We start from the raw sequence: 576,716 nt of genomic DNA, 5'->3' as shown, positions 1-576,716 counted from the left end.
AAAAAAAACCCCAAAAACTGAAACAGAAACAAGCCCAAAACTCAGAAAAGCAAATAAGTGGTTCTGGGGTCAAGCATCCCTGATCTGGCCAGCAAAAGAGGTGCCATATGGATTATCCCAAGAGTTCATCTGATCCCCTGTTCCAACCCTGTGGTAGTGAGCAGCGAGTGTGTAGGAGGAGAGCAAGAACAAGAGCAGCACACTGGGATTCTTCCTCCAGCACCAGCCATGTGTAACTCAGGAAATAAGTTAGTAAAATTAAACAGAAAGCTACTGATTTTGTATTCCACAGTTTAATGTGGATGTGGAGATTTAAATGTTTGCTGCAATGTAAAGGATAAATGGAGACAGAAGGCAGATGATTTTAGCTGCTTTAGTATTCACAATTTTTCCTGGCTGTGCTCAGGCAGCGTAGGATCTGCGCAGCCTGCACAGACTGCCACCTCTCCAGAGCACCAAATCCTCTTCAAATATTTGCTTTTTAATCAACAAGTAATTTCAACCTCACTGTTTGTTCTCTTTCTTGTTAAAAGCTCCCATTCTGCATTTGAAAGATGAAAGCCTACAGCTCTTTCACATTTAGGGTTGTATTTCTGAGCCACCTCTTGCAGCACTTTTCCCATTTCCTATCACAGTTCTCAGATCTGATTATACTGCCAACCCATTTACATTTTCCAGGTTAAAATTTGCAATAGTGTAATAAAGAATTAGGCAATGTTATTAAGTATCTCCTCCTGAAAAGAAGTGTGCTGGCTCCTTTTTAAAATTTGATGTTTTTCTCATGAAATCACTAAGAGCATTAGTCATTCTCAGGAAGAAAAAAAGAAAAAAAAAAAGAAGGGAAAAAAAAAGGGAAAAATAATGGTGATTTAGGTTAATGAATTTAGATAAAAAATAGTTAATTTATTAGGAAAGAAAGGAAAATAACCTCTCAATAGTTGTGAAAGTTGAATAAATCTGTGTCTAAATTTAGCTCAAGCATCATTTAATACTTCCTTCTCTCTAAAGGCCACCTAGATGCTTGGCAGATGTTAACAATATGTTATTGATCCAGAGGAGGTGATTTCAAAAGCAGGTCTGCTTCAGTGCTTTATTATTCTTATCCTTTGATTTTTTTACCTTAATATTTAACATAAATCTCCCTGAGTTCTAATTAAAGGCATTATTTCTGGTCTTACCTCTCATCACACATTGCTTGTGAATCACCTTTTCCAGTAAATCACTATGCAGCTAGAGACATCTATAAAGATGTCTGGGCAAGGGTGATAAAATAATTGCAGTTCCTCCACAAATTACATCTTCTAAGCTTCCTTTTGGTGCTGCCTTCAGGAAGAATTACTCTATTGTCTGTCCCACCATCACACTGGGCCAAGAGTTACATTCAGTGCCTGATAAACACCAAGCAGAACAAAATGACTGCTTTCTGTGCCCTTCATGGTGTCCTTCGATTTACTTAGTTATTTATAACATCATACTTGGATTCCTATTTGTTGCAATTACATATTTTTCTCTGCAGCACTGCTGCCTAGGCAATTAGGCCCCATTTTGTAGTTGTGCATTTGATGTCCTGGTTTTTATGAAATCTCTTGTTGTTGTTTTCTCCAGCCTATTCAGTATTTTTAGTTTTGATCCTGTCATTCAGTGTGCTTGCAACTTCTTTCAACATGCTGTCAATAACAAGCTTTTATAAGCACTCTCTTTATTCCATTATTCAAGTTATTGTGACTAATACTAATTAGCCCTTAGAGCAAAACCCACCCATCTTCTTGCATTTATTCCTCCTACTTTTATGAACCTTTATTAGGAATGATTGGTTAGTTTTTCCTCAGATTACACATTCTTATGTGGGAGAGCATAAAAAGACAAATTTACTACAAAATAACACACCTATTCTTCATTTCCTCTTCATCCATTAAACCAGCTGTCCTGCCAAACAATAAAATCAGATTATTTGACATATACTCTTGACACATTTGTGTTGGATGCTCATGGGTTATGCTGAGAGTTTATTTGTAAACACTTACTGCGTTAGTATTGTTTTGTAATTTTGTTATTTTCCTAGTGGCTCTCTGGATGTTGAGCTGAACCTGGTGGACTCAGCATTTCCTTGGACCTCCTGCTATCCTCTTATCTACACAGGGCAGCTGGAGAGGAAGGGTAAGTAAATTTTTGCATTACAACATACAAACACTCATATACACACATACACATTCATCAGTCATTCAGGAGCCTTTTTTATTTCCCATGTGATTCAGTGACATAATTATTGCTAATATTAAAAAAAAATTGTTGAATATTTCTAAACAGAACAGGAAAACAGCCTAGGAATTACTTTCATTTGATACTACACTACATCTAAAGATACAGATGTAAAGATGTGAGATTTCTGAAGGATACAAAGGATAAAAAATCCATAGGATGCAAGGATAAGTTATTTAAGCACTGTTAGCTTTGTCTACAGTATGCCAATGCATATACAACAAATGCCTCCACTAGCTTTTATTTCACTAAAAACCAGCATGCAATTTCATCCCTAGCTTAGCTCACAAAAATACTGCAGAGGTCACAGAAAAAAAGGAACCTTTATACTGCAGATTTTCTTTCATGTGCTTTCCTATGACCATATCCCTCTGCACTTGCTCATAAAGGTCTGCTTTTGAAGAGGTTTAGTCTTCACCTTCAGTTTTCTCCTTCCATGGCCATTAGCAAATACTAAACAGGAAAGCTATGTGGGGAGCAGGGCAGTAAAAAATGCTTAGTTTTTCTTCCCTCCAAACTTTCATGTTTTTCAAACACAATCGTTCCAATTAATGTACAGTGCAGACTGAACAAGAAATCCTTTTGTAAAGCAGGTGTTTGTATGTCCAAATATATTCCACTGATACTGAAACTAGATGCCCTGGTCTTCTGTCATATTTAATCTGGCTTGGAAGTACAGGAGAAAACGCAGGAGAAATCACAGGAGAGAAAGATTCCCAGATCCCCCCTCGAGTAAAAATAATAGTAATCATTTAAAAAACCCACACTGAAACAACAAAACCCCCACCCTTTGAAAACTCTGCAGTTTTGTATGAGGTGCCTGTCCTGTTTCCCAGGCAACTTCAGAGAGACAGCAAAGATATGATGTATTTATGTATCTGTGTGTGTGCCGAGTAAAAAAATCTCAGGATCAATTCTCTATAAAGAAGCAGAATTTAAGGAACCTGAAATTAAATTAGCCTTTTTTGTAACTTTGGTAGCAACATTGTTGGCAACTAGCGATAACTTTGTGTCAGATAAGTGACACAAAGCCATTCCAAGGGGAGGGAAGAGGGTGATACAGAAGGCAGAGGGGTGTGAGGGCCGCTCCTGGGGAGCTTTGCATGCCCTGCAAAGGAATCCCAACAGCGAGAACAGAGAAATCCTGGGAGGGACTGACTCGCTCAGAGTCACAGAATCACAGGATGGTTTGGGCTGGAAGGGACACAAACCCCACAGTGTTCCAAGCCGCTGCCTGGGCAGGGACACCTTCCACTCGCCAGCTTGTTCGGAGCCCCATCCAGCCTGGCCTTGATGGGGCATCCACAGCTTCTCTGGGCAGCCTGTGCCTCACCAGCCTCACCGGAAAGGATTTTTTCCTAATATCTAATCTAAACCTACGCTCTCCGTTTGAAGTCATTCCTCTTGCTCTGTAAATAGTTTTGCCCCATCTTTCCTCTAGGCTCCCCCCAAGCACTGGGTGCGGCCCCTGAGGGAGCCGAGCCCCGCCCGGCCCGGCGCAGGCGGGGCGGAGCCGCGCGCCACTCGCCGCTGCCGCCGCTGCCGGAACCGTCGCCGCCCGCGCCGCGGCCATGGAGGACTTTCACCCCCACAACGATGAGGTAGGGCCGCCGCCGAGCCCGGCGCTGTGCCCGGGGCTGTCCGACCCCGCCGCGCCTGAGGGGCCGGGGCCGAGCCGTGCTGTGCTGTGCTGTGCTGTGCTGTGCTGTGCTGTGCTGTGCTGTGCTGAGCCGTGCCGAGCCGAGCCGAGCCGTGCCGAGCCGTGCTGCCCGGCCTGCCCGGAGCTGCAGGACGGATGTTCCCTCCGGGAAGGCTCGGGGTGCAGCCGCTGGGGCTGTCAGACCGCGGCCATTTTTCCGGGAATTAAAAAACCAAAAACCATTTCCATGGGAAAATCGCGGTCGGTGCCGGGCCCGGTCAGTGCCGCGGGCGCTGCCAGCTGGAGCGGAGGAGACGATCCCGCCCCGGGCCGCGCTTCAGGGCTCTGGCCACCAGTTTTCAACTAAAAATCAACCAAAACTCCGAGAAACTTAAGCGTTAATGGCCTGGAGGTTTCTGCCCCTGCCCGAGTGTTTGGGGTTGATGGCTGTGAAGAGGGGCTGGCGCTAGGAAATGTGCCCTGATGCCTTTGTGAGCCAAGCCAAGCGCCCGTGAGCAGGAAGGAGCAGAAAATAGGAAGAATTAAAATCTCGGAGTTTTCTCTGTGCTTGAGGAAGGTGTTTGGGTAAGGTAATGACTGTGCAAACCAGTCTTTCAGGTATTAGGTTTGTAAAACCGTGTGTTGCCCTTGGGAAGCAAGATGTAGCCTGTGGGTTAGAGAGTTAGAGACTGCAGCAAAAACATAGATTAATACCCAGAAGAAAAGGTTTGTTGTTTAATTTTTTCTTAGTGACTATTCCTGTGACAAGCATAGACATGGTGGAATTTAATCTTTACAGCAAATGTCAAGAGAACCCGTTTCAGAGTTCACTGAGGTCTGAGCTTTTTGGCCCCACTCAAACTAGAAAACAATGCTAAATAACAAATATATGGAGCTGAGGAAAAAAAGATTTAAAAATTATACTAACAGACTACAATGCAAATAACTGGACAGAAGGCCTAATCATTTGATGTTCCTTGAGTAAAGCTATCATTTGTTTACTTTTTTGACAGAAATAATAATAATTCACTTCTGTTGCAGATGATCTTCAATGCTGATGAGGCCCACAACATAGTTAAGGAGGTAGGTTTTAGCTAACAACTGTATATTTCAAAGAAATTCTTTACCATACCTTGCACAGCAGTGAAAGCAGTTATTTCCTTGACCATCCCAGATAAATATAAAATTATACAGAATAAATACTTATGCAAACACAGAGTTTAACTTGGAGCTGTTTTAAGCTTCATCTAATTGCTGTCTTCAACTACCTAAAGAGGAGTAGTTGAGAGGGGAGGCAGATCTGCATTACAGTGGAAAGAGTTCAGGGTGACAGTCACAAGCTGCAAGGGAAATTCACTCCAATTTTTTTTTTCCCTTTATGCAGTTAGCAAAAAGCTGTTCACTGGAGAGGTTGCAGGGACAGATTGCAGAGTATCCATCCTTAGAGATTTTTAAAACTTGACTGGACAAGGCCTTGAGCAATGTTATCAGACTTGGAAGTTAGCCTTGGCATGTATGGGAGGTTGCACTCTATGAGCTCCTTGTTCTGGCTTTTAAAACACTTTTCTTTTACAGAGAAAGAACAGGATGAATGTGAGTAGCCTGATAGTCTAAATTAAATGCCTAGTAACTAGGAAGTGATTAATGAGAAGCCTGTGGCTCACAGATGCTCCCAGGTTTGCAGTGAAATAGTGTTTTGAGACAAGTGTTTTTAGAGGGACTCTGCAGGTCCTTTCCCACCTGCACTTTTTGAAGCTGCTCCAGTACAGAACAGCAAGCTCTTGGATGTCAGATAAACAACAATTCAGCCCTTTATGTAACTGTGCCTGCCCTGTAAAGCCAAACACGGTGTGACACAGTCTCCAGACACTGGGAGTAAGGCCAAATGTTTCTGCCTCTGATTGGAAGTTTAATCAGGGCCAAGGAGCTCCAGCACTGGGTACATCTCTGGAAGGACCAAAATCCCTGAGGGGTCTTGTCCCTCTTCTGTCTTCCTCTGTGTTTTGTGGCTGTTTGTTTCCACTGACTCCTTTGGCCAGCATGGTCAGAATTAACTGGGCTTTTTAAAATCTGGGACACAGGTCTGTTAGTGGGGGATTAGTGCACGGGATACATCTTACTGAATCAGAGGACACAGTTTTATTTCCCTTATGTTTTCCAGATGTGTGTTTCTTAAGCAAATTCCTCAACTTTAAGAAGTATCCATCAGCGTATACTTCTGAATTTCTAAGGAGCAAAAAATGCAATTTAAGAGTTACAGTTTGAGAGAAGGATTTTTGTTCAATCATTTTAAGTTTGGCAAATGTTGGCCAATCTGTAGCTGTGGGAGAACATCCAATTTTCAAGCAGCTCAGATGTTTTTTATGCTGCAAGATACAACCCTTGAGTATCTTCCCCATTTTTTAAGCAGGGATGTGCATTTCACTGTTGTCACTGTATTTCTGAAGGTTTTGGAATTTTGCTTATATGCTCTGAAAGGTTGCCCAGCCCAAGCTGATGCTATTGATTTGAGTAGTGCCATCCCCATTACAGCAGCTTCTGAAAGCCAAACTGGAGCTGGCAGTCATTTGGAACTGTGGAATTTGTTAGGATCTTCATTGGTAAATAGATCCATTCACTTGGTATCCAAAGCATATGGCAAAAGCCTTTCCTGCAAGAAATATTTAGTGAGAGCCTCATTTTTATACCTGTAATATTGTGGTATATATGTACTAAAAATTAATTTAAGAAGGGTCATTTTACTTCCCATTCAGCAGCTGAGACCTAATGAGCTTGAGTGGTTTGAAGTAACCTAACTTCCAGAAAAAATCCCTCAGATTATGCTAAACATTTTATAATTCTACATTTTGAAGTGTGTTTACTGTAACTTTTTTTTCCTCTCTGTTCTAGTGCATAGAAAATGTTTTAGGCAAGGCAGACTATAATCACAACAAAGTCAACCAATGGACTGCTGCTATAGTAGAACAGTCACTGACCCATCTGGTGAAACTTGGGAAAACCTATAAGTACATTGGTAAGTACAAGCAGCTGTAGCACAGTCAGTAACAATAAATAGTTGCTGAAAGGTTCAGGGGAATGCTATATACAAAACAGAGCAGGTACCTGAACTCTTCTGTTACACAGATTTTTAGTAATACCTGTGGTAAAGCTGTGGCACTTTTACCTGGGCTGAGCTTACTGCCAACACTTAACACAGAAGATTACATGTTATGTGGTCTTTTCTGATTGTTAAGCAACCTCAAGACAATTATATCAACTTTTTAGTATCAGTTCAGGAAGAAATTGGTATCTTTAATAAAATTTTCAATCAGATTAATCCTCCTGTAGATAGAAACATCTGGAAGACTTTAGTCCTGTATGCAGTTATAGCACATTATATTTATGTGTATACCTGTGGAAGGAAAAAGATAAATAAGAAAGTTTAACCCATTTTGGTTCTTTTGTGGAATGTTGATGTAGTAGCAAGTGTTTGCACTCTGTTCTGAAAGTCTTGGACTCAGGTTGTCAGTGGTTTTATGATCATTGCAGGTCAGTCTAGAAAAGCTGCACATTAGTGGAGTGTGGTTTCAGAGGGTGGTTAACAAGTAATTTTGGGAAACAACTGTCATCACGTGTGACTTCTGCTGTACCTGTAAGGACAGCACCTGCAATCCCATTCTGAGAGGCATAAGCCATATCTAAGTAGTTTAGAAGATAAAAACTATAATCCTATTAGCCAGTGTTTTGTTGAAGCCATTGTCTTCATGTGAGTAAAAATAATCATGAAATTAATAACAAGTTCTTGAGGAAAATACAGGGGCCAGAGGAGTTGGCAAAAAAGGTTTTGCCTTAGCTGAATGCCACGTGCCAGCCCTTTGAAAATGTAATACAATCTCGAGTTTGTAAATGCTGAATGATTCACTTCTTCTGCTTTAATTCTCTGGTTTTATGACTGTATCTTGCAGTTACCTGTGCAGTGATGCAGAGGAGTGGAGCTGGTCTCCACACAGCAAGCTCATGCTTCTGGGATACCACAACTGATGGTAAGTTTCCCCATCCAAACAGAAAATTTGTAATAAGAGAAATGTTACTCCTTGCTCAGTTGTAGTAGTTGGGTTGAACATTTTTTTGGGAATTGCTGTGGAAGCAGTGATTTTGAGGATGAGGTGCTTGTTTACAATCCCAGCAAAAATGTTAGCAGCCAGTGCAGGCATTAAGAGCAGTTGCTTTGTGAATTATGAGAAGCAGGAATAGAAAAGCCTTTCATTCTGAAACAAGAGTCAAAACATTTAGTTCTCTCAGCTAAAGAGGCAGAAAACATTGCTCACAGCAAATACATGTGGATATCCTGAACATATCTGCTGTGAGGGGACAGATACTTTGGAGGAAAAAAGAACTTGGTGAAAAATAGAAATAGTTTGACTTAGAGTATGTGTTTCAGCTGTGTTACTGTCAGCCAGGCCTTGGATGCATTGTATTGATTCAAAATTACTTCTAAATAGATTATTTTCACAGGTTGAGAATATCACAGGGAAACAATATTAAAATAATTTGTTATTTTATTTAGTTTGTTATTAAATCTGTCTGTCACAGATTCAGGAAGGTCTTTTTAGAAGAGGGTGCCAAGGTTTAAGTTTAAAACAGAGAGACCCTCAAAAAGTCAGCCAAGGTTAAAAAGAAATAATAATATAAAATCAAGTAGACACAGTTTAGTCTTCATATTTCTTTTGCTTGTAAGGCATTGATGCAACAGAAGAGGAAGAACAAAGGAAAGTAAATATACTGGAATATATTTGATCTGATTTCTTGTCTGATTGTCCTGCCAATTTCAGTATGGGAATTTTAAGGATTTTTGCAAGTCCAGCTTTTAAAAAGAAAGATACTGGAATAGTGTTTTCCTGTTAACTGTGTTAAGTTTACAAGGCTCATATTAGGTAGAAAACAATGCATAAATTAATCTTTTAAGGATTTTAAGTTTTTTATAGTCAGACTGACATACTACTATTTCCCTTAAATTACAACTTAAATATTCGTACTAATCTGGCATAATTTACACTTCAATAAAGTGACTGTAGTAAAGACAATGAAATTTCTATTTTAGTTTTGTAATAATCTCTTCCAGGAACCTGCACAGTGAGATGGGAAAACAGAACCATGAACTGCATTGTCAATGTGTTTGCTGTTGCTATCATCCTGTAGCTGACTGGAAGAGAAATGGAAGCAACACCAAAGCCCTTAAAAAATAAAGCATCCTAGCATATGGCTGAATAGTTCAAACTATTATTTATGAGGAGCATACAGAAGTTCTCTACAGAGAGCATACAGTCTAAGACAGTTCTCATAGATTAGTTGTCTGAAAGCTAGCAAAATAAATTTAATATATATATATCTATATCTATCTGAAGAGAAAATTTTAGTAATTTAAGTATATAGAAGTATGTTAATGAGAAGTTGCCACAAAGATCAGTAGAATTTATGTCAAAGGTAATATCAAAGATATTTATTCCAGAGGAACAAAGCAAATCAAAGGAAATGTCAAAGGGCAAGCAAGACCTCTCAAGATTATGGTGCCTTTGGGAACAAATTATGGACACAATTCAGAGTGGATATACTGTAAACAATACTGGTTCTCCATGCTTGATTAAACAAAGCAAACTCTCCCTTGGAATGCTGGTGCTTGTGAAATTGCATGAGCATCACTTTTTGGTCAAGCATGAATGTTTACATGGACACTAAATCCAGGTAAGCTTTTTCCCTGGAGGCAGAGGAGGACTTTGCTGGGACAGGTGAAATATGCCCAGTCCTAGCAGAATTCTAATTTGTCTTCAAATGAAGAGCATAATATTGGTTAGCAATTCAGGGAAACATGCTGGGGATCTGACACCAGCCCTTAATTCATTATTTATAAATCTGAAAACATTCTGAAGGTACTTAAACTTGCTTTTATTCAATGATTATAGAATTTGTGACAAGCACTTTATTGACTCCTCAGGCAGTAGCCAGGAGATGGGGCAACATGACTGCACCCATAGTCCAAGTAGGATTAAAGTGATCACTGGGAAGGCACACACATTTCTAGAGGCTCTTGTTAGCTTTGAAAGCATTTATCAAAGTAACATATCTGTTCTTTATGAGAGTTTTCCAAAGTCTAAAATTTCTCTTAAGTCTAGAATTGGATCTTAGTCCTGTGAAATCAAACAGTTAAGTTTTCAGCACTAAGAATTCCCCTCCTTTAAAGATTTATGCAAGTTCTTAACTTTGCTCATCTGATGAGTGTTAACTTGAAATATTCCAGATGGAAGAAATGCATTTGCACACCTGCAAGTATTTGCTGGATTAGGGCCTACATTTTTGTTGATAAATGCACAAATTATATGATAAAGAGATGTATCAATACCAAAAATGCCTAAATGATTGCTGCCACTAAGTGGCAGCTGCATTAAGTTGTTTTCTCAGATGCTGCTTAAGGATAGGATTTTTTATTTATACTGTATGTCTTTGAAAGAGACTGGTAACAGCCTAACAGTACTGTAGGGCTGTTTTGAATTTTAAGAAATGAATATTAAAGCACTATTATGCAGTTTTGTTTAGTTTGAGTTGTTTTTCAGATAACTGACTATTAGGGTATGAAACAAGTGTCCTGTGTAAAGAGCAAGCTAAAGAATGTTTTACTGCTTAAATTGTGTATATGTATAGCTAGTGTGACACTACAGAAGGAGCCCTGTGTATGTGTAGTTTACAATATTGTTCAAAATATCTTGCTTTGCAGGCAAATAAAATTCTGCTTTTACCGAAGTGCAAGTAAAATTAATACTGTAATACTGCATTTGCCAAAGGCAAGTGTTGTGTGAAAATGTGTATGTTGTACTGACCTTCAAATGTGGATTAATAATTAAGCATTATTTAGGTTAGGATAGAAATTTCTGAATTCGGTACCAGCGTCCAAGAGCCTAACTGTGGAACTGACAAAAATATATTACTCATATTTGGGATTGTGCAAGGTGAAAAAATATATGGGGCAGCAACTGGAAAAAGGTTTGGTATGATCAGTATGATTAAAGAAGTAGGTGAGTAAAAGCAGTGGTGGCTGATGTGCCCCTGGCAGAGATACTGAGGTGGAGTGATCAGAAGAAATATTCCACATAGCTACTTGTAATCTTGTTTGGTATTTTTGCTCTACTTGAAAACCAGGTGCACTGAGTAAGACTATCAGTTTAATGAGGCTTGGTGAAGGTCCTCTAGCATAAGAACCCAAGAAAATACTGCTTAATTATATGACTGTTCATTTTTCTTTCTACCAAAAAAAAATAAAGTTTTGCCTTAGTTGTATTTTTGCTTTGTGTTCTTGATCAATATAAAAAGTAACTGAGAAAAATATTTCTCTTATTCCCTTCATTTGTCTACAATAGTGATAACTTGGGAAATACATTGAAGATGCATTTTAGAGACAAGATCTTGTCCTGTTCCAGTCTTGACCTAATTTCTTACATTTGTATTTCTCACACATTTCCCTTACTGTGAATCTTGATGGTGCAAGTAAAAGCTTTTTTACTACAGAAAAATTATTATGAAACTCTGGGAAAAGTATTTTCATTCTGCATCATGTCCTAGTAAACTTACCTTGTTTCCCATCTTTCTTTTCCCCATCCCCATCCTCTGTGGGAGCACAGAGCTACTTTTAGCCCTCCTAAAAAATGCTGAACATTATTATCTGCTTTTCCAAGTAGTTCATCTCAAGGATAAATCTATGAATTGCAGACTTTGAAAGCCCACAACATTTCAGTGCTATTTTCTATCAATACATACTTTCCTTGTCATGGCAGTCAGGGTTATGAGCTCTGCTTAGCAATGGGAATCTTATTAATGGGACAGAAGGGTTTGTATCAAGGTACAGCTCCTGTGTGTTCCTGTGTGTGATTTCGTGATGAAAGACACCTGCTGTTCTTCCCACGCAGCTTTTGTTAATGTAAGCAGAGAAGTGTGAAAGTGAAAGTAAGGGAGCAGATTTGTTACTTTCCTTCTTCTTGCCTGCTGGGTGTCTGCCAGAAACTCATTACCTTTCTGATGGCTGTGATCCCATTACACTCGATCTGTGCCACCAGTTCAAAGTCTGCTGTGTTCAACTCAGATTCATGCAATCTAAAGCACTCACAGGAGCCACTGAAATCCCAGCTTGCAGCTAGGCCATGTGGAGTTGGATGTGAATGTCAGCACACTGATATTTTAAACACACCATAAAAGAAGCTATTAACTCCTGGTAGCCTGTATGCACCAGTACAGTGGCTGCCATATAGACAGACACAGTTTGTTCTAATACAGAGAGCAGTTCCTGTAATGAGCAGTTTTTACCTGATTATTGGGATGTGCCTTGCTGCTTCCTGTGTGGTCTGACCAGGTAATTTTGTTCCCATTTAATATGGAGAGGGACTTTTTAGCACAGTCATGCTATTGATAAAAGCACAGTCTACAGCCCCATCAGAATATTGTGAGTCAGGAAGTGTCTGTGTGCTGCAGGACCTTCCCAGCTCAAAGCCAGATCCAGTTTGTCTCTCAGGGAGTATCAGCTCAGAGGCAATATCCTGTAAATGCAGCAATAAACCCATTTACATCTCCGTGGTGTGGCCTGTGAGCTGCTCTGCCTGCTGGGTCTGTGCCAGGTAAGGGTTCTGGACACATTGGTTGTTATTGAATGGTTTCTCTCTTCCCACTCCTCAAACACAGCTGCAGCCAAACACCACAAGCCCCTCGAGGGAGATTTTTCTATTTTGATGAATCTAAGTCACCATTCAGTAACTGGAGGTTTGAGCTCCCGTGTTCCACCAAGCATCTGCTTTCAGACACAGGAAACATATGTGGCAGAAGCTTTATTTGTTACATAAAAGTTTTCTAAAAATAAACAGCATTGTGCTAGAGTGACAGCTATAAACACCCCTGAAACTCCCATCCAACATCTGATGTAAAATGACTTTAAAAGGGAAATAAGAGTCACAGGAACACTTCCCTGGTCATTGTGGTTTGTGTCAGGCACTTGCCCTCATGCAAAGGAGCTGCTGGGGTCACAGAGCACAAGTGCTTGAAACAAAAGAGATGGAAAGGCAAGTTTTATAGTGATACTAGCATTTTAAAATTTCACAGTTTTACTATATTGGTAAATTAATAATAGAGTTTGCAATCTATGCTTATAAGGCTTCACAGTGTACAGACAACAGAGTTCAGAATCAAAGCCACCAAAATCCCCCATTCACAGGGGAAGGTGGTGAAATGGACTTAACCGACTCAGCTGCAACACATTGAAACTTCTTTCTAGTCAGCAGGATCTCCTCCTCCTAGACATGATTGATGTAATTAAAATAATTTCTGAACAGCACCTCCTAGAGTATGAAACATTATCATCTTAACTGCAAAACATCCACACATGTAACCACCTTAAGAAGAAATCAAACATTCTCTGCTCTATGATTTTGTAGTGCAATTTTTGAAGTACCTGTTATTCAGTGTTTATTCATGACTAGCAGGGTTAAATTAGAGGTTGGGGGAAGATAGATGAATGAAATTAAGTCCCTATTTGACAAAAAGTAATATGATTTTACTATGGAACTTTCATACACACACACACATATTTTGAAATGTTCATCCCTTTTTATTTATCCATATTCCTAACAATTTTGAGTCAGACAGAGAAAATTTTTTTCATTTAAAATTTCATCTCTTGTTTATTTCCACTTCACCAATGTCTAGGTATCACGGCAAGGACTCCAACAGTGTTCATACAAACAAATATCCAAGCAGAGATAATACAATTCAGCATTTATATATTAGCCAGCAGAAGTGAGAGGGTGGGATAGCAGTAATTTTATGTCAGCCTTTACTGGTGCTCACAGCACTCTGCTCCAAGCAGTCATAACTTTTTCTGACCTCTCTCAATAACGGGGGGCTTTTTTTTTTTTTTTTTTTTTTTTTGAGTGGGGGAAGGGGAGGGGGTTTCTGGGTTTTTTTTTTTTGTTCTTTTGTTTGTTTTGGTTTTGTTGTTGTTGTTGTTTTTGTTTTGTTTTGTTTTCTGCATGGGCTTCTACAGCAGCTGTTAGAAGTATTCTGGCCAAATCTTTCAAGAATCCACTGCAGGGTTTCAAGTGAGGTCATTTATTAGTCTGAAATATATTCATGACAATGTAAGAACCTCACAGATGAATGCTGTAATAGCTGTATAGTGTTCATGCCTGAGTGAAATGTTTAAGAAAATTAATCTTAAACAGTAGGCACAGTTGTAGATGGGTGGTCTGGTGATATTGTGAGCAAACCATAGTTGCCTATTTCATGGCACTCATTACAGGTCCTCTGAGTAGTAGCTGAAATTATTTTTTGTAGGGAAAATCTGCAAAAGCTGGTTTCAGAAAGGAAAGAATTGAGAAGCTTAAATTTAAAGTTTATATCTGGATCAGCTGAGGCTTAGGGATCAGAGCTGAGATCTTCCAAGCTCATCTCTGTAGCATTGCTTTGACATCATAAGCAACTTACACCGTTGCCTTAGGGGTGGGTGTGTCTGTGCAAAGTTCAGGCTTTCTTTTTGTAACCACTGGAAGATGTATGCTTTGCAGCTGGTCTCCATGGGCTGCTCCACACGAAGCAAACCCAGAGCTCTCTGAAGAGCAGCTCTGATGCTGCTGGCTCCAGGGACAGCTGCAGGAGAGCAGTGGGCCAGGGTGGCTGGGGTGGGGCTGGCCAAGGGGAAATGCCCTGGCTGTGGGCTTAGGAGTGCTAGTTATGGCACATGACAGAAATTTGTTACACAACAGCCAGGGGCAGTTGTGGTTGTGCCATTCCTCTTGAAACCCATGTTTTCTGTGAAACTGTCACAGCCTCCAGGAAACACAAGGCTGCCAACTGCTGCCTTAGCTGGCTGGCAGATACCCCACAGATGTTCTTCTTCTTCTTTCCCCACTGGGAATTCCAGAGTCAGGGCCACAGCTGCAGCTGTGAGCTGACTGTGACAGGCACCTGCCCATCTTCTGACTTGGGCTGGCTTGCTATTACCTGTTGGGGCCAAGAAAAGTAAGTTTTTGTATTCATGCTTAATTACAGATGTGACATACTTTTAATATCAGTGTTGCTACTATTTAAAATGCTTCCCTTGAGAAGAAACACAGGACTGGCATTCATGTGTTAGATCACAAGAGTAATGATATCTATTGATACTGAAGAGATGTCAGTGAATTAAATATAGTGTTACATATTGCCAACCTCCTTCATTCACCCACTGTACAATCTCAGAGATATTTTCTCTTTTATAAGCCAAACTTGAAACTGAAAAAAGCAAAGCAGAGTGGCAGTGTGAAGTTGCAAGGAAAGATCCAACAGTTGAAACAGAAACTAAAGAAAGAACTGAGCTTCCAATGTGCTTCTTGTTTTCCACACTCCAAATCCTAGAGTTCACCCTGACATGCATCTTCCTTTTTCAGTAATTCATTTGTTACCTCAGCTTCTCTCTCATTTCTTTAGGAAAACAGATTAAACAAATATGCCTAAATTGGAAACCAATCTTAAGCATTGCTCAAACTGTAGCCACTGGAACCTGTGTTTCCAGAACAGCAGTAGCAAAAGCAGTAGCAGTAGTAGTTTGTAATTCTCACAGTATTATTATTGAATCATCCAGAAGCACTAAGTTTGGAACAATGGCCTGCTATGCTGGATGTTATTCAAACATAAAAGAAAATCCCACCTATAATCTCAAATCCATTCAGTTTGACTGTAGAGAGAAAACTGGAATGGTTGGACACAAGAAATCCTAAAGAACACAAAGAATGAAAAGAAGAAATATCAGACACTTCAAACCCACGGACCTAGAAAGGAATTTGAGCCCAGCAGTTGTCTCAAGATGAGGACAGAGATGAAGTGTCTGAGGAGACACTGCTGAACATGTTGGTGCTGGCTGTTGGGAGCAAAACAACTGAGGGGTAGGGACTATCCTACTTAGAAACTTTGCTTACAGCACTGACAGTCACACTGAGCTAGAAGTCAGAAGAACGTTTAAGATGAAAATGGGAGAATCAACAACATTATAAAATAATTTTTCAAGTATGGATGGAAGAAAGTTTGGTAGTTGTATTAGCTAAAAATTGTTTCTATTAGCTTTTTAAAAGATGAGAGCATTCTTGAGATGGGTGGAGAGCAAGACAAGGAGGTGAGAGGTTCCCTTTGTAGCATGTGTGACATTTACAAGGTGGGCAAAGTCCTGGGCAGCCTTTCCCACAGACACTTTCCTCAGCAGGAGTAAACAGCTACTTGGCATGTAAAGCAGCTCTTTGCCAGCTTGCCCTGCCAGTATTTTCTCTGCTGATACCATTCCTTACCCATTACAAAGTGCAAAAGCTGTCCCCATTAGCTGGCAATGAACACTATTCATCCTTTGGTAGGGGAAGACCCTTGAAAGAAATTGAAGGGCTGTGGACATTATCTAAATAAGGAAGAAACATCTGTTACCTCAAAAGGGGAAGTGGCCTCTTAATGGGTTACAGCTCAGTCTTTGCAAATGACTTGAAAGCGATATGAGGACTTTCATAATTTTCTTGGGCTTGGGCTGGTTTCTGTTGCTTACATAAATGCAAGTGTGTCTGGTAAATTTTCCTAGCAGTCAGTTGCCTGTATCTATCACCCTCTGACTAAGTCTGAGAAATGCAGATTTTTTTTATGCAGCGTGAACAGTTGGGGAATGCTGTTTTTTTCTACCCAGTCTCTCAAGCTAAGGCTCAAACAGTGTCTGTCATCATGTCAGCCACATCCTGGGCTGCACCAGCAGCAGCGTGGGCAGCAGGGGAGGGAGGGGATTCAGCCCCTCTGCTCTGCTGAGACCCTCCTGCAGGGCTGAGTCCTCACAGGGGCACAGGAAGGACATGGACCTTGGGGAGAGCCCAGAGAGGCCACCAAGGGCTCCAGGGAGATGGAGCACCTCTGCTCCATGAGGAAAGGCTGAGAGAAATGGGATTGTTCAGCCTGGAGAGAAGAAGGCTTTGGGGTGACCTAACTGTGGCCTTCCAGGAGCAGTAGGGAGCTGACAAGAAAGATGGAGCAAGACTCTTAACAAGAGCCTGGAGTGACAGGACAAGGGGAATGGGTTCAAACTGACAGAAGATAGATTTAGATTAGATAGAAAGGAGAAACTCGTTACTGTGGGGGTGATAAAACACTGGAATGAGTTGTTAGAGAAGCTGTGGCTGCCCTATCCCTGGAAGTGTTCAAGGCAAGGCTGGACTGGACTCTGAGCAACTTGGTCCAGTGAAAGTTGTCCCTGGCCATGACAGGAGGGTTGGAATGAGATAACCTTCAAGATCCCTTTCCAACCCAAACCATTCTGTGATCATCTTGCTTCAAGATCTCTCCCCAAATGTTACTACAAAGATCTCCTCTCTAATCTGTCACTGCTACCTGCACCCTGCTCACTCACAGTTAACCATCCCACCACCATGGGAGATTTTGGAGCATAAAGCACTTACAGAGTCCAGCAGTGAGTAAAAGCTTTAATAGGATATTGGAGTTTTTGCAGGCTATAAGCAAGGAACAGGAAATGCTGTAAATACACTAATGTATTGGCTCTGTACTGCAGTGCTCAGGCCAACACTCACATCAATGTGGTTATCCAGGAGGAGAGCTTGGGGGTTCAGTGTTTTCTTGGGGGAAAGCTGCTGGAATGCCCCAGGCAGTGCTGTGGGGCTACACAACAAACCTGCAGCCCCCAGACAGTCAGTTCATTCAATGTGATGGTACCAGCTGATCATCTGACAGATCAATGCAAATACAGGCAATGGGACATTCATTAAATTACCAACAGCAATGACTAACTTGATGCAAGATTCTCTGTCTATGTTTGCAACACAGACTCAGCTGCCTGCCTCAGAGGATGTGAAATGCAGGGAAATGGCTCCTTTCCAGGGTGCAATGACTGAGGCAGAGACTACAGTCTACAGAGGTTTCCTGTGAAGGGAATACAAGCTAATACTGGGACACCAAGCATCAGTGTAAGCAGAATTTCACTGCAACTTGTGTTGCTGTCCTTTACACACTGTTTTTAATCATAATTTGCTTTGGCCCATAGCCATAGGTCTTTGCTGCCAAGTCCCTAATTTATGCATGTGAGATGAACAGTGATCCATATATTAGCTTAACCATTTGCAGCCCTACTACAGTGAGAGTATTGCATGAATTGCTAACAGATGTTGAGAAGAACTTTTGTAATTTTGAGTCAGAAGATGGCTGCTCACAATCTGCAGAGTTCTTTTGCTGTCTCCTCAGGGGAATTGCTTCAGAAGCTGTTTCTCACAGTTGGTTTTCAGACTTTGCTGATTATTTCCTTTCTGCTGTCTGAGCAAGGGTAAGATTGCAGAGGGCTTGAGTGAATTCACCACCTGAAAAGAGGCTTGAGCTAGCACTGACTGCCTCAGATGAAAGGGAAGTATGAGAAAAAAGCAGAGAGGGTGATAAAACCTCAGCAGCAATTGCCTCCATTTGCTGTTCATGGGAGCCAGTACAGCCTTGGGTTGTCCTGTAGGGATTTTCACTTATGCCCTGGCCCCATGGCATTGCAGGGTAGAAAACTCTTTGGTCTATAGAGATGAAGAGTCTGTGATATGAAATTGGACAATTTCTGTGCCAAAATGCCCTGCTATTTACACTGGTACTGACAGCTGCATTTTGGGCTGTTAACTGCAAGGAGATTACAGCAATTGCCTTGTTCCAGCTCTTCCCTTTGCCATTTCTGCACCCAGGAAAATTCCACCCAAATTTTCTCTGCGCTCTCCATCATTGAAAGAGAATCTTACAGAGCCACAGTGCAGATCACAGACCTTTGAATGGTCCAGTCAAACTCACAGGAGTATAAAAAGACAGAAACAACATACAAAACATTCACACTTCACTTCAAAAATGACTTGGCCAAATGTGTCTCTGCAATTCATTTGTTCCAAAGGTCAAAAAACTTAGGGTGAATGGTATTTGCATATTTTCTGATCTTCAAACCAGTTGACCTACAAGTATAAAACAAATTCAACTAAAGAATTGCTTTCAGGACACTTTGCTTTGTAGATTGCATCCAGAATAAGAAAACATCACTTCCAGGGGAACAGATGGTCTGGTTCTCCCTCCATTGGCCTTTCCTTCCTACTTCCCTTCCTCCAGCTATAACAACTATTTGCAAGGTGGCTCATTATTTTGGGGGACAGTGAGGTGGTTATTTTTGGCCTTGTCCCTCATTTCTGAACAATGACAATCAAACATAGGTCAAATGCAAGGATTTTTTTATAGGATAAATGTACAAAAATTGATTTACACATGCAGAAAAATCTAGAATAGAGCAGGTCATAAATTTCTTTCATTTAAGAATTTAACATTAAAATCATCAAGCAGAATGTTTTGGCAATCCAGAGGTGGCTCCTGCCCTGGTCTTTTTGTATGGACAGGGAAGTTTGGAACAGAACCATGTTTTGTGAGATGAGAATTGCAGTGGTTGGAGCTTGGGGTGAAGCTCTCATGCCTCTGCCTGAACTTGCACTGGGCACAAGCATTTAAAACATTGGAAAAAATATCATGAGAGCTGGAGATCTAGAGGAAATTTGCAGAGACTGGGAGGAGGAAGGAAATGAATGGGCAAGTGAAGCTGGGGCAGCAGCAATTAGCAGAATAAATGGACAGAGAGAAATCAGTGGTAGCTCTCTGGGCAGAAAGCACTTGTTTGCCAGGCAGAAGAGTACCCCAGGAAAGGGATGTAATGGGACCAGCAAAGGTGCAGAACAGCACTGGAAAACATTTGTAATCTTTCAGCAAGTCTTTAAACAATTTTCCTCTCCACTGTGATCAATTTTGCTGTTAGTCTGGGCTGGTTTGTGTGTGGTGAATGTAAATGACACCAGTTGGTTGCTAAGGTGTGCACCAAATGCAAAACTGAATGTCTGGTTCATGACAAGGAACTACTCTGGCTTGTATCTGCAGCTGATGCTGTTTTACACAGTAAGGCATGAAGATCTTGATCCTGTCAACATTTACAACTGTAGCATCTTAATATTTGTTCTTAAATTACTTTGAGCACATACAACTATGTGTTCAGACACTTTGCTCTGGATTCTACAAGGAACTCATTGAAAGATGAAAAAGCAGAAGCAATCAACATTAGCTTGCTAAGAGCACTCCAATAGGAGTTCAGGATCCTCAGAAAAAGTGCCATGAGACCCAAACTTTTTTTTTTGTTCAAAAATACCTTGTGTTTCACAGGCAGCTTTTTGTAGGTTTTTTGGGTTTTTTCCCCCATTTCTATTTTAGTTTAACCCACCATCTGAGAACTGAAAGGCAGAAAATCCCCACCCAGCAGGGAAAGCCTTACAAGTCTTCAAAGAAGAAGACCTATTTTGCAACTGGGGTGGTTTCCCACCATGATGGTGAACAGGCACAGTAGCACTTTTTTTTTGCAGCCTGAAACTTAGGAAAACTTGGATTTCATTTGCCCATATTTTCATTTGTTAAGTAGGGAGCAGAGAAGGAAGTGGGGCTAGATGAGACCCAGTCACATCAAGCTCTGGCTTGAATCCATCCCCTGAGTATGGCCCAGTTCCACATCCTCTCCCAGTTTCCCAGGTCAAGGTGGGGCCAGTGGGAGCCAGAGCTGCCCAGTGCCCCAGAGGGTCACAGTCTGTAGATGTAAGGCTAATTACCACAGATTGGAGAGTCAGGAAATTGATAATTAACTAACTGCTGATTTCAGATGACCACATATGGGAAGACAGAAAATATTATATAAGAAGGGAAGGAAAACATCCTATGCTGAGGCCACAAGTGAACTTTGAATTGAACTCCTAATTACTTCCATTATGTGAAAAAATTATTTTTATAATCCAACAACTGGCTTTTCTTGCCCTCAGCAGAACATTAGTCATTTGAGTAGTAATTTTTTGGCACTGAAGCAGAGATCAGACTTCAGTACACTTCATAATACACAGAAGGAGGAATTTTTCAGCCAGAGGCCCAGCTGATAGCAATGGTCAGATTGCAAGCAGTGGCTTTTGGCCACAAAAAAGGAGTGTCCTTGAAGCTCACTTGTAGTCTGCTACCCTGAAGACTCAAGCTAGTTCGCTTCTTATATTTGTATTTCAGTTCTATTTCACTCTTGTACCCTAGATTTGGGAAAATATTAATATTCAGACCATGACTGATTGTGCATGGTTTGCTATTTTAGCAGGATTTAATATAACTAACTTCTGGAAAACACTGAGAAACTCTCACTTATTCTTTCAGATGTTTTAGGAAGACAATGATTTATTAATAAACACAGAATTACCATTTCTGAGTTCAAGGTGACAAATAAGCCCTGGTACAAGTTTGCAGCTGGTCAGGGAATGCCACTGCAACTGACTGAGCAGGAAAAGACCCCTGATGTTTCAATAACAAACATGGCAACATATAGAAAATTAATGGTGAGTTAAAATACACCCAAGACTTCTCTCATTATAAATATGCTGTCTCCATGTCTCCTTTGCAATTATTCATTGCCTACTTTGTAAGATTATAAAAGCCTGATCACATTTCCATTAAAATCAAAGGCAAATATTTCAGTGCTCTTTGCACAGGATTAGACCCTTATATTTCAGTAGCAATATTTACTCCACAGAAGAAGTTTCTTTGGCTATACTTATGTTCTGATGTAATTTAATAGGTGTGTTTCAGACAGAATTATATAGATTTGAATATGGCCCTTCTGAGGTAAAGAACTGTAAAATTCCCCACCAGGAATTGATCTTTGCCAACATTCATTGATAACTGAAATTAATAAATAGGAACTGGTAGGCTATCTTTCTGAAGTAGCACTCAGAGCCTGGATAACATTTTAAAATGCTGTAAAGAGGAAATACATATCCTGTCTGGCAAGCTGAGGTATAAAACATGATACATGCAACCAGATGGCTGCACAAAGTTGTCTGAAATTGCAGAAGGAGATCACAGCTTTCCTCTGTGGCTACAAGAACCTGCCAGGAAGGTCTTGTGCTGTGCAGGAGCTACAGCAGGGCTTGGCTGTGGAGTTAAAAAGTCACTAAGTAGGCAACTGGGATGAAAGAAAAATATGGTATACTAATGGGGATTTTCAAGAGTTTTTGCACTTGTTCTTTTCAATTTTTTTTTCCTATGCTGCTGGCTTTAATACTTTGTTTTTTCCTTTCTAGCCAGTATCAATAGTTTTGGTTCCCTTTTTTGGTTTGCTTTTAAGAACCTGCTACCTGCAGTGTCCCCATAGAAGCACTGTGCTGTGTATGAGAGTCTTGTGCACATCAGAAACTTTACTCACAGCTATTCATAACTGAATAAAGTGACTATCACTTTCCCAAAGCCTCTTTCACCATCAAAGAGGAACAGCTGAGCAATAGGATCAAAGTTTGCATCTAAGAGTGCTTCAGAAAGTACCCATTAAATCATTCAGCAACAGCTTTTTTCAGCCTTCAAAACCAGAAATGGCAGTCTGGAAAACACAAAACCTCTTCTTGCATGGATCCCTGCACAGGGAGCCTGAAGATGTGGAAGGAGGAGGAGCAGTGACTCACACCAGGTGCAGGACTTGGGCAGAATCTGTCCTTGCCACCCCTCTGCAGCTGGGGTGGCTCTCAGAACCCCAGCTGGTTCCTTTTCACTTTCCTGAGGAGAAGCAGCTTCTTTTCAGATGCACGTGTGCTCTCTTGGAGAGGATGTTTAAGGTTTGTTCTGGAAGCCTGGAAGGTGTTGATGCACAAAGGAATTTTCTTCTCCTACAGAATTAACTTTCCCAGCCACTCTTTTCCAGCTGCCCTTGTTCCAGGGACTGGCTGCAGCCAGGGTGAGCTGAGCTGCCTAGTAATAGCAAGCATTATGCTAGAATGCTTTATTGTTTAATAGCACTAAGCTTTATGAGTGTGAATTGACTCCCAAAAGCAAAAGGCAGCCTCCACTCTTCAGCAGTCATGGTGAATAATAGGAGGATAAAGGCAGTTAATTGAGGGGAAATCCCCTCACACAGGCAAACAAAACAGATTTCTGCTAAATAGCCAGCACAGGGAGGGCAGTGAAAACTTCCCTAAGGTAAAACTTGACTCTTCTATTCTACCACAGAGCCACAATAAATCCCAAGAAGCAAAGGAACCTGCATTAGTGTAGCTGAAATTTAGAAGCTGGACTGTCTTTCCCAGACTCCAAATAGAAAAACAGATTCAGTCTTTGCATTTAATGACTTTGCATTTAATGACTCCCCACATGCTTGGGAGTTAGAAATTTTCTTTGTTAAAAATGAAGTGTACTCCCCGTGGATCAGCCTCTGAGTTGCTGATGCTCTGCTTGTTGAGTGTGTCAGCCAGGCCCTCAGGGCCACAGAGAAAAACACCTATTCTGGAGCTGTTAAGAAAATGAAAAGATGGTTAGAAACTAGGCATGGAGCAGCTGGATATCCCCCATGTAAATAATTTTTATGTTCTATAGATGCAAGGTTTTTTTCCCAATTACAGGAACTGAAGTAGAACTGGATGTCTATCCCCTAAACCTTATAACCCCTTAAAACTTACTGCTGCTTCTAAAACAAATGCTGGGCTAAATCTCAGCTCAGCCTTAGTCAGTGAAGACAGGTTTATTGACCTCACTGAATCAAGGAAACAGATTCAAAGAGCTTACAGCACAAATTCTTGAGAGGACTTATTCTGGTTTTTTTCCCCTGCAAATTTTGGGTGGTTAGCTAAAGATCACCCATATTTGGAGAAATTTTCATTTCTAGAGGAAGAAAGTGGTTTTGGAGGTACTTAGACACCACCTGATATTCCTGTCTACTTCAGCTGGAAGGATAGAGTTAGGGTTATTTTTTTTTTTCTAAATCTTCTGTTTGTAATTAGACACTCCAAGAAGTATCTTGTGAAAAAGGAATGAGTTTTTAAAAAATTGTAGTTCAAAATAATTTGGTCCAGACTATAGATCATGTCCATGGCTGTAAAAAGAATAGAAGGTACCTGAAGAGAGGTAAGGAAAAAAAATGCTCCTCAAACTCTTTATCAGCCAAAGGAACAAGATTGTGGTGCATGATGTGTATGGCCATTAAATAGAGGAATTCCACAGACACCATAAATTTGCACAGGCTTACCCAGGATGTTTCCCTGCAATTGTTTTGAACTCATTTTCCCAGTTAGGTCTTCCATACAAGGTTTTCTGTTTCAATCCTGTAATCACATCTTTCTCTTCTTCATGATGCACTACAAAGTGAGTGGCCTGTCGGAAATGAAAGACAAAGGACAGTAAAATATGGTAGTACTGTGTTCTGATTTAAAGAAAATATTATGTATAATATCAATACTAATTGAATTCTTTCCCTAATGAGATTATGAAATTTACTGTATTTTGTAAGGAAAGCTAATACTGATCAAATCCTGACTATCAGTGTCTACACCATCCTTCTCACCCAGACTGGATGACCTCAGCATTAAACACAGCAACTAATTGTAGGTTTTTTTTCAATGAAGAGGTTTAGTCTAAGAACCCTAATACAGGACTGCAAATTAAAAAAATCCTTTCCCTTCAAATCCCATAACATGACTCCCTTGACCATAAAGAAACCCTGCCAGTTTGTTCTCTGGAAGATTTGACCCTATGAGGAGGTCTTGCCTGTGTAACTTCCAGCTAGACCAGCTAAGTTATGTAAAGCAAGGAGAAGATGTGGTTAAAAGCATAAATTCAGGCCTTACAGAGTTCTTTTTTTGTTCCAGGTCACTTTATCCCCAAGGAAAAAATTGTGGGGCTTTTTTTTTCCCTTCCTTTCTGTTTTTTTTGACTTGCATATGTGATAACTTCCTTGCAGCTCCCCCTCCCCTGTCTGTCTAGCTGAGCTACAGCACTTCAGGCACATGGTGAGTTTTGCAATGGTGAGATAAATAAAAAGCATCACTAAAAGTGACAGAGAGGGAGCCTTTCCTGACTCAATCCCACATTCTCAAGTGTCTGCTCCTTTGCATCCCCACAGCAGCCTACCAGCACAGGACCAGAGAAAAGAGTCCTGAAAGAAATATGCTATTATTGTTCAAACCATGTGCAGTGGCTTCCCTGGTTCCTAAAACTCTTAATTACATACTTCAGGCAGCATCAGCTGTTTCTGAGACTTGTACATGGTCAGCTGAGGTTCCTCCTGAACAAAGCCTGCTTCCCACAGAGCACAGCCAGAGCAGAGCCACAAGGCAGTCAGTGCATATTAACAGCTGATCCCATGTAACTTTTGATGGATAACACCTGTCTGCATTCAAAATCTCTGAGGGATCCCCAGGATAAAAGACCATTTAAATAGTGAGGAAAACAAATTTTCTGTCATGACCCCCAGTTCTATGGCAGTGATATCCTTCACTGTGTGGTTACCTGAGATTCATCCCAGCCTGTAAGGTAGATGTTGTAGCTCAGAAAATCTGCATTATTCCTCTCCTGCATTTGAGCCTCCAGAGACTGTAAGAGGTCAGCAAACCATTCAAAGGCATGAGTGTCCCTGCAAAGCCAGTAAAAATAAATCTGGAAGAGACAAGAATGAGCTGTCAGGGGACACAAGCACTTACATTTTCTGGGTTTATGTCTGCTGACAGAGTGAGGATTATAGACTTCTTGTAAAAAAATGTCTTGAACACTTTAGTAGATGGGTAGGATGGCATTGAAACTATTCTGGAATTTTGATACTGGGAGAGCTATAAAGCTGAATGACTGACTGCAAGAACAAGGAAATATGTTCCTATTTCTCTTCCACATTTTTAGTTAACAATGTTTCCCCACTTATCTCCTTGTAAAACAGTTTGTTAGGACATAAATAAATGATTTAGAGGTGAACTCTCTGTCAGTTGGCAGGCAAGATAAAGTAGGTAACAAAAGCAGTTCTGTTCTCTGAATAGGACCATAACTGCAAAGTGTGACCCCACACCTCTTCACAGGGAATTTCCAGGGGCAGGAGGGGACAGGAAGATGCTTCCATGGCTCTACCACTTATGAAAAGCCTTTCTCTTTGTGCTGGGAGAAGGGATGCAATATTTGCCCAGGCTGTATTAGTGCCTTGAACTTTGTGTGTCTCAAGTAGGTGAATACCATTTCCACTGCAACTGGAAATCTCCAGGGCCACACTCAGGATTAGCATGTGTGATTTGCCTTGTAGGCTATTTCTTCTTTCATTATATTTTTGCTTTAGATCCTCTTGCTTTGCTTCTTCTAACCTTGAGAGGCAACTGGACTCTTCCTTCTTTCAGGACTGCATGCCTGAGCCAGATCACCTTTGCTGTGCCTGCTTGGATTTGGGCCCTTGGCCCTTGAATAGTTACAGGAGTCAGAGAAAGAGGACACAATACCTTCTTGAGCTTCAGGTTGGTGGCATCATGGCAGTATTTGTACCAGACAGACTTGAGGACAGATGCAAAGGGAGTGACCCCTATTCCAGCTCCAACCAGCATCACAGTTTCATAACTGAACACATCCTCACTCGCTGTCCCAAAGGGGCCATCCACAGCTATCCTGGATTTGGAAATAAGCTCATTAAATCAATAGTGAGCATTTATTAACACCATGTAAAATAACAGTAAAAATATATTTGTCTGCTACAAAGCATATTTGGACTGAGTACTGGTCAGCAAAAGGAGAGGTAGAGTTGACAGAAAAACTGTAAAGAGGCATCTCAGACCCACACCTGTGTCACCGTTTAAGGTTTGTGTCACTGGTGCCATCAAATCAGTCAAGCACAATTTAAACTGTCATAGGTGTTGGCTTCACCATGGAGACTCTGTACATACTTGGGCAGCTTCCATGCCTCCTGAAATTCTTGTTTATCACACCCACAGGCATTGAACAAGCCCTCTGTCCAGTCTCCTACAATGCGGACGTGAATGCTGAAGTAATCCTCTTCTGGAGCTGAAGTCAGTGTAAATGGATGCCACTCCAGTCTAGACACTGCTGGACATTTAACAAAAATGTATTGTCCAACCTCCATCTTGAAGCCTTTTTTCATCATCTGCAGCTCAATTGTCTTGAAGGGATGAATGACCACCTACAGTGAGAGGGGCAATGGGAAAAAAAAAGGAAAAGAAAATGTCTGTCTTCACTGATCACTGATGTATTTACACCCACCATAACCAACACCATCCTCTGCTATGAGAGCAAGGAAAGCAGGTGAAACTTTCTTCCCAGCAGAACTGAGAGTGAGAAACAGCAGCTGACAGGCAGATGAAAGCCTGCAGAGGATGCTGATTGAAGTATTTTTTCACACCATGCTTCCAAAGGGCACAGGCCAGGCTGGCACATCTTGTAACACATCACCTGACCTGTGTGTGCACATTGTTAATTCTAGTGAAACAGAGCACAGAGTTAATGGGCCTGACTGTAAATACAGAGGCAAAACCACAGGGCTAGCCTACATATATTGGATAAACAGTACTACTGGAAATGCAAGTTTTCTTGTTTTAGTCAAATGGGACCTTGGCTACTTTTTAGAAACAATATTCTAGAAGCAAAACCAGTAATTCTGTCACTATAAATTTTAATCCTAAAGTTGTCTGCCAAAATTATTTTCATTTTTCAAAAGAGATTTGCGAGAGGGAGAATCAAGTCTCTTTGTCTGTTAATTTAGGTATTAACAGTGGTGTTTAGGATTATGAGAGAAATTTTCTGCCAACAAGACACAAAACAGACACCACAGAAATATAATGCAGAAGTGGCTCACAGGGTATTTTGGGAAAATTATCAAAAGCACACAAATATTTAGGAGCTTTCCAATGTGTCAGCATCTTTATAGAGCACAGTAGAAACACCTAATGTCATCCCTCAAACCCTGCTGTGATTTGAACAGGGTGTGTCCTCGGGATGCAGCACAGTGCCACATGAGGAAATTACACTGGGAAAGACCAGGATAGTTTTTGTATGTTTGAGCTTAGTGCTGTGCTAATTCAGCTGTCAGAATTTCAGGATCAGTGTTAATATTTCTGCCAGACACCATGGGGAATGGAAGCCCGACATTAGATTCAGATGCATAAAAGAAACTTGCTCTAACTTGTTTTCAGGAGTCTTTTTTTTTTTTGTGTCTTAAATTAGACTAAAGTCAGTGGAATTTCTGCACTGTGGGATTTTTCACCCAATACACAGAAAATTCATTTCTTTCCTAAGATTCAGTCCTGTGCCTGAGCTAACTTCCTCCTCTTGCTCACTTTCAGAGGCTCCATTTGGATGTTAGAAATTGGCATCATGACAGCAGTCAGAAAATTCCTTCCACTAATAATTTTGGTATTTAGGAGCCTCTGCCTTTGCTGCACCATTTAGAAAAGGAGGTGATGTTTTGCCTGGTATTAAATTCAGGATCAGCACTTACCTTTGTGATAACAACCTTCTGCTGTGACCTCCAAAACCTCACCAGGCGCTCACACAGGTACAGAAACATGGGACCCACCACCCACTTCCATGTCTGTAAGCAGAAGGAAACAAGTCAGATGATGAGGACCTTAGAACCATATAAAGGTTTGGGTTGGAAGAGATTTAAAGATCATCTAGTTCCAACCCTCTGCTATGGACAGGGACACCTTCCACTAGACAAGATGCCAACTTAGATCAAATCAAATCCTGGAAATTCTACAAGCAGAGACGAAGTTCAAGTAATCTGTGAATCCTTAAGATACATGACAGGTTCAAAATTCTGGTCAGAAAGGGAATTTCTTTCTCAATTGAGTGTTGCAGCTGGCTTTTTAGTTTCTACTAGAGTTACAGTCAGGTATTTTCCAGCAAGTAATTTTGTCTCTGTCTAAAAAAGAATGTAACAAAGTGAAATGTGGAGTAAAACTCTTAAGCTATTATTGGCTCAGGTCTGCACTGCTGCAGGAAAAGATGTGGTTTCTGTTAACAGATCAGTCTGAAATGTGAAAGAAAAATCAGTCTAGTTAGTCAATAAAAGCTGAAGTTTCAAATTCACATTTCCAGGAGTGTTATTTTCAGCTAGTGATCATTAGTCCATTAATAATGTTAAAGTGTTTATTATAAGAATTATAGCACTTTCTAAATATCCCCAGGAGTCATTACTTTGCTGCTTACTTTTTGGATAAAAAGTTCTCAGATTCCAATTGCTCTTTTGCTTTGTCTGTCAATTGTGCTTATTTCACAGCACACTGAAAATGTGTTGTCTGTCTGGAGTCCGTTTCTGCTTACAACCCATTGTGTCAAAATCTCTTGCTTCATGCAAAGAAATCTGCCACTGAAGAGTGTTGAGGGTTATATGGCTGGTTTTCTATGCAACTTAAGAAAAAATAGCAAACTAAAGATTTTCAATTGGATATACACACAAGCCAGCTGTTCTTACCATAGGGGGATTCCCTGCAAACTGAGGGATTGGGCAAGCCTCACTCTTGCCCCACTGACTGAAGTTCTTGTGGCAAATCTCTGGGTTGTGTTCAGCCAGACTTTCAGCTGTCTGACCCCGTACAATACGACTGGGAAAAAAATAAAGATCATTAAGGCAACGAGACAAAAATGAAAGTATCTGTTCCTTACCACTATTCTGTTTGTGTACTACTCTATTTATATGGAGTCAGCAATTTCTGCACTGGTACAGCTTTTTGCTCTAATCTATTCACAAAGTTACAATTAAAAAAATAAAAATGTGGAGGGAAGTTTGTGGGTTAAAACCTGATTTCTAGATTAGGTGAGGAACTGAGAGTTATGTCCATTACCACTTCCAGGATGTGGTCACAATTAGAAAGATTCGTTATTTTCTGAGTTATCCTACTTTTTTCTTCATTAAAAAAAAAACCCAAAAACAAAACAAGACTGACCAAAATAAAAAAATAGCCAAATCCCAAAACCTGGAATGGACAAGTAATCAATTTGCTACTGCCCACTACAGAGATTATTTCTGTTGATTTTAGAAATCTGGAGATCCCTTTCCAACACACGTTTTTCCTTTGGCCCTTCCTCTCCCTCTAAGGCTGTGGAACAGCTGTTCAGGTGATTTGAATGAATGCAGATGCTTTTGGCAAAAGCAGCTATTGCAGCTGCAGCAGCTTGTATCAGCCAATTATCTGGCCTCCATATTCCTGTTTGGTTATTTTTTTGTTTATTTGTTTTGTTGTTGTTGTTTGTTTCAGTATAAAGAATCCTGACTGATCCAGCATAGCTGTATTACCAGTAGCAGTACTGGTACAGAGAGGTAATTTCAGTTTCAAGGGGCAAGAGTATATTATTTTTCACCATTTCCTGCCTCTCTCTGGAGTTCTGCAAACCTCAGGGTCTCAGTAGAAAAATTCAGATTAAGATCTGCTGAACTTGCCATCAAAACACTCTGCTTCTGATCAGGCTGTTCAGCTTCATGCCAATGTGATTCTTTGATATCTTCTCCCCTTGACTTCTGTTTCTGCTTTTCTAGCCCAATTTCTGTGGACTAGACTGCATTTATGATATTTTTTAAAAAAACCCATGGTATTTAAGCCATATTCATGCCTAGCTTTGTGTGACAGATTTTTCAGAGGATTGTTAGAAAACCTCTGCACGGTGTTGAGAGATAAGATATCACTCATAAGTATTACTAATGAGCCTCTTCTTCATTACATGTTTGATTAATATCCTGTCTGAAAAATAAAGGGAAGCAGAGGCACTGCCCCAGCAGCATCACGAGTTGCAATTTGCAGGAACATCAGCAGTTACATTTCACTTCCCCACTAATGACAACGGGTTCAGCTGAGCCACCTCTGGGATGAGTTATGGGAACAGGAGGAGCCTGTTTCCTGCACTCCCCACCCCATTGCTTAAGGGAAAGGGGGCCTGGGGGTTTTTGCCTTGCCCTGTGCTGTGTTCAAGGCATGACAGTGTCAGGACCCTGTACTGAGAGAGAAAGAAAGAGAAAGAAAAAACTTACTTCCCCTTATCAGTCAGCATAGATGCTTTTTCCTAATACTGTAATTAAGCTTTTAGCAGTATAGCTTTATAATTACTTCTTTTCTGGCTGGAGGTTTTCCTTGAACTTCAAAAGAGTGAACTGCACCTCTGTTCTCTCTCCTCTTTACATTTACTATGTTTGGAAATTTGGGACATTTTTCTGTGACACACAACTCGTGCACAAAAAAAAATCAGTGCTTCAAAAGTGCTGTAACAGTTTGTAACAAACAAGAATTATTGTAGAGTCAAAGAATTAAATTACACAATAGCTTGGGTTGGAAGGGGCCTTAAAGATCAACCAATTCCAACCCCCTTGCCATGGGCAGGCACCACTTTCACTGGACCAGGTTGCTGAGAGTCCAGTCCAGCCTTGCCTTGAACAATTCCAGGGATGGGACAGCCACAGCTTCTCTGAACAACCTGTGCCAATGCCTCACCACACTCACAGTAAAGAATTTCTTCCTAATACCTGGTCTAAAACTACTGTCATTTGAAGTCATTGTCCCTTGTCCTGCCACTCTTGTAAACAATCTCTCCATCTTTCCTGGATCTGCCCCTTTGCTGCTATCAATAACCTCTGACTCAGCTTTCTGTATGTACAAGGATGTGTGTTTGTACTGGGATGTGTGACAGCCTTCTCTCCCCTGAGATAAACTGGCATTTAAGCCTCTTCCTGGCATGCTGCTTTGAGACTATCAGTCTATACTCATTCCATGAGTGTAACAAACCCATCCCATATTTCTTAGTGTATTTTCTCTGAACTCAAAATGTCATTATCACCTTTAAGGCCAAATAAGTGAAGTGACTGAGTTCACAGATGGAATGCATCCTTTCCTCTACAGATGGGAATATTCCTCTGTATATCTACTTCTAAAGGACAGCTGAACTTTGCTGACAACCAGTGCTGCCCAAACTCTTGCCTTTTTATTTCAGTGCAATTAAGATGCTGGGAGTACAGGGAACACTGAAGTAAATAAAAATTCAACTTCTATAAAATATATGCTCTCCACTGACTTCTAGAATGGGCAATGCTTGGTTTCTGATAGCATTGTGTAGTAACTGCAGGCAAGTTTGAACACTGAGACAGTAACTATACAATTTTTGCTGCAGAAAACATGAACCATTTGTTCTTTTCCTTCCACAAGTTTTTCTCAAACCATTTCCTTGTTATGAAAGTTGGAATGGACAAGTATGCTGGGGGCAAATCCTATCTGCCTTCTATTTTTGTTCTTCCTGTTTTACTTTCATTTCTGTCTTTTTTATGGCACTAATGGACTGTAAGGAAGTGGTTTGAATAGTCATTTTTGCTGGGCATTTTTAAAGCACACTTTCTATTGCATGTAGGATTTCCTTTAAATGGGCAATGTACTGTAATTGTGAACTATTGAAATGCAGCTTGAATTCTTTAGGTTTTATAAAATGGATCTAAAGTTCATTTTTGCAAGTGCTAAAATTATGTTTGTGTAGTGCTAAAACTGTTACATTCATTTTTTTCAGCTCTTTCACAAGATCTGGAATGAGGCAACAACAGAAAAAGATGTTTGGCATTTGAAAGTTAGAAAACTTTACAAATGCCTATTTCTAAGTTGAAACAGCTAAAAATCTATTCTTAAATGCTGCTGATATTACAAGTTCATCCAAGCCTGAAACGTAAATCTATATTAATATAGTTTTCATTTTCCAATAAAATTCTAGACTCCATGTAATTTTTATACTGATATCTCCTTTCATGCATGTGTGTGATGCAATTCCTTATATGAGAGAAAGGCAAATTAACAATTAGAAACAGCAACCTTGGAAAAGAGCTTTGCAATTAAGATACCAGAAGAGGTTTAGTGACAGTCAACTTCAATCACATTACACCTCCTGTGTGTGGACAGCTTGTTGCATGTGACAGTTAGAGTCCCTTCAGTACCATCAAAAACAACTTCTGCTCAGTGACAGAAATCCCCATGCTCACTTGTGAAGGGGGCTTTAAATGAAGATTCAGTAGTTATCAGATGCTTTGTGATAAGTGCAGATACTCACCCAGCACCGTGGATGACAAGGCCAATAAAGAAGATGACAAAGAGGTGGTGGGTGTACCAAAATACTTCAAAATACGATCTCCGGATGGTTTTGGTGGATGAGGTGATGATGAGGATGAGGGCCAGTGTGATGACAACCCCAGTGATGCCAGCCAGGTATGTGAAAGCCACGTAGAGCCCCCCAACGGGATTCTGTGGAATGATTGCACACATTGGTCTAAGGAAGGGGTTGCACCAAAGCAGGGCCAGTTGTACCACCAGTTACCAAACCCTCTACCTTGTCACAAGCCTTTAAGTCATCTGACAAAATCCCACTTCATTTTTGTTGCACTGCACATTTACCTTTACTAAGGTAATTGGAAGTATAGAGAAAGGGTTTTCCATGAGTTAACACACCAAACATGGTTCCTTACTCTGCCATGGCTCCACAGAACTGGTTTGGGGAAGGTGAATACATTTGCACAGCTCCAGTGTTAACAGCTGGAGCCCTACATCCATATTTTGGGAGTTAAATGAAAAATCTCCTTTCCTCTGGTGTTGCACAGCCATGGGACTCATAACTCATGCAGAGTTTGGATGCTCAGTGCTCTTCTGAGGAGTAGAAGTCCCTTCTTTTCTTTCTCCCCACTGACCAGAGCTTAAGCCACTCAACCTCAAATCTTTTGCCTTGATTTCTGTGTACCTTTCTGAGTGCCATGTCTAAGTCAGAACTGCTTTACAGGGTATGTTTTTACATAATGTTTTAAAATTACTTTGAAATTTTCAGGTGAAAAAGTTTGAAGTACTAACAAAGCTCAGCAATGATATTACTGGCAAATATAGAAGAATGGATTCCACAAGTTTTTTCTGCAAGATGGCCCAACCCAGACTGTGGATACCAGAAATAGGCACTCTGCTCAAATGTTCTTACATGATCACCCACACAAAAGTAGTGATTACTCTTCAGAGCCTGATGTACTTACTGCAATGGTTTGTCTGAAAAAGTTGACATAGCTTTGGTGTGGTTTGTCTCCAAGGCCAGAGAGCACAGCTGCCAGGGTGCCTTTCTCCTCAACACGGGCCTGCACACTCCACTCCACGTTGAATAAGTGTGCAATGGTGTGAATTGCTAGGGGTGACAGGAAAGGAATAATCAGCGTTGACCACAAGCACTCGGTGGTTTTGAGTAACATTTGAAACTTTGTCACATTTGCCAACTGCAGCTCAAGAGCTCTGCTGCTATGGCCGTCTTCATCACAATTGCAGATTGTTGATATATTTTACTGTCAGTTTTACTCCCTGAATTTTACAGTTTTTGGGTGAGGGAGGGAAAGAACTAAAGGGAAAATTACACTATATTTTTGTTCAACAAAAGCTTTCAACAGTTCAACTAGTAATATCCTGACCTATGGGATACTGAAACATGGAATGGTCTAACTCTTTTTTTAGGATCATCCTCATCCAGAACTCCTGTAAAAGAGCTAAGAAGTGAATCTGGATTTCTTCAGGGTCATATTCATTAGTGCTGCTTTGTTCTGCAGTTTTGCAGAACAAAGTTTTAATCATTAGTAATATTCTTGCTGTGCTGAATGCATCCAAGAACCTAAAACAGCTGAGTGTTCACACTAACTCCACTACATGTATTTGTAGGGAAAAATTGTACAAAAGTTTTCAAAATTTGAACCACCTCCTATAAGCAGATACTTATTTACCTTCAAAACAGGTCCAGGTTTTTTATATCCTTTATACAAATAATTTCTCTTACTTGTTTCAGACATGCCAGATAAGAAGAAAGTCTAAACAAGAATTAAATCCAGTGTATCCAGTTCTCAGGACACCTTTTACTAAACAATCATAAATGGTACTGACAGTTCCAAATAAAGGTATTCTTTCTCTTTTGCTCTCTGATAGCTGGCACATATCTGGAAACTGATTTAAGCCTTGGCACACACTGACTCCTTTAACTAAATCAGGCCTCTGCCCATATCCTTAAGAACTTGAATGCCACAGTGATTCCACATAAAATGCACAAGAAAGCAATAAACAAAGAAACATTAGAGCACCAACCAGTGTGAAGGGCAATCATCCAGGCCACCATTTTGTGAAAGGTGAGGTTTCTGTCCAGCTGTCGTCTGATTCGGGTAGAGCAGCACTTTGGATGGAAAGGAAAAAGTATTTGAAGACTACTTGCATTGTCTATGCACACTTTTTAAATTCAGGGACACAAACAGCAACCCTGAACACATTGGTAGCATTGCTAGGAAAAAATTAGAATTCTGAAATATAGACAAAAATATTTCCTCCAAGAATATTTCAGAAAAGAGGAACTACAGATTATGTTTTAATATGTCCCACTGAAACAAAGTATTTGATAAGGAGAAAAAAATTGAACATCCAATAGGACAAAGGAATACATCTTATCTGTTTGAAACTGCACATTATAAATAAAAGGAGAGATCACAGTCTGTCATGCTTTGATAGCACCAGGACCCTATTGTGGTTCACAGCCTAGAAACAGACTGCAAAGCTTGGGTGTGACTGTCTCAGGCAGCTCCCACCCCAAAGTTGTTTGTCACCTATGGCAGGGATATGAAGGCATTCTTTCCCCAGAATACTGGGTATACATCCCAGGCATTCATTTGCAACTTGATTATAGAGTTACCCAAAAAGAAACAGCAGAAATCTCTGCAGATACAAACCAAAGAAACTGGTTTTCAAGAAAAGCAGAATTGTATTTTTATTTCTAATAATGATGGGTTCCTAACAGGCCCCATCTGAATTGTGCTGCAGTCACTGGAGTTTTCCTAAAACCTTAAGTTCCTGTAAAGCTGCACTTGCTGTCTCCACACAGTAGAAAGCATGACTGTCATGTGTTGTGTGTTTACATTGTGTTTGCTGATGGGATAAGGAAACAAAACACTATGCAAACTACCACAAATATTTCCTCACAAGAGGCAAACACTCTGGGGCTGTCCAATGACTTCAGGTTATAATAATGAGCAGGAGAAATCTGGCCTTTTGTATCACCTATATTGAGAAACAATACAAAAATATTATAGAATAAAATGTAGCACTGCTTGACTCCTGGCAAAAGCCATTTATCTAAGTGAAGGCCAAGCAATGGCAGAGGGCTGCTGCTGCCTTCAGTCATGAGGCTCATTAAGAACAGTGAATACAGCAATGATGGCCATGCAAAACACACCACGGCTAGCCTTTCAATTAAAACCAAATAACTTTGTAATATGTGATTTCTGGGTGGGGGAATGAAGAGGGCAAGACTTTTAGTACATTCCCATTGGATGCTGTGTTTGAACCATTCTTTCCTCTTCTTGACCCCAACCATATTGCTGTTGGGAAGGTCATTACTCTTCTAATAAGGTATTTGATATTTAAATGATATTTCTTATAGACCCTCACAGGTTTTTCCTGCACAGCATAGCTAGTTAGAGACAAGAGCCTAAGCTTGTCCCCCTGTGCTAAGGCCACCACAGTGCTGCCTCTGCCAGTGGCTCACTGGGCCATGTGTGCTTGGCTTAAGATCTAAAATTCCATCCTTCCTTTTCCACAAAAGGCTACAGAAGCTAAACAAACACCAGCTGTCTAAGAGTGCTGTTCTATGGCCCTCCCTGCCCTCCCTGCTCACCCTCAGAGCCCTTTCCTTCCTCATTCCCAGCTATCAGCAGGAGAGTGTGCTGCCAGCAGGAATGGAGCTGGAGCTGTATCTCCCTGCCTGGGGCTCCCTTTTATGCTGGGTGTAGCTGAGTGCCTGCCCACAGTGCCCAGGGCAGAAGGACTGACTCTGTAGCTTGAATACCCAAGAGGAACAGCTTTCCCAAGCTCTTGGTTAGAAATGTTAAACTATGCATGTTAGGAGGGGAACAATTCAGGACAAGTAGCACAAAGTCCAGCTGGAATACAATTCTTAACACTCAGAATGAGGTTTTGGCCTTCCAGTAGTCCCCATATGTAACCCCAGCTCTTTGACTCCTTCGAGCTCAGAAGGCCTCCTACCAGCTTGCTTTCACCTGTGCAATCTCAAAAATGCCTTATTTGATCAAGAGCTCATCATTACTTTTCAGTTGCATTCATTCATTGCAACATTAATTCTTTCTAAATTTATGTCCATTATTGACTTCTGCAGCTGGAGGAGTCAGCTTTGGATTTTGGCTGATGTTTGCTGATCTGCCTCAGGGCAGGGGGATAACAACTTTAACCCTACAGCTTTATTTACTATCCTTTTTCCTTTTACATGAGTGGAGGGTATGGCTGCCTGTTTTGCAGCATCTCAGGATCTGAGGGAGTATAGGAAAAGATTGACATGTATTTCCAATTTTATATTCCTAAGTGTTATTTCTTAGAAAGGCTAGAGCACAGCCTTGCTCCTAAATGTAATTTAAGGGTTTAAATGAGAGGGCAGGCACATCTCATTGTGAGGATGTATGTACCAGATGGAAGTGGAGCCTGTTTTGTCTCTGGTTATTTTCTTATTGCTTCTTATCCCACCTCCTGCCCTTATGAAGGACTCTTGAAACACTGCATCTATTTTATCACTTCCTCTTCTGCTCTGCCTTTTCAGCCCCCACAGACTGTCTCATTTGCATTAAAAATATATATACTGGGTTTACAGATGAAAAACAACTTCTGGGAACTGGTTTTGTTGATCATGTTTATGTTAAAAGTGTCCTGAAAGAAAGGAAGAATCATTATACATTTGGAAGGACAACTCATGAACTTGAGGAGAATATTGCTTTTTCATTGGACCATGGCCTGCATTATCTGCATTATTTTTGCTGTAATAGCCAGAAATCTAGATTTTGGCAGTGTGACAAAGTCAGTACTATCATAGGAAACCTCTCCAGCTGTCACTTAGAATCAGTTGTCCTTTTCATAGTCAGTTCCTCAGTGCTGTGTATAACATCTGCATTTGGGAGCTAGAAAAAGTCAAAAGGCCTGTGAACTTTTCATCTGAGATGGAAATGGAATTCAGACAAGAAAGAATGTAGTTTATGAACCAGCTGGGAAAAAAGTGCCATTCTAAAAATCCAGAAAAGACTACATTTACCTTAAGGACTGAGCATGCAAAGACAGATGGGCAGTATTTCCCTCTCAAAGTGGGTATAGCATCAGTGACAAACAGTGGATCTGTGTGAGCACCAGCAGCTTCTGCCAGCCAAAAGAGGGACTTGCATCCAGGGCAGGACCATGCCCAGGAGGCAGCTAAAAAGGGAGGACACAAAGGAGACTAATCCAAAGCTAAACTCTCAACAGAGCCCTAGATACCCCATGGGCATTAGACCTCTGGCTTGCTCATAGCAAAACTCCAGGCTTATCTGCTTCTTGTAAGAGGACATCCTCAAAATACAGTATATTTGGGGAACTTGGACAAAGTTTCTTGGTGTATTTGCAAGTCTGTTTTGCTTATTATCTTTCATGAATTTTGAAATTCTTTCTTCATCTTACCGCACTTGATCCTCTGAGGAAGGAGAGCAGGTTTCGACACACTGGCAGCAGAATCAGCATGCAATTGAAATTCAGGCAGGCTGCAGGGGCCCTTGCAAGAGCCAGAGCACGCTGTAATTAGAGAGATGCTGTAATTAAATGCATTACCTAAGACATTATCCAGGCCATGGGTAGCACAGATTTAATTTATGTATTATATCACAACTTGTAAAGAGTGTGAGATCTAAAGTTCACATTTACACTGTGGGTGTTTAATGGAGTCATGCTCTGGTCAAGTCAGAAACACGTGTGCAGGCAAAACACACTCATGCAGACAAACAGACACCTCCTGTTTTCAGTTTTGAATTAATATGGTTGTATAAAAAGCTCCCTGCCACATCTGGCATGCAACAGTCAAACACAGGTGCAAATCTAAGCCATGAGTAGAGTTTTGTGTCCCAAGGCTGTGCCTGTGGTTTCAGTTGGGTGTTATGGTAAATGGGCAGCTTGTAAGAGAAGTGGTTTAACTTCTCTGTCAGTAAAGGAATCTAAGGAAGTTTGTTGCATCAGCTTCTAGGAATCTGTTTCCTTATTGATGGTCTTAACACCCTGAATTATTTAGGATTTTTTAACTGTTTGAACTGAAGGAATAATGACCATATTAATCAAAATGCAAAGAAGGGAAGAAAAATAATATTTGCTATTTTTGCATGGATTGAGACTGTTTTAGGTTTTAGACCACAGCTGTTTGGGGTTACACTGAGCTCTACTTATCCAAGCATGAGTTTTTGTGACTGTAAAGGCAACTGCACCATGATTGCAGAGGACAGGGTTTGATCCACAGACCAGAAGCTGTATGCAGAATGGGATTTCATGCTTTGTCGAGTTAAACCACGGCTTTGCAAACCTTCTGCAAAATGCTGTGCTTTGTAATCTGAAGTTTAGGCTGATTTTTATGTCTGTGATCAGGGTTTTAAAATATGTGAACAAATTAATTTTCCCTGTCAATTGGTCATGACCTGTGGTAGCTTTGGAAGCAAGTTTGTAGCAGGACACATAATGCTGCATTAACTGGCTGGATTATATGGAATAGCCCAGGATCCAGGATCACTTCATTACCTGATTACCACTCATATTCTTGATGAATATATGAATGCTGATTGCTTTTCAGAGCCAATATCTTTATAAAATATTCATGCTCTGAAAAATAATTGCAAGGCAAAATGACGGTACAACAGTTCAATGGCAATATTTTATTCCTCTTTTGCTTAATAAAGTAGCCACAATTAATGCTTAATTTAATTACCAGAAGCATAACAGTTATGAAAACATCCTTAGAAAGGTGTCTCTATTTTGTGTACCAGCTTTCTGTTCAGAAGCACTGGACATCTGCCTGCATTTAGTTATCTGCTTGCATGTGACCTCTACATGAGCCTGCTGCTCCAGCCACTAGATCCAGTTTTGAGCAACTAAAACTGTTTTGAGCAACTGTCTGTGCCAAAATAATAATGTCCTGTACTTACACCAAGGAGCACTCTGGTGTAGAAGAACTTTGGTGGGACATCATACACAAGGTAGTACCACCAAAAGAGGAAGACATTTAAGCCCAGCCACACAATCTGAAAGAGAATTAAACAGGAAGCTTACAGTTTGTTGTTAGGAATAATCCATCTGAATTTACACAGTTCAGATAACAGTGAGTTACTTTTCTGTGCTCCTGTTTCCACAGAGAGCTGTACTGTAGAGTATAAAGTTTTCAGTAGGGGTTATAGAAATCTTTCTGGTCCAAATAGGCTCTGATGTGTGCACACAGGGTACAGGGCTGGCAATAGACCAAAATTCAGCAATGTGCAGTGGAAATGTTTTCATAGATCAAGGAGTTTAGGGTTGGTTGTATCAGGACTGTGATAATACAATGACAGTTTAATTCTGAGTCCAGCTGAACCTCCAAATACCATTGAAATTTAGAGACTCTTCCAAATGGCAGTTCCACAGGCACTTTAACCTATGTGAGAGGAAGACTTGGAAGCTGGGACAAAGAAGCTTGAGATATAAATTTAGATGGGCTAAATTACACATAGGGCTGAATTCAAGAAGAGGGTCTGAAACCAGCAGGGAATATTCAACACAGGCCCTTTGGTAGCATGTAGACTACTCCAAACCAGGCTTCTTTGTAGCTATACTGCAGAATTTTCTCACACTTACACATCCTGAGATGCAGTGTTTTAGGGAAAGACATGTTATTAACCCTTAGGCACCTACAAGTCCATCTGGCAAAAATGATCATAATGAATCTGAATGTTTGCTCTCCTGGAACTGGTTGGCTGATTTCATATCTCATATTGAAACAAATCTGTATCACTGCAGTCTGTCTAAGCAGTTTTACTAAGTGATGCATGAAAACAGAGAGAAAATCTGAGAACTGGGAGAGACCCCAGAAAAGGTGACATTAATTTCCTCGCTCCTCTTAACCCATACATTTTGCAGGTTCTTTGGCTCAAATAACACTGTAAAAAAACCCTTGGGATTATATCAGATCTTGAAAAGGTAAATAAATACTGGGAAAGGAAGGGATTTCCATCAGGGTAAGGCAGTATATAGGAAAGCCCCAAGTCCACATTAAAACACCAAACTCATTCCAGGATTAAGTGCTTGGGATATTTATTAAAAGTGACAGTGGTACACTCTGGAAGTGTGTTTCTGTCTTGTTGAGGTGCATCAGAAGGAATTGTGTCTGTCCTGTTTCTGTCAAGCATTGGATAACCCCATGCCTGCTCAGTGTGCAGTAAAGATGCAGAGACCAAAAAAGAGCACTTGGGTAAGGTTTCCAGTGATCTGTCCTTTCAGCTGGGTTCTTTATCAATACATCTGTTAGTTTCCTTCCCTGTTGCCCTGACCTCATTATAGCTTTGAGGTTCAAAAACCAAATTCCTTATTTGAACAAAATAAAAGCCTCTTATTTAATTCTTTTAATATTTCACTTCTGGTGGGGTAAAAAAAATAAGTAAAAGCCAGAATCACCTCTTGGCAGTTTCAACTTCCTCAAGTCACTGAAGGTGACAGCAAACAGAGTCACTCCCTTTCGAGCACTGAAGTGCCATATGGGATTATGTTCCTAAATTACAAAGTCATACACAAGTACTGATTGCTCATGGAAGCAGAAATACTTCTTGGAATACTCACCTTTTAGTCACCACAGGTATGCAAATTCTATGCCTTCTTTTTCTTCCTCTCAGTATTTACATCTACTAACAACAGGTAGCCATAATGCCTGAACTCCTCTTACATTTTGGTTATGTATGTTTTTAATACATATAGGTTTATGTACATAATGTATATACAGAGGTATACCTTTAGGCCTTGCATCACACTGTGAAGTATAAAAAAGAAAACACTAGAATGTAGACTTTGTTTTCTCCAAGGAACACTGCCCTGCTTACACTTTAACACTTAAAAATGCAACTGGGATTTTCCATACTTCTAAATCTTGAAATAATTTAACCTATTTTCACAGCCCCTCTATGCAAACTGCAAGCAAATTCATTTCAAATACTAGTTGTCTCATGAAGAATTCAGGAATCTCTGCTCTGAATTCTGGAATCTGACATTAATAAATATTTTACACCGCCAAGACACTGTTCTTTCCATTACACTCTTTTCTCTTTGTGAAAGTGCAAGAAAGGGTGATTGTGTTAATTTCTTTCTCCGTTGAAGTGTACATAGTGAAGTGAGTTTTAAAGTTATTTTGCTTAACTAAAATATTTCTAACAAAGCAAAGTTAATAAATTATAATTTCTCAGTTAACAATGAAGCCTACAGCAACTGGAGTACCTGAGACCTCCTTAAAAATTATTCCCTTGAAGCATTTCCCTGCATTTGTTGCCCCAGTTTCAGCATAATCAGGTGCATCTTTCACTGGCACAGTGAGAACTGCTTAGCACAGCTTTCTGTATAACTTTTCACTGGGCACAAATCACAATAAAAATTGTACTTACAACAACGAAGATGGACAGTCCTTCATTCTCCACCCAGTTCCCCATGGCTGCCTGAGATGTGTGTGCACAGCAGCCCTGCTCTCTCTGGGACAGCCTCTACGTCCTCTCTTATGAGGAAGTGAGAGCAAAAGGTTGCAGCACCCTGTTTCCTTTCTCATTCATTTGGGAAATAAGTTAACCATTTAATCATGACTCCAGTTCTGCTTCAACTAAGTTTCTACCATCTTTACACATAATACGTCATAACTCAAATACATATAAACATATTTCATTGTGATATAAAGGAGGAATAAATTATAGAACTGATCAGGTTTTCTGCTTTAAAATGTATTGCCACTTTATATAACTTTTAATGCTGAAGAGTTACCTCTGCCCAGACTTGTCTCTTTTTAATCACTCAAGACTGAGATGCAGTTCATGCTGATTTTTGTTGATAAATAATCACTAGTACTACTTCTTTTTCAGTAATTCAGCGTCCACAGAAACTTCAAAGTGTGATCTAGCATTCCTTTTTGTCTGGCACATTCAAGCCTCTCAAAATTCCTTCCAAAATTCTTCTCTGGTCTGGCCAAAACTGAGGACATGTGCCACTGGGTAGACTTTTTTTCATGGTTTTGAGTTTCACAGAATCCCATTTGATGACCATCCTAAATGCATCACAGAATTACAGAATGATAGAATGGTTGGATTGGAACGAACTTTAAAGATCAACTACTTCCAACCCCCTGCCCATGGGAAGGGAGGACACCCACTAACTCAGGTTGCTCAGGGACAACCAACCTGACCTTGAATGCTTTCAGGGATGAGGTAACACTTCCAGGGATGCTGGATGTCATCAGAGGGTCTGGTGCCTATTTTATTCATATTTTTATTCATGGAGGTGGCCTCTGGAAGTTGAACAGTTGGAGTGGCTAGGGAAGGAAAGGAGGGGGGCAGTTCTGATTTATGGATGTCCATTTTTGCAGTGAAGACAAGCCTTCTCCCCCTGACCAGGAATGACAGTGTTCTCACTGCCTTTTTCCTCCCCCTAGCTCAGGCTAAGTTTGCTGTGCCTTCTCTGGGGTGAGCCAGTGCAGGTGTCCAGGATGCTCTGAGCTTCAGCTTTACCTTGCCTGGAAGCTCCTCAGGCTCCATAGCCCCTGAAACATGGATTTATTGGCTCAGGAGGTTTCTGGCAGGCTGCAGACCCAGAAAGGGCTGATCTTGGATCAGTCACAACAGTTGCAAAGTCTGAGGTCTTTGTGACAGCCTGAATACAGACCATGAAACAGAGCATATTTCAGCTGCCCTCAGGCTAGCAACTATCAAATGCAGCAGCTGATCTCACTGCCTGACCTCAAAAGGAAGGGCAGAGGAGCTGGGTCCTTCCACAGCCAGTGAGTTCTGGTGCTCCCTGACACTCGTGAGTTTTCGGTTAATTCTGAAAGTGACATGACAAGCACAGCAAACTTTGCTGCAAGTGACATATTTGAGTAGAAAATGATACCAAAACCACCCATGCATCATCCTTTTGGAGTGTTTCACCTTCTAAATGAATGAAATATATTTGCTATTACAAAAACCTGAATGTTTTATACTTTGTACTGATTTGGAAAATGCATCATGTGCAAGAAAAACAATGTTGTCAGCTGTGTATTAATTATGTAGGAGTGTAAAACTGAAGTATGGAAAAAATTACTCTCTATCTCACTCTGTTTATAAAATTTGTTTCAAGCTACTTGATTACACAGAGCATTTTTCATTCTTCTTTGTGCTGAAAAATTCAGTGAACACTGATCCTTTTGCAGCATGACAGTATTGCAAAAGTATTCATGTTTCAGGGTTCTTCCTTTCCTTGCAGAAATTCTACCTCATTGCTTAGGAATTAATTTAGCTCCTCTCCTGCTCTGCACAATTATGGTCTGTGTATTGCTGCACAGATTTAATGCCAGGTGTTTGCAATAGGCCTAGGGGTTTCAGACATGTCCCAAAAAGGCACAATGAAAAATTCTGTAAGTAAAAACCCCAAAAGAGAGAGTGATGTGAAGAACAGAGGGAGAGATCTAGTTCCTCCTCCTAGAGCAGCACGGGGAAAGCCAAACAGACACCTTGATTAACTTCTTTTTATTTTATAGCCTGAAGTCTTTATTTTGAAGGCTGTGCAATCACTGTTTACCAACCTTCTCTTGATTCTACACCAAAGAGGAAGCAGCAAACAAGGGATTTGTCAAGCTGTCTTCCCTGAAAACATTCTTCACACGCAGCCTGCGGCACTCACTCTGTGCACTTGCCTTCACTCCAGGGAATGACGTGACATGTCTGAAACTTCTGCTCTTTCCTTCTTGTTTACAAAATAAATGATTCCAAGCTGAGAAAGCAGAAAAGGGGATAGATATGAGCAAGGGAAAAACATGTTGATGAGACTCCAATCAGGACTGGCAGATCCTTCTAGGTCCTTGCTTTATTTACACTATAACTCCCAATGCAATTCCCTGCTCCAGTACTTCCTCTGACTGTCTTTTGCAGTCATCATGGCAGATCCATGTTCTGTATTAAAAAAATGCGCAGTACCACAAAACAGGCCAGAATGGCTGCACACTGCTGTGTTACTGGGAGGAAAAGACACTGCCAGTAACAGGTCTTAAGTACAGACAGAAATCCCATTTCATTAAGCAGTCAATAGTTTCCAGGAAGAGCTGCACTAAAGCTGGGGCAACATAACCTCCGGTGTATAAAGGCAGAGATAAAATTAATCTGCCTTTGCATAGGACTGACGGTGAGGGAGCCCAGATGGCATCCTTTGGGCAGGGTACCAGCTTTATGATCTGCTAATGTGGCTCTGGAACACAACCATCTATTTGCCAGATTTCTCTTCCCAGGGCTGCAGATCCACTTGGCTTACACTGGTGATAGCTCAGGGTAACTTTTGCCTGCCTGGAGAGGGGGACTCCACCGGCGATTTCCTGCTCGAGGAGAGCTCTCGAAGGACGGGAGGAGGGACGGCAGTCTGTCCGGTGCCGCCCGGCCGGTGGCTCAGCAGCTCCTCTCGGTGCCGGCCCCGCAGCGCTCACGGGGAAGGAGCTGCAACCCTGCTCACCGCCCCGGACCTTCCCTCCGTGTCACCTGCCCTCGTGTCTGCTTTCCTGCTGCACCCCTGCTCAAAAACACTTTCCTGCTTTTCCCTCTCTTTTTTAGCACTGGGCTGTCAAATCCCATTTCTAATTAGCAGATCCTGATCACAGTCTGGGAAAGGACTTCCAGAGATCATCAGCTCACTTCTGTTCTTCCCAATAGGATCTGCTGAAGCTGTGTTACTCCTGAGACAGATTTGCATCCCCATTCCACAGCCAGAGGTGCCTCCCAGCCTGCTAGAGCTGTGCTGTGATAGCTCATGCCCATGGTATCAGTATAACCCCACATCCACACTTTTCCAGCATCCCCCTTTGTGCCATGGAGCAGCTCCCAGGTGTGAACACCTCAGTGCCCTCACCGCAATACCGAGTAACATCACAGCTCTTTACACTGCTGCAGTTGTCCTGTCAAATACAAAGGAGGCTGTGGTAATTCTTTTGCTCCCTCTCAATCCTCAGTGTGTAGGTGTGGAGGTGACCCAGCTCTCCCAGCAGATGACTGTCCACAACCAGAAAGACACATGACAGTCACAGCCTTGGTTTATGTTCATTTTCAGTAATATCAGTAGAGAAAACACTGAGGAATGATGTCATGTTTAATGGACCTGTCTAACCAAGACAACGTGATACAATAAATTATGGCACCAAGGAAGAGGCTTTTGCTTTAAAATTATCCTTCAGCTAGATTACTAAAAGAGAGTTCCTCCCTGTGCCAAGATTCAACATGAAGCCTAAATGCTGCTAAATCATACCTAAATTGCCTCTCATTATAGAATTACACTGCTCCAGCCACACAATTGCTGGATTTATATCTTTCCTTTCACTCATTTGTCTTGATAAAGCTTTTTTACTTCTGGATTTTCTCTGATAATTTGGACTCTTTCCTGAGACTATCTCACAAACCCCTGTCTGGGTTAAATAACACTCATGAGAAGTTTGGAAGCATCCATCCATCTCTTTGGAAAACTCAATGAAGATACAAATGTCACAAAATTTTGGCTTTGAAGTGTGATTAATTTCTTGAAGATTAAATTACCACAGGATGAGTAGTTATTAAAGCCTCCTGTTGCAAGACTCTTTACAGCAGTTTATTCATATGCATAACCCCCTTACTCTAGGTACCCATTTTTAGCATTTCCAGAGAAATCACTATGAAAACCAAAATTTCAATGAGTGGGTTAGATAAGGGACTAAAATTTCCATAATATTATTTATTCATTTGCTTTCTTGTATTCATGACTTCTTAAGTTTTGATGGTTTAATCAAGTTCTGCTATTTTCACTGCTCAGGCTCTCATGGGAGCAGCAATAGGCTGGAGGTACCTAATTTCTTCCTCAGCTGGATTTAGAGATCCTCTCACACAGTTTACTGGCAGAGCTCGAGCAGCTTTGTCCACCTCAATCAAAACTAGAACTGTTGGCTGCTAATTACAGTGATTTATGACACTTTCCTTTGCATTAAGGAACACAGTGTCATCTCACCGAGATTTTTGCTACCTGGCAGGGAGAGTCTGCCTAATCATACTCCAATCCTGTGTCAGTATTTTTTCTCCTCCTATAAAGACACTCCTAACACATGCTAAAATTGCATTTAGTTTTCTATTACACTAGAACTTCTTTTGAATGATACATTTAAGACTATAAACAATTTGTTGGTTTTAATTTTAAATCTCCCTCTAGTAAAACTTGCCTTTCTCTAGTGATTTTTTTTTTCTTTTTTTGCTTGAAGAGACAACAGCTCACTTGCTGTTTTGCCCAGCTGGGAAGAACAGTGATGTTCTTAACCTTATGGGTTAAGATTACCTGTATGGGTTATTAAGACAGCAGCTTATACACATCAGCCTTGACTGCTAAAGGACACTACAGGGCAAGTGATTGGTAGTTGATGGTTAATGGATTCCTGCTTGGAGACCTTGGGGGCATTTTGCATTTTGGGCCAATGGTAAATTATGGTGAAGAGTCAGCTGCCACTGGCATTTGAGTTGTCTGATGAATTAATGCTACAGCACTCTGCAGCCTTCCCTGAATTTGCCTTACCATCAATCCTCATGGCACATCAACATCCTTGCTGAGGCCCAAACTTCACAGCTAGGCAGGAGCTAGCCAGAAGCATTTTTTCACTTATTACATTCCTTGCCTGTTCCCACCTGAAAACCTGCCTCCTGCAAAGTTTTCACTTTCCTCTGAATCTGAGGAAGATTGATTCATTTCTGATCCACACAGCCAAATCACCATGAACAAGGCTTAGCACAGGCAGTGTCCCAGGCTTCTCCAATCAATTACCTTTCTGCAAAGAACAGATTTTTTTCAGCACATCACATCTTATCAGCTGATGAAGAAATAAAAAAATCAAAGCAGGAACCATCCAGCTACCATACAGTTTAGAAAACTACCTGACATATTGCATGGTTCATTGTTTTTCTTGCCATGCATAAGAAAGGTGGAATTATGTAAGCAAACTGCACATAAGATGTAAATGGTAACATTTCTGTTCTGACCATTAGCATTGAAATTGCCTATTTGTGCTCAGATGCAGAATCAGACTAATGTGTGTACTACAATACATATCATACATAAAATATACATTAAATAACATATTTCTATGTGATTTATATATATATATATAAGTATAATATATGTACAAATACATATATTATACTTATAATTAAGACTGCTGGTATTAAAGTAGTCAAACAAAAAAGGTAAATAATGTTTCTTTTTCAAAATGATGCTGTTTCCTAGATCAGGACAACCTTCACAGTTTCTGCCTCACTGTACTTGGAATCCTTTCTGGGGTTTTCACATGCCTCTCCAAGAGCATCAGTGAAGAAATCTAGGCTTATCCTAAATGCAATGTATTTGTGAGCTGCCACACACATCTCTATAGGTTTGCAGTGACTTTTTTTTTTTTTTTTTTTTTTTTTTTTTTTTAATAAAATATTTGTCTTTCTCCTGTTTGGAATTTTTTCTTCTCATTGCTTAAAAAATAAGAAGGGCACGGAAGACCACAATAAACAAGATGAAAAAAAGTTTAAACCCCCGATTATTGTACTTTTGTAGGGCCATCTTACTTTCTTTGTAGCTCCAAAGCTCCAAAGAAGCTACTTCTTTTAGAAAATTCCATTTCTCCATTGATTTTTTTTTTAAATGACACCTGGATGCTTTTGAGTTACTGCAATGCCCACCATTATTAAAATATTTAAAATGGCAATGAAGTATTGATGCATTCCATGAGTTCAGCCCTTTTCATTGCCAGGAATCTTTGGCTCCAAAAGAGCAGCCCTACTGAAAAATGCGGCTGAGCATTTCATGGTGCCTTGTTTCCTGATTTCTATTTAAAATGACCCCCATGGAGCAGCAGAGAGGGAGGAACAGTAGGCAGGACACACATTCTGAAGAATGTAACTGGTGCTGTGAGGACCAGGGATACAGAACTGAAGCCATCACAAGCACCTCTCCTCTGTTTGCTGTCGAGACCAGCACACAACCTGCTCCATTTACCAGAACTGCAACTCCATGCATAAATACAGCAAAATGCAGTGCTGGCACCCTGTCTGTAAGGTGCTGTGCTATTGGTTTTGACATTTCCTTCCCACTCTAGAAGGCAGATGTGAATTAATCTTCACCTTGACTACCTCTGGCATCGCTCTCCATCGAAATCTGCTCCCCATCATTTTCCAGAAAGTGTCTGGCTGATTAAAGCTCTGTACTGACAGGGCACATTAATCAGATGAAACAAGTAGCTGATGAGAGACATTTCAGAAGTTAAAATATGTAACATTTATCTGCTGTCATTTTGTGTGCTCTGTCAAAATAGGAATTTCAGCAATTATGAACATGAAGGCACATACCCTATTTAAGACAGGCTGTTTCTACTCCATTAAATCAATCAGGTCTCACCTTTAGGGCGAAAAAGTTACAACTTTGATGTTATTTCAGAAGGAGCTCAGTAAGCAACATGCAACAAATTAGCATCCATCCTCTGCTTAGGTATGTTTTCCCATTAATTCTAGTCTGTGATTAGAAGCCTTTACAGACAGATTCATTCACATCTGAATTTCCCACCTGAAAGGCAAAATTTTCATACTTGAATACAGACATTCTCATTTCCATAAAACTTTATTTCAGTGGCAGGAGGTTTTCCTTGTAACTGCACATAATTAAAAAAAAAAAATTAAAAAAAGAGAGGAGAAAACTGTCCTTTTTTCCCCGGGATATGGAGTTGTTCATTTAGGGCCGAGATTCAGTAAGCTTTCATATTGCCATTTTGAAACACTTACCTTTCATTCTTAGTCCAATTTTGGGGTGACCCCCAAGACCTAACAGTTTCATTGTACATTTTTTTTCTTGGTCAGTAGGAAATTACATAATCTTTAATACACTTTACTTTTCAAGTCTTCTGTCTCTGGTAAATCAAACTTACCATCTCTGTCATATTACTGTATGTTCATGATTCTGTGATGATTCCCAGGTGAGTTGAGGCACTCACCACAACTTCATTTTAAAATACAAGATTGGAAGTATTATTATGTCTGGCTTGCAAACATCTGAGTTCAAATTCAGTGTCAATCACCACCAGGACTTCTAAATCTTTTCTCAATGTTCATGTAAGCCATGTACACACATTACAACTTGTTGTAATGCATCCATTCATACCCATATTTAAAAAACACGAGTCTATGTTATCTATTTAATTTAGAAACACACTTGTTGCAAAGTTTTTGTTTGTTTCTACCCCTTCACAAAAGTCCTCAGCACTGATTTTGCCAGATACCCCCAGGGTCAGATATAAGTACATGGTAAATCCAGATGAGTGTGAAACAAGTGTGCAGAAAATAAGTTTAAATATTCTTTACAATGTAACGATTTCCTCCCAATTCTCCAGGTAAATCCGTAAATATTCTCACACTGACAATGAATATCTCATACTAACCATGTTCTATCCAACAATGGTCTCTTAAACTGTCCCCCTCCTACAATGTTCTGCTAAAAAGCAATGGAAGTGTGGGGGTAAAGAGCTCCTAAATCAATCACAGATTAATTCTTCTGTCAGGTCTTCTTGAAAACATTTCTGCTGCTCTGTGTGACAGACGACAGCATGCTCTGTTACTTTTACTTTGGACTTCTTGAAAGCAGCACACTAAGAACTGATACCAACACAACTTGAGGGATAGTTTCAATGATTTAATTTGTGTTGTTTTACATGTATAAAAGAAAACCCATGTGTCAGATCTTGCATACCCTTATACACACAAATAACCCTTTCTGAGCCATCCTTTGTGTGACTCAAGACTACTCAAGAGTACAGTTTTCAGCAGTAGCCCTAAACCCTTCCATGGAACACACAGACCCTCTAACATTCATAGAGTAAAAGCACAGTGAACTTGCAGCAAGAGATCGCTCATTCATACACAGACAGACTTTGTACTCATTCTGTCCTCTCCATGCAGCCACTGGGTGTACTGGTAACACCCTCTAGACTATCATTATCTGGAGAAAAACTGCCTCTCCCAGCTTTACAGCACACTTCAGAAAAATCAGCTGCTCCCTTAAACCCCTGGTCTGACGGGATTATCACTGTCTGTACGACTCCCTCCCACACCTTCCTACCAGCAGTGGCAGCACATCTGGATAAACCCCTCAGAGCAGCCACGCTGCGGGCTGGGCTCCACCCGGGCCTTGGTGACACCAGGCACTGCACAGGCAACAGACCCTCTGCTGGTGGAGTGTTTGAACTGTAAATGGTTATTCTGCACAACTAAGGCAAACCCATAGGACAGCAATAGAACCCATATAAATTACTTTTTCTCCCCCCTCTCATTACAGTGATTTAAATATTCAGCTCCCCATGCATGCACTTCAGGAGACTGGTATAAAAATAAGAAGTAATATGGCACACACTCTAAATATGCATATACAGTAGTCTGTGAGGTTTGATGGTACTCACTGTGTATTCATGCTGGGCTCCTGGCTCTGTAACTCTCCTACACTTTTACTTCACTGCAGCACCACTCCTCTGTAGTACCAACCTGGCTGAGGTTTGTGAAGTTTTCACTGATTGCAAATGGCACAATCACAACTGCACCACCACTTACAGTGTACAAACTCCACTTTAAGATCTCTCTTTAGATATTAACTACTTCTTACACAAGAAGTTACTTTTAAAATTTTCCCCAAAGACTAACATTTCAAACCTAGGTTCATCTCTACATAGGCAGCCACTGTAATTCCCTGATTATTGATACAGATGAGTGTCCAGTTATAAAGACAAATACTCAGTTTTGGCTAATAACATCAGAAAATTTGAGCCTGTAGGCTGGACTCTACAGGTTTTGGAGAAAGGGTCACATTTTCCCTTCCTTCTTTAACTCACTACTGAAAAAGAAAAAGCAATAGTCTGCTACACCTAGAAAAGCACAGAGAAATACTATACTGTACTTTTACATACAAAGGTACAGAGAAATGCAGTTGTGTCTTCAAGGAATTACTTCACTATTCTATATTCTTCAGTGAAATTAGAATGGAGGTGACTGGTGTCTTCCCTAGATAAGTGGTACATTCCCATGGCAAAATCAGGGCAAAAATCCCATTACCACCCACCAATAATTTAATGACATCTACATACATATACATATACCATACACGGACACATATTAAATATTAATGAAGAACATATTAAATAAAATGAAAACATAACTCCATAATAAAACTGAAATATAAATATATTCATTTATATTGTAGCAAATAAAAAAATAAAAGCAGGTTATATCTTTGCAGCACTGCAGATGACCCCAGACCTGAGTTTTAGACACTTCTAAAACAGTTATGATGATGTCATCCCTATTAAGAGCATCACATCCTGCATGAAAACAGAATGGAAGCTAAGCTTTGGACATGGGGAGATGCTTTGGGTCATCAGTTATTTGTTTCCTTGAGCGGCCATAATGTGTAACACACAAAAGAAATGTAAGGAAGGTGCTAATCAAACAAAGTGCAAAAAAGCTTTCACTTAATTTGTGAAAATACATAAGGGTTTGTGTAATTTAACTAAATTCTTGGCTGTTCATCTGCTAAAGCTTTCTCAGAAACTTGCAAAATACTGAAACACTTTTATTTGTGGTGATGTATTGCTGAGAAAAAAAAGTAAATGACTTCCATTTTCTCTTTCAGGGTTGTGATACTCCTGAGGTAAAGAAGTCAGAGAGTTTCGAATTAATGATGTGAAACTAATCATAACAAATCCCAGCTCAAAAAGAATGAACCAGCGTCTTCAATGCTGGTACAAAAAGTCAATGAGCTGCCTACTTGATGCACTACCAAACCCCTGACAATCAGGGTAGTGCTCATCTCTCCAACTTCAGCCATCTAAAAGGAAGATGGATAGTCAGAACTAATTGTGAAGGCATCTGGTTAACACTGAGTAACAGGTCTCCACTGTGATTCATATCACCTACATTTTGAGGTGGGGTGAGTCACTCCCTGGAGATGTGCACTGGAGAGCACCAACATGACTGGCACACACTGTCTGTCCAGCCTTTAGACATTTACATAAAGTGAACACCACCCTGACACCAGAACATCACAAAGTGTTAAAGAAAAGATAATGAAAGAAAAATGAGGTATTCCAGAACATCACAATTAATGTGTTAAATTTAATTCCCTTACTAACAAGGTGTAAACATGAAGGGTGAAACAGTGCAAAGCCAATAACCCCTCTGTCCATCCTCAGTCACATTTCCATGTCAGTGCTGGCTAATTGGCTGTTTCATGGCAACCCAGACTACAGTGCATTGAGCAAGTCCAATTCTTCTGCCTCTGAGAGAAGTATTATCTTTTTACACTGATTAGAGTGTAAAATAGTCTACAATTTGATCAAAGCAGACCACACCTACAGTCCATGCATAGTCCAGGTCTAAGCTCTGTTTCCATGCTAGGGTGGCATGCCATGGGCCATCCTATCTGAAATAAAATTCATTGCCTTCCATGCTCAGACTTCCTGAGTAAGATGAGCATCAGTTTCTAATTGATGTTTCCCATAATGACTTAAAATAAGCACGTGACAATAAACCTATGTGCAAAAATGCTCTGAAATAGAAATCTACAAACAACGATTGCTCTCCATACACAAACACACACAGACACAAATACTCATACACTGTTCTCCACAAAAACAGGCATGTCAGCCATCATGCAGTGCTACACCTGCAAGAAAGAAATCCTACCCACGAGACACAATGTCTAAGATATACAATGTTCCCAGCACGTGATCTGCCACCTTCCAAAGGCACCTACTTGCTTCCGGTTGTACTAGGCATTGGAAGAAGCACTTTGATGAACACTCCTGTTTTGAGGATCTATTGTCTTGCTACTGGCCCGTGCTTCATCAGTATTTTCAGGAGATTTCATCGCCACCTTGCCTTTCAGTAGAGTAGATTTGTGGTGCTGGCAAATAATGTAGAGGATGTTAAAACAGGAAAACAAAGCCTCAGTTATGCTGGAGGAGAAAAGCTTTTTGCACGGGTGACAGAACTGGTAGAACACCAACATGAAGAAGATGCCCATGCAGTAACCTATCAGGAGCTGCAGGAACAACATTGGGGCACAGACATACAGGTAGAAGTCTGTTCTATAAATGTACCACATCAGCAGGAGGAAGGCGTTCTCCATCAGCCGCACGATGTAGTACACGGTCATCTGGTACCAGTTCTGGGATTTGCTGATCAGGTCAGGGTCACTGAGCTCCACCTGCGCTGCCGACCAGCAGAACATGTTAATGCCAGCGTACAGCAGTGTGAGAAGGCACAGGACGATGGTCGTGCCCAGCCTGCTCACTTCCTTCTCTATGTTCTCAGGAAATGGCGACTTGCTGAGCCAGAAGTGAATCCATGGGTAGAAGAAGAAACCTAAGAAATTCAACAGCACGATGAGGAAAACCCAGACTCGAAGGACTGAACCGAAAAGCACCAGCACGGCGACGCGGGTGGCGATCTCGAAGCTCCTCCACATGAATATGCAGAGGTAGGCAGCAGGTTTCACCTGGACATCGTAATCGTCGTACTTGATCTTGATAGCCAGGATGTTGCAGCGTAAGGCGCCGTAAACAATCGACAGCAGGGACAGCACCATGAAAATACCTGCAAAGGGAAAACACTAATCAGCACCTTCAGCTCAGCAGCAGGCAGAGGAGTGCAGGGGCAGTCATTGTCACTGCACTCCTGGGGATTCCCAGCAGGAAGACAGGACAGACATTCCCAGACTGTACTTGTGTGAAGAAAATCAACTCTACCCCAGTCAACCCAGCACATTACTCTAATCCTACCTTCTATTTTGGTCCCCATTTGATCCTTGTTCCAGTAGTTAGCAAGAAAAAGAAGGCACAAAGCAGTCATAAGCATCTCTCTCTCCTCCCCCAGCCAAGGACTGTTCATACACAGGCTGTCCTTGGTAATTTCACAGCTCAATCATAAGAGTATCCAACTTGCTCCAAACTCCTACAGTACTCCACAAGGCACAGGGGTGCAATTCCCTCCCTATGCAGATGAAAAACTGAAAAGTAGAAGTTGAAACTTTGGAGTAACTTGGACATGCAGATAACTTGGTGCTTGTGAAGTTCTGTGTCGAAGCAAAACACAAAAAAGGTATGTGATAGATACAGCTCAAAACTGAAAGCTGAAGGAATTCAAACCCAGCACTGCCCCTATTGCCTCTGTCTAAAGACATATTTACTCACCTGTCTGCACTGTGTTTTTCTACACATCAGTTTGCTTTATACACCCATCTATATCATGCATTTAAAAAACACTACTAAAAATGCCTTTAAATTCAAATAAATTTTCAGTGCCACCTACCCAGGATCCCTGAAAGGAAGGTTTCACATTTAAATTCTGCAGAAAAGTGAAAGCAGAGACCAGATGTTACTTGGCACTGCAGGAGGGCATTCTGTCTTGCCATATTAAGAAGGTACAAATGTACATGAATACACAGAGAATAAACAAAATACTAACTGCCCACAGGTTTTTTAGTATTTGCATACACAATTCTATAAATATTTATTCACAATTTTTACCAACAGGCTGAATAGCTTATATGGCCTCAGATAAAATAATCAAAGTTGGGAATCCTTAATTAAGTCAATTACATTAGCATTGCTTAGCAACCAGTGTTTTCTGCAGCCTTTAATTAGTTTGTGTACCAACATCCTACAAATAAATTGGATTCCCTCTTTTGCTGTAGCTATATGGCCAAAATTATCAGAGTTTGGGCTTTTCCCCTAATTATAAGTCACTCAGTAAGGCAAAAAGCATTTACCATTCTTTATGGCAATTTTGTACATGACAGTTTGGTGGTTCATATATTCTCTGAAAATGTTTATGACAAAATTGTTAGTAGGTACTCAGTAGTTCTTAAACATCTTTCTTACAGCACTGAATAATGCCTCCAATAATGACTTAAAATAAGCCTGTGACAATAAATCCATGAACAAAAGGGCACACAGAGTTGGGCATTTTTAAATGTTATGTCATAGAAAAACATCAGCTGAAAGCAGAAGAGCAGGTGAGTTCAGTCAAGAATATTGCTTGATGCCCTATGGCTTTTTACAAAACCTTTCCTGTAGTTTTGAGCTGTGAAAGAACATAAATTCCAACAGCTAAGAAAGCAAAAGAATATTCTCAGAGGTAAAGCAACATAAAGACATACCCACTGAGGGACTGAGTGCTGCTGTGTTGGAACTCTGCTTGCTTTCTGCTTTGACAAGCTGAAACATTGATCTTATTCCCCAATACCACTTTAGGAAACCTATATTAATCTCAAACCTATCTTACAAACTCAAACCTTCAAGAGAGGCATTTCTCCATTGATAGAAAATAGGTCATGCTGACTCTGGTTTAATACACTAGTCCAGTCCTACTCCTTTCCTAAAAGCTCATTATTATCACCAAACCTTCAGTTCAAATATTTTTAACCCTGTGAGAAAGATGGTTTGAAGCAACCACAAACAGAAATATGAGAGAGTGACACTGTTGCTTTTACTCATTCGAAGCAGGCAAATAAATGTAAATTTAAAAGGCAAAGGATCTTCCCCTGGAACACTTCCAAATACTCTAACAGTCCTTATAAAGGTGGCATTTCTCTTCTCTCATCCTCCTCCCAAAAGGCTGTCTTTTTCTTACAAATCAGAGGTGGACACTCACAGAGTCACCCAGGGAGGCACTGATTTACTTGGTTGTGTTTTGTTATTACATCAGAAGTCCTTTCAAGACCTCATCCTTCCCACTTCAGAAACCACTAAGACAGTAAATTCTGCTCTAGATGAGTTACCTCACAAGTACCACTGAAATCTATTATAGATACTATAGTTAAAGATATACAAAACAGAACTAGGACTCAGAACAGCCTAATACATGTAGGTTTCCAATGTTGGATTATATCCATCATTTTTACACTTTTCATGATAAACAGTCACCAAAGCTTTATGTTGCTCATCTCAAACCTCAGGAGTTGGTCCTGCTTTTGGTTGTCTTGATCTTACATTCTTGGCAGACTGTGAAATGACAGTTTTGAAGAAGGCCAAACACTGACAATATTCCAAAAGAAAACATCCAGAGAAATTAATGAATGCCATGAAATACACAAGAAATACACAGCATGGCTCTGGCTGACAAAGGTCTAGACAAGGATGCATGCTCTTTTCTGAAGTGTTCAAGCCAACACTGGAGGGAATAAGGAGTTTCAAACAGATTTGAAAGGGACAAGTCCTGCCCCCAGCATGATGGTAAACAGCTTCAGGTTCTCAGGTGATACTGACCTCATTACCCCTGAACAAGCAAAATTCACACAGAATGACAGGGTATGTAGGAATCCAGAAAAATAACAGAAAGATGAGGAGCCAAGACAAAACGTGGAAATCGAAATGCAAGAAAGTGATAATTATAACAGATGTAAACGGAAGAGAGACTGGAATTTGGAGGACCAGTGTCAAAGAACAGGGAAGCTGAAGACATCTGAAATGTGGAATAAGAACTAGGCTGGCTGGATAAAGACATTGCAGAAAGTTTCAGTATATCAGTAGCTAAGATACACACAATAAGAATATAGTTAGGACTCTTGTTTTTCTGATGAATGAGCTCTAACAGACATTGACACAGTTCCTAGCACTTTTTTTTTTTTTCCATTTCTGTATTTTAGAAATACAGCTGTAAGGAGATGATCCTGGGAAGCATGAAATAATTGTTGCATTAGCAAGTGGGTTTACCAAACTCTATGGTGAGTCAGCTTATCTCTGGCCATTTCACCCAAGAAATGTCACTTATCAGTTTGTGATTACAACTTATCTCAGCAGTGACTGAAAAAGCTAGAGGCAATAGAGCATGACAAATGATTATTAAATATGCAATTCTCTGATCATCTGGAGCACAGGAGTTCTCTTTGGAAATCATGACAAGTAAGGTCAAAAGTAATGAAAAGACAACAAAAAGGTGACCTTTCTCAAGCAAATGCCATCTCCAGCAAAGTGACTGTAGATTTTGCTAGTTGCACCATTTAGCAAGGGATTCAACCACATTGTCCCTCTCCCACATCACAAATACCACGGTTATTTGAAGCACCTACCCTAGTTCTGAAGAACTCAAGAACTCAAAGGAGTAATGTCTAACTCAGGAACTGGGAGGAGTAATGTCCTCCAAGAAACTACTGCTACTCTGCTCTGGTTTTGGCTGGGGCAGGGTTAATTTTTTTCTTAGTGGCAGATACAGTGCTGAGTTTGGATTCAGTATGAGAATAATGTTGATAACACAGTGTTTCAGTTGTTGCTCAGCAGTGCTTTAAGTTCAAGGACTTTTCAGTTTCCTATGCTCTGCCAGTGAAGAAGTACACAAGAAGTTGTGAGGAAGCACAGTCAGAACAGATGATCCAAACTATCCAGAGGGATATTCCAAACCCTTGGTATCATGCTCAGAGTATTAACAGGGGGGAGTTATCTGGGAGGGGCTGATTGGTGCTGGGGGATGGTTTGTGTATCACTTGTCTTTCTTGGGCTTTATTCTTCTCCCTTTCCCTCCCTCCCTCCACCCCTCTCACCCGTCTCTATCCCCTTCATTACTACTACTATATTATCATTATGATTATTATTAAGGGTATTATAATATTTTACTTTATTTCAATAATTGACTTGTCATGTTAGCCTCAGCCTCCCTAGCTGTGAAGCTGCTATAGATCCTCTCAGAGTCTTAGAGATACAAGACCTATTAGTATTTCAGTGGAAATGCACCATCTTGTTCACAGAGGTGCCAAAGTCCTTTCTTACATTGAAAAGCTGTTTGTCCCATGACCAGCTGGAGATGGTTCTCCATTTAACAGTGAGCCAGAAAACCAAGAGCATATCATGGAAGCAAGATGCAGAGTCCCACAGTAAGTGAGATGTGTCCTGGTAAGTCCATATTGTACAGTGCTGCTTGGGTCCAGAGATGATTTGACCAAAGCTGCATAGCAGCTTACTGAGTCCTTCCTTTAGATTCCAGAATCAGAGTTTGGCACAAGTAAAGATAGTTTATGGCCTCAGTTCATATTTAAAACTGCATTCTTGAAAGTACACCTCCCAAAAGGCAGCATGACAAAACATGCTTTGCAGTGTACCCCAAGGAATTTTTCAGAAAGTTTTGCTCAAAAACCAAAATGGAACAGAGGTAATTTTTTTTTCTTCTTCCTGAAGACATCTCAGTCCCTCCAGCTGTCTCCCTCTCATACCATAATGGTCACTTTATCAAATCAGTGCTTTTATAGCAACCCAAGTGTGCTACAGAAGGTATCACGGTCTAAAACATGATGATATAAACTTGAAAGCAACATCACCACCAAAAGTTATCAGGGAGATGAAACCCATTGCAGAATGCTTGGATTTTGTGCAGAGCAGCTATAACTGACTGCCCTCCCACCCAAACACCAAAAAGGACATAACAGCAGCTCTACCTACTTCTGGCAACGGTGACCTCCTGCTGCAGGATACAGATGTAGAGCTGGAGCGTGAGCTGGGGCGCTGAGCCGAGGAACGCCTGGATCACGGAGGCCCTGCTGAACGCAGACCTGTGTGTGCGCAGCTTGCCCTCAGCCTGTCCCACTTCCTTCTCAATTTCTTCTGAGTACCCATCCTTGGGCAACTGCCTCTTCTTTGTGATGCTGACATAGGGCTCTTCAACTCTTTCAGCACTGAAGTAAATATAAAAGGCTTCCACACACCTACAAGCAAACAAGTGGATAGAGTGGATAGATAGGGAAAAATGAAAGAATGAAAGGTCTCCCTACTTTCTGGTATTTTAAGCAATCACATAGTAAGTCCTAAGCCATTTTTTCATAAAGCAAAACCTGTAGGTTTTCTCCTCCAGGTAAACTTGAAATAGGACAGATTTCATTCTCTAAAACATGTACTGTGTATTACTAGAGGCCAAGAACCTGGCAATACTTTTGGGCTGCTTGTAATACTCAGACTTGGAAGGAGGTTTAATTATTTTCTATGAGATGCTCTTACTCTTTAGTGTGCTCATCCACTACAAGGATGCCAAACCCAGGACCCAAACTTGAAATGTGTCTCTTCAGATTTTCATGTCTTGTTGTTATCTATACATCTGTGACATGCTAATGGGACATGGCAATAAATTACTTTTCATACCTTTGCCTTAAAACATCCAAAGAGAGAAGCTCAGGGTACAAACAGGTGACACTCCTCAAAACTTTACCAAGCAATGGTTGAAAACACCAATAACATGCCGTAGCAGTGAACAGGAGCAGTTTTGAGCCTCACAACCCTTGAAATCAACATTTTTCAAAAAAGGCTCAAAAATAGGAGCTTTAGTTCTTAAGTGTGCTTACATTTATTGCATTATTAAATAAATAATAAACATAATCTTACAAAAAAGATTATAAGTAAGAAGATGCAGTGTTTCCAGTTGCTGCAGCTCTTCATACTTTAAACACAGTGGAAACCAAACCCCCTTGTTTATACAGGTCTAAATTATTGTTGACTGATCTCCAAGGAACAAACTGGTGCCAGCACATACACTTCTACTCAGTAATGACATATGGTTGTACTATTTGCTGCCTTTGCCCACACACAGAGACAAATCCATACATTTGGGAGGAAACAGAAAAGGTTGTCTCCAGAAAATACTGTAGCAACCAGGACAATCTGGTTCCTGGAGTATTAAAGAAGATAACAGCCCCAGAGAAATATCTGCAAGGAAAGAACAGCTTCTGCAACTTCCTTCTAAAGACTGTTTTTAAATTGAAAACTTTATGAAAGCTATTCTAAGAGAACTGCTTGGCTATGAAGGGCATCAAGGGCATCAAGCAGGACCCAAAACACACAGGGAAATATTCACCCTTGTCTGGGAAGTAATAACAAGCAAGGAACAACATAAGAACAGGTGAAATCACAAGATGAAGAGGAAGGGAAAAGAAAGAAAGAAAAAAAAGTCTTTATTTTAATAAACTTTACTTCATTTTTTTCTCTAACTGGACCACTAGCAAGTTTCAACTGCTCTAGATGAAGAGCACTTTTGATTGTGTAGTGCTATTGTTGATTCACTAGGCTTCAGCTATCATGACTAAAGCTATTTAACATTCCTGCTGCTCTGGACACTCCATTCACAGAGGTGACTTTCTGTCTTCCCCTCATTAATGGTCTCACTCCCTGTCAATCTTGTTCCACATGAAAGACTCCATACAGCCAAAAATAAAGTGTGAAAAATTAACAAAGCACTGTGGTTTTACGAAGCCAGCATAGATTCTGAAACCAACAGATTGATTTCAAAAAGAAAGATCCCAGACCTTTTTTGTCTCATCTAGTATTCACAGCCATGCATTCACCCTGAGCTGGGGGCAAGTCTGAGTATATTATGGAAAACTGGATCTCAGCATCAGGCTCTGAACTCTTGCTGTGTGTGATTAGAAGCAGACATAGTCTAGGGACCCATCTAAAAAATATGTAGTGATCCCATTAAAAAGATCAGATTTATGAGACTACTGACAATAGCAAACATTATAATCAACCAAACACTAAGTTTTGGAGCAAACATTTGATTTTTATTTATTATCTGGGTATTAAGTAGCAGTTTATTGTTTGTGATGGGGACGTTTTGTCCACACAGAAAAGCAAACATAACGTGAAATGGTCTGATGAGCAAACCTTAGAGCCAAATAGGGCTTTTACACTACAACAGAGTAATAAAAAATAATAAAAATTGCTATATGCAGGCATTCAGATTACATTGATAATGATGCCCATTTTCTCCCAGGCCCTGCCAGTGCCATGCAAGAGTGCTTCTGGAAGTCAGGCCTTTTGGGACAAATAGCAAATGCACTCAGGATTCCAGCTGGTGCCACTGTCCAAGCAACTGCTTCAAACAGGAGCAGACGGGCAGCTGACACACTAGAAAGAAAAAGCACCAATCTAAAATTTAAGGAACAGAGTGTGGGAGGGGACAGGCACTTGAATAACCATCCAGGTGAGAAGGGTCCAGAACTGTGAAGAAGAATCAATGCAGATCATGCTGCTGTATCAGATTATGGCTTTGCCTATGAAGTATGTGCCAAGGGGCTGGCATCTTGTCTTTAAATGAACTACTCCTTGTTCTTTTTTGGCACAAAGCACAAGTAAGAGACAATGCAAGAAGGAGATTGCTTCATGGCAGCTTTTCCCCAGTTACAACCTCCTGCAGCATGGTGAATTCTGCAGAAGCCCTCATTGCTGTTTTGCCCCAGAGGGACAGGAGTGAGAGATCCCAACTTCTGCACAATCCATCTCCTGCAATGATGTTTAGGGCCCCTTCAAGAGCCCTTCACATGGTATCAAGAGCAGAAGGCAAACAGCTGGCTGTCTCCCTCTGCATGTAAGGCACTGGCAACCATAGCATAGGCTCTGAAGGAACTAAAATTGCTCTGAGGAAAAAGAATCTGATCTAATTTCTACAGTGAAAATTAAGAGGTAAGACAAGGATGATGCAACTTCTTCCACTGCTGCCATATCTTGGCAGAAAGTAGAGCCATACTTTTTCAGGGATCCTGATGGTGTCCACAAAGAGTGATTCAGCTGCAACACATTTGTCTTCTACACAGTAAGTAGGAGGAATAATCCTACCCTCATATGCTTGCTGGGAGTGAGCACCTCATTTCCTTGTTTAATCATGGATGCGTGGGATTGGAACACAGGCAAAATAATGGTGGTGTGAAGAGGGAGAAGGCAATGAAAACAGGAAACTTTCCACACCCAACCAGCACTCCAAGAACAAATGGCTATTTGAGACCTGTCCACACACCCTCTGCAAATGTACAAGCAGATTTCTCTAATACTTACATGTTACTAATTCCTTCTCTTTAGAGAAGTGTGCAAAAGACTTATCTATCCTGCAGGTTTACTTACCTGCATCAGGCAAAGATCTGTTCCTCACTCATTGTTCTACCTTTTACCTGCACTGACTTTCTGTTCACCTCACCATGGACACCTAACACATCTGCTCAAGAATAAGGAAAGAAAACACCCTGAAGAGAATCTAGACATATTTTTCCCATCTGAAAAAGAGGGAGGCACATCAATAGTTGTAAAGTTTAGAGCTAGCAAGATGTCCTAGAGTGAGGTCTGATGATGAAGTCCTACAAGGAAGGGAAGTTTTTAGACCTGTTCTATTTTGAACTATTAAGCAGGTCACTAGCACAGAGAGACTACACACAACACACAAGGCTTCTGCACAATGTCACTGAAGCAGTATATGCAACATTAGAGCTTATTAGATTTTAAATTGCAGAATCAGATGCCCAAAACATGAGTGACTGTAAAAGAATTGGAAGTTTTGTTTTTTTATTGTTTTTTTTACTTCCTGCAGCTCACAGAATCAAACTTTGGCCATAACAGAGGAGTTATGGCAGTTTGATGCAAGCTTCCTCCTGCATCTGTTGTGCTGCTATCTACATGGTACATAGAGAGACATAATTGTTTCTCCTTATGCCTTGAGAAACAAAGCCTGATCCCATTTTAAAAAGTCTATTGTTTATAGCCTTGTCCTATTATAACCTGAGGAAAACAGTCATTAGTTTCTATATAGGGGACCTGTTATGCTTACTCAAGATGTTTTTTGCAAGGGTTCATGACCTAGCCCTCCCCTTTTTGCATCTCCTCACACAGAGCAGGTTGGGCTCACACTGCACTAACAGAGCACTGGGGAACAGAGTTCCAAAGACACCTGCAGTCACTCAAACTTCCCTCTCCATGAAGTTGGTACCAGAAGGAAGCACTGCCAGCTTCACAACAGTTGGTTTTGATGATGCCACTTCAGTACAGTCTTCAGTAAATCAGGTGGGAGGGAACCCCAGCATCCAGCAGACTGACAGTCCCAACACCACCAACATCCCCAGTGTGTGACTGTAAGCCCCAACTGGCCAAGTCAGTTTGTTGGAAATCTTCACTTCAGCTCTTGGTCTTTTTATTACTTGAAGAATTGAAAATGGCAAGCAAGTTAACAGGAGATTCTCTGGTACCTGACATGAAGGGTAAGGACAAAAGGAGGCTCAGGTGGAACATTACTGCTCTCTACAACTCCTCAGCACGTTATAGTGTGGTGGTGTTCAGCCTCTTCTCCCAAGATTACAAGACACAGGACAAGAACAAATGGTCTAAAGTTGGTCTAGGGGAAGTTCAGGTGGACAAAGATTTATTCACTGAAAGGCAGTTGGATATTGGAATAAGCTGGCCAAGGAAGTGGTGTAATCACCATGCCTAATGCTCAAAAGGCATGTGGATGTGGTGTTCGTGGACATGGTCTAGTGGTGAACACAGTGGTGCTGGCTTATCAGTTGAATTCAGTGATCTCAGAGGTCATTTCCAACCTAAACAACTCCCTGATTCTCTGAGGGGTTATCTACACTTTGAAGAAACCTTAAGTGTAGAGCAGCAGAACAGCAAAACTACATCCAGTAATTACGTATTGGAATTGTAGCAGAGCTTAGAATTTCAAGATGACCTTGGTGCTACAAGTGCCATCCAAATGAAGGGAACAAAGAGACAGGCCCTAGCACAGGAGCAGCCTGAGCCAAAAAACTCATGATGACCTTCCCTAGAGAAAAGACAAAAAGTAATAAAACTCTCAGTGACACTGGCTACTGTTTAAAGTAAGTTTTTCTGTTCTAAATTACTTATTGTGGAAAATTAATTTTCTTTTACATAAAAAATGCAACCCAAAACACCAAAAACAAACCCACCCAAATACATCTTCCAAGCATCCAGACAAATTACTGCACTCTTAAGGAGTGGCACTGACCTGAAATGCTGCAGGATTCCCTCATGATGCCCAGAAACCTGCAGTCACTTTGTTCCAGCCAAGTCTCTGCAGAGCCTCTGGCATGCCTGCATCCTAAGGATCACAGCCAGGCCACTAAGGGAGATGGAATTTCACTCTACAAATTGCTCTAAATTTATAGAGAAACTCTAGGGAGTGGGAGAAGAAATTAAAACAGGGCACATTAACAGTACACCAAAAAGGGTGTAATTCAAAAAGGGTATGTTAACAGCACACCAAAAGTCCTCTCCAGGAAGAGGGATGCTACCAATTTTAGTCCTTCCAGTGGCAGCAGCAGGACAGTGAGTGCCTCCAGAACAGGTGGAGTGTGGGTGTCTGGGGAAGGTGGTGGCATGCAAGAAGGTTCTATGAGAGAAAGTACTTTTTCCCCATCGCTCAGATGATTCAAAATAGGCTGAATCATTTGGCTTGCAAGGCTAAATATCTTCCTTCCCTGCCAAGATATTTCCAAACCATTCCCTCAGATTTAAAGGTTTTTTCCAAGGAAAAAAGGAAGGTGGAAAAAAATCTAGTCTTTAAAGATTATGAAGAAAAACTCACACAACACACATGGGCTGATGGTAAAGCAGTGCACTGATATCCAAGTATTTAAGTCTGAACAGAGAAATCCTGACTATTCTGTATCATACCACACCAAACAGGGATAGTGAAAAAGTTGGTGTTAAATTTCTTTTAAAGCCACCCAAAGCTGCCAGCTCTCTGCTGCAGCATGCCATCACACACAGCCTCAAGGTTCTTAAATGTTTCATTCCCATGCCACAGGCAGACAGAGCCTGGGGAGGCTCTGCTGTGTCCTACTTGACCTAATTTGACCCAGCCCTCCCTGAGCAGCCCCGGGCTGTGCTGGTGAGGCACAAGAGTCCCAGCAGGGAGGATGGAGCCAGGCTTCAAATGAGGGAAGCAGATGATTAAGAGCAGCAGGATTCTCTGGAGCAAAGGAGCAGAGGTTTGACTACAATGATGGAGTAAATTGTCTCCAAGGACAATGGTCCTTTTCAGCTTACAAAAAGTTAAAGCCACAGTGCAGTGATAATACAACCAGAAGATATTTTACCTTCCAGCTACCAGTACACACAAGGTAGAAAACCCTGCAAAGCAGGGAAAGGGAAGGTATTTTGTGTGCTGAAAACACAACATTTATAGTGCAGAGCTATATCTGACAGGAAGCAATCAGCTTCCTCTTCTGAGAGATACAGCAATCTTTAGTTGCAGGAAGGCAAGATAGGAAAAAAAATCTAAAACCTTTTACTGTTCAGATAACTCTGCCTTCCCAGACTTTTGTGTTGTATCCTACAATCTGACACATTTTCCTAAAAGTAGAGAGGTTGTTTTGTATTAAACTTTTAATTTGTAGAGTCTTTCCAGCCTTTAGCAGAAAATAAGTTTTTTCAGGTAGTATGAAAGTACTACCCTATTTAATTAGTAATTATAATTCCAGTTGTCCTTGGTTTAGGGAGAGGGCAACTTATATCACTTTGTCATACCTAAATGATGCCACGGGGACTATGGCACAAGCATGCTGCAGCACATCCAGAACATCTTCAAGCCTCCTGGAAATGCTAAATTTGTAAATCTTTCAGAAAGGAAGAAGTGTAGAGTTGGCAACACACTAGAGGAGAGGAGAGGGCTTCCATATGCTCACTAGTTTTACAGCAGTGACTGCAGCTGGGAGTTCACCAGAGTGCAGGAACTGAGGTTCTGCACAAGATAAGATTTGTGCTGTAAACAGAAAACTTGATGGTGAGAAAGAAACAGAAAGTCAAGTCATGCTTGGTGCTTGAGATCAAAATATAAATCTATGTTTCTTTCATATAATTAAAAAAAAAATCAATTTCTTCTTGTTGCTCAAATCCTTTGTCTGCTTCTTCACATATTCTAGCTTGACATTATTCTCTCGTCTGATCTCAAGAAATTGATTTAGATTGACAAAAGCAATGTACTTAATTTTTGATAGTTTATTTCTCTTTGGCTCCTCTCTTCTATTCCAAGAATGTAGAAGCATATTGTTGTTAGCTATTAGAAAATCTCTTTAAGAACTGTTAAGCTGTAACTTAAACATCTTTAAAATATTAACAAAGCAAACAAAAATCCATGCATGGTTGTAGAAGTCAATGTTTTTGAAGTTTAAGATATTTTGTAACATCCAAGCTGTTCACCTTTATTACTGTGAGCAAATCTCTCTTTTACACACTATCCAGGAATATTTTAAAAGTTGGTGATACTTTCTCCTAACCTCTACTACAGACACACTGCATTTAATTCCCTTTCTTTTGAAATAAAAGATCTGAATAGAAGTTTAAAATTAATGCCTCCAGGAAACATTTTGTCTTGGAGTTGCACACTGCTGTATCTTTTCATCTAAGTATTTTGATTTTTTTTTTTTTTTACAAGGGTATTTTCAGTGAGACATCGAACTGGAATAGAAAAAAATCTCCAAAGCAATGTGGGTCAGGAAGCTCACGTTTGTAAAGAAGAGACAGCTCGGAGCACCAGTGCTGCTCCAAGACGCACGGATGGGATGGGTTACTACCGCACGCTAAACTCGCAACCGAGTGAAGAACGTCCCGCTCTCTCTCGGAAGTGATCTGAGAGCGGAGCGCTGTGGATGAGGCAGCACCGAACGGACACAACCATCCGCAAGAAGAGCAGGGATGGAAACCCAGCGCAGAGCGGGACGCGGAGGGCTGAGGGAGGGAGAAGGGCTGAGCCCCATTTGCCAGGGTGACCGCAGCCCGTGCCGGGCGCTCCGCAGGACGCGGCTCTCTCTCCCGCAGCTGCGGCAGGACGCGGCTCCGGCGGCGCAGAGCGGCCGCGCCAGCGCCAGCGCCCCGCCCGCCCCGCACAAAGGCCGGGGGAATGCGGCGCCCCCGGCCCGGCCCGCGGGAGGCGGCGCGGACTCACCCACCTGACGAGCGGCCCCATCTGCAGCAGGTGCAGCAGCAGCACCAGCGGGCGGTCGCGGGTCACGTCGCGATGGACGAAGTAAAGGCTGAGCTGCACCAGCGCGCAGGGCACGAGGGCGAAGAGCAGCGTCAGCATCCGCCACATGTGGTCCCCCTGGTCGCGGTACCCCCTGCTCAGGCAGACCGCGGCCGCCGTCTCGGACACGAAGAGGACGAGGGAGATGAGGACGGAGCCCGGGAATTTCATCTCAGCGGCCGCCTCAGCCCGACCCGCCCTGCCGCCGACGCGCACTAGGGCCCTGTGCCCGCCAGAGGGAGCGCCGCGCCCAGCGCCCGGCGGCCTCTGCAGGCTGAGGCCGGGGATGGGGAAGGGGCTGGGGATGGGGCCGGGCACGGAGCCCATCTTGACCGGCCCTGGACCCTGCCTGGCCCTGGATCGTGCCCGGGGCTCGGCCCAGGCTGGGCCGGGAGCGGGGGAAGGTTCCCCGGCGGGGCGCGGGGAGCTGCCCCTCATGGTGCCCCTCCGGCCGCCAGACGGAGCCCGGCTGAGGGGGCTGGTGGGAAGGGGCGAGCGCTGCCCTCAGGGCGCCCGGCCGCACAGCCGCGGGAGCGCCTCGGCTGCCAAGGACACCCGCACCGGGCCAGGCTTCACTGCCGCCACCACCGCCCTGGGCTGCCCGTTCAGTGTCTAAACATCCTTTCTCTTAAGAAATTCTTCCGAATGTCCAAGCTAAACCTTCCCCCCTGCAGCTTAAGATCATGCCCTCTAGTCTTATCACTGTTTGCCTGTGAGAAGAGACCGACCCCCAACCTGGTAACACCCTCCTGTCAGGGATTGGTAGAGTGATAAAATAGAGATCTGAAAGGGAGAGGTAAGGGCAAAGTTTGTAGCAGGAAGAAAATAACCCTGTGCAACAATAAAGGCTGAGATGATTTAATAAATGAGTGCGGGGAGCCTCCCCTGATGGCCCCAGCTCAGGGCAGTGTGGCAGGGTCAGAGGTGCCTTTTAGCACTTTGCCCAATTCCTCTCCTCTTGCTTGCCAGGCCTTTGCCTTCAATGGTTCCTTGGGCCGCAGAACCCTCAGCCGTGACAGCAGCTGTTGGTCTGTAGCATTTGCCTGCTGTCCCTGGCCTTTCCCTCTCACCAGCAGGATCCTTTCTCCCTCACCACCAAAATTCTGGAGTCCTTCTGGAGACATGTATGGTCACCCCAGCAGTGTCACCTGCATGGATGAGCAGAGCAAGGTGACAGCCTGAGGAAAAGACAAGCCTTTGTAGTCCTGGCAAGAAACAAAACTGAGAGACCAAGCCAGGTTGGCAGGTGGTGCCTGTGTCCTGCACAGGAGTCTCCAGTCATCACTTCTCTCCTCCTCTTGGTGCAGGTACTTGGTTCTGCTCAGCTGGCTCTGCTGAGAGATCTTGTTTCTTCTTGCCTGTTCCCAGGTAACTGCTCATCTCCCTGTGGGGGTTAGCTGCAGACCTGGGACCTTCAGGAGCACAAGAATGCAAGATAAGGAGTCTCAGATATTATTAATGGGATAACACTACTGACTACTTCTGCTTATCTGCTACTGTTTTTTAATGCCATTTACAGTGTTGTCAGATTTGCACAAAAAATGCCAATAAACACTTGGCCATTTCTTTAACTGCTGCACTGGCAAATCTGGAGTTCCATTGCTCAGCTTAAGTTGAGCTCAGCTCATGATGACAAAGATGGAAACCTTGCTATGGGCAGGCCTAGGTGAATTTAGTGCTTCACTGGGAATGGAAAGGGAAGAGGCCATGAAAACTGAGATTTAAGCAGACTGACAATAAATACCTGGAGCAGGAAACTTTCATCTACAGGCCAAAAGCAACCTGTCTTGTCTTGTGGGAAACTACCATGAGATATTTTACCTAAGCACTGTGTGCAGCCTGGATGATTTATCTCATTCTAAAATGATTTATTTTACTTTTGATAATCACTGAAAAACTTTTGCAGCACTAAGTCGTGACTATTTTGGAAAAAAGAGTTGCCAGCACTATGAAAGATAAGTACAGAAATAAACAACCCAATGCAAAATTATACTGTTCAAGGTTGGACTTTTATTTAAGGCAAAATATAATCACAGCTTTAATATTCATAATATAGATATACACAGTTTGTTCTGCCACTATGAAGCTTAGTATTATCACTGCTTTTAAAAAGCTATAAAATCTAGTTTCTATCATTATCTACCATACAAAACTAATACAATAAACACATTCTGAAAGATCACAGTGTTTAAAATATTAGAAAAGCAGGGGTCCTGCTTTCAAACAATAAGGTGCATTTCTAAAGAATCAAATCAACCTTGATTCTACAGGCCTGTACCACATCATGGCTGTGAATGGCTGTAACACTGAGAAACCAATCTAGAGTGTGGCACATACTCAAGGAATGAACATCACACACTGGAATACACTGAATAATCAAGTGTCACCAACACAAACTAGACATGAAATAATGCCACTTAAGTTCCCTGTATTTTTTATTTGTATTGGTATTCATGTATTGCAGAGATATTGAGATAAAATGTATAGAAATTGCTATCAAATAGGGCCCTGCATATGGAAACACCTGTGCTTTCCTCACACTATGCAAACAAGCCTTACTAATTCCATGGGACTCATGTGTAAAGGAAAGTTTGTAGGCCTGGAGTCTGGAATGACATAGTTTTACCCCTGTTTCACACATGTGGAAGGAGCTACCTTGCATGCCTGGAATCAAGTGGAGGTTCACCACTAACATCAGCAAGTGGCCTATCAGGCCCTTGAAATGAGTGCAGGAGGCCAATTCAGTGGCAAAACCAAACCACTGTTAAAGGAAATCCTTCTCTCTTGTGTGGCCATGGTAATGAAGACAGAAGCAGAGTTAAATTTCTGGTCAGACAGCCTTTCTCTTCTATATAATGTAAAAATATATGTTGGACTAGGATCTGTTTTTTATTCCCTATAGGATATAATTGACTTAAGGACTTCTACACAGTCATACAATGCTGTTGCTGAATATCAGTACACTATAAAATCTCTTGTATTCAAATATCATCATACCACTGAGCAAAAAGAGTTTTTAATTAATTTTCTGCCATTCTAGGTGGTATTGCTGTACTTGACCTAAATGCCTCCATCTTCTCTTTGAGTCATGCAATGAACAAAGTCAAGGGACTCCCTTTTAAGCATTAAAAATAAATACGACCTTATGTATTTCCAAGCAGATTGCTATCTATAAATTAATTTTTTGAGAGCATGATATAGAATTTCAGATATACGGGGTGTAGGACAATGGTGACAGTACAAATTAGTCAGGTTTAGTAACTCAAAGACAGATTGAAAAGTTGGTGCTATTGGCTTCTTAAATGTATTCTTTTACACTGCCCCATCATGGATAGTGCAAATCACTTCTGTTCCATTAAAAGATAGGAGTAGGCAGTGGGTTCAGCTATACACAACTCCTTCACAGGCAAATGTTTTTTAACATTTGATGACTTTGCTATAATGGCAATGGAGTGCTGTTCAAGGCAGCTGAAACCTGCACAGTGCTTGCTGTACTACCACTTGTGCCATGAAACACTGTGCTATTCCCTTGGAAAATGCCTACTCACATCCCTAAACTGCTGTATTGTTTTGTGGGCCCTGAGCATTTTTGGATTATGGCTTTGAAGTATGTTGTTCCCCTCATAGTGGGATTTTTGGTCATTTTCTTATTCTTTTCAATTTAGCTTTCTGCTGCTACTACTTAATCTAAGATATATTTGTATAAACTGAAATGTCTTCTCAGAGCAGTCCAGGCTATACTGCCAGGCAGAAATTATTAGTTCTTCAGAGCAAGATTACTCTGAAAATCTATAGGGCAATTTTAGTCCTGATATACTAATCTTCCTACAGATTAGAATATGCACTCATGCCAGTGAATATTCAAGGTATGTAGAAGATTACTGCACCTGAGATTTACTTGGCAGACCTCAGAGATCCAAAGAACAAGGATATATTCTCATACATTAAAATAGGTCACTGTTGGCATAAAACATGCAGTATGTTGGCAGATGCTGTAACTATATGCAGAAAACTATGTGAGTACAAAAACTTGATTGCTTATCAAAGTTTCCATTTGCACATATTGCCCCTCTACATTTCTGAATACAGCAGATACCCCCAGTTTGTTTTTACCCACAGTATTTGAAAAACCAATCAGTATTCTTGTCATATTCTTCCCATGTTCATGTATAATCAGTATTAGAACATCAAAGTGGCATTACTTAATTTGTCAGAGTAGCAATAAAGGTGATCCCTTTACTTGCATTCCCTTATGCATATTTCCCAGAACTATTTAAAAGTGTATTTTGGAATGTTTAGCCATTTCACTTGGTTTTGATTGTCCTAACAGAACTGAAATCCTGGAGAAGTGACCGTGCTCCCTAGAAAGTCTCTCTTTTATTTAATGAACTAAAACACCAGTGACAGTTTTTACACAGGATAATGATTTTTCATTAGTAGGTGGGAAATGGCACAGCCAGTGGGACCATCTGGGAGCATAAAATAATGTAATGCAAGTTAGTAGAACACCCTGCTTAAGCAAAATCAATCAATCTTATTTTCAAGAACAAAAGACCTGGGCTGCTTCTTCAGCCACCTCAAGTTATTCAGAGGTTGGGAAACAAAGGCAGGGAAATTCAAGGCAACAATAATGCAAACAAAGCAGATATTGAAAGCAGTGGCACAAAATAAACACATTATTATGACAATAAGTTGTGAGTAGCAGGTAAAAATAAAGATATATTTGCTAGAACTGTACCATTGATAAAACTTATTGCATCTGGTTCTATGAATCCTGAAATCAATAAATCTGGACACTACAAATCTAGTTTCCCTCAAAATTATTCCCTGACAGTAATCTATGGATGGCAGGCTAAAAGTCATGAACAGTATATAGCTCCTTAAACTGATGTGTAATCTACAGCTTTACTCACAAATAGCACCACAAACACAGGTACATCACAAATAAGCACCAATACCCACATAATGCATCCTCTTTGCTTTAACAGCATAAATACTATTATATCACCTAAATTCCTATTGCCTACACTTTATAAACTAAACACAGCCAAGAAACTAATGTGCAAACATGATGTAGTTACTGTGTTTTACACCCTGAAAGAAGCTTCTCGAGTTTCCCACAACATAGTCTTTGTCACAGCACCAGGGCAGAATCTCTTCAGGATTATATTTTTCAGTCTATAAGGGCCCAATTCGGGAGCAGGAGGAGGCAGCATCCCATGGAGAATGTCTAGCAAAGGTTGCAAGATTGATTTCTCAAAGCAGGAAGAAGGGTGCACAGAGGACCTTACTTTTTATTACACTGAAAAGTGCTGACAGCTCTACTCAGGTTGCTGTTCTGTCAATGTCTTAAAAGCAATAAATAAAGATTGCAACAGCACATATGTAACAGCATATAGAATGCAGAAAAAAAAAATCAGATAAGATAATAAGGAAGGGAAATATTAATAAACCCTGCTCATTTAATGAGTGGCATTTCCAAAGAGCCCTGGGGTGTATTTGCACTGTGTTCAGAAGCCGTGACTGCAGCACATCAAGAAATCACATTAACCCAGCCAGGTCGGGTAAAAAAAGCCACAAATCTCAGAGTGAGTTCACACTGACATGTCTGATGAAAGAGATGAACAAATATGTTCCAAGACTTTTTCCAGATGTATCCCATGAGACTGGATGTTTGTGTGCTGCCTTTGCCGAATCAGTGCTGAACTCACATTACCTGCACAGATGTTTTGGACCCGGATTTCCAAAACTGGGTAGTTCTATGAGTTTTCTCATTGTAGAACAGACTAGCTTTTACTCAAACAATTGTCTTTCTCTCTCCAAAACATGTGGCTTCATATACAAAGAATGGCTCTGTGGACAGGAGATCTGGTTTTTTTGACCTGTGCTGTTGACCCTAACACAGAGAAGATCAGAGTCTTTTCTGAATGTGAATAGGGAGAAATTCTACAAAGAGAGACACACAGGAAAAACCACTAGAAAGCTGACACTGACTTCAATGTTTATTTCCTGGCATTTGTGAAGAATCACATTTAAAAGAAGTGGATAGGCCAAGTTTTACCTCCCTTAAATTTTTCTTTAATATGCTTCCAGTTATGAAATATAGGGGCCAAATGCATTACAGGAACCAACTAGATAAAAATCCTAATGGATTTAGGATCTGCACTACTGACAATTGGCTTTGCACAGGGCTGGGCAGAGCACACTCCCATATCCACTGACTTTTTGATTCAGCCTCATGTGTACACCCTCCCTATGGAATTCATCCCTGTGTATGCACACGTTCCACTGCTCAGAGTAACCAAGTAAGTGACATTAGTGGATTTCTTAAAACACCATCTAACGTTTTAACTTACGTGTTTTAATAAACACATTAACAAATGTATATTTCATTTTACCATTTCCATTCACTAAAAGATACCTAAGTTCTTGACAAACCGATACAGAACTGCATTGCTTTATTCACCAGTGAAATATGGTTATTTCTATGATTAAGTAATTAATTAGAACCACACAGTGCAAGGCAGAGTAATATAAATCCTTTTCTGCAACTCATAATAATGCAAGCCATCTCATTAAAATAATAGTGGCAAGAGCAGGAAGGGATTATTGTATTAAAATGTGGAAGGATTTCAAGACCCAGCTCCAACTTATAGCCTGATCAAAGCCCACTGAAATGAAATGGGAACTTTAATCCATTAGGCATTAAAAATAAAGAAATTGTAATCTCCTCCAGCTGAGAATGCAGGAAGAGGGACTGCATTGTTTGGCAGTGCATGGACAGCAGCTTTTTCTCTCTAACTTCAGTTTTTGACATATTGGTTTTCCCTACTTGTCTTTATAGATATTATTCCCATATAAATGAAAAATAAATAAATAGCAAATAGATTTTAAATACATATATCAATTTTCTATTTTTAGTATAAATCTATGTTAGTGCTTTCTTTAGCTTTCAAGTACCATGTGATCATATCTATAATACATAGAAAACTACATATAATTGCAATTTTAAGTGCTAGTGCAACTAGTATTGAGCAACCCATTTATTTCTATTAAAATTATTTTTTAGCCAAAAAATCATTTGGACATAACTAGGAAAAAAGCAATTTTGAGTTTTGTTAGCAAGTTTTTTCTGAGGATTACTATGCCATCCCAGGATTGTATTCATTTTGCAGGGTTTGTAGTGAAGAATTCATCAAGGAAAATAGATTTTCCATCGTCTGAAAAAATTTAGGGTACTGTTCAGAGATGCTGCTAAAAGTAATTAATTTTTAAAGAAAGCTTTTGCATCACTGAACAATACTTATCTAGCAATGCTGTACCATGAAGAAAGCATCTGCCTGCTGTATCTTTGCTACAGAACTTTTCAATTCTGCATGGCTCCACCCATCTTCCATGTGACTGGGAAAATACAAGACATGACACAGTTGTAGTAGATGAGAAAGGAGACCAGCTCCTTGCCACAGACTGAGCTCTAAAAGGAAGGGTCCAATTCAGTGCTCATTTACACATGAGACCCCACTTGCTGAAATGGACTGTGAAACTGCAGCCTGAACACACACAGATATCTACAGAACTGCCATTACATGATGACCAAAGAGCTCAAAGATACAGATTCTCTTAATACATGTTACTAAAACTAGCAGATGTGGTTTAGGTAAAAAAATCCCAGATTTTGCCTTTGTGCAGTGCAGTGACATGTCTACAACACCCTCCCCAATTAGTGCATTATTCCATAAATGGTTTTTTCAGGACTCTTTTTAAAACCTACTGGGTGCATCACTGTTTCTGCTTTGCATGTTTCTGCAATTCTCTCTTGTCTTTTTTACACCAAATTAAAAGTTTGATAATGCCCCTTCCTCTCTCACTTGAATAGTCATCAGCCCCCCATTTTTTTTCCCCACTGACCCATTAATTTTGAGCACACACTTTCCCACCCCCAAGCCCCAGTGTGTGTTGTTTTTGATCTGACTCCCAGCTACATTAAGGCTAGCATTAGTGGTACCCCATCTCGTTTTGTAAATAGCCTGTCTTGAAAACTGCAGGTGCCCTGTCCCACTACCTCAGGGATGTGGCCCTGGAGAGCATCAGTCTTTAGACAAAGACACTGAAGAGAGGAAACTCGGCTTGATTGGGTTGCAGCAAGTCAGTCAGGAAACACACAGTTCCTGAAAAACCTTCATACAGGCTATATACACTTTCTAGTGCCCGGGATCCAGACTTAAATTCTTCTGTAAATAAGAAATCTGCAAACCTAAGAGAGAAAAAAAAAAGAGTTATCACCTTATGTCCCTCTCTGCTTGTTGTTTGGAAGCATCATTTTAATAACATTCAGTAATTAAAAAAACTAGAATGGTGAGTATTTAACCTTTTCTACATATTTACACTATCCAATTCCCACAAGAAGCTGAGGTTCATTAGATCCAAAGAGACAAACCTTTGCAATCTGTGTGTGCATTGTGCTTGTTTAAGAGCTATAAAATATTCCTGATTTCTGTAAGAGGTATCATTAAACAAATACTTTTTGGTAACTTCTAGGATGCAAGCAATGCTTCATATCAATGCAGCAAATTCTGTAATGCTGAAATAGCTACACAAATTAAAAAATAAGCAAAGGGCTGAAGATCAGTCATCTTAATTATTATACAGCTTGGCCTTGTTATTCTGTGCTGTAAGGAAAACATGGATAGGTGGAATAGAATGTTTTTAGAGGCACAGTAAACTAGAGATACTTTAGAGGTAAATTAATGATAGCTGCAGCACCATGACAGCATTTTCACTGGACCACAAGTGCTTGTGGTCCAGCCAAAAGAGAATTAACTCCTCAAGCTAAGCTAAAGGTGAGAATGATATATTTAAAAAATATAAATAATTGCACACCACATGCTATACTTACTTTCCACTTGTAGTAATATGGAATAGTGTTAAAGAGTATTAAATGTTCTGAAAAAATCATAACAAATCTACTCCAGGACTTGGGTGCACAGCTTGTCTGAGCTCTGCCATCACATCAGGATGAGACCTGGATGCAGTGATTCCTCCACATCCAGCCCAGTTCTTTCTGAAGGAACTCAGGCTCTCAGGCAGGGAGGGAGCCTGGGAGAGCCCAGGCAGTCTGAATGAGACTGCAGAGTTCCCACAAAGTGCACCCACCCCAGAACTCACAGCTAGACTCGACCCTGAAGCTTTAACACCCGGGTTACATCCGAGGGTGTGATCACAGACTCTGCTTTGGAAATGTTCCTGAACTTTTCTGCAATTTCCCTAAATCCAGAAGGCAGCAATGCTCACCTTTGTGCCCTGTATATGTATTTGGAGTTCCCAGTGAGCCTATACAGCAGCAGGAACACATAAGCACTGCCAGCCACCCCGTGGCATATTCCAGGGCCCTTCTTCAGCAGGCCCTTCTGCCAGGTGAGCTCCCCACAGCGGATACAAGTGTCCAGATATTGAGGCTTCTTGGAAACCAGGTAAGCTTTGGCAAACAGATATGCAATGCCTAGGAAAACAGCAGTGAGATTGTCTTTTGTAATAAGCACAACAATGGTTTCACAGAACACAAAAGAAAATAGATTAATACACTAAAAAATCTGCAGTCTCATGCTCTACATATCAGTGTAGCCTCTAAATGCTCCATGTGGAGGGGGGAGTATCTGCCATGCTAAAAACACACAGTAAGATGTGTGTGTTGTCATAACATCACTTTCAATCTTTTCAGGGCATTACTGAATTTCAGGGTTTACTCTAACATTCCAGACTTTTATCATTTTAAAAGAGCAGTCACATTTTTGCCTTTAAACAGTAAACTCTTAGAACTGTCTTCTGTAGTCTCCAAATCCCCACTCACTCACCTGCTTACACTGAAAGAAACACAGGAATAGACAAGATAATTTCTTACACTGGCAACAGATACAAATGTTTACTAAATGAGAAAAAGAAACTCACTTCTTTTTTTTTTCCAGTGAAGCCTACGCTGCTTTATTCTAGTTATATAGTTTTGCATAATAACTTCTGCTAAAAAATTCCAACTTTTTGGCTTCTTTTTAGAGGGGATTTAAACAGATTTATCATAATCTTCACCAAAGCACTGTGCAGCTCAGTTCATGGTAACCTTATGTGAACACACATGACATACAACCAACTCAAGTGTCTAAGGAAATGGCTGGCTCTCTTGTGGTCTGAATTTAACAAACACTGAGGTAGCTGAAATATTCTTGTAAGCTCCATCTGTGATGGGATTCATGTTTTTCTGGGGAAGAACGATAGCAATTAATGAATTTCCACACATCGTAGTGTAACTTCTTTATGTCCTTTAAGATTTTGTCACTCTGGTAAAATTTAACCTGAGATTATCTTCTGCATGGAATCACCTAATGTAGAAAAGCAAAGTGATCAGCATCTGGCTATGCATAGCATCAATGGGAAGAGAACCTGGAGCTCCATGGCACCAGTGCACCAGCTCGTTCTCCCGCTCGATGGTCTCCCCCAGCTCAGGGGGCCAGTTGCTGTTCTGCTCCTGGTCCATCAGGAAATCCACACTCTGCCACACCAGCTCCTGATCTGCTGGCTGCAGGTACTCATAATAGGAGAGCAACATCTGCAGGATTGAGGAAAGCCCATGAGCTGCACCTGGAAAGAACAGAAACAATTCAATTAGAGGGTGGGTTTAGGTCCTGTCTGCACCTCATTGCAACTTTCCCTTGGGACAGATTTCCTTATCAAGAGCTTGGCTCCTTCATCATCTTAATGCATACTGGAATAGTGCTTGGAATAAAAGATTTCTAGGTGCATAATACCATATTTTACTACTTCTGCCATTTCTAATTCCTCTAGCTTTGCAAAAATATCTGTGAATCCCTTCTGCTCTCATATGATATGACTGAAACTTGCTGTATAAAGTTAAATTGAACCTGAACTGAATTCTGTTTCAAAGTGTTACTCTTCTTGACACACTGCACAATCTGGGCCATATATTTGCATTTATTGAATGCAAATTGAAACTGGGCCACAGATGGGTATTTCCCAGTTACTGACTGACAGTATCACTGAGCTAACACCTAAATTTCAGTGCAAGAACTGTCTGTATGTGCCAGGGTCTGTGGAACACACCACTCAGTGACTGTTCTCTCTGCTCCCCTGCCAGGGAAGTGTGAACCAATCTCACACTTTCTGCAGTGATATTGAGCCTTGAGAAGCCCTGTGGCTTTTCACCACTGCTTCAGGTGAGCTCCAACCAAGCTGGGAGAGGAGCAGCTGCCCACGTGCCTCAGTCACAGTGCTGTGGCCAAATCCTCTCTGCCAGTCTGGCACAGCAACAGTAGCTCACAGAGAACATCCCTGAGGAGCCCTGAGCAACCTGCTCCACACAGGCACAGACACCACATCCCTCACTGCCTCTGCTGGCAAGGCACTTTTATTTACCAGGGCAGAAAACTGGGAATGAAGCTGCTCCCCTGCTGCAGCACAGGCACCTCTGGCATTCCCCAGTGCTCAGCAGCACCAGCCCTCCCCTCCAGCTCCTCAGTCCAACCTCACAGCTCAGGAGGCTGGATGATCCCAACTGCTTCAGGAGAAATCCCACATGGTAAATTTTATGTATTTTATTTGTGAAGTGCCTACCAGATCAGCATCTCCATGCAGCACAGTATCAGAGGTACTGGTGTGTTTTACTCACCAAGATATTCTGTTCCATAGTAGGAATACATGAGTGGGACTGGTTTCCTCTTCTTCACTGCATACTGTTTTCCTGATTCCAGTATGGCCAGGCAAATTGATTTAATTTGTGCTGCAGTAAGCACCTAAACAGAAACATCAAACAAACATCAAGTCTATTATAATTATTTCATTTTTTAAAGACATTTTTCAGTACTCTGCTTTTTTGCCAGTGCACAGGATGCAGTACTGCCTTTAATCTTATAAATATGCTGTAATGTACATCATTATTAGGAGTTCCTTACATAACACAGTCGATTTACATAATGTTTCTCAAAACCAGAGTTTCATCCTGTCTCAGGAAGTGAATGTCAAATCTTTAGCTGCACAGATGAGGTGAAAAGAGGCCCTCTAAGAGTCTTTCCTTCCCAGAGAACCTTCAGTCTGATGGAAGCTGACAACAAGCAGCAGGCAAGCTGCAGAAGAGCAGCCTCCAGACTGGGGGGAATGGAATTAGGAGAAGACAAAGGAAAAGATTAAAGCTGTAAATGTTACAGGCTTTATTTGGACACACTGATCTAGACAGGTTTTTATTCAGACAAGATTTTTTAAAAAATGAAGCAAAGAAGATTTACTAAATTGCTACTAAATTACTGAAAATTACTACCATGCATGAGGGTTCAGAGACCTCTTAGTAAAAACATCTGCCTTTCTTAAAAGAAGAAAATGCTAAGAAAAATGAAGTGCAAGACAGGCTTCTATCAAGACAGGCTAGCTACGCTTGTGGGACTTTAGCATCACAAACAGGTTAATTCAGTCCTTAAAATGACTAATGCCTTACTCTTAGAGGTGTCAGAAGCAAGATTGACAAATCTCATATTTGACCAGACATGAACATTTCCATATTAATGAGCTAAAGCATTCAGTGAGAAATCAGTTTCACACGTTTTAACTACAACTCTTATTACATGAAATTCTCCAGCAATCTTCTGTGTCAGCCACACCTGGACATTACTGACCAATACCTAGGCCAATTAAATCATTTAACTGAAGTTGTGTTTTAGCTTTGGGGGAAAGCCTATATGGCAGCTGTACTTTGAAGAAATAAATTTGAACTTGTGAAAAGAGAACTGAGGAAAAGGCAAAATGACACAGGAAAAAAAAAAAAAGGAAAAGGCTGTACAGATAGTCTTGACAAGATAAATGGCAGTCCTAAAATTAACTGGAATATCAGAATAATGTCTTTGAAATGTTTCTGAACACATCTGGGTTTGCTGTAATTTGTATTATCATAGGATTTACAATTAATTCTTCAAGTTTAAAAAATACTGATAGCTTTAATATGGAGACAACATCTGTTATAAACTATATTTTCTCATTTGGATTGTAAAAGATGCTAAAGAAAATTAATATCAATTAAAACTTGACTGAGAATTAATAGCCTGAAAGATCTTGTTTGTGTGTCTCACCTTGCTCCAGGATAACAAAGGATTTTACCACAGCTGCTCCAAATGACTCTGGTATTTGTACAACCTGGAGAATAACCTAGTTCTCATCTTGATAGTGCACTTTAATATTACTGCAGTAGAATTAATTAAACCATTAAATAAACCAGTAACATCTGGAGACTTCACTCATTTCCAGTCATTTTAAAATTAATTGCTTTAGCTTCACAAAATTTAAAGAGATGATTTGAATCTAAAGCAAATGAGGAGAGCAAAGACACAGTGAGAAACACTGAATTCTCTCCAGAGGTCTCATTTTACTGTCTTGAAATTTGGGACCTATACCTCTGAATTCCATACCTTGTGAAAGCATTAATAAGATCATTCTTTAAAAATAAATGTGAAGGGTAAGTTCTACTAATTGTAATTCAAATAGGCAAAGGCATGTGGTTAAAAAAATCTCAGTCAGTTCATTTTCTGTATGTAATGATTCCCTCACTTAATATTACCTAGCTTTCAATACAAACCATGTTTTGCTAAGCTTATTTTTATGTTCAGCACATTTAATTTTTAAATTGAATTAATGGCTGTGTTAGAATGCTGTTTGTGTATTTCAAATGGATGCAAACTTCTATCCAAATCCAGCCTTCCACAGTGCTGCATAAAGAAGTATCAGCTAGATAAGAATGCACTGTTCATTGTTTTTTAATATAAAATAAGTGCAAAAAGTCAGAACACTTGAACGCTATGAATACCTAAGTCTATACATATCCTTATACATGCTCTTTTGGCTGGCACAATGAAATATGCTAATGAATGTCACCTCTTTTTCATAATGCAAAAGCAGCCCATATGCAAAGACAGGTGAAAAATGGTATTTAAAAGTATAAATGAATGATGGAAATCAATCCACCTGATCCACTTCCACATGACCAAAGAAAACAGGAAAGAAATTGACCTGTGTATCTTGAAAACAGCCTTATTTCTGGCTTCTTGGACTGATCTTACTGGGCTTACACCAGGTAGATGTGTCCTAAATAACAGCTAAATAAACAAATCTTTATGCTGACTACAAATACTTCTTCCCAAGTCACTCAATCCAGTCACTGTAGGGCTGCTGCCTGTTTCCCAAAACATTTAATATGAAGGACATGCATTTGCTCCTTATTCTGGAACATGATTGACTGGAACAGAAACTCTAACTTACCATCATTATTAGTGGCCTGACAAATTGCTGAATAATGAGCAATCACATTTAAGATCTCCATTGTTTGACACATTTTACTTCAACCAATTTTGTGTTAAAATCTCCTTAGATTTGTCACATTACAAAAAAAAAAAAAAAAAAAAAAATCTGTGTCTTGTCTCTCTATGCTTCCTCACAGTATCTTTAATAAAAGAGCTAAATCTTATGACCAAAACAACAATCATAAAATACATTAATCATAACCACAGACAGCGCAACTGTGGTCCTACAAACTTCATTTTCATTACAGTGTAGCCCCAGTGCCTCCTTGCCCCTGGGAATTACTAAAGTAATGTTCAATTAAGGATAGAAAAGAAACAGATGATTATCCTCAGGGCTTTGAAAGGATAAATCATATATTGATATCACATTCTCTGGAGCCATCAGATGCTTTGATGCAGAATAAAGCCAATATGAGAATATGCTACCTAAAAAAAAAATTCATGCTTGACATAAGATACATAATTTGAGAAAATTCTTGAATGTCACTTAATATAAGCATATGCAAAATCATTCTTTATCATGTCAGTACATGAATGGAAGACTAATGACACTAAGAGTTATACTGCTAGTGCTTTAAAATTTCACCTAATTCCTTTTTGTATTCTTGTAGACAAGACAACCTATTTTACCACAGAATTGCAGAATAGTTTGGGTTGGAAGGCACCTGAAAGACCATTTAGTTCCAAGTCCCCCACCATGGGTAGGGACAACTTTACTAGACCAGCCCTGTCCACCCTGGCTTTGAAAACCTTCTCCACAACCTGTTCCAGTGTCTCACTTCCTTTACAGTAAGGAATTTCTTCCTAATATTTAGACCAAACTTGTCTTCTTTCAGTTTAAAGCCATTCCCCCTTGTCCTGTCACTACATGCCCATGTCATACTGGTGACCGCTACATGTTATTTTAAGCACAAGACATAGGCAGCACCTTAATACTTCCTATTTTGTACCACTGTCTGTGTCTGGGAGCCTGACTTGCAGTAAAAAAGCCACTGTGATTGTTCATAAAGTCTCTCCATTTTTCTCTCTTGTCACTGCAGACAATATGTCTTTTCCTATAAAGGCACTCCACAATTCTGTGAATTATTTAAGGCAGGTCCTTTTTTCAGTAAATCCTTGTGAAAAGCCAGCCAGGAAGTGCTATGTCTACAGAGCAATCAAAGAGCATCATTATTTTTTTTGTTGTTAGCAAGCTCTCACCCTGAGATTGTTTAGTTGGCAGTCAATAATTTCACAATTCTTTTTCATCTACTAAAAGAGATTTTCCAATTATTGGTTATGACAGTGCTAAGTCCCATGTATGTATTTTGAAAACTGCAGACAGAAATCTTGACCTTGTGGATTAGGCAGAAAGAAGCAGGATGAGCTCTTCTGATTAATGTTTTCAGCACTTTTTCATTCTTCTGAATGCTTTACAAACCCCTTGGCTCATTTAGAAAACCACTGCTACATCAAACTGCATACTGTATGAAGTGTATTTGATGACTGTAAGCTTTTAATTCTTTTAACAGGTCTGTATTTATTTCCTTAGAGCTCTTTCCTGTGACAGAAAGCATTATTGAAGCCAAGTATCATTATCTTTTGATAAATACATGAGCACTTTCAGGAGGTAACAGCTACAGTTACATTACTGTGGGAAAAAACCTCCTATGCACATAAAAACATTTTATTATGCATCTAACACATCAAATCTCTCTCTGTTACACTTCTAAAAAGCCATTTACATGAATTTGATCATACACTTCTTCTGATGCTGTACAAAGTGTCAAAACAAGCTGAAGAAAATGGGTCAGACTGCAATATGACAGGAGCTTTGCCATTGCTCTCCTATGCTGGCAGCCCAGCAGAGGGAGCTTGTGAATTAGTTATAATAACCCCAATTGCTGCAGAAAAAGATACACTTATTTGTGTTCAACAGGACAGCTGACACTGGAGTCAACTTGGTAATTTCATGATACTTACTGCAGCACATGGTATTTAAGCTCATTCCTTAGCCTGATCTTTTCCTGCCAGACAGGGACTGGCATTGTTAGGAGCTTTTCCATGCAGTGTCACAGCCAGGCTTTTCCCTTCCAGATGATGATGATGATACCTGAAGCCATGGAAGAGCAGCAGGTACAATAACAGTTTGACTGATGTACTTCTCCTGTGCACAGTGGGAAACCCAGCTCCAAGTACACAGACCCAGAAGCTCAGGAGTCTGCTTCCCTCATCAGCACTGTCAAGTACACCCTTCTTTTAAAGATTAAAAAATATATGGTTTATAAATCTCCTGACTTTGGTCAGTAAATCAGATTAATTTCAGAAGTGCTGTTCCTAAGGCAGACTGTTTGGTGCTGTAACAGCCCCATGTATTGTCCTGAGACTGTACTTCCCCAATTTCTCATACTAACACACCTACATGACAGTGTGGTCAGACTCAGAACAACTACTACTGTCAATCTGCCACTTCACTGGAAAATGGAACTTGACTGCAATCTTGAGTAAGTCAGATTTCCCCATAGATCCCACTGGCATTGCTTGTTTGTAACATGTAAATTTGGGTGGTTTTGAGGTTTGCTCTTTGCCTCAGCACCAGAGAAACAGCAAAGCAAAGCCTGTCCTGTTTTGTGGATCACTAATTATGACTCCAATTAGAAAGAGAAGGCTGCCTTTATTCCTGGTGAATCAGATTACTGGTAAATAAGAAAATACAGAAGTTCTGTTACATTAAAAGTACAAAACTTCCACAGGCCCTACCTGCCAGGACAGTGTAGCTCTAAACCCATCACATTCTGCTGTTAAATCTGTCCTTCAGAATGGGAACGTGACATGCTGCAGAAAAAGATGGAGCACAACTGTCACTGTAGGCAGGTGGCTGGCTCAGAGCAGCTGGTGTTGCTACACAGTTGGTCAAATGCAATGAGCATCTCAATTCCTTATGTCTCCACTTAAAAATTGAGGATTTTAAGAAAAAAAAAACAGTTGGCCCTTTGTGGTGGGTGATAACATTTGGGTCTTCATGTGCGTTGTCCACATACACTTCTCTCCCTTCTGACTGCAACTGCATATTGATTTATCCTAAGGTAAGAACACCAGGTAGGAACTGGGAGTGCCCAGCTGGCCCCATCTCCAGCAGCATTTTACACCCTTTTGCAGGCTGATGCCAAAGTCAGTGGCAACAATCACAGCTTCCCCTGGAATGCACTGGCCTGTTCCCCCAGGTAAGCAGTGACAGGACAAGAAAAGGACAGGACAAGAGGACAGTCTGAAGCTGTGCCAGGAGAGGTTTAGCTTGGACATTAGGAAGAATTTCTTCACAGAAAGGCTGATTAGACATTGTAACAGACTGTCCAGGGAGTCTTTGCCCCTGGAGGTCTTTAAGGAAAGACTGGATGTAGTGCCAGGGCTGGGGGGCACGGTGGTGTTCAGGCACAGGCTGGATCTGATGATCCCAGAAGTCTTTTCCAACCTAAATGTTTCTGGGATTCTGTGATTATGCAAGCAATCACACAGTTCCTCCTGCAATTTGTGCATTGTATTCTTTTCTTAGGACATTTCTCACTAGGTGTTCTCATCTTAGGACAAATCACAAAGCCCAGCAGAGACAATGGGAAGGGAGAGGGTGTGTGTGGAGGGGGAGGAAGCACAAAGGGACCTGACTATCTTTTGTCACCTTTCTTCTTTTGTCATTACCTTTCTTCAAGCTCCCCCTATCCTGGGTCAATGAAAAGAGAAGGAAACATGAGTTCCTCCTAGCTACACTCAGGTTCCCATCACCTCTTACTCTGCTGCACCAGGCTGTGGCTGGATACACCTATCCAGTTGTTAGACAATGGCTCTCCCAGGTCTTGGGAAGGAAAAAACAGATCTCTATCACTATCATTACCTGAATAAAGTAGGGAAGCACCACCCCCCTGCTCTCTGCTGCTGGAGAAATGAAGCAGGGAAGATGCCAAGGGACAGATCCCAGATCAGAGCAGTTCAGATAATCACCATGACTGAGGAGACATCAGTCTGCCCTGAGAGCTGAGGTCCTGGTCAGCAGCAAAGCCAGCAGGGCACTTCTCAGGAGGACAGGTCTGACCACAGGACAAGAAGTGAGGTATCCTGGGATGCACTCCTGTGCTGAGGCTTTTGAACAGCAGCTGTCTGCACCCCAGCTGCATGTTCTCTGCTGCTAGTCGAGGGTTAGTGTTACCACAATGCACAGAGAGCCAACAATTTAATTTCAAGCATCTTTCCCTAGAATTGCACCCAATTTCAAGAGCATGAATTGAAAGGCATGTTTAAAAACATTAAAAAGATTAGCAAATTAAGTGAGAAACAAACTCAGCACTGCTTGGAGAGGCTTTTTCTTACATTATAAAATTCTACCCCAACATTTTTCAAATGGCATGTAAAATTCTTTTTTTTTTTTTTTCCTTTTTCATTGTTATTATTGACTAACTACATAATGCATGGCTGAGCAATTATGGGAACACAGACCCTGGGAACTGGCAAAAATGGATGTATCAGAGATCATTTTTCTGCAACCCAGATCCTTGTTGTGTATCAACCACTCCTTCATCAGACACAGCAGCAGTTTATGAGAGCTGCAAATAAGCAGATTACTGCTGCATGGATCCTGCTTTCCTTCCCACTCTCCCCTCACAGGTAGGAACAAGATTATTCATGTATAAACTTCATCAGTGGGAAATCCTTTGACTGTTTAGTCTCAGTCAGAAAGTAAATCAGTGCATGAATTCTGTAATTAGCTCATGCCTAAAACACAGCACAGAGCTGTCAGTTCCTGATGGGAGATTTATCCTTCTGCACTCCAGACAGGTGTCCCTGACAGTGCTGCATTATGATGACAAACACCTTCCAAGCTGGGCCCCTTGCACTCTGGTGGGGGTTACAGTGTGCTGTGGCTGGGCTGCCCCAGGATCCCATCCCATTTATAACACTACCAAGCAAGGAACATCTGCTCTGCCTGTCTATTGCATCAGTTTACTTCCCCTTAACAGCAGGTCTGCTGGCTCTCTGGAAGTGTTTTCATGCCTTCATCTGTTCCACAGACATTTCTTGTAGTAGTAAAGCTGTCCTGGTGCTTGGACTGGTTCATGAATTCAATCTATGCAGAGGCACAAGAATTATTATCCATTCTTCCAGCTCCAGAGCAGCAGGAAACAGGATTCATGAAACAGCCCTTAAAAGAGACAATATCTTTGTAACTAGGAATGAGAGACCCTCCTCAAACACTGCACTGACCTGTGGGTTTAGTCTGAATTTAAAAATTATGCAAGTCCAGTTCATTTTGGCACCACCATTTGCTACTAGGAACTCAGGCAGGCTGCTTCTTGGGAAAAGGGATTTATTAGTGTTTGTGTACATCTGCAGGTCAGCATGAGATGGGCAGAACTCAATTTCCAGTCAGTCAATAAAGACCAACATTAGTCAAAGGAAACTGGCTAAGGCTTAAAGTTCTACAAATGAAAATGACAACTGTATCTAGAGACCAAAGAAAGCTGATGAGCCATATCTGAATGTGACTTGAAGGTCTCCAGAAATAACAGGACACTTCTGTTTCTTTATTCTTTTACTTCATCAGTAAGAGATGTGAGATCTCAAAAAAAAAAAAAAAAAAAAAAAAAAACAAACCCGAATAAAACTAAGAGATTGTACTTAAAAGCAACTATGTAATAGAGCAAATGAAAAGTACAGGATGAGGACAGAGAAAGATTGATTGCTAGTTCCTTGAGAATTTCTCTAAGGATGCTCATCATTCCATTCATCTTAAGTAACACCATATCTTAATCACTCACAGTAATGGAAAAGAGCCTTCTCAGTCTCATGCAGCACTTTATTTTTTCAATTTGTCAAAGTCACTTTGACTATTAGATCATTCTTATGGCTTTTAATATCAAAGTCCTCACTGACCTGAATGGGTCTTGACTGGGGAGACTGTTACTCCTGGCACGTATCATGTAAGAAATGCTGAAAATTTTACTAGTTTGTTAAGGTTTCTTTGTCTTGCAGTAACATCATGGGGCTGGCTCATGGTTTGTTGGGGCTGATAATTCTGTCCAAGCTAGCCCTTAAAGACTGAGACTGCAGGAACATGAATTACTTGACAGAGTAAAATGCTGACCTCACTTGCAGAAGCTGAGTAGAGACAACTAACAGATACAGCTCAGCAAATACCCAACTCTTCAAACATTGATCCTGCTCTCTTTTCAGTCAGTTTGACTAGCACATGCACTGTCATTCATTGCTCTTAACCAATGTGGAGTGCATGACTCGGAGACAATAAAAAATATTTGGGGTTTTTAATAACATTTTTCCAAGGCTGTGCATATTTTATGCCAATTGAAAAAAGCTGCATTTATAAGAAGTAGTTCTCCCTCAGACTCTCAAAGAACTGTCAACAAATATTCTTGAGAAGACTGTCTCCTGTGATGAGCCAGGCAACACAACTCTTCAGCATCTAAATGAAAGAGACTAAAAATTTCAATTGAGGTATGAGACATCACTCCCCTGAAGCCAGAATTCCAAATAATAGTCTGCATTTTCTGTGGAGACAGAGCTTTGCATTTGTGCTGCCAGATCTTCTTTGCTACTGCAAATACATTGTTTGAATAATTAAAATTAAGTTTGAAAAACTAAAATAAAGGACTGCAGTTTATATACACACCAGCAAATTGTATTGGACCAAATTATCTCTCATCTTGCTTGACAGTCAGTTTAACAAGAATTCACTCGCCTTTCAAACTAATACCCTAGGCATGGCTCAGAGATGCAGCTGAGACTGTCAGACATTTACAGTTTCACATGGGGAATTTTTTTCTGTCAGGACTACAGGATTTGGCCTGGACTACACCTGTCAAAAATATTTTACCACTTTTCGACTAATCAAATATTACAATGTAAGCAACTGTACATCCATTTAATTTTACATATGAAGTGTGTTACCAGGTGTCATAACTTATTTCTTTCTTCTTTTTTTTCTTTCTTTTTTTTTTACATTAAAAATACTGCATTTTTTATCTGCCACCATCATCCAATCATTCCATCTTCCTGCAAGAATTCCCAGTCTACTTCCAGTGCCTTTAGGCTTGTTTTGTGAGTGTTCAGACCTCCTCCCTCTGCACAAGTGAGCATGTGTCATACACAGGCTTACCAAACTAAATAAGAAAACAGATTCATCTCCTCAAAGCCTGGTGGCAGAAGTGTTGGAATAAAAAAAAATTATGGAGGAGGAGGACAGGCTGCAGAAAGTAGCATTTGAAAAAATATCCATAAAAAACTGTACAGCTTGTTACTGTTAAAACTTGCAGAAATTAACTACTACTCATTCCTTCCTTTATTTTGAATTAAGATACAGAAAGAGAACACAGTTGCTGCCAGAATCAGAGGCTCACAACTACAATGCCTTCAATGGGGTCTTTTTTTCACATTTAAATTGAATAAAAGCTTCCATCACAACATGCTACCTAGGGATGCACAGAATGCTTTGTTCTTTCTTTGGACAATTCTCTGGGTCTGTTCTCACATTATTGAAATAAAGAAAACAAAACAAAAAGTCAAGCAGCAACAAGTACTTTAGAGGTAATTAAGAAATTCTTCTGAATGAAGCTATCATTGATTTCTGGACAGGAGATAATCTGTTAAAGGAGATAATGCATTAAAGAACACAAAAATTTATTTTATCTTGCAATGTACGAACAAAATGATAATTTATGAAAAGCTGCAACTTTAAAGGCAAAATATCTCTTTGCTCCCCTAAGACTCAATTAAGCTAGGGAAATTATTTCTGCAAAATTTAGCTGAGCTACTCACACTGCAATTTTAACAAACCAACTGAACTTTTCTATAACTGAGAAGTTTTAGAAAAATCTTTGGCTTAGCTGCCAGAAATGTTCCACAACTCCAACTGAATTAAATTTGAATTCTTCAGAGCCCATATTGTGTAAATAAATAATTTATCACATTTCAACTCACCCAATATTAAAATGTAAGAACATTTATTCCTGACTGTGAGAGACTGGAATGTTAATGGTTAATGACTGAAACAATTTCCCATTTGTGCTTTGCTGGGGCTGGGCTTGCCCCCCCTGAGGGGCAGGGATGAGTTTTTGGGTGTGTGGTGGTGAAGCCTCTGGTCCCCATTAGACCAAAGGTGTGAGCACCCATCACCAAGGGCACAAGCCAGGCTCTGAGACAGGAGAGGCAGATCCTGCAAGGTGGGATGGTGCTTTTCATCATCACAGTTGTCCTCCCTCAGCTGTAAAACTCTCCCTGCTACCCCAGGGAAAGGTCCTGAGGATGTTCATCCCCTCTGATGGGGCATAACTGGCTCAACTAGGTTGGTGTGAGAGGCAAGAAAGGGTCATAAACCACCAAAGACCCCAAAGCACCCCCAGACTCATTTCTGAGGCTTTCCCCCAAATATCTGAAAGCTCCCCCAACTGGGGAAGGTACCTGGGCATTCTCACCAAGCCAAGCATACCTGAACCCACTGAATTTCATGTTCTGGGGGCTTCCCCCACTCCCCATGCCTCAAGACTGAGACCATCACTTTGACCAATAGACATCAAAGCTGCATCAATCAAGGCTCACTGCAGAATCCATTGGTGGGATATCTTTCTACTCTTAAGCTTTTTTCTTTTCCCTCATACATTTACTTGAGTGTCATTTTTATGCTTCTATATTGCTGTATTACTATAGATAATAATAACCAAAATTATTATTTTATGGCCACACATCTGCTCTCCTTTGCAACCAAACTGTTCCAAAATAAACCCTATGTGTATATATTTAAAAAAAACAATCATTCAGTGTTGTTTCATTCTAATCTGCCCCAAGAAATCTAGTAACAAGAACCTAGGTTACTCTTGCCTTCAGGGATGGGTCACAACACTTCCAGATGTTGCAAGGCCAAGTCATAGAATCAACTCCCAGAACTCAGCCCATCAATTCTGGAAGAAAAATAAACCCTTGTGTTTCAGAGCATAAATCCAGTCCTTTAAAAAAGCAGGTTAGGCATGTTACAGACAACACATTTCAGCATCAATTTCCACAGACATTTGTGTAGTTGAGTCATCTAGCACTGGTACAAGACATTAAACCAGATGGAGCACTGGAAACAAATCTTGAAGGAAAAAGATTTGTTTATACACTATAGTGCTCCTCACTGCAATCAAGTGGAAGCATCCAACTGTCCATGCTGTGCTGTGTGTGAAACAGTTTGAAAACTGTTACTTAAACCTGTTGTGCAGTTACTGTGCCTCTGCCTTGCTGCAACAGTCTCTTCCCATGCTGTCACCTGAGGTGACAGAGTTTGGGGCACTTTCCCCAGGCGTGCTCTGAAGAATGTTCCAGTAATAAACGGGAGTAATTTCAGCCAGAGGTGCAGTAAGATGCTCCAGCCATCAGCACACTCTGCTGAGAGACATCAGCTTAAATCACTGCACTGTGTCAGAAAAAGAAAGGAGGTGAATTTGAATTACCAGGTCTGTGATGAAATCTCAAGGTTATTGCATATAAAAAGGAAGACCCTCACTTGTACAGTAATTTGCTCAGAGCCCATTTGGTCATAAAACCTGTGAGGTGACAAGAGGTGAACACATTCTGCCCTTGCTACTGGGAAAAGACACGGTGCCAAATTTGCTTTTACTGCACAGCAGGTCAGACCCCTGGGGCTCTGTGAGAAGAGCACTTCCAGCAAACTGGGAGGGATGAGCTGGGAGGGATGTGCTCCCCAGCTGCAGCTTTCCAGCCTTCTTTAGAGGATGTGGAGATGAGTTATGGCAGGTGAGATGGAGTGCAAACTACCTGTGGGAAGACTGGAAGGAGCTGCATAAATACCATGGAGAAAAGAGAGCCCCATAAATCTGTCCCAGAGCTCCACAGATGGTGAGTGATGTAGCTGCTGGCTTATGAATTTTGGCATGGTCTGTGTGACCCTCAACACAGCACTCTCAGGATTTGTATGCTTATCAAAAGATGCTCAGATTTCCAGAGCATAAATCAGGTGCCTTGGACATATCCAACCTTACTCACCAGCCTGGGAAAGTTTGGACTACAAAACTTCTGATGTCTTGGCATCCTGAGTGAGTTTTAGGCAATGGAAAGGAATCACAGAGCAATCCTAGAGAATGAATAATTAATATCTCTGTTGGTTGGTAGAGCTGTGTAGGGAGTCCAAAATGGCACTGACCTGGTGGATGCCATGCTGTGATAATAAAAACTGGTTATGGCTTTTCATTAATATTAGCTGTTCATCCCCACAGAGAATAAATGCAAAGGAAGTAAGGAGAATTTACATTAAAGTAAGTGATGAACTCTGATGCACTCAGGCCCTGTCATGTCCAGCTTATTTGAATCTCAGTTTCTTCCTAGCATCCAGGATAAGTATTATAGATATTTCTTCACATATACATGTGTTTGCACTAAAAAATAAAAATAAACCTTGTTTTAGCTCATTTTTTAATCTCTTCAGCTGTTTTCATACTCTCCCTCTGCCTGTGCATAATGTCTGGCACTTGCTTCAGTTTAAATGCCAAAGCAATTATTATCCAGATATCTGCCTCTTCTGGATCATTAATAAAGATAATAAATAAGGCTGGTTGCTACATCAGTCCCTTATTAGTACTTATGATTAGCTTTGCTTGTGGTCTTTTCAGCCAATTCCTAATCCACAATGTCCCCATCCAAGCCAGCACGAATTGAGTTTTCCAAGAAGATTATCTTTGACACTGCATCAAAAGACTTATTCAAATGTAAACAAGGTATTGGCTTTCATCAGCCACTAATTCTATGATTCTGTTGTTTACAACAAGTGATCTTGCTTGTCTCAAAAGACTTCTTTATTCTGTCATGCTGCTTTATATGCACAGTTCTACCATGCAGATCTTTATGAGGCATTTGACCCCTGGAAGTATGTCTAAATATTTGCTGCTGAGGAACAAAGTGGCTAGCTGTGAAATTAGTTAAATTAGGTAAATGACACAACAGCATCATTCACAGGCTAACTGAGACATGAATTAGTCACTTTAAAGCAGCACCTGCACTGCCTTAAAGTTGGGGGAATTCTGGAGAACTCCATGCTGGCATCATGCCACTTTTACTTTGTGTGATGATCTGCAATTTGTGCCATGCCAATAAGTCACTGAATAGAAATATCAACTTAAGCTACAGGAAGAATGCTGACAACATAATGCAGGAAAACCAGATGAAGGTGACCAAGTCCTCTGAGTCATCTGAATTTTACTCTATCCTTAGACTGTGCTAGCAGCCTGATGTAGTAAAAATCCTGTTGTTCTGTATGTGGCTCCCAGATACTCCAGGGCACAGTGACAAGATGGCTCTGAAGCAAAGGACAGTAACAAAAGAGTTTCCAGTGGCATCAGTGCCATTAGCATTGCCTGGAAATATGCCCACAACTCCAAATACAATCCAAGTCATATTTCAAATACAGACAGTCACTTACAATTCAACACTGCCACATTTCAAGGGCAGAGTAAGAGTCATGGGATTTATTTGAGGAAGTGTGGAATACTGTGCTCTTTAAAATGTAGCTGACTTGTAAGTAATGGGATTACTATCTGTACTTTTCTCCTAGTTGAAAGATTGCCATTTGGTACGATAATAGAATTAGGAAAATTTTATCAATCTTCCCTTTGTGCTACTTTTTCTCAGTTCTCAGTAAACCAAGCAGACTTTGGGAAAAAGAGACTGCTCTATCAGAAGGCACAGTTCAGGTTGCTCTAAGAGCTCAAACCTCAGACAGCAAGGAGGAAGAGTAAGAGCCTTGAGACAAATCACACCACTGCCAACAGTAATAAAGAAATATTCACAGCACTTGGCCATTAGCTTGCACGTAATTAACTAAGAGAAATTGCTATTACTTCATGTTACAGATGACACAGAGTGCTCTGGGAGCACTCAGTGCCATCTTCATTTTGCTGGATTTATCATTTTACATGATTCCTCTCTGCAGCTCACAGGAGGAACTGAGCAAAGTGGGACAGGAGGGCCCCACACAACTATTTCTGGACCTACAGATCACAAAGTGTGTTTTCCAAGACAAGCTTGCTAAGTCAAAATACATGTATTTAAAACTCTTTACCAGATGCCTTGCATACCCTATTTTGTGTGCTAAATATTCTGATGCCCTTGGAATAAAACAACTTCACTTCAAGGGCCCAGAAGGACACAAGTTATCTGATGTCTGTCATGCAGAATCTGAAAGAGATTCCACAAAAATAATGACAGAAAAGAACTCCTCCACAGCCCCCATGCTTGAGGGGTGTCCTGGCCATCTGCAGACACTAGAAAGAACATTTTATCATCCCCTGGCCCATAATTCAGCTTTCAGAAAAAGTTTTGTCTTTTCCCCCTGATGCATCCCTGGCTGCTCACACATCACACAGGACAGGGAATTCTCCTCCTCTTTTCCCAAAAAGCAGCCTGAGGTGCTTGATTAGCACAGGCAGGAGATAAAGCTCCTGCAGTGCAGGACATAGGCACTTTTGGGGTATCTCTTATCTTCTTTCCATGGGGCATGGTCCATCTCCCATCATCCAGGCATTTTCACTAACACACTCAGAGCTGCAGGGCTGTGAGGCCTTTGAGCTGCAGCATCCACTAAACCAGAGAAAAAAGAAATCTTTATACCAGGACTTTCCAGATGCACAGCCTTCCCAATTACCTACCAGAACCAAGAACAATTTTGTCAAACCTTAATATTTAGCTAAGAAGAGAAGATTTTGCCCTTCTTTGATACAGCAAAAACTGACATGAAGAAAATAGAGCTGAGTGGGTCCTTCTGGACTTCCCTGCTTGCAACTCAAAGAGAAAAAAAATGGCAATGCTTCACCCATTCAAGGTACTAGAGGAAGTCAGAGGAGGTGGAATGGCATTGTGAGCCTGCTTTTGGGAAAAGAGGCAAAAGGAGCAGGAATTACTGTGTGTTTTCTATGTACCAACTCAGGGATAGCTCAGCCTGGAGAAGGCAAGGCTCTGTGGAGATTTTGTGAATGTGTATAAACACCTGATAGGGGAGAGCAGAGGAGACACAGGCAGGCTCTTCCAGAACATTCTACTTAAATCTAAAAAGAAAGCTTTTTTACTGTGAGGGTGGCCAAGCACAGGAAAAGGCACAGAGCAGAGATATTCAAAATCCACAACCCTGGACAATCTGCTCTGAGCAGGGGGCTGGACCAGAGTATCTCCAGAGATGCTTTCCAGCTGTTGACTCTACAACTGAGCTAAATCCAAATCTGCATTTGCTCATCCACTCTTCAACAGATGGTGTGAACTTCATTCATTTAGAGACCCTTAAATTCAAGTCTGAGTCTGCCTCAGCTTACCTGTGAGATTTTTCGTTTTTTTAAAAATATTTATTTTACCAAAATAACCTAGCAGTCCCACAGTGCTTAGAGAATGAAATCAAAACAGGACAAGTGCATTCAGATTACAACTCTGTTTATATTTTGTCTTCTGGATGTGTAGCAGCTAAATGAGCATTATTTCCAGGCATTTTTGACTGCATAATAAAAAACATGTATGGATGAAAATTGCAGCCTGGTATAAGAAAGCTCATGATTGATTCAGCTCTGCCAGACCAAAAACAAACAAATCAATATTTATTTAAAGAGCCTGAACAAGTTTCTTTTTCTGTTCTACTGCTATTTTCCCTGGGTTCATATTTGACCAACTTAGCTCTGACCAAATTTAAACAGCTCCCTGTGGAATGTGTACCTTGCAATCCATTGCTATTGTAACTGGAATTCTGATTACTTAATCACTGACTTAGTCTTAAAAAACTAAAGCAAGTATAGCATTAGCCATTTCACAGATGGCAAAAAGAAGAGACAACACTGAGCTTTATCTTTACATTAGCAACTAAAGCAAATCACAAAAACAGACTAAATTTAACCTTCAGATACTTCAGATTTCACTTACTCCTTGATTTCTAATGCAGACAACATAATTGACTGAATACAGCCCTCTCAAATACATTGTTCCAAGTGTACTTCCACAGAAGAACCCTCACCACTTCACAGATGTCCCCTGGATATGTAATTGCACACCTCAAGTTACAGCATAGAATAACACACTCCCAGTTTTATCCAGGGAACAAAGGAAAAGAGATTCTGCAGTTGGCATTAATGACACAAAACTCCTTCAGGTGAAGAAGCTTCTCACCTTGCATATCACAGCACAGTGTTCAGTGATTCCCTGTCTCCACATGACCCCTACCTGCTTCACTTGTGCACAGACTTTTCCTAAGGAATGCCTGTCCATGAGCTGCAGCCCATTAAAAGGCTGCTGGAAAACAGCAGGTCATGAGCTGGAGGTGAGTCAGTGTCACGCTGGTGGGAGATGCAGACACCTGACTGAGCTGTGTACATGGAAAAAAGACCTGGAAGAAACAGAGTTATCTCTTTGCTAGACTAGAAAGGCCACACAGAACCATGTGTCCAACTTCTGGCACTCCTCAGGAAAGGTTGGAGGGAGACTGGCAGAGTGCAAGGGGAATGACCAGAGGTGTAGGAAACATGAACAGATGGGAAGATCGGAAAGATTAGGATTGTTTAGAGAAGAAAAAAAAAAAAAAAAAAAAAGTCTTGAAATTTATATTATAAAGAGTTTCTGCAGAGAGGAACAAAGTTTCTTGCTATTTCTCAATGGAGAGGACAAGGAAAATCAGGTTTAAACTACAGCAAGATTCAGATTAGCCATTAGGCTGGACTTGCTAGCAGAGCAGTGTGTCAGACACCCAGGGCAGACTTTGACCCCTCACCACTGACTGGGGGTATGAAAAGCAAGTCAGGGAGGGGCTGCCAGGAGTGCCAGGCACAGATACACCCTTCTAAGGGCTAGATGGCAGCCTAAATTACCTCTCATGTCACTGCCAGCTCTCTGATTGTGGCAGGGATATTACTTGGTTGTCAGGACTGAGCAGACAAACTGCAGAATGCTACCAGCATGGAATAAGCAATAATTACCATCTTCCAATTCTGTACTGACCCACCAACACAGAGATGCTTTGTCCTGTGCTGCTTCTAGACCCAGGCCCACACACTTTTAAAAGCAGCTTTCATTTCCTTGGTGCTGAAACCTAAAAATGACCAGCACATCCCCAATTTATAATCTTCAGCCATGCTAACATTGTACCAATGAGGGATTGGAAGCAACCTGTGAAGAATAATATTAGGCACATAAAATAACTAAATGCCTTGGACAGATAGAAGGTGTATTTATCTGCCACATTTTTTTCCCTCCCAGATAATTCAGAGCTATCTGTCACCCATTCCATCTCACTCACAATCCACTATTCTTCAACAAGAGATACCAAGCCATTAAAATGAAGAATTCAGGAATGCTGGTCTGCATATAAAAATAGATTTATGGTTCTTCTCTCAGACATCAAAATATACTGAGCTGAGAAATACCAAGTGACTCAGCCACATCTTGGACTGCTATTAAAATACTTTTTGATCATGTTTGCCTAAAATGAAACAGCTATTTTAATTATTTTGCCTTGGTACTTCAGCTCACTAACTATCAATTGAAAACAAGCCTACAACATAGATAAGAAATAACTGGTTTTGACAGGATATTGTCCCTGAGCTCTGCTGTAATGGAGAGGACAGAAGGTTACACAACAGCACTCTGTGCTTGATCTCATGCTTGTCAATGGTCAAAGAACCCCCTGCCATGACAGACACAGCCAAAGACAGATTTTGACAGATCATCCTATCAAAAATAGTGACCTGATTGCATATATTGGATTCTGCTTCTTTAAAAAAGGGGTAGAATAGAGAAGTTGGGTGACAGCAGGACCATGAGACTTGCCCATTTTGATTGGCATCCTGATTCTCTCAACAGAGCTCCAATACTGCTCAGAGGCAAGGCTGAGAACCTGCTCTGCAATCTTCACACAGCCTGCCCATGGGGCTGTAGGTTGATTTTAGGACTGCTCAGCTGAATTAACAGAGAAAAGTAGCATCTACTGATTTAATGGAAGTGAGACAAAAGAAGAGGATCTTCTCTACATCTGTACCCTGCCAGTTGTGGTTCATAGCTGTGCTACATCTTTAAGGAAAAATCTAATGCTCTAACAATGTGTATTAAATGGCTACAGAGGAACTTACAGCTTACTTTTATCTCTTCTTTTATTTCAGTGCTGTAAAGTGCTGAGGATGTTATACTTTTACAGAGTAATAGTTGTTAGCCTGGTGTTCTTTTCTTCCTCCCTGGAGCAGCTCAGTCCTTGGCATTCCTGCTTCTTTAGCCTGGTACCAAAGTAAAATTTACTAACAGCATTGCTGTTTAGGTTACACCCTGCTTTATTGTATTATATCCATGTAACAGGAAATGCCAGTGTCAAAAGTACAGCAATGTTCATGAAAAAGCCTGTATTTCCTTCCAGACATCAGTAGTTGTCTCATAAAGAAAATATGGAATATAACACATAAAGCTGTGCTCTGACTGTAGGCACTAGATGTGATGACAGCTATTTTTGTAAATGTATGAGCATATGAAAAGAGAATATGGGGATGGAAGAGTGACAAACAAAAAACAAGCAGACAAAAATAGCAATTTTCCTCAACAAAATGTAGCTTACTCCTCTGCCTGTCTTCTTCTCCCTATTCTGTTTACTGTTCTATTGAACTTTTACTTTCTTCTAAATTGAGTACATTGGCCATCAAATCTCCACCAGTCTGTCAAAGAACCTGATTTTAGTTTTAAATCTCCCCTGCTCTGGGGACCACGTCATTTCTTGCATTTTCCCCTTCACCCTTGAGCCCTGCACCTTTCCATTTTTCTATGTTTGCCAGCAACTAATTCTTTTGCCTTTAAAATAATTTTTAAATTGTCTCCCTCTCTGCCTCTCTGTTCAGCCTCTGTCAAATATCTTTTTTCCCCATGCCTGCCTGCCTCTGCCTCCACACACCCCACCACATAAGCATCTTTGATATGCACACTCCTCCTTTCTGCTGTGTCATCCAGTGCTACCTGTGAGTTAACACAGTTAACTGTGGCTTTTGGTCCTGTGTAAGAATCAGGCCAAGAAATCACAAGGGGAAAGACTCAATGTCAAATATTGCTACCTGCAGGAACACTGTATTGCAATGAAGTTCTTTGGTGTACACATAAAATACAACATGCAAAAATCTGGAAATCCACTATTTTGTTGTGCCACCCAAGTGACCCAAGTAACTAAAGCTGTGACAAGCAGCACTCCCAGCCCAGCCCTGCACCTCAGGGAGATCCCCTGTTTCTCTGCTCCTGCTGGCTCCAGATGCTTCCAGAGATGCAGTCACCAGACACACCCCACAGCCCAGCTGCCCAGCACCTGCCACAAGCCTGCCCTCATTTCACTGGCATATGAAATTTAAAGGAGTCAGGAGAAGGATAAGGAAGTAGAGATCTATTCTGGATATAAGAGATGCCTCTGCATAAATATATTTCCTTTTTTTTTTTTTTTTTTTTTTTTTTTTTGTTAAAATCTCTTATTATAACAACAGTATTACTGCTTGGGCTGCTTTTTCAGCAGAAAGATGCTGCTGCATAGGCACAGAGGTACAAAGATACAGCACTGCTTTTGTACAGGACTGTCTTTTTAATACCACTCTTCAGCTATAAGCAGTTGAAATCCATATTTCTGCAGCAGAACACATAACTTATGTCACTAAATTTGTGTCAATCAAAACTCTAATTCCAGCAGGATCCAGTCTGCATTATGGTGCTTTTTTGCTGGCTGGTAAACAGTGTACTTGAAATTTAACAACCTCTAGTTTTCTACTTTGACTCTACAACTGAATATTCAGGGTCCACTGCATTGAACTGAATCCAGCCATTATCAAGATGTCCCCATCTCCCAGTCTGAAGGCTGTTAAGATAAAAAGGATTCACATTGCCTTGCTGAAGAGAAACAGGGAAATTCTGAAATGTACACCCAAATGATTTCAGATTCCCTTTAAAAAATCCAGATGCAAATACTTCTCTTTGTTTAACTTTTACTTTAGAAAAACCCAGTTTTCAACTGCTGGTTGAAATTCATCAATTTAAGCAAACTAATGCAAAATTTATCCCATGTGTAATCTGGAAAACCATGGCTAGGAGACTGTACATTTAAAAGGGGGAGGCTAGGCTCAAATGATTTTTATCTTTACTGTTAACTCATTTTAAATCTTTGGCAAAAAAAAAAAAAAAAAGAAGACATCCTGGCTGTGTAGTGGCGTGTGTGAATTGAAGTAATGAAATCAGCACAGTCCCAGCTAGCACCATGATATCTGACATTTAAAACAACACAATGTTTCACATAAACTGGCAAATTCTTCCACAGAGAGAAAGGACTTTAAAGGCCACAGTGGAGGAATGAAATCTCACCTCAAAGACCAACCCTCCCCTTTCAGGCACAGGTGAGATTAAAAACCTGACATGGGGATTCTGCACTACAGCACTTGGAGGAGCATCACTGGGTATTTTGCAGATCTCCCTTCAAAGATTTTTAATTTGTATGTCTTTCAGAAACACTATGATCTGCATTAAAACATCTGCATTCCACATTAAAATGTTGCAAATGAACATGTTCTGGGCAGCACTCAGGAAGATTCTTCCTCTCACACTTCCCAATTTTTTTCTAAGATATTGAAAAAATAGAAAAAAGTTCAATAGTCTTTAAACTCTCGCTGACTATCTGGAGGGAAAGCTCTAAGGAACCAATAACATCATCTAGAATTGTCTGAGAAGCTGAAAGAAAATAGTTTTCATTCATTTGTATCTTCTCCCCCAGAATATTACAAAATACACACTGGTTGGAACTGTCAAGTTCCACCCCCTGCACATCCATCCATTCCACTGCCTTTTAAAATAACACCTGACACTTCCCTTGCTCTGCTACCCAGATCCCTGACATCCCACAGCACTGCTATTCCTGCTTTCCACACACCAGGTGACTCCTTTCCTTGATGTGCAATCTCCAAGGTCCAAGGCAAAAGAGGCTCTGGGGACAGAGAGCAGCAGGATAAGGATGGTTTTCAGTAGGGCCCTACACTCAATGAGCTCCTGCTAGAATGACCATGGCCCTGAGAGAGTACCAGAGCTGTGCACACTCTGCACACCAACTCATGACCTAGCACTGGCTGGAAAAAGAAATGGAGACAGGAATCCTAACCACTGTGGCATGAGAGAGCTGCTGCAGGCTCTCCAGGCTCCCCAGTGCCTCAGCCCCTGAGCAAACAGCTTTGGGTACCTTAGTGCCACAGTGTGCTGGTTCACCTTGTCACCCCTGCAACTGCAGCAAGGGTCCCTCACAGGGTCCCCAAAGCCTTTTGCAATCATGGTCTCCAATGAAATCACAGCACCAGGCTGTGCAAGTGCTGCCCTGTCTCCTACAGGGACCACTGAGTCTGTGCTGCTGCTGAGCCAGTGGAAGCCAGCCCAGCCCATGCACAGTCAGTTATTAAAAGATAACCCAACTGTGCTAAAAGGCAGCAACATCCTTAGCAGATGGCAATACAAGGAGCCACTTGAACTTGTGTACCTTTTCCTCCATCATCTGACAGTTACATTGCCAGAAGGGAGTGCAACGACCGAGGCACACCATGCTCCATCAACCACGAAATGGGACAGAAGCACCACGGAGAAAAATCGAGGAGAGGATAAAATATCATCTGAGCAGAGGGATGGGACCACCATTTTAATGGTCTCACTGCTGTTTGCTCAAGCAAACACAGACTGAGTGAAGGTAATTAAAAGCAGGACTGACAGATTTCCCCAAGGACACATCATGAACCAATGCTACAAGCATTAGAAAAAGACGTATTTAAGAGAGAATAAAATAATTTTTCCCCCTGAATGGTGAAAACATGGCAGTTAAGGACAGCTAAAGTACATGCACCTTATACAAATGACACACTGTTTCTGCCAAAACAATATTTTACCTATCTCTGTCTGGGAAGCACTGACTGCAATATAATGGAAATTAAAGAAGGAATGAAAATAAACATCTTTCCTAATGCACAGTGCATCATGAAAGTCAAATCCTGTTAAGCCTTGACTGTTGAAGTAATCCTTACTCATGCAAAAAATCCCAATTAATTAATCAGGGAAAAATGCTGTATTAGCCTAAAAATCTGAAAACCAGCTGAATGCAAATGCCTTCTTCACATGAGGTCAGTGTTATCCAGCAGATTGGATCCTTCAGGACAGTCCATTAACTTCATGAAGAACATGTGGAGCTTAAAGACAACATGACTCTTTAGCAAGGAATTGAAGTATTGAGTCACATCAGCTGAGCTAAACTCATGTTTGCTGAAATAAAGCTGTCTCCTTCAGTCCCTGCTTGGATTAAACAAAAAACAAACCCAAGACATAAATTATAAAATTCCCTCAAAATGCTTTTTCCAAGGACAAGGGATTTCTCGTATATAGGTCACCGTTTGACTCCTTCAGAGGAAAAACCACACGGGCAGCAGAGGCTGTGTTTCAACACAAGGAATGGATTCCACTTTGTACTGGAAATATTTGCAGTGTCCTCAAAAAACAAAAAAAACCAAAAAAAACCCAAAAAACAAAAAATAATGTGGGTAACAAGAAAACATGCTGCAATGAGCCATGTGAGGCTGTGCACAATCAAATTACAGGAGGTAGCATTTTCCAGCGGTTCGAATCACAAGATATTGCTTCTATTCTGGGATGTACCTGGTTTCAGTTTGACCTTGGGTAATAAATGACATGCACTCTCTCTGGGCATCCCTTTCTTCATTTGTTAAAAGATGCAGGGTTTGGTCTGGCAATGTACTAATTAAAATAATTCTGTGGTAGGCTGGGAATATTTATCAAAGGACACAAATTTTGCTCTAGCAAATATGAGCATATGAGTACATATAGACTAGAAATCATAATTCTCACAAAGCAGCAAATTTTTCAGTTGCAAGCTTTTTAAATCTTTGTTAAAATTAAAAATGTAATTTGACTTTATTAATGATTAAGAACCTGCTTTGTTACTTGCACTACGTATTTAAAATTATGACATATTTGACAGAAGAAATAATACTGTAGAAGGATGTTAGGTTATCAATGAAAACATCAGCAAGGGGTCAAGAATATGTTTTATTGGCAAAATAGCAATTAATCCACCTGCTAAGCAGATTCCACAGTAAGTGCATGCCTGTGCTTATCTGTGGGGATGTTTAACTCTTTACAGCTGCATTTAGTACAATTTTTCACCAAGCAAGCAAATAGAGGAGAGCTCTCCCATTGCTCAGCAGCCTGTGAGAGGTGACTGCACCCACTCTCCCAACTGCTCAGCAACTGCTCTCAGGGATGTAAGGAAAATGGAAAAAGCATTAAATAAAGCAGTAGAGTGCAGGGTGCCACCTCCTTCTGCTGGAATGTCAGGACACCATCATAAGCACTGCCATGGGTGCTGGACACACTCCCCCAGTGCAAACTGAACAAACAGGGATGGTTTATTTCTCCATGAGAAACCATCCCTCCAGGCAGCCACTGCTGCACAATGGATATTGACGTGCCTACAAAACTTCCCTGTTATGGGAAAGCCATCAAGTGAAAAGTTTGGTTATGCTATGGCTATGAATAACATAACCATGTTTATGGTTATGATTGTCAGACAATCCTGTCAACAAAACAGCACACTTGGTATGCCACTTGAAATGCTTAGTGTGGTTATGAATTCTAGTTTAAGGCAATCACAGTATTTAACTGACTTAATATTCTTCCTGGCTTCTTTGGATACCCTCGAGCCTCCTGAGACCTCCATTAAGTGAATTTCCTCAGACTCCAATTGCAGTGACTGGTATTGGATGGGGCAGAGCCACCAGTTCTTACATCATTTATTTACTTATAAATAAATCTTGCTTCCCCCTCCTGGGAGGGAAGAAAGCCAGAAGCATATGAACTTGCAAATCGGTGATTAACAGAGGAAACACAGATTGGACCTGACAAGAGGACAGGGGAAAAAAAATCTACCAACTGCCTGCTCAGATACCACACTAACCACTTAGTAACAATCACCACAGCAAACACATCAGTTGCAATAATTATTATGCCATAATCAGTGGAAGCTCTGAATTGTCACCTGAACTGTAGTGACAATGACAATGTCCTGGGGTAATGTCCCGACTATGGAAACCAATACTATGTTGAACCATAACCACATCTCACACTTCCAGAAAGAAATCCCTGCTCTCATTCATGAAAAGCACCAAAACACACGGCCAGATTTCCGACAGTCTGTATGATGGGGTTAGCAAGACTAAATGCCTCTGAAAATCTGGTTCCTTGCTTACAAATTACAGCGCAGCACCGCACAGAACCGCAGTTCCTCACTGTTTTTACTCTGTTTTTACGCTGTTTCTTATCTTGCCCATTTCATTCTACGGAAATACTCTTGAAAAGCCTGGGGTGGCTTCTGCTAAGTGATTCACCACCCGGCAACCAACAGCTGATGCTCTCGGCGTGCTCCGGGATGCAGCGCTCCGCTCCACAGCCGGGACCCCATCCCGCTCCCTCTGGCCACAGCCGCATCTTTTATTCTAAAGAGGAGCGCTGAGGAGGAACAGCGACCAGGAACTCGCTCCCCGGGGGCTCTGAGGCCGGTCCCCCGAAGTGCAAGGCGCAGACAGCCGCGGCACCGCCGCATCCCCCCCAGCACCGAGGGAGGCACCGTCCCGGCCCGGCAGCAGCACGGGGACCCGTGCCGGGGGAGCTGCCTTACCTCCATGCCCAGCCGCTGCTTCAGCACCAGCGCGGCGCACAGGTACCCGGCGCGGCCCACGAACAGCTCGTCGGAGCCGCACTCGAGGAAGGAGAGCGGCGCGCAGACCTCGCTCAGCTCCCGGAACTTGCCCAGCGGCCGCGCGTACTCGGGCAGCCCCAGGGCGCGGTAGACCAGCGCGGCCACCGCGTACACGCCGGCGCCGCCCAGCAGGAAGGCGGCTCGGGTGTCGGCGTCCGCCTCGCCGCATCCCTCCTGGTAGCGCAGGCAGGCGTCCACGACGCGGCGGGCGGCCCGCAGGTACGAGTCCCGCGACGGCGCGAACAGCGGGCACTGCGCGACGTGGTACAGCATGTAGGCCACGCCGGCCGCGCCGCCGTACAGCCCGCCCGGGCAGCCGCGGGGGCCGCCCAGGGGCGGCAGCTCCCGCAGGATGCGCTCGATGGTGGCCGTCACCAGCGGCACCGCCGCCTCTCTGTCCGGCGCCGCCGCGGGGCTGCCCGGGTAGTCATCGAAGCGGTTGGCGAAGCAGCGCTGGCTCTCCATCCCCCGCCGGCGCGGCCGCTCTGCGCAGCGGGGAGCGGCGGGCGGGAGCTGCCGGCCGAGGGGGCGGAGGGAGCGCGGGGGAGGCGGGCGGCGGCAGCCGAGAGGCGGGGAAGGGGCGCTCCCACCGCCCGCGGCTGCCGACGGGGCGGGCGAGGCGCCGCTGCCGAGGCGGGGGCGACGCCGGGGCGAGGGCGATGGGTGGGTGATGCCGGTGGCAGATGTCGTCCGGCAGCGGTGGGTGGTTCCGGGGCTAGGGCGATGTGTGATACTGGCCGGGAGCGATGGGCGATGCCGGGGCGGGAGCGATGGGTGATGCTGTCGGGAGCGATGGGTGATGCTGTCCGGGAGCGATGGGTGATGCTGTCGGGAGCGATGGGTGATGCCGTCCGGGAGCGATGGGTGATGCTGTCCGGGAGCGATGGGTGATGCTGTCCGGGAGCGATGGGTGATGCCGGGGCGGGAGCGATTGGCGATATGCTGTCCGGGAGCGATGGGCGATGCCGTCCGGGAGCGATGAGCGATGCCGGGGCGGGAGCGATGGGCGATGCCGTCCGGGAGCGATGGGCGATGCCGTCCGGGAGCGATGAGCGATGCCGGGGCGGGAGCGATGGGCGATGCCGGGACGGGAGCGATGGGTGATGCTGTCCGGGAGCGATGGGTGATGCTGTCCGGGAGCGATGGGTGATGCTGTCCGGGAGCGATGGGTGATGCCGTCCGGGAGCGATGGGTGATGCTGTCCGGGAGCGATGGGTGATGCTGTCCGGGAGCGATGGGTGATGCCGTCCGGGAGCGATGGGTGATGCTGTCGGGAGCGATGGGCGATGCCGTCCGGGAGCGATGGGTGATGCCGTCCGGGAGCGATGAGCGATGCCGGGGCGGGAGCGATGGGCGATGCCGGGACGGGAGCGATTGGCGATATGCTGTCCGGGAGCGATGGGTGATGCCGTCCGGGAGCGATGGGTGATACTGTCCGGGAGCGATGGGCGATGCCGTCCGGGAGCGATTGGCGATATGCTGTCCGGGAGCGATGGGCGATGCCGTCCGGGAGCCCCGGCGGCGCCGGTCCGGGTCCGGCACAGTTCAGTGCCCGCCCGCAGCCCCACCTGCTCTCGGCGAGCGCTTCTCGGCTGCCCGCGGTGGCTGTGGCTAGCCCGGATCTCCGGAGCGCCGGGCTGAGACACACGAGGGGCTGACCCGGTTCTGGTGTCCGGCTCGTCCTGCTGTGGGGCTCTTCCTCCACACAGGAGAGTCGGTGAATCACCTGTGCCCGACCCGTCTGTGCATCCTCGAGGAAAAGGGGTTAATTGGGTTTTCCATCCTCCCCCGCCCCGCAGCTATCAGGTGTGTGCCATTTGGCTCAGGGATGAATGCTGGGTCTGCTGGAGAGATCCAGGGGCTGGAAGGGTGGCCGGAGAGCTGCTGAGTTATTCCTGGCTGTGGAACGGCCCCTCGGGGGCTGCTGCAGCCAAAGCTGAAGGATGGAGCCAAATCCAAACGAGGGCAGCCCGAGGCCAATTTACATGGGAAGCTAAGCAAGTCCTCACAAGACCAGCGGTGGCACAAGGCCATCTTTGGCCCCTTTCCTTCATGCATGAGCCAAGCAGAGCTTAGGAGGAACAGAAAATTTAGGTCAGTGAATACAGTCCAGTTAGAAGAAAGAAAAGGAAAAAAAAAAAAAAAGCAAAATCTTGAAGTAGAGATTAAGAGTAACTCTTTCATTATACAAATACTCAGTTGTCACTTCTGCCCCTGATAATGTGAACTTGTGAACCATAAGTGAATTTCTCATCAAAGATGTGTGACTTTTGGGCACCTGGTAATCTCTGGTACTTTCTCTGGACATGCAGCCTCAGTAATTGAGGACCTTCCCAAAGAGAGGTGGAAGGTGCATCTTGCTGGAGGCTCCAGGCAGGAACCAGCAGCTGGCACAGCAGTAGCAAGCACCAGAGCACTGTCCTTTGGATGTTGAATTCACCATTCTAGATCACATGTTTTGGAGATTTGCTTTTTGTACATATTGATAAAATGTCTAATCATAAAATAAATAGGCTTGGGAAGAACTTTAGGATCTAGTTCAACCCATGCTCAATATGGCACCTACTGGTGTCCTTGTTCATGTATGCTGATTCACCTAATTATTTACAGATTCCTTCAGGGAACCCAGGGGCCTGGTATTTCCAAGAGAACACAGTAGTCTGTCTTCAGTTGTCATGTATCCACTGGAGGCATCTCTGAAAAAAATGTGTTGGATTGATCTGTCATTTGTATATTTTATACTTTTTTAGTGATGTACTAGTTTTGTATGTCTTTGGGATTTTGGGATACCTATGAGGCTACAGTTTTGTTCTCACCCAGGATTTCACATCTCTCCTGAGCTCAAGGTGAACACTGGGCTGTATACACAGGCTGAGCTTCAGCAACAGAGATATATTAAGCAGTGTGAACACATCAGCAGGGTTGTGCTAGAGGGCTCTTTCAAAGGTGGTTTGTGCAAATCTGGTATTAAATCCAAACTCAGTTCCTGCCCTACCTATCAAAATCAGCCATTGGTTCTTTACTGCCCAGTGCTGCTTTTCCCTCCCCAGATGGTTTTGCTGCTGCAGGTCAGCTTTGCAGTTAGCCCCATCCCTGCCTGGATGGGCTCTGTCCCAGGAATCTACACTCCTATCCAAGAGGCTCTGTGTTTAGAGCCCAGCCCTGCAGTCAGTTCACTTTTGATGGGCAGCTGGCCCTGGGGCATTTGGCAGAAAGGAATTAATTAGGCTGAGCTGTTTCATGTCCACATCACAAAATAAGTATTTATATTTCCAGTATTCTCTGTTGAGAATACTGTTTGGGAGGGGTGGAAAGTGGGGGAAGGATGGAATTATCACTGCACTGCAGAGACCATCATAGTAGCCAAAATCTGGAATGGTCATGACCAGGTCATGCAATGGAGGCAGCTCCAAGTGTTTCATAGCATTGTTATTTGGTAGCCAAATTGCCCCAGCAGTTTCTGGTTGCCCAATATATTTTGGTTTCTTGCCATAAGTATTTATTTTATTTCTCATATTGAGCTACCCTGTTCTGTATGGGCTCCACTTACAAAGCTGCACAAAAGGTTTTGTGTTTTTTGTTCCGTAACGATGGTTTAACAGTGATATGATCACCTGTTTTGGAAATGAAATGTTCTTGGCATTGCACAACAGAATCTCTTTTCCTGAGTCAACGTTTTCTCTTGTTACTTGTGTATAGTTGATAATACAAATACATGTCTGCATAACCTAAGTTTTGGTGCATGCATTGACATTTCATCACAATGAAAGTTACACATCAGAAGACAGGATTGCACTGAATTACCTTTTGCTTCAAGAGCACACTGAATTTTTGTCCACTGCCCAGATTCATGAAATTTAGTAATTTAACAGGAGTAGAATTTCTTTGAGACCCTGTCATAATTAGCAAATATGGTAGAAATTGGCCAACATGAGAAATTATGGGATAGTGGGAAATGCTGAGCAGGTATTTGGACAGTCATGCATGTCTCTTTCGTAAGAGACAACACCAGAAGTTTTTGGGATTTGTTTTGTTGTTTTTTGGCAACTTACAGACTTTTGTAACATAATACTGAAAGCATGGGTAGATGTACTTATTGCTTACAGGATTGATTTTTATTAAAAAATGTCACATTTTCCATTTGGAGAGGTAGGGTAATTTTGGTAAGGGTTTCAGCTTAGGTTGAAACATAGCAGTTGTTACAGAGTTTCTGAAGAGAATATTACATTTTTCAGTGTCTGTATGTAGAGCTACCTGTGATGAGTGAATCACTCTTCAGCTGTTCACAAATGCCAGGGCCTTCTGCAGAGCAGGAAGTTTGAAATTCAGAGTTTTGGCTTAACTGGTAAAACTCCAACTTTAAAATAGCAGTACCTTGCTGTTCGCTATCTGGAACTTTTTTTCCATAGGCTTTGTTATCCCCAGTTTTCCTTCCCTTGGCTCTAGCCTTTTCAGGTTAACAGGACAGTAGAACTTGTTTCTCAGACATGTCTGTCACAATTAACAGTTTCTTTGTCCAGCAGGTTATCCCCCTTTTTTTTTTTTTTTTTTTTTTTTAATGTTCAAAGTGATTTCTACTGAACACAAGTACTCTTGTATGCTTGGAGAGCATTTGTTCATCTGCAGTTCTCTGCATGGCTCTGGCATTGTCTGACAGAATAAGGAAGCAAAGAATCCCACTGGGCACTCTACTGTTGATATTTAAACCAAATACTTCTTTTTGTCTCATTAATTAGTCTGTCAGTACAACATATATTGCAAATTCTAAATTTCCTTAAGTGCATCTTTTCTACAATAGATGCCAGTGTGATAGCCAAGATTTTAATTGCAACATTTTTTGTCACAGCCGGAATTTGGAAGCATTTCAAAGTACAGGAACAAAAATCAATACCTGAAGTCAACTAGTACATTTTGCTATTGCCTTGGTGTTAGCTAATCTCAATAATTGCTGTGATGGAAATAATAGACTTTTATTAACAAACCATGCTTCTACTTGCCAGGGCTTCACTAGGAGGCCCACAGCAGGTGGTGAAGTGATCTGGGAACAGTGACTGGGTTTTGGGCACTGAGGAATGATACAAATTGCTGGGATTTCAGACTGTAACACTGGGTGTGATAAGAAAGTGTCATGGAATCTTACATACAACTAATGGTGATAAGGATAAAAGTGATTTTATGCCCTTGAGGAAAGCTAGAACCTGCAGAAACAAGTGTCCTTTAATGATATGCTTAGGAAGTTAGATACATGATAATGGAAATGGAAGATTTCCAGCTTCTGAATCATCAAAGCTAGTGCAGCCTTTGACTTCCTTTAAGATTTCCCTCTTGGCCATGCTTTGACCAGGTCTGGGTCTCTTAGTTTGACATATTTCATGGTGTCATGTGGTAATGGTGTGTGTTACAAGATGTGTACACACACACAGACACACACAAATACAACATTGTCCATAAGCAAAACCTCTCCCAGCTGTTTTGGTGTTTGCTTGATTGATTGTTTTGATGAGGTGGATTTTTTTGTTTGATTGGGGGTTTCTTTTGTTTTTTTGGGTTTTGGGGGTTTCTTTGTGTGTTTTTTGTTTTGTTCTGTTCTTGTTTTTTCTTGTCAAATTAACAAAACTGTAAGATATGGCTGAGTTTACAAAAATGAAAACTTTAATATAAGACTTTTCCTGAGAACCTTCTAGTTTTCTAAACCAGCTCTTTTCCCTAAGAAGTAAGCAGCCTAGGTAGGGTAGCACAGAATCATGCAAATTCACACAGGTCCAATTTTGTGCACCTGAGAGCAGTCTGGTCTAGATGCTTTTAGAAATCTGCAGAATACTGACTGCTCTCCATGGGATGCTGATGCATTATCACTTACAGCTGTAAACCTAGGAAAGCATCAAATAACCTGATTTTGTGTGTAAAGTTCTTGTCCACTCAAAGAATGAAACAGTTGGCTTAACTAATATTGAAAAGGAATGAGGTTGATACTCAATATACTGCAGTCTCCTCGATAGTATATTTTTTGACACATTTTAAAGTTCAGTTCAATATACAGGATGACAGAATGGCTGAGGTTGGAAGGGGTCCAGGCTCACTCTGGTCTAACTCTCTTCCCCTTCTCAAGAAGGTCACCTAGGGCCAGTTGCCCAGAACTGTGTCCAGGTGGCTTTGGAATATCTGAGCACAGAGACTCCACGACATCCCTGGACAACCTGTGCCAGTGCTCAGACACCCTCACAGTAAAAATGTGTTTCCTGATGTTCAGACAGAACTGTGTTTCAGTTTGTGCCTTTTGCATCTTGTGCTATCACTGGGAAATACTTAGAAAATCCTGGTTCTGTCCTGTTTGCACTTTCCCTCCAAGTGTTTCTGACAAGGTCCCTCCCTGAGTCTTCTCCAGGCCAAGCAGTCCCAGATCTCTCAGCCTTCCCTTGGAGAGATGTTCCAGGCCCTTTAAAATCATAGAGACCCTTTGCTGGACTCTCTCCAGTAGCTCCATGTCTGTCCTGTCCTGTCCTGGGAAGCCCAGAACTAACACTGTGCCCAATTCTTGTTCTACTGAAGTTTGACAATCCATAGGAGTTTGCTTGGTTTATGTGAATGTTGCAGCTGAACTGAAAATAGGTCTCAGAAGAGACAATAATTAAAGAGGCTAGAGTTTCTTCTTGGTTATCCTGATACAATGCATGGAATGCTTCTCTTTAAATACAGTGATAATATTTTCTTGGGGAAGTGCCAAGAACATTTCAAAATCAATTTCTGTTCGCATTCATTTACAGCTCCTGCACTTATTGCACCGTCTGTCTTCATTTCACTGCTCTGTACTACTCTGATGGGATGCACAGAGCTCTGCTAAACTGTGCTAAAGATCCATCTGTAGCAGTTTATGCTATTTTGTTAAGCATCCAAGAGGGAGGTAGCAGAAATATTAAAAGTACTGCAATCTGATTTGAGTTTTTTAGTAGGAGCAAGTTTTATGGCTATTTTTAGGTTATAAATTAAAATAATGTGAAGTATTATTATTGGACTTTGAACAAAAATATTTTGCTTTTGTTGGCATGCTCAAGTGTATAAGCTATGATCAAGGAAATATTTACATCTAGGATTTATCTTGCATGTGTGAATAGTCCCTCACTGCTCTCATGGTCTAGGGTTTTTTTAGAACACTGTTAAGCATTTTTTTATTTCTAGTGTTTGGTTTTCAAACAGCTTTCTTTAAAAAAAAGAGAGAGAGGATATATAAAAATAATTCACAGCTTCATGAATTATGCAGAGCAACATTCTAGTTGATAAGGCAAAATGTTCAGGTACTAAGATATAAATTTGGATGGGATTTTACAAAATTAGGCTCTGATTCAGTAGACCATATGGGTCAGAATTATTGCTTACAGACTTGATATAAAAAGCTTATGCTTGAGTGGATCAGACCAATACTGCTCTGGAACAAGATTCCCCCTTCCAGCTTTCTGTAAGTTGAGATTTCTCTGAAGTAAGCAGAATTAAGACTGTTTAAAGGGCATTTTAAGCCACTTAAAGCTTCACAAAGTGATACTAGTGAGTGGCTGAAAAAAACCCACTGTATTTCCCATACAAACATGGTTATTAAAAGTTCTCTGTGTAAGGCTGATGATTCAAATTCTTTAATTATGAAAAAGGTGATGCAGATAAAGGAAATTATATGTATTATATTAAACTCCAACTTACATTTTATACATATATGTATGTACATGTAATCTCAAATTTGAAAATAAAACCTGTGGTGAATCTGTAAAAACTTTTTAAATTGAGCCCTTCTTTTCTCTGATCATTACTTTTATTATTGTACCTCATTAAAAACTTATGAATCCAGTTATGTGTGCTTATTTAGTGCTTGGATTACTTACAGGTTTCCACCATGCTGTTTGTAATGCCAGCCTTTTTTGTGCCACAGCCTTGTTTTCATAATTTGTGCAAACAAGAGGCTCAACTGTACTTTTTAGAATCTCAACTAGTTTAGAAGGGTTTGCCTGTATTTGCTGCCTTCTCTTGCTGCTCTGTTCCCCTGTGTCAGAGCCAAATTATGAAGCAAAGCCATCAGCTCTCTGAGTTGGGCACTAATGCCCAGTTGGATGAGAAGCCTCTCCTTCTGAAAGGGTGCTGGGCTCAGTCAATAGTCACTGCAGTAAAAGCTGTGTGCCTGGAGTGCAGCTGCTGATGCTGGCAGGGCTGGGCTGGCTGCTTCTCTGCATGCCCCACATTTGGATGTTTGTTATTCACTGCACTGTGACTTTCACAGATGTCAGTGCTTTTTACCTACTGGGAGAAATTAAACCAGTGTGTGTTGGCTGGTGTACAAACTGTTCCCTCTCTAATGTCCCTTCTCCTTCCAGCCCACGCTGGCTCTGAGGCTCCAAGGCCCAGCTGGGGTGCTCAGTCACATGTTCCTATATGGAATTGGGCATTGTTGTGTCCAGGAGGTGGAGTTAACTTTCAAATATTTCTTCTGATTAGAACAACCCCATCTCAGTAGCCATTCAGCCTGAGGTTTTCAGTGACTCCCATTATATTAAGGTCCTGAACTCCTGTTTACATCAAGGTCCTATTCTTGCATAATGTTTCCTGGAGCTGTGTCTGGATCAGCCTTGACTGTCATTCCAGCTGCCTTTCACTGCTTGGGTAGTTAAAGAAGATGGAAAAACTAGTATATCTGACCTCCTTATGCACAGGAATTTTCCACTGGCATTCTCCCCACCATTGCCAAGGAGAAAGGGTGAGAGAGGACATTTTCCAAGTGCTTTATGGCCCAGTGATGACCTCTTCCTAAAATAGCACCTCAGTAACTTTTGGAACAAAGTAATGAACTTCCTACTCTTCCAGCCCCATATCCCTGGCACCCTTGGACACTCCTTGGTGGCAGGCTGGAAAAGGGCTGGGAAAGGAGCTCTGTGGAACTGGAGCAACATTTTACTGCTGACACTGTGTGTCCTTGGATACTTGTTCTTCACCCTATGGCCCACAGATATGATTGTTCAATGTGAGGTTGGAACAGATGATTACATGTGTTTTTAAAATTATTAGTTATTTCTTTTTAGCTCCCACTTTTATCCTTTGCTGAAAATTAAGGTTTCTGAAAATCCCTCTCTGTCTCTAGCACGCTGCAGAGAGAAGACAGTTCTGTTAAAGATGACTTGCCAAGTGCAATTTCTCCTATCACCAAAACCCTCCCCCTGCCTTGCTGTTTTAAGTTTACCCTCCTTGCTGCTTGTTTGTAGGCCCAGAAGGCTCAGGTTTTTCTTCTCCCAAAGAGCTCCAAGCAGAGGGTGAGCAGGTGCTCTGATCACAGGGCAGGAGGGGTGGTACAGGAGCCAGGAAATTGTGCTGTGAAGTGCCACTACCTCAATTAGTTTATTTTCTCCTTCCTTGTTCTGTAGTCTTGAAGAATAAGGGATGGCAGCTGGAGCAGCTGGCAGTTTCTGGGGGTGGGTTGCATCTAGAAAGAAGAAAGGCATGGTAAAACATGGCAGAAAAAAGACATGTAGACACAGGCAGGGGCAATGTGACATGAGCCAAGTGTATCTCTGTCACACTCAATGTGTGACATTTTATGGGTCTTTCACATCAGAGGCATAAACATCATGTGTAATTTTGGAGCTTGCCTCTTAGGGCAGCATAAGCAGGATTAAAGACTTTAAATGGATCCCTTTTTGTTTAAATAAATTCAAAAGATGCTTTCTTCTTCCAGCACTTTCTCTTCTGTGTACGTTGGAGTTTTATGATTTTAGGAATTAGTAATATCACTTCCAGCACGTGACATAATTGAGATAAGAATTCTTAAATGCATTGGGAACAAACAACTCCGTGTTACTGAAAATAAGACCAGTTCTGTGATTAAAATGAACGCAATCAAATTTGAAACTTGAGGCGCTGCAGCTAAACAAACATATCCCTAATCAGCAAATTATGTCCTCCCAAGGAACATCATAATTTCCAAACGGAGAAACCGCGCTAAAGCTGTCTTTTTCGGCGGAGGGATGCTCTCGCAGCGGTGTTTCCGCGCCATGAAAACCTTTGGAAGGGAATTCCCCGCGGTTTTCCCGACCCAGCGCTGGCTCCGGTGCAAGGGCGGCCCCTGGCGGCCAGACCCCGCCATGGCAGCCCGGGAAAATCCCCGTTCCTGTCCCGGGAAAAACCCGGCTGCTCCCTCGGGAACCGGAGCATGGCAGTGCTTCTATTGCCCTCTGCACCTTAGAGAACCGGGGAAGGGAAGAGGCAAGGGAACAGGGAGAGAAAAAGCAACAAAGAGGGGAGAAAAAGATGGTTTACATGATATATTTTATGCTTCTCTTTGACGTTTGCATACACGAGCAGTTTCTTATGAATTTTCCAAGTTCACACAATCAAAGAATCGTTAGGGTTAGAAGGGACCTCTGGAAATTACCTAGTCCAACTCTTCTGCCCAAAGCTGTGTCACCTGGAGCAGGTGACACAGGAATGATCCAGGTGGGTTTGGTATGTCTCCTGAGAGGGACACTCCATGATCTCCCCGGGCAGCCTGTTCCAGTGCTCTGCCTGCTTTAAAATAAATCTCTTCCTCACGCTGAGGTAGAACTCCTTGGGTTTTATTTTTTTTCATAGCTCCTTGTTCTGTCACTAGACCACTATAAAGAGTCTGGCACATCCTCTTGGCACTGCCTTTGTAATATTCATACACATTGATGAGATCCCCTCTCAGCCTTCTCCTTCCCAGACTGAACATGCCCAGCTCCCACAATCTCTCCTCACAGCAGAGATGCTCCAGACCCCTCCTGATCCTTGTGGCCTCTGCTGGACCATCTCCAATAGCTCCATGTCTCTCCTGTACCAAGGAACCCAGACCTGGACACAGCACTGCAGGTGTGGCCTCTCCAGGGCTGAGCCCTGGTGGATGGGCCACTCCCCCAGGTCTGAATTGTCAGTAAACTTGCTTAGGGTGCATTTGATCCCTTCATCCAGGGCTCTCAGTTATTCTTTCCTTTGAGGCATCTTATTTAAAATACCAATGATGATATAGGATAGTGACACTCTCCCAGAATTAAAAATTCATATTGTACTTTGCTTAGAGACTGGCATGTGAAATGCTCTCAATTATACATACAAACTCTGGATGTCTCAAAATTTGCTGTGTTTAATGGGGGAAGGAATGAAAATGAAAATCCTTTTCATCTTATTGTGCAGCTTAACTGTGCAATAGTGCACAGGGAACTGGTATGCCTGCTTTCAGGACTGACATCCATGAAGATGACCATGAGAGCATACTCAGGTCCCTTGACACACAAAGCTACAAAGGTTTAAAACTTTAATAAATACATGAAAAGCTAATCATACTTGATTGCCATGTCAGTTTAGTCCTAAAAGCATTTACTTGGAAAAGACATTTTTACTACTGATTCCTCCTCTCCCTCCTCCTTCTCCTCCCTCCTCACTCCCCCTAGCAGCATTTTCCCTGCAGCCTGGACATCTGGGCCAAAGCCACAGCTCTGCCTGTGCCAGAGTGACTTCTCAGCAGCCTGGGAGACACATGCAGGGCTCCACTTTGGGAGAGGAGTGCAGGGAGAAAAGCAGGACCTCAGTGTGCACCAGGCTGTGTCCCAGCACCCACTAAACTGTGTCCAGAGGTGGCTGAGCCTCCAGCTGTGGGTCAAGATCTGATGGTCAGAAATAGGTGATGCAATGGCTTCTGCAGGCCTTTGGGTGTTCCAATTAGTGGAACAACCATCCTGAAAAGAATAGCTTGAGGAAAAGACCCTGTGATGGAACTGCTGATTTCAGCAGAATCTTTTGAAGCAAGTTCAGAGGTATTCAAAAGCATGGGAAAGGATGCTGGGAGGAGATGGCAAGAACATCAGAAGGAGAGAAGACAGGGAGGTGCCAAGTGTCTAAGCACATGTGTAACCACTGCAAACATCAATGGGAGCACAAAGTTCATCTCTTTGTTACAGAGGGCAGATGGAGCCAGCCCCCAACACAATCTTGTCCAGACCCTCACAGACACAGGATTTCTCAAAGCAGATCAACAGTTTTATTAGCAGATGGACAAGGGGGAAATCTCTTCTGCATCTGCTGGCAGGGGGAGCATCACTACTGAGACCATTTGCAGAGGCTGTGCAGGAAGCAGGGATTGGGGCTCTGTTTTCCTCCTCAGGTGGGAGAGGAGGAAGCACAGCACATGGCTGCAGTGGTATCAGCAGATCTCCCCCAGTGCCCAGCTCTGCTGGAAAAAGTGCACAATGGTTGGTCTTAGGGGTCTCAAACTTCATTTGTGGGAAGGACAAAGCAAAAGCAGTGGAGGTCCCTACCTTATCCACGGGCTTGTCCTCCTAGCTCTCCTCCATCTGCTCCTGGGTAGTGCAGGTGGCTTTCTCCTGGCTGCCACTGCCAGAACCAGCACTCTTCCTAGTGGGCAGCCAGTAGATCCCAAAGAGCAGGAGGATAATTTCCACACAGACCCAAAGCCACCACTGCTGGCAGGCTGAGTGGAGCACCCTTTCCTGGGTGGGTCTGCTCTGCTCCTGCATCCTCTCCTCCATCTTCTGCAGATTGGCCATCTCCTGGCTGCGCTGCTCCTCATGCTGCCTCAGGAGCTCTTCTGTGACCTTCACTACTGGGACATCCACCCTCAGTGTATATTGGAAGATGCCTGCTGCCATCAGGACTTTGGTGATGCTTTTAGCCATGGCCTGGAGGAGGAGGAGAAGGGAGAGAATGGGCTTAACAGGGCTGGATGACAGAGAGATGGTTGCTGGGGCAGTAGGGGCAGGAGATGGAGGACCCAGGGATGGGTAGGAGAGGGATGCAGGAGCCTGGAGGCAGCCAGGAGAAGGTTAGAGAACTCCTTGGGGATGGGGGCACATCCCCACAGGCACTAGCTGTAGCTGGCAGCCCTGGGCACCTCTGTGCCTGCACTTCCTAAGTCTATCTTCACAGCCCCTGCACCCTTCCCAGCCTTAGAAGCTCCCCTGGTGCTTCCTGTCTCTCAACTCAGCTTTCCCCAGCCTGCCCCACTCACTGCTGCCTCAAGCAGTGACATTGTCACATGGGACATCTGGGGATGTCTCCCCCTCCTCTCATGTCAGAGACACTGCAGCCCCACAGTGACAAAACTGGGGCTTTGGATGGAACACACATGGAGCCAGAGACTTTATAAACTTTGGAAGAAAGGGGCAGCCACTCAGGAGCACTGCATGGCTGTCATGGGGATGTGCAGGGAGAAATTTAGAAGGGCCAAAGCCCAAATAGAACTTGATCTGGTTATATATTAACTGCCATATAAGAGAATAAAAATATTTCTATAAATTCTCATTAGCAATAAAATGAGGGCTCAGAAGAATCTCTACCCTTTACTAGATGGGGGTGAAATATAGTGAACAAAATGAGGAAGAGACTGAGGTATTTAATGCTTTCTTTTTCTCAGTATTTAGAGTAAGGCCAGTTGTTCTCTGTGTACCCAGGCCCCTGAACTGGAATACAGAGACAAGGAGCAGGCAGGAAACAAGACCTGGGCAGAGGCACCCAAGTGGGATGCAGGCACTGTTAAACTCAGCCATGCCAGAGAATCACTGCCCTGCTGCTCACACAGACTAACCAGGAGTTATTCCCAGCTGCCCAGTCACTTGAACAATTTACAATCTTTCTCACCAGCCAAGTCATCCGGCTGTGCTGTCCCTCATGTTGCTTCAGGACCTTTTCTGTTGCCTTCACTGCCTGGGCTTCTGCCCTCAGCCCGTGCTGGAGGATGGCCAGCACCAGCAGGATTTTGGTGATCTTTCCAGCCATGGCCTGGAGGAGGAGGAGGAGGGAGAGAAGGGGCTCAGTGGGGTTGGGTAGCAGGGAGAGGGTGGCTGGGGCAGGAAAGGCAGAGCCCAGGGACAGGGACTGGCCCCAGTGGTGGCACTGCCCTGCCACAGTGCTCTCCAGAGCCCCTGTCCCTGTCCCCAGACCTTGGACCTCCACAGGTGCTGGTGGCCTGGCCTGGCCTTCATCCAGCCCAGCCTTGTCCCTGCTCCCTGTCCCAGCCCAGCCTTGCCCTGTCCCTGTCCCTGCCCCTGCCCCTGCCCCTGCCCCTGCCCCTGCCCCTGCCCCTGTCCCTGTCCCTGTCCCAGCCCAGCCCTGTCCCAGCCCAGCCCAGCCCAGCCCTGTCCCTGTCCCTGTCCCAGCCCAGCTGTGCCCTGTCCCTGTCCCTGTCCCAGCCCTGTTCCTGTCCCAGCCCTGTCCCTGTCCCAGCCCAGCCCTGTCCCTGTCCCTGTCCCAGCCCTGTCCCTGTCCCAGCCCAGCCGTGCCCTGCCTGCCCTCACCGCTGCCGTAGCCGCACTGCAGGGTGACAGCGCAGCGCTGCTGCCTGGGGCCGTGTCCGCTGCCATGTCACAGAGGGACCTGGCACCAGGGCTCCATGGCCACAACGCACCGGGCCAGCTGGATGGAACCCAGGTGGAATTCAGATGGATTCAGGGAGTTCTGGCCTTTGGGGAAGGGGCAGCCACTCAGCAGCACTGCACAGCCTTCTTGGGGTTGTGCAGGGAGGAAATCAGAAAGGCCAAAGCCTGACTGGAAGTTAATTTGGACCTCAAAGTGCCCTAAAAGATGATAAAAACTATTTCCATAAGTACATTAGTGACAAAGGGAGGGCTCAGGAGAATCTCCAGCCTATAATGGATGGGTAGAAGCACAGTGACAAAAGGAAGATCTGAAATACTTATGTAAGGCCTGCAGCACTGCCCTGATCTCCTCCCAGGACAGCCCAGCAGATGAAGGGGGAGTTTGATTCCCTGGAGTGCAGAAAAGCCTTTGACACCATTTCCCACACATTCTGCAGGAGATGGCTGATGGCTTGGATGGGTAAACACAGACTGCATGTCCAGGGGCAGAGGGGGGGGAATGGAGCCACATCCAGGACAGACACCCAGGCTCAGCTTTGGGGCCACTCCTGTGTCATGAGTGACTGATGGAGCTGGGCGTGTTTATTGTTTATTGTGGAGAAACAGGGGCTGGCAGAGACCTTGTCAGTCTCTACAATCACCTATAAGGAGGTTTTAGGCAGGTGGGATGTGGTATCTTCTCCAAAGTAGCAGGCGACTGGACAAAATGAAATGGCCTCAGGTTGTGCTAGGGAGGTTTAGGTTGGATATCAGGAGAATTTTCTTCACCAAAAAATTGTCAAGCATTAGAACAGGAAGAGCCCAGGGAAGAGGCTGAATCACCACTCCTCAAGGAAAATAACATAAATGTAGATATTTCACTTATAGACATGGTGTAGTGCTGGACTTGAGAGTCCTGACTTAATGGTTGGATCTTAGGGGGTTTTTCCAACCTAAATGATTCTTTGAGTCTGTGATTTGCAAATCAGGCAGGCTCAATGCAAATCCTCACCTGAATTTCATTTGACAGCTCCTGACATTTTCCATGTATTTTCCCATGTATATATCTAAATCAAAACCCCCAAAACCATTGAGTGTATTCTGTGTGGCTGCTGATTATTTTCAAAGTTGTTATTTCATCAACCAAAGTTTGTCAAATTCATCTTAAGGCTGCAGTATTGTCAGGATATGTGGCAGAACAAGGAAAAAAGGCCTGCAGAAACAAATATATTGCTGTGCACTGCTCTTCTATCTTCAATTTCCCCCTGCTGTACTGTATTTTTGGCCTGTGTTGTCAGACAATATGTTTCAGCCCTCTGCTTGTAGCTTCCGAGATTGTATTTCAGTGCATAATAAAGACTGAATATTTGCTCCTGGAATAAAAGTTACCCAATCAGGTGATTTGGATACAGATTCACAAATCAGAGAATGCTGTCTCAATTCTTGCTCTAGCCAGGGGTCTGCTGTGTGCCTTCAGTGTCTGTGGCAATTTCTCCTTACAGGGTAGGGGGAGTAGGACGTGGTTTCCATCCTAAAGAGGAGTGCTGCTGTGAGAGGCTGAAATCCTGAAAGAGTTAATGTAAACCTGAGAGAGTTCATGTCTCAAATGCTGGCCAGAGGAGAAAAGGGATGTTACCATGCCAACAAGTTAAGGTGATGTTAGGAGAGGGTCTTGGAGGCAGGATAGCAGTTTTTGAGAGCACCCTCCTTATCTTGGGTAACTATCTCTAAAACCAGATTTGGAGAGCATTGCAGTGTGTCTCTGACAGGGGAATTGAAACTCTGAGAAAACCCAGCCCCCTTTGAAAAGTTTGAGAATTGCAAACTGTGCTGCACAAGCAGTGTTCTGTAAACAGCACTAGAGAGGGGCTGTGTGTGCACCCACCATCCCCAGGAACCACACCAGAGATGGTCTTGCAACCCTGGGTGGTGACATGGGTCCTTTACCTCTAATTTTCATATGTCCTTCTTCATTTCTTCCTCTTTTTAAAAGTTGAATGTCCTGCTGCTACAGACTGTTCAGTGGTGTTTAAGTCAATGATGCTGTGGACTGTTCCGAAATTTTAAGTTGTTGCTGATGTGGACTGTTCAGCCTATCATAAGGTTTAAAAGTTTAAATTGAGGTTTCCATAGCTAAAACTTTCTAATTGGTCATTTGGCATTGTTCTGCCTTATTTTAGTCTAAGAGTATCCGCAACATCAGCTGTCCCAGAAAAGAAAATCCAGGCCTGCCCTCTCCAAATTCAACAATTTGCTATCCCAGAGCAGGAGGCCCAGGAACCTGACAGCTGCTCAGGTGAAAAATAATCTGAAATCTTGAAGATTTTATTATATTTTCATTTCCCTTGATAAAGAGCAATAATATCTCTAAATTGAGAGTGAAATATTTTTGAGATATATGAAAGCAACATTTTATTTTTGCAAGTCAAAACTAGGGCTTATTTAAATTCCTCTGACTTGGTATTGAGCTTTTTTTTCAAATGAGATATAAATCTACCACTTCAGTTGCATATTTGACTTTTTAACATCACTGAGTAATGGCTGAAGCAACCAAAGAATGAGATGTCACACTTATATTTTATGTATTTATTGCAAGGAATGAAAAGATTGGGAATTACAACTATCAACAAACTTAAAATAAAATTTTATTTATAAATTTATAATATAAATTTTATATTTCATATAAATTTTATTTATCATGCTTGTCAAACACATGCACCTATATGCACACTGTCTGCTTAAAATTTCTGGTGTAGTGAATAAATGTAGCAACCCATTTGGAAAATGAGACAAAGCTAAACAAAAGAACCAAGATAAAATAATAATTTTTACATCTTTTACAATTATTTTGTTGCTCCAGAATAGTTCCTTTAGATGTTGCTCTCTTCACATCCTCAGAGAGTATAGCACGTTTTTTCTGCTCACAGGCATAAGCTGAACCATTGCTGTTCTTTTTATTTTGTATCAGGGAGATGAATTAATATTTCCTCTTCGAGGAGAATTCTGCATCTATGGCTAAAGTTGTCAGAATGATCAAATTCAACAGCAGTTTAAAATATATAGCATAACTCACCTGAAAAATAGAAGAGAAAATTTTTGCCATATTCCTATTCTTCATTAACTGAAAGCTGGCTGAGAGTTTGTAATCACTCATATTTTCCAAATGATTGATTCTTACTGAAGTGGCCAAGCAATGAAAATACTGCAAATCAATCTGACCTCCCTCTATTTTAGACCACTGAAAAACAGAAATACAGGTTGCTTTTGGGCACTTTTCATTACTTGATTAATAGAGCTGATTCAGATTTGGGTCAGTGCTTGTTCTCTCCCAAAGGACTGTTTACTCCCCACCCCTGTACAAGTTATGAAGCAAGGGCAAGCTTCACCCTTGCTGCTTGTTCCTGGTGAAGTAAATCAATTCCTTGGCCAGAATTAGGGCCTAAGCCCACCTACAGCTCACCTGCTGACAGAAAACATGAGTTTGAGTCATTATGTCAATTATTTTTCAGGTATTTCATATAAAATTGGCAGCCTCGGTGAAAGTGGAAGCACACACACCTACTGCTTTCAATTCCTTCCTCACTCACTTGCAGCTCAAATTGAGGCCAGCTCCCAGTCATCTGCCATGTGAATTGTGCCAAGTGAACCCAAACTACCTTTTCAGTCCATAAATTATTCATTCAGTCCCAGCTGGGACTGTAAAATATGAATGCCTGGTTATGATGTTGGTAACATACCCTTTTCATTCTCTTACATATGTATAAGGGAAATAGCTATACACCACTCACAAGTACAGCTATATGATAAATTAGTGCTCTAAAAAACCCCAAACTTCTCCATCTCACTCTGCTGGAAGCCCATTTGACACTACAATCCTCTGTATAATCCAAATGGTGGCCATTACAAAAATGTTTCCTGCCATAAATTTCTACCCTCTCCTTTCATGTCCCTCTGCCCTGTGGGAAATTTAAGTTCCTCCATATTACCTTCTCCTGGCAGTCAATATTCCATGTTGGACAAGTATTTATTGATGCAATGCAATTCAGAGATAAAATGCTAATGAACAAAGAGCTTTGGAATCTCCCAGATTGTATATGCACTAGTTTAGGGAAGTGGAGGGTGCTCAGATATACAGCTTTAATCATAGAGGAACCTAGTGCATAGAACATTTTAGGACACTTGAGAAATTTTACCTGTCTTGAATTTTCTTTCTCCTTCATTTTACAGACAAGGATTAATACAAATCTTTACATTTAGAGGGATTAAAATATCCACCTCACAAAACACTGTTAAGATATTCTGAAAAATATTTAAAATACATTTTTTCATCAGAAAATAATATACATACCTATCTGTATCAAGTGTGTTTCTATAAGTGTGAATTTGTGTCATGGCACAAATAGTGCTGAGGTCTATTTGCAAGAGTTAGGATGAATATGTTGTCTTTAGAGTCCAAACAACTGAGTAAAAATGCTCAGAATGCCTCGTGCTAAGAAGCCCTAAGTGAAAAGAACTGAGATGAGTTTGCCCTGTAGGCCCAGTGCTGTGACATGAAGAAAAATGACACAATGTCAGACTTTTTGCCATTTGAGTTGGAACTATACCCATCACCTTTTAAAGAGGAAGAACCACAGTACCTTGTGAGCTGATTAAACTTTACTGTTTGTCTTTAGTGGCATCTGACTTACACAGTTCAACATATAAGGATTAATGGTGACTGATGCCTCCTTCCCAGTCCTGGAGTTATGGTTGGTAGAAATCCTGCAGTGTTCATCCTCTCTGTTCTCTGCAAGCCAATACTGAAGTTTCAGGAGATCATTTACTTCCCAGGGACATACTTTTCTGTGAGGCAGTGTAGTGATGTATGGAATATCTGCCTGAAAGTGCAATCTCTGTCCTGTAGTCTGAACTCTGAGTGAAGAGCCAGCGAACATGGGGGAAAGACCAATCGTTAAACAAAAGTAAATAAGGAGAAAACAAGCTTAAATATAGTAGGGTCTTTGCAAGGGCAGGAAAAGGAAAATGAAAAGAATAGAGAAAACATGCTTCATTTGGCTGGCAGATAGGGAGTGATGAGTGTGTTCATCTCATAATTATGCAGCTAAGCAGGAGGTACATCAGTATGGATGTTTTTAGGGCTAAGAATCTTGTCTTGCATGTTCAGCTATATGCACACCACAGCCTGCATGCTCATATGGACAAGCACTTGAAGGGAAACACAATCTGCTATAATGCCTATCTGCTAGACAAAGTGTGCATGATTAGTTCCATATGGCTTTTCTTTCTGAAACAGTAGTCTTCCAAAGTGAGGAAAGATTTCAAACAGAGGTGATGATGTATTCCAAAATTGCAGTTCAATAATAAGCTTATGTGGCAATATTGGCCTTCAGTGGGATTTAAATGCACATTAGTGTGCTTTGCTGAATAGAGATGTCCTTAAACATCTCCTTAAGGACACTTACATATTAAGACACGTACATTGTAAGGAGTGATCTTGTTTTTGTGGGCTTTGAATCAACTTCCAGATGACTTGCAGCATGAAGCTTCCAAAGAAGATACCTGCAGTCTACATAAAATCAGTATCTGTTTTCTAATGCAACATTTTCCTTTCTTGCCAAGTTGTATTGTCAAGTAGAAAAGTGCTAATGCTATTCCTTTTCACACGGCCACATTTTGGAGACTGATACAATACTTAATGGAAGGAGCTGCCTAGTCTTGCATGCACCTATTCCTACCATTGCAGAGGAGAGAGTCCTTTAGAGGACAAATCAAAAAATCCAGATGTTCCACTGCATTTTAATGTAACTCAATACTGACTTTTAAACAGCCTCTGACTTCTAGTTCCAGCTTTGAAAAATTTGTGTGTTTTTCTTTCTCCACGTACCAGACAAAGGAAATGAAGTAGGACAGTTAGATGACTAAATTAGCTGGCTAATTTTAAGTGCTGTTGGTAAGCCACATGAATAACATTTATCAGACAGAATTTTTTAGGGGAGATGGTTTCTATAGTCACTATTTGTCCCAAATGCAAGAAAGAAAATAAAGCTGTTTGTTTTCAGCAGCTGAGCACTTGAGCAGACACCCAGCAATGGGCTGTAGTAACAGAGGAGCAGCTGTGGCACAGCTGTTGTCAGCACATACCCTGCCATCTGCAGGGGTGACTTGGTGGGGTGACACTCACTCTCCACCAAAGACAGGAAAACCAAGCTTCTGGGTGGGAATGGCCAAAAGCCAAACTGCTGAGCACAGGAGAGTTTTAAACTAGTCATTGAGAAACACCAAGGGAACTAAACACTGGTCTTTAATATTTCCTTGGAGAAAGAGGGATTCTGTGTTTTGCCTGCTGTCTTCCATAACCAGGGATTACAAAACATGCCCAGGAGGCTGATTCCCAAACCAGCATCACCCTTCCTGTCATTTGAACAGATGGTTCTGCATTACAGGAAAAGCTACCAGTTCATAGGGGAGCATTTTTCACAGAGGTGATTGTCACCACTTACTGAACTCAGACTGCTCTGTAGTCAGAAGTGTGAATTTATGAGAGCAGAAGGCAAATGTCCCTGCAGGGCACTGGATCAGCAGCCTTGGCTGTAGGTGCTTAGCCTGGGGACAGGCACTCTGTGGCTCCTTAGGCTCCTGAGAAACTTGAAACACAGCACTTAAAAAACAGGAAAAAAATGTCCTAGAGTGGGAGCCATAGTTCTGTCCCCAGAAAACACTGAGCCCCCTGAGCCCTGGGTCATGGCTGCTCTCTGCTGCTGCTGCAGTCCTGCCTTTCTCACTGGCCCAAGAGTAATGACCCATCCCAAGTATGCAGGACTTGATGTTCAGGGCATATTTCTAATCTCATGGAGGTGGAGGTTCAACTTTTCGTGGGATTAGAAGAGCCTAGGATGCAGGTTTGTTGTCTCACACAGCAGTACTCTCTCTGTTACCAGTCAGAAGTAGGGCATCGTGTTTTGTGATAAAGTCTTCTTAAGTGAGCTCCAGGATAGTTCAGACTTGTGAAATGAATTCTGAATTTGGTCAGGCCCCAAGAAGCCTCACAAATTCAACATAAGCCTGGCTGGTCAGCTCAGCTCAGTCAGGGCCTGTGCTGTGCCTGTTGGTGCTGCAGTAGGCTCTTGGGAGATTTTCCTTGGGGATTTAGGTGCATGAAACAAGAGCTCGTTACAGCAGGGTAGGACAAAATCTTACCTTGATTCCTCCCCTGCTGGGAACAGGAAGCAGTGAACAGCACTTGTACACTGTTCCTCCTTGTGCTCCACCCCAAGGTATTTATGAGTAGAACAGCCTGCATGTGAAGTCCTGTCTGACTGCAGTGTTTAGAAAATTTTTATTTCCTAATACAGAAATAAATGGCTCGTAACAAGGAATTGAGCTGCTGTCACTTCCCCTATCCCTCAGGCAGAGAAGGGAACTTGCTGACAGCTTTCTTGCATGCCACCAGTGGTTCCTCCAGTCCTTGAGGAGGGCTTTTCACAATGTACATTTTGGATATAGACTCTTAAATTCTGCCTAAGAACCACTTTGCATACATAAATCTCTTTTTGGAACTGAGGATTAATCCGTGCACTTACTTTGTCATCTGCAAAATGGAGAATTTTCTTACCTGACAAGAAAAGTGAGAGGATAAATATTTCAGAGACTATGAAGTGCTCAGACAACTCAGTGCGGGTGACAAAAGTCCTTTGGCTAGACAGGAAAACGCTTCTTTAAAATTCCCAGAAGAGTAGGACAGAATAGAGATGAGATGCAGCGTTGTGGGAGGCAATTGCAGTACTCTGTGCGATAGATGGCATCATTCCCAGCACAGTAAAATGGATCTGTGCAGAGCCTCTCATCCCTGGGATGCTGCCTTCACTTCTGGCACGGGCTGCACCTGCACTCTGTGCCACCAAACATTGCTGCTCTAATTCTTGTTTGACACAGCAAGTCCTATAAAAAGAGATTTGGGATAGGAGTGGTCCCGTGTTATGCTGCTTATTGTTGGGATGTTACAGGACAATCTTTGCAATTCCTGCAGCTCCTCGGAGCTGTGTCCTACAGAAACGCAGGAACAGAAGCTTTAGGGGGAAATGCACTTATTTGAGTAAATATTTGCCAGGAGCAGCTGCCGGGCTGTCCCCCCCAGGCAGGGCATCCCTGGCTGTCGGTCGGGCCCTGGGAGCCGTGGGTGAGCGCTCGCTGCTGTTTGCAGGCTCGTCCCACGAGAGGGCAATGCAGCAGCATCCATCCGCGGCTCCGCAAGGATCCGCGCCCGGATCCGTGCTGCGGTACACGGCATTGATACAGACAGCGTTTACTCTTCAAAGTGTGCCTTATAGCAGTAAAATATAATCAGCCGGCGTTAAATTTCATCTAGCAGAAGTTAATACGGCCCTCTGCTGCTAGGCAATCTAGAACACCTAAACAACCAAAGAAAAACATTTTTTCCCATATCTTGGGCACTCTATCAGACAATTAAACTGGAGGCTCAGTGCTACAACTCATCCTCAGGGGGTAGCCTCTTTATCAGCTGTTTTAATAGGACTGACAGTCTGAGTACAATATTACAGGTTTGTGTGTTACTTTCATTGATCTTTATGCAATTAAATACCTTATTTTGTGTCTCACCCTCGGGTCTGTAATCTCTTTTGTTTGGCTGACAAATGTCTGTGTCACCTCCTAACCTGGTTGATCCAAATGAGCTTTTTGAAAGAGCCACTGACAGCAAATCACTGTGGTCTATAAAAGGTTTATCTTCCACTTGACTGGAAATTGCTTACCATGTGCTAAACACTGTTGATAATGCCAACCCAAAATGCTTTTTTCCCCACAGATTTCATATTCGGTTTTATATTCCGAAAGACTGCATATGTTGCAGCTGTCTTATCAGATGCAGCTGAAGAATTTTGTTCTGAGTGATTCAGTTATATGTGAGTGATTTCTCTTTGCTTTGCAATACACACAAGTTACTGGCCAGCTGCAGGCTCTGGTAGTGATTTGCAGTGTCACCAGCCATTAGAAAGGAGAATGCAGACTCGTTAAGCACATCTTGACAGGTAAATGAGACAAGAACCACATCAGCAATGCTGTGAGGAATGCTGTGGGGGGGAGGAAACATTCTTAAAAGCAACTGCTTGAAATGAGTGAGTAAGTGAGGTGAGATAAAGGACCTTGCCGGCTGTGCCTGGGCTGTTTGCAGCAGAATGGGCAGCAGGTGCTGAGGCCAGGAAGGCAGGGATGCAGGGAGCAGGATAGGCAGCAGGTGCTGAGGCCAGGAAGGCAGGGATGCAGGGAGCAGGATGGGCAGCAGGTGATGAGGCCAGGAAGGCAGGGATGCAGGGAGCAGGATGGGCAGCAGGTGCTGAGGCCAGGAAGGCAGGGATGCAGGAGGCCTGGCAGCACTGGCTCCTGCAGTGTCAGCCTGCAGCCAGCTGTGCCAGAGTGAGCAGCACCTGGGCTGCAGGTTCTGCCAGGCCCAGGCCACAAATGGTCAACATTTTTTGCATGGCATACACATTACTGTGTGTGCTTCTCCCACATCTCCTGCTATTTAATTGCTATAAAGAGTGGGGCAGCTCTGTGGCATGGAGGAGTTAAGTAGCTTGATTAGTCACTGTTTGTGAAACTGTGGCTGGTGCACGTGTCCCTGCACAGTGTGTCAGGCAGACACACGAGGCCAGCATCACCTGTGAAGGTGAGCTGCCACCCTCCCAGGGCAGGAGTGGGGATGGTGGAAAGCAGAGTCATTTAGGCCACAGGGATTGCAGCAGTGCTGGGGTGGAAAGGGGAGTGAGCCTTATAAGATTGGAAAAAAACTGTATCCAGAAAATTGCCTGGATGAAGAACTTCTGTATCCATGAGGACAGATTGGTCCCTAATGATTCTGTACCCTGATGCGAGAAGTGGCATGAAAAATTAAAAATTAATTTACTCTCTGTTTTGTTTTGCCTTTCTTTAGGACACCATAGTGGTCAGGGAGTACTGTTACCTCCCAAAACTTTTCTGCTAGTTGGAGAGACATTGTACTCTCGTGAAGGAGACTGATGTGGTATCTTTCCCTACAAGGTATGTTTGAAAGTGTTCTTTAACTAGTCTGTAGTTTCCAAAGTGACTTTGGGAAAGACACCAGGAAGCTGTGCCCAGACAAAGGTGAGGTGGGAGCAGCACAGCCGAGGCTGGGCACAGCCCAGTGTGGAGGGCACTGAGCAGCTGCTGCTGGCTGCACACACAGAGCACACTCAGTGCTGCCAGGAGAGAGAAGATATTCCTGATGAGAATGCGAGGCAGATTAAAGCATGAGTGGAAACAGTCATGCATCAGGGGTGCCAAAGGGGCAAAGGGCACACTGGGGCCATCTGTCAGGCTGCCATCCTCCTGTCTGCCCCCTCCTGCCCCTGTAGAGGTGGCAGAAGGCAACAGGCAGCCCCCCGAGGAGGATCCTGCTGGTTATGGGGACCAAACCACTGCCCAGCCCAGGGCCAGGGTGCCTGGGGCTCTGCAGCCCCTGCCCAGGGCTGCCTCCAGCAGGAAAAGCCAGTGAGGAAGAGCACTGGGGGCTCCTGTCCTGGCCTGGGGGCAGACCCTGCTGGCCCAGCTTCACCTGCTGGCCCCTGGCTCAGCCACAGCTGCCCTACAGCCACAGCCATGGCTGCCCATCCTTGGGTCTGTGGGGTCTCTGGTCACATTCCCCATCATGGCTCTGCCCTGGGGCTGCTGTGGTGACAGGACAGCCTGGAGACCAGTATGACCATCCACAGGTTCATTTTCGTTTCATGAAAACAGTGGCCTTTTCCAGACTAATGTGAACCAACTTTTCAGTGTACTTCAGCACTAACAAACCATTGGATGGAAAAAATTCTTTATAACAAGATTTGCTTAATGGGAAAGGACATTACCGTTGAGAGAAGGAGTTTTTCCAACCCTCAGAACCAAATACCAGCCAGCAACAAAAAAGAGAAAAGAGGGAAAAATGTGGAAATTATAAAAAGTTCAGTGTCTTTTAAAATGTGATTCTTTACTTGTGTTAAATGTTTCACAGCAAATTACAATAGACTTTTAAGCAAAAATAAACTTGACTGGACTTACAGGAAATGTTACCTGCAAGACACATATGTAAATAGGGCTACACAATTTTTATTAAAGCATCCTAGAGAAAACAGTACAGATTTAGTGTGACATGCATTTTATAAACAATACGCAAATCTCCAGTTAAATTTGAGCACTATGATGATGTGCACACACAGAGGTTGGATTTTGGCTAATTGCCACTGTTTAACTGGTGAAAAAAAGAGAAAAGGCAAAGCCTGAAGAGTTTTGTGAGCTCAGCCACTTCCAAAGTGACCTCCCACCCACTCACAGTTCCATTCTCACAGCTCAAGCTGCTGTGCAAAGCCACTGAAACATGATGATCACAGAGCACAAACAGTTTCTGATTTAAAAAGTAGATAAGACTAAAAAAAAGCGAACTTGAAACTTTTGCCCAAATGAAGAGCTTTATAGGACAGGGCTGGTTTAGTCTTGTGGCAGGGGACAGAAGCAGATTGCTCCAGCCTCTTCCAGGTCTGTGCTCACAGCAGCAACCCGTGTGGATGGCACTATCCAAAGTTTGCTGCAGTTAAAATACACTTCTGTAAATCACCCAACTTTCAACGTGCCTCTTCCCACTATCTGCATATTCTCAGTAGCTAAACATAAGCAAAGAGGTTCACATTTTTATCTCTTATTTGATTACTATCTTTGCTTCAAGATTTGCAGTGAGTATTCCACAGCATCCTGATAAATGACATGTTACAGAACTGGGGCATCAGCTACTATTGACTAATCAGTTTCATTCATAATATTTTACATAATTAACTGGCTGAATCAGCTTATCATTAAGGGAATTTGAAAACTATTTAGAGCTTTTGCAGTCAAGTTCAGGACAATTTCATTTTCCCACAGCCAAAGCTGTTTCCCCAAGTACCTGCACAGTTATTTCCTGCTTGGGATGTTTATTTCATGGGGAAGGTCAGTAATTTCAGCTGAGACAGATTGGCAGAGTTAAGCTCAATGGGAGCCTGACCCCAGGTTCTGTAGCCAATAGATTATATAATAGAGGTTTATTACTTTTCAGAAGAAATGACAAAACTAAACATTTACAGACAGATTGACTTTCCTGTGGGGTCACTGTTCATTAAATTTCCCACTGCTTTTACAATCTGAGCTGCTACAGTCATTTAGCTTTTAGCTCAAGTCATTAAAGCAAGAAGATTGTTTCTTTATTACCTTGTGACCATTCTTCATTTTAATGACATTTTTCAAGCTCTCATCCTAAAACTGGCAAACACTGTTAAAAAAAAAAACAAAACAAAAAAAACAAACCTGTGCCCTCTGTAGCTTTAACACAAACAAACCCAGTTGCTTCCATCCTTCTCATTTAATATCTGACAGGTGCTGATTTGTGCCAGGCAGGTAACCAGGTGCCTTCTGCAGAGAGCTGGGTGAGGATGCAAACCTCCTTCACAGAAGATGGTGGCAGACTCAAGGCAACCAGCTCTGAAGATGTGAAGCAGCATTTTGTGGGGGGAGGCTGTAGCAAAGTGCCAAGTTTTGGCAGATAAAAACCAGGACTAGGAAGTGGGGATGAGGTAGTTGAACAGAGCAGGACATGCCAGTGATGGGTTTTGACACTGGCAGTGTGCACAGATGCCCTGAGGCACCACAGTGCTGTGGCTGGACCCCTGATCTTTTCTCCTTTCCTCTTCCATGAGAGACTTTGGACAGATGCCATCACAAAAACTCATCCAGATACATCAGAGGATTGGGAAAGAGGGCATAGAAAACAAGAAACTGTAGAGAAACTCCTTGCAAGAGATCCATAAATCAAAGAATCATAGAATAAAATCACAGAATGGTTTTGTTTGTAAGGGACATCAAAGATGATCCAGTTCCAAGTCCCTGCCATGGGCAGTGGCACCTTTCACTGTCCCATCAGAGCCCCATCCAGCCTGGCCTCAAACACTGCCAGGAATGGGGCATCCACAACTCTGAACAACCTGTACCAGGGCCTCACCACCTTCACAGTGAAGAACTCCTTCCTAATATCTCATCTAAACCTACTCTCAGTTTGAACATGAAGACATTTTTAATTAGGTAGATAAACCACAACATGTATAACTTTTCAACAAATATAATTAATAACAAGATTCATTACTCATCTTAATCACATTCAGCATCTAAAGACTTCAATAGCTACAAGGACATTACTTTTTGGACCATTCTTTCAGGTCACAGGTTACTTAAAAACACAAGGAACACATTCTCAAATATTTAATGAGAGAACAGAATAAAAGAACTCTCTTATTTTACATCATTCATTTCCCACGGAGAAAACATTATCTACATATTCTACATTTATTATTCCTTCTTTTTCTGGTAACACAAGGCTCGTACCTTAGATTTTACACTGTTTTGATGAAAGATTGAACAAAACTCTTTCATGTTTGCCTCTTGCTCATTGTGACCTTTTAACTTTGTTTTCTATCACTGATTGATGGTGGAGCAATGCAGCCTGGCTGCTTTTGTGTCTGCCCACTCCAAAAAAGGAAAGCTGATAAAAGCAATGGGTGAGATAGGAGGAGGCAAACATCTGTTGAATCAGTGTTCTATGACTTAGAGATGTTATTTTGAGCCCTTAACCCAGCAGACTGTAGCACCTAAGGATGCCTAAACCAAGAGACACCTGGGGGAACTTTGCAGCTGAGCAACAGTGGGAGAAGGAGGCTGTGCAACATCTGAGGCTGTTCCTAACATTATAAGCTCCAATTAGTTTTCTTTTCTTAGTCCAGATTTATTCTTTAAGGCCATCACTAAAATGTTGTTTGTTTTTCTACTAGGAAACAGATGGCATAAATGTGCATTGCAATTTTATTGCTGTGTTACAATTTCACCATGTCATGCTCAAACCAATGGGTTCATTCAGTCCACAATAAAACCTCCACTGTGCTGTGCTGCCAATGGATGCTCTGAATAAAATGGCAGCTGAAAAAGTTTTCAAGCTGGCAAATCAATATTTCATTATTTGTCTCATACAGGTTTATTAGCGATAGAAACAAAGCTCAACAACAGATAAAAGCTTGAAATGGTTACTTGGAAAAATGTAATGAGAATGGACTTGTGCACAACCACTGCATTTTTAATCTTTTTGTTTTTAGTACAAGTATGTCTTTTTCAGCATGATGAGATTAGCCAAAATTGCTCAATTCTTTTCTCTGCAAGGTTGGTCAAGCTACTGGCTGAAAGAATCTTTCTCAAGGTTATTCACAAGAGAAAGAACACTCCTGTTACAAATTTACCTTGGCACCTGCGTGAATAAGAGAGTCTAATCTGTGAAGAGGTGTTCAGTTCAAGAGGAACATGACTAAAAGGCAAAAAACCTGAAATTACAGCAGGATTTAGCTCCTTACAGTCCTTCACCAGTGCTTTTCAAGCACAGCAAGAGTCAGCTGTTCTACACATGCCATGGTTTACAGCCAGAGGCACCCACAGGAACTTGCTACTCTCCTCGGAGGGATTCTCATACCCAGGGAGGTGGGGCTGATACATGAATACAGAAACATTCATAGAAATCCACTCACTTGATTTTTTGAGGTGAATACAGCAGGCCAAACTCCATTGCTACTGACAGAAGCTTGAAAGAGAAATGACAAGAAAAATATTGCAAATCTCTTGGCTCTGGGGGACACTTTATCTGCATGCCCTGTAGAGATAACCTTATTCACACCACCAAGAGAGCAGAGAGGTGGCTTAAAAAGGTCCTAAGGAATGAAAATACCTATCAGGTGAGACAGTCACTGCAAGGCTGCTGGGACAACCTCAGCATTCCAGCAGGACTCCCTCCACTCCAAGCAGCCCCTGATTAACCCTCTCTGGAAGTTGACTCTTTCACACAGATTCCACCAGTGCCTGCACTGGCTGATCCAGTTTAGCATTCCCATATCTTTGCTTGTTCTGCAGGGTGACTGGTTCAATATCCTCATTTTGATCTCCCTGCTGTGGGTTTGCTGCCACAGCACCAAGGCATGCCAAGACAAAACAGACAAGCACGTGTTAACTTGGTCCAAATGTAGACAATAAACCTTCAAAGGTATGAGAGATGTGTACATAAGCAAAGCCAAGGGCTTTGGAGGACTTTTAAACAGCTACTACAAAAGTAGTTGCTTTAGTTGACTGGCCTTTTCCTTTTCTTTCTCTCTCTCTTTTTCTTTTTTTTTTCTTTTCTTTTTTTTTTTTTTTTTTTTTTTAAGAAAAAATTCTAGACTGTGATTTAATTGCACCACTTTCTTCAGATTTGGCCTTAAAAAAGACCTTTTAACATTTCTGAGTGCCCTTCAAATAATTAGATTTTCCAAACTCACCCTGTAGCATTCTATTAAAATAAATTAACTCGCCTGCCAGCAGTTTAAATAAAAAGTGAAGAACACAATTTGTATCAGGCACTGAACAGTGACAGCAGGAACACTCCCAAGGTACCTTCACAGGATTTGTTTAAATTGTCTTCAAAGCCACGTGAAAAACATACAGCTTTTGGAACTTACCCCAAAGAAATTCAAATTAAAGCGATGCAAGTAAGAGATACAGGGCAGAGCCTGGAAAATTTCTGATGGATTTGCAGCACAAATCCAGCTGAGGTGCTGCTGGCACATGGAGAGAAGGGATGTCCCCAGGGAGAGCTCGGAGGCAGCTCAGAGGTTTGTAAAGCAGAACACCCAGCCCTGCCCTGTCCCAGTGCAGTGAGCAGCTCTGCCCACAGCAGCCAAGCAGGGCTGTGAACAGGGACAGTGCTGCTCCTCAGAGGCAGGAATTGCTGCATGGGCTCACACAGCAGCAGAGCCTGCTCTGTGTCACAGGGCACACACCAAACAGCCTGTGCCCCACCTGCACTTCTCCCTCGGTGCTGGGCACCCCAGGAGTGTGGAAAGGCATCTCTGCCACCTCCACCCAGCAATGCTCACCACAGCTGGGTCTGACCAGCCTCAGGCCAACACAGCAGCTGTGGGGGGACATGAGGTGGGGGATTGCAGGATAGCCTCTTGCAGAATCTCACCTGTGACATGTGGTGGAAGAGGAGCATTTGCTCACTAAAACAACAGCACTCTCTGTAAAATAAAGGATTATTGAAATGATGTTGACTGTGAGCAAGTTACTCATTTGTCATTGTCACCAGCACAGAGGAGGTGCCAGATGAAAGGTCCACAGGCTGTACCTGGCTCTGAATTCCTGTGTCAGACAACAAAGTGAACTCCACAGGCTGGCAGCCTCTGCAGCCCTGGCACACAGGAGCTGGAAAGGGCAGCCAAGGAAGTGAATGCTTTGGGGATGAGGGGTAGCAGTACTCAGCTGCCAGGGAGGGATTTTGTATGTCCCAAAACAGGGAAAAGGTCTTGCACCTTTGGTGTGACTTGGGAGAGCCCTTTTCAACACAAAATGGGCACAAAATGTGCTGCAGAGAGTACTGGTGAAGTGAGGTGACTTAGCCTCATCATGATAAACAGAGCAATCTGGAAATCTCTGGACAAATGAGCAGTGTGGGATGATCTTTTTTCAGTCATGTTGCTAGGAGACATCACTGTAGTCAATCATAAAACCATCAACTGCTGGTACTCAGGAATTTTGTTAATAAACACTTCTATACTGAAGAGTAATTCAGTGAAACTAAAATTGCTTACGGGACCATGTGAGTTTTGACAAAAACAAGCAACAAAACCTACACTGGTGAAGATTTCTCAGGTTCCAGATGAAATTTGTGATCCACAAAGTGTAATACCAAGGTGGGTGTCACTAGCATACAAAAAATCAAGAGAGCAGCTCAAACCCACAATCTATGATATCCCATAACAGAAATATACTGGTCTGCTTTCCAACAATCCATAAGAAGTTAGTAAGTAAATTAAGACAGTGCTGTAATTCACAATACCCAGAGATCTGCATATAGGATGGAGAATTTCAAAGGATTTTGAAGCTTGAGAAAGACTACAAGCTTATTCTAATATTCAAAGCTCCCTAAAGCCCTGCAGTGGAGGCAAAACAAGTTCAAGTCATGCTCCAGGGCTGTGGGTGAGGGTCAGGGTGAGAGCCAGCCTTCCTCGGGGGCTGGGGGTTTGCTGACAGCTGGGCACTGGGATCAGGATTTTGTGAACAATTTTCAGGAAGTCACTGCTGGGTTATGCAGAACAGTAGATGCTGAAATCTGAAAGCAATGTGCAGAGCAGAAACTAATTTTTAAACATTCCTGCCAATGGAGGAGATGGTAGTGGCTTCATGGAGCCAAGCTGCATGTGTGGAAAGGCTGGAAGGTAATGAGGGTGGAAGCACAATTAGGCAAGAAAAGGGAAACTGAGGTACAAGTAACACTTCATAAGGTTGAAAAAAAGGATTGAAGAGAAAATAACAAGGTATTTTCAAAGCCACATTTCTTCTAAAGAATCTGCACAATAAAAGTATCAACTGTTATGCACTTTGCTAAAGGAGCATGTGAAATATTTTAGGGGGAGCAGAAAAAGGAGGTAACATCATTCAGTACTTTTATTAAGCAAAATGTAAAAGCCATCAAGCTCAGAAGAAAAAACACAATTCACCCAGAAACAGAAAAATGAAAAAAAAAAAAAAGGAACTAAAAAGAAAAGTAGCTTTTCATGATTATGTGTAAATTTTACCTTCACCCATCTGTAGGGAAAAACCTATGGTTATAATATAACCATGAACACAAAAGCAGGCACAACAAAAGCATAAGGAAAAAAATTAAAATAGTAATTCTAATAGTAAAAGGCAATAAATTACTTGTGCTAAGAGAGTTTAGGGGTAGTAGCTGGGGAAAATGTTTGAGCTGGTCCCATCACCCTTGTTTTTCTCTGGCAGGATCATTTTTCACAGCAAGAAATGCTGCCTGCAGTGGTTTTAATCTTGGAAACAGCCCACAGGAGGTGGCTGCATGCAGACTGGTAGAGAAAAGGCCACAGACTGTGCCTCATGTGTCACAGCAGGCTGACACCTGCCTCTGATCCATGCCCTCAGCCCTTTGTCCAGCACTGAAATGCTGCCTGGTCTGGGTGTGAGGAGACCTCCCCTTTTCCAGGGAGGAAAGCAGGGAAGGCTGGTCCCACCTCTGTACAGCTGTGTGTCACCAAACAACTTGAGTCCCCATGCACAGCCAAGAGCAGCTGCTGTGCCACTGCCAGCAGCAAGAACTGAGTGAGAAAATAAAGAAAAATCAAACTGGGAGCATCTGACCCATGGAATTGATCCAGGGTCTGTTGTGTGGGAAAACACATCCCACACCACAGGGAAGGCCAGGGAGACAATCTGGTACAGATTATTTTTTATGCAGAGATTTCACTGCTGGCAGTATCAAAATGAATTTTTTAAATACTTGTTTCCTTCTTGCTTTAAGCTCCTCAGCTAACCCTGGGAGCCACACAGTTATGTACAATGCTTCCAGCTGGAGAAGGAAACAGCAGGGCACACTGAAAATTTTGATTCTTAGTCTGTGTTTCTAAAGGGGAAAATAGCACAGCAGTCAGTGTGTCTTTATTGCAGGACACACAGAGACAGGACAGGCAAAAAGGACACAGGTCTAACATTACAGCAAACATCTGCAGAGATCTAAATGGTAGGAAGCCCTGTATAATATGCTGTGCAATATATGTGGTGGAGATACCTGTATCTACCTACAGATAGATAGATATGGTCAACAGCATAAGCAAGACCTTTCCTGCACTGACTTGTTACTTGGAATTCAATAACTCACTGCCAAATGAAAAATACAATTACTGAGATACCCCTGCAGAAGAAAAGTGTACTTCAACTTTCTGGCAAAATTCAAAGTTCAATTACCCTGTAGCAAATCAATCAAATGTGTGTGCAGCAAGCAATGAAAAAGTACAGATGTCACCTCAGTGCTTTAAGCTGAACATGGTTTTCCTTCTTTTTAAAAATCAGCAAGTGGCACTAGGAGACATTTACAAAGCTCACATTATGCAGAAAATAAAAAGAAATCTATCAGTGTGATTTAGAGCAGCACAGCACAGTGCTCTGGGCAAAAGAAACAATAAATAATGAACATTCATCACCAGTAACCTGCACAATGATCTGATTTTTATAGACACTGAGATTCATGACACCAGTTTAGCACCGTATCCCCACGTTCCCTGGGGAAGCCAGGCCTGCAGGGACAGCCAGCCCTGCTGATGGATTGTGCAGGACACAAAGGTGTGTGCAGGACACAAAGGTGTGTGTGCAGGGAACAAAGGTGTGTGTAGGACACAAAGGTGTGTGCAGAGCACAAAGGTGTGTGTAGGACACAAAGGTGTGTGCAGGACACAAAGGTGTGTGTAGGACACAAAGGTGTGTGTGCAGGGCATAAAGGTGTGTGCAGGACACAAAGGTGTGTGTAGGGCACAAAGGTGTGTGTAGGACACAAAGGTGTGTGCAGGGCACAAAGGTGTGTGTGCAGGGCACAAAGGTGTGTGTGTGCAGGGCACAAAGGTGTGTGTAGGACACAAAGGTGTGTGCAGGGCACAAAGGTGTGTGTGCAGGGCACAAAGGTGTGTGTGTGCAGGGCACAAAGGTGTGTGTAGGACACAAAGGTGTGTGTGCAGGACACAAAGGAGTGTGTACAGGACACAAAGGTGTCTGTAGGACACAAAGGTGTCTGTAGGACACAAAGGTGTGTGTAGGACACAAAGGTGTGTGCAGAGCACAAAGGTGTGTGTAGGACACAAAGGTGTGTGTAGGACACAAAGGTGTGTGTACAGGGCACAAAGGTGTGTGTAGGACACAAAGGTGTCTGTAGGACACAAAGGTGTGTGTAGGACACAAAGGTGTGTGTGCAGGGCACAAAGGTGTGTGTAGGACACAAAGGTGTGTGTGCAGGGCACAAAGGTGTGTGTGCACAGCCAGCCCCACCCAGCCCAGGGCAGTGTCCTGTTCACACGGTGCTGGCCTGGGATTCACACATGAAAACTCCCCAGGGGGAGCACGGGGCCACACTGGGCACTGACAGCCTGGACAGGCACTGCCCTTGCTGCTCAGGTACCTTTCTCTGCCCTTCTGTTCTGAGCAGCACAAACTGCACTCGAGCTCACAGCTCTGAGACACAAAGCTCTGCCACAGAGCCTGCCTGGAGAGCAGCCCCAGGGACACTTTATCCTGATTGCCAGAGCAGGAGGGAAGGGATGACACCCACCTCTCTCCTGGAATGGAGACCTTCAGTTTCCAGCAGGGATCATTGCACAAGGGTGGGTTTGGTTTGTTCTCTTAATTCATCATTCCTGGAGCTGACATGACATTTTGTAATAATTTTCAAGTGGCTGAGGGGAACTTTGAAATTAAATCTACAACGTTTTTTTCTTTCCCTCAGCCTGTGACTTATTTAGCTATGGTACAACAAATCACAGAATATTCCGAGCTGGAAGGGACCAAGAAGGATCATCAAGTTCAACTCTTAAGTGAACAGCCCATACAGGGTTTGAACCCATAATCTTGGTTTTATTAACACCAGACATATGCAAATGAGCTCATCTCAGTGTTAAATGCTTTTTTTAAAAATAGGAAACAATAGAAATTTATAACTCTAATAAAAATTGAGCTTGAATTTTAAAACAATAGACTTGCCTACCCACAAATAAAATTATATTTGTATTTTATATCACCAAAATAATTGATTCATGAAACTGATTAACTGATTAACTGATTTCCCTTGAACAATGAAAATTGAAAGACCACTTAAATACACAAAGTTAATACTCACTTTAGTTGTGTAAAAGTGATATTTTGAAAAATTAGAGGCATCTTAAAAATTTTTATTTAGGATATTGAAAAACAAATGTTACAAAAATGTTCTATAAACAACATAGGCAAAAAAGTTTAAATAGGATAATTTAATGTAAACCAAACCCCTTTAAAATATACAATAATCAGAGGTTATTTACATCCAGTGAAGACAGAATAACCTTCACTAATGTTAATATCATCTAAGCAAATCATTAATTTCCATAATTTCTTAAAACAGTGCCACCTTTAAGTTAGTTTTAATAGCCATATAATTTCAGTCCTAATGCAAGATGAAATTCAGGGTTACATTCAGAAGTTGGAAAGGCAGTATCCTGACTTTGTGTCATCAGTCAGGACAGCACTGCATTCAGAGTTGCAAAACCTTAGAGAGGTACAGCTATAATTTTTTTTTTTTTTTTTTTTGCATGACAATGCAATTACAAGATAGGTAAAACAAGGAAAAAAAAAAAAGCTGTAAAAAACCCCAGTACAAATAAAATTTTATTTTTCAATCAGGTTAGAAAAGTCAACCACACGACTAAGCTATTTTCCCACATTTCACAAAACAGAACAAACAATTTGTAAGTTGACACTATTCCAACATGGAAAAAACTGTTCATGTTTTACAGGAAATGCATTTGCACAACTGTCCCACACAGGTTTCATTTAAATATCAAATTTATTCACCAAGAAATAAATCTGTAGCCCACAATGGCTTTCATACTCATGTATTCATGGAAAAGGCATTGTCCAATTAATTCAACTCATACATCTCTTCAAGTTTTTGGTTGTGACTTTTTTTGGAATGGCAAGCATCAATTTTGGATTGCACATAAAAGTATCTACAGGACACAGTAACAAGATAAAGTAACATACTCAACTTAGGAGCCAGAAACAAATCCTTTAAAAGTGGTAGTGGAATACAGAGTAAAGAAAACACAGTAAAAAGGGAAAAGCCAGCTCATCTCTAAACTACTAAAGGAGCCTGCCCATGTTCAGGGGTTGATGACAGCTGCTGAACAACCAATGTGACATGGGTGATCTCCATGCATTTCCTACAGAAAAGGCCTATATCCTGGCAAGGAAGTTACTGCTAAAATTACAACCTGTGCTGGCAGGCACAGGAGGTGCCAATATGGCACAGACTCTGAAGCACCAGCTCTCTCTGAGGTGGTTTCTGCACGCTGGGATGAGGCACTTTGTTCTGGTGAATCTGCCTAAAGCAGTGTGTTTATTAACTCTTGCTTGGTATGAAAGGAGCTTTAACTTCCAAAGTGGCAATTCAGGATTCACAAGAGCTAAAAGCACTTCAAAAGAAAAGGTCTGACAGTCTACAAACAAAAACCAGGCTCTTTTACTACAAATAAACATACTGTACTTATCCGTTTATCTTAATATATCTATTATATATAATGAATATAAATATGTGTTGCAGTTCTGACAGTGGAGTCAGAAGTTTGGCCAGGAGTTCATCTCTAAAGCAGCTGAAGATGCCCAGCAGGCAATAAAGGCAATCTACTCTTTGCCAAAAACGAGAACTCCTGACTCCACTCATCAATCTGTTAGATCATATTCTTATCAAAGTGTGCACTTACACACCCATCTATAACCATCCATTTCCTTCCAGGCTCCCTCCATAAAAATCCTTTGGGAACAGTTGGGTCAAGCCCCTTGAGAGGGCCATTAAGAGCAATTTCAAACAGATGGCACTGGCATTTCATTTGGGATGTTTGGAACAAGACAGTTTGGGTTTCTGTTGTAAGAAGCCAACATATACAAAGCCAACACAATTTAGTCCTTCAGGGCTCAACACATTTCAGTTGATGTTAATTGATTAGTAGTACACTGAACAGTACTAAGTTAATGCCACATCACTTGGTGTGGGAATTCAGAAAACTGAAACTGAATACTCAGAAATTAAACAGAGCAATTAACTTTTAAATCAACCTGTGAAAAAAGAATCACCACACTAGAATTTGGACCACCTAAACCAAGTGGTTGAAATTCTGTACAAGCCTATATGTAACTTGCATCCATCTCTTCAGCCTCAAAAAGTCACTCCACACTAATGCTTGGGGTTATGCCTGCATGTTCTTAGAATTCCTTGTTGGAATGGATAAGGAATAAATTCATTCATTGTTGTAAAAAGATATTTATATTCTCTGCAAAGAATTTCCACAGGCACCAGTACAAGGTGCACACAAGGTACATGTTAGTAGGCAAGTGAGCATCACAACTTGAGGAAGGGGTTTATAGCTGGCAAAACCTTAAGGAAGGTTTTAATAGTTGGAGAAAAAAGGAAGTCTCAGACACTGAATTCCTTTCCATTTTTCCCCTTTAAAAAGGAAAGTAATGCCTTTGGATGTATGTGCTTATAGATTACATCCTGGTCCCACAGGGAAATCACAGTAGGAAGTCCATGATCAGGATTTTATCCACTCTTTAGTACTGCACTATTACTATTGCATGAACTTTCTTAACATATGCACACTTCTCACCTCTAGAATACCAAAGTAAAACCAGATAGGAAAGGCAGAACACAGACAAAAAACTTACACCATTAAATTCACCAATTAGTGTCTTGAATTTTCAGCTTCTAAGCATTTACAGAATTTTGAGCTGCAATAGAAAAAGCTTTAGAATACACCTCTCCTGCTAGGACTCTGGAATTATTGCTGTTACACCAGCATTCTCTACACGAGATCCTGGTTTGAACACAAAGGCTCCTGAGGACCAGGAGAGGGTGCAGCATGCAACAAAAATCCAAGTGAGAAAAAAGAACCAAACTGACAAGAGGCAATACTGCAAAATCAGTCCCCTCTAGTGTTAATAATGATTAAAATGTTGCTTAAGTATTCCCTGTGGCAGGGAATTCTGACAGTCTGCAGTAAGAAAGGGCAGGGGGATCCCACAAATCTTGTGGGGAATGTGGACAGTGTTTGGAACAAAACAAGTGACATCCTTCAAAACAGAGGTACTTTTGAGAAGTATGACAGAGCACCACATCTGTATCTGCAATACACTCTCAATGCAGATTCCTTATCTTTTAAGACATTCGATAGGGGAAAAAAAAAAATCCCAAACCCAAAGAACCAGTGAACCTAAAAAGGTGAAATTCATTGTATACAAGTCCGTTAAATTACAGAAATGCATAATAAGCCAAGATAAAGTGCTACAAAATGATTAATGATTTTTAAAAGGTCCATGGCATTCTTGTTTTATTTAGTACTGGTGACAATGGGGGTTAGTGCAATGGCACTGGCTGAACTGGAATTCACAATGTCTTCGTACTGTGGGGGTGGATCTAAATGCTGTTCAGTTTCGCTTCTTCTCACACCGATTTCCCCAGTGGCTTCCTCATAGGAAGGAGGAGGATCACAGTTTGAGAGCCTGGTGGAAATGGAGTCTGACCGTGCATCCAGGTAGCTCAGAGCTCCTGGAGAGAGCCCAGTGCCTTCATCCATTTCCTCCTGTGGGGAATGAACAATGCTGAGCGGCGGCGGGAGGGGCGCTCGGCCGTCAGCGCCCCTGTGCGCGTACACCGACTGCCTGCGCATCTTCTTTTTGAACAGGCATCTCCAGATGACAAAAACCACAATGAGGATAACAAAAAGGCCAATGATTAATGGAAATGCAAGGTAAAATGAATACCAGCTATGTCCTGTGTTACTTTCTCCCTGGAGTCCGTTTTTGTAGACTTTCCAGAACTCCTTCTAGAAGAGCAAGACATAACATGTCAGAAGCTATAACACAGTTAATGAAAAACAAGCCATGTAAGCAAGTTGTTTTAAGGAATGAGGAGGAAAAAAAAAAAAGCATTTCAAATATTGATGATTAAAATAAGAACTGGCATGGACAAGCACACAAACTTTCAATTTTTCTTCTCATGTGATTAGTGATACAAAAGGGATTTGGTTTTGCAAACAAACTCCTCACCACTTTTAACATTTTCATACCTGCACTCAAAATTTACAAACATGCAGCAGAGACAGAACTAAGCAATAATACAAAAAGAAAAAAAAAACCCAACCACAAAACAAACTAGGAAAAAAAATCTCAAAAGATCTTGCCCAATCAGCATGCACATCATCTGGTGGATCAGAATCTGTCAGCACCACTCAAGGTACAAGTTTAGGGTTTGTTTGTTTTAAAATTGAATAATACACTAGTACAATTTGACAGGGAAACAGTGGCTCACAATGACTGACTATTTTGGCAAAGAACAACTATGTTGCACTGTCGTATCATAATTTAGACATGCACCACCCTCTGGCTCATACAGCAATCACTGTCAGCTTATTTTGAGTTGATCCAGATCCTCTGTTTACAGTTAAAAATAGCTCCATAACTATGAGACTATTATAGAGGTTATTATATTCTAGAAACCTTGACAGCATAGCTACAGATAAATGGAAATAAAGTGAAAATACAAACAAGTGAAAAACAAAGATGAAGGGGGACACCAATATATGAAAGTCTTTGCTATGTTAATATGAACAAGGGGTAGCACAAATATCATGTTACCATCAAATTTCTTCTGTGGTGAATGCTATGAATAAACAGTAAAAAAGAAAGGCATACCTTGCCTCAAAAGCATAGCCATCCTCACCTGTAATGTCTCTCCTACTATGAAATACTTCCACTGTGTTTTGTAGCCATAATTTAGCATATTTAGTATATTGTAGTATAATTAAAAAGACCAAACCAAAAAAAACTGTATTTAATGACACCAGCCCAGTCCATGCCAGAATCTCTGAGCTCTAGTTTTCTTTAAAAATCCACAGACTTGATCCCTCTTGCTCCTGCCAGCACTATATTAATTTTAAATGACAGCACACATTTCATGCAACTATTTATAAAATAGTTAGCAGGTGGAATTGAAATTGTCAATGCTCAGTTGTTAGTAAATGATGTATTCAGGTTGCAGTGACTTTGTTCACAGACTAATCAGATTCATCAGTTTTTTTAGTTTAGCTGCCACATGATGAGCATTAAATAGAAAATGCCACCAAATTGACCCCAGAGGCAGCTTGAGTCCAGAAGCAGCACAATCCCTCTAGCATAAAGGTCAAGCTTTCCCTGTGCAAAGGCAGGACACCATGGGCAAAACACATACTCACAGCACTTCTGGATCAGAATTTACTCAGCTTAAGAGCAATGCCATGTGCATGAAACAACTAACTCTCCTGTAAATTTTCTTTTCCAAAGATAAATTCAGTCGTTCTTATGTGTGTGAGCAAATTCAAAAAGTAAAACAATTTCAACTGCTACACCAATTCAGGATCAGGCATTTTCCCTAAATTTTAAGGCTTGGCACCACAAGCAGGCTGCCACAATGCTCCTTTTTGGTGTGAACCCTGGTCCAAATCATCTAAGCTGTGTTGGGTGGCATTCCTTCAAAAAAAGCAAGACTGGAATGATGTGCTCTAACTACTTCTCTACAAGAGCCCTCCTTGACATGTGTTCCACATGTGAACCCCAAACCAACTGTTCTGAGTTTAGAAAAATATATTTTGGGGGGAACTAAAACTGAAAAATGCCATTAGCTGCAAAACAGGGCTTTTGGGATCTCTGCATGGTAAAACCTGTCAGAACCAAACACCTCACCCTCTTCCCCCTCAGACTACCAGGCAATTAAAAATACCTATTACTTTTGCATCTGGTTAGAATACAGCTAGCTAGATTATTAAGTGGACTAAATAAGATATTGTTAACTAAAAAAGGCAGAAAAGGATTAATTAGGATTATGAAATGCTGCTGTATGTACTGGAACCACATCACTATTCTGTGGCCTCAATGGCAACAAAGAATTAAAATTGTACCATATTTGTTTTTAAGACCAAAGATTTACTGAAAGCCATTAAATATGCTGTGCAAGGAGATGTCATTTTAAAGACTTTCTGGAGGAGAAAGGTAGTTTTGACAAAAAAGAAGAAATCACATTTCTCCCCTAACAATCTATTATGTGTTGCAGACTGCAGAGGAAATGCACCTTCTCCAACAGAAGCCTAGTAAGTGACTGGCAGGTATTTTAACACTGTTTCCATGTAACTTCTAGGTCAGATCTACCTGCTGTAGAAAATGTCTATGTATCTTCACAAAGCTGAAACAGCCTCTCTCCTTGGCACTCTGCTACTCAGCAAAGCAGCAGAAAATCTGTTCTGTTCTCCCAGAGTGGCAGGCACTTAGTGCAGAACAGGGTGTGCTGCTTTGGGGATGTTTGACTTGGTGATGTGACCAGACAGATGCATAAAGAGCTTAAAGTAAGAGTTTAAACTGCCTTAAGGATGAAAGTAGTTTAATGTCCTCTTTCATTTACATGTAAGGCAAAGAAAATTCAAGATAGCTTAGACACTCTCCACTCCCCAGTTAGAAATTACTTTAGGTCTTACACTATCTTACAGAGACAGAAGATTACACTTTCTGGACACAGGTGAAAAACACTAAGAAAGAAACACTTGCTTAGTCATTAAAAAAAAGAAAAATCTTTAAATGTTCTTCTTCACAGGAAAACAAAAAAACTAACAACCAAAAAAAACAACTCCACAAAAAATAACCTTGTTAGCATACTAGATCCCAGGTTCCCAGCTTACATTTTTGCAAGTCAGCTCTCTAAGAAAAGCACAGACTTAGCTTCACACTGCCACAATTGACAGGAACTGCAGGAAATTCATCCTTCAGGTGTGATTTGCATTGCTGCCAAGCTCTCCCTCCCTCTGCTCTGCTACCCCACAGCTACACTGCAGAGCAAAGGGATGGTGCAGGAGGAGTACAAGACATATGGTCAGAGTCAAATCCTGCCCAACAAAGCCACACACAACTTAGATGAGTTTGCACAGTGTGAGGATTTGTACAAACTGCTGTTCGTAAAAAAACCTACTGTTTGCAAAAGACCAAGGTGGGGAAAACTGAAAATTTACAAAGTATCTGTAAAATTCAGACAGAAAGTTAAAGAGTAATTTATAAGCTGAAAAACAAACATTCCTCCCACAACGCTGGTCTCTTTAACTAAAAACAGAAGGGACTTTCTGCTTGACAAAATTACTAACTTGTGATTAATGAAAAGGATACTTCAGTAATCATTTATCCCTGAGTGCTGTACAACTGGGAATACCAGGTGTAAAAGCCTTATAAGGCTGAAAAACTTAAGCAGGCCACAGAATGAGACAACTGCAATAGAAAAGACTTAGAAAACACTGACAATATATTCCTGCCAAGAACTATTTTTCTGAATGTACATTAGTGCTTTGGCAAATCCTGCTGTTTGAAATAATGAAAAGGAATTCTCAAAGGCTTCCCAAAGACAGTTACAGCAAAATTTTCCAGAATTCTGTTTCCCTTTCATTTGTAATACTTCTAACAATAGAGTCAGTATCAATTAGCTGGATCTGAAGCCTGAATCAAATAAAGGATCCACAAGGAAGTCAAGACACACTCTGCTCAGAATTTCAGGGGAGGCCTTTACTACATTTGGCAGCATTGTCACCCTCAAATTGCCTGACTTGTTTGAAAGGTGGACTGATAAAAAGCCAGAAGACTGCTTGTATTTGCCAGGCAGAGGGTGAGAACAGAGCAATAAAGGGAAGTGAGTGCACAGCTAACCTCTTCTCTTCTGGTCTGCCCTCAATTTCAAGCAGCAGGAAAAGATTCACATCTTCTCTTATGAGTATTTATCCAGTTTCCATAATTACACATGTAGCAACACTGAAGTCTTACTCAGTCATATAATTTCAGATCTGGTGCTGACAAGTTTTGAGTTGCTTCCTAAGCTTTTTAGCAGTAGTTTGTTTGTTTTGCTTGAATAAAGCAACACAGGGAACTTGGCAATTTCTGCAATATTTAAAATTCACTGGAAATTTGCAATAGGAATGAAAATCTGTGACTTCCAGCTTTTAAAATCTTCACACAGTTTAATTTAAAAAAAATGAGTTAATGGAAATTATACTAATATCAGTGCTACAATCACACTTGAATACTTTGCTCAGTAACCTTTGAATAAACCTTTGAGCCTCCCAGCAACCTCTGACACCTGACCAGTGACCACATGCAGTGCTGCCTGCAGGCTACAGGCACCACCAATAAAGAGCTTTACAGGATCACACCTAGGGCTCATCTTATCTGTTAGCTTCTCTCTGACACTAATCACTGGAGACTGCTGAAAGAGCTCAAACACAAGCAGGCAGGGATACTTTCCCAGATTTCACATATTTCTACCTCAAGAACTTCCATTAGCCAAAGCTGATTCCTCTTAATTAATGGTTCCAGACTGATTTATCTTTCTTTCATTTACATCACTGTTCTCTGAAACTACACAAGCTTTCAGGATCTGAAACATCCTGTGGCAAGGCAGTCCAGAGCTTCATTAGCTGTGGTGAGGAGAGATTTCTATTTGCTTTGAACCTGCACCTTTCCAGTATCCTTTGAGGCCCTCTTAGCTCTGCTGTCAGAAGGATGGCAAGTGACTGACATCAGCTCAGCCTTCATCTCACAGATCATCTCATATACTATAATGAATGTTCCAAATTTCTCCACATGCATTACATTTGTCAACACAGAATTTCCTATTCTATGTTACCACAAAGTCCTGCAAAATCTTCTCTGTTGGCTCTAGCCTAACATAATAGTTTTATCTTTATAACTAACTTTATAGTTTTAAATAATAATTCTGAATCTGTAAAAATCCCTAAGCCTGTCTTGGAAATTTTGAATGGCATGTATGCATACTTGACATACACAATGCTAATTAAAAATTCATGCACCAAAAATAACTTGAGGGAACTGCTCGATATTCTTTTAATATTACAAATCTGCATGTTGCAAACCTGCCCAGAAGATTTCAGAAAAACAAAGAAGCAAGTGAACAAGATAAAAAATACAAAGACAGAGATTAGACAAAAAAGTTATCATGAGATAAATAAACAACAGCCCCTATTTGAATTCCAGTCTATCTATACTATGAAAGCTTTGATCCTGTGTTTCTCTGAATATACTGTATCATATTCCCAGTGTACTGCATCCATTCCCTTCCCCTGGGACACAGATGTTAACTATTACTAAGTGGCTGTGTGGATGGATACTGCTGGGAGACAATGCACTAAACACAGCCCAAGCAAATGGGGCTGCTCAGGCATCACTGCACATCAGCAGAACATGGCCCATTAGCAACTCCCCACAGCAGAACACATCACCAGGGAAAAAGGATACAGCAGTGGAAACAGATAAAAGGTCAGGACCTTATTGGAAGCTCCTTCACCACTTGTGGCAGAAAAGAATTGTAATTATTTCCATTTCACTACTTCCCAAATACCTCTGCAAGGGAAATGCTAACTATCATAGCATATTCCTAAATGGCAGAAAGAAGCTGAGAGACAACAGGTTTAGGTTATATTTTCTCTAGTGACTGAACAAAAAACACAAGTGATATTGTGTTAGAATTTTATACAAGTTGTTTCATGTACACATTATTTTAAATTATATTTAATTTAATTATATAATTTTTATTTTTAGCAATGAGCAATCATTAAGAATAGTCACACCAAGTCAAGTTTGGGAGATAAAAAGAGAGGTGTGCAGAAAGAAGCAGCTTTGAAGACACAACATATGTCCTAAACTTCATTTTAATAAATCAGAAAATTCCCATGCCAGCCTTATATATCTCACTAGTTATGTGTGAGATGCACCAACAAAAAGATGGCAAGAACTTAAGATGTCCAGGATGCCTTAATACACTGTTATTTTTTGATGTAGAGCCCAGCCATTGAGGAGTGGTTTGTGTCACCTGTGTAAATTTCAGAAGGAATTTGCAAGGTTGCCTGTGCCACTTGGGTAACTAAACCCACTGGCTTTGCCAGTACAATTTGCCTGTGCAAAAACCAAATCTAATGCAGTGTTGGAAAACATACCAGCACTCAGCACACCCAAAAGTTTAATGCAAATACACCTCACACATCTTTACATAGACAGCAAAACATACCGTTTTTTCCTCATTTTCAAATGCTTCTCTTGCTTCTTCATAGCTACAGATTTCTTCTCTGCATTCATGTTCTATGTCACCTTGCTTTATTTCTTCCAGAAACGTGTTGGCTCTTGGGTATCTTTTTAACACAGAGTTGGCTTTGTCCTCTGTTAAGAACACTGAAAAAGAAGAGGAGAGTCAACAAAGGTCACTTCTAAAATAGACACCCAAAACCTCATGCTAGAATCGCTCCAAGAAAATATGCCTTTGAGAAAAAGTTATTTCAAAGTCTTCCCCTTTATTTGATATGATAAAAGGTCTTTCCTAGTTTTGCTCACTGTGATAAGTAGTTGGGCCTACAATTTCAGTAGTTATTGCTAAAATGGAATAAATGCACAGACCTCAATGCAGCATCACAGTCACGTGTGGTGAAACAAGACTGAAGCCCAAGAAGAGTCCTTGGAAGAGACAAGCACATGCTCAGCTCAAGCTGACATAGAACAAACAAATCCTGCTTGTCAACATCCAAAATGATATTTGCAACTGCCTGAGGGCATCACAGCCAGAATGCTCTGAAGTTTTTGATATAAATATTTATGACTATTACCCAAAGTTACAAACACCAGACAGCTGCATTTATCAATGTTTAAGTCTGTAAGTTTTCTTAAGTAACTTTTAAGCAGACTTGCTCCCTTCACTTCTGAACTCTCAACCATGAAATGAGCACTCTTTTGAGGGTCTGGGGGGAACTAGACTCTTTTTATTTTTTTGAGCCAAACAGAAAACCTCACCTCACCTTATTTGATGAATCAAATGAAACAATCCTAAAATGCAAACAGTGACACAGGTATTCTTTATTTGCTTCCCTTAGTCTGCTGACCAAGGAGGAGAGCTGGAAGCAATCTCTTTTCTTCTGATGTTCCAGCTTTCCAGCAAACTCTCTGACCCAATGATTTTTACATATGCAGTAACTGGGAACACTTTGAAATCCATCAGCCTGAATTACCAGGAGGTACATCTGCAGTGCATGATGCAGGAATTCTCCAGGTAGTTTAGGTCAGGAAGCAGGAACACCAAGTCAGTGCTACACTGTTCTTGGGCTCTGAGTGCTAGCAAGAGGGGATAATGGTTCAGTGCCCTGCCACACTAATGCATTTGTGGCACTTACTTGGCCTACACAACCATTTGTACATTGCTTCACTGGCAGTTAGTCTCAAGGGTTGTTTTTTTTCCCCTTAATCCTCTGATTTTTAATGTTATAAAAGGAGGGCAGCAGCTTTTGCTTTAGAAAGATGTGGTGGCATTTGCCAGCACTGATTAGCATAATTAGGCATAATTAACCTCAACTTGTTTAGTGTCTGTGGTATACTACTGTAATGGATTTACATGGCCAGGCTACAGGAGTGGCTTCTGTGAGAAGCTGCTAGAAAATCACCCCCTGTCAGTGGAGAAGGGAGGATGTGCTCCAGGTGATCCAGAGATTCCTCTGGATCCCATGGTGCAGACCATGGTGCAGGGGAGTGACAGAGCAGCTTTGGGGGCACCTGGCATCCAGACAGAGGCAGTCAGTCACAACTTGGTTACAAATCATTACATGATGATCCTCCTTTTGCAAAGGATTATATGAAGATGTGAAGATTGAATTCCAAAGCACCACTGACTCTTATGCTTCCACCTGAATACATTACATACATACATACATGCAAGCATCACACAAATTACCTGCTCATGAGGATGCCAGGGGTTCAGTGCCTCCAGCTCTGCAACTACACCTACTGCAAATTTGTTTTTCTTCAGCACCACAGGTTAGCACATGGATATCTCCAACTGTGTAAGTTCATTGACTAAATAACATTCAGAAATCTCTTCAAAAAGGAAAGAATAAAAGATGGCTTTTTTTTCTACTTCCCACACAATTCCCCCCACTTCCATCTAGGCCTGAATAATTTAGTTTCTTTCAGCCTCATGCCTCAGTTATCAGCTCAGGATGATGAGGTGAATGACTCATCTGTATCAGGAATGTAGCACACAGCCATGCCTGGGGATGGACTGCAAGTGCTTTTCCTACTTCCCCCAACTCCTTGTGGGCATTCCTGAAGGGAACAAGTGTCAGGCCAGACTGTCCTAAGACATATGTAGAGGCACTGAAGAGTAGATAATGCACTGTAAACCAAGTTTCCCTTCCTCCATCAAATAAAACTTAAGAGAATTTCATTTCATGGCTGGAATCCATTCCCAAAAAGGGCAATGAGAGAAATGATGACAGCTTTGTATCAGATGCAGAGGGAAAAGAAACACAGGAAAATGCAGATAGCTGAAAATACCCTGATGTACAGATCCTGACTCTAAGAAACAAAATGCAAATACTTGTTTCTGCATGCACTTTCCAATTTCCAAAGGGAGAAAAGGTTTAAAAGTTGGTACGTTAAGAAATATTGCATTTGATATATATTGGTATGAGTTTTTAGGTAATATTTTAGTTTTCCAAAAGGAAATAATTGTACATTTCTGAAATGCATTGACAAAGCACAGCAAAATGTTAATTCAGTCCAAGAACAGACAATATATGACTTGTACCCAAAGTTTTTATTTAACAATTCATATTCAGAAGGCCTGTCTTCTCTCACAATACAGCATACAAAATGCACATACTACAGAGACAAAAAAAGCCTGCTGAGGAAAATAAACTGCATCCCATATTAATTATGAATGTATCTGATAAATAACAATCTCTGGCTAGTCCAGACCAGGAATGCTTTTGACCCTCCAAGGCTGGGAATAAAAATGAAGTATATTAGCTTCTTTGTTTGGAATGTGCCATTTTAAATGCTTTGCATAATCCTAGTGACTTCAAATCCTATTGAGAAGTCAATACAAATGTATCAAGGAATGAAACACCTGCAACTGAAATACAGAGATTTAATGAGAAACAGGCACTGCCTGATGAATCTTATAAAAAAAGATAATGGAACTGCAGAACCCACTCTGACTCTTGGTATTCCAGGACCCCAACCATGTAGATACTCAGCTATAGGTGGGTAGGAGTGTGCAAAAAGCCCACTTGGGTTGGATGCCCATCCAGCTAAGCCACAGCTGAATTCACTGCAGCTGTTACTGTGGAGCTGAGTATAACAGGGGAGACTTGTATGTGCTAAGAACAAAGGAATGAAGCAAGATAAGTCACTTTTTCACTTTAAGGAGATTAACTAGCAAATAAAAGATAAAGTCAAAAATCATTATTTTGGTGTTATATAAGGCACAAATCATCCAAAGTCTCTTCTATTTCCCCAATTTTTGTAGGACATAGATGAAGTTATACAACTACTAAGTTTAATGCATTCGAATACATCATTTCTTCAGACATCCTTGTGCTCTTTATGTAACTGTAATAATTGGCTTTTACCAAGTTTTTATGTATCAGAAAGCTTCCAAAGGTGCAGTTCCACTTATTATTATTGAAGAGAACAATAGAGTCAGATCAATTTATTACACATCCTTTGGAAAGCCTGCCTGCTATCCTAGTAGTGAATGGATACTCTAGCAAGGTGAAATTCAATCAGAACTGGAGCCAGGCATGGACACAAGAGGATAAATATTTTGCAGCCTGCCAGCTGAAGCTGTCACAGGGAAAGGAAGCAGGCTTTGGGTCTGTAGTGTCGGAGGGAACAGGGAACAGCAGAGGGAAAAGTATTCTGACACTCAGGTGCTGCTGAAGCAAAGCCCAGGGCAGCCTGGGCACCAAAATCTGCTCTATTGAGACCATTATTGAGCTTCCTTTTTGACTCCTTACAAACATCTATGTGGACTAAAATCACTACTAAATTATAATAAAAAATGTTTTAGCTCTAAATTTGAAGGTACTGCTGCTATTAAATCTTTCTCTACGTCATCTTAATAAATCCATTTGGCTGAATAGGGCTGGAAGGAGAAAAAATATTTGTGCTTTTATTTATAAAGTTTAAAAAATGACTTCTGCTCTGAGAATCAGGAGTCAGAGACAAGCTTAAAAATAATTAAAACTAAAGTACTCAAGGCTGGAAATTCAGCTCTGTGGTCTTCATTCTGCAGCCAGCTTTCAATAATGATTCTGTGATGATTTTTATGGTCTGCAAATAGTATCTCTGTCAGAACAGTTGCATTACTCCAGTTCAGCTCAGTGAGCAAAGATCTGCATCATCTGCAACATCAAAGCCAGTTCAGTGCCAGAAGGCACCTTTTGTGCAAAGAGACTGGGATTATGAGCAGAAGACAGTTTTGGGGTATGTTACTGTCCACCTCACAGGAAATAATAGAGAATGCACACTCCTCAGTAGGTTAAACTTACCACTATCCATGGTGATTGCTGTCAAGGCAGGAAACTTGCAAATATCAAGTCTGTAAACAAAAGAGAAAATATCCTGATGAGTTCACAAATCACTATCAACTTGGACAAGTTTCTTTTTCTGGTATAAATACATCAGTACTTGAAACTCCATGATCAAAATCAATCCATCTTTTGAGTTGTACCAGTGCTTCATGCAGGCTGATTTCACTAGTATAGGAATACTATCCAAGAAAAAGACAAGCTCTGAAACAGTGAATGATTTAACATTTTCTAAGGCTTCTCAAATTCAGAATATCAAAAATGTTAATATGAAATGAAGGTGTGTATAATTTCAAACAAAATGCAACCTCTTTTGCCTAATTGAATTTTAAGACCATTACACTCTCCACTGTAATTACAAATACCTTAAGTAAGAGTTAAATTCACTCTGCAGAGATCATCAAGTCAACTCACTATCTTTAGTCTATAGATCAGATTTTTTGAAATCAGAATGAACACATGGAAATTCATTCAGAGTCAGGCACTGATTAAAACAGGATGCCTGCATAAAGTTCAAGGGCAGAACAAGACCTGTGATTTGGCAAAGGAACTTGCACTTCATGAGAGGATCCCAACCTGCCCTGCAAGAACTTACATGTACTTTGTACCTGGTCTTGGAAAGAGAACAGACAGGAGATGCTCTCAGTTGGGAAAGTGCCTGAAGCATATTGCACCCACCAGGCAGAGAGTCAATAGGAACTGCATCTGGAGGAAGCAAGAGTAAGTGCAACCCTTGGAGTCTTCTTGGTATGGGAAAAGCCAGGAAAATAAAGCTTTCAGCAAAGTAAGAGAAAGGTGCAACTGCCTAACCAATTTAGTAGAACACTACAAGGTTACAGGGTTTTTTATTAATAAATTACCTACACCTAAGGGTTGGCACCAGTCTTCAGAGGCCAGGTTACACATCAACATATCACACTTTCCATAAATCCAAACCCTCATAAGCTTTTCTGTCAGAAAGGTTGGCCATGGCTGTTGTAATAAACAAAGAGGGCAAGCTAATGTTTCCAGCCTGGCCTGCCCAACACTGGGACTTGTCATGCAAGAGCAGACTGCAGTACTTGCAGTGCTGAGGGGAATGGTGCTCCACAAAGACATCCCAGCCTGCCAGCAAAACTGCAGGAGTGGCACTGCAAGATGTGGGGTGAAGGAGCAAACTGATTCTAAAGCAAGTTCATCAAATCTCTGCAAAGGCAAATAACTGTGAATAAAGAGCAGACATTAAGGCACTCTTGAAATCTCACCACCATAGTGTTTAGCTTGTTACAAAGTACTGTAGCCTTACAGAAGCAGAGGGCTTAATTTATTTTTTCAAAATATATATAAAACCTCTTTTAATAACCAGAATTTTTTTTAGAAGACTACTCTATGCCAAAACAAACGACCTTTGCCCTTTGCTTCTTGAATAAAAATAAAATTAGTATAATTTAATGATTACTCACATTGCCACGACCTAAATATCTCTAATGAGGAAACTGTTAAACTTATTAAAATAAACACATCATTAAAGATTTGGCTAGTGGTCTATTTTCTTCAGTCGTTAATTTTTTATTTTCTTTTGCCATTTATTACCTACCAGTTTTAGACAGCTGGTTTAGCAACAGCCCCCCAAATAAACACACATAACAGAAGAGGCAGCAGCCAGGAGTGCTCCCTTGCTCTGTCAAGGGGCAGCAATGCAGGGAATTAAACACACCTTCATCTTGAATGGGATCTTTTTTTTGGCAATAAGTTCCAGCTAGTCTTTAATGTTTTACCTATTAAACAAAACTCAAGTGTGGATTTCTACAACAGTCAAGACAGAACACATCCATGAGTCACAACCCCTGTGATGGCTCTGCCTGCTTGGAACTGTGCTGGGAAAAAGGGCACTTTGTGCCTCCTCCCCACTACAGGATGTTTTCCACCAGGATCAGAGCAAGTCACTGCCTCTGCCTTGGCACTTGGCATATCATGTTCTCTAGGAATGAGCACCAGAACACTGACACACACGTTGGGAAACTGGGGAAAACACAGGGAGAAGAAAAAAGAAAACAGAGAAGGTAGAATATATTTTAATTTATTCAAAGGAAATTGTATTAGGGGCTAGTGAGAAAGAGCTGCTGAAGTGTCTGCAGAACACAAATTATGTTTCACTTTACCTCCTTCATTACAGAATGAAACAGTATGCCTTTCTCTAGGAAATATCAAATGAAGCTTTTCAGTGGCTGTAGAGCAGAAACTTCCCTTCATCAATCCATATTAGATTTTTACAGCAGTTACAAGTATTCAGAGCTCCCTGGAACTAATTATGCCCATTCTCTGCCATATGTGCTTTTTCTATGCTCTCCTGACTTTATTCTCAAACTTCTTCATTTCCAAGCTCCCACAAATCACAGATTTACCCTCTAATAACAGTCCATTCCACTAAAGGAAAGGATTTAATTATACTTTAGTCCTCTACTCTGACACTCTTGGTTCAAACTGACTAAATAGTTCAAAGGTGTCTTGGAGGAAGGGACTGAACAAAGACAAGCATAAAAATCTTTTTTTATTGTCATAAGCTAGCTAATAAAGCAGAAGAGGGCTGGTCACACCACAGGAACATCTTGACTTGCTACTGACTCATTTATTCCTCTGTCCAACTCTTTACTTCATCTCCTCCTTTTAAGTCTTCACAAACCTTACTGAAACACCAAAATTTGTTGTTTCATGAATCCCTCTTCTATCCATCTTCTATAAGGTTATGCATCACCTTAGATATGTGACACAGTGGACAGATGTATAGCCCTATATCCCTGCTGAGTGTCCAATTCTGAGTTAATGGCAGCTGATCCAACCAACAGGTGACCTTTCCTGACTGCCTGCTTGGCTGTCAGTAGAATGCTTAAAAAACAAAACAAAAAACTATGAACCACACACTTCTAGTAGGAACTACAATGGCTCAGTGGGAAACACTGAGTTCTAAAGCCTGTGGGAGAGCCCAGGAGACACAACACCACCACCCCTGCTATTTACCAGCAGTACCCTGCTCATCACCAATGGGCTGCAGCCTCCTACCAAGGAGAAACACCTTGCATGAAAGAGGAATTAATACTGAAACAACAACCCAAGCTGTACATTTCTTGCCACAATTAACCCAAATACTCTTTTTCTCAATTTTGAAAGTATCCAAATCTTGCATACACTATTTATAAGCATAAAGCATAGAATATTTGTGTACATATTTCCAAAGGTGGTAATCATATTCTAGCAGCAGCAATGTCTAGAATTGTGCAGGTAACTAATTTCAGCAGTAAATGCTGCTGTCTTAACACAGTGTTTCTGCAGGATTACATTGCATTTATTAGGATAACCATCTTTGGCTGGCAGGCACACACCTCTTCTGGGTACATTTCCTGATTCCAAGCTTAATGGCAACTTGTGTGCAGCACGTACCATTAAAGGACAGAGGATCTGACTGAGGGCACACAAACTGCCTGCACTGTTCTCCCTCACTGTCATGTGCTCCAAGGATACAGAACATCGAGAACAAAGTGAGTTCTTAAGGGAAGGGAGCAGAAAGGGAAGGGAAACTAAGGCTAATGTAAAGCAGCAGCAGTATTTTCCCTCACCCAGCTTCTCACCTGCTGTGTTAAAAAGAACTGAAAATACTGCAAGGCCCCTGCTCCTGTCTCAGCTGGGGAGGGATGTGCATGACAGCAGCCAGGTAGGGAGGGGGGAAGTGGCTTTTTTTCCCTTCTGACAAGTGGTACAGCTGTTAACTTTAGTTTTGTAATCTGTACAATCCATGAAGCCAATAAACTACATAATTTCTTCAAGTTATCAATATTTAGGTTCCTTTTTTATGAAAAGAGGTCCATTCCAGGGACACTGCTAACTAAACCATCAGTAGACATGCAGACTAAAAACAAACACCCCTATTCTAGCTCCTCTGTCCCAAACCAGGGCAATGCAACACTGGAACACTCCTGAGGGAGGGTTGTTTAGAAGAAATATTAAAACACTATCAATCTGACTTCCTGTGTAGCTATTTATCTGATAGCCATTTATACAGAATGTATTATATGCCTAGCTAAAAAATCACACTCCTACCACATGTCTTTTACATGCTTGGAAAGACTATAATTTCATTTACTGTTATCTACCTCCAAAGAGCTTTCTCCCCAGGAAAAATGTACCAAAGAATTTACATTGATTCAAGTGCTGGAAAAATAGATTGCTTTTTCTCTGAATAGGAATTCCATAGGATATGGGAGAACCCTGTATTCATTAACTTCAGTTTGCTTGCAAAAGCAAGGTTTTCCATGCAATTTGGGGGAACAGAGAGGGAGGGAACACTTGAAAACTATTCTGTCATATGAGGATGCAGACTACGTGGGACAAGAATAAGAGTAAAACAGAGATCTGAAAAACCTTCTGCTTTGTATATGCTATTTGATCACAGCATTATAAAACACCATCATTAATTTAAGCACCAGAACCACAGACCAGGTCACTGAGAGGAGCCTGTACTTAGCAGATTGCCACTGCACCCTAAACCCAGTGAAACAGATCATTACTCACAGAAGGAGCATGCACAGGCACAACTCCACCCTGTCAGCAGAGAGAAGGAAGCTCCTCGGGACTGCAGTTGGAGTTTGAGCTTCTGCCTCAACTTTATTACCCCTTCTTCACCCAGTGTCTTTTGTTCTGCTTAAGTTGTGGCAAAATTCTGGCTGGTTATTTTCTGGATACTTTTAGAGGTTCAAAGGGGAATTGCTATAAGCTAAGATATTTCTTCCTTCCCCTCCCTTTCAAAATGAAACAAGAACATTCTCCTCATACATCTTGGTGAGCAGGACATTTGGCACGAGAAGTAACAAAACTCTTTTCAGAGAAGGAGAATTTTGGTGGATTGCATTTTTAAAAAACTCCTGGGGACCATGTTCCTGGGAGGCATAATTGAACACTTACATAACCATCTGTGTGGAATTCTACAAATCCTCAGGAGACCATGCCTTTCTGAGCAGTCTGTAGAGTAAAATTTCAGACACCTCACTCTACTGTAAGCTACTATCAGAAGACATTGCTTTAGGTTATACAATCTCCTATGCCTTAGGAATTCAAATTTAGAGCATTTAACCTGACAATCCATTGAAAATGGTGATATAACAATAACCATTTCCTCTCCTTTTTCAAGTAAGAATGATGAACAATTAAATAAAACTTTCACAGTAGGATGTGTTTTTACCCTGATTTTGTTTGGACACAAAACTGACACTATGCCACTTATCTATTCCACATTCTGTTCCTCTGCCAGTACCTTCCAACTAAATCAGACACTGAGATTTCTTCTGTGTTCCCACACATTTTGCATGAAAATCAATGACCAAGGAGAACAGAGAAAACCCATTAATGCTCTCAGTGAGGTGAAGATGGGTTTACCAATTGCAGCAGTTATCTCAGCAGTCACAGTGCCTTTGGCAGCTGAAATCATTATCTATTTTGCCAGAAAATGGGCAGTCAGGAAGCTAACATCACCATGTCCAGGACCAGGCACAGCTCCACAGCCCTTTGCAAGGGGGCAACTCATGCAGGTTAAAGAGATGAGAGTAGGGAAAGAGCACATGTGAGATGCCAGAATATTGTGATTTGGGGTAGCAGCTGGATAACAAGGATAAGCATGTTTGGGAATGAAGGGGAAGTCAGATTAATAGTGGGAAAGGTGAAAAGGTAACAGAGACAGGAACACAGCTTCACCATAGATCTGATGCTCCCTTACCCAATTAGTGTTTGAGTGCCAGCTGACAAATCTAACTTGTCAGCCCCTTGGATATCATCTCTTCTAACTTAGGCTTGAATAGCTGGACTCTTTATCTGAAGCAATTACATTGGCTGTGAATAATAACCTCTAAGTGCATAATAATGATCTCTATCCATGACTACACTCCCATTAGCCAGGAATGCAGAGCATCAGGAGTGCACCTGAAGAGCTAAACAGCTGGTGCTGAGGACCCATCACTTACACAACACAGGTCAAGAGTTCTACTTCAGGGTAGCTCTAATTTGCTTTCATGAACTGAGCACTGTCTGGAAGTGGGACTGCAGCTCTCAGAGTTTATTTTCTGGCTTACCTTCATCCAAAAACATCTCAGTCTGAGTGTTTTGAAATGTTTCTACAATGCAAACCAAAGCACAGTAAGTAGTGACAATTGGAAGATTCCTAATGTGAACCAAAATGTTACTGCAGATACACCCAATGTGCACTGTGTGACCACTCTCAGCAGTAAGTAGTTGAGGAAGGAACCTCTAAAAAGGATTTCTCAGTAAAGAGCCAAAGATTGTTATGGGGTGATAGTGAATGTTGAAGAAAAACTTTCTGTGAGGCTACAAAATTACTCTGATAAATAAATTGACGAAAACGAAGGTAATGTGAGGCTCTCTGTCAAACTAAAAAAAACCCAAAACAATAAAACTTCTCAAAGATAAAAAAATCTCACCACAGTCAAAAAGATTTCTGAAGCAGTCAATGTGCTTGTCTTTTGTCTTCAAAAATTATGTTCTTGAAGCAGAAGTTATATCCTGTTAATGCAAAGGACACCATAGGGTCCAGTCTAAGGCTAAAAACCTGAAATACTGGAGAAGTTTCTCAGAAACACCAGAAAAAGAGACACACAGAGACAGCTAATCCAGGAATTATGAGACAGCCCAGCCACCAGGCCTCACCATCCCAAACAAAAAAAGCACATTCTTCCCACACACCCCTAAGGAGTGGAAACTTTCAATTACAGATTACAAAATTAACATCCAGTTTATGATCACCATTACTGATACTTTAAATAACTTCCTCTCCAAAATGTTACCAGCTTCTAAAATCATAAAGTAACACACAAAGTCAATACATAATAAACCAGAGAAAGCACATGATCCCTTTGCTACACATTTACAGGTGGCTGAAGTGTTAAATAATCTATTGATAAAATTCTATGTTATACTAGTAAAGTGACAGCTGCTTATTGAATATCTATCATGTATTTTTAAAATTTATAGTAAGATAAAATAATCAATGAACCTGCTAGCACTTGTTAGGAAAAAAAAAACACATGAACTGTATCAGAATACTGCAGAATGTTTTCACTCACAGCCTTCCTAAATTAGGGGGTTTGAACGTATACTCATCTTATTTTCCTTCCCTATTCCATCCCTATTTTCTTATAAATGAAACTTTTTCATCTGTTCTCTAGATTACAAATAAATCATCTTTGATTTTGTAGTTCAGACCATCTCCTGATGCTTTACAGACAACTGAGGAATAGCCAGCAGCTCCCAACTTCAGCTGAAAACTGTATTGCATATGGATGAAAAATTACATGTCGCTATTTATTTGGAAAGAAGGAAAATATCCTTTGTGTTTAAATCATCACTGTATAACAAACCTCTCAGTTCAGAGCAGGCAGACATCCAGCTGCTCTAACTGTAACACATGCAACACATTACAGCCATTACTTCTCACAACATGAGAATCTGGAAGGTACCCACTGATCTCAACTGACTTGGATGTAAATAAGCCAAAGGACCTGAAATTTCACATAGTGTATAATTCATGGAACTTGCTGCCATAGGATAGGCTGACTGTTCAGGACAAAAGTAGAAATAGATTAAAACAACTAAAAAGGAAATCAATAAATGAGGGTGAGATTTGGTGATTACTACAGCACAACTCTCCAGATGTAAATGCTTTATTGGTAACGACTTGGCTATGAAAGGAGTTCAGTGCCCAGTATGAAATGGGTAACTGCATCCAATTCCTCTAAAAAGTGGTTTAAAACTGGATTAGGACCAATTAGGAGTAAATATCAGCACATGATACCATGATACAACCAGAAATCAAGTTGATAGATGGCATGTGGTCCCTTTAAAGATCCTACTCACTACCTACAATCTCTCTGGTCTCCAACACATCAAAGCATTCATAGTAAGTAGGAAGTAGACTACAATAGAGCTTTCTGCCTTTTAGAAGCATTTATGGCTTAGGTAGGGAAAAAAAAAAAAGTAAAGGCTACCTTTATTTTAGATTATACTTCTCTAGACATGATAGAGAAGGGCCAAAGAACAGTCTCTGGGTACAGTCCATTCACAAAAATGTAATTTCATTACAGCTGCAGTGTTTGTCTGCTCAGAAAAGGTTCACAAGATCAAAGTTAACAATTGTACCATTCATCCTGCTCTGGAACTCTTATGGATACTTTCTTCCCCAACACTCTTTTTTTGCTTATAAAGCAAAACCATGACCCACGTGTCACAAACAATACCTGTACAGATTTTCCAATAAAACAAACTGGCTGGACAAGATTCAGCCTCCAACTCTATTAATCTGTATCCAAAATGCAAGTCTGCTCTTTTCACAGAAAAAGAGAGACTTGACAATTCAATAAATAAAAAAGGTTTTTCTCAAGTCACTGAAGTTTTTTCTTGGAATTATTAGAACATTGTCAAAGGCAAGCAGAAACAGCTACTTTTAAGCTACCAGTAGTTTTCCAGCAGCTATTAAGAAACCCTAGAAAGATTTTAGATGTCAGAATGAGCATTTTTGCAGCAAAAAGGCACCTGTGTAGTTTCACATTAGCATCTTTATTTTGTGTGCAATAATTTTATAGCAAACATAAGATTATTACTTAATGAAGTTTATTTTGTTTTTCTGTGATGAGGCAACATTCTGCCCCATACAGAAACTGCATTTAGTATTTGTTTGGTAGGCCAATGTCTAACACCCCATTTAATTTGGAAAAATTAACCCCAAACCAATAAAAAGTAATTCCTTTGTGCAGTGCTAAACTAAGCTAGAGAAATGTGCAAACAAAGCCTTCTCTTCCAGCATTTATGCACTGTCAGCATGCTTTAATATAAATTTCCACCCTGCCTATCCTCCCCTGAAGCAATGCATATATGACAGCATTTCAGAGCATGTTTTAATGGGATTTTCCAGTCAACCAAAAATCAAATTGCAGAGAAGTTATGAAAGAGTCATAAACACATATTTCATCTTATTGAATTATATGGCAACTAAGCAAAAGATAATGAGGCACAACTCCTTTAGAGATTTTATTAAGTTTTCTGTCACACTGGGGAATTGCATAAAGAGAGCACACAGAAAGCTGTACAACACCAGAATCCACAGAGTAGCTGAAGTAAAACAGAAAGGTAAAGAGCCTTACAAACCAGGGGGGGGGAAAAAAAAGATACATTTTAAATACTAAATACTCATTTCTCTCTCAACACCCACATCCATTATTTCTCATGTAACTTTACCTGAATTTCCAAACACATGAAGACGCACACATTATTTTACTGCTTTACACTTAATATTTTCCTGAGTAGGATTTGAACAAACCTACCCACAAAGCTCATTTACACATTTAGGGTATAGACTTCAGCCTTGAAGAGGAATCAAGGAATTTCTCCTTTCCTGCCACTGCTACCCACCCTTTATTGGGGAACAGCCCCCTGATGTGGCTGATGCAGTTCTGTGCTCTGCACTTCAGCTTTGTCCCTCTCCTCCTCTGCCACTCTGCTCCCCAGGACAGCCACAGAAAGGAAATTGGAACTTTCCAGACTGTATCTGCCCCCAAAGCCAAGCTCTCAGGAAGCTAGTTTTGCATCCCTTGTGACCTCTAGGCCAGCAATTTTACTCATGGTCCCTTCCAATCAACTACTACAGAGCTGTAGAAAACCTTAAACTCATGGCAGTTTTCCTAAAGGAAGCACACTGATCTAGAGATGGAGTCATTCTGAACATCATAACTGGACAAAACACTGGAAGATGAACTAACATCTAATTCAAACTGTCATTTATAAGGAAATAAGGATCACACTGAAGCTCTAAGTCACAACTGATCAATCACACAGCATAAATCCATACCTACCAGTATCAGGTCATACTTACAAACAGTTTTTTGAACTTTCCAGCACTGTAAAAACACTAGAGCAGCTCCCAAAGCTAAAATAATAATCCTTTTGTTCTCCTACTCCTTATGAAGTCAGTGCAAACCCATTCTGCCTGAATAGGGAGCACAAAAATCCATGTAACAAAAGCAATTCAGAGGATATTCATATTGAAGTTCCTAAAACTTACATGCCAAATTAATGTGTCAAATCTCTGTGTGCAATTAACTGCATTTGAAGATGTAATTTATCTTAGTTATGTCAAAAGCATACACAGAATAAAATAAAGTTAGCTATGGAAAGCTTCATTCATAACTGACAGATCCTCTAACAGAATCTAACATGTCTTAACACTTTGTTCTTGGAAGATTTGAAAGGGTGTTCCCCTATTGCCTCACAAAGCTGAACACCTACTCCAGGATACAGAAAACATGGAGGAATCTTCTAATGCAAAGAATACACCATGGATATTTTTAGGTCTGGTAACTCATTCACGTGTGTAATACACTGCAGAAGTCCTTGCAGAGATCCTAGATGTGCTGTCCATCAGCAGGTGCATCTCCACCTTGTGTATTTCTGGTTAGATCACTTCACCCATACCAACAGTTTCATGGAACCACAGGGCAGCCAAGGAATGTCAAAAGATTGTCTGGTCCAACCTTTTGTGTGAAGGTAGCCCTGATGAGGTTATCTAGCACTCCATCCCGTTGCAAAAACAACCCTTCTAGTTATGGGGACTCCTTCATGTTCTTGGGGAGGTTTTTCCAGTGAATGATTGATCTCACTGCAAAAAACTTTTTCTTACATTGAGATGAAAACTTTGATCAAATCTTTGCCAAGAGTTTCTAACAAGCAGTGACAGTTAAAGTGCTTTGATACTTCCATTTTTGAGATCTGCACACCTGATGAGCTTGTAAATGGGCACTTGTTTAGAGTTCACCCTAAGTGGCCTTTCCACAAAAGATGAGTTTGTTCACCTTCTCACCTTCTGGCTTGTTTGAGAATAAAGCAGATCAGATCCCTGCTGCAGTTGACTGCAGAACACCAGGGAACAGTCAAAATGCAAAACGCAGCAAGGATGGAGGGGAAAAGGAAGAAGTTGTGTTTTGAGGCAGTGGGAGAAGCTTAGATCAGCTAAGCCGCTTTCGCAGCCACACCCTCAACAGGCCGTGCTTCATCTCACCGCCCACAGCTCTGACAGCCAACAGCAGCAAACAGCACACCGGGGCCACCCCGCTTCTGATACTCTGAAGTGTTCAGCAGTATTGAAATAAAATATCACAGACTGCGCTCGTTTCTGCTGCCGCTGAAATGGGAGAAATCTGTAGGAAAACCAAGAGAAGATTTAACTAATTCTGACACTGAAACATCATTTAACCCTTTCTCTTTCCCCATAACTATGAGAATGGAGACAAGGCGCAGAAAGAAAAAAATTGTTTCTCCTCACAGGTTTATTTAGTAAATAGTTCAAAGAGCTACAGTGTGCAAATAAAAGCTGAATAATACACACAAGGTCAGTAAACAGCTCACTGATAAACATGGAGAAACAGCCAGGTGCAAAACTTCACGTCTCATGAAGACACCATTTATGAATTTTCCTGCTAGGATTCCATAAACTGCCTTCACACCAGTGAGCTAATAAATTCACACCTTCTGAATAGTTTTTCAATGCCAAGTAGGAAACATTCACAAATACAGCTGATTATAATAAATATTACAATTTAGACGGTTATGTTAAATGGTTAACTCAGCAACTGGGATTTTAATGAAGAATTGCTGTAAAGTGACTCTTGAAACTGGTCCATCCATTGTTAAACTACAGGAAAACAACTCAGCAAAACAGGAATATCCAGAATTACCACAATTCTTGGTGTAAACAAACAAACAAAAAAATTTCACCCACCCTGAAGTTCTGGCAAATATAGATTTTCTGCACTTACAGGTGACAAAATGAATATTGTACTGGGATTAAATTATATGTATGATAAATCACTCCTGTCCTACATTTCACATGGTGTTTCTGGATTTTAGCATCACTTAATTTGATCACTCTCAGAGTAATCATATTGGTACAGACTTATCACCAAGATGAAAAACTGGAAGTATGTTGAGTGTGTCATCTCCAAATATGAGATGCCAGCTTTCAAAAGTAATTTCAGAAGCAACATGAGAAAGCTGATTCAAACACTTTAAATGAAACACTCCAATGAGCAGGCAAAATGCACAATGAAATGTGTAAAATGCAAGGGAGCTCAAAGATCTTTTGAGATTCAACTGCAGAATAGTCTGTCTCAACATCATGCAAAAACACCTATGGCCACAAAAGTAGTCTATTTACACTATTCCTGGATTGAAAATGGGCAACATTTCTTGTGTTCATGTCTCAGCCCCAGATAACTTCAGTATACTGGGTTGTGCAGATGTATTTCTGTCTGATTTTATAAATGTAGTTCTGAACAGATGCCTAAATTTTGTTCAAAGTTCAAGTTATTTTAGATAGAGATTATGTGTCTTTAAAAATAAGCAACAGCCTGAAACAGGCACAAAAGAGCTCTCAACAGATGTGTTTTCTTAGAAAGCCAAAATCCATGGTGTGATTTTAGGTGGTTAACATGGAATTTCTGTAACTGTCACCATGAAGACAGGCTTTGCTTTTGAAATGTAGCTATTCTAAGAACAGTATTTAGCAACCTTGATTAAAACGCTGATTACTTGATAATTAGCATCATCAAAAGTGTCAGCAAGAAAAGAATGGGTTAAGTGTTTCAAACCTTCCAAATGTGTATCAAATTTTACTTAACAAGAATCAACCAGACAAGAGAAGGTAAACAAGGAAAGGGCTGGGTATGGTGAGATTAGATTTTAAAAGGTCAAATAGTTACCAACATCTGAACTCAGCTGGCAGGAGAATAGACGAGACATTAGGTCATTCAGGCCACTCCTTTGCCAGCTCTGCAGGGTTCTCCACTGCACACTGCAAGTGCTTTTGTTTATAATGTGGAAGAGGAGAGGAAGCAACGGTGGGGGCAAGAAATTTGATTGCCTTTGGAGGCTGAAAGCAAAACAACCATTAAAGAAACACCAGCCAGATCTATCAGCATGCCCAAAACACAGGTAATGGGAATTCATGGAAGAGCAAGATGAAAATGAACAACAAAATTCAGGATTGAGCTGACAAACTGAAAGCAAAAGCTCTGAATAGGATGGTGCAAAAATTAGAATTCTTGACTATAGGAATCTGGTGTAATTTGTTGAGTAAATGGGAAGAAATGACATATATAAAATTTACTGGAATAATGGAAGAGGGAAACAGAGGAGAAAAATGGACCAGTTTTTCCTCAGTACTCATATCTGGGGTAAGTGCTACCAACCACACCTCTTGTTCTCTGCCTGTCAATCTATTTCTACAAGCCAGGTAAGAGCCAAAAGTAAGTCAAATAAATATTTTTTTCCAACCTGATTGATCCTGTGATCTGCCTCATGAAAAGAATATGTAAATGTTTACACTATCACAAGTGAGGGAGGTCACAGAGGCAGGCAGAACAAAATGATGGACAAGAGAATTACAGGAAAAGAGAACTATTTAAATGACAGAGCAAACAAAAATGGTTCACACTGCTGTAGTCTAAAGTAAGTTAGCACTGTCCTGAAGCATATTTTATCCTGCTTTTGCTACAGAATTTATTCATGACCCCAGCTAAATTATCTAAAAATGCTGTTTCAATGTGGACACCAACTACATACATTATATTTTAGGGATGCATCTCCCAAAATCTGTCTGCTTGATTTGCAAAAGCAGAATAGGTTTAGAACATTCAATTTATTTGCACCAGTGCACTTAACCTAAATGAGGACAACTGAACTCAATACCCCGAAAAAAATCAGATCCTATCTGGACCAGATTTGGTATCCATAGTTTTCTCTTTCACTCTTCATGTGGAATGGGAGGATGATTTCCTTGTCTTAGGAGAGTTTTGTCAATTAAGGGAAAAATTATTTGTGTACTGAGATACTAAGGTGATAAGCACAATAGAAGATACAAGGAGATTTGTAATTCCATGGTCAAAGCAGAATTTGAGTCACATCAAGAAAATGTCTCAACATCACACAACCAAAATAAGGAGGATGAGACCAAAATATGTCATCTCTTTAATACCCTGAATACAACAGGATTTTTTGTGCAAGAAACAATGTTATTACTTAATAGAAAACTGTAGGTCAATCTAGATGCGTGAAGACACTGAATTAAAGATAACTTCAAAACTTCAGTTCTCTATTTTTGTTTCTGGAAATGACACTATTAGTACAGTTCCTCTGTGTGTAACTATCCACTTCTCTCAAAAGAAAACTGATATCACCTAGTTATGACCTCAACACCTCCACACATTACAACCAGATGCAAGGCTTTGCTGTTTGGAGTACACCAGCCAGACACAAATTTCTGCATGAACTTTTGTGAGAAAAGGATAATCCAAGTTTCACCTGGGTACTTCCTGATATTTGCTAGTTTCCAAGAATACAAAGTTACTCAGAATCCCAGGTTCCAGCCTAGTTCCAGAAAGCAAAGTTTTCTAGTCTAAAAGAGGTTGAAGTGAGATGGGTGAAACTGAACAGCTAAGTAAAAATCTCACTCCTGCTTCCATGCAGTAGTCCCACACAAGTTCCCTGTCCCCTCTTTCAGGCTTCTAATCTCACTCCCCTGGTTCAGCAAGAACTACTCTTGCAATCTCAGTCACCTTTACTAGGTAAGTCTGCTCATACTGCTCATCACCTCTTGCACTTGTAAACCTCCCCCACAGCTGCTTTATCAATGGCACTCCCTCTGTCAAACATGAGGGCCAGAATGTTCAACCTCCCAGTTGCACAACCCCTTTACACAGGTGTGTGTCTGTGTGTATAATACACATGTACATTCAAAGTGGGGCTTCTACATACATACCTGCTAATTTATGTACAACTAAAAAAACTTCCCTCCCAAACATATGTTTGCTTGAGCCACTATAAGCATCTCTATGGCAGTGCAGGGAAACAGATGTGATACTAACTAGGTTAATCAGAAAAAGTGTTTAAAAGGTCAGTTTGAGTCTGCAGGTAATGCTCCATGCCACTCCCCTCCCTTGCTGTATCAACAATGGTGCCAGCACAGGGGAAGATGGTACAAATGAGCAGAAAAAGTGTACAGTCAATAGTAATAGTAAATATAAGGTCTTGATTTTAATCTAGAACATCAACATCTGCATAATTGTCCCTCTTCTATCACACAGACATTTCTATGAAAATTTGAAATTCTTTCAAGTGTTTTCACGTGCTTATAATCATTTTCATTTTACTCACTGGTTCCATTCCTCTCTGGTTTGTTCCCAACAAGCCAAATCACTGCTTGCTCTCTCACTCCTCAATCAATGCAACATTCAACCCCAGCTTCAACTGCGGTAACGCTGAGGCTCCCTCTGCCCCTCCTGCTTCCTGTGGATGTGGATGAATTGTTCCTCTGCCCAGGGGAAAAGGAGCAGCGGCAGGCCAAGGGGAAGGCCCGCAGAGCCCGGGAGGGCCGGGCTCGTTCCCGATCACCTTCCCAGCCCGGCACCCGCAGCCTCAGCCGCGCCGCCTGCCCCGGGCACCGCGCCCGCAGCACGGACGGGGCTCGGGGCGAGCCTGACACCGGGGAAAAGTTTAACAGCAGCACGGGAGCTTCGCATGGCTGCAGCTGTGCTCTGCGGGTTTGTTTTGGGGGATGGTGTTTTTCTAAAACTTCGGAGAAAAATGTATCAGCTGCCTGTTTTGGACAGAGTCCCTAACCTCTTCTAGAAGAGAAATCCCGCAGAATTCTTTCTTTGTTCAACACACTCCACACATTTTCTCCCCGGCTAAACTGGAAATGGCACAATCCCTTGGAGAGGAGTTTACCGAGCGGCTGCTGGCCGGCGAGGGGCGGAGGGCAGCGGGGCGCGTTCCGCCCTCACTCCCCTCAGGATCCCTGTGCGGGATCCCCGCCCCGGGCGCTCCCTCCGGGCACCGCTCCCGCCGACCCCGCGCCGGGCAGCGCCTTCCCGCCGGCGGCTCCCGCCCGCATCCCGCACTGTCCGCGCTCACCGCCCCAGCCCGCACTGTCCCCGCACTGTCCCCGCACTGTCCCCGCACTGCCCTTCCCTGCCGCACTCACCGCCGCCGCCCGGGTGCGGAGCAGGGCCGGCGCTGTCCCGGCGCTGCCGCCCCGCGCTGCCCCAACGCCCGCTGCGCGCCCAGCGGAGCGGGCGGCGCCTCCGCGCATGCGCCCGGCAGCCCGAGGGCGGCCGTGAGGCGGGAAGAGGCTATGGGCGACCCGCCGCGCCCGCCCTCCCACTGCCCCGCTGGCCCCGTCCATTGCCCCGCTGGCCCCGTCCGAGCTGACCCGCGGGCCCTGCACGGTGCCCATCGGCTCCTCCCCGGGGCAGGGTGGTCCTTTCAGCTCCCCCCGATCGGGCGCTGCCCGCGGTCGCAGCCCGGGGCTCAGCACTCCCCGGCGGTCAGGAATGGGGGCGCGGCCGCCCTGGCCTCCTCGCCGAGCAGTTTCCAGTCTTAAAGTTTGTATCGGTTTGTATCCCGGAGTTACAGAATCAATTGGTCGGAAAAGACCCCAGTGATCATCTAGCCCAAGCCGTGACCCAACATGTTCAACGTGTCAACCATGTCCATTCTTTAGGTGAATTCACCACCTCCTGGGCAGCGAGTTCCATTATTTAATCACCTTTTCTTTGAAGAAATTCCTCTCAGTATCCATCCTGTATAGATAGACGCAGTCTTTTCTTGTAGAGAAGGCACACGCAGACACACACACACACATACACTGGTAATAGTGATCTTTGATGGAGAGCTAAAAACTGTGCCACAAGTAATGGATTTCCCCTTCTCTGCCCCGAGGGTGGCCGCATGGAGCTGTGGGGCTCATTGCACAGTTCTGAGCCTCTGAGGGCTCTCAGACCTCACCCCACAGCAGGTGCGTTTCAGGAACCCTAAAATATTATGTTCCACATTAAAAAGTAAAGGTTGGTTGGCTTTTTGCACTGCCCAGAATTTATCTGAAACCAGAGAGTTTGATAGCTTAATTTTGTTTGTGACTGGTACCTTCATTTTCACCTCTATGACTTTAAATGGATGTGCATGGATAGAAGATGAAGCTCCTCAGAAAACTCACAGCAAATTAATAATCCCTACCTGACTTCAAAGGTGCTGTTGTCAGTAGTGCTGTGTCCTGATTATAAATGATTTAGGAACAATCCACAAAAAAAGAACAGCTTGGCTTGCCAGAAGAGAGATTGAGGTCTAAATGGTGTAGAGCATAAAATACCATTTATTCCATGAAAATGGAATTGAAGTTCCCTATAAATATGTAGTAGTTTAATTTTTTTTTTTAAGTTTATGTTGCTGCTGTCTTCAGATTCAATGAATTTGATGAATATGAATACGAATTTTTGTGGCTTAAATTTTTGGTGGGTTACTATGCTGTATACTAGATCTTCTAAACTTTATTTTATATTGAAACAATTGATAATGAGCAGAAAAGGAATGAGGTAGCACTACAGTCACAGAGAACTTGAGGGAATGAAAGATGACATATTGTTTGCAATTGTTCAGGCCATGTCTCAGCTTCTTCCATGAATCTTGACCTATAATAGAAGTTAATGCTTCCATATGTCAACTGATATGTCTGACAATTCTTTGACAGAATTTAGAAACTCCAATGCCTTGAATCAATGGGAGACAAAAGACCTCTTCTCTTTGAAAGTTTGTTGAGGTCCTGACAACAAATGGTCAGCAGTGACCATGGAGAGAGGCACACACCATCAGAGGCTGAGTTTCCAAGAGAATTGAATTCACATCTGCTGTTCTTTGGAAAGCAGGGAGATTTCCTGTAATGATTTACGAATACTTGCTACATGTTGTTTGAATATGCAGTACTCAACCACTTCTGTTTAACTTAACAGCAGGTGGTTGGGAAATAACCAGGAAAAGCAATAGATGAAAAATTTCTTTATAAGGGTCAAGAGACAATATTTAACTTCATAACTATGCAGCACTTTCTTCCTTGATTCCAGGTGCATTGCACAGTTTGTTTGTGAAGGCTTAGGGCCAAAAAGCTCAAAAGGGCAATGAAAAAGTTAGAAAACACAGGGAACAGAGGACAAGAAATGTCATGGCCATATTTGTGGAGAGAAAATTGTCACTGAGCCTGCTGAAAGGAGTGGAGGCATGAAAACAGACCAATACTCGAGCAGAACTCATTGGGGAACTTTACTGTTGTCAATTTTTAAGGATATAGTTTAATTAAATTTAAACTATTTGTCCAAGGTGGAATTTCTAATCAACAAGGAGCCCATTAGTATAGACAAAGTTTGCTGTGTAAGTATTTCCCTTGGATTTTTGAAGATGAATTAAAATTCTGACTCTTCTACTTTGCATACATGGGAGGAATGTTTGGGTCCCACTTCTTGGAGAAGTTTTCCTTCATATAAATACTTAAATATTCAGGAGATCAGCAGTAGTAAACCCACCAGAAGGCCCTAACATCCTGCTGCTGAGGGGACACTCCATGCCTTTGTGTGTGACATTAATGAAGATATCAAATTACACTGGCCCCAAAACAGACCCCTGAGGAGCACCACTCATCACTGATGTCATTGGGACTCTGAGCCACTGATCACTGCTCTGAGTGTGACCATCCAACCACTTTCTTATCCATCTAACAGCCCACTCTTCATCTCTCTCCAATTTAGAGAGTTTGAATGACTCTCAGCTTTCACAGTCTTAAATCCTATTTCTTCCCCAAATTTAGCCATGGTACAGAAATAATTTTAATACAATTAATATTTAAATATAATTTTTAGGTCATATCTGCTTTCATCTCTAAGAGTAAACAGTCATTTGATTTTGAAAATATTGTCAGAGATAATTACACATTTGCATCTAACTCCAGGGTACCTTCAGGGCATCCACTCCTAAAACATGAAGAAACAGAAAAGTGAGAATTCAGCCAGACTTTTCTGGGGTGAAAAATTATCTTTATAATGCAGCCCAGGACCAGGACAAGGAGTGGGAGAAAGAAGGATTTTGGCCAAAGAGAGATGAAAGTTCAAAACCTATTGCAGTAAAAGAACTGACAAGAGTTAAAAAATGGAAGGAAGCAGAATTATGTCCCAGCACAATAGCTGGGATACTCTACTGTTTTCTAGAAAAATGTATTGTTTTATATACCCTAAATTTAGGCACAGAGTACATGTAAAAAGGAAGTGTGCCTTACAAAATCTTCTTACTTTTTGTGTAATATGTTATGAGTAAAGATACTTACAGAACTTGCTTGAAATGGGCAAAGGGGGAAATTAAACAAAGTGATTTACTGCCAAGGAGTATTATGAGTGCTGCCTTTCAAACTCACAGATGAGTTTTCCTGTTTATGCTGTGCATTGTGCTTGCACAGCTAATATGTACCCTGCACTAGACCATTTCTTGGGATATCACACTTTTCACAAGAATGTAACTGATTTATTATTTCCTTTTCATCAAGCAAAGCAAAACAAATGTAAAGCCAAGAGGCTTCTAAAGTGCCGTGTCACACTCAGATCCAATGTCCTCACTACCTGATATTTCCTGCTCTGTGACTTTTTCTCTTCTGACAAATGAAAAACTTCAGCACTGAAGGGGTTCGTCTGATGACAAGAAAACAACACAGATTTCCCCTCCTCCTTTTATCCTTTTGTTTCAGTTTGCCATCCAGTTTTGAAACTTCTGATGTTTCAGTGCAAGAAAGCAGGATGCAAAGAAACAATGACCGCTGTGGGGAACTGCATGATAGTTTCCAGCATATTCATTTCCCCCCTCCAGTCCCTCTGCCCTGGGATCTGAGCTGGAGCAGGGTCCTCTCAGCCACGTGGGGCTAAATCAGCTGGTTTTTAGAGGCATTCAAGGGAGGGAGTTGGTCTCTGGAGAGTGATGTTCTCAATGTCTCATCATGACCCCGATGCTGCTGTTGCACCAAACAGTTCCTGCTGCTCTCTGGGGACTTAACACCACACACACCAATTCTACACTCCTGGGCTGTTTTCAAGTGCACTTAAACATCACAGTGTAATACATTAACTCAATTCAAATATTTCAGATTTTTAAATAACCATTCATTATTCCAGAAAAGCAACATAGGAATGTTTAGTTTTCTGAATGACTGCTCACATCTAAATGGCTTTGTTCCTTCAAAAATTAGTTTATGATTTGCTCCACTCTCTCCCCAAACATTGACAGAATTTGATGTGTGTTCCAGTAGTTTTGTGAATTGCTCAGAAGGCACCATTTTGCATCTGTGGTGTTCACCTGAATCACTGTAGATCACACAAGTGTGCAATTGATCTGAGCCAAATATTAAAATAATTGCAAATTTATTTCTGTTCTGTAACTTTGATATGGAGAGTAGGCTGCATGTAAGTCCTATACCATTGTTTTAATAACCTATATTTTAGTTTGATTAGTGGCCTCCATATGGCACCTGGAAAAGTACCATGATTTTTCTTCTGATCCTGTTTAATCCAGGAAAAACACACAAATAGAAATATTTAAGAACAAACCATGTCTTTCAGCTGTACAGTTTTCCCCTACAGATTAGTAACCACAAACCCCCAGCACAGCACGGCATGAAACTGCAAGTTATTTAAGACAGTTGTAGACCTTGGAACTGAACCTTATGTGCCCAGATTCTGGCTGGGGCAACAAAATAAGCAACTTCCTGATCAGTGCTTGCAAGTAGCTTTTTTTTCTCACTGAATAAAAATATGAAAATATTCAGAATATTCTTAACATCTAGAAGAAAAACAAATAGCTGATGAAATAATACCATCCTTAAAAGAGAATCTGAAAACTGTGAGGGAAATGCCAGTTCCCAGGATATTTGTGGAAATAATTGATTTGGATTCACACTGCTAAATTCCACCCTGTGACTTTGGAATGTATTTCTGTACTTTTAAGAGAAGAAGAGTAGGAAATAGATGAGTGACTTTTTATTTTATGACACTGTGCAAAGCTTTTGAGAACCCATTTGATATAAAAAATAAATAAGCAACTACATTTAATAGGGTTGTTCTAGCAATCTCAATATCCCTATAACATCACAAGCAACTCAGATTTCCTTTCTGTGGTTTGCAGTGTCTTTCCAGAACATCTCAACAAAACAGAATGCTTGCTACATATTTTTTCCTAAAGTCAGTTCTGCTGTTGACAATATAAAACTGATACATACACTTGGTGACGAGGCACAAATACAAAAAGAGCAAGTATCCCAAGTATAAAAGGAAACAAAAATGTAAATGCCTGGAAATTGACTTCGATTTGTTACTTCCTGCTGTCAGAATTCCACTGATATGATCTTGTAAGATGCAGACCTTTGTGCTTTCTGATTGCAATTAAAAGTTTAAAGAAAAATACGTTTGTTCTGTATGGTCCTAAAGTACATATCTTGAATTTCCTCACAACACAATGGTGACAAAACCCTCTGTTGTGCTATAATTCTGTTAACTGAGAGATGTGATTAGAAGACCCCAGTTCTTTTCTGGGCAGAATAGGTCTCTTGGGGTGAGTGACTGACAGAGCAGATGGGTGCCCTGCAATTCAGAGGGATCTTGGCAGGATGGAGGGATGGGCCAGCAGAAGTCTCGTGAGGCTGAACAATGGGAAGTGACAATTCCTGCCACTGGGGAGGAATTGCCCAGTAGAGCTGACCTCCTGGAAAGCATCTTGGCAGCAAAGCATCTGGGAGTCCTGAGTAGCAAGCTGACCATGCCATGTGCCCTTGTGGCAAAACACCCTGGGCTGCATCCACAGAGTATCCACAGCAGCGGGTGGAGGGTGATCCTTCTCCTCTGCTGAGCCCTGGTGAGACACACCTGGAGAAGAGACATGGAGACAACTGAGGGCCTGGAGAGGCTGGGAGAGCTGAGACCACTCAGCCTGGAGAAGAGAATGCTCAGGGGGATCTTACCCAGGGGTATAAATATCCAATGGAGTGTATTTCCCATGGAAGACAAAGCCAGACTTCTGTCAAATATGCCTGAGGACAGATCTAAAGGCACAAACTGAAATACAGGAAATTTCATTAAATTTCTTTTTTTTGTAATGAGGTTCAACCATTAGAACAGGCTACCCAGAGAAACTCTGGAGGCTCAGTCCTTGAGATATTAAAAAATCTCTCTGGACATGACCTTGAGTAGCCTGCTCTAAGCAGTTTTTTTTCTTGTGTCAGCTGGTTTGTACCTTTTTCTCCAGACTACCTCCATGTAAATGTGAGTTTTGTAAGGGTTAGGACAATAGCAGTGGGCTGGGCCAGGTCCTGTGTTCTGAACCAAGTTGGAAGACAGGTTAGAAACATGTTAGGGAGTGAGAGGCTTCCCATGGACTCCACCCAGGCCTGCATGGAATCACAAGGATTGAGCTTCTGTATCAGGATCAGCAATGTAAACATTCACCTTTGGCTTGTCCTACTTAGCACTGCAAAGAGCAACTGATTTTCATGTGTTCATTCTCTGTTTTGAAATGTCTTAACTATTGTTTCTGGATAGACAGGGGGATTTATAGGCTGACCCTGGGGGATTATTGCAGTTTCAATACAGCTTGTTTCTACACAGATAACAGCATATTAGCAAATAGCTGATGGATGGTCAGGAGGAAAGGTAGTTTAACCTTTAAGCTAATGATGCACCCTTCCCACCTTGTTTTAACTTTACAATATCCAACAGCCCTGAGAAAGGTAATTATTTTTTCATGACTACACTGGAGTTGGATCCAATGGTCAATGCTACAAGCTGTTCTGATAAGCATTCCACAGTTTTCATCTCCAAATTTATTTAGAAATTGGTAAGAATCCACCTTAACAAAATCATGAGCTCTTAAAGAGAAGAAAAAATAGTACAGAAATAGGAAACTCTGTCAGATGAGTTGAGTATGAAAAAATGATGTGTATGAGGGATCTGACCAAAAGGTTATACAGCAGCAATATGCAGAGAGAGGACAAACACCAAGGAAAGGTCACCGTGGTAATGATTAGAGGAAGACTTGGCAATGTTTTTTTCAGTATTTAGTGCAAAGGAAGGGCAACACAGGCATGGAGAGCAGTGACCAAAATTTCACTGTCAAAAGAGTTTCTGGTATATTTGTCTGTTGTCCTGGTCCATTTAGGGAGTGACAAAATGGAAAAAAGCCTACTTATTATCTTGTTAGATAATATGTGGAGAAATTACAAGTATGCTTGAGGATAGGATTTGAATGAACAATAGTCTTGTTAAACAGAAAAAAAAATAGAAGATGAGATTGTACAGAAACAAATGAAAAGTAGTATATTGGGCAGTTTACATATATATATTTTTTGTATGTGAACTCAAACTACTTTTGAGGATGGATAAGCATTCAGAAGCCCTAAATTACACAGACTGTTTGGACCTCTTTTCATAATGCCTATTGTGGCACCATAATACAAGAAAGATAGAGATATTAGAAAGCATCCAAAGGAGGGCAGTGAGTGGGTGAAGGGCCTTGAGGAGGAGCCATGTGGGGAGGGACTGAGGGCACTGGGTTTGTTCAGCCTGGAGGAGACTGAGGGGAGACCTCAGTGCAGTGACAAATTCCTGTGAGGGGCAGAGGAGGGGCAGGCACTGCTCTCTGCTCTGTGGTGACAGTGACAGGACCGAGGGAATGGCCTGAGGCTCTGTCAAAGCAGGTTTAGGGTGGGTATCAGGAAAAGGATCTTCCCCCAGAGAGTGGTTGGGCACTGAACAGGCTCCAGGGCAGTGCTCACAGCACCCTGACACAGCCCAAGGAGGGTTTGCACAATGCTCTCAGGCACATGGGGTGACTCTTGGGGCTGTTCTGTGCAGGGCCAGGAGCTGCATTTGATTGTACTTTTGGGTTCCTTTCAACTCAAGACATTTTATTATTTTATGAGCTATCCCTGATGAGATTGCTTACCTGTTAGAAGAAAGGGCTCCTAGAGTGATTGAAGACAACCCCAGCACTCTCTCTAATGCCACTGCATTGTGTAATGAGACGTTCAGAGCAGGATGGGGAGAAAGAAGTTCTGTTATAAAGTCATGTAGTGTTTTGTCTTTAGCTGCTGTTATGTGCAATTCCAATGAATGAGATACCCAATAAACTTTATGAACAACTCCTGCTTCTGTTTTCTCTTTGGGGGCTCTGAGACATCCTGTACAGCTTCCTGCCAAGAAATGGACTTTGTGGACCTGGAGCAATTCCACTGGCAGCATTCAAAAGGAGCAGCTGCATTTTCCCAACCCTTTGCTGTTAAATATCATTCCCCCAGTGCAACTTTGATGGTTTACTGTAGCACTTTTCTTATCTGCTGTGGTGCCAAGGGAAACAAGTTTTTATAAACATTCAGTGGCAATTTTGTGCAAACACATTTTATTTTGCTTTCCAGCCCTCCAGCAGTATGTCTTGTCAACTGTTACATTTCAGCTGAGGTGGCCCTTGCCAACTCAGGGCTAGTAAAATATCCAACTTTTTTAACAAAAAGAGTAGTGTTATCATGCTCTTCATAGTTAGTAACAGTACTTTATCAAACATATTTGATAAGTGACAACATTTCTTGTTTCTCCAAGGAAAATTGTCACAAAACTTGTGCCGTTATACATTCAGATATTTAATGGCTAATAGCAAAGGAGATTTTACCAAATTCACTACATCAATAAGATCACATTTTTATCCTAATTTTTGCTAATAGAATGCTCAGAATATGTCCTTGAAATCTGATTTGAAATAGTGAGTGAGCAATAAAATGTATAGCAGCTTTCATATTTAGAATTTGTTTTGAAAGTCTGAAAACAGGCTAAGTAAGCAGATGTCTGAATACTTCCATAGCTGCCTTTATATCACATTATGGCAAATATGTCAGCAATAATGCAATACAGGGGCAAAAATTCATATTTGGCTTGGAAAAAAACCAGAATTGCTTTTTTGTCTGAAATGCTGGATTTTATATGTCCATTAGGCAAGCCACAATTGTAAAAAAAAAATCCATTTCTTGCTTTCATATTCAATTTTCATGTTAAAAATGGTTTGTATTACTACTGTGTTGTGTTGCTTTCCAGCATATGCTGATTATTAAATGAAAGATTTAAAATATGCAAATAGGAAGTAATTTACTTGGCTGTGGAATACTAATTCAAAGTCAATGAATTTTTTCTTAGGTTTGACTCTTCTGAAATTTATAAGAATGTTTGTATTACCTGGTTTAGATTATTAAAAACATCTTTGATTTCTTGTGGGAGCTCTTTATGAATTTTTATTGTAGTTGCATTTGACTAATGATTTCAGTTCAAGTCATGCAAAACATTAGTGCTCAAACCTATCAGATTAAAATTGATATTATTCAACAGAAAAAATTCATTTGTTTCAGACAGCTTCTGAAGTTATTGCAATGGTAGATGTTAACTATATCTATTTCCATTATTTATCCCCATGTTCACTTTGTGCCACATAAGATGAATGTGAATATCTACAAAATGATCTGTTTCTTCTCAAGTGTCTTTGGGTTTTACACAGACACAGACAGAAAGTTGTTGAGTTTAATTGATTTTTGGTGTGCACCACCTCAGGACCTCATCCATCCTGGCAGCAGTGAATTTTTAGTGACCCACCTTGTAGAAATGAACTCTGTGCACTGCCATCAACAGACTTAGAAGACATAGAAGTGACAAAGGTTTTGGGAGTATTTTGTCTCCAATAACACAGAAATTACTTAAAGCTGTGCTACTGACAGAAGTCCCCTGAGTTCTTCAAGCACATAATTGTAGTTTTCTGCACATCATGGGACACAGAAAATCCTCCTGCATCCCTGGTTTGTCACTTAGAGTTACACCATGGCAACTTCAAATAAATAAATAATGCTAATCTATGTCCAGCACTGACTAATGAAATTCATTTCAGCATAAACATTTCTACACTCCATCACCCTTCGTGGATAGTTTTCTGTGAAACAAAGATGGTGCATTCAGTACAGAATTTAATAAATGGGGAAGAGCTGTTACAAGGTTTGTTCTCCCTATTATAATGTCCCTGGCAACTGAAGTCAGGACAAATTTGATTGCAACAAGAAACTCCTAATGAGTTTGCCAAGATACTATCCCCAGCTTGTCTCACTAATGAGGCTGAGAGGCTGTGATTGAGGGTGGTGTTATATTTATTCTGCACACAGAGAAACATTAATAACCCTTTGGTAAGATTAAGTTCCTTCCTAGCAGTATTAATGAATGCAAAATGAGGATTTTTTTCTTCCCAAAGAAAACAAATTAAGAAACAAACACATGAACATTTGGTTCAAATCAGCACCATCATTTTTCCAACCATTTGGGATAGTTTTATTTTTTTATTATTTAAAACCTAAATGATTCTTTTTTTTTTTTTTTCTGTAAAACTGGTGGTCTGAAAAAATATCTTATTCAACTCAACAAAATTTTCCAGTGGAGACCAGTGAGATTGTGGCATCACTGGAGTGGGGACTGGTACCCTGGGACTGGGATGAAATTTGGCTTCTGAGCCATGGGTGGGGCTGAGGGAGACCCTGAGGGTGCTGGGCAGGGCCAGTAAAGCTTATCAATCAACTCAGGGTTTTTATAAATAAGTGTGGGCTTTCCTTTGGTGGTCAGCAGGCATCTGTTCACAGTTGTGTTAGCTGGGTTGATCACAGTCCAGGGTCCAGAACATGATGGATTTTTACATTTTTTTTTCCTTTACTTGTTTTAGACATTCAGGAAATTGGTGGCATGGCAAAACATCTACAGCTTGTATGGTAGTTGTTTACAGATAAAGTGTTAGTTTGTTCTTTTCTGTATTACATTACATACAAAATGTACTGTGGAAGTTAAGCAAAGTCTCTGTAGCCACACACACAAAGTTGCTGTAAGTGAGTCTGTTATAAAGTAAACACATTACATGCCTTGCAAGAGGGACAACATAACAGTAGGTGATGAATTGAGAATTTGGTTTTGCAAGACTGTAGTGGACCAGCAGTAACATATGGTAAGAAAAGGAATTTTTTGACACAGCAGAGCTCCAGGAGCTGAGGTAATGCATTGCCCAATTCCATCGTAGTTGTAACTGAACAGAGATTAAAAAGAACACTATTAAGAAGAACAAATTTACTTTAATGGATTTATAAACTTAAACATTGTGACTGATCACACACAGTAGTCATTAGCAGGTAAATGTGCTCAGCAGTGGGAACTAAATTAGCTACATAACAGCAGTTAGGGGAGAACTACTGAGATCAGTGCCAAGGGCCCAGAAGTCAGGAAAGCAGAAGTGAGCTGGACTCTTATACTTGTGTTATAAGTTACACCACGATCCCATTCAATTTACAGAATAAGAAAGACTTACCCAAAGTGAGTTTCTTCTTGCTTTTCCATACCTATTTATAAGTTAGGCATCTAGCCTAACTGTGATTTGTAGTCTATCTTTCTAGTCATTGGAGGAAAATAGTTATCCCCAGAGGGATTTCAGAAAGTTAAAAGTCGCAGCAATGTCTTCATACACTGAACTTTTTGTGGTTTTTCTGTATTTTTCCTTTTTTTGTGGGTTTTTTTTTTTGTTGTTTTTTGTCTTTTGGGTTTTTTTTTTGGTAGCCTAGAAATCTAAGATTTAGATGAGTAAAATTAGATTAAGTTAATGCCCTCCCAAATGCAGGGTTTTCTTCATATGTTGCAGTACCTGGCTGCACACCAAATCCAGAGGAACAGAAGGTACAAAATCTTTCTGAAATACAGCCTTTCATAGATAGCATAGATATGTGATTTGAGGAGCTCTATAGCAATTAAGAAATGTTAGGTTCTTTATGGGCTGTAATTAGTTTCATAATGAGGCTTTACAGGTATGTGAAATCTGAGATATCTTTTTGTCCTCATTGGACAGTTGAACAGATTTACATGAGGTTGTAAAAGACTTCTCCCTGACAGAAATATTAACCCACAAATAAAGGTCAAGCTCCTGCTCTAAAACCTGGAGAAAACACTACAGCCAATGAAAAGGCTGACAGGACTGTTTTATAACTCCAACAAAACAGTGTGATTCCCTAGCTGTACTTTCACATATGTGTGACTAATCAGTGTGAGATTTTTGCAAATAAATAGCATTATAAAAGCACCAGATATGGGGAAATTTCCTCATAAGCAACCGAATTTTGCATATCCTTAAGACAACAAACCTGTTTTTTTAATAGCATATATAGCCAGTCTGTAATAAAATACATCCCATCTGCTTGTATTGTAGTGAATCCCTAAATATGCAAAGCATTATCCCACTAATAATGGCAGACCTCCTAATTTTCGTTATGTCCTGAACATTCAAAGTGCACTGTGAAAGTTTCAGCTTTCCTGTTCTCCAGAGTTTTAAACACCCTTCAGTTTTACAGGCAGATGCAAACCCATTTTCATCACACTCCAAGCCAGCTGGGAGCTCTGCTGCTGTTTCAGCAGGTTGGTGAGCCCAGGCTGATGCACCCTCACAGGGTTTATTAGCTTTGCCCCTTGACAGCAGCTCCTGCCTGGGACATGGCTTGTCTCCAGTCCCCCAGACCACGTCTGCCTGCAGGATCTGGGCAGAGGCGCCCTTGGCAAAGAGTTTAGGAAGTGCTGCCTGTCCTGTGTCCAGGGGAGGCTGCTGAGACTGTGCTTGTAATGTGATGCAATGAGTTGCTTACAGCTGTGAGGTTTCTCTGTGGCAGCTCCGAGGGAGCAGGCTGCAATCAGAAATGCACACTGTGTGAATGCTGCTGCATTGACTCATTCCAATGGGTTCTGTTTTGCTACTAGCAGGCACGGTTATGCACAGTGCACAGAAACCAGATTATCAGGAAGAGTGAAAACCTGTCATGGGACAGCTCTGTCCCTTTAAATCCGACAAACCAAATAATTTATAAGGCTTTCAGAGCATGTATTATTTATTATCATGTAGTCTCCCTCAGCTGTTATTCGGATTTGACCTGTGCTGCAGAGTTTTGCCAGCAGTTATTTCAGCTGCAAGTGTGAAAATAATGGTGCTCCCTTGCTGATAGAGCTGTGCTGCAGGACAGAGCATTTGTTGGTTTGATTAATGTTGCAGGGGAAAATAAAACAACACCCAAGCTGACAGAAACCCCCTCTTGAATGAATTTAAACTCATCTTCACCAAGCTGCTGTGCCACAATAGCTGTGCTCTAACTGGGGTGTCCACAGAGGCTCTGTAGGAGACTTGAGCTGTCAGAGATAAACAACCATTAAAGGACAGTCAAAATGGAAACTAATGTAAAAGAAAGAATAATGGTTTTGCTCATTAGGCATCATAGAGAAGGTTATACATTCCAGGGTGAAACCCTGGATATGTTGAATTCAGAAGCAAGGGCCTTGCTCTTGTAGGCACAGAACTAAATACAGGATTCAGAAAGGCTGAAATTTATTCTTTGGCTCAGGCAGGCCCAACAGAACTGTTTATCTCTTCCCATTACATCTTTCCTGTTTTGCAAAAGAATTCCAGTATTTACTTCTTTAATATATTGAACTGTGATCATTTTTCTTCATTTCTGTTTATTGGAATGCCAATACTCTCTCTTCCTTTATTGTTGCTTTATTAATGCATTGTTTTATCAAGAGAACAGAAATCGTTAGCACAATATCCATGGAGAACTGTGAGCTTGTAGGCATTTATCATGTTCCTTATCCTTTGAGAGTTTGCTTTTAATTCAGGGAAATCTCTTAAGATTAATAGACTGAGGGAATAAGCTAAGGCTTAGATGAAGGCAGAAAAGGGAATGAAAAAACATTCCAGGAAGAGCATTGCTGTGCACAGTGAACACAAAGAGCAGAGGTGTGGAATATGCTTTGCAGAGAAATTCCCCCCAAGTCCTGTCTGCTGCTCGTTGCAGTGCACTGCAGTCTTCATTAAAACTTGATTTCCTGAGCTCCAGAAAGTGTGCTTGTCCCCCTGCAGGTACAACATGCAAAGGTTCTCTGTCTCAGTGGTTTTATCATCTGTGCACATGTCAAGTCAGTGTTTAATGCCTTCACAGTCCCAGGGTACTCCTCATGTTGCTTTAGGGCCCCAGAGTCAAACCTTTAAAGTGATTAAAAAATCAAGACCAAGCTCTATTAAAGGCTGAATTTCAGTCCATTAGCTGCTAAGACAGCTGATCTCCTGGGCTGATGCAGCTCACTAATCAGAAGACAAAGCACACAGAGCTGCAAGACTGAACCACCTCAGGGCCACACAAAATTTTTCTTTCTGGGGAAGACTCTTCACATGCCTATCTCCTGCCTACCCCAGTCCTCAATATTGTAGTCTAAATAATTGTGATGAAAATGCACTATTCAAAGGGTAAACACAAATAATGAAACATGAAGGAGATTCACAAATAATGAAACATGAAGGAGATTGGGCATTTCAAGTCATCCTTGAAGGTCTTAATTGCTGGAAGTCTGGGTTACACGTAGAAGTTATTTAGCTATGACAATTATGTAGGGTTGGATTTTAACTCCCAAATAACTCCACATTAGTTTGGAATAATGATAATAATATTTTGCCACTTTTACTGTGTTTGTATGAAATAGGAGTGGCACAATGATAATAGGTTATGTTTTTGTCTTTTAGATTCATTGTGGCATCTTCCAAGTAAATGCACATAGCTCATTGCATGAGTGATACTTATCTCAGGGTGGTAGAAGATAAGTAAGACTGAATACAGAAGAAATCTCAATTTAGAACACTAGTCTTTCATGAGGGACCATCAAAGGTGATGTATCTACCTCACTATACTTTATCTGTCATCTGTCATTTGAATAATAACCATTTGAATTCTATCCTTTAAATTTATACATACCTATTACCAAGGATCACTGACTAGGAAAAAAATAAGCTTCATATCTATACAGAAGTTCATTAGAGAAAATTATTAAAAATTCAATAAATTGCACCAATTTATGCCTAGAGATGTTAATAGCCTGTTGTTTTAAGAGTGAGACACTACTATTTGGATATAAACTGAGATGTAAAACAAGCGTTATTTATATACTCAAAAATTAGTCAAATGCAAAGGCAGGTAGAGATCATCTAATACACTAATTCTGTGTTCAAAATTAAATAAAAATAAAAAATACAACAATTACGATTTCTCTCTTTCCAACAAATTTTTACAGGAATTACAGAAGCATAATTAAGCTAACTAGCAGTACTAATCTGTCTATATAAATACATTCTCCTGCACGATAGTGGCTTTCTCTGCTCCAGCTGGACCAGTTCTAAAGGAATGATGCCAAAACTGGGAAAAAAAGGCCTCTGATAATTAGATGAAAGTGTCCACATATGAATTTGCATTAATGCCTTGTAGCACTTTAGAATCACAGCTTACCTTTTATTACCATAATTTTCCATGTGAACAATCTGTAATCTTCTGTCAAATGCCAGTAGCATCAACACATTCTGAGTTCAGTCTTGCATGAGGGTCCTATTCTAAAATAAATTCAGCTGTGTGTCAAGCTGTTCTCTGCATTTCCATTCTTTTTTTTTTTTTTCCTGGTTCTGGGAAACTATGCTGAAAGCTGACTAGTCACATTTTTTGACTCACACTGCTGACAAGTAAGTTCTAGAATTTATTGTATTTTTTACTCTCTACTACAGAGTTTCATTCTTCCCCAAATGAAAATGTGTATTTACAGTCTGTCTTGCCAATTGAGTAAATACTGTTCTGTATATAGAAGAATCTTAAGCTGCTTAAACAAATATAAAAGTGTATAAGTTGATCAATGAAAAAAGCATTTGTGATTCTAGTGCCACATTGGTTTCTCTGTGTTGATGAGGAAATACACTGGTTAAAGCAAGTGAATCTGAATGTGCATTTTAGCAATTATATGACTCCATAATACTTGTGATTTATTTCTGGGAAGACCTGGAGCATGGGTGTTTCAGGTGTGACTGTTCAGTAAATGTCACCCCATACTTGCAAGAGGTAGTGACATAGCTGTTCATGCAGAGGTTGTGTTCACACCCCCAGGACATCAAGCAGGAGGCAGCAGTGGTGCCTCCCAAGGAATACATGCACACAATTCCCCCTTTCTCCACACTTCCTGAGCTGCCATCATATTTCTGGATGTGATGCTTCATCAGCTACTGGTCTACTGGTAACAGGAGGACCATCACAGAAAAGAGAACTCTGCATCTTTTCTATCCCAGCAGAGACAGTGCATGTGGTCACAGTAATGACCTCTTCACTCTTGGGATATAAGAAGCTGTTTTGTTGAGTTCCAAGTCCCTGAAGGGTCTTGGGAAATCTTTCAGACTCTTGACTCTGTCACCTTAAAATAGATAGAAGATGGCTTTTCCTTCTTTTTCCTGTCAGTCACTTTTCCAGATGGCTGGCATCCTTGAAGGCTGCTGCAGGACCATCATCATCACTGGACATCACTGATGCTGTACAGCTGCTCTGCAGAGGTGTGATGGGGAGCCTGCAGTGACTCAGGGATGTGACAGCAGCACACACACACCAGCAGTGGAACCACAGCAGCCTCAGCCAGCACTGCTCAGGGCCTCACAATTCCCTCTGACAGCCTCCAGCAGGATCTCTCCCCTAATCAAAGGCAAATTGCTTTTGGACCCAGTAGTTCCACGTGCCTTTCCATGCACTTTGGGGCCTGGTGTACTCATCCCAGCAGTTTTTCTGTAAGTGAGGGATGGGGTGCACAGCCTCAGGAGGGATGTGGGCAATGTCTGGCTGGGGCAGGGATTGCTGACACCACACAGGGCTCACTCAGCCTGCCTGAGGTTGCCACCCTGTTGCAAAGCAGGCAGATGTGAGAGCTCTTTGGCTCCATCCCCCAGCAGCCTGGTGCTGAGGCTCAAACCCATCTTTGTTGATGGCATAAGGATTTGCTCTGGAGGAGTTGAAATATGTGCACATATTGTAGTCTGCCAACTCTTCTCTGAGGAAAATAGCCTCTGGCAGAAAAGGGGAGAGTTTTGAGAGAGATGTTATTGTAAAGTGTGTTGGCAGGACTGCCTGCAGCTTTTCTGTAAAGCCCTCTGTGGTACTGATGTGGAGGAGTACTGCAGACTTTAGTAGGAAGGAGAATAAAGTCCCATTTTATGTACAATGACAATATATCATTCTGATGTAAAACATCGTTCTATCATTCTAGGTGTTCTGGGAAAACAGTCACTGTGGACACCAGGTTTTCAGTGATGGAAGTTACTGCTCACTTATTATTCCTTTATTTATTATTCTGTGAATTATAAAAGCCAAATTTAGGGTTCTAGGAAAAAAATAATAACCTTCCTCATTTACAAGTCAAAGAATGTTTCTGTATAATGCCTCAGAGTAATGAGCATACCTTTGCTCCTTTCATAGATTCAAATAATTTATTCTTTCTTAATTATGTAATTTGCTATAACTTATAATGAAGTGTTGCAGCCAATTTTACTTTTTACTGACAGAGTGGAAGAGGCAAATGTAATTTCCAGTTACTGCAACAAAGCACCAGGATCTATTTAGAGAAATAAATTGATTTAGATGCCATAAAAAGTGGCAGCACAAAGTCAAAACATTACTCATACTGTTAAATAATTTAGCTAGTGACTTCTGTCTCACTTGCCTATATCTGACTTGGTACACTTTGGGATTTATATTTTTAGGTCTTTGATCTCTCTGAGATGACTGCCTTTTATATCTCCCCACAAAACTCAAAGGAACACCTTTGGCATGAAGGTTATGCTCAAAATTCTTGTTTCTTTTTCCTGTTTGCTTCAGATCTGAAGGCACGAGGCCAGTCAGGAGTGTGAAGCACTTTTTCACTGACCATGGTATTACCCTGGGCAGCTTTTCCTTGTCCTGCAAGCAAGGCAGCAGCTTCTCTGGGGGAGATTTCCCTCAGTTTGGTGGGTGTCTCACAGCAGCTGTGGTATCCTGTTTGTCTGAGAAAGCTTCACCTGGCTGAGGTGGAAGGGAGCTGATCCCCCCCTACCTGCTGCCAATTTACAGGCAATAGCTAATTTTAGCTATGATGTAAATGAAATCCTGTATCTGATCCAATATTCTCAGGGAAAGACCCTTAATGTCTTAATCACAGCCCTATTTTGAACTCATGTGGCACTTAAAAGTTAATGAAAGGTCTCTGGGCTTTAAGCTAATGGTTACCTTGGGGCCAGCAAGATTATACTCATCATGAACAACCATTGGTAGTTTCATTCTGCATTATATATTCAGTATATATATTTTTATTGGCTTCAAATAGCAAATTTCCAAATTAGAGACACCTTCTAAAGTAAACTAGGTTAAGATAAAAAATAACACCTAAATCTGTGAAATAAACCCACTACCAGATCAATGTCACAGTCAAGTAAATATTGTTTGGTAGTTAATTTTTTTTCAGGAGTTAGTGAAGGAAGAAATTAAGAAAATTTGAGAAAGAAATTAAAGGAAGGAATAAAACCAAGATACCAACATAAGTGAGTATGAATTACAAACTATAACAAAAAAAGGAATGTCAATAAGGACAGATAGATAAAGATAGAAAAGAAGGCACTGGAAGTTCTGAAGACAAAAATAACACCTCAAGGGTATTAAGGAGAATATAAAATGTAACTGGTATCCGTTACCACAAGGAGATGGAAATTTTTGAAGAGCAACAGGAAAAACTGTTTACCCAATACATGGGTTTGTCTTTCATTTGCAAAGAAACAGAGAAATCTAGTCATAGCACACGAGGATGGAAAAGTGCTTTCCTGTGTGCTCGAGTGAAAGGAATCCCACTAACCCCAGTTTGAGTCCAGTAATCCAAGCTGTGCTAGGCAGCTGCACCTTATCACTCTACAGCCACCCAAAAGAAGGTTGTAGAAAGGTGGGGGTTGATCTTTTCTCTCAGGAATACAAGTACTGGGAAAAATTTCTTTACTGAAAAAGTGGTCAGACATTGGAAAAGGCTGCTCAGGGAAACAGTGGAAGCACCATCCCTGGAAGTGTTCAAACAGTGCATGGCTGTGGCACTTGGGGATATGGTTTACTGGTGATTACAGCTGGACTCAATCTCAGAGGTCTTTTCAAATCTAATGGATCCTATGATTCCCTCCAGTCAAGGGCAGGTATTCCAGAGGGGAGTTTATTCCACTCTGTGCAGGGGACTGCAGCATCCAAATGACCACTGGGCTCATGAGGAACAGATGTGTGCATTAAGTTACCCTGTAATGACAATAGAATTACACAGCTGGCAGCCCTTGATGCCATCTTTGAGAGCTCCACCCAAGCAGCTGGTTAGGCACAGCTTCAACAGGTTCTGTTCATGGCTAAATTCATGATCCCCACCTACAGAAGAAATTATTTGGTCTTGCATGGAAGGTGCTCTATTTTTAGCAGCTGTCAAGATAATAGTGTGTGACAGCATAACCATTGTCTGTTCATTGTCTGTTCATGTGTCTGTCTCATCATTCTTTAAACTGTTGTGGCAGTTTTCCAGGTGTGGCTTTGTGGTAGCCTCAGCACTTATTCCAGGGTCAGGGACTCGGCCACGTACACATTCTTGTTCTAGAATTCCTGAAAACTCCCTGTGCACAGCATTTTTCTCAAGAATATAGGCATGCATATAATGCTTTGTCACCCATGTGTTACTAATGTCTGTGTGCTTGCAGCAATGCTACTGGCATGTGCTCTAATTTATTTTTGCTTTTCTTTGGACTACAATAATTCTCTACTTTGTGATGACCTGTTCAAATCACATTTTCCCTGAAAGTGCAGCTGGTCAGACCATTCAGTTCCCAGTCACATCATTTGCCTTCTGAAGAAACATTTGGGGGCTACTTCATAATGTATTGATTTTTCAGTGCTTTTTTGAAAATAACCTTGAGAAAACACATGCAATGAATTACGACTGTAGCACATAATACCATAACCTGCACTGCTAATAGTTCAACACTGGGTGAAATAACACACATAACAAAGTAGATGTTGTAGCACTATAGAACAGCCAGTCCCACTGAGACTCTCTTAATCACTGGTGCTCATATTGTAATTTCTTCCTGATTTTCTCCTTGGTTTGTTGAAACAGCATCACTGATTTGTTTACAATGGATTAATAATAAAAACTGTTTCATCCACAACTTTTTACATTCAGCTCCTGTTTTTCCTGTTACAACAGTACCTGTCATGCCCTCAGGAGGGGTTGTTTTCAGACATTCTGATTGGAGAATGATGTTTGGTTTTATACCTAAAACCTGGTAATGACCAGGTAATGACCACAATATCACTGTAAAACATGGGGTGCAATTTTAAAATGCAGAAGACATCACAATGAATTTAGTTTTGGGTCCAGCTGAGCTTTAGATCAGAATAATTCTTCATGGTGAGTATATCCTTCCATTTCTCCACAGCAAGAATGCATCCTAATGAATTCCTGAAACTACACAGGCAACTTCTTCTTGGAGAGTGCTGGGTTTCCATCAGGGATGGAGTTTACCACTTCAAGGGTCATCAGTTTATGTGTGGTCCTTTCACAGATCTCCAATTCAGTTCCATACAGGAACTAAATAAAGCTAATGCTTTACAGTCTTCTAACATGGTTGAGATGGTGAACTTTTATGCATTTAATTAGGCTTTCTTTCTATTAATCTCTGCAGTGAGAGGATATTTTAATACCAGTAAACCACATGGACCTGATAAAATTGCAAAGATTAATCTGCAATTATTCTAGCATTTGAAGCTGATGAGAACACAGGTTTTTCAAGGAATAATAACCACCCTGGTTATGTACTGAAAACTGTAGGAAGGCCTTAATCACATCATTGCCTATCAGTGATAATTTATCCCAACTGAATTCAAGGTCTACAGTATTCAGTGTTCCATTCCCTACACCTAAATTTCCTAATAAAGTACTTAGAATGCTACATCTCCCTTTCACTTTCAAATATTTCTCAATGCATTGCTTAAAAAGGCTTTGCTCAGCATACATTCCAGTTGAATAATTAGGAAGTTTAACAGAACAGTTACTTGAGTTAATTTGAACCATATGTAAATCTATTCCAGATTTAAAAGACCTTCTGACTTCCCATATTGCCTTTGGAAAGTTTGGCTTCTGTGGACTTCGATTCTAACAGTAGCTGGCATTTGCCCAATAAAAGGAAACAAGGTGAGCAGATGGAAAGTCTGTGAGCATGGGCAGATCCAGCACTGGCACAGAGAAATCTGACCTGATCTTTCAGGGAGAAGTTTATTCTGGGAAGGCTAAACATTAGAAGGAGTTAGTACTGTGTGATGCTGGCTGATGGCAGGAAGGATTACAGGCTGCCCAGGGAGGTTGTGGAGTCTCCTTCTTTGCAGACATTCCAACCCCTCCTGGATGTGTCCCTGTGTCACTGCTCCAGGTGACCCAGGCATGCCAAGGAGGTTGGTCTGGGTGATCCCCAGAGGTTCCTTTCAATGGGAAAAAACCTGTGATTTTGTGATTCTGTGATTCTATAACTCTGTGATGCAGAGCAGTGGGTACACAGCTGGCTGGCAGGACAAGTTGTGAATACTCTAATATCCCAAATCCAGCTGCAGTTTGCAGGAGGGTTTTGGGCCAGGTTACAGACTATCTCTGTAGAACCCCTGAGGATCCCCACTTGTGGGAATCAGCACTGTTTAGTTTTTTTTTTCACCCATTTACAAAGTGGATGGAAGCTGTCACACAGTTATCTGTGATATAATTATAAAGTGTGGCATTTTATCAATGAAGAATTCCCAAAGAAACCATGCCAAGAGCAAATAACAAAAGAGTTGTGCACAATCTTATGGAGCAAGCAAAAATGAATCTCACACAGCAGAACAACTTCAAAGTTCTGGGCAAGTGAAATACTCCTGCAGGACAAGAAAGGAAATTTAGAAAATTATTAAAAGTGATAATGATTGGGATGAAGAGCTGTCTCTGGACTCATGGTCAGAAGAGCAGCCACTGTAGTTTGGTTCATATATGTTTCTTGAGACTTCGATTTGAAGAGAACTGTAAACAGCACAACACTGTTAGCTGTAAGGAGAATGGTCTGTTGAGTGGCAGTCTAAGTTGAAACCTTGAAAAAATTCCACCTAACTAACAAACCCTAAATGGTTTGTTTCAGAGTTTGAAGAACAAAATTTTATCACATTGATATATTTTTGTTTATGGGATTTCCAATCAAGGTACCCATGGAAAAACCATTAAGTGTTTGAAAGCTTAAAGAAGTGTCATAATGGTCTTAATATTAACAAAGGTATCACACAAAATCCAATTAATTTTGAATGTTAAAGGCAAGACCTAGATGGTCAATAATCATGGGTGTGGGCTCATATAACACTACATTAGTCTTCCTACTGAGATCCTTAATTCCTTTGTTATTGCTCTGAACTCAGTTAACCAGCTAAACCATGTAATTCTGCTTTGAACATGATTAGCACCATGTCTGCTATTAAACCTAATTCTTTTTTTTTTTTTTTTTCAGATTAAGTATTTTTGATGTCCCTTTTATTTCACAGTCTAATGCAAACTGCACCCTGGTTCTCACAGAATTTTTTGGCTTAACTCACTCCCTTTTCTGGGAAGTGTGCACTGTGTTCCATATAGTCCTTTTCCTGGAAACCCCTTAACATAACTGCTGTCCTTAATCCTTCTGTGATTGTATCACATTCCAAACTGCTCTTGGGCTTGGATCCTGTTTTCTGCTTGCTTCCTAAACAGGCAATGCCCAAACTGCTCACCCAATAAGCTCTTTGGATACCCTTAACTTGATTCTCATTAATATCCACGCCTTCAGAAATATGTTTTGCATTTTCCAATTGCCCATGGAAAGCATTTTTTGTCTTTTGATTAGAACCCCACTCTCTGCTCTTTTTAGCAGATAGTAGTCCCTAAAGGCATGGACAATATTTTTTTTTGGTCACAAACACATTCCCATTTTAGAGTTCTTGAAAATTCCCTCCATGTGAAAAAATATTCAAGAATATAAGTGTGTATTTCAGCCTAGTGCTATTAATATCTGTGTATTTACAGAAATGTAACTGATACATGTTTAAATTTATTTGATTCTCTTCAGGATAATTGGAATCAAATGGCTGCATGGGAATCTTATATTTCTTTCCTTATCAAGGGAATCTCAGGTAACTCAGCTAATTTTAGAAACATTTAGGTGAGATGAATCACCCTATTAGTAGCAAATGTGGAAGTTAAATGAACGTATGAGCAGAAGAATATTTCACATTGGCAATCCTGACATCAGGACTCCTAAAAGCAATGAGTTTTCAGATAGCCTACTGAAAATGTCAGTTTTGAATAAGTATTTGCATATGGGTGATTCTGAAGATCAAAAACAGAATAATATTTTATAAGTATTCAAAATGTTCAAGGGGAAGAGAAGGTAACAAGAGGCTTGCTAGATAACATCAGTTCTTGGCAAAATACTGGAAAAATTATAAAGATTCTGTTGGTAAAAAGACAAGAAGGGTTTATAATTAAGCTTGGTAAATGTATGAAAAGTGGGCTTTGTCAAATGTATTTGATTTCTTTCTTACAATTACAGCTGAAAGAAGTAAATACATAATGGACTTCTGTAAAGCATTTGATTTATTAGAAGTGACATTTTGATAAGAAAATTAGGACTATACAATATCAATAAAGTATGTCTTAAATGGATTAAGAACTGGTTCATAGGATTAAAGAGTCCTTGTGAGCAGGAAGTTATTACTGATTATGACATTTTTAAAAAGGTTCTGTGGTGATTACTCCTAAATCAGCTTTATTTTCATCAGGTCTGTGTTCATAATTTTCAATTGACTGGCAGAAATTAGAGAAAAATAAAACCAGTGGTGCTAGCCATTGGGAATAGTCCAAAGTGGTAAAGGATGTGAAAAACAAGTCACCCAAACAGAGTGTTCTGCATTACAAGGGAGAAAATTGAGCACTAGGAAATACATTTGACATTAGCATGAACTGGTGGGAGGACACAGGAAAAGGAATAAGATCTTGCTGAGGAGGACAGAGGTTGTCTCCTGGGAAACAGTGAGAGGTTTAGGGCAGAGCTTGAAGTGCTATAATAAAGGGTTTATGTGCATAAACCCCAGAACTGTAAGTGAGGAATATAGACATGATTTCACCTCTCTACATAAAATTCCTCAGTTATGCAGCAGTGATATCGACACTTTAAAAAATACTTTTGAAAGAACAGAGTGGCACAGAGAAGAATGACAATTACTCCAAGGTTAAGGAAAATGTTTTCATGCAGCAGACATTTTTGCTGCATAGTTAATGCATCAAGGCCCCTAAAAACCACTCCTTCAATACTACAGCTCTGCCAGTTTTTTAGTACCCTCAAAAGAGCTCTCTACATATTTATATAAACTCTTAAACAAGACTTTATATAGTGCCCTCAAATGAGATAACACACACACATACACACACATTTATATACATTTATATATTTATGTGTATTATATATTTATATAAGATGAAGGCCAGATATTTTGCTTTGCTGCTCTCACAGTTCTCAGGAATATATTTACCACTGTGACACCTCTGTGTTTGTCTGGAGGCAATAAGAGATTGTCTTACCTCATAGCATCACAAAGGACATGAAGAGCATGTCCAGAAGCCCTTGTGCATTAAACCACTGAGTTGAGCAGTGAATAAAGACACACAACACCTGGCAGAGTTTTACAACCTGATTGTTAACTTGTGGACAGTGTTAAATAAATTCTGCTCATCAGAAATTGCCCATCCAACAGCCCCATACACCCTGAGATGCTGAAAAGGTTGAATTTTTTAAACTTATCAAATAGAAGACAGCTTTATAAGAGGATATAAGCACTTTGAAAGGAAAAATGTAATAAATAATAAAGGTTTCTCAGTGTAACCAAGCAAAACAAGAATCTAGGCTTGGTTATTAAGGCTGAAAATATTAAAAATACAAATTGACTCATTTTTATTTTGTCACTTTATAACAGCAAGGCTGATAAACAACAACAACAAAAAGTCCAAAAAGGTTGGTGTTTCCACTGTTAATATTACAAAATCAGTGGATCTTATAAAACCAAGGATATCTCTTGGAAATCATGACAGAAATTGTCTTTAGGAGTCATTGGCCTCTACAAAAGTACATGTAAAGTTTAACAGCCTGTGCTATAAGAGAAATCAGATTACAAGATCTAATATTGGCCCCAAAGGCAACAATCTATGAATAAACTGTAGTAAAAGTATTAAATGGGAAATTGGGTTGGAAAGCACCATTCAATTATCTCATAAATCAGACCAATGGCCGTGATCTTTTCTTGAAATTCTGGGACAGAATATTCTTTTAATTTCCTACTACTAAGGCTTAAGTATTCTATCTTGAGTTGCCATGAAACATGTTTCTGTCTCAAGTATATAGTGTCATACATCATGGTGATAGAGAGCTGAACTCAGTGCTGTAGGGTGGGATTGTTAGGCTGGAAGAAACCCTACTAGTATCAAAGAGGTTGAGAAGAACAGAAAAAGAGGAGCTCTATCATTTATTAAGTGATACTTGCAATAGAGAGAAACAATGGAGAGTTAATATTCTTGGTTCCCTGACCCTTGAGATTAAAACAGTATTACTCTAAAGTCACACAGTAGCTACTCTTGCAATGCTGACTCTCTACTTTGAAATTAACCTGCAATTGCTTCAAGTATGAAAGGTATTTCCAAAACTGAAAGTAAAAAGGATTGCTTTGTGATTGAAGTGATATTGACTTACTAATTAATTTAAAGTGGTGATTTCATGATTACTGGTTGCCATTAAATTGCTTCTTGAAGGATCATGCAGGGTTTTTGTTTGTAACAGCTACAACAATTTTCCATATAATTGCAGGATCTAAGTGGAATACAGTGGAAACAAAGTGCAGGAGACACATTACAAGAGCTGTGTCTTCCAGATACAGCAGAACAATTTGTTTTGGGATTCCTAATTACTAGCAAGTCAGTGGAATGAAATGTGCTTTCAGAAGCTACATTGCTGACATCTTGCTGACATCATCTCAATCAGCACAGAAGCAGCCTCTGTGTATTCATGCCCTTTGAAAGTTTCAGTAGTTGATGCTGAGCAAACGAAAAATAGCTACAAACACAATAAAAGCACTAAGTATTGGACACACAGGCTGAGTCATGGAGGGGAAAGAGAAGAAAAGATTTAAAATAAATGGAAAACTAATGAATAAAAAAAAGTTTCTCTGGGCAGTCTGGGATGTGAAATAAATCACCAAATGAAAAAGAAAAGTGATAAAATGATGACAGTCAGAAAGAATGATGATAGGTGAACACAGAACAGCAGAGCAGAAAAATACTAAATCTAACAACAGGGAAAAAATCAAAAAGAAGAAACAAGATACAGACTAACTTAGGCAGAAATAAAGTCAACTTGAAAAAGGTAAATTTAAAAAGTAACTCAGAGATCTAAAAGGAGGGAGTTGGTCAAAAAGAGATAAGAGGGTCCTAGCTAACAAAGAGGGCCATGACTTACAAAGACAATTTTCAAATGGTCATGTTGAGAATGAAATATTCAGTTTTATTAGGTAACAAAGATAAAGTGTAAGGACAAACAGAAGGAAGAATAATTGTTCTCTGAGCTTTCATATTTGTGAAATCTCAGTGTGTGCCACAGTTCCTGATTCCTGTGTAGGTAATGACAGGATGGCCTGGAAAAGTAGAGAGACTTTTAAATTTGTTTTATGTAAGTTGATGCCTTTCTGAAATTGTTTTTCTCATTTATTGAAGAGTAAGTTGAGATATCTGAGGGTTCTTTGTTTGCCTTTTGTTTGTAACATTCCCTTTCCAGGGACTTACAAAAGAGCCTTTTGAAGTATGGGTTGTGTTTATTCCTTCAGTTTTAAAATACAAACTCAGTTTTTAAAGAAAGAATGCCAATTCTAGGACTCCCTCTTAGAATCTAGATGGGAAAGATGTCACCCTGGGCTTTTTTAACTCACTGAAAAACCTTTAGTGTTACTAAATGACCATGATGGGTTAGTCAGATCTACTGATCTAACAGGATATAGTTGACATGAAAGAACTGCTGTCTTCAGAAGCTTGTGGTCAAACAATGTGCTTGATCTCCCCTCCTAAAAATGACTCACAGAGAGCAAAGGCACAAAACAGCTATAGAAAATTGCCCTTATTCAGAGACTAAATGCTTATGTAATCTCTGTGTCTGAATGCAGGCCACACGATCATGAGAGAGAGGGCTGTGTGCAGCCCCTACAGACCTTCAACAGAGAACAAAAACTGTAATTCTAGATTCTATTCTTTGGCCCCTTTTAGCTGAAAGGGGCAGCATTTCTGAAATTTTACCCTTTTCATTGTTTTACATGGTATTTTCTTGAGTTGAGGGTCTCGCTAAAATCTGTTTAGGATCTACAAGCACAGGCTCAGCACAATACAAGATCAGTACCTGTCTATCTGTGCCTTTTTCAGCCCCTTTCCTTTCTCCTGCTGCCTCTCAGGTGTCATGGAGCAGCCAGAGCTCTAGATCAGGATGCTCCATTGCCTCCAGCACTAACAACCTTTGCTGTAAAGGGTTTGCTCCCAAACAGCTATGAATTGTCAATGGCCAGCAAGGGTTTGTCCAGACTACATCTCCACCCTCACTTTCTTTCACTGTTTAAAAATCACACATGGTAATCTGGAAAAACTGATTCACTAATTATTTTTTTCTAACAATGTAATCTTTTCTAGTTGTTTCATAATCTTAAGACTTCCTTCAGGTACTTAAAGAACTATGTGCCAAAACTTCTAGCAGACTTTCCTAATACGTTCACTTGAAATCAGCCTGAATAGTGATTCAGTTGTGATCTTGGTAGTGTGAGAGTGAGAAAAAAATGTTACATATATATTCTTGTCACTTTGTTGTTTTGCATTCACATTTATATTAATTTATCTTTCATCCATCCGTAGCATTTAAACGCTTCAGAAACAAAAAAGACCTTACATTTTTTTTCCTTTAACATTTTATCTGTTTTTCATAGCTGAAATAGGTGTTTGTAAATTTTAACTATATGTTAATATACTATTTTTATGCCTCTCTAAATGGAGACTGAATATAACTAAGATGAGGCAAATCAGAGATTTTTGGAATGCCATAAATGTATTTTAAATGCCAGAACAACAGCCTGGTGTCAATAAAACTTCTCCTAGCGTCCTTGATTACTTCTGCAGATGTGAGAGAATCTTTATTTTCAGCCACAGATGTTGGATTTGAAGACATAGTGAGTTCATCCAGAGATTATGGATGCAGATCTATGACAGTACAAAGAATAAAGAGAAGGGTAATTAGCAATTGGAACCAATCAAAGAATAGAAGTGCATCAGAACTGAAGATCTTTATACCAAGATATCTAAAGGATAAGTTTTAGTACTCCAGCTGCTGGAATTAAAGAGCAATTTCATCTTGGTAAATCACAAGACATTTATATTGCTGAAAGTCTGATTAGATGATCACAGGACCTTTTTCATCTTAAATGTTATAAAAAGTCACACATAGATGACTATGAAACCTCAGCTTGTGACTGCCAGGAAATGCTTCCCAATCTCTGGCAAGATGTAGCAAGAGATGTTATAAATACTGTGGTTAGGTGGACTCCTGAAGCTATAAAGGAGGATGGAGGAGTGCTGCCCTCATGAAGTTAACAGAAAGAATCATGTCCTTGGCTAGAAACTCTGTATAAACTGGCTTATAGCCCTGTGGGTAAGAACTTGTGGGGAAATGTTCCAGTGGTTGCTGAAAGCCAAATTTAAATTAAATTATGCCACTGTGCACTATAAGCAGCTAATTCAAATATAAGGAATTTAAAATCAGCATTAAAATGTTGTTATACTTCCTCAACAAGTAATAGCATTAGGCAGATGGATTTATTTTCAGAGTTTGGTCAAAAATATAAAAACACTCAGATAATAGAATTCTGCTGTGTCTGACCACTCCTTTGGCAACAGAGGAAAGAAGAGCACTGCCACAAATACAGCAGCTTGCTAGATGTGTGCAGCTCAGTGCAGAGCTGTTCTCAGTACTGGAGGCCTGCAAGGGAAGATGAGTGAGAACAAAGTCATGCAGACAGATCCCCAGTGCATCACCATCCCCACGGATGATGGGCTCAGCAGCCTCTTTCTCCAAACTGGCACACTGGGTCAGCCTGCTCATGTGCCTTAAAGATTTCCCTCTGGAAGAAGATCCAGTCCTCCCAGACTCATTTACTCCTCAGGACTTTCTCCCCAGGCACCCCACCAGGCTCCTTGAGAGGGCAATGTCTACCCTGCGGATATCAAGGCACAGTTTTGCTGACCCCCCTCCTTCTCCATGAATGAATATGGTTTTCTGATGGCTGTGCCAAGACTGTCTCTGACAATCACATCACCCCCTCGTCCCTCTCTGTTCCACAAACAGCAGATCCAGTGGATTTCTTTCCTTTGCTGGCTCCCTCACCAGCTGTGTCTGGAAGTTATCCTCCAGACTCTCCAGGAACCTCCTAGACTGTTTTTCTCTTCTGTACTCTACTTCCAGCAGATATCTCGTAATTCAAAGTCCCCCATGAGAACATGGGTTGGTAATTGTCATTTCAGGAATGTGGATTCCTCTTCAGTTAATAGAAAGTAGTAAGTACTGAAGAAATGAGATTCAGCTCTCAATAGTTTCCCAAACTAATAGCTCTCTGAGAATAGCTCTGCTAATACTGGTGACCCCTATTCCCACTGGATAATTGCTTTTATTATGCATTTCTATTTTCTGTTCTTGTCTCACAGCACTGATGGATGTAATTTAGTTGTATACTATATAGGTGCCTAACAAAATTGCCAAAAGAAAGTCCATTGCCAAGCTAAAAAAATTATGTCAGCTCAACTCTCAGTAAGGGTCTTACCTTCAAGCCTGCCTTTTTTTTTATTCCCCAAGTACATTAAATATTTTTCATTATGGCCAGAAAAAATTAGGAAGGGCAAAAAGCCAAACATAGGTAGCCTAAATTCAGACATACTCCACACTACCATAATGAAGACATGCTGTATCTGTAGCTGATAAATTAGGCCACATGATGGCAGGTGAAATGTAGATAAGGTGAGAGTACTGCATGATGAAAGGAGGAGGTGAAGACCTGTTATATGTTGATATGACCAGTCAGAAAGAAAAATGTGTGTCAGTGAGGAGAAATCAATTTAATGTCTGCATTATACAAAACAGTAGAGACAGGACATTAAACTACATTAGATGTATCTATAGGTAGATTTACAGGTGGACTGAAAATTTGAAAATATCAGGGGGCTAGAAAAGGGAAAACAGCATGGAGAAATTCTCAGGTGAAGAAAAATACATTAACACAGGACTTAGTTGAGCAAGAAAGATTACGATGGAGATATATGGTGAATGAAATAGTGAAAGTCAGTTGAATACCCATATTTATTCCTAGTGTGGGACAAAATATTAAAATAGTACTCTGAACAAATAAGTGTAAATTTCATAAGAGAAAGCACATGTTGACACAATGCACCATTAACCCACTGAGTAGCATAAATTCCCCAGAGTCTGTATGTTTTATACTCTGCAAGATATGTTCTATCCTAATTAACATTTAATGCAGTTCTGAAATTTCTCTATTGATCTTCAAGGCCACCATTGGATAAGGGCCCAGCTAAATTAGGTAATACCCTTTCATCTGTAACTTTTGAAGACAGATGAGCTCTTCCAGTGTAATGCAACAAGCTCTGATGTCATTCATCAGGACCAGAGATTGTATTTGAGGCAAAGTGGATTAATACAGAGCAGCTAGCTACAAGAAGGCTGGAGAGGGAATTTTCACAAGGGGTGGTGGCTTTAAATTGAAGGACGATAGAGGAAAGGGTGTCCTGAACTACAGCCTGATAGCATTTAGAGTGAACAGATACATCTCTTTGGTAATGGTTTCCAACTGTAATTGAAATCAAGGAGATAAAAACGTTAAGCAGCTCAGAAGGAGCAGTACCTAAAAAACTGAAAGTCAGAGAGTGATCCAATACTCTAGATGGTCAGAATGCAAATTTAATTTATCTTGCTAAGCACTTGGATTCTTAGGAAGTTGGATAAATTTCATAAAAATTTTATAAAATACATGTAAAATAAAAATACATATAATTCTACCGCATGATGATTAGGCAGTAACTTTTGCCAAAAAACTAAAAAGGACTAATGCATGAACATGCTTTTCAATAATCTTGTAATTTCTGCCTAAGAAAAATATTCTTGAAATTGAGTAACTAACCAGATACCCAGACACCCACACGGAGCCAATGTGATATATGGAACTCTATTTCAAATACCTACGTAAGGAGGGGAGAATGATCATTCTCTGGAGGTGCTTATCTCACTCCTAACCAGAGTGGAAGCTTAGACTGGACATTGATTTTCAATCAGCAAAGTGTAGTGAGATGAATCTCACCATTAGTAACTATAGAAAAATCACATCTTAGTTGTGTATGGTTGAAATTTAATTTAACTCATTGATACCTATACCTGTTGACATTTTGCTCCCTGGGAAGTCTACAGTTTTAGTGCAGCATGCTAAATATTGATATTTTATTTGAAAACTACAGACATCTGTTAAAGAAGCACTAATGTGTATGTGAGATTTTCAGAACCATCCCTTACCTGAATTTTCTATTACCTACATTTATGCAGTTTCTCCACAGCAGTGTTCTGTTTTGATCAGAGATTATCTGCCCAGCACAAAAAGATAGATCTTCATGATGTTCCTCAGTGTGGTTCAAGGGTTTCTATTTCTACCCTGCAATTTTTGTATTTGTTTAATACATGAAATCTAGCAGTGGATATGGATGCTTTTAGAGTTGCTAAATTTTTCATGAACAAGGACGTTTCCACAAATTGTGACTAAAAATGATGCCAGATGCAGAAAGCACTTCCAGTGTTGCAGACTGCAGGAAACAAAGGGCGCATTTGTACTTTGGTGCTGAAATCTTTGGATTAACTGCTGTGAGCTCATAAGATCAAAACGTTCAGCTCAGCACTGAGTGCTGGGAGCAGCCTTGATCCCCAGATCAGTATTGTTATGTTCCAACTGTACTGTGGCTGACCTCCTGTTTAGCTAAACCTACTGATTGTGCTGATAAAACCCCTCTGATTCTGCTCCATGACAAATATAATAACTCAGTGTGTGGCTTGGGGGGCCCTAAGCTATATTGTTAAATGATGGTGACTGTTTGTATTTATTATACAGATTTTTCCTTTTTCCTACTCCTACAGAGTCACTCTAAAAAGGGAAGGCATTTGTGATTGCCTTGTCTAAGAATCTCTCTGTTGCTCACTTTCTTTTAACAATTTTGGTCACGATCCCTTCAGCCCAGTCTGAGATGTAGGGACACCTCAGAGATTGGCAATTCTTACATGTTTTGTGAAGACTGATGGTTTCATTCAGCAAAAAAGACCCAATAAAATCTTCATTAGTTCTGCCTCTCACAAAATGCTTTGCTGAGTGAAGAGACCTTTAGAGAGAATTAGAGCTCTAATCTGTCATTTTGAACGTCCTCATTTTCCATTAAACAGAGCAATTTGCAAGATTAAATGCAAAGGAATATCTTATTAGTACTCATTATTTGGACTTTATCTGTTTCTTATTCCTAAAAGCTGATATAAAAATATACACCCTTTGTTTGTGTAACCAAGGTTTGTATTGCCTTCTTGTATATTCTAAAAAAATTATTCCTCCCAAAGTAGAATAAATAGCTCAACATTCACAGTTCAAATCACAGTTCCTTTGGTTTCAGATTCCAGCAAGGAAGGGCAGTATGAGTGGCAGTTTCTTCAAATTACTTTAATTATTTCACATATCATTGTCATTTCTTGTTGCTGAATTACTGTCAAGGAAACCACCCTCGTGATCAGTTTAACTGCCCCCTTTTTGTCCCTTGGAATACTTTCTGAAGGGATTTCTCTGTGCATTTAGAGATTTCTGGATAAGTGAGAAGTATTTCTGGTCTAAGAGAAGACTCAGAAACTTTCCAGGCATCTTTGACTTGTGTTTAGAACATGGACAGGTAGGACCATTGTATCAGATCTTGCTGTTTACTAATACATATATTTAATAATGGGGATTTACATGAGACTGCACTCTTCTCCCTGGTGACTATAATAAAATAGTGAGAAGTTTACTGTGAAGCTTTTTTATTCATCATATGATACTGCTAAGGTGAGTGCAATGTGAATTGTACAGATTACTGCACAATTTCTGTACTGTAAAATTTCTGATTACGTAAAATTTCTGTGGAACTAAAATCACTTTTAATGTGATCAGATGATAAAGGAAATGAAAATACATAATCTATACCCTAGTATTAGGTATAAAGGATCCTGTCATCCTTTACCATCAAAGGATTCAACAAAGTACACCTGCTCCTTTAAAATAGTCTTCACTTTGGGGATGATTATTAGCTGACCAAAAAAAACCCCAACCTCTTATGATTTCAGACTAAGCTGATATAAGGAAGGAAAATAGTCCATTATCTAATGTTGCTTCATAATGAGCTTTCATAGTGATGGCAGTAATAAGCATTTGGATGTAATAGTCTGCAGAAGTGGAAGAGAGCCTAGCCAACTATTTTAGGGAGTTCAGGATTCTTTTAATGCTGAACCTGACTCCTCTATACAGAAGCTAAATCTCAGTTTAAATTTGTTTTTAAAAGATTCAGTTAAATTGATAGAAATTTTGTATGGACATAGCCATGTCAAATCAAGGGAAAATAGACCAGTGTTCTTTGATACTAACTCTCTTGTGGAGTGGTAAATTTGTCAGTGATGGCTGGAACAAGCAGCAGAGACAGAAATCTCTAAAAATCAATTCTGCCATGAAAGAATTAGCATCAAAGGATCAGGAAAACTATGTAGGAGTGTTCTCCACTCTGTATTAAAAAAGAAGAGAGAATTTAATTCTTTGATAAGGTAACCTTCTCTTTTAATTTTTTCTTTCTTTCTTTTTTTGGTACAATCTTGTTACCATAGAATAGATTCAAGTAGTCTTTCCAAAGAACTCCCTCCAGATGCTTTTACTCTTAGTGCTTGCAATGCCATGTTCCAGCACATTCTTTAGTGATCTACAGATGGGTAGCTATTATTTGAATCTTTAAGAGGGATAAAATGGCCTGTTAGCATCCTTCCCCAGCAACAGAAGCAAAGGCTTTTCACTCTACTTTTCTCCCTCTAGGTTTGTTGACTTATTAAAAATAAGTTCTTCTTTTTTATTTTTTTTAAACTTTATAGTTCTGATCTGTGCAATCCATGTTTGCAGCTCCTCATATTTGACATTCAAAACATAAATAATTTCAGTCCTTATGCACTTTCAAGATATGAAGTAATCCAAGGCAAAAAATTTTGAGCTAATCAGAACTGATGTCTGAGGTTCTGTGTACCTGCTGTGCGTGCTGCTCTCGCTCTTTTATTCTCCTACTTTGAAGGCAAGCACAAAGTGGCTGTCCTGGTTTAGGGCAAATTTTGGGAGTGGCCCGTAGCACTCCAAGTTTAAATGCAGGCTAAGTGTAAGAATCTTGTCAACCTCATTTTACCATTTAAATCAGAGCACGGGAAGGATCAGAGCAGGGCCCATCTTCCAGCAGTCAGTAAATGTGCGCCATGAATTATTGGTGTGGTCGCTGGCACCGAGCCCCCACCAGCACTCAGCAGTGTTGGTGCCTGCTCTAGTTCTGTGTAGGCTGTGTCTGTGATTAATGGAGGCCCAGAAGAGCAATTGGGCTGTTTTTATTCCAGTGCAATCCATCTTTACCTTGGGAAACCCAGGGCACCCATGACCCATCCTTCTCCCGCGCTGCTGTTGGAGTGGGACCATGGCAGGGGGCACTGGGGAGGATGGAGGGGACATGCTGGGCAGCCCTGAGCCTGAGCCTGAGCCTGAGCCTGAGCCTGAGCCTGAGCCTGAGCCCAAGGTGGGCACTGCCTCAGGTATCCCCTCACAGGTAAACCCCACCCTGGGCTGCTCTGGGAAGAGTGTGGCCAGCAGGCCAGGGAGGGGATCCTCCCCCTCTACTGGGCCCGGGTGTGGCCTCAAAGGGAGTGTCCAGTTTTAAACCTTTCAGCACAAGAAGGATGAGGAGCTATTGGAGAGGGTCCAGCAAAGGCACAAAGCTGGTGTGGGCTCTGGAGCATCTCTTATGAGGAGAGACTGCAGGAGCTGGGCCTGGTTAGTCTGGAGAGAAGACTGAGAGGGGATCTCATTTATGCATATAAATATCTCAAAAGTGGGAGCCAAGAGGGCGCTAACAGACTCTTTTCAGTGGTACACAGTGACAGAATGAGCAGCAATGGCCACAACTAAAACAAAAAAAGTTCCACTCAACATGAGGAAGATCTTTATGTTGAAGGTGCCAGAGCACTGGTACAGGTTGCCCAGGGAGGTCAAGTTTTCCTGCTGGAGACATTTAAACCTCGCCTGGACACGTTCCTGTGTCACCTGCCCCGAGCCGAGCCGAGCCGAGCCGAGCCGAGCCGAGCCGAGCCGAGCCGAGCCGAGCCGAGCCGAGCCGAGCCGAGCCGAGCCGAGCCGAGCCGAGCCGAGCCGAGCCGAGCCGAGCCGGACCCAACCGAGTTCACCCGAGCCCCTCCGCTTCTCCTGTTCCGATTGGTGGGTTTTGGCCCCGCCGCGGCCTTTCCGCCAATCAGCGCCGCGCGTCCGTTGCTAAGCGGCCGCCGGCGGCCGGGCGGTCATGGCGGAGCGGTGGCGGGACGCGTGCGGGGTGCGCTTCGCCCCGGCCGAGCTGCGCTTCAGCGATGCGGTGCCGGGGAGCTGCTACCGCGCCGCGCTCACCGTGCAGAACCTGCGGGCGGGCGCCTGCCGCCTGCGGCTGCTGCCGCCCCGCGAGCCCCAGGTGAGGGCCGGCCGTCATGGAGGCGGCGGGGCTGCCCGTGGCCGCCTCTCTGCGAGCAGCGGCCGCGCTGCGTTTGCCTGGGACAGCGCCTCCAGCCCGCGGGAACAGCGGCAGAGCTCTGAGCTTCCCGGCTCTTTATTCTCCCGAGGCTGTGAGCAGTTCAGAGAGAGCTTCCTTCTTTCTTAAATCCGTAGTTTCAGTAGAAATAAACAGGCTTTCCTTACTACATTAGCCATTAACAGTTGGCCTTGATGATGCCGGAATCTTTTCCAACCTTAGTGGTTCTGTGATCAAGGCCCTTTTGACAACAAATCCTGCTTTGCCTTGGCTGGCTTTGTGCTCCAGAATTCATCCCGCAAGAAGCCCACGAGTTCCTCGTAATTTCACGGAACGATCTGTAAAAATGAGTCACTTTGCTGTCGTGGGAACACCAAATCTGGAAAGTGGCAACTCTCTTACCTCACTTGTAAATTGTGTGCTTTCGAGTTTTGAGTGGAATAGTCCTCTTGTGGTGCTTGCTTGCTGAGAGCTTTCTCAGAAAAGAGGAGGTTTAGGTTTTCTCAGAAAAGAGGACGTTTGCAATCTTTTCTCAAGATAATATGATTGGTATTTATAACATCTGATAAGTTCTGGAAAAGTCATTGCATTGCCTGGCTTTTTAAAGGCAAATGCATCTCTACGATTCTAACCAGTTGAGCCACTGTAACCCAGCAAAAATCTGCTGTGGTTAGTGGCTAATTGTTTGTAAATTACGTTAAAATCCAGCTCAAAAGGTTGGGTTGAACTGGCATCAGGGATTGAACAGAAGCTGATGTTGCTTTTTGTTCATAGCAGCTTGAACTATGAATAATTCAGGGCAGTCATCAGTCTGTTTTTCAGACAATTGAAGTACCTTGAGTAATTTCACTCTCTGAGTAGTGACCCTTTCTTTTTGAGGGCAAGAGTGGCAGCTTGATTCTTACTGAAATGTAGCTGAAGACTTTTGGTATGAACTGGAAACTGTCGAGAGTGCTTGATTTGGTAGGGCTGTGCTTACTCTGTTTTGTTACTTTTCAGCAGCCTTCCCAATTTTTCATGTGCTCCAGAAGTGGAAAGACAGAGTCAATTTTAGAAAAGAGAAAAGGTTACTAAATCATACATTTGTGGTGTTTCCCTCTATGGTGAACTCCTGCCTTTTGCTGTGTATTGTAATGGCACTGTACATGAGAGGAGAAAGTGACAAGGGGACAAGATTCCACTTCACATCCCTAGTTCCAGAAACAGTTGTGTTGCCCCTTCTCATTCCCAGACCTCGTTGCTATCTGTGATTACAAAGCTCTGAAGTGTATGACTCCTCTGAAATACGTTCTGGTACATTGGATGCTCAGAGTTCAAGCACTAAAAAATAACCTTCCTTCAGCTGTCATAGTGCATGGCCAAGAAATGTCTTCCAAGGAATAAATGTCTTCCAAGAAGTTTTCCACAGTTTTCATTGCATGTTCTTAGTACAAAATATTAATTTTGTCTTGTATAAAATGAATATGCTTGGATGTTTAGTTCTTTTTAGACATCATACAGATTCTACACACCTCAGAATTAAAACATGGCTGCTCTTTCGGTATCAAGCCCATAATCATGATATGCATGACATAAATTTCCTTTAGCTGGGTATTTATATTGCTAGGAGGATTCTAAAGGAATAGAAGGAAATCCTCAGGGAACAGAAACTGCAAGTAGTAAATGATATTTGCTTATTTAACACATAAGCTAGAATAGAAAACCTAGAGAATACTGGGAAGACTGTCTTTCAGTAATAAAAAATATTAAAACTGGACATAAAGAGCGGAAGCCCACTGTGCAGTGGATAATAAGAATTTTAGAGACTGAACCACCAGAGGAGCTCTAGACTTTACTTTGAGGTTTCCCTAAGATTGTGGGAAATGCTGGGTTTCCCTTTATGTGCTAGTGGGTTACTTGTGTTTTCTGTTCCAGGAAAGGTGAGGGAGATGTTTCATTTAAACAGGTGCTTACTGACAACAAGTCCAGCATAATTATTTTTGTGAAGGGAACGAGTGCTTTCCATTCTGTGTTTTTTTCCTCTTTCATTTGACTCCCAAGACTGGAGGTGCCTTGGGTCTTTCAATCAGATTTTCAATGAGCAGTGAGACTTTGTGTTGGTATTAGTCAGACCTAGAGGAGACTCTTACCTGTCCCCATTTGTTGCTACTGAGACTTAATCCTTGTTATTTTTTCAGGCACTAAAAATATTCTTCACTGGGTAATAGATGATTTAATTTTTGTATTGCTTCAGAAGTTTTTTTTTGCCACAGTAGGAAAAGCTGGAGCTCTTTTGGAAAGACTAGAAGATTTTGCTAATTCATTCTGTCTTTTTTCCTGTAAAAAGTCAGAATTTCAATAAATAGAGAGGTAAAATTATAAAATCTTGCATGTAAGTTCATGGTAAGTTTTAAACCAATCTTTGTATTCTTCTGAAAATAAACTATATGTATATCCTTTTTAATCTAGAAATGCTTAACAATTAAAAACACTTTTTTTTTTTTTTTGTTTAAATTGCAGTTTAAATTGATTGTGGAAAATCCAGAAAAACCCATTGCATCCGGACTTCAGTTTAAAGCTGTTGTGGAATATACTCCCAAGTCTACAGAAGATATTCAGGATAAACTAACCCTTTTAGTAGATGATGACATAGTTCATATCCCCCTGCTTGGGTATGATATTCAAAAGCTCATGTCCTGCTGATAATATTTGCAGTTTAATCTTGTGGAAAGTTTGCTTCTGAGTGTCAGTTATGGGTTTGTAATTAGTCTGTCAATTGCATGGAAAACAAACAGTAAGTTTTATCACAACATAAGATTTTTCTGGTTTTTTTTCAGAGCAGCACATGGGTAAGAAATTTATTGGGGTGATATCTCTTTAAAATCATAGAGACTCTGGATTTTTAGTTTTGCCTTATTATATCTTGGTTGTGATAATATTGATAATTTTGAATTCTGTATTATTAGACAAGTCTGCAATTACTCCTAATGTCTTCCCTTCATGATCTGAATCACTGATATAGAAGATTTTTCAGTAATTGTTCATAACAGTTTGTTAAATAACAGTAAGTGTTCATAACAGTTCATCATACATCTGGATTATAGTGAAACATATGTTGCCCATTTCTAAAAATACAGTGCATGTTTTAGAGCAACTGTTCAAGGATTTTAGAAAATTTTTATTAGGATAGTATTGTGATGGTAAAGCCACTTAGAATGTTAATAAGGAAGGTGACTCCCTTCTGGAAAGGATTTGCAGTAGATTAAGTATTTCACATCTTCATATTTAAGTGCCTTTTGCAGGGGAAATGTTGACAGGCTTTAATATTTTTTTTTTTTTGGTGTGTTTGGAAAAACAAATATACTTTATAATTCCTTTTTATCAGTGTTTTCCAAAATGTATTTTGTGCCATGCAAAAGCAGTACATTACAGCTTCATGAAAAAAACCAATCAGCAAACCAAAGCAAACAAATAAACCTCACAATGTATTAAAACACTAACCCCAAGCCTTTTAATTTGACTACTTCCTTTTTGTAGGTATGTATCTATTAGAAAATCTGATTGCATTTAGAATGTATGCTTATTTCTGTCCACTTGGGAAGGGGAATATTTGGATCTTCAGAGGAGAAATACTTTAGTTTCATTTTTCCAGTACAGCTTCTTGTAAGAATGTCTGGATATTTGCAAAGTAAAATTTTTACAATTGTTTTAAGTGTACTCTAACTTCTAATTCACCTAATAGATGGCTTTTTTTTTTTTTTTTTTTTTTTTCCCACATCCTGCTAGTCTAGCATCCCTTTAAAGAATTGACTACGTTCTTTTTTTCACATTACAATAAATTATCAATGAGAATTAAAGCCAGTGTAGTAAAATTCCTGATATCATATTTCTGGCATTCCTTGATTTAGTTTTTTGCCTCTGTCCCTTCCTTCCCTCTTCCTTCCCCTTTATGCAGTAGAGTATTTGGGAAGGATCTGCCTCACTTGACCAAGGATATTTATTTTTCTTCTCCACTATTTCTTCTGTACTGCATGTGACACAGGTCAGGAAATGGAATTGTTCCTGTTTGTGGCTATGGGGAGATAGACTGCTCTGCTGATGTAAAATCCCAGTTGATTTGAAACACAATTTTATGTTAGTCCAGAAGTGTCATTGTATTAAAAATTGGAGTCTCTATTTTTTTTTTTTTAAGTTTGCTGAGGCATGATCTTTTCATTGTGGCTAAAAACTACCCAGTATAGTGATGCCATCTCACTGGCTGAGGTTCTTAAATAAATAATAGAAGTAGGTCATGGCTTGTGTCATTACCCACTTCTGTCTGTTGTAATAAGTTTTGTTTAAGTCACATAAAGTATGTATCAAACAAAAAACATAAACTGGCATTAATTCTTCTTTGCTTTTAGTTCAGGCAGCCCATAATGAATTATGGTGAATTATTTGGTCTTATTTTGTGATGCAACTGACTCGGGATAGTTTTACTAAAAGTACTCTAATGAAGTATTTAAAATGAAATAGAAATGTGTGCATTCAATTTTGACTAATCATTTATAGCTATATTATTTTCAAGTTAGACTAGTGAGTTATCTATCAGCCTGCTTAATAAGTACCTCTCTTTTGAATCTTGCCTGTGTGTGCTGTAGTGCTGGAGCGAGTTGACAAAAGAACTCCCCTCCACTGGAGTGCTTAATCAAACTGCTTTTAAAATGCAAAGGTATTTTCAAGTTTTGGGAAATACTATGTTGTGTTTTCTCTGCAGATTAATTCCATCCTGTGATCTGGAAGTAGAGTCAGAGGTTAATTTTGGTGAAATGATTGCAAACAATAAACTAGTTACTAAAGAGTTTAGTATTTCTAACCGTGGAACAACTTCAGGTAAATATTTAGTATGCATTAAATCATAAAACCATTTAATAATTTTGTTTTATTGGAGAAAAGTAATTTTATGCAAGTTAACACTTCAGTGACCATGTAGCAATTAACTGGAATTTTGGGTTATGCAGTTGATGAGTATTGTAGCTGCAGCTGTTGTACATGGCCCACTGTTTATGTAGCCAGTACTATGTTTCCATTTAAGAAAGAAAAAAATACTTTAGAACTCTGAAAATTTTATGACTTCTCTACTTTTGAGTCCCATTTGGAAAATGTAAAAATAATAGTTGTTCATTGCTTTAGTGTGCCCAGCATAGACAGCAGCAAATCATGACTGCTCTTGCTTTGTACTTCTGTGATCCCCAGACCTGTCTCTTGAATAAACAGCTACAAGTTCCCTGAACTTCCTGTGATGGGAGATGAATTGTGTTTGTTGTTAGAAGATAATGAGAGGCCTTTTATCTTGCTGCCATAGCTTTTGAAATCCTACAGCTTTTACAACAGGCATATCCTTAAATTTCTATGAGCAGCTATTCCAAGGAGAGTAAGAAACATGCACAAAGGAACATAAGAATGCTTATATGATCCAATAACCTGACTGCCTTCTGCCCTGCACAAAATTGCAGACACCTCTCTCCACAGGCAGGGTGGTAGCTATGCTGAGTTTCAAACAACAAATTTAAAGCAGTTAATTATTTTTGTTTCTCATTTGTACAGCTGCTTGTTACATTAAAGGTTTTTTTTTTTTTGCATTAGACCAAAGTTGTAGGAAATTTTGTCTCCTAGATTTTCATATGAAATATTGTACCAAGAGAAAATACATTATTGCAGAAACACATTTACAATACTAAAAACACAAAACAAAACAAATCAAATTTCTGTTTAGATGAAGCAGACCTTTTAATTTTTTTTTCCATGAAGTAAAAGGAGAAATTATTGTGGGTGTTTTTGCTAGTCAGTTCATCTTAAAGATGTAGTATGTAGTTTATATAATCAGGTCTTTCTCATATATGTTAACTTACTACTTTGACCAATTAGGATTAGGTAAACTAGGTAACCTACAGTATATATGCATCTACAAGTAAGTTGTATGATAATTATTTTTTTCATATTGTGTAGGGAGCTGTTTCTAGTTATAAACTCTATGCATGATACATGCAGGCTGCATGATGGAGTTTTGCAGGGTTGGATGAAAGTTAGAAGGTGATGGTTAGTCAGGGATGTCTTGGGGACAGACAAAGGAAGAGCAGCTGAATTTGTGTTTCTGTAGGTTCTGTAAATCATAACACAGCAGGTCCCAGTAACAGGCAGCATGAGAACTCTGTGAGCAGGAGATGCTCTGTGCTGGCCCAAGACTCAAGGACTGCATTTCATCTGTCATTCCATGCACTAAAGGAGTCCTTTGTTCCTGCTTCTGATCTTATATCAGAGATTATCTTTTCTATGAAACCAAAAAATGCATTTTTTGTACACTTAAAACAATTTCTGTTGTGATCTGTTAGGTTAAGTACTGTGGTTTTTTTCACATTTTAAAGAATATTTTTATAACCTAGAAATATTTACTGTTTGCTTCTGTAGTAACTTCTGTTGGGTACAGACCAAATCATAGAATCTATTGTTACCCTGCAGTGTGCACTTAACTTTCTGGCTACTGTAGCTTCTAAGAGCTTTGTATAATGTGCAGGTGTTATTTACAGTTATTTCATTATATAGTCACTTGTGTTTGGAATGTGAGTACCTTTCCTGTTACAATCACAGCTTGCAAAATGGAATTGTACATGTGGGTGTAATAATTAAAGAAAGCTTGGAAATAATGACCGACTCTTGCTTAGAAATAGCTTGTGAAAAGGTTAAATATGTTTCCTGTTTTCATAGTAAGATTACTGCTTGTGAACATCTGCATTATGTGCTGTGTAATTTCAAGTGTGTAATAGAAGCATATAAATCTACAGCTTTATATTGTATAGCATTCTGTTGATCGTTCTGGGTTTTTTAGGTATATTTAAAATATCATATGATGGGGTTGTCGTGCTTAATATAAAACCTGTCAGAGGAGCAGTAAAGCCAAAATCTGTAAGGAAAATTGGAGTGGATATCTGCACAGATGTACCTGGAGTCATCAATGAAGTGATGAAGTGAGTGTATGACTGAAGAAATATGGCTCTATAAATTCCATTATTGTCTGTTACTAATTCTAGTCTTTATTATGATATCTAAAAAAAGTTAAATTCCTAAGTGTCAGTTGCTATCTTTAATCTTTAGTTGTATTAAATTAATTTGATTGTTATATTATCTCCACAGAAAAGTGATGCATAAATTGTATACCTGGCTGTGTTAATAAATTTTTTTCATAATTTGTAATGGTTTGGGATGTTCACACATTTCTCAGAATAAAACTCATCAGGAGCTTTTGTATCTTTCATCTTTCTGCACATCCCATGTTCTATAATTTTCTTAGCTTCTGTAACTGCATGTTTTCTTTTAACTCTGTGTGTTTCAGGAATCTCAGAAACATTCTGGTTTTCATTGCTGTATCTTATTTTCACTGGAGGGAATGTATTTGCAACACTGGAGTAGATGGCTTTTAAATGCATCCCTTAAAGAATCCTAGAATCCTAGCATGGTTTGGCTTGAAAGGGACTTTAAAATGTGGTATTTCCAGCCCCTCTGCCATGGGCAGGGACTTTCCACCTGACCAGGTTGCTCAGAGCCCCATCCAGTCTGTCCTTGAACACTTCCAGTGGTGGGGAGTCTCTCTGGGCAGTGTGGGAATAGGGTGTGGTTGATTTGTTGGGTGTTCTGTTTTGGTGATTTCTGGAATTGTCAAGATCAAGCTTCCTTCCAGGCAGGAACACCTGCAGTTCTTTCATGCTTATTCAGATGAAGTTCTAGCTCCAGTTCTCTGCAAGAAAATTAGGTATTATATGCTAAAATTGATATTTGGATGCAAGGACCCTGAAGAATAAGAACAGTGTATATTTATTGTCTGTGGACACCTCCTGATTCTTTGCAGATGTCACTCCTATAATTTCAAACATTTAAAAAAATTCAGAAAACAAACCAAACCAAACCCAGAACTCCACCATATAATGTGTGATTTTTCCTGATTGGTGATATTCCCATTAGGGCATTGCCAAGGACATGCTCACTTGCCCTATTCTCCCACTTAGTTTGTATATGGAAAGCCAGTAATTTGAATGCTTGGATTGGGTAATGATTTTTTTTTTTGGGCACAGATTCTAATATAAAGCAAACTAACCAAATGATTATTTCTAACTTCTCTACATTACCTGTTGCTGCCTGCTGCTCTTACTGGCAGAGTGGAGTTGGAAAATCGTGGCTGCACTGAAGTATGGATCAAAGGTGTTGTGGTTGAACAAGTTCTAAAAGTTCTTGGAGTGTCTTGTGGAAAAGTACTGAAATGTGTAAACTTTGGACCTCTTTACTTTGGGACTTCAAAGACAGAACAAATACATTTATACAATGAAAGCCCTGAGTCTATGGATTGGGTAGCAGTACTGGAAGAAAATGCTATTGGAGGAGAGATGGTAAGAAACTGCTCTGGCTTTATTTTAGTTGAAAACTTGTTTTTGTTTCTACTTTTGTGTTTTTTTGTTTCTCAATATTCATCTTCTAGTATTGTTTGCTATGTCATACTATTTCCTGATCAATAGGCTTTGTGAAATCTCTGTCCAACCAATGTTTTTTATTTCAATTCAACCCTAGAATTGAGGTTTTCAATTATTATTTACTAGGAGTTATCAAAATACAATTCAAGTTCTAAGATATTACTAATCTGTGGTTTCACTTGTTTTTCTCAGATAGTGAAATAATCTGAGAATCATGTTTAAAAAATAATTCAAGACATTGACATGAAGTTGATTTAAAAACTGGTTAATTAGCCAAGTGTTGTGTAACTATGTGACTGCTATTTCCTCTGTTATGTCTTTTTATCTGTTGTACATGAAAATGCATGTGTAGGAAAAAAAAAAACACAAAAGAGAAAGCAGAACAGGCTGAACTGTTCCATATTTGGATTTTTTTTTTTTTTTTTTAGGGGACAGATCTTCAGGGGAGTACAGATGCTGTTTTACATGACTTAAGCCTGAGAAACAAAGATGTGGATGTTTGCAGCTTGGTCTTGTGTGTTCCCGACCAAGGAACTTTGCTGCCTTATGAGAAAACTTTGATTACACTCTGCTTTAGTCCAGAGTGAGTGAGTGACACCAACTAAGTGCATACACACACATTCAAGTTGGTTGGTCTACACTGTTCTGCAAGAGCTGGGTTAGAGAGAATAATTTTGAGTTAATATATCTGCAAATGATTTCTAACTTCTTATGCATTTATGTGTGTTAAAATAATTTTTCTTTTGTGTGATTCTGCAAATAAGAAATCAAAGCCCGAAGTGTTTCTATAATTTTATGTCTTACAATACCCTGGTGTATTTGGACCAGAATTGGTTAAGACAGTTTTGTGATAAAAAGAATTTTGTTAGATTTTTCCATATATTAACCAGCAAGAGAGTGAAACAGTTCAGAGAGCTGTCATCTCATTAAAGAAAAAACAACTCAAAACAAAAACTAAAACTAAACATAAAGAAAGATTTCTACTTGGATAAGAAAAAGAAAAAGCAAATGTGCTCTTGCCATTTTCCTTTATTGAAACTCAATGCAGGTAGTTTTTGTACATGTGACATTAGTTTAGAAAACTGTTGTAGGCTGGAAAAGATATCAAATTGCCAGGATAATAAGCACACAGATATGGAGCTTAAATTTGTTATTATTTGCATTTTCTGAAAGCTCAGCTTGTTCAAGCTGTGACTGACAACAAAGGAGCCAGACTGGATATTCAAAACTATGCCTTGATTTTTTGTGGGTTGGGTTTGGAGGTTTATTTTTTTCCCCATCTTTTAATTTGAGATTTTCACTCTTACAGAAAATTTGAAAGAGACTTTGAAGTAAATGACACATCACTGATTCAAGATTATGTCCTGTTTCTGAGTTTTGAATCTGTTGGGAAGAGAAGTGACTGTCTGCAGAACCTGAGTGGTGATGCCACTGCAACCAAAAGTATGTTAGAGATGTATAGTCACCATCAGAAATGTGTATATGGATGATAAAATTGTATATCTTGATCTTTTTAAATTAAAAAAAAAATCTTGCTTGTCTTAATAGTTTTAAGGTAAATTACTATTTTTGTTTGTTTGTTTATATCAACACAAATAAATTTACTTGCATCTTGAATGCTTCAGCACTAAAAGCTTTTTGAAAAGTGAGTGAGTAGAAAGGAGGGATTTATGTGTGTCATGAATGAACACCTATCACTTAATTATAAATTATAATGATTATAAATGCAAGTATTTGAAGGGAATAACATACCCCCAGCCATATGCAAGTCACACTTTTTGAATATGTTTTGTGCATTTTCAAGTGCATATTTGATCATCCTCAACTTCCTGAGGGAATGCATTATCTAACACCTATTAGAAGTAAAGATCTCTATGTTAGGTTTATAAAAACTGTATTATAAAAAAACATTATAAAATGGTTTTTGCATTGTTTTGCTTTTGTAACTGTACAACTACAGCATGACTTTTCTGTTAATAGTTGTGAGAGGGATTTTGTCTGTTTGCTTGTTTTTTGTGTTTGTCTAATCCAGGAAATAATTCTCGTCAGGTGGACTTAGCATTGATGGGTTCTGGGTTTCCTGTGTTATTAACTTTTAAGCCAGGAAGAGTAATTAATTTTAAGGACTGTTATTTGGGTGAAAAAGCACAAGTTGTGTGCACAATGAAAAATGAATCCGAGTTCCTTCCAGTAATGTTCCGCTTCCGCAAGACTGCTCACTTCAGTGTTTCTCCTGGAAGAGGAAAACTTAAAAAAAAATCTGAAAAGGTAAGTCCCTCTCTTTGTCTTAGGTTATGTAACTGTGCAGTTTATTATATAGTGATTAGCAGTGGAATTTCTTGAAAGTAAACCAAAGGAATTTCATTTCAGTAGCAGTGGCTTTTAATACAGCCAAACTTTTTAAAAATTTTTTTGGACAGTCTCTGAATGTTCTTTTTCTATTCCACGTAGCAACAAATATTATTTTAAATTAGGAAAAATTATCAGAGTACTAAGGCAACTTTACAAGGGGTTTTCCTATTTGTAATTTTTTTATTTTATTTTACTGATTTGAGAATAGTGATTTATGCTCAAACATTTTTGAAGGAAACTTTAAAATTTGTTTCAGTAAATCACAAATATTCAAGTAAGATACAATTTTTTAGTGGAAAAAATTTTCCAAATAATAAGTCGAAGATGTCAAATAAGTAAAATATACTTACAAACCAGTAAGTCAGGCCACAAGATTTCCCTCAGAATTAAACAATTAAGATTTTTTTGCATTCTAATGTGTCACATTTTTATGTTACCTTATATTGCTAATTTTTATGTGCCCCTTGGCATATTCTGCAAGCCCAGCTTTTTTTTTAGAGGTAAGCATGGAGAGAAGTGACTCAGGGACTCAATCATATAGAGAATTTCACAAAACTTGACTATATATTGTCTTGTATGTCTCATAATGAGTTTTCTTTTCCAGGAAGTGATGATTTCATTTTCTCCACATCAATTAGGAGCATTTGAGATGAAGCAAATTATTGATATCATTGGTGCAGGAGTAGATAAAATTAATGCAGATGTTTTGAAGACATGTACAAAATCCTTTCATCAAATATGTTTGACCTTACGTGGTGTGTGCAAATCCAAACGAAAAAGTGTTGTATTTACAATTAATCCTGGTAAGATGCTAAAAACTAAGTATCAAGTGATAAAATGTTTTGAAAGCACATTTTTAGCATTTTAAAGGAGATTTTTTTTTTTGCTATTTTTAATTTGCTTGTAAAAAGTAATATCTCTTTGGGACTGGAGGGAATGCTCTGTTGTATGACATGTCCCATAAGACTTCAAAACAAAGGCTAAAATGATGGTACACCTTCCCATAATTGTATCAAAAATTGAGCAATTAAAGCACAGATTTTCATCATATGATTATATGACATTTTTAAGGTTCAGTTTCTGCAAGTGATGGTGCTGCACATTGCTAAGATGTTTCAGGAGTAAGTTGAGAGATATGTAAAGGACAGGAAGAACTAGGAAAGATAACAGGATGTTCTTTATTGATCCCAAGTTAATACTGCCAGGTGAATTTGCCAGTTCATACAACCTGCTACCAGTCCTGACTCTTCCAATCCTGTGAAGCCTGTGCCAGCATCCAGGGTCTTTCAGCATATGCAGTATTAGCCTATAATTTGTTCTTTGTGTTCCAAATGTTTTCCATGAACATCCACTTTGCAGGAGATTTGACTAAGATGTCACTGGATTATAAACCTGTCATGGCAAACATGATTTTTTTCTAACATCAAATGTGCTGCAGCCTCTGCAGCACCAGTGCAATTGTCTGACCTGTGCACTGGTGCATGTGGTGGCTGTGTGTGGGTTAGGAAGAGAACTTGAGTTCTCTTAAGCTGCTGCCAGCTTTGAGATGTACTCCCTGATGAGAAACAGGAAGGCAATACCCATTTTTTCCACTGTGGGGAGTAAAAAGTGGAAGTTATTGAAAGTCATGATAAAATGCTGTTCTTCCTATAAGTACATATATGGTTGATAAGCCAGTGGGCATTTCTGCTGTTTTCAGGAGGGTATTTCCAATCCATGGCTATCAAGGCTTGATGAGAAACTGAAGTTGGGCAATTTCTTTATTTTATATTTGAAATCTAGACCTCTTTCAATTTTCCTGCTTCAGAAACCCAATTGACAGTAGTGGGTTTTTTGTATCAAAGATTTAATGTAGTATTCAAGTTTTTCAGTCTTTCTACATGCTCTTGTCTGCCATTTGCTCTATTAATGTTCCTGTTCTGGTCCCATTTGCAGGTTTATAAAAATGTTATGAGGGCTATCTGTGTTTTGCTTTTAAGCTTCATTGAAGTGTGGAGGAAAAGGATTTTTCTTTCCAGATCCTTTTCTAGATGGTTCTATATCTTCCTGTTGTCTTCTCCCAATATATGAGTATGTGTACTAGTGTCTCTGTATTCAGGTGAAGGCAGGAGAGAAACTGGAATGAAGCTTCTTGAAAGCTCTGCCTTTCTGGCTGGTGAAAGTTGTAATCACTCCTATGACTTAGAAGAAGAAAAGTAGTTTTTGATTTTTTGTTGGTGGATTAAAGTAAGGCTAAAGTGGGTAAAAATATATTTAATGATAATTGTTTTTTGTGCAGGAGAGGGAAGAAAGGACAGTTGAAGTTTGACCTTGTTTCTATCACAGTTTCCTCTTTAATGTTCATGTATATGTGCTTTTTTAAAACTAATGTGAAAGAAATCTGAGCTGTCTTTTTAGTTGTTGTAGCTTGGGAGGTTTGGTCAAAATTCAAGCCTCTATTTGCAGCCCTTAGGACACTGTGATTGGTCTTGTCACAGGCATCTCTGAGTGTCTAATGATGTGTCTGTGCAAGACTTAGCATCACAGCTGGACACAGCTGGTTTGAGCTCTGATTTTTGTTTGTGTGATCCAGCCCAAGGGAAGCAGTTGGCCCTTGGCATGATATGAATGGCTTCTTCCTTCTTAGCTAAAGAAAAACACTATGGGATGGCTGACTGGCTGTTGTCTGCTGGGTAGACCATTGTAAATTAGATATATTTTCTAAAACTTCGAATTTTGTTTAGAAAATATTAGTTTAAATTTGTGTTTTATTTGAATTTTAAGGTCTAACACCCTTGATTTCCAATGCAACTGGGCAGTTTGTAGTTCGTGGCACAGGACAGCTCAGTGATAAAGCACCTGTGGCAATGCTTAAATCAACCCAAACACAAATTCATACTCACCGGAAAAACAGGAATTGTAAGGATGATGCACTTACAGCTTTTCCTAATGATCGTGCAGCCAGCCTTAGGCCTAGTGAATGGAATAAAAAGTACAGGTAAAAATTATGTGAATCTAATACTTAAAGCCACACATTTATGTATATCATATAGTAGATCAAGATTGGTTACTCATATGACAGTTTGCTGGGTTTTTTCCAGGCTGAAAGTACTTTAAAATTCATTGCATTCTTGAGTCTCTTGCACATAAATTTATTGAGTTTTCCTATGTGAAACTACAAATGTAGCTATTACACTTGAAATATTTCATTTTTATGATTGTCTTTATAAAGTCGAGTACTAATAATCATCTGTGATAAAGTGAATGTTTGGAATGAAATATATATGTATCAAAATCGAATTATTTTCATTCAAAAAGACCTAGTGTCATTCTACATGTGTAATGAAACTATAATTCTCTTTAAATATTTAGGACTATTTTCACAAAGACTGAGAGATATAATTATGTAGACCCAGAATTTGCTTATACTTACTCTGAACGACTGTTTAGAGAAGAAAATAAGAAACACTATGTAGACTTCATTTCCCGTTTAAGACAGCGTCGTTTAGAGAAAGAGGCTCTCAGGTAAGACTTGGTTTAAAGGGTAAATAAATACTTCATGCTCATACACAAAATATGTGAATATATGTGCAGAATTACCTTAATGGCACCAATCATATACTAAATTTGTCCCATGCCAATATGCTTATGGTCTTAGGACTTTAGTTTATAATGCACTCAAAGCCTGTTTGTTGCAAGTATTTAGACACAGAGATCACTTCATGTGTGAAATGTAGGGATAGAGGCAGGGCACTTGAAATTAAGCTTAAAGTGAATTTAAATTAAGGTGTCAAATTTTAAGAATACTTGGATGTGGTTAATCAGCAAAAACATAACATGGATTGTTTTGAATTCTCTTTTTATATTATATTTCCAGCTAGGATGTCTAACTCATCCCAGGTGATGGATTCAGTAGGTAAATTATTATATATTCTGTGGACTGAAGCAGATGCAATCCTTTAATCTGACTGGTCCTCAAGATTTATCTTACAGTAAAATCCAAAACAATAGAAGTATTTTTGAGGTATTTTCAGTGCTTGAGGGTTTTTAAAGCAATGAAATATTCCTACTTAAAATATTAATTGCTTTGTTTAAAAATGTTAAATAATTTAATGTGTAGATCATGAAATGCTCAAGCTTTTAGATTTCCACATTATTTTTTTTTCTTCCCTTCAGGCAGTTTTATGTTTGTAACAATCCTGTGAATATAGGCATTAAACCAGCTGAAGGTCTTCAGTCACCCAACATCTCAATTTCAGATTTTCTCAAGGAGAAGCCACAGCCCAAAATGGTTCCTTTAGATGACAATTGCATTTTAACTAGTCGAAAATTGGCATCAATTGCTTCTAAATCTACAAACAAAGGAGTAAGTGAAACACTTGAGTAGTATGTGTGCATAATGTGTTTACCATATAAAAAAATCATAAAAATTTTGATCCTGCTCTGAGGAAGTGTTTTGTCCTTATCACAGGTTTGGAGCTGGCTTAGTCCTGTGCCATCTTCTACCCAGGAAAAGGAAGATTGTAGTCTAACTTTAACACACAAACAGCTTCATCAGATATTCATTGGTAAGATTCTTAATCTGGTTGCTAAATACATGTAGTTGTTCTAAAAGCACTTATGTATAGTAGCACAATTTATGATTATAGTTGTTCACCCTAACCATAAAACAGTTTAATTTGGTAGGCAGCTTCAGACCTACAGTAGTGTTTCACTAAAGCTTTGCAATTCTCAGCAAATACTGAGATATGATTAGGTATGAACATGTAAAAGAAGAGTTTCCTTTGAAGACTGCTCATAGCACAAGTTCTTACAGAGAAATCACCAGAGCCTAGTGTGATAGTTGCTCATACCCTTAGGCCTTGTGAGTGGATAGTACCTGGACCAGTGTTAATATCAACAAGATTAATGGAAGTGCTTGGAATATTTCTGGGAATTGACAGTGAAGATTGATGCCCCCTAGAAACTAAAACTAAAACTTTAGGATCCTCCATCAAAATAATTTCAGGGCAATGTTCTGTGACAGGGTGTAACACCTTCTAATACTTCTTTGACTTACTAACAACACTTGTTACTGCTACAGGTCTATTTGAATGTCAAATTTTCTTCAGTAAAATTTTTTTTGCAGCAAAAAGAGAATTTTCAGTACTTGTTGGGCTTTTTAAAATTTTCAGTCAAGCCAGAACTTGAATAGTGTGGCTGTGTAAACTGATATACTTGGGGAAAGGTAGAACAAGATAAACATAATAATACAATAAATACTGAGAGTTTTGTAAGATATATGATTAGTGCCATGTGCACTCAAGTTTATAGACCAGCCTAAAAACTAGTGATAGCAATAAACTAGGTAGTGAAGTAATTCTGTGTCCATTGCATGACATGAATTATTAAACCAAATGGTTGCACATCAGGGAGTAAACTAACAGGTTGCATATATAGACTTTCACTGAATTGGTGACAATTTATAATTTTAAATAGTTGCTTAACAAAAAGAAGTATTTATGGTTGGTAATAGTCCTGTAGTGGTGAATACATTGATTTCCTATTTTACCAGTTGACTAAAACAAGCACAATTTAAAAATGAATGTTGCTGGCTTTTGACTTGTACTGCTGAAAACTCTCACAGAACATCAATGATATTTACTTCCACATTTTAGTGACAATTTGTTTAACTACAGGATTTTTGTAGCTAAGTTTGTAATTTGAAGAATTAAAATGTTTGATCATAATATTTTAGTAATTATGTTTCCTTACATTAGCTTTTACCTTTTAATAATGAGGATCTTATTTCTTATATAATTCAGGTCCTTCTACTATAGATTTTGGTGATGTTTGTGTGTATTCTACAACAACCAAAGAACTGCACATCATCAATAACTTGTCAGTTCATATTTGGATACAAATGGAGATTGAAGTTGCAGAATTGCAGGAGACATCTCCACTGTCTCAGGTGGTGCCTCCTCTGACAAAAACTCATATTCCAGTTGTGTTTGAGACAACCACTATTGGAATTTTTAAAACGTAAGTATTTTTATGTTTGTATTGATTTACACATTTTCTTGGCAGTAAATTTTTTTTAAAAAATCACCTGGCTGATTTTAAAGTGCAGTCATGATAATTACTAATGGTGTATGTTTGTCTATAGTGACATTGCAATAGTCAATTTAGTTTTGTTGCAAAGTTTTCTTAGTATGGTACTGTTTCTGTTTTATTTTTTTTTTAAATCACAAACAAAAATCTGTGCTATGAAAAGCCTTAGGTAGTTAGAGGTGCATCAGGGAAAAAAGTTTCCTATCTGGTACATTTGCTTGGAGAAACTTTTGTGAAAAATATTGTTCTCTTTTGAGCCTAGCATTGCATCACTTGCATCCATGCTCAGGTTTTTTGATGCAGACTATGGGAAAATGTACAAAAACCCCTGTTCTCTAGCCTGCTGGTATGAACTCTGTTTTATAATGTTGAAATGGCTGTGTGAGGCTGATCATCTTTTAGGATGATTGTCACTTCTGACATGATTTAAGTAGTATGTGGAACAATTGCAGACTTTTAACAATCTTAACTGCGTGTTCACACTCCATTGTTAAGTATTTTCTTGCTAGTGGTTATATTTAATGTAAATTGTACTCTGACTGTAGCATAATAAATGCATACAAATATTGAGATACATATTTTTATGTTACAGCTCTTTCAATTACAAGATAAACAACCAACACGCTGGACATGTTCTGGTAATGGCACATGCAATGCCCATTGAGCTTGAGCTGTCTACAAGGGAACTGATTTTGAGTCCTGTTCCTGGCTGCCTAGCAGGGACAGAGTTTAGGAAAACTGTCACAGTATGCAATCCCAGAAACCATCCTACTAGCTTTACTTGGAGACCTGTAACTGGAGATAAAAAATCTGCATTTACTGTAAAGCCAACCAAAGGTATGCTAGGCAAATACAGTGTGTGTATGTACATGGCAGAAGTATTAAATATGACAAACATTTAGCAGATGCTATAAACTATATTCTTAGGTCTCTGTCAATATCAGTGTGTCCCAAAAGCAGTATCAGGTCACAGCTTAGCACCACAGCAGCATTCTCTGTGTGAGCCCTGCCCTGAATGCATGCTCAGTCCAGCTCCCTGCTTCCATGCCCAGCCAGCAGTGCTTGTGTAAACATTTCACTCAGCACAGATTGCTGGCATTTCAAGAGTGGGGCAGCAACATCATACAGCTCATCAGGATAGGAAACTTTCCAAAAGCACTGAATGAAGCTGCTGAAAAGTTGATGAAGTTTGAATAACATAAATGGAATTCAGTCTGAGATTAGTGTCTGCATTTGCATAATGAATCAGTATTTGTTAGATGTGTGTACACTTTTTGCAGTGTAAAAGGAACTTCCTTTTACTTTCTCTTTGAAAAGTAGTATTCTGCAGGGGTATATTGGAGGTCCATTATTAAAGAACAAACTGTTAACTATATTGGATTTGATATGCTCTGATTTTTGAGAAAACATATGTCTGCTAATACAAATTCAGACTCAATTGCAAGCAAAAAACTGTATATGATCTTTCCCCAAGTTGCTATTCTGCAAGAAAGATAGCCTGTTCTTTCTTTTTTTTTTTTGTTTTTAATGTTGACTATTAGAGTAATTAATAGCTAAAAATACCAGTAAGTGTTGAGTGTGTTTCTGCAGGATACTAATACAGAGATTATGCAGTGCTCATGAGAATCCAAGACCTAATTTTACGTTATTCATCAGACTGTGCAACACCTGAGAAATGTAGGCTTATATTCAGTAATAGAAGGTCATTTCACTTTTATGTGTCTATGGTATTTCTAATTACACAATGTAATTTGACAGTTGTACATGTGTGTGCTATAACATCTAAATTCTGTACATATATTCAGGGTTTGTGGAGCCCTATAGTGATGTGGAGTGTGAAGTTGTTTGGCATCCAGGGTTCAACACCCCAGAAACAGGACAATTCCTCTTGTGTGTGTGCAAAGGAAATGCAGTTAACTTGAAATGTTCTGCTAAGGTAACAATTCATGCAGCAGCTTTAGAGAAGAAAAATGTTTGGATTTCTTTTAGCAAGTAATACTTTAAATACATTTCTGTTATAATCTTATTAAAATGTTTTAATTTCATTTGACTTTTACTTGGAGCATGAAAGTTTAACTAAAAAATATGCTCCAAAGATATGATGGAGAAGCAAGGCAAAGACCATTTACCTTTTTCTTGCTTTTGATTATATTCTTCCTTTGGTATCACAGCTTAGTGGTCCTTATATATTATGGGCTAATTACTGTGCTTGGCTTGCCTAGTTTGACTGAACAAGGGTTGAGAGGTGATATGACGATTTTTTACGTACAGATTATTTATTAACGGAATAAAAACCTAGGTGTGTGTGGGAAGGTATGTTTCAGAGTTTCAAGGTAACAACAAACTCTTAATTTAATTTTGTGTTATTATTTGAACATGGTATTTGAGAAGTACTGTTCTGGGTAGTCTTCTAAACAGTGACATTCAGCTTTGGTTAGTTAGTTGTTTTTTTTATGTTGCATACCAGAGAATATGAAGAAGAAAGATTTTTTTTTTTTTCACCCTATACTGCCTACATGTTCTAAAACTTTTATGAGGAGCGAAGAAAACCTTTCTGTTTCTTTTGATAAGCCTGTTTTTGTGGGTTTTTTTTCCCAGTAGCTATTTTTCTTTTCTTCCTCTTCTTTTGAAGTCTTGAAAGTTTGTCATATGCAAACCAGGATGTGTGTAAATTAGAATATTTGCACTTCTAGTGCTCTTAATATCTGTGAAATGTCTTGTCCTGATCACACATTTGGAGTTAATGGAGTTTGTGCTGCTAAATGTAATTTAATTAAAATATTTTTATTTGTCTTGAAATTGGTCCAGATATGTCTGTGTGGTTGAGTCTGTTCAATTTGAATCTAGATAAGTTCAGTATATTGAGTAAATTATCTTACACTTCAGCTGTGTTTTCCTATTTGAATACTTCCAATTTATGTATTTACACAACTATATTAGATCATTATGTAATAAAAAAATAGGCTGAATTATTTATTTGTACTTAGGAATATGTTCTATGCTTTGCTTGTTTTATCTCTTTCTCTTTTTTTTTTTTTTTTTAAATAGTTTGGTACTGCTAAAGTTCAGTTTGTGGCTGAAAGTATATCCTTCACTCATAGTCCAGTTGGTCTCACTACTTGCAAGACAGCTCGTATTGTAAACACAGGCTACAACCATGCATACTTCCAAGTAAGAGAAAATTATTTCTAATACACTTAATTCCTTGGGTTGGGGAGCAGAAGGGAGATCACGTTATGGTTTTGTGTTTTCATTTATTAAATATGCACCTATTTAGGTTTTTGTGATGTTTTCTGGAGAAAAAAAAAGATGTAAATAGGAATTTCATCCCTCTGTCAAATTTGCACTCGTAGGTAGATGGGACAAAAGACAAGCAAAGTTGTGATGGCCCAAATGATCCTGGAAGTTTCCTGAGAGCCAGGTGTGAGGGTAGAACCCCATTCTGGGGTACCCTATGGAAAAGCATTTATTGAATATTTACCTGCATTAAGAGACAGAGCAAACTGGCTGGTCACCCTACCCCTGCTGCCAGTCAGTGCATGCAGGGACCCAGAGCAGCCACAGCACATGGATGGCTTTGCTAAACCAACAGCCAGGGCAAGAGGGGCTGTGCAATGAATTGAAGAAGGGATGACATGGATGCCAGAGTGGGTAAAGACATAATACACAAATTAGTAGGAAACCTAACCTCATTAGTTTTGCTGATCACAGGATAATTTTTGTAATTAGTGATGGAAAATAATTTTTAATCAAATCCTCAGTGTTTTTGCTACTGCATTATTAAAGTACTGAGGAACATGTTCATTATGATTTGTACCAGGTTTCTCTTTTATCAGCTGAGTATTGAATAACAAATAGTATCATAGTCTTGGAGGCTGGGCCTGAAAGAATAAAATCAACATAGCCAGTAACACAAACAAACATAGCCAGCCTTTTTAGCCTCCAGAATTACTCTTAGCCAAGCCAAGACATAGCTGGTTGGTCTTGTTCACCATCACTTGTGTAGCTGTACTTTAAAAAGCTATGTTAGGAATGCATTAGAAGAGAACAAATTCATTTTTGCCTTTGCTAACTGTGGGTAAACTGAGTATTTACTTCTGCTATTATTACTGAGCTATATAGAATTTGGATTCTGTGTCCTGTCTTACTGTGAATGTCAAAAAAAGAAATGATGAATTTATTTGTCAATGAAAAAAATGTTTTATGGAACATTTTGAAGACTTGCTAGATAGATAGTCTTAATTTTAATAACTTAATAAAAACAACCCAAAACTCAGAACTTCAAGTTTCCAATGGTGGCAAAAATTATTTCATAGTAGAAACTGACAGTTATGTTTAGAAATCTGTTACTTTATTTTGTTTACGTGAATTTTCCCCCAAACTTCTATGTCCAAGTTAGCCTTATATGCTATGAAGGTTCTCCTTGTAAGAATATAAAATCTTTATGATAGATATATTGGTGTAAATAAAGCAACAACAACCAAAACAAATAAATGCAAGCACCTTTTCCAGTATGTTTCTTGTTTGTGTTTGTGAAGGTTGTCGACTCAAACCCAGTGCCTGGAATGAAAATCACCCCCTCTGTAGGAGTGGTACCTGTGGGAGGCGTTGCTGATCTCAAAATCTCTTTCACTCCAAAGACATACATGACTTTTGATAAAAAAGTGGAGGTATTTCAAAACTGGAAGAACTTTATCTTTTTGAGTGTTATCCTGTGTGTTTATGTGTGTACATTAATGCATCTTGGATTTTATTTCCAGTGTTCTAATGCTTTTTAATGGTAAGGTTTTTTTGCAGCAGATCGTTGGTTTTTTGGGGTTTTTTTTTTTGGTTTTTTATTAGGTTTTTTTTTTTTTTTTTTGTGTCTCAGCCCTGATCTGAAGTATCAAAGCAGCCTCTCAGTTTGAACTGATTATATTATACCAATGACAACCTGTTGGAAGTAATGTGTGATAGTTCTTTACTAGATAATGTTGACATACTTGCCCATTTTGTAATCTATGGTGGGGCAGGATTGGAATACTCTAATGTTTTTAATTTATTGACTTCTTTTTGTGGTTTTCTCAGAGATGGCTTTACTAATAGATTTGCTATGATAATAGGTGTGTAATAAACATATAGCATATTTTGGTTTATGTATGCCTGCTTCCTGAGGTAAGTGAAATTGGGGGAAAAAAGATGCTTTCAAGAGCCTGAACTTTGCTACCATTTCTGACTGATCCTGGATTCACCATCTTCTGGGGCTATATATATTATCCTTGTTAAACCTAGTATAAATTTATTTTTTTTTCCATTTTTACCACTGATTTAATATTCTCCAGAAAATAGTGTCTACATTGTACCAGCACTTGGCAAGCAATATGTGTTTTGATACATATTTCAATCCTCATAACTGCTGAACACAGATTTCTCCTGTTGGAAAAAACTGTTAATTCTAGTAACACAACCTGCTGCAATATTATTTTTGTCAGCAGAATTGGGGAAGATTGGTCACTGGTCTTTCTTACAATTTTGTTTGTGGTTTTTATGTTTGTTTGTTTTTATTTTTGTTCTGTGTTTTTAATTAACAGCTACATCTATCTAGCTATATCTGTCCCAGAAGTGCTATGCCACAAATGTGTGATTTGAAGCCACATGTTACTGGAATCTGTATATATATGTTCTAGAAAATGAAGGCAATTACTTTATCTCTTCATATTTCTGCAGCAAAAATGCATTATATTATTAGGGCACAGTTATTTCAATATTTTCAGGGCAATTTTACTGACTCTGCTTTGTATCTGTGGGAGAGGGTTGGGTCGGTTTTTTTTTTGTGTTAGACTTTTTTTCATGTAATTATGGAAGATTTGGTGAGATATGTTAAAATGACCTTATCCACAATCCCAGTGTTGTTCCTTCACTTAGGTAGCAGTGAGGAATGCAGCAGAACTCTTGCTTAGGATTAGTGGATTTTCAGAGATTGCTGAAATAGGCATTGATGTGGTAAGTGTGAAGAAATTGTAGCAATTGGTAAGATGGGTTAAATATTTTGCTTTATCTAGATGTCAAAAGGGCTCCTCTCTACTTTGTAGTTTTCCTTTCTTCCTAAACTAACTTCCCAAGAAAATTATCAGAGATGAGATTAGGAAGGTATATTAAAACTCAAATGTACATATAACAGTTACACTAAATGATAGCTGAGCTTTAGTTTTTTGAATTTGACAATCTGGAATAAGTATGCTAAAAAGGAGAGGATTTCTTAAGGTAGTTATAGCAAAAAATACAATAAAGGGAAAATTAAGTCACTGATCTCTTTAGTGAATGTTGAAAATTTTTCTGATGGTGTAGCTAAACTCTTCTATTTTGTTTCCTGAAAAGATTTTAAAGATAAGTTTTATGTGAGACTATTGGTTAATCCATACTGTTATTGTGTTATAAATTATGAATCTTGCACAATTATAATTTTTCACATCATGTTCAATTATAAATTTGACTTCACATTGCTTTGACCCATTTTTCTTCTTTAAATTTACAGAAAACATTTGACTATGCATGTATTAATGTTGGCACTACAAAATCAATTCCATTTTTGCTGCAGAACAAAGGACAATCATGTATCAGAGTGGAGTTTGATTTTTCTACCAATAGGGAATTTAAATTGAAAACTGAAGACAATTCAGGTATTTCCTTTTGCTATATCAGAATTTTCATTAAATGAAAGAGAGAAAATCTGTCAGACTGTTTCTGATAGCCAGATTTTCTGACATAAGAAAACCTAAGGCAATTATTTTAAAAGAGTTGCATAATATAAATTAAGAAGAGACATTTTGGTTTGCCTAGAAGATATCATTTGACAGAAATAACTATTTGGAAAATGCCAGGTTGCCTATAGATGTTTTTCCCCCAATTCTTCCCTCCATAGTTGCTAAAGTATAATAAAAAATTGGAATTTCCTCTCACCAGTGAAAGTAAAATATTAAAAAACCCAAAGAAAAAAAGCCAAACAATTATATTAATTTACTATTCATGGATTCATACCCACTTTTTGACAACATTTGACCTCTGATTATTTCATCACCATTATAAGGGTTCAGGCTTTTCTTTTTCCCAAAGGGAACAGGGTATCTGCAGGTTGATGGCAGGGCCTCTGTTCTGCATGAATTCTCAACTCAGCAAATTACTGGGGCAGTAGTGGAATTGAATTATTTTTTTGTTTGGTAGAACTGGTGCAGATTCTTATCCTGCACGTTGTTACTCATGGCATCTCCTGGGTTGTTCCACCATCATTATTCACTAGAGAATTTTGTAGGTACAAGAGACCTTATAAGAAAAGCTGCAAACTCAGGAAATCAAGACTCTTTCTTTTGCAAGACAGTATTATAAAATTTAGTTGTATTTTTATGTCAAACTATATGTGGATGATGTAAAAAAAAAAAATCTTCCAAAATTAGAAGGGTTTTCTTACCATGTGGTGCACTTGAAAGAGAAGGGAAGGTGGGTGCTCCTAGTCAGTCATCTTAACTTAGAAAAGAACTGTAAGGCTCTTTATAACAGGCAAGTAGCCAGCATAGGATCAGACTCATTGCCCATGATCTCTGGATCAGAGTTTGTGCTGGAAACCAGCCCTGTGACATCCAGCCAGGTTCAGTACTGAGGTGGTGAATTCTGGATGAATACTCCTGTTGTTCCATGATGGATACTAATTTTGGAGGAATATTACCTTGGCTGGAAACCTTGCTTCTGCCAATACCTTAAAATTGAACATGCAACATGAGAAATGAAGCAAGCCTTATTGGAAATGTAGATTATGCCTAAAAGTAATTTAAACAAAACAAGTTTAAGCCAAATATTTTTATCCCTGTGGTATTAATTGATTATGCAATTAAATATTTTAGCCTATCATTTTTATTCAAAGGTAAAGGACCATGTTGTTTTGGGATTTTTTTTTTTTTTTGTCTCAAATATTGTGTTCTTCCAAATGAATAACTTCCATGAAAATTGCTGGTGAATAATACTGCCCAAAATTACATTCAGAATCCTAATGGGAGATACTATATTCCACTGTAAATTTGTGAGAAATGCTTACCATGGAAATATGTAGATAGATACTTGATACAAGAAATCACTTTGAAAAACTGCAACTATTGTGAAGTGGATATTTAATGCAATAGGATCTGTAATTTGATTATGAATTTTGTTTGGCAGTGATTGACCGTTCTCGTTCAAAGCCTTATTTGTATTCACTTAACTTAGAGGAAGCATCATCTGTGAAATGCTTCTTGACCTTTACACCAGTAGTGGTAAGTTTTGGAACAGTGGTGATTAAGTTAATTAAAATCATGCTCTGTGATACTTCTGTGATGGGAGAATAGAGACTTCAGATGAACATTTTACTCTGTGCAAAGGACTTTAAGTGTTTGCATACACAAAGAAAACACACTTTCTCAATTGGTTAAAAATGGGGTAAGCTTATACTGAAATGTCATTCCACACACTCACAAAATCATTCAACAAACCAGCAGCCACCTTCTTTTTGCAGCTGTACTCACCTGAATTTCCAGATGACCAAGAAACTGCAAATGTAGATGAGTTTTATGTGTCATAAAGATTGGCAAAGTTGCTTTCTGGCTGAGTGGAAAAAAATTGAAGATATGAGACTTCAAGTTACTTTTACGCCTGAAAATTATCCTTTTATTGGCAGTAACTGTTAATAGAGAGTACTCAAGTGAACTTTAAATCCAACCCCATTGTAAATTCATTGGAAATTGAAGGTTTGGGGTTTCCACATATTTGGAGAACACTGAACTGCAAGAAAACTTAGTGTATGATACCATAAACCAGTTTCAGAACAAGCAGCTGGGGATCACGTCTACAGCACATAAATCCATTGCATTATCTGCACTTTTACCTTAGAAATGAATAACAGATATTATGCATATTGAAAGGGTCAGAAGTATTGTTTTTCCACCACCACCCACCTCCCACCCCTGCCATCCCATCAGTATAAAATGGAATTGCTTTGTTCAAAGCATCATTCAGATAATAGCTGTATGTTACAAGCTGTATCTGATAATGTGATTTTCTTCTGTGTGCATATGGAGTGAGTTTATAGCACATACACTACTCTGAAATGACTTTTCCTGACAGAATATGAGTCAATAGATTTATAAAAGATTTCTTCTGTGCTATGGAAGGCCTTGACTTAAGGGAAAAGGAATAGTTTTCATATGTTTTTAAATATCTTGATGCTTCTAATACAACACTCATAAGCAAGGTAGTCAGAATTAGACTGGATACAGTGTCAGGAGAGCATGTAATTGTTTACAAATAGTACCTAGAGAATACCATGAGTGACCTACAATCAAACTGGAGAAAATCGGCAAAGAAGAATGCTGGCATTTTCCTTTAAATAGGAAGGGTCAGTAATGGGAATACAGGAGTAGATAATGCTCTTGGAATAATATGTGTGTATAGCATTACAGGTCACAAACTTAACAAGAATTAAGAACTGAGATTTACCATACCAATAGGAATAATATTAATAAAGCAAATAAAATAGTTTTTCTTATCAGGGATGATAACACTTCAGCTGCACACTTTTCCCATGTGGGATGCCATGTTTAAAGAAGGAAATGGGGCAATTCCATTTGGAAAGAAAGTTCAATAGAAAGCAATGGAAAATAGAAGAGCTCTATTTCCCATTGTGACATTTGAGCTCTATTCCTATTTCCTTTCCTTGTCAAGTTGCAGGATAGAATAAAAGTAGAAATGTTGCTACTGACACTGCTGTAAATTGAAGTGACTAACAAAATTAATATTTCTGAAGAAGGCTGATAGAGTAGCTTGCTCTCTCTGTTTAATTTGGCTTGTCACCTGAACATGATGTTCAGGATTGCTGTTCATTATTGATGAGCATGTCAAAATGTCATTTGATACTGCTGTATATTGGCTTAAGTGAAGATAAGGTTATGCCAGTAGGAAGTCTGCTTTAATTGTGTTGTAAATTTGAAAAAACATTTTTTTCATTTGACAGGATCAGTTTTGTGACTGTTCTTTCAAAAAAACCACAACAAAACCCTAAAAAACAAAACAAACAAAAAAAGGCTGTAGAATATTGCACCTATTGATTACAGATTTTTTTTTTTTTTTCATTTTTCAAATTCTGGGTTTAAGTGTTTTTAAGAACAAGTTTTGGCAAACAGAAATAACTTCCTTCAGAAATAAGGAAATAAAAAGGAAATTTTCGTGGGGCCCCTCATAGCCAACCAATAAGTGTTGCTTTAATTAAATGTTTTTACTTCAGTTTCCCTTCTCCCTGTGTGCTCAAAGTCCTTCTCTCCCTTTGCCCTTGGTGCTGGGTGAGCTGCCTTTCTGCTTCCAGTGTGTTCCTGCCTGTCAGGAGCAGCTCTTGCCTCAGCCCAGGGACCCTCACAGCTTCCAGCCCAGGTGAGCACCTCTGGGCTGTGCAGCACTGTCACAAGAACACTGACTAATGTTAAATGAAGTTACCCAGTGTGACATGACTGCAAGAAGCATCTGAAAGTATATGTAGGCCCCAGGATGCTGTAGCTTTTCTTTCATTTAACTCCTGCAGAGTAGAATACTAAGTAAAAACGTAGTTCTGTTAAGAAAGTGGATGAGGTACCAGCATCTCTTGCTGTGATCACAAACTCTCAGCTACTAATTCTTAAAATATTTTACTTTAGATCTGAGCTCTTTATTACTCTATCTTATGTACAGTCCCCATTTTCTGAGCATTTATTTCCTGATTTTCCAGTTTTGAAAGAAACCCAAACCTCTAATGTATGTTGGGCTTCCTCTATTCAGGTTTCACTGTTTCAAGTGCTATTTCCTGCCTCTTTGCACTTGAACAGCTGTTTTTCTGATCTCATCTCTGCTTTTTTGACAACTGCTCTTCCCAGCTTACCCTCCCTACTGCTACAAACCTTCTGTATCTCATCAGGTCACATTCTTTTCTGTCTGCCTGCTGGTTTTACTAGAACTTGCTGCTGTTGTAGTCATTACTGACAACACTACCCTATAAACCAAGAAACCCCCACTATTCTGAGGTTTTCTTAACAAAGTGGGTACTAGGGCTAAGAAAAAATAAAAATAATTCAGCAGCATTGCTAAAAACATAACAAGCATGGAATTATTTTAATATACTTAAAAATTTATTAAAGCTACTTGAATTATTCATATAAGGTAGCAAGTAATGTAGTCTTGAATTCTGCCAAAAAACAACCTTCAGATAACAAATGTACTACATACATAGGAACTTTGAAGAGCTGCTACAATTCTCACTAAAATATAATATGTATAAATACATGGTTCATCAAAAGATACTCTTAGAGATGAAGTATCTTGGTATGTTTAGAAAATAAACCTTAAAAAATGTTTAGCCAGTTCCTTCAGTATTCTGAGTGAGAAAATGGAGTATATGCATTATAGATAAGGCTGGGATGTTGCTCACAGTGTGGCTGTGCCTTGCTGTTATTCCAGTGTCTTTGAAGGTGTTAGAGGGGACAGGACTTAGCACCTCACTGTAGAGAGTTTAACCTTAGTGTTTAGTGCCTGTGAAAGTCAGAGCTGTCAGTGAAAGCAGTATTGATATCACCTATATCTATATCTTTATATCTGTATCCTTTATATCTATCTATCTGTGTTTCTTCAGGGAGGATGATCCCCTGCTCACAGAGGTCCTGCAGGGTCTGCTGGGAAAAGCATGCAAAGCATAGTGCAGGAGTGCAGTGCTTCAAAATTAGTTTGTTTTTTTTTAAACCCTGCTGGAAGATAACAAGTTCTACCATCTTGGAAAAAGGACAAAATGCACACAGCTGTGTAATATTGAAGCTTTTGAGTGCCTTTGATTGAGATAAATAGACCAAGTCACACCTGTCAGCTTATTGCTTAAGCTTGTTGTAGGGAAGGGACAGGTGTTTTGGTGGGGTTTTTTGTCCTTTTATATGATTTTTTTCCCCCTTTTTTTTTTTAATGAAAGAAGAGATTTGTCATGTAAGAAGCGATATCTATGGAAAATCTGCAGCTGTGGAATTACAGGGTATTGTTGCATCATCTCTGACCATATACAGAGGAAAGATTTGATTTTATTGCAGTGCTTTGAATGATGGCTTTGAACAGCAGTTATATTAATCACTGTGGAAGCAACTTTTTTTGTGATATAAACCAGGGGGAATGAAAGATTTCAGTAGATCTTAAGGAAAAGCTCATGTTAAATTTAGGGGAAGGCTGAGAGTGTATATTGGATTCAGTTGCAGGACATAAACCCTTGGCTTTGCAGTTAGATTTAAATTTGAATCAAACACATGATTTTTTTCTAATGTACATTACATTTTGTCTCCTTGTATCCCTGCTGAATTTATGTTAGAGGTATAAATAAACTTTCATGTCAACCTTTTCACAAATGCTTCAGAATACTTGAGCAGTCTGCATGGTATTATGTGATAAGTACAAGAGTATTTATTAGAGTATTGTCTTTTACAGGTGTTTTAATGTGATTTTAAGTAATAAGTTAGCTTATTGATTTCCATGAAATTCCCTGGGAAGTTGTACTGTGTAAGAAAACACTGTCATTTTAGAGAGATATCACATATTCTTTGTGCCAAACAAACTGTGTGATTTCTGAATAAGCAAAATATTTATTCAACCTTGAGAATATATGGTCTATTAGAAGGATAATTAGAGAATTATATTTTATGCTTTCTGAGATATGCTATTGCCTTGGAATACTTGGAAGACAGAGATAAAGTAACTACTTTGAAAGTGTTTTTTGAAAATAGCAATACTTTTTTTTCTCCTATCAGATTGCCACCTGACAGCTGTCCTTCTGTTTATTTTTTGATCCATTAATTTTATGTAAAATACTATTTTACTTGTGGTGTCTGATGGGGTAGTTTTTCCCAATTTTGTTTCTTGTCTTATACTAAATATTTAAGGTCAAGGAAGCCATTCATCCATGTTTACTCCTCAGTGTTGAGCTCAGAGCTATCAAACTGTTTGTATCAAACTTATTTTGTAAATTCAAATGAGTTTTGCTAGCAGAGCCTTCTTAATCTGACAGATTCTTTATGGCCAACAGCTTCTATTTATTTATTAATTCTAGCAAAGAAGGCCGACTGAAAAAATTGAAATTATTTTAAGATGCCATTGAATAAAAGTTTCCAAGAAGGTCATTTTTGTTTAAAGAGTTGTTAACTTCTGGTGGCAGCCTGACCAAGCATCCTTTTTCTGGCATCCTTTGGAGGTGTTCCCTGTGAACACATAACAAAAAGCTCCTTTGTCTCACCTTTCTTTTTAAAGCTTTTTTTTGAAGTGTCTTAATTCTAAGACTTTCCATTTGTAGATGATGCCTCCTTTCCAAGCAATGTGCATAATCAATGTACATTAGGACAGGAAAAATGTTTCTTATAATGATAGTAACAAACAGGAGTATTTGTGAAAGAACTTTCTCTAGGCTGCTTCCTTCCTGCCCTTCCCATGTTCTCTGGTGTGTGAAGTTAAATGCAGCTTCAGGAAAGTACCTCAAGAGATAAGTAGCTATTAAGTATTCATAAATTATCTAGAAAGCAAGGATAAGTCCAGTAATAGTCTAAGGATTTATTTTTTTAAATATTGTAATTACTTATTTTAAGTATGCAATCTTGCAAAAGAGGAAATTTTCTATTACGGAGTTTGAAAAATGAACAATTAATCATAAAGAGTTTTAAAAATATTTATAGAAAGAAACATAATGATTTTACTCGTAAAGTGAAGGGCTAATAACTGAAATTAAATTTTAATTCTGTTTCAGCAATATGTGTATGTGTGTGAATTATAATCTGATATCTATTTACATAGAATTTTTAAAGGATTTTTCATTTGTAATGTAGTTTACATAATGTGCAGCTAATGTATGAATAAAAAAAAAAATCTATGTTTTGTTCTCAATTATATAAATACATTTCTATGAATTGTATTGGCCCCGAATTTGTACCATTGTACTTCATAGCAAAATTAGGTTTTCAGTGAACATCATGATCTGCATGTAGTGAATTGAGTCTTTCACATATCTGTTTTTGTTTGCCAGTTCTAATAAAATAAACCCCTTGTTGTATAGTAACACAAAACTAAATTTTCCTGATAGTTGGGATGAAAAACAGGTTTTGATTTTCTGCTTTGGGAGAGGGATAAAGGGATTCCATCATTTGCTGCCTGGCCTAAACAAACCAGCATTGATGAATAACAATTGCAGTGCTGGACTGGACTATTTTGTACAGTCAGTGCTGTCATAAAATCTGCAATAGACTAAACATTTTAATATCACCAAACTTAAAAAAAAAAAAAAAGTTTTGTTGCAAGAACATATTTTGGAGATGCATCTTGATGAAGTGTTATATGTGAGTGACTTGGAGTATACTAAAAATAGAAGAATATATAATTTAAGGTGGGAGAGTTTTCCTCAATCTTTTTTTGATGTACCTTGAGTTTTAGTTACTAAAAATATTAAATATCAATTCTGAAAAGCCAGTTATAAATTACAAAATCTAATAATTATTAGATTTGAAGTATCAATATAAAACAAGGGACTGTTGTAATCTTGCTGCAAAAGCTTGCTGTCATTCCATGCTTTCCTTGAGCTAAGCACAAAAAGACAAAACGTTCCACAAGGCTCAGCACACACCTCACCCTCCAGGAGTGCATAATTGTGTCACAGACCCTGCTGGAACACCAAACACTCCCAGTTCTGTCTGCTTGTTACACATGGGTATGTGCCTCATGCCCTGGCTTAGGATAATTTTGGTTTTCTTTCCTGTTGTTTATATATTGTACTTACTACCACAGATGTGGAAGTGAAGAATGATGCTCTATCTTCTGCAGGTTTTGAAAGATTTTAAACGATTCCTAATGTTTTTATGTAGCTGGTTTTACTGCTTTTTCTAAATAGAGTGAAGACTTTCTTGATTTAATTCCTTTCTAAGATTTCAGTGGCCTTCAAGGTGAAAACTGAATTTGAAGGGATCTAACACTGGTTTTAGTGCAGAAGTTTTTTTTCCATTTCCTTTATTAAGATTATCCAGAACTTTTGTCTGGAGAACATACTACCTTAGTGTGGTGGTCCTTGAAAGACAGAGTGAGAACAAGAAGTATCTCTTTGAAAGTACCTTTTGAAATAAATTTGGCCTTTCTGATGCACAGCCTGTCAAAAAAGGGGATTCTGTACATAATGTGCCATTTTTTAAGTTCCAAACCCCGTTTGGGAATGTGATAGCACAGATAAAATGAGGATCAAAATCGCTGGGATTTAGACCCTTAGAATTTAATGGTATTTCATGACAAAGATTTGAAGACTTATTTTTTCCCCAAAATGTCTCAATTTTAAGCCATGTTTCACCATTGATCTCAGAGCCCATTTTGTTTATGCTGGGTGTACTGTAATGGTTGACCTTTGCTCTTCAGCCTTTGAGAAAGGCTTCCATAACTTCCATAACTTTGTTTTCCCTCCTCTTTGCTCACGTGAACTTCTGCATTTGGGCCACGGCTCCAATCTTTTTTCATTCATGAGAGTGACAGGAGTGGAGCACAGCACTGGGGTTTACCAGAAGTCTTGTCTGTAGTTCTGCTGCTAACTGTCATGCTTTTGGTCATAAAGACTTTCCTTAATGGGGGAAAAAATACCTGGGAGTTGCTTAATTAGAAAACTGAATCTGAGTTCCAATAAATTAACATCTTGCTAATATCATGAGCAGGTCCAAAATTGCAATAGTTCTGCCAAAACAGCAAACTATTCAGATGAACTCAAGAGGTACTTATCATTTTTTTGGGAAAGTGACCACAATATTCTTTTTTTTCCTTTAGCTGGCAGATCGTGACTTTGCTCTCCCAATTGCTACTCCTCAGGCCAGTTCCCCACCTGCAGTTCCTCAGGCACACCCGGTGGCCCCAGCTCTTCCATTATGTAGAGTCAAAGCTTTTGGTGGGTAAACCAGGGCCTTAAAGACCTGCTGGATACATATATTTGGAGTGATAGTTTTGCTTTGCAGAGAATGGATACTTAATTTTATTTTTTTCTAATTTGTACGTTTCCTGGAAACTTGCACAATTTTCGAGTTTTGATTTGTGCTTTTAAATATACTTGAAGCTGAACTTTCCGTAGCTAATCATAACGTAGAAAAAAGTATTTATTTTGTGTTTGCCATTTGCCTTATATAGAAATAGTTTACCAAAAGTTTTGTTGTATGTCTATCCATTTATGTCTATTTCTAGACTACATCATGCAAATCCCAGTAAATACAGGAGTTTCATCTGAAAAGAGTAGAAAAGTAGAATATCAATCATACTATTTTGTAGAATTCTTCTGTCAAAACTAGGATCTCTAGCTGTATTTAAAACTCCTTTAAAATGCCTCTGCATTCCCCCTTATCTCATCTGGCTTGTCAGAAATTGTTAGTAGCCAAAGTTACAGGCCATTTGCCTGCAGCAAAGAAATTGATATCTTATGTAATTCTTGCCTACTTTTCTCAGAAATAATTTGTGGTTCTCTGTAGTCTCCTGTCTTATTCTTACTATCATGTAGATTTATAAATTGTGGATATTTTAATACACTGGCCTTCCTAATTTTAGTTTTTAATATATAACCACTTTTTATTTGAGATGGGAATGAAGTACAGTGTCTCCCTAGAATGATGTATGTGTAATGTTTAAACCTACTGGGAGCACTGAAGAAGGCTTGGCCAATGAAATATGTGATGTAGGGTAAAGGCAACTCCAAATTTATTAGGATTTGTCTATATTTATTTTTTCTCCCTTTAACTTAAGTCTTTTGAGATCTTTTAAAATATTGAAGAAATCTGAGAGACCTTTAGATCCTGTCATGAAAGTAAATTCATATTAAGTGTTTCTAAAATGTATTTTATTGAAGAACATATACAGTAAAGGTGGATGTACATTTCTATATAAGATTATTAGGAAACACATCTCTAAGTAAAAATATGAATCCAAGTCACAAATTTATAGTGCAGAAGTGAATTAAGTGATGTGAAGAAAAAAGAAAATGTTTACTTTCTTTTCACTTTCTTTTTGGAATAGATGCAATCACTAAATCTCATGGATAATTGACAATCTTATCAAAATTTTATCACAAATTTGTATTTCTGCTATGTAGAATTTCTTCAAAGTACGTGTATCAGCCAACAAAAAGTAACATAATATAAAAGGGAATGTACAATACTTTCAAGTCTAAGAAATAGTCGAAAAAATAAAGTGTGACTACTATTAAAATTTGAGTATTGAAATTAAATTCTTACTGGCAGTCTTTATGGTCTGGGAGGAGGCAGAGAAGTCTCAGTAAGTTTATTGACTACTCATCGTATGGGTGCAGGCAAATAGCAAATTATTTTTACTGTTAAAAAAGGAACTTGATGATTTGATTGCATTCTGACAATTTAAAAATTAAGTCTGTTATCAAATAATTTCAGATTATCATGTTAAAGCTAAGACTGAGTAGAGATGTATCTTGCAAGTTCTAAGTTTTGATTTGACAAATATGCCTAAGTCTCACTGGATGCTTTATGGCACATTTGTTTTCTGCTTTTAAAATTTTTATTTTCCTGGGATAGTTCTTGTGGTTGGTTGGGATTCAGACTCCATGGGACAGTCTGGTTGGCACTTAAATGAATATCTTATTGTTGCTTTTTGTACTCAGGGTTGCTCATCCTGAGTAAAAAGTCACCCTAAACTTGTGATAGTCAGCCCAGTCTTTTAATTTAAATGTAGTCCATATGCTTTCAATCCATCAGGAATTTTTTTTTGTCATTGTTGTTTTTTTTTTTTTGCTTTGTAAAACAAAGTTTGTAAATGGTTTCAGCCCCGGGGAAGGAAAGTAGGTCTCTTAAATACTTTCAAGAATTTTCCCTGGGAAAGAGTTTATCTGCATGTAAGAAAGAACTGAAAGAGAAAAATCTCAAACAAACCAGGACACAAAAGTCAACTGGAAAAGACACAAGTCTTATCTAAGCCTGATACAAAGGGAAAGTTTGTACTATCAATGTAATGGCTTAATGGGAGCTGACATACATTTTATTAATCCAGCTCATGTTAAAATATCCAGCTTTTTGGTTGGGTAGGTAATGTCCTCTTTCTCACAGAGGTTCAGTTGTGATGGTTTTCCTGGTACAGGAAGTTTCTGAGAGAGCTGAGGGCTTTGTGAGTGACATCGTTGTGTGCTGGTGGAAGGGTCCCAGCAGATTCTGTACTGTATTGACATTGAAACAATATTGCTTTATAGAGTTTATGTGCCTATGACTTAGAAAAATGCAGATAGTATTGTTGTTTACATTATGTGATTAGGAAATTCTTTGAGTTTTTTAGGGGAGAAGAGAATTGATCAACACTTAACATGGAGCAGACGTGCAGATTTTAATTAAAGAACCCTGTGTGCTTGCTAGGTTCATTTCCAGTGTTGTTTCCAAGAAGTAAGATGAGGCTGTGGGAAATCATACATCTGTTTTTCCAAACTCCCACTTTAAAATTCCGTATGTTGTGATGATTCCTTTGTTGCAGCCCTGTGAAATTAAGAGAAATGCTTTTTTATATAAAATTTTCCAAGTCTTGTCTAATGGTTAGTATAAGAAATGTAAGTGCATTTATTTGCAGAAGGAGGATCATGTGGCTCTTGTGAATGAAGGGGTGGTGCTATGAGTCTGGTAGACATAAAATTTAAATAATTTTAATGTGACTAAAGAATCATAATAAGAAAGAGTTAAATTACAGTAGTCATATGTATAGTATGGGAGCAACAAAAAAGGGAGAAACATTTTTGCTAAACGTGTACAGAAAAAATATTTTATGAAGGTACTTTGAGAAAGTATTTGTCAAATAATGCTATATAAACATTTAAGTTGTTTTTTTTTCAATAGTAATGGGACCAGTATTGAAGTTTTCCTCAATGGAATTTAAATTTGTACAATATTTGAGTGACATGTGTTCCAATACTGCTAATGAGAATATGAATTCTCAGGTAAGGGCATTGTCATTTTGTTCAGTTTTTGATTTCTTGTTTGTCTTTTAATCACTATAAATCACAAACTTTGAAATAGGGCTTGTACTAACTCTGACAAAATGAAAATGTGAGCACTATGAGAAATTGACTATGAATTGTATAAAAAATGGATATGAATAGAATAATTCTGAAGGCTTTCTGCATCTGCCTGTACCAGTAGATAAGACAGTGATGGTGCTCGGATGCAACTGATTTGTGCCATGATGGGCCATCCAGTGGAACTGCTGTCCCAGTGCCTTGTATGGTACTGACTGTTACACTCTTCCAATAAATTCCTTGTCATGACTAATGGCTTAATAGGGGAAAAAAAGCCTCTAAATACAGTATTTGCCACACGGGTAATTTGAAAGAATGCAAAACATGCCTTAACATAATTTATTGTTTCTAATTCCTTAGCTTTGGTTAGAAATTAGAAAAAATTCTTTTTGGCAATGATGGAAACACTTGAAATGCTGTTTCAAGTGCATTCAGGAAACAATGATAATACAAAGCCAAGGCATTTTCTTAGCTAGGCATGTTTCAAAAGCTGAGAGTAACTCTGAGATAAAGGAATTTAATTTTTTTTTTTATTTCCACTGTCATCTTATTGAATTGAAAGAATGGATTTGAAAAATCTATTCTGAACTTCCAGTTTCAACATCTCCATCTATAAGTGTAGATGTGAATGATGTGTTTAGTGCTTGCTGTGCTTCATTTTTATGAGGAGTAGGTCCTCAATTCTGTTTGGCTAAGCACTCCCACTGTGATTCTTTAATCTATATACCTCACTTAAATGAGGTTTTTCCATTCTGGAAAGAAAGTATTCTTTTTGTGAATATAGTGAGTGATTGGAAAGCATCTAGTCTGTGCAGATAGACATACTCACCTTTGCACCCCACAAATACAATAAGCTGAGTTCTTCACTTTCTAGTGCTATCTTGCTTTTCCTCTGGTGTGTTTGCACAAAGAATGCTTAGGAGAGAGCAATGTGAAAAGTATCACAGTGTTTGCTGCTTTCCCTCTTTCAACAAAATCCTTTTCTGAAAATATTTACAGACCCTTGTCCTAACGTCTCTCTCAAATATGAGCATGACATGGAAATTGGACTTTGGTGGAGACAAAAATATGGAAGATGATATTTTCAGATTTAGTCAGAAGTGGGGATGTCTTCAAGAAGAGGAAAAAGTCAGTATTACTGTGTCGTTCTGCCCTCGTAAGTAATTTTATGAATTCTATAGACTGGCCAGTTGCCTAGATATGTTTAAATGGTGTTTTATGATGAATCAATACTAGTACTAATTTTGATCAGCTAAAGGATTTTTTTTGGTTCTGAGAATAGGACAGCTGCAGACCTAACAAAAAGCATGTTTTTGAAATTGCATTATTTGAAAAGTCTACTTTGCATAGAGAAAGCATCAGGTTTTTCACACATAAAGAATCAAGGACTGGGTGGGGTAGGTGTATCATTTTCAATGCTGCTACTTCAGGTGCACTTAGGTTGACTGACTTAGGTAGTAAAGGTTACTACCTTTCCAAGGGTAGTTGGAATGCTTTTAAACTTTTCTTTAAATAACCATAATTTAGATAAGAATAGAAATTTCCTGACTCAAGAAGGTAAAATCACTTTTCTGTGGTATTTTTTGGAGTGGACTGGTCAGGCAGCCAGTCCCTAAGAAAAATATGTAAAATAGATTTCTAACAAAATTTGGGAGAATGAAGAAAGATGGCAATCAACCACATAACTCCAAAAAAGGAACAGAAGAATAGGAAAATTAAGATTCTAATTTTTTTCCAGCCAAGTGTTTAGACTAGACAGTGATAGATTCATAGGGTGTAACACTGTTTTTGAGCTGATAAATCCCACCAGGAAATGCAGCTGATGACCACAGAACCCCATCCTGTTGACAGTTTCATTGCAGTATTTTGGGGCTGCAGCACTGTCCAGGGGAAGAAAAGTTGTTGTGTCAGTTGGATCTCATGCTGAGTCAGCAAGTGAGCATGACTGTCCTAAAGAAATATGTTGCTGTTATTCTTTATCACATCACTGAAATATCTAACCTCAATTAGGCACTGGAAAAATTTTCATATAAATAAAAATAAATAAAAATAATGAGTTATACACATTAAATATTGTTCTGTAAATATTGTGAATATGCAAGAGCAATGTTTGCTTGGAGTTGCTTACATGTTGCAGACTGAAGCAGAGAACAACATAAAAAGAAAGCAAATATTTTGAATTACTGGATAAATTGTACGTGTAAATGCAAACATAAATATGCATATACATAAATATGACTGATAAATTACTGTACTTTGAATTTATCTGTATTTTTGCTGTGTTCTCATATCTTTTGTTTACAGAAAGTCATAAGTAACTGTAAAGATCAATTACCCTTAATTCAATATTCTAAGTATTTTCCCATGATTTATAGCCTACTTGTGCTTTACCTTCAGTAGATATCATTACTCTGTCTTGTAAGAGAGCATTAGATACATCAAAACCCACTCAGGAGACCTAGTTAATGAATAAGGGGTGCTAATCACTTTCATAGGCTTGTGCTGTAAAGTTGTGGTATGTGGGGGGTGAATGAATCTTTAAATGAACTTTGAGTGTGCATTAGGGTAATTTATTTAAATATGCTGCAGCAGTTATTATGATAGAGTACAAAATGCCATAATTACCTGCAATGTTTAATTAAATGAAAGAGCTTATGTTGGTGGCAAAATTATGCTACCTCTTATAAAAATATTCTAAAAATAGAGATTTTCAAGAATTGAAGACATATTCATATGAACCTCTTCTGCTGTTTTATAGTATAATTTAATAATGATAATAGTATAATTAACAGTTTAAAACTTTTTCACTGTATCTGGTGTTTCTGACATAAGAAATAATTTATTCATTTACATACTATGCTGAATTCTGGTGTTGGTAAATGTGTGGATCCACACACAGAATGACCAGTGATTCAGGATAGGCACTGTCTGTTCTGCTCTTTGGGTGAGCCAGGGATTCTATGGCATGGAATGTATAGATGGAAAGTTTATATGAGAAAAACTTAACACTGCTACTTTTGAGACTATGGTTATTACAAATATTTAAAAATATGAGTTAGTGAAAATTGCACATTCTTTGGTACTGACACATGCTCCTGTACTTCTCTTCTTTCATTGTGTTCCATCCCTGTGGTATTTATTGATTTATGTCCTTTATGAAGAGAGGGCACCAGAAATACAGTTTAGTTACAGGACAGGTTTGTACATGGGAGAAGTTGATATAGCACATCCTTTCTTACAAGGTTGTAAGAACCTGTTTGGTTCTTCATTCATCTTCATGACTGTTTTCTGGTGCTTTCTCACCTTTCTTTTGTGAAAGGGCAAAGTGCCAGAGTAAGATGTATTCCTGTTGTATCAAAACCTAGAGGCACAGTCTTTTTAGCCTTCTCAGCAGTGTTGTCTCCTAAAGCTGATTTACATTTAACACTGGATTAGTCAGATGTTGCAAACAGTGCAGTTTGCCATTAGAGCTGGTTTTCAGTTTGCCCTTTTCACATTTGCTGATTTGAAATGAAGGGATTCCCAGGTCACATTCTGGTGACATAACAGCTTCTGTGAAGCTCTTCTGTTGTCACCTCCATTAGGAAATTAGCTCTTACAGGAAGGAAAAAGGGCAAAGTACTTTGAAGACATTTTCTTGTTTTTATTTGTAAACAATGATAGCTCTTTCATAGGCTGTGAAAGTAATGATCTGAGATAATCTCAGAAGACCCCGTCGTGTATTTTGTTCTGTGACATGTATGTGTTCATGCAGATACACAAAACACAATGGAATCAAAGGAAATGATGTTTTTTCTCAAAAGTTGAAAGATTAGACTTTTTGGGCTGTTTTACAACACATCATTGTGGATTTATTTCTAAGTTCAGGAGCTGTTCATTAGTTTGCCCTCAAAACTGCTGATTTTGCTAGCTCTTCAGCATATGGGTTTGACTCAAGATTGAGTAAATGGCACTGCATGGTTTGGAATATCATTTTCATTGTGTAACAGCTGTAGAAGGAGGTACTTTGTTTACTGTATCAGTGAAAAAAAAGTGTTTTTCCATCCTTGAGAGAACTGCCTTGCAGCAAGAAGCAAGGTGGCCTGAGCAGGGGCAGAACACAAGGAAATCTTTATCTTTGCTGTTGTCATGTCCAGCTACACTGTCGAGAGCACCTGGAGAAGGATATTTGCTCATCCCTTCCCTCTTTTTTGTGGACTTGGCAATGATAGGGTTGCAGTTGGGCTTGGTGATCTTAAGTATTTTTTCCAAGCTGAGTGATTGTCTGAAATTGGAGAAGCTCTGGGTGGAGGGTGGAACCTCCTGCTGGCTTGTGGGAGGCTACTTGGCCAGTTTTTGGAGCCATCTTTGAAGTGTTGTAATTGCACTCAAAAGGCACCAACTTCTCCTTGTCTTGGCAGTCAGATGCTTCCAATAGTTAGTCCTTTATAAAATAAGCATTCACTGTGTCAATTAGTGTAATTCAAAGTATGACTGCCATTCTTAAAATTCTGCTCTTGTATTGATATTATATATAATGGAATATTAATGCAATAAACTCATTTGTTGCAGTTAGCACTCAGAAAAAATTCTGACAAGTTAAAAAACTGAATTTCTGATTTGCTACAAGCAAATATTCTGAGATTTCTTAATAAATGCTCTTTTGATACAATATTTATGTTATGTTAAATTACAAATTGAGAGAGAAAGCAGTAGAAAATTAAAACAAAAAACAAACAAACAAAAATTCCAACCCCAAATCTCTTACTATAAATCTTTTACATTCCTGTATTTATGGTAACATATACATTTTTTAACCTTTTCAGCACCTTGTCCTGGGACATATACGTCTGAAATATCCTTGTATGCAAATGATAATCCATTACCACACATACTAACATTGTCTGGCACACTGAAATCGCCAAAAATCAATTTTCATCCCCCCTTTTTAATGCTGATGCCAGTTCCTCTGGATGTGGAAACTGAAGCAGTTGTCACCATCATTCCACAGGATTTTATAAGGTAAAAATGTCAAAGTAAATTTATTACAGAAATCCAGAATAATTCTGTGTTTCTTTCACTTCTGAAAAAGGGAATTAATATTTGTGAAGGTTAGTATTAATTTTCTGCTCAGTATAAGAATCTGTATACTTAAGAGAAAATTAATGTCATTGTTAAATATTCAACAAGCCCATGTTTTGCTCTCAAGCATTCCTGCTTCATGAAGCATCTGTTTTTAGATGTCTTCACTCTGAATTTATATCAGAAATATTCAATTACTATGGATAGCAAAAAAATCAAAAGCAGAGACTTACCAGGATTTTTTGTTGCATTTAGCCAGATACTAAGGTTTTAAAACTTATTTATATTTTTCACATTGTGATAATATATAATCTTTCTGTTATTTTTTGTACTCCACTGGTTTGAGGTTTAGCTACTTGAACAGTTGGTGGGGTTGCAGTTTCTGGGTTTTTTTCCCCCCTTCTTTCTATATGAGGTTTTATTAAAAACGACAGCAGAAATGCTTTAATTTTAGCACTTGTCACAATAAAAAAATCTATGTATTTTTTATTTGTCTATGGATCACTTACTTTGTCCTGTTACTTGAATTTAAAAGAGAGACTTTTTGTAATATTCTTATAATGTATTATAACCTAGCATTGCAACTATTCAAATTTTTAAGATTCTACTTTTCTGTTTGTAATTAGTAAAGAACAGTAATATTTCTTTGCTATGCTTATGTAGGTATCATTTTAATACTGAAATTGGAGCAAAGATTTCCTTTTGTAGTAAATTAATTAAATTGCCTTCAGATTATTGTTGTCTTACCTTGTCTGACTTGTGCTGATTCATCAGATTATTTGTCTGTTGTCAGTAGCTTGGTGGTTGGATTTGAAGGGATTCCCACATGGACCTGGACTGACTGGTCTTCTTATTTCAGAACTGAAGCCTATGACTGCATAAATACATGCTGGAGCATCTTCAGCATCTTCACAAATTTCCCTTAATATTTATATTTTATAACTTGCTTAAACTTATTTGTGCAATAGTGCAGTTTAATGAATATTAATTAAAGTTTTAAGTTACAGAAAACTCTTTATGCCTTTTGTATCACAGTTAGCATAAATTTCATTTGCATGTTCAGATATTGTGGGTGAGCATAAAATATTTAGATATGTACAAAGAAAATAAACTAGCATCTAAATGATGGAAGAATTGTATTAAATTATTTTCATTTGATTTGCACTTTGGAACTAAAGTTATTATTCTGTATTCAGCTGTGAAAGTGTTTTGTGAATGTGTGAATCTATGAATTTATTACTGCAATCCCATGACCACAAACACCTGCTATTTATATTTAACACAGGCCATCACGAATTAGTGTTAAACTTCCAGAGCTTGAACTTCCAGATGGTACCAGGACTTGCCCTTTTTCTGTGCAGTTCCCAGAGGGCCAAGATATTGTTCTTTCATCAGATGGCACAGCTAATGAGCTGACTTGCCGTGTCTGCTTCAGATCATCTAAGCCAATGTCATTTCTAAGGGAAATGCTCTTCATTGATCAAGAAGAAAACAGGTAATGTGTGCAATTCAAATTCATCTGGGGAAAGGTTCCAGACTGACCAAGTTGGATATAAGACACAGACCTCACAAGGGTTGGGTAAAGAAACACAAGAATCCTCTGAAAAACATGAAAATGGAAGGAAGACATTTATTTCTTTTTTTCAATGGAATTACAATTCAAAACTAAAAAATTCAGCTCAGATCTCTAAGGTAAAATTCATTGAAGTGTCTGTCTTAAGGTCTTGTTTCAAGATCTCATTCGCATCTACTTGTAACTCATCTCTTGTTCATCTCTGCCAGGGATGAGATGAGAGGGTGTATGCAAGAGGAAGAAAGATAGGCACTCTTGTGATTGAAGTCATTTCTGTATTTACTCTTTTCACTAAAGCAACTATTTTGAGGGGAAAATAATTCAACCCTGCAGCTTAGAACAGGCTTTTTTCTAAACATAAAGCTGAATTTTATATTATTTTGTTGCAAGGGCTATGGATCTTTTAAGTTATTGCTGCTCTCTGGGTTAATATTTTATATTTTTCTGTAGAGATTGTCAACCAAGAATCTATTTCATATTAATTGTATTTAATTCTGGGATTTAATTGTTGTGTGGGATGTGATTCATAAATCTGTGTTAAAGCTTGCTGTAATTACAAGAAAAGGATAATCTAAGCTTATGATCTAGTCTGAAATGTAGCTTCTGAGCAGGCACAATATTTAGTTTTAATGACTTTTTATATGGTGCACTAGCAGCTTCTCAAACCTTGTTGTAGAGAAATGAAAATTTCTCCTGTGTAATAAATTTTTTTCTATATTTGCCATTAAAAGAAAATAAAGAATATGATCCTCAATTTAAAGCGAACTGAATGTATTTAAAAAAAAAAAGATGGGAAATAAAAGTCATAAGTTAACAGCCATTCCTGCTTGTGAGGGTGAAAAAAATTAATGCTCAGGAATGTCAAATCATCTTAGAATTGTTGCCATGTTTTAAAATGTAGAATAAAGTATTTGTTAAAGGACAGAACTCGTAACATAAGTTTGTTAATGTATATGGGATTTCCTGACAAGCAGTTGAGTTGTGGGTGGGCTTTTGGAGCAGATGATATAAAACCTGAGCAAAACTGGATGAGATAACACAGTATCAGAAATTAAAGAATTATCTTTGTATCATTGGTCATTGTGGTAATATTATTCATATTGGCTTTCAAATGAAATTATTTTTATCATAACCAGAAGTAATTCTTTCCGTCATTTAGAAAAGTCTGAGTGAGCACCCAATTCTGTAATCCTGACCATTTCCTTATTCTTCTAATAACGTCCATGATAACTTATCCAGACTTGAATACATTTTTCCAAGTCTGGATAATACTATTAATATTATTATGTGCTTTGATATTGCACTCTGTAATAATATGTAGCTGCAATTTCTTGCTCTCTGCATATCTTCCCCTCATTCCTGCCAGCCCCCAAGGGAGCCCTGTGCCACGTGTCAAACTTCAAACCTGATTCAACTAATTATCTGAGCATTTGGGCAATTTGTTTCAAAATGTGTGTCTAATGAATTTGGACTGCTTTGTTAATTTGAGTCTTTTAGAAAGACAAGATTTCAGGGTCTTCTTGATCTTTAATAAAAAAACAATGAAACCTATAGCCTTTTATAACATCTATAAAAGCTGACTGGTCTTGAAAAAAGTTCCTGGACTGTTTAATAGGCCATGAAATCTCACAGTAGCAGTTGCTGAAGATACATTAATTTGTCAGGTGTTCTCTCTTTATATTTCCATTTTCAAAGTGATAATATGTACTTTAAAATGATTTGAGCTAGACTGCTGACCTTCAACACCTATTCTGTGTTCTGGAATATTCTTATTAAAATAAGCAGGTCAAAATTTTCAGAGGTTGGAAAAATATTGTATTCTACAGCTCCTTAGAAAAAAAACCTTAACTTCTAAGCAAAAATAATTCAAAGCAGGAGTATTGAGGAGAAAAACACTCCATAGGGATTGACTGTGGCTGGATGTCAGACACCTACCAAAACCTCTCTGTCTCACTCCCCTCTGCAGCTGGAAAGGGGAGAGAAAATATAATGAGAGGTTTGTGAGTTAAGAATAGAAGAGAGATCCCTCACCAAATATCTTCATGGGCAGAACAGACTCAATCTAGAGATATTAATTAAATGTATTGCTAAAAAATTGAAGATAATGAGAACTAAAATAGAACAACACCTTCCCTTCACCCCTCCCTCCTTCCTAGCTCTACCTCTTCCCCAGCAGTGGAAGGAGACAAGGAATGGGGGCTGTGGTCATTTTATCACACGTTGTGTCTGCTTCTGCTCTGGAAGAGGAGTCCTTCCCCTGCTCCACCACGGGCTCCCTTCCATGGGAGACAGTTCCCCATGAACTACTGCAGTGTGAATCCATCCCATGGGCAACAGCCCCCCCAGACTGCTACAGTGTGGGTCTCTCTGCCATGGGGTGCATCCTTCAAGGACAGCCTGCTCCACCCTGGGTCCCCTCTGGGATCACAAGTCCTGCCAGGAAATCCTCAAGGGTGGGCTCCTCTCTCCACAGGGCTGCAGGTTCTAGCCAGGACCCTTCTCAGCACAGGCTCCCATGAGTTCAGAGCCTCCTCTCAGCATCCCCGAGATCCATTTTGGGTCTCCTCCTGGGGCTGCAGATGGATCTGTGCATCCCTGTGCACTGCAGGTTGATCTGTGCATCCCTGTGCCCTCCAGGGGCTGCAGGTGGATCTGTGCATCCCTGTGCCCTCTGTGCCCTGCAGGTGGATCTGTGCATCCCTGTGCACTGCAGGTGGATCTGTGCATCCCTGTGCCCTCCATGCCCTGCAGGTGGATCTGTGCATCCCTGTGCCCTCCATGCCCTGCAGGTGGATCTGTGCATCCCTGTGCCCCCTGTGCCCTGCAGGTGGATCTGTGCATCCCTGTGCCCTCCATGCCCTGCAGGTGGATCTGTGCATCCCTGTGCCCCCTGTGCCCTGCAGGTTGATCTGTGCATCCCTGTGCCCTCCAGGGGCTGCAGGTGGATCTGTGCATCCCTGTGCCCTCTGTGCCCTGCAGGTGGATCTGTGCATCCCTGTGCACTGCAGGTGGATCTGTGCATCCCTGTGCCCTCCATGCCCTGCAGGTGGATCTGTGCATCCCTGTGCCCTCCATGCCCTGCAGGTGGATCTGTGCATCCCTGTGCCCCCTGTGCCCTGCAGGTGGATCTGTGCATCCCTGTGCCCTCCATGCCCTGCAGGTGGATCTGTGCATCCCTGTGCCCCCTGTGCCCTGCAGGTTGATCTGTGCATCCCTGTGCCCTCCAGGGGCTGCAGGTGGATCTGTGCATCCCTGTGCCCTCTGTGCCCTGCAGGTGGATCTGTGCATCCCTGTGCCCTCCATGTCCTGCAGGTGGATCTGTGCATCCCTGTGCCCTCTGTGCCCTGCAGGTGGATCTGTGCATCCCTGTGCCCTCTGTGCCCTGCAGGTGGATCTGTGCATCCCTGTGCCCTCTGTGCCCTGCAGGTGGATCTCTCCATCCCTGTGCCCTCCATGGGCTGCAGGGGCACAGCTGCCTCACCATGGCCTGCACCAAGGGCTGCAGAGGAATCTCAGCTCTGGTGCCTGGACCATCTCCTGTTCCTCCTTCTCTGCTGACCTTGGTGTCTGCAGAGCTGCTCCTCTCACTTATTCTCACTCTCCTCTTTTCTGGCTGCAACTACATCTGTGCCATGACTTTTTAAAAATTCTTAAGTATATTATCACAGAGCTTTTGCCACCATTTCTAATCAGGCCAACCTTGGTCAGTGGCACATCTGCCTTGGGGCTGGCTGGCATTGGCTCTGATGGAGGTGGAGGAAGCTTCTAGTAGCTTCTCAAAGCTATGCCTGTAGTTCCCTCACTACCAAAACCTGTCTGTACACACCCAATGCACTTAAGCTCTGTGGTATTTTTGCTTTTCTAAATTCAGGTCTAAAATGTCATTAGGATTGATTCACATTGGCCATGCTTAGTTCTAAGTAATAATGACTTTTTTTCTTTAAAGCAGAGTGTATGCTGGCTAGAGAATGGATAATGCTGGACTTGGCTGCTTTACAGAAAACATTTGAAAGACCACAGACAATCATGTTTTATAATAAAACAATATTAAATGTAACTGCAAAAGAAAATTGAAGAGATATATGATCGTCATTTATTCAATAATTTACTATGTGCACAGATTCCACTAAATGGAACATACGAAAGTGCATTAATGTTCTTTTAATGACTGTTTAAATGAGTATTTGCAGTTAATTTCTAATATTACTTTAAGTCTTTATGGTTTCTTTTTGTTGCTTTGACTCCAGAGAAGAAATTACTCTTCCTTACACAGGACTGATAGGAACTCAGAAGTAAAAGTTAGCATAAAATTTAGACTATCTTGAGCAAGTATTTAATAAATGGGAGAAATATTTAGCTATGAGACATATTGTGCAAAAACATCCACTCTAATTCTGAAAATAAGTAGTAAACAAACGATCAAAGAAAATGGTGTTCTGGGCAGCAAAATATACTAAAATCCCCCCATGTAGTGTAGATGAGTTGGTGTCATTGCACATTGATAACACAAGTGTACTGAGGTCTTTTCCTTCCATCTTCTGCAGTTTTCTCTTCTCTCTCCCACTGGGAAGCTATGGAAACTCAGGAAATTTCTGAAATTATTCCCAGTATTCATGGTTGAAACTTCAGGAAGAGAGAATGTCAGGGAATTTATCCTCTAATAAAAATATGATAGAACTGAGACTAACCCAGTTATGGATTGGTTCCAGTTGTTTTGATAGTCCATCAGATCTCAGTGTCTCACAGGGGAAAACGTTCCCTTTGCTCGTGGGAGACGTGCCCAAACCATCCAGCTCTTTAATAGGCACTGCTGGCAAATGTCAAATCCATGTATTCTGCTGGCATGCCTGGGAGAGCAGGAGCTGTCAATTTCTTTCAATATCATTCACATTACATGAGAAAGCAGGGAGCTAGGAAACATTGGAGTTCTTGATATTTTCATGCTGCTTTGCAGAATTCATCTGGCCTAAGAATATGTTGGCATTTTACCTCAGATGGTTGGGAGTGCTTTTGAAAACAAAGATGGTCCAAACCCATTAATCACTCTGTTCTTTTCTGTGCTTGTGGCTTTCTGCCATTGTGATGGTCCCTGACAGCTGAAGCATTTATTATCCAGGAATTAGGAGCTGACATCACTGCTGCTACTAGAAAAAAAATGTGGATGCTTTCCCAGCTATAAGTCTTGCATATAGTGTGAAATTATGTGTCAGACACTATTCATTGTTGTATTATGCTGGTTGCTGGGGAAGCCTGAGCTCCTGCTACAAAGGATGAAAACCCTTCAGGGCTGGGGAACTGCTTATTTGTGAATAGTAATGGCAGAGGTGGCATGGGTCATCTTTTCCTCTTTCTTCCAGTTCCATCATCTCTGGATCTGTTCTAGGATTTCTGAGGGGAGGGAGGAGGGCAGATCTTTATCAATGTTCGCATTACAACTTCCCTGCATCTAATTAAAGATCTATAAAATGCCACATTCTTGGGTAAAGTTTTATTTGGTCAGTAATCAATTCTGCAAACAATTTGTTTTGTTTCCTGAACTAGGAGTGTGAGATTCTCTTGAATATTTTTTTTTAGTTTACACAAATGAATTGCGACAGGAATTTGTCAGTTAGATGCTAATGGATTTGGATTTTTCTCATTAGAAATTCAGTGATACTCTGCATCTCTTAATGAATGCTATTGAAGAAGGGTTATTTAACTATGTCTACATGTCTAGAACATTTGGGTTACACTGATATGAAACAAATCACTTGTTTGTAATTAGGATGCACCTGAAATTCCATAGAACAGATTAAAATGGATAAATATATTTTAATTTGGGTTCTTTTTTCTTTCTACAAACATGAAAACAAATAAATTATTGAAAAAAAAAACCCCCAGAGTTACTTTAAGAGAAATGGAAGAACTTCTTATATAAACTTTGTTTTAGGGTGTTGAATGGTATTTTTTTGTCATCACAGTTGGAGGTTTACTTCTAGAGATCAAATGTTGGTAAACACAATATATTTAATAGCCATTCTCCTGTTCTGTGTTCTTTGGAAATAGGCATTAGGGAATAAACATTGGAGTAGCAGTGGCAATGATGGTTCATGCAGATAACAGATTTTTACTTGCTTTAGTAAGCATTACAAAACCAAATACACTGAATAATTTAACGTATTTAGTGACTTCACATTTCCTAGCAATACAGACTTTTCTATTATTTAATTAAACTCTACTGAAAATACAAATAAATATGTTGTACAAGACTTCTAGTTTTGTAACATCATTTCATTAATGATGATGCAAGTAAAGGTCAGTGGTACAAGATGCTTTTACACGTGCAGAATGCACAAGTCTTTGTTATCTCTATTCTGTATTTGTATGTTAGTGTGCATGCTTTTCTGTCTGGTGCCCTCTGGCTCAGTTCCTCAAAGGCATAGGGTAAATACTAAGCTCCTAGCACCTTTGCTTTTCTGCCATGTGTCCTTGTGAATAGAGGCATTATTTAAATCTCAGATGAAATATTTAGGTACAAACTCATTCTTGAATTTTATGTCAAAGAGGACTTCTGGGAAAGTGCTGTAATAAAGTACTTACTGATGATAAGCAGACAGGTGGCCCATAAGTGAGTTGATGTTTATTATCATAGAATGCCTGAGGTTGGAAAGTCCTTGAGAGATCATCTCATCCCCTCTTCAAAGGATCAACTCTATCACCCAGTTGATTTTTTTTTAGTATTTTCAAGGATGAGACTCCATAATGTTTTCTGGACAGACTTTTCCAGTATTTAGCCATTCTCATGGTTTTGGTTTTGGTTAGCTTTTTTCTCTTATGATATGACAGAATTTCCTATATTTCAATGTATACTCTCTGCATTTTATGGTCTCACTGAGCATCACTGAGAAGAATCTCCTTCTTCCTTATTCCCTCCCATCAGATATTTGTGCATGTAGACAAGATCTCCCTGAGCCTTCTTTTCTCACAGCTGAACTCTCACACCTCTGTGTCTCCCCATTCAGCAGCTTCTTCAGTCCCTTCTACATCCTTCAGTCCTGGCCTCCATCATCTCGTGCTCACTGCACGAGTCATGGAAGTTAAATCCTTATGATCAATCTCAGCTGCAGAATCAGTTGTTGGCTTGCAGGATCCATCCCCTCCTCCTCAATTGTTCATTGTGTTTGATGTTGACTGGGTGCATTCATGTCTCTTGCTGTGTTACCACACCTGCCAAGGAGGCACATCCATGGAACAGGGAGGAGCTTCACTTGGGTTAGCACCACGAGCTCTGAGGGATTTATTTGTACACAGATGTTCTGGTTTGGGACTGTTCTTTATGCAGTTACTTCCTTTGCTCTGGGTAGTTTCACTCATGGAATTTGTGTAAGTGGTTCAGATGTACTGCAGTTGCTCTCAAGCACATTTTATTTTTCGTGTCACATTACCGGGCACATCAGAGCAGGAGAATTTCCCCGAATCCCAAACTGGCATTTAGGATGGATCTGGCGGAGGTGCTCACCTCAGACTGAGAAATCAAGAAGTTGGCTGATAATACAGGCAGCTGAGTTACTTTCATGTAACTGGTGAGCTGTCTTTCCTTAACCTCTGTACAGGTTTCTTCCCCTCCTGCTCCTCACTCAGTTGTCTGAAGTTCACCTGTGTGCCTGCAGAGTACTGACACTTGTCATTTATCACAGTAAAGTCATGAGCTGGAAGTTTCAAACCTTTCTGTGTTGTAGTTATTGACCCTGTGTGTCTTTAAATGCCTTGGTACAGGTGGAACAGGCAAGCCCTGACACTCATTTTGAGCATGAACAAATGTACACTTTGTGCACAGAGATAGGGGATGTACCTCTCACAGCCATCTGTCCTGATGATGCCCTGCTGCTCAGATTTTTTTGCTGAATAAAAGCAGAAAAAATGATGTTTGCTACAAAGAAATATTATCCTGCACAATGCAAGTGGCCAGAACCCTTCCCTTGCCCCCAGCTAAGTTCCAGCAGGATTAATGTTTCCTAAGACCAAACCAAAGCATTGCAGTGCTGGATTATTTACTTAAATGACTTAGCTGTCAAATTGGAATCCCAATGGGAATATTTACCTGTAAGAAAGTTGGCTATGGATTTTGTTGGAACCTTTCTCTATTTATTGAAGTTGTCTTGAAAGTGATATCCAAGAATGTTTTGTTTGGAGAGTGAAGTATGAACAAGGAAGCAAAACAAATTTCTGGTACTTTAAAAACATTTCTGTTCTCCTTGATTATGTTATTCCACAAAAATTATGTCATATTATAAATAAATTAATCTGAGAGATCTTGTGATATCTTTTAATATTAATCTAAATTTGCAATAAATAGAAATTTCTCTCACATTGTTTCAAGGAAACAGAAAATATACTCATTTATTCTGGTATATTTTTAAAATGCACAATTCTTAATATATTACAGCAATATGGATATTAGCATGATCTTTGAATTATTAAAATACATTTTTCTTTTTATTTTTGACAGTTTAGTCAAAACAATTAATTTAAATTAATGTTACTTAATAAGTAAGTGAGGAATACAAACCCAGCTTTTAATAACATAGCACTAAGCTCAGTTAAATTACCTGTCAGTTGAAACGAGCTAAGAACATAAATACAGATGGGGTCCAGGGTTGCATTGATAGTCCTAATTTGCTTGTTGACTACACTCTGAGAGACTGAGGTGAAGTACAAAAAGAGGGTTAAAAGGAGGATTGCTGCACATCAATAAAGTTGCTGCAGGCAGAACAGACGCTAGTGAACATGAGAGCATGGACATCAATTTGTTATATTCCAACAACAGTAGCCAATACCTTATTGTTTTTAAATTGAATCTATTTATTTTAAAATATTTATTTTGACATTTCTGTAAAGTCTTATAGAATACATGCTACATCAAAATAGAAGTTGCTTTTCAAGAAAATTTCCCTTTTCAAAAGTTATAGGATATATTATTTAGCAAGTTAGCAGGCATCTTTAGGAGACTTATTATTGTCACTTGTAATTTTAGTAGTTTTTATTTTTCTTTTTAAAAATATGGAGTTAATTTATTTCATTAAATATCTGCTGATTCTTTCAGACTAATGGTACACCCATGCTCATAGTAAAATTAAGAAATGGAAACACTGTACTAAACTTCAGCATTTTGAAAGGTGCAGTCCTACCTGTGTAATCTGTTCAACCATTAGAGAAGAATGAAGGAGTTCTGATGCCTGTGCTCTGTTTTTTGTTCTTGTACTGAAAAAATATTTTTATTACCATTGGAAAATAGAAAATAGTAAATTCTGTATTTTGTTTTCCACAGGTTCTCATTTCTGGTTGCTGGAACAACAGACAATTGTCTTCTTACGTTATACCCATACTTGGCATTGCACTGCTCTGATCAAAAAATTGTCTGGAGAAGCAGTAAGCAGTCAACACTCTGCCTCTGAGATTATATTATGTCTATTAGTATTAGCAGTGTTTTCAGAGTGATAACAGTGGTGTGATCCTCAAGATTGCATTTTCCCTCATTTATTGAAGGAGTGTTCTGCAATTAAACTCTTAAAATCATTTATTGGTTCAGTTTTCATGTTGAAAATAAGGACAAGTTATATATAGGATTAGTTAATATTTATTGAAAAATATTGAAAAAACTGAAATCCTACAGAATATTTCGTGAAGTGTTTTAATTATGAATAGGGAAAACAGACAAAACATTAGAGAATAAGTTAATTTGAATTTTAATGATAGTATTCATCTGTTTTGAAGAAAGCAAAAGAAAAATCACATTATGTTATTTTAAAATATGATCATTATTTGCCTGTTGGGAGTAGTTTTCAGGGTTTTTTAACTCCTGTCCTTGAAGGTAGAAGGGCACAGCTATTTTTTAAGGCCTAATAAAAACCTGTAGTCAGAGAGCAGAAATATTTTTATCTGCTTTATGTCTCCCTGCTTGCCTCCCTCTGCCTGCCTCTGTCTCAATCTCTGCTGTGTCTCCTCTCCTGAACCCATCTCTGCTGCTTCAGTGATCTGTAATCTGTGTGTGTGGCTGTGTTTATGGGAGGAGATTGGGATCATGGTATAATTCAGGTTGGAAGGGATCCATGGGGGGCATCTAGTCCAACCTGCTTAAAACAGGTTCAGTTTGGGGTAAGCAGTTGTTTTTTTATAGCTGTATATGTGATCTGATGTATTTTGATGAAATAGAGAAATTTTTCAGGTAAGGAAGTAAGTCCTTAGATCCGAGACAGATTTAGCATCAAAGACTGAATTCTAAGACTGCATTAACTTAAAGTAAATGTGTCACTTAGAGTATTTAAAAGAAAAGAGAATTGGTACTTGGGAAATTGAGAAGGAGATTAGCAAGAAGACAGGTAATGTTTTAGTTTTTTTCACCCAAATGGAAGAAGATAGACATAGGTACCACATCATTCAGGGATCGTAGCATAATTAAATGAAGATAGGAAGGGGAAAAAAGTATTATCTCTTATTGATGTGTAATTTTTTGTTTATTTTCTTTATTTTTGGTAATCAATTGACCATTTTGCAAGCTTATGTTTTAAAGATGATTTGTAGATTTGCATTGAGGATTAAGCCAAAAATGGAGTGATGGTTTTATAATAAATTATCTCCCATTAATAATGGGATATTTCTCTCCTGCACTGATTACTTATTGGTTTTTTCTCACATCAGTTTGTGTCTGTTTTGAAGCAAGTCATTACTGCTAAATTCTTTGAGTCTTTCTTATGTGATTTTGTATACTCTGTGCTGGTGTGGAATGCTGTTGAATGTGACCAAACCATATCTATAGAACACAGTGTCTTTGAAAGATATCCTGGAAGGCTTTGCCTCCACTCTGGCAACATGCTCTTGTTTTACTTTCTTCCTTTTACCTTCCTGGTAAAAATAACAGTACCAGCAATGAAAAGTTAAAAGATAATCCTAGAGAGTTCTTCCTTCTTTTAGTGGTGTGTTTACTTCTCTGGAAACTACATTTGGTGCCTCTTTTCTTTTGGACTAACAACAGAGGGTACCCTAATCCTATTGTAGGCCAACATGAGAATGTCAGAATATCTGTTATTTCAGAACTCATGGATTGATAAAGTTTACTTGTGAGTTTGGTTTGTAAAATATGTATTGTTGTGTCTGAAAGAGCTTGGTAATGATGTACTGAGACTCATTACACATCTGTGAACAAGAAGTCCCTAAGAATATTTTGTTCATGACATAGAATTATTGAACTGGCATTGTTCTGATAGATGCTTCTCTCTAGGAAGATGCACCCTATAAAATATACAGTTAATGGGGGAAAAAAAATGGCATGAAATTTTTTCTAGACCCCAGTCTAATGACCAAAATGAGATTTTTAGGAGAACTGAAATAAGAATTGTTACTTGATTAATTGAAGCATGAAGTACATGTTAATTTATAATTTTTTAGAGCACAGACAGTAAAATATGTTTTCTCATCTGCAACTTGAATCTTTTTTTACAGACAATAATGACTTGAGCACTGGAGAAGTTGTTCTACAGCCATGTTTTACACCACAATCATCTTCACGTTCCACAAGTTCTTTAGGTGCAAGTAGTGGCTCAACCTATGAAGATTCTCTATCAGGTATAGTACAACTCATAAAATCAGTGATTTTATAAATAATGAGTCTCTTTTCTCCCCATTGCATTTTTTGTCTTCTTAAATACCAGTAAGATTTTTTTTTTTTTCAAGAATATATCAATTAATTATTTTTTTGCATCATCTAATGAAACTGCAGCAGTGGTATTAAAATGAACATCAAGGGGTATTTAGATGACTTCAAAAGTCACCTAAGTTATTTGTGCTATAAGGAAAATTATTGTTTGTTACCTTAGTTACCTTTTTGTGCAATGATATTGTTGTTGATGTTAACAACTAATAATTGTTAAGGTATATAAGTTATGAACAGATTAGAATTTAGGATTTTCTCCCCTGATAGAGGGAAGGAAAGGCTTCTAGAGGTAGTGGGAGTTGTACCTGTATAATAACTGTTAAAGTGAACTTGCAGTGACGGACAGGCAAAGCTGTGTCTGTTGGAACTGTTTGTGAGACTGATCCTTTGAAGATTCTGGCTGCAATTTTGTAAGCCATGCCTGAATTTATTTTTTGCTGGTTGGGTAATGCTTTTTTCTGAAAGCGAAATTAGATATCAATGTATCATTTGTTCTATTCCTAAGACATGTATATGTAATTTAATTTTTTTTTCCTAAAATAAGTTGATAATCTTTTGTCTGGCAGTTTTTTGTTCTTTGAAAGCAATTGTGTGTTAAATATTTTTGTACTAGAAAAAAATGGGGAAATAAAAAAGCTTTCTGAGTGGTTTCTTTTTTTTGTGTGTATCATTCAGAGAGTACCACTGATGAAAGTGACTGTGATGAATATGAAAGTGAAGAGAGTGAAGAAACAAGTGAAGAGAGTGAAACTGACAGTGAAAGTGATGGGAATGGAAATAAATGGGAACTATCATTTTTTCCTGATGAGGATAAGGAGGAGTACACCTTCTTTCAAAAGACCCTAGCTGCTGTGAAGAGCTGGTTCACACTCTTTGGCTGGCCTAAGGGGCAAAATCCCATTTCAATTCCTCATTCTCTGAGACGGTAATTCATGCCTGCTTAGAGCTTACTCCAGTCTGTCTCATGACAGGCTAACAGATCTACTCAGGTGGTTTGGATATGATGTAAGGAATATAAACACACTCTAATGGACAATTTTCTATCAAAATTGTAACTTCTGTATGGTGCTTATATGAAAATGTTGTCCAGGTGTTAGCTTTAGCTTTCTCAAATATATTTTCAACTATTATACTGCCTATCATAATGTTGTGTAAGTTAAGCATGCAGTTCAAATTATATGTCACCTACTTAACTGAAATAACTCTCCTCTGAGAGTGAAAACACTTCTAGCCTTTGTCCCTTCTTTGGTGGCATAAGTATGTTCTTTAACAATATGTCTTTTCCCCCCACATAATCTAATGATCAAGAAACAGATGAGAAATAATATTTTATAATCAAGAATCTTGCAAGCACCTTGGGATTATATCGGTTGTGGTGGCCTCACTTGATCTCATCTAACTTGGCACTAAATAGTGAGGAAGCCACTCTCCTGGGAAACAATCACATTTATAAACATGACAAAAATCCAAGTTATGCTTGTCAGAAAGCTTTTATTTATGAAGGAATAAATATTCCATGCAGTTCAAAGTTCTTACTTTATTCTGAACATTCTGTAAAGATGAAAGAGCACTTTACTTTTTAACCTTCCTTGCTGCTGTTTTTAATTCATGGTTTGTTCAATTAGCCTTGTGGTACATGTAATTGTAGCTCATTTAGAAGAATAATATCAAAGGCTTTTTCTCTCTCCCAGCGATACATGTATAGTCCAGCAAACTGTTGCACAAGAGAAGAATTTTAAACGGAAGGTTGACAAAGATAAGGGTTTCTATGAGATGTTTCGCCATCTGAATGGGCAGCCAATACCAGGCATTTCAGCGTGCCAGTCACTGTCCCCTCATCCAGTAGAAAGAATGTTCCAACTCTACTGGCAGCATTCTGAGTTGCTGTCCTTCCTTAAGTGAGTACAAGTATGATGAGATATCCATGCATGCACCTTTTCTTTCCAATTTCTAAAATTAGGATAATTCAAGCCTAGTTGTAACTGGATGGAATACAGTGGGTTTAGGGTTTCTTTTATACTTTTTGTGAGATAAGATGTATATATTATAACCTTTAATTTGTTTTTACCAAGGTTATTTGGAGTTTACACTAATCAAAGTGTCCTTTGTTAGGGTTATATCTAACACAGGAATTCCACAGGAACTCAGCTTCCTTAATTGCAAAAGATAACTCATAACCTTTCCTCTTAGACAGACCTAGTAGACAGTCAGATGAAGTTTTTTATTCATCATCTCACCATTCTACTGATGCTCTTGGTGGAACCTGATGACTCTTATGTGCAGTCTTCCCACTGAGATTTTCCAGGAATCTAAGAATCTTGAAACTAGCATAAATTATGTTTGTTGAATACTTTAAAATGAGGAGTTTTGGGGTAAGTGGATCCCAACCCTTTTTTTCTAAAAATAACAGCAATTGGAAAGAACTACTTCAGTGTTTCGAATGTGTTTCTTGGGAATTTTTTTCAATCTCTTTAACAGCTAAATTTTAATAAAAATCATCAGTTTTACTAAACTTTGGCTGTCAAATCATGGATGTATTCAGAACAGAAATGAGGCAGCAGCCAGTTGGTCAAGGCTAAGCCCAGTGTTTCTGTACACAAATGCATTGATGACTGATGGTTGCTCAGGCCAAATGATCAGACATGAAATAGTAAACCATACCAATCCTAGAAAAACACCACAGGGTTTCATAGAAAAGCATTTTGAGCTGGGCTAGCTAGCTGCTTATATGTATTTTGATGGTGTTAGAAGTCTTTTCCAACCTGAACTCTTCTACAGTTAATTTGGTGCTCATTTTGTGCTTCATGTTATTACCACATCCTGTTAGTTTTCTACCTCTCCTAGTTTGTGTGAATTCTGTAAGATTTCTTTGTGGCTCCTCATTTATGGATCTACTTTTCCTACTTGAGCATTTGACGATCATCTAGAATATTTACATTTCCTCCCAGATGTTTATAGATCATAGTACAAAAGTCTCTGATTATCTGCTGGCATGGCTGTGTGTAATGATGGGCAGATATCTAAACTCAGCTGAGATACAAGTAATTTATCTGTGAACTGCTGCCCCTGCACATTCACTGTGATTTGTGGAAAATCAGCAGATAGTTCTTGGCTTTCTTATAGCAGCCACTACTTTCTGATCAGCATGGTTCAAATAAAGCATAATTTGTATCTCAGATTTTCCACTTGCCAAAGCAGGTGAATGGTGCTTAGTGTTTCAAGCTACATTCCAAGTATCAGTTTTATTGTACTCCAGTCAAAGGTTTCTTTGGTGCATTACACAGCAGTAAAGGAAAAACTTTAGCATTTTACAGTGCAACCAGGTTGTAGTAAGCCCCGTGTCTTAACTTGAATGAAGAGAAGTTTTTGTTATAAAGTGTTCCTCAAATACTTGAGTAGCAAAATACAGCCCAGTATGAGAACATTGTTATATAGAGCTTTGCTATGATGACATGTAACCTTGTTACCCGCTTTTCTTGGAATGAAAAATTGCAGATTGCACCTATTCCAGTGTATTTACTGAGTAAAAACATCAAAAGACAGATAAGATAATTGAAAATATTATTACTGTATGGCTTTCTTATTTTTTCATTTGGGATGAGCTGAAGTTTAAAAGGGATTTAATAGAACGCTGTTTATGGCAAAATGGAAAATGAGTTTTAGAGTCAGACTGCTAAATTGGTGCTATTTTTGTATTCCTGGTTAGAATACTTCTGTTTTAAAAAAAATACTAGATAATTGTATAGAACATGAAATTTCAATAATTTGGAAAGATAAAGAATAATTTTCTAAATAAAATATGGAAACTGAAATTGTAGTCTTACTAGAAAAATATAATTCTGTGAGAAGAGTAATAACTTGTTATGATCTTAATTGCAAACTGACTTTTAATGTAAAAATTAAATTTATTTTGAACTGTATGGTACTGAACAGTATGATAATTTCATTTGAATGAAAGACTGGTTATGTAAGAAGAAATACTAATTTAATTTGTATTCCCATTAACCATTTTAAAAACTCAGAGAACAATTTAAATCTAGATATGCTATGATAATCTTCCTGACCTGAAGGTCAGGAAGCTTTTCCCCTTTCCTGAGAAAAATAAGCTTGAAAATTCTACATTGTATTCCTTTCTTTCCAGCTTATTTGTTTAAACTGTGTTATTTGAGACAGTCCTCACTTGGAAATTAACTTTTTTGGTGTTCAGTTTAATGAAGTTGCCTTTTGTTACAGCAATTGCTTTTCTTGTTGCATTTCTAAGTAACTTGAGAAGAGATGGCAGGTCCATTGAGAGTTTTGAAATACCTTTGCTTACCCCCATTAGACTTCCAGTGTCATTTAGAAATATGAAACTGCAGGCAGATAAAAGCATCATCAAGTTTTAATTCTGCTGAAGTTATGCAACAGTGGTCACCTGGCTTTCACATGGAACTGGATATTATTTGTTTTGATGTTTTGTGTTGTAGTAAATCCTTGTTGGAGGAGCAATGCTCATAAAGAAGCCAATCTGTCTGGAGTTGTATGTACTTTTAATGTGTAGTTTAGCCATAGGAATTGAACATGAGTTCCTATCCATGAAACTCATCTAAGCAATTAATGGAGCTGGGTCACTAGTCCAGAGGCTACTGAGATAGAGGAGATTACAGAAAGGTTGAACAACTTGAAAAAAATGGATTTATCTTAAAAAATAATTATTTCTTTTAACTTTTCCTGCTTTGTGATTTCAGAAGCCAAGGAGCATGTCTTTCTCATGTTATGCCAGAATTTCTGCTTACACCTGAAGATTATGAGATATGGACTGAAGTGAATACTGGATTAAGGGTGGGTAGGTTTGGTGTTTTTTCTCCTTTTGATAAAGCCCACATGCTTAGTTTTAGTCCTTTGAATACTAGTGGACTATGAGTGTTCTTACTATGGTGACTGTTTTAGATTGCATAAATCTAAGCTTATGTGTGAGACTAAGTAGGAATTTAAGCTGACTGCAACATTTTCCTTGGTCTCTCTCTTTTTTTCCCAATTCCTTCTGATACTGATGATACCTGATATTAATGTCCAACAGATATGTTTTAAAGTAGAGATCAGATTATTATACAGATTTTACCATTTTTAAGAAAAATATTTTATTTGTTTCTCCTATTTCCTGATTGGTGCTGTCAATTCTTTATTATGGCTCTTATTCCTGAGATAGCAGAAAACAGCCAATGGTTTTAATGTCGGTCACTATTCCTCTACACTAGATGATACCACCCATTTATGCCATTGATTCATTATTGTCCTCTTGTGAATTTCCTATCCAAACTGATGAAATGAATATTGAAAAAAAAATTCTCATCCTTTTATGCAGGATTTCACACCTGAAGTGAGGAGAGGAAGCATGAGAAGCTCAGGCAAATTAAGTAGCAGGCCAATTTTTGTTCTGGAGAACAGCGCGTTTGAGACAATGAGCAAACGAGCTTGGACAGATGTGCTGCTGCAGATGTACAAGGTAAATTGAAGATATATTTGGTACCAGATTCTGAGGAACTGATGGCCAAAAATCTCTATTTTGAAAAAGATCTGTGGTGTATATAGGAGGTTTATTTTTTTCCAAACACATCTTTAAATATTTGTAAGTATTTATTTCTCTCTAACAGAGAAGGAAAAAGAGAGAGCGAGAATATTTTAAGTTTCATTAAAACTTTATGATTGTGTTAATATGTTCCAACTAGGAAATATTATATTTTAATAGTCTTCATTTTGTAGAATTAAATGTTATATAAATATTAGTGCAAGTAAAGAAAACTCTGTCATGTTTTTGTGTTACCCTGCTTAGAAGCCCTTCTCAGTGGACATAATTGCCTGGATGTATAACTATAGCATTTATTGCCTCACATTTGAATGGATTTTTTAAACAGCTAAGCATTTTTTAATAATACCTACTCCTTTTAAAATATGAACAACTTGGTCAGTATACATTTCTCAAATTTTGTTCAATTTTATTTTTACTAATGGTAGAAAAAAACTTGGATGTCATTTTTTCCAAAGTAAAATTTACCTGCTTATCAATGATCAGTAACATTTATGTGCAAAAAAGAAAAAATTATTTATTTCTATTCCAAGGGATGGAGAATAGATTAAAAATATAGCTAATGTTTGGGCTTCCCAGTACAAGTTGGACATGGATGTACTGGAGTGTGACTTCAATGAAGGACCCCACAGATAATTGAAGAGATTGAAACATCTGTCATTTAGGGAGGGACTGAAAGAGCTGAGACTGTTCAGCCAGAAGAGAAGGCTCAAGCAGGGGATGTGTTTCAGTACCCAAAGGGTACTGTGCCAGACTCCTCAGTAAAGGCTCATGACATGGTAAGAGGCACCAGGAACTGAGTTGCAGGAAATGCCTTTAAACTTAAGAAACCTTTTTTTCCTGTCAGAGTGGTCACACACTGGAATGGATACCCTGAGGGGCTTGTGGAATTACTGCCCTTGGAAATATCCAAACCCAGCAGAGTGCAGTGCTGGAAAAAACACTCTGTTCTTGAGCCAGGAGGTTTGGACCAGGCAATCTCCAGAGCCACCTTCCAACATCAACTATTCTCTGATTATATGATTATTGATTGGGAAAGCACAATAAAATATAGAGATGAAATACTATGTGTACATTGGCTGAGACAGATGACTTAAGAACACATGGGAATATGGATGTAGAAAAATGCAGTCATGGTTACCAGAAAGCAAGTCACTTTTTTATTCTTTCAATTTGCTGTAGTATTCATAGGTACATGACAGACTAGCACAGAGCAAAACCCCACCAAAATTAATAGTATGAGTGTATGTTTTGTTGTTTGGGTTCTGACTTTTTTTTCCTGATGAGATGAAACCCTAAAACAATAGGTAGTTTGAAATGCTTTGATTTAATCAGGTTTTATATCAGTCAGGGTTAGGAGACCTCCAGTATCAATACAGGCTGGGGGATGAACAGATCATGAGCAGCTCTGCTGAGGAGGGCTTGGAGGTGCTGGTGGATGAGAGGCTGGACATGAGCCACTCATGGGCACTTCCAGCCAGAAAACCATTTTTGCCCTGAATTTTGTTTTAGACTTTTAATGTGAATATTTTCAGGAGAAACAATCAATGTAATTTGGACCTAAATCATCGACTGGGTCATGAAAGATAGAATTTGAATGTTGTCTATAGATTTGCTCTGGTCATCACTGTAAATAGTTCAGCAATTAGTGCTTTGGATAGAATATGCACAGTAATTCTTGGAATAGAGATGACCTAGTGGTTTCACATGGTTCATCAAAACTTGGAGATAAGTTCAAAACAACAACAAAAAATATTTATCTGAGAGATTGAGATAGATAGAATATCTCAAGTTGGAAACCCATAAGGAGCATTGAGTCCAGCTCCCAGCTCCTCACAGGACTGCCCAAACTAAACCATAAGAGCATTCTCCAGATACTCCCTGAACTTGGACTGAGTTGGTGCCATGACCACGGTCCAGTGACCAACCACCCACTGAGTGCTGAACTTTTTCCTAAGATCCAAACTTGCCCTGTTGCAGCTTCATTCCATTTCCTTGTGTCCATATTGCTGATTATCAGAGAGAGGACATTGGCACCTCCCTCTCCTCTGCCCTCCTTGAGGAATTTGTAGACTGTGGTGAAGCTTTATCCAAACTGAACTGTGACTTCTCATTTGAGACCTTTCACCATCCTATGTAGTGGTTGTGTGGGTGCTAATGTGCAGTCTCCTAAACCTTTCCTAAATTAGAAGACCTTTTGAGTTTGTTTCTTTCTTTATCTTCAGCTCAAAATTATTTTTGCAGTTCATGCTTTAAAACTTTTTTTTCATAATTTCAGGTGTTTGTTCTTCCACGTGTTTCTTCCCATGCTTTTCCTGATCCACTGAGCTTGGAAAGCTTGCAGAACATGCCAGGAATAAAATCAGAACCTTTATGCAGTAATATATATTCTCGATATGAACGAGCCATCCTCATCTGGTTGAATAAAAATTTTGAGAAAAATCGACAAATTGTGTGGAAAGATAGTCAAAGAGGTGAGAGTATTCTTTCACTGTGTTGTTTCTTCTAATATTCCTTTTGTAGACTTTGCATTGTTACTCTTGGAGATATTGTGACAGCTTGCCACTGAAAGTATCTTTTTGTATAAGTTATTGTCTACCTCTATGTATTTCCTTTCCTTGTGTTTCTGTATTCCAAGATCAGCATCTCTTGGTTAGCACCGTTCATGAATTATCTTTTGAATTCTGTTTTTTCTTGTAATTTTTGACTAGGTGTAGAGGGTGATGTGAACCCTCTCACTTTCTTTTTTCCATTAATGTTGTCATGAAGTGCTAACAGTAATTACTTTATCTTAATTTTCCAGTTTATAGTCAGACACAGTTGTGCTTATATTGGTATGTTTGAGAGTTAGCTTTTCAGAATTTTTAGAATATTTTTGTATGTCCTTTTTTCCATGACGTTTGGGAAGGCAGTAGAGACCAAGGTTATAGATTACAAATCTTGTCCTGCTTGCAAGAGCAGGTTGACTCTCATAATTGCTTGAGTAAGGCTAGATAACATTATCCTTTCCATTTAAGACTGATCTAGGTACTTCTGGCATTCAAATCTGATAAACTGTTCAACCACGAGTAATTACTACTTCTATTTTCTTTCAAGATTTTCCTTTTTGCTTCTTGACCTTAACTTAACTGCATTTATCAAGCAGTAATTTTGGGTGTGTGGTGAACACCAAGAAAGGCCAATCTGGTGATAAGCAGGGATGACCTCCAGAATGGGTCAGAGGACACATGTAGAAAAAAATTCTGCCATTTTTTGCCTCAATCAATTTATGACCTCTCTCAATTATGGATAATCTATTTGGATTTCATGTTCCATTCTCATTTGGGCAGAATCTCTATCTTGTATATGCTTTGACTATCCCTTTGCTTTTCTCATTTTACTGTATAGAAGCAAATTGTAATTGGTATTCTCAAATATGTTGAATACTTCTGCTGGTAGTGATTGAAATGTTAGTCTCTACCTCCTGAATCCAACAGCAACTAGTCCTTTGTGCACAGTCTAGGTCTGGTCTTCTGAGTAACTCAGGGAGCTCCCTAGCTAAATAACATGCCCTGCAGGTAGGTAGGTGTATTTGCAATATATTATTTTTTATTATCTGTGCCTGCTTTAGTGGAGCTTTCTTACAGCTGCAAGCACTGCTCTGCTGGGCTTTTCTGAGCCCCCTGTGTGTAGATGACAACTTGCAGAGAGAATGGTTCTGTCTGGCCAGGGTAGGGGCTCTTTGTAAATGCTGCATAAATAAATTCCTCATCCCCTCTGTTCTCTGGATTGCAGGCTCCAGTAATACCTGGGTGTTGAGGTGTGGTTGGCCTAGTTCTGGTCTGTGGCAGTTTGGTGGTGGAAATCTGAGTGCCAAAGCATATCTTATTTAACATTAAACTTTTAATTAAGTTACAGTCTCTAAAGATGAGAGGGGTGAATCTGAATCCTAAAGCACAGATCTAGTGGACATTACTAGGCAAAAATGCTTCAGATGTCCAAGTGGAATATGTACTAAAGATGCATTTGAAGGAGCCAATTATTGGAAGTGTTTAGTTGCCTAAGGGTATGTAATGAATTACAGTATAAAAATGAGGGGTCTGTTTTTAATAAGTCATCATATAGTTGTAGATTTTTTTTACAATTATTTTGTTCTAAAGGCTCCTCAAAATTGGCATCCAAAAAGAGCAATTTAATTACAATATTGGTGTTCTCAGAAAATAATAATAACTTCTGCTAAATCATGCTGTCAGTGCATATAACTCACTAGGTTGATATTTAATTATTGCAAATCTGATTGTAGCTTTGAGTCTGGGTCACAGGTGAAGATAAATTCTGTGGTTACTGCCATGGAACATTTATCTGTGTTACAGTTCTTGCCTGCAATTTCACTTAATTACACTTTCCTGCTTTCAAAGAAATGCAAGATTGGAATGAAAAGGCAGGGTTTATATATACTTCTTGCATATGGGAGGTTACAGATACTGTCTTGCTATATCAACTTTTTATAGGTTTTTGATTCAGGACTTCTATATTCTCTTTTCAGTAGGGTACACAGAAATAACTTCATGTATGCACATAAGCATGCCCTTCTCTTTTGTTTCTATTTCCATTTCTTTCCCCCAATGTATAAATGGGCATTGGAAAAGATCTAATAATTCAAAAAAAGGGAGAAAATTCTGAAAAATTGTGAAATTCATGTCTTACTGTTATGCCTTTGCATTATGAAAGCATTTAGTGGTGCTATATTACACTGTTTTGTTTCAGAGATGACTTGCCTTAATATCTCTTTGAATCCTCTGTTTTAGCCTTCACTTTCCTCTAGCTTGTTTTGCTTTTGCTGCCTGAGAATGAATTGGTGTCTGCTAATATGCTAATATCAAGCAAAGAACACAGAAAAGACTTGAGGGACTCAGCACCTTCTTTTTTACCTGGGTCTTTACTGTTTGAGCACTGAGCAATCCCAGGCTCCAGAGATGAATGGGAAAGTCTGGAACAAGGAAGATTTAGCCTTGGTGGAGGAGGATCAGACTGGGGAGCCACTAGACAAGCCCAGGGGGCCCAATGGGGTTCACCAGGTGCTGAGAGGTCAATGTCAGTACAAGGTCACATTCAACAGCCTTGGAAATGTCAGGACAACCTCAGGGGGGAACGTTTGGAAGAGATGTCATTCCCATCTGGAAAGAGAATCCAGGAAGCTTCAAAGCCAGTCACCCCCATCTTGTCTCTTGGGATACTGATGCACTAAATGATCTTTGCAAACATTACCAGTGAGCTGGACAGAAATTAGGCTGAACTGCCTGGCTCAAAGTGTTGTGGTCAGTAGCACAATGTCTGGCTGAGTCTGGTGACCAGTAATATCCCCAGAGGTCATTACTTTGAATTTTTTTCTTAAGATCATTCACTGGAGAAGAGCTTATATACCTTGGCAGATTTAATATTCTCATATAGTGTTGGTCCTGTAAGTTTTATGATGTTAAGGTTAGCCTTTAAATTTATACTCAGATATTTTGACATTTTAAATTATGTTAGCTTTAAACTAAGCATTTAAGCAGACTTTTCCAGAAGAAATTAAGTGTCATAAGGAGAAATGTCAGAGTATATTAAGTGTTCATACTGCTCAGCTGAAAGTCTCAAATATTCTGAGTTTTCAATTTTGGTTGTTATTATTTGCTAATTTTGAGAGAAGGATTTTTTTTTTTTTTTCCAATTCTTGCTACAGTGCAGATCAGAGAACAATTACCACTTTTTGCTTAACATTTATGTTCCTGCCTGTTACCATCCAAGCACTCTGCTTTGAATACTTAGCCCTGATTAGCAAAATATATTGACGTGCTGTTTTCAGCTCAAAACAGCCTGTTGGTTGATCAATTTCCACTAAATAAACAAAGATCTATCCAGGCCACATTTCTCAGGCTTTTCTTTGATACCTAAGCTCCTTAAAGTGAAATATGACAGTGAGAAAAGCCTAAGCTACTGCAGTGCAGAGAGGTTTCAAATATTCATCTTTATTGCACTCTTCTAAAGTTGGAGACAACTATGCCATTCATCAGAACTCTCCTCTTGTAAGAATTAAGATCTTAATAGCTTAGAAAGTGCATTAGCAAGGAGTTTTGTGTCTTCACATCTTCTCTCCTTACTGCTACTGAAAAATAAATATGTTTTAAAAGCATCTTGGCATGTGTTTTGGAAGGGCAGGCTTTGTAATATGTCTTGTTGACCACAAACTGGAAAGCAATGTTGAAACTTGAGTCCAAATGCTGTAGAACTGTGAAATAACAGGCAGCTATGCCTGTTATGCTGAGACTATAATTATACATGAGATATAAGATTCAGTGCCCACTTAAGGCATTATATGGATAATAATAATGATAACAGAGGAAGCATTAATTATTTGAGTGTAATAAATTTTCAGTTTACCCTCTAGTGCTCCTTATCTTCATGTTTCTTTTCAACATTTCTCTCTGAAAGACTAAGTGCTAATAGCATGAAAAACTAACAGTCAGGAAAAACCCTTAAAGAGTTGCTAGAGTATTGGAATATTGTAATTCAAATCCTGTAGTCCCCAAACAGTAGAAAATCATACAGATTGGTGGATTAAATTGTCTCCTGAGAAGTTGTATATACATATTCCTTATTAATTATGACTCTTACCATGGTAAAAAAGATAAAATATGTTTTTGGAAATAGAGACTTTTCTTCAATGTGTTTCAGGAAGATTTTGAAAAGAATAAATAATTCTATATTTAATATAAAATTGTTAGAGAAGATGACAGCCAGTAAATATCAGCAATACCTGAACAGTCAATCTATGTCTGAGATTCAAGAGCTGTCCCCAGAGCAGATACATCTTCACTTTACTGGGAAATCTGTTGAAGATGGAAAAGAAATTCTAATTCATTGCCAATGTAGGTCTGTCTGGTAATCTTAGGTATTGTGACATCTTGCAAGATTCTTGCTTCTAATTGGGAAAGTTTTGGGTTTTATGCATTTTATTAATTTCACTGTCACTGTTAGTGAGCTTGGAGGTTTTGTGGTTTAAATTTTTATATTTTCTAATTATGATATCAATTCAACATGACATCCGAGTTAAAATATTGGGGGAGGAAACTTAAAATATTGGGGGAGGAGATATCTTAGACTGTCATTACATATCACAAAATTGTATGAGAGTTAAATGGAATTCTGGTTTTAAAACTGATTCTGTAGAACTTTTATTTGTTTGTTTCTGACATATCAATTCAGAAGTATATTTTTTCTTTCCTATGCTTTAAGGAATGTTTCTTTCTCTGTCCTTTGTCCTCTCTCCTCTCTCCTTTCTTTCCCCAGTTTTTAGGAAGGATATTTAGGAGTCCATTGATTTTTGCCTCTCAATTTAGTAGTTCTCAGATAAAATTGAGAAATTAGAGTTAAAGAATACTTCTACCCTTTGAAGGGTGGAAGGGAAGAATCTTGTTTAATTTCATGTTAATTTTTTTCAGTTACAACCACTGCAAAACAGTTTTTTCAAAATAATGAATCGTGCTTTTTACACACTTGATTAAAAGCTGAATTAAAGAAGAGGAAAAGGCTATCTGATGAACTACTATCATAATTATAAAAAGTCTGACTTGCAACAAAAAGAGAACATTGTTCTTGAGTGATAAATCCTGGAAGATATATCCTGAAATAAAAATTAGCAAAGTTTTGCAGCATTTTTCTGTGTTATATTTCATGATCTGCATGGCAGAAAATAAAAATGAAACACAAGATGTAAATATGGAGTCCAATAAATTGGCTTTTCAGCCCTGCTTGCCTTTCTTTGTTAATTTGAACATTCCATGTTTGTTTCCTATAGCTGAAAACCCCACAAGATCATATCAGAATTTTATTTAATGAAAAAGAGAAAAATAATGATTTTTGAGTTTAAAGTCCATATGCTATTGAGAAAGAACTTCATGTCTCAGTTAACTTTTTAGATTTTTGATTAGTATAAAAAATTGTTTTGTACAGTTTATACTGTCTGGCATTATGCAACTTCAGGGAGATAAAAGTATGAAAAAGGGTAATCCTTGGAGTTCTATATTGAAAACATTCAAAGGGTTCATATTTGAAAACCTGTCAAAAAGATCTTATAAAAGAAAGTAATGCCTAAACTCTTAGGCCTATGTATATTTTTGTACATGTTTGTGTGTACATGTACACATACATAAACATGCTTAGGTGTGTTTGTAGACATGTATGCTTATATGAAAAAATGCATGTATGTATATAAATGTGTGCTGGCCCTCAAAAACATGATTTTTGAAAGAAAAATAATCAGACTGATTATTAGAAAGAAATTTTGTTTCCTTACTTACAATGCACTGTGAGATGTCTAAATAGCAATTCTGCTTTCAGCCAAACAAGGAACTTGGCAGTGTTTGTATGTTAATTGGAACAAATAAGCATTCTGATTATTTGTATAATTAATGATACTTCTGCAATGCATGTGAAATATATATATTGAGTGTGATATAGCTGTGGATTTAGTGATAGAACTTCAGATATTTTTTGAGGAGAAAATATATTTCAGATTGAAGTTTGAGAAAGATTCTGTTATTTCATTTTAAATTGTAAACAATAAATTTCACTGAGAGCACTATTTAACTTTTATTTTACTAAATAACAAAACACAGGCATTATAGCAATCATTGTGAAGCCAGTCTAGAAGCCAGAAATTCTGTAATGATTTCTGTGATTTGTAGCATTTTAAATCTAAATTATCAATAAGAGAAATGCCATGATGTGTGGAGATCCCACCCTTAAGGTGAAAGGAGCACCCAAGGTTCATAAGCACTCATGATTGAAAGGAATGACAAAAGTCAGAGTCTGCAAAAATCACCAAGTTTTAGTAGTAAATCACCCACTTGGAAGTTGATATGTTAGTCCCTGAGCTACTGTGTAAGGATATGGCAGAGGGTTTTGGATAAAGAGATGAGATGAAAAGAAAGAGAGGAAAAAAGGAATGAAGAAAGCAAGAGGTCACCAGCCCAGGATCCAGCACTGGTCCAGCTGATGGATGTTCAGGGTGCTGGGGGGGCCACACAGGCCTGATGGGGCTTCCTCACCCTGGTGGTGGGAGTTTTCTGTTGAAGGCCAACAAAATGAAGACAGATGTAAGGTAATGCTGCTCTTACATTATAGATAAAACCCTCAGAAATTTGCCAGTTGAAGAAATTGTTCAGGATGAGAATCACTGAAAATAAAACATAAACTGCATAGAGAGTAAAAGACTATAGGAAATTTTTTTTAAGAGCAGAAAGATGAATGTGGAGGCCTCAGGCTAAAAGTGTTCTGCAACAGATGGGAATAAATGAGACATATCCCCAGAGTCTCTGTTTTTCTGTTATTGCCCCATGTGGTGCTTCTTGAACTTTTCTGCATAGAATTATGAATTGAGAGTGGTATTAAGTTGATCTGTCAGTGATATTTCAAGCATTCATAGATGAATAATTATCAGTTTTGATGAGCAAGGATTGTATCCTGTATCCTGCCTGAAGTAGGAGCTGTAATTTTTCTTTGATCTCTAATAAAATTAGACTTGTTTGCCATGTTAAGATAAATGTAGCTACACATGCTGTGTGTTCTGAAGGCAGATATGTTATCAATCTCTAAATCTTAAATTGTAAGTAATAAATAATAGCCTTTTCAAAAGTTGCTCAAAGGCATATTTCATCTCATCTTACACTGTGGATGGTATACTTCAGTACTATAATTTCAAAACTTGTTCTGGTTGCATGTACTGGAAAGGTTATTGCTACATATTTCTTCTGTAAATGTTTCTATTTAGTGCCAGATTTTAGCTACTGAAACAGGACTATAGGAATTATTATAACTATAAATTAGTTCTAGCTCCAGAGATTTTCAGATTCCAGAGTAAGAGTTTGCTGAATAATAATATGAACCGTTGTGGGAGTCCAGGGTTTTTCCCTGGCTCCTTTGGGGGTGCAAAAACCCCCCTGGCAGACCCCTCAGAGACCCCCGAGTGCTGCCCAGGAGCTGCAGGGGCTGGATTTGGCTCCTTGGGAAAATCTGCCCACGTTGAGAGAAGAGACACACAAAATAATGATGAGTAGAGTGTAAATTAGATTGTTAGAATGTAGTATAAGTAGTTTTTTAGATTGTTTATATTAAGGGCCATGTGGCCAAGATGGAGGACCCTGGGTGTGGTGGACTTCTTCCTCCTTCTTCTTCATGTCATCCATGCTGAAGTTGCACCCTGGGAACCACAGATTGGATGGGAAAGAACTGGACATTGCAAAGAGGTTACATGGCATTGGGGAAAATTTGTAAATATTGTATACGTAGTTTAGGGTATAAAGACCTTGGCTCAGCCCTCTCAGGAGGCCTTTGTGCTATGGTCGACCTGCAGAGCGGACCTGTGCCGGCCTGGCAGAAACTTTTTTAAGATAAGATAAATAAACAGCCCCAAAACAACACAACGTCGTCTTGAGCTGCTTTCTTGTCGGCGCCTCCGAGAGAACCAGACTTTTTACCACCTCCATGCCCTCTCTGGGGAGGTCTCAAGCCTGAAGAGACCCTCAGAGACAGGACAAACCGTTGTTACTGTACTAGTTTACATCGAAAGGATGAACTGTGATGTAGTAAAGGTCGATGTAGCTCAGTATTCTATCTTCAACAGAAGTTGCTTAGAGATAAATAACACTGCAAATGTACAGAAATACTTTTTACATTCTCTGAGACCTCCTGCTTTGAAATTCAGGACTCCTTCAGATGAAGGTGGCACTCCTGTCATGCTGCACTAGATTTCCATTCTGCAAATTTAAATTGTATTTTCAACCTCTGCAGACTTGTAGTATTAAGTATTTCAATATTCTGAAGCAGTAAGTAAATTTAAAATCTCTGCTCTGTGTTAAATACTTTGTTTGGAGTTTGCTTCATACTGTAACTTGGTTCTTCTTTTGCTGACAAATTTGTGTATGCCACTAAGCTATTTAACAACATCTAGTTCCTACTATTTGTGTCATGCCTTCTTATACAGTCATAGCACCATTCCATTGCTACTCTTAATAACATAGTCTAATTTATTAATGTCTTATAAAGCCCTGTTTCATACCTTTAATCACAAAAGGCCATCAGTTTTAAGATTTTTGTGAGAATGCATTTGGATTATTTGAAAATTCTCATATAATAGTAGCCTAGCCCTGTATATCTTTCCTCTGTTTTTCAGTAACTCAGAATTAGAAAAAAATTGCTTTTGGCTATGTAACAGAACATTTATCATTGGTCTCTCTTGTGCCTCCTTAGATATAAGGATTTTTCAAGTGATGGCAAGAATTTAATTTTTTTTATTTTTTGTGAAAACAGCAGAACAAGCTTCACAGGAAGTACAGTATTTTAAATAAAGATTTATTGCTGTTTGTACTCTTTAATATAAAATAACTTTTACACTTAGTAGATTTAACTAAATCTGACCCTTTAGGTGTTTTAATCCTTGGTATAAAAGCAGTTTTTACACTGTGCAGTGTCACAGTGGAGGCACTGGTCTTCTTATCCAGATAATTCCAATACATTGTATTTTTGCTTATCCAGATAATGGATCAGTTAATAAAGGTGAAACTTAAAAAGAACCCACAATAAATCCCAGAAATGGAGAATGAGACCAGCTTTATTCTCATATGCAAAGACTATTTTGAACATACCTGTAGTGTTCTAAGCAGGTATTTGCCTAGGCTGTTATAAAAATCTCTGAAAAGGGAGATTCCTCAATCCACTTAAGGCAATATCTGGCAGAATTTCCTACTCATTTCCATTTGAAAGAGTTTCCTATTGTCTAACATAAAGTCTAGCATGGGAAATTTTGGATTAAGTCCATCCTTTCTCTTAAAATACTGTGTGTAATGAATCTTTGCTTTTTTTAGTAACTTTATTTTTAGTAACATATTTGCAGATTGTTATCTTCTCCAGTTTCTCTCTGTCCCCCTTCTTGGCAAAACATTTCCATTCTTTCAGTCTCTCAGTGTACACAGCTCAGGTTTTTTTTGCTGTAAACCCTTTTAGTTGCTCCTTCTCTTGAAGTTTGGTGCCCATTGCTGGTTTCTATAAGAGGTGAGACTTTACTAGAAATGAACAGAAGTGAAAAGATCAGTCTATATGCTTAAGATGCAACAGTCCTGTTAATGCATGCTAGCACAGTATTTGCTTTTTCTGCCACAGGATTTGATTTAATGTTTTCACCAGATTCTTTTCTGCAGAAATTCTCTCTATGCAATTTTCCATCTAGCACTTGCATAATGAATTATTCTTAATTAATTGTAGTATGCTGCAAGCATCATTACTGGATTTCATCCCATTTGTTTCAGATCATTACTCCAGTTGTTCAAGAGCTTAAATTATAGTCCTTTCTTCATGAATACTTGCAACCAATTTTTCTTCCCAAAGCCAATTTTTTTAATCTGTTTTATATTATCTCCAGATGGGAGCAAGATAATTTTGTGCAATTTAAAAAAATTGCATATGAAGATATTGGAAAGTACACAACCAAGGATGTTTTTTGTGGACAGCTGATAGCTGTTAGGGTTACTGTGTTTCAGTGAAATTTGTGCTTAACTTTACAGGATTTTTTTCCTGGAATACATTTTCATTACTTTTCTAAGGCCGAGAATGTAATCAAATTGTTACTGAAGTTAAAATGTGTAGCATTTTTCCTTGGTCCATTGTATTATTTACAAATTAAAGAAATAAGAAAAAATAACTAGAGGAGTTTATGGTGGCTGTTGCTTGGTATTCTGCCAACAAATAAGTGGTTTGTCATTTTGTGTAATTGTTGTAAGTATTCCCTTGATTATCTCCATTTGGAAAATTGTTTTCATGTCCTGCAAAAAAATCTCATGGCTTCTAATCTAATAAAAAATATAACAAAATCGTATTTTTTTCTGTTTTTTTTCTTTTTGAAAAATAGATTATGGGCAAAAAATAATTGCAAAACCTTGTAGACTTTTTAATGAATCAGTAAGTTTTAAAAAAACTCAGTGGATCTGGGCTTACTTTAAAACAAATTGAAAAAAAAAGAAAAGGTGGTAAATAATTAGAGTGCCATGGCAAAACTTTGCTGCTTCTGTGTAGAAATGCTTTATGAATAAAGCAAGCAGTGTGTTTTCATGAGTTGGCTTAGCCTGTCACAAGAAAGATGGAGACAGTGCTGTTATGCTTGGTTGCTACATGCATGCAACATGATGCCATTACAAGTTAAAAAAAAACAAAACAGCAAACCTATTAAAAGTAAATGCATTCAAGAGTTAAGTTGGTCCCAAATCACTGAATTGGCCATGCATGCTACTTCTGTTAATGCTGAGTGGAATCAACGAGTGAAACAGAGCTGCTCTCATTTCAGGTCCCTTGTAGTGGCATTTTGCAGTGTGTTTTTAGGTTTCCATAACCATAACAAGTGGTTGTTTGAGTGCACTCATAAATTACTGCACATCCACTCCAAGCTAGCCCTGCTTGTTTTCTTTTAACAAGTACTTTCACATCTTGTGATGGGTGAGAGAGTACAAAACACCCTGTGGAGAGTCAGGATCCTGGGTTTGTTGTACAACCAGCTCTTGCCCTGTTTGATAATTTCACACACACAGTTGCTTCCCACAGCACTCTGTTCACACTCCCTCTGTTCCAGGGAGGCCACTGGAACATCAGGGAAAAATCTTGTTAATTCCTGCTGTGCTGCTGCTCACAGACACCAATCTCATGTCTGGCCAAAGTCCCTGGAAATCCAGTGATATTTGTCTCTATGCACCTCTCTGGTCTTCAGAATCTTCTCCCACTTCCAAAATCTTTCCTCCAATTATGGATTTTTTTTAGCCATCTTTCCTGTCTCCTGTTGTCTCATCAATGGATTTTTTTTTTTGGAAATGCTTCTTTTTTTGCCTCTTTTTTTCATAACTCCAAGTCCCCAGTTCTCCCAATCTCATTAGTCTGTATGTGGAGCACAGTTCATTATCTGCCTAATTGGGACTTCTGACTTTTCATTAATGGGAGATTTAGAAAGTGTCATTTCAGACTTGGTGTTATCAAAATTTGCAGCCAGCCCTTTTGGGAGGCAGCTAGCAAGTAGCAGGAATCTGTCTTAATTCAGAGGTGAAAGCATGGACAATTTTCTCTCCCCCTGCCCCCAGTCACACAGAGTCATTTGCTGCCTGTTACCATTCCTGTTTGAATCTATTTTTTGGCCAGGTTTTTATTATTACACTGGATGAAAATCTTTATCTTAAAGCTCCACTTGAATATTTTTTTTTTTTGTTTTTGCAAGAAATGCCAGTACAAATGAAATTCAATATATTTACATGCTTAGAGGTATCCTGAGTAATAATTCTGATTTCTATTGTTTATTTCCACTAAAATTGACTAATTCTTTTTAAAAACTTAATTACTGTAGAGTGGTTAGCTGGCAGATGTTCTGCTAGATTTGATGTAATTAGGAAAAATACATTATGTTTTCTGACTAATTTATTCACAAGCCTTTGAGTTAAGTAGGTTGATTGATAGTAGGAGGATTAGCTGAAAAAAAACCAAAAATGCTTATAGAAGTATTTAATTAGCTGAGATGGAAAAATATTTCACTTAATGGGTTTTCTTTTCTTTATGCTCTCATTTGCACAACTATAAAGCTATAGTTCAATAAATGGTTTTTAAAAAATAGTCCTACCATGTTTCATTTCCACTTTGCACATTTATTTGGCTGAATGGAAAAACTGGATTGGGTGATCCAGATTAAACAGCAAATGAATTTTTTGCTCTTTTTTTAAAGCCAGTTTTGTTCCCCAGCTACTTTGCTGGCACACAGACAATTCTACCAGCCTGAAAACAAGGATTAGTGAGAACACAACAAACTACAAAAGTGCTGTGTGTGATGTCCCTGGCCATGGCAGGGGCTTGGAGCTTGTTGGTTTCTCATGTGCCTTCCAACCCAAACCATTCTGTGATTCTGTGATACAGGCACATCTACTGCTGCTTAAGTGTGCTCAAGTAATATTCCCACCAGAAGAATAGAAGCAGCAATACTATATTTAAAATAAAATATAAAGAAGGATAAAAAATAGTTACTTTTTTTTGTTCAAAGCATATGGTTTAATGACTTTCCATAACCATGCTCAGCAAATCCATCTAGATTACTAACCAGAAGAATGATTCAATTTTGGACCTAGTAAAGCAGAAATAATTAATCTTAAAATGTTAAAAAATAAAAATTTGAAAATGGTGATTTATTAAAAATGCTGATGTGTGCTCAGAGTCTGAACTCTATTAATAAAAGAGAAGACAGCTTATTGATTTTATAGGTCCCAACTATAATCAATAAAATGATGAATTTATGTTAGAAAGACTGACTTTATGCTTTCAAAAATGTATTTTTCTATTTTTAAAGTATTTGCTTTTGCAGTGACTACATTAAATGTTTTTTTAAATAACTGAGAGCAGGTTACTGATAAGATAGGATGAAAAGAATGTCTCTTACTGTAGAGATTTGTGAAATGGGTGTTTGAATTGAGTTAAAATAAATATTGTTACAATTTACTATATCATATTAATACTGTAACATATTACTATAATCTCTTCCTGTCATAAGTAAGATGTTAAGGAAGGTGTTATATATCCAGTCAGACTCCATGTTTGGCACCTTTCACTATGGAATTTTCAAGACTTGAAAGTTGGGTTTTCTGATTGAAAAAGTTCTTTCAGTTAAACAATTAGGAAAAAATAATTTTGACACAATGAGATTAATGCAAATTTTAATTTTGTTTTGAAAACATAAAAGAAATGAAATAGTCATACAAGTAAGTCTTGAAGTACTGTTGGTTGTTTTTTAAAATATATTTAATTAAAATATATTTAATGAATATTTGGAGTAATATTACCTAAACAGATTCACAGCATGAATAGGCAAAAATAAGGAATTTTGGGCCATGCCTAAACATCACCACGCTGAAGCAGTGGCAAACTAAAATCATTACCAATGTCAGAATTAAGCTGAGATGGATTTACAGACCTTTGCTTTTAAGTTTGTGCAGCATCTGCTCCTGTTTTTTCTTACTACAGCTGGATGAGCTGAAGTCTCTGCAAATTGATGTCAAGGGATAGACATTTAATTTTTTGATGATGACTCAACTGTAGTCTGTAAATGTCTTCTCTTTTCTTGCATTATGACAGATTTTGCTTAGGATCTGGTGCAGGTATTTGTTGTGGGTTGACTAATTTTTTAAGTGTAATAGTGAAATTAAACCTTTATAATTTGTCCCATAAGAGAAAGCTTGATCCCAGTCTATCTGAAAACCTTGCCATCAGCTGAAATCCAAAATGTTTCCTAAATTTGGAATCTTGGACCTGAGACAGTAAAGTTGTGTAAATGCTGTGTTAAATATCTTAAGATATGGATGCTTCAAATAAGAAATTATAAATAAACTCCATTTAATATCTTAATAATCCATTTTATTTTAATAAAAAACATTAGGAATATAAAAAATTATCTAACCTTCTGAGGCATTGGGGTTTACAACAGTTGTAGAAGTGGTGATTTGTGCTGTAAAAATTGAGCTGTAGCCTCTCATTTATATTGCATTTATGCCAAATAATTTAATATGACCTTAAAGAAAATCAATAACCTTTCCTTGTGTCTAAGGCATTTCAACTTGAAAATATTTCTGCATATTTTCATGAGTATCAGTATCTCTATTAATGCTGAGTCTATAATTAAAAGTTTACATATTTAGGCTCCTAAATGATGAGGTTAAGTTTAGATTATTTGTTTTCCATTCTGCTGTGATGGATACTCTTACATGCTGCAGCAGAGTGAGTGATAGTTACAATATTCTAAGTGAGGTTTTTCAAGTTTTCAGCAACAGCTTTGAAATAGAAATATGCCAGTCAAATTCTACATGTGAGTGGATGTTTCCTTCTTATGTTCTTTTCTCTACTCAGTGTTCTCAAATAATTACCATGTCTATTTAGAACAAAATAAGCATCTTGGGGAGAAGAGAGTCTAATGAATCTTGCTTTGTATTTTACTCAGGTGGAATACCACCCATGAGATGGATAGTGAACTTTGACCAAGATCTTCTAGATGGCCTGGTACTGGCAGCACAGATGGCATCTTACTGTCCATATTTGGTAAGAAGGTTTTGTACACTGTGCAAGTTTTTGCAGTTTTTTTTTTTTTTTTTTTTCAGTGCCTTTGTTCAGCCTTGTTTCCCTTTGCAATGCTGAGGAGTGCACTGAGTGCAGGCAGGCTGGGGGAGGCTGTGCTGAGCTGCAGGTGGAGCTCTGGGTGGTGGGAGCCCAAGGAGAGACCTGGCACTGAGTTTGTGCATCACAGAGGTGCTGGGGAGCTGAGGCACAGCCAGGTGACCAGAGGGACACAGCAGGAGCCAAGGATCCAGCAGGACCCTCACACTGAGGGTGTGTACAATCCCAGGGTCCCTGCTCAGAGGCTCCAGCCCAAGGAGTTCTTCTGTTCTTGCACTAAGATGAAATTATTTTAATGATCCAGATGGCTGAGACTCTGCTGTGGGAAGCCTGGGCTCGAGACCTGGCAAAGGAAACCTTGTCTGAGTGTGAGAGTGGAGTGTGTGGGGAGTCAAACAGGGCATCCATCATTCACTGCAGCCTCCCACTGCAAGGGACCTCCAGTCCCAGCTCAGGTGGCTGCCACTAGCTCCCAGGTGCTTGGACAGGGGAGTTTCCTTAACAGAAACACTTGGCCTATGGAATTTTTAAAAAGAAAAATCACCACCCCAACATTTAGCAAGTCATGGGGGACTATTTCATTATTAATTTTTCTTTTTTTTTCTTTTTTTTATTTTTAGCAAGGAATTTCAGTTCAAAATTTAGATCCTATTGATTGCTGAATGAGCAAAAATACAAAATCAGTAATTTTGCCTAATGGAAGGCTGAGTTTGATTTCTTTGTCTTGTCCAGATTCCCACTCACTTCATAAAGATGTATACTGATCCAAGAACTCAGGAACAATTTCTGCACAACTCCTTGATAGTTGTGAAGGCTCTGCATGCTATCAGTCTGGATATGGGCATAAAGGTAGGTGATTTTATACTAGCAGCTCTTAGATATATTATTATTTTGATTTTGTTTTTTTGTATAGTAGTGTTACACATCCACTTAAGGTGAGTTTGTAGTGAAAAGGTTTTATTTCTGGATGTGTTGCTATATGATGGAAACCAAAATACTGCTTCATATGAATGGACTTAATTAGAAGTAATTTCCATAATTCCTTGCTTTATAGAGTCGCATGTGCACAACTAGCTGCACATGAATGTTTTGGTTTGAAAGACAGGTGTCTGCAAAGGAAGGCAAGAGGCTTTCTTGAAACGGATAAATGTAAACCCCCTCCCTCCAAATTATTATAATTTTGAAATTAAGGAGCTCTCAGGCAAAGATATGGGAATAGGAATAACAGTTCTTTACCAGGAAAATTAAAATAAGAATACAGTATTACAAAAAACCAAAACACTGACAGAGTCAGAATTCAACCTGACACCCCATCAGTCACTCAGGGTGTTGGCAGGAGTTCCATTCAATTGTGGCTGCATCCTCCTGCAGTGGCAGATGTGGTTCAGTTGAAGTAGTGCTCCTGTAGAAGGTGCAGTTTTCCTGCACTGGAGTCCAGTGATTATGTAGAAGGGCCTAGTTTTCCTCTGGGAATCCAGTGGAAAAAGGCTGCTCTGATGTTCCAAATCTCAGTTTTTTATCTAGGTAGGAAATTCTTGGCTCCTCTCCCTGGGTGGAGCATCTCCCAGTGGGATGATGTAATTTTATCAGTCATGCACTAGGACTCAATGGCTCATTAATAGAAGATATCTCCCTGGAGGAAGGATGAGTTGTAGAAAAGATAACATTGCTCCATCTGGTTTCAACAGATGGTGGTAGAATACATGCTTTTGGTCACACCCTGCATTACAGACCAAGACAATAAATTCAGATTTTAGCATCCTAAATCACACAGTGAAAACTCAAATGGAATTCATTATTACTGTTGAAAGGCAGTTTAGAAAAATGTGTAAGAACAAACTTAACTCACTTAACTGCAAAAAGAAGTGGTGAAAAAAAAAGAAGAATATCTGGTGAAAGTTATATGCATTTAACCATGAAGGCCCTTGAGAGTTCTGTCCCAGATTTGATGCACACAAGTCAGCAGCTTTGGATGCTGGTGAGAGTAGCACTCTCTCAAAACCATCAGCTTCTGGTGTCCTTTCTTGGGGAAGAATGCAGTGTTGATAATTGTTGATAATTTTTTCCATCGAGGATCTGCTTGGGATCTCTTTTATATGTTTAGTAAACATGCTTTACATCTCAATGGCTTTTATTGATCTATGGCACCAAATTTTCTATATAATGTGACCTTACATAGGTAGATACTGTTCATTTGTTCTTTTTGTTGTCCCCAAATCCAGTTTTCTCCCTCTCCTAGTCTGCATTTCTTTAAATGTCCATTTGTGAGTTATTTATATCTGTGGGAGCATATTGGGCTGGCTGGAAGAGCAGAAGAAACAGTAGACTAGACACAATATTTGAAAGTGTATGAGGAAACTTTCCAAAGGAATGAATGACATTAGAAATCAGAGGTGGAGCTTATTTGTGTGAACAAAGTAGTATAAAAAGAAGCTCAATTACAACTATTTTTGCCCTTTCCATTTGATTATGTTATGATTACAGGGAAAAATTAACTCTGCTATTTCCATTTGTGTCAGCTGCTGTCTTGCTGTCACTTTCTGATAGAGATCACTCTATTAGAAATGACTTTGCTATGACAGGCTAAACAAAGAAAATCTACTGCTTCCCATACTTGTGACTGACAGGAAGCAGAAAAGTAATCTGGGTATAACCCTCAAAACAAAGGCCTATTCTGCCTCAGCTTATATTAAGAAAAACAGGCAGTTCAGCACATGGAGGTGGAGGCTTGATGATATGAAAATATATGAAAAGGGTGTTGAACACTTTAGATATGGAAGCAGAATTCTAGGATATTCTCAATGTACTCGTTTTAAGACTAAATTGTGTATAATAAATGGGACAATCCACTTCTGTACAGACTAACAATTTAAACAAAGGTACACAATCAGTCAGTACCAGAAAAAGGAACAGATCTTGGATCTTCAAGGTCTGTATTTTAGTTCAAAGGGTACATTGCACATAGATTTATTGAAATTCATATATATTTTTCTAAGGCTGTTGTAGAAAATTTTGAACTTTTTTATTCTGCAGTGATAAAAGTAGCAAAATAAATAAATCCTTTTGCTGAGCTCTACTAACTTGGGTATTTTCTGATAGACTTGTCTCTGAAATTTAGCAGGCTAAAATGTTCCAATAGCATTAGGAAAGTTTTTGGCTCAAGCAGTCACTACTTTTGAACTCTAAGGACATTTGCATTAATTAACAGCACGAGCTAAGACAGGTTAGGTTGGAACAGCTGGCATTTTCAGTTTAAAAATCTAAGAATCTGTAATAATAAAGAAGTTCAACTGTCTGCAAGTCTTCAGATTCAGGTTTAAATGGCACTTTTAATGGAGTTCAAGGCTTTAAAATCCTTTTAAGGATTAAGGTGTAGATTTAAGATTGAATACTTCGAGCAGAAAATGGTTTCTACTTTCTAATCATGACTTACAATTCAACCTTAGAGTATTAGTGGTGACTTTCTATATGTTTTTAATTAGTGTTTGATATTTTTAAGTTTTAAAGTGCTTTGATTTGAAGAAGATTCAGCTGAAAGCCTAAACTAAAGTATTACAAGATAGGGTGATGGATAGCAACAACATGGAAGGAATGTGTGTGAGAAAGAGATAGGATAGAAGGTGCAGTGATTGGGAATAGCCAGTAAAGGAAATTTATTTCAAACTCTTTTTATTTATTATTATTAATTTATAATTACTGCTATGGTTTACTAGCACATATTTTTTAAAGCAAATAATATTTACTGACCATGAATTTTCTGATTAATCTTGTTAAGAAATGCATTATTCTTTTATTCCGTTATTAGACTGGTAGATAAATGGCACAAATGGAGTCTTATGAATTCATCACAGGATAGAATTGTGTTTTTTGAGGGAAGAAATTCTGATCTAAGTGGAAATGGGTAGAAAGAAGTATGTGGCAGAAGAGTCTTCAATAGATAATCTACTCTGGCGTGTTTTCTATCTTAAATCAAAATGCAGGAAGAATGAAAAGTGGGGGTGTAAAACCAGAGCCATATTGGAATAATGGTTAACATTCAATTGCCATTACTGAGATAAGTGAATGGAAAAATCAGAATAATTTTCAGTCTTCAGGTTTAAAGCTTTTGGCACAGAGGAAGCTTTTTGACATTGCTTAGTGAATGCATTCTAAAGTTTGAATCTTCAACCAGTGGCAATGGAATGAAATAGAAATACGAGACAAAATGTATGATTACATCAGTGCCTGAAGAGTATATGAAATTAATCTTGTGAATTACAAGGATAAATATTATCTAGGAAGCCATGGAGAGTTTCAGGGAAGCTTTAGTTCAGTGCCCAGTTATGGACTCTCTTGGAAGGTTAGAGGAGCTATGTGAGAACTGCTGAGAGCAGGATGAGCTGCTTGGCTGGGCACAGTGCAAGAGAACTTTACCTTGAAAACTTTAAATGAACTTTAACTTGAAAATAAAAATTAATTCAGATAGCTGAGATGATAAACATGTCTATACATCTCTCTTGCAACACTAAAGACAGTCCAGAAGAGTAAATAGTTTTTTCCTCCCTTTTTCAACTCTGTGGCAAATAGTTTTACCACTCTTCTCAGTGACTTACCAGAATTGCTGAAGACTAAGTTTGACATGCTCTGCAGCTGCCACTCAAATTAATTTCTGTAAATCAAATAATTAATCAGTAGGAAACTTGCTATGTTTTGCAAAGCAATTTAAAAAAGTATAAAAGTATCTGCAAAAGAAACAACTATATTGTTGTTATTTGGAAGGGGAAATTGTCATAAACAATTGTAGAACTGTATGTAAGAGTATTTGGGATGGTGCTTTACATAAACTAAAAGATTAATTTTTTTTTTTTAAGATAGTAAAGATGTATGTTCTTCCAGACAGTAAAATTTCCTTGCTTTTTCTGTCATGCTGAATTTAATAAAGTTAGCATTTTTTTCTGCTGAACCTTTGGGAAAAAAGTTGAGCTTAATTTTTACCCTAGATTTATCACCAGAGCATGTTAATGGTTTTGATTAATTTGGGGTTTTTTTTTGTGCAGTGACAAGATTTGTATTCATATTAGCCATGAGAATAATCCAGTTATTACAGGTTGGATTAAAAATATTTGTATAATAATTAACTTAATTTTTTTGTTTGTGTGCTTTTTGTGGTTTTTTTTGGTTTTGTTTTGTTTTGTTTGTTTTTTGTTTCTATATTAGGCCACTGATATCTGTGATCCAAACCCTGTCATGATGCTTATTTTCTGTGTCCAGTTGTATGACACTCTTCCTCAGTACTTACCCAAGAACACTATAGAATTTGCAGGTGGTCTCCATGCAACTATTGTGAAGCAGGTATTGATACCATTGAGTTTAGATTCATAATAATGCAAGCTTAGAACACTGTGTGTATATATGTGTTTATATTATGTATAAACTACAACAAAGAATTAATAGGTTGCATGACATTTGGCTAATAAATATAGAAGATGAAAGTGTGAATTTTCTACTTTTATTCTCTTCAGTCTTGGGATTTCACTTCTGGTTTTTTCCCTATACTTGAAAGCACATGAAAAAATCTACAAATCTGACAAATCTTAGATCAAAGAGAGAAATAAGAGATTTGCAGGCATAGGAGTGCAATGTACACTCTACTCTCAAAAATTAAGGTTGGATAGTCTGTGGGAAATCTATGCTCCTTTGGAAGGAAAATTACCTACCCAGTTATTTGAAGTAGTGTCTTATTTTGTAATATCCGTAGTTTGTATTTTGGAACTTATCTTCAGAGCACACCTTTCATAGTCTAAAAAATGAGTGAAAAGAGACTGATCTTGTTGTCTGTGTTGTGGTAGGTGCAGCTGAGAAACAGGAGCAGTAACACTTTGGCATACAATGCTATTCTTGTGGGAAGAGATGCTGATGATTTCTCTTTGCCTAAAGGAAACACTGTTACCATTCCCCCTACGTAAGTAATGACTTGTTACTTTTATTATTTGTAGCATTACAGAAGTAGAAACTTGCTAATTTAAGAGTAGTGGAACTGGAAATGTGTTCAACTACAAGCAGGGCAAAATTAGTTGGTGTAAGGGTCAGGTTTTACTCCTTAACCTGGAACAAATCTGGAGTAATATTTCAGTGGGACTCTTGCAGTTGAGCCCAACAGAGCTTTAAGATCAATATATAAGCCTTCAGATCATTGCAGGAGTCATCTGTCTCCAATGTATATTTTTTCCCAATGTATCCAAATTTGATTCATATTTTGTATATCAATGCATTGTAGAAGCGTGGGCAGGTAGATTTCTTTTCTTCTGAAGTCTCAGATTTTGACTCTTATTAATTTAAGCATGACTGGGAATTAAAGAGACCATGACACAGGTTTGAGTAGTATTACACTGCATCTTTTAGTCCCCATACTTCCTCCCCACCAAGATGGTTGTGATGTAGTTAGTTCTATATCTTACATGTGTGAGAGACATCTAAGGATTTGAGAGAGATTTAATTCTGGGAAAGCATTAGGTTATAATTTCTGGTAGCAGAAATACTCATAGTGTAATACCATCTCATAGTTTTTGTTCACTAAGTACATTTTGCTCTTTCTGTGCTATGCAGCTTTATGAATTAATACAAGAATTCCATTAATCCCTGTTTAACTAGTGAAGACAGAGGCATGTAGGGTCACTGTCAGCAAGTTAAGAGTTTTTAAGTTTATCTGCAAGATATCCATTTACAGATAAAATGGATTCAAGATTCTAAAAAGGAAAAAGAAAAGGTCAAAATTTGTATGAAAATAAACTGTGAAGGAGAAAAAAATTCAAATATGGATGGTAAAATTCAAGAAGACTCAACATAAATACAGTGCTCTTTAAGGACCATCAATATGTCAGTATTAAATTACATGCCTATTATAAATATGTGGAAAGAGAACAACAAATAATGCTATGTTTTCAGCAAGCTGTGAGGCCAATTTGATTCCATTTTATTTTCAATTACTTCAAGTATGAGCTATCATATAATGTAATCCTTGAAAATACCATGTGTTTCTATGAAAGGTCAATGCCATGGCTGTTTTTCATTTCACCTTTAAAAAACACCCAAAACAAACTACAAAGCAAAATCAAGACAGAAGAAAACGTGCACAACCTTGTTGTTGAGCTGCTTGGCATTATATATAGAAACAAATATTTGAAAAATTACATAAAAATAAAAACCTGTGGAAATGCCAGTCACGCACAGCAATCTCTGCAGTTTATCATAATGTCATGATCATTAAATGAAAAATAGGTTATTTGAAATTAATAGCTTTCTTAATATTCTGATGTGAGTCTTTTAAACTCCAAGAATTAATGAGACATATGGGAATCTTGCAGGTTCTTTATGTTAGATGATAATGTTGTGGGTGGGTTGGGAAATTGTAGTGATGTGAATAACATTCTCAGTGTAGCTGTGTGTCACATGCTGCATATTGAATCAATTCTTGATCTATGATTCCCACTTTCCAGGGCACTGCACTGTGCTGTGTAGACTTGCAGTTCACAACAGGAATTGCATAAACTCCCAGGGTTATAGAACAATTCTGTAAGATGAATTTGCCCTCACTTTACATTGCCCACAACAGTGATTAATAGAGAAGAACTAAGCAACTTTGTGATTTTGCCACAGAAGGCAACAATTCAAATCCAAGTTCTCAGCTGTTGTGCGAGTCAGAGGGCAAAAATCAGGCAGAAAGTGCTGTACACTGCTGTCTGTCCTTCTTATTTGTGACCTGAGCAGACTTCTTAAAACTTGATCCTTAAAGTGGCTCTGGGAGTGTGTGTCTCAGGCAGTTTATTCCTCTGGGTGCCTGCATCACAGCATGTTTTTTCAGAACATTTTGGATGGTGAGGTGACCCAGGAACCTCAGACTCTGGGGGACTTGGCAAGTCTTCAATGTTATAAATGGAACTGTCTGGGGGCTCTGCAGGAGGAACTTGAAAGCTGTAAGAACCAGGTTTACAGAACTTCCAGGATTTCATCATGAATATCCAGAATTGACAATCGGAGACTTCTTGCCTCATTAAGACTAATCTCAAAACCAGAGAGACATTTTGAGAGCTTCAAAGTGAGAGCTTCAGGCATTAGTTTTCTTATTGTCCTTGCTTCATTGAAGGACTGATGCAGATAAAGTCTAAATTTTTGCCTAGTCTAAACCCTTGTTCTATGTGGTCTTCTCCAGTTTTCCCATTAGAGGGAAGGTGTTGCTTCTACAAGAGAACTTTGTTTTTTCTCCCTCTTAATTACTCACCTTTACTAATTATTCTGAAGGGTTTAAAACTAATTTCTTTCTCACTCTTCAATGATAGTTTGATTGAGACTATCTAGATCTGCCCCACAAAATACATGACAGGCTGACTGCTTAACTCAGAAAAAATCTATTAAGGTAGAGAAGCATAAATTGGATCAGTTTTTAACATGGGATGATGCTCTAATGTAAGAGAACTTCATGTGATAATGTGCATATGTGAACAAAAATTAAGCTATGTGCTGATGTAAATGCAAAAAGAATTTAGTATTGCTCTTTATCTGTATAGTTCTTTTATTAGAATGTTTTGAGCTACTCTTAGGCAGAAGTTTATACTACAACAAAGTATTTCAGAGGAAACAAATTGCTTTATTTTCTAGGACCCTTCCCTTACAAAGATTCTGAAATGTGCTCCTGAAATTGCATTTCTGAGTAATTTCTGAGCCCTGGTTTTGTGCTTTGTTTTTTTTTCATAGGAGAGAAGGCTTTATAAATGTGGAATTCACAATTCGTTTCCTGCACCCTGCTGAAGCAGTATTGATACTGATTGCAAATAAAGTTAATGGGGTAAATGGTGCCACACTGACATTCTCTCTGAAATCTGAAGTTAAGAATATTGAGCCTCTTGTAAGTTTATGTGTGTATGAATAATATTGTCACCAAAAAATTTTTATTCTGTACGTTATATCAAATAAAAGGGAAGTGAGATAAGAATGAAAATGTGTGTTACCATCAGCATTCGCCTTTGACCTATGAATATTCACATTTCCTATATGTACATAGAGTAATATGTAAGATTCCTATGGACGTAAATCACATTTAGATCCTGAAAAAAATGTAAAAATTTGCACTGATTACTCTGAAAATAAATTTGGAGCCCTTTCTGCATCTGAATGTTGCTGGAAATTCTGTTTATGTGTTTATGTGCTGCAGCCTAGTGATTTCAGATGTCACATGTAGTTGGACCACAAACTTTTGTTAGATGTTTCTATATTAATTTGTGCTTTTAAACCACAGAGACTCTATAGTTATCATATATGTCCCAGTCAGGGTAGGTAGGCCTGTGTTTGTGATCCACATTCATTGAGCACATCTGGATAGACTTCTGACCTTAAATGGTGTTGGTGTGATCCTGATCCTCTCTTTTTTTCAGCTCCCCTGACTCTGTTAGAAAGGAAGATTGGGGCAAGAGAAAAAATAAAGGACATATAAAGATAAGAAGGAATAAATGATGATAACTTGATTCTTGTTTTTTGTTCTCTTTTAGGGTACAGTGAAGTGCAGATCCCCATGTTATGAACTGAAGAAACTTAACCTAAATCTTACTAATCCCTTCAAAGTGGATGGCATATTCAGGTGTGGCATATTCAGTGATCCAAAGACAAGTCTTAAGTGATCATGCTATTTTATCCACTCTCTTCCATAATTTTCTTCTTCTTAAAAATGTAAAACCTGGAGGTTAAATGATAGGGATTTACACTCCCAAAATTGTTACAAGCACTATGAAATAGAAGCTATCATAATGAATAAAGAAGATAAATAAACCTTAATTGAAATTCGTCTCAGTAGAAGCAGTAAAGCTGGAGCTCTAATCAAACAGAGTTCATGAACCTTGCTTGTATTTTTATGTTTGGCTGAGGTCCAGCAGAATTACAAAGAGAAACAAGCCATGTTAATTAATGGTTGGTTATTTTTTCCCTAATCTGCTTTATCCTGCTGTTTAAGTTATTAAGCATGCAAAGCAAAAAAAATAAGCTTTTGCCTTGGGGCTTGCATCATTATCAGTTAGTCTAATTTTTAATTTGCATTCATCATAGCTGCAACAACTGCAGAGTTATAAATATTGCTTTCCTTAGTACAAAGAAAACAGATTGTTGTACTCCTTTAAAATCTATTTCTTTGATATGACTCCATATTTTGTTTTTGGTCTTAAAACTAAGCATTGGTTCATCTCATTCATTTATTTGCAAGAACCATCTTTCACAACATTTTTAACATTTGTTTTTTTATGCAACATGAATATACATGTTTTGGAAACTGCAAATTAAATTTCTCTTTCCCCCACAGAATAGGGTTGATATATAGAAATAGTAATAATAACAACAATAACAATTCTGTAACAGGACTGTTTCAATTGCTCCAAGGCTTGTGTGTAAGAGTCATATGAGTTTAATTAGCTTCTGTATTTTATTTTGAAGTCCTTGAGGTGGTCAGTGAAGCTGAATTAGTCTTATGATTTGTACAACCCCCTTGGAAATTATCAGTAAAGTCATGAAGGAATTTACTTTTATATAATTTAGTTTTATATAATTCAAAAGCTACTTGACAACTATGTTAAGTCATTATCAATTTGGGTAACATTTGAACCAGTAATCTAAAGTTAAAATTCTTTGTATCAGGCTTTCAGTGTTTTGAAAAATCTAGTGTTTCATAAGGGGGTATAGTATTTACTTGCAAATAACACTAGGAAATGCTAGTTTCACACCAAGGGAGAAGATATTTTACAGAAAAACTGGGGTTAAACCACAACAAGATACTTTTGAAGTATCTTTAATTGAAAATAATAAGCTTCTTTACTGAGCCTGCATTTAAAAGTTAGAATAAATTAAGTTTCATCTTCATTCTGCAAGTTAAAAAAGCAGTTATTTTGCATGCTTGTCGTACTCCAGGATAATTTTGCTGGAATCCACACACTGTTTAGCACACCCAGAGAAAATGTGTCAAGCCAGGCAAGTAAAGCAAGACCAAAAGTTTAGGTAAGTTCCAGATAACAATTGCTAACTATAATCTATTGGATCATACATTTCTATTACTACTATCTGTTTGTGCATAGCTGTGTGCTGCCTGTTGGAAAGAATTACAGTTTAGGACATGGGAATATTACAGAAGATGCCCAACCTGTCCCAAGCAGTGTGAGTCCCAGCCAGTCCCTGAGCAGTGGGAGGCTCTTCTGGGCAGCTCTGCCTGGTTTGATGCTGAGCCTGATGTTCTGTCATGTCCCTTTGGCCACTCCAGCCTGGCCACCCTGGCCATGCTCCCTCACAGATTCCTGTGGATCTGCTCCCTGGCAGAGCAGGGGAGGCTGGAAAGTCCTTGGCTTTGAGTAAGCACTGCTCATCAGCAACTAAAATATCAAGAGTGTTATCAACATTATTCTCATCATATTCTAAAACAGAGTGTTTTGCCATCTACTAAGAAAAAAGAATGAATTCTACCCAACTGAAACCAGGACAGTACTGCAAAAAATCATAAACAGATCTAAAAAAAATGTTATTTAGTAATTCAATAATTCATTATTTAATAATATAAGATATTTTCCATAGTTTGGGACATGTAATTTTTAAAGCTCATAGAAGCATTCAAAATCCTGAAACACATATTCAATAACTATTGGGAAATATAATGAACTACTATCTTGTCAATACTGTAGCTTGAATTGTAATCATAGGGATGTTCCACAGCCATGTCATGAGATGCAGACTGTTCTTCAAATTCCTTTTTAAAAAAATTTAAAAAAGAAAAAAATTAAAAGCAGAAAAATAATGAACATTTTATTATTAAAAAAATGCATGTTTTAACTGAAAATAATTTTGAAGTGTAATTTATACTACACTTTCTAGTAAATTTAATAAGTGTATAATAATTGTTGAATAGAAAAGGTTTTTTTAAACATCTTGCATATTTCAACTTAGTTTATTCCCAGACAATCAGTCTAAATAGAGTAATTTTAGTCACACCTCCAGATCTCATTGTTATAGAAATTGATTTCAGGGCATCTTAGGTTTTTAGAAATTTCCAGTATTTTTTGCTGTGTCTTTAGATATTTCTATTGTGTGATAACAGTAGCAACTTAAATGCCCTTTTTCAGAAGATGTTTTTCTTGAATGGAACAACTTCTGCAATTTGTGTTTAAAAAAAGCAGTGTGTGTGTATTTCATAACTGATCAGTAAGAAGATTTTGCTCTCCATCATTTTCATTCTTTTGGTAAATCCAGAAAATGCCATGTACAAATTGAGGGCCAATTTCTCTAAGTGCTCTGTGAGTGTAAAACTGCTTAAAGTCAGAGGTTGCCCTTTGGCTAATTGTGTCTGTGAGACTGATGTCAGCACCAAGTTGCAAATGACAACTTAATCATCCCAGCACGACCAGCTGGGCTCAGAGCTCCTTCTGCATCCTCATCCTGTGCCTCCAGATACGTCAGATCCACTTTAATCCTCACTCTAAGGAGCTTTGCTGGCAGGTGACCCTTTTGCCTCCCAGCTTTCCCCTCTGGCAGTGTCACAGTGCCCACAGCAGTGTCATTCAGGCCAGAGAGGAGACCAGGTCATTTGGTCATTGTGCTGTGGGTTCATCACAGTGTGCCTGGAGCAATCCCAGTGTGGAGCTAGAGCCTGAGGAACTGTGTCCTTGCTGGGACAGCACTGTCCAACCCAAAACTCTAACTGCAGCCCATGTCCTTCAGTGGTTGCAGGCAAGACTTTATTCATGCAGAAGTGGATGGTGTTTGGTGAGAAACACTGTACTTTTTTTTTTTAAATCCAGTTGACATAGTTTTTCTTTTAAGTATACTGGAACATGACTTTTTCAAATTATCTACTTCTCCGTGCTTTTCTAAGCCCTTGACACTTCAGTTATTATCTTTGGTCTACATCTGTGTGCCAGCATGGTCTGCTTGCTGTGGGAGAAGGAAAACCAGGAGAGAACACACCACATGGCCCAGAAATTCTGTGTAATGTAAAAATACCCATAGCTTTCAGGCATGTTGGTATTTTTAAATTAAGTCCATTAGGAAAAAAAAAATCAAATGACAGTAAAAGTACAAGGTTACATTTAATAGCTAATTTTTCCTTCATACATTTCCTACTGTAAAGCTAGAAAGTGTTAAAGATATACCAATGTTTCACTAATAGAAACATTTCATCTATTCTAAAACCACAGCTAAGCAGATTATCATATGCAGTACGGTGTCCATAAGACTGGCTCATGATTGCACAGACTGATTGGCAAAACAAGCTGTGAAAGTTGATAAATACTGTTACATTAAAAAATGTATTCTAAACCAAAAAAAAGATTAAAATAGCGAATAATTTCAAATCAAGCTCTGTATTGTTTATCACACCTGATAACATGGCAAGTCCAGTGACTTTGTGGTGTTATGTTGGAACTGGTATCTGACAACTGCTCTTCCTGGTGCAAAAGTATGGAAGTGGGTTGGAATTAAAAGATTTTTAAGGTCCCTCCCTATCCAGGCTGTGATTTTAATCTGAAGTGTTTAGCAAGAATGAATTGAAAATATTCATTGCTCCACCAGACAACTGAAAGGTGCCCTCATTAACCCATCCTCACCTGTAACATAATCTTGAACTTTTTGTTCATTTAATGAACAGTAGAATTATCTTGCTTTTTTAGCAAAAAAACCAAACCCAAACTAAATGAGGGGCAGTTGGAGAAGTTGCTTGGTCTCTCTTGAGCTGCTCTTCTCTTCCCCCATCCCCAGCTGCCTCTACCCTGGCCTGAAATATTGAAAGACCACAGTGAGGTCTTCCTGGAGCCTTCTCTTCTCCAGGGTATCTTCATAGGAGAGGTGCACAGCACTCTGACTGCTTCTGTGCTCACCTCTGGCAGTTTCTGTCTTTGCTGTGCTGGGGACCCCTGAGCTGGAGACAGCACTGCAGGTGGGGTCTCAGCAGAGCAGAGCAGAGCAGAGCAGAGCAGAGCAGAGCAGAGGGGCACAGTCCCCTCCCTCCCCTGCTTTGGATGCAGCCCAGGACACATTTGGCTCTCTGGGCTGTGGGTGGACATTGCCAGCTCATCTGTAATCTTTCATTTACCAATTTGCCCAAGTGCTCCTCCACTGCTTTTGAGCCATTCATTCCACATTCTCTGCTGATCCCAGGGATTTGTCTGAGCCAGGTGCAGTGAGCAGTCTGTGTAGACTTATTTTATGGCAGCTTTAAGCTCTTCTGCCTAATCCTTTTCCTTATTTCTCTGTGTATTGAAAGAGGATGTATTGAACCAGACTTTGAACATAACCAAGCTTCTTATACCTTCTGAACTTTATTCCTTTCAGTTTTATTATTGAACAAGGTGCTATTTCTTTTTGTTATGGAAGAATGAGACACAGTGTTCATGTCTTCCACAACACAGGTTTGTTTTCTTTGCCCATCACTTACCTGCAAGTGCTTTGTTCACTGAAGTAAGAAAAAAATTGGTATTGAGAGAAGTTCAATACTGTGTTAAATCAGTCTAATGAGTTTCTCAGTTGTTCAGATCTGAAAAGAGGATTTATTCAATGTATAATTCTCAACAGTGAAAAAATGTTATGCAATTGATTGTACTATTCTTATTTTTTTCATACAGCTCTTGAGCTATTTGTTACTTTTACAGTGTTTCTTCTCCTGTAGTCTCTATTTTTGCAAGCATGACTTGGCATTCTCATTCCAAGATAAAGCATTGAGAGAAATGATGCTTTATATAAAATTTGTATTTTTTTAAACATGAGATACTTATTGTAAAGTACAGTATACTTATTTTACTTATATGTAAAGTACACTATAAATAGTATGTTGTATGCATATACTCAGAGATAATTTCCTTTCTGAAAAATGGTCTTTAAATACAGGCATTAAAACGAATCTCCAGGGTAATATATTCTCAGAATTTTGCAAGTCTATTTATTTATGGTTGTGATTTTTTTTTTTTTTTAGCCCAGCAAGATTAACTATTTATTTTAAGAGAGACCCAACATCAAACATGTTATGTAGTAATTATTTGCTGTATGCTGGTTCATCAAATTTTGCTGCCAGGGGGAATGACTTTTATGTGTGGATAATTTTAAATCTGAATCTTGAGTTGAAACTTGCAATATTTTTTGAGATACATTATAGTATTGTTTTCAGTATCCTTTAGCTCTATGCTTGTTGCAAATTAAGCAAAACTCTCCTTGTATAAATGTAACTGCACAACCTTAACACCTGTCAACAATGGTAAGAATTACTTGTGAAGAAGAACAGAAAACTACATAAAGTCACATTAAGAAAATATGATGTTGAGAAGCAGATTTTGCCTTGGGGGGATGGGAGTTCAAAGGAGATTTTGTTCGAAGCTGTTTTTCTCAAGTGTATCTGTTCTTTTCAAAAACACTTGAAAAGCAATATTGTAATGAACAGAGTTCAGATGATTAGGTTAAGATTCATACCTTCCTCCTTTCTTAGACAAAGCCTTGATTACATTAGGTTTCTTCTGATTGATTAACTGCAATGTTAGTTAATATAGGTCATTCCTGTTGTCACCTCAAGTAGATAAGCTGATTTTTAACATTTTTGATTGGAAATTAGTTCCAAAATGTAGTGGTGTATTTTGGTGGTTTTTTTTTTTTTTTTTTTTTTTGTGAAAATATTTGCTTTTCCAGTATTTATTAATTAAAAGGGGAACTAAGCTGCCTATTGGTAATAGAAATGTCCAGCTTTAGAATATTACTTTAATTTTTTTTCTTTTAGTTCTGAAAATACCATATTACATTCAAAAAATGATGCACTGCCTGAAGATTCAAAGAAAGAGACTTGCTGTAAGTACCTATGCAATACCTCATCTTACTACAGTAGAAATTAGATTATGTACAGAAGCAAGGTTTTGGTATCTAAGTATGTTCAGTAAATATTATTTATAGATATGCTCAGTAAATATTATTTATAGTTTTCATAAAATGTTGGCTTTAAATTGTGCATCACAGTCAAAAATTCAGCCTGGAGAAGGGAAGGTTCCAGGATGATCTTACTGTGTCTTTCCAGTACCTGGAGGAGTTATAAGAGAGCAGGGCAGAGACTTTTTGCAAGGGTATATAGGATAGAACAAGAGGTGATGTTTGTAAACTGAAGGAAGGCAGGTTGAGATTAGACATGAGGGAGAAATTCTTCCTGGGAGGGTGGTGAGGCACTGGAATGGGTTACTCAGAGAAGTTGTGGGTGTCCTATCCCTGCTCTATCTGTTTGGCCAGAGTTTGGCATAGTTTTCTTATGTGATCTCACTCACTTCTGTTGTTTTCACTTTCACATATATTCTTCAGTCTGCTGTCCTGCCTAGAAGGCCAGCCAGCAAAGCTTGAAGGTCTGGTTCTAGAGTGTCAAAATGTGCTCAGCAGATGAAAAACATGCAGTGAGAAAGTCAGACTCTGTCAGATTCAATCCTAAGATTTCTTCTCAGTGTAATACCTTAGTGAAAACAGTGAAAAAAACCCCTGTGTTGCCAGTATTTAGGTTTTGCCTATTTTAGAGGATTTCAGACATAGTTGCTGCTCTGAGAGTGAGATTCTTTGTCTAAATAGCAGTAAATTATACTTCCCATGTGAGTAGACCTTTTCTTAGAGGCTGTAACTCCTTAAGGACTTTTTAATGGCGAGAACTGTCTGTTATCCCCAGTTTTGTTTCAGTGCACAGAATAAGAACACAGGAAATTAAAAAAATGTATTTAAATAATTCAGCATGCAATATTGCAGCACATCTACTCAACTGTAACTGTAAATACTGATTACAGGTGTGCCTTAAATACTGATTGCTGCAGGAGGTTATACAGTATCCTTTTTTTTTTAAAGTCAAGCAACTACTTTATTTTACTACCTGTGCTGTTGTATCTAAATATCCACTTAAATTTATTTTAGTAGCTGATCAATCTGGGCTCCTGCATGAGTTCTTCAGTCCATTGAAAACATTGTTCTTGAGAGGGAAAGGTTCTGCAGCCTTAGATATTCACTTCCTTCCCTTCCATCAGGAAAAGCGTTACTGCGCTGTCATTCTGGTCAATGAAAAGGTAAGAATAAAGTGTGTGTGCTGTGTTTATCATGCCAGGTAAGAGTCAGGACTTTTGCCAATCATGTGTGATTAGGGTCAATGAGAGCAGTGCTCTGAAGAGTGACTTGGGGGTCCTGATCATGGGCAACTGTTTACTGTTCTTTTACACATAATTAAAATTATATGAAATGCTTCAGGCAACTTCTCAATTTAAAACTAAGTAATGAAAAGTAATTCTGCAAGGAACGTTATTTTGGTGACTTTTCTAGGCATCTGAGCTTCAGAAGAGAAAAGACATTTAAATAATTTGTCTTGATGTGGGTGCAAGAATAATGCATAGGAAGGGAATGGATAACGATTCTACTGTTCTGTATTTCTCTCTGTATTCATCATTGTATTTAGGGTGTGCTGTCAAAGTAGAATAATAATTTTCCTTACTGTCTCTTTTTAAACTTTTCTCTCAATCAGAGTTCCATTCAGAAAAGACTGTACATGAATACTGACTCTACAACTTCTCTATCTCTTTTGACTCACATATCCTGGGTTTTGCTTTATATACTTAATTGAAATTTAATCAAATTGCCAAGATCTGATCAAATTTCAGAACTTACAACCTTGCAATCCAGCTTTTTTATATTGCTATAATCCTTTATCTTAGTGGTTGCAATCTTATTTCTGATTTAGTCCATCTTTTCACCTCTTTAACCTGTCTGCTGTGTTTTGTCTCTGGCTGCCAATGTTTTTCAAAACCCTGGTTTTTCTATAATCTTTTTTGTGTGGCAGTTCTCAAGGCTTGAATTCTCCTTTCATAACCCTGCCTCTGTGTTTCAGTTTCCCCTCTGTGCAGTTTCATGTCTCTGCCACGTTTTGATGATTTGTAGCAGTGTATCTAAAACTAAATGACTTTTTCTCCTGCACATTCTCAGCTTCCATATTTTTCCATTCTATAGAACATGGAACTCCTGCTAGTGTCTGGTGATGTGTGTTTGATGGGGTTTTTATTGCTTAAGCATGACTTGGTTATGCCATCTGGCTTGCCAATTTTTTTATCTTCCTTATAAAGGAAAATAAGATTAATGATGATGCCCAAGTCTGTCTTTCTGACTTTGTCCAGTATTTGAAAATACCGGCTATTTTTAAAAGAAAACAAACCATATGACAGGATGTCTTAAAGAGTGTACAGTTCTCTTGGTTTTCTTGAAAATTAGCAGAGATAGAAGAGGGATTTTCTGTTGAACATACATTGAAATAGTGAGCTCTCACCTTATTGACAGCAGGGAATCACCCACAAAGAGGATGAATTAATGTCCCCAAGTGAGAGGTTAGCAATCTTTGTGGATGGTTCTGTGGAAGTCAGTCCAGAGCTCAGCATCATTCAAAGAGAGAAATTATTAGTCCACATCAACAGCAGTACATTAATAAAAGAATTTTAGATCCATCAGTTTAATTCAATGAAATATCTAGATGCAGTCTCTAGATAAAGAAGAACGTGGCCTACTGCTGTCTGAGAATAAATCTGAGAAGAATCTCCTTGTGCCTGTTAGGATTTTATACCTTTTATATCTCTGCTATTGAAAATTTACATGTTGTATCTTTATTGGAAGCAGAAGTACACACCCTGGCTGAGAAGAGTAGGATCATGATATACAAGGAATAGAGCCTGAAAATTAAATAATAGAGTGAAAAGAAGGGAAATTTAGACAGGTTAAGGAAAGAGTGTTAATTAAAGAGATGTGGTCAGAGCTGGAGGGCAGTCATAGTTCAGGTGGAAAGGAAAAGTACATTTCTGACAGCCCCAGTGTTGCCACCAGCGGTGATGTAGAAATAAATTTAGACACCTAGCACTGTTCTTTTCAAAGGTTTAGTTGGCCTTTTCACAGCAGGAAGCATTAATGACTCAGAGGAGCTGCTGTTAAGTCCTGTGTGGTAACTTTTTCTGGAACACCTGCTCCTTCCAGCTTACTGAGTGGGTGTGAAGCATTTAAAGGCTCCTCAAAGTGCAAAAATTTTTATATGCAGAACCTCAGGTTAGAAAAATTATGTCCATCTACTTAAAAAAAAATATGCATAATTTGTGAGGAATTGTATTAAATCTCTAGGAGAAGATGAAACTGCAAGATAGCTAATATGATTTTTGGGCAGTATAGTAATAGCATAGGAAGAATTTGACTTAAATGTTTTGTATATGGTTGGAATATTTGAGTCATACCATTAGCTAACTGACAAAGAAGTGCAGCCACCATGCTGTATGATGATCAAATGACTTTAAACAATGAGGAATTTTGTATCATTCAAATATGGACTTGTGCTATATATAAAATCTAATAAATAATTTAATATAGCATTTATGTGATTTTTTTCTACCTGCCTTTCCTACCCTTTTTGATGAATAGACCAAAATAATAATCAGGGTAAGTCTGCTCCTTCATTACAATCAATGAAAAAGGAATTGAGATTTAAATCACTGGACTTGAATCTGATTGGGAACCCTATCCATCACTGCAGCAGCTATATATCTGTAATAACAGCAGGAGGATACACTGATTCAAGGCTTCTGGCCTCAGGGATGTTCCTTATTTTGAAATAATCTTTTATGTTAACTTTTCTAAGGTTTGAAATGACAGCACAAGCCATTTAGCACGTTTCTCAAGGATTTGTTTCAGTATTTCATTGTTCTTTAAGAAAAATTGAAATGGACACTTTTCAGATTTTAGCATAGGTCTTTTCATAGAAGATATTATATACTGTTAAGCATAACTGTGTTGCTTTTTTAAAATATATCTTTGTTTCTGGGAGGTTATTTAAATATGAACAATATGGAAATTTTGATGATGATATATTAAATCACAGTTTAAGTGTGTCAGTCCAGACTTCTACAGCTAAGTGTCTAGTATAAAAGTAAATTGTTTATTGAAAGAATATTTTGCTATCTATTGCTCTTACTTACTGGCTTGCATGGGCAATTGCAAATTCCTACTAGCCCTACATTCTTTTGAAACATCAGATAGCAATGGGATTGAATAGATAGTTCAACAGCTCTTTTATTAACTACTTTCATTAACACTAAACCCTGCACAGTGTCGATGCTGTCCTGTTTGCAGCTGATGGAAAATGGAAATATAAAGTAATAAAACCACAGCCATACAAACGAAACTCTCAAAGTTCAGTGAAATACCCATTCTGTTCCAAAGCAGCAGGAAAAAACCTCAGTGGAAAGAAAACAGGATTTGCATTCTGTGGAGATCAAAACCCCTTTCTTCAAAGCAAAGAGGAAATTGGGGAAGTTTGTTCCTTCCTATAAGTACATTGATGTCAGCAAGGACAGGAAAAGTAGCTGATAGCAGAATGGCATCCCAGCAACCAGCACCTTCATAAAATTAGTCGTGTGTTCTGTGTGCTTGTTGAGGGCCCTTAAGGAACCAAATCACTGTGTCAAACAGGAATAATTCCAGTTTAAATTGGTTCCCAGGAGTGACTATTTGTGTGTGAGAATCCAATTTTGCTAGAGGTTTCTTTAATTCTTTTCAGGGAAGATTTGTGTGAGCTCTTGAATCAAGGGAAGGGAGAAAATACTATCAAAGTTGAATAGCTTTCCTTCTGCTGGGTCAGAAGTATAATTGCAGTATTTTCAGCCTTAACATAAATATCTGAGGAAACTGCAAATGAAGGCAAAGGAAAAAAAAACCAGGGTTTTCTTATGCTACTGAGCAGTATTAGAAGGAAAACATTGTGTACGTTGGCAGATGCACTAGATTATATAAATAAATTATTTTCTTCATATCTGGGATGAAGAATAAAAGACATAATACATATTTTTTATGGCAGAGTTTTACAGAATATGGTTTATGGAAATAAAGAGAGACTGAATATGCAAATTATATCAGTTATTACAGAGGCATTTAATTCTTTATCTTGCAATCAGTTGAAGGCAAATTGTCTGAAAAAATTTTGTGGTAAACAGAAAGAAGTTGTCAGAGCAATATATGCAGTATATATGTTAAATCTCCTGCCTAGTTCAGATAGATGTAAGGTACCTAACTTAGATGTATTTTTAATTTGGGCCATTCTGATTGTGGACTTTAATTTGGAGTACTTTTAGTGAGTTTTCTTCAAAAATACTCTTCTGTCTTTCATTTGAACCTTACTTTTTTTCATTCCATTTATAATTCAAAGTGTTATTTCTCTGCTAGTTAAGTTATCCTTTCCCCTTTGAAGAATGACTGTCTTTTTTTGTTCTAGGTCATGCTTATATTTATTTTTAAGCTTTTGTAAATTTTCAGTTTTTTAATGAAATAATTAAGATTAATTTAATTTTTAAAGGAGAATTTGTACATCATGGTAACCTCCCTTGATTTCCATTCTTTTTGCTTTCTAGAGAAATATTTCTGGCTCAAAACTATAGTAAACATTTAAAAAAAATTAAAAATGGTGAAGAGCAATGAAGGTTGCTCATGAACATATTTAATTATATGTAACTGTAGTAGATAGTTAGAATTCAAATTTTTTGTTGTATTTATGGGTTAGGGTACCCTTATTCAGTTAAATTATATTGAGGAGTTTGAAAGATTATGCTTTTTGAAATTTCTTGACTTTTCAGATTTAATATTATCAATTAAAGTTACTTGATTATCACTGCATGGCTTAAAATAATGATTTTCTTCTATTTAGGCATAGTTTAAACAAACAGTTCTCCTGAATATGCTAATTATTGCACAGGAGAGATCTTAGATATTCCTGGGATATCTTTGCTGTTGGTTGTAACACTTGGCCTTCTGTTCTGCATGAGTTGCTCTCTGAAGCGTGTGGATGTGTGTCCTTGTGTTTCAGATTGGAGACTTTGTATACCTGATTGAGGGAGTAGGTGATTTACCTCTGCCTTCAGAATTGCCTGCACTGGATAGTCCAAATGTTTTGCATGCTACCAGTAACTCAGAAGGTACAGTGAATAGAAGGGAGAAGAGTAAAATCAAGCAAATAATTTTTTTTTTAAATATTCTTTCATTTCTATGGATTTTTCTTAGAAATAATTAAATACATGTGGTTAAAAAGAGTTGCTTGGAGTGAAGTGTAAAAAATACATTATAATGAACACGTGCAATATTTCTTCTAATGTTTTTCAGTCCATTCTCTTCAGAGCATGAGCTGTTGGAAACCTTCATCTTGTATTGCTTTCAACATAATCTACACAAATACTTTTTCATAATTTTTCTTGCTATCTTCTTCTGAATATAGGTTGCTAGCCATATGAACCTGAACAAGTCATGTTTATCTAGAATTTTTCTAGCTTTAAAACACGAGTTTTGTATGTGCTTTTTGACAGATATTCCAATGCTTTTGTCTTCAAACACCCAGGGATAAACTCCTGTCAGTCCTATTTCAGAAGCAGTGTAGTTGCTGCTTGAAATAATTTCTGGTGGTTTTTTTAAGAGGGGATGTAACATCACCTAGAGGGGTGGAAGTGTGGCTGTGTTGTGTAGGTTAGCAGAAAGACTTTGGTAAACTTTTAGTACTGCCAAAATAGTAGTAACACTGAAGTCTGGGAGTTATTAGCTTATTTATTAACTATTTCTTAGCTCTATTACCTAAATTTTGGGTTGCATTTCAGTCTGCTAAGTTTTACTTCCCTATTATGTTAAAAAATAAAGTATTATCACTAATAAATGGCACGTATTAGATTAATATCATGGAAATAAACATTGAAGGAATTTTGTATTCTTTTCTTTGGAGATTAGAAATTCTAAATACTCTCTGCAGTTCCACCAGCTGATAAATGTGGTGTGTGGTTTTGTTTTGCTCTTTCATTTATTTGGTTTTTCATACAGACGCAAGCACAATACAGCCAGTTTTATATTTGAAATGTGGGCTTGGTCAGACTCTGGAGGAGCATCTGAGGATCCCAGTGATCAATGAGTCAAGAGAGAGGGCCCTGGCTCTTGCTGCTCAGCAGCAGATGTCAGCTGTAGAGTATGAAAGGAGGCTGATGACTGGGACTCTGCAGAGCAGCAGCGTTCGAGTTGCAGCTGCATTGTTGGGGCTCTCCAAAGTAGAGGTGAGAAACACAATTATCTGTGCTGCAATTGAATTTAGTTGTCCTTGGTTTGCAGGACTGAATTGTTTTTATGTTTTAGGAAATAGTGTGAAGTTATAGTTTTTTCACACATCTCTAATGAGTTGCTAATCGCAATTCCCCCTCAGATACTGCAATGTTTTACATGGTCATTCTGAAGCTACTTTGTCACCCCATGCTATTATGATATCCTTCCTTTAAGAAAACTTGACTACAGTTAAGTTTTACTTACTACTTTCTTTACTTTACTTTACTTTTTACTTACTTTACTAGCATTTTACTTTTACTTCTGAAAATACCTGTTATAAAAAAGCTTTCATATTCTATGTAATAGATATCTCTGTTAGTAATCTTCATTATGCATATTTTTGTAAGAAATGGATTTTTTTTTCCCAAACCAATAGACCTTGAGAATAAATGAAGGAGTGGGACAGACTTTTCCTTGTCTTGCAATCAATGCAAAATAGTTTTGGAAAACTGCAAGTTTTTCTAATAAGAAATAGCTCCCCTCTTATGCATCATTCCAACCTATACATATTTTCCCAATATTTCAGCATCTAGAAACAAAAAGTCCTCCCAAGGTAGTCCATTAAACAAACAGTTGTTACTTGTGAATAAATTTGTAATAATAACACTGCAAATAAACAAGGTTTTTCATGATAAATTCAAGTACAGCCTTCTGAGGATGATAGCCACACCCTGGGTTTTGATTTCCCTTTCCTGATGGTACCTGGCCTCAGACCAATTGCTGGGCATCATTGTTATTCCAGTTTGGCATTTTACCAAGGATGGTTCCCAGTGCTAAGAGGAAAAGATTTTTCCCTCTTGGTTAGATGCTGCTAAATTTATGCTTTTTGTTTGAAAAGTAATATAAAACAAATAAAATGAGGGAAACTTGCATCATAACTGGAGTGGGACAACAATTGTAATTGTGTTATCTGCACTCAAGTAGTCTCCTTTGGGATTATGGCTAGTCCACTGCTGTGGCAACATTTCTTGAGTTTTCATAATTCAAGTCTCTTAATGCCACAGTCATTTAGCAAATCCTTGATGAAAAGTCCAACTGCTCTGAAGTTGTGGATGGGATCAAGACAGAACATGATAGGAGCAGTCCTTGCACCACTAGATGTGCTAAGATGCAACATGAGTTCCAAAACCACATGTAGCATGGAAGAGTGGAGGATAATTAGCTGAATTATCTTATAAAACCCATAAAGGTGGATACTAGCACTGTATGAATTATCATGTAAGAAATGAAATAAATGTCCAGAAAGAAGTATTTTGTTCCACGTACATAAAGTCTTATACTTCCTTATGACAAATACAGGGGAGAAGTCCTGCTACTGGCATAGAAAAGACTTTACACATGAAAAATGTCTCAATATTCAATCTCAATATTCAATATGCAGACTAAATTATTAAACATATTCCCAAAAATTTTTGTAATAAATGTCTGCCAACTATCTGTTTAAAGGTGACAACATAGAAATTCTGGTAACATTCACTGGAAAAAATGTTTTTTGAGGGCGCTTGGTGTTCTGCAGTGAAAATTGAAGCTGAAGCATGGTTTTAGGTGATCTAAATCCTGCCCTTTCCCCACAAAAACAAAAAAAAAGGCAAACAAGGAAAAAGCCCATCTACAGTGTCCATGGTTCAATGAATGATTTAGGCCCATGAAATCCTATGGGGCACATGTCATAGGCTAAAGATAAATCAAAAAATAAAGAATTTACTTTTAAAAAAAACTGGTGTGGGGTTTTTTTGAGGAAGAATCATGTTATCCTTGAGCAGAGAAGGTACTGGAAATAAAAAATTGCATTAGATACGTTTGAGTGGGAATGAACTTTTCAGAAAAGGGACCTGTGGTCAGATTTCCATTTGCTGAATTTTCAAGTGAGACCAGTGTCTATTATATTACATCACTTATCTTTTGATATGGGATTAAGGGAGATGGCAAACACAATTGATCACAGGGGTTCTGAGAGACTGAGATAATACTTTTCTTTATTCATGAGAAACAGTTTTAGAAGTAAATTTCTAGAAGGAAGAAATGGTGCTAAATTAGGGTTTGAGGAGCAGTAATATGCAAGGAAGGGAAGAGGGCCTCAGCCCTGTAACAGAATCTGCCACCCATCACACATTGAGAGTGCAGATGGTACATCTAAGAAAATTCCTTGGAAAATCAAAACGTCCTTGAGAAAGATCAAGTTTAGTTCTGATGCTTTATATACTCACCATTAATTTTTCAAAAAATTATTCCTAGAAAGTAATTAATCCAGGGAACTGAATGCAAATACTATTCTTAGCTGGTATAAGACATCCGCACTTGTGCTATCATGAACCATTGAGGCTGATGAAGTGCTTGGAATCTGTCTTTTTGTAAGAGCATTGATCATGAGAGTTAAAAAATATTAAATTCTATTTAACTCTCACTGCCCACAAAAAATGCTGAAAATTGGAGCAGTTGCAACATTCATCTGAATTGTGTTGATGTTTTCTCTTGGAAATGTTAGCCTATGGAGCAGCAAAGTTTAGTCTTGTGTATGGTTACTGGATTTTGTTTTTCCACCAGGTCTCTCATTAAAAAGGTTTTCATCCTTTACTTGTTTACAAGATGCCAGGAAATGTTCATAGACTATGTTACTAACCAACTGGTTTTTTTTCCTAAAATATATTTTAAAATGAGATAACAGGAACAAGGATCTTAAAATAAATTCTTTCAGTGAGTTTTCAAATAGGAAGACATTTCTCCAAGATAATTATGATTCAAATGTGTTCAGTGCTGCAGGAAAGGTTATCTTACAATTATTTTGTCAATTAAAATTTAGAAAAACTGTGTAATCATGTTGGATTTTTATTTCAGTGTTGGAAAATAATCTAGTTATGAAAATCATTTGTAGGTATAAATTTACATTTGATTATGCAGAAGATCGAGTCAAATTTCAACTGGTAAATGTATGTAATCCTTTTGGTTAGGAACTTCCCATTAAAAATTCGAATTAATTTTTTTTTTTTCCCACTGCAAGGTATTCTGGCATTTCATTCCTATCAGAGAATAGTGGAACTTCCAATTAATATGGCAACTGAATTATTTGTACCTATTGATTTTTTAATTCATTTTGTGTGCATTTGAGATGGAGTAATGTCAGAGTCCAGTCTTATATAATATGAATAAGTGAACAGTGAGCTCAGATTTTCAACTCACATAACAATTTTTCCTGTTCCTTCTTTAAGTTATATTTGCACAAGTTGAGAAAATGCAGTAATAACTATTGGTCTGATGTGCATTTTTAGTCAAATGCTTCTTTCCAGTTGCTCTTTATAGAGTGAGAATTTTGAATAATTATCTGTTTCTATATTTATTGTGCCAGAAACCTTTTATTAACAGCTAAATCTTAACAGGTTCTCAAAGTCCATATGTACTTTTTGTTTAACACTATATTGACACAATGGAAGGATAGATTAATGGTCAAAAGAAAGCAATGTCAGAGTGTGGGTCTACTTTCTAAAACCAGCAAGGGAATGTGAGATTTGCATTAGAAAAGGGGGGAAAAAAGCAAACCAAAAATCCCCACCACCAACCCAAACCAGAACCCTAGTCTAGTTGATTCAAACAGTATTTTGATATTCTTACACCTAATGGTGATCTTTAAGAACAATTGCTTTTCTTTTTAAATTGAGTTTTTGAGTTCCCACAGTGGATTTGCATCCCTTGGCCTGCTGAAGTAGGTGCTGTGATACCTGCAGTCCTGGCAGTATTTTAAAGCAAAAGACTTTGAGAATAAACCAGTTTTCTTAGCAAAACATGACTATTTCTATATTTATCTCTGCCCTAGATTTGCTTCAAGATAATTCACAACAGTCATTAATTCAAAGCCTTGTCTGTAAAAGAGACATTACTTGGTTTAAAATTTGTTCAGATTACAATTACTCTTGAGCATTGCAATTATAGAGTGTTATTGGATTGAAAATGGCAATTTTGAGCAAGTAGTGTATTAAATCATTGCAGTATTTTTGTAATGTTGTCCTACAGGAGTCAAATTAAGTTCATTAAGAGGTTCAGATACCTATATTGAGCTTGCCTTGATATACTATGTTAATCCTTTTGTAACATGTTTCATGCTGTTGATTAGCAATGCTTTTTACCAAGAGGAAGAGCTAACTTGTCTCTAGAATTGATTCTAAATGTTCAAATTTCTAGAATACATTTTCAGGATTAAAATATCACTTAGCTAATAGTTATCCCCTGCCAAAAAACAAAATAAGTTTTCTTTTTCATGCTTCTTATTACTCAGCAACTTTATGAACTAGGAGAAGAAGCATCTTTCTACCACTGATAAAAAATATTTTTATGGGGTTTTTTTTTCTCCTTTTCTTGCCTTTCCTGCAGATGCATAAAGGCCAGCAGTGTGTTTTTTCTGGGTAGGATGTGGTTTTACTTTAAATTTTAAAGTGTATTTTTCTCAAACAAATGTTTCAAATGCATGATGTCTAAAAATATCTTAGAAGTCAGTTTGTATTTGGAAGGATCACTCAGAATTGTTATGTAGGTTTCTTCATTACAAATTGAGTTTTAGAATTAAGACTGTACAGTTTTACATTTCTTAAGTTGAAAATTTTTTCTGATTGTTCACATTATTTCTTTACTTGCAGAGACATGCACTTCTGACTCCTCGTAAGCACCCCTCAGAGCTGAAGTACGTGGATTACAGTGTGGAAGTGAGCATGAAACAGTTCTTTCAAGTTCCTAAAAAGTTCTCTATTCCAGTGTTAGCTTCAGTCAGAGTTAATTTGGATACTTCATCAGCCAAATATCCTGCATTTCAGAAAACAGGTAATAGTCTTAAAGGTGACTGTATTCTTTTGCCAAGATAATCTTTATTTTTAAGGTTTTCCTTAGTAGATTCAGAAAATGGTATTTCTTTTCTTTCTATTATTGATCAACTTCGCCTTTCTTGTCACTACCCAAGTTCTAAATATTAGCTCAAACCAATGCTTTCTGCTTGCCATTGGTTTATTGGTTTCCTCAAAGGTACACAAGCACAGGATATTTGCTCTAAAAGACAAATTAATTTGTTGATCTGACAGATCTTGAATTTGTGTTCCCATTTCTCCCTTTCATTTATCATCCAGCACTCATCTGTGTTCAAATTGTGCCACTCATATCACATCTTTTTTCTTGTTTTCCCTCCTCAGTCAGCCAGAGGGAGATTTCAGGTAATGGTGTCCCTCATCAATGAACAGTTGTGCATTACCTTTCAGAGTTACCTTGCCATCTTTGGTCACTCTGTTGTATCTAATTTTTCTAGTATCTTAAATTTTATGCTGAAGTCTTGTTGGTTTTTAAAAAATGCTTTATTTAAACCTATAAAGCACTCTAGGTTGCATTCATTAAAAAAAAAACCTCACAAACAACTCGAGCCATTGAGAGAGCTGAAATCTGGAGAAAAGGAGTCTTGGGGGGAACTTCATGCAAATTTGTAGAATGCTTCTATTCTGGAATAAAAAAAAAATCCATTTTTTTCTGAGAAGACTCTGTTACAGATGCTTTAATAGAAATGGAATTTAACTGCTATGAAACATTTTAGGGTGAGTTTTTAGGAAGATGGCAGCAATAGTTATGGCAGTATTAGAAGCAAGATTGGTGAAAGGCTACAGGACAAGCAGTCAGTAAAAGTTGTAACACTGAAGGCTGGAACATGTCATGTGTTGCAGGGTATTTAAATCCTAGTTAAAACTCTTCCATTATCAAGTTAATAAAAATGTCTTTGTTTCATAATTAGTGTAGAGGTGAACAAAAAAACCTCAATGGCTTTATTGAGTTTTTTAGGAGATTCTTTGGATTGCACTGTAGAAGAGCAGAATAACAGCTGGGGGAAAGAACCAACTCTGCACACACAGGTCTGATGTTCTGACAGGATCTCCATCATGGTCTCATAACAAAGGTTCATAACTGGCCAGTTGGTGACTACACAAATTATTTTAAAAGTTGAAATGTGAATTAATATATCTGAAAAATTTAGAATATTAATTGCATTATATTCACTACAAAAATGCAGCGAATAAACTACATTATAGTAAGAAATGTAGTAAATGGACTACATCACAGTAAGGAACTAGTTATTTTACTCTTAGTTCGTGCTTCTTTATTCATCAAAGGATAATTAACATATGATTGAAAGAGGAGAATAATCAGTATAAGGCCAGAAATTATACCATACCACAGTGTGCACAATCTTTTAGATATATATATTTTCTTTCTAGGATGGTTAATAGTTATATGAGGAAGTAGAAATGTCAAGATGATGCAGAAAAATAAATGAGGCTTTTGTAGTGAATTCAGAGAGGTGGTGAGGGAAAGAACATCCAGAAAGGGAAGCTGAGATAACCAGCTGATAGCATGAAAACAAATCTGTGTTCAGTAGGAAGACAGTGCCAACTGATTCAGTGTATTTGTTGCACTAATGAGGAAACACAGGAGGATTTACAGGCTCTTAGAAAACCCAATATTGTGACACAAGTCCCCAGCTGGTGCTCCTGGGCAAACCATTGGTCTCATCTGAAAATTTTGACATCATTGTCCGAGAAAGCAGCAGTATTTTAGCCATGGTGGTAGCTTTCCTCAGGGTGGGAAGAGCTGGTTCCCTGAAGAAATTACAGTGCTTAGATTTATGAAGGAAGACAAAGGTGGAATCAAGCTGGCTAAAATCAATCTTTGGATAAGAATTTCTTAGACTGCAGTAGAAGGAAGTGTGCATCCAATAGTTTAAGAACTCTGCCAACAGGGAATTAGAAGGCAAAAAAATCAATGCCACTCAAAATATTTTCTTGTAAAATAGATCTTGTTAAATGACCTTATTACATTTTTGGCACTATTTACAGTAAAAATAGATAAAAAGAGTAATACTTTTACCTTAATTCAAGTGTGATATCTTGATCAAAGCCCATACTGCATACTTGCATAGATCTAAAATAATAATACATTTCCAAGATTGAAAACCTTAATGTTAATTCATTATTGGAGAGCCATCAGAAGGGAAACCAGTAGTTATTGCACAATATTAACTACATATTACTAATCTGGAAATTATACAAAGATTTTGTTGAGTTGGGAATGACACAGATTTTGTGAAAGAAGTTAGTTTGAACTCTTAAATAGTTTTAAGCTATGAATTTTAGTGCAAGCAGATATGTAATTCTGTATTTGGAACAGAGTCTGCTTGCTAAACCTTTGGGTATGTAAGAAGATCATGTCATACACCATGGTGGTTGTTCACCTTTGTCTCAAATGAGATCTTTAAGAATTTTAGTTTCCTTCTATCATCAGAAATAGCCTGGGAAATAATTCAATCCCCATATATAGCTCAGGAGAAAGGTAATTGACAGTAAAACTGCAATGCTTTACAAACCAAAGAATGGTAGATTGAACATTCAGAAAGTCATGTTGGACATAATTGAGAAATTTTGCAACATTGAAATACGTTGCCTTTTTCTTAGAGGGGTCTTATGAAAAATTGAAAAGGATAAAATGTCAAGTGGGATTAAAATAATGGCTCCAAATTTTAGCAACAGAGAAGTAGCATCTGAAACCAGCTCCATGCTTCACCAAACTAACACATTCCTTCTAAAGGTGAAAACAAAAGAAATTTTCAATATAGAAGTTTTATGATTCAGAGTCTTAACTTGAGTTATAACTTCACTTGCCAGTGTCACTGACTTTGTAATGCATATATGTATTTAGAATCTCTACAATTATTTATGATTTCCTGCCATGCAGTCTTATTTTGCAAAAATGTATCTGTGTAAATGAGCATGCTCCTCCTGCAGGTAAGGACCATGTTTGGTAAGTCAGAGCTATTATATTATCTCTGTTGAATGGCTTTTATAAGTGTTTTTTTCTGCAGAATATTTGCTGGTCCTGTGAAGCAGCACAACACCCACTGTGGTTAGGAAAGAAGGAAATAGCTGTGGGTTTTCAAGCAGAACTCTGAAAAACAGTGCAAAAGTCAGTGCTATTTGTCTTTACAGCAATTAATCAGCTGAAAATCAGCTCCAACTAAGTTTTAAGTAAGCAGAACAACTTCTTAGTTGAATTTCATTGAACAGCAAGGGGTTTATGCTAAAAAATGTTAAATATCAAAGATGAAACAACATAGGTAGAAAGGGGAGGAAGAGCCTTGTTTTGCAGTTGTCTCCCAAAATGTTTGAGAAATCTGCAGAAGTACCTGTCTCACAGTGTGAACTAAAGCTGTCAGCCTTACTTCCCACTCTTTTTCTGACATCAGCCCCATTGTTCTTTCATCAAAGGATTTTTTGAAAAAGTGTGAAAAACAAGGATCCTTGAATGAATAACTGAAAAAACACAGTGCAAGTATCAAAAAGTTCTGTTATTGTATTAAGAAGGAGAACATAATACTGGAACAGCACATCCAGTTCCTGTTCCACACTTTAGACAGAAGGTTGCAAATGAGGAAGGGTTCAGCCAAGTTCTGTTCTAATTTTTAAGGTCTTGAAAGATTGAATACCTTGATGACTCCCTGATCTCTGAGGGAAAGAGGTTCCTTTCAGGTCAACTGTAATTATTTAAATATGAAAATATGTTTGACTGTGAAGAATGTTAAATGCTCTATGCAGAAAGCACAGGACTTTCTACATAAGACAGAGGTTTTTAATGAAACAATTTATGATTCCTGTAAAATTATATGAATAAGAGGTTTATCAAATATGGACAAACTCAAAAGAAACAAAAATCTTTCTACCACTCAGTCTTTTAAAAAAGAAAGTGGAAGCTTTCCTGGGAGACACACTTCTGCTCCAATTGTCAGGTTAGGGCTTAATATAAGAATTAATTGGTGAAATTCTATTGCTAAGAGAAGCATCCAATAATATGTGTTTTGGTATTAAATGAGGATTTATGCCAGAATTAGGAAATTCTGGAATTTTCTGGAATGGGCTATGCCTTTATTCTTTGCAACATGGCACTGACAATTGCTTTGAGTAATGGAAACATAGAAGTTCTTGAGACAGAGCACCTCACAGAGCTGCCTGTGACAGCTCATCAATACTGCAGCATCCCAGTACTTTATAAGAAGGGCTTCCTGTTTATTTCGTTTTCTCTTTTTCAGACTTTTTTTTTGTTTGCAATCTTCTGCCTTGAAATGACTTTAGATTACCACTTGTGCTATTAGCAGGAAACCTGATAGCAATACCCTTGGACTAGAAAAGAAAATATATGGCAGTAAATTATAGATAGCAATTGCTCTTCTAAACATTGCAGCAGCACATGTCAGTATCAGCATATCAATACCTTATGTAATACCTTTTAATAATAAGCAAATCCCAACATGAAATGATAAATACACAAATATGTTCCATCAGTAATGATAGATTTGTGCAGTTCTATAAAGTAGTGGTAGATTTTAATTTTCAAATGGATATGCACCTAAGGAAGTGTGTCCTGATAAGCACTTTCTCTATTTTATTAGCATGTGAATTGTTGAACTTTTCTAAGGCAAGCATGCACTTGGAATGTTTTTTTGTCATTCCATATGGTTTAGGGGTTTTCCTATATTTATAAAAAGAAATATGAAGAACCTAGTCAGGAATATAAAACTAAAACCTTTTTTTTTTTTTTTTTTTGGATGGTTGGGTTGTAGTGTTTCAGATCAAAATTGTCCACAAATTAATAAAGCTAACAATTATTTTTCAATGAAAAAATGTTGCTCCACCTTCCTATGTAATTTAAATTCAGTATCAAAAGCTTAATATTAGAGTTCTCTTGCCTCTTCCTACAGGTTTAACAATGTTAGTTCCCTGCTGTTGCACTTACAAAGAATATCCAAGAAGAATTCTCTTGGTTTTCCTTTTCCCCCCTTTTCTACCCAATTAAAAATGAAAAATCATTCTCACAGAATTATAAGGAATTGTTAGATATTTTCTACTTTCTCTTTAATTGTTCCTACAGTTAATTTATTCAGATTATTCTGACTTTGTGGCTTCTGGTAAAGCAGCTACTGACTTACTTTTTTCTCTTTTTAAAAAAAAGAAAATCTTTCCGCAGAGAAATCTAGATTGCAAAAAGAAAGGAACTGCACCCAGAAGTCTCTACCTAGCTCTTATTATATTTTTCACTATAAGCCTTTGTTACTTATCATGCATTAATTTACTATTTTGCATTTAGTAATATAAAAGACCTGGTTTTGATCCTCTCTCCATGTAATATTTCCTTATGCATTCAGTGCAGTCTGTAACAGTTCTGAGCTCTCTTCCTTGTTTGTAGGAAATTTTGTTTAGTCTTCCAGTCAGAAAGAATCAGTTTTGAAAGTTTTTGTAAATTTTGAGTGTGTGTTTTAGAAAGTCCTTAGATCTTAGTCCTCTGACTTTGTTGTGTTTTTAGATCAAGAGTCTTGAAATTATTCCTCTATTTTATCAGTGTAATTCCTTATAATTTGGATGATCCCTTTCAGCAGGGCCTATTCATCAAATGCCTTAAGAGAGCACCTTCATGTCATGGTTCTTAAAGCTGTATTAATAAACTTGGCAGCATTGCTCACTGGTGCAGTGACTGCTTATTTCTAAAGAGCCTGTGAGTATTTTTCATAAATATTAGGGGCAATGATTATTAAACAACCAGGCTCCTACAACTACTTTATTGTAGTGCCACAGAGCTCCTCACTGGCTTCTGAATGATACACAACCACAGCAGCTGAGTATTCATAACAAGGCATTGAAAAAAAAATGTCTCCCATTTTTATTTTTAGATCAGGTAAGGAAAAGCTGCTTTCATTTTTTTTTTCCTCAGGTCTTCCTTTTCTGATTAAGTTTTTAACTTTTTGTTTAGATGCATAATGCTATACTGTATTTAAGTGGAAAAAGGAACAAATAACCAGTTAGGTTTTTTAGAAACTCTTCTACAAATCTGTTTTATTAAGTGAAAGAAAATCATAAATAAACATACACAGTGGTAGCAAAAAATGTCAAAACTTTTCAGCACTCAATAAAAGATATACAAGTGTAGCTGCTTTTTCAAGACTACTGAGTTGAGTGATGCTCTAATTCAGGTGAGCTTATTTGAAGACCTAATATATAAACAGAAGTCAGAAAAGTCTGGATTTGTAATTATGATTGCTTATTTAACCTTCTAGGACTCCATACCTGCAAATTCAGGATTGAGGTTAATTTAACCAGTTGTCTGTGACCCATGCATAGTTGTCAGAGACTGAAATAAATTCAGAGAGAAATTTAGCTTTGAAATTATGAATAGATAGAACCATTATTGCTGAGAAAAAGTTAATATAATATGTAATTGTTTGATGAGCTGCTGAAGGCTCATGCTTCCCTATCTTCACAAATTATGATAACAGATTGTGGCGTGGAAGAAGATAATTTCTATTTTTACCCATTTCATCCTCCCACAGTTTGTAATAAGGCTAAACAGTGATTCCTAAGGGCCATTATTGCTACCTTACAGAATATATTTTTTCTTGCATTTTAATGTCAAAATGACTGTCATTACTTGTCTGTGAAAAGCACTGTTTGTAAGCTAATGCAGTAAGAGGACTTTGAATTCAGGCAGATATAAAATGATGAGTTACAAGATTTTTAAGAACCAGGAGACATGAACTTTGTTAGTTCTGATGATCAGATTGTGTTTTGCAATAAATAAATGACACAAAATGCCAGGCAATTTCCAGAGGACATGACCAGTGCCTATGTGCTGTAATTTAGTTTTCCAACAATGCGTGGTAAAATTGCCCACTAAAAGTTTAGTTTTTGCAAATACCCCTGTTCTGACAACTGTCTTACAACAAAACCCAGTATGATCAAGTGAATATTTCCTATAGGCATTTGTCAGACATAAATCTAGAAAATAAAACCATCAGATTATTTCACAAGGAATGCTTCCCTGTCAAACAATAAAAATCCTTTGTAGGGATGGAACTGTAGCAATCCCCTGTGTTGCTCTGACTTTTCACTGTTGAAGAGATGCTTGCAGCCTCATTCTTTTTGATGGATGCAGACTCTCTCTCCCTGCTACATGGGAATTAAATAAATTGTGTCCATGACTTACTGTTGACACTTTTGTCTCAGAAATTGTTAGGCAAGCCATTTGTGATCCCATGGATTATGTTCATTAAATCTTTGAATATATCCCTAAATTAATCTTTGTTGAATGTCTTATGAGACTGAGAGAACAAAACATGCTAAGCTGAGACACTTTTAAGCCCAGTTTCCTTTATGGTATTTAAAAACACATTTTTCATGGAAAAAAGTCAATCTTCACCTATAATGTGAAGACAAGTGATTTCTGTAGTTATTTTGATTTGGAGGAACCATGTATTACTGCAGAAGATACTTATTGCATTGAATAAATGTAGCTAATTTACTTGCTTTCCTTTTGATTCATTGTAATTGAGCATAATATTTAAGTTATTCAACTGAATTATTCTAAAATGTGTTTTTAAAATGCATAAGAAACTTTTTTTTTTCACTTAAGTAATGCTGTACTAAATATTATAATTATGGAATGTACTTTTCATGGTTTTTCCTTTTAAATTTTTCTATAGGGTGCATTTCTGATTGAAAATGTGCATTTCAAATATGGGTCTAATTCAGGGAAAAATAACCCTAGTTATTAGTAATTAAAATTTCCATTTAGTGCAAGGAGGCAAAACTCATGCAGAAACGTAGTGGATCTTTCAGTACACTTTATTCTCTTTCTTCAAGTACAAATTTATACATTTAATTTAAATGCTAGCATTTAAAATGCCTACTTTAAATTTAAGATATTTCAACATCTTAAAATAATTCTTGTGGACAGAGACTATACTAATGAACTGAAAAATGAAAAAAGTTTCTTTCCTTGCATAACTGACAAACTCAGGTTACTGCTGTGGAAGATAGCCCATGGGGATAATAATTTAATGCTAAAATATGTCATATTGATAATAATTTAAGAATTACCAGGCCATTAATCTTGTCTTTAAAAGAGAACAAACTCTTTTTTCAAAGAGGGTTAAAATTGAGGTGAAATTGGGTATCTTTCTGATAGTCTAGTAATTTTGAAAGATGAATAATGCCACTCTGTACAATTTGTCTGTTAAACTTGAGCTTTTATTGTGGAAAAACCAGTGATGTTTGACATAGTGATGGAATAAGGCCACAAGGAAACTTCAGCTGGGTGTTCATTTCAGAGAACATGAGTACATGAGGAGCACCACTGGGTGGAAGGGAATGAGCAGCATTGTAAATGAAAACTGATTGCTCTTTCAAAATTCAGTTGTTGCCATTGAAGATATCAGAGTGTTTTGAATCCTGCTGTAATGCATACCATCAGAAAATAAGCCAAATGAAGGAGAAAAGGGAAAATTCCACAAGGCTTTGTCTGGTGCTCCCCCTCAGAGAGAATTGCATTGTTTGGAGTTTTATCTGTGAGGTTCTGTTGTGTCATTATGTTGTCTCTGACTTTCCTTATCTTTTTACAGCTTTAGGGATTGGTTTTTAACCTTTGAAAACAGCAAAGAGAATCAGTCTTTGTTACATGTAAAGCTGCAGTTTTTACAGCTGCAGTCTTCACATGGTTTTTCAAGTTTCTTTGAGACTTTTGGGACTGGGGAACTCTTCATGGCCATCACTGGAGTTCCTCATGTCCTACGAGGGCTACTAAGGGGATTAAAATCCTATAGAAGAGTCTGATCTTTTCTGAAAGCAAGAACAGAGGAGGAAATCTTTGTACCAGGCTTGTTAGACCTGGTTCTGTGCAAAGATGGACAGGATTTGTTCAGCTTCTTCCTTGCTCAGAGATTACATTGGGGAGTTTTCCCTGTGTTCTGCAGATTGGGAAAATGGGACTTTGCATGAATCTGTTTCAGCTTGGACACCCCTGACAATTTTGGAAGCTCAGATTTTCAATCCAAAATTTGTTATAGAAAAAGGTCTAATGGATTGTCATGAGACCTACTACAGTTAACAGAATTTCAGTAATTGTTGGAGGCACTCATCCAAATGTACTGTACTATCACTGATATATCTGACAGTAGTTGTTGACAAAAGTTAGTGCCTTTTATAGTTTTTAAACTATTTACAGAAATTCATATATGTGAAATTATTCTGGTAGATTTAAGAGATATTTTAAAATACCTCTCTCTGTGCACTACTAAAATCAATAGAAAATATTGTTTGCATGCTTCAATATACCATTTTTAGGAAATTAACTTATATGGTAAAAATCCAAAAAATCTGTTGTTCCTCAGAAATTTTTGCATTCACTGCTGGGGAGACTCTCCTAAAGTTTATTGGAAACCTCTTAATATTCTGTTTGTGAATTTAATATTCCTGAAAAGCTTTACAACATCACAATTTTTGTTTTGTTTTGTTTTGTTTTGTTTTGTTTTGTTTTGTTTTGTTTTGTTTTGTTTTGTTTTGTTTTAGGTGGAAATGATACAGTTGAGTTTCCTATAAAATTCACTCCTAAGTATGCTGGTTGCTACCACTGTCAGATTCTTTTGAAGTCATCCAGTGATATTCGTGTCTATGAGATTGAATGTGTGGTGAATGCAGACCAGGCTGATGCACAGGTTGAATTTCTAACTCCAGCTTTCCAGGCAGTGACTCAGGAAATTCCAATTGTAAGTTCACTCCTCTACTGCTAACTAAACTAAGAGTTGGAATTTAAAAAAACCCAGATTTTGGATCAATATTGTTAAAATTTACAGTTCTGAAATACAGAAATGCATGTAAATATTGACTTGAGTATTATTTCTCAAAGTCTGTGTTGTAGATAGTATAAAACCTGGTGGGAAAAACAATTTACCCCAAGTTAATTATTAGTTTGATGGGCTTAATTTTGATGTTTTTCTTTTGAAAATTGTTAGTCTATTATTTAATAATGCTATCACAATGAAAGTGAAAAAATAGTTATTTAATTTAGGGTAGAAATACACTATTTCTGAAGGAAAAAAGGAGAGATGCTGAGGAATAAAACAGTAGAACTGGATTACATATAGTTAAAAAAATGTGGAAAGCATAGCCAGTATGTCACATTTATTTTTTTCACATATATTTCTTTGTGTATAAAACCTGTGGCACATGAGAAGTACCACCAGAGAAAAGATGAGTGCAATATCATCTCTCTCAGAAAATTGTTGGTCAAATTTCAGAGAACTTTAAAATAAAATTTATAACCAAAAACCCCCAAAAATTATGGGGAAGGAACTTAAGCTGTGAGAGAAGGAATAAAGATTCTTTAAAAGATAGAACCACTAAAATATTTCCTGAGATCTGAACTACAGTTCAGTCTATGTACTTTTTGTTTTAGAGCCACTAAGGAATACTAGTGAGCTAATTTATAGAGAAATTATTCTGAGATTTTGTAGTCAGAAGAGTGGGGGCAGATTCAAACAGGACTGAATATCTGGGGAAAGACCATACTGAATGCTCTGTCAAATACTGAGAGTAGACAAGGAGCTAGTACATCAGAAAGGAAAAAAGAAAATTAAAGGAAACCATATTACAGTGCTATCTGTCCTTGCACAGAAGTTTTAAGATGTTAATAATTTATGTATAAAGCATTGATTTTTTAAAATGTTACATTAGCCTAAAAACAACTGATAAATAACACAGAAAGGCAAGGGGATTTTCTACCTTGTTTAAACAGACACTTTCTAAACAGATTTGCTATATTCTTCTGATGGACTTGCTTTTCACTTCAGAGTGTTCGCTTTTTAGGAGTTAGATACTTCACATTTCTATATACACTCACTCTTATAGGAGCTTCTCCATCTACCATTTTCTCATTTTTTAATATTTTTATTAGCAGCACTGTATTTGCCATTTAAATTTTCTCATATATTCTGTGGAAAAAGATATACTCATTGTGAAACTGAAGATGGAGTTATCCTATCTGCTAAAAACAGTTTCTTGATCCAAATATTTAGTGTTCAAAGCACTTCTTACAGACACAAGCAAACTAACAGTCATAAAGTGTGCTAGATGGAACACTTTGTACATGGAGCAGATGAAACTGCTCAGCTGGTTTGCTGAAAGCCATGCAGTGAATTAGGGGCAGAAACAGAATAAGAACCCAGCTGAATCTGAGATCTCTGATTAGTTTCTTTTGGAGTTTCCATAATTTTCTCAAGCATGAGATGGATGTGACTGTTCCATCTCTGCCTTTCAGACTCTCCAGGTAGAGGTCCAGTACAATTATTATGGATCTTGGGTTGAACCACCTCCAATCCTGTGAGGAGATTCTGACTCCCTTAGCATTAATTGTGTTCAAATTGACAGGCTTTGGATGAGATTTTGCATTAAGCAGAGATCCTGTAGGAATTAGATGATTAAAGCCATTAATGAACATGTGTAAGGGAGTAGAATTTAACAAATAGGTTCTTTTAATTTTCTAATGTTTGTGGTTCTCCTTAGTATCTTTTTTTAGAAGACACTTTTAGACAAATTCATGCTGTGTTAGAAGAATTTGTTACAAAATAATTTCACAATGACCATGTTTGTCAACAAAATTTCTCCAGATGACAAGTTTTTGTGTTAGAGATTAAGAAGAAATATTTGTGTTACATACTGATGTAATCATCACTGCTGTGGATAAAGGAAACATCAGATGCCAGTTGTACTAGAAATCACTGAAAATAAAACAACTTAAGCACCCGAATTTTCATGGTCCTCCTCTAGAACCTAGACCAATCCTGATGATGTTTCTTCTCAATCCAAGTTTTAAAATGTTAGATTAGCAGAGAGTGATGACCTGCCAATTTTACACCTGGCCAGCTGGTTTTCAAAAGGCTAAAGCTTTTCCTGGCATTGTGGAGATAAAAAAACATGATAATAAAAATAATCTTTGTTGTCTTTTTTTCTGTTTCATTTTATTCTTGGCATGAGGACATCATACTTTTTTCTTTTGTGTTTTCTACCAGAGATGATGTCATTGTTATTAGAGAATTGGAGACATGGTGATGAAAGTTTTTTGTGAAACTGAGGCACTACACAAAGCTCAGCATTCCACACAGGCATGTGCTCAAGTACTGGGAAATTTAACAATTAACCCTGAAGCAATAATCACACATATTACTCAAACCTTAGATATATGGTGCTGCAGGTGTGGGTAGCTCTGGGTTAGCTCTGATGGCCACAGGTTCTTGTTTCTGAGACTTTCATAGACAGAAACAAAGACAGAAGTATCACCTCTGTTCCCTGAAATCCATTCTTTATCTCTGATGTTTGTATACAATTTTCCATGGATGAAGACCATTATTGGTTGAAAGATTACCTCCTATTTCCATAGATCAGATTAAATTAATCTTCTGTATTTGATGAGGCATGAATTAGCTCATGAGTGACAGTCTATTTTATCTTTCAGATGAGTTTTAATATATATATATATATATATATATTTTTTTTTTTTTTTTTTTGGAATGGATATTTGGTCATCTGGTTCTTTTAAATAGTGGGAGGCTGAATAGCTTTTTTAAAAATTTTTAGTATTTTTAGGCAGCCTCTAAGCATGTATTATGAAATATCTCACTTTTTACCACAATCAAGCAGTCTTGTAACACATCTGGATGCAAGATAAACACGTTTCTTAAATAGGTTCAGGCTCATATTGTTCAAGATAGACATTCTTTAAAGTAGTCTCTTGAAAGACCAGATTCTGAGAACACAGGACTGTAAATTCCTCTTTGGAGATGGAGTTCTCTATTCATAAGACTGATCCTGTAACGTTTTCAGTGGCCAAATGAGGCAATATATGCCAGCACACTACATCAGCACTTCAAAGGGCCACACCAAGATTTTCTACAAATGGGATAGGAACAGAATTTTGGCAAGCATTAAACAGCACCATAAAGATACTTAAAAATGTTTATAGTAATACTTACAAATTCCATCTTGACCATTAGCTAGATCATGCTCATGTTCTTCTAATGAGTATTCCTGCTGGCAGAATTGCTACTGAAAGTAGGGCTTCTGTACCTCTGGCTGCCAGGAATAACAGATTTATTATTAGCTTATTTCATTTTTAAAATATACTGCTTTTATTCTTCCCAAAGGCACTTTGAGCCAGTACTGGGAGCAAATGAATACTGTGCTCTGATGTGGTGATAGCTGCAAGTGAAAGCTGAAATGCACATTAAAATTTTTAAATGCATAATATAATTTACATCTTTTATTTTCTTTCAGAATAACATATCCAATGAGGACTGGAAGTTTGAAGCAGTTTTGGAAGGACAGTGTTTTCATGGCCCTCCTGTAATAAATGTGCCTGTGGGTGAGACAGTTCCATATCCTCTCACGTTCAAGCCTGTCGCCGAGTCTGTAATAAAGGTGAGAGAGAAATTAGTTTCAACCTTAGAAAAGGATGCTTTCAACAATAAAATTATCACCAGTATCCAAATTGTGAAAGTGTTTAGACAGTTGATAATATTACAGCATCTGCTTGAGAGAAAGAAATAATAAGATTTACTACTATCTGAAGTAAAAACACGAACTAATTTTGTAATCCTTAATATTAGGTATGATAGATTTCCACACCACATATTCCCATGTCTTCTTTATTTAATTATCTATTATATTCTTCAGTTTTATTCATTTCCACAAAATCCTTCAATTCTACAGTTATTCTGTGAAAATTCTGAACTTTTATCACAAAAATATACATTGTTGTTCTGAATTTAAATACTTGCATTTAATCATATTTATTTACCAAATGATTAGGTGATATTTCTCATTGCATGCCTACATCACAAAATAGTTTATATGATGGGTACTCTATTTGCAAGTAAAGCCACCATTTCACAGCTGCTTTTGCCATCAGAGTAATCACTGTTCCAGAGGCTGAAATGAAGAGCAGAGCAAAGGCTATTAACAGCTCTAGCCAGAAGCTGTATTTGTGGTTTTGTCTGTGTCCCAGCAGAGAGATTTTGACTGCAAGTTGCTGTTGAAATATGTGAACTTCCAAAGATGAAAGAAACGATCTTTGAAGCACAAGCAACCCTTCTGCATGTGTTACCAAGCACATATAATGCAGTTTAGGCATCCAGTATTATAAAATTATTAAAAGCCAAAACCCCTGAATTTTTTGATGACAGATGATTATGGAGAACATTTTAGCTGAATCACAAAATAGTCCGGGTTGGAAGAGACCTCCAAGACTATCTAGTCCAGCTGTCAACCCAACACCACCATAGCTACCTCTAAACCAGGTCCCAAGTGCAACATCCAGATGCCCTTTGAGATGGTGACTCCATCACTTTCTTTGGGAATTTATTCCAATGCCTAACCACTCTTTCAGTCAAAATCTCTTTCTAATGTCTAATCTGAACCTCCCCTGGCACAATTTAAGGCCATTTCCTTTCAGTCTTTCCCTTGAGGCACAGAGAGGAGACCCATCCCCACCACACTCTAACTCCTTTCAGGTATTTGCAGAGAGCAATGCAGTTCCCTTCAGTCTTCTCTCCAGGCTCAACACTGTGCTCATGAGACAGGTGAAGGACAGGTGGAAACACTCAATGAGCAAGGTTAAATATTATATGAGAGACAAGGACACATGTTCTTGAAGATGTTTGTTTGAAGAAGCTAAGAAGTAAAAAAATCTAGAAATATGAAAAATTTATCATGTTGGATTTCACAGTTTAGAAAAATTTAAAATAAAAGGTTTTGTTTCTCTGGTTTACTTCTCTGTTTAGCAATGGGTTTATTTAAGACCCAGGAAATTCAATAGGAGCCCTTGTAAGCACTGAATCACCTAGATTTGAGATTATTAATTAAAGGAGTTGCTTTGGCAGGTAAAGGAGATTGAACAGTAATGAAACTTCTTTTTTTTTTTCCTCCTTTTTTTTATTTTTTTTTTTTTTTAATAGGGAAGGCTTATTCTGAGAAATGTTACAGCTGGAACTCAGAACATCTTTAATCTTAAGGGAATAGGGAAGAAACCTCTGCCTCAGGATTGCATTTTCATAGAGTGCCAAGTGGGAAAGGTCTCTCATAAAATCTTATGGGTGTACAATTATACCAAGAAGTTGCTAAAATACAAGGTAATTTTTTTGCAATAATATGCCAAATATTTTTATGTCCAAGGATTGATACATTATGTATTACAGTAGCAACAATTACTGTAATTGTAGATACAATAAGAAAATTCTTGTATCCGTGAGAAAATTTTCTGTAGTTCAAGTATATATATATATGTTTATAGTTAGGAAATCTGTGAGATAATGCATGATTTTACTGTATGCTTGATAGGAAAAAAAGATTTCTTTGTGTTTTAGTCTGATTTCTGAGGGTACAACACTTCTACAATTGTTCACTTGCTAATCTTTCCTTCAATGATTTGAAATCTGTGGCCAACTCCATCAGTTTTGAAGTCAGAGAAGGAGCCTGAGAATTACTAGTTTCCTAAAATCTTCATAAAATATTGAATATTACATGCAAAGCACAAAAATTATTATTCTACTGAGGAAAGGATTGCAGCATGAGCTCATTATACATGAATCTCTCATGAAATTCATAGTAATCCAGTTACTGTCTATTGCCCAGCTGTTGTTTCAGCACTGTTGGAGGAAGTTTGGAATACTTTGTGTATTTGGTGATAGAGAAATCAAAGGTAATCACTGGAGTCGTTGAAAGGCAATGGGTCATTGAGGAGGTTAATAAAAATTCTTTAAAAATACAGTTTTATTGATTTCCTTGCTCAAGAACATATTTTTACTATTAAATGTAGTAATCATTTTTCATATTTTCCATTAACTATATTTTATAACTGTGTTTATGCAAACACATTTAAAACCACTATTGTAGTACTCAAATAGCATTCTACTGTTTATCTTGTCTGTATGTTTAATTTGAAAGTGATAAAACTATTTCTGTATCATTGCTTCTGTACCCATGTGTTGGATCTCATGTCCTAAGTCAGCAGAGGCAGAAGGTACATGAGGGCAAAGAAGATGAAATTCTGCTTTTCTTCTCAGCTACACAGAAGTTCCTGAGCAGGAATATCTTAGACTGTGCTCGAGAAAATCCATATTTGTGGCTCTATCATGGCATTTAAATCTAGAGTAGATAGCATCCAGATATTATGGCCATGCAGTGTTTGCCAGGATGGCTCCATCTATTGGAGCAATGCCGGGGGATGCCAGCTAAAAATTGTCAGCATAGGTAAATATATGTATTTAGTTTTTCTTTTGTTGAAGGATTGCAAATGGGACAATGGTACATGCTAAAAGACAAACTGACTAGCTGACTAGTGTGGACTTGAAAACTGAGTGATTTTGTTGATGCCTGTAGGTCCAAATGCTGCTCTATTCAAATGGTGATGAAGGATTTGACTGTATGATATAGAGATCATGTGCATAGCAGCAGCAGTGTTCTATTCAGTAATGATAATTCATGCCAATGTGAAAATCCTTCCTTGGGTGTCTTCTTTCTAGTCTCCAGTTTTCCAGGTTTCCACTTTTACAGGTCAATCAATCTACATTTAGTAAACTTCATATAACACAGGAAGGCTCAGGTTCATATTCCTATTTTTTGACTGATTATAATCCCTCAAAACTAAGAAATGAATTTTTTGGGCATCACTAGCTTTGACATTTTTATTTTCAACAGTCTTAGTTTTTTAGATATGAATGCATTTGCATTTCTAATATGTTTGTACTTTTATCTCTAGAAGAAGTGAACGTTTTTGGCAACAGAGTAATTTTTTCAGCTTTTCTATTTTGTGTGAACTCAGTTTTTATGGTGCCACTGTAAGTGAAAGGTACACAAATAAAAAACTTCAAAATGAATACATTAAAATTATTAATTGTATGTATTTTTCAGAAATATTGCATTAAATTAATTTATGACAGCTGTAAATGTTCCAGGGTGAGCTCTGTGTGACTGAACTTTGACCTCCTTGAGGGTGTTCTCTGGGCCCTGCAATATGACTTTGGTTAGTTTTGTGATGGGGGGGTGGGTGGGGGGAGGTTTGTGATTTTTTTCATCTCTATGAAATACTGCTTGACAGTCCAACTCTGTGTGCTCTTTTTGCTCAGGGACCTCTGAGAGAGAAATGTAAGGTCAGCTATTTCATGCATGTATGCATATAATAATCACAATGAATAATGCATTTTCTCTGTGTGAGGTTCTTACCCAGAAGCAGTTGCAGAACAATTGTTGGAGCAAAGTGGGCTGGAATTGCTGGAAAAGGCATGGTTACAAAACCTGCTGGAGTGTGCAAGCTGTCCCCTCCACAAACCAAACAAAATTAATCACTTCCAGCACTCTCCAGCAGATGTCATGTAGTGTCTTGTGCTGTTGGAGTGAGCAAAGATCATCTTGCTTTTATTTCAAAAGAGTGTGTAAATTAGGATTTAATCACTAAATTCAGAACATGATCACAGGTATCTGTAGTTATTAGGAGAATGGAGAAAACATCCTCTAAGAGGGAATTGATACCCACAGCCTTGTTGGAAATGCCAAATAAAGTATTTACTCAGATGTTTATGACACAAAAGGCAACAGGAAAAAGAAATTATTCTAATATTGTTGCTGTTGTTCATTCCATGCTGCCTGATTGCTGCAATATCTGGGTAGTCTGTGGTGAAGCAGAGTGTTGGCTTTGTCTTTGTTGGTGTTTCCCTTGGGGCAGTTGCTGATAGCTCAATTACTCCTCCTCCTGTTTAATCCAGCATCTTTGACAGTTTTCTGTATTGTGCTGTAGCTAAGTTGGTGATTAAGTAGAGGAAATGTCAGTCTTGGTAGACAGAGCAAAGATAATCTAAAGAGTAATAGTTTTGGATGTGTTTTTGATGGGATCTTTTGTAATTTTGTTGACTAATGAATATCTTCATTACTGAATTGGTTGGTTGATGTGCCCCATACACTCTGCATTGCTGGAGTATGTCCACAATATGAAGTAATTTCTTATAGATTAACTGGGACACACATGATATTAAAAAAAAAAACCCAAACAAAACAACAACAAAAAACACACACAAGAATTTCATTTACTGAAGTAATAATGCTCAACCTATATCAAAAATGGTATGAGATGTTCCAGTAGCTGACAAACATAATAATTTACAAGCACGTCCACAAACAATTTGTTGCACAATGAATACTTAGCAATAGGTAATTTAGCAGAACTAATACTTGGGTAAATTTGCCTTGGAGGTGTAAATTTAGCTTCACTATTCCATTTTAATAGCTGAATATATTAAGCTATAAACTTTACAAAAAACCTCATTTCATTTAAAAATAAAATTACGTTGTATATATGCAACTCTGTTTCTCATATTTGCTTATTTTTCTAATAGCCTAAGCCAAAATGAAAGTACTACTGCAAAAGTGACTATTTAAAAGGAAATTTAAGTCTGGAAGGAGGAAGAGGGAAATAATCCTTGCCTTTACTGCACAAAGATAGCCCTATTCTAGCTGAATAATTTTGGGGTTTTTTTTCCTTCTCATTCTTATCCAGAGGGTTTTGTCTGGGGCAGAAATAATTTTTGTATATGTAGTTTGATTGTCTGTGCAACCATTAGTGTGGATCTAGAGCTGGGAAGAAATGCCTCTGCAGTTCATTGGAGGTCATGTGCATGACTCCATCAGTCTACCTTTAAAACTTCTAAGCAAAACCCTTTCAGTGCTCACAAAGCTTTCCATGATTAAAAAGACAATTTCCATAAATTCCCTTGAAAAATATGAATGATTTTATGAATTCTTTTCTACTGATTGATGTGTAAACCTTAGGGAACTGCTGCCAGTGTGATCCTCTTGGTTGGTTCTGGGGGATCTTATAACAAATTATCTTCCTTGTGATTAACTTACTCCCGGATATGAAAAAAACAATCACAACAGAATTCATAAAGAATTTATGCATATATAAATAACATCAGCCAGAGAGCATGTCCTTCTCTGATGATGAATTAATAGAAGGTGACTGCAGTGTAAATGGATTTTAGTGTCTGTAAAATTACATTCAACTCCTCTTACAAGAGAAGGAAGTGTAAAGCATTTCTATGAAAATCCAATCTCTCAGTCTCATGACAAAACTTTTTATGCAATTTTCTTGTTTGTTTATATTAATCTTTTTCTACTGGATATAAATAATTGTCTGATGTGTTGATGGCTCTTTCTAATGATACCTTTGATAGAAACTTCAGCTATAAAGCTGCCTAATTCTTTCAAGGCATGGTTTTGCAATAAAGATATAAAACTGTGTAACTGTTTTTCTCATTGCTGTTCAGAATAGATGTCATTAAAGTAAACTCTCCAGAGGAATCTCAAGACCCAATTAAATTACCTTTCAGGCATTAGGTTTTACAAATGGATAGTATTTTATGAAATTGTAGAATAAATGAAAAAACATGAAATCCCCTGTTTTTCAGCATATTTACCTCTATTCTCTGTATATCCATTTTGAGTTTTTACAATGTCACCAAGACAATATCATGAAGGTTGGGTATTTGTAACAAATGACTCAATGTAATGAAATTATGTCCCATAAATCTTTAATGAGGGGCTTCCCTGTTGTTTGTTAATGTATCTGAGATTTTATGAGAAATAATTCTGTGCAAGTGTAGTAACCTGATTGCTCAAGGTCAAGTTTATATTCTTTAAGAAGTGGATTTGTGTATTCCATAGTCCTTCAATTTTTATCTGTCCTTCCAATTAATTTCCCTTGGCTTCTACCAGAACTTCTGTAACAGGGGATCTTTTCACTAAAGAAAAGATAATCTTCATAGTAATTATGAATGGCTCAAAGGCCTACAGAATCTAAGAATAACTGTAGTTGTTGTCAGGTGTTTTTTTGATGAGTAGTTGTGAAATTTTTTAGATCAATTCAGAGCATAGTAAGATCTTGAAATGTGTTAGTGGTCTTGATAGGTGGCCTGGTTTAGGAACAAATCTGGATTATGTAGCATTCTTCATTATGTAGAACTCCAAATTTCTGCTAAACAGGAAGAAATTATTTGAGATCTATCCTCAGTGCAATGCAAACGTGTTTTACTTCAGTGTGGTAATATGCTGGTGGCAAAATTAGTGTGATTGAATGATTTCCTAATGACTCAGGAATTTGGGGAGTTTGCACTGACAGGTGAATGAGGGAAAGTAATGGGGGCTTTTTTTGAAAAACTACCATTCTTGGGAGTTTTGTAAAGCGTTTGGTTGTCAGATTGATCAGTGACTCCCACAAATCTGGTTCTGGCCTAGGGTCAAAGAGCATTAATTTTTTGCTAAGTAGAACCTCTCAATATTGTTAAACAGACCTGAGAAAGAATTTTTAAATGGAAACCTTGAATCATATTACTGTCTAACTTTATTATACTAAGAGACAATGGAGTTTAAGTATATTTGATACTACATTCACCACTTTGCCTTGAAGTTTTTGTAGTTATGCTTGTTTGGTTATTCAGCTCTGGAAAAAGTTACTGTAATTTTGAAGTTTGGTTTTCCATTTCTGTTAAAGTTACCCATATTACAGTTCTGTAGAATGAATTTTCAAACCAGTGACAGATAGTTTTCAATTACAGCATTTTATACATATACTCCATTTATACTTTCTGGCTGTGTGTAAATAATGACTTGATGTATAAGAAAATGGAGAACAGTATAATTTAAAAAAACAAATCTTTGGGTATGGATTGATTTGAGCAAATGTTGTACAGGGCCACAACGATAACTTTAGTAATAATTTACATTTTGGCTCCATTGAATTATTCTGCAATTCTAGTTTCCTGAGTAATAGTGTAATGTAACATATTTTAAGAATCTGCCTGATAAATTTTGTGTGTTTCTCAGTGTGTATCTGCAGATCTGCCTGTTTCTCTCCGTATAAGTACTGTATATAAGTACAAATCTCTGCAACTCCACCCTTGGTGTGGGTTCTGGTTAATCCACCTGTAATTGTTCATCATTCACTTGTTGCACATCAGGACAGAAGCTGAAAAACTGCCTCTCCCACTAAGTGGAAGGAGTAATTCCTAATCTTGACTCATTTTGAATAGCTTCTAAATCAATGTTATTTTTGTTGTTGTTGATAAAAGCACCCCAATTTATTCCCTATTTTCTTCCTTTAAAATGTATTTGCCTAACAACAGTGATCCATTGAAGATTTTGTTAGGCATATTAAGGTCCCTTCAGGAACACAGTGTTGATTATTGTATGACATAAGGTTATTCTGTGCTACATCTGTGACTAAAATTGTGTCCTGTTCTTATATATAATCCTCATAAAAATGCATTCTAATAAGAAATATCTCTCTCTCTGATATTCAGAAGAAAGTTAAATTCTGAGCTTACTGTGTATCAATTCTTTTGTTGCTTCACTCAAAGCTTTCCTCTAAACTTAATGAAATCTTCGCAACTACTAATTGTTAAAAAAATCTGCAATTCCTGGACTTTCTCCTATGTGTACTTTTAAATTCTCCAACTTTTTCACTTTCCTGGATGTATTCTTATTTTGTAATAGACCTGCAGTTAAGCAGAGACATGTTATACAATATTATGCCATATTAGAATCCCAAATGTCTGTGAACAAATGAGAATGATTCTTAGTATGAATTCTGATTATTAGTATAAATTGCCTGTGTGCATGGGCAAGCATGGGCATGCACTTTTAATATCCATTTGTATCTGAGGTAGATAATTTAATTAGTCTCAGTAACAGAGCTGATAAATCACGTGGCCATTGGAGCAAGACAAAATCTGTTTAAGGAACATGGTGAGTGATGTCTGTCACAACCATAAACCTTCTCAGGAGGTTGGAGACTGTGGTTGTGACCACTCTTGGAGATTGGCTAAGGTGTGAATAACTGAGGTAACAGAGACAAATAAGGTTGGTAAATGAATGGGGGCAATTCCTTATAGTATTTGTGTTACAGCTCTGAAATAGTGAGCAGCATGAGGAAAATGAGTTTAATGACAGCAGTTGGAAAGGTGGCAGCAGGTCAGCATCAGTTATGTGCAAGTTTTAGTGAGCATCTGATCCCAAAAGGTTTAATCTGGTGGAGGACAGGAAAGGGAGAATTCCTTCATGTCTCTTGAATCTCTGGATACAAGCACTGAAACACTGGCCATGTGTGTACTGATGTAATTTCATTGCTTATACTCAACCTTTTCCTATTTGGTTATACAGTCGCTTCTTAAGTTTAAAAACTTGATTTTAAAAAATTTAGCTTCAGTTAGTTCACTATTCTGAAAAAGTGTCGAAAATTTTTCTTGAATGACAAAAATCAAACTTCCAGTTCATATTTACTCATCAGCAATCCAAAGGCATTTCATGTTTATAGTCAACCATGCCAATAGTGTTCCTTTTACTTTGACATCTTGTGGTAGAAACTTGTCTGGTATGCCCAGTCTTTTGACAGAAACTGTATTATCCAACCCTCTGCTTTTTATCCAATTAAAATTAATTACATTTATCCTTCTTTTGCTTCCGTCTCCATGTAACTTTTTCCTTAAATAGAAATCTCATTTTAACTAATCTTATTTCTACCCCTAGTAATTTGCTGTCATTTCTATTAGCCTAGTTGTATTTTTAGGTACTTATCCTTTACTTTTGTGTATATTTGTTGTAAACTGAAATGTAATAGTCCATAAATGTAGCAGTTTGAGTAATTTTTTGCTTATATTTTAATAAATGAATCTTCCCCATCTTCAGTGTGTAACAGCCCTGCCTTTCCTATGCTTTGCTCTGTGTTGACAACTTAAAGATTTTTTTTTAAATTTTTTTTTCTCTAAGTGCCAATTCAACAAGTCTTTTCATCTGTCTCTTTTTTAGCATTTTTTTTCCTCTTGTCAAGTAGTCTCTTTCTATTCTTTCTGGTTGTTGGACTTTTAATATCCGGTTTGAAATGCAGATTTATTAGAGAAGAGGAAGACTGTTGATTTGTGAGTTTTTTTCTCTGTTGCTTGGAATAGAAATTCTGAATTTACAAGAACAAGCACCTGAAAAAGGAATTACATTAACATAAATACCACAGAGAGACAATGCATTGTAAGCAGTGATTGTCTGAATCAGAAGAAAAGATGATTAAAGAATTGGCTTTTTTTCTGCAGAAAATAATAATAAAATATATTTACTTTTAAAATGAATGTGCATCTAATGCTGCTAGTGTTGCAAAAGAAATCTTTGTAGAATGCAGTATCCACTTGGATGCTTGACAAGCCAACTCTGCCCAGGGATGCTTCAGACCTGAACTTTTCACCTGATGCCTTTTCCTGGCTTACCTAAAAACAGAGGCCAGCCAGAATTAAGAGAATAAAAGCAGATCTATTTAATAAAGGACCTTCAGGTACATTCACGGCAGATGAAGCCTCCCCAAAATGGATGGTGTCATGAGTTTTTCAGACAGATAAGTTTGGTCCATTTACATATCAGGTTAATTCTCTAATTGCAGCTTCAGGTAATGAAGTCATGTGCCCCCAGTTTGCTTTCCCCAATTCATTTTTCAGGGCCTGAGGCAGCAGAGTGTCCTTGAATTTCAGTCCTAGGGGGATTGTTTTGTATGATCAAAATGTGAAGAGAGTTAACTCTCTATAAGGAGTTCAGAGTCATATACTACTGTAGTACAGGATATAAAGAATATAAAACCTGAAATCCTAAGGCATCACCATGAGCAGCTGCTTGGACAATCCCTCTGCAACAACCCTGTACAAGAGAGAAAGAAATGAGATGCAACTAAAAAATATTCACCCTATTCTCTCAATGAGCTTTACAGTTTTCAATATCTAAAGCTGTGCATGTGAAAATTGTGTTGGTCTCTCCATTGCCCTGACAGTTACCATGCATGCCATGTATATGTGCCATTTACAGAATGTGACACATCAAGAAGCACAGTTTAATATCACTTGAGGTCTAGCAAATGATGTTATAATGACACTTCAGATTTTCTTCGTTCTGTCTATTTAAATGGATCAGTACTGCTGAACCTCTTTGTTAAAATGTATGTGAAGTATTAAGGGCCTAACTGTGAAAATCTGTGCAATATGTAAGCACTTCTGTGGTCTGATCAAAACTTTTGATCATGTTCAGCAGTGACTTCAAAATTTGTCATTGATATGATCTATATATACCAGCATTTGTCATACAGTGTGTTTTCTTTCATTTGCATAAAGTTTATAATTTACTGATAACATATTTTCTATTCTGCTCTTCAAAGCAGGTAGAATGGATATTGTCTTGATGGTGTTCTTGCAACAGTTATTTGCTTTTGATGAGTTTTCCTCTGTGATTTGTCTTGCCCAGGTGTATTCCAATCTCTCAATGCTGAGTGGTGCCCCTGATCTGACTATTAATCCAGAGGACACTGCAGCTTACACTTTGAGTATATCTCCCTGCAGACGAGGAGTCTTTCAAGGTACCATTTAGGGATATATAAAATATCCCTCTAAATTAGCAGGTTAAATCTGTTTAACCCTAATGCTTGCATTTGTTCTGCATAACCTTTTATTCTGGAAGTAAGGTTGTCATTACTGGTGATTCAGGTTTTTAAACTGGCTCATATTTTTATTTTTAAAGGTATCTTGCTGCTAAATGTGTGGTCAGGTTCTTCAAAAGTGCCAGCATATGAACAACTTTATGCATTTAATTGATCTCATGAAAATTGACTATATAGAAAGTAATGATTTTTGAATTATCACCAAGTTTGTGGATCTAAATTTAATTTTCCAAAACCTGTTGAATCCCTTTAGTTATTTAGCATTACTAGAACCAAATATGTAAAGGCAGAGACCAGAATTTGATTTTTCCCCTTAATTAACGTTCAATCTGTTGACCACAAGACACGAATACATAAATAGAATGCAGTGAACTCAGCTCTTTCTTTGACATATGTGGAGGCTAGGGAGATCTAAAATTAATTGTACATAATTTGCATCCATCCATATTTCTAATGGTATTCTTAACGTACAATACAAAACTCTTGATTGTTTTAAGCAATGTCAGCATCCCATAATTTATGTTTTGTCCTGATTTTCTTTTTTAATAACAATTCAGATTTCCTGATTTTTAAATGCTTGGTAATGATTCTAAAATTCCATGGTCCATTATTTGCCCTCATAATGTGAAAAGCATGAGGATGCTCATTTTGAGAATGAAACAGTACAATCAGTCTTTGTCTTCCCTGTGGGGTAACTATTGTAGCAACTCTCAGCAGAGAAAAGTACAAAGCTGTTTGGGAGGGAATTATGGAAACAGAAAAGACCATCCTAAATTAACTGAATAGCACTTAGGAAAGATTTGAACTTCTTAAACAAAAGGTTTCCTGATAGTGGATATATCTCTTAATAAAAAATGCTTAGTGTGTGTAGTTCTGAATTTGTGGGTTCCTAACTCCAAGCACTTGATTCTGCTGCATTCTTGGACAATTGAGATTGATGACAGCTGTTTTCTCAGCATTAAAAAGCTATTAAGTCTCGTCCCTCAGGATGTCAAACTACTTTGCTCCTTTGGCCATTTTGTTTTCAGTACCTGATCTGTAAAATGTAACTAATAATGCCATCTCAATTCACAGGTGATTTGTGCAAAGAAATTAATACTTGTAACAAGGCTTGGCCTAGTGCCACAGGAAGACTTCAGTGCCCTGATCTGTAGCCCTGAAAAAAGAGAAAAATCACGCTATGTGAATAGGAATCAGTTTTCAATGAAATTGTAACATCAAAAATGTGTACCAGGAAAAATTGAGGATGTACTATATTTTAACATGCCCTTTTTTAAGCATTAAAGATTTACGAATAGTCTCTTCTTGTGCCTTAAAAAATCCCCAGTTCCTTTATATATAATGAAAATTTCAGTAGAAGAGGCGCCAAGGGATCTATCATACAGCAAATTAATAACAGGTGATAAAAGCCATGCCTTCAAAGGGATGGAGATGGCATGTTCAGATCTACATCTCCAATGTTCTCTCCTTCTCTTGACTTCTATCACGATGGTTTCCATTTTGTTTTGAAGTATTATATGTTCACTGAGTGAAAAAAGAGATCAGTTTCTCTAACCCAACAAAAAGTTACTGGTTCAAATGCTGGGAAGCCACATCTGTTCTTTTTCTGAGAAAATTTCATATATTTTACACTTTAAAATAACTTGATCGAAGGGTAAAGTTATCCTTTGAAAAAGACAGGGCCCAGTTATCTACAATCCACCTCCTGGCTCAGGGCTTGCTTTAATCACTACCTCAGGAAATCTTGTTCATCCTTCCCTGGAACAGAGACAGGTTTGGCTCTCTCTCAGAAATCCATGCATACTCTCTAATCATTCAGCTGCTGTAGCAGGGAGGGGGTGGAGGGAAGAGAGGCTGCTATCACAGGTGAGAAAAGCAGCAGCTGATTTTGCTGTCTGATGTTAGGTTTGATGTAAACCTAACTACCAAGTGTCCTACCTAAGGTAACCTGTAAGGAAGTGCTTTCTTTGTGGCTTCCAGGAGCATGGAAGGCTGTTTGCTTCAGACTGTGCAAGGCTGGGAAGTCATCTTTGTTCTCCAGAACAGAATTTCCAGGTCCTAAGGAACTTCAATTTCAAAGATATCCTGAAAGCCAAAAACAAATTAATATGGAAATATAAATATAAATATATATATTTGTATCATATATGTATGTATGTATATGAATGACTTTTTGGCTTTCAGGATATTTTAACAGCCAGCCTGAATCTTGAAGATCACAGATAAGAAACTTATTCTTTTTTCAGTCTGGTGAATTTGTTTAGAAGGAAGAAAATAATCCATGGGGTGATCAGCTTGAATGACTGAAAATAAAAAGCAACACTCCAAAGCCATCTGCAGAGGAAGTAAATTTTCTCCTGCAAGGAAAAATCCCCAACTATTTTAATTTGGCCAGTTACACTATTATGATACCTAGCTGAAGACTGTCAGAGTGGCAAGGAATAATTTCAAGTCTAAAACTTCCTAACTTGTAAGTATAAAACTTTGCAGCCATGGTGTTCTAATACTGTTTTTGTCATATTAAAATAAATTCTGATAAAAAAAACTTTTGCCACATAAGTTGTACTGAGCAAATGGTTTGCATTTTTCATTTTCTTTCAAATTCCTTTTACTTCCAAAATTACATAGCTTCAAAATTATGCTGCTTTTGCTTTCTGTCTTGCTGTTTTATGGTTGCTAAGCTAAAAATGGGCCCAGTTATTTTCTAAAGCCCATTTGGAAGCATTCCAGTAGAGGGCTAATATTGCATGCATCAGCTAGTTTGGAGGTGCATGACAGCTTTAACACAGAAATAATAGCAAATAAACACGTCAAACAAGATTCTGTCACCACATAAAATTCTTCAGCAGTCTGTTTTCTGAGTAATTGAGCAATTTTCTTTAGGTTTGATAAAGCCTCTTCTCCAGATTGCTTTATATTTTATCAAATTTTTATTTCTGCTTTCCACAGAATGGACCAGAATTTTATTATTAGCAAAACCCATAATACTTAAATATGTCTTGTGCAAAAAACCCACACACCTTTCATAATCAGTGCCCTTTTATTCATACAACCCCCTAGCATTTGGAAAGGAGCTTTCTAACTTTATGTCTCACCTTTCATTAATTTTATAACTAAATCTATGTTTAGTAGGCAGTGCTTTTCCATGCTCTTTAGAAACTTAAATTGAGGAAAAAGGCAGAATGCTCCAGGCTAGTCAGATGCAGCTGTAGGGCACTTGTGAGTTGGTGAAGATCATGCCAATGCATTCTGGCCTGTAAATGAATTGATTGGATTTGTCTGTTTATCATTATTATCTATTTGACATTGGCATTAAGAAAAAAAAAAATCCATGTCTTTTCTGAAATTCTGCAAATTATTCTACTGATCACTACAATTTCAGTGGAATCATAAACACCCATTAGGGAGAAAGATTCTCTTTGTACTTTCTTGTAGCCTGTTCTGTATTTCCAGCACCTGCCTGTTTGCTTTGAGCAAACCTGCATCACCCTGGACAAATTGAGTTGAATTCACTGGGAGCAAAGACAAAGCTTGAAGGCTCTTCTGGTTGCTTGATTATTGTGAATGGCTCTGCTGGATCACTGGAGTGCACTCGAGGGGCTGCTGGCATGGCTCAGCAAGATGATCCCTGGCACACACCATCCATGCATCCATCCATGCATCCATCCATCATCCATCCATCCATCCAATCATGCATCCATCCATTTGTCTCTCCATCCATCCATCCATCATCCATCCATCCATCCATCCATCCAATCATGCATGCATCCATCCATCCATCCAATCATGCATCCATCCATTTGTCTCTCCATCCATCATCCATCCATCCATCCATCCATCCATCCATCCATCCATCCATCCATCCATCATCCACCCATCCATCCATCCATCCATCCATCCATCCATCCATCCATCCATCCATCCATCCATCCAATTATGCATCCATCCATCCATCCATCCATCCATCCATCCATCCATCCATCCATCCATCGATCCATCATCCATCCATCCATCCATCCATCCATCCATCCATCCATCCATCCATCCATCCATCCATCCATCCATCCATCCTAGTGCATCTGGAGCTGCAGGCTCCCATGCCCTTCCATACTGTGGTTTCATTGTCACATTAAGAAGAGGCAGTGAGAATTATAAGCAAAAAATTCACCTCTTTATTAAATGCTACAAAGGCATAAAATAACAATAGTTCACAGCAGGATTTGCCACTTGCTCATTTCTCCCTGGTATGAGTCTTAAAGCTTATTCTTATTTTTTTTCCAGAAGCAATTAATTCAATCCTAGTATACCAACAAGTAGTAGGATGTACAGAAACTCCTTAGAATTTACATGTCTCAATTTTTCCTAGGAAAGTAGAGATTATGAAGTTTTGTACTAACCTACAGTAAATATCCATTTTTTTTTCAATAGAAAAACTGCAAGAACAAAAATTTGGCTGAATAGCTACATAAATTACACTCATCTTGTTCATTTATCTCTTCTGTGGAACTTTTCTGTGGCAGCAACTATACATAGATTTCATTGGCCAGAAAAAAACCAGGATAAGATAAAAAACCCCTCCTCCTACTCCCAAGACCTTATTAACTTCATGCTGGTATATTTAAACCACCAGCCAAATGTTTCTATATCTTTTCACATTTGTGTGATGAATTCTGTGGCTGTATAGCCTTCTGTTCTTTTTTCCAGTTAAAATATGGGTATATTGTAGACTTCTATCATCTCTTTGCAGCAGAAAGTAATCATGCACACTATGTATCTCTCCATTATTCCATTTAAGTTATACAGAAAGAAAAGTATTGAGCCTTTCTTGCTCTTTTAATGGTATTAATGGATATAGGGTGTGTGTAGTATATAGCCAATGAGTCAGTCTAACATGGGGGGTTGTAATTACAATTTTATTAAGAAATAAAACAGCCTGCCTCCTTTTAAATGGATGTATCTTCTCTAAAGCAATAGAAAACAAGGCTTTGGTATTATTATGTTGACTGTAGTTGCATAAAATGTTTCAACTCTGGTTAGTAAAGCCAGAATATATGCAATGATGTTTGAACAAGAAAGCTTTTAAAGGAATGATGTGTCAGAAAAAAAATTATTATTATTAATAATCTGTAATTATTAATTTTCAGTATAATTCTAGAAATACTTGTATTATTGCTTTTTAAAGCAACTAGATGCAAACAAACAAAAAGAAAAACCTAAAAAACAACCAACAACAACAACAACAAAACCCAAAATACCCCCTGCCCAAAACCAAACATTGAGGACTGCTGTGCATGAAAAGATTATAATTTATCAGTTGTTTTGTAGCATCAATAATGAAAAATGAGATGCATTGGTAGTAAAAGTTCTGTAAGATGACTGTGCATTCACTGCCAGACAACCAGAACTTTCTGTGTCAAAGCTCTTTAAAAGCACAGGAGCCAAGCTCAGCAGAACTGCATGAAAATGTAAAATTGCTTTTTGTATTTGTTATTTGAAATCTGTCATTTTTGATGCAGTGTTTCTGCATATTTCCAATGTATTATTTATGACTTCATAGAGCACAAAGTACTTTTTATTACTCTTCATTGTATAAAAATCTTTTCCCATCCTGCAAAACATCTCTTGACAGGAATATTTTTGTAGCCCATAATTTGAATAAATTAATATATTTATGTATCATCTGCTATCTTAGGATCCAATATGGGTCAGTGGGTTGCACCATTTACTCCCAAACCAGGAGAGTATTCTAATTAGGAATACTTCCTATGAAAATGTTCTGCCTTAATTTATAGACTCAAGTCATGCAGATCATATGATGTACTGTCCTCACTGATAAGGGTTCTGCATTTTAGATTTGACATTAAATTAATGCACTTTTTTCTTTTGTTATTTGCAGTTCTTGCCAGTGGTGATTTTCTTTTATTTTCCCCCTAATAAAAAATTCAAATAGCTTTGAGCCAGTAGTAGATACTTTGATGCCCGTGAAAATTATGAAAGATGATTTATGAATATTTTAAGATTAAGCAGATAAACTGAGTTATAAAATGTATGCCATCTGTAGTAAAACTCATTAATTTTTCTAGGAATACTTTGACTGATTTGCGAGCCTTGCAGAGAACTGTATTCACCACATCAATTCACCTTTATCAATCAAGATTATAACCTCATTGTTATTAATTCTGTTTGTTTGAGATCTGATTTTCACAAAGGAGGAAATTGAGTGTTAGCAATTATACTGCAATTCTTCACTGAGTTTTCCATCGTGCAATTGGTGGATTATCAGCACAGTGCTTTAGCAATTCAAGTAGTTTTTTAGTTACTGTAGTTCCTCTCATGGCTCTTGAAGTATTCTTGAGCACTAGTAATTTATTCTTTTACAACTTTTCAAGCATTCCAATATTTGCTGCAAATAAAAATTAATTCTTCAACAAATTATTTTGATGCTTTTGAGGCCATGCTTTGTGCAGAGAACAACAGTCACTCTTTGTTTTACCATTCCCATTACTTAAAACTTTGACTGCTCCTGTTCTGTCCCTCTTTCTCCCACACTCACCTATGGATAGTTCATGATTCTGAAATACAGAAAATTGGTAAAAAAAATCCTCCATGGTCACTGGAAGGGAAGGACTATAAGAAAAATTACTAAAATTTTAATTAAGTGTAACAAAATACTCCTTACTGTTGGTCAAATTTATGAATGTATTGATTTTCAGCATTTAGCCAAGACTTTTTGATCAACTTCAAAGCTATGATTTTACATTTTTTTACTCATTGTCTTCTAATTCTCATATTTCAAGCATTTTGATGGAAAGGATTGGTATTTAAAGTTAATGAATTCTCTCTTACACTTTGATTCTCTCTAGTGTTGTGATTCAATAGACTAGAATAATACTAGGATTATATATTGAGACATAAAACCAGATGAATTAGTCAGTATCTGTGATCATTAGTCATTAATTAGTCATTTATCCTATGATCCATTACCTAGTAGTGCCATTCCATATGCACTCTTACATCAAGATTTATATACCTTGAGCATTTTCTTCAGCCTTCATTATCCTTTCCATACTGATTTTATTTTTTCATCCTTCTTGCACACCTCCTTTGTCTTTAAGATTAAAGAAAAATATTCAATATTAATTTTCTGAACTTGCTGTTATTCCTCTGCCTATTTGGACCCAAGTTCTGCCTTATTTACATGGAGTAATTTTAGTAGTTTTTAAAACTTTTTAATTTGAAATTCTAATGGTTTGTTTTTAATGAGTTTAGTTTATTATTGTATTTAAATAGAGTTTTCTTAATGAAAGAAAATTTGGGATTCTATTATTTTCAAGTTTGAAGTTATATATTATATTGTTCCTCTGGATTTAAACCTATTTCCTTTTTTTAAATTTTGTTTTTAACTTCATTGTTCTATACCTATTCTTCTTGGTTGCTGTCCCTCAAAGAAAAAGAGATTCTTCCTTAAAATAATTTAATGTAATCTTTCTTAGTAGGGGTGGTTTGTCAGTGTTTATCAGTCACACCTCTGCCCCACTCAAAGCTTCAGAAACACTGGATACCATTATATGTAGGTATTTTCAAATTTTTCTGGGACTCTCATAAGAATTCCCCATTTCAAATTTTAAAAGTTCTATTAATAATGCTTTTCCCAAGTCCTTGGTAAGACAAAAAGAACAAAGTCCCTTTTGGAGATGTTTCACACATAAATTCTAGTAATCACAAATGAGAACATTTATTACTATATGATGACATAAAATAAGTCACCTCCTCAGATTTTATATGAAGCAAGAATTAAATCTGCAAAATGTATTTATTTTGGCTTTGAAACTCTCAAGAATGTATGTGAACATTGAAGGAAAGTAATATAGATGCAAGTAGAATGTTATGTGGTATTTCCAAAAGTTTGTGTGGATTTGAAATTCTTAGACAGAGGCAAAAAATGGAAGAAATGAAACTTGCTAATTTAAAGCTAGTATATCAAATCTTCCAGAATAACTTTAATATTATTTAAAAGCATCCTGTACATACTAGATTTTATGTTATTACATAGAGATCTGGCAATGTAAAAATTCAGGGTGTACAGTCTCTCTGTATTTTATATTCTTCACATATTTGATTACGATTTCATGTACAATACAGAAAGGTATCACAGGAATATTTTAACTATTACAGTTACTCTCTTATGGCAATGAGAGTAGAATAGAATGAGAATAGAATGAGACACTGATTTAAAAAGAAATAACAGAAACAATCAAGATTATGCACAGAAAATTGAGCTGGGAAGAAGATACAATTAGTGACCATCAGATTTTGTAGCTTTTATGAAATCCTTGTTTGTATTGTGTTTCCTAGTACTGATCTTTTTCAGGTGCTCATTATGGATCTCTTCAGGCAATTAGAAGAGCTCTTTGGGGACAAAAAATTGTTAATTTCCTTGCACTCACTCGAGAGATATTATTTAATATCATAAATTATAATTGGATGGCTGACACCTGGAATGGAAGTTTTACTTCATTTTGTATTAGTTTTGAACTGAGGAAATGTCTGGCACTCTGTTTTTGTGAAGCTCATGCCTGGGTAATACAACACCTGGTATCTATTTGTTTCAGGTATAATTTCATTTGTTGCTCAAGATGAAGACCAACAGCAGCCTCAAGGCAGCAGCTCACCAGGCAAGACAGGTGGCAAACAGCCCCTTCAGAAATTGCCAGCAAGGACTCCACAAGGTCTTGATGCAGGTAACATTGGTATATTTGTTGTTATGGATGCATTTATTGTCAGTTTTCATAAAATTCCATCATAATGTAATGATTAAAGTTTTAAAGTTAAATGAATATTTAGTATGCACAGCCTACAAACAGTATGAAATCATCCTTTATGCTTTTTTGAAACATTTTTATGAAATGTTGAACTGAGGTTTTCTTTTCCTTTTTTTTTTCCTCTCTTTTTGGAACGTCACTGACTGTTGCTTCTTGTTGAAGAGGGACAGAATGTTTTTAATGCTTTCTTTATAACTCTCCAATTATACTGATAGTGCTGATGTCAATGCAGGCCTTTCCTGAAATTCATATTGCTCCACTTCTTTCCACTGTGGAAAAAAACTTTCTTATAACAATCAGACATAGATAGTCATTTGGTACAATAAAATCAAAAAGAGAAAATTCCAGAATACTTACTTTCATATTGTCACCACCTGCTTTATTCTAAGCAGGATCTGCATTAGTTTTGAGATTTCAAGTGTTCCAGAGGAAAACCTTTGTGGTTACATCAAAGAGACAAAGCCAGGTTTTCTGTTTGTTTTTAAATTAATTTCTCCACTTTCTTCACTTTCTTATTTATATTTGCAAGTATCCAAAGTATACAAGTACACCTATAGAACCACATTCTTTATGCTTTTAATATCTAATTTGTGATACATTTGAATAATCAAACATTTTTTTTTTACTGATAAAAGAATATTTTTTGCAAGGAAAGCTATGAAGGGAAGTTTTAAACTAAAAAATTTGCTTTAGTCAATATTGAGTTTTTAGGAAAGTCTTTATTAACTGTATTTTATAGATAAATTAAAACTAGAATTTATCAAGCTCTAAAAAGAAATAGAAGCTTTTTTATCAATAAATTTGAAATCATTTGAGTCAAGTCAATGTGAATATCAGAAAGTCTGTTCTTTTATAGTCATTAATATCTGTACAGCAACATGGAAGTTTCTTGACATTGAAACTCAGCATTTCATTGAAACTTTACAGAAGAAAGATTTTAACAAAGATTAAATTATGGTGATACATGCAGATAATATACTAGAGACAAGAATTATAAATTTCCAGATATTAAGCGGAGTTAAAAATAAAAACAATATAACGGGTGATGTCAGGTAAATGGGAGACAATCTTCAAATCTTTACTGAAAGCCTGAGAATATTCATGAATTAAGCTTTAATTGCCAAAATGAAGCATTTTTTAATGAGATATTTGCAAATTTAGGAATCATCAATCCAAAACTAGTAAAAGCTGTAACTGAAAGTGACTGAACATAGAAGATAAAGCAAGAAAATAGTTTAGAAGAGTGGATGCCTCATTACTGTCCCTGATATGAGGGTGCTGTTCTTAGGTAGAAAATCTAATGTGACTTCATGGTTTGCTATTATAATTGATAATATTTTTGCTTCATGTGATTTCCCAATGACAATCTGGGACTGACTGGTCTATTTATGCATTTAAAATGTTTTTCAAACATGTTTGACCCATTAAAAGGCAATAAGTAATACAATAAAATATCAGTCTAATAATTTGCTGAGAGTCAGGTAATCAGCCCCAGTTCAGCTCCCTCTTTTGCTGCACACAGATTTACAGGGAAATAATCACTCCCACACAGAGAATCCCATTGGTAACTGGATGGGTCTGCACACCTTATTCCTGTATATGGCTGTCTCAAGTTACTTCATCTTCTCTTTCAGTTACCATTTTTTGCTATTTTTGTGCAACTGTAGTGTTAAAATTTTTGTCTTATTGTGACCTATATGTTTCTAGTAAACTGTTCTGACTGAAGCTGGAGGACTGCTGGAATGTTTAGGCCATAATTAGGATTGCTTTCCTAAGTGGACTAAAGTAAGATGTGACACGACCCTTCCCTAGTACTGTGCCACTTAATGAAAGATTTTTTTCCTTCTTCAGTGCAGAGGATTTACCCTCACAGTGCTCACATCCCAAGCTTCAATCTCACCTTTAAACTCACCAAGTGCATTTAGTCATTTCAGAAAACATTATCTGTCATCACAACCCTTCCCTTGCACTAGACAGCTGTAACTTCTGCAGCTGTGGAAACTACCTGCTGAAAATAGCTAAATAGAGATGGAATGCATCAAGGTCTGGTCTAAAATACCTGATAGTCCTCTTCTGAACTTCAAAGAGGAATTAACAAAGTCTTTATCCTGCACAGTTTTGTTTTACACCAATATTTTTTACAGTAGTTTTACATTAAAATTAACTATTTTATGTTTTTTCATAGTAGAATGAAGGGTAGATGTTTCCAAGATTTAGGATTTATGAATTGCAAAGTGCACACCAGTAGGAGAATGCAAACCCCTTGCATTTGACCAAAGGTATCACACAATGAAGAAATGAACCTTGTAAGTGAAAATCCCCAGAGCACTGTAATAAAAAATACTGGACTTCGGATATAGAGAAAATTAATATACAGGCTGGAATCAGTATAGCTCAAAACAAGTATGAGGTTTTTCATAGCTGAATAAGATTAGGAATAAACACATGTACACCAAACTTCTGTGTCTTGCTGTTAGTCAGGGAAAATTATTCCTTTTAAACATATTAGAAACTGCTACCTTGTTATGCTCACCTCAACATTCAATATTATCTTCAGGTACACAGACATATGCATTATGTAGATACAGATGTTATTATTTACCTTTTTCCTTTTTTTATTTCTTCTTCATATTTCACTGTTGGTAGAAGTGCAGCAGAAGATGATTTCTAGATGAGCTTTTACATATTCCTTTTATAATTTCCATCCAAATCACTCATTATGCTCTTCTAAAAACCTAGTGAATTTTGAAATTAGTTTATATTTTGCGTTTCTTTTTTAGATGTATTTACAAAAAGGCACATTTAGTTTTTGAAGTAAAAAACATAGTTGTTCCTGATGACAAATCCTTTTTATGCTGCATGGTACAAGAAGGAAAAAGAGAAAACAAACCAAAACCCAAACAGAAAAATGTCTGCAGAGCACTGTAGTGACAGGGGCTTGCCTCCTTCTAAACTGATGTGGGGTTTTAGTTGCTTCCAAAATATATTTATATTTTTGAAGAGAGGAGGTCCTGGGGTTTCTTTTCTCATGGGAGCCAAAAGTGAAACAAGGCTGATTGCTAAGACTGAAAGTAGGATGCAGCTTGTCTTTTATGTATGTTTTATCTTTAGACACATCTTTATTATATTCCTTATAATTCCTTTATTATAATCCTTTATTATAACCTGTATTATAATTCCCTTATTAGAATTCATTTATTATAATTATTATTACTTCATTTAAAATCAGAAAGAAATATTAGCCTTTAATAGATACTTGCTTTACAATCTCAAGAAATGCTACACTCCTCCTATAGGAGTGAAGCCTCCTAAACTCTCAAAGCACAGGAATTTTTTTTACTCTGGAACTTATGGTAACTTTTTGAGCTGGACTGGCCAAACCCCTTGTTGTGCTCTTTGCTGTGCAGCCTTTGGGGCACAGGGAGGGTGCTTGACTCAGCTTCTGCCAGACCCTCTCTGCTCCTCAGGAATGAATCATCCCCTGGAAATGGGAATCCAGAGTGTGAAGTTGTTGGGGATGCTGCAATGGTTAACCCTGCACTGCAACTGCAAATCCCCCTCTCCTCTTCCAGCATCCCTCACACTCTCCAGCAGAAGACTCAGCACAGACATGGCACTTAAGCAAAAGCTTTTAGTGTTCCTTCTGGCTGTGATGTCTCACAGTGTTTGTTTATACAAGACTGGAGAATTTTACATGGGCTGTTGTCATAGTGGCTGCACTAAGCATTGCCTTTATCCAAAGATGTTATTTCTCATTTTGTTTGTCCTATGGTATGTATTTAGATTTTTATGTCATTGCCAAGTTTTTGAGTTTCCTTGTATTTGAAAGGCTAAACATCATAAAGGTACACTACTTGTAAATAGACCATGATGAAAAAGCACAGTTCAGAGAGGCCAAGCCAGACATTTATTTTGGCAAAGCCTGGTTTAATTGTTTTTTTAAAGCTAATTTATGCTTCAACCAGGCTTTCAATGACAGGCAGTGTTTTCCAGCCTAAGCGGTCATTGTAGTTCTTATGAGAGGTCTGTGTTGAGTGTTCTTTCTGTTGAGTTTAAAAACTGCTTCCAAGTGATTCTTTGAGCAACTGATGCCTTTGGAAGGTAATGGTACTTGCACATGTGGCTATCCTGGAGTTCCAGGATGGAAATCTATCCCTGAGGGCTGAACACATGTGGGAGCACTATGGGGTATTCATATAAGGAAGGCAGTAAAATAATGTCTATGTTCAAGCAACTGTTGAAGTGATTAAGAGGTAAACAGTACTCAGGATGGCAAAAATATAAAAAAAAGTTTAGCATTTGCTCATTATAATTTTAAAAAAGATCATAGGAAATATGATGTATGAGTATGCAATGGTAAATTATAGGATTTATTCTGTATTGATGCAGTAAGATGTTTCACATACCTTTAAGATATAAAAATATAATTCATACATTTTATATTAACATTATTTCTGGAATAAATGTCTTTTTAAGAGGATTTTTCTTTAAACTCAATTTGAGTTACCAGCCCATAAATTTTGATTGGGTAGTTAAGCTATTTTTCAGTCCAGTTCTACATTCTCTATGTTCATGCATGGTGTGCTCCAGCTTCAGATTAGTTTGTCTCCCTCTTCAGGGAAAAAATAAGGACCTTTGCAGACACAGTAATCCCCTTGTAAATTGCATACATATTTGCAAATTTAAAATCACAACCACTGCTTGGTTTGTTTGTGGGTTTTTTGTTGGTTTTGAGTTTTTGGTTTTTGTTTGTTTATCTTTCTGTGACTTTTTTTTTTTTTTTAGCATTTTTGCATTTGCAGCTATACTTGTTCCAGTGCATACAAGCTTTGGGGAATGGCATAGCATATGTAGACCATTAAGTATTAGACTATTTTATGCTTTTTTCCTTTGTCAAAAATATTGTTCAATTACTGCTAGCTTTCTCAGTAGGTGCCCTTCTGCAGTACTACAGTCTGCTGGAAGTTATGAATTTTTCTTTGCCCTTTGTGACTCAGAACAGCTTGATTCTCCCAGTAAACTAACATGTTGTTTTGAAACAATTCAGATTTAGCAATGCTTAAAGGACCTATGGCCCACATGGAATTTTGTGGGGCCTGATACTCTGTGCAATTAAAAATCTGTGTAAACAATGCATGGTAACCCATTTCAAATTAATAACAAGAGCAATCTGTAATTGCTCACAAAATAAGTCTGCTGATGAGCTTTAGGTTGCATCACCCTTCCTGCAGCAGGTGTTGTAATATTGTTGTGCTGAGAAGGCAGCTAATGTTGCATCTGCACTAACCACAAATTAGTCACTCCTCTTGTGAACCTGGGCATCTGCATATTTTTGGATTTCGTAGCATGTAGGGTTGCATTTGCATATAAAGAGATTAAATTTTATTACCCAATTTAAATGTCTGTTTCATGCATTATGCTTGTTTTGAAAGTCTCTATAGGCTGTGAACTCTATTACTGAGAAACACATCATTCTGTCACGTCTAGCAGACCTCAAATGTATGGAATGTTGTCAATTAATAGCCAATTAAATTGTAAAAAAATATTCTGAGAAACAAAATCTCTAGCAGAAATAATGAGTGCTTACATGACAGGTCCAGGTGCAAGCCCTTACTAGTTATCTGTGACAGAAAACATTCAGAGTGATACAAAAAATAACATTTTTGAAACCTAAGAGGAAATGAGCAGCAGAGCAGCAGTCTCCCTGCAGCCAGTGCCCTTGTTATGCCTGAGTGTTTGACATGCTCTTTCTAGGCCATCATTTTGCCTTTCCTACCTTGTCATGCTTACAAACAATTATTATTTTACCCTTTAGCAAGTGATGAATTATAAACACACAGAGAGTACATAATGGTAATGAAAAAGAGCACTAATATTATATTTGCCAGTTGCTCACAGTTGTACAAGCATGTCTGAGATAATGAGGTGAGCAGAGGATAGAGGGAAGGTCCCCACCAGGCTCCTCTATCATCCTCTTTCAATTGCTGTGACCTGTGGAAATATTCACTGAGCCAGAAAACAGGAAAAAGTAAAACTTTAAGGCCTCATAGGAAGGGGAGTTCAAATCAAATATGCAATTTTAAAGAAGTCTTAAAGTGTGGAGTTTTTTTCCTAGCTGAATAATGATTTGATCTTTTATGTTAATCTAAATATTATGAAACATTCAAATTAATCTTTCACAAAAAATTGACATTCTCCCCAAGCTATTTGACATTCAAATTACTGCAACATCAACAACACTGTCTAAGGGTGAGAACAACTTCCTTCAAGGTTTATGTTCTGTTCATCAAGCAGAGGAAATAATTGAATAAATATTCTCAGAACCTGTTTGGACAATCCAACAGTTAAGCTAATTTATAAATAGATTTACAAATCCAGAGAAAAGTTTTTGTGTGTGTGTATATATATATATATTTATTATTTCAAGTTTCTGAAAGCTATGCAATTCAAAAATATCAATTAAAATGATCGAGTCCAAATTATATTTTTATATTTTTAGAAGAAAATAAAGCACATTTCTCCATCCAATCTAATTTCTTATTATTATTCTTCCTGTTGCTGTTATTATTATTACTATTATTACAAGTAGTGCTAGACTTCCATAACTGGAGAAGTTTGCCCCATGTACTGCTGTCACTGTCTGCCTTTGAGGCTAGAAATAGGTTATTCTTGAAGAATGTTTGTGATTCAACACATTATAGTTGAATGGCCACATATAGGCCATTGTAGTTGTGTAAGTAAATATTTTTTTAATAAAAGTCTCAGTTTATTTCTGATGGATGAATTTTGTGCCTATCATAGATCCTCTTGTCCTCTGAGTAGCCTGCTGCTGGAATTTGTTGAGGGCTTTTATTTCTATAGCAGCTGAAAAATAAATTCCACACACAGAATTCTGTTTTTTAATTTATCCCAGACACTGGGCATGCCTGCATTCTCACACATTCATTATGAGGTAGATTTGCTCAACTAACTAGCAAAGGACCACTCATATTTTACAGAGCAGGCAATAGATATTTCTTGTCCATTGCAGTTCTTTATTTGTTATGGCCTGTATTGTCTCTCTCAAAATATTTCTTTTTCTTTCTCTGTGTGTAGAGTCCTAATTGCTCTTGGCACAACTATCAAATGTTAAGTATTAGGGAGCTGCTGTTTCTCACTGTGGCAAAAGACAGATGACACTTTATACACTGGCATCACAGAGGGAGTTTATGTGTGTGCAAGAAGTTTTTTGAAATTTAGAATTAATTGTAAAAATGTGATTAATATTACTAATGTATTAAATTAAATTTGTGTCATTTAGGAAGAATGTTTCTTCTTTCATAATGTGATGTATACATTTATTATTATTGAATGTTAGAAAGAATTGCATGATTGCTTTCCCTAACTTCTCTGGATTTACTGGTTATCTACACCTTATTTGCACAGCAATATATTGAGAAATTAGTTAGAACAACCTTGTAAAGTTCAGCTACTGTAAATATGGCAGACAATATCCATGAAATTAATGAAGGGTTGGTTTTATTAGCATGCAATTGCATGAATATAAAGATCTTCTACTTGAAGATTAATGGAATTTTACTTCATAGTTTCTTTCTATTATTGAAGATATAAATTGCTCACACAACTCTATGATATGTTTCTTGAAATTTAATGGAAATTGTCCCACTTCATCATTGTGCTCAGGATGCTATTTCATATAAGTGATCTTGTATTTTATGGATGTATAAGGAAATAAATGTCATTTTCCTCAAATGACCTGGGTGCTCAGCAGAAATCCTTAAAATCTCTTTCAGGAAACACATATTTTTTAATCCCAGAACAAATGTTGCCTTTTCTGTGTGTGTGATGTCGCCTTTCTGCCTTTCCTTAGGAGAATAAGATGAAATGTCTATCTACTCTGTGACAGAGCTTAGAATGGAAACTTTTCCAAATTCTAATGAACTTGAAAGGTTCATTTTAAAGTAGAAGGGTTATACTGAAAAGGACAAATAGACACTTGTCAGTTTTAATGTCTTTGCATTTGCCTAGCTGTGTTCCTATGAAGCACTGCAGTAAGACTGGTTAGGGTTGATAGAATGATTTTGGTTAATTTGATATTTTTAGCAAACCCCCAGTATTTTGGGGAAAAAATAAATCTGTAAATAGAGAATATTTCTTTTACTAATACTGTCAGTCAGGAATCACTCATTGTGGTGCATGAGTATAATTTTTGTAATTCTGGGCTAACTTCATGTGGGAAATAGGCATCCTTAGCCTTAATATTTAGCATGTTTTTAAGAGGAACCTGCGTACACTGAGCCTGCCTGAATATGGTAGAGAATTTAAAAATAAACCTGAAAGTGAGCTGGCTTCTCACTCAAGTCTCATGTATGTTTGTATAATCAAATTTAACTGAAATTAAAGGGTCAGTTAAAAATTCATATATATTCAAGGAAATGTTGTCAATTTAGTTTGCTGGTAGCTAGAAGGGGTAAAATCTTTGAAAACTAATTGCATTCTTTAATAGAAATGAAGATATGTTGTACTCAGCATTTCTGAATTGCAAGCTGGGGGATATAAAACTTTTAGAGAAATAGTGAAATTGATTTTACAGTTGCAAGGGAAATTCTATAATTCAGTTGATTGAATGTTATTTGTCTTTCAAGTGAAAGGCTTGTGCTGCCTGAATATGCTGCAACTCGTAAGAGCAGTTACTTGCTTTTGTGGCACAGCATTAGTAAAAATTGGGTTAACTTTGTCTTCAGTAAACTTATTTTCAATATTTTATGTTGACAATAATAAAATAAGGCTTGGAATTTCACAATAAAGAACACAAAGTATATTTCACCACAGCCTATTACACCTGGAGGATTCTTAAGGACCTTTGGCAGGTCCTTGCTGCTAAGACTTAAAATTAAAAAGCCTTTGCAATAACAAAGTGCCATATTTGTGAACAGACTTCTGTGACTGAAGAATTCCTGCTGCTTTTATGCTGTCTTTTTATTTTTTTGACTGCTAGTCACAGATCATTGTGTTTAACTAATATACTCTTCATGTAATCTATATTTCACCAATGTACAATCATATTTCATTCAATAACTTGTGTATGACTGAAACAAAAGTTGAGAGCAAGAATTAATTACACATTTGTATTTTTTTACCAAACCAAGATTTTTACGAGTTCTCAAGTCATACTAATTTTGTATTTGATTTTTCTGGCTACAATTTTTTATGTCAAATGTCCTATTTTAAAGAGTTCTTAACAGCCAAAATGTTAATTTTATTAAGATATTCTATGTAGTAAAATGGGACCTATTAAAACAAAGAACAAATTAAAAACTGCAATTGTGTTTTCTCTGAAGAAATATAATTATTAAATGCATACATTTATAAACTATTTTTCACGTTTTGTTTTCATTCTGATGTGGAACAGAAAATACACTTTGGTATCATTTTAAGGAATTTCCTGACTGGAAATCATCTTGAGTATAACTTAACCTACTGTGCCAAGGGTATATCAGCTGTGACTGTGTGGATGACAGTGTGTGCATGACTTCTGAGCTGGCTTTTGCCTTTTCAGGCATGATAAAATATTTGTGTGGCACAGCTACCCAAGCTGTTCACCTGGCATAAGTCACAGTCTGCACACTTTTCAAATGTGCAGCACTATGCAAAACCTGGCCAGTAATGCTGCTTCTGCCAAGAGGCAGAATAAAAAGGTTATTTTACCATACCTTTTAAAAAAATTTTAAAGCAATTGGTACTTCTGACATAAGGCATCTTTCCCTTCTGTTCTCTTTCCAGTTATTTTCCTTGTTACATGCCTTATATTGGGTTTGTATGCATCCTTCAGTATTACTGATGATTTTCCTAACCTTCCAGAGAGCCTATAGGGAAATTTAAAGACCCCTTTTTCCATGGATACCCTTAGCTTTATATGCTTTTTATGCTTTATAGCTTTTAATGCTCCTTAATATAATAGGAATAAGGAATATTTTTTCTTTTTCTTATCTGAGACCTTATAAATTGATAGCCAGAAACAAGGTTCCCTTTGGATGTTTCTGTTCCCTTTGTATTTTTCTGCTACCTTTGGATTTTTCCAAAGTTAAGTCATAGATAAAGATAGAAAAATGGTGTCAGTAGAAATAAAGGCATATATGGCAAATGGAAAAAAAAAACAGTTGTCCCTTGGGGGTAAAGCCTCTTAATTTAAGTAATTTTAAAAGTTGTATGAAGTAAGAGGAAACAAGGAGGCTTAGTAAATAATTTGAGGTCATTTGTTTAACACAGTTCTGACTCTGCATTTGTTAACAAAGTATCACAGTTCCATTTATATGAGCTAAAGGTTATGGCTGTGAATGAGGGTGTTTTGAGACATTTTGTGGAATATGAGAATGTGTTAGGTATAACTTGGTAGAAGTAATTTGTTTCCTTGTGGATTCTGACAAGCACACCTCTAGGATATTCTTCAAATTTATTTCCTAACAAAAACTGCATTACCTAGGTAATCTGTCCTAGTTCTTCTCCACCCTCACCACTGTAAAGTTTCACTGGTACTTTTTCCATGCTCTAAAGTTCCACCATTTGTTGCTCTCTCCATCAGAGGTCACTCCTAGCAGCAGCTTTTTGTGCATGTGAAAATTGTGAGCATTGTCTTTCCTCAAAAATCTTCTCTAAGGAAAATAAAATAAAATAACTCATTAAACAATAGTTGTTTTCTGAGCTTCAAATCTTATTGGTAGTACAAGTTTTTGTGTGGTTTCATGTCTTTTCATAAATGCCTAACAATAAGCTACTTTATGGGGTTTTTTTTTTTACTTCTTGAGTTATTGTTTCTTTGCCCTTTGGAATTATTTCCTTATTCAACTCTTAGACTAGATTATTCTAAGTATCTCCTTCACTTAACATCAGCTTCTTTCTTTGCCAGGTCTTTGAACTGAGGTAATTATAATAACCAAATAACTGTGAGTCTTAAAGCAAATACCATTTATCTTCACATTAGAAGTTAAGAGGTACTTTAAAAGTGTTAGTATTTTAAACAATCACTTCACCATGTAATCTCCAATTATGTCAAATTTATGCTGAGTGAAAAGTTCTAGTTCTTCTTCCTTGCTATTCAAACTTGTAAAATCATAGTGCATTAACTGAAAAAATATCTTCTTGTAAATTACCATGAAGGTTCTGCTTGTGATGGCAGTCTGATTTTGAGGTAACCAGCTGAGACATGCTAATCATCACTAAGACTAATAGAGCCAGGCAATAAAAGGCAAAATAATGCCTTAAAGGGAGAGTTTTGAGAAACCCATGTGACATAATGTTTGTGAAGTGCAGGTTGCTCCCAAACATACAGACCATTGCACTTGAAACCTGCCAAATTTCTTTTCAATTCTATTCATGGCAGATTCCTTATGTAGCAGATTGTTAAATGTCCCTGCCACCCCACCTCTTCAGCAGGTATTCAGAGGCTTATTACTAAAGTCTGGGGTTCTTCTCAGTGTGTAGCTTTATGTTCTTAGAAAGGCACAGTAAGAAATGTAATTGAGACATTGGACCTACGTTGGTAAGGTTTGTGACATTCCTTTGAATTCATTCCCCCAGAATTTATTCCTCAAACTTTTGCTAAGACAGAATATTCCCATCCCTGCCCCACTTCCCCACACTCTCTCCCAAAACTGCCAAAATAGTGAAGTTTTGACTCCTGTGTTGTTAAAAAGTTCCGGATTTCTTTTCAGCATTTGAAATTTTCTTACTCTTTCTGTAGTTTGTATTCACATATGTCATGCTCCCTGCAGAGCTCAAAAAGGTGATGCCAAATATATTACCTCTGTTCTTGTTGATTTTCTGTCTCTTGTTTTAGATCTATATTTACTAGTGTCACAAGTAGTCATGTGCTCTGAGTTCACTCCCCTGCCACAATTCCATGATTTCATCAGAAAGAGTTTGATAAGTTAAAAAGATCAGATCCTGATTTCTGTCTCTGTGTGCACCAGCAGGTAGATCTGGCACCAATAGACAGATCTATCAATAGATAGGCTGGGCTAAATGTCCTGATACATACCTTGGTTAAATGTAGGATAAATGGAGAGGGAATAAAAGACCCTGTACAAGGTGAATAACCATATTTGGCATATTTACATTTTCATCACTCAACTGCAAGGAAGAAGGGAGAGCTGTGACATCATCATATTAAACTACTGAGAGTTTATGAAGAATATGAAGAATATTCTGAGGTAAAGATATTTTCCATCTTCCACATTCCATGGACATATCAGATCTGCTGGATGATTTTTTTGAAGTTGTTACCTGGGAGATAGAGATGAGTGTCTATGGAGTAAAGGTGTCTAACTAAAAAATGGTGTTAGAACATCCTGCTGTGGTGGTATTAATAGTAGGGAAGATTGAGCTTCAAAAATGGAAGATACCAATAGCATCAGTCATCCATTTCCTTGAAATAAGCTGTCTAGTGTTAAAATTCTCTCCTCTCCTTACAGTTTTGAAGAAGTTTAGGGAAAGGAAATGTCTTTCATGGGCTAGTGGTATCTCAGTCTCCATCATAAGGTGGTGATGTTAATTTGAAAAGGTGGATTTGAATGCAGAATTTGAAAAGTAGAGGTTCTGGATTTATGCCTTTTAGAAGTTCAGATGCTTTCTCAGAGCTTTGCTTTATACTAATTCTACATTACTCCAAGGGCCAAAATAGATTTGATTTTGCATTTTAAAAAAATGTTCTAATTTCCATTTCTGAATTTTTTTGAGTGGAAAACGCTCTGGAGATAAAGTCCTTATGTAGTTTAGGACAAATCCTGAAGAAAAGGAACCTTAGTACATCTTGTAGATTTTTCTTTTGTAGAATACCCTTCTTCACCAAGCCTGCCTATAGGTACTATATTAACTTGAAAATTCTGAATTAATTTAATATGAAATACATATTTACACATGAAAGTATCATAATTTAATTTTAAATTGCAGCATTTTGAAGGCACAACTTTTGTACATCAGTTCCAATTTACATGTGCAAACTAATGAATCTTCTGACCTCAAAGTCACTTTAAGGACTGTCCATTTGCATGACTTAGGCTGGATACAGAATGTAAGGCACACTCTAAATTTATGAAAGTTGCTCTTGGGAAATTATTGCTGTATTAAATCTTCAATTAGGTAAAGATGCTGTAGAAAGAACATTTAATTTGAAAATATCACTTAAATTCAGCTTTTTCCTTAAATAATTTTATTGCTGATGCCAATACAAGAAGTCAGTAAAATTAGGATTAAGTATTTCAAATAAATTACTGTTATTTAGCAGTACAGTTCCCCATTGTGTCCATATCACACACACCCCCTCCCAAAGACCACAGAATTCTCCAGTTTTCAGGACACCAAGGCAAATCTTCCTTCATCATCAGTGATGTGTCATTCAGGTGACTGATGCACAGCTCTGTCTCAATCAGGAGAGAAGGATCTTTTCTATTTATAACTGACAGCACACTTAATGGCTGGTGTAGCAGGCATAGGATGAAAAGCAAATTTATGGAAAGGGAACAGAGAGATCAGAAATTTCAGCTTGTGGCTGATATGGTAATAAGGTGTTCTCATCCAAGTGAGTGGAGAGGAGCAGCTTGTGAGTGGAAGGAAGAGGATTTCAGAATTGATAACTCTTCAGGATGTGATACAAATATAAGATTAAAAGTGTATGGCTTAAAATGTTGATATGCTATAAATACTTTATAACAATTTTTAAAATTGCACAATGCACTAAGAGATCAGGCAAAGGAGAAACAGTTTATTTGCATCACTGAAGAGAAGTAGGACAAGGCACCAGACTGATTTGATTCCAAAAGGATATTCAGCTCAGGAAGAAAACCCAATGATTTTCTTATATCATACAATCTAGAATGAGGTTTTGGAAGTTTGAGGTTTTAATCTGAAATGTTTGTTAAAGGTTCAAGTTTAATTTTCATGTAAATTGTAATTTAATAATCCAGTATTTTAAATACAGAACTTTTTGTTCAAACTACATTTGTCTGTTCACAAATGTAACAATTACTGTAGATAAATACTATTTGAAGAAAATGACTTGTTGTTAAGGAATGGATACAGAAATATGCCTTTTTTTTTGATTTTTGATGTTCCCTCAGCTCAGAGTAACTACATGAAACAGGAATTACACAGCTTTCTATGTGATTCCATAGTAAAAACAAAAATTACAAAATAATCGGGGAAAGTTCTAATAATTTAAAATTGGGAAAATATTTTACAATGGTGCTCACAATATGCAGCAGGTAACACATGGAAGATGCTCCAACCTTTAGTGACAGATGCTTGACCCTAGTCAGGGTGACAGCCCACTGACCAAGGGACAGACTAAAAGAAAGGTGGTAGAGATTAAATATTGGTGTAGATGCATTTTTATGTTCAGATTTGTGCTCGCTCCTCTCTAGTGGTGATTTCCAGCTGATGTACTGACTACAATTTGTTTTGTTTGTTTCATGAGATCTGACAAGATCATGACCTGATGGTTGCATGAAGCAGGTTTAGGATTTTTATTTGTCATTGAAGGCCCAGAGTGAGGAGATAAGAGATGCAGGCCTAAAGTCAGATGGAGTTTATCTCACAAGACATCAAAGTGCTCTGCTCAGGCCCTAAGAAAAGACTTAAAATGCATTTAAAATGTCACTGGAAGTTTAGAAAAGTAGAGAGAAAAGGAAAAGTGCATATTTTCTTTTTTTCTGCCTGCTATTGAAATGTGTGTAGAAAACAGAACCAGACAAGTATATCCTTGTTCTGTGTCTGGGGAAGGAGCTATCTGAGTTTCAGCCTGAGTATATTGAGTTTATCTCCATTACCCCTGATCCTTGAGCCTTTCCCAGCATCTACTCTCTGGTAAAGTAAAACTCTTTGAAAAACTCTAACAAGAAATGATGAAAGAAACCCCCAAACTCCTACCTTTCTGCTCTGTACATTGGAAGATGAATTTCTAATGCTGCATCTATCTTCAGCCATGCAAGTTGTTTTTTGAGTTTGAGTGCTGACAGAACTAAAGGAAATTCCAGATAGAACTAAAGGAAATTATTTTGATCTGTTTAAGGTATTTTCTTTTTTCCAGGGAGAAGCTTTATAGCTTTGGAAGTGACTTCTAAATATTCTTGAGAGTAAGAACTAGCTTCTTTCTTGTGGGTTGTCTTAGAAAGAGAAGAATTTTGCAATAAAATTAGTCCATTATTACTTGGGAATGAGGATACTTGCAATAAATTGGCCTTGATGTAGCCTGTTCAAATACATTATATGGGTAAAGACATGAGCAGGGACTCACCTTTAAAGTCACTATTTGATATCAGGTTTTCAGGTAAGTGAGGATAAACCCCTGAGTTTTAAGTTTTAAACAATGCAAGTGGGCAGCAAACTTCAATTCAGCTTTGTTTTCACTGAGTAAAAGTTGAACATCAAAGAACATCAAAGTTTATACCACTTCAAGGCTTAATACTAAGAGGAAATTGCAAAAAATTTCAGTCAAGGGTTCAGCTGCAAAAATATAAAAGATGCTCCTTCAGCAAAGAATTGCCAGGTTCATACCATGCATCAAGAAAACTGTTTCCATGAAAGTATTTAAAAATTTTTAGGGAAATGCCAAGTGTTATGCAAGTAATATTATCATTGAAAATATCTAAATACATGTAATATCATTGAAAAATACATACAAGATATTCCTTCCCAAAAAAGTTTAGCTGTTTCCTAGAAAAGTAATCTATGAGTACTGTAGTTTCTTTAGGGTCTCCAGAAAAAGTATTTGATTTTTCAAAATTGAGAAAATTTTAAAGCTAAATGAACATAAACATTCAAGTGCATAAAAAGGTAGAAAAAAAGTAATCAAGAATTTCTAACATAGAAAAAGGTTTTAAGAGGTCAAAATACTTGAATTCAAAACTGAAAGGAAAGTATCCTGACCTGAAAGCTTTGCTTTTAAGAAATATCAGAAATCAGATTTTTTTAAGCAAACTGAACAAAAAAAAAAAAAAAGCATTTTTATATTAAAGGAAGAAGAGAGAAGGGAACTAGACTATAAGTTTTCTATTACTGCAGTTATGAAGAATAGAAATGTGATTCAGGAAAGTTATGAGTACAGAGGAGAAATGTGTGATCTGAGAGAAAAAAAAGGCTCTAAGTGTATGGAAAAATAACTTGGTTGCAGTATATATGAATTGCTGGAAGGTCTAATATTGTAATGAGAAGCAGGGTACTATGTAAACTATATTTCCCTTATTCAAACAGCTGCTGGTTTTGTCAAATAATTCAAATAGTTTTATGTGTTGTGGCTTCCCTCCCTTATTGTGATGCTTAATAATTTTTTTGAATATATAAATAAACTCATGTCTGTAATTTCTGAATGTATACAGGAGACCTGTCTAAAAATTGGCAACACATTCTCTACCTTTTCATTTCTTCATATGCCAAACTGACTTAAGCAAGGGGTCTCATGGTGGTTTGCACTACCACAATTTAATCCATGAGGTCCTTTGAATTCCCAGACTTGCAGAATCGTAGAGTGGTTTGGGTTGGGAGGGACCTTAAGGGTTGTCTAGTTCCACCCCCCTGCCATGGACAGGGACACCTTTCATCAGCCACAATTTCTGGGTGGACACTCTCATGCAAAGGTGATTTGTTACTTTCTTCTTTATTAGACTGAAACTTTTTCTGCTGAAACCTCAATTTGGAAGAGTCTCTCTGACCATATCTCTCAAAAGAAGCTCTAGAGTTTAGAAAGTCCCTGAACTCCACTGTAATGAACACTACTGCAAAGAATTAATTTAGATTTTCTGCTGCAGCCTTATCTTCCTTGAGCATTCCTTTTCCACCCTGATCACCAATCAGCCCTTCTGAGTTTGCCAGGCTACCAGTTTCAGATGTGTTTGAAAAGCTTGTGCTACTGCCTTTTTAAATCCCTAGCAAGTTGTCACTTGAGGGTGGATATTTTTTTTGGTATGAGTATTCTTGGAGGTTTGAGGAGAGGGTGGCAACCTTGTTAATGTTCTGTTTAAATAGCAGCTTATGTTCTTTTCTGTTTTCCTTAACCCTACAGAATTCATTCATGAATGCTGTACTTTAATAAATCCCTTAAATCCCTTTGTTCTGCAGTTAGTCACATATCCTTGGTCAATGGAACTTTACTGTTGTTTTCCTCTTTTGCTTCCTACCTGAGTTTCAGATATTTTCCTACAGTTTGGCTTCATTCTTGAAAAATATGATGTCCTGAGCTATGGGTACTCTGATTAAAAACGTTTATTTCAGCTTCCAAGGCAGTATGTTCTGTTTTGGTAAAGGTGATCCTCCTTCTTGCACAAGTTACCTCTCTTCTGTGTATTTTCTTTTTTTTTTTTTTTTTTTTTCCTTTTGTAATTGATTAAACTCAGGGTCCTGTACATGCCAGAATCCTTTGATGGACATTCAGAAGATCTCTCTACCTCAGTGATGCTAATTTTCATAGATTGTAAGACACTGAGGCTATTGCAGACAGTGTAAGCCTGGAATTCTGGTATTAAAACCCAGTCAATTTTATGCATATCAAATTAGCCCAGAGAAAATGGGTAAGTTAATACAGAATGTATTTGATGAAAATTTTAATAAAATAATGCAAATAAAACCTGTCAGAAACCATTTTATTGGAAGCAGTATTTGGAAATAGTCATATATGTGGAATAAGGAACTGCACCAAGGAAAATGGTGACTCTGAGATGAGCTGGGGTCACAGCTGAAGAGAAAACCAGTAGGAGCTCCCAAGACAAATTCTGTGTTAAAACAGGAGTGCTAATGCAGCTCTAGTTTATAATTCAGGAAAATGTGAGTAGGAGGATTAAGGCTATTTTCATCTCATACAATCCACTGACAAACAGGAATAGTGCAAGTTGTTCTTGGGTATGCATTATTAAAAGGTGCTAAACAACTCTTTACACATGAAAAAAATCCTAGCACATGAAATATTTGTGCTGTGGAAATCAGGTCTTATGGTAGAGATTTCAGGCTTAATTTGTTTCATCTACCTGAATGAGACTGATGAGATAATTTTATTACCATTCACGACTGTGTGCTAAAAAAAGGAAAGTACTAGAAAAAAATATTGTGTAGGAGGAATTAATTTTGGTTTCCTGATATAAAATTACAAAAGTACTCTCAGTTTGATATGAAGTTTTATTTACGAATCAGTGATAGTTAAAACACAGAAACAGTGTAGTTTTTTTTTGCCAATGTGCTGCTTCCATTCAGTTTGTGTATATATTAATTTGTTACTATTTTGAATCCTGACAAGAAGGGATCAGATAATACAGTTTGTTGACAGTGATTAAATCAGTTCATGATTTGCCTTGTCTCAGTATGAACAGTGACTGGCATTTCTGCTGAAAGTTCAAAGTTCTCATTGATTTGAAGGCTGCTAGGATTGATCACTCATAGGATAATTTGTAAGGCATTTTGGTTTTTCTAACATAGGAGAAAATTCTACAAATTGCAAAGTGTGGTTCTCCTTGAAGATTTACAGCTCACCTGCAGCAGCAGAAAAGACAATAGAGGTGGAATGCAAAGCTCTGGTAAGATTACTCTGAATGTCTAATTTTGTTGTACTGCATTAGAAGAAAAATTTAATTTTTATTCTTCTGGCTGCTATCAGAGAGGATTAATCAATTTTATTAAGTGACCACACAATCATATTTTGAGTAATAAAATTCAATACTTATTAAGATCTCATTTAAGCTCAGGGATATGAACTAAAATAAATGCTTGAATAAAATTATCTTCTTTAATCTATTTGAAGAATTACACTTTTATTCTGCTGACATCTGCTTTTAATTTTGGATCTTAAATAAGCCTTAATTCTAAAAAAACTCATTTTATCTGTTTCCACAACAGAATATGGCTCTTTTGGTACTTTGCTTCTTCATGCAGGCCAAATTATTATTGTCATTTAAATTTCTTTAATCATTGGGATGTATTTAATCATGTTTGCATTACTAGATGAATACATACGGTCACTCTTAAAAAAAAAAATTATATTACTCATACTAGAATAACAATTGCATACTATTAAATAAGTATGCTTTAAGTCACTTAACTATGTAAAGTTTTTTTTTAGTATGTTTGCTTAATAAACAGTGTTCTTGTTTCCCACTGATTTTTAATTTTATTTGTCTTTGAATTATCATTTGTAAGATGTTTGTTTTCAGAGCTAATATTTTTCCTAACTTCTGTAAATGGATTTTTGCTTTATCATCTAGACATCCTGCTTTCTGCATGCATTGCAACAATGGGTGGTGGTAACAGATTATAAGAGTGGAAATGACTGCTATGGTACTTTTCTGCAGGAACATTTTTGCAAATAAAAATAAGGGATGGAAGTGCTAGAGGAATACCTGTTCCAGTCACAGATTCTGGGAATGGAGAGAAGAGCCTTCTCAGTTATTTTACATGTGTTCAAATGGGGTGGGGGGAGGGAGAAATCCAAACCAGTGAACACTTCTGAAAATGTTTAAATATCATTGTTCTTGTGTAACTTCAGGTTTGTTCTTCTTTCCTTGAAATTCAGTGTCCTGACTCTGAACTTCTGTAGGGAAGAGAAACAGATAATGTTGTTTTCAAAGTCTTGGTGTTGGAAGGGTATGCAGGGAGGTGTCTGGTGCTGGTAAGAAAGATAAAAGCTAGACTAAAAGAGTTTGTGATTTGAGACCTTGAAAAGAGCAGTGTAGGTTTTTGTCCCACAGGATCATGCATTGCCTTGTATCATTTTCTGATCTGAAAATTCTCTGAAGTGGTAAAAGGGAAAGCTAGATTTGAAGTACACTATTGATTTCTATTGTATGAGAAATTCTCAAGGTGCATAGGAACTCTTCCTATAAATTTTAATCAAATTCAATGTGAAAACTTGAAAAAACCACATTGAAGTACAAAATACTTCTGTGATGTTTGGGACACTGAAATTATTGACCTTAAAATTTGGATAATTCCTTTAAAGGAAGATGAAGGAGGTAAAGAAGTAGCTATGCCTCTTCTTCACATCTCTATGGAAAATGTAGTAGATTATTTTATTGGTGAATTTGGGAGATAACATGGATATTTCTGACTAACAAATGATAACGTGTGGTTACTATTATGAAATTGTGATTGCTGAATTTGCTGGTTACATGGCAGGCACTTAATTTTGGAGTGTGAGAGCTTTCTGTTTCTGATGAAAGGGAATAGGATTATCCTAGCTAATGTCTCAGTAGAACTGTCAGTGTGATACCAGGAAAGAGAACCAATACAGTCCTTGACTGATGAAGAATGGTCAGACATGAACAGAAAGCAAATAATGCTGATGGTACTGTTATTAGAATGAGCACGTGTCTGGTTTTTGAAAGTTGAAAATGATTTTGAAATACTGGAAGAAAATAAAAGAAATCTAGTAGCATGGGGGACTGGAAAAGCAGGCCTTGTCATATGAATGTTAAATAGCACTCTCAACTTAGTCTGCCAAAGTAAAAATGGATAACAAATGTGATCATTCATTAAAGAATATTTAGTGATGATGTCTCAGTTTTGCTGACCAACATGCATCAAGAGCTAAGATTTACATCTGAAAATTATTTAATCTTGCATGGAATGTCCCAGTAATGAGAATAATAAAACATTGGAAGATCTTACTGGTGAAAACTGTAGAGTCTTGTGAAGGTGAGAACTTTAAATTGCTTCAAAAGCTGATAAATATTTACAAAGCATAGATGCCTGGTACATCTGCTACATCAGTATGTCAGATTTAATGAATACATTGATCTCCTTTTGACCTTCAAGTCTTCTTCCTTCCTGGCTCTTGGAACAAAGAAGATTAGCAACATCTAAAATACTGATAACACTGCTTTTGTATGGTAGTTATAGCTGAATCTCATCATCAAATGCATTACAAATTTATCCTCAGCATGTCAAAAGTACTGTTCTGTCTTACACTGTTCTGTCTTCTGAAACATCTGAAATTGGCTACAGCAGAGGTAAAGTTGGCAGGATGAAGATGATTGATGATCCAGGTGTAGCATCTTGCTGTTCTTGATGGTGGCCAATGTGACCACCAGCCTGGAGCACCCAGGAGCAGTGCAGGGTGTGGGATCATCTTGGCACATGTCCTGTCATAGTCAGTGAGTATATTTGCTTGCAGATTCCAGTTTTGTGTTTGAGGTTTGAGAATACTTTAGATTGACTCGGCCTTTTGTATTTCATACACGGGCATGTCTGAAATGCAATGCCTGTGGCAGGGTGACAGCTCCCACCACGTGGAAAGGGGAGGTGAGAGGTGTCAGGATTCTGGCTGAGTTTCTCACTCTGTGCAAGGTGTGACCCTGATGGATGGTCTCAAGCACTGACCATCAGTTGGTGCTGCTTCTCTGTTGAAGAGTGTAGAGAATTGTGAAGAAAAAAGAAGTTCTACCTGGCAGCACCATATAATTGTGTGTAGCTCACATCTTGATGTCAGCATAGAGTTGCTCTCTTCTGGTTTTAGTGCATAAAAATTGGCTGAAAAGAAATATCACAGTTAGGTCAGTACTGTCCCCACCCCAAACTCCTGCATTGTGTCACCATCCTCCTTTAATTTGCTCAGAATTTTCTGTGCTATGTATTATTGCACATGCTTTCATCTATCTTTTGCATAATGCTTAATTCTGATTAGATTAGTGATCTTGAATTGGAACAACACAGGATTTTTCAGTTAAATTTACCTATAGTTTGCTTTGTTACTTCCAAGTCTTAACATCCTTAAGGTGAAAAATTTCAATATCAAAGCATATCTGGAGATATGTATCTGAAAGACTTAGAGATAATTTTGTTTAACTCAAGTTTTTATTAAAATATTTTAATTTTGCATTTCTACATTGTTGAGACCCATCTCACTACACATTGTTTTTGGATGTGTTTTTTCTCTCAACTTGAAATTCAAAGTGGAGATTGATTAGTTAAATGAATCAAGCCCAGTTTTATGCTGCCCAAGTTTTGTTAAAGTTTTTTTGACCTGTTATAGCTAAAATAATTTAAGCTTGTACTATGCTATTAAGATTATGATTAAGGTGTTCATGGAAACAAAAATATTGAATAAGTCAATATTGAAAGCCATAAGCCATATTGCAAAAGTCATTAATTTTAAGCTATAGTTTAATTTCAATTATTTTAATCATTGTAGATCAGTAAAAGAAATACCCTTGTTTGAATATTAGAAGTTATTTAATGGAAATTGAGAGTCAAATCCTATTGTAGTCCTTACTCTTCAGTAGACAGTGTGGGTTTCTGGTTGGGCGGATTTCAGTGAACATCTAAGAACTGACCCATAAATTAAAGGAAGTAAAGGAAATAGCTGGTTTAATTTAAAATATAATGATTTTTACATAGAAGCACAGTAGTTCCTGCAATTTGAGACACACTTGTCTCTAAATTGCATTAGATTTGATTTTTTTGGTGCATGTGGTCAGTAGAATGTCACCACAAGTTGTTTGGTATACAATGCTTTAGAGGTCAATACAGTGTTTGAATAAGAAAAATAATGTAATCTCATTTTCTGTGAGTGTATTTTTTTCTATGAGAAAAATTATAGTAAAAAAGGAAAAATTTTCAAAAACTTGGCTGTTAATAGTGCTAGTGCTGTTTAATATTGTTATGTTTAGAGGTTTTGGGACAGAGAAGCAGTTTCACTTCTTACTTTTTCTCCCTAGTCATTAGTACTCATGGTATCTCCTGTGTTGGATAAATGCTTGGTGCCATTACTTTGCAAATAGGAGAATAAAATATTGATTTTAACTTTCTTTGTGATAATTCCACATGCTTCTATTTTCAAGTAAGGAATGGATGTCAGTCTGTTTTTTCAGTGTTCAATTAAACTTCTTGAAAATAGATTTATTTCTCACTTTCATATCCAGGTTTTTGGTTTTGGTGGTTTTGTTTTGTTTTTGTCATGGTGGTTTGTTGGTTTGTTTGGTGATGGTTGTTTCAGTTTTTTGGGTTAAAGTGGGGAAGGCTGGGTGTTTTTACTAGTTGAACAGATTGGTTTGATGATTTCTGATTTTCATTTAAAATGAATGTTTTTTAAAGCCTATAGCCTGCTGATCTGGGTATTTTTTCTAAGCCAAGCCCTGAATGCTCTGAAATCCACTGCTCAACCATTGCAGAAATGAGAATAACCCTAATGAAATGGGGGGTTCATCCAGCTGCAGGTTTGTTTTCTACATTCTGCGTATATTAAAAGAAAATATATAATTAGTGATGCCTGGAAAGGTTGTAAGGGTGCATTCCATCTGTGAAGGATTGCTAAAGCTTTGTAAACAGGAAAACCCTTACAAGTGTGTCAAGGATAAATCTTATTTCTGAGGATATTATCCAGTGTTGGTAACACTGAACCCAGTCAGTCCTACTGCTGCTGATAATGAACACCTCCAGCTTTACCTTGCAACTTCATCAGTCACTGCCCAGATTCAAATTCTTTTCTTGGCAGCTGTCATAATGAAAGAAACCAATCTAAATTCTAAGAACATTTGTCTTTTTTGAGTGTCCTCTGTCATTCAGTCCACCTGGAGAACCAGCCTGGCCAGTTGGTGCTTCTGGCCTGTAAAGAACATTCCCCCACAGTCATTAAATACTCCATCAATTCTGCTACATGTAGAAACATTTCCATACCACTGTCCTGGAATTAATCCCAGAAAAGAAATTTCAGATTTTTTTAGGCATCATTTCTATTCTATCATTTTAGAAAATTGTTCTGTTTTGAACTGCATGATGTAAGGGAAAGTGATGTTGGAAACTTGTCAGCTTTGACTTTCCTTCCACCAAAGCAAATTTAAGGTTTCATTTCACCCTGAAAAAGATCATCATCTCTATTAGAAGAGATCAGTTGAAAAGTAGCTCAGGGAAAAGGGGAGAGAGTATGCTCTGTGATCACAGTGTGCTCAGGAATTTATTCATTTTTCTCTTATGAAAGTATTAACATATTTTTATTTAATTTTGTCTTTTGTCTAGACCAGCCTGTGGCAGTCTAATAAATCACAAAAGCATAGGAAGAAAATTTTAAGAGTAGGGGTGGCATAGGATTCAGAAATGTATTTTCAAATGTATATTTTACTTTTAAAAACTTTAGAAGTATATTTGAATAGTTCTGTGGGTTTTACTCAGTTACTGACATTTAGATAGCACAAGCTAGATCAGACTATACAAGAGATACAAGAGAGCTGGAGAGGGACTTATGGCAAGGGCATGTTAGTCAAGGAGTAATCACTGTAAACTGAGAGTAGGTTTAGATCAGATGTAAAAAAAAGAGATTCTTTACTGTGAGGGGGTGAGGTCCTGGCACAGGTTGACCAGAGAAGCTGAAGTATCCAAGGCCAGGCTGGATGAGGTTTTGAGCAACCTGGTCTGGTGGAAAATGTCCCTGCCTGTGATAGGGGGGTTGGAACGAGATGATCTTTTATGTTCTGTCCAACCCAAACAATTCTGCCATACTCCTCAAACTCTTCTCATACAAAAATTATACTGCCTTTTAATGGATCTATAAGTTGTACATCAGAAGTATCACCCTTGCCAACTCTGTGTTTCTTCTCATAGGATTTATTGGCTCGAGGAATAGTTCCCCACAAAAGCCTTGGCTATCTTTGGAACCTGGGAATTATGCTTTGGGGACTGCAGAAGCCAAACCCATCAGTAGGAGATGTCATTCTGTTTTAAACCTTTTTTTTTTACAGAGGCACAACAGTAAGAAATCTCAGAAAATATGTGTTAATTTTTCCCATGCCTCTTTCCAGCTCTTTCCTTCATCTGTTTAATTGCTTGAAGGGAACTCACAAGAAAATAAACATTGGTGTTAAACTCTCAATACACAGAAATAGTGTTTTAGGCTGGCTTTCCTGATTGCCCCCACTTACCACTCCATCTGAATCACACAGCAGTCCTGGAGTGGATGAAATCTTTCTGGTTTGAGTGTAATTTATCTGGAGAATTATCTTCCATGTGCTCTTCTAATGTCCTTCAGCCTCTGATGGATTTTAACTTCATGAGAGTGAAACAGAATCACTCAGAAACAAAACATTGCTGGGCATTGCACATTTGGAGTGCAATGAGGGCTGAGACACTGCTGTGCTCTGTGTCCTCCTCCTGTGGACAGAGCACAGCACCCACATCTTTGTAACCCATCCTGTCAAAAAACCCTGCACATGTTTATTCTAGCAGGAGTTTGTATTTTGTTGTAACTGCATGATGTCAATTCACAGGTATAGTGCAGAGATCTTGTTACAAGTAGCACTAGTGTTAGAGCAGAACCAACTTAGAATCTAAATTATGTTTCTGTGAGATTTTCATTATTTATTTAAAAGTAAAAAGCACATAATTAGGAATGTTTTGTAATTATGTAACTTGGCAGTTGAAGACAGTTATACAGTGTTTTCATAGCTGTGGTATTTTAATTTTTCATAAATCCTAAGCAAAACTGTAGCTGAATATTGTTATATATGACTGATACTTGGATCATGTTCTCAGAAACTGAGTAATCTAAAGTTATGAATCATGCCCTAGGATTTTTTAATTTCTATCATATGATTTCATGACAATTGGTAGTATAAAAAGTAAAAGAACCATGGCAACATGGTTGGTGGGAGGAAAAACAAATTTGAGAAGGTGGTAATTATTAATCACTCTAACTAAAAGCAGTTTGGCAAATAATTCAGACTAGAGCATATTTGTATAAATCATAAAAAAAATGAAAATTATTAGAAACATAAAAATATGAATGATTTTTTTGCTAAATATTTAACGGCTGCCAATCCTCTCTTCTTTTCCCTATAGATGAATAATCAGTTCTGTGGTATAAGAGTAGGGAGCTAATGTAGATCACAAAATGACATCTGAGATGTCACTACCTGCCATGGAACAAAAATGTGAGGTTAGATCTAAACCAAGTAATTAGAGGGGATGTTTCATCTGGACAAGTGGTCATATCTATGAAAAATAACTGTTATGTGAAGAGAGAGAATAGCTCTGAATAACAAAACTACCAATTCCCTTAGTCCATAACTGCTGTTGCTACTCTGGGGCTTAGAAATCCAAAACAAGAGGGTGTTTCTCTCAACCATTAAACACAGCAAGTCCATGGAAAAATTCTTTTTAAGAAAAATTTTCTCACTGATGACCTGGAGTAAAGATTGAAATAGGTAGCAAAGTAACATTGTTGAAAGGAAAATGTAATGTTTGAACTCTGTTCTCTGTCATTCTGTCACTGGTAGGAATTTATGCTAGGATTTTGGCTCAAGACAAAACATGGTTGTATGTGTACTCTTAGAGTTGGGTGGGAGTTTTTTTTGTGATTCTGTTTGGGTTTGTGTTTTGATTTTTTTTTTTTTTTTTTTTTAATAAATAGCAGTGAGAAGAACATGAAAGAGAACAGTGAGAGTTTCTCCAAAAGATGTAGTTAAGTATAAATTTTCCAACTATGTTTGGAGGCTCTTAAGAGTGACCTTCTGGGAATTTTTCTGCAGAAATCTAACCTTTGAACCTGTCCTGACATTTTTCAAAGCTGGCAAGAAAATTGGTGCAACTGCACTGTTCTCCCCCTCAGTGATTAATGAGACCTGGTGAGAAATCTCTGTTTTCCTTGTGTAAGATGAGGGAATAGGAAGAAGGTATCTTTATTATTCATTCAATTCCTGTTAAGGTTGTCCATCTGGAAACAGAAAGCTCTATCTGTAGGACTGTTTTGGCAGGGGTACTACTGCTCCCACAAAATGTATTAATAACTCTGCTTCTCCAAAACAGTATTACTATGTTCCAATGATCAGAATGCTATTTAAAAATTCTAGAGTGAAATTCAAATAAAATTTTATAGTATCAATTATTTTTATTCAAATCAAATAATATTTTATTAAATAACATTTTTCTGCATCTCTAAAACATGAGCTAAAGCAGCTAGTTCTTTTTTTCTGCTGGATTTCTATGGACAGTATACACAGCTTCTGAAACAGCCCTATGATAATTAAATTAGATCATAGCAATGAGCAACAGGTTAATCCACACATACAAATATTTATAACATCTGAATCAGGAATTTCAAGTAAGTACATAAAAATAGCTGAATAAGGATTTGATTTGCAGAAAGGTGCTGCGTTGAAGTCTGAAAAATGCCAATACCTCAGGAATTATTTGATATAAGTTACACAGTTTTATTGGATGTTTTTACTTTAGGCTACAGCCCTGCCTATTTTAGATGGTTTGGGCTATTGAAAAAGCAACTAAGATTTTTCCTCTTATATTTAATTCAGAATAAGGAATGACTGTAAATGTGACAATCTCTGACACTTGTCATCACCCTCAGTAGGAAGGAGGGCTTAGTGTCTGTTACTGCCTGAAGACTTTTCTCCAGCCTTCTAAAAATTAATTTGCTGCTTGATTTGAATTCCTGGTGTAAAGGTAGATGAAAATAATTCTAACTGAAATCTTAAAAGACTAAAGAGAAGCTCAAGTCTCAATGATCATAAGAGACTGCCTTAGTTGAATCTGCAGACCTATTTGTATAAAAGTAACTAATCTGATGGCCATAAAATTGATTTCCTGCAGCAAATATTTCTAGTGAACAAATTCCAGCTAAAGCTGTTTGAGAAAAATGAGGAGTAAAAATTAACACTACTTTCATATGGAAGGAGGTAGTGAATATTTGCTCAGTAACCATTTATATATTTTTCTGGGATTTAGAAACGATAATTTACAAAGAATTTTAACACTTCAAAGGAACTATCTATGAAAGCAGGAAGTTTCAAGTCAAATTAAAATTTATTTACCATTCATTTTTCGTTCATTAAATAACACTTTCAGTTATTATGAGTTGCTTGTACACTGGCACATAGTTTTAGTTCTAAATGCAGAGAAAACAACCATATTTTTTAATTTAATAAATTGATAATTATTAGTATCTTCAACCATTGAAACCATTGCAGTAACAATTTACAATTAAAACTTTTGTTATTGTATTTTACTTTGGCCTTTACTTTTATTTCCTAATTTGTAACAGTATTACAGAGGTGTAACTTAAGCTGATAAATTTAGGGCCATTATCTCAAATTGTTTAGAAGAATGAACTGCAGTAGTTACTTTGCCTTGCAAATATTCTAATGGATTTATTCAGGTTGAATGAAGAGGTCAAGAAGGAAGGTGATTCTTAAATGTTGATGTCAAATGTCTAAAAATCTGTTAGTTACTGCTTTAAGCACTTACTCATTAGCAGTTTTCTATTTAATGGAGAAAATTCTAAGTGTATATCACAGATTCACTGTGTCAAGAGACTTTTTAATCCATCCATATACTTGAAAAGTAGTATTTTCTGTCTTGAGAGGAAATATCTAATATGTGAGCTCCAAGCAGGATCTGTACAGCAGGAGATAAGCCAGAGGGGAAGGTCTGTTTGGAACAGTGAGTTATTAGTTTCTGCTTTAATAAAACCAAAGCCTGCAAGGGATTGAGTTTGGTTTCCACATAAGCATGGAGACATTAGTTTTGTCTTTTCTCTGCCAAATATATATATATATATTTTCTCTCTCTCAAGTCTCTGTGTGAGTACCCCAAAGTTGGTAACATACCTCTGAAATGTTGCCCACCCCCACTTCCACAAGCCTTGTTCTTAGGGGTTGAACCTTGTGCAGCTGCTGCTGCTGCTAGAGGCTCCCAGGCCAGTCTCCCTCTGCCTGTGAGCCCTTGCTGGTGCTTCTGAAGGTCACTGGCCCAGTGCTGCTGTTAACATGCAGGTCTAAGCAGAGCCAGGGTGTTCCCATTGCTGGTTCCAACCTTCACATTTTCTTGGTTTTGGCAGTCTAGAAAAATGAATGCAGCAGATCTGTCCTGTGTGAGCAGGATGTGACTATAGGATGAATACAATAGTTGAAAAGCACTTCATTGATACTTACCTAAGTTTTGAAGCTGAAACCTCAGGGGAGAGCTTTTGCTGTATAAAAGTTAAAGGATGAAATAATGGCTCACATCCAAATATGTGGATGTGCCAAGAAAAGGTATATTTCAGGTGGTTGTAGTAGCAATTCACTCCCTCACAAGGTGATCTGCCAGGTGGTCAAAACTGAGCAGATAGAAATGTGGAGAAACTGGTATTTAAAGGTCTTTATACTCCATGATTCATTGAATCATGGTTATCTAATAAACACTTTCTTCAACATCTTCCCCATACAGAGAGGTTCTTTCTGATTAACAGCAGAAGTAGTCAGTGCACAGACCCAGGGAAATGCAAGTGTGGGCCTTGGTTCAGGCTGCTCTAATTTTTGCTTCTTAAGAGGTTCTAGTAATAGATACCATCAATAAAAATACGTAATATAGATGTTAATATTATTAATAAACATTGCTTGTGATGTAGTGAGGGTGCATTACTTTTGTAGAGTAACTGCTGAGGGAATGTGTGGGACAGACTGCAGACACCTCTAGCATGTCACACATAGAAGTCATTATTTCTAATGCAGCATTTATTGTTTCATGTGAGACAGTAATCTGAGAGCAAACCTCATGGGCTTAAAAGTTAACTTTTCTTGCAGCAACAGCTAGAAATTGGGGCTGTTTTCAAAGTTTATCTGATCTCATGAATTATAGTAAGGAACAGAAGGAGATAACTCTTATAGAGATTGTTCCTTTTGATTTATATATAATTCTGTCTTCAGAAAAAAACTATTTAAGAAACTCTTTTCATATTATAACACTATCTGACTCCTGAGACTGCAGAGATATGCCTAAAATAAAAGTTGAATTTATAAAAACAAATGTCTAGAATCTAGGACAGAAATATTCTATCAGAGGAATTTTACTCTGAGAAAATACAGGAGAAAAATTTTTTCTCAGCAGAAACCTTGGCAATTTCAGCTTTCTATTAGAATTAGCTCTACCTTTGCATGTTTTGATCTTTTAAATTGTGAAGATATGCTTTCTTAAAATTATATTTTTAGACCTACAGAAAGAGAGAGTCACAGTAGGCGCAAGAGTTAAAACAGTCAAATTAATTAGCATTTTACCTCCACAGATTGAGTAGCTTAATAGTAGGGGGTGTAGCTGAGATGTAAATTACCTCATTAGTATGGTCATAAAAATTCAATAAAATGAGATATTATTGAAGTCAGTTACTAGTTTAAAGAAGTACTTTTAGTTGGCTCATACCAGCATGAGCTGTGAGTAGAGGCACAGTAGAATATTTGCTTCCACATTTGGCAGAAGTCTTTAAAGTTGGTGGAAATAGTGTAATAATTAGTCCTTCTGCTATTCTAACTTTGGGTTCTGATAGTGGTTGTAAGTTTATTTTTACCAAGTATTTCTGAAAGTCTTTGAAGCACTGGGACATGGGCAGTGGTGGTCATTGCCTTTTCCTGGTCAGTTCTGAGTGACCTGATTTCCAGCATTTCACTGATATAGACCTTGTCATGTTTGTAGTTGCATGTCAGATGGAGATTTCTAACCTCATGACATCAAATTTTTAATCCAGGACAGTTGGATCTAAATATTAATCCAGTGTTAAACTAATAGACTAGTTAAATTAGATTTGAGTAAATTCCTGGAAGTAATTCTGTGGTTTCACTTACTGACTGCTTTATAAATATGCAGAAATCATCAGCACTCACCAAGCCTTCCAAAGTATTTTCCAGTCCATTGGATTTGTGAATTTATGGCATTATTGTGACTTTATGTAGCACTTGAAAACAAACCAGTCAGACCTGCAGAAAATAATTACAGCTACATGTTGTAGTTCTGGAACTAATCCTTGAAGTGCTCTACACATTCAGAGTCTGGGGATAACAGTGCAGTTCTGTGGTAAATAAGGAAATGATACAGATTTACTTAAACATTTAACCTGAATTGCATTCAAAAATATCTCTGAGAGTAATGATTTAGTCTAGATCAGAGAGAAATTATTGAAAAAGACAGGTTTTGTAAACAGTCTACCTGATATATCGGAAACTATTTGGAAATTGAAAATATTCTAAATTTTTCATCTCCTAAATTTCCCTAAAGGAAGGGTCACAAATGCTGATTGTTGCTATTTTGAGGCTGATTTTGAGCAGGTATCTCAGTGTGATATCATGCTTGCAGAAGAGTTTGGATATTACAACTCCATGAGACAAAACTGACTTTGAAAATACAGTAGTCACTGATAACTCTCTTGACTTCATTATCTAAGAACAGTACATTTCTCACTTGGAAATGTTGAACTTTCTAGTGCTTTTTATTGAGTGATACTGACCTTGAGTATTTTCTTCTGATGTTGTGGATATGACAGTCTCTGAAGGAGCAAGGACAATCTTAAAAAAAAGAAAAATGTCTTTTTGAAAGATGCAGCCTAGATTTACATCACCCAAAATAGTCCTATCACCCAAGGAGTGTAAATACATCTATTGATTTGATCCAAACTGTTTTCCATCATTGGCACCTCATATATTGTGTGCATGCATCTGCACAGCAAAGTGACCCATAAAAATGATGAATAGGATCTGTATTGAAATCTGTCACTTGCTGAATCATGCTTTCCAAAAATGTTGATGACAAAGTAGGTGTAAATGATTTTCCTGTAAAATCCTCTGAAGATTAATTTGGTCCTTTGTTACATTAATTCAGTGTCAGATATCAGATGCAGTTCAGAAAGCCAAATGTGTCCTTGGCTGCACCAGCAGCAGCGTGGGCAGCAGGGGAGGGAGGGGATTCAGCCCCTCTGCTCTGCTGAGACCCTCCTGCAGGGCTGAGTCCTCACAGGGGCTCCAACCCAGGAAGGACATGGACCTCTGGAAAAAAGCCCAAGGAGGCCACCAGGGTGATGAGAGGGAGCATCTCTGCCCTGAGGAAAGGCTGAGAGAATTGGGATTGTTCAGCCTGAAGAAGAGAAGGTTTCAGGGTGTCCTAATTGTGGCCTTTCAGTACCTGTGGGGAGCCTCCAGGAAAGCAGAGAGAAACTTCTACAGGAGCTTGCAGTGACAGGACAATGGAGAAAGGCCTGAAATGGACAGAGAGGAGGTTTAGTCTGGATATTAGGGGAAGTTTCTTGCTGTGGGGGTGTGAGGCCCTGGCACAGGCTGCCCAGAGGAGCTGTGGATGCCCATCCCTGGCTGTGTTCACGGCCAGGGGGGATGGAGCTCTCAGCAATCTGATCTAGTGAAAGGTGTTCTTGCCCATGGAACAAGATGGAATTTAAGGTTTCTTCCAACCCAAGCAATTCTATGATTCTATGACCTCCTTCCCCATTGATTCTGGTAATGGAGAAGATTGACTTCTACTTTTTTTTTAGTAGAGTTATCAAACCCAACTGAGCTTTGATAAGACAGATTACTGTATGAGGTGATTTAGGCAACTGAGCTGGTCACTGAAAGTGCCAATCTTCAGTATAGATGTTGGCAAAAAGTAGCTGTAATTGGTAATTTCTTCTTCTAACACTGCTGGATCTGAGAAGGAAATCTGCCTGTGATCTCAGGAGTATGGAAAGTTATTGAGCTTCAGTTTTAGTCTCCATGGATGTAGAGGTGCCTTTGATTTCAAATTCAAAAAAGTATTCATTAAGATGTGAGCATAGTTATTACTTTCTCAGTTGTGGGAATTTGGGATGTTAATTTTACTTTGAGTCAGTCTGTATCCCCTTGTCAGGTGTGCTTCTTATAATTACCTTAAAATAGCACTTCACTTAGCATTCAACTCATCTTTGATGACTCTTTTCCTATCTATCTTTATATGGAAATCCAAATATGTGCATATTATTTAGTTCATTAGTTTTTCTTTGTGTTTATAAATTATTGTAATATCAGTTTGGTATGGGTTGTGGTATCTTTTGGTGCAGCTGAGGACATCATAGATAGATACAGTCATTAGATGTAATGCTTTTTCAGTATCTTCCTTTTCTTCCATTTCAGAAAAACTGGTTTTTTTGCAATCATCTCTTGCAAAACATTGTTTTCCCAGTTTGTTTACTTGGTACAATGAGTAGGCCCCATTAAGAGGTTAACAGTGTAGTAACTTTTAGTCAGGGAGCTTAGAATTATTGTAATAACTTATGAACTAATCATTGCTGTATTCTGTTTCAGGGCATTATTACTTAGGCACTAATGTACTTTTCAGCTAAAAGAAATTCAAGTCGGTGTGATTTTTCTATGTAAATTTATATGTAAATTTAAACCTGAAACTCACTGCCCTATTAGCTTCTGAGATTAAATGTCCTGTGCAAATTTTTTCCTTCTAGTTAATTTCCTGTACTGCAGTAGTAATAAGAATGGATTCCTTGCTAAGCAAGTTTTACAAATATATAATTTGCTTCAGGTGTTTAGTCCTAAATTTCAAGCATTTCAATTTGCTGTTCTGATAGACTTCACTGCTGATGAACAGTTGCTGCCTTTTTGAAAGCTTATATTTTGTAAGGCAAAATATGCCAAGTAAAATGGAAAAATACAGTATCAGGATAATAGCAATGCTGTGGTTGTTTAGCCTCATAACCCAACATGGAAATAAGAGGACACTGAAGGGGAATTTGAAAGCTCTGATCATTTTGAGCAGATCAAGATCTATTTTTTCAACAATATTGCCACAATTCCAAGCTCAGTCCTTGAGTGAGCAACATTCCAGGGCACTTGTTACTTGTCCATCTAGAAGAACCATGATTTGGACAAGGACCAAAGGGAAGAATTCTGCTGCATTATCTCTCCAGGTCTATAAAAATAACTTCCTTGCTGCTTACTCAACTTGAAAATTTGCTTCTATAGCCACAGCCTGGCAAACTCAGGAGCAAGTACAAATGCTTTCGCCTCAAGATCTATGGAATAGAAAAGCTTCAAACAATGTGAAATGAATGCAATCTCCTTAGTAAAACTGGATTTTAATTGAAAACACTTATTCTAAATAAGAATTGTTGTCAGTCTCTTAGACAATTTGGCCAAGTAATGCTTTTATTGACACCTGCTGATAATGAAAATAAGATTATTACTGAAGATGGAACACAGAGAAATTTTTATGCACAGTAATTGTGGAATGTGTCCATTTTCCTGCAAATTACCCTGTTGAACTTAGAAGAGGATCAGTTCAGTGCAGTGTATACATTAATAAAAGTAAAATTGTTTATATGGATTTAAATTATATCCAGTTGTTCAAAGAAGGAAATTGAGAAAGGTATGATGAGAAAGTCTTTGGCATAAAATATGTCAGGAAAATATTTCAGCAAACAAGTATAATATCACAAATGATCAATTGCTGATGGTGAGCATCTTTTGAAACAGAGTCTGGTTTACAGAGAATTTAACCCATGCATAGACTTGGGCTATTAATGTAGGAATGTAAGCAGTTGACTGTTTATTCAATTTCCATAGAGAATAAATGTTTACTCATATTTGCATTTAATTTTATTTAATTTAAACTTTGGTGAGATTATTTTAAATAATCTGCACTGGACAAGGAGTGGGTAATTGAAAGTTCTAAAGGAATAATAGCATGACATATTGCATAAAAGTGACTCTACTGGGGCAACTGTAAGCCTTGATACAAGAAATATTTGAGGAAAGAGATTAATTTTCTTCTTTTCTCAACTTTTACATTTCTCCTCTGTCAAAATGTTTATAAAATACTGAGCACTGAAATGTGGGACTAAATTAATGACTATAAATGCATTTGGAAATTGCCTGTGATGTTCCTCTTTCACATTCTGTCTGATAAAATGGTATTTTCAAGAAAAATAATATTCTTGGTGATTGCATGGGCATTTTGTTATTTATCCTAGTTCTGTGCCTCCATAACAATCCAATAAGGCCTAGAAATGTAAAGAAATATAAAAATTACATATATATATATAAATTAAATATATATATATTCTGCTGATAACATGCATCTGCTCTTATTACCATCTATGAAATAGCAGATTATTGAAATGTGTATGGCAATTTCAGGCAAATTTCCTGGGAAATTCCAGGGAAATACATAATCTTAAGCATTCATTTTATACTGGCAAGAGAACAGTGTTTTATGATAATACTGGTAATGTAAACTTTCCTTTGTGTACAAAATTAAAAATATTTCTGTGATAGTTGCTGCTTTTTTCCCAATCAACTGTCCCATATTTCCTTTTTACTGTAAAAATATTTCTTCAACACAGCATGTAGATGGTTTACTATAAAATTGTTATGAAGCCTTTGGCAATAAAATGGTAGATAGATTTAGAAACTTGTTTACACCAGTAAAAACTATTAATCTGAGCTTTAAAATATTTTATGGCAAATTTAAATCCCATTTTACTGATGCAAGGCACTTAAATGATTTAAATTGTTGGTGTAGTCTTGCCATCTGTAGAACATTAAATGTGTTTTATGTATATTCCAGTAGTCATTGTCTATAAATGGAAATATACAAAAATTTACCAAATCATGGGTAGGCTGAAATCAGTGTGAGGCAGTTCTGTGTGGGGTCATAAAAGTATTTCATATTCATTTTTATTGTGTTATTAATTTTAATAGGCATTTTATATTTTCCTCCTTTCATATTGCAACTTGAATTATTTACTTTTTACAAAAAAGTTTGTGGAATAATTTTGTTGTGTGAAACAAGTCACTATATGTTAAAAAAAGCCAAACCAACATGCATTTTGCTTGGTTAGAGCAAAGGAAAGAGACCAAAATAAGAGTAGACACAAATATAGGTACAGAGAAACAAAGACATATCTTTATTTCTGGATTTTGTGTATTTTCTATGGATGAATATATATAAATAGAACACATTTTAAACTGCAGGTATGCCTCCTGGATTATCACAGTGTGCTGCCTCCATAATATATATATATATATATATATATATATATATATATATATATATGTATATATATTCCTTCTGGTGTATTCACAGTGCTTTGTTTTATGAAGTGTACTGGTATTGATGCACCCAGGCCACAGAGGATGAACTGACACCATTTCTAACCTTGCAGCAAAGGCAGCTCTGCTGAAATGGAGGAGCTGTGCAGCTCTGCCCAATTCCTGCTCATCCTAAAAGTGCTCCACATGGAAAATATGAATCTTTATCTAATGAGGCCACATTTTGGCTCTGTTTTGTTGCAGTAACAGTTTTTACACATCTTTAATAGTGTCAATGTTTTCCAGGTGGTCTAGGAAAGATTGTCCTTCTCCTAAGAATTTAAAAAGAGATGTGTAGATCACCAGTGAGGGAAATGGCCTAAAGGAATAGGAGAGGGAATATTCATTGGGATGGTGTTGTTTTAATGTCAGGTATTGTGATGTAACTTATAAATTAAGGGAACAGATCCAGCAGAATTCAGCCTAATTGTTTGCCCCCTTTCAAAGTGGCTATTTCCAATTGTCTGTGTTTGGCTGTTGGGAGACACTTTAAAGTTTTTACCTGATTGGGATTTTGGAGTTTTTATCCAGCTGGGATTACAGCAGATGGGCTTGAAAGGTGTATTTTGCATGCCTTGGACATATCTTGGAAGGTGAAGTGGACTGTTAGAATGAAGACCTTTACAGTACTTTGAACTTTGAACTTAGGGAATTAAAGAGTTTACAATTTGAAGGTTGTCTGAAATGTTTCTTGCTGAAACTCAGCTTTTTTTGGGTTAGTTCACACATCAGACAAAGGTGCAACCTGAGTTTGCCTAAGTGTCGACAATGAATAAACATCTTACATTTGTTTGGAAAATATATTTTACGTGTCATAGGTCATAATTAATTCTGTGATTTTTTTAAAAAAATTTTCTAGGATACTGTTGGAATTAATATTCCCATCACTAATCCTACCAATAAAGTTCTCAAGATGAGTGTGTTACTGGACCATCCATCCCTTATTGGAGAAAAATCTTTCATTCTCAGACCCAAACAAACATTTTCATATCACCTACAGTTTTCTGCAGCTCGTCTTGGCACTTTTACTGGAAGGTATGTTGTAGAGTTTTGATACTTTTGACTCTGGCTGTTTTCCTAATAAATGAACTACTTTCATTGAAACCTAAGTCACTTGATGAAAACATTTTCCTAAAAGCCCCCACAAAAGTTAATAAATAGAATTGAGAACATTTCCAGCTTTAAATGTATTATATCCCTAACAGCAGCTTTTGTCTTAGGGGAAAAGCATTATTGACAGGCCATAGAATAACTCCTTGTTATTCCAGTTCACTACAATTTAGTGAACTATTTTAGAAACTTACATAATGTTTGAAGCCCCCCTTGAAAACTTCTTATTAATAGTTTGGTAAATTTTTAAGTTCTGTAAAGATAATAACAGAATTTCATTTTTTTTTTCTGAGAAGGAACTAAACTGTAAAAAACATAACTAAAGCAGGTGGAGAACCTTTAACTCTCTTCACATAAATCCATTTACCTTTATGATCTTCCATTAATTTACCATGATCTACTAAATTAATATGGAGAGGTTTTTAAATTAAAAATTTTTCATTACATTGGAAATCCCAGTGAATTTCTAGGTATGATAATTAGCAATAAAAAGACAGATCACCTCTTGGTCTTAGTTTCAGTTAAAACAGTTCAGCAAGGAGTTGAAAAGTGTAGAATTGCAAAGATTATTTTCCTGGAATTTGGTTACCCAAGCATTATTTAGTCTGAAAGCTCACTGAAAAACAATTCCCTGTGTTTCAATTATCTCAACTGACTGGCAAAAATGTGGGGATGGGGTGGGGGGTGGGATGGAGATTTAAGAGGAGTGCAGAGATAACTGACCAGTTTTGAAAGAACATTTACAAAGTCCAAATCCATTCAGAGATTTATTCAATTTGCTTGTATTGTTTTTTCCAAAGACATAAATAATGTCAGGTATCATTAAGTAATACAGATTCAAATAATACTGTTTTTTAAAAATGAGTACTATTATAACTCTAATAACGTTGGGGGGTTTTTTTAGATTTTTTTTGTTTGTTTGTTTGTTTGGGTTTTTGTGGGGTTCTAGGTGTTTTTTGTGTCTGTTTTTTGTTTGTTTGTTTGTTTTGTTTTGTTTTTTGTTTGCTTTGGTTTGGTTTGGTTTGGTTTTTTTTTGTTTGGTTGGGGTTTTTTTCCTGTGGGAATTTGTAGAAATCATGCTATCTTAAACTGCACATGCAAATAGAGCTCTTTTTTTTTTTTTTTTTTTTCATATCAGATAATATTTCTGGTATTTCTCAAGTGCAGAGTTTTCAAACAATAAGATAAAGGTTTGTTATAACAGGACAAAACTTTGGGCTCAGCCTTGGTGGGCTGGGACTTAGGGGATATATGCAGAGATGAAATAAAGCACATGTGGACATTCTCCAAATGGTTTTGCAGTTTTGTTCTAGAAGTGTGTAAAGGCTCATTTAAATTGCAGCAGCTCCCACAGACTGCAGTTACAGGTGGACAGAGGTTCTTCCACATTACATCCACACTATTAACTTCTCTTTCTGAAGCCATGGTCCATTTCCTTTGCTATGTTAGCAGCTGAGAAGAGCTGTTGGAAAAGGGCTTGTGGCATTGTACCTTTTCAAATGGTTGATTCTTTCCTAGAGCTGTTTTACACTCACTTTGAAAGCTCTGTTGGCACAGGGGATCGTCTGGAACTATGAAGTCATGGAATAGACATAGTTACCTAAAATTTAGAAAAAGAACTCATCCTTAGAGGGTCATGGGTTTATACAGTGCATTTCTTCTAAGTTTTTATATGCTTCCAGTGCTTTGGTTTAATGTTATTATGACTCAGCTATTCAAAATTCCTCAAGAAATAAAAAAGAAATTCTGCAGTAAGAAAGGACTGTATTAGAATGTCTGTAACTGAAATATTGCTGTACATATCTCACCTAGCAGCAAACAATTTTCAGTCATGGCAATTCTTGATTGTATGTCAAAGCAATATCTTAAATATTCCTTGAAGTGTATCTCTTTGCCATGCTCATAGGAATGTGTATATATATATTTCTCAGGTTTTTTCACTAGATTTGAAAATGTTTTCCTTTTTAAAATTAGTGTATAGTATTTCTGTTACTTTGGCCTTCAAAATGGCTAAAAGGGTAATACTGTGATATTGAAATGAAATTAAAGCTTACTCTTAGAAGCTGAAATATGTTTGAGTTGTATTTTTGATAAAAACAAGCTAACAAAAACTACAAGCAACAAATGAATTTGATTGGTAGGATTTAAGAAAGATAAAGAAGAGATTTTCTTGTATCAGTAATTTTAAATATTATTAGACTTGGTAGCTGAATTTAGCTACCAGTGAGAAGTGTTAGAGGAAAATTATAATTTAATTAAAGAACTCACAGTGTTGAACTCATTAGATTTCTCCTGAATTTTAATCTGTTTGGGCTTTTTTAGTGATCTGAAAAAAGCAGCTGTCATATTAATCTTCTGTATCTGTTTTTAGTGTCATGTTCAGGTCAGATATGATTGGAGAATTTTGGTATGCCCTGAAGTTCAATGTAGACAAGCCATCACCAATCGTGCTACCTGATACAGTGTGTGAGCTTGGAAAGTGAGTGAGTAGTTCATAGTGCTGAACTGGGACACTGCTTTAAGTATCATGGAAATCATATGAAGGGTTTAAACTCAAAATACTGCTCTATGTCTGCTGTAGTAGGTTGCAGAATATTTTTTTTAGATATATTTGCAGGTAGGTGAAATATTCCAGAAAAAAGACTGAAATGAAATTTTAGCCTCTATGTAAGCTTCCTATAGCAATCACTCTGACCATACTGCAGAATGGAAGCACCAAGATTTGTTATACAGAGCTCTGTAGGTTTGCTTTATTTTCTGTTTCTTTTCTTCTCTCTGAACTAAGAATTTAATGACAAATTATTTGTCATTATATGACAATGACTGCTTTACAAACGCTTGTATATCAGTTAGCAATAAATTTTAACCTCTCAAGAAATGGAAAAATAATGCAACTTCTGCAGTTCAGAGAGCAGACATGGTTAAAACACTGCAAGTGTTAAGAAAATGAACACCATGGATAAATCAACCCAAATATTACCATCTTTTAACAAAACTTCAATGTGCATTTTGATAGCATAATGCTCAGTTTACTTCTGACTTTCAATACATAAACAAAAACTTTGAGGATAAGACTTTAAAGAATGTCAAAATTTCAGTAGTGCTTTTCACATATTACCTCCACTTCCTAATACTTTCTGTGGACACACTGCTCTTCTGCATTCTACATTCTACTTCCTTCTGTGTATTTTTTAGTAAATCTGTAGTTAATATACATTACAGACTGAGCAGAAATGTTGTTAGAGAGCACAACACAAAATTTTACCCAATTAAATATTTGTGAGTGAATGTATTCTGCTTTTCAAAAATGAAGCACAGACTGGAGATAACTGACAATGCCTTTGTTATTATGTTCTAAAGAAAAAATGTTGTACTATTTCCTGGCTTTTACTTTAAAATTCTGAGCTGACTGGAGTACGAACCATAATTTTTCTTTGCTATGTAGGCTATTGCAATTAGGAGATACTTAAAACCTTTTTATTCAGATTTTCTGGCACTCATAATTTTCTCTGGCATGCACTGCCTGGAAACTACATGCACAAATGGTTTAGTGGAAAATGGCAAGTCATCCTTTCCTACTGCAAGTGAAATGGATGTTGGAAAAGATTAGCTTTATTAACTACAACTCCTCCTGTCAAAGCTCTTACCTAAACCTCCTCAAAGCTCATGTTTCATTCTTTCAAGTGAGATTTCTTTTCCCTTTACCAGTACATGCATGTTGTAGTTCCTATGTATCTGTAAATATGTGGAGGAACACTGTTCAGTTCTGGACAGTTCTGGGTTCCTCAGTACAAGAAAGACAAGGAGCTGCTGGAGAGGGTCCAGTGGAGGGTCCAATGAGGAGGGGTCTGGAGCATCTCTGATGGGGAGAGACTCTGAGAGCTGTGCCCCTTCAGTCTGGAGAGGAGAAGGCTGCCAGGGGATCTCATCAATAGACATAAATATCACAAAAGTGGGTGCCCAGAGGATGGTGCCAGGCTCTTTTCAGCGCAGCAGTGTCAGCATAATGTCATCAGCACTCTTCTTGAAGTGCAAAGTGTTGGACAATGGCAGTCAGTGATGGCATTGAGGATGCAGTTCAGTTACTGGGAATTTCTCTGCCTCATGAAAAGATGAGACAATCCAAGTAAATTGGCTGCATTAATGTATGTTGAATATGTAAAGGCAGTGTAGATAGACATCTGTGGATTGTCTAACAAATATATTAATTTGGGAATTTTTTGAATGGATGTACTTTCTTGCTATGTACCCAGAGATGTGAACTGTAAATGTCATCAAATGTTTGAAGCATTTCTGGTTGGAGAAGATTTGTAGTTTTTTTTAACAGATTAACTTCCATTCTATCCCCTTTTCCTTGAATGCAGAGGAAGCATTAGCATATGAATATAAGAATAATGTTTTTCATTGTGTCCTCCCTGTATTCTTTTTTCTATGGATCTGAAAAATCTAGGAATTTGTGTCCTTGAAATATTACCTGGAATTGGATTAGGAGTCAAGAACCCACTGATAACTTAGAAACAATTTCTAGCCAAGTTTTGAAAAAGAAAAGAAAAAAATTCTATCAATTTATCCTTTAACTCTACTTCAGGCCCTAAAATTCTGGGTCTATCACAGTCATATCTGCTTTTTGTTTGTCTCAAGGTAGATTTAGCACATCCCTTAGTATATGTCTCTAAGGAAGGAAACCTTCTCCCTGATGTTTTTAATCTTTCTTTATCCATCCTGTTATGGGCTCCACAGTGGAATCATTGAAGATGAGTCAGTTGAATGATGTTCACAGGGAGCTGGAATTTGCTGCCATGTGCAACAGTTTTTTCAGCATAACCACGGTAGTCAATCTGTGTGGGGTGGCAGGATTTTGATGACTTGAAGAACCTCTAGAAGTTGAGTAATTCCTTACTGAAATTTCAGATATCCCAGCTTAGTTTTCCCTTTGACCAACTATTACATATGAAAAAAAAACAGACAAAAAAATAAAGGGTAGAGATGGTAAATGTGAAAAATGGCAATTAACAAGTGAGTCTTAAGTTCCTGAGTGAAAGTTTCCTAATATTTCTTTACTCTCAGGTTTTGAGATCTCAATGATACAATGCTTTGTAAATGTTAGTCAGAAACAAGTCTGTTGCTGTCTGGGGATTTATGTCACTGCATGGGTTGGAAAGCCTGTGAACAGGTTTTAGGATCTGAGGTTGCAGTCATAAAGCTGGACTGAAATATCTTCTCAGTGTTGCTTTTTGTATTTTCTTTTTCCTTACTGATTTAGCTATGATTAACAGACTATTTTTTCCATGATAAATATGTGGAGCAATCTGGCAGTTGACCTGCCACAGCTTTGACTAGAGGGAATATCCATTAGGAGATAAATTACAGCAAAACCAATATATGTATCTCATTTTTCAAACTTTTCTTATTTACTGTTTTCACTTACTCACCTTGAATCTCTTCTCAGTGTCCCTTGGTATTACAACAAGAATGTGATTTATGATTATATAACTTTGCTAAAAACAAACAAAAAAAATAGTATTTTGACCAGAATAGAGGAAATGTTGGGAGTCTTATGAATTATTTAAAAAATTTTCACCCTATTGAAAGTATCTCATGAATATTCTTTAATTGGAAAATAAAGAAGGAACATCTGTAAAACAGAGGGCCAACTGATTTAAAGCATAACACTTAGGCAATCAGCATAGTCCAGACTTTGTTCTGGGAGGGTCACTATTCTCATTAAAATATATAATCTACATATGAAACATAATGGTTCTATTATTATGCTGTAATAAACAACATAACAAATGAACAAAATGAAACATTGAATGAGTTCAGGATTTATTGTTATTAATAATGATTATTAATAATATTTGACGTTACTAAATATGTTTCCTCACTAGTGGAGAAGTGCTAATGAAATAAAACTTAATTATTATTTTTAAAATAAAAAATACAGAATTTTTTTTTTAATTAAAAAAACCCAATGCATAATGACATGTAATGTAAGAAGCTTTGTAATTAATCATCATTGTGTATATGATTTTTTCCAGATGGGCTCATATGCACATTCCTCTTACTAATCCTACTCATGAAGCTCTGGTGCTAAAAATGCTAAACAGTGATCCCAGCCATTTTGTGGTTGAGACTGACCCAGACCAACTTGTAAGTAAGATTTCTGTGCTTTCACCAAAAAGATAGAAGATAGCCTTCTTTTTAAAACAAATTCAATTATGTATTGTACTGTGGGTTCAGAATATACAGTCTTTTAGACATTTTAAATATGTATTTTAGAGATTTTATAGCCTGAGGAAGAAAACAATTAAACCTGAAAAGCAACTCAAGCTGAAGTATAGATATTTGTTTTTTTCCTGGAATGCTTTGTAGGATGGTTTTGAGCAAGACTGTGGTGTAGGTTGTAAATAATTCAGGAGATGTTAGAAGGAGAAGTTGTAAACAAACCAGCTGGTTAGAAGCTTCGTAAGTATCTAATAATCAACAGGATAACTAGGTAAATATTTAGATTAGTAGTTAAACTACTGATGGAAGAATACAAGAATATCTCATGGCAGTTACAAGAAACTTGCAAGGACTGTGAATAATAATTTGATCAATATAGCTGCAAGGAAGCTTCAAGCAAATAGCAAGAATACTTTTATTCTCCAAACTCACAGTTACCTTGAGAGTGATTTCTACAGAGCAAATCTTAACCCTCTTGTTGTTATGTACCCCACTTTTTCCTCCTTCATCACAGAAACCCTTCCATCTTGCTGCCTAACATTTATGTCTTTTCTAGGGACAGCAATTGTATAGATTGGCTCAGCTTTTATATTTTCATTGAGATTTGCTAGAGTTCTAGGTGGTCAGAGTTCAGAAAAATACTTGTTATGACCACTGTATGCTAGTTAATAGCACAGGCCCCATAAGCAGCTCTTTGGATATTGAAGTTAATTCTATGAAATAATGTGTCTTTTTCATGATGGGGAAATAAGGGAGGGCAGATGCATGGAAATTCTGCATCTGAATGAGTGGCATTGAGTGCCTCCATCACAGCCTCTTAGAATATGAATTCAGAACCTTTAACATGAAAAAAAAGAGAAAGGAAGAAAGGAAAGAAAGAGAAAGAAAGAAAGAAAGAAAGAAAGAAAGAAAGAAAGAAAGAAAGAAAGAAAGAAAGAAAGAAAGAAAGAAAGAAAGAAAGAAAGAAAGAAAGAAAGAAAGAAAGAAAGAAAGAAAGAAAGAAAGAAAGAAAGAAAGAAAGAAAAAGAAAGAAAGAAAGAAAGAAAGAAAGAAAGAAAGAAAGAAAGAAAGAAAGAAAGAAAGAAAGAAAGAAAGAAAGAAAGAAAGAAAGAAAGAAAGAAAGAAAGAAAAAGAAAAATCCACAGTTTTATGATTATCTTTCTGCAAAATGGTTTAAGGATCAGAGAGAGAGGAGAGGAATATTGTAATAAAATAAAGCTAAGAATATACAAAAGACCATATGGCGAAAATGGAGGAATGATACATAATCATTATAGGTTTATTTTTCAGAAACTAAACAGCTTTCATCCTCAAATATAGCAGTACAGCCAGACCAAATGTTCCTAAAAGGGACTCTGATGGTAACAGCTAAAGGAGATAAAACTTACTTACTCAGCTCCCCTATATATTGCTACGTAGGATTCCATTGAATTAAAAGTATGAAACATGAAGCTCTTTCTAGTCTGTTTTCTGTCATGTATAATCAAACATCTTTATACACTATGTTAAACTTTGACAAGTGCTATTACTAATAATTTAATAAATTGGTGTTTGAATAGGATCTTAGAAACATAATGGGTACAAACTATATTAATTACCTGGGACTATTATATACGTATTATGTTTAAGTCATTGACACAGATGTGGGTTAGATTTAACCATAGTGACTTTTGGCTACTGCAGATTGCATATTACCATGTGCAGGAAATTAACAACAAGAAAAAATTCTCTCTGCTCTTGTAATTTATAGAGGTTCACACATCAATAATAGTTATGTTACATTGTGTAGGAAAAGACACATTCAACACTAACTGCAGTAATTTTCTCTCTTTCCTTTTTATTATAATCTCCAGTCCTGTATATAATTTATGGATTGAATTCTGAAATGTTCCTCGTTAATTGCAGTAGTTCCTGTTACAGGATAGCTTTGGGTGCTGTATGCAACTACTTAATATTTATTTCATGTAGCTTTTTGTCCCTTTTTTAACCTATTTCTTCCATTACAGATCCATGTTGGGAGAGGATATGTGATTTCCTTCAGTTTTGGTGACAAAGTGATTTATAGTCATTTATATCACAGAATGGCTGTGGTGGAGGCCATGTAATCCAACCCCTTTGCTAAAGCAGATTGACCCACAGGAGTTGCACAGGATTGTGTCCAGGCAGGTTTTGAATATCTCCAGAGATGGAGACTCCACAGCTTCTCTGGGCAGCCTGTTCCAGTGTTTGGTCACCCTCACAGGAAAGAAGGTTTTCTACATATTGAGTTGGAACTTCCTGTCACTGGGAAACACTGGAAAGAGTTTGGCATTTGCCCTTAAGATACTGTGTACATTGACAAGGTCCCCTCTCAGCTGCCTCTTCTCCAGACTAACCAGGCCCAGCTCCTGCAGTCTCTCCTCATGAGAGATGCTCCAGACTCCCAGTCACCTTTGTGCCCTTTGCTGGACCCCCTCCAGCAATTCCTTCTCTTTCTTGGGCTGGGGAGCCCAGAACTGAACACAGCACCTAGGTTTAGTACCTCCACACAACACTGCATTCAACTTCCAGGTTACTGCTCATAAACCATGCCCCGTGTTTCAGGTCTTGGTTTGGTTTATGTTAACACCCATTTCAAAGCCTTTGCTATGTGTGGAAGAAGTTTTCCATCTCAGTCATTCAAGTTTCTGCTCTCTTTAAAGCAAATAATGCTTTCTTGCCAGCAGCAAGATTCTGATTTGTGCAACTCTCAGATGAAGGCAACAGAAAAAAGAAAATTATTTGAATAATAGATTGAAGATGGGATTTTGCAATGGAGATACATTATATTTGAAGACAGTTAGTAGAGTCAGGTCTATTTATATTTCATATAAATTTCCATATTTATTTTTACATCATCTAAGATGCAGGACTTTTAAATGTACTGGGCTGTTGATCAAAAATGTCTCAAATAGATTTCTTCAGTCCCTGAGTTATGTTAAATAAACCAGATTCAACAGTGATATCAAAGAAATTTTTTCTTTCCTTAAGATATTTGCCTAAAATTAATAATCAAAATTTTGACTAATATTTCAGAATTAAAACAAAATTTAATACTATTTTCATATTTCCATGTGCATGGAAGTTTGTTCCAGTTTTAGTTTGGAACAAAGAGCATTACTGAAATATCACAAGGGATTATTTTCTATAGATCTGATTCAACTTCAAGTAAGGACATCATTAATAATACACTTTCCTGAGGTCCAGTTGGATTAAGCTCAAGTATTCCTGAACTTCAGGTTGCATAATGAAGTCTAAATGAAATTCAATGGCTTTAAATCCTTTGTCAGCTTCATGTCAATTAGAAGCAGCTCTGTTACCCTTTGTAAACTGAGAAAAATGAGAAAAGACTGCATATCTTACTAGAGGCTTTGCAATTGTAGCCAAAGTCAGTTTAAAAGAAATATAAAATCTTAGTTTTCTTTCAACAATTTGATAAAAGTTTTCAAGGATTCCCTTTAATGGGCTTTAATGGGATTTGGATTTTCATATCTCCTTTTTTTTTTGTTTTTTTCTTTTTTTCCCAAATTATGCCAAATTTTTGTTTCCCTTCTTGTCACCCTTAAACTAATTTTATAAATGCTACCAAATTATCTAAAAGCCAGAATGAAAGTGAATTTACATAAGTTTACTGTGAAATTCCAACTTCTTTTTCTTTAGCATATTGGGTGTTAGGGGAAAAAGTCATTGGCATGTTGAGTTTTGTGTTTCTGTCCTGACTGTTTCTTTGCCTTTAGGAGAAAAGTATTCAGGCTCAGCATTCACCAGCTGAAAAATCTCAATCTTCAGTAATATCTTCCCCAATTTGCTACTTATCCTCTATATAATTACATTGATGTATTTCCCATGTAAGTGTGTTATATTGATATATATTTACAATGTACAAAAAAGTCTGACAAACGGGAGCATCTCTATGGCCAAAAAAGAAACATACATTCACTGTAAGTCTTCAGATTGCTATTCTCCTGGCTTATAGTGAGTCTGAACCTTTTCCATTAAGCCGTGTTCTTTTCTGATTGCCTTTGAAACACAATTTTTATTGAGGACAAATAAGTTAATAGGGAAGGGCTGTCAGAGAGAAATGCAATCTGTGTGCAAGCTTTAATGATCTTCCTAATGACCACGGGTATATTGTTTTGTACAGAGTAGAGAGCAAGCTTTTAGATTTAATGAAAAATTCCCCTCCTTTCTTCATTCTATAACAGAAATAATGTATTTGTAGTTAACTTCAGACTCAGTTTCTGTATTTGAACTATTATATCTGAGATCTTATGAAGAGCAATGATATCAGTTCCTTTTCACATGAATGTTGTGAAAGCCACTTGTTTATGTAAACAAGATGAAAGGCAGCAGATGTGTTAGCATCAGCACATTTAATTGAATGATGAAATGATTCTATGACCTTCTTAAAATAGATTTCTTAGCATTATTTCTCAATTCTAGTTTTAAAAACAATTTGTTTTTTTTAGTTTTCAGTAGAAAGTAAGTAGGTTTTTTTGCCAAGCTTATTTCAAAACAAATTATTTTTTGTATTCACAGAACATCATACTGTACAATACAAAATGAATTTTTAAAACTAAATCTATAGTGTAAAAATTAACAGTCCTCTCTGCTGTCAGAGCAGGCAGTCTGCTGGATTATCATAACTCCATGTTGATTATTTTGATTCACTGTGGCAGGGCATTTTTCTAAGTAATGATAAGATGTCAAGTAATACTTACTGGAAATCGAACTCCTGTCTGTTTGCATCTCTGTGGAAGAGTTATTATTCTGTATAATGTGAATGTCTTACTGAAATTACTCAATATTTTAAAATCTTAGTATTAATTTAATCATGTATTCTTATTCTATGCCATCCTGCCTTTACTCACTTCTTAATTTTTATTCAGAAGTATTTGGGAGGGGATGTTTTCTACTATGATTCTTTCTCCATGTGTAGATTTTCATTTGATAAATGGGTCTGACTAGTAGGTAGGAACTGGACTGCAAATGGAAGTTTAATTAACTGTTATGGCAGTAGTCTGATTAATTACTTTAAAACTTTCTCCCCCCCCCCAAAAAAATAACATTTAAAGTTTTGTGTGTTAGTTGAGCACACCTGAGCTCTGTCCTCTCTTCTGCACAGACTACCTCCCACTGCCATCAGCAGGAATATCACATCAATATCCCTGTCCCTCACTGAGCTGGTACTGATGACTCAGGAGTTTTGGCTTTTTATATATTTTCATGTATTTGTGACTTTGGAGACTACTAATACACAGCTGTAGCTTCTAGTACTTTTACTAACCTTTGCCCCCTACATTGTAGAACAATAAGCTAACCTTCTAACACATTCCTGAAATACTGTTTAGTCTTATTTTCAAGAAGAGAACCTACAACAAAGGTGTTTTTTTTTTTTCCAGCCAGAGTCTGAGAAGACACAACAAGAAATGGGGCAATTAGGACTAATTCCAGTGGGGCAGTACCTGGGGTAAAATTACCTAACCAACTGCTCTTCTAATTGGCCAATATTTGGTAGCCATACTAATCAATTAACCTTATAAATATTGTAGAACTGCTGTATTACATGTGCATATTGGCATATTGTACACCCTGAAGGCCTTTGACTTGGACAGTGCCTTCTCCTGGAGTTTCTATTTCAGTCATGATAGAGCACAAGGAGTTGGTAGTTATATGTGTGCTTTGTTGTAGAATGTTGTTTTGATCTTAATTTATTGCAAATTATATTCATTTTATGTAACACAGGTTAACTGTTCATGATATCAATCAATTACCTTGTTATCTCTTCTTACATGTAAATATTATTTAGATATATATAACATTAAAAGGCTTTTTTATTAAAGAAATAGTCATGGTAATTGTGCATTCAGTGATTCTGTATTATCATTCTCTAAATGCATTGGTATTTTTAATCTTCATAATTCATTTCATTTACTGCTTATCTGGTTCTTGAAAGCAGAGGTAAGTCCATTGTAGTCAGCTATTTAGGTTTTATCTTTACAGTTGAATCTCAAGTAGAATACTTGAGGTGAGGAGAAAACCTGCAAGCATTATTTACAGTGTTGGTTTTGCTAAAGGTGAGCAGAAGAGAGACAAAGCTGGTTTATTAAAAGCTGGCATGTATTTCCTTCCTAAGCCAGTTGTGTCAGTGGAGGTCCCTGTGATGACCCGTCAGTGTCACCAGTACAATCAGACACCAGCTGCTGTTGGGATGGAGTTTGGGGGCTGCTGCCCATGTCCTTGGAGCAGTCCTAGCCCAGCCCTGGAGCTGGGATGTGCAGGGACTGCCACTGGGATTGTTGGCTGCAATAACTCACTGCCTTTGCAGCCCGTGCTGGCTGAGAGGGGAAAATGCAGCTGGTGGAGCACATTAATCACACACCCATCAACAGTGCTGGTACAAAGCACAAAACAGAAACAGACTCAGAAAAATCGATTTCCTCTCCCTTACCCCTCCTTTCTTGTGCTTCTTTCTTGTGTTTGTACAGCTGACTGTTCCTCCTCATTCCACCACCCATCTGCCTGTGAGGTTCTTTCCCTCTGCCCTTGGAAGACGCAATCACAAGGCAGCAATAACCTTCAAATGCCCAAAGGTATGATGATGTGCTTGTGCCCACAACATTTGGGATTTAGGTTAGATACTATGTATGATAGGCAAGGAATTAAGAGGTTCAGCCTGTGGGTCAAGGTGAATTTTAATGACTGGATGCATAATAGAAGAGGAAACATGAAGATTTCAAGACTTATAATTTGTTTTATGCTTAGTTTTACACATAAATTATTCTGTTTATAATATTAAAATGTGGCATTATGGCCTAGGAGCTTGAACAGGTAATGAATAATTTTAGCTTGCTCAGTAATGAGTTCTGCTGGTTTTAACACTAGAAGACTGGAGGTCTGAAATTAAATTTCTTGATGTTTTTCCCAGCCCCCCAAAAATTAAATTGTTTCATTTTTTTTTCGATCCAAATTTTAGAAGGTCACACACTTGATAAAGTGAATTCTTCCTTTCATTTTATCTGTAAATGTTTTTTACTTTGCACACCTTTGAATTGTTGACTTCTATTTTCTCTGTGAATTTTCCTAAAGTTGTAAGAGAAACAAGTAAACAAAGAGACATGGGTCATGACCTAATGACTGTTTTTAAATTACAGCTGGGATAAAAAAGAAAAACCGATAGTACAATGTAGAGGGTAATATTTTGTCATGCAGAGTGTGGTTAAATGAAGCCTTTGCTTTCTGTGCAATTTCCTCTCTGTGTTTTGGTTTTTTTTGTTTTTTTTTTTGAGTTTCAGATAGCCTAAATGGCTGCTGACCTGTGAATTATTCCAGTTGAGTGCTACCAGCAGTTTTCAGTAGTGTTTTAAGTAATACTGAAAAAACAAATATTCTTTTATATGAAGAAAACAAATACTGAAGGAAGTCATATGGCAATGTTTTTTTCCTGAAAAAGTGTGTTGGACAGATTATTTGCAGGTGGTGTTGGCACAGCATTTATTTTCACAATCTCTCCTAAATATTTATTAAGGATAAAAACAAGGAGACAGCAATTCTAATATGAATAGTATATATCCAAGGTCAGTTCAAGAGGACACAATGTTCTTATCTTCTCTGAAACCTGGTGGTCCATGGAAATCTTAGATCTACTATTTCTTTCCAATATCCTTGACTTTTTGTGTGTCTTAAGGGTAATGTTAATTATTATCTTTGGAGTAACATTTTTAGCTTTTTTTTTTTTTTTTTTTTTTTTGATTCTGCTGCTTCCATCAAAGAATTATTTTCTTCCTTTGTGTTCTGGAGAGAAATTCTTACTTCATCTGCTTTCAGGTTTTTATATATGTGCTTTGAATTTTGCTTTCCCAACCACCTACATCTTTCCATTCCCTACACTGAAAGCTCTGGGTAGCTGGATGGAAGTTAAATACTATGTGCTTGAAGTAGGACGGAAATTAAACACAAAAAGGAGATGTGAGCATTTCCCAGAATGAAACTTTTGATTTCCAGATAGCAATACTTAGAGTAACAACAGCTTGAAGAAAGAAAAAAGAAAGAAAAAAATTAAGCTTCACTTGTAGTAGAGACACAGAACAGTGGAAAAAAGAAGTAGACAAAATACTTTAAAATGTCCAGCTCTGACTTATCAGATAATAAGCAATGGCACATTTCATTTGCAGTTTGGAGAGCGGGTGTTTCACCTGGTGGGATCTGGGGTTCCTCCTGAGCGCATGGAGACAACCTGCATCAGTGCCTGCATTGGAGAGTACTCCTCTACCATCATACCCTTTGAGAACCCAACCACTGAAAATGTGCTGGTGGATATCGTGCTGGCAGGTACAGGGATTTGGACTCAAGTTCCTTGGGTTCCATTAAAATGTGAAAGGGATGTGATTAAATTTTCCTCATTCAATTTTTTGGCAATCGAGTTCTTGTGTGTTATCCACGTCCACCCTGCAGACTCTGGAGTTTGCTGTGGGAGGTAGGAAAGAACACAAACCTGTAACAACTGTTCACAGAGGCTTTTTAGGTTGTGCTGCCTCATGTGGATGTGCAGCTGCTTGCTGGCTCTGTACTGCACTGTAGCATTTTGGCAACAGGAGACTCCTGGGATGTGTTTTGGTAGCTGTGCCTAAACCACATAGCTAGTGCTTTACTTTGCTTTTGTTCCTTAATTACCTTAAAAATATTTTATATTATTTGGTCGGATTCTGGATAACTAAAGGAGTTAGTAAGAGAGCTATATTTTTAAGGTTTTATTTAGGATTTTTTTAGTTTTTTCTGATGACCTTTCAAGCAAGTGTGTTTCATTAATATTTTCAAACATTCTTTAAAGGATGATATGAGATCCAGAATTATCAGAGATCGACAAGTAACTGTCCATTCCACAAATGCTGTAAGAACTCAGGTTCTAAATCCCACATTCTCATTGATGACTAACATTTACTCAGTCAAAGAGGGGGTTTCACTTTAGGTGCATCAGAGGTCTTTAAAAGATTTTCTGAATCTCCACCTACTCGAACATAAAATGTAGGTAGCATCAGAAAACAGCTGCCAAAACATGTCCCAGCATCTACAAATAACAAAAATTGAAGATAAACCTTCCAGTTTTATCTTTATAAATAAATAAATGTAAGAAAAATAGCAACAAAACTGTACAGGAATAGCAAAATCAAGCCTGTTCAAAGGTAAGTTTTAAGCCATGTTTACAAACTCATTTTAAGATTTGGGGTTTGTGGCACATAGAATTAGTGAAGAAATGTGATTTTTTAAAACTCTAAATTCATGTTTATTTGTTGCATTAAAGTCATGCTTTTTAACACTACCTTCTGAATATGAATTAGAAATAAAGAACTACAGCTTTGTCCTCATACACAGTTCATATATGGGGGATCTTGGAAATATGTTTACCTAGAAGGTCAAGAGCATCTTTGTCTTGTTAGTAAACACTCCATACTTTTGCTGGCCAGTTTTTCTTCCTGTCACATTTCAGTGCAATTTTCCCTGTTTAGCTGCTGAAATATTTTCATTCATGACTGTCACAAAACATAATACCATTTGTAAATTATCAAATCTCTTGTGAATTTCTGTTGATATTCTCTTCTGAAAAACATTGAAAGAAGCAACAGCATGCAGAATATTCAGTGGTGACAGGCCAAGTGAATCATGGCCAGGATCTTGGGGACATTGCCAGAGTTCAGCTGCTGAGCAGGGTGCCTGGCAGACAGGGGGATCCTGGAAATGAGAGAAACAAGAGTCTTGTCCAGCTTCCTGCTTACCTGGCATCCAGGTGTCCTGAGGTGTCCAGGAGCCCTGCAGCCTGGCTCTGCACACAGACAGGACAGGTTCTGCAGCAGGTGACATTCAGTGCACACAAAGTGCTTCCACTATAGAAATAGAAGCTTAAATGTTGACTGCATACCACAGGAGCTGCTCTTGGGCAGTCATTCAGACTGTTCAGGCATTACTTCTGTAATCCAAGTGGAAGCTGTGAGGGTGGAAGCTGCAGCTCTGGTCTGAGGCAGTCAGGAATTGTTGAGGTTTCTCCTTGGCACTGCAGTGTGTTTGTTAAGAGCCCCAGCAGTTGGATGAGTGCTGTGGCAGGAAAACTTCTGATTTTAAGAGAGGAATGTGCAGCCTGTAGGGGAGTGACAGGGTGTGGACTTAGAGCAGCTGGATGTATTTAGATTCACAATTCCAGATGAAATTCACGATATAATGTAATACAACAGTTGACAAATATGATTGTGAAACTATTGTTTTCTGTGGATCAGGAGACTTTTCTGTTGATTGGGAAAATACTTTGTTGTTTCCTCCTTTGAAAAGTGATGGATGGAAGGCTGGAGGATCAGCCTCAGCTGACCCCCTGGGGGGGTCATTGGACACTGCCTTTTGCAGTGTGTGTAGCCCTGATTTGCACATTCACAGTCCATGTCCAAGCCCGTGAAGGTCAAGAAGATAATCAGGAGTAGTCAAATGGATTTCTTAAGTGCAAATCATGATTGACAAATGTGATTGCCTTCTGTATGGAAATGAGTGGTTATGCAAATAAAGGAGGAGCACTGAATGTAGCACACCATGATTTAGTAAGACTTTTGTCACTGTATCCTGTAACATTCTTGTTTGGAAGCTAAGGAAGTCTAGGCTTGATGAACAGACTACTGAGTGGATTGGAAACTTGGCTGCACTGTTGGTCTCAAGTGATAGTGATCAACATCTTGGCATTCAGCTGCTGGCTGGTAATGATTGCTGCACCCCAGGGGTCAGCTTTGGGGCCCATATTATTCAGGACCTTTATTAATGACATGGATGATGATAGAGATTGCAATGTAAATTAGGGAGAGGAACTGACATGATGGATGGTGGAGCTTCAGTCCAGAGGTATCTTGATAAATTGTTGGTGTATCCCAGTTTTGAATTGCTTTGTTCATCAACTCATCATTTCTGGAACAGCTGAAGACAAAGTGAACTTTTACATTATTAGTAATGCAATATTCATACTAAAATGTTAACCCTTTGTATTTTTTCCTCACTGCATCTACTGTGTGTGCTCATCTTAGGCCAGACTGTGTGAATTAGAAGTGCTGTGAATTATTAGCTGTGCAAACCACCCTTTTTGACTAGGAAATAACTGTTATATAAACTTTTGTTTATACTTTGTATAAAGTATAGGTGTGTATTGCATCTGTGGTATAAAGATTCCTGTTACATTCCATGAATGCAGGATGGTTTATTCTAGTGGAAAGTGCAAGCTGGGATTCTAATTTGTATAGCAAGAGCAATTAAGAGATGCAAACTGCTTGTCCTATTGAGAATAAATCTAATGCCAAACAGCACAGTTTAGTATTCCATTCCCATGAGGTGTTATTTGTAAGAATACTAATCCAGTGTGCTGTTCACAAAATAATGGAGAAGAATAATCAAACCTACCTGTGATGCAACTTAATCAGAAATTATTTTTAGAGCTTAAATATTGTAACTAAAGGCTAGTAGATTGTGAAATGCTGAGAAACAAGAGAAACTGCATTGTTTAGTTGTTTTAGTGAAAACAGTCATTTTCCTAGCTGTTGAGCATGAACTTGTCTGAGGGAGTTGTTGAGGACTAGTGACAGAGACAGAAGAATCTGGTTTAGATGTGAAGGACTAATATTTGTTTTTATGCATCCAGAGTTTTCAGTCTTTATTTTTCTTTACCCATCAGTAGACCTGACATCATGATGATCTAATGTTTCTTTGGTCTGTGGAAATACAAAAGGTCTCCTTTGAAAAAATAAATTCTATACCACGATCCTTATGAAAGGATAATCATACCTGTCCTTTAAAGTCTATCTTGAATGTTTTAATCTGATTAATTGCAATGTTATTTTTATAATTCAGTTGCTCTTGATGACCTTTACATAAAATTTGCTTTGTTTTAATTACAACAAGATAGTTGATTTATGCATTCAAGCTGTATTTAGATGTTGTTCATTCTATGATTTGCTTAGTGTAAGAATAGTTAACTGGAATTCTTATTTCCTTCTTTCCAGAGGAAGAGAAATCTAGTCTTATAAGTAAAATTGTGGGTACACAAGTTCAGTTTAGCATTCCTGGCCCTTACATATCCTGAGAAATAATATGTCAGGCTGATTGCTGATGTTACTAGAAGCCAGAAAGAGGGTGGAATGGGGAAATCAACAGAAGCAGCAACTCAGAGTGACATGCCTGACTGATCTGGATCTTTAGAAATTGTTTTTCTGTCCATGTGCTCCTTCTTAAGAGAATTCAGGATGTCAACAATGAAAACAGGGCATCTCAATTAAAGTGTAATAGCAATAAACATCAACATTTATAGATTTACTTCATGCCTTAAAGAAAATTACATAAGTTACATGTCTTATTTTCAAGTAACATTCCATAGGCAATTTCTGCCCTATATAGATGTGAAATTATGTTTAGAACTGCAAAGTTCAGGAATTAAAATAGACATTAATTGGAAATTGTCCTGTGTGGACCATTTCTGTAGCTTTCATTTGCATTTCTGAAGCTTTGTCAAACCCAAGAGCAGTATTCCTCAGAAATGTTTCTTTCTGTGAATTTTGACTGCTGTTGTAGCACAAACACTCCTCTATTTGGGATAATTATAGAGCAAATAAAACTACTATTACTACCACCCTGGATCTCTTTAAACTAGGTATTTTCCTTTTGAATTTAACACCAGTAAGTTTTCTTCCCAGGATTTAGACATTTGAATGCTTAAATGTGCAGCCCTTATTCACATCAGCATTCACAGCTACATGAGGAATAGTCATGTGAATAATGTTTATTTGACAGCAGGTGATTTTCCCTGAGCCAATGACCAGAACTACAGAGTATGCAAACTCTTGTCACAGATGGTTTAGTAACCTGCACTAATTCAGCTGTTTCAGGTTGCATGATACTGCTTTTCTGTAAACACCATTGTATAGTATTGCTACTAAGAGTTTTTTTGGAAGCAATAAAAAAATGATACAAATAATTGAAACTACTAAAATCTCCAGTGTAAACCAGAGCTCACAGAGTTAACCTGTGTAAGAATTATCCCTAAATATTAGTGGTTTGTTAATACCATAATGCTTTATTTCAGTCAATGTGGACAATTTAATTTCAAATTTTCAGTGGTCCAAATATATAGTTCAAGAAAAAAAAAAAAGCAACAGCTTTTATAGAGGATATTCATTTCAGGATTTGAAAGGCTGTGCTCAAAGAGCAGATGAAAGCTACAGCAGTAATTAGGAATTGGATAAGGGAGTTGGATTGGTTCCTCTGGAATCCAGTGTTACCTGAATTAACAACACTGATACCTGTGGGAGTGTGTAAGATTGCTTATTGAAATTTACCCTATGTCCAAGATAAGGCTGCATTCACAGTAAATTGTCTTTTTCCATTCAAAGATTTCTAAATGAGAATTGCAATTTTTAAACTTTTCAATTATTTTCAAACTGCTTTCTGGGGCTTTATGCTATTGAACTAAGTACTTGAAGACAAGTCTGCTACTTGGTCATTTTTCATTCATGCAAAATATATTGGACTAAGTATTATTGCATATATAAATATGTCAGTGTTAGAGTGAAATAGTAAAGATGTGAAGAAATGCTATTCTATTTTCAGTCATCTAGTCAATTTAGAATACAAGTGCTAACATCACTTGATATAATTCAAATCATTATTTTAGCTACCAATTAAGAAAATCATGTGCAGTATATAAATGCACCTCTGAACTAATAAATACAGGTTTGAAGTATCATGAAGCATAGCCTAATGCCTTTAATTTCATACAGTGAAAGTATATATTTCAGATAAAAGAACTCTGGAGAATTGTTAGCTAGTTGTGTGAAAATTACTTAACTGTAGAAAGAAAATTAATTGTGAAAGGATATAAGCAATAAATACCATATATTTTGAAGTTGCAAAATTCTTCTAGTTGGGGAAATTTAAAGTATTCAGCTTATTAGCATCCTGGGAAAAAAAGATAGAAAACAATTCTTATAGAATAATTGGCATTATAGAGAAAGATTTCTCTATAACCTTGTTTTTGCCACTGCAATCTTTTAGGTCAGGAAAGAAGATGATACAGTTGTTTTATTCATACATTAAAATAAGTATGTTGACTTTTCTTATGCAACCATCTTTTAATATTTGGAGAGGGTCCTTCAGTTCTTTTTGTGTTTCTTCATAGTTTGCAAATATTACTTTAAACCCCTAAGCTGGTTCCCAAAACCCAAAACCTTTTTCTTGAAATGAAATAATTTTGGGGCCGTTTCTCTTCTTACAAGAACCAAGAATAATAGTGCCAAGAGAGCTGTTCTCTGCCTTCCTGAACATCTTTGATCATTATTCTGTTTCTTAAAGCTATTTTAGCTTTGTTCTGTAACCCAAATGACAGTGTCCCTGGCTGTTGGGTGAATCCTGTGTGTCCTGTCTTCATGTCAGCAGTTCATCACTCAGTGTTACCACACTTTAATATGACACTCTCTACAGATATGGTCTCAGGTTCTTGGAATTAGCTGCTAGACATTTTTCCTACAAGGAATTTCCTTTGGCTGCTTGAACAGTTTCAAAAACTGTTTAAGGAAATTGGACTTTAAACCAGATTTTTCCTGTCTCATTTTTCATTTATCCACAGCATTGACAGTGATCAGTGAAACAATCTAAATAATGTCTAAATCCTCTGTCTTTATGAAATGATCTCTTGGTTGATCCAGTGACTTGCTAACAAGAAAGCAATTCTTGTCTGCAGCTGTGTCTGCACTGCTGGTCCTGAACCTGTGTCTCTTACATTTCATGTCACCATTGGCTTTCATTGCTACTTGGTTTTTTCATTTAGAAAGCAGTTTATTTTGTAATCTCTAAATGTTGTTTAACTGAAAAAAAATTAAACTTTGTTTTTTCTTGATGCTGTGCTATTTCATTTTAATTCTATTTAAAAATGTATCCATATTGTGTCTATACTACACAGTGAGGAAAATACTGAGTGAACCTTTAAGCAGAGCAGGAGAAAATGCTCCCATGCAAGGATGTATTTTATAAAACCTCTATCTGTGAAGCTGTTTTATTGGGGAAATTGTTCCATCAATTTTGAAATGTAAATGTATTTCTACAAATATTTTTCAAATTTCTTTTTTAGATCAAGGGCTGTTGAATCAGCAACTGAATGCATCTGTCCTGTCTCAGGCCACCTGTACAGAATCTGTTTTTCATCTTATGGTTAAACAGCCACGAGGTATGTAGCTTCATAACCCTTAATGTATATTTAAACTATTAATGTTACTTATTTTATTAACTTAACCTGCAACAAGTCACAGTTTCCTAAAACAAGAAGTACCAGAGTAGAAAAATATTAATTTCTAAGAAAATTATTTTTAAATTAAATTTTTGTAGTTTGAAGGATCAGTTAAGAAGAAAAATGAGAGGAAAGAAATTCTAAAATCAACTGTAACTGATTTTAATTTTTACCAAAACAACAGAAAACAAAGGAGAAAGTTTTTTTATTCAGATACACAACATGTTTCATGTTATATAAATAAAAGAATAAGCCATAACATTTTCCTTGGAGAAATACTGTCTATCTCACATTAAAGAACTTGTTTAGAAATATTAAATGAGGATCACTTGTTTACAATTTCATTCAAAAAAATTTGCCACATGTTATGATTTGCCTGTAGATGTACTTATCAGATCTTTATTTTGTAAAGGATATTGCAGACCTCACTGTTCCCAGCAAGGAACTATTTTAGTTTTCCCTTCTGGAAGCTTACTAAAACATTTCTAGGTGGTATAGAAAGAATGATTTAGAAGAAAAGAGGAGTAAGAATTGGTCTGGATGTCATGTCATTTACATACATACATATATATATATATATATATATATATATATATATATATATTTCTCATGGTTTCATCCCAGCCACCAGCCAAGCCCCAGGCAGCCACTCACTCACTCCCCCACCAGCAGGATCAGGGAGAGAATTGGAAAGGTCAAAGGTGGAAAACTCGTGGGCTGAGATAAAGGCAGTTTAATATGGAAAGTAAAAGCCACACTAGCAAAGCAAAGCAAGGAATTCACTCACTGCTTCCCAAGGGCAGGCAGGGGTTCAGCCATCTCCAGGGTCCCATCACATCTTGCACAAACCCCATCACTCCAAACATCCCTCTTGCTCCTTCTTTGTGCCACTTTACACTCTGATCCATGATGTCACACAGTCTGGAATGTCCCTGTGGTCAATCTGGGTTCCTGTCCCAGCTGTGTCTCCTCCCAGCCTCCTCACCAGTCTGGCAGCAGGAAAAGCAGAAAAGGCCTTGGGTCTGTGTAAACTCAGCAATAACAAAACCATCCCTGTATTACCATCACTGTGCTCAGCACAAATCCAAAACACTGCCCCATACCAGCCACTGGGAAGAAAATTAACCCTACCCCAGCCAAAACCAGCACAACATTTTACACAGACATATAAAGCTGAAACTTTTGACATGACCTTATTTTTTTTCCACAGAAGCAGTGAGAAACTATCCCAAACCATCTAATTAATGTACACAGTAAAACTGAAAGTGTATTCACTTCACAGAAATATTAGAGCATCAAAGAAATCTTTATAAGTTGTAATTTCTCCTTCTTTTATATCTGAAATATTTTAATGATTTTGTCAGTAGATGAAGATCAGATTAGATGCAGGTGTTACTGCTTACCATTATTCCCTATAAAAAAGAAGAATACTTTGAAATTGTGTTGGGACTAAATATTAGTCTTAATGAACTTGCTGAAATATGATTGCTAGATCATTTTATGAGCAACATTCATGCTTATGGAAAAACTGTGCTTATTGCTAATTAGTTACTTTTCTTTTTTCTCATTCACTCTAAAATCTGAGAGGAGAAATTCAGAAATAGTGAGATAGTCTGAGAATCTAAGAGTCAGTTTTTTATCGTCCTTTTATATTTTTAAACTTCTGTATTTTAAGCTGACATGTCAGCTGTGTCATGTTCATCTCTTTCACCATGGAAAACACCATGATTAACTCCTTAAGTTTTTCTTCTAAAATATATGCAAAATATATTTATTTGTTAACTTTGCCAACCACTTAGGAAGGAAAGATGAAATATATTTGATAAATGTATTTAATGTGAGGCATTTTCCTAAAAGCTGTGTAAAACCAGTTGATGGCAATCAAATTTGAGATAATAAAATTCTGTGTTTGCTCTTTGGAAACATGTTACTATTACAGTTTCATATTTTATTCAACACTCTTTGAGAAAGCATTTTAGCATACTTTTAATGTCATGTAAAGTCCACTGTGATTGCAGATAATTTGGCTTTTAAACTAATTTCACCTAAGAAATGGCATAAATTTTTTTCAGGTCCTCAGGCTCTTTCTCTAAAATACTAGATTTCAAGATTTGCTTTTTGAATTCTATACTTATCTGCATCTGTTTTTTTTCTTTCAGTAATTTTGCATGCACAGTCTGTTTTTTCTTATTATTGCTTTCAAAGACTGAAAAAAACCTCCCAAAACCAACATACTTGATTGCCCCGGTTGTCCTTAGTTCCTTTCTGTTTCTTTTATAATGCTTTAATTATCTCAAAATGACTTGAAGAGCCAGAGAAAAGGAAAAAATATAGAGAACTGTGAGAAATATTTCCCCATTCTAGCAGACTGTTTTGAAAACATGTTGGAAAATACTTAGGTTTTTTTTCCTCCTGTGTTTTAATTGCATTTAATGACCAGGGTTTGGTCCCTTACAACAGCAGAAATAATTTTACACTTCATAAGTTCCATCAGAAGTTCTGTTGAAGGCAATCATCAGTGGCTCTAGCTCATAGTGTTCCTCTAGCTTGGGTATATTCAGTTTTTAGGACTGCTGATCATCTTTTCTTTCTACTCTACTGTTTGTCATTTTTTGTCTGTGTGACTGTTCCTTGTTTAAGCCTCCAGCTGGCATTTTTCCTCTCTCATTTTTCTCTGATGCACTATCATGGTACCTGGAAGCTTGTAGAGATGTAGATTTGGTTTGTGAAATTGGCAGCAGGAAGGAAGGTGTGGGATCCCTGCCTAATCCATGCACATGGCATTTTCCTGATTGCTGACTCACCCTGGCTTGCCTCTCCCCTGTGACACCACTCTGAAAGAGCAGTGTCCTCATGTTGCAGCTGACAGACAAACAGGGTGTCATTCCTCAGTCCTGGGACCTGACAGCACAAATGATGTGCTCCAAGCCTTGTTTATCTCTGGGGGGAGGTCTGACAAAATCTATGAGTTGGAGCTGGTGGCATTCCTGAGTGCTGGCTGTCTCTGCTGTCAGCAGGGAAAACCATAGAGAGCTCCCTAAAGCCACAGCACACCTGGGGCTGTCCTCACACAGGGAAAATCAGAAGAAAAATTTTTGTGTCATATTTTAAGGCATTCATGCCTTCCAATATGAAGAAGGACCAAGCTTAAAGATTTTTCTTTGTACTTCTCCACAATCTCTTCAGGCCACACATATTTTGCATATGTTTATTTGGCCTGTGTTATTCCTTCTTTTTACCTTTGAGTTTTACTTTCTGTGAAGATTATATGCTGAAGATAAGTCTTTATATGTGTTTGCCAGGAATCCATTCTAGTGAAATAAATTAAAGAAGTGAAAGGCTGCACTGTAGCAATAAGGAAAAATTCTCAGTTACTATTGTCTTAAAAAAAATCCTGTGAGTTGAAGGAGTAGAACAGTGCATTCCCCTGACTGGGTAAGGAAATGATTTATCTCTTTCAGCATGCTCTCCTGATGTTGCAAAAGAAGAGAAAAGAAAAAAGATATTTGGGATGGAAATAAAAGGAGGGAAGACATCAGGGAGCCAGATTTTGCATAGTCTCACAGAGATCCACATAAGACTTCCCATATGGATTTATCATGGAAAACAGATTTCCAGGCTATAATTGCCTCACAGATTTTAGCTAGGCCATGCAGTAGGTTTCCTTCAGAATATCATAATTTGTTATTTAACATCCAGAAGTACAGTACTTCAGAGCATTTAAACTATGCAAATCATCCTCAGGGGAGGCTGTTATTTCACACTATCTTGGCCTAATTCTCTATTTAAAAATATCTGCTCTGTTTTATAACTTGATAAAAACTTATCTCCTTCAATTTCAATAGAAATAGAAAATGTAAAGATTATCAATTTGGACTTAGAATAGCATATTGCTGCTAATTGATTTGATAACAGCTGTGGATGGACAAGATGAAGCCAGGATGTGCCCTTGAATAAAACAGAATTGCTTAATTCCTCCCCTCTTCCTGATTTTTCTTTCTAGCCTTCACCTGTTTGGGTAATAAACCCAGTGAAAAATCCAGAGATACAGATTTGTTTCAACCTGTAAATTACTCAGTAAATCTATGTCTAGCTCTAAATTGGCTATAAAAAATTATCTGCACTAATATTTTGTTTCCAGCAGCACATGCACAGTGGGGAAATTACCAGCAGTATTGAGCAGTTGTTTCTTGAGCAAATTAAGAGGTTTGATTTTCTGGATATCTGTTTTATTTCCTTTTTCCCTTTCCTCTTCTGCTCTTGGAACAATGACATCTCTGTCTCCCATTAATTCATCTGTGCAAGGTGTTTCCTCATCCATGCTGGTCCCTAAATACAAAGTGAAGAGTAGGTTTCCCTCCTGCCCTGAACTACCTAATTTGCTGACTGACAACTAAAGCTGTTTATTTTGTTGTAGCTTTTCTTCATTTGTGTTTTTGAGTTGACTTTCCTTATTTATCCAACTGTTGAGTTCTGAGAAACATTGAAGGTATGTTGGAGATGCTCATCTAACCTTGCTGAGTGAGGATAAAGGACTAAAAATGAAAGAACCAAGAAAAAAATACCTCATCGTACTGGTATTTGTATTAATAGAAAAAATGTATGGAAATTTGGAACAATTACAGAGATTTTATTTTTTTCTTTAGAGTTTGAAAAAAATTATGCAATTATTGAAAACATTCGCCTAACATTTAAAAATGAACAGGTGAGGTATGTGTGGGAAAGAAGTGGAAACTTTTCTGTAAGAACATTTGGTGATGGAAGATGATGATAAAATTTTAAGTTTTTTAAAAGTAGGTCTGAGGGTTTCAGGGAAAAAAGAGATAGTTGGTTTGAGCTTTCTCCTTTTTTTTTTTGTTTGTTTTAATTACTGTATACTTTCCAGGAGAGAAGACAACTTAAACTTATCTTATTAAGTAACACTGCAGGGCACAGATTTTACTTTAAAGCATAAATGCTAGAAGGCATTCTTGAAAGTAATCTTTCTATTTTGACATTTTATACATTGAAAGGGCTTGATAATTACACTATTGAACTAATATTCTTTTTTTTTTCCCTTCATATGCTGAGTTTTTCTAGAACATTTTTTGTCACATGTTTTCAGTGTTTTGTTTTTTTTTCTTTAAGTCAAGGAAGAATGAGTATCAAGTATAAGAAGCTAAGAAAAAGTATACAGATATATATATATGTAGTATGCATTCAGTAGTTAAACAACAATTTTTACCCACAGGGGTAACAGAATTCTCAATATAGTGGTGCACACTTTAAAGTCAGAGAACCATTAAGGTTTTTCTTAATCAGAATTTGGCTTGTAGAACTTTGTGTACCTCAGCTTGATTTTAAAGATCTTTCCAAGTGTTAACTTTTTACTTACCTATGATAGTCCCTGCTCTGCTCTGTGAAAAGCAGGATGTGCCTGGAATATCTTTTGGAATTCTGTGCAATGTAGCACAGACTCAGTTGTGTTACACAAGAGTGCCTCTTTTTTTTTGTCTTGTTTTTTCTGTAAAACCCAATCACACAAGTCAAATTTATACAATTAGGTCATTCTATAATTGTCCTGCCAAGCAATTAACTCACTTCCACACATTTTCCACATCTCTATAAATTCCTTTGTCTATCTTTTCTACTCAGAGTTCTTCAACCCTTCAATAGATACATATTTCTGTTGCTGTCTGAAAATGTTCTAAGCTGTAATTTAATGAAATCTCAATCAGAATTGCACCCAGGAACAAACAGAAGTGAAAGAAGAGGGATTTTTAAAAATATCTTAATTTATTCATTATTTTAGTCACAAAATTTTCAGGACTAGTTGTTTGACTTGGTTAGGAAAGCTGTCAGTGTTCTGGGCATTCAGATGTGCTTTTTCTCCTTCTTGGTGGTCTGTGTTGTCTGAGTTTAGTTTTGCACTGTATGTGATAGCTAAATCCAACATATTTTTACAATTAGCATAAAAGGTCCTGTTGAATAAGGAGGTTTAACACTTGAAAGGGCCTGTGTTCTCTCCCTTAAACATCCCATAATAAAGTGTGTACACACTTAAAGAGTATATTTGGTTTTGTAGTAGAGTATGTGATTAATTGAAATAATAGCTGCTAGCAGTTGGATTCACAAGTCAGTTTATTCCTGAAGCATTTGGGTTGTTCAGTCTTGGCTCAGTAGCATATTTGAATCTGATGAATTTCAGGTAGGTAAGACAATCCCCAGATAGCAAAGAATTTAAACATCTGCCTCACTTGCACTGTAATTGCAGGAAATGTAAATGTGTATTTCAGGCATGTATTGTAACTGCTGTGGTGTAAATAGAGGTGATATTATTTGTGTGGCTAATTGTTTTGATAACCATAATCTATATGCTTACCTCAAAATTACATATTTCTCCTTGCCTATAAGATATAACCGGGATCAATAATGCTGTAGCTCCAGTTCTTCCCAAATGGGGTCTTTAAAGGTGTTCTCTGAAGGGGGGGAATAATTTAATTAAAATGAACATCATATTCTTCGTACTCTGCTGCTTTCATTCTTCCCTAGATATTTTGTCATACTATTACTAAGATTAAGAAATTATTCAAAATATTTTTTTATGGGAAAGATAATAAATTATTCACAATCTCATTAAAAAATGATATCTTTCAGTTACCAGAGGGAATTTGGATTCCCTGATTTACTTTTCTGTTACAAAGCCTGAATGATTAGTCAGGGCCTGTTTTGTTTTGATAAAGCCATTGGGATTGTACCTGCCTGAGTGTATTTGCAAGAAGAATGCATATCACTAGTACCACTTCTCTCTTCATATTAGTCTCAGCAAAAAAATTATCTTTCTCTTCTCTGCCTTTGCATAGAGGATCTTACTTTCAGCTTTTACAATATTTATGTGAAATCCTTCTTGTTTACCTGAAGATCAGGTTGATACATTCAGTCATCAGCATTAGTAACAATCTTGCATTTTACAATAATATTTAAGTTTAAACAATATTTATTTCTTTCAATGCATCGCTGATACCAAGCTCAAGAAACCCACTCAAATCCAGACAGGAAAAAGAGAATGTGGGACTGCTGCTGTGTTTGCTCTGTGTGAAATAGGAGGGTGAGCTCTAAGTGTAACCCAGACTGTGCTTTATTTCAATGAGATGTTTTTCCTTCCCATAAGCCATCACTTATAAGTTACCAGAGGGGATTTTGGTATTAAATAATGAACATAATTTGTGTGTTCTTAGAGAAAAGCAGAACCAGGACTTATATTGCAAATAGCTGAAAAGTGTTTGAATTGTGACCTTTACTGTAAGAAGGAGTAATAACTCACAACCACTGAAGCATGCAGCACAAAATTCCTCATTGAACATCAAAGTTTATGTTAACAATGTACATAAGATTCTTTATTACATTCCTAGTCACTTGGTCTAGTATCATCTGCTGAGTGGAGAGAAATTAAGGTTACTTCTTTGCACAGTAATGGCACCTTTTGAAATGACAGCACATTTAAAGGGTCATGAGAGCATTGGAAGAGGGTTTTACTTTCTCAGACTCCTCTTGCAAGGACATTATTTTTACCATGCAGTAGTTTGTGTGCAAGGATTTTACTCTTTTTACTGTTAATAAGGTAACACAAAGTAAAACCTGTGTTTTCAAAAGTAGTTTTCTAAAATTTGGGTGGGTAGTGAAAGTGAACTGAGCCATAAGTGCTTTCTGCATTCACATCTTGTTAAGGTATTTAATAATTTTATTTTCACAAATCTTCTCTTACTTGAGAGAAGGAATTTAGCATTTTTTTCATTTTAAACCAGGAAAATAGTGTATAGGTGTAATAAGGTTTTCTACTAAAGCCATGGTTGTTTCAAAATAAAAACTTAGAGACTTGAAAAGTAAGCAGATCCTCTTTCTCATGATAATTTGGTGAAGCATTGGCATTACCATACAAATTTTCAAACAAATTTTTGCACAAAGTCCAAAAGGAGGCTTAGAATGAAAATTATCCCATGCAATCATCAAGAGTCTGTCAAACTTTGTGATGTGGCTGTTTCTTTTATCTCTAAATTGGAACTGTTAACTGCTTCTTTAAGGTGCTAAATTCAGTCTAGTTAACATGAGAAGTTTTTTGTAATAGATGAACTTAAAAAATGCAAATCATGTTTTTTGATTGCCTTCTTTGCCCACTTGTGTTGTAAGAATATTTTGTACACTGAGGTGAAAACTATAGTATTGCAACAGTTTCTGATGTTGAATTGTCTTTTATCTGATTTCTTCACAAGCACTGAAAATCCCTTATAAATTAAGTAATCTTCTTCAGAAAGATACTAAGATAAAACAAAGATTATATGCCCATAAAGATTGATATCTATTAATTACAGGTAGCACTGCCTTTTTTCACAGTGCATGCCAGTAATTTCAGATAATCCCTGAGGTTTGTTCCCTTTTTTATTACCTCTGCTACATACAACCAGCAGAACCCAAAAGTTGAATTGCTTGTTGTCCTCTTAGGGGCTGTTGCAATTTCTTTTTTTCTAGCCATTGTATACAGTTGTCTCTTTTGCATTAAACAGGAAAATAATGTGATTTCTGAAAAGAAATGCTTTTCAAACCTGTGTGAACAACGTTTTCTACATGCACAAACAAACAAATCAGTTTTACCACACATAATAGCACATGACACTAGACAATATAATAGCTTGTTAGTAGCTGTTGATGAAATTTTGGATAATCCTTATCTTTCCAGCTTACTTTACATCCCTTCAAATGAAAAATTGCAAACTGAATCAAATTAATCTTTTCTTCTTACTGATTTATCACTTTTTCAAATCAAGAATTAATTTCTGTGTTATTTTTCTTTCTTTGATCTACAGATTTACCCAATTCTCCCAACTCTGAATTAAGTGGAAATACCTTTTTTCCTGCTTTTTGCTACCTTTACTTTTAGATAGCAATCTTATTGATTGAAGAAATACAGGGTTCTTTTCAAACTTCTTGAAGCCTATTTACTTCTAAGTCCTTCTGTTTGGTATTCAGTGTTAATTGGCCTGGGTTGCCTTCTGCAGTTGCTGTTCATCTTTACAATAAAAGCGTGTTTGAATTATTCAAGATGAGTGAGTCAGTAATCCCAAATTACTTAACTGACCAAAGAGAATTTTGGTGGCAATTTATTTGTCCTATCTCTCTAAAAAGCAGAATGTTGGTGATGAAGCATTCACTGTCACAGAAAAAAGCAGGGATTGAAAACAAATGAGTGTTATTCAGTAGACAAATTAAAAGTGAAACTATTTTTAACAACGAGCTTAATTAACTCTCAGAACAATTCTCAATGAAACGTGGAGGATTCAATATCACTGACAAGTTTTAAATCAAGTGGTTGTGGTTTTTTACTAATTAAATTCTCTTGTTCCAGAAGAGTTATTGAGACTGAACCTTGCCTTTTTCAAATGAGTTCTCAGAAATCCTATGTATTTAAGTCAAGTTAAGTGATCATAATGACTGAAATGTTTAGCAGTGAAGAAATGAAAATGATCTCTGCAGAATTCTGGATAAGCAAATATGCTTTGAACATGCTTTAATAATACAACTCAGAATGGAAAAAAAAATACTTTGAAGTTTCTGAATTTACATTTTCAGACTTTTCATTATAGAATTTTTCTTATTCTTTTACTATGTGAGGATGTAAACAGGGTCAAGAAGTCAAGAAACATCAATAGATACAAACTGTACAAGCTTTCTTTTCTTTGTCATTGTAGCCTTTTGCCTCTAAAGAATCAGCATTTTAACTTTTTTGTCATTAATCTATATACAAAAGGAAGATATTAAAAATTAAATTAATTTTTGAGACCAAATTTATTCAATTTGAAAAAGCTATAGGTTGTAGGAAAACGAACTACTATGTTTTAACTCTTTTTTTCTACTCTTCTCCAACTCCTTGCTGCTATGTATCAGAAAATAATCTTTTTTTTTTCCTTTAGGTTGATACCAAATGACAGTGTGTAAAGATCTGTTCCTTGTCATCTTTATACACAGGATTTTTTTCCTCTGCCTTTTTTTTCAGTTGGCACCTATGACAAAGAGCTGTTGGGAAATGCATTTGTACTTACATTTGTTCAGTGTTTGACTGCAAATCACTTGTGCCTTGAGCTGCTTTAGAGACTAAACCATATGGAGAGAAAAAATGTCTTAGATTTGAAGGCTGGCAGCTTCTTGTTTTGACAGATTTAAAATGGATTATCTTGATTGATTGAGTTACTTGCATGAGAATTTTCATTCTCAGTTACCTCACCACAAGTTATTGTCAGAGGAAGTTACAGTTACTGACCTAAAATGTCTCCTTTCTATTCCAGAAAGTTATTGTAGTTTTATCTATGGCTATATCTTAACTAAGTTTTAGAAAAGAATCAGAAATTATCAGTTTTCTTCCTTCCTGAATCAAAACTGGTCTCTTACTGGGAACTCAGTTTGTGCAAAATAATGTAAAAGCTTAATTTTAGACATTTGTTTTGTATTTCATGTGAAAATGAAGTAGTCTTCTAGTCATTTTGCCTCCTGAATTGTGACTGGTAGTTTATGGTTTCCATTTCTGGATTCACACTGTGGTACAGGATCTGCAGTAGCTGCCCCTGTTCAGAAACACTGCAGCTCCCAATTACCACTGAGTCACCCAAAGCCTGTCTTCTGTATGATTCACAATCATCCTGACACTGTCAAGTAATTTAGGTCCTCAATCCCTTCCAGAATATCTTGCTATTAATTCCCACTTTTAGGCTTAATTTTATTTGTTTTTAAAATGTAATTAATTTCCTACATGTTAGCTTCTAAACATTTTGTTCTTTTTCATGAGGCACTCAAGTATATCCCTGTATATTATTCTCTGAATTTCAGTGGTCACCAGCTCATATATTTATTGGATTTTTGGAACACTGATTACTGTTTGCTCTAAGCTACAGGTGCAGGGGTGATTTTAACCTTGTTCTCACAACAGGAATCAATGCACAGTCCCCCACCATGAACTGCTAATTGTCCTTATGGCTGGGAACTCATACCACATTTCAACTGCCCCTCAGGGAACCAGGAGAATTGCAATAATTATCATATTAACCACAGAAATTCAAGGCTGCAGTATTGTGATACTGGAATGAACCCTTAGTGAAATTTAAATATGATCTGTAGCTATACCTGAGTCTGATGGGTGAGTAGCCATGTTTCACATTCATTGATCCAACATCTCCCAGGTCTTTGTAGCAGGGTTAAAATATTTTTTGGATATTTCTAAACTGATGTGCCCTAACATGGTGCAATGATTGAGTAGCAGGAATGTACATAACCAGCATGTGAGATCACACTGACAATAAAAGATGATATTGTGTAGACATGCGAATTTTCAGAGTTTGAAAAACTGGATTCTGTCAGAAATCATTACTTGTTAAAAAAAGAACAAGTCAATGTGAGTTACCAGTTTGTCCATAAAAATCTAAAATGTCTCTGCAGTAGAAAGGCACTTGACAGCTGAAGAGTTTCTTGCTAGAGAATATTGCTGATGGGTTTTTTTCTGTGCTTCCTCTAGGGACAAATTATTGTTCTGTGATGGTCGTGATAAACTCTGGAGCAGGTTTTGCATGTCAATGAGAGCAGTCAGAACATGAGATATATTCTATAAATTGTCATCCTAGAGGTATGATTGCTGGCCTCTGTATGAGGCCACTGCAGTCAAGGCAGTACTCATTCCTAAAAATAAGATAAAATCCAACAGCAGTGACATCCAGGCTATTATTTGACTGCATTTTCTCCTGACCAAGGAAGTAATCAAAATGACATAATACATAGAAAAAAAAAAAAAAAAAAAAAAGAAGGATCTTAGTCTGCTCTCAGGGATTTACTTTTCTTACATGAAGTTTTATGAATTGAGTCCTGCAACCTTCTTTTCAGAGCACATGATTTTTATCTTTTCCTTTTCACTGCCATAGACCACAGGAAGCATCCTGAACTTGTAACTGGCATTAGGAAGAAAAGAATGCTTGGTTTAAATGCCAAGTTGTCTATTGCTGTTGGTAATGTCTTGGGCTATTTCTCTGTGAAGTCCACATTCTCTGATGGCATCAGCTCCTAGCTAAGCCCCAAATGCTCAGTTACATTGCAGCAATATCCTAGCTGACCTTTCAATATTTTACCTGTAAGGACAAGGACAAAGAACTCTATTTGAAAAACTGTGAATAGAAAAGTTTCATTTAATGGGTCGATTTTTAGAATAAAGACTGAACCTGCAGGTCTAAAAACTGGTGCTCTGCTAAGGGATTTTTAAGTAAATAAAAGAATTTTCTTTTATGATGTTTTATTTGCTCTTCTTCTTTATTTGCTCTTTCTCTTTCTTCTTCTTCTTTAGGTAGGAGCTTGATATATATTCTCATTTAAACCAGATTTACTTTCAGATGGAATAATAAATGTAACTAATTTCTTCAGAATTTTGGGATCTGGAGAGTACCTACTGGCAAGTGTCATGGTTTAGCATTGAGGCTGGCATTGACACATTGGAATTTAGCATATTGCACACAAAACAGAGTGAGTGAAAAGGATAGAAAATAAAAATATTTGTCTAATTTGATAGGCTAAGAAGAAGTTACTGTTAGTCCACTTACAATAATACTGCTGTTCATATCTATGAAATTTGTGTAGCATATTGTGGGTTCTGTCATTCACTTAACTACTGTTTTTATGACACAAGTCAAATTAATGGGCAAACATTACTTTTAGAGGTGTATTCTTCTTGGCATCTTTATTCTCTTGAGTATGAAGAGACCAAAAAAAAAAAAAAAAAAAGTGCGGAAATCAATTCTGCCTTATTACAGAAACCTGTAAAACCTTAAATGGTGAAGAGTGCACTTACCAGGATTGTGAAGATGCATAACTCTATGTGTGTGTGTGTGTGTATATATATATATATATATGACTCACAGTCACACTGTTTCCAGTTACTGTCTGCTGTATGAAGTGTGATATGTCTTCTGAACACTTGTAGCAAGCAGCACAATTTTTGGTTGATGTAGCATTAGAAGGATGTAACAGCACTGGTGTCATTAGTGATTTCACAACACTTTGCAGATTTTGATTAAAATCTGCCATAGCTTCAGAGTTTGACCGTCCTTTCAGAGATCAGACTAAGAGGTACATATATCCATGAAGTTTAAAGTGAAAGTAAAAACACATCTGTCAAAAGTAATCAGATATTTGATATATGTCAGATATTCAATTACATCTGAACTGAAGCAATTACAGTTTCCTTTCAGGCATGAACTCAAGACACTTTTGTGTATGTTTCAATCTAGAAAAAGATTAAGAAATAGAGAAGTTGTCATAGTCTTAATTTACTTGGTAGTACTTTATCTTAGGGTAACATGAACTTTTCTTAAGAGAGAAAGTACAAAGTTTGGTGGGGTTTTTTGTGACTAGGCACTAAATTGAAAGTCACACTTGTTTAAGAAGCATATGCCATTTCTTGTGTGGCTCTTGCATTTTCAAAATATTTCTGTGGTGATTTTCTATTTTGTTAAGATTTTGGGCAGTTTGTGCCCATGGGGAGTTTTGTTAAACACAGAACTGTAGTAGAGGGGCAAGAGATGTTCAGTGGGTGTAGATTTTCTGTTACTGAAGTAGAGAATATAAGATACCATTTTAAAAATTATGGCCATCTTATCACTCCACTCAGCTCAGCACCCTCAATCCACACTGAATTTATGGTCTTTCTTCTATATAACTCCTTATCAGTTAATATCTCTTGAGAATGTCAATTATACTCACAAATGTACAGAATTAAAAATAATATTTAGCTAAGGAAAGGAAAATTGACCTGCTGTAACTGAGTTTTTGTTTTTCTATTGTTTATTCTGTCCCAAATAGAATCACTCAGAGAAGAGGTGTAGTATTGCATCTTTTACAATACTGATTTATAAGAGGTTTTGCATCTTTGACTTTGAAGTTTGCCTCCTGCTTTCAGTGACTGTGGACTTAAGACATTACTATGTTGCAGACGTTTAGGTTTTTGGATGCCAGGATGATCTGCAGAGTTTTATCAACATGAAACTGTCATCAGAAAAATAAGGATGATAAACAATTTTAAAATACCTGAACTGGTCAAAGGAGGATGGAGTAGATCTACCAACTGTCAGATTATTGGGGGAAAGAAATAGATTTGGAAGGAGAAAGCAAGAGAAATTCTCAGTCCACTGTGAAGTTTTAGAACCAAGTGTTGGACAATAGGATAAATTGAAAACTTACTGCTTTCATTCCTGATAATTCTTCACTCCTTACTCTTATCTCTTTAGCATTGCCTCTGCCAAATGACTTTATTGAATAGTCTGGCCTTCTCACACATGCTGCTCTCTGTCTGATGTGGATTCATTTTGGGAGTTACTGTCTATGCCTGTTACCCTTTTGCTGCTTCCTAAGGTGCTTTGTTTGTTCATTTTTCCATCCCTATTGCTGAACTATTCCCTGGCTTTGCAATGATTTTCCTTCCCTGACATTTGCCTCATGTTTCTCTGTACTGCTGGATTCAGCCTTGCTTCCTTACTGTTCTCATATCCTTCATTTCGATTTGTCTTTCCTGATGTGCACCCAACTGGATTTCTGTGAAATGAACTCAAGCCCATCACCCCAGCCCCTCTGAAGGAAAATTGAAAAGATATCCCATGGTGTCAAGACAAGTGCATAAGGTAGCAGCAGAAATGTAAAATATAATTGAATTTGGCACCTATATGAATGTTGGTCTGCTTTTTGTTTGATTTTTAGACAGTCTGTAATACCTACCCAAAGTCAAAACTGCAGGTATCAGAGATAAGAGGGGTGACCTATGATAAATCAGTTTAGGATTTTACATTATTTTTTCTATTACTGCAGAAGTTTATGACATCAAAATTTATAATCAGATGTGATTGGGAAGTGATGGAGACTTTGTTGAGAAATATATTAAATGTCAATTTTATATTGGGATTTTAAAAACTTTTGTTTAGTCTCAATAAGAGATTGTGACTGTTAAATGTAATGATCTCTGTTAAATATATTTTTGCAGTTTTCTCAAAGTTACAGATCTTTTTCTCAATGTGTTTAATCATTGTAAGCATAGTTGTTACTGTACTTCAACAAGAAATATAATAGGTGTTTCTGTCAAAATAATTGTTTTGATTTTTACTGAGACTGCACTGTAAGCTATTAGTTAGAGAAGGATAATTTTATAAATGGAAGAAAAACTTTATACTTGGCCTTTTAGACATGCTTCATTTAAAAACAAAATAAATTGCATTAAATTAAACAACATATTTGATTACTGAGCTCTGTTCTCAATCCATTTATTTTAATCTAAATAGAAAGTGTTTAACTTGTATCTATTGTTTTGTACCAGAAAGAAATTATTCTAAATGAAATCTCTTAATTAAATAATCCAGGTCTCTGCCAGAAGTGTGCAAAATTGTATTAACACAAGATCCATAAAATGGTGAACAAATCTTATAAACATGTTTTAATACATTTTATTGTGTGCTTATGGTAGCGATGTGAAGCCTTTATTTGTGCCATGTCTTTTTTAAAGCAAGTTACAAAGTTCTAACCAGTCATTTGTAAAATTGTTTATTAGCATCTGAGCTGCATGTTCATGACTTAACTTTTACAACTAAGTAATTCATCAGCTCAGAGGGATTGCGTTTTCCTGCATAAGTACCAGAAGGGAGGGTGCAAAAAGGATGAGAAAAGAGCTCTTTCCAGTGGTGCCCAATGACAGGCAACCCAGAAATTCTCACCTTAACAAAGGGAATGCTTTTTTTACTGCAAGGAAGATTGAGCACTGGAACAGATTGCCCAGAAAACTTATGGAATCTCTATCCTTGGAGATATCCAGAACCTTTTAGGGCATGGCCCAAGTAGGTGACTTTGCTTGCAGAGAGTTATTGGACCATTTGTCTGTCAGAGGTCCATTCCAGCTTCAAGTATTCTGGGATTTTGTGAAACTGCCTGAGGAAAGAGAAAACACAACTCTGCCTCTTGGTGTAATTATCCATAATTCCTGAAGCAGAGAGAGCCCAAGGAATGCACTCACTGTGGCACATCTGTGAAAGGAACCTTGCACCCCACCTGCCTAAATGAACTTTACTGAAGGGAGGAAAATGGTGATGTAAATATTAAAATAAGGGATGAGGCGAATTTATGTTTTGGCATTTTGCGTGGTTATTTTATTAGTTCTTTTACTTACCTATTTCTATGGAACCTGAAATAACTTGAAGTGCATTATGTTCCATTTTATTTGTCCCAGAGAAGATGCAAATAGGAGTATCCTGCTTCTTTGCCTTTAATTGCACCCAAAATCTAATTATGTCAGGGTGATCTCTTGTTCTTGCCTTCATGCTTTCCCTTTGCAGGGTGCACTGTTTTTCATATCACCTGTAATTCACTGAGAAAACTATCTGTGTCTGGTTTTGCAAACAAGGATGCATTTTATATGAATGCTGAAAAACAGAAACAAGACAAAGCCTAGTGATCTATCCTGACCTCAGAACTGCAGAATCAATGTTTAGGTGTAAGGAATCTCTTGAGATAATTTTTTCCATCCAAACCCTCCATGGCTCTGGCAGGTTCAACTCCATTAGGTTGTCCAAGACCATGTCCAGTCAAATTTTGGATATCTGCACAGATGGAGGCTGTTGTCTATTGTATGATGACTGCCAATTCAGAAAATTTTATTTATATTTACTCATTGGGACTGAATAATTATAATACTGATGTAGGAAAACTAACACAGCCTTCTACTCTCACAGTTTTTTAATTAGAATCCATAACAAGGGATTGTGATTGTGTTTTAATGAAAGGGAATAAAAAATTCAAGCAGCCTCATTGGAAGTACTAAAAAAAAGAAAAAGATACAAACAAAAATGAACCCACCCTTAATAAGAGTCAAGGCAGAAACGTTCTCTGTTCTTTATTAAACTCTTGGGATTTAGCAATGGAACACTTCTGGGAGAGCTGCTGTAAAAGATCGTAGTTTTCATATGTGACCCAAGATTTTTTCTCTCCCAGCAGATGAAAATAAATTAATGCCTAGGCCTGACTTTTTTCATGCATTTTGGATACTGGTGCACTGGCAATATCTCACTCTTTACTATCTGATATCACTTCTCCTTTTTCAATGAATTCCTTGAGAAGGAATTAGCTCTAATTCCCCAGCTGCTGTCTATGAATATTTTGGAGGTTGCCCTTTCCAGATTCTGAGGATAATAGGAGAAAACAGACCTAATTATACTGGGTTGACATTTACATGGCCAGTGCTAATTTTAGCAGAGCTGTCTGTAGGTTTAATGGAAATGCTGCTATAGTAATTTTAGTGGATAAACTATCAAGAAAACAAACAAACAAATAAAATTGCCCTCTCTAAATGATTCTCCATGAGATTGCAACAAGATATTCTGAGCTCTGTCTCATCTCTTTTTCAATTAAAGGAGAATGAACTGAGTGCTCTTCTTCTGGGTAAAATCAGTGGGAGACACTCAGATGCTACAGAATTAAGAGCAGTGCATGAGGGAGATGCACTTCAACATCTAGAAAATCTACCTGCAAAGCAGATTTTTTTCATACTAACATGAAAAATACATGGATTTAGGTTAAAGTTCAGTGGGCGGATGACATATTGCAGAATATTTTATTCCTTGCCATCACAATTTTATCACCATGGCACTGCCTGGTATTTTTGCTTTTAATATTTTTCCTAACCTACTGTAAAGGCAAAAAAATGCATCTTTACCCATCTGTATTACTTCCAAATAGCATCCCAGCTATGGGTCCACTGCTGCTTTAATTTTAGCTCTCACAGTGCTGAACTTTCTAGGGCTGACACTGAAGTTACACAGAGCTCAACCACAGTGCAATGTCCCAAAGAATTGTATCCAGGAATTTGAAATACACTCATTCTGATTTATTATCTAATCCAGTCTGAGTTCTAGGCTCAGTGCCTGAGGAATCTTTTACAGGATCAGTGTTCCCCAGCAGTGTTGTTCTCTGGGGAAGGTGGAGACAAGGCTTAACAAAAGGTTACCCAAAACTGAAATGAGGGAGTGTGCAGAGCTCCACACACTTCTTTGTAAGGCACTTGACTCAATTGCAGCCCTTGGTTTGAGTCAGATGCCTTCAGTCTAAAGGGTCAGCTGAGCTTACTCTGCTAACTTTTACTGCTTCCTAATGGGCTCTAGGACAGGGAAAGAGGAGTGAGGTATTACCAAAATCTGGCCCGAAGCTTTTTAAGAAATGTGATGTACCTGTGTTCAGAATGTGGGTTTCTTACAAAAGAATTTGTGGATACTTATTGCAGTAAATTAATTACATGAATACAAAGGATCAGCCATTGGTATTAATTTTTGGCAACTCTGGCAGAGTGCTTGATGTTCCCAGGCAAATATGAGCGAACACTGATTTTTATTAAAGTTGTACACAGAGCTATTTTCTGTGTGCTAGCCCACATTCTCTAAATGGAAAAAAAAAAAAAAAAAAGCAGATTGTTTTTGCTATTAGGCCTATTTTATCTATCTTATTAACTAGCCAAAATCATAATGAAATAAATCTGTATTAGCAGTTAATGATCAGTTGGTTAGTTGACAGCTGCAGGCAAGCCTGGTAATATAAAAATTACCCTTATTATGAACATCTTCTATTAAGAAGATTTTTTTATTAAAAGTGTGAATACAATCTGTTTCAACAGCAATATTATAAAATTTGTCTTTTCATGATCTTTAATAATAAATTTTCTGCCAGAATGACCCAGAATGCTATCATATGTATTCTGTATTAAATTCTATTTTTTAAAAACCCCAGGGGTTCTATCCTGCAACAGGCATAATTAAGCTACAGTTCAAAATATCTATGTAATGTATATAACAAGTTATAAGTTTGCAGTCTGTTCTATTTGCCATCTGTTAAAAGCTTTGCAAATTAAACTTAAGGATGTGCTGTAATGTTGTTACAAAATGTTTACATTATTTTGCTATCCATGTATGTGTGGATTCAAGGCAATCTAACTGCAAATATATCCTGAAGTACACTCCTGTTTTAAAGATACTGCATGCCTTTGTCTAACTAGACCAGATCAAGCCCAAAGTGGGCAAATCCCAGCAGAGAGCTGACTCCTCTCACTGGGGGAGAATAGTGTGACAGTGCTCTGGTGGGTTCTGGTCCAGAGGGATGGATCCCAGTCCAGATGTCTTCAGGGGTATTGCAACTATGCAGGATATCAGCTTATTTATTTCAGATACTGGATTAAAAATGAGTTACTAATTTTAAAAGATTTTCAATTTGACCGTGTGGTTGCCAACAATATATGTATATATTTGGGTATGGGCTTGATATAAAATGCCTCAAAGATCTAAAGAAAAATCTTAAATCTTTGTCAAAATGAGAAAAAAAAAAGTTGGTTTTTTTTTATTATTTAGATATTAACATTCTAATAGATTTTTAATTAGCATATTTTCAAGCTCTTTCATGATACAAAGCTTTTCAAGTAAATATTTCAAAGGCAATTTCCTCTTGCCATGATGAACTTCTACAAATACACAAGAATGAAGCAATCACAAATGCAAAACAGTTGGTTAATTTTCATAATTAGTCTATGATAAACATCTTACATATGGAAATTCAGATATGTTTAGTTAAGAATTTCCTACAGCTTTTCACATTCATAATAAAGTGAGGCAGTGGTCTATATTTGATGTCCTGAGGTCTTTTTAACTGGGAGAGGTAGAAATCCTGCAGAGTTGAATGGTTTTAAATATTCTCAACTTTCCTAATTTAAGATTGATTTTCCCATCTTAATTTGGTCAGTTTATTTTAATTTAAGACTGTTTCTAAGAAAAAGCTTAACACATATAGACTTTATGATTAAATGCTGGTGGGGAATTATTGCAGATGAGGAGTCCAGACTCCTGTTCTGTGTTTTGGAGAATCCATCTATTTTTCAAACCCTTCTCTCCTTCCCTTGACTTGAACTTTTTCTTTTTGTCTTTTTGGCTGTTCCTGTATTCCTGTCTGATACGATTTTGCTCAGTCTTCCTACACTTCCACTTTATTTCCAAACTTCAGTGCCTCCACCTTTTTTTCCATTTTGTCTTTCCCAAGACTGCATTATAATTTCCCTCCCACCCAATCTTCTGCAACTCTCAGCACTGAGGTTTTCACCCTCGAGGAATTTTGGCTGTAGGAAGGTGACCATTTGTAGCACCAGGTAAAGTTTCCCCACTGATATTTTGTGTGCAAAAAGCCACCTGTGGTGATCAAAGAACAATCCCCAGGAGTGTGCTGGCATGTCCCAGGCAGGGTGACTGCAGCAGATCCAGCCATTCTCAGGGAGTGAAACCCACAGAACAGCTTGTATTCATCGTAGAAAGTGTGAAATATTATCACAAAAACTGATCCAAAGCATAATGTAGACGTAGTTATTCATAGCTAAGAGGATTTTCTGCAGATAGAATTAAACCCTGAGGTGTCATTTCCTGCAAATTCCAAGAACTTTTTTCAAACAAAGAGTTTTATAGTTAAAAGACTGATTTACTTGTTCTATCCTGTGTAATATTTCAATTATTTCTGAAATTTCTGAAATAGCTTGGCAGAATGGCACTGTAAAAAGGCCCTTGAAGACTCAACCTTCATTACAGACAATATAAGTTTAGTTTGTTTGGTTTTTTTAAACAACAAAATCAATCAGATAAAAATTCATATGGAACAGGCATGGGTTGTATAATAACAATGAAGATTCTTTTAAATATATTACAGTTGTTTTGAATGTGAGCATTTGATTTTGGATAGATCTTTTTTATGCAGTGTTACTAACAGAGCTGAAAAAAACATGACTTAAGTCTTATAAAATCATAGGATTGACATGCATTATGATCTCTGATTATTAAATATGGGACATTCACTTAATTGTGGTTTTGTTTCTTTGGTCTTTTGTTTGTTTGTTTTTGTAGCAAAGGCAGGATAAAATAGATTTTACAGGGAAAACCATACAATATGATAAAAAGTTAAACAGTGATTAAAAAAAAAAAGAAAAAGGGAAAGATACAAGTAAAATGACAGAAAATATTTTGAAAACTTCCAAAATGTCACAATAATCTGTTCCATCTTGCAGGAATCCGATTAGCTCCAAAAGAAAAACTGGAAATCCCTATATTATTCATGCCAGATGAAATGAAAGTTTATAAAGCAGTGGTGATAATAAATGTAACGAGGGAAAACGGTGAAAACTGGCCTTATGTGAATAGTGCTGGATTAAATACAGACTTAACCAGGTAATTTATTCTAATAGGAAAAGAAAAATTAGTTGAGGATGCTCAATCCTGTCATCATTTATCCCACTGACTATTCATGTGTAGCTCCCAAGGGGAGTCCAGTGTCTGATTTGGAGGGCAGTGGGTATCCATCAAAATCTTTTAATGTACCCTGCAAAGTATGCAGATCCAGAGTAAGATTTCTGTCTGTTTTAATACCTACCTATTCCTGCTTTAAATAAAGAAAATGTAAAGTACTGGCTGCTGGTGTAGTTATGGATATTGGGCAAATGAAAGCTCTTAGGTACCTCTGTTTTTCTCAATATATTTGGGATGATAATTCTCATCCTGATATTTTTATAGAATTCATAAACTGCAGAAACTTTATCTCAGTGTAAACATAACCTGACAATTCAGATCAAGCCAAATGTTTTCAGATCTATAATATCCAAATGCACAAAGTGGATCTAAGTTATACCTGGTATAATTTATAGCTGATATATTTAGCTGGATTTAATTTCCTATTTTTCTCAGATATGGTTAGAATTACAGCATATAGAGTCTAACCTTTCCAACAACTCTTAAGTCTAGATTAATTTGGAAAGAGAATTTTCAGCAGTCTAAGTGATACTCTCATTTTTCTAGAACTGTTACTGTAGCAGAGAATGGGAAAATTCAGGGAATACTCTGGATCTATCCAATTAATGGAACATCTGAAGCACCACAGCAGAAATCAGGTAGGTAATGCTTGAAAAAAGCTTGAACAATACATTTAAGAAAGTCAAATAATCAGTTATATTCTCACTTGATCACAAGAATTTGCAGCATCACTTGGCTATATCTTAAAAAAAGATAAAATCACATATTAGAAATAAAACCTTCTCCCACTTCCAAAGTGAATCGAGATAATTACTTTGTTCTTGTGGATAAAAGGATTTGGGGGCAGTTGTAAATCTTAAGGCCTGTGCCCTTCAGTGTCCCAGTTAACCCTGAATTTGAGAACTGAGGGTAAGCTGAACAAAGGATGACTCAAGGGTAGACTTCTTCTTGCATACCCAGAACACCCTTCTGGAGAGTCTGCAGGGTGCAAAATACTGGAGTGGATGTTCACTGCTTCTCTCAGCCTTGAATTTTGTGTCTTAATCAAAACCAGAATATAAAGTTTCCCCCTTGCTCCTGAGAAGTAATATTGCATTAAAAGATGAGTGACATTCTGTGAGGTTTCTTGGTTATTTTGGGGATAGTAAATGCTTACATATTTGACCATCTGTATTTTTAAGGTATGATGTAATTCCAGAGCTATGAAACAGGAAATTGTGAACAGGTTTTTAAGTCTATTATCCTGAAACACAGCCCAGTGTGTAGAGGTGGGACCAATTCTATATCAGCTTGTCCTTTCAGCTTACCTTTTTTTGACTGAATAAGTGAATATAATTAAATGTATTAAGATACACAAAAAAATTCTGGAAAAAACATAGAAACAGATATTTGTACTGTCATTAGTTTATATTGCTTAAGGACTCTTTACTTGTAGACAAATGCCAATGATGTGGTATTAATTAGAACTTTCATCTCTTCAATTTACACTTTAATACCTTAAGGAATGAAGCAGAATATTATCATGTAATCCACTGTTGCCCAAAATGATGGCTTTAATGAGTCTCATTAGCATTAGAACTATGTATATTAATGTGGATGCTGGTTGTGTTATTTAAAGCTGTTTTGTAATTCACTGGCAGTCTTCAAGATAAATCTCCCTTTTATTGGGCTGTTGCTTTCATTGAAATCACAGAATCACTAAAGTTGGAAAAGACCTGTGAGATCACTGAGTGCAACCATTAACCCAGAACTTCCCATAACTACCAAACCACATCCTAAGCACCACATTTCTGGTTTCTGAATATTTTTAGGTGTCATGATTTCCCCAGTTCTCTGTTCTCTCTTGTCCCATCATCTGGCCACTCTTTCCATTAAGAAATTTTTCCCTGTATCCAACCTAAACCTCCCTTGGCACAACTTGAGTCCATTTCCTCTTGTCCTGTCGTTTGTTACTTGGGAGAAGAGGTTGACCCCACCTGGCTACACCCTCCTTCCAGCTGGTTCTAGAGATGGAGGAGATCTCTCCTGAGCCTTCTTTTCTCCAGGCTAGGCACCCCCAGCTCCCTCAGTCACTCTTCTTAGACTTGATCTTGAACCTTTCCCAGCTCTGTTCCCGTCTCTGGACACGCTCCAGCTCCCAGTGTTTTTCCTGAATGTTGGGTCCCAGAGCTGGTCACGGCACCGGAGCTGTGGCCGCAGCAGTGCCCAGGACAGGGGGATGGTCCCTGCCCTGCTCCTGACCCAGGCCAGGTGCCCTTGCCCTCCTTGGTCCCCTGGGCACACCTGGCTCATGTTCAGCCTATTTTTACCAACATCCCCAGGTCCTTCTCCACGGGGGAGCTTTCCAACCATTGTTGCCCAAGCCTGGGGCATTACCAGGGGTTGTTGTGATTCAAGTGCAGGATCCAATACTTTCTATGGAAGTTATTAATTGAAACGTTTAACATTCATGAATTGCTTTAGTGACATCACTTCTGTATATGATCAGAAACTCACATACTATCAATTCCTAAGCAATTTTAAATTCCTAAATGCTATTTTAAAACAGCAAAATGAAATTGTAGCGTATTTATAACTTTATTATCCATTAGCTTATGTTCAATAAATGTTCGCAACACATAAAAAAGCATTGCATTAATTTTGAATACATATTGCTCTTTAGCCATCAGCATGTTATGTTTGGCTATTATTTTTTCCTCAAGGAAAAACTAGGTCTTTCAAGAATGCCCCAGGAAACAGAAAGAGGTGTTTTTAAGTGTGTTTCTGGAATTATCCATTCCTACCTTGATTCTGAAAGCCTATGGATTTCAGTTAAAATGGGCATCTAGAAAACTTACGTTATAAGGTATAAATCCAAACCAGGTAATAACAAGAATCTACTTAAAAAAAAAAAAAGAATTTAAATAATGATCAAAAGAGTATCATCATCTCTTTTAATGCAGACATTTATTAGAATTGCCTGGAGGCTACAAGTTTCTGTGTCAAAACCCTGAACTGCTTTCCTGGTATATTAGAGAGTTCATCTTTGGGTCATTCTTATTTGCATCTTAATGTACTTAAACTTCTAGAAGTCACTTGGCTTTCTATCTCATGAGACTAATTAAAATGATCAGTGGGCACAACCCATGTAGTACATGTTAAGTAGATGATACCTTGGCTATCTTATAAAAGTGATTACAAATGGAGGATCATCTGGAATATTCTGTTAATTCCTGTAGAGTGTAGAGTTGAAGAAGCATACAACAATTTCAATTGGAGGGGACCACTGGGGGTCATCAATCCAACCAGCTGCTCAAGGGACTTGTCCAATCAAACCCTAGATGTATCTGGATTTTATTTATAATTATTACTTAGCCATTTAGGAAAGAGAAAATGGAAATTCAATTTTGGTAGCAAGATTAACTGTAGAATAGAAAAATGACAAAATATGCACACAGTAATCTGAAACATTTGGTGAACTAGTTGAATACAGAGAATGTAATCTATTTTTAAATATCAGGTCATACATTTAAACAAAAAGATGTGTTTTTAACTATTTCAGTAACTTTTCCTCATGGAAATTCTAAGAGATCTCTAGAAATTATGTACACCGTGTTAAACAAGGAAAGACCAAGGGAGAAAGGAAATTGAACTGAACTTGTGTAATTATATATTCTGCAGAGTTATGGTAGTGAATAAAGTGCCAGAACTGAAAGATGAAGCAAAATAAATATGATATCAAGAAAAGGGGTTTCCTTCCTCTCTTTTTTAAACACTGCATAATGATGCAATATGGTATGGCTGCAAATTATTGATCATTAATTCCTAATGTTAATTTCAGAGTTAATTTTGAAGAAACATTGGGTCTAACTCTGATTAAAATTACTTTTGAACCTTGAAACTGAGAAATATGTGGTCAGCTGTTATTTTTCATTTTGATTCCCAGAACTCTAGGAAGTTCTAGGTCGTTTCTTTGGGAAAATATTTTTTCAGTACTTTTATGTAATTTTCTTCTTTTTCTGTGCCAGTAAATATGAAAAAACCAGAAAAAATACCTATGAAATAAGCTTTATAAAAATTAATGTAAAAGCTAAAACCTAACAGCTTTGTAATGAAAAGGACATACTTTGCAAGCAGTAAATTAAAATCACTCACTGAACTGAAGGAAGTTCTATGAAACAGAAATTCGTGCAAAAATGCTTTTTATTCTGGCATATTTCTATTAAAGATGAAGTGTGAATAACAGTATTCTTAAACTAAGAAAGCAAAGAGTAACTTAATATTCTTTCATTTGATCTTAAAACTTTTGTTTTGTTTTGTTTTGTTTTTTTGTTTTCAGTCTTCCTTTCTTACTGGCTTATTTCAAACTATGCTATAATTCCTTTTAGCAGTTGAACTAAACTGAAGATTTCATGATTAAAGAGAGAAATTTGCAAGTGCTATTGGAAACTAATTGAACAGATTTTTGTTTGTTTAGCAATATTTTCTACTACATCACCACAACAGAAAAAATAGTGGAGGTTGGGAAAAACTTCTAGTTGTCTTGCTCCTTACTGTAACTCTGTCTTTCTGTAAGCACATTTAGCTCCTGTGTTTAATTGCTTTGTTAAAATCAAGATGCTTTGCAAATGAGATGTTTTTGCTTTTCTGCAGTTGTGGTTCGCTGCCAGGCCAGGCAGAGGCTGGAGCAGAGAGTAGAGCTGCTGCTGATTGGAGTGTTGCCTGCTGCCACTGCTCTGCCTGCTGCAGGGAATTCTGCTGTGGTTGATGTGGAGGTGTCCTCCAACCCCCCAGAAGGCACTGATGGTAAGAATAGCTTTGATATCATACAATTTTAGGAAAATTTCAAATATGTACATCACCAGATGTGCAGCTCTGCCACGACAATGAGTGAGGTTTAGGCAAATTTTCCCAGTCCATATTTCTACCATTTTTCTAGTGTAGGGTATTTGTTTAACTTTTTGTCTGCAGCTGTAGGCACCGATGAACCTAAACCTTCCCATTTTTTAAATTTAGCCTGCATGTAAGGCTTGCATACAACTTTTCCTTTAAAAGAGAGCCCAAAGTCTGCAGTTAGAAAATATATGTCTGTGTAAGCATTGCCAGGAGACATTTATCTGTAGGTTTGTAAGATGCATTCCCATCAGCAGGTCAATATTGGTATCAGAATGGATTGAAGAAGGAGGACTTTTTGAAAGAAGAAATAAAACTTTGTAAAAAGATAGCTTCTACTTACTGTTAATCTGCTGAGAACACAGTGAAAATCAATTTATTCAGATACAGCAGCTTTTCAAAATACACCTCTCCTCAAAATATAATGGTACAGCATACAGGTAGTAAGGAAAGAATGCTTGTTACTGCTGTAACACCAGTATTTCTGTAGTCACTACAACAAATTAGAAAATTGTGCACCTTGGAAAGGGTCAAAGTCATCCTCCTTTACAAGGAAAATGTTATTTAATAATTATGATGCAAAACATGAGACAGACTAATGTGTGTTTAACTTGGCTGTAGATGAGGGAAGGGATTTCACATGTACTCTGACTTTGTTCAAAGTGGTAAAAGATGAGTTTACAGATGTTGCCTTAATTGAAGTCTATCAGGTAATCAGTTGGAAGGGCAGGCAAACTTGGCTTTTGTGTCCCATTTCTGCCATTTGCAGTCTGTTCTAACAGAGGCTTTGCAGGAATCCCATGTTACAGAAAATGTCCTGCCAAATAGCAGAAAAAGTGAATAGCTATAAAAGGTAAATCAAGATGCATTACATCCTTCCTAGAAGGCCAATTTTCATGCAAACCTGCAAATGCTGTGCACACTGATCAATGTAATCTCATATCAGCAATTACTGTCCAGATCATTGAACAGATTTTATTTCTAAAAGCTTTTAAAATTGAAGGAGATCTGAAGTTGAACTGCTGAAAAGAGCTTGCACAGCATATGCTTACTGATTGGCTAATATTAATAATTACTTTTTAAAATTTTATATTCTCATATTGCTGAGTCAAAGGTAATTTATTTTCTGGACATATTATCATCTTACACTCTCATATTACAAAGTGATAGTGGTGAATCCAGTAAAGCAAAAGGATGTGAAGTTGTCATTCTTTCCTCTTTGGAGGACTGTAAATATTATTATAAAACTTTGTTCAGCCTTTTGAGAATGATTCTCCATCAAGATAAAAGGCACTTTTTTTTTTTTTTTTTTTTTTTTTTTTTTTTTTTTTTTTTTTAATCATATAGTAACAGATTTAGCTCATTATTGGCTGGTCACACATGAGAGTGCTGCCTTAAACACACCTGGGCTATTTCCCTCCAAAATGGTGACATCTGAATTGGCAAGAAAAAAGTGCAGTGAGCAAGCTGAGGCAGCATTTGGAAAGTCTTGCAGATTCATGATGTCTAGTTCTTGTTTTATTCATAGGAATAATTTATTAACACTGGCTTCTGCACATGATACAAGACATTGATTTGGGGCATTGCATCTTTTTAAGTAAGAAGTCTGGTAATGAAGTGCTTTACACCATAGGTAGTAAGATCATTTTTAACACTCTGTTTTTCATAGTTTTCAATGACATTTTAATGCCATTATTGATAGATGAATTGAGGCCTGTTAGGAAGAAAATTAACTGGTTCTATCTGAGCTTTCTGCAGTCTACTAGAAATAACATAAATAAAAGCCTAAACCTTTAAGATAACAGTCTGGCACACTGTTCTTCATTTTTTTCCCTTCTGAAAGAGTGATTCATCAGAGTGCCTGTGTGATGTGTAGTAAGCAGTTTTTACAGCCAAGGATAAATGATGATAATTACTGGCAGATCAGATTTAAACAGCTAATACTGTGCTTCAGCATTTAAATTATTTGGACAAGTATAAATTCTTGTAAAGTGAAAAATATCCAAGCACGTCTTTTACATAAAAAATTCAATTTCATCCAATACAGAGTAGTGCATTTGACACAGAAAGCTACTACAATTTCTTAAGAAAGGAGGTGCTATCTAAATACTTATCCTCAATAACATAATTTCTTGTTCAGAAGCCAGCAAAGTTCCCGGGATCAAATAATGAAATGTTAATATTTTAGACATAGCAAATACATTATAAGCCTTTTAAAAAAATAATCTTCAGTTGCATTAAATGCCTATTTTCACCCTCAGTGTATTTTTCATGTTTTCTTACATATGGCTCTAAAGATATCTTTTTCACTAAAGGAAATTTAAGAGCTGAGATTCATCCAAATAAGTGTAAAGCTTGCTATTTTTTGGTTTTAAATATTCAGTGGAGAATGAAAACATATTTAAATTTGCACAATCTTCTAAGTAAAAAATCAAACATTCACAACAAATCAGTTGTGGATGTTTGACTGACATTTGACATTCACAGCTTTGTGTCTTTGTAGTGGCCCTTTGTACCCTTTCCCTTTCAATTGCTTCCCTTTATCTCATAAGCCAGCCACAAGGGCTGAGTGTTTCTCATTAACTTCCCTCATCTTTATTAATTCATAGCTCTCCTCACAGCAGCTGGTTTTGGCTCCTTGCTCCTGAGTTCTGATTTCTGGGAAGGTTTCATTTCCCTTGGAGGGGAATAGTGCTGCCCAGGTTCTGTGGGGTAGCAGAGGTATGAGCTTGGTTTATGTTATAACCAAGTTTTAGAGCCATTCTGAACTCAGACTAAACAGATGGACAGTTCAACTGCACCTGAGAGTGAAATAACATTTTTCAGGTACTCTAATCCATAATGTACATTGGCATCAATTATACAGAATGTATCTGTACTCTTTGTTTCACTGTTTATAAATCCTTTACAGCAACTACTTAATATTCCTGAAACTCATCAGATTATACAAAAGGCTCTATATTCTTTCATTTCATTAAAGCACCTCTTTGAAACCAGCAAAGAATGAAAACATATCCAAACACACATTAAAAAGCTTTTTACCATCCCCAGCAGGATTTTGTGTTAGCCAGTGGTATGGATTGCACTACATTCCCATTTAATGTGATGGATCTGGATCAGGAGGCTCTCCTTTAAGATATAAGGTCAATAAAATTGGGTATGGCCAAAGATATCTTTGGAGAGCAAGGTATCTTTATAGACTTGATCTCTCATCCAGAGATGTTAATGTGATGGCTGATAAAGTGTAGCAGGTTAATACTGAAAGCAGTATGAAGAGGATAACAATGATGAAGATGGCCCTATATCCTACTTAAGCCATTTCTTTATTGTCAGAATATCCATGGCATTATTTTTTAAGTCCTTGAGGATGGGAAAATTATAGTTATATTAATTAGATTTTCTTTCTATGCAAGAAATAAAAGAAAGGATAACAAAGTGTTTGCTTTGGATTTAGAGTTGATGAATGCAGTGATCGATGGTAAAATGAAACTGTTGACAAGGCAGTGAACCAACAATTGAGACACTTTGTTATGGATTATTGCTTTGTTGTTAGAGGTGGCAACTCCTGATGGAAAACAGAAAACTAGTAGAAGTCAAAATAGAAAGCATCAGAAGAGAACTGAAAGTCTTAGATGGATTATTTTGTCAGCTACATAATTTTTGTTTACATATGCCTGTTTGTTTCTTTATTTATGAGTGAAGCATTGGAGAGATTTGATGTATTGTTTATTTCCATTATTGAACTGAAATAATGCCAGGCATTTTAATGAAGAAGGTCAAATAGTTCTTGTTGGTATACAAGGCTATCACTGAGTCCATTAAAAAAGAGGAAAAAATGCAGCACAATTTTTTATCTCGTAAGTAAGCCCTCCTACTTCCATTTCTTAATATAACTAGAACAACAGCAACAAATACTAGCAAAAAATGAACTCATGAATTGTGAGCAGGCAGTTGGGAACGGCTTTTATTTCTGTTTGCAGGAGTCATTCATTTGTGTTTCCTTGCCATTTTATAAAATGTTAAAATCTGTAAGCCTTAGAAATGAGAACCATCATTATGCTAATTAAAATTACTTTCTGATACTTATGCAAAATCATGCTCACTTTAAATATTCAGCATTTAAAGGGAACCAGATCAATTATAAACTAATCTGAAGTTATTTTTTCATTTTCACAAAATTGCCAAAACAATAAATAATACAAACCCAGAAATAATTAAATTCCTCCAGGTGCTACTCCTCAGTATGATGTGGATCCAGGAAACATGAGAAGAACAAAAGAACTGATTGACTAGCCCAAATAATGCCTGAAACAAGAACACGCAAATAGATATCCCTTAAAATTATTTGAGCTAATGGATAAGAAAAACCTAGGCAATATAATTAGCTGGAAGAGCATATTAATTACTTTAATTGCTGTATTTTTGTGATTGCTCTTTCTCCCCTTTCTTGCTCACAGAATTTTCTGTAATCTCTTTGGTTGGGTGATCAGGAAGTATTACTTCCAACAGAAACAGAACCACTACACCCTTGTTTTGTAAAGATATTTTGGGGAGGCTTCTGTAAATAAGAACCATAGCCAACATAGTTCTTTAGGACCTTAACTGTCCTTCTGGAGCATCATAACACCTAACAATGATCTGTCTGCATTAATTTCCACTTTTTTTCTGAATTTTTTTCTCATTATTTATGGGACTGATAGTCAAACCCCTTAAGATGCAAACTTCTTAAGTTTTTCTGGGACAGTGGTTTCCTGTCTCTCAGCTGTGTTCCAATGCTTTTTGTCATAGAAAAACAGAGGATTTATGCACTTAAATTTGCCTTAGAAAATTCATCTGACAGTCACTGTAGTAAAACACCGTATGCGTGCAACAAGCTTATCCCCAGTGCTCTTCCATTTCCAGGTTATTATATCCTATTGTCATTTCTGTGACAAAATTCTTTGTCCTTGTCTTCTGTCTCTGAAGTTGCATTGTTCAAGTTTTGTTGTTCTTACAGAAAATGAAGTTATTATCTCTAGGTCTCCTTTATCTCTCCCACACTACACATTTCCAATAGAACATGACACAAAAATTCCCCAACAAACTTCCCCCATTGTTTTGTAGAATGTGTAAAACTTTATGTTTTTATAAATTACTGCATCAGGCCTGTTTGACAGTTTAAGAGCAAATTGATCTGAAGCTTTGGAGATACAGGTAGATATTGAAACTATAAGGCAAGTAAATAGAAGTTACATAGAATCACCACAGAACTCTGAATGAGGTAATAACCTTGAACCATCACTCTTTCTTCAAGCCAGCTGTGGAAGACGAGAGTGAAACTTCAGAAATTTACTATGCAGAACTTTTATTAATTCTGGAACTTGATTTGTGTCTAAAAAATAACACAATTGAGTAGCTCACATGAGATGAAATGTCTTATAGTAATTTACACTACCCTGTGTGATAGATGTTCTGTTTTACGTGTAACTGAATGCAATCTGTTGGGTAAAGAAAAGAAAGCAAATGAATGTGACCCTAGTGATCAAGTGCTGTGTTCCACTCTCCGTGGATCACTTTTGTATATTAAAAAAAGCCAGCAGATATAAGTGCATGCTTTTGTAATAGACCATAGTATAGTGTAAAACTGTCAAGAACTATTGAGAAAATGGTGTTGTGGGTTTTCAATTTAGCCTCCGTGTGTGCCAATTCAAATAGAATGGTTAGGTTAAAAGTCAACTTGAGTTGTTACTGATTTCTGTGGGCAACATTGAAAGTGAGGCAAATTACTCTGGATGCCATGGAAAAAATGTCTGTGTGAGTTAAGACTAAATAAGGAGATATATTTCTGAAGAAGCTGCTTTGATGTTTCTGTGCCAAGGTACAGATGTGATCTTTATCTGCCAAAGTTTCTGGCTAAATGAAGACATGATTAAATTAGAAAGGGAACTTGTTGAGAAAGGATTATAATGGTAATGAAGAATTAAATTTTATTTGTTTCCTTTATAGTAGGAATTTATAGGGTAGTGTACAAATCTGAGTTGAAAGCCAGACAAAAGGCAAATAAAGTGAGATCCTTTGGGCTGAAGAGCATCCTTTTAATTTTTCAGAGGTTTTTGCTTCAACTTACTATGCAAGTAATATGATAATAAAGAAAGTGTTGAAAGGGATGTATGGAGGCAGAGTAAAAAGAGAATTAGTGAAAAAGGGATTCAGAGAGAGAGAATATGTAGAAACAAGCAGTAAGGAGTCATACTGGATGCACACCATGTGTTTCATTTACAGGAAATGGGTTCACAGGCTTCCATTTCATTCACTAAACTATGCAGTGTTTCGAAGAAATACATTCCAAAAAAAAAAAAAAAAAAAAAAAGAAAAAAAGGTGGGGGAATGCTTTTTGCTGCTTCTTTACAGTAGAAACTTGGCTTAGAAGCAGATAAGTCTTTTAAAGAAGTGTTTTGAAAGAGAAAAATTAGGAAACAAAAATTGAATGTAAGAGAAAATTTAGGAAAGAAGCATTCCTGTTGCTAAGGAATGAGGCAGTGGGATGCAGGGTGAAAAAAATGTGTGGATAAACCAGGAATTTTTGTAGAGCCTTGAAGATACAGATGAAAGTTTTTGGCTGGATATGGAAATAGAAAAACTTGAAGAGAAGAGATATAAAGATATATGTAAGTTCTCTATGTTGAGAACTTCCTTGAATTCCTATGAGGATCAATAATTTTATTATCAACAGAAGGATATCACCTTTTTTGTCCATTAATTTTTATGAGTTTAATTTGGTATTTGGAATTTAGTAAGGTTATGTTATCTTTGCTTTTATTTGTAATGCTCCATATATACAGCTCTTTTCTACCTGTATGAAGAAATCTGGTGAAAGGCATATTTAACTATAGCCAGATCTTTGGGTTTTTGGGGGTTTTATGCAATTTGTTTGTTCTGCTGCTATTATCCCTTAGTTGTGACATTTACAGTGAGATATCCGTAGATATAGATATTGATATATATATAATTTTCAGTTGAGATCTCATCTCTTGCTACCCACATGAAGTCTACTTAGTGTTAGGATGTTCTTGATAATTTTTTTTTTTACTTTTTTTCCTCTATTACTCTTTCAAATTCAATTTTTGCTGTTTATTTGAATATTGACTTGAAAACAGCATTAAAATTTTTTAATCTGCTGTACAATGATGTGTTCTGTCTGCCTCTGCTTTTGTTGGAGAGGCAGAACTGCATATTTAATGCTCATACTGCAGTGCCTGCTGAGTTCCAGCAGGGTCTATGTGAAAACTCCTGGAAGACAATGGAGAAGCAGCGAAAGGACAAGTGTCAGATGAGAACTGATAGGGGCTATGAGAAAAGATATTTCAGAAGATTTGAAAGGTGAAGATTAGATGCCAGATACCTGGTAGAAATGAGTAGTTGATTTTTGTTTTTGTAGTTTCTGTGTTAGCAGTTTGGGGACTATTAAATCAAGAGGGGAAGAAGTCTTTGTTATGTGTTATGGCCACAATGGACACAGCCTTGGAGAATTATCAGAATCAGCAAAGAAATCAGTGTGAGTGAAGTGTTACATTCAGCACCAAGTGAATATAATTAATCTGGTTTATGCAAAGCATGAAACTGCAAATTTATGAATGCCTGGGCTTTAATTACATGTTTGTATTTGGTGATTGTGCTTCCCTCCTTTATGAAATGACTGCAAATAAGAGCAGTTAAGTGAATTCATTCACAGCTCTGTTTCACTGCATCCATCCAAGGAAAAAGCATCTGCAATGAGGACAAGCACTTTTGCAGTCTGAGCATGTTTCCGTCAGAGTTTTAATTTCCATCTGTCTCATGGGAAATGGGAGACTGTGGAAGTAAAGGTGTCCCTGGAGATGCTCCTTTTGCCATGGTTGTGTCACCAGGTGTGCTGTGGGTTAGGCTCTGTGGAGAGCTCAGACAGGCAGAGCCCCCCAGGTATCCATGGGGATCTGCACCCCCAGGCCAGGGCCATGGGATTGTTAGGAAATGCAGTGTATAGTGAACTGGTGCTCTGTGAAATCAGACACTCACTTTTCAGAAACAGGAGGGAGGTACAAATGCTTCATTCCTGACACTGTGAAACTGTCTGAGGTCAGAAATATCCAGTAGGCCTTTCACTGCCTTCTCTAGGGGATAGGCCCATCTACAAATGTCTTTGTTATTAATTCTTTTGAACCTTGAAAACAGGTTCTTTTCCACTAAAATGTTATTTGAATTTCTGGGATTCCTATTTTGTGAACCCGTTAGAATAGTTCTTTAAAGTTTAGATGCATTAATTTTAGATGCATGCATGTATTAATTAGTTCTACAGTAAATCTAGCAGTCACAAAAATTCACATTTCACCAATTTTTATGCCTAGAGTGTAAAGTCCTTGGAGCTTTCATGTGGTCTGTATCTTTTCATCTTCTTAGAGGCTATTTAAACAAACACCAACATTTTTATTCCAGAGCTTTTGGAGCAGTGTTCTTACTGGCACTTGCAAATAAATGACAGCCACCTCATATTCTGTATAGCTGCAAAGCTTAGTTTCTTTTGAAACATAGGTGCTTCTGTAGCTTTGCATACACAAGTGTTGCTTAAATGCATACTACTTTTTTACAAATCTTTATGTACACAAATGAAAACACTTGAAGACTGAGATTAATTGCTTCTCAAAAGAAGAAATGTTTAATGATTAAAAAAATTGTCTTAGAATAATTATCTCAGAATATATTTTCTATTCTTACTTAAATAAGGCAAAATATTATTCAGAAAATAGAAAGAAATGGGTTTTTTTTATAATCAGACTTTCTATTCCCTATATTTAACTAGCTGTATATAAATAACATGCTTATATCTTCCCAGTGTTTGGATTGATAAATATCTCTGTGTTGAGTCAGATGTGTCTAAAGCTCTCCCTGCTGCTTTCTATTTACAGAACACAAGTAGATTAAGTGGGGCATACTTTTATATTTGAATGTGTATTTTACATCTTGCATTAGATAAAACAAGTATTTTGCCTGTATTAAAAATTGTGATTTTTAAGAAAAAAAAAATTAACCAAAATGAAGAGAAAACTGGATGAAAGAATACAAAGAATTGAGCCTAAAGGGTCAAGGCCTATTTCAGCAGTATGTTATATTGTATTTGACTTTGCTTTAAAGAAAATGATAGTTCTATCTCCATGTTTTATATCTTCTGCCATTTTAATTGAAACTGGAAATTTTAAGAGTCAAGAGAATTTGAAAAATTGGACAATTTCCTATCTGTTTCATACCTTTTTTTTTTCCTTCTAAGTTCTGCCAGTTTATTTAAGCAGCACGTTTTACAGGATTGCTAGAATCAAATATTAACATTTCACAGAGAATTCCCACAGCATGATAATATAGGAGTCTTCAGGGCAGCTGTGATGAAAAACATGTTTTACATTTTTTAGCAGTGCTAAACTAGATCAGCAGTCTAGATCAAAATGAGCTGAAGGGACCAATATAACAAGATTCCAAATATTGGCATTCATAAAAGCATCATTTTTTCTTTAAACGTTAGAAGTATAAAATATTTTAACTAATTACTTAATATAAGCATAGAACAGGTTGCAAAACAGCCTGGAACAGGAAAAAAAAAAAAAGTAATTGCTTCTGACTAAGAAGATAGATAGATAGATAGATAGATAGATAGATAGATAGATAGATAGATAGATAGATAGATAGATATAGATATATAGATATATATATCTGTCAAACCAAACCCAAATGTCTGGATATTAAAAGCAGTATGCAGCTCCCAATGTTGTCTTCCTAGCACCTGAACTATAAAATAAGCTTTTCCTGAGTATCATTGTGTGATGTAACTGTTGAAAGAAACATCTGCTCAACAGCTGCAATTTTTTTCCACTATGAAATGCTCCAGATTTTGTCATCCTTTCTCTTCCATTGATTGTCAGCATCTGAATCTTCATGTTCTAGCATTTGTCAAGGGTGACTCCTAAAAGCCTTGGGCTGTGTTGGAATCTGAATGCATGACATAAGCATTACATTTTTCAAATGGAAAAACAGCAAGCATGAAACAATGTAGGATGGTCCTGAATTTTATAGACTGTGGGAGAAAATTTTCATGTTGGATTTAATTTTAACAGATTACATTTAATGTAATGAAATCCCTCTATATATTGATCAACACATGGAAATCCTTTTGGTACTCAATGTGTATATAATCTACTGTGATTGACAATCCCATATGCTGGTCATAATACTTTCCTTAAATCTGTATGACTCTAATCTGGTATATATTGTACAGAGGTCTCTGAATTACTCTAAAGAGTTACAAATGGTTCGGTATAAGCTGCTACATTTCTTAATCTTTGTGTTATAAAAATGAAGCAACAAAAACGAAGCAATAAAAGTTCACGCCTCCTGTTAGCTGCTGAAGTGGGAAGAGGAAATTGTGCATTTCAGAGAGGGACAAAGGACAAGAAGTGTGGGAAGCATCTCCATACTCATTTAAATTTGGGTGGTTTTACAGATTGGCAGTACCAAGCTAAGCTTTTCTCCAATGTTGTCTCTTGGACTTTTTATATAAACAAATCTGTCATCTGTATTTTAGACTTCTGAGTCAGAAGGCCTTGGGAATTAACTCTGCAGCTGCCTGGCACTGTGCAGCCAGGATATGTGCAGGGATGCACACACAGCAGTTCTGTACATTTGTACTCAGCTCTGCAAATTCAAAATGTGCCCTGAGATAGGTGGTCATAGCAAAATGCAATCTCCTACAGGAGTTAATGGTTGTGTTAAAACACTTCTCATCCATAAAATGTGTAAAACTTTTAAATGGATTAGCAGCTTGAGATTCTTTTCCTCATAGAAATTTTCCCTTCTGTGCACAAATTACTATTGCATACTGAATATCTCAGTTTCCTTTATTACAGCTGGAGGAGACATTTGATTCAAGAAGCTCAGCTGTTTATTTTTATGTCATTACTACTTGGCCTTTTCATACCTGCTTCAGGGAATAAGAGAAGAGGCTGCTGGTGACATCTTCACTATTTCTCTGTATTTTGTTTCTCAGGCTTGCAGCCATCAATGGCATTGATGGCCTTAATGATTTTTTTTTTTCAATTGTCCCAATAGCATTACTCAGTATTATGAAATTTTCATTTGGCTGATGAACTAGAAATATCTCACCAGCCAGAGCAATATTGCTATTACCATTCACATATCTCAAGTAAGTTTTCCAGCTTCTATTTTGCTGGAAACCATAAAGCCTTTCATATGAATGGGAAGATTTTATTATGCAGTCAGAAGGGAATCACTTAAGTTTTAGATAATTGCTAGTTTTACTTATTTGTTATTTTTAATAACAAATGGAAGAATTGTAACACTGAGCCAACTGTGTGAAGTTACAGCACACAGAGGCTGATATTTTTCTCCTGTATCATTTAGGTTCTCCTGCAACACTGGAGTTTCTGTATGAATTGCAATATCAATCAGATGAAATTAGATCTCAGCTAGACTCTTTGGTTGGTATACACCTGGTTGAGAAAGAATGGGATACAGAATCCAGAATTGTGACTCTGATCTTTAATGTAGTGTTTGTACCTAGCAAACCAATGAGGTAAGATCGTGTTCCTTACTACCAAAATAACATTTAATGAAATCCCGTCTGCACACTCTTGCTTCCATAATAATTTTCCTGCATTCTTTTCTTCACTTTGTTTTCACCTCTGACATCTACTGCTTTAAATTTTCTCCCTTGCTCCTTCTCAGTATGTTATCTTTGATGTTAAAATGAGTGTTTCTTTTTAGTTCCTGTGAGATGGTTCTGTTGAGTTACTTCCATACTCTGTGTGTGCATTGTTTTGCTTCTAAGCATTGGAGTATTGAAATACTTCCAATGAAAATTATTTGTTCTCATAATTCATAAAAAAATATACAAACAAGATGATCTGTGGGTCTTGGAAAACTTTTCCTGGACAAGCATGTGTGCATATTCTTTGACTGTGTGGGACAGTTGAATTTGAAATTAGTTTCTACTGCCCCAGTAAAAATGATCCACAGGAAATTCTTCTTTTTTATAATTGTGATGTGACAAATTATGTATGTGCTTTGGTTTGCATAAGAAAATCTTCCTTCTTTAAAAGGCAACTGTTGAAGGAAGATCCTTTTGGAGAGAGGGAAGTTGACCCTTCCTTTAGGTACAATCAAATGTGGCTCAGGAGGAGGCTGAAAAGAAGCTTTAGAGACCTGCAGGGAAAAAGTAAATCCAGAGTCCCAACTTTACCAGGAGTGTTAGGAACCAGTCACTCCTGAGTATCATGGATTGCAGGAAAAAATTAACCTTTAGGAGGCAGGAAGTTGCTCTATATTTGTAGCACTCCAGAAGGTCAAAAAATAAACAAAGAGCAAACCTTTAATAAGAATGATCAACCCACCCAATTCAGTGCCATTGTGCCAGAGGGAGGTGAATTTAGAAAAGCGTTTTCATTCCTACGCTCACATTTTTATTTAATGATTTTATTATTTTTAAGTTTGGGTTGCATTTTTTATCTTTGTGTATTTGAAGCTTAGGCTTTGTGCAGAGGACTCAGTGACTGCAATTAATTAGTTCTGTTATTGTCAGAATCTACAGCACTGATTCTCTTAGATGGGCCAAAGGCATCAGTCTGGCATTTTTCTTAAGTACATAGACCTTTGTCAGATCAATTTGATCCTAATATGGACTGCTAATATGTTCTGCACAAAATTCTTCCCTATCATCACTGTAAATAAAGAATAATGAGTAAAATAAATGTAGTTGTTTTTTTCTTTTTTATTCAAGAGACATCAAGCAGAAGAAGAATGAAATCTCATGGCTGGGTCAGGAGTGTTACTTTCCTATTATGTTCATTCTTGTAATTTGCTTTAAATATCTAGCACTATTTAATCTACATTCCAGTCAAGTTTATCTGATATACACCATGCAAAATTAGGGATATATTCTGGTTTAAAGTAATTTTTATTTTCATTTTACTGTAGTTTACTTCTACACAAAGGTTTTTTTGTACATTAATCCATTCATGCTTTATAATGTTTCTCTATCTATTGACTGTTTTTATCTGAAATTTTAAGGAATGAGGCAACTGTCACAATTCAGTGTACTACAGGAGGCCTTTGGAAGTTTCCATTGGTGTTCATTGCCACAGAGCCAGAAGTGGATGATGTGATCAACATTGAAGCAGTTGGCCTGAATAAGGAATCCATAGTTGGCTTTAAGCTCACAAGCCAGACAAGGTAAAAACACTTACTCTCAAGAATTTATGCAGTTTTCTGAGGGTACAACTCCTACTCAAACACATTGGTTATGAGCAACAGAAACATAACTGGGATGCAGCTATTTCATCATTATTTTCAAGAGTTGCATTTTTTGCATAATGAATGTGATTTTGAAGCTTTGTTGTAGAACACAGAAGCATTCTACATTTAGGCTTTGGTTTAAGAGAAAATCTGTGGAATAGATCCACATGTTTATGTTATGATTTTTTTTTTTTTTCCCTAAAAGGCTTGGGAGGATGTTAAAATGTGTAATACAATGTTAAGGAAAATGTTTTTGTGATATTAAAGACTCACTACTAAAGATTTAAAAGCTAGTGCTTACTAATAGATTTTTTTCAAGGTACTTTATGCTTACACCAAGTTAAAAACATTTTCTCACATTGTGCTGTAAAAACTTTAACTATGCCATTCTTTTTAAAGTACTCCTGTTGTATTACGTAAAAATGCTATAAATTCATCTTTACTTCCACTTGCTAAGATACTGGTGTAAATCTTCAGCATTTTGTTACTCTCCTTCTTTAAAAGTTTCACAGAAACCTTTGTTAATATATCATTTTTGTATATTTCAATTACTTTCCCATATTTTTACAAATTTATGGCAGATTTACAATGTCATTTGTATACAGCAAGAAGTCAAGGAATAAACTGTGTGGTAATGATAGATAAGTTTTAAAATATTAAACAGGGAATCTGAATGAATCATAATGTTCCCAATCCATGTAGCTTATGGAAATTTTAAAGTTTATTCTATTTTCTTTTAAATTAACTATTTTTGCTATATATCTAGAAAGATGGCAGATATGCAGATTGAAACTCTCATTGTGGATACAGCCTTTGATTTTATCCTCATCAGGAAGTGTATTTGGTTCCAACTGATTTTTAAAGCTTATTTCCAAAAGCTGTGTCTCTAAGATGGACAGTTGTTCCAGGTTTTAGATGTCTGTCAGTGATGTTAATTATTGAGGACTCTGATAAAGGGTTCTATCACAGTGTTCAAGTTAACAGCTTCAATAGAATGGCTGTTTCAGGAACAAAAGTGAAGCAATTGCTCTGGCAATACTGTAATCTCCTGGTAGGTGTTTGATAGTAGTGAAGATACCTGATGTTCTCCAGAAAGGTGTTATAAAACCTGAGTCATTATAGTTATACAAAGGAAGAGCTATGATGGAAGATAGATCTCTTTTGCCCTTTAACAAATTCTAACTTTATTTTATATAGCAAGTGTTTACCCCATACATTTCAAATGCAAGATGTAATGTTTGCATTGCTAAAAATGCAAATACTGTGTTATAAACAGTGCCAGGAACTTGGGTCATTAGGGTGCATTAGGAAGAGCAGTGCCAGCAGGTCAGGGAGGGGATCCTGCCCCTGTGCTCAGCCCTGTGAGCATCACCTGGGCTGCTGTGCCAGCTCGGGGCTCCTCAGGACAGGAGAGACACGGAGCTGCTGGGGCGGGTCCAGGGCAGGTGACAAAGATGATGGAGGGGCTGGAGCATCTCAGTGAGGAAAGGCTGAGGGAGCTGGGGCTGCTCAGCCTCGAGCAGAGAGGGCTGAGAGGGGCTGATCCCTGTGTGTCAGTGTCTGCAGGAGGGCAGAGCACGGACCAGGCTCTGCTCCCTGGGCCAGCAACGGGACAGGAGGAACCGGCAGGAGCTGATGGAAGTTCCACCTGAACATGAGGAAGAATTTCTTTCCTGTTTAATAGCTAAGCACTGGAACTGATTGTCCAGAGGGAGTGTGGAGTCTCTCCCAGTGGAGATACCCAAGAACTGTCAGGACACAATCCTATGCTGTGTTCTCTGGGATGACACTGCTTGAGCAGGGAGGCTGGACCTGATGGCACACTGTGGTCCCTTCCATCCTGACCCATTCTGTGATTCTGTGATTCTGGGAACTGCTCTATAAGTTATATATTGCTTTTTCTTACCTGTCCTTTGCTTTGGAAATTGTGGTGGTGGAGGTTTTGCATAGATATAGAACACTCAGCCAACTGACATATAGTATCGTGTTTGCACTATAATTGCAAATAATTGCAGATTAAAAGCAATTACATAAGAAAAACATATATTACATGTGCAATTTAATGCTTGAATAACACAAATTAATTAGATTAAAAGGAAAACAATGAAATATTAAAACATGGTTTACATTTTTTAAATAGGATACAAGTGTCATCTTATGGATCCTCCCTGAAAAAAAAGATCAGCCCTTTGGAATTTTTTTAGTAATCAATTAGCAGCACAATCCATAGAGAATCAGGTCTGCCACTTTAAGAGACATACTGTTTTGTTCTCCTTGCATATATAGATACTTGATGTCTTCTTATGTTATGCTGGAGAGTAGCTCATGGCACAGCTACTTTGGGAGTAACTGTGGGGGAAGCAGGTGGATTTCTGAGTAACCTGCTAGGGAGAGACTCAGCAGATGTGTCCTTTTCTCCTGCTACTGCTAGGAGAGAGGGGTTGCACAGCATCACTGAGAACACCTGTGCATCTTTTTGAGCTAATATATATATGCATATATATATATATATATATATATATATATATATATATATATATATACACCACATTGAATGAGGATCCGCAATAAACCTGTGAGGTCAACAGGTTTAGCTTTTTCTTTACAGCTAGTGCAACTCAAATGGGGCTTTCCTCCTCAAGTTCAACATTCCTCCCCTCCCTCAAAAATCCTCAGTGTGTACAGGACATCTCAGAATGAATTTATGATTTTGGTGTAGTTGTTCAGGAAGGATGATCAGTTACAAATGGGAGGTCATTGCTACACTCTACACAATGATCTGCAATAATGAAAGCTCCAGCAGTTCATGAAAATAAGTAAAGCACCCTTTCAACACATATAAAGTTTACACAATGAGAAATAGCCCAATATCTGCTCCAGAAAATAATGCAAGACAGTGAGAAGGCAGCTAAACTGTTTTGCATGAAGAAAATGAATGTTTTTTTTAAAACTGCACATATGTCACTTGGGATAGAGTAGACCAATATTTTTCTTTCAGCTTTAAAGATTCCAAAGGGACATGTTGTTGAAGAGTTTCTTATATTGGCATTAAGCTTGATTAGAGTCAAATCGGCAGATTTCACTTCCTAAATAAGAAAAATGTACCACTTCTTAACATTCATGGATGACCTTTGTTGGGTTTTATCATAAATGTAGGTTTAATTCAACACCAGCTGAAATCATTGGCAGCATTTCCACTGGAATAATTTGTTTTAGTACAGGCCTCTAATGTTTGAGATAATATTAGTGCTTGTTTTAATACCAAATGCATTATTGAATGTCAATGTTTTACAGCATGACATCAGTGTTAACCAAAAAGGATATGATATTAGCCTTGGAAATAAACCTTACAGAAATTTATTTGATATCTATCTTAAATTATTGATCTATTATTTTATGTTGAGATCTATAATTGAAACATAAAATAAAAACTCTCAAAGTGATACTTTGCTTAAGAAAACTGGCCATTTCTATATTTGGCATACTGAAGATAACTTAATGTATTTTTAATCAATTAAGTTTGGGATCAGGACATTATTATTAATACAGAAGTGGGTTGTGGAGCTTATTTACTGCTCTATCTTCCTGTACAGAGTTGTTTTGATGGTTGGATTTATTTCTTCATTTTAAAATACTGATGTCCAGCTACAGCAGAATGTTACCTTATTTTCCAGGACAAGTACTTCAGTAGCCAACATGAGATGTGTGGGATAGATAGATTGTTGTGAACACTATATTCACTTGGAATATAGTACATTTGAAGGTTTATTCAAGCTGGGGATAATTCTCTCCTATTTGTGCTGTCAGCTTCTTTCTCATACACAGTTTCCTCTCACCAATTTAGTTCTGTCTTCCCATGTACCTATTAATGATTGTTGCAATCATGTATTGCTTCCCATATACTGTAGAATTTTTTCCATCTTTCCATCCTGCCCTGTCACTCCAATCCTGTGTTTATCACAAGCAGGATATTTGTTACATTGAGGAAACTTCTTGCATAAACTCAAACTTCCCCTCTGAAAAGCATACCACCTGTTGTGACCAAAGCGAACAGCCTCATGTTGATGTGGTGTCCACAGAGGAGCATCTGCAAAATTCAAGGCTCCACCTGATTATAGAAACAGAACTGGAATAAAGAGGACAAAAACTCCAAAATGGTGGGCTAGGGGGATGAGAATAAAGATGAAATCAGGCTTTCAAATGACTGTATTTCCAAGTTTAGCATTTTAAACCTACTTTTCATTGGAGATTTTTTAATTATTTCTTCTTTGCGCATTTCCTAGTTCATAGAATGAATGTTCAATTAAAAACATTCCTTGGTCACACAAAATTCATTTTAATTCTGAGGAATTAGTGGGTGAACCATTTTATTTCTGTCCCTTCTCTTATTTTGAAGGGAAAACAACAGCAAAATGTTCACAATTACAATTTTAAGAACCATTTCTATTTCACTCTAATTACTGCTGTATTTCATTAGAACTACCATGAGCCAGGATTAAATATGCAGCAAGAAAATGCATTTGGTAAATTCTCGGTGCATGCATCCTCTCCTTCACTCTCTCACACATTGCTGTCTACATTACAGGCCTGGATTCCTCTGCCAATCTCTTTGTTAGCAGTTCTGCAAAATTCTACCACGAATCTAAAGATGTAATTAGAATACTTCATCTTAGCACTTCCCACACAGTGACAGCTGCAGAGCATAAATGTTGACTGGGCTCCATGTTTTGGAGCCTGAATGGAGACTAGTGGAAAATATTGATAATGTAAACACTCAGCAGACCTTTCAAAAAGTTATGATCATCCTTCCTAACAATGCAGCACTTGACATGTCACACGTTTAGCCAGGACCTAAATGCAGTCATCAATCTGCAAAAACAGCACCCCTGGGTAGAACAAGGATGAGACAGAAATCATCTTGTGAAGATAGAACCTCTCCTGCTTTGGTTTTACAACATGTGCACAACAAAATGTCATCTTAGGGTTGGTAAAGCATTCCCTGACAGGCATTTGTCATGCAGTGTTTGCTCATATTTTTTGAAAGTCCTTTAATTCTAAAGCAGCCTTTCCAAAGCCACAGAAGCAATAGCTGGAGTTTTAAAACTTTCTGATGTCCACAGTTCAGGATTTAGAATGGTCAATGAAACCACAGTTGGTTTGGGTATGAAACAAAACCAATTATTTATAAATAATAATGAGTTACTACATTATTTTTCCATTTTAATTTTTCTTATTGATGAGAAATTACCTAAATTTCACTATTTCACTAAGTATCACTAATAATTTTATAGAATTTGACAAATGCATTCACTTAATAAATTGAAAGGACTTGACTGTGTAATAATTGAAATTTCTTGTCATCCAACAGGTGTTAACTACAAAATACAATAAATAAATTTAGCTATGATTAACTATTGTTTGAGCCACTTGCACTATTGTAACAATTTCATATCCCTTACTTCTTGAAGCAGTTACATACTTTACAGATTAAGACATTTTGTCACTCTACTTTTATTAGAAAAAAATACCCATGCATTTGATCAAAAAGACTATGTGCTGATATTTTTATGCATGACTTTTCTAAATGCTGAGTATTGTAAAGGAATACATTTCTACAGGAGTAATTGACTGCTTCAGTAGTTTTGGGAAGAGAAACATTAAACCTATTTTCAGCCATAATTTAATAAAATTTAATAAATTTTTGATGAGTATTCTATAAGATTTGGAGTTTGGTCTCTACAGGAATATAAATTTTAAGTTCTTAAGCTGAAGATGTAAGTTGCTATTATTGTTCAGTTTAATAATTTGAAAATTGTATAGCATGAGAACACTGATAAGCATTCTATTTAAGGACAAGATTAAAGGTGTAATTATAAAAATGTCGATTAAAGACCAGCTCAGTTTCCTCTTTTCCAGGTTGCCATGATTTGATTGTCCAATTATTATTTAAATTCAAATTAGTGTTTACTCTTGTTCATTATTTGAGTAAGGACAGAGTTCATGCTATGTGATGGCAGTATCAAACCATTGTGAGAGGAGTTAAGGAAAGACATTTGGGAAAACACATTTATTTTCTTTGGTCTGTAAGGCCTCTGCCCTTACATTTTCTAATTCATTTGTGCTTGGTTCATATGTATTTTCAAAACTACACATCATTAAGCTTTATAAAGTTATGTTATGTGCCACCTTTCTTGAAAAAGTGCAGTCTGCCTCCCAACTGACCTTCATGTCTGATAAATGACAAGCCAAACATTGACTCCAGAGCTGTTTCACCTGAAGGAGCAATCAAAAAGGAGGAATTAAATTTTAATACTTTTAAAAAACATAATTATTAATTTTTAATTATACACTAAATATACAGGCAAATTATAATGCCTGAAATTCAGGTGCTGTTCTGGGAATTTCATCTCCAGATTTCTCTTTATTATAAAAGATGAGAAAGAGAAAGCAATTTACTTATGTTTGTGAGGTGCCCAGCATGTCAGTTCATCTCCCTCATGTGAACAGCAGTGAAAGCACTGCTTGTTTTGTCTCAGGGGGCATCTTTAGATTTATTTGTAAAACAATGCAAGATGTATCAATGAAAGGTTTCTGCTTCTGATTATGTGTAATTTTTTAATTGCTGGTTTTTGTACCATCTTAATCAGAATCCCTGTTTGTCTATCATATTGTGGCTATACATTTAATTTGTCAGGAATTCTATTTTCCTTACTTGGGCATTGTTTCTACTCTGAGAAACATTTAGCATCCAATCAATACCCTGATTCTTTTGTTTAAAACTGGCAGGCTTTGGGAACAGAGGGGTTTTAGCTGTGATTGTATGTGTTCTTAGGTAAATGCATGATTATATGATTATATGCAAATTTGTATGCCTTTATGTATTTTACTCAACATGACAAAAATTATAACTACCTCTAGAACCTTGTGATAATGCTGTCAAGAAGTGTGTGGCTTTTATTTAAACCTTTTTTATTATTTTTTTCTTTCTGAAAATTAAAATCTGATTAGTGTGATGTAATACCATTATTTTTCTCTGACTTGGTAAATACGTTGTGTGTAGTTATAGATGTGTTTATGACAGTTTATCTTTAAACTGTCTGGTCCCCTTGTCTGGACAAAAATGTAGCTTTTTCTCCTCTGTGTTTTCTGACTGTTTTGTTGTCTCTGAAAAACTCCCAAACAAGCTATTGTTGCATAACTCCCTGCTAAGAGGGAATTTCATCAGGAATGAAATCTGTATTTTCCTGTGTCTGCAGTGTAAGCTGCCTGTCCCCTGCCTCATCTCCCCCAGCATTTCATCATCTCATCTGTAGTCCAAGTCATGCTCTTGGATGTCTTACAAAGACACCAAGCACTCAGTAGGAGTTGCTGTCCCCAGCTATTCACTGGAAAACAGACTGAGCACGGGAGATGCAGAAAGAGCTGCCTTAAAATGTTCCTGAGCCTGGTTAATAGAGCAGTGATGCTGGAGATGAAGACCTGTCTCTGTTTGCAGAATGAGGGTTTGAATACTTATCTCAGACATTTTTTATGAGTTCTCTACTCTGCTGCTCAGTCTAGATCCATCACTTCTTTTTTTGATCCCATAGCTGCTGTCTGTGAGTAGTAGGTGTACTCACAGCTGAGCACTCCTTGAGGGAAGCAAAGATGTGAAAATTCAAGGTTTATCTGACACATGGATGGGAGCTCAGGCCCAGCAGGATTAGAGCTGATGGCTCAGGGCTGTAAACTCAGCTGCACAGCTTTAGGCACTACAAAAAGATTGTTAGCATAAGTTTGATGTCAAGACTGGAAGACTGGAAATGTAGTTTCACACATTTAGTACTTTTGCCCACCTTGCTTTCTTTCACCTAAAGGAAAAGTCAGGCTAAATCTGCTGATGCACCCACCAACAGCACTGCTAAATATCAAGTAATTTTTTTGAGTCAACAGAAGCTTTTCAGTTTCTGTTTTTCTGTTTTCTGCACTCTCACTCTTTCTGTAACTGGTGGCGTGCCCTTTCTTTTCAGGAGAGCATTTTGAATATAGTACAATCTTTCATCGGAACATATTCCAGGGGAGGGCTATTTTTAAACAAAATGCCACAGGCCCAGCGTGCCACCCACAGGATAGCGCTTGCCCAGGAAATACGGAACATTTCCGCAGAGATATGACCTGCCATCAAATATTAAATTTCATTTCTTTGTGGGTATTTTCTTTGAAAAGTGTTATTTCTGGTGTGACAGTCTATGAATAAACAGATTTGAACAGCTTTTCTTTGAGATGCTGTTAGCTTTTCATTCTTCAGGTTTTATCAACAAAAAATGTGTTCCCTCTAAGAGTGCACGGTGCTTGCCCTGCTGTGCTGTGCCAGGGGGATGTGGATTAATTTTTGACCATCCTATTGTATTTCTATTTTAAATTTCCTGTATTCTCCTTCTGTCCAGAGAGTGATAGAGCTGTCTTCAGTAACACATATAAAGACTGAAAGGAGAATGCCTCACCAGAAAATAAAAAAAATGTACATTATTTTCATGAGAATGTTTATGGCAAGGAGTCCCTGAGGAGTTGTGATGGACAGGCTGTTTGGGATTGGCCTAAGATTGTTTTATAGTGCTCAGCCACTGTCTTTACCAGGACTGGTGATTTTCTTTGGGTCCAACAACACAGACCAAGATATTATACAAGATCTGCAGTGCCTGTGACAGAAATTCTTTGAGATAAAAGATGCACAATATTATCAATAGAGGAACCTAATTATGTTACTGCAAAATCTTAAAATGTTTAGTTTATGGGATGTGAAGAATGTGAAATAGTGATAAAAATTATTCTTTTTCATATCTTCATTTCAAGCCTTTCAGAACTCCCTCCTAGTCTAGTAACACTCTGCCAGAATGCAAATTCAGTTCCAGTCATAAACCTTAATAAAATGGGTAGCTTGTCAGTTTTAATTTTTTTAGAGATTGGAAAAGGAAGTACTTTTAATAGGAAAAATGGATTTTCACTCTGATATGCAATTTACTTCTATCATTGTATTATATATTTAGAAGTCAAAAGCTTATTTTTTGTTTTCTAGTGGCAAATGCTATCATTATTCCATAGTTAATATAATACTTATAATAGCATGTAAATATGTTTGAAATTGAATACCAGTAAGCAGGTCCCTGTGTATAAATAAAGAATTACTACAGAATAATTACTCTGTAAGTAAGAATGCTGTTAATATTCCATATCCATTCCATGCCATGTTTCCTGAGTCATGCCACATGGTGGCCTAGGTGTTAGATTGCAGATAAACTCTGTGAAGATGCTGTGAAGGGCACAGCAGTGACCTGTGCTTTCCTGCAGGTACCCAGAGCCATTCACTGCACACTTCCTGGCAGGCAGCGATCCTGATTTCCTTGTGATGCCCAAGGATGGAGTCCTTCTCCCAGAAGGCACTGAGGGAACCCATATTACAGTGGGATACAAGCCAAGGATGTATGGCAAGAAGCACACAGCAACACTGGTCATCGAGGTAAGCCTTCCCCAGGGCAATCCACAAATTCACCTCCAGGTGTGCCAGCAGGAAGAGAAATCCTGCACAAAAGAGCAGCCCTGGAACACACCCAGTGCATGTGCTGGGATGGTTTTGCAACTCCTCACAATGGTCAAGGTAAAACTAAATTTGGAAAATTGATTGATGACAAGCTGGAAAAGCATATTGTATTTTACACTGTATTCTACATTGCATTATAATTTCTACATTATCCTTTTGACATCAGCACCAGAGGCAGATACTTTATCTTGATATGTTTGCCCCAACTCCATAGGCAACATGACTTTCCCAGAGAATCAAAATAATCCTGTTGAGAACTGGTGGAGAATATAAAAGTAATTGAAGATGTGAAGCCCAGGTCATTGATTTTAATTGTATTATGCATCTTATATGATCAAAGACTCCAAGAAGGCAGGTGCCAAATTGTGGAAGAGAATTTCAGAGCACAAAGCCAGGAATAGCTCTTTTGAAGCAAGATGCAAAATAAACAAAAATTATTTACAACCAAGTAGCCTTTGTAAGTGTGAAGGTCAGGAAACATTTGAAGACATGCATTCCTTCAGCAGTAAAAATGCTCTCAGAAACCAATTTTCAAGTTTTAAGTTATTCTTTAGAAGGAATCTGTTGAAAACACACAGCAGGGGCAAAACACCCCACATTCTCTATAAATCATGGTTTGTACTTTCACTCTATTCAGTGCATGCTGGTAGTGTTTTCAGACTACTATGTTAGAAGTGAAACAGCAATATTAGTTTGAGAAATAAGATGGTCAAAACAAAGTTGATAAAAGGATGCATGGCAAATCACTATAGTGTTTTATCTCTATAAGTGACAACTGTGTAACAGTGAATAACTCACTCAAATCCTGGGAAAAACAAGGTTCCTCAATCCCTCCTACTTGTTTTCTTTTACTGTATAGATTTTTGATTAATAGAATCTCTCTACATAAACAGCAATGATGCTTATCACTCTTTCATTTGAAAAACAAGATAGCTTACTGAATATATTCTATGCTATTTTGTGTTTACAAAGTGCTGTATGACACAGCTGCAGAACTCAGAAACTTGCAGTGAAGTTTTGGAACTGAATTCCTGTTTTTAGGCATTGCACATACAAATGCACTAGCTATACTTGTTCTTGGCTTAGCTTTCATCACTAAGACAGAGATTTAACCATAAATATATCTGGAATGGAACAAACACAATGATCCAAGATTATTATCAGCTTTTTAAGAACTCAGGCAGTAATCTAGAATTTCCTTTTAGGAATTTATCAGTATAGATGGCCTGTGTCTAATTGGACTCACTCCCTGCACTCACAACTCAGTGTCTGGTTATGATCCAGGCAGGTAGCTGTTCACATCTCCACCTTTGGTACCATGTGTGGCTGCAATAAGTCAGTTATTCATACATAATACATACATAGATCAGATCACATCTTGGTGTATCTGTTCCTGGACATTTAAAAATGCATCAAGGATTCTTGATGCTCATAAACACATTTTGGATCAATATAACTCCATCACAGTCTGTTAGAGATGTTTCTAACATTCTTACTCAAGTTGCAGAATTAAGTGGTTTCAGTAATGTTTTGGTGAAGCTTGTGTTCTCTTTGTTTTTTTAATTTTTGGTAGCCTTTTTTGTACTCCAGACTTTCCCCTTTCTGCTCCAGACAAGCTTTAATTCCTGCAGTTCTAATGAAAGGCAGAGCATCTGTGGCTGTATGTGATTCAGCTGCTGTGCTCTCAGCACTGACCTGAAATAAGGTTTGATGACATGTTGAGAATACCTGATACTCACTTCTGCCTTTTGTGCTTGTTGAAATCATTTTCATTTGTGACCTGAGGGAGACAGACTTAGTTAGATGTATTAAATAAAAGAAGTATTAAATAATTCTTATTTGAGGAAAAACAATGGAGGTGGTGAAATGCAATTAGTGTTTGACCTAACACTGAAGAACCTTTTTGCATGTATCCTCTCTAGCCAATATATTGGCTGAGGCTCTGGGCTATTTTTAGAAATGTTGAAGAAGCTTCTTTTCTTTTTCAATGCCTCTCTTCTGCTGCTGCTGTAATAAAGGATTACAGTGCTCTTGCTTTAAAATGTCTTTTGCATTTCCAAGGGTAAAGTCATAGTCCTAACACTAAGATATTTTTATTATTAAATTCTTTGAACAGTGAGTAGCAGATTTGTAATTTTTGTGTGTTTCAATGAACAGTGATAATTAAGATGTAAAGTAGCAGAGCTAACAGTGTAAGTTCTTTGGTTTATGTTCATCATTACAATTGTGTTATAAAGGAAAATGGGAGGTTAGGATTATGGAGATAGATCCTACAGTCATCTTTTTCTCATTTGTTTTAAATGTTAAACCCAAATATTGTATGTAATTTTTTTTTTTTGTTTTATTACCCTGCTAAGAACCCAGTGCTGAGAAGCTAATTTGCATTAACATTTATGTAACAGTCTGTCTCTACCAGAATTTAGTGTGTACATTTTATTAACTGAATGTATGTACATATATATATATATATATATATATATATATATATGTACATATAATTGAAATCATGTTTTCTAGTTTATATTTCTGCATACAAATCAGGTACTTTGTGAGATATGGTATGGACTCTTTGAGACTTAATATTTATGAGTACTTACACTAGATTTTATTAATGGCAGGAAACCTTAATTACTTTGCTGAAGCAGTTAAAGTTCTTTAACCATCATTAAAACTTCTGTTCTCAGTCAACTACATATCAAAATAATTGAAGTTAGATAATTATTTAAATAGCTGCTAGGAATCTTAATTTTGCGGAAGTGACATGGAAAATTATTTTAAAATTTTATATAGATCAAAGAATGAGCTAGTACAAAAAGGCAGTAAGATAAATAATCATGCTAATTTCTTTGAAAAAGCTTGTAGTTTTGAATGAGGACATCACAGCCTAACTGAGCTACAGGTAAGAAACAAAGAAACAGTGCCTGAACAGCATTTTTAAATAGGCATTTTTTCATAATCAAACTTCTAAGTTTAGAATTGCCTTCATAAACAGTGCAGTTCTGACTGAGAAAAAAAAATGCTTCTAATGAGAAATAAGTGAAGATAGCACACTTAGGTAAGCTGTAAAGTGCTGTGAGGACAGAAGGGACTTCTTGAGCCACAGTGACATCCCAGAGCTGTGATGTGCCAGGCAGGCTGAACAGAAAACAGGGCTGAGGGATGTCAAGGGGCAGCTGGGGCAGGAATCACAGGCAGGCACAAGGTGGAGGCTGGGAATCCTTGGCAAGAGGCATATTCCTGTTGGCTTGCAGTTAATTTCCTTTCACTGTGCTGAATTCAGCTGGAGACCAGAGCAATTGCTTTGTAATTCATGTGTGAGACTTCTGAGATATTCTAAAGCAGAAGGCACACACAATAAGTCTTAAATGATAAAATAGGTGTCAGAGTGAACCAGATTGCAGGTAACATTATCAAGCCCTCCAGAAGTCAGGCTTGTGCACCTTTATTACTGAATAATCACTAACTTAGCCTATGGAAGATAGCATATCAAAACCATTTGTCATGCTGTTCTGCAAATAAATGATGCAGTATGCCAGCCACAGTACCCAGGTGTGGTTTCTTTAAACTTGTCTATGCAAACTTGCATATCTTAACAGCAAACAGCACTGTTACATATTCAGCAGCTTGCTGAAACTGCCTTGTTCCTGGTGGATTTCTTAATTACCATAGTTTAATGTTATTTTAAATTGTATCTCTTGAAAAGAATGAGCAACGGAAAATGTAACTACTTACTAGAATAATTGAAATGGTTTCCTATTAAATAAAGTACATGTTGGTGTTAGGTTGAGTTTTATGATTAGAAGCAGAGTGCAGAATCAGTGCTCAACATTTTTGATTCACAAGTATGAAGAAAGGTTATTTCACTTATTGAGGGTTATAGTTCTGATAGTGGCAAAAGGTGACAATAATGTGGGAACCATTGCTGTATTCAGACCATTGTCAGTCCTGGAGGATTTTGATTGTGTAATGTGTGAGCAGTGTTGTGAAACACCTAATATTTGAAGTGCAGAAGTCAGTTAAGTAAATTTTAATTAGATCTGGAAGTGTTCTTTAAGCTAATAAAATTATTCTTATGTATCTTCATTAGAATCTGGTCAGAGCCTGGATGAGCATTTGTCTGCTTGTGGGAGGTGGTTTTATTGCTTTGGGTTTTTTCCCCTTCTTTCCTTCACTTACTAAATTATCATTGTCTTGATCCATGAGTTTTCTTGCCTTTGCTCTTCCCTTACACAGTTCACATAAAGGTTTGCTTTAATTACATTCTGCATACACTGATTGTAATTGGCCATTTTTTTGTGTTGCAGTATAAATTAATAGCCAGGAAATGTTTGGTGCACTACCTGTAATTTCCTGTGGTTTAGCGTTTTAGGAAGTCTTGCAAATTTTATTTTGATTTTTCTGAGTTAGCACTATTTGGAAGCTAGCTGGAATACAATATTCCTTGAAATGCCTGATCCTTGCTCCCAATCCACTTTCCTAACACAGATTGCTTTGGCAATATTTACCATGTACTTCAGTGGCACTTTCAGCCTAGAGTGAACACACATGGATAATCTGTATTTTGTAAATTAATCCTATGAATCATGAGGTATCAGTAAATATGAGTTGGACACCAAACAAATAGATTTCTGTATAAATTATTTGGTGGCTATTACCAGTATTGGCTGAATAATTGGCTTCATGAAATAACTCAGTCAGCCATGAAGATGATTGAATTGCTTACTTGAATAACTTATGTTATTTAGTAAGAAGTGGCACTTTGTGACTCATCTTTTAATTGCTAAAAGTATTTTTCAGAGAGATTTATCTCAGTAGATGGCCATTACTCCAGTCAGGTGAGCCAAATTGTTATTCACTTCACATTTTGATTCAGAAATATTGAGGTTTTGAAAAAAGAAAGTCATTCATTTCAACAAGAAATCCTCCTTCAGATTGTCAAGGACATTCAGAATATGATCTGGTGTCTCTTCTTACATTATGTGTGAAATAGGCCTAGATATGCATCACAGAGAGACTGGACTCTTAACTACATATGTTTATATCAGATATGTCTTCTTAACAGAGGTTCTCTCCTGTAATTCTGTTCTAGTAATTTTACAGCTTGCAGCAGATTTGGCACCTTCATCTTTAGACTTTGTGACTGCCAGAGCTAGTATTGGAATTATTCCAAATTTGAAACAATAAATTGCATTATCTTAAAAAGAGGAAGAAGAGTTCCTCTGATTTGGGAAATTTTGGCCTGCTTTTGAGGCAAGTAAATACTGATTGTAAATCAAATATCCTATAATAATTTTATGGTCATGAGTGGATGACCTTTTAAAGTCTCTCTTCCTCCTCTCCACCATTCCAGAAAAGTCTGAAACTATGGTGATCTGTGTTTTCCTTTGCTGTAACATGTCTGGCCTGGAAACCCAAAGCAGCAGCTTTGAGGCACTTGAATGAATTTTGAAGATAAATTTGCTCTTACAGCAGTTTTCATACTGGTTAGAATAATTACTGAAGCTTTATAGACTTATTCCTAGACTTATTTGAGCAACTAAAACTGTTCCCTTGGAAATTAGATATTTTAGGAAAATAGGTATTTGTGGTTGCCTAAGGTTTACTGAAAATTACTTAAATCTAGCTTGCCTTGAAAATTACTGATATCTGGGTGGTACTAAACAAAGAACACCAAGTTGTGTTGACAATTACAGTAACTTTTTCGTATGTGTGACACTCATTTCCCCTTTGGCAGAAAATGCTGAGCTTACATTACACAACAGTCATTTTCTTCACTTAATGTGTACATAAATGCATTTTTTTTCTCAATGATTGTCTCCAGTAGTTTTAGATGATGGCACATGATTTACATTATTTAGGTGAGCTACCACAGTTCAAGATGAGACATTAGATGGAGTTGAAATGTCTCCTACAGAACACCTGACAGAGGAACAGAATAGGCAGTTTTTTTCAACAAGTCATGCCATAACCTCTTTTTTCCACTGGACACAGTGAAATATCCAGGATATTTCTATGGCAAACAGGAAATTAGTTATCACTAGCCAGAAGTCTATATCTACTGTTTGATGCTGATGATACGTGGAGAAATGGCATAGCCCACCATTTTTGTTAAAAATCCCACTATTAGTAATACTATAGACAGTCAAGTCTCAGCATGTGTGGATTTCATCAAGAAAAATTGTTTTTTTAGTAACTTGATAATCAGTTTAAATCACTGCCTGAAACCCTTTCAGATCTTTACTCTGACCTTGGCATAATCCATGAGAGTTGCACACAGTGAATATGACCCTGAGGTTAAATTACCTCTAAACTAAATTGTTCATTTGCTTTATAAAAGAAAGATAAACTATTTCATTTTGTACTGAAGTTAATAAAATAATGAGCTAACTTTGGAGAACCACTTCTCTTAATGACAGCTTTATCTTTGGATATAAGATAAAGATGCTGGTTCATGTCACACTGCTTTTGCTGGCTGTTACCTTTGCAGACAGTAGTTACTAGTTCATTTCACAGTATTAGATACAATTGAGAATAAAGACGAGTTAATCTGCCTGTTTTACACAGAACTAATATTGCATTTAAATTAGATTTTGATTTTAGTGGGATAGTAATAAAAATTTTGAAAAACTACGCATGCATGGTGAAATATGTACTGAGTTCTCATTTACTAATTTTACTGGAATGAGGTGAGTCATTCAGCAGACACCATGCAAAATCAGTACTGCTAATTTTCAGGTAGAGGTTTCTTTAAAAATACTCAGCAAAAACCACTCATCTATTATTTCAACATCGGTGCAGGAAAGTATAATTCAGTTGCCAAAATGCTGGTTAAAACTGCAATTAGAGATTCATATGATAATGGCATTTAGAAGCTGTAAGTGTATGCAGTATATCTGTGCAATAATATAAATACTCTATAAGTGCACAGCAGAGAACAAAGCCTGAGCCAAAAAGTTTATAGTTTAATGTTATGAAACTTCTTTTTGTTGAATATCTGCATTATAAATTCAAAACTGCTTTCAATTATACTCCTTAAATATAATTTATCACTGAACGGGGTAGCAATTAGAATGGTAGCAAGAAGCATAAGATAACAAAGATAAAAGTAATAGATTCAAACTTTTTCAGTGGCAAGTATAAATCTGATGTAGCAAAACTTAGTAAAGTCAAAGAAGCATTTTATCATGCTTTTTTTCCCTCTTCTCTATGTTGCTGTAAATATGGGATGACTGCAGAAAGTTGGGGGTGAAGAAGATTCACTAATCATCTCTGTGGCTTTTGTAGTGCTTTATCTAGACCATAATTAAATGTCAGAATGCAATAAGTAACAAGACAAATATACATACTGTGCTTTGGAGATGGTTGATAGCATTTATGGTGTGTGAAAATCTGTCACAATTTGTGTGGGTGTTGTGGCACCTCTCTATTGACCAAATCTGGTTGTGGTGCTGATGTGCCCTGCATCAGAGCAGGAGCAGGGAGCTCACACTGGAATGAGCAAATGGCCACAAATCCAGCCATGGGGAAGCTGCACTGACAGCTGAGGGAAAGACTCAGCAGCTTTGAGGGTTGACTGTAGCAGTTTTCCAGAGCAAATTGAGAGCACATCATCCTTTCTGACCTTTTGTTTCCTCAGATGACCAATGATGCTGGTGTTAGGTGTAATGTTTCTATCTACAATTGATTGTTCTAAGAATTAAGTTAGTTTTAAATGGGAGATGAAATTCCATAAAGTACAACTCCTGCTGTAATGATAAAACTCTGTGACTGGAAGCAGCAGAGAAAAGTGACTCTGTGAGCTGTGTCCCTGGAGATCAACACAGCAGGAAAGCACCAAAAACCTGCTCTGGAAACACATCCAGGTGTGTGATTACTGTGTCCTGTGGAAAGGCAGATCTTGGGAGTTTGGAAATACCACTCACTTATTTCCCCTGCCATGAGACTGCAAAGTCTGAGAGTCTGGTGTGGTCTGTGTACGATGTTCATGCTCTGTATAAAAATTTCACTTGTATGAATATATTTTAATAGACTTATACACGCCATATTTTTACTCAGTATTCCTCTATTAGTTTTTATCTCAGAAGGAGGAAAAATACCCCGAACTTAAAACCTGGGATTTTCAGTCACTAAGTGTGAGGGAATTGATGACAGTCTATGCCTAAAGTGGGCATACAATGCTTTGTCCTTTTGCACAAGCTGGACATAATGTTGTGTCATTTGACATTTTGTAATATCTTTTGGGTATGTAATGTTTCTGTTGTTAATTTGTAGTTTTGGGGGAGAGGTTTAAAGAAAAGAGGAATAGAAAACTAAAACCCTGTGATATACCTTTTTCCAGATATAATGACAGGAAAGTGCTAGAGACTAGGACTAAAGACCTTATTTCAAAAATTAAAGTGATGTTATGAAAGAAAAATGTTTGTGTTATAGATAGTAAAGAGGTCAGGCCAAATGAAACATGATCAAATTAATAGATAATTTAATTTGCGACCAAAAAGCGGTCCTTGATGGCCACAATCAAAAAGCGCCGAGCCCGGGATCGGCGCCGGGTGAACATGCTCTGCTCCGATCTCTAATACATAGGATCCCCCAAGGTTCAGAAATGCTGTCTTGGTCACTCCTGTTTTTAGACAATCTTTCCTAGCCTGGAGCACAGGTCTTTCCTTCTTTTCGTTGTTTTGCGTATTCATGTAGTTTTCTTTCTCTGACTTGGGCTGGACAAAATCACATCTGGGAAATGATGAATTTTGGTGAATGCAGATTTTGGCTTACGGGAAGCAGGCATTGAGATGTAGTTTTCCTGATGGCTCCAGTTATCTTAAACATCAATACTTGGCAGGATAATTACATCATGATATATATTACAATTGGAAGGTCTGCAATAACTGCCCCTGGTCCCTGGCCTCCCGCGGCACGCCCACAAGTCCCTGGCACGTCCCTGTGGCCAGTTGCTCGTGCCCTGGCCAGCGCAGCTGCACACCCAGGGCTCTGCAGCCTGGGGCTGGGGCTGGCATGTGCCAGTGTGGCCAAAGCCTCTCGGGGCTCTGGGCACAGCAGGGGCCACAAGGCCACGGGTCTGGGGGCTGCTCCGTGCCAGTTCCTGTCTGTGCCGCTGCCCATGGAGTGCCGGGGGTGGCCTTTGTGACACGGGCGCTTCGCGTCATGGTCCTTTGTGACATGGGACATGGTGGTAGCCAGGGAACCTTTGTGACATCAGGGAGCCCCACCCTGGCTTCAGGGTATTTAAGGGGCACAGAACCCTGGAGTGCTCAGTCTCAGGAGCGCCGCTCTGTGAGGAAGAAGCAGCTCCCTGGATGCCACATCTGCACTTGAAGACGGAGGAATTGATGGAGAAGATGGAGAAGCCCAGCTCCCGGGCCACCCAAGGCCCGCTGCTGAGCCTGCGGAGGAGACCAAGTGTGGGGGATGAGGCCGGAAGGAGAGGCCAGGGAATGGAGAAGGCCAGGATCTTTGCTCTGCCAAGGGAGCCGTCTCCATCCCACACCTCATCCTCATCCTGCTCCTCGCCAGTGCCCGTCAAGCTGCCCCCAGTGCACCTAGGGCAGCCAAAGGTGGCAGCGAAAAATCTTCAACTTCTCATGGTCCCAGAGGTGGAGCTCAGGCAGCCACAGGCAGCGGCACAGGGCAGCCACAGCCAGGCCGTGTGCCTGTGTGGGGACAAGCTGCCACCACTGCCGCCTGTGCCACGGAGCCCCAGGGACACCGAGAGCCGGGGCACAGGGCTGAGCAGTGCAGGGGAGAGGGGGCGGCAGCCCTGCAGCCCCTGTCCCCCGCAGCCATACACCCCCCTGCCCAGGGTGCTCCTGCCCCCACTCAGGGTGGCCCAGGAGCGCACAGCCCGTGTGTTCCCGAGCCGGCAGCTGCTGCCTGTGCCGCCCATCCCCACGGGGGCAGCAGCCATGGAGCGCAGCCTCAGGGGCACAGGGCCAGGCAAAGGGAATAACGGCATTGAATGTCCCCAAGAGGAAAAGGGCACATACAAGAGCCTGCTGCAAGTGATAGAAGAGCTCGAGCTCTTTCAAGAGGACAGCCAGAGTGATCAAGAGCTGTCCCCATGGGAAGATGACAACGAGCTCTTTTAAGTGGGATAGGCCATCAAGCTCTCTCCAAGGGACAGCAGCACTGATCCAGAGCTGTCCAAAGTGGAAGAGGCCAGAGAGGTCACTTCAGAGGACAGTGCAAGTGAAGAGGAGCTGTCTTGAGTGGAAGAGAGCATCAATGTCGTTTCAGGGGACAACCCGACTGCTGCGGAGATGTCCTCAGTGGGAAAGGACATTGAGGTCATTCCAGAGGACAGCAGGAGTTACCGGGAGCTGTTGCAAGCAGGAGAGACCATGGTGGTTGTTCCAAAGGACAACACATGTGAGGAGAAGGAGCCTCCCCAGCCTCTCTCTCTGCAGGACAAAGAGGCAGCAGGTCCTGTTGTCCCCAGTGAGGACTGCACATCACTGGGGACATGGAACAACAGGGAGCCCCTGAGCAAGGCTGTGCCAGAGATCTAGGCACTGAGGCAGCAGCAGGAGGAGCAGGAGGCCCTGGAGCACTGGATTGCTGCAGAAAGGGAAGCAGCAGTTCCCCAGAAAGGGAAGGGAGCTCAGTGTACAGCTGTCCTGGTCCCTGGCCTGCCCAGCTGGGAGCCCAGGCCCTCGGCGGGCAGCCGGCCGCCCCTGGAAGAATCCCTCACACTCCCTGGCTGGAGCATCTCCCAGTGGGATGATGTAATTTTATCAGTCATGCAGTGGGACTGAATGGCCCATTAGCAGATGATATCTTCCTGGAGGGAGCATAGGTTGTGGAAAAAAGATGATTGTCCCAGCTGGTTTTAAAGATGGCCTGTTAGAAGATAGTATGTGCCACAGAGATAAGGGTCACTGCCCCACCCAGATTCAACAGATGGTGACAGAATACACATTTCTGGCCACATCCTCTATTGCAACTCAAGACAGTAGTAACAATAAAGACCATGTACTCAGGAAGAATCAAGTATTCAAGCATTACAAGACATGACATGGAAACATATGTTCCATTCCCAGAGACCAGTTATAAAGATATAGCAAATGAAAAGTGTCATTTTCAATCCACAAAAATATGCCTCAAACTGGAGATTCCAACATGAAGCTTCAATTCTCTTGTGCATACTCTGAATCCTTTTCACTTAGTTTTGTTCATTGTTTCAATGAGAAAATCCCACCATTTGATAATACCATTGTTACAGATAGCAGAGCTGCAAGTGAATCCTGTGGTATAAACTTGAGGCATTTATGTTGTTGTATGGGATAGTCGCCTTTGAAAAACATACAGAACTCTTAAAAAAACATACAGACTTCTGGGATTTTTAAATAAAAAAGAGATTTTACATCAGCCAGGGAAAGTAAATGTCTCAGCTTTGTTATGCTTGGTCCTGAATAAAGCTTAATGTGATTTCAGTTCTCTGTTCCAGGAGTGCAATTCTCATTCTGTGTTGTTCCAGTGCATTACATGGAAAAGGACAAATATCTTTTGAAATCAATATTGCATCTTAAATCACTGATGAATTTTCATGATATTTTATAATTATTTTTTCCTTTTCTGTTCATTATTTTCAGACACAATCAATGCAGTGGACATATGTAATCAATGGACTTCCTCCACAGACTGTACCACCTACAGTGGCAGCAAAAGTAGTTTGCACCAGCAGCTACATAGGATCATTCACAGTCCGACAGCGCAATTTTATACGTGAAAATCTGAAACTTATAACCACCGGAGCATCCTCACCAATCAAAGGAGCACCTTTGGTCCTTAGGAAAAAACAGAGAAAGTTATAGTCTGTTAATTGTTTGGTGAGAGAACAAATAAATTCTGCAGATAAATGATGGTTTGTTAAATTTTTTTTTAAGCAAATATGGTATGCATGGGTTGTATGTTCTATATAGAAGATTCAGAGCACCTGAGCCCTAGTAATGTTCCTGTTTTTCTAGAAGATATTTTGGATACCTAACACTTTTTTTTATGTTATACAGATGTCAGCAAATTCAGAGAAAAAATTTTGAGTTTAAAAAAATATATCTGAAGATTGTGTCACTCAACCTAATGCTTTGCTTTCTAAAGGATGTTGCTTTAATAAGACTGTAATAGGAAATTTCAGTGAACATTCTGTGTGATGTTCAGCGCATTAAATCCATGCAAACCAAGCAAGAAAAAACAATCTCTGTTGTCTTGCACCAAAAATCCTTACCTTTTCTTGCTTTGGCAAATTTCATTAATTAGGACATCTTTGCTGTGTATAAAATCACAATCTTACTTTATTCATCCCACAACATTTCAAATCTTTGATAATTATACATAGTACAGAAGTGAAAAATGTCCTGCTGCAGTAATTTTATGTCAGGTATATTTTATAGAGTGTTTTAGAATATTAACATATAGAAGGCTATGAGAAGTCAGTGAGGAATGAAGACAGATTTCCCTTTTCTTCTTAGAACAAACAAATCAGAGGTGCTATTCCTAGTGTATTTTCATTCTTTAGATGGGAATTCAGGCTTTCTCTGCTCTTGATATAATGTGGAAAATTAGATCTATGCAGACATGCTTTTTAAGATCATTGGAGGGGTAACTCCTGACTTCTTTCTTCATTGAGATTGTTTTTCCAGATTTTACTGACAGAACATTGATTATATTTGTGTCTTTATTTTGATAGCAAAATGTACTTTGACAAAAAGATGGCTTGGCACAGATTAAGTGCCTTCTTGGCACCAATACAGAATGAACATCACTGCTCAGGAATGGGGAGCCTGAGAACAGCCTATGTAGGTCAGTGCAAATGAGCACCAATAAAACCCCTTTTACACAATGTGCTTGAGGATTTTGTTTATGCCACACATTTTTAGAGAAGCTATTAGAGAAAATGTTTGGAACACATAAAACAGCAATGGTGCTGGTTAATACCTCCTTCTAAATGCGGGGTACCCCATTTTGGTAAGAAATCAGGTAATCTGAAGTGAGAATAAAATCAGCTTTATAAATTCAGTGCACAACACTGGAAAAATACTGTCCATACTGATATCTCTAGAAGACATTGAGAAAGGAGCTGTTGAAATATTTATCTTAAATGCTGCTGAGAGCACAAATGCAGCTGGATTTCATAGGAAGACTCTATCTGCATATATAAATGAAGCGTTTCTCTGACATAAGAAATCAGATCTTATGGATCAGCAATGATTTCACAACTAATGATCAGTGTTCAGGAAATATTTTATTGGCAACATCTTTTTGTAAAAGCTTTTTATCCTTGTTTCACTCCTTTAAAGTTACATTTTCCTATTTAAAATGCCACTTTTTGCAAGATGAGCAAAATTTTGTAATTCTTCCAGAAATGGATTAGCAGGTGGCGTAGAGGTGAATCACTTAAAAATTACATGGTTCTCACTCCAGAAATTTTATGCCCAATTTACTTGTCTGCACTTGCTGCTATATGCAGTAGATTTCACATTCTGTCATACATCTAAAGATTTTAAACATCCATGGGAAAATTTGCAATAAAATTGTACCAGAGGGGTGTTTTCAAAAGAATCATTTCTATTATCAAATTTAAAAGAGATGAATGCATAATCTGTGCTTACAGGACAAAATTAGATGGATTTTTTTCAATGTGTACAAGGTCACTTCTGAGCTATGCAAGATATGCCATTGTCAGTTGAATTTGGACCTAATATAAAAATAAATTTTTCTAATTTCTTACAATTTAAACAGAGCTAAGCATCTTTCTTTTGATATTAAGAATACACTTACAAAGGTGATTTAAAGAAAGACCATTTAACTGTGTGTTTGTAACATACACAGTGTTAAAAAATAAGTGCATGCATCTATGGATTACAGTGACTAAATAAACTGTTAAAGTCATTTTTGCTTCTTAGCTTGATAACTTGCACTTCAATCACTGAGGTGATATTATTATTTGTAATTCAAGGACTAATTCCAAGTATACCTCTTAAGAAAACAGTTTCTAAGAAGCAGCACTGGAAGAATTCCAGAATGATAACTTGCGTTCATTACTTGCTTCCTCCTTTTTACTGAGCCATTTTGAAAATATTAGTGTTTCGACTCCTGGAAGAAAAGGTCTGACATGGAAAAGATTACAAAATGCTGGATTTTTTTACTTAAAGATTTCATTTCAAAGCTTTTGGACTCACCATTAAATGTGAGCTTTGGAAGAGCTGGGCAAGCTGCTCATCATAAAATGCTGTACCCAAAAATGTAATCTGCAGAGGAATTAAGTTATTTGAGATAGAGCTAAACATAATTGTTGCAGTCAGGACTCAGGGCTGGAAAAAATCAGCCCAAATCATTTAGCTTTGCATTAATTCTAAATTACTATTCATCATCATCATCTTAAGAGGCAATGGGAGAGAATGAACACAGCCTGGAGTTAAGGCTTTTGAGATGCCCTCCCATTGATTTCTGTGGTCTCATGCCAAATCAGAGCAGCCTCTATCAGAAACCAGTAACAAGAAAACCCCAAAAGTTTGTTACTCCACATTAGAATGCCCATCAGGATCCATTTCTTCTGAAAAGGATGAAATAAGGAGTTTTTGCCTTCACATTAATCTCTCTAGGCCCAGCAGAATCTCAGGGAAATGAGGAGGTACAAGTTACTACTGTAAGTAATAACTCCTAATTTATAAATGCGATTATCAATGAGGGATCTAAAATAACTTATACCAACCCCAGTTATATGTTTCAATTTATAGAAATACCTAATTCATAAAGCACAAGTTTTTCAAAGTAAATATGGCATTTATGGCCAAATGTTTTAATCAAAATCTTACCACACACAAGTCAGCTGTGCCATGTTTTTTGTGGCCTAGCAGAAATGCTGATTGTCTAACCAGTGTAGTCACCATGTGTTTATTTATATATTTTTTTATTTATATTTCTATTTTTTCCTCTCTTCTCTCTCTATGCATGACTATAATGATCCATCTATCAGAGCAATTAAAACAAGGACTAAAACCTTATGAGGCAATGTCATTGTGTAACACAGAACTTGTTACTTTGGCAATGAGGTCTACATTTAAATTTGTTACAATCCAGTGGAGCTTTTGCAGCTGTTGAGCTCCTGGTTTTGTGTGACACGTGGAGCAGTGGGGACAATCTGCCCTCGGGGGCTGCAGGACTGTACAGTCAGAGCAATGGTCAGAGCAGTTTGTAATTGTTTGATGTTTGGCTGAGCTTGGTTTGGCACAATGCACACAGGAGAATGACTCAAGGGTACCGTGGAGATGTCTTTATGATGCCCTCCCATGGCAGCTCAGCTTGGAGAGGGTTTGGCACAGATTTCAGTCATGCTTGTTCTGCCCATGTCTGGCATACCATGGTATCAGTGACACTCGAAGGCTGTTTTATACCTGATCTCTTTCACAAGATATGAAAGGGTTTGGAAATATCAAAACTGCCCATCAAAAATAATAGGAGCCAAACATTAAGTCCTGTGCCAGTGCAGATTTTGTCTGAGTCATAAGAATGGGGAGATAAAGGCATAAGAGGCAATCAGGATGAGCTGGAGAGCCCATGGTGGCTCAGTGCCCAATCCATTCCTGCTGCAGGAATGGGATTCTTTCCTTGCAGCTCTTTGGGGCTGGTGCCAGGTTAGCAGAGGGCATAATGCTGAACCAGCAATGCTCTTACTTTGGTGAAATACCATGGCAGCAGCCAAATCTGAGCATTCACTTTTTTTTCTCTTTCATCACAAACCCAAATTATGAGAAGAAATAGTAGGTTCTGACTCACCTTGCAGATAGCCAACATTGGGAAAAATTGCTGTATATTAATAGATAGAATAGATATTCCTAGGAGGAGAATAAGAGAGAAAATCCCTGGCTTTGCCTTACTATTTATTTGCTTGTGAGGCATTTCATAATTTTATTTCTCCCTGCAATGACTGCTCATTCTAAAATAAATGACTGAACAGTGCTTTGCTGCTGACACAGATCACAGTTTGTTGCTAATGGAATGTTAACTGCTTTTTAAGTAACTCTGAATAAACCTACTGATCCATAGAAGATTCATCGAAAAAGGAATCCAATTCATCTAGCAGCTTTTCTGCTTCCACTGTCATGAAACATATTGTTTTGCAGTTTACTTTACTGCAGTTATTGTAATATGGGTAGTGTCAGATTTCCTGTAGTCAAGTATTTTACGTTTTGAGACCATGGCATGATGACAGTGTGGTGAAATCATGGCAGGAATTGATGCCAAGGTCACTGTACAGAAATGTATTTTAAAATCACTGCTTAGTGGCTAAAGAAATAAAGACATGGGGCAAGAACTATCTTTGACCTTTCATTTCCCTCATTATTCCATTATTAGCTTCCTTTTAGGAAAGTACACAGCTTCTCCCAGTAAAAAAATTAAATAAACCTGTCAGTGGAAATCCTGGCAACTCACTGCTCATCCCACCATAGCAGATGTCAACAAACCAGTCTGGCACAAGTCTTAAGTGACAAAATAAAATCAGAGGTATCAAGAAGGTTAAAGCAACAAAATAAAATCCTTCTATTTATTAAATAGGGAGTGTTGATGTTCACCAGATGAGATCCAATTTACCAGTCTATACAACAACCAGTCCCAATATTCCCATTCTGTAACAGGTATCCAGAGTGCCTTTTCTACAGCCCACAGACCTGATATTGTCAGTGTGAGGTGGGAAGGGTGGCTGTGTCCTGACTCCACATCTCCTTCAGTTCTGTGTTTTCCTATATGTAACACTGAACTGCAAAATATACATTGCAAATCGATAAGACAAAAAAAAAAAAAAAAAAAAAAAAAGTAAGAAAAAATTTCCTCCACCCACACACACAAGCTTCTCTAAAAGAAGCACCTCAGAAGGTTTTAATTTTGAGGAAACTAGCCTATGAAAAGAAAGATTTATGATGATCTGTTAATAAACAAACAGGTGTGAAACTTCCACATTCTTTGATGAGTATAGACTGCATTTTTCTAATATTGTTTAGACCTAAGTATCACAGAGCAGTTTGGATTGGAAGGGACATTTAAAGGTCGTGTAGTCCAAACCCCCTCTGGTGAACAGGGACATCTTCAACTAGATCAGTTTGCTCACAGCCCCATTTCACCTGACTTTGAATGTTTCCAGATCCAGTCATCTGCCTTGTCTCTGGGCATCCTGTTCTGGTGTTTCACCACTCTCTTTGTAAAAGGTTTCTTCCCTTTGTCTCATCTAAACCTCTTTTAGTTCAAAACCATTACCCTTTGTCCCATTGCAACAGGCCCTATTAAAAAGTCTGTCCCCATCTCTCCTGTAAGTGTCCTTTAAGTACTGAAAGGCTTCAATAAAGTCTCCCTGGAGCCTTCTCCATGTGGAACAGCCCCAGCTCCTCAGCCTTTCTGCACCTGAGAAATGTTTTGTTCCTCTGATCATTTTTGTGGCCCTCCTCCAGACTCCCACTAACAGATCTGTGTCTCTCCTGAGAACTCCAGAGCTGGACAAGCGACCAGTTCCTCCATAAATATAATGGGATACAGCATTTAGGGTACTGGGGACTCCTGTCAACAATCTGAAACATTTTTGACTGTTTAATATCAATGGAGATAACAAACCCAAAACCACTTTGTCAAGAAATTGTACTGGCAGCACACTAACTCCCATAGGAATAACTCTCAGTAGTGTGTGGTATATTAGAGAATTAACAAATATGCATATAAAGTATGAATAAAATAATGATTATTTGTATTCCTTGAAATGTAAAATAAATATGCATTTGCATAACTTCACTTAGTTAAGCTGAATGTGCAGGCAGTCAGATGTGTACTTTGAACTCAGAGCATACCTGTGAGTATTGGATAAATACATGGTAAATATGTGAGCAGCACTCACTCAGCAGCCTTGCATTGCTGCTGGTTTGAACTGTTGCATTCAAATGTAAAACTTTTGACTTTAAAATGCTTTTGAGCCATGCAGTCACCTGGCTGGAGTTAATTGGTACTTCCATTCCATTTACCATTGTCTTATTTTTGTCCTAATATTTGCTATTAAAAAAAAAAAAAAAAATTAATAAGTAAACAAACAATTATCAAAGGGAAAAAAAAAAAAAAAAAAAAAAGCCAACACTAAACAAAGGCTACCTTGCCTAAGTCTGAGCCTTCTTATGGTCAGCTACCAGTTACTCATTTTGAAGCAGTTCCTATTGAACCTAAATCTAAATTACACAGAGGAGATAGTGGAGACAGAGACAAGCAAGCTCAGAGCTACAAAATTAAACCCTCGTGATAAAGAAATCTTACAGTATAGAAATATTTTCTAAGGGAACTTCCTTTCCTTTAGAGAACAGCATCCACACTCAGTGGCTATGATCATGGCCACATGAGGAATTAATTGCTAGATGACATGTCACTGTACTGACACACAAATCAGCTGCAGAAACATTTGATTAGCTCATTAAAAATGTCATTAATTAGGAGTTCAACATCTGTTAGAGTTGTTTGGTCATTTGCAGGTCACAGAAGTCAAAGTGCCCGAGTTCCATGGTGAGAGGAGGCTGGAATTTAACCCCCCCATGCTCCTCCCTTGGACCATGGAGGACAAAAGGCTGCACTGAAGCTGCCTGGAGCTCCCACCCCCTTCACTCTCCCCTTGTGCTGTGAGGCTTCAGCTGCCAGCACCAGCTGCAGTGTTGAAGCCAGAGCTGTGCTGCTGTAAATAAGAGGGAACAGCTGGGGGATATTGCCACTGGGGGTCCCATAGCTTTAAATATAATCAGTTCATGGTCTGATATAATCCTTATCTTAATTTTCAGAGTAGGCTGCAAATTATCTCTGCACCTTTCCCCAGGTTTGTATTAAAAGAAATAAATTACAAAGAGGAAATTTGCATTTAGCTTACTTAGCTTGCTCATGATAGGTGATAGTGAATTGTGATGTTGCTCTTGGAAGATTTTACCTATCATCTAGTGCATTGAGAGTGATGGTTGGGTGCAGTTCCTATCATTTTTCAAAATATGAAAGAAAATAAATTGCTTGATTATGAATCAGATTGGTAGAATTATTGGTGCCTGAATTAATGAATTAAAAGCAGCATGAAGAAGAAAAAACATGAATGTAATAGCCTCACTAGAATTATTTGGGAAGAGACAGTTTGTAAGTGAGGAATAGTTCCACCTTAAAGAAAGTAAGACAAATCAACTGGCACAGAAAACTGACAAGGTTATGGGGGATTATTTAAACTAGAAACAGGAGAAAAAAAATCAGCAGGTGTTGAGGAACACTTGAGCCAGTCACAGACATCTGCCAGAACTGTCAGCCCTGCGATAGTGTCTCTGTCACAATGTGAGAAGTATGAAAAATTATGGTAAAATTAGGGGAAGAAACAGTGCAGATCCCAGCAATCCATCAAGTAAAATTGGCCAAAGAAATTGTCCACCAACTGTCCAACAAAAAGAAATAAATACCAAAGAGTTCAAATAGAACTGATAGAAAGAAACAAAATAAAAACCATAACACCAAGGAACAGTACCTTGAGAGTAATGTTGCTATTCTGGCTGTAAAGTAGAGAAGACAGAATATTCCTTAAATGCAGTGCAATGCCATGGCAGTTCCATAAAAATGGCTTAAGAGAGTGTTTGAGGCCAGTGAGGAGAGCCAGGAAGGATGAGGGTGCAAGAACCAATGGCTCCCAAGAGGAAAAAACACATTAACACTGTGACACCAACAGCTGCTGGCTCAAAAGAAACCACACTGCATTCACAATGTTGGAGAAAGGCAATTAAAAGAACAAATGCTCCCCCTCCCCATTAAATCAGTCACACCTATATCTGATAAACTTCTTTCAATGTCTTTGATGGCTATAGACTGTCAGGGTGTTAAGAAGACATCAATTCTCCAACAAAATTCCACTGTATTTGGTTAATTTGCAGTAAGTATACAATGTAATTAAAGCCCATATGAGGATAAATTTAGCACATCTTGGCACACTATATAACTGTGTCTATGAACAGTAGTTCAAGACCAGTGAAAATATAACATTTTTTAATATAGCCTGAAGGTAAAATTAAAAAAACAAAAACCTGGTGTTGAGCTCATGAGCAGATAATGATCATCATTTGAATAAGAGATCTCCCCTTTGCAATATTCAGTAAAACCTGAAGAAGCCACAGAGCTTCCTCCCCAAAAACCCACCACAGTACTGACACAAATCCCTCCTTCCATCCCTCAGTTCTCCTTTTAAATATCACATGGATCTAAACATTAGCAGTAAATACACCAACCCTGACATACTGCTTTGCTTCTTCCCAAGGCAGAGGTATCTCTTTGTGGAAGGGAAATAGAAAATTAACCAATAGTTTTCAATCTCATCCAAACTCACAAGTCCAACCAGAAATGATGGTGTGGGGGTGGTGAGGTCACAGCCCCAGCTTTGGGATGGAAGAATTCAAGCTGCTGAAGTTTGGCCTTTCCTGGGAAAAACATTCAGGATTATAAATTTGGGAACCCAGTAGCAGTTGCAATCCAAAATGAAACAACTCCAAAACATCTGGCATTGATTATGTGACTTCCAGTTAATTAGTTTAGCAACTAATTAATGTGCCTAGTGGAGATGATCATCATGTGTGAGTGCCAGAGAGGTCAGCATGTCTAGAGTCATCTTGTGGAAGTTTCTCTTTGAGGGGGGTGCAGGTCACAGGTATGGTTTCACACCAGAGGCAAGAAATGAAACCACCCTGGAGTTTGTCAGAATTCAGTATCCCAGATTTCTGTAGGATTTGATGAATGATCCACTTTTCAGTGTCACATAAGATAAAAAAAAATAACACCATAACCTAATTTAATTTAATTATAAATATAAATTGCCCTGAATAGCAGGTAGAAAACTACTGACACTCAGAGAGACCTCCTTTACAAGTGATTAAATTTATTCTCACCAAGTGCTTAATATTTTTTACTGTTATCTCCAAAGAATGCAACGTTTACAAACATATTTATTCTCATTAAAAGGTCAAATGATGTCAAAGAAGCCTTTCAGCTTTGGAAAAGTGATAATTACATTTTGCTTGTTGGTAAAACATCTTTGGTGACACAGCCTATTATGTTTTAAGAATGGGCCTGAGCTACACCTGATTTTTGCTGCTGGGAAAAGCACTGGGTCACGTATAGGGCTATGCTGACCAGTTATTCTGGTAAACTAGGAATGTTTTCAAGCATCTAAAATACATTTGTTCAGCTAGCAAACTAGCCAGCAACATAGGAAAAAGACAGGTCTGAGCAGGGAGACTTCACAGGTCTCTGCCCACTTTCCCCCTCAAAATCCCTGAAAAATTTCCATTTTGAAAGGGAAGTTTTAAATTAAGAAAGCAAAACCAAACTAAGGCTTTTGAAGAGGTTGACTAAAAAGTGGAAGAGTTCTGAGAACAGGAGGGCAGAAAAGGATTCTGCATATGTGGTTCCTTCCTACAAAACCCCAGTGAGGCAATACAGGCTGCTGTGGAGTAATTTACCATGTGTACAGGCTGGGCTGCAACTGCTGAGCTCAAATGATTGACCAATACCTGATTGCAAATGGGAAATGGGTTCTTTTAGGACCTGTTGAAAGTGCAGTTCAGGAATCAGGAAGAACCATTATTCTTCATTTATAAAGTAACTGTACAAAAACTTTATTTATGCAGTGTAACCACGACTCTGTGCAAAGGGTTTTCACACTAAAGGCACACTTGGCTCAGAAGAGCCCATATACACCATGGAGAATCACAGAATAATTTAGGTTGGGATCATTAACTGAGAGTTTTGTTGGCTGGGCAATGTAGATTGAGTCGTTGGGGATGGAATTTTTGGCTGAAATAGGGAGTGAAAACCTGGTATTCTCTCTTCTGTTGTCTTCAGGAAAATTTGATTTCATGTCACAGATGTCCTTTTCATAATCAACTTCTCCTTATCAGAAAAAAAAAAAAAAACAAAAAACCAAACAAACAACCCCTGCATGTCCCTGTGTTTCAGTTAACTACCTGATTGTGAAGGAGATAAATGGGGTAGAGCTGGAAGCTCTTCCTCTCCAGTCCCTGTTAAGTGGCAACTACAAGTGAAGCAGAGGAAGAACTGCTGTGAGGATCCCTTTGGGTGCCAAGGCAGACATGTGGGAAGCTGGTAAAAATGACACAGTTCCTATGACTTGACAACATGTCTGACTTATGGCCTCACTCTTGTTTATTGCCTACAGGCTGAGAGAGTCTTGGGGAGTGCAGGATCAGTCTTGTTTTTCCTCCAAGGAATGGCTTGGCAGCTACAGGCTGAGATTAGACTCTGGAGGAATCAACATGTAAACACTGGGAGATTAATGGCCAATGAATTATAGCCATATGGACAGGACAAATTTCTTTTTTGTGATTGAAATCCTGTGGACATTTGTGAGAGGAAGCAGCCACCAAGTGCTTGTCACTTTGCACCATGCAGCTGTATTTCAGTGGCAGATGGGGCACTGTGCACTGGTAATTTAACACCAGCTGAGGCTCTCGTCTTTCTGGCATGTCTTTGCATGAGTCTTTATTCAGTTTTGAACAATAATCATGGACACTGTGGTTTTCAAAGTTCAAGACAAATATGTCCTCTGAAGTTAGCCCAAACTCCTGGATTTTAAGCCATGGTGGCCACCCCAATTTTAATAGCAGAGCAGCCACTCCATATGTAGCCTTCATGTAACAGGTACTGATATCATTAAGTGTTCAAGAGGGCAGCTGATCCTAACACATTGGTGATGAGAGATTTCTGACAAGGTGTGTGTGTCATGGAGATAATTGGGTGTCTGGGGCCATTCCCTGCCCAAGGAAGCCACAGGGAGTCATCTCTAAGCTCTGAGCAAGACATCTTTCCTCTGCATTTAGTACCTTTCCTAATTAATAAGAAATAGAAATAGTTCAATTTTCACCTTATAGATCTTCCATAAGGATAAGTAAGAGACAGGAAGAACTCTTTTTTGTGATTATTGCACCAAGCCAGTGAATAAAATGTGATTTATGCTTAATTACTGAAATGCATAACACTTAAATCTCTCTAGTTTTTGTACACAGCCCATGAAACAGCCGGAATACACAAATGTAGTGAGCACTTCCCACTGTGCTGCAAGAATTTTGGGTATCAGAGCTTGATAACTTGGGATAACTTTTGGGATAACTTGGCCACTGATTGTTGTGCTCTGCAGGCTGTTCTCTACCAAGACACCCCATCAAGTAGAGCAGCTCTCCTGATGAAGAAGGCAGCTGGGCACAGGCCAGGAAGGGAGAGATTTTGGTGCCTCACTCTGACAGTCAGCCTAAGGCAAGCTCTCCACACCTCTGAGCTGGATCCCTAAACAGCAAAGGCAACATGCACATGATGGCCACTTGGCCCAGCTCTTCAATAGCCATGGAATAAAATCACAAGGAGAAGTAAAAGTGCTTTGATCTCTGGGCTAGAGGAATGTGCTTCCCTGCTCTGTGCTGCAGGGTTTCTGAAGGGGGGAGACTATGCTGCCTTTGCTAGCCCCTTGCTGGCCACCGTGTCTCAGCTGTTTTGGCTGAGATGGATTTTGTTCCTACAGAAACCTCTAAAAAGCTCTCCATCTTCACTGACCAGCAGGGCCTGCTTTTGCTTCTTCCTTTTAAACAGCAGAAATTAATTCCTCTCCCAAAGGAGAGGATAGGTGGGTTTGCAGGGAAGGAGGAGACGTCTGCTAAACCAGTCCCCACCTCCTGGCTGGCAGGAGCCATGGGCAGAGCAGAGCTGCTGGGACCCCTGAGTTGTGTCCATGAGCCAAACACGCCCTGCCTGCAGGCTGAGGTGTTATCATGGGATACTGCTGGGAATCAGGGAAAAAGCTGCCTGGAGGCCTTGAGTTTCTCAGGCTTTGCCAGGACAAGAAATTATAACAATGATTAAACACCTGCAGGGTGTGTGAGAGCCGTGTGAGTGTCTTGTGATGTTTTGCAGAAAGCATTTTTTCAAAGAGGTGTTGCCTTAGTGGACCAATGAGTCTTTTCTATTTTGTTTTTCACATACTACCCTATATAAAGTGTGGTGTTTCTTTAAATAAAGCTCTCTCTTTCTTTTGCTCCTCCATTGCACAAGGAGCTATGTTGCATTATCCTTTTCACTGCTCTCCTATAGCCTAAAATGCAACAGGTGTGATGCTGGGGGATGCTGCTGCTTTCCTTCTGAGCCTCAGCACTCATGCAGGGTGTCTGGCAGCACTGGGATAGTTGTTTTCCTGGGGTGTCCTGTCAGACCCAGTCTTGTCTGGGGGTCAGGGCCTCTTTTCTGAGAGCTCTTTCTGCCTGCTGCAGAGCAGGGCATTGCAGTGCCCAGCTCTCATTTGTGCATGTTGTGCTGTGGGTGGTACTCACATTCCCTACGAACCCAGAAGCCAGTGTTGTCCCAGGCTGGCTCTGCTCCAGTGGGAATGGGGTGGGCTGGGGGTTTAGAGAAGCTGGTGCAGAGCCAGTGTCAGCCCAGCTGCTGCATTAGCAGTGAATTAGTGAGCTCCGAGCCACAAAGGCAGTGCACTTGCAGAGCTGCAGGCTTAGGAAGTGACCTGCCCACTCCATCCCTGCATCCTGCTCTTAAATTACAAACTTGAGCTCAGCAACCACAGCTGTACTTTTTTTCTCTGAACAGGCACAGGCTGACTTTTTCACCTCAGGCAGTTCAGGAACAGTGAAAGTGAAAAGATATAGATAAAATACTAGTAAAAATACAGAATAGCTACTCCTGGCATTTTTATAGCACTTTTTATCCAAGAATGTGTGTGGCACAATTAAGATCACAGGTTCAAATACCCCAGTTCACAGCAGCTGCAATTGGAGTCAATCACAGATGACACCCTAGTTGCTCATACCAAGCTTTTTCTGCTGAGCATATCTACTGTCTCTGTTGAATACTGGTTTGAGACACACTTCAAAATATTTATGTTATTCTTACTGTGTAAATAAACAGCTTGAGACTCTCGCTGCAAAACCCTTCACTAGCATTGGCATTCATGAAAGAACAAACAAAACACAGACAGAGCTCCATCCTTGGCCCATCAGCATGCTGAGCAGGCCATCCATCAGATATGCCTGTGCACTGCAGTCATTACTCAATGGGCAAAAGCATTTACAGAAAAATCCATGACACCCAGCCCTATGGCACTGGGGTTTAGCACCTCCTGTGCTGCACATTTAGAAGTGATGTGTTTCAGTGGCTGTGGTGGGTGACATCCTGTTCCCTGGGGCAGACAGACTGTGCTGCAGAGGGACTTCAGAAATCTGCAAGTGTCCCTTCATAAAATAACTCTGAATATCTCTGTAATAAAAGTGATACACAAATATTCAGTTTGAAGTTGTGATAACGTGAGACTTGAGCTGTGTCTCCAGAGCTGCATGTGAGTGTATAAACCCAGCCCATCCTGCTCCTCCTCTGTGAGCTCCTGCTCATGGCTCACAGCAGAGCTGCCTCCCCCACACAGCATCCCTGGTTCAGCTTCTCCCAAAGCCTCCTGCTGTTTTCTCACTCATGCCCAACATTGGCAGATTAATTGACAGCCTGCTGCTATTTTTACCTTGTAGCTTCTTTACTCAGCTGTCTCAATCAGCTGCTGCTCAGATTTTCCTCTCTCTGCCTTCAAAACAGCAAGCTGGAGGCTTTCAACCCTTGCTCCTATTCCCTCTCTTCTTCAAGACTAAGATTCACATGATTCTTTCTCTATCCTAAACTTTCAACAACCAAGGCTTGACACATTTGTCTTCTTGTATCTCTCTTCCAGAATGTGACAGCAAATGCCAGCCTGTAATCCTCACTCACACTCAGAGCCAAGACAGAGAGACAAGCAAACCCTCATTTCTGAAGATGCCAGCTAAGAGAAGCAAATGATTCAGCAGTCACAGGCGGTCTCAGTAACAGATGGCAGAAGAGACAAGCTTGCTCATGTTTGCTTGCACAGCAAGGCCTTTTGTGACAGTCTTGTGGAGGGGCTGCTTCCCATGAACAGTGATTTTACTGGCTGGCAGGACAAGGCTGAAACCAGAGCAGGTCCTTTGTGCACAGAACTTTACAACACCCACAGCTGCCAGCCAGTGGTTTTCATACTTCTAGCTTATATTTTGAGTGGGTAAACATGCTTTTGATGAAAAACTTTCCTGTCAAGAAAATGTGATTTAGTTGTTCCCACAGTTGTGCTCCATGATATTTAATTGCTAAGGCTCTTTTCTCAGGTCACACTTAAAATCAAGTTGTTTCAAAACAAAATGCTCCTATTCAGATATATATTTTAAATGTTGGTTTCATATCCTCCATCAGTCAAGCCATTAATAAGACTAAGAAGTCAGTGGTCTCTACCTTTCCTTCTTTAAAGAAATAAAAAGAAAACAGAACATAATTTTGCATAGGCTCTAGGCAACAATAAAAATATCTTTTGAATGCTGAACAATGACACACAAGTTGTGTGAGTAGGAGTAAGGTGTAGGATTAATGATTTTCTTGTAAGGCTGTGACTGCCAGATCACCATAGATCCCCATTATATCACCAAGATTAGTAAGCAAGAATAAAATACTTCAGTAGCTCTTAAAATAATGATTTCTTTCAGTTTCACAGCTGGTGCTAACTCTGGCCTTTGTCCTGCCCAAAGATCTCTGCTACAATTTCACTATCCTTCCCCCCTGTGCAAACACCTCTGCCCTTAATTCTCCAGCACTGCACAGCACACAAGGTGACCTCGTGTATGTAAAACTCATTACAGTCTCTCATTGGAAATCTTATCCTCCACCAGTGTCTAAAAATGAAAGTTCCTTTAATAAGTGATATGTCAGCCACAGGATAATATTCCAAGCTTTCCCTTCCACGTGCCATTGCAGTGATGCTGCAGGCATACCCATAGGTTAAACATTTCCAACATAAAACCAGGCAGGTCATTCTTCTAATCTGGGGTGCTAAAGGCTGTTTCTGTCTCACTGTGGTTATACACCTGCTGCTACAATCTTGTGAAAGGGTTGATAAATGCCACACTGCTCTGTAAAGTGGAATTCCTCTTGGATCATGTTACAGAAAGGGAGGTTTGAGTCTCTCTAGCTCCATGTTGCATCTTCCTGACTGGTTCTAATGATGTTTTTTTGCCTCTATTGTTCCATGTTAGCAGAAATTTTAAGAACAAGTATCAGCAGATAAATTTGTATTTAAGGTTCCTCTTTAAAATCATACATGGCTTTCTTCTATGCATATGCAATGCATGTTTTCTAAGTGACACAACCTTTCTGCTTTACAAACAAGAATTTTTAGGATTGTCTGAAGGACTTACTGTTCAATGACCCGTGAATGTAAAGAAAAGGTCAATTTGAAATGTTTGGCCATTTTCAAAAATACCCTATCTTTGGAGGTAAAGGAAAAAAATAAAACCAGCTCAGAAGATGATATTAAGAAGTCCTTAAAGCCTGATGTACAGTTTTAGGGAGAAGTATTAATTGAAATACATTGATTATAAAAATCTAACTTTGAGGTTGACTTAGTCAACAAAACATAAGCTACTCTTTATATCTGGATAGGAAACCAGAGCAGAACAAATTCAGTTTGTATGGAGGAGTGACAGATGCCTGTTTGAGAGGACAGGGGAGGAGTTAGACCAGTGTTAGGGTTGGGTTTTAGGGCTAAGATGGAAAGGATATGACCCTTGCCACATTGTCTTGACCCAGCCCTGCATGCATCCCACTCAAGGTGGGATTTTGATGACATTTCAAGATACAGAAAGGCATGATTTTAGTGGTGAACAGACTTTCACCTTTCTAATTTTCCTTGAAAGGAGCAGTGCACCAGTGTGAATGACTTGGGGCAGCACACAGGAGTCACAGGTAGAGTTTTGTGCAAGCAATTATGTGTCTAAACACTTGGATCAGTCTACATGCACAAAAGAGTGTTGTAACCTCCTCTAGGGTGTTTTCCTTGGGAAAAAAAAACATCTTAATGGGGTGTTGTTCTGTTCCAGACACTCACTCCTGTGTGCATAGACCAAACATGGAAAATTTGACCACTAAAGCGAGACTGTGCTAGGAAATTAGGAGTCTGTGAGAACAGGAGCTGCAATTCTTAGTGGTTTGCAGTCTTTACTACAGCAATTGAAGTGGATGACAGCTGCAATGTTTAAGAAATACAGCCTGACAAAAATTACTGCATTTTCCAGGGGTGACATGAGACATAAAAGCTGATAAATAATCCTGTAGGAATCTACTGCCTGCAGTGTTTTACTGCTATTATGAAACAATATCATTCAATAAAATTAAAAGGCAGGGTTATTAATTTTCAAGGCAGTGTGTTGATATAGCTTACATTGATAATAGTCAACCCAAAAATCTATGTTCAAAACCATTTGAATTAACCTTTGTAATTAGTCACTTACCATGACTACCTCTCACCTAGATGCTGCTAGCTGAATACACCAATGTATTTAGGTGACCTCTTCTATTAAAAAATTTCCAACAAAACAATAGACTTCCAGAGATAACCAAAGAGTTTACAAGTAAAGACACTTTTTTCACAACAGAAAAGTTGTTCATATTACTGCATGAAATCAAAATTGGAAAAAAAAATCAAATAAAAAAGTTTGCATAACCATGAACTTAAAAAAAAATAATAAATCTCTATTTGAACAGCCACCAGAGGCTGCTAGAGACCTAACCTTGCACCCATTGCCCTCCCCTTTATTAAAGTTTGTTGGTCTCCCTAGCAGTGTTACTTGTCTTCATCAGCCAGAAGGTTTGTTGTGTCCCTTTTTCCTATGTGACAACTAGATTCATAATTAACTAGCCATACTTTTCTGCAATAGAGCTTAAACTTTGCCAGAATAGGAATGTGAGATGTGGATTCCATTCTGCCTTGAATAATGCCAGTTAAACCTTAGCTGTTCTAAATGTGTGCAGTTGAGAAGACACTGAAATCCTTTGGCCATATCATTATTTTTAAATCATATGTTAAAGTTTGCAGGATATTTTACCATGGAGATAGAATTTCTACCCCAAAGATCTTGCAGTCTCACAAGATCTAAAAAGACAGAGATACATTGGCTACAGGCTAAAGGATTTATTTGATGGAGGTGCATGATAATGCTAAAAAATTTAACATATTAAATGTTCCCCAGCCCTCTGCTGTTACTGAAGCCCTCTGGCATTTGAGGCAGTGGAGATACTAATGCTTTTCTCACTGGGAAGGGTATTGGGGATTATGGCTACAGCAGGGTAGACTTTTTTCCTCATTCCCTCTATACTTGCTCACATTTCCTGGGTCCCATATCCCATGATGAAGCATCCTCTCAGGTTAATGTGAATTCACCCATATTTCAGATAAGAAGATCTTGGTCTGGAAAGGCAGCAGGACAGACAAGGCTGTCCCAGCCCCACTAAACTCTTGGTTTGGGCAAAGTTTTTGTGTAGCTTCAGAGCTTCCAAGAAAATTAATTTGGGGAATGCAAGCAAAGAGTGAATGCCCTCTGTGGTTTTGCCATGATGTAGAGAGAATAAAGAGTGGGCTGAATGGGGGATCCTCATACCAGAAATGCTATTTTTAAACTTAGATTGGTATTAGTGATACAGGGAGGTGCTGGTTTCTGAGAATTATCACTCTGAGCCATATGCTGCTGACTTTTGTTTATCTTAGAAGTTATATAGCTGCTGGATTTTAAGCTTCTGGTAACCATCTACATTTTTTATTCCTTTGGATAGGAGTAGATATATGCAGCAATACCTCAGAGTAGTATTTTTAATGACACTTTAGAGTTTTCTTCTAAGCTTCAGAATAGTTTCTGCATGTGTATTACAATAAAATATTGTAACTAAAAACATTGGAAGTGGCATAGTCTAGGCAAGGTTATTAGCATAGCTTTAAAGTTCTTTACTGTTGCCACGTTTTTCTTCTAAACAGTTTTCTTCCAGATCAATGCAGAATTACTAAATTTGATTTTAAACAAACAGTGGCAGCATTTCCAGTTAGTCTGAACAATAAATGACAATAACAACAATAAAGCATTGTCTGGCAGGATGTGATACAGGTTATGTTCATATACCACCAATGACTGTGCATCAGCATAAAACAGTCTGCTCTCCTTTTTCAGTTCATAAAAGTTTAAAAAGAATAAAGTCTACCAACTGGATTTTTATTAGCTTGGCTATTGAAGTCAGAAAGCAATAAGTGTTGTTTATCTTAGGAATGGAAGAACCCAAAGAACTTGATTTAAGCAGTTGAATAAATATAAGTCAGGAAAAAGGAGAGACATGAAGAACACACTCAAATTTTTACCAGGTAAAATCCTGTTTCATTCATCCTGAACAAAAGCAATGGCAAGTTACAATGTTGGCATCTCCTGCTCTGTGTCCCTTCTGAGACCCACCACCAGAGACCTGCAGGGACTCCAGGCAGGGAGGTCATAGACCCTCCTGCTGCCCAAGGAAAATCAGCAATGCCTCTGTTACTCCTGGCAGTATTGCTATTACTGAGAATTGTGCCACCAATTCTTTTGAAGGAGCTTCCTTTAAGAACTAAGCAACTGGTTCTAAATTTCACCCTTAAAAACCCTCCCTAGTGCTGCTTAGGTGTGTGTCCTCCTTCACTTGGGAACTCATCTCTTGCCATTTAAACTCATTGTTTGACCTTCCCATCTGAATGTGGAGGTGATTCCCCACTCCTCTGAAGCTGCCTTTTATACCTATAAAAACTTCTGTCCCTCATGGGATTTTTCTTCTTTACTCAGAGCAAACCTTCAACTCTCTGGTTAATCTCTCCTCTAATCTGTGGGCAACTGCTCAGAAATGTGAAAGTGAAAATGTGAAATACCTGAGCTGTGGCTGTATCAGTACCAGGAGACTCATTTCACCTGATATGCCAGCTTGACATTTTTCTCTGCATCCCAATCAGCTATTGCAGCAACCTGAGGTTGCAGATCAGACAGAATTTGAGTAAAAAATCACCAAATCCTTTAATTTTTCAATTCCCTTATGTGTATTTATGTGGCTGTTCTCTCAAAACGTAAGACCCTGAATCATACTTTTTCATATAAAAGTCTCAAGAACATTTTGATCTCCAAATCTTGCATTCAGGAGGGTTGCTGGTCCCCATTTAGTCCCATTAATCCTTTTTTTTTTTTTCCCTATTGTCTGCAAATTTAATTTGAATACCCTGTTGAGACTAGAACAGTAAAGAAAATATTAGCATTTTCAGACTCCAAAGAGTCTGCTCAAGAATCTTTCCTTTTGGCAATGGCTCATGAAAAACTGTGGTTTGATTACACTCTTCCAGCTATCTTTGCTCTCCCCCTCCTGTGGTTCCCAGCTGGATGATGAGCATGTCATTCAAAACACTGCTAGGAGCCAAGATTTGACATCTTTTGCTTCCCTTCTACCAAAGTGTTTCCATGTCACATGAGGCAATTAGGATTGGCAAAAGAAAGATTTGTCAGACTAACCCGTGTTTCCTTTTGCTTTTTTTCCCCCCCTCTAATTCTGGGTGCCTAAAAATAGTTGACTTGATGATTTTTTTTCCTATAATTTTTCTGAAATTGAAACTAAGCTGACACCTTTGCAACTCTCTGGCTCTTTCCCCCTCCTTTCAAAAGTATGGGCACTGCATTTTCCTTCTTTAAGGGGCTGGCATTCACCCATCTTTTGCAAATTCAACATGATAATTACTGATGACTTGTGAGGTTCCCAGCCAGCCTTGGAAGCAAACCAAGGGTGAAGTTCATCATACTAAGCAGATATTAAATAAAGTTCTTATCTAACCATTTCACCTGAGGACTGAAATCCTGCCTATTTTTCCAGCCCTATGCAGTATTCATATTATAGTCAGTTTGGGAATCAAAGATTTTTTTTCCCCAAATCCATCATATTAATTTTAAACAAAAAACTAACAAAAGAAAGAATGGGGGAGAAAGTATCACATCTTGTGTTTTATAATGACTAGGGAGAACACAATGAGATGGCTGCTGCATTGTCACCTCAAAACAGAGAAGAAATTGTCATGACAGACACTCTTTTGTCTTTCATTGTGCATCCTGTTCAATGCACAGGGGTCAGACTCACTCCATTAGAAGAGAAAGAGGCACTGCTGAATGAGCCATGTCTGTTCTCACAGTGAGATGCTCACACTCTTACTGTGCAGGGAAACCCTTTGGTTGTCAGCCTCAATAAAGCTGCTTTTTTTAATGAATATTGCAAAAATATCATCCATCCTTTCTTATTGTTAATCATTCAAAACCTGATTTTAGGCCTTCTTCCTGTTTCAGCTGTGATGATTTTTCACTGGAAAGCTCAAGCATCTTTCTGCATGGGATTTATGTCCCTGAAAAATTCCTATTGGTAAATGTAGTTACTGGAGAATTTTTCAGATAAAAGGGTTTTGAGAGGAAACAATGTATTAAAAAAATGTCCCCCTTGCAGAAACTCCATATATATACATCTATATATACATATATATATATATACACACACACACATATATATATATATATTTAGACAAAAAGCCCTATCTGAAAGAGTTTAATCCTGAAAAGATGCTGCAAAGAGTACAATACAGGTGTTAAATGGGAAACTTCAGCTTTTTCAACAGCATTTATTTAAATACATCATAACACTTAAAATTCCCTTTCAGCACTGTGGACCCAGAGACCTAAAAAAATGCACATTTTAACAGTATCCTTCCTCCAAAGAGATTTCTTTTAATTGTTGTTTAAAAACTGCAGAGAAAAATGCTAGAGGAATGCAGACACACAGGAAAAACTCCCCTGAGCTTGCTGGCTGTCCCAAGTGCTTCACTCTATTGTTTATTCCTCTTTCTACACAGACTTTGGAATAATGTGGTTCTAGACCCAGCAGAATTTAAAGAACTATCTGAAAACACTTTCAGAATATTATTTTTCTCCTACCTTGAGCGTGGGTGGTACCTAGGTTCAATTTGTGCTTGATGTGAGCACAAATAGATGCAGAATTACACACTGAAACAGGGTGTAGCATGCAGTGTCCATGCAATAACCCTCACCGTATCTGAGATGGGTTCTCACCAGTTAAAGAAGTGCTAGAAACATCCCTGTATGCAGCCATAGGCCATCATTAATAGCTAACAGTGCTTTCTAAAAAAAAAAAAAATTGAAAAATTAAAAAAACAGAACACCCTTCCCCTCTCCACATCATTTTGCACTGAAGTGGTACCCAGCAGTCTCAGCAGGGGTTGGTGGCAATTGTGTGAAGTTCTAGGTGTGAGTCTGTACATTTGAACACATGCTTGCTTCACACACACACACATATGGACACTGCTGATGGTTCATGGGAAACTTAATCTGGGTTTTTTTCCAGGCTGTTGGCTTTCCTCAGCTCCAGCCTGGATCTTTTCCAGGCTGGGAATATTTCCTAGAGACAAACCAAGGAAAAACAGAAAACACAGATAGACACCTGGTGTTGACCACCAAGTTGTGTGAGTGTAGCATGATATTTTGCAAAAAAAATGTTTTCAAAGAGATGCTCCCTTCTTTGACCAATGAGTCTTTTTTACTTAGTTTTTCACAATCTCCCTTATAAATATGCCATAGGTTTTCAATAAATTGCTCTTTCTTGCTGCTTAGAAAAACAGTCATGTTGCTGTATTCTTTCACCACTTCTTAGCCTCACAGTGACACACACACACATATATATGTATATATATATATATGCACAGTTGTCTCAGTCCTTAAAGTGACTGACACAGAGGGGCAAACTGCAGACCAGGCACACAGGTGAGCTCCTCTACCTGTGAGAGCTGAGCAGGTGGGTACCAGAAATAGAAATACAACTGCATTTGCACATTATAGTTGGATGCTCCATGTTTTTCTGCTTTTCCTCTGCCAGCAAGACATGACTGAAATCTGTCACGTCTCTCCATATTGTCATTTGATAGCAGTGTTAGGTAGGAGAAGATGGGAATGTAAGGAGACCAAGTGTAAACCATCCCACACCTTGGAGTGGCTGCAGTTACACACAAACCTGTAACACAGTAAGCCCTCCCAAGTCCACCAATTTTCCTTCTAATTTTCCTTCCTGAAGTTTTTCTCATCTTTGCAGATCCATCCCACTCGGTGCTGGAAGATTTCCCTGAGCCATTGTGTCTGTCCAGGTTAATGCTCCAGGGTATATCAGACAGAGAAAGGCAGGAGATTTCTCAAATCTGATTGTGCTCTAAATGTGTCTGCAAATGCAGCACTACTGAGACACTGCTGGCACCTATCCACTGCCAATTTACCATTCCCAGAAACACAAACAGTATTCAGGGATGAATGTGTGAACTATGTGTGCTCAAAGTCTTAGCAATTAAAGAAAAGTTGGTTAAAGTTGGGTTTGGTTAATCTCTCCTGCCTCTGTAAATCATTTTTGTAGGAAATCAGGAGAAAATAAAGTATTTGCAGTTATTACTGAGAGAGAACATGCTCCACAACTTAGTCAGCTGTCAAAGTAATGATCCCATTTTCCATGAAAGCAATCTTGGTACTGTCTGTGTGGTACCAGAATAGTGTGTGTGTTTCTGGGATAACAAAAGAGGAGCCAAGAAAGGTTACAGGCCCAGCACTAGAGAAAAACACATTTGCACAGAATATGCTGGAGACATTCAGGAGCAGCTCAGGATGATGTAGTGGCAGGTCCTGTCGTGTTGCCAAGGACAGAGTAAGTTGTTGGTCTCTTAGGCTGGGGCTGACATAGACCAGTATTTCTCACAAGTAAATAACTTTATTCTGCAGCACAGAAAAAAGCTCCACAAAAACATAAAGGCACCAGTAGATGTGGGCTAGACATTGCCATTTTTAAGTCTTCTAAACAAGGTGTGGGAGTTAAAAATAGGCTTTTATTTTGTCCTTCTCTTACATGCATTTTTCTCTGCTTATCATGAGGTCATTTCAGACTGCTGCAAGAAAAGTTGCCTTTTCTTGCCTCCACAGAGTGCTAATAAGCAATACTATAAAAACAACTAAGAAATCTCCACTATTATTAGTTCAAAAACTGTATTAAAATATATGTCTGCACAGGAGTGGGGGAAATAGCTCAAAGTAAAGTATGTTCAAAGTTCTCTAACATTTTCTATGCAGAGCTTTATATTACATTGAAACCTACATCTGCTGCTATAATTTAAAGTTACTTAAAAGCTATTTCAGAACCACTAGATTGATGAGTCAGCTTGGGTGAATAGAATACTCATTTTTAAAAACTGTTCAAAATTTAGTAAATTTTTTCAAACAAATTTTATTTCAAAAATATACTGCTATATGTAGCTCTGATGTCTCGTTCACATAGTCAGGGAAATTAAAATATTTGTCCTACTTAGATATCTAAAACCTGCAATCATTGTATGAGTAATACAATGAGCACCATTAAAAAAAAATCACAAGACTGAGAAATGAACCTCTTCTATACAGATGCAAATTTGGGGCAATGACTTTGGAATCAGAGAATGTTACTTGAGAATATCACTCTTTTTTATTTGCTCTTTTTTTGATGGTATTAAGATGAATGTTTTAGCTTTTCACTGAGTTTCATTACTGAACAATCCTACCCTATATTGCTTCCCTAAATCATGGGAGAAAGAAGCACCACAGCACTTTTCTCCAGAACAGAGATAATGTGCCTATAGACCTCCAGATTTTAAGACAGGAGTGAAACTCTAACCTGAGCCTGTGTGATCGGCCTCTGTGGGACACTTTCAGAATAAGCAGAGTTATTTATGGTTGCTGAAAGAACAAGGGAATAGTAGAAGATATAGTAAAATTGCTGTGAAGCAATTTATTGACTCCTGAGAAAATAACAGGAGGTAAGAAAGGTGAGAAGATATGAGATAATGGAGGAAGGGAGTAGGAGGTGGAAATAATTTTAAGTTATGTATGCAATAGTTTCCTGGGCTATGTAATTGTCTGGAGGGAGAGGAGACTGTGCTGGATCTGATTCATACCTAGGAGCCTTTTTTGTGCTTTGGACTTGGCCTAAGCAGTGATTTGAACACAAAAATATTAAGCTAGCATCTGTCTCTTGAGCATTTACAGGTAGTATGGCTTTGGCTAAATAGAGGAGCTCCCCTCAGTCCAGCAGATCTAGGGATGTATGTTGCATTTATGCTTTAAACCACTGGTGTGGGGATTTTTTAATTGTGGCACCCTCAGTTTCCTTTGTAAACTGATTTGACTTAAATATATGGTAGCAGAATCCAGCTTTTTGACTTTGTGGTGAATATAGAATTATCTTTCTTAAAAAATTCTGGTGGATTGATTGATTTGCTTGGAAGCTAAATAAAATATTCATCCTTTTAAGTTATTCAGCACCTACTGTCAGTCAACTTGTTCACTTGAACTATGTTGGCAATTAAAAGGAGATACAGATTATTCCAGATTCCTTGGAGACCAGCCCCATGCATTTCTGTGGTTGCTACTTCACCTGAGTGCACTTTTGTCCTTGCTCTGTAAACATGAGAGGTTCTCTTGACTTGAGGAGGTGGATAGCATTTCACTGTGTGGATTTGCAGGTCAGAATGGCTGCTGCAGGCTCCTGCTCTGAGGAAATGATGGGGATTTTGCTGTTTGCTTTTTTGAGGCAGGAGGATCCTTGGTAAGAGTGCAAAAGAGGGAAAGCAGCCTTAAGAATGGATTTCTGCCCAAAAGCAGGGAATGCAATCCCATCTTTTGCTGTGGAGGAGGTAGGATGGGAGCCTGCAGGTGGAACTCATGAAGGGAAAGGAGGGCAGTGAGGAAACTGGGTGGCCAAAATCTTGTCAAAGCAGCTTTGATACCAGCTGAATGTTTTTAAACATATGGGAAGCAAAGACAACACAGAAATTGAAAGCTTTGGCAGAAGGTTGTTGAGGTGGAGTGGATTTGGCCAGCAAGGGTCAGTTTTGGGTTCTCTGCCTTTGCTTGTGGGAATATCTTGTGCCCACTGCATTCCCTCACTCCTTGGTTCTCTGGCTCTGCTTGAGGGAATCAGTTCCTCAGGAGTTTACAACAAAAAACAGAATTTTCCCTGTGTATTTAAGGGAGATTTTCAAATTTTCTTGATGTGCTACCTCTTCTTGATGAGTAAAATTGCTTGGTATTAGGGGAGCAGAAAAATAATAAAAAATTTGTATGAGGAACTGCTTTCATCATTACCCTAGGAAATGGGTTGGTTAATGGAGAGAAGAATGAGATTTTTGAGATCTGTAATGAGACAATGCTCTGTTTTTGCAGCAGATTGGTAGAATATATATATATTTTTTTTTACTGGAATGGGTTGGAATTGTGATTGAAAAGAGTTCCTTATGCTGAAATGGACAAAATGAATGAAAGGCTCTAATGTAGAGAATGGAGAAATGAAATGCTTTATTTTGCTGCTAGTCTTTGCTTTGTCTGTGCAATCTAGTTATTCACATCTGTGCAATTCTGTAGGCCAGTCTACTTATTTTCAGAAGTCAACAAGTTATTTATCACCATTTATTTTGGTGAAATTTTAGCTAGTAATCTGGTATTCTATGCATAGGCCAGTTTTTCTTACCAGCTCCCTTTTCTTGTCCCCTAAAATAACTTGGGCAGCAGGTATATAAATTGTATTTAAATATTTTTATCTCTGAAAAATCTTTCAGGAGAAAGTTAAATTAATTTTACAGTTGTTTCTTTGTCAGAGATAACTATTTCAGTGTTCATATGATCAGGATATCTTGCTGATGTGTATGTACTGATCAAGAAATTCCCTTTCACATGGAATATTCATTTTCAGATAAATTCCAACCAGCCTTTTCATAGCAAGAAGGAATTACTTGTAGTTAAAAATCACTGTATTTGCATTCTAGAAAGTATTTAATTGCAAAACAGAAGAAAAACTCCACTTTGATCTTTTAGTGCCTTTTATTTCATTTTAATTTTCCTTTCTTGGTGTTTTTTGGGTTTCTTTTTCTTTCTTTTTTATTTTTCATTTCTTAATGGAATTGCCTTGCCACTGCTGTGTTCCACAAGGAGCCTTGGTCAGTTCCTCAGGCTGTGCACACAGGCATTAACACAGCAGGTGAAAGTTTAAGTAGTGCTAAGTGTTTGAAGGTTTGCAATCAGTAAAATCGAAGTCAGTCAATGAGTCCAGAAATAGAAGATTGCTTTGAAGTACAGTAATTAATTCCATACAATCTCACTTCTTCCATTTCTATCAAAGTTTAAGAAGTGCCTGTGTCTTCTCAGGAGTGTGTTATCTTCTGCTGGAAGTGTGGACTGAGAATTGGGTCCTGATTTACTCTCTTGATAAGACTCTTTAAAGATCAAATGCAGAAAATTGTAAGTGTAAACTGACTCAAAATGAAATGATCTGCCAATATCATTCCAATGATATCCCCCAATAATATGTTTTTAAAGGAAAATATAATAAATTTGGTACATCCTCATTTGTGGTCCTATAGACTTGTGTGTGTCTAAATAGTTACAGAAAGAGCAGCAGGTTACCAACCACTTCCCCTGGGATTATGGGGGATCATTCCTCTCCCCATCCCTGTCTTCCAGGTCAGGGTGGCTGGGCACCTAGAGAACATCTGGTTTTAGTATTGAATAGGCATAGACAGCATTAAGTACCTCATCCTCACCTTTTGTCACTATGTTTTCCCCCCATCCATTAAAGGATGGAGATTTATAATGATGTTGACCTTTCTCTTACAAGAAACAGGGATTGCTATGTTTGCTCTGCCACAGAACTTTTTATTTATCTTCAGGTGTCAGTTAGAATGAAACAGTTTCTATCAATCCTCTAATCATTCATAATTACATTCTACCATTTTTCCATGTTAGGTTTGGTAGACTGACATGTGTCATCATTTGTCAGGGTCTGACAAAAAAGACATCTTTGAATTTAAAAAGTATTGATGCATAAAAATCTTTATGCTGCCAGTATATGTAAACACCCTGGATGTATATATCAGACAATACAGAAACTTGGAGTCAGTTGGCATCTACTCACTGCCAGAAGTAGAAAATTAACTTATAAGGAAGATAAATACTGTGCTGCTTTTTCACTTGCTGTTGTGTCTCTATAGCTTCCTGCCATAGGCTAATTTCCTTGTCTTCCAGCTGAGCCATTCAGTCTCAGAGCTGTGATGGCAGAAATTAAAAATCAGCTTCCGCTGCCTTTTCTGTTTACTCAGACAAGCAGGCAAAACATAAAAACACTGAGCATTTCTCCTCCTCCCAGCAAAGCACTCGGGTGCAAGCTTGCTTTACACTGACCTCAATGAGACTCAGAAATTCTTTGGAGCTTTGATTTGGGGCCTCTGTTCCTAATCCTTGTTGAATGCAAATTTCTTGTTGACTGAAGCAGGGTAAGAGACAACTCTTAATTGCTTGTGAAAATATGACAGAAATACCTTGAAAGACTGCAGAAACCTACTCTGTGCTCTGCAGCTATATAATCTTGGTTCATTACTGTAAAATATGACAATGTTTCGTTTTTATAGTGCAAGCTACAGAAGCAGTTCTGCCTATTGCTCATATAAATGGAAAATAGTTGTGAGCAGTATCATGTCTTTGTTCTGCTGGTTTCCTGCATTAGTTACCTCTACTTTCAGGCTTAAAAGCTTAAAGACTATTCCAAATTAACATATTTATTGATAATCCTCTATTCTTTGTTAACCTGATCTTTACATAAATGCTTTTTAAAATGTATATCAGATATTGGTGTGACACTATAACTGAATTTGGCATGCCTAGATCAAAAATCCAACGCTGTCAATGAAAACTTCCTCTGGTAGAGTGAATAAACACTTCTATGATCTTACTGAATTCAGGAACATATTATGGCATGAACCTGCAAGACCTAGAGTGTGCATCAGTAAGCCTTGTCACCAGCACTAGTGCAGAATTACAGACAGGGGGGTTACTCAGTTCTTAAACCTGGAACATATTCAGGCAGATGTCATGCTAGGCAGCAGAATACCTGATTGAATCAACATTTTCCTTTAAAGTGGCAGTGCAGTTTCAAAGCAAATTCCTCAATTCCTGCTTTGCTCTCCTGGTGCCTGGGAAGGAGCCTCTTCAGAGGAAACTGAACAACTCCTGCCTCAGGTGTGCATCTCACTGCACTTCTAGTGCTCTTTTAGATATAAAGGTTTCAACCACTGCTGCTTTGGACTGCTTGACTGATGCATGGAGAGAGGACATTCAGTCCTGATGGCCAAACTAAACCTGGTCTGAAGTAAAATTTGGAATACTGTATAGTGATGATCTAGCCTTCTCAACACAAACATCTTGTTTGCTAATCCATTCCTATGAAGCTGATGATTACCTAATATAAGCATAGCCTTGGTAAGGCATTAAGTTTGTTAAAAGTGTTTCTTTAACAAGTCTTTACCAGATATCTGTCATCTTTGTAAAAAAATAAAAAAACCCCAAGCTCAACATGAGACAGTAGATACATGAAATGAACAACTTCACTGACAAAACAAATTAAATGGAACACTGTGAGGAAGTAACAGAATATTGGTTTCTAATGGATATGTTCATGGCATTTGCCATTGTCATGCTCTTCTGTTCAAAAAATCCTGAACCAAACCTTGTACTAAACACATTAGAATGCTCAGCAAGTCACTGAAAGTAATTACAGATAATGAATGAGTATGACATCTCAGTTTGCATCTTGACCTAGTTCCTAATTCAAAGTGGTCTCTTGCAGTGCTGTTCTCTGAGAAGAGAGGTCTGTGGGCCTTTGGCATGTCTTATCCCACTTATGTAGAGATTCAAAAAGGGAAAACTCATGTATTCTGTATAATCATCAGATCTGAATTTCTTAAAGGAACTTGTACATCTCCATTACAATAACTGAGAAATATGCAGATTGAATAAATGCAAAGCTTCTGATATAGATAACACCATTTCATAGGTTTGATAATTTCCTCATATTCTTTTTGCATTGCAATATAAGAGAATATAAATCAAAATTGAAGTGTGATATTTTCAGAAATGATAGAGGAGTTGTCTGCTCTAGCTTGGATGACAGGCACTGCAGGCTTTATGCAATCCTTCCTCTGGCTTTGCATATACTTCCAGTTCTCCCTGCTATTTTGTGCTCTCACCATCTTGGATGCATTTTGTTGAAATACCAAATAAAAGAGGAGTTAAGCCCAGATTATCAAACACATTCAGGGAGTAAATCACTGGAAGTTAATATCTTAAATAGATGCAAGTCTGGTCCACATTGCCTGCATTCTTCTTGTTTTACATTAAACTTCTTTCCTGTAGAAAACATGGTGAATGTAAAGTGATCAAATGGCCCAGATTCAGAGACAATCTATTTTCATTGTGATGTCTTTGCATCTCAGAGAATTCATCAATATATCTTTTATATGCCTATTTTATGATCTTTAATACAAACAGCCCAAACTCAGCTCTAAAAAATGATTTTCATCAATCTGCTTGCTAATAAAGCTTGCAAGTCACTGTATTTATAAAATCAATATCTAATGATGCTGTGCAATAGGACATTAAATATGGCACATCTTTAACTGTACAGCACAATATAAATATACTGTTATGTGTCTGGTGTAATACCTTCTTTAATCTCTGGTGTCATTAGGAATGCCCTGAGGGTGCTGCAGTTCCACAAACTGTATCTCAGAAATGTGCAGCTGTGTTAACAATTGTGCAGGTGTATGGAACATATGTAAGCATTATTGAAATCTAATGGACAGTGCACTGTACCTAAACTGGCAATGTTAATAAATCAATCTTTGCCTTGTTTTCCCCTTTGCAGCTTTTGCACAAAATGCTCCCTCTTCCTCTGAGTGTCAGGGTTCAGCTGGAGACCTTGGGCTTTCTATGAGCATTGGTACTGTGAGCATCTTCCAATGTGCAGAGAAGAAAATACCTTTAGGTACAAGAAAAAGGAGCACATTAGATAAGCTCAGAAATGTTAGATAAATCAGTGGTGCAGTCTTTGTTCATGCATTCACTGCTGCTTTTCCACCTGGAAAATAATATAGCAGAATTGGAGTACATTTGTGCATGTCAAAGAAAATGAAAAATGAGTCAATGAAAACAGCCAGAGAGGAGTTTTAGATTAGGATTGATTACTTGGAAAAAAACCCAATAAAAAGCCTGAAAAAATACATATAAAATGACAAATGACATGGTGAAAGGAAAGTAGAGGCTTCCTTTCTTCTGCTTTTGCTATACAGAAAAAGGTGAAAGTCTGTTCGATGAGAAGCAGGAAATTTCAGCATGATAAAGCAAACTCATCTCCATGCAGTATGCAACTAGAGTGGGGAACCATTACCACAGGAAATTAAGGCCACAGCCTCTCCTGAAGCAATCAGTAAAGGTATGTAGGTATCAAGGGTATGATGATAGTGTTTTGAAAAAGGATATTAATCCTCTTCTATCAGGACATAAGACACTAGAGTGGTACCTAATAAGATTCCCACACCATTTCTGCTGCATATTTCATGTAATTCCTTACTCAGTGTGATCTCTTGAGAATGCAAAGCCCCATGTTTGGAGGTGTGACAGAAAGCCAGTCTTCTGCAGTAAGTGCATTTTGTTATTTTATCACTTGGGATTTATTGCTCATGCAAATGCCTCTCATTGCAGAGGTGCAGCACAGCCAGCTGCATTTCAGGGTGGGGTTGATTCAGCAGCACTTTGCAGAAAAGGTGTGCTGCTCCTGCTTGACCTGCATGCTGCAAAACTGAAGACGCCTTGCAAGATGTGACTCTCCTGCTCAAAACATAAATATATATAACATATATATTATTATATTGAAGCCATATGCCCAAGGCTGTACATAAATGTTAATTCAGGATTTTTTTTTCTGAGCACCCCAAAAATAATCATCAGTGTTTAAATTTCTTCTTGCTTGTTCCTTCCTGTATTTTGTTCATTTTCCAGAAGATGGTGGCTTGTATTCTGTGCACTATGCCCTGAAAGTCATGAAGAAGAGAATGTACAAGATTTTGCTGTTAATGCCATTTTACTTTCTACAAGTAGAAAAACATGAATTACCAAAAGAACAGAAATGAATATGCCTTTGCTATGTGAGGATCATAATCTTGACTCTGTAACTGAAGAGTTATTCACATTTTTTCTGGCCTGTCTCTGATTTAAATTTTGTGCAGTTTAACTATTTAGTATTTAAATGCATTATACAAAATGGAATTATTACATGAAGGACACATGTAGATGCCTTCTTAAGAAACCTGTGTTTTCCTTTGTTTCATTCTGCTATTTGTGAGCTGCTGCTTTACTTTCTTGGTCTGATGCCTTTGTAGACAATTTGAAGTTTATATAGACAAAGAAAAATTTCAGTATACTTTTGTCCAACTTTTATCTTCAATATGAGGTTTAGTAGAAAGAAAATATTTAGGATCTGAGTTTGTTGCATGCAAGCAGAATGGAAAAATTACTATCCTTGGTGACACAGTAAAGTCGACAAGACAAGGGTTGTTTCTAGCAAACTGCAAATTTCGTAGAAGACATCAGAAATGTGATTTATTATTAGAAATTAATACAGTAATATGTATTTGCTTTCTGCAAACTTCCTGGGGGTAATCTTTTTCTATCCTCCTTCCCCTCAAAGTTCTTACTCCTCACTGTGCATAAATGGAAAATCTGCTGCAGGAGAAAAATAACATAACCATCAAACTCCCCAGTTTCCCAAGGAACATTGTATTGTGCAGTTCTGTCACTACTTCTGGTTGCTGAGGCTTCCTCTAATTTCACTTATAGCAGAAATATCAGGGTCTGCTTTTCTCTGAAGACTGATTGCCAGGAAGAACTCACAATGGCTGCATAGTTTTCCATCTGACAGGCAATTACAATGCAAGAAGAGCACACACAATGGCATCAGATGTGTGGAGTGGTGGCAGTAACCTGGCCATAACAACATATTGGACAGATTTTTATTTGTAAGACTTCTGCCAGAGCAAGGTCAGAAACAAAATACCTATAATACCTAACAAGAAGCCTATAGTATAGAAGGCTACAGCTTTTAAAAATTCAGACAAACTGAAAAGCAATTCAATATTTGATGTGTACTATGCAACAAACTGTTCTCCAGCAGGCTCTTTTGCTATAAATGGAGCAGAAAATATTAGGTAGAATAAGGCCCTAAAAATCTTAAAAAAAACATACCTATATAATAACAATTTAGAATGACAGTGAAGACCACTATTTCCCACTATAAAAACAACTCCCTGTCATACACAAAAAGTAAAATGTAATATTGGAATAGATAAAGTCAAAGGGCAGAAATATAAGACATTGGCAGGTTATCTGGTACCCACTTCTGCTTTTAGAAAAGACTCATTGCAAATAAATTTATTTCTCTGCATTTCCTAACAATTAGAAAACAGATAGGTGAAGTCAAATTTTTCATCTGGAGAAACAGAGGAGCAGCTCTTTTTACCTCAGAATGTAGATGATGTCCTTGTTTCCTTATCAGCTGTGGGGAATGATAATACTGAGTGTTTCTTTAAAAATTCACATCTAGTTGAGTGCATATCTAGCACATTTGTTCCTGAAGTAAGAGCTCTGTGATCTGGAAACAAGCTGGTGATCTCATCCTTCTAATAATATACTTCAAATATTAATTATGTATCATTCCCCTCTGATTATGAATTTGAAAGCATATGCTTCTATGTTGTATTTGTGATTATTGTGTTACATTCCCCTGAGTACTTTGCAAGCAAGATATAAAGTCAACTATTAATTATTAGTATTGCAATTAGAATAATCACACTGAAACTAAATATTACAGAGAGTGTAATGAGTATTAAAAAATCTCATAGTGAGTATAGATCCAGGTTCTTATAGAGAAATGTGTTCCTAAGCTGTCTGAAAATGTTTTTTCTGAAAAACAACAACTTTTTGGTGACTGGTTGCCACTTTCAATGCATCTTGCAAATCAAGGGAGTATATAAATCAGAATGAGAGTGGTTATGTTGTTAAAGCATAAGCAGAACACATCATGTTTTTTCAGTCCCAATATTTTGCTCTTCTAATCTCTCCTGCTCCCATCTCCTCTCATAAATGTGCAACTGACAGTGTCTAAAATCTGTTCAGGATCAAAGGCTTTGAATTGCTGCATCCATAATGTTTGGGTTTTGTCTCAGTCTTTGCTTTCCTGTGCTATACTAAAATAATTCCTTGCTCTATAAGATGGGAAGAGCCTTCTCTCTCAGAACAAAATTGGAAAGGGACACATTTTAATTTTGCAAATACCTAAATTTCAGTTTTCTCAAAGCACACTGCTTTTAGAGGATATAGTCATTAAATATGTGCAAAAAAACCCCCACAAAAACCCAAAACCCAGATAAAAGGAAATTTGAAAAATAGGCAACCAAATATCACAATATATTACTCTGGAAAATCCCAAAATCACCCAAAATTACCAAAGAAAACACTTTCTGGTTTGAGTCTGGTAGTCAAGTCTCTATGTATTCCCTTAGTATCTTACCTTACAAAGCTTTTTGAGATCTTTGCAGAACAGTCTAGACTCCTTTGTTATTCTGGGGGTATATTTAACTAAAATTCAAATACAATTCCAAATAAATATTTTCAGAAGGCCTATGAATACTTACTTATTTTATTAATAAATTTCCATTAATAAGAAGGATAATTTGACATTCAAAAAGCAGTACTTTTAGCAGGTATGTATCTGCCTTCTCAGAGATTCAAGTTAGTACCTCTTGCTTCAATGGAGTGACTTCTGGATCTTTTTGTAGCTCAGAACTCAGTGGAAAATGTGAGTTCATGCCAAAGGGAAGATACTGCAGAGCAGGACACCTGCTCTGAGGTCACACCTGCTAAACCTGTGAGTAGAAAGCTGAGAGAAATTGCAGGGGGTGGGTGTGTAGGGGTGTGTGAAGGAAAGGAGCCCTGGATTAGTGGTAGGCACAATTTCCCACCACCAAGAAAGTGCTTTTATTGTGTCTATTAATTTCTGAAGCAGCTGAAATCTAAGAACCTGTTCTTGAGAATGGGGTGTTGGATCCACTGCAATACAGACAGAGATCAGTGTCTGACCAGGTGTGACAGCCTCAGGTGCTTGCCCCAGAAAAGGAGCATTTTCTGTGCCCCTTGCTTCTGCCACAGAAAATTTTGTCCTGAGAAGGAATTTTCAGCAATTTTTTTTTTGCCTGTTCTTTCTCTGCCTGTGCTGCATCCCTGCAGGGAATGTGTCTGGAGGGCCCTTGTGGGAGCACTGGGGACACAGCCCTGAGTGGGGACCTGTGCTGGGTGACAGCCACCATGTGGCCTCTGGAGGGGACAGAGGAGGAACTTCACTGATACAGGTGAAAAGGACCCCAGAGCTTTGTACTCTGAGGGGCCAAAGTGTTTGGGAGCTTCAAGACCTGTTTGAAATGTTTCCAGAGAGGCACCATGCTCTGCTCAGGGAGAAAGAATCAATATAATGCAGGAGTAACAATTTCTGTGTGTTTGTGAGGGCAGCAGTAGAAGTGTGATTATGTCTGAGTTTCATAGAGGTATTATTATTCATAATTTGTATTGACAAGGCAAGTAAGGAACCATGGCAACCAAGGGCAGTTCATAGAAAGCTATTTTTGCCTCTGTTGTGATTTCCCCACCTCTTCCTTTTATTTTACTTCTCAATACATATATAACCTTTTCCAGCAAAATTGATTCCTCTGAATCAATCCCTCCTCATACCTAATAGTGCCTTGGTAACCTGATCAGCCAAGAGAAACTTTTCCTGCATTTTCTGCATCATAACATGTCTGTGCTCCTAGATCATCATCTGTGAGTTACAAAAGATGAAACAAATATGAAAGGATGTTAATCTTCTGAAGATTTTGTACAGAAAGAGTGTTTTCATAGTGGCATAATATGGTTGTCTATGCTTGTGGAGATATTTATGAGCAGCCTGGAGAGTTTTACTTTGATGTGTAAGAGTATTTTGGCCTGTGAAATCTTCTGAAGTGGACATGAGAGTGTTAATGAAGTAACTTGCATTAGGGAGGAAACATGAAAGTGGAATGTGATCTAGTTTGCTTCTTAAATCTGTGTAAGTGATGAGAAGAAATGCCCGTGCTACCTTGAGCCTGGTGAGGAAATGGAGTGACAAGTGTGAGCTGGGCTGCTGAGCTCAGTGGGTTTGAGCAGAGGGGGAGAAGGGTCCATGGGTTGGGAGAGCACAGCTAATAAAACCTTTCAGAGATCTTTGCTTACAAACACAGCAGTTCAGATAAGGAGAAGGCAATGACACATTTCCTTGACTTTTGCCCTGATTAAAGTGTTCTGCCAGAATGTAAGGTTTGGATTTAAGCTGGAGGAGAGGATGTGTGTAGCTGTGCAGAGATGCCCAAGTGTCTGTGCCTGACCAGCCCCTCTCCCTGCAGACACACACCTTAACTGGGCACTGCCCAGGGCTTGGGCTGTGTGCCAGTGCTCTGCCCATGGGCCAGCTGCAGATCTGCTCCAGAGTGCTGAGAGTGCCTCTGCGTGCTAAACACAGGATAAATTGTATTTCTATTGATGTTTTCTTCCTATAAGCCAAAGGACTGCTTATAATGTACTGTCTGGGCTGGATATGAAAAGTTTCAAACTTTCACGTTATCATTTGATAGACAAACTGCTCAGTGAGAAAAGCTAATCTAGGGCTGAAATGGTATTTGAAGGACAAGACTATATAAAAAGAAGTTCCCAGGAGTGAAACAGCCTAATTTTTGTCTATTTGGCCTCTCTGTTTTTGAAATGGGATATTTCTATTATTGTTCACAGATCTGAATGCATAAATATTATCTGATGATTGGGGAAGGAAATTGCTTTTGGTAGAGCAAGCAAATGGAAAAGAGTAGAGGACTACCATTGATATAGAGGCAAAGAGATTTTTCTGTGAACATGGAGGAGGAAATTCTCCTTCAAAAGAAACAAGAGAACTATGTACAGACTCCTGTGCCACTGGAACAGGGCACAATAAATGAGGCTGCTGGGACAAACTGGACCTGTGTTCAGCCAGAAAACTGTGCACTATTGTTGAAAACAGCATTCAGATTGTATACACTGCTGCACTTCAGAAGATATCAAAGGGTCAAAAGTCCATTGTGGAAGTTGTATAGGCATGTCGCATGGATTCAGTGGAAAGGTCAGATAAAAGATAGATTCTTAGAAACTCTGAAAAATAAGAAATAAAAATTATATGAGGCTGGGACTGCAAGGTGATGGAAAACAAGTTCAAAAACAAAGGGAGACTAAGGCAGCTGTGTTGTGAGTAATGAACTGGGAGAAAGTAATGCACATAAATCAAAGTTTATATTTATGTATTTATGATACTTTTTCCATGAGGTACTTAGAAGCCCAGTATGCCTATCTGTAATCAGTAAAGTAAACCAGAAATTAAAAAATGCAATACTTCAGTCAGCTGTATCACTGCAGGCCTCCTTATCCTAGTTTGATTTGCACAGGTGAGACCACCAGGGCAAGGAACACAACTCCCTGTGCTGATCAGGTATTACAGCAGTAGGCAACACTATTTTTGCTGCTGGCCATGATGCTGTAAAGTGTGTTTAGCACACCCAGGCCATTCCATCCTGTTGGCCCCAGTGCCAGAGAACACTCCATGGTACACTCACGTCATTATAGGCACTGTGCCAATGGTGCAGACAGCTTAAAGCACAGTATTTTTTGTTGTTGTTGCTGATGCTCACTTCAGCTATTACACTAAGACAGTTTATTTAGCTTGCTGCAAATTACTTCCATAGGAGTGCTGGGAAAGGCAGGAAAGTTTGCTGCTGTGTTGATGCTGTGAAGGTTAAGAAATATTGACTTAAACTACAAGAAAGAAAGGTTAAGTTAAATACGAAGAAAATATTTCTGAAGGTAAGCAGAGCAAGTAGATCATATTTGAAAAGGCTCAGGAGAGCTCTTCACCAGGGATTTTTTGAATACATTGGATATGTATCTGTCAAGGATAGCTAATCCTGCCCTCAGACAGAGACAGATGACTTCCAGATGTCTATTCCACTCTGTGCAAGTCCATACCTGAATATTAAACAGGGAAGGCAAGGATGTGTCCCCAGCTATCCCTGGTGCACCAGGCAGTGGGGGAGGATGAAGTGAAGGTGACTGGAGGGTGAGCAGGCTCACAGCTTTCCTTCTGCTGCTTATCTCACTGGCACCCAGTGTGTCCAAGGCTTGGCATGACAAACTGCTCATCTGACCCAGGACAGTTTTTTGTTTGTGCATTCTATCATTATGTTGGAAAAATCATATTTGACTTGTATGGATAAAATGGAGAAATGGAGAAAAATATTTTGTGATCATATAATTAAATACCATTTAGTAATTTACAAGGTGGATATGAGGTGTTATCTGAATGCTTGACTTAGCAGCCCTAAGATTGCTTTTCAGCTTGTACCTGAAAGTGAATTCCTAAACTTATCCATTATTTCACCTCACCTAAGAAATCCTCCAAATTCCGTAAATTCTCTTGCCTTCTCCAGCTGTGATTATTTGTTTAATGATACACAGTTGGTAATTTGCAATATAATCAAAATGGATTTTCTGGACTCATCATCATCATCACCACTGGAGACATACACAATTAGCCTTTGGGCTCCATGTCTGCTTGCTGAACACAGGAAGAGAAAGACCTGGAACTCACTTTGTAACTGTAATTTAAATTCATTCAGTGTTTACACGTTTCTGTGCTTCTGGTGGGATCCTGTCTTATGTCTGGTTGCTGCTTTTCTTTTCTTATGCATCTTTTTAGCTCTGACTTACTAAGTTCTCATTATTTCTGCTCCCTCTGGCTCCTTGTTTTGTCTTTCTCTCTCTCATTATATCATTGCAACATTGTCTTCTTATTAATTCTTATTCCCTATGTGATTTTTCTGGCTCCCTTTACCACTTATACTCTTTTACCCTTTACATTTCCACTTTTTTTTCATGTGGGGAATATGTGCAAATCCTGTTTTCCTCCTCTGTCCATTCGTGGACAAAATGTGTTTTTGTGGCCCTTCCTGTTGATATGATTTGCCACTTCATAAAAAGGCTTGAGTATCAGCTGTACTTTCCAAGCAGCTGAAAGAGGGTACTGGGTTGGCTGCTCTGCATATGAAAATATCATTCTTCTAGACCAAAATTTCATTCAGTACTAGAGAAAGTATTCTAGCTACAGTCTAGAATCTCCAAACTGGTGTTCATCTGCAGAGCAGACATCCATCAATGTGAGCTACAATTAGGATAAACCAGGAATGGGTTTACTGTGTAGGAAATGATGGGTCAACAGGGCAAAGGCCTCTACAGTGGCAGTGCTTATATCAGATGTCTTTAAGATTGTGGAGTTGTAGCTGTGCACTGCCCTCACAATTCTTTCAAGAATATCTTTAGTGTGCCTCAGGTTTGGATGAATATTTTCCTTCAAACGACTGAAGACAAAGCATGTCACTTGTGAACACAGCCTGCACCAGGCCTCTGGTCTGGAAGGGGGATGAAGGCACCCCTAAAAGCTGGCAAGTGTAGGATCAGACTCTATGCCAAAAGTTGGTGATGCACAGCACAGCAGCTTGCTGTGCTGAGCCAGTGCTCATTTCACCAGTGTCTGAATGGGCGTCACTTTTGTAGAAAAACCTGAGCCCTGATTCTGTGTGGTGTTTCAAAAAGTGACTCAGAGCCGAGTGCTTCCCTGTCTCATTAATGGTCTTGGTCCTGGGAGGAATCTTTCATTTTTTCTTGCATTCTGTCATAGCATAAAAGCAACACTTGAAGAGAATCCTTGGGGGAAGCAGTCTACTCTTATTTCTTGAAGATGCATGCATTCAAAGGGAAGCTGGAAAACAAGCACAAGCAATTTTAGTCTGTCATTTTAGATATTATGTCAAATGTTTATGGTCACATTTCTCAAATGCCTTTATACCATAAAGAAACAGAGTTGAGCAACTCACTGCAAGACAGGTTAAGCTCACCTGGCAGCTATGATCCGGTCTCTAACTCTGCCTTATGGCATCTAATGCAACATGTTAAAGGATGTATGCTGCAATAATAAAACAGCTTTACCAGTAACTAAGTTTAAAAAAAATACATCTAGACTATGGAAAAAAAATACCTTTCCTCTCTTTTGAAATGGTTAACAGAACTAAAAATAATTAACTAGAATTCCTCCTTCAAAAGAACTTAGCAGTTTCTTGGAAAAGTAATTTTTTTTTGTTAATGTAATTTAAGGAAATTATGTTGTAAAACTTTCTGATGGTGGAATTCTGTACTGTCTGTATTTCTTTAGCAGTGTCCTCTGCAGATTACCTGTGAAGATTGTCACTTCAAAAGAAACAATGTAAAAATTAAGCTTTCTGATTCAGATGCAGTTTGTCCCTGATTGCAGTGACATAGATCGGCCTTTTTCATTGATTGTTTGTTTGACTCATTGGACTTGCCAAGCTAGAATTGATTAGAGAGTGAACCTGATCTTTTTTCTTACATATCATTGCCAATATTATTTATGCAATTCAATGAGTTCATTTAGATAAGACTGTAGAGGTGTAATATTAGCATACTCCAATATCAAGAGAACAACAGTGACTATATTTCAGACTTGAGAGCACTTTGTTACTATCTGGGGAAAGAAGGAGCACAAGTAAATACTGGAGACCCAAACTGAAAGTTCTTCTGGTTGAAATTTCTCTCCTTCCACATCCTACTGCATATATGGAAATCCTTGTAACAGTGGGGGAACAGGTGAATGGCAAGTGAAATTAATTATAATGATGAAAATAGGAACATAAGTGTTGAGGAAAGGTGTTGTCAAACAAGTGCAGGTTCTCAAACTTCTCTGCATTATTTTCAATTTGTTTTTCTTCTCTAGGGGAGGACTTTGTGTTCAGAGATCTCCCACAAATCTGTCCACATCTTGAACAGTGAACATTGAGCTTAAGAGGTGTTTTAATGTGGGGTCTTCTAAGTAGAGTAACAGGAGAAACTCTGGAGAAAGGGTAAATTACTTAGAAACAGACCCAGGTATCCTATAAACAGAGATGTGTTTAGAATGTGATTTTTTTTTTTGCTATTGTCCTGTGTTAACCCTGTTAAAATAATTCACGCAGTCTCTTAAGTTATTAACAGCCTCAGAAAGCAGTTTAGAGAGACCAAATAATCTGTGGCTAAATCTGGATAGTGCTGTTGAAGAGCAATTCACTGTCTGATTACAGCATTTGAAATGTGTTAGGAAAGTCACATTGTGCTTTTATCCAGAGAACCCAATGGTAATGCAAATAGCAGCATTAATGGCCAATAAATTAATTATGCTCAGTAGTGAATTAATAATGTAATGAAGAATTTATTCCGTTTTTTTAGTAAAGATCATCTTAAATGTTTCATTCCTCCTCTCATTTTGTTTCACTATTCCCCACTGTGATCAAGACTTTCTTTGCAGGCACCTGAATGACTAGACAGCTCCATACCCTGAGCACAGACTTTAAGATTTAGATAAGATCTTAATCTAAGAAAACGTTAGCTCTTCTTTTTTAAGCATATTCCACATTGCAAGGCTCGTAAAAGAGATTTGTATTGTACAGTTTAATGATATCTGGTGGGAATACTTCACAGTAGACAAGTTTTCCCTTAGGTTTTTCATCCATGTTCAGTCTACATTTTTCCTGACATATTGCTTATTTCATTGTGTGCAGCATATTGGTCTATTCTATCTGCAGAGCAAAAACAAACTGAATTACCCAAAAGGAAAACGAATAGGAAAAAAAAATCGCTTTATGCAATAAAAAAAGGAATTTAAAACCAAGGTGAGACCAAGGCATGAAACCTGAGAGGAAATGCTCTCCTCTCCAGTTTGGCTGTTAATATCTGGCCTTTGGTAGTTCAGGAACCTTCTTGAGTGAATCTCTGCTTTTCAGCAATGTTCCCCTGCATCCCTTCAACTTGCCAGGATTCTTGTAAAGTCTGAAAAAACTAAAGAATCAACAACATTTGAGCATAATAGAAACGTTCTGAATAGCAGAAACAGATGTCTAATGTCTTACCTTTGAAGTTCAAGTCTACTAAATCAGGTTTAGTTAAACCCCAAGGCTCAGGTTACTGAAGCATTTGTAAACAGAGGAGACAATGCAATTCTTGCCATCAGTAGCAACCCTGACTTATAAATTACCAGGATGGACAGGTAATTCTGGGAGTAGCTTCCATTTATGTGTGGTTAGGTGGGATTCTTTTCAGAGACAACAGTGCTCCCACAATGACCATGTTAAGAATGCCAGTCCCATCCATTACACCCTGCACTCAGTGGTGAGCTGTCACACTGTTAACATGTCATTAACTTCTGGGACAAGTTATATATATGCTTTTTCTTCCATCAAAGACCATAAGAACCCTGAAGTATTCAAAATTTCTGAATTACATGACTGTCCATGACAGCTGCTGGAGTTGTAAAAGTTAATAACCAACACTAAGCAATAAATCTGTCAGTGTTTTTGTGAAGTAAATTACAGGAAATCAGAAGTCAGCAGCCACTACAACATGTTTTTCCAGAGGAGCAAGATTCTAACATTGTGGATAAGTTGCTGGTTGTTATCCATAAACAAGGATATCTGCTTTGTTCCTTCAGCAGCAGGAGTGCACCTTCTTCATCATCTCAAACCCACAGAACACAGGCAGGATGCTCTGTTGTTTATGGCAAATAGCACATGCCTCTGAAGGCAGAGTCCATCATCCCTTTCTAACTCCCCTGGGGGAAAAAAAGCAGAATTCTGCCTTACACTCTTTCTAGATTCTTGACATAGTCAGAACACTTCATCCCACTGCAAATGTTTGGCAAATTCTACCCACTGAAGGAAAATAGATAATCTATGGAAAAAATTGTGTGAGACTGCACTAAATCTTAATAGCCTGTCCTTATATAGTAATTTTAAAAAGTTTTATTATGTCTCTCATTTTAATTTTATTTTTGATTTGCTGGGTGAAAAATATGGTCCTGCAGACCAAATGTTTTAGAGAAAATTATACATTTTTTAGCAGATAGTTGCAAGAAAAATAAGAATTGGATCATTTTTAAAATTTCTTTCTCTTTTCTAATTCAGCCTGTTACATGTAAAGTCATGTACCTTACAATTCTTCATATCTTCTTTCTAAAAATTTTCTCAGCTGCATCTTTGTGACTCACTTCTCTTGCTGTCAGCAGCACTGATTTTCATTTCTTGACATCCCCTCACTTCTACCTTTCTTGATAACATTGTAATAGCCTATTTATATAGGGTAAAAACCACTGGAAAGCCATTTAACTATTTAATAATTGCTCAGTTCTTTCAAAAATTCCTTTAAGCTATCATTTGAGGTGTTGGTGCTGTGCATACCCTCTCCTGCCAGGTGTGTGCAGAGCAGGTGCCCTTCCTTCAGGACAGCAAGCTCTCCTGGTGTTCCCAATGGCATTCACAGGATGATTCTCCAGGAGAAACCTCTGCATTATGAGCTGCCCTCTTGAAATAAACCAACTTATGTGATTGACTCAATCTCCACAAAGAATGGGGCCAAAGTCCCTACCAAAATGCCTTTTCCTCCTGATTCGCTGCCATTGATTCTGCAGACAAGGTGAATTTCTGTGGCTGGTATCACCAGCCAACAGAAGCCAGTTCAGGCACAGGGAGTTGCTCCAGGCTCGTGTGTAGCCCTTGTCCTCTCACAGCAGCAAAGGATCATACTTGCAGGGGATCATCTTCAGGGTTAATTTTGCACAGAATCAATTTAGGCAGTTCAGCCAGAACATTTTCCACCTGCCAGCTGAGCCAGCCTTGCCATATCTGATCTTAAACTTCCCCAGCTCGTGTCAATGCTCAATATCTCTCTGCATGCAGAATTCAGCCTTTCTTATTTCATTGACATTAGGAGGTACCTTCCACATGTGTCTCTATGCCTTAGTTATAAGAGAAAAGCTGAAATGAAAGAAAGTAAGAAATATCTGCTTGGAAAATAATATACAATGATTTAATGTAACCCATGTCTTTTGCCCAAGGACCCTCTCATTATCCCTCTCTCTTCAGCTTTGGTGTTTCAGACACACTAAAGCTGTGTTTAATTATTTACTGGTTGCTATAGTATTGTTAAATGAACCTTAGAGACTGTCGTGTGGTGGGTAGAGTTGTCCCCTCACAAATATTAAAACAGATCTGCAGCAATTTAAGTTTCCACAGATTCAAGAAGCCCCATATTCGCATTTTCAGAAAGCAGAAAGGAATGGGAAAAAAAATCAAACCCTGAAGTCTGCATTTAATATTTTAAGAAGCTCTCAGAAATTAATTTCTTTCTCTTAGAACTGTACCCCGTTGTTCTTTTTCTGCTCGTTGCCATTTCACATTACTTCAATATAAAAATGAGTTTGCAGGCTTTCAGATGCTGAGGCTGTTAACTTACCAAATCTCTCCATATTCAGACAAGTTCAATCTGTATAAAGAACACAATGATGCATAAAACAGATACATTGCATTATGCAGCAGTCTAATTTATTTCATGAAATATATAACAAATGAGCAAATATATTTTGATGCCACAGCCATGAACATTGTAGGCTTACAGCAATTCAGCATGACCAATGGAGCTGAAAATCATTATTTGTGAAGTGTGAGTTGATGAGTTAGAAAAGTAAGACATCTTGGGCATCCAGATGAGTATTTTTATAGAATAATGCAAAAATTATTGAAGCAGAAAAGAGATGACCAAAACAAAAGAACAAAAACAGGTATGCAAACTAAAATATTCTGTGGGGAAAAGCCAAGATTGGTTTGCACCTAACAAGTTTGTGGTATCTGTTAAGAAGCTACAAATAGATTTAATTTAGTATTTCATTTTCCTTCATAAAACTTGCTACTTTGTGTAGCTTATACAAAAGTACTTCAATAAAACATTAGCTTACAACAGTTTTTCAAAATATTACTGTATGCCACGTGAAGAACTTGTCTAGATAAAGTTATCTGGACTCACTTTTCATCCCTTGCAAAGAATATTGTTTTTTTTGTGGGAGGAAGAAAGACAAAACTCAAAATTATAAAAGAATCCATAGATGTGAGACTACATATATGGTCCTCATGCAAAAATACTGTTTGACAGTCAGTTGTTGACTCAACAAGGAGAGGTAGCTGCTTACTGAAAACAGAAAGAGATTTTTCTGGGAGATGCACTTTTACTATTCCATTCTGAGTATTCAAGTTCCACACATTGGTGCAAGTTTTGAAAAACAAAAAAGGGTCTTTGGGATGAAGATGAGTATAGAGCAATCATAAAGGATGTAATTAAAGAGTGACAAGGTGACAAGCACAACTCAGAGACAAATGTACAGGCAAGAAGCTGAAGCAGCTCCACATCAGGATACAGCCCTTGTGCACTGGGGACCTGTCCCAGATCCACTGAAGCTATTAAATGCAAGGCTGGGAAGATGGGGAGAACCCAGTGCTACTGACCTAAGGAAAAATGAATTAATGTTCTGAAAATATTTTCCCTTGATAAAAATGTTCATACATACTTTGGAGAAAAAAAAATTTCCAGCAGCATGTCCAGTCACTGGAGTGCTGATTTTATTTATGAGTGCCCTAATAGGTCTTATTTGCTTCTGCTTCAGTGAATAAAGCTCTATAGGAGAGCAGGCAAATGGAGGAGAAGCACTGGCTAGGTATTAACAAATAGCTGATGGGCAGCACCTGACATTTCCTACTCAGTTTTTGTACAGATCTTGGTGTGCTGTGCTGGTAGTGTGAGCACATGAAGAAAAACCCAAGTTAAAATCCAGGCTGCATAAAATGCTGAGTGCAATTAAAGCAGTGAATTATTAAATAAACAATATCCTTAACTCACCCTGTTGGGATGAGCTGGATATTCTGTAGAATGGGGCATGGCTTGCATTCCTTTAGCATCCAGAGGGTTTGCCATGTCATTGCTTCTGTCAGGACCTTCATCTTATAGATCAACAAAGGAGCAAACCTGAAATTTACCTGGAATGGACCTGCTGATAGTTTTAAAGGAATTTGAATCAGTTTTTCATAGGAAAGCTTCTTCGAAGACTTTAATAAACATGAGCTCAGGCAAATGGAAACAAAATTATAAAGTATTAAAGAAACAAGTCTGAAATTTTTCTGCTTCCAAAGTCTCAAAGTTGCCTGTGTATGGAGATTGCACAAATAACATTAATGAATTCTGCTTTAGAAATAACTTGATTCCTTTTCGCTGGTTACAAAAGCAACTTTTACTTTTTCTGCAAATCTAAATTTTCTCACATTATATAAGCATAGTTTTTTTCATTATGTGGGTTTCCTTTAAAATAAAATAGACTTTCACTTTACAGTTGTCTTGTGCTATATCCTTTATATGTAACCACCAGAAATGAATGAATATTAAGTCAATTACATATTTTTGGTACATCAATTTCTTCTACAGATTTAAAATCCCTTAGAAACCATTTTACAATCTAACTGATGATATTTGTGGCCATGTCTCAGAATCAGCTAAATCGTTTGAGCACCATTCCTCTACCCAGCAGTGACCTTTTATTTTCAAAGTATAGAATACACTGGATAACTCTGGTAAATGATCTGTGGATAGAAAGGGCTGTCTTGCTTCCCTAAAATCTTTGCAATATATTTGACTCATTAAAAACATCCTAGAAACTGTAAGGAATATCAAAATATTTCAGCTTCAATGATAGTGAGACAATTTTAAAATTATAGAAGTCCAAGATAGTATAAAGTCATTTAGAAACAAATAATATTTTGGTCAAAAATCTAAAGTTTATACCAAATTTTCTTGCAGCTGCAGGAAATTTAAAAAACATTTGCAACAGAAGTCTTTTACTTTGCTTTATTTTTTTTCTTGACTTGTTTCTTTTAGAGTCGAGTTATTTTAAATTTCATTTATTATATTGCTGTAGATAATCAATAGACTTGATTTAGACTGGCAAGTTGGCTTTCTACAAAGAGATCTCAAGGAGAGAGTCGATTGCAGCATTGGAGCTTCCTCAGGAGAACAAATCTGTAAGCAATCTAATGGCTGTCATCATTTATCAGCCACCACTGCATTAGCTGGTACTTTTTGTGTTACAGGTGAGTAGAGCAAGACTTTTGAATGAAGGATTAAACTTTGTATAGCGTAGGAAAATCAAGCTTTTTTCAGCATTAAACCCCCAAATGGAGCTCTTCCCAAAGACATATTTACAGGGATTGATTCCCAGCCTCCCGTGGATGCATTTCCTGGGGCAGGATGAGGCACTGTGTAAAATGCTGCTGCTCCTCTCTGCACACAGCTCGAGCAGAGAGAGCCTCCAGCCCTGGGCTCTCTGCCTCTTCAACAGCACGCTGAAGATAATAAATTCCTTCCTGTATCACATTAGTGGAGGTGTCCTCATGTTGAAAACCTTAGGGTGAAGTTATTGCTGTCATATTCTGAAAATGCACTCACATATTCCTGGAGAGTAGAGGAGTTATGAAGACAGCCAAGAGCACCCAATGTCACTTTGGTGCACTGGGACTGTGGGTCTGCTCAGCTTAAATGTTGTTTGGCTGGATCCAGCTCTTGTGCTGGGGCAAAAAGGGAAGATAAATGTTTGTAAAAACTGCCAAAGAAGAGTAACTTCCCTAATTTCCCAACATTGTCCCCTGCAGTCATGCTGTGGCAGGGTCCTGGACACAGAGCTGTGCTGTCCTGGCTGCTCAGACTGTCACTGCCCTGACCCAAAGCAGTGGACACACGAGCAGGGTCAGGGCTGTGGGACATCTTTGTGTTTGATTCACTGGTGTGGTAAAATTTACTGGTGCAGGAATGCACTTCACCACATCCCAGGGACTTGCAGTGATTTCACTGAGAGGCAAAACCACCTGAGCCAGGGCCAGGCTGCCAGGAGAGCAACATTCCCTTGAGGCTTCCACCAAAAAACTCAAAATGCCCCATTAGCAGGCAAATCCCCATCCTCTTTTGCTGTGATGTAGAATGGCACTTGTGGAATGAGGGGCTTGGGTTTTGGACAATTTTTCTTTGGTATTTCTGAAATAGAAGAAGACTGTGCCACCAAATGTCCTTCAAGGAGAAAATCCAGTTAAGAGAGGGATTGTATAGTCTGTCTTAAATAATATGATTTATGGATTGACTTACTTCATAAATATTCACTTCTGGCTCCTTCATTTTCTTAATATTTTTTTCTGGTTAATGTGGATACAAATTTAAGTGCATCCATGGCATACAAATATGGATATATTTACCTTTGAAAGTACAAAAAGACAACATAGTCTCCATAACTCATTGCTTTCCTGATATGTCCCTTAGCAAAGTGCATGGATTCCTCTGGCTGGAAAATGACTCAGTGAATGAGAAGTCTGCTTTTTCTAAAATGTGGGACTTTTTGTTTAGTTTTAACGATGTCAACATTCTTAGGGTGGTGGAATGCTGAAACCACATGTCCTCCTCTCGTGGCAGCCAGAAGTTACAGCAGGGCAATATCCTGACAGTGACCATTGCTGCAGCCCAGCACTGTGACAGAGTTCCTGTGTTTGCTCTGTGGGGTCTTTATGAGCTCATACAAAAGGTTTTGCTCCCCTCTGTTTTGTGCACTGAGGCAGGGCAGGTATGTTGGTGTGGCTGAGTCCTGGCACAGGTGAGAGCAGCAGCTCCAGGGGGAGAGAGGGCAAAACTTCAGCTGCTTCTTCTCTGTATGGCAAGAAAACTCAGTGGAGGTACAGAGAAAGAAGTGTGTCCTTTCAAAGGCTGCTGGGAAGGATTTCATCAGTGCTTTGGAGGCATAAAGTCTCCTCTATTATTTGTAGCTGGCCTTTTCTTTACATTGTACAGCACAATGAGGTAGTAGCCTCCTCAGCTTTTTTCTCTTTGAGTATGGTAGAAAAGCACCAGTCTTTGGAAGTACATTGGCTTTAATAAAATCTACCTAGCAGGGAGGATTCTCAAATGTAAAATATTGAGAAGAATGGACAAATTTCTCAGTCTTCAAGTTCTTCAGAAAATTGTAATTTCTTCAGAGTTTAGTTTTGTTGTGTTTGTTTGTTTTGGTTGGTGATGGGGACTTTTTTTTTTTTTTTAATACTAAAGGAAATCCAACAATGATTTCACTTCAAATGATTTCTTTTTCCCAGGACTATGTGAAAACCGCTTGTGTATTTTCTGTGTTCTAAGACAAAGATATTTTTTGTGAAGTAAGGAAATGATAATTTGGATTTTGGAATTATTTGACATTTTAGGTTCACCTGTTTCTGTTTTAGTATCTTCATCATAAGCACTGTGGGACCAAGAGGTTTCTAGAAGTAGTCTTTTGTGAAAGTGCTCATAACAGAAATTACTTCTATCCACAGATGTTGTAAAAAATCCCAACTAACATATAGTAATTAACAGATACATCTTATCCTGAAAGTTCCTTTTGCAGGCTTGGGCACTGTAGTCATCCCTACACTGGAAAAAGCAGAAGTAGAGATTTATTCAGTCAGAGCACTGGGCTGTGAGACTGTAAATCTAAGGTCTATTCCCAGCTCTGTCTCAGAGCCTGACTTTGATACCTAAGGCAAGTCAAAGACTCTCTGTACCCCAATGCTAACATGAAAAATGGCAGTGATGACTTGTGCAATTTTCCACAGCCATGCTGAGGCTAAATTATATAAGATTGTAGGATACATTTCAGATTTTTTTATTAATGTGTGGGTAAATGGAATTAGCATGGATATCACTTTTAGTATATACAAATGTGGAGGAAGTCTCTTATTCATCTCCAGTGAATATGCAAGGTAAAGATATTATAAATGGTTGCCTTCTCTGGTGTATGAATAGACACACATGAGATAGTTGTAGACTTATCTGAGCTGCTTTTAACTAAAAATTAGTGAAAATACATAGATATTGGTGAATACATGACTATAGGAGTAAGTTTTTGAACTGATCATGTTACAATAACTATTAACCAATTCACATGTAAAATTATCTGTTGCAAATATGTTTTTAGGGGAAAAGGGGAGCAGGATAAATCTTAACATTGTATAAAATGATGAGTTTACAAGAGCAAAATGGTACAGTTATAGGCAGAATAAGGCCACTGCACTGTCCATTCAACTGTATGGTAAAGTGCTTTAATTGGGCTGTGCTCAGCCTGCCAGTGATCCCTTTCTGCATCATGCAGGCAGGTGTAGAAGAGGCTTGTTTGCTAATTAGTGTTATGATTTCAGATGCACAGCTGTAATGAAGCATGAAATGGCAGTCACCAGTGATATTCCTGCAGCCCTGGTACATCAGCTGATGAGATGGCTGCACATTGTCAATACCAGCAGGCAGAAAGTCCCAGAAGAAAAATACTAACTCAAGTGAGAAGGGTTATTTAGTGGAGGGCAATTAAAGAGACTGATAATCCTAATTACACATGCAAGTGCAGAAACTGGGTAGGCTTTTAGTATAGTGGTGACAAGAGTTACAGTCTATTAGGTTCTGACTCTTAAGGATGCTGCAGAGGAAATGTGTTAATTCAGAGCATCAAAGAGCATTAGAAAAACCCCACCAGGTCATAGCAGTGGTGAGAGCCTCACCAGTCAGATCTGCTATTGTTTAGTGAGCTGTTGTATGGAAAGGATTGGTGAGCCCATGAGAAACTGGGGAGCCACTGTTTCATGAACATATCAAGGTGACACACAGCACACAGGTAACCTGGGGCATCAGTGACATGTCCAAGACAGCTGGCTGTTGCATGGGTATTTTTTCATGATATTCTATTTTAGATATCAACTTTGAAAGACTTTTTGTAATAAGATTGGACAGGACATGTTCTGTTTGTGAAAGTGTGAAAAATTCCAGGGAGAACAAACAAACCTCCTCCACGTGTCCATAAAACACTGCCAAAGAGTTCTTTGTGATGTTCCTACTTCTGTCCTTGGCCACCTCACACCTTCATATCAGGAGAGACTTGACACATGCTGTCTCTTCTGCTCTCTTTTTCACTCCTGTTTCTGTGCTAAGGGAACAGAGGGATATGTTCCACATGACAGCCCACTCTGACCATGGGCTGGTTTTGATAGACAAGAGTACAAAATCTGGGGACATGTTATCACACTAATTGAGGTTTAGTGAAAAAGTTTATTGCAGTGCTGCTTTCAGAGAGAGTACAGCAAAACACATGAAAGGGAGCCTGGGGTCAGGTTGCCTTGGAGTGTGTTTACATCTGTACATTTCTATTTCTTCAAAGAAGTATGTTTTGGAATCAGTCTTGCTCATAAAACATATTTAACTGCTTTGGTGGAAAGCAATCTCTAAATTTTCTAACATTACTTTATGCACAGTCCTCATGAGAAGTGCAAGACACTGTCAATGATGAAGGTCATGCTATGCAGTGAAATGATTGTTTCTGACTTAGACTTCGTGTTCCTTTAAAACTATTCTAAAACACTCCCCCCCTCTTTTCAAGTCTTTCTTCAGATTTTGGGATGGCTTCATCAAGTCTGATTTCTGACATGCCAGTTATTTCCTCCTGCCTTTCATTTGATTCAGTTGTGGCTGATATTATCACTGATAAACTTGCTCACTTTGAGACCCACCTGCAGCTGAAAGCCATGTCAGAACAGTTTATTCCAGTTCATTAAAAGCCATCCTTGTCCTTTTCCTTTCTCCATTCCTTCAGTAACAGATAATTTTACAGTCCCTTTCAAAGATGGTGTTTCATTAGTACCTTTTATCATAAACCTGTTAAACCTGCTGTAATCACACATGATACATGGTGTATTTTTTTTTGACTTATTGTGTGTGATCTGCATCTGGAAATAACAGGAGAAATATCACTGTGATCATATTTTGTGAAAAATCAGTAGGGTGGCATCGATCTTGTCTCAAAAGATACCTAAATGTTTTTCATATCAGGTCAGGAAAACATTTTAAAATTATTGATTAAAATTTACCAATTACCACAGGAAATCACTACAGTGGTTTAGAGTGTGTTCTTCCCCTCACCATCTCCCTTCTGCTGACCTTGAACTTGTTGGACTGCTTCTGTCCAGGACAAATTGGAGTACTTAGCTATATTTTAATCACAGTATATTATAACAGACTTTTTTATGTCCTATCTTTTATTTTGCTTAAAATACATAAGACTAAAAAAATAAAACTCTACAACTTTCTTTTTTTCTAATACAGTTCTTAAATCTGTGCAAATTCAAACTTTGTTCTATTTATTTGTATACCTTTAAAAATATATATGGAACACTTGATTTCTGATCATAACTACAAAGGAAAAATGATGCAAGACTTGTCAGTTGCCTATGCCCACCTTTGTGAGATTAGTGCTGACCCATTTTTCCAGTCTGTGAGAGGATCCTTCAATGGCAGGACACTTGTATGCTCTGTCAAGCACCCTGCCTTACTTTGTGCTGTCTGAAGGGCCACTGAGGGTGGATGCTGCCCTATCATAGAATCATATAAAAGTGAAAAGTAGATTGAGATATTGATAAAGAAAGATATATTCCACTCAGGTTCGGGTCTACTTTATGGCCTTGTGTCCTGATTTGGAGGACAGGTGTCTGCTAAGAAAAGCAGGAGCCTATTCTTTGAAATGGAGAATGTAAACCCTTTCACTCCAAATTATTATAATTTTGAAATTAAGGAGCTCTCAGGCAAAGGTATGGGAATTAGGAATAACAGTTATTCGCTAGGAAAATTAAAATAGAAATACAATATTACAAAGAACAAACCGAAAAACACTGACAGAGTCAGAATAAAACCTGACACTCTGTCACTCAGGGGGTTGGTTGCAGTCCCATTAAATGGTGGCTGTAGTCCTGCAGTGGCAGATGTGGTTCAGTTGAAGCAGTGCTCCTGTAGAAGGTGCAGTTTCCTCTGAAGGTCCAGGGATGATGTAGAAGGGCCTGGATTTCCTCTGGAATCCTGTGGAAAAAGTCTGCTTTGCTTTTCCAAATCTCAGGGTTTTTTCCTAGGTAGGAAAGACTTGGCTCCTCCCCCTGGGTGGAGCATCTCCCAGTGGGATGATGTAATTTTATCAGTCATGCACTAGGACTGAATGGCCCATTAACAGGAGATATCTCCTTGGAGGAAGGATGGGTTGTGGAAAAGATAAAGAACATTGCCCCACCTGGTTTAAACAGATGGCCCATTAGCAGAGGATATCTCCCACCTGGTCTCAACAGATGGTGATGGAGTGCACACTTTTGGTCATATCCTGTATTGCAACCCAAGACACCTTGGCAAGAATTCTTTCAAAGGGTCTTTGTGCAGAATTTAGCTGGATATCCATTAGTGAGCTGGTTCATCAGTGGTGCTGCTTAGATTAGAAATTAAACCCTTTTTCTGACAGCAGCCTTGGCTTCCATTGTAGTTTTTTATGCCAGAACTCAGTTTGTTTTGGAGGAAGATCAACAGAAGCTCTTTTCAAAAAGTGCTCCAACACTTAGACAGGAACTTTAGACCAAACCATGGGTGGGGCTTTTGCTCTGACTTAGACCTCTGGTGTCGGCCACTGCCTCTGTCCTTCTGAGTTTTCCATCATGAGTAGCTGAAATGTTTCCCTTGGAAGAAGAAATCCAATTGGAAATAAACTGCCAGTGCTCCAGTAGTGGGAGAGACTGCTCTGCACGTACTGCTTTGATCTATTGATCCACACATTTGCACCAAATTTCTAAATTCAATCTACCTATAGTGGAAATTATAAACAAATCACAGTAGTATAAGGAAGCCAGTGACTTAGGCTGGGGTTTATTAGACCAGAGATGTAAAATGAAGCCTGGGGAAGATGTGCTCTATTTCATTGCTCAGCTCAGGAACCAGAAATAATGAAGGAACTTGTAAAAAGTTAAGAGAGATTTACCGGTTTGCCAGCCTCTGATGTTTTGCTGAATTTTTCATGAAAAAGTAGATAAAAGCCACCAGCCTTATTCCATTCTTTTTTTTTAGTCTAAGTAGGGAAATATTTTATTTAAGATATGTATCATTATTTGATTTGTGTGAAATGAGGGAAATTATAGATAATTATAAACTATAAATAATCACAGAACTGGGGATAATGTCTGAAAATCAATATTTATAGACTTTCTAGTTTGCTTTTTTGTTGTTCTAGATATACAGCATTGTTTGTACACTATTGCTTGTGTAGTAAAGGTGGAATTAGGTGATGCATCACTCATGGCCATAATTCAATAATGAATAAAGTTTTATGCGTGGAAATTATTCACAAAACATTGATCTATCATCATCAGGGGAAGCAAGAAGATTGAGGGGGAATGCCAGTGGAGCTACAAGTTAAGGAGATTGACTCCTTTTGACATTAGAAATATTTTTCTTTCCATATAATCATTCCATCTACTATAAAAAGGCTATGAAAAAGTAATCTTTGGAGAAAAATAAAATTATTGCATTTTACTTCAGTAATTTAAAAATAGAGTGTATCACCTTAATATGTAATTCCACACATTGGATACCATGCATACTTTCTCAATAACCTAAATTCTAACATATGCATGTAACATATATATTAATTACTTTTTATATTGGTAGTAACAATATTATTACTACTTATAGTCCAAAGAAATGGCTTGAAGGATTTGGAAAAAAAAAAAACAACCCATAAATACAGAAATGTAAGTGATTCCTAAGTTACCTAGGTACGAAGATCCTGCAACCAAGCACATTCAGGAATGTTTCCTCAACCCTTATTCAGTAATTACTTTAATTTATCTAGAGTTAACAGTCATACCATCCTCCTCTGCATTCCATGTTATCCATTCTTGAAAGAATTCTGCCCAAAACCTTAATTTCCTTTGAAAATTAGAAACTACAATTTTCAAACCTATTCATTTCAATATCTTCATGCAGGATAATAAGACTTATGATAATTTATATGGCCCTGATAAATCTTGAGATATAATGGGATTATGCATTACGTTTGTATGTGTTGCAAAGTGAGTGGTATTAAAAAATCTCTTTATTTCTCTATTTACTTTAATTTTAATCTTTTCATCTGGTGTACCATATAAACTACACTTTCTCATTTGAAGCAACAATGGATGTAACTTTTGGCTCATTTCCTACCCAAACCATTGACATCATAGTTTTTTTGTCAAACCTATTTTTGTTTATATTCTTAACTGCAGAAAAAAAAATGTCAAATTTTGCCAATTTATTTTGACAAGCAATTTATTAAAATCAACTTATTTTGTTTCCTGAAAAAAAAAAAACCCCAAACCCAACAACACTTAAATAATTTGATACCATATGCAAAACCAGTACTCCCAGTGTCTTAGGACAGAATCCCAGTTACAACTCCTAATTATAGCACCCTGGATTTTTTCCTGTCCTCAATGCTCTCAGATGAACTTTTTCAACATCACCACAGCTGTCTTACATTATTTCCACCTACTATTTTTCAAACCTATCATTCTCTAGCTCACTTGTACCTTGATTCTGGCACCATCCTATGTTATAAATGGCCTTTGTGGAGTGACTTCATTTTTTGAACTGTTCTACCTCCTCTCCCTTAACTAAAGCACAACTGAAAAGTTATTTATTTATTTATTTATTTGATGACAGTTAAGGAAATCAGTTTAATTTATTGCCTTTTTAATTTAAAATATAAATGGAAGATGGGATAAAATGTTTCAGGGAGAACTTTCGAAGTGAGCACGGAAACTGCAACAGGGAAATGGGGAACATACAAGAAACAGCTTAATATACAGAAACCTATGTGAGGAACAGAAGTGCAATTAATGCATTTCAGATGTTGACATTTGTATCAGTGTGTGCTGCTGATTAAGACCAAAGATGCAGGGAGCATCTGTGTGTGCCAGCACAGGATCCTACCCCAGGACAGGTGTAGTTTTTTGTCCTGTCTCTTTCCAGCACATCAGTAGTGATGAGGTAGGAGACATGAGTGGTGTTAATTTGCATTCACCTTGCAGTAACTGTAGATAGCTGAATAGAAAAACTGATTATGAAATAGGCTATGGGTTTAGAATGTTAATCACTTCTATTTTCCCTGTCCATATATATGTGTGAAAAGCTTCCTGCCTTCTCCCTCTGCCTTCCAGTCTCATGATTTACCCTTTTTCACTCCTGTTATTTTACTCAAGTTTTGGCTCACTTTATTTTCAATTAGAAATTGAAACTAAATAAATAGAATAAAGAGAGAGAACTGCAGGAGTTTTGTTGTTTTGCTTTTTCTTAATGAGTTTGGTTTAATATATTTTTAGTTTCTCTTTTAAAAGGCCACCATTCCTAAGAGCGGAGATGCTGCTCTTCACACCTTTCACTGATTTCAGATTTGATAATGAAATGGAGGCATTCTGCCTGTAGCTCTCTTACCCATTTCCCTTCTGCCTTAATTTTCTGTTCTAAAATATAATTTCAAAGTGTTTCAGAAATGTTAAAGAGCTGTTGTGCTCTATTACACAAGTGCCTATGTTTCAGTGACTAAATGATCCACACATAAATGTGTATATGAGCATGTGTATGTAAAAATCCATAGTAGCAAGTATAGAATGCATACGAAATTAATTTATTACTTTTCATAAAGATACAGGAAGGTTTTAACTTTTGTGCTTGGAGGTTTTTTTCCTGCAAAATTCTAGCAAAGCTTGAACAAAGTGCACTTGCAAAGACATGAACATCCCATTTGTAATTTTCACTTCCAGAGGCACTAAGTGTAAGTTTAATATCTTTCCTCCCCAAGCTGGTTCAGCATTCCCAGGGAGGGTTGAAAGATGAGAGTAATGTGCAGAGCAGTGGAGAAATGCTGTGGGAGTGGATAAATCTGCATGACCCTGGACACATTCCAGCTACTCCCTGTAATGTGCTCCAGCAGCTGCTGGCAAAGCTATTGCTTGCTCCCTGAAAGTCACCCACCATAATCCTGATTCCTCAGTCCCACTTCGTGCAGGCAGCTGCTGCAGTTTGTGTGTTGGAACATTCAGATAGGACATAACCAGTCTGAGTTGTCTATTCCCATGGCAGAAAAGAAACATGTGTGATCCAGAGCCAGGAAGCAGAAAAAATTGGGCAAGGATTGTAAAGTTCCGAGCAGAAAGGATAAAAATTGATTAGGGTAGTTTTTAAAAAGCAAACAGAAAAAAAAAAAAAAAAAGGAAAAAAATTACTGTGAAACGTATCAACAACTAAGCCAATAGGCCAGACACAGAAAAAAAACAAAGAGACAAACAGTGAAAATAAAGGAAGCTGCAATTCTCTCAGCAATGGAGATCTGTAGGTCAACTAACTTTTTAAGACTCTCAAGTGAAGAAACAGTAGGGCAAGTTTCCTTTTTTTACCCTTCTTATAGGCCACTGTTCATCAATTTAAATGGAACCTCCCAAAGTACCATCCCCTGGTCTATTGCCAGTTTGTCTCACATTAATTGGATGTGTCATCTGAGCGCTCCCTCTCCACTTTCTTTTCCCAATATTACCTGTCTATTAATCCCTCTCCAGGTTCTCTTGCAATGGGGTGAACTCCTCCCAAGAAACAGAAAGCCTGCCTGTTACAGATTGCGTGCAAATCTAATAACATGATTAATTTTGAGATCCACTTGAAAATTAAGATCAACACAGTGGCCAAAAAAGCCAGCTGGTGGGGCTTGCTCCACACATCACACTTGGGATTTTCCCCTTGCTTCTAGTAATTTTGAATGTTTTTACTTAGAAAATGAGGAACAAAAGAAAGGCATTTCATCCTCTTTGAAGCTGGCATTTTAAAAAATCCAGGATTTATGAAAATAAACAACAGTTATCTATTAAATAATATTTTCTGTGGTTTTGGAGGGGGGCTGTGTGCTTTGTTTTGATTTGGTTTTGGGTTTTTTATTTTTAATTGTCCAACACTGCCTTTATTGCCAGTAAGTAAGGAAAAGAAGATGGACAGGGTTGCCAAGCTACTAACTGGAAGAAACTTGAGACTCCTGAAGAGAGGAGGGAGGTGACCTTGAAGTGCAAAACTATTGTTTGTGGTGAGTGGAGTTTAACAGGCAGAAAATTCTTCTGCTGTAGAAGAATATTTATCTTTCTCTCAAGGTTTTTTTTTTTTTTTTTTTGAGAAGTATTGTATTTTATAATTAACTTGTTTCTTTTTCTGACAGTTCACAAAAATATGGTGAAACTAATAGATATTGCATTAGAAAAGTAAATAAAAAGCTAAAAGGATAGTTGATTTTCAATATTTCTGTGCCAGTTTAGTAAGCTTTTCCTTTCTGAGAAGGTATTTAATGGGATTGCTGGATATTTGAAGAACTTGTAGGATTTGAGCTTATAATATAACATGAAAGAAATTATAAATATTACAAAGCTAATGAAATTTTATGCTTTGAAGTATAAACTGCTCTGCTCAGCTTTCCTTCTTTTCTTTCTTTTCATTTTGTTCATCAACCAACCAAATTTTTTAAAAAGGAATTCTTATCTTCTTTTTCAGTATTGTTATCAACCTGCTGTGATCTTTGGACAAAGAACACCTTAGAGAAACACGTTGTTGAGAAATACCTTGATCATTTCTTAGCAGAAGCAGTTATGCTACAGTAAGTGGAACAAATATGGAGAGCTGTAAGCTTAAGGTTTTGGAAAGAGACAGCATAAACGATTAGGTTTTTTGCTTCACAATACTCTGAAAAGCAGAGGAGATGTATCTTTAAGTTCCACATAAATACAGTCTATGTCCAGGAAGAGTAGAATTGCAAAAGATGTTTCAAAGTACTTGCACTTAATTTATGTGACAACAGGGATTTTGCAACAGCTGGACACAATTTTTCAGGCAAATATTTTTAAGGCAATACTTTAAGGAGTATGAATAAAGTAGGCTAAACTGGTTTTCTCTCAAATTGGTACAAAGTTCTTTTGGAAACTCCAGGGTCTGATCTCCAATAATGGATAAACCTTGGTAATTTATTTAGTAGATGAAATAATTTTATATGGACCTAAAAATCTCTTCTAACAGTAAAATGTATTTGTTTCTATTATGTTTTTTCTTATATAAATCTTAATTAATTACAGACTAAAAAAAAAAAATTATAGAAGCACTGCAACTGCAGATTTATGTCTTTTTGTTTGTTGAGGTCTGATTCATAGCAACTTTGTTTGACAGACATGCTGTTCTTGTGGAGTGTGATGCCTTTAGGAAACATGAGGAGCTCCACAAACTCATTAATCACATTGGTCCAAAATGCTCACATTACAAAGAACATTTTTTATGTTCTGCCTTTTCCTTGTTTTCTTAGCCAAAGACACCTGCATTGTATCATGCCATCCTGCTGACCATATTTCTTAAGTGCCTGTTTTCATGCCATCCTAAATAATCCTCTCAAAGAGAAAAAAATATTTTCAAATGTTACTCTGGAAATTTTCCTTTTGAAGCTTTGGATGGCTTTCCACTGGTACCTAGCTAACACTTGCACTCAATATCCAAACATAAGGAATCCTCCAGGTAGAGGAGGTGCTTATAGGAGCCACAAATGAAAACTGTCCCTAGTAAATCTGAAGAAATGAAAGGTTTTCAAAGACTACCTTTTTTTTTCTTTTTTTTTTCTTTTTTTTTTTTTTTTTTTTTTTTTTTTTTTTTTTCAGATTAAAGGTTACCATTGTACTGTAGACCCTAAGACGATACTTGTAATGTTTTTTCAGTGATGGGTGGATGAAAGAACTGGTGATGTTGCATTTATATGTTGATTGTATTGCTGTCAAATTATTTGGGAATATTTTTACTCTCTCCCATTTTAAGGTGATCATTTTACACACATTCTTTCATGCTTCAGCTCAAGCAGTTAGATTTCTTTGCTTCTTTTCATCAATGCTGTATTTTTCCTGCAGTTTTAATTCACAGAAATAAGACTGAATAATTATTTTACACTCTCAATTGCTAGTGAAACAACAGTGGAAAACATGGCGGAATTGGGTGGATGTGATATTCTGGATTGCATCTAGTTCTTTAACATTCTACAATATTCAAGAGGTCACACTGGATGATCACACAAGTTCTGGTCACCTTCCCACAAACATCCACTGTTGGGAGGTTTTGCTTCAATGAACGCCATTTTAAAATTTATTTATTTTTTTTTATTTCACCTGTCAGAAATCAGGCATGGTTGTCACTGCTAGCAAAGTGGCAGCCACTCCTAAACTAACTAGTCCAGAAAATTCATATTTTAAATATTTTAAATTACCTATTCTTTGTTAGCAATGCTTTGTAAAGGGAAGGCAAAGGAACTTTATAGATAGGTAGGGAAAATAAATTTAAATTTAAATAAATGCTGGCAAGAAACCCAGAAGACAATGTTTTTGCAATCATGCCCTTTCCTGTTATTGGTCTAAGAAAGGCCAAGTTTGATAAGATTTTGTCTTACCTCTATTCCCTGAGGAAAAGAAACACTGTCAGGTTAGCCCTGCTCTTATAAGGGGACCTTTTACCCGGCAAGTAGCAAATGATTCACTCCTCTAAACTGGAGCTAAGTTTATAAGTATGACATGCTTTCCCTGAGAGGCTGTGTGTAAACTTTTCCACACTAAGAGCAGAAGGCAGGGATTCTCTTTCAGGAGCCCTGCACAGTGACAGGTCCCCTGACAGTGGCCTCTTTCCCATGCACCACCCTGGCCTCGTGAGTATTCAGCTCCAGCTGCTGTTTCAGCATTCTGCTCAGCATTTCCTTCAGTTATTATTCAGTTCAGTTGAGTTCAGCATTTGTCCTTCATTCACAGCTCAGCCTCTTAGGTAGTGTTATGGGATATCCTTAGGTCAGTGATTTATTGAGTTACTTTATGATAAAATATGTGCATGTGGATAGATGATAGATAGATAGATAGATAGATAGATAGATAGATAGATAGATAGATAGATAGATAGATAGATAGATATGGATATTAATTGATATGCACCAGCTTGCCATGTACAATTCTATAAATACTTAGGGGAAATAAGAGATAATTAAATATACCATCATGTCATGTCTGATATTCCCGGAAAATATTTCAGCCAGGAGCCATCTTCCTAGATCTCTTATTCAAATAAAAATCAACAAATTACAGTAAGCACACTGTCAGAAAAGCTCTTTCCTCTCATATTTTAGTGTGATTTCACATGATGGTTGTCAGGAAAATTCCATTAGTGGAACTAAAAAAGTGTTTATGTGTTTAATATATTTTGGAATGTCTGTTCTAGTTACAATGGGAAAGGCTTGATACCCCATCCAACAGCTGCTAAAATTGTATTTTAAAGTCCAGCCTTGAACCTTGGTGTGACCTTATGTCCCATGCTGCTGTCAGTGTCTGTCCCCTCTTCACTGGGGTTGCAGTCTTAGTTCAGATCCCCAGCTCCTGGTGGATAATTGTGTGAAATTACTGTTCAGGAAGGTGGAGAAGCAATATCTTTAAAATGCCATTCTTCCAGAAAGCTTCTTGGCTTGAAGGTGGAACTGAGAAGAGAACAGTTATAAAAAGAGGTCTCATCTTTTTCATGGGATGTGTGAATGCAGTGTTTGACAGCATAGAAAAAAGGGAGCAAGGCTGGGTTGGCAGAACAAGTCGTGTTGTTATTTAGGGGGAGGCTGCAGCGCCCATTATTCACTTAAGAAAAAACTATTTCAAATACTCCAGAAAAAACTGTAGGTTTTCTTCCACTCTTTGTCTAAAACAGGCCAAACAAAAACACACTAAAGTGAATAGAGTCTGCACTCTTCAGTTAAAGCATTGAATGCTTTTTGGTGTTTTGTTTCAATAACTTCTATCCACTATTAGTAAATTCTTTCAATTCTTCATTAGTTTCTTTCTTTTGACTTACAGAACAATTCTTCATAGTTAAATTGCACAAGGAGAACCTGTCCCACTGCTTTTTAGGGTCAGGATGAAATAATGTGAACAGCAGGAGCAGTGACAGTTCAATTAGCAACACTGGCAACTTCTGTGGAATGGAAACACTGCAAGAGCCAAAGAGCTCTCTGGCACTGAAATGTCTCTCGTGAGGGGGAACTGAAGAGTCCTTGGTACAGTTTTGTACATTGGTGTGACAGACAACAAAACCAGTAACCAAGCTGGGAAGCTGTAAACACAGTACAAAGCTTTTCCACACCATGGCTCTGTGCTGAAAGAATCCTTCTCAACACGAACAGCAAGAGTTTGTTAGGCAATGGATGGACCATTTGCTGCTTTCAGTACATTCATTAAAGAAATTCTGCCTCTTTGTTAGCTTTTCAGATTGGTTTTTCTTTTAAAACTGTGTTCCTGTAGATATGCTCTTATTTTTTTTTGTTTTCTTTTCTTTTCTTTTTTAAGAGTCACAGTATTTCTTGGTTTCTTTTGTTCTGTTGTTTCCCTCATTGCTGTATGGATGAGCCAAATTTCTGGGGCAACTTCTCAGTAACACATCTTCAGAGATTTTACTTGTAGAGTAAATTAATTTTCAAAATATCTTTTCATTTTGAGAAAATAGAGTTATGAACACTGGCCTCATGAAATAGAATTCATGTGCAATAAGCTGCATAAATAATCTCAAACTGTATCTATTTCATAATTAATATGTTGACATTTTAGGAGGAAGGAAGGACTATCTGTAAAGTCACAGCCAGTGAAAACAATTGGAGTTCTATTCCCAGTTCGTACTCCAGATTCTCATTGTGATGTCAATCTTTTTGCCTCTATTTTTTAAGTGAATGATTAAATAATTTTTTATTCTCTGTGGTTGAATGTTAAAGGTCCTATTTTGGGTTTTTTTGTTTTATTTTGTTTTTGTTATCTACTCACTATAGCTTTCAGTGACAATGAAGAGTTTTAAAATATTATTGCTCCTGGAAAGGATGAATTCACATTTAAATTAATTTCCTTAAGGTTTGCTTCTGAATTCTGTGCAAAGATCTAAATATGGGCTGCACCAGTGTGATTTCAAACAGGAATTCCATCTTTGAATAGACATTCAAAGGTTGTGTTCTTTGCTTCCATAGGAAGGAGATGTTGGTAGGGAACAGGAATGCACTTTGGAACAGTAAGGAGTGTTAATTGTTGGCAGGCTGAGACCTTAAAAGCACTCAATGAAACTGTTTTACAAATTCTAATTAGTCTTCTTTGCCTTAATTGTCTAATTTCACCTTTCAGCAGTAGATCCAAATCTGCCAAATAAGTTACCAAATAAGTCATGATGTTCATCTATTTGTTAAAATATTATCTAAGATTATGAAGGCATATTTGAAAGAGAACAGTAGGCTTTTTTTTTTTTTTTAATTAAGACTACTAAATGGGATATGAATTAGGTAGAAAATGGAGATCTAGAGATAGTATTTTCTCAGAAAGAAAATTCAGTAGAAAATCAGTTTTACTAATAAAAATGTATTTGTTTCTGAAAATTACTTACAGACAAGATTTGTTTATACCTCACTGCAAGCTGGAACACAGACTACAATATAAAGTAGAGAATTATATTATAATTGATTTTTTTTCCATACAGGATACCACTTAACAATTTTACAGTTCAAAGTTGCTGGGATAAAATATCTACATTTAACAAAAAGAAACTTCAGCTATGAAAATTTCCAGAAGTATTCTCAAAAGTTATTGAAGTTCCTCCAATAAATATATTTTGTAATTGTGGAACTGTTGATCCTCCTGTTGATGTTTGCTTTACTGCATTTGATGGACTTTTGGGCTGTTATGAGTTTTCAGAAAATCCTGAAGAAAAGGATGGTTCCATTCCCCTGCAGGAGGTTTTGTTTTTTCTTTGTAATCACAGGACTAAAGCACATGGAGTTTTTGAGATGATCAATACTTTGAAAACTCTGTGCTGTTTTATCACCCGTGCTGAGACTCATTGAAAAAGTAACACTTTTTATCAGCACTTGAACTAAATCAATAGTTAAGGTAATTAGCTCTTGCTACTTGAAAGATCATTTTATTGCACAGGCAAATTTGGGGACTACAAGAGATTATACATGGGGAACTGAGAATTGCAGATAATAACATTGCTTGTGTGGAAGGGATTCAGATTCCACTTGTGCTCTGGGATGGATTGAGTTGGGATGTCCAGAGTAACCCCATGTGACTTAACTTGCTGTGAGAAGGCACAGCTATCCCAAACAGATCCTCTTTTCGAAATATAAAAAGCATTCTTTACACATATTTATCAGGAAAACAATACTCCGTCCTTTAAAATAAATTGATTATGAGAAATTTTTGTGGCTAAACACTGGGTCTTATAAGCAGGAATTTTGAGGTTGGGCCCTGCTTTTAGACTTGATGTTTTATTTCTTCTTCTAGAGAATGGTGGTATGAAAACTTCTTGTCACACATTTCAGTAACAGATCAGAGCTCTACTCAGTGCTTAGCACTGTAAGGCTTTCATCTGTGTTAGGTCTTACAGGCATTATTAAAATAACACTTGGTTTTAGCTGTCTTTCTTACCCTTGAAGGAGATCAAATGGTTTGCTATGTGCCTATCACTTACAAAGAGCTATTTTGAAAGTAAACTTGAGTGTGGGAAATTCTGCCTCATGTTCCAAGAGCACATCCCAGCAACTTTTGTTAAGAGACACCTTTAAAGATCTCAAACTGAAGTGCAGATATTCCCACAGTACTGAGGAATTCTGCATACAAAGAGAACATAGCCAGCCACATCACACTGCCCTTACATACAGTTTCCAGCCTGCAGGAGGAGTTCAGCGGGGCTTGTTCTAATTACTGTCTTGCTTTGTTTTATTTAGTCTTTTAGGACCAGGGAAAGGGATGTAGTGACAGCACTGTCTTTGTACAAAAGTAAGAATTTATATGTGTTCTGAAGCAATGATCGTGACAGTGATGGTAACAAATCTTTATGTACTAAAAATTGGAGCCAGAGGAGAGAGAGGACTTTTGTGTCAAGAATTAGTGAAAGAAAAAAAGATGCAAGAAATAGCAAAATAAATTACAAAGTTGAGGTTTTGATACATCAATTAAATCTGACTTGACCTAAAAGCCCAAAAGTAGCATTGAGTCATTGGTTGCTGAAGTCTAAAAGGCAAGAGGGAATTGCATTAACAGACTAATTCCTTTTAAATGTATGAACAGAAGATGTGATAGTGAGATGCACATATGATGCATATCTTAGCAGTCTGTAGACTTTTAGGATGATTCTCATAACTTTGAAATACATTGCCTAGCTTCCACTTAAGAATTTTCTTGTGTGGACAAAGAAAACCCATTTTCTTCACTGGCAAAGATAAATTACTTTCATCATGTAAGGATATTGCAATTTGTTTTTAATGTATAATGCACCTAAAGTTTAATTTCTCTACACAAAAGGAAGATTCCTAGTCAGTCAGGGCAGCATGGGATGTGTTTCAGTAGACTTGGGATCTACTCTAAGTACTGCCAGAGGCTTGTTAAATGACTTTAGGGAAATTACCTTACAGTTATTCTTCCTATGTTTAGAGCTGTGACTGAGTAGTTCTGTGTGTTGCAAGTATGTGATATTAACACAATTGCTCAATCAGGGTGACAAAATTAAGTTTTGGATATATTTTATAATCCTGTTTTCTGTCTTAACAGGCAATTTCAATACTGGCAGAGCAAAAATTAAACTTTCTAGGCAAAATGACTGATCATAATATCACACTAACTATACATTAATAAATATGTCCCTTCATTATTTTAACATTAATATAAGTGAAAATTTGTTTGTATAATCCAATGCTTAATATATTTTGCAGATTTTGCATTTCAAAAATGCTGAAAAATATTAATTATGCCCAATTAAAAGTTGAGTAATTGCTAATGACCACAAAGATGCAGAATTATATTCTTCAAAGGAAACCTTTAGTAGCTGGTCTATTTTAATTCTTTTATAAGCTATGGAATGTATTTATAGATAAAACAGATGCTGACTATAACCAATAAGTACAGAAAAGACTATATAATATATAGAAAAATTTTCATAATTTTAGCAAGCAGTAAACCTCAATCCAGTGTTAGAAATTATCAGAAGATCACAGTGAAAGTAAAAATCAGTGGATTTGGCTGTGTTTACTTTTTAAGGGTATTTTTTATGGGTAAACATTATTAGTTCTCATTGATGCTTCCATTATTTTTCATTGCCATATAATTTCTTCTTGAAATTTCCATTTCCCCTAATCATTAGAAACGTGTTTGTGTTTCAGTTCCATGGAGCAATCTCTGTGTCCTGTTTCTCACACGGTGCTTAGTCATGTGCACCTATTTGTGTCAGCAGTGTTCAGGTACTTTTTGTGCTAAGGAAGGCACTGAAAGTCAAAAACCCACAGTGATCCTTAGTGGTACTCTAATAATTATTAAAGAGTTGCACTGGGAAATCAAGCAACTGTTGCCATATTTTATGCTATGAAAGTATGGAAAAGGTGGCAGGAAAGGAAAACACTCTTTTAAGAGATTTTTTAGGAGGTTGCACTTAATTATGATTGTGCTGCACAAACCCAGGATTTTAAGGTTTCAGGCAAAGATTTTCAAAACTAAACATGTGACTCATCATGTCTTAATATACATCCAAAATCACTGCTAATCTTGGAATAATAGCTGCTAATACAGCTAGTGAAGAATCTTGGTTTTATCAAGTCATAGATTTTTGACTCAAATCCATTTGAAAGTACCTGCACTCTATTTACAATAATCCAGTAATCTTTATTCACTTCAGTTTCTTGGTCTCCCACAACCCCCTATTTCTGGAAGGATTCCAACAGTTTAAAAAAAAAAATACTACAGATTTATTTAAAACCCATTTTTCAAAATGTGATGCAGTTATTGCTGCATTCTATTGAAGAAATTTAATGAGGAACATCATTATGTGTTCAATAGAAAGCTTTCTCACTGATCTTGTCAGAAAAAAAAAAAAAATCTTCCCCTCATTACTGGTGTCTTTCTGACTCAGCCAGGCTTTCATGTAAAAATAACACTAAGCTCACAAACTTGTGGTGGAATGGCAGCTATATTAGACACAGTTTTATTACCACTTAACAGTTATTTTTAGAAACCACAGATCAGCTTTTAACTTGAGTGGCAGAGTAGCAAAAAGACAAAATTGTTCATAGCTGGAATTTCTCTGAGGACATAGAGAAATACCAACACTTAGGGGGGATGGAAATGAAGGATTCAAATGACAGCAAATATCAACCAAGGAGTATGTAAAACATCTTGATTTTTTTTAATTAATCTTGTCAATTTGGCATTATTTAAATTTTTGAAGTGCTGATCAAGAAATTTCTTGATGTAAAAATGCAAAAACTCTGTCAGTTACTGAGGATCATGACATCTCAGAACTGTGATAGATATGCTTGCCACTGCACACTCCTGAGTATGTATTTTTTTTAAAAAAAGATATATTTTGTTTCTGAAAATTTTGAATCTTGCTTCATCAAAAATGTTATGGTATTGTGTACAGAGACTTTGCTGTGCCCAGTCAGACACAGCAAAGTAAAAACATTAAGGAACTATATGGAAACATTTCCATTTCTTTCCAATCCTAAGATCTTTTCAGGATGCCATCAAGCTAACTCCCTGAGAAGAAGAAAAGTCCAGAAAGGAAAACTCTAAGTATTTACAGTTGTCTAATGGAGAGATATAGTTGTTGCTGCTATGAGGCCAAATAGAGGTGATTGCTTTGTGTGGCAAGGATGACAATATTGCCAAGTATTACTAAGGAGAGGTAAATTAAAACCATAATTAAATAAAAATGTTAGAGGTTCTCTAGATTGCAGAGAAAGAACCTTGCAAATCTTCCATCAGTCAGCAGAGTTGGTGACATAAAATAAATGAGCATATTGTAAACTAAAATACTGAAGACTGAATTAATTAATAGATTCTATTCCTTAATATGATGCTATTTATAGTGTTCATGGTTTACTCAATATGGGGCTGTTTGAAAATTTAACTTTTAATGTTTTCTCTCTCTCTCTCTCTGTGAAAAAGTGTATGACTTTTTCATTAATGAGAAAATTTTAAATTTCCTAGCTCATTTACTTAGAATCTGTTTGAATTTTTGTGCTTAATGTTTTGTTCCTAACCTGGATTTTAATCTAGAGTACAAGCTGTCTGTCAGAAGGTTTTCTGACCTCCTACAAATGTTAGCAATATAGGTTGAATATTTTCTGCAGAAAATATGTTACTATTATTTTGGTGACTAACAATGGACATGAGCGCCTGAACAAAGATGAGGTTGTAAAATAATCTCAAAGAAATAAACTAATGTAAGTGTTGCACTAATCATCATGTTGTTATGCTAACAATCAGGAACTGAAAAATAAGCCCAGACACAGTGATTCTCCAGAAAATTGCTATAAGGGTGCAAAAATAGTAGCTGCTCTGCAGCAATAATTCTCCATCTAACTATAGTGCTGCAAGTTAAGAACCTGACTCAAACATTGCCATGCAAAAAAAAAAAAAAAAAAAAAAAATTAAAAACAGCATAGAAATTGTCCATTGCTGTTATCTATTGTTGATGTAAAATTTTTTAGGATGATGTATTGGCTGGTTGATGGAATTTGAACATCTGTGGATAGAGCAAACAAATATTAACCCCTGCCTCTTCTCCATTTTCCTTCTTAGAGATTAAATATTGTATAATGTAAAGTTTTGAAACCTTCAAATGTCCTAAATCAACACTGTCACAACAGAAGTGATGGCTCCAATAATTACCTCCTTTGTAAACAGCCCCAATCAGCTCTCAATGCACATCTCCTTCCTCTTATTTTTCCTAGCCTTGATTTTCCTATTTTAGTGTAACCCAATACAGCTTTCAGACATTTGAGACATCTTCTGTCATTCTCACCCTCAGCTGTTTAGACAGGACTTCTTATCAACTTTTCCTTCCTGACACAGATCCTTATCTTAATTGATAGCACGTTTTCTCATATACCACATCCCCATGGGTTGTGATTACTTTTCTTGGCTGACAGGAATGTCAAAAGGGAGCTGAGTCTGGAGTGTGAAAGAGACAGATGTGTTTAGAGCAGAACAGGAGGAAGTAAAAAGAGAGACAATCTACAGACAGAAGAGAATTGTGGAATAGGGAGTTGAAGCAAAGACAAGGAGAAGCTGAATGGAATAAAAAGTGGTGCTGTCATCTGAGAGCACATGAAGATGGAAGAGCCTGACTTGGTTTCCTGTTGATGCTGGTTAGAGCAGCATGCAACTAAATTAACAGCTGCCTCTCTTCGTTTGTCTAAATGGAAAATTCAGAATTACATTCCTCACACAAAGTTCACTTGGTTGTACTTCAGAACAGTTGGACATCTGCACCAAAAACACTTTTACCGAGACTGAAACTTTTGTAGTTAGGCTAATGAACAAGAATTCGACATCAGAGCTCAGTTTGAGGGTTTCTTGCTGTCTTTAAACTGGAGAATATCAAATCCCAGTTTATGTTAGTTTAAAATGAAGGGCACATTAAGAGAGAAATACAAAGTGGAGGACTCAGTTTTAAAGAACATGTGTGAGCTCAGTTTTATGGGAGTTATGAGCAGAACAGTGGAGAAAAGAAAACCTTAATGCCTGTAGATGCAATGCCACTTTGATTCATCCTTGGGAACCTGCTCTAAATGAGACTGCTAGGACTAAGGACTCAGATTTGTTGGATTTTTTAAAATGAAATCCCTTTAAGACCTTATCTGCTCATCTAAAATTGCCAACAAAATTTCATGTCAGTGGAACTGAATTGACATTGAACTGAATTGACTTCTCACATGGAACAGGGAAAGCCTTTATGTAAGAAATCATGCTGGGCTTGAATTTGTGATATCTTGGAGATTGATGATGTCTGGGCAGCCCTTCTTGAACATGGGTTGGACTGGATGACCATTTATCAATTATCAATAATCAATTACCTCAACCATCTGTGATTCAGAGATGCATTAAAAAGGGTTTAACCCATGGTGGCAAGGAGTGGTATCCATTCTTTGTTTGGGTCACTGCTAAGGTCCTGTTGTTGCAGACATCCCAGGAGAATCATTGAATTCAGTACTTGCCTGCAGGGGACAAAAGGAGTTCTCAGAAATGGTCCTTGGCCTGAGCTGAACATGATAAGGCTAAAAATTGTGATCTGGGAAATTGCTTCCTTTTTGTTAATTTTAAGTAAGTTCTTTTCAATGAGAAATAAGGGAATTCTTCATACTATTTATTTTTTTCTCTTAAGGGAAAATGACAGAATATAAACATTTTACACAACTTTTCATTCCTGGTTACATAAGTTGCCTGAAATTTAAAAGGATCAAGCACTAATTAATTTTCTGTACTTCTTCACTTTTTAAATGGGAAATCTCTCTGCTAATATAAGAAGTTTTGAAACTGTATAAGTTATTTCATGACTTTCAAGTGCAGTAATTCAAGAGTAGCTAAAAGACCTGATACAGAGAGACTGTAATTAAAATTTAACTATAAAAGCCCAAAAACCTAATTTTCATAATTTTATATCAGAACTAACAATTACCTACAATTTCATTTCAAGCTCTCCATGTCATATTTCAAGAGTAGTCTTAACATTTGCCAAAACTTTCATAAAATCAGATACTTTGATCAGAAGGATTGCACATTCTCTGCACATTTGATTAGTTAAATGATATATATTTATATTATATGTAAACACCACATGACAAGTTATGCCAAATACCACTATTACCATGGGTTTTTTGTAGCAGAGAATTTTTAATAAACAAAAGGGTTGCATTTAAATGTTCTAGCCCCAGCAACCCACAGAGTACAGAGGATTCATAGCACCACTGCATATGGCCCAGTGATTTCTCTGCTATTGGTTCTCTCAGGTGCTACTGAATAAAAATCACCAATTTGTCATGTATTGAGAGCCTGCATGTGAAGTCTCTGGGTTTCTCAAACCTCCTGCTGAATCCATGTTTGAAGGTGTGGACTCCAGAAAATGATCAGCCAGGCAAGGCAGAAAGGAGAAATGAGGCATAGAAAAATCTGTGGGAAAGGGACACATTTAATGGAGGAATATTGAAAAGATGTGACCAGGAACTTACAGGCTGTGCAAGTCAGAAAAATAAGGCAAACCAGACCCTGTAGCTGTGACCTGAACATAAAATATTTCTCACTTTTAATTTTTCCCCCAAATGCTTTCCTCTAATATATGACTTTTTATTCTTGAGAAATGCAATGAGAAGAAAGTTTATGTAATTACTATCAGAAACCATTTAATCATAATAAAAACCTAGACTATCCTTGACATTCTTCACTCTTTTACTTTTCAGGAAGCCTTATTCCATTAAGAATCAATATAAATGTCGACGTTATCAGGTACAAAATATTTATTTAATTCATTTTCCTGAATAGTCTTGCCATGACTGCCATTGTTCCTGTTGCAGAAATAGTCTGTTAGAGGATGGTTCTTTCCTTCTGTGATGTATCACAGAATGTCAGGCAACTTCAACAGGCTATGGGGGATTAAATTATTAGTGATATGTTCATGTAGTTTGAGGATCTGTGGTAGTGTCAGCTCTCCCTTTGCCATCAGTGTCAGAGCAAGCCTGACCTTAGAGGACAAAAAAATAATGTTCTGAGGCTCAGCATTAATGGCACCTTTCTCCATCAGAACAGCCTGCAGCACTGTATAATCAGTTTATAAAGACACAGCAGCCTGGTTAATCACACCCAGTGTCAATGCTGGCATTTGACTTGATCATGTAGATCCCCAAAAGATTTGAGCTTGTTTTGTTCATGGCAGGATTTCAATGCACAGACAGCTCTATAAATATTCACACAAAGCTAAACTGTCTTAAAAGGCTGCTGTGCAATTTCAGGTGGTGCAGGATTATTCCACAGCACTTAAAACAAGCTACCAAAAGCAGGAATTGCGAGGGAGGAATATTATTATTTCAGGAAAACTCCAAGATTTGAATTTTAAAAGTAGTAGTAAACCTGATGGGGAAGGAAAGATCATCTTTGCAAAAGAATGGATTGAACCAGCCCATTGGAATTAGGGAGAGTGAATTAAGATCCATTCTTCTACTCAGAGCAAAACATAAAGTCCTTTACACTTTTTAATTTTTCTTTGCAAATGACTTTCTCAATGACTTTAAGCAAGTTCCTCAACAGGTATTCTAAGAAAGCAGATATTTATTTTCTCTTTCTGTATGAAAGAATGTAGTGTTATTGAGATGCAAAAAAATAATTTCAGTATGAGTACATGTGCTATGACACACAGACATCTATTCACCCAGTGACCTTTTAACACCCATTTTCAGTGCTAGATCAATTGTTTGTCAGCATTTTAAACATGCCAGAAGTCTATATAACCAGTAATGAAAACTGTAATTCACAAAGAATGTGAATTATTCAAACATTTGATTTACTTTCTTAGAAGGGAAAAGATCATTAGTTAGAAAATAAAAAAACCATGTTGTCTGTGAACTTACTACATTTTCAAAATTTTTATTTCCTCTAAATTTTTCACTGTTTTCCTGGAAATATTTCTGCTTCAAAGTACTTAATAGAACTAATGTTCATATGCATTTTTTTCACATAAGAACTACAAAACAAAAGAATGCACATATAAACAGAAATAAACGTGACTGCCAATACATATTTAAGTCAGTAATTACTATTCTCTTGAAGCACATTTTAATTTATTTTGTCAACATCAGAGACTACTAAATTGCCTCATTAAGTTGCCAAATTTTCATCCATGTCATCTTTTTTTTTGTTTCCTTATGAGTAGTTTCCAAAATAAAATTATTTCAAAATCAAGAGATACAATATAATAAAAATAAAAATAAACAAGCAAAATATAATATCTCTGAGATTCAATAAATTTCCTAATGTTAACATTTTCTACTTATGATATGGATTTTTTTTTCAAAATGTAGGTTTCATTAATGTGGTCCAGAATTGAATGAAAAGAAATTTTAAAAATACATTTATTTGAAGATATCAATGAAGAACATTTGTACCATATAGTTACACTGGAGCTCTACTTTCAGTCTACAAACTGTTGTAGTGGATAAGTAGTCTTGTGGTATTTTTTTTCAGCTTTGATAGTTTTATTATTTTATACATACCACTGTAATTTTTTAGTTGCTTGCATTTTCATCCTTTGAAATTACATAAACCCTGAGCTTGATGCTGACCAGTTTCTTCAAGGAAGAAACATCTAAAATGCAAAGACAATATCATAAAACCCAGGAAAAGTAGAAATTTTTGTAAGCACTATATCCTTTCTAAAACACTCTTGGGAGGATTTTTTTTATCTGGATAAACACAATAAATATAGGTATGAACATTTGCTGAGAGGCCTCCTCAAATCCCAGAACTCTTTGTCTTCTGCTTTCTATTGTTCTTTCCTGGCCTTTATGGCCAGAATATATTGATATTTCTGTCTAGACAGGAGGTAGTCACAGAACTACTGCAGGGAACAGAGCTCAAACATGTAAGGCACTCTCAGGGGTAAAAGAAAAAGGAAAAACCCAAAACCTTAGTGACTGAAGGAAACAAAAAAACCCACTAAAGTACTCTCAAACCTTTTAATTTAAGTATTACTTATTGAAATTTAAGACACAGAAAGGAGTAATTATGAGAAACAACAAAAGCAAAGCAAACCAATGGACACTTACTGCCAAATTAACTCATAACTGATAAAGTCATGAAACTGTTGGGTTTGGAGAGGACCTTAAAGATCATCCAGTTCCAACAGTCCCTATCTTGAACATGTTAGGGTCACCTCCCAGGGGATAAGGTTGCTCAGAGCTCCATCCAGCCTGGCTTTGAACATTTCCAGGGACAGGGCATCCACAGCTTCTCTGGGCAACTTCAACATCCTCTCAGTAAAGAATTTCTTCCTTGCATCTGATCTAAACTTATTTTTTTTTTTTTTCTATTTTTCAGTTTAAAGCAATTCCCTCTTATTTAACCACTACCCCCCTTGTCAAGAGTCCCACTCAATTTTCCTGTAAGGCCCCTTAAAAACCCAGGAAAAGTGGAAATTTATATAAGAACTATATCCTTTCTAAAACACTCTTGGGAGGATTTTTTTTATCTGGATAAACACAATAAATATAGATAAGAACATTTGCAGGTGGGGTCTCACAAGGGCAGAGTGGACAGGGAGAATCACCTCCCTCAAACTGTTTATGGTATCATGTGAAAACCTTAAGAAAGTGGAAAATGTGACTTTTCCCCAGAAACTTTTTTCTTTCTGAGAGAGAAGCCCAATGATTTCATGATGCATCTTATAAATTAGATGTGTTTGATTTTGTTGGTTTGAGTCAAATGAGAAATAAAACTTTTGAATCTGCTAGCAGCTGAAATTAAAGTATTTTCTTAAAACATAACAAGGAAGAAATACAGTATATATCCACAAGATTCTCCCCAGAAAAAGTTCAGGTTATTTGCTCTTCATTCTGTTAAACAAAGAGAAAAAACCCACAACTAATATTGCAGCTCATGTAAATTTAATATCAATATGCAGTGATTTTAAAGTGTTTATGCTGAGGTGGCTATGATATAAATTGGGGTAAGATGAGCATTCCAGGGTCTTCTTATTTTAATGATAATATTTTCCTTTAACAAGTAACTCTGGAAGTTCAGTGGTGCACATGCCTTGGTTTTGATCTTTGCATCTTGAAGCTGTCATTGTTTGGAGCTCAGCCATGGCCCAGCCTTCTCCCTTTCTGCATTCCAGACTCCCAGAGCAGCAGAAGCCCAAATTCCCCCTGGCATGTCAGCCACTTGATTTGTCAGACACAGAGAGAACTTCTTCTGGACATGAAGGGCAGAACTTTCCCTTATGTCCTGTCCCTAATTTGAGTGATTCTGGGTTGGCAGTTGGAATGTAACTGGGTGTTTTTGCTAAAAGTTTTAGTGCAGGCCAAGCACAGAAGACTCAGTTCCACACTTCCTGCACCGACAGTTTGTTTTTTGTAATGAATTGTGTCAGATACCTACTACTATAATCAGATTGTTGTAATAAGAAGAAATCAAAAGGGCAGATTTCTGTTCATTTTTCAGGAAAGTGATTTGCTTTATTCCCCTCTCCACTGCTGACCCTGTTCAGATTTGTGATACCAGACTATGTCTTTTCCCTCACCTCATATTATTTTACACAGGAGGGTTTCTACAGCTGGAAAATGTACATTGCAATTTGGTGTATGAGCTTCTACCTTGATTCCACCTACTCAACACAAGCACACAGGTTGCCTAAAAACACTTAGAAATCTGCAAGCTTTTTTATAATTTATGGCTATTAGGTGCACTGATGAGTATAAATGTATATTTCTTTGAAGCAGTGACTGGTGTTGGACATAGTATATGTGTAAGAACAAATTTGCACTGATTTTTGAAGGAAATGTGCCACCTTAGTCCAACGAGAAGTCCAGGCTACCCACTGAACAACAGATTGTAGAAAATAAGGAGTCTAATGGACAAAGGATTGCCACAGCCATGCTTTTATTATTTTATTCTCTAGAAATCCACTACAGCCATTATTTGACCTCTTTTCCCTCTGCTCTGTTATAGAAAACAGACCTCACAGTCACTGTGACCCCTCAGGTCAAGTGGTCACCTCGTGGTGCTGTGGATCACTAGTGAAACCAGAATTCCACTGATTTATAGGAAAAACCTGCTGCTTGTGAAGGGAAAATGATATAAGGGGGGAAATTAAATTTAAATGGGAAAAAAATTGCCCATCTGTAAGAGAAGCAACCTGGTCTAGGCTTTTGAGTACCTTGGTCTAGTGGAAGGTGTGGGGAAGTAGTGGTCAGGGTGATAATTTATGTCCTTCTTCTCTTTATCCTTTAATCTGATCTGGTTCAAGGCTGAAAAATGGTAGAAAGAAAGTTCCAGGAGTAGGATTTACAGTGAATCTGCCCCTTCCAACCAGCAGGGCTTCTCTGCCTAAATGCCAGAGCTGCCACACTGCCTGCACAGGTAAGCCAGCTTTGTCTTCTGTCTGACTTACAGGCAGAGGACACCATGAAGCTGACACTGACAAAAAGTGTTTTTACAAATTTTTATAATTTATTTGCAGCAACAATCAAGTTGCACAAACTCTGCTTATTCAATATTTTAAAACACAGCAGTAAATGTAAACTGTAAGTCAGAATCAATCTTTTTGCTAGTCTGATGGATTCTTCAGAATTTGATAATCTCAAAACTCCCAAATGAGCAGGAGACCAAGAAAGACAAAAAAAAATTACATGTTTATATGTAAAAATTATACCTCATTCAGACTATGAATTGAAATGAGGATAAGGAACTTGAGAAAATGAGGCTTCCTCAGTGACATCATTAAGTGCTCAAACACATAAGTGCCTGACTAGGGAATTAAGTCTCTTCATTATATTCTTCCAAGTATTTTTAGAAGTTCAAGACTATGAGTGGCAGGAAGCAAATATACCCAGTAAAGTGTCCTTGCATGTTCCAGGATTCCACAAGGGTCTATGTGAAGTTTTTTTTTTTCTGTAAGAGTGATTACGAGAAATCTCTAGTATTGAGGAGTGCTTAACACCAAGGTTATTCAACTCACAGACCTCCCCACTTGTGCAAAAACAGTCTGAGATAAAAAAAGCAAAAAAAATTGATCCATTTTCTGAAAGTGAAACGAAAGTTTCAGGTTTCATTGAACAGACATCTTATGTGAGAGCTGAATCCTGGCCAGCAAGGTCACTGCAAACACTGACCTTTTCTAAGTTTTTCCAGCTTGTTTTCTGTTAGATCTACAAAAAATACAGACAAGCCAATGGGATGCAACTCACAGGCTGTTGGAGGAAGATTAGACAAAAAGATCCAGTTTGATGCCTGAGTCTGACATGAGTGACAACATATTTGTTCAAAGAAGAACATATTTTAGCACAAGCCTGATTCCATCTAAGAACACATTAATACAGGCTCTACCTGAATAAGAATTTCACACACACTGGTGTGGAATATCTGTGTAGTAAATTGGTGTTACAGGAGCATACCTTCCTGTTCAAACCCCTACATTCTGCATTCTGGTATCCACATTCCAATAGATGTTGACTTCAGGAGCAGCCTAATTATTCCCTTGGAAAAAAAAAAAAAAAATCCTTCCATTTCTTTTGCTGCAAAATATTCGCAGTATCAAATATTTTTTAAAATATTTAATAATAATGGATTTTTCTTTCATGGAAGGTAACATTAAATATTTTCTTCCCTTAGAAATTCTGCAGTTCTTAGGACCAGCTACATTCAAAAATATTTTCATCCCTTCCTCCACATACTCTCAAGACTTCAAGTGTCTGCTGTTTTACTTTGAAAGACTTTTACAGAGAATCTTGTTCTACTATTAGTCTGTAGTGTACTCCACCTTTTTGATCTTGGCTCACTCAGCCTGACTGCTTATATTCTACACAAGATGCTAAAGAATTATGGATCTATTTTGGGCAACAGATGTTACATGTTGGTCTTCTGATGTGAATTATGGGTGCAATACTGATGCTACTTTTGCTTTATGGCTCCTAGAAGTGATTCCCAGATCTTGAATCTGAAAACTTGCTCTGGCCATATCCTTGTTCTCTGTGAGGACAAGGCACAGATTTGCAGCATCCTTCCTTCCACAAATCTTCTTTTGTGCATAAAACCAGTGCTCAAGAGGAATGCCATTATGTGCTTTAAACAGGTACTGATCTGGATGGTTATAAGGAACTTGGCTGCTTAGTAGAAAGGACAGTGCTGTACACATCAAAAAGAAAGCCTATACCTGGGTTAGGTAAAATATTTTAATATTTTTTCACTTTCTGCAGTGCTAATCTTGAATCTTAAAGTTTGGTGGTCTTAACTCTGTTAACTGAATTTAGTATGTGAGGATGCAGAAAAGAGATGCGTGAATCACTGAATGAGGAATTGCAACATGAGGGCAAGAGAAGATCCAGATTCAACAGAACTGAATACTTATATCTGTGAAGCTTAGAAATTAATAATAATTTGTATGAATGGAAAAGCCCTCTGAAAGAATTTTTCATTTTACATAGACTCTGAAGACCTGTTTGTTCCATCAAGAACCACTGCTTGACACTTCTTCCAGAAGACAAAAAAAAAAAGCAGATTGGAGCACTGCCAGTTTACTGCAGCAGTTCTGGAAATGGCTTTATCCTAATGCCAGCTGAAGAAGGTGGATTGACCTTGTGTGTTCATGTTTAGAAATATCAAAAAGGCTTGTGTTCAGCTCATGTAAACTACATAAAAGAGACATTTGGAGCATTGCTTTAGCAATTTCCTAGTGTAATGGGAGAAGATAACTCACTCAAGGAAGGTTGAGAATAGCATGTTGATTTCTATTAAAACACAGGCCTTATGATGAATGTGAATTTTGCCTTTTATAAGTTACTGTTCCACTGCTGCAGTTTTTCTCAGTGTCACTGGCTCATCTGGAGGTCAAATGCTGTGTGACTTTCAGACTCACTTGATAGTCTGGAGTCTGGAAAGGGATGAGCACTACAACACAAATGGGCTGCAAGTGCAGAACACACAGTTCCTCTTGGGACATTTATCTGCCTCTTGCCTCACAGAGAAGAACTCCTTTTCCCCAATTATTTTCTAGTCATTAGGACATAGGAACAAGCCTTTGTGGTGCCTTCTGAGCCAAGCACAGTGAGGAGAATTAAACTGCAGCACACAAAACACCAAAGCGTGGGAGGGACAAAGGATCCTTGTGGGCACAGAGTGACAGAGCATAAGATCAGTGCTCAGGAGATAAAAGGAGCTGATGACACACTGCAGAGCCCTGATGTATCACAGATACCAGGCAGATGTTTGCAGCACTTGCTCCTCTGCCAGATCCTTCTGTTGTTTCTGGGCGATCATCCATTTACTCTGTTGCCTCAGCTACAAGGTTTTTCTTTCCTGCCTGACAGCTGCTGATATCTGTTTTGGCAACAACACTTCTGCTTCACTTGCTCACTCTTCCCTGCTTAAAGAGAAACTTGGTTTCTTCACATATAAATTCAAAATATCCTTCACTGATTAGTGTTCTCCTTGGACAATCTTTTTCCTGTCTACAAATTCCAAATGTGGGACATGGCAAAATTATGAGAAAAGGTAATGAGAAAGTATATCCCAAAAGAATCTGAACTGAAAGAATTCTATTACTTCTGAGAGATTCCTTAAATAGCTCTAATGGCCATTAATATACTATATACTTTATCAGTATATAGCTATTTTCCTATTTGGAAATGCATTTCAGTTTCTACTTGTACATAAAAATTTAGTGACAAAAAAATGCAGTTATAGACTCAAAGTCATTCTTAGTTTGTAGAATGAGGAAAACTCCACAATCTTTGCAACACATACTATTAACTGAACAAATGGGAATGGTAAAGAGAAAAACAGAGTAATCAACAAATAAGCTCAACCTGGTACTGAAACTTTTGCTTCTATCCTAAAACTGTTGAATAAAAACAATTAATGCAATGTAGAAAAGCTCATATTCTTTCTCTCTGCCCTTATATAAGTCACTGTGCTTATAAAAGCAGCAGCACAACGTTGAAATGAATTTGCTGAACTTAAACCTGTTACAACTGATTTGCACACAGGATTGCAACAGCATTTTTGCTGTAAAAATGGCAGTTTCACATAATTCAACAGAAGGAAAAATCATGAGGAACCTTTCTGCTAATTTGTCATTTGGTGGTAAGGTATATTGCAGTTATGACAAATGTAATCATATTTCATTGTTCTCTGCAGAAGAACTCTTGATGGTGGCTGAAATACATGTCAGTACTGCAGGACGTGAAAAACACCCTTAAAATGTAATTCATGCAACAATTGCAATGCTGAACATGATGCATATCAATATCCCCTCTGTAACTGGTATCTGTGGATTCCTGTTGACAACAGTGCTAAAATTGGAGTGAGGAATGTCTTATTTTCATCCTAATCTCCTTACTTACCTCAGCCAATGTCAGGAGAAGACCTGATCTGTATTATTTTTTGCTATGGTCTTTGTCATGAAAATGAAGCATCAGGATGTTCATTTCCATCAGAAGAGAGCTAGAAAAGTAGAAGCAGGAACTGAACACTGCAGATCATTTTCAGAACTGTAGAAGGAACACTGCTGTTATTATTATGAATGACAATCACAGAAATGTAAGTTTAAAAATAAATGGGTTTTGGGTTTTGGTTTTTTTTTTTTAGGAAGAGAGTATGTTAAAAATTTTCCTAGCAAAAATAGTACATTATTTCCATACATAGATTTTCATAAGATCCAAAATGATTTTAGAATACAAATTTCTTTATTTCAAATAACACTTCAGTTTCAAAGGCAAAGAAAAACTTTTAAATATTTGAGTCAGAATCTTATTGCATACTAGGGAATAATTATTCTTCAATTAGGCAATCTTCCCCTCCTAACAATGTGGGAGTGGTTCACACCTGACAGTTCAGATCATCAGAATTCCCAGAGTGAATCACACAGTGCCAAGGGCCTGTGGTGCTGCATTAATCGGGCTGCTCTGTGATGAGAGTGCCATGAGCATTTTGATATCTTGTTTGATATGTTTGATGAGGGCATTAAAAATGTTTGGGCACAAGAAACGGTGGCACAGCATGAATCTTCCCTTTACAACCACAGGATGAACAAGAGCACAAACAGCATGGCTTTTTTCACTACAGGAAAGCTCTGTGTATTGTTGAAAGTCTGCAAAGTGAGGAACATTTCCCAAAAAACCCCAGACACAGCAACACTGAGTTCTGTTTTTAAGATGGAATGTTAAGACCACCAGCTTCTCTGATAAAGTTATCACCTGGCACTTTGTGGGAACTGAAACTGCCTTCTTTTTCTCTATCCCTCGCCATTCCTCTTACTGTGTCTCAGTATCATGATGCTGCACACAGGGTTGTAGTAAAACATCCATTTTATTACTTCTGGAAGAATTCACATGAACATTTTGCATTGCCCTGCTTGGAATCCCTGCAGCTCCATTCTTTGATCCCCCTCCACCTTCCTATTCCCCAGGCAGCCACCCCAGTCCCATCAATGATCACAAGGAAAATCCTATTGTACAGGGTCCCCCCTGCCTCTGAGCTCTAGGGAACCCTCTAAAGTCCTCTCCTTCCCAATTCCTGTGGAAGGGAAAATTCTCTTTGAAATTTCCTTTGAAATATAACATGCATTTCCAATGCCAAGCAGTAAGTTGTGTGGAAATGGTTCAAAACTCAGTAATTCATAATATTTCCAATGCACTCAATAAATAGGAATGGTTGTAGTAAAATATTATCACTTCATATTTTAAAAAGTATCCTGAAATCTGGAAAGATGTCTAACGCCAGTGTAAAATAAAAATGATATTTTTTTCTTGGCTGCTCTTTTAGCAATAAAAGTGATTTAACACATTTAGTTCTCTCACTTCAAATATCCTGCTTTTTTCTTTTAATCATACACAGTTGGAAGGGACTTTTAATGGGCTTGAGTATATTAATGTGAGATATTAGTGGAAATCAGTGATTGTTGAGACAATTATGGCTCATATGAGAGAGAGAACTAAAAAACCTGGAGTCAGGACCCTAAGACATTAAGCAAAGACTTCCCCTTCTCTGATGCTGAGGAAGAGGATATGTTACAGAAATCTATGAAATAATTGCAAGTTACTCCATTATTTGGAGCTATAGATCTAAACCAGGGAGCCCTACTGTGTATTTTGTAACCTATATTTTACTGTTCAAAGTGAGCTTTGATTTCATAATGCTGGAATGGTCTGCAAGCATGGTAATGCAAGAGACATATGAGAAATATTCCTAGGATTTCTCAGGGAAAGCACTTCTTACAAAGATGCAGCTTTTAAAAAAAAATTACATGCATTTTTGCCAAGTATTTCAGTTAAGTTGGATGTGATTATAAATAGAGAAGACTTCAAAAGAATGTAAGACTCCAATTCACTTCCCTTTTGCCTGGCACTCCTCCTTCCCAAGCCTTCCAAACACTTCTTATTTGTATAAAGAGTCTGTTTATTCTGTTTGGCCTATTAGCAAGATATGTTCCACAAGCAGAGTAAAAAGTGAACTTTTGCCACCAGTTGGCAGAGTTCACTCCCATTCAGATAGGAAACCACTTTGTGTGATTTATTGCAGCTCACCTCCCCCTAGTCTATTAATTTCTTGGACAAAACCAAGGGAAAAACAAATTCCTTCTGCAGTTCTTTAAAGCTGTTCCTTGGAATATTTTATTTTTAGCACTAACATTTGTTCATCTTTATACCTATTCCATGACTGTTTCCAGAACAGCTTCCCACAGCACAGAGTCTTCCTGCTCCCATTTTCCTTCTCCAACACTTGAACCTGGGGAAAGCACACTTTAATTTAACCAAACTAACTTCTTTGAAATTGTGTTTATGTAACCAATTAAAATCTACTTGCCAATGTAAATAATTGATCTAATTCTTGTATTTGAGGAAAAGGAAGCTGCAGGAGGAAGAAGTAGAGAGGCCAGCAGGAAAGGCTTATAGATTAGATGTGGTTTAGGCTCCTGCAGTGGAGTGAGGATTTGATTACAGACAAGTGACATCTTTGCCAACCAACACTGCAGACCTGGCTATTAAAACTTCCTATGCCCTTACAGCAGGTCTCAAAGCTGCATTGGTAGTTCCTTTATCCCTTCTTGATTCCTGGTTTTGGACAAGATTCTGTTTCACAACATTTTATTTTGTGTTGATAAGTGGATTTTTTTTTTTTCATTCCGCACGTATGGTTAGGATGTCCCATAGGACCAAAGAATGTTCTCTTTATAGTGACTAATTCCAGAGCCAAGGAAGTCATCATGCATCCTAGGGTGGGTTTACAAGGATATTGTACACAAAGTCAGGGTACATAGTTAGAAAAGGAGTTTAGGGAATAAAACCACCTGGATATTTACCTACAAATCCATGAAGATCAGAAATGTGAAGAAAAAAATCATATTAACAGGAGTATTTCAAGAACAAATGGGTGGGGTACTGGTGGAAGTATTTTATTTAATTAGTGGTGGCAAGAAATTTAGGTTGGGACAGTCACAGACAAAGGTGAAATATATAATCTTCATAGCTTGTGCTTCAGAGGATGGCAAATACAAGGACAAACAAGGACAAGAATACTCTCTGCATGTTGAATTTAAAGAATTTTCATCCCTAGTATTTTCTACTAAAGTAATTGTGCACACTCCACTGCGTGGTAGCCTCTGAAAGATGGGCAATGCCAGGAAGGTTTGAGTCACTCCGAATATGAGTGTCCTGACTGCAGTGAAGAAAATTCTGATGTGACATTTAACCAAAACATGTCAAGAGCCAGGTTTTGAAAATTGTAGGTATCCAAGTGAGGGTTTAGTAGTGACAATAATAAAAACAATAATAGATTATTTTGTTTGTTTGAAGCTGAGAAGCAACTGCTACAGCTCAATGCAAGATTCACCAGCAGGTGGGTGATGGCAAATAAACTACAGCTCTATTTACTGTGGCTTTCATTTTATTTTGAATTATTTATAAATAGCACTAGAAGCAATTTAGGCATTACCACATGATATGCCCTTTAATTTATTAGTTGTTTTTTTCTCTTGAACTTACTGAGCAGGTAGGAGCTAGATGGAAGATAATGTCAGTGAGGTGCAGAGCACAGTTCTTGTCAGACCTATGACTCCCGTGGTCACTTCAGCAATAATGAAGTTTTGAGTGAGCTTTCAGAAAGAAAATTCAGCTAGTGCTTTAATATAACAGTGTGCTGCAAAGTACCCAACCACACAAATACTCCTCAAACACCACCATCTGTGTAGATCACAAAGCTGACAGAACAGTAACCTAAAATGGAGTGAGATGAAGCAAGACCTATTGTTCTGCTCTTGTTCTCCTGCAGAACACACCAGTATTCTGTTGCACCATCCCCAGATGACAATAAATGTTAACACCATGTCAATCCCCATTTGTTATCCTGTTCAAAGGCACATCACCTATTTCCCATTTGTACTTTTGGTGCTCTTCTGTCACCATGCCTGGAATGTGCTCAGCCTGGAGCTGACCCTTCTGCTTTGGCAGTCATGGATCTGTTGCCTCTCCTTTGTTCTTCCAAGCTGACACTTTATGTCAGCTAATAACTGAATATCAATGCTGGTTGGGTTTTCCCCTATTCAGTTTCTCATATTCAGAAGAGATTTATAGTAAATATCTTCAAGGATCTGTGTGCAATGTATTCTTTTAAAATTCACATTTCCAAGTATGCATGCAAAGCATTTGACAAAGACAACTGTCCTGTCATACTGCCCAAGTCTGTCTTGTTCTTACCTTGTCCTTCCCTGCCTGTCTGAAAGCATCTGTTGTCCCATCTCTGCTTTGGCAGAATGTTGAGGAACTTATTTGAACTGTTTGCCCATCACTGCCAATTGTCCTACCTATTAGACAGGGAGAAAAGAAGTTTCTATCTGAATCATAGATGGAGTCTGATACAATGTTTTTCAAAAAGTAAAACCTGAACTGTGAATGATGGTTGAGAATCTAAAATTGTTATCTGCTTGTAACCAGTGTTCTCTGCTTTTCCATGCAGGGATAGAGGAGAGCTGTATGTACTGAGGAATGCTTTTAGCAAGAAACCATCACCATTCAGATTTCCTTTTTACTGCAGCAACAGCTGTGGAGCCTGCCTTCCTCCAGCAGAGCAGAGCTCCATTCTGCAGTGAGGTGTTCAGGGACTGAGATCTCTGACACACAAATGGGGGCTTGCAGTTGGTGGGGTATTTGCTGATCCTGTGTCATTTCTGCTCCAGAAGGCACTGGGAGCTTGGAATGGGGCAAGGATGGCACAGAACGTTTATATTTGAAGGCAAAGATTATGTTTTTTTCTCTTCTGTTTGCTTACTCAATAAGGAAAGGAAATTGCAACTGATATTTCTCAATAATAAAGCCCTACAAAAGAAACATGTCTTGTTTTCATATAATTACAGGCCAGGAATCACTGCCCGCAGTCCTTCCACTGCAAAAAAACTTTGGATCCAGAAGCAACTGAGGTGGTTTGTTATTCACTTCCAGAGGACTTGTGGAAAGAACCATAAGAGAGAGAGGAGAACAAAAGGAAGAAAGATGAAGTGCGCCATAAAGTATACCCAGGGAACAAAATAATACATTTTATAGTCCAAAAAAATTATACTTACACATTATCATGGACAAAAAAAGGAAGGAAGCCCAGTTTGTAGCCAGTCCAAATAAAACTTCTGATCACTAATTTGGTTAGTGAGGGAAGAAGTGCACGATTACACATCAATTCACTCTACACCAATCCTCAAAACCACACGCTCATTCCCACTGAGAAAACAGACAGTGAATAGGCTGAGGTTGTGCATGTGATGCTTTTCCCACTCTTTCCTTCTCACTTATCTCCCTCCCACACTGTTCCTAAGTGTTCTTGCCCTGGTTTAACCCCAGCTGGCTGCTCACCCCAAATAGCTGCTCACTCACTCTCTGTGTTGGAATGTAAGAGAGAATAGGAAGGGTAAAAGTGAAAAAACTCATGGGTTGAGACAAAGACAGTTTAAAAGACAAAGCAAAAACCCTGCTCACAAGCAAAGCAAAAGAAGGAATTCATGCACCACTTCTCCTGGGCAAGCAGGTGTTCAGCCACCTCCAGAACAGCAGGGCTCCGTCACACCTAATGGTGACTTGGAAAGAAAAATGCTGTGAGTCAAAAAATATCCCCTTTCCTCCTCCTTACCCAGCTCTGTGTGCTGAGCAGGATTCCACATGCTCTGGGATATCCCTGTGATCAGCTGGGGTCAGTTCTCCTGGCTGGGTCCCCTCCCAGTTTCTTGTGCACCCCCTGCCTGCTTGGCCAAGGCTTGGCTTTGTGTGAGTCCTGCTCAGCTCAGCCCCGTGACAGCATCACAGTTTTCAGCACAAATCCAAAACACAGTCCCATACAATCTGCTGTGAATAAATGAACTCCATCCCAGTTAAAATCAGCACTGTTGCCCACAGCTGCAGACCCCTAGGGGACTCCCTGCCCTTTTTGGCTCTGTGTGCCTCCCTCCAGCACCTTCCCTTCAGATGACAGATTCCTCCTAAATATGCTTGTGTAGGAGCACCATAGGCATCTCAGATTTGCTGCCACTATTTGGGAGGGCTTTGCCTCAGCCTCTGAGCTGGCTACAACCAGCTGCAACCATCTCAGGACAGATGTGCTGCTGCCCAGGGCAGCACTGATGATCCCAGCTGCATCAGCCCTGAGATTTGTGCCCTTTACAACAGGGACTGCTGGGCTCTGCATGAGAAGCAAAGCTCAGCAAAAGGTAAAAAAGGCTCAGGAATGAACTGGAGAAGTGCTAAATGGGAGAATTAATAGAAGAAAAAAAGAAAAAACCACATCTGGAATATGTGGGGAACTGCTGTGACCTTATTTGCATTTTTCCCATTGTGGGCACATCAGGTGGATGCCTGGAGCTCAGACCAACCTCATCCAGTGCCAGGTGTCCCTGTCCATGGCAGGGGGGTGGAGCTGGATGACCTTTAAGGTCCCTTCCAGCTCAGGCCATTCTATAACTGTGATACTGCTTTTTCTCCTGGTTGTACTCCCTCTCTGCAGGGAGTCCTGCAGCCTGTGTGGGCACATCCTGTGTGAACCATGGTCTGCCTGCCCATCTCAAGCAGGGGGTGAGGAGAAAAGACTTCTTTCTCTTTGGGCTTTGTCAGCTCACAGTCCTGAGTGAGAAGGAGAGGAAAAGGGAGAAATTGCCTTGTATTCTTTATAGCTCTTGCTTCATATGCCCCTGCACACTACTCCTGAGTCAGAAATGAGCACTCAAGGAGCTCTGTTCCTCTCTTACCTTCACTGAGGGGTGTTGGAGTGCAAATGGCACATTCAGAGATGCTGTGGTACCATGAGCAGCCCGTGCCAAGGGTGAAGTGCAGCTCCTGAGTGCCCTGGCAGGAGGAGCCTGTGCCAGCAGCAGGCTGGCTCTCTGGGCAGGGATGGAGCCTGGCTCTGCCTGAGGAGGGGGATTCTGGGCAGGCAGCAGTGCCTGGTGGTGTGTGATAAACAAACTCCACACCATCAGCCCTCCTGCAGTGGAAGACTTTGGAAACATCTTCCTTCAATCAATACTGAGCAGAGCACCAGCTCTTAACCCTGCCTCTGTAGTTCCATCCCTTCATCCTAATCACTTTTAATTTATTTTCCAGATTTGCAGGGAGGCAGCATTTCCTCAGCACAGGCTTCATATAGATCAATCCCTTTGCAGCCTTTCAGGTTCGATGTACAAATTTGTGTTTCACAGTAATGCAGAATGGAAACCATGGAAAGGTGGTCAGGGTAATTTCTGGTGCATGAGATCTTATACAATGTTGTGATAAGCTTTGCAATCACTGCATCATTACACTAATTGTTTGTCACTGTGCACATGTGCATATAATCAGCAGCCTGGAACAGAATACATTACATTACTCTTGTGTCAGATGTGGTGTGTCTCAATCCATCAGGAGGAAATGGGTAGAAATGAATGTAGGAAAGTGTTTCAGCCAGAAGTAGAGATTCTAATTATTTCACACCAAGAGCTTCACATATTTGCTAAACTGAGTTGTCATGCTGCTACTGATTAGAATTGTCTTCTGCCATTGACAGGTGATTGTTTTGTGATTTCTGAGTCTAATGAAAATTCATTTTAACTAGGAAATTATTTTTGTACTATTCTGGATTCACTTAGAGAATTTTTGGAAAGTGTCTCTGCTGCTACTTTTACCTCTTAACATTTTTCTTCTTTAATAAACTTAATTGAGAAAACTTAAATAGGTGCATTTAGTTTTTTGGTGTGACTCACTGACAGATAGAAGATGTCTCTGCAGTAATAATGGAGGCGATTAGTGGAAAATAAGAAGAATTTGGTTTTATCACTTTTGTGTTATTGCAAGCAGTTAGGAGGTTAATTGAAGTTATGCCCCTTTTTGAAATCTGTATAATACAATCCATCAGTGAGAACCAGGTTGTGAAGCTCAGTGATATCTGACAGTCTGAAAGAGCCATCAAGACTAAGATTAATATTAAACAAAAGCAAACCTTTTAAAATTGCATAAAGATGGTTAAATGTGTCTCTTAATTCTGTTGTTTAACACAGTGATGGGTAATGGTCTCATCTCACTTCTTCCTGCTTTACAGGCTCAGGAAATGACTGAAACCTTATCCTGAGACAAGAGAAGAGGATGCCCTGGGGCAAACCTAAGGGAATGACAAATCCTGGTTTCTCTGTCAGACTGGATGTAGCAAAGAGGAAGAGTCTCTTTCATTCATTAGGTCCTCCAAAACTGCATCTTAACTCTTGAGATAAACTTCTGCAAAGCAGCGTGGGATTTGACTGAAGCAGTGTTGAGTGGAGAGGAGAGGGAGGAGAAAGATGGAGATATCTCTTCCTGATGGAGAGTTTCCAGTAAAGCAGTCTTGTTTTGAGAAACCAACTAAAAGAAGTTATATAATGTCTTGTTACCTTCTCATACACATGAACACAAAATCTGTAGCTGCAAGTCTGGGCATTGGACAGAAAACAAGATGTGAAGAACTGGTTTGATTATGCAGGAAAATGGATCAATGGTAACTGCAAAAGCCAAACCCATGCTGTGAAAAAGCACACACACTTTTACAAATATATAATTACTACTTTGTCCTCTGTCATTTTTGAGCATGTCTTGTCATAGAGGGGACCACAGATACCTGAGGCCAAAAATAAGTATATTGATATTGCATGGGGAACAGGCAGCTGAACTTCAACAAGAGAAATAATGTCCATTTACTAATAAAACACTGTTCCTAAAGCTGAAGCATGTACATTTGTTTCTGCAACAAGTTTCATAGATGAAGTCATTAGCTTTACTATAATGTAACATTTTACCTATAAATGGTATCATAAACCTTGTATTATATATAAAATTGTTAGAAAAATGCTATGATTTTTAAACTTTTGAAGTAATCTACAGTTAAGCTGTAAGAGTATTACATGCATTTTATTAAAATACTCCAAATATAATTTAAAAAGTAATTAATCCTCTTCCTAGTTTGATCTACAATATATATGAAAAACACAGAAAATATGAAGATAAATGACTGACAAGAAATCAGGACTAAAAATAACTCAATTTATTATTTTTATGAAACACTGTCCTGGATTGCAATATAATTTATTTTCTGCAGTCTCCAATTTGTCTTCAGATATCTTAAGCCTTTGATGGGTTGCTAATATAGGGCATGATATCCACTTTTAGTCAAGCTGAGCCATCTGCAGCTGCTATGTATGGAACATCTGTACATATCTCCTTGTAACAGAAAATACTAAACTCTGTTGAGCCATGCTCTGACTCTAGCATTTTTTGGTAGACTCTCAAAAAAAAAGCTTTACTACGCTGCACATTCTGATCAGCTTCCTGTAAGTACAGAAGGAGCCCAAGGGAGTACCCTGCCTAGGTGGTTTGTCAAAAATGGAAAACCAAGTCAAAGCTTACTGAAAAGCTGAGTTATACTGGTGCTGTGGAACACCTTCAGCTAGTCAGTCCTTGAAATTTTAATGCTGCTCACCTCCTACACTATTATTTACTTTGCTTGATAAACTACAAAGCATGCTGGCAGAGAATTATTCTCATGTTGCATTTCTCTCCTACAGGCAATGGAAAAATACTTAGAAATAAATTGCCAGAGCATAAGTTCCATTTCTCAGAATTTCATGGGCTGTAGTCTTTGATGCTAACACAGTTAATGTACAATAAGCTTTTTATGTAAATATTAAATGTACATGAAATCACTAAAGCAAATGCAAATACCTCAGAAGCTTGGCAATAGATTATGCCACTGAGCTGGACGTTTTACAGTAAGGATTTCCGTGTATTTTTTTATCCTTCTGAAAGGGTAATTGGCAAATTGTCCCAGAAACAAGTGAATGGTGTGAATGTCACATTTGTGGAAAGGTTACCATCAAGAAGGACCTTTACAGAGTTGGGAGTTCCCAGCATAAATTAGTCATGGACCTGTTAGAGCAGGTGGAGAGGAGTGCCACAAAAATGGTCAAAGACCTGGAGCACCTCTCTTACAAATTAATACTCAGAAAAGTTGGAGTTATTCAGCCTGAAGAGGGGATGGGTGTGGAAAAACCTTATTGCAGATTTTCTATACTTAAAGGATACTTACCTGAAAGATGGAGAGTTTTTACCAAAGCCTGTAAACAGGCAGTGACAGGACAAGGGATAATGCTTTTAAACAGAGTAGATTTGGGTTGGCCATGAGGAAGACTTTTTCTTAGGTGAGGGTATGTCACGGTCTGCCCAACCTGAGCGGGAGTCGCGACTGGTCTTTTATGGATCTCAGAGTGCAAAAGACACAGCAGGGGACAAAACCAGTTTACTTGTACAGAAATGCACTTTATTTAGTGCCAACCAAAATGCGATAGTGGGACAGAGAGAGAGAAGGAAAAAGAGAGAGAAAGAGGGGTCGGGATTATAGCTACCAAGACGGGCAGACGAATCCTCGTGGAGCAGCCAATAGATGTCTGTTGCCGTCTGGGGAGATCTCAGGGGTCTCCTCTGAGAAAGTCACTTTTACAGTCCTTTCCTAAAGCGAGTGGCTTCTGGCCAAAAGGTGGGAAGATTTATGGACTATTGTATGTGGAGCTCGTTACGCTGAGGAGCAGGTGGAAACAGGACGCTTCAAGGAACACCAAACCATCTTTGTTGTTATGAACACACGCAGGGCAGCCCATACTGACCAGTCTATTGTTCTTCCATCTGTGGGAGCTTTATTGAGTCAGCGCCCCGTGACTAGTTGTCATGAGAAACCAGTCCTGGTAGGCATCACCTGCGGAACAGTCACTTGGCATCCCTCCCATCCCTGGCTGACCAGGCCTCAGGCGAGGGTTATTGAGCAGAAACACACGAGAGGCTCAGATGGACTCTCACAGGGTGTTCAAGCACTGGAACAGGCTGCCCAGAGAAGTTGTGGATGAGCCATCCCTGGGTGGCTGGTTGGAGCTTTCAGCAGCTCAATCTAGTGAAAGGTGCCCTGCCCACAGCAGGAGGATTGGGCTAGGTACCCTTTGAAAGTTTCTTTCAAGCCAAACTCCTCTGTGACTATTAAACCTCACTTTGCGGAAGAGAATATGGTACAAATATTTGTAAAATAACTTCTTACTATAACCTCTGTAAAAGTATCAGGGAGTTTCCACAATGCCCCATTAAAGGACCACTCGAGCATCCCTGCACACAAATGTTAAACCCCCACCATCCATCACCACTGCACCCTACCCACAGTGACATTCAGTTATTTGGAGGAATATGTCTGGACATGAACCAGTTTGACTATGAAGAAATCATTAGTTTGGTTTTATTTTTTTTCCCACTAAGGTCAAATTGCATTCACACAATTAAAATTAAAAAAAGAAAAAAAAAAAGAAAAAAAGAAAATAAAATAAAAGAGAAAGAACTAAATTTTCAGCCCACTCTAGGTCCTTTTGGATCAGGATGGCAAACCTGCAGCACCTGAATGTCCTTCAATGTCTGCATACTTCTGTTTGTCAGCCAGAATTTCTTTAAGTAATAGCTTTAAGCATGCACATATTCAGACTTCCAGAAGAAATTAGTAGTTAGGCAAGATTAGTGCTAGAGCAGGCAGCATGCTATTGCAGTTGATAAGCTCTACAGCTGTATCTGCACCAATGGATTCTAAGAAAGTATCTCATGGAAATGTTTTTGGAGATTTTTTTTTTTTTTGTTATTTATGAGCCGTAGTTTCTACTCCTTTCATAAGTCTATTATCTCTACTTTTTAGCCTAAAATCGCATTGCCTGCATCATTGTGGAGGCCAAATCTCTTATTTAGTGAACAGAAAGATGAAAAAAGAGATTGCTTGAAAGCAGGAAAGACAAGTATCCTGCCCTAACACTAATATTATAGTAGATATGTTGGCAAATTCTATAGATGGAGCAACAGTTTTCATTTCTAAGTTTTTACTACATCAGGCGACACAGACAAATTCCTGGTAACCTACATAGGCTGCCCAGTAACTGCATAGTTGCAGTTAGCTTTTTTTAACATTTATTAATTGGTTTGAATTCAGAGCAATTGTTTCCCCAGTTAGTAATCTGGAGGGAACTTGGGATATTAGCATCAGATGTTCCACTGCTGTTAAAGCATTGCTAGAAGTAATTTCCCCCTTTTATCCGCACTTATGCATTATTTTTTCCTTGCTAGGAAGCACATTCTTGAATATCAAAATGTTTTATTGTGTTGCAAGATGAGGAGATACAGACAATTTTTTTTAATGAAGCTCTAAATTTCATCCACTGTGTTTTTTGTTAATCTCCATTTTTGAGGTACTGCCTTTTTTCATATTATTGAAAGATAGCTGAGGAAAAAAAAACACCAGTGAAAGCCAGAGTTATTGATTTATTAAAATTTGCTAGTGATTTTTTGTTAAAAGATAATCACTCAAAAATAACTGAAAAAATAGCAATCAAATATATATTTCTAACAGCTCTGTTATTATACTTCTTTCAGTTCTAGAAATTATCTGCCATATGTAAAACCTAGAAAATATTTGCCATGTGTAGAACAACAAACAGAGTCCTTTCCATTTTCTACATGCTGTACAAAGCCATTTTATGAAATAAATACAGGAAATCATATTGGTTTCAGAGTCAAAGGATGCCTTGCTTTTTTATGTGTAGAGGTCTCAAAAATACTGCTGTGAATAGAGTATTCAAGGAAAAAATATTTTTCTGGAACAAATCAGAAGAGTTTTCTTCATATTTTGTCATGTCTTTTCATAATTTCAAGTTGTGAGCCTTAAAATAACACTTCAAGTATCACTATCTTCTGTATTTCAGTAAGAAAGACAACTCTAAAAGTGTTGAAGGTTAATGAGACAGCTTGCCTGACTTCTCCTGGCTTTTAGATTTATGGCAATTTTCATCAAGTTCAAGAAATAAATTAAACAAAGGCAAGACTACTGTATTAAGAGTAAAGAAAAATCTTCAGCTATTTAGTGGGAAAAATGCATTAATAGCTCTCACATTTCATATTAAGCCTGAAATAAATAATAGAAGAGCAGCAGCAAGTATGGACACAATGCTGTCATCTCAAGTAGCTACTGTACTAGTAAACTGTAAATAGCAATTTTCTGCTAAGTAAATCAAAACCCCAAAATAGGGAGAATTATTTAATTAATTGCAAATTTTATCACAATAAAAAATTAAAGGAAAATTCAAATTGAATAATATTAATTATTGTCTCTTTAGTAATAGGTATCAAAATCCCTGAGTTCAAATTTTTACAGTATTTTCATATTAGAGCTACAGGAAAAGTAGAACTAAAATTCAAAAGCAGGAGCTGAAAAGTCTGGAATTCAAGGTCAAAGTGCTTGGCTGTTCCTTGCCACTGATGCCTGACAGAGATGCTGTTTGTATGCAGCCTGCTTGGGAACAGAGCATGTGGCTGGACAGGGAGAAAGGTTTTAATCATTTCCTTGCTCTTTTCCTTTAGCCCATGGAGATGAATCCATGCATGAAGGTCCAGGAGGCAAAGTGGAGCACAGGGAAGAGGGGTGGCTGTAATTTGCTTTTCACATTGACTAGCCCAGCACAAAAATAGATGGGAACCTTTTCTGGTGTAGAGGTGTAATCCATACTTGCCACAGCCCCCAGAATGCAATGTAGTGCACAGGGTGTTGGAGCTCGTTCTACATGTTCCCCAGGAATTATTTTTCCTCTAGCACTATTTCTAATCTCAACAAATGAAATAAGTAAGTCAATTGAATCCAACTGAAATCCTAACAAGTAGTGTAATTTGATAAGGTGTGGGGTAGTTTGGGCCATGCTGGAATTGCCATTGGCACAGCTGAGTGCTGTGCTGTACCAACAGGGAGACAGGTACTAAACTGTGCTCTCTCCAGTCATATATGCAATGCCTCAACTACAACAGGGGAAAAAGCCCCAGAGTTTAGAAACAGCAGTGCAGAGAAGTCTAAGATTAAAAATGGAAAATATTTTATGCTATAGACAATCTCTTTAGATCCATGTAGAATCTAAAGACTGCAGAATGAGATTCAGAAGTAATGCTCACTTAGATGTATGAAAAGCAAGTAACACTGTTCTTCTGGAAAAGTCACACTCAGCTCTACTTTGCAAGCATTTTATTTGCATCCTTATCACTGTCTTTATTTTGGTGCCATCTCTGAAAAACTGATCCTCCACTTTTGTGCCAGTCAAGTGTACTTGAGTTGCATGGATACTGCTGCCTTAAATATCAGCTTTCACATTTTCCAGATTCTGCACAGCATTAGAATATAACCCTGAACTTCATATAATGTGTTAGCAAGTTCTCCTCACAATTTAGTCAGACAAAACAATCCTTTTCCAGCCCCAGAACCAAGGACACTGCTGCAGCTTCAGGCTCAAAAAGTACAAACAACAGGGAATTGAGGAGAGCAAACTGGGAGGATGGGACTTCATAACCTGAAGCTTTAATTGGACAGTTAACAATATGTAAATGGACCAAAACTTATAAAAGTGTGAAAAATGGTGACCAGTCATCCATCTTGGGCATAGCAATGGCCAGGCTCTTGCACTGCCCAAGGTGTATCCTTTGAAGGTTTTTAATAAATACCTGCTTTATTCCTTTAAGACTGTTCTAGGCAGCCTCTCCAGGCATCAATACCAGATCAATATTAATGCTCTTTCCTTGCCAAACTTGAAATCACAGCTTCTGCTGTCACTAAGAGCTGTACATTTAGGTGAACCTGGGACAGAGCTGCAATTCCAGCTCACCATCTGATCCCAGCCTGTGGAGTGGGCTTCAAGGCTTACAGAGCCAGGGACAGCCCCCAGCAACACAACTCTATTGATAGCATTCCCACACTTGTCATCCTGTGTGGTATCTGGAATCCTGACACATTGTCAGGGCATGCATAGTGTGTCTGGATGCCATAAAATAAATGTGATGCCATGTGGCAATTAATATCACTGGTGCTTCAAAACACAGAGCTGGTGGGGAGACTTGCCTGTGGGGTTTTGTGGGAATGCACTAAATATGATGCATAGGAAGTTCAAAGGAAGAGATGGATAAGGTTTTGTTTAGCCAGAAAGCACAAACTGAAATTACAACTAAATCTCTGTATTAATGGTGCTTTTACTTTTTGACATGGAGATGATTTGCCTCCAGCTTTTAGACTGAATGACAACAAGCTGCTATGAATCCAACAAAGCTTTGCTTCAGCCTTTAGTAGCTGCTGAATTTTTGTCATGCAGTGGGAAGCATGACGTCTGGTCCTTGTCAGGTGCTATGAAACAAGCTTCCCTTCTAAGCTTTCAGTGGTGTTATTTTACTCTTCAGGTTCTGAGGAAGGCAGAAGTAGCTGAAGGCCATTGTAAGGCTAGGGATGCCTCCAGTTCTGCAGAAGCAGCCCTGACTGTTCCATCCAATGAAACTCTCTCACTTGAAGCATAATTAGAGGACCCTGAAATAGATCTTTCACACTTATTCTTGAAAATATTCAGATTGACAGCTAATAAGTAGTGTCCACCTGCTGACATGACTGTTCCAATAGCAGATCAGCTCAGAGAAAATAATGAGGAAGCTCCTTCAGATGGAGCTCTGTGCAGACCTGCTCTAATAGAGAAGGACATATTGTAAGAGGAAAGTTTAATCCATTCTGAAAAACTCAAAGCTGTATTCAATACATATGATCCTGTAAGATTGATTTTGGCTCTCCAGGGCTCTAGTTCTTCAGGTTTTGCAAGGTATTGTTGAGTCTACATCTTCACAGTAGGCTCAAAGAAACCTGGATATTTTATCTTTTATATTAAAATATTATGCTTTCCAATTGGGCAATTGTTTGTATTAACCATCACTTTGGCTACATTCATAGTTACTTATTCAGAAAGACATAATGAATCATACTTTTTCAGTGCCCTACCATGACTTAAAATTGCAAAATAAAAAACTAGAAGCTGGTGCATGGCTCCAAGACAGTGACAATGATAAAACAGTGACTTTTAAAGATCTATTTTTCCTCTTAGTTTTATTTATAACAGCTGCAGGGGGCCAACCACTTTCTTTCAAACTGCATACTCTGAGGGGCTGCTCACACGACAGTTTTATGAAAAGAGCTTATGCCAACCAGACACAAGACCCAGGAGATATAACCCTGGCCATTCTGCTCTTTCCCACTGCTTGGAATAGCTGCTGAACTGTTTATATCTGGGATTTTTTGTTTTGGTACAGAGAAAAAAATTGAACAGGCCACCTGCAGATGAGACCAGAGTTACTGTTTTCTTAGTCTGTTTGCAGCCTGAGGGCAGAGGGCAGGCACAGAATTCTGCTGTGGCAGATCGAATACAAGCATGACTTTAATTAAATGAGACAAAATACCATGCTAACATGAAAACTGTAGCCTATTTATATGCACGAGTCTTTTTTCATGTCTTCCTCCATTTATTTGGTAGAATAATGGGGAAATATTGTTTGTAACTGGATTTTTTATCATTTGAAGAAGAGCTGTTGTATGTGCCAGAGCAGTTGCAATCCCATTTGCATGGATGTGAAGAGTTAAGCTCAGTCTTAGTCTTTCCCTCTTCCATGCTAGTACTGATCACTCCTGGGCCAGAGAACAAATGATTAACAAGATGTCAGAAGTGGTGATAAATGGGAAATGGCTGGTGTTAGTTTATCCCTTAATGAGATAAACTTAATTAATGGATGAATGATCATATTTTTCTTTTTATCCCCATGAAAATATGAAGCATAAAGAACTGAGCTAGCATAGCAAGCAGATGTGCTATCGTGGAGACAGTCTATAAAAAACATAAAAAACACTGTTTTCTTATATATATATATATATATATATATATATATATACACTAAAACAAATATTCTTAAAGCTAAATGAAGACTCAATTTTGCAGATTGAAAACTTGCTGAATCTCTGTGAAGGTGAGAAATAGGAGTAAGATAATTCGATTTACAGTAATGCTTAAAACTGGTGTTTGTGGAATCAGTTGGAAGGAGATAAATCTAGTTCAGTCTCCCAGTATTTTCTATTTCCCCAACCATTTTCTATGGCCATGCATATTTGTATGTTCACATTTTCTGGGTTTCATGATTTGCTGCTCGTAGGTCTCAATCACTGTAGCTCAGACATATTCTACAGGTTTAGGGAGGTTTTTTCTGTCCCTCCTCTGCTCTTGTGAGATGCCCACCTAGAGAAACATCTCTGGTGCCCCATCAAGAACAAGACATGGAAATGTTAGAAAGGGTGCAGAGGAAGGCAAAAAAGAATGGTCAGAGGGATGGAACACCTCCAGTGAAGAGAATCTGAGGGAGTTTGGGTTATTCAGCTTGGACAGAGAGGACTGGAGGGAGACCTTATACAGCCTTTCAATACCTAAAGAGGGTTATAAGAAAGATAGAGAAAGAATTTTACCAAATTCTGTAGTGATTGCACAAGGGACAATGCTTTTAAACTGAAAAAGGCTGGATATAGACTGGACACAAAGAAGAAATTTTTAAGGTGAGGATGTTAAGACACTGGAATGGGCTGCCCAGAGAAGCTGTAGGTGGAAATGTTCAAGGTCAGATTGAAGGGGCTCTGAAAAACCTGACCAAGTGATAGATGCCCCTGCCCAGGTTGGACTAGAGAATCTTTAAAGGACTCTTCAAACCCAATGATTCTATGATTCTATATTTGGGTGGTGCTATAGACAATGAAGCTGAAGCACTGACAAGCTCACAGCATGGCTCATTTTAGAAAATGAAAATGGACAAAAAGCCTCTTTCAGTCTAAATTTGGGTGAAGTAGGTGTCTCAAGCAGATGTTTTGCTCTTTATTCACCTCAATCTATCACCCTGTACAATCAAGTCCATTACAGGCAAAACATGAAAATAAACAATCACTGCAATGCCCTGCCCTCAGCTGCCAGGATTTTCTATACATTAATACAGATATTGGGGACATCAGATTGCAACAGAAGTCACCAGAAGAAAAAAAGGCCCCACCTCTTATAAGAGAAAACAGTCTATGGATAACTCCATCTCCAGTACATAACCCTGTGTTTGTGCTATGACTGCATAGAGATAGGAATGATTTACACGTGATGCTTGAAATGCTGGAATTCTAAAATCATGTACATTTTAGCATAGAATATTTTTTTCTATCTATAGCTTTGCCAAAGTGTAATGGAAAGATTTATTTCTTCCGAATTTGAAAACAAACCAACTGAAAACCCCTAAGAAAGCTGTGAGACAGAAAACAATCCACAAACAATCCACTCTTTTGTGTAAACTGAGAAAGATGAAAAGTACAACTTGTGCTTTTCTCCAGTCAATCCACCCTCATGCTGAGGCTATAACATGAATAGGGGATGGCATGAACTTAACCTGTCCTTTTTGCAAATTTTCACTGGTAATTTTGCAGCTTTATTAAGGTGCTGTAACAATTGTGATACACTGTTCTATCTACAGGAAGGGTTATCTCAAGTATAATATGCTGTATTTTTAACTGAAATTGTAAGTTAATTTCTGTGTTCAATGTTACATTTAGATTCTCTTACATTCTACACAAACATTGCATGAAAATATTAGTTTATGCTTTTTAATTTTTCCCCTTTTATTTTTTTTTAAACCAAGCCTTTGAATTCTGCAAGTCATTTGAAGAGAAAAGGATAAGTACTGCTCTGGGTGTTCCTGCTCCAGTAGTGCATGGCAAGATCAATTTGGGCATTAAGCTTTAGCTTTTACCCTCTTGCAAGCCTGCCAAGCAATAGGTATTATTTTGCCAGGAACTTTCAGCTTCATTAAAACTTCAGTATGTTATCAGAAATTCATGTGTTAGTCAGACACACTGGAGGAATCCATATTCTTTACTTGGAGAAAATGTGATTTTTTTTTTTCATTAAGTTAGTTGCATACATTCTTCAATAATTTTATTTTTTAATTTTGTGTCATTTGCTCAAATTATGTAAAAATGTATTTTAAAAAGAAAAGAAAAAAACCTCTACTGCAATTTGGTCTAAAATTCAACAACATGACATTGATTAGAGTTTAATATCAAGCTGTCTTTTTAGTTCAGCATCTTGGACTTTAAATTCAGTAGATAATATTTACAATGGAGAAATATAATTTTCCTCCCAGTTTTCCCCTTGATTTGAATTTGAATATTTTTCTAATTGGATATCGTTTACCACAAAATGAAGGAAGTATTTTTTTTTTCCCCTCCTCAGCAGTTTGACAAGTTTCACAGTACCTACTTAAGCTTTTACCTGCTTCTGGAGCAAAATTCAGATGACAGGAATGAATCCATTAAGTGCAAAAGAGCTGAACAGACTTAGAGCAACCTCCAAGAAAAGGTTAACTTTGGGTTCACTCTGCAAGCTAAAAGAAAAATTGCTGCTGCTAACACTTAAAATAAGCGCACAGAACAACTTTACTCTTGCACTTAAATATTTCACTGAAAATTGTCTCATTTTGCTTAAAAAGTACAGCAACCCTTTATTGTTTGTTTTTTTTTCTGAAACTAAATGTCTATCACCTGTAGACAAAGATTCCTACTGATAAGTAAGTGGTGAAGTAGAAAGCATATAAAGATATATGAGGTTGTGGCCTGAGGGAATTCTCTAAAGCAGCAAGAGTGTTGGTGAAGAAAACTCTGGGAGAAAATTCCCTCAGAACTTGGGGCTCTGGTGGTATTCATCCCAGACATTTGAGTGAGAATATATTATGAATTCATACTGAAGCTCTCTTCCCTTCTGACCAAAGCCAGAAATCACTTTGGCATTCTGAATGGAGAGGTCAGCTCACCTGGCCAAGCTGCTGTGACTGACAACGTGCAGTGCTGAGAACAAAACATTGGAGAACATTGGAAAACTGTGAACTTCCCATTGTGGCTTTAGCACTGGTTGGGTCAGAACAGCCCCTCATCTTCAGCAAGTTTATCACTCTTCCTCTGTTAGAAATCATTTATGGGCTGACCATGCACTACACCCACACAAGAAGGAGCAGAAATGCCAAACCATCGTGGGCTGTCTTCGGTGGAGGCTCTGCAGCTCTTTCACATCCTCAGACTGGTTAAACACAGCCCATATGAGTTATGCACCTGGAACATGCCCAAAACACAATCATTCTGTACTAAACATGAGTTTATAGGATCTCTACAGGGAGATGTGCAGCTACAGGAGTAGTAAAACATTTTAGTTTGGTTCTTTACTCTTCTGAAGTTGATTTCCTGACTTCCCATGCTTACCTTCATGTGATTTGTACTACTAAGTGGTTTCAGACTGCTTGCACAACATTTAGTTGGATGAAAATAACGTGACAAAAACTACTCTGGCAAAGCACCAAATGAGTGCTAACTGCAAATGGGAAATGAGCCCCTGGGATTAAACTGGAGCCAGTCTCAAGGAAGCAAGAATGATTCTCACTTGCCTTTGATCCTCCATGCCAGCAGCTTCATTCCACAGATCTACTCCCTTCATCCTTCCCCCACTTTGTGCACAGAACAGAAAACAAGAATAAGGCTACAGCCTACTCCCCTTCATTCTTCACTTCAAAAGCAACAAATTTCTGAGAAAGCACCAAAAATTGCTTTATACTTAGCTACTGACACAGAGACCAAAGAAACACAGACAATAATTCTGGATTGAACTTTATTTTTCAGAGACCAAAAAAGCTAATAGCTCTAAAAGTAAATATTTCAATGGATGCCTCCTTTCAGAGATATGCAGTGTGGACAGAATGTAATTACGTGCAACTGTTGCTTTTTTGTTCAAGGAACAGTATAAATCACAGTAATTTGTGTTTGATTTTTAAAGAACATACTGTAGGTTTGAGCATGAATCAAGGAGAATGCATTGGCTGAACTCTTTAGCTCTTATTCATTTGTTTGCATTGATTTTTCCATGATTGTGAGTGTTTTCCTATTGCAAAGAGAAAACAATATGGGAGACATCTGGTGGCCATTAATTAACTGAAACTCTAATTTATTTTAATAATTGGTTGATCTACTACTAATCTTATAAATGAGCAACTACAATTTTAAAATTCAAGATAATGTATCACAGAATCTACCCTAATTTATTTGCTACTTTAGTTTTCACTATTTATGCCTATTCATGATGTATTAGTCAAGTGCAAAGAACTGTTGTAACTGCAAATACATTAGATTTACATTCCCAAAAACCAAGTTCTGAACTTTGGAGAACTTTGGAGATGAATTAGGATTTCAGAACAACCTCAGACAACTCAGAACTATCTCTACTTATCTACTTTCTACATATATTTTTAATTAATTTTACTTATTTATTTTACCTAAAATTATTAATTATACTTTGTTTGTTTTTGTGTGTGATTGACATGAAGTGGCAACAGCACATGAAGGCCTCAGTTGATGTCACATCCTTTGAATTACTAAAGTAAGCACTTATAATAGCCAAAAATATCAATTTTATGTTCTCCAGTTGAGAATTAACTGTTTTCCAGCTTGGCATCTTCATATCTGTGTTTGTGCATGTGAGTGTGTAATTATATATTTATTCATTTTTTCTTTTGCTCACATATTACATCATCTCACTTCATTCTTCAACAAGGTAGGATGCAAAAATGACTAGCTCTTTATGAAATAACTTTTTCCTCTTCAAAATACTAAAGTACTGTCTTTTTTCTAATCCCATTTCTTGGAAAGCACTGAGCAGACACTACCACATTCAGAAAAATCCATGTGTCCACGACAGACAAAGAAAGAAGTGCAATTCATTTTCTAACCCCAAGCAGACATAGTCAGGGTTTTTATCAGAGGTGCTGCTTTACCACCCTCACTTTCCCCTGCTTAAGGCAGTGTGGTTCAAAATCTGCATCCAAAACTTTGCCTCTGACATCAGAGTGTGGCCTCAGGAGAAGGAATGGGAGCTGCACCTTTGTTTTTGAGGATCTCAGTATCTTCCATCCATGGGAGAGGAATAGGAGAGAGAGAGAAATTGAGTATTTCCGGGAAAACCCTCTATTTGTCTCTCTCAAATGCTGTAGCTTGTTCAGCTTCACCCACAGCCACTGTGTTGGTGGCATCCACTCACTGTCCCTGGGAGACCAAGTCTGGCCTGGGAATATCTTTGTGGATTTCTGAGGGGTTCTGGATGTGCCAATGCCCTGGCAGAGGGCACTGCAGCTCACACTGAAGTGCCAGAAATTCCTGTCCAAAAACAGAGATGGAAACACTGTCATTCCCTTTGACTTCTGAAAGAAAAATATCAGCATCCCAGAGGGATTCCAAATCACACTGAAGTTTGAAACCATTCTGAGGTGAACACTTAACAGGAAGCAAGATGCAGTCAATAATTTTAGTTATTGGGTAGATCAGTGACAACTTGCACTTTTGAAAGTTTTCTTTGCAAGAAAGACTAGATCTAAACATACATATCTATACCTTCCTAAATATGGAAATTAAGGACACAGATTTGAAATGTTTAGTTTTTATGATTTGTTTTCCAAAAAGAAATATCAGCATTGCAGTAAAATTCATGTTTCTTCTATACATGATGATTCTGAGAATAAAATGGAAACTTTATGTCTGTGTGTATGATATTTCCTGATTTTAAGAGAACTTTTTTGATACAGAATTTTAAGCTCAAAAAATTGCTTCTGGAGACCCAAGTGTACATTGAAAATACAGCTACTGATCTAAAAAAAGAAACTAGCATGATTTTATTTTGTTTTGTGACATCTGTAAACCAGGTAAATTGTTTATTTCCCCAAAGCTAGTAAGCTTTAATTTCTGCTAATATTTTAATTTTTGCTGAGGTCTGGTATGTCAAGCTGTTGTGCTTGGTAATTCAATATATTGGTTTCACAAATGTTAATGTATTCATAATCATGTTTTCTTGTGCCCACATCTTCCAATCAACCTACCAGTCTATTCCCAATCTAATGTTATCTCAAATGGCATGGTACAAATGCTATATAAAAGGGAAACCTACATCAAGCCTTTTGCATTGATTTTTACAAAAAACTGTCAAAACATGTCATGATATTATTGATGTCAGCATTTCTCTGAGGCTTTGAGTGTTTAATACGCATATTAAAAAATCCTTCTTTGTGATACTGGAGATGTCTGCCCAGTCAGTGCATTCACTTTTGTGCACATTTTACATCTTTTTGGACAAAATTTTTCTCCTGTGTTGTGATTCTGCTCCTCCACCTGTTCATCAGTGTGATTTTACTGCTGTGAATGTGTTCATCAAAGGCAGGTCCTGCTTGCCTGCCCTGGTCTCCTTCCATGGTGAGATGGCCGAATGGGTGAGGGAGAGTTTGGGTCCTGATTCCCTGGAGTGCAGAAAAGCCTTTGACACCATTTCTCACACATTCTGCAGGAGATGGCTGATGGCTTGGATGGGTAAACACAGACTGCATGTCCAGGGGCAGAGGGGAGGGAATGGAGCCACATCCAGGACAGACACCCAGGCTCAGCTTTGGGGCCACTCCTGTGTTATGAGGAGTGACTGAGGGAGCTGGGGGTGTTTATTGTCTATTGTGGAGAAAATGAGGCTCAGGAGAGATCATTCCCCTCCTACAATTCTCTGAAAGAAGGTTGTAATGAGGTGGGGATTGGTCTCTTCTCCCAAGTAACAAACAATAGGGCAACAGGAAATGGCCTCAGGTTGCTGCAGGGGAGGTTTAAATTGGATATTGGGAAAAATATTTTCATGGGCAGGATTGTCAAACATGAACAGACTGCCCTGGGAAGTGGTTGAGTCACCAACCTTGGAGGTATTTAAGAGATTCACAGAATCACAGAATCACTGAGTTGGAGGAGACCTTCAAGATCATCAAGTCCAGCCCAGGGCCTAACACCTCAACTAGACCATGGCACCAAGTGCCCCATCCAGTATTTTTTAAACACATCCAGGGATGGTGACTCCACCACCTCCCTGGGCAGACCATTCCAGCACTTCATCATTCTTTCCATGAAAAGCTTTTTCCTAATATCCAACCCATATCTCCCCTGGCACACTTTGAGACTGTGTCCTCTCATTGTGTCAATTGCTCCCTAGAAAAAGAGACCAACCCCACCTGAGCACAGGCACCTTCCAGGGAGATGCAGAGAGTGATGTGTATAGATGTGACACTTGGGGACCTGGTTTAGAGATGAACTTGGCAGTGCTGGGTTAAAAATTGGACTTGAAGACCATAATAGCCTCTTTGCAATTTAAATGATTCTATGATTCTATGACTTGGAAAATGTGAGAGTATCAAAAATCGGGCCCTGGATTTTAGCTGAACTCAAAATTATAGAAATAACTAAGTGCAGGTGTTCTCTATTTAATTTCTAATTAATCGGTTCTGGTCCAGCTCCCAGTTCAGCATGTGGAAATATGTTGTGTCAGACTCTCTTTTCACCTTGTAAAGGTTATGAATTCTAGAATTCCATATTATTTGCAATAATTTTTCAAAAAATGTAAAGAGCCCTCTCCTGTTCTCTACTAATCACCCACAGTTCCCAATGCCCACAGCCATAGAGCATCAGCGTTGATGCTGTCACAGATTTCAGTATTCCAAAGCGAAAAAAAAATAAAAATCCTGTACACTTTATACACTGCTGTTATTGTTACTCAGGTTACTGCTTCCAGAGTACCTTCAGATGTCCTTGGGGCTACTGAGCACCCTGCTAAACCACACCAGAAAGGAACACTTTGTCTCAGCACCACATTCCATGTGAAGGAGCCGTGGCACAGCAAGGTGTTGGTGATATTTCCACACAGGTAAGAGGAATCTGTCCCATGTTGTGGCAAGGTGACACATCAGCTGTGTGCTGTCTCTGCAGAACCATGGAGCTGAACCTGCACCTCAGGCACGGGCCCAGGATGGGTGGGAAGGTCAGAACACTGGGATCAGCACACCTGGGTCCAACTGTGCAGTATTTCCCTTTGCAAAGGTTTATCTCACAGTCACGTTCCTCAAACCTCTGAAGCAGCAAGTTCAAATTCCCTAAGGTGCTACTGGCAATTTGCAGTGCTCTTTTCTGATTGCAGGCAATTTGTTCCCTTTCTTCTCTACATTTTCTCAATGGTTTACTATATGCAAAGGTATAATTGTATAATAGTCCAACTAAATAGAAAAATATTGGAGGTGGGGAGGCTTATGAAAGGACAGGAATTTCTAAACTGATTAAAAAAATCTGTAAAGATTGATTAGATAATTCTTAAATTTACTTGACTGATCTCTAGGTCCCATTTTGACAGCTCTGGTTAGAAAGCAGGATTTAGATGATGAGTTTGTTTACCTAAAGGTCACCAGCTGATGAAATTCCTGGTTCACAGTAAACTAATTTATACTGTTTAAAAACTTGGTGAGTACCTTTCCAGATATAATTTTACATGTGTTATTCATCAAACAGCAGAAATACCAATACCAATATCCAAATTACTGGATAGTCAGGTATTAATTAACCCAAGAAGAAAAAATAATTATCTTTTTGGCATGTCACACAGATATAAATTTCATATAAATGTGCACTGCTTTGCATGTATATCATTCACAGAAGACATGAGACCCCTGTCTGCTGGAGAAAGGTCAAGGAGGATTACATTGTATTTGATGACTACTGTTGTTTTTGCATGTTGTGGAAACAAAGGAAATTCCCCAAGGTAGAGAAGCTTTCTGCTTCAGAACAGTATGGACACTGATTAAAATGCAAGGAAAACCAAGTGTTAATAAAAATTAAAAGTTGGTAAAAATGTAGGGAATTTTAAAACTCTGATATTATAAAAAATTCTACACTCTTCTCATAAATGGATTTTTAATCTTTGACATTAATTTACTTAATGTCTTCAAAGTTTTCACCACAAGGATTAGAAACATGGGGTTTTTTATCTTTATGATTGAAAAATTAGCTTCTCGAGTGAGATTACAATTGTAGCACCTGAAGCTGTAAAAAAATTGCTCAAAATTAAAACTTCTAATCATTTACTCAGAAAAAAATGCAGGAGTAACACACACCTAGGTAGCATAAACTATGAATTTAAATATACATGCATGCACACCCACGTACAGATACACAGACAAATGTAGGGGAATACAAGGATGGATAAATATATGTGTGTACACATGTGCACACACTCCCCTGGGTAAATAAAGCTGAGTGGTACAAGATAGGAGCTATTTATAGCAAGCAGAAAGAAGGTCTGGAAAAGAGCTTCAGTGATTTGTTAAATACACACTCCAGTTTAGAGGCAGTAATTATTGACAGATGTCCAATATCCTGCCTATCCACCCGGATTTGGGTATTCATGTGTTTCTATTAATTGTGCAATTATTAATGTAGAAAAAGGAGAAAACCTGTGATAAAGAAATATGACCTTTTATAAATGCATATACAACTGGACCAAGGGGAAAAAAAAAACCCAGTATAATTTAACTATTTTACAGTATTTTTGTGTTACAGTATTTTTGGATTTCTCCTGTGAAATCCTAAAATAGTAGAAGCATCATAAAGTGTATGTGGGAGAAAATTTAAAAAGTTAAAGGAGCAAAAAGCACTGAGTGATCAGAAGGCACTTGGTGCTTTTGTGTCCAGCCAATAAAGTGAGAATGTCCTCTCTGGGTCACACTCAAGATAACTATGGCAATATAAACAGGTTTAGCATTCACCATGAGGCTTCACCTGTTATTTGCTCATCCTGTCTGCAACACAAGGCACCTGTTTGTTAAAAATCTGGACATGGGCATAATTCAGTGGGATGGAGCCAAGATTCCTGAGTATTTTTAGGAGAATAGTAGCTGATAAAAATAGCCAGGCACAGGTCCAATAAACAATAACAGTTCTTATGAAATATTGGGCAGCATTCAGCACTATGCTAACTAGAAAGATATTGATCAATTAGAGAGAATTTAGTGAAGAACAACAGATTATTTTATAGGGGAGAATGAGGATTTAGGAGATGGATTAATGGCACTAAATTAGGTCTGTGATGATTAAGGAAAGCAAGAAATTGTGTTCAGATAAACCTCCCAGATTTGCTGAGGTTCAGTGCCTGAGATGGTGCTAGATAAAAGAGAATGTGTCTCCCTTGCTCTGGGGCACCCCTGGCACCTGCTCAGAGCATCCTGTGGCTCTGATGCTGCCCCACAAATGGCCCCAGAGCAAGAGCTCAGCCCAGGGGGGTGGAAAAGGGGGGAGCAGCACGAGTCCTGCAGTGAGGGTCCAAGGTTTGAGGGATGAGAAAGGGGTGAAAATTGTTAGCTGCATGCAAAGAGAAGTATTCAATGCTTTTATGGGAAGGCACAGCTGAGAATAAAATAAAGAAATTAAAATTTAGTCTGCCAAAAAGCCAAACCAAACCCACAAAACACAAAAGTGTGTTCTGCTGAGGAATTGCCTCCTGAGATAACCTGGAGGATGATTCACTGCTGTTTTTTTTTAACACTATTCTGTATGAAACTCTGGAAAATGTGCTTTTGGGACTAAGCCTCCTTTAGCAGAGAAATGGGCTTCATGATCAATGAATCTCTGATTTTAATGTCTGCAGTTTTCTGAGAGTATTCTAAACAGTGTTCATATTTCTGCCCTGGAAAGTGCTGCTGCAGAGTGAGAGAAATCTGTGTACTATTCCCATGAAAACAGTGGGATGCAATGAAAAAAAGCTCATGAGTAATAATGAGAGCTATTAGCTAATAGACTAATAATATTTTTCTCATTATGTGGGGTGGGGAGGAGGAGGAAGAAGGCAGGCAGGCCTCGTGCCAGGATCTCTGAGTCACAATTAAAAGTTATGCTGCAATCTTGCAGAACTTCCCATTTATGGTGCCTGCCAGTTGTGTCCCCAGCAGGGACAATGAATGCTGCCGTTCCTTCCAGGTGTCCCCACTCCAGTAGCACTGTGTCCCCTCTCTCATGGACATGGAGAGAGCAGACACAATGCCTCATTACTTCAACTCTCAGCTGTTAACCCTTGTGGGTTTCCTCTCTTCCTTTTCTCACAGAAGCCACAGAACTTTGTATAAGAGCTCATGAGAAGAAAGGGCACAGCTAGGGCTATAATTTGTGTTTTGTGTCTTGTCTCTCACTTGCAAAATTCTCCAGCTCCTGAATGCTCTGCAGGTCCCTCGTGGGCATAGCTCACACCTCCTGCATGGAATTGGCTCTTCAGGGCAGAATCCAGAGTGAATCAGAGGGAAATCCATGGCTTGGGCTCCTCCCTTCAGTCCTTTCATCTCTGCACTCATGCACAGCCCAGGAGGAGTCTGGCTCTATAGGAATTCCCTGCTTTGTTGCTGTCCAAGTCTGATGCAGGCAATTTTTTTTCTCTCATCTCAGGCTTCTCTGTATGTTTTCAGTTGTTTACCATCACATTTTCCATTTTTTGCTGTTCTTCATCCTCTACAAAATCGATTTTCAACCATGGTGCACATGTATGGATGTGTATCCTTCAAAAGAGTAATGTGGAGTGCTACAAGCATGCAGTCCTAGTGATAGTGATTATGGCACTGAGGAGGCAGCAAATTGTGAACAATTCTTATGATCAGCAGATGACCAGGGAATGATGTGTCTGGTTTGCTGTAGCAGCTCAAATTGGCACTGAAATTAGATCTGCACCACTGACAGCGGATTACTGGTGCTACTGCTTGTACAACTCCATCTCTTTTGCCTGTTTTTTGGATTGCTCAGTGGTCTAATTTCTAAACCACACTGACAGAACAAAACCAAGAGGGGGAACTTGTTTTTTAGTTTTCAGTATGGTAAGTTCTATAAAGTTTATCCTGCTTATTAAGCTCCTAAAGTGTTTATCAAGCCCTTGTTGTGAACCCTGTGCTGAACAGGGATGACCTGAAGCAGGAAGGATTGATGTTTTGAGGAGCAAGTGGTGCAGCATTAATGACCTCCTGGTAGCCTCCAGGATGAGTCTAGATGCTAATAACAAAACAAAACAAAACAACACAAAACAAAACAAAACAAAACAAAAGCAAAACAAAAGCAAAACAAAACAAAACAAAAGCAAAAAACCCTCCCACACAATAAACCAAACAACACCACCAACCAACCCAACAACCACCCAAACAAAAAAGAAACAGAAAGGAAACATGACAAAAACTGAACATCCCAAACTCTTCACTAAGTTTGGATAAATTTTTTCTGTCAGTTTGAATGGTAGGTGATGCATAGCTAATCATAACTGTGCCAGGAAATCTGTCAGCTCTGTTTTATCTGGAAAGTACTGCCTTGTGCTCATAAAGGTTAAACTGCCTCTCTGCCTGCCTAAAATCTCTGCTCTCCACTGCTGTGCTAGATGTTAAAATCCAGATGCCTGTGTGGTTTAACAGTTTAATAGATATGAATATATATTTTTTTAATTTCTTTTGCCTTCTGGGGTTTGGAAAAATAAATGGCCTAGGAGACTTATATTTGACATTCTAGGTTTTCTGTAGTATTTCTGTGTTGATTTTCATTCCAGTTCACTCAAAGCTGCCTCAAAACTTTGTCACAAAAACTCATATATATAAAAAAAGTCATATATGTTAAAAACATGTATATATACATGAGTTCATATATAAACTTTGAGGTTAAGGCCCAAGAGTCCGAGATAGCAGTAAGAGCTGCACAGTTTCATGTAATACCAAAGAACTCCAGTGTCCCAATTGAATTTCACATCTTGCCTATAAAAATAATTCTCTACCTGACAAGAACTTCAATAGTGTGACAATGTCCAAACAGTATGGGTTGGTACATATTCTATTTTCCAGTAACAAAACTTCTAGGATCATTAAGTGGGAAAGCAAAAGGAGAGCTGTTTGAGATATATTTGTTTTAGCAGCATTTTTCCCATGTAGCCAATACAAAAAAAAAAAAAAAAAGTTGGTTTACTTGACTGTTCCCATTTCTTTTGGTATGCAGGGGTCTTTAATTTAATTAGGGAATATAATTGAGCCCATAAATTCAATGTAGACAGTAGAATTGAGTTTATTATATGAAACTAAACAGCAAATAACTTTTAATGTGTTTCCTGTACCTTTCATCAGTAACACTAGCATATGGTGTTTTCTTATCAGAAATTAATCATAGTTTTCTTTCCAGATAAAACATAAGAGTTAAAATCATGAATGAGAATTTAGGAAAACTAAAAAAAAAGTTCTCTTAACCTATGCAAAGTATTAGCAAGCTATTCTACCCACAAACCTCCTGAAGATAAACAAATGTACAATTTGAGAAGTCTTTTTTTGAAATTAATGGTTTTGTTCCTCATGTAACTAATAAGGCATTATTCTGGCATATAGGACATTTCTCATCATCAGCTCTTAATGTTATCACCTGCCATATGAAAAGAAAGACTTTATAGCACAGCTTTGTTAAAATCAGAAAGCAACCTAGATCCTTTGCATGTAGACTGTGCAATGCAATTTTAATCCTAATTTGGATTGTGTCAGTGACAAGTTTACTTCAGTCTGGTGTACGTAGGAGCCTTGCAGCCATGGAGTAGCAGTGCAAAGAGTTCAATAAATGGGAAAAACAAAGGCATGTACTGATGCTTTGAGCTGTAGTTAAACTGGAAGACACTTAGATCCCATCAATAGTTTTAGCCCTTTTTCTCAATAGTCTTTTGTCCTAGTTCAGAAACATGACCCTTGCATTCATTTTTTTAAAGCACATAAAATCATCTGGTCTTTTAAAATGGACTGGGAGACTGTATTCTTTTCTTTCTTGTTTTTCATAACACAGTTACAGCCATTATTAGATCTCTCCTGCCAAGTTTCTATTATATTTGACAACTGGACTTGGATTCATTTTCCCCACACAGTCTTCTGTGCTAATGGCCAAGCAATCAGGTCACCTTTTGAAACTACCAGCACAGTGTTTGATTGGCAGATATGTATATTAAAAATAATGTTCTCCTTATGGTTTTATCTTCTGCTGTGCTCTAGTGTCTGTCTTCTCTTGATAGTTTATTAACTGTGTGAGCATATGTGCATAAAAGCAGCAGTGTCCCTGATCCCTTGCCCTACTTGCAATATTCCTCTCTCAGCTCTCTGTTTCAGAGCTGGTTATATGCTGAACCTTACATGATGCCTTTCCAGCTCTTTTCAGCTGTACAAAGCTGCTCTGTTACCCTTCCAGCTCAGTTTGGAGCTGCTGTGCCTGTGAGCCAGGGCTCTGTCAGTCAGTTCCCATCTCAGCCTCGCACCCTCGCCCACCAGGGGCATTACAGAGAAGGGGCAGGTGCAAGCTGCCTCTGCTGCCTCTCCTCCAGTGATATACAGGTACATCCCAGGCTGGCACCCTGCCCCAGGCTGGGGGAGCACAGGATTCTCTCTGCATTGCAACACGAGCTCTGTTGAACAAGAAAAGCCAGACTTTGAAATGGCTCTGCAGGTGGATTCCTGGAGGGGAACATATATCTTCTGCTCAGCTCTTAGGGCTGAGTCCTTCCAAATTATACTTAAGTGTCTGGAATAGTGCTAGGATAGACTCTGATAGAGATAAAGTCAGAGGGTAACCTGTAGAGGAGCATTGGGATCACAGAGATTATGGCCCTGTCATTTCTTTCTGGCTTTGTATATTTGAAAGTGGAGTAACACACAGCTGAGGTCAGCTTGCTTTGCTCCTGACTATAGTCAGGTCTCAGACACTCCAGTGCAACACTCTCAGGACTGGGAATCCCATGAGAGATTATTCCTACACATGAAATCTGTCCTAAATATGAAATACAAGCATGAGTTCATTGAATGGGATAAGCACCTTATTAAAATAAGTGCGAGGACAGTGGTGCAGGAAATGGAGTGCTTCCCCTTTTTGCCCACGGGTCCTCAAATGAGCAACCAGCCAAGATTCTTTCTGGGTTATAGATGGGATGGTCTTTTTTTTTTTAAGGTTTTGATAACTACTTCCTACACTAATTCTGGGTTTTTCCTTCCCTATGCAATATGCTGGATTTTCCTCTAGTTTTATTGGATCTTCTGCATGTCTTTTTTGGATGATTTCTGGTTGTTGCTGTACTTTATCACTGATATCCTAGGATAGCTTTAGTGCATGTCAGTACACACCCTCAGTAGTTGTCATTTCGTTGTTTACTACATGGCAATCAACTGAAGAACAAATAACATTTAGTTTGGAAGAAAAGGTTAAGAAGGCACTTAATTTTTTTTTTGTTTTTTGTTTTTTGGTTTTTTTTTTGCAGAGATTTTAATTTTTTTTTTTGCATTCTTTAAATGCTTTCAATGTCAGCATCTGAATTAGGTAGAGTTCATTTTTTTGGTAGGATTTTCATTGTAGTGGCATAGAGCTGAGCCACAGAACCCTTTGGCCTGTGTCTAGTTTGACAAAATAGGATTCAAAATAAAACTCTCAATTCTATATGCTCATTAAATTTTTTCTCATCCTAATAATCCAGATAAAGGGCAGAGAAATTGTTACTTGGTTCTTTCCCCTTCACTTGCAAAGAAGATCTAAAGAAGGGTCTTTGTCATGTCAATGAAAAGATCATCTCCCAATTTTCTTTAAAGCTTTAATTTTTCTCATTATAGAATCTTCCTGTTATCAAGGTTTCAGGTTGCAGACCAGCAGTGAATGTAAAAGAACCTTTCACTATGGTATTTATCCACAGAGATGCAGGTATAAGCTTCTCACACTATTTTTTCTTCTGACTCATCCACTGCATCTTGAAAACTGTGTTTCTCTTTATTCAGCTGGAGAATGCATTGTTTTCTTATCCTTAGAATTCTTAGAAATAGTATATTTTGCAGAAATCATATATTTTGTATTACATATGAGTAGCATTTAAGCCAGAAAAAAAAAAAAAAAAAAAAAAAAAGAAAAAAAGACTGGGGTTTCAATTTGTTTCTATGGCCAAAAAAGTAAAATAAGACATCTTAATGAACAGAAACAGTAGAAAAGTTTTATATTTGACCCACTTATTCCTTCCAATACAGCCAGTTTCTTTGTGCATGGGGCTTTCAGATTTCTTATCTAACAGAAACATCTCAGTACACCACAGGGTTGGTCCCTACAAACAAAATTTGACATTTATAAATGCCTTGAAACCAAAAGGGAATAGCAAGCAACTCTTTCAGCATGATCCAGGCTTCAATATAAGTAATGTCTTGCCTAGCTAGAAGAGGGTTTATTAGACCTTTTGTGAGGGTATGGGTCTGGCTGGGATGGAGGGAACTTTCTTCAGTGCAGCCCATGAGGTGCTGTGGTCTGGCTGAGTGGCCAGAGCTGGGCTGACAGCACACCAAGGCTCTGACTGCTGCCAAACTGTGCTGGCACAGCAGCAAGGCTCTGCCTCCCTCTGCCCTGCTCTCCCTGTGCACTCCATGCACAGGCTGGGGTGGACGAGGAGCTCTCGACCCAAACTGACAAAGGGATATCCCAATCCAGATGATGTCATGCTCTGCAAGTAAAGCTCAGTGAAAAGGGTGAGGGCACAGCCTGTTCTTCTTCCCTATGGGATGTGCTGAAGATCAACTTTCCAGCAAGTGGATAAACATCCTTCTGCCAATGGGAAACATTGAACTAATTCCTCTTCTTTTCTTGTGTGTGCAGCTTTTGGTTTCCCTGTTAAATTGTCATTATATTGACCTACACATCTTCTCAATTTCTTTTATTTTCTTCCCATCATGCCAGAGAGCAGAGTGAGTGAGCAGGAGAGTGAGCACTGGTTAGCCAAGGCTAGCCCACCACAGCCAGTGTTACTGCCAGAATCAGTTCCAGAAATTTCTGGATGTACATGTTCAAGAAACAACCCTCCACTCTGGTTTTGTTGGT

At 38.1% G+C, this 576,716-nt stretch overlaps 7 protein-coding genes across 10 annotated transcripts; 2 read left to right on the top strand and 5 right to left on the bottom strand.

Annotated features, from left to right (window-relative positions):
* Window positions 1-3,743: 3,743 nt before the first annotated feature.
* Window positions 3,744-11,206, top strand: DYNLT3 (dynein light chain Tctex-type 3). The gene is made up of 5 exons (XM_079327694.1): window positions 3,744-3,860; window positions 4,940-4,981; window positions 6,788-6,911; window positions 7,843-7,920; window positions 9,000-11,206. Exons 1-5 carry the CDS (start codon window positions 3,831-3,833, stop codon window positions 9,074-9,076), a joined length of 351 nt encoding a protein of 116 aa, XP_079183820.1. The 5' UTR covers window positions 3,744-3,830; the 3' UTR covers window positions 9,077-11,206.
* An 11,752-nt stretch (window positions 11,207-22,958) lies between these two features.
* On the bottom strand, window positions 22,959-42,329 carry CYBB (cytochrome b-245 beta chain). Its single transcript, XM_079318003.1, has 13 exons — window positions 42,219-42,329; window positions 39,747-39,842; window positions 38,245-38,355; window positions 34,852-34,936; window positions 33,768-33,913; window positions 32,807-32,997; window positions 29,208-29,337; window positions 28,230-28,322; window positions 26,662-26,915; window positions 26,224-26,386; window positions 25,259-25,405; window positions 24,000-24,124; window positions 22,959-23,266 (listed from the first exon to the last, which is right to left on the bottom strand). The coding sequence occupies exons 1-13, from the start codon at window positions 42,261-42,263 to the stop codon at window positions 23,140-23,142; spliced, it is 1,713 nt and encodes a 570-aa protein (XP_079174129.1). The 5' UTR covers window positions 42,264-42,329; the 3' UTR covers window positions 22,959-23,139.
* An 8,074-nt stretch (window positions 42,330-50,403) lies between these two features.
* XK (X-linked Kx blood group antigen, Kell and VPS13A binding protein) lies at window positions 50,404-68,106 on the bottom strand. Its single transcript, XM_079320788.1, has 3 exons — window positions 67,573-68,106; window positions 59,297-59,559; window positions 50,404-54,461 (listed from the first exon to the last, which is right to left on the bottom strand). The coding sequence occupies exons 1-3, from the start codon at window positions 68,082-68,084 to the stop codon at window positions 53,635-53,637; spliced, it is 1,602 nt and encodes a 533-aa protein (XP_079176914.1). The 5' UTR covers window positions 68,085-68,106; the 3' UTR covers window positions 50,404-53,634.
* Window positions 68,107-71,078: 2,972 nt separating this feature from the next.
* LANCL3 (LanC like family member 3) lies at window positions 71,079-105,296 on the bottom strand. The gene is made up of 5 exons (XM_079327003.1): window positions 104,712-105,296; window positions 79,321-79,444; window positions 78,078-78,275; window positions 76,938-77,145; window positions 71,079-75,900 (listed from the first exon to the last, which is right to left on the bottom strand). The coding sequence occupies exons 1-5, from the start codon at window positions 105,255-105,257 to the stop codon at window positions 75,741-75,743; spliced, it is 1,236 nt and encodes a 411-aa protein (XP_079183129.1). The 5' UTR covers window positions 105,258-105,296; the 3' UTR covers window positions 71,079-75,740.
* Window positions 105,297-114,142: 8,846 nt separating this feature from the next.
* LOC306800855 (uncharacterized protein) lies at window positions 114,143-119,189 on the bottom strand. 3 transcript variants are annotated; one of them, XM_079303273.1, is made up of 4 exons: window positions 119,087-119,185; window positions 118,431-118,571; window positions 117,092-117,472; window positions 114,143-114,246 (listed from the first exon to the last, which is right to left on the bottom strand). In XM_079303273.1, the coding sequence occupies exons 1-3, from the start codon at window positions 119,150-119,152 to the stop codon at window positions 117,113-117,115; spliced, it is 567 nt and encodes a 188-aa protein (XP_079159399.1). In that variant the 5' UTR covers window positions 119,153-119,185; the 3' UTR covers window positions 114,143-114,246; window positions 117,092-117,112. The 3 variants fall into 3 exon arrangements, with proteins under 3 accessions (XP_079159399.1, XP_079159401.1, XP_079159400.1); XM_079303274.1 differs by lacking the exon at window positions 114,143-114,246 and adding an exon at window positions 116,792-117,003 and having other exon boundaries at window positions 119,087-119,189; XM_079303275.1 differs by lacking the exon at window positions 119,087-119,185.
* A 20,766-nt stretch (window positions 119,190-139,955) lies between these two features.
* On the bottom strand, window positions 139,956-170,420 carry PRRG1 (proline rich and Gla domain 1). Of its 2 annotated transcripts, none has more exons than XM_079327508.1 (4): window positions 170,330-170,420; window positions 154,222-154,271; window positions 149,916-150,076; window positions 139,956-143,655 (listed from the first exon to the last, which is right to left on the bottom strand). In XM_079327508.1, exons 2-4 carry the CDS (start codon window positions 154,229-154,231, stop codon window positions 143,161-143,163), a joined length of 666 nt encoding a protein of 221 aa, XP_079183634.1. In that variant the 5' UTR covers window positions 154,232-154,271; window positions 170,330-170,420; the 3' UTR covers window positions 139,956-143,160. The 2 variants fall into 2 exon arrangements, with proteins under 2 accessions (XP_079183634.1, XP_079183635.1); XM_079327509.1 differs by lacking the exon at window positions 170,330-170,420 and adding an exon at window positions 160,248-160,373.
* A 35,453-nt stretch (window positions 170,421-205,873) lies between these two features.
* CFAP47 (cilia and flagella associated protein 47) lies at window positions 205,874-464,010 on the top strand. The gene is made up of 64 exons (XM_079305151.1): window positions 205,874-206,057; window positions 208,614-208,765; window positions 210,850-210,965; window positions 212,959-213,097; window positions 214,282-214,510; window positions 215,020-215,174; window positions 215,901-216,034; window positions 216,624-216,859; window positions 217,548-217,746; window positions 219,707-219,920; window positions 220,295-220,447; window positions 221,099-221,288; window positions 221,394-221,490; window positions 222,727-222,943; window positions 223,605-223,849; window positions 224,818-224,948; window positions 226,061-226,183; window positions 227,551-227,682; window positions 228,917-228,994; window positions 229,527-229,671; window positions 231,197-231,291; window positions 238,847-238,964; window positions 241,906-242,006; window positions 243,084-243,240; window positions 246,890-247,085; window positions 248,431-248,640; window positions 258,026-258,126; window positions 260,197-260,319; window positions 261,083-261,332; window positions 262,099-262,305; window positions 265,135-265,228; window positions 265,752-265,892; window positions 268,252-268,447; window positions 282,997-283,094; window positions 283,902-284,018; window positions 288,366-288,500; window positions 288,998-289,110; window positions 291,900-292,050; window positions 292,691-292,779; window positions 294,093-294,179; window positions 298,924-298,991; window positions 300,081-300,229; window positions 305,038-305,146; window positions 306,033-306,259; window positions 310,931-311,111; window positions 320,708-320,904; window positions 324,467-324,610; window positions 326,146-326,319; window positions 335,510-335,621; window positions 344,315-344,443; window positions 362,981-363,078; window positions 381,233-381,408; window positions 383,855-383,962; window positions 387,522-387,633; window positions 394,215-394,319; window positions 395,901-396,057; window positions 402,866-402,961; window positions 424,140-424,299; window positions 424,924-425,015; window positions 429,010-429,162; window positions 440,671-440,842; window positions 442,336-442,497; window positions 451,888-452,056; window positions 463,744-464,010. The coding sequence occupies exons 1-64, from the start codon at window positions 205,896-205,898 to the stop codon at window positions 463,963-463,965; spliced, it is 9,498 nt and encodes a 3,165-aa protein (XP_079161277.1). The 5' UTR covers window positions 205,874-205,895; the 3' UTR covers window positions 463,966-464,010.
* Window positions 464,011-576,716: the final 112,706 nt, after the last annotated feature.

Source organism: Erithacus rubecula, assembly GCF_903797595.1.
Source record: "Erithacus rubecula genome assembly, chromosome: 1".
Classification (NCBI taxonomy): domain Eukaryota; kingdom Metazoa; phylum Chordata; class Aves; order Passeriformes; family Muscicapidae; genus Erithacus; species Erithacus rubecula.
The sequence above is the reverse complement of the archived record's forward strand: the minus strand, read 5'-3'. Positions and strand labels throughout refer to the sequence as shown.

What these genes read in the sequence shown, in the direction of transcription:
- LOC306800855 (XM_079303274.1), bottom strand. Translation starts at nt 119,152, where the DNA reads ATGGCAGCGGACACGGCCCCAGGCAGCAGCGCTGCGCTGTCACCCTGC. An exon ending in GCAGTGCGGCTACGGCAGCG is followed by an intron (nt 118,572 to 119,086) that starts GTGAGGGCAGGC and finishes CTCCTCCTCCAG; the next exon opens with GCCATGGCTGGAAAGATCAC. An exon ending in ACAGCCGGATGACTTGGCTG is followed by an intron (nt 117,473 to 118,430) that starts GTGAGAAAGATT and finishes CTCCTCCTCCAG; the next exon opens with GCCATGGCTAAAAGCATCAC.
- CYBB (XM_079318003.1), bottom strand. Translation starts at nt 42,263, where the DNA reads ATGGGGAACTGGGTGGAGAATGAAGGACTGTCCATCTTCGTTGTT. An exon ending in TCCTCAGAGGATCAAGTGCG is followed by an intron (nt 34,937 to 38,244) that starts GTAAGATGAAGA and finishes TTCCATCCAAAG; the next exon opens with TGCTGCTCTACCCGAATCAG. An exon ending in CAGGCTGGGATGAATCTCAG is followed by an intron (nt 24,125 to 25,258) that starts GTAACCACACAG and finishes CATTTCCGACAG; the next exon opens with GCCACTCACTTTGTAGTGCA.
- DYNLT3 (XM_079327694.1), top strand. Translation starts at nt 3,831, where the DNA reads ATGGAGGACTTTCACCCCCACAACGATGAG. An exon ending in TTCACCCCCACAACGATGAG is followed by an intron (nt 3,861 to 4,939) that starts GTAGGGCCGCCG and finishes CTTCTGTTGCAG; the next exon opens with ATGATCTTCAATGCTGATGA. An exon ending in CTGGGATACCACAACTGATG is followed by an intron (nt 7,921 to 8,999) that starts GTAAGTTTCCCC and finishes AATCTCTTCCAG; the next exon opens with GAACCTGCACAGTGAGATGG.
- PRRG1 (XM_079327508.1), bottom strand. An exon ending in TTGAAAATGAGGAAAAAACG is followed by an intron (nt 143,656 to 149,915) that starts GTATGTTTTGCT and finishes TTGCTCTTCTAG; the next exon opens with AAGGAGTTCTGGAAAGTCTA.
- XK (XM_079320788.1), bottom strand. Translation starts at nt 68,084, where the DNA reads ATGAGGGGCAGCTCCCCGCGCCCCGCCGGGGAACCTTCCCCCGCTCCC. An exon ending in CAGATGGGGCCGCTCGTCAG is followed by an intron (nt 59,560 to 67,572) that starts GTGGGTGAGTCC and finishes GTTTGCTTGTAG; the next exon opens with GTGTGTGGAAGCCTTTTATA. An exon ending in GGAGGTCACCGTTGCCAGAA is followed by an intron (nt 54,462 to 59,296) that starts GTAGGTAGAGCT and finishes TTCCCTTTGCAG; the next exon opens with GTATTTTCATGGTGCTGTCC.
- CFAP47 (XM_079305151.1), top strand. Translation starts at nt 205,896, where the DNA reads ATGGCGGAGCGGTGGCGGGACGCGTGCGGGGTGCGCTTCGCCCCGGCC. An exon ending in ATGCAACTATTGTGAAGCAG is followed by an intron (nt 288,501 to 288,997) that starts GTATTGATACCA and finishes GTGTTGTGGTAG; the next exon opens with GTGCAGCTGAGAAACAGGAG. An exon ending in CTTGGCACTTTTACTGGAAG is followed by an intron (nt 381,409 to 383,854) that starts GTATGTTGTAGA and finishes ATCTGTTTTTAG; the next exon opens with TGTCATGTTCAGGTCAGATA.
- LANCL3 (XM_079327003.1), bottom strand. Translation starts at nt 105,257, where the DNA reads ATGGAGAGCCAGCGCTGCTTCGCCAACCGCTTCGATGACTACCCGGGC. An exon ending in AGCAGCGGCTGGGCATGGAG is followed by an intron (nt 79,445 to 104,711) that starts GTAAGGCAGCTC and finishes GTTTCTGTTTAG; the next exon opens with GTGCTTACTGCAGCACAAAT. An exon ending in CTATGGAACAGAATATCTTG is followed by an intron (nt 78,276 to 79,320) that starts GTGAGTAAAACA and finishes TGTTCTTTCCAG; the next exon opens with GTGCAGCTCATGGGCTTTCC.